Here is a 576716-nt window from a genome sequence, read left to right on the forward strand (position 1 = left end):
GTCCAGTCTCTCCCCTAGAGGCAGCAGCACCCCCTGATCATCTTACCAACCTCCAGCTCTGCATCTGAGGGTCCTAGAAAGCCCCCACCCACTTCCCTCTCTTCTGTTGCACTGGTCCCCCATCTCCTGAACCACAATCTCTCCCCACATCCTCCTAGCTTTCAATCCCTGCAAGGGGAGCGCTGAGCCAAAGTTACAACTATGCAGGACCCTAGGTTCGGGTCTTGCTTCTGATAGGGGCGCAATTATGCTTGTTGCTCTTTCGGGCAAAGGTGGAGGAAGATGAGCAGCAAATGATTAAATCTGGAACTTGCCAAGGATCCAGTGGTATAAAGCCAAGATTGGGTTCAAACCAAGAGGTGGAAGAGGTACCAGCTCAGCTGGTGTAGACAAGTTCGGCAACCAACATTCAGAAGAAGGCGCGCTCGGGCTGGAGAAAGCCGGCCAGCCCCACAAGGGGAGATGACACTTGGGCTGAACTTCAAAAGATAAGTAGAACCTGGGCTGGGGAGAGGAAATGAGAGGAAGACAGATAGGCGGGAGCAACTGTATAAAGAAGTGGGTCTCAACCCCGGCTCACCTTAGAATCATCCTGGGATAAACCTGGGCTCAACCCAAAGATGATGCAAAGATGCTCAGGCCCTCCTCCCAAGAAACTCAGATTCCATTGGTCTAGGGTGGAGGTTTGGCATTTGTATTTATTACCATTATTATTATTATTAGCCTCACCTCCTGGCTTGTGGGATCTTAGTTCACCGACCAGGGATTGAACCTGCACCCTCAGCAGTGAAAGCTTGGAGTCCTAACCACTGGACCGCCAGAGAATTCCCCGGCATTCACATTTGTAAAATTTTCATTTGTACTTTGTGATTTATCGACCATTAATCATGTGCCATGCTATCAGTTATTCTTCATTTGTTGTAATTCTAGGGACTACAACAGCAGTGGTTTAGAGGGCAGTCCTGTCTGTTAGAGTCCTGCCTCCACACTCAACGGCCATCTGACCAGCAATGATGTCCTGAACTTCCTAAGTTTCTTGTTTCCTCATCTGTAGAATGGTGACAATGACAGGCCCTACGGTACACGGGGCTGCTCTGTGGCTCACACGAGATAATGCTTTCACACGCTAAACACTAACACACCAGGCACTGGTTATGTTCAATGGCTCCAGATGATTTAATGTGGAGCCAGGACTGAAGATCTCCAGCACAAAGCAAAAGACACACTGGGTTGTTTGGGGAGCTCTCCTGGATGTTGGGGCAGATCCGCATCAGAGGGAGGAGAAATTAAAATGGTCGGGACTCTACGGAGGAACGGTTTCATGACAGGGTGACACGTTGGGGCTTCATCCTAATAAGCACAACAGGAGCCCAGGTTTGGGGGTTTGAGGATGAGGGGTGACATGATGAACATGACATCTCAGGAATCTAGGGCTGTGCAGCCTTGAGTGGAGGGAGGGAGATGGAGCCTAGAGAATAGTCTGGGACCTGAACAGGCAGTAGACATCGCAAAGAAGGGATGCGTGTGAGGTGAAGCACAAAGGAAGAATCAACAGGATTTAGGACCTTCATGGACGTAAGAGTTTAAAGGGATTGAAGGAAGAAAAATAAATTTAAGTTTTCAAGTCTAGCGGGACTAGGGAAATAACCCTTGTGTTGGTTAGGATTATATTTAACTCTGAGTATCAGACAACTCAAATCAACAACGGCTTAAACAAAATAGAAGTTTATTTCCTTCCCAGATGAACGTCCAGTGGTGTTCAGTTCAAAGCTGGGAAGGCAGCTCTGTTCTACAAAGTCCTGGGAGAGCCAGGCTCCTGGCAGCTCACTCATCTGCCATCCTGGAGCGTGGTGTCCGTCCTCATGGTACCAGCTTGGGGCCCTTGGGTTCTAGCATCCTTATGGGGAAAGGAACGAAGAACTGGCAAAAGGCAAGAGCCAGGGGCTCTGTGAGGGAGGATTCTTGTAGCTGTCACTCATCACTTCCACTTACATTCTATTGTCTGGAAAGTTGACTATGGCCACACCTAGTTGCAAGGGAAGCTGAGAAAAGTGGTCTTTATTTTCTAAGTGGCCTTGTACCTGGCTACAAAATTCTGATACCCCCTGTGGTAGAAGTGAATTTTGTTTCTATGAAAGAAGAAGAATTCGGACCCTGGGAGAGAGCTAACAGTTTCTGCCATTGCCTCATTTTCTTAAATGGTGAAGTTGAAAATGGAGTCAGTTGGGGAAAATAACTGTTTTCGAATATGTTGAGTTTGAAACAGGGGACAGTAGAGTACAGAGTTATGGGCTGACCCATAAGATTTCTGACCCCTCTGGCATACACACCCTGGATAAACCCCTCCCCGTGGATTGGACTTGTGAATATGATGGGAGCTTTCAAGAGGGCATCTAGGGTGGCATGATGGGGATGCAAGTCAAACTGCAGGAGGTGAATGAGGAGATGACTAAGGAGAAAGGGGAAGCAGCTATCACCATTGAAAAGCCTTAGCACGGCACACAAAATCCTCCATGAGGCAGCTACTATCTCCCTCTGCAGGCTCTTCTACCAATCTCTTCCTTTCACATCGCTTCAGAGGATGACTGTCAGACTTCTGATTCAAGAAACTAGGCGGACGCAATAGAAAACACTGGCAAAAGCATGGATTTGTGGAAGAAGACAGGAGTTTCGTTTGACTGAGTTTGAGGTGTCCGTGAGAATACCAAGTGGAGAGATCTCCAAAACAGTTGGAATATTCAAAGGGAGGGGAAGAGACAAATGTCAATGGCCTTGAAAGATCATTTCCTCTTTTTCTGTAAATCAGCTGTTTGTTGGCTCAGCAGATCTTAATCAGCTCATGGGAAGAACGGACCCAGTGCTGAGTTTGGAGGTGCCCCTTCCTGGACCAGGGAGCTGTCACTGTCCCAGGGTTGCACAGATGTGTCTGCCCACAGTCTCTATAAATAGGGAGCGTTAAGCGTTAAGTTCCTCTCAACCAAATGCTTTCAGTCTCATCTTTAGATGTCGCCATCAATATCTGTGAAACAGACTCTAGGAAAAAGACTAAAAAAGCTATCTTTATTTAGCCTGGAGAAGAGAGGGAGGGAGAGCCGCGAGTTGCTAGGAATAAACTGCTGTTTTTATCTTTCTGTCCTCAAGGAGGCCAGAAGAGGTGGACTTGGGATGCATTTGGAGAGTTGATTCTCAAGGGGGTGGAGAATGGAGATTTTTGCCCTGTCCCCTGTCCCCCCACCCACCAGGAGACATTTGGCAATGTCTGAAGACATTTTTGGTTATCATGACTGGTGGGGGTGGGCGGGCAGTGCTGCTGGCATCTAGTGAGTAGAGGCCAGGGACGCTGTTAAACATCCTACAATGCACAAGACAGCTCCCCAGAACAAAGAATTCTCTGGCCCCAAACGTCAAGAGTACCCAGGTTGAGAAACCCTGAGTTAGAGGAATTTTAGTTAATTTCTCTTGAAGTAAAGAAGAAATAGTCACTCAGTCCACCTTAAAGGAAAGGGTACTTTATTTGCTTGTTTATTTAAGGATGTATATGGCTGGCAACTGGGGTTAGAACAGGACAGCTGCCAGGAGGGAACCCAGCTCTCTCAACTTTAAGGTCTTTGCCTCTCCTGGTTTGCCGGCTCCCACCTCCTCTCTCAGCTGATTGGCCAAACCTTTTAAAAGGCCAAGGAAGGCAGCCTGATTGGCTTAGTCCATCACCAGGGCTCCTTCAGAGGCTCCAGACAGGCCACCTTCCTGGGCTCTGGCCAGCGTATGGATGGATGACATACCCTTTGGTCAATGGTCCACCACAAACCCCCCTTCCGATTAGAGGTCACTCTTATACAAGGAACAGTCGAGACATATTCCGTGGATAGGTGACCATGTGCAGGGCAGTATGAGTCAGAAGGAGATAACAGAATCGAATGCACCGTGACCAGCATTTGTATTGGTCTTTCTGGCCCACTGTTATCTTCTTCTTGGTGTAGCAAAGATAGGAGCTGAATACAAAGCTACAGTTTTCCTTGTTACTCCAAAGCAGTGCTGTTCAATACAGTAGCCACTAACCACATGTGGCTATTCTAATTTAATTTTTTTTAAATTAAATACAATTAAAAATTCAATGCCTTAGTCACATTAACCTCATTTCAAGTGCTCAAGAGCTACATGTGGCCAGTGGCTACCTTATCGGACAGCACAGATGTAGAACATCTCCATTATTGCAGAAAGTTCTGTTGGACAACACCGCTCCAAAGGAAGATATCGACCGAACAGGAAGGGTTGGCTATAAATGGAAAGCACATTTTAGGGTCAGCCCTAAAGAGAAAGATGAGTTGTCTTGTATTGATTCTGTCCTTACTGCGAGGTGTGAGCAACTGAGCCTGGCCAGAGTTCATGCCTTGGTTTGTGTGTCCCCTGGGGTTTACATGCCTCTTCTCAAGGAAGCAGGAGCTTGGAGAATAATTTTACTTGAGGAGGATTGCTGTAACTCACCCGTTTGGAAAGGTGCTATAAATGTCGAAGAGTAAAGAGTCGTTGAAGAGCTCTGCAAGAGTGCAGAATCAGCTTTTCAAACACCATGACAATAGATGACACAGAAATTTACAGCTCAGGTGAACATAGGAGTGTGACCAGAGCTGTTAGTCTCACTGACATGCCTTTAGGAGCCTCTGAGGCCCTTCTTGCTTGGCTCCCATCTTTCTCGCCCTCCTTTTCCCTGGTCTTATTTCGCCTCTAAAGAGAACGCGTTCTCTTCACCCCCCTATGTTGTCATTACTGCTGTTCATCTAGCAACCCCACCCCTTTCAGGCACAGGATAGACTGCCCTTCCTGTCCCCTGTGGTTGGGGACTGAGCCCCTGAGACCAGCCCTGGCTGGTGGGTGAAGTGCTCCACCAACCTGGATTCCCGATGACTACCACGTCGAATTGCCAAAACCATGATGGAGGTGTGAAGTGAGCAGGAAATAAACCTGTGTTGTTTTCAGACACTAGGATTTAGGAAATTTTTTTTTTTTTGGGTGTATGTCATATCCTAGGCAATCCAGCCTAGTCACTGTACTTTTCACAGTCACGCCCCCAGCAATTTACTGTGTTCATTAGCCTAGGTTGTTTTCTGTTACTTAGAAAACGAAGTGAGTTGGTTGGGGCTTCCCTGGTGGCGCAGTGGTTAAGAATCCGCCTGCCAAAGCAGGGGACACGGGTTCGAGCACTGGTCCGCGAAGATCCCACATGCGGTGGAGCAACTAAGCCTGTGCACCACAACTACTGAGCCTGCGCTCTAGAGCCCGCAAGACACAACAAGTGAGCCCGTGTGCCTAGAGCCCATGCTCCACAAGAGAAACCACCCCAATGAAAAGCCCATGCACCTCAATGAAGAGTAGGCCCCGCTCACCGCAACTAAAGAAAGCCCGTGCACAGCAACCTCGAAAACCCAAGGCAGCCAAAAAAAAAAAAAAAAAAGTGAGTTGGAATTTTTTATATTTGTACCACTCACCAAAGTTGGATGTTTACAAGATGAATATATTTTATGGATTGGGTCTCTTGATAGTAGAACAAGGAGCCTCTTCACCTGCTGAGAAGGGGACACATTTCTTCCCTAAACTGGTTAAGTACCAGCTGTCTCCTTGGTTTCTTGCAGAATCACCTAAGGATAACATTTTTGGAAGAGAAACTCAGTGGTTAATAACAATAATGGATCCAAGAGGAGAATAAAATACTGGGGAGGACTTGATGGGAATTATCTCAATCCCTGAGACGGAAATCACTCTGCTTGGGAAATGGACACACAGCTCCTGGGCCAAGAAAGGCCACTCGTTCATTCATTTGCAAACAATCATTGAGCCTCTAATATGTGCTCTGTCCAGATGGAGCTTGTGTCCTGGTGGGGGTGACCGACAAAAGTGCAATGAAGGAGAAAAACGCGCAATGAAGGAAGAAGCACACAATGAAATGGGGTAATGGGGCGACGGAGCGGACAAGAAAGGCCTCTTGGAAGAGATGACACTTAAGGAGAGACCTGGAGAAAAGGAGTCAGTCATGCAAAGAGCAGAAGAGGATTCCAGACAGAGAAACAGCGGTTCAGAGGCTTGAGAGGGAAAGAGCTTAGCATATACAGTAAATGGGCGGTGGTGGTTTTGGTTGGGGGGGCCCCAAAGCCAGCGTGACCGGAGTGTGACGATGGTGGACACAAGGGAAAGAAGAGGTGTGAGGTGTCAAAGAGGTGGGCAGGGGCCTCTGGGCCTTCAAGTTTCACTCTGAGAGGCCGAGGAAGCCCATGGAGGAGGTTGGGAAGGGGGTGATGGCAGCACACTTTTTCAGTGAAGGTTTTAGGCTGTGTGGCTGTATGACCTCTGGTGCAACGATTCACTCTGTGAGAGCGGCCACAGACAAAACATAAAGGAGTGAGCATGGCTGTGTTCCAATAAAACTTTACTCATGGGCAATAAAACCTGAATTGCATATTTTCACGTGTCACAGAATAATATTCTTTGGGGTTTTTTTCTGACCATTTAATAATGTAAAAATCATTTTTAGCTCACGAACCGGATTTGGCCTGCGGGCTGTCATTGGCCAGCTCTTGATTTATATCACTCAGGCGGGACCGCTATTGAAGCAGAAAAACTGTTGTGGAGACTTTTGCAAAATCATCCATCAGGAGGTGAAGAAGGATTGACTTGGGTGGTTGCGGTGGAGGTGATGAGGATTCTGGGGTGAGATGTGTGCTGGGGCTTGGGGCGCAGGATGTGCTGATTAGCAGGATGCAGGAGTGAGAGAGGAAAGCAGTCATGGTTGACTGGGTAGTGGCACCATTCACTGAGGGGACCACGGGGAAGGAGCAGATCTAGATCTAGGGGAAGCAGCGGTTCCAGCTGGGCCACTTTGAGTCTGAGTCTTTTTTTTTTTTTTTTTTTTGGCCACGTGCCTTGTGGGATCTTTGTTCCCTTACCAGGGATCGAACCCGTGCCTTTGGCAGTGACAGCGCCAAGCCCTAACCACTGGACCGCCAGGGAATTCATGATTTTGAGCCTTAATGGACTCAACCAGATGTGATTTGGAGCCCAGGGAGCAGGTGCCTCCACACCTGGATTTTTCCAGAGCCTGTTGCTTACAAGCTCTGTGACCTGGGGCAGTTCACTTCTATCCAATCTTTTCTCTTCTTTCAAACATGGAGATAATATTTCCTGCTCATCCCTGTCTGGATGGTAGTGAGGATCAGCTGTGATTTCCCTTGACCCTGATTAGGAATCCCTACCTGATTCAGCACCTCAGCACTCCCTCCCCAAGCAAATCCAACTCTGAAGGAATCGATGGAAGATTCTTTGGTTTTTTGTGGGGAAATGGAGGTGTTGAATCACTCACGGCACATCAGAACTTTCTGAAAATCCCCTTTAAACTTCTCTGTTCTTTCCATGAGGTCCCTCTCCCACTGCAGCCGCCTCAGTCTTCTAAGATGAAGGAAAACACTTTCTTCTTGACACTCAACATTTCTAACACCAGATGTATGGGTTTTCCCCCACTATGACCAGTTCTCCAGCTCTCTGGACACCAGCTGGGTGCTCTACGATTCAATTCCGACACTAATTACCTGGAGCTAATGCAGCTCCCACAGGTGACCAAGACTGTCCCCACTTCAGGCACCAATCACACGTAGTGGGGCCCCAGGTTACTCACCCTTCTGTCCACCTTGGCTACAAATACGGAGTCGTCAGACCACTTCCTCAGGTTCGATACTTTGTTATGGTGGCTCATAGAACTCAGGAAAACACTTACGTTTACTGGTTTGTTACAAACAATACAGATGAACAGCCAGGTGAAGCGGTCCATAGGGTGAGATGTGGAAGGTTCCCAAGCAAAGGAGCTTCTGTCCCCGTGGATTTGGGGTGCACCACCCTCCTAGCACGTGGATGTGTTCACCAAACTGGAAGCTCTCTGAACCCCATACTTTAGGGATTTTTATGAAGGTTTCATGCCAGCGGCATGATCGATTATTAACTCAGTCTCCAGCCCCCTCCCCTCCCCGGAGGATGGGAGGTGGGGCTGAAAGATCTAAGCTTCTAATTCTCCCTTGTTTTTTCTTACGACCAGCCCCCATCCAAGAACCCACCAAGAGTTGCCTCGTTACAACAAAAAACCCTCCTATCACCCAGGAAATTCTCAGGGGTTTAGGAAATCTGCCCCAGGAAGTGGGGCAGAGATCAAATATACATTTCTTATTTTGCCACACAGGGTCTTACCTCTTTTTTCCTGAGCCCACCCTCTCCTTAGTCTCTGGCATTTCACACCCCCAGACCGAAGCACCCTGACTGGCCTTGAGGGAGGAGGGGATCCTCGGGGTGTTAGAACTGCTCTGTATCTTGACTGTGGGGCTGGATACACAAACCTGCACATGTGGTGAGGTTGTGTAGAAATAACCACACACACACACACACACACACACACACACACACACGTGAAATGGGGGAAATCACAATAAGATCGGTAGATTGTACCAATGTCACGTTCCTGTGCTATGAGGTAAAGGCTACTTGGGTTCTCTCTGTATCATTTCTTATAAGTGCCTGTGAATCTGCAGTTATCTCAAAATTAAAATTTTAATTAAAAAAATCTTAGGTTGTAGTCCCGATCAACAAGTTAGAAGCTAACCTTTTGTGCAAAAGCCCCTCATGGGGTTCATGAAACAATTTTCTCTACTTTTATCTACATCTGAAGTTTTTCATTAACTAGAAGTTAACACACACATCCCCTCACTAGCCAAGCACAATCACCCTGCTTCACACCTGAGGAAGTTTAATCTACCTCACCCTAGAAATAAGAAAATGCTTTTAAAAATATGCCCAGGTGAGAAGGTGTATTATTGTTAAAATAGCCCACGAGTATTGAGCACCAAACCCTGTGTTTAAAAGCTAGAGATGCAGGGGAGGGTGTAAGGAGAACTCAGACCGCAGACAGGTGGGGAGAGAGAGGTGGTGTGGGCTGAAGTTCCCCAGCTGATTAAAATATGGGACCCCGGCCCCGTACCATCCCCCATGACTAACAATCTATCCTAAGAGCATGAAATCGGGTGCTTTGGGTTTGGGGGACCCTCCCACCGCAGCCACTGTCTAAGCCCAAGTCTTCATAAGGCAAAGAGTGATCATCACTCTTTTGATGATGAATGATCATCAGTATTCAAAATTACTGTAATCCAATTACATAATGTATTTCCGAAACAGTGTTCTCAGACTCTGGTTCCACAGGACACTTACACATATTCCTTGAACAAGGGCCTCGCAGTGCAGGAAGTTTAGGGACCTGTGAACAGTCCTCCTGTGTAAATTTCTCCCTGGAAAGTCACAAGAGCAGTAGAATTTAAAGGCTCAGACAAGGGACTTCCCTGGTGGTACAGTGGTTAAGAATCCACCTGCCAATGCAGGGGACACGGGTTCGAGCCCTGGTCCAGGAAGGTCCCACATGCCACGGAGCAACTAAGCCCGTGCACCGCAACTACTGCGCCTGTGCTCTAGAGCCCGCAAGCCACAACTACTGAGCCCGTGTGCCACAACTAATGAAGCCTGCATGCCTAGAGCCCATGCTCCGCAGCAAGAGAAGCCACTGCAATGAGAAGGCTGCACACCGCAACGAAGAGTAGCCCCCGCTCTCTGCAACTATAGAAAACCCGCCCGCAGCAACGAAGACCCAACACAGCTAAAAATAAATAAGTAAACTTATTTTAAAAATAATAAAGGCTCAGACAAATCCCACAATAAACCCGCTTAACTTTAAGTCAGCAATTCCCCAATTTGTTAGCTACCTACTAATATCAACTGCTTATCCAATGTTTGGAGGGGAAAGCATGTTTGCTGTCATCTACAAGCACCTGCTTTGTGCCAGGCATGGCAAGGTTTCAGTTCCTTTTGGCGCGGGTATGAGAGTTCAGACCATTTCCCCTTTGCCTTCTGGTTCTTTGCTGCTCTGGAAGGCTAGGAGGCTTAAGCTTTCCCAGAGAGGGAATGGCTCATGCTCTAGGTTAATGAGCCATCAAGTGTTTTTATGAAATAATTGAGGAGGGAGAAGGGGTTTCCTGAGAGGGTAGTTTCCTAAGAAGAGGAGGGCCCTTGCCTGAAAAGAGCTCAGTGGGCAGACTTGGCCAACAACCACTGCAAGGAGGATTATTTGAAACCCCAGCACCCGATGGAAGCCAAGTCATTGCCTGGGAGCGCCTCCCCTCCATTCTAACAGTATTGTCATCACCTACACACAGGCAACCAGTCACTGCCATTTCTGCCAGCGTTCAGCCTGGCCTAGTGACCGCCAGCAGAGGCAATCCTTTGCCCAATCCACCTTTTGGCTTTCCGAAACACAGTCCCTGCCAACCCTCTAACCTTTCCATACTCCTCAAGCCCCAGAAAAGAGGCGTGGACTCCTGAGTTCTAAATGGGGTAGAGGTAGGGAGGGGTAGGTATTTGGAGGATCAAACCAGTTCAAGATCTGCAGAGCTAGGTCAGTGATCACTAGCACATCTGCAAGGTAAGTACTCTTGACCCCATTTTACAGATGAGAAAACTGAGGCCCAGGCAGCTTCATTGACACGTCTGAAATGTGTATAACTACTTGAAGGCAGAGTAAGAAGTTGAACTCAAGTGGGTCTTACTCAAAAGTTTGGGCTCTTGACAGCAGTCGACCCCATCCCCACCCTGCTGAGCTGCCAGCACCCATACTCACCCAAATACCCATGCCCACTGTCCCTGCATGGTCAAAGACCCGTCAGTATCTGCTCCATGTAACGGTAAGCCTTCTCTAAAGCAGTTGTCACTGCTTCTCTACCTCCAAATCAGCAAATATGTCTTGGGACTCTGTTATTATAATGCACTTTTCAGTCCACAGGACAGTTTATATGTAAGACTTTACTTGCTCTTCATAACCTCCCTGAATGGCAAACTGTTAAAGTTTTAAATTCAAATAATACCCAAAAAAATACAGGGATAAAGATGCCATTATCTATAGTCTCACCTCCAAGAAATAACCTCAGTATAACATTTTGGTATTTTTGCTTTTCTGCCTTATATTTTATGTTTATATATTTTTAAAGTATATAAGTAATATATAAATACAGTGTTCCGGGACTTCCCTGGTGGCACAGTGGTTAAGAATCCACCTGCCAGGGCTTCCCTGGTGGCACAGTGGTTGAGAGTCCGCCTGCCGATGCAGGGGACACGGGTTTGTGCCCCGGTCTGGGAGGATCCCACATGCTGCAGAGCGGCTGGGCCTGTGAGCCATGGCCGCTGAGCCTGCGCGTCCAGAGCCTGTGGTCCGCAATGGGAGAGGCCACAACAGTGAGAGGCCCGCGTAAAAAAAAAAAAAAAGAATCCACCTGCCAGTGCAGGGGACACAGGTTTGAGCCCTGGTCCGGGAAGATCCCACATGCCGTGTAAGCCCGTGTGCCACAACTACTGAGCATGCACTCTAGAGCCTGCGAGCCACAACTACTGAGCCTGTGTGCCACAACTACTGAAGCCCACGTGCCTATAGCCCATGCTCCACAACAAGAGAAGCCACCGCAATGAGAAGCCTGTGCACCACAGGGAAGAGTAACCCCTGCTCTCCGCAACTAGAGAAAGTCCGCGCGCAGCAAGGAGGACCCAATGCAGCAACAAATAAATAAATAAATAAATTTAATTTTAAAATAATAAATAAATAAATACATACAGTGTCCCTTACCAAAAAAATTTTGGCATAATGAATAAAACGAATGTCTCCCCTTACCTCTACCAACACCCCATCCTAATCCTCTCCCACCACTGGGAGAAATACTATTATGAATTTGGTGAGTTCCTTCTAATTGTTAAAAGTGCATTTTAGGTACATAACTGTGTCCACAGAAAATATATAACTTTGTTTTGCAGTTTTTATTTACATAAACCATCGTTATGCTGCACAGTTCATTCATCTTGCTTTTTTCACTCAATATTATCATTTGAGATCTACCATGTCGATACATGTTGATCTAACTTTTCTTTTTTTTTAAACCATGGAAGGAGTTTTTATAATCTCAAAGTGAAGAATGTCTTTTGAAGTACAAAACAAAACCTAGATGCCATAAAAGATTGGTAAATTCAACTATGTAGAGATAAAAAAATGTCTGTAAAGCAAAAGCCAACATAAGAAGAATCAGATGATAAATGACTATATGCATGTATTTGCATTTCAAATCATAGGAAAATGGATTATTTTTCTCTTTGTTTCCAGCTTTATTGAGGTATAATTGACAAATAAAATTGTAAGATATTTAAAGTATACATCATGATGGTTTGCTATATGTATATATTGTGAAAGGGTTCCCCCCATCAAGTTAATGAACACATTCACCATCTGACATATTTATCCTTTGTCTTTGGTGAGAACATTTAAGTTCTACTCTCTCAGCAAATTTCAATTATACAATACAGTGTTATCAGCTATATTCCCATGTTACACATTACATCCTCAGACATTATTCATCTTGTAGCTGAAAGTTTGTACCCTTTTACCAATCTCTCCCTATTTCCCCCACACACCAGCCCCTGGCAACCACTTTTTCTACTCTTTGTTTCTATGAGTTTGACTTATTTTTGGTTTTTTTAGATTCCACGTATAAGTGATACCATGCGGTACTTGTCTTTCTCTGTCTGACTTATTTCACTTAGCATAATGCCCTCAAGGTCCATCCATGTTGTCCCAAATGGCTGGATAATACTCCAGTATATATTTAGACATTTAGGTTGTTTCCGTGTCTTGGCTGTTGTGAACATAGGAGTGCAGATATCTCTTTGACATACTGTTTTTATTTCCTTTGGACATATACCCAGAAGTGGGTTTGCTGCATCATATGGTTGTCCTATTTTTAATTTTTGAGGAAGCTCTGTACTGTTTTCCATAGTAGCTGCATCAATTTACATTCTCATCAACAGGGCACAAGGCATCCCTTTTCTCCACATCCTGCCAACACTTATCTCTTTTCTTTTGATGTCAGCCATTCGAACAGGTGTGAGATGATATCTCATCGTGGTTTTGATTTGCATTTCCCTGATAACTGGTGATGTTGAGTACATTTTCATGTACCTGTTGGCCATTTGTATGTCTTCTTTGGAAAAAATGTATATTCAGTTCCTCTGCCCCCCCCCTTTTTTTTTCTTTTTTAGCTGCGTTGGGTCTTCGTTGCTGTGCACAGGCTTTCTCTAGTTGTGGCGAGTGGGGGCTACTCTTCATTGCGGTGTGCAGGCTTCTCCTTTCGGTGGTTTCTCTTGTTGTGGAGCACGGATTCTAGGTGCATGGGCTTCAGTAGTTGCAGCACGTGGGCTCAGTAGCTGTGGCTCGCGGGCTCTAGAGTGCAGGCTCAGTAGTTGTGGCACACAGGCTTAGTTGCTCCGCGGCATGTGGGATCTTCCCGGACCAGGGATCGAACCTGTGTCCCCTGCATTGGCAGGTGGATTCTTATCCACTGCGCCACCAGGAAAGTCCCTCCTCTGCCCATTTTTTAACTGAATTTTTTTTTTTTTTTTTTTTTTTTTTGCTATTGAGTTGTATGAGTTCCTTATATATTTTGGATATAAACCCCTTATCAGTTATGATTTGCAGATATTTTCCTCCTGTTTCGTAGGTTACCCTTTCATTGTGTTGATGGTTTCCTTTGCTGTGCAGAAGCTTTCTAACTAAAAAGCTTCTCAAGATTTTAAGCATCAGTCTGGCAAAGACCTCAGCATTCCCAGCCATTGTCTTTACCACATCCTTCTTTGGTGGGACACCAGGATCGTTGCCACACTGAATATCATTGCACAAGCCTCTCTGCATATAGGTTTGAGTGCAGTGGAGCTGCCACCAGATTGCCAATAAAGCCACTGAACCAATTTACATCCAGGCCAGCACTGTGCCAGGGTGCTATTTCCTCACTTCACTGACAACTCTTGAAATTGTTAAGACTTTTCAATTTTTACTTAGCCATAGAGTTGTTCAGGGCAAGACAAAACAAAGCAAGCACAAACACATATCCACAAGGACAAATCTAAAACCATCCTCTCTCCACACCCCCTCACGCAGCCACCCACTACCTCTCACTCCTGCCACCGCAAAAGCCACCAACGGGTCTTGCTCCCTTCTAATCCATCCCACACACAGCTGCAGAGTGCTTTTTTCAAATATTTCAAAAAATGAGACACCCCTGTGCCCACTTCATCAAATGCTCACTTTTTCAATTTTTAACATTTTATTGTATTTGCTTCCCATCCGAGTTTTTATATTTTTCCTACAAATTTATGGAGTAGCCATAACCATAAACAATATAGAGAATCGTTTTGCATATTTTGACATTTTCACAAAAGGCATCAGACAGCATGCACCCTTCTGCAACTTGAATGATGTAGACACTGGTTTTAGAGACATCCTCATTGCTATATGTAGCTCTTGTTCATTTACTCTAACTGCTGCACTGTACTCTGTTATAGGGATACATCACGTTTTTTAAAATAATTAAAAAAAAATAAATTTCTTTCTTTATTTTTTGGATGCATTGGGTCTTCGTTGCTGCGCACAGGCTTTCTCCAGTTGTGGTGAGCGATGCCTACTCTTCGTTGCGGTGCATGGGCTTCTCATTGCGGTGGCTTCCCTTGTTGTGGAGCATGGGCTCTACGCAGGCGGGCTTCAGTAGTTGTGGCTTGCATGCTCTAGAGTGCAGGCTCAGTAGTTGTGGCGCACAGGCTTAGTTGCTCCGCGGCATGTGGGATCTTCCCGGACCAGGGCTCAAACCCGTGTTCCCTGAATTGGCAGGCGGATTCTTAACCACTGCGCCACCAGGGAAGTCCCAGGACACATCACGATTTATCCATTCTCCTACGATTCTGGTTTTTCATTATTACAAACAATGCTGGGGTGACAGTTCCTGTTTACAATCTCCTTATGCATATGCATAATGGTTTCCCTAGGGGATGTGCCTGTGAGTAGAATTGTTGGCTGTAAGGATACACCCCTAAGCTCTGCTAGATTTTGCCAATTGCTCTTGAAAGAGATTATACCAGTTTACACACTTAAAACTGTAAACATGTATTAATACTAAATGTTTAATAACTGACAATGTCATGATGTGCAGTTAATGTGCAAATTCCTGATTAATTTTGACATTGAGCAGTTTTTCAGATTGGCATAGTGACCACTTGGGCTTCCACTTCTGAGAAATGCCTGTCTGCATCATTTGCCATTTTTAAATTATACCTTTTTAAAAAATGATTTGTAGGACTTTTTAATATATTCTAGATGCTAACTCATTGTTGGTTATTTGCATTGCAAAAACCTCTGTGTCTTGTCTTTAATTGTGTTCATAGTATCTTCTGTTGTACACAAGTTCTAAATTTTAATGAGGTCAAATTTATCAATCATTTTTTGTAAATGGGAGGTTTTGTGCCTTGTTTAAGAAATCCTCCTGGGGACTTCCCTGGTGGCGCAGTGGTTGAGAGTCTGCCTGCCGATGCAGGGGACACGGGTTCGTGCCCTGGTCCGGGAAGATCCCACATGCCGCGGAGCGGCTGGGCCCGTGAGCCATGGCCGCTGAGCCTGCGCGTCTGGAGCCCGTGCTCTGCAACGGGAGAGGCCACAACAGTGAGAGGCCTGTGTACCGCAAAAATACCAACAGAACAAAACAAAACAAAAAAAGAAATCTTCCTAAAAAACAACAACAAAAAAATGAAAGCCTTCCCCTCCTAACTGGAGATCACGAAGATACTCTACTATATTTTCTTCTAAGTATTATAAAGTTTTGCTTTTCACATTAAAGTCCACATAGAATTTTTGTATGGTATCTGTGAAGACTGATTATCCCATAAAGATAATAACTTGTCCCAGCATCATTTATTAAATAGTCCTTCTTTCCCCACTAATGTAACAACCTCTCTCATTTATCAAGTTTCCAAATATGAGTGGGTTTATTTTCTGGACTCTAGCCTATTCTAAGCCATGGAGTTACTTTTCTGTCTCTGTGCTAATACCTCACTGTCTTACTATATAACTTTATAGTAAATCTTCATGTCTACTATGGAAAGTCTGCTCCACCCCTTGTCCCTTGTTATGCCTCTTCACAATTGTCTTAGCTCTTCTTCTTCTTCTGTTTGTTTTTTTGTGGGGTTTTTTTTTTGGTCTTCCATAATAGTATTTGAATAAGCTTGTCAAGTTCCACACACACAAAAAAAAATTCACAGGAATTTTCATTTGTACTGCATTGGATTTATAGATTAAGTTCAGAAGAGATGACACCTTTATGATATTATCTTCCAACCCATGAATATTTTCCATGAACATATAAAAATCTCCATTTTTCAGATCTTCTTTTACGTCCTTCAATAATATTTTGTCATTCTTCTCTGTAAAGGTCTTACGTATCTTTTGTTAGATTTATTCCTAAGTATCTCAAAGTTTATTGCATTGTGAATTACTTCTTTATTGTATTTTCTAATTAGTTATTACCTATGTATGGAAATAGTATGGATTTTTCTATGTTGACCTCTTTCAGCAATTTTCTGAGTTCCCTTATCAGTTCCATTTGTTTTTCTGGATATTTTCATGGTAAAGAATTCCTGGGACTTCTATTTCTAGAAGAGGCAGCCTAGATACTGTGACAAGACTTGTGGCCACAATCATGATTATCTTTCTCAAAACAGTTCTTATTGCACAGCTGGGATTGCAGCAAGTATGGGAAACTTCTAGGGGACCAAGTGAGCTGAAACCAAAGTGTGAAATTATAAGCATACAGGAATGATGGGATTGCCTTGAGTGCCAATGTCCATGCATAAGTGCAACAAGATAAACTTTGCAAGACTAAACTTTCATCCAGCAGCAAGGAGGAGCTGAACCCAAGACACTTGCAAAGAGCTCGAACACTGATAGATGGCTAAAGTGGCTACAGCCCTGTGTTGGTACATCCCTTGGCATCCAGAAAAAACAAATGCAAATCTTCTCTAGAGAAAGTCATCTTCAATTAAGGCCCAAAGATTTCCACAGATTAGTATCCCTCAATGTGAACTCACAGTAAAAGATCTCCAAAGACACAAGGAAGAGCTCCCATTAGTGAGAGTCAAGAGAAAAACCAACAATAGAGTTAGGTCCTTAAGGATATTGGATATTGGAATCTTTAGATAAAGTAACTGTAGCAAGTGTATAAAGATATGAGAGACTGAGTCATGAATATAGGCTAGCAATGAAAGACTATCAAAACTGACTGTGAAGAGTTGCAATTACTGATAAACATATAATACTTTTAGAAATGAAAAATAAGATTTTAAAATTAAAAAGTCAGAGTGGGATAAATAGCAGATTAGACCCAATTGAAGACTTAGTTGAAGAGAGAATTAGTGAACTGGAAGAGAAATACAAAGATATGACCAATAATTCAGCACCAACTAGGACATAGAAGCTATGAAAAAGATTAAGAGATATGAAATAATCTGGTATATGTCTGACAGGAGTCCAAGAGGAGATAATAGAAAGAATAGAGAAGAATTGAAGAGATAATGGCTGAGAATTTTCTAAACTTGGTGAAAGACATCAATCTTCATTTTTCCTAAGCAAGATGCATTAAAAAGAAAAATCCACCCCTAATGTGTTGGATGGAGCACCCATGCATTCTTCAACACTTCACCCTTCAAAAGGTGAAGACTAATTCCCCTTCCCTTGAATGTGGGCTTACTTTTTGACTTTCGTACCTCTTAGTTTTGTTTTCTATTTTATCTCTCTGCCTTAACACAGAGGAAAGGCCATGTGAGGACACAGCAAGAAAACGGTTGTCTGAAAGCTGAGGAGAGAGGTCTCAGCAGAACCCAACCATGCTGGCACCTTGATCTTGGACTACCAGCTTCCAGACCTGTCAGAAAATAAATTTCTGTTGTTTCACACACTTAGTCTATGGTATTTTGTTACAGCAGCCTGAGCAGACTAACACAATAAGGATTGTATTTCTTTTCTTTTAATAATTACCTTTATATTTTTAATATGCATTTTAGTAATAAATTATTCTAGCAATGTCAAAATTTAGTATTTCTACTCTCCTAAACATAAGCCCATTAGCTTATTTTAACCACCACTGAACACCATACCTCCCTATGACTTTATTGTCTTTTTAAAATTTGTTTCACCGTTTTTAAGTCACAAAAACTATCTTTTTAAAGTTTAATAACTTTACTAACACGTTTTATCAATGTCTGGGCTACCATTGTTTATTGCATCCCACATCTTCCTTCTGGGTTCATTTCTTTTCTCACTGAATTACTTTTTCTTGTGGTGAACATCTGTGGGAGGAAAATTCTTTTTGTCTTTGTGCGTCTGGAAGTGTCTTTATTTTATCTTTGCTCCTGCATGGTAATGTAGCTGCATGTAAACTCAAGGGGTTGAAGATATTACTCCATTGTCTTCTAACAGATATTACTGTTGATGGTAAGTCAGCTGACAGTCTAATGGACTTGCCTTCAGTTGTATTTTATCTTTTCTTTATAATACTGCAGTGGTCTGAATGTTGAAAATCCTATGTTGAAATTCTAACCCCCAAAGGTGATGGTATTTGGAGGTTGGGCCTTGAAGAGGTACTTAAGTCATGAGGATGGAGCCCTCATGAATGGGATTAGGGTCTTATAAAAGACACTTCAGAGAGAGCTCTTGCCCCTTCCACCATGTGAGTATACGATGAGGTCTGTGACCCAGAAAAGGGCCCTCCCCTAACCATTCTGGCACCCTGATCTCAGACTTCCAAATGGGCTCAGAACTGTGAGAAATAAATCTCTATTCAGTCTGTGGTATTGTGTTCTAGCAGCCCCAAAGGACTAAGACAATAGCTTTTACGATTGTCTTGTTATTGTTCCTGTTCTAAGTTTCAGTACAGTGTGTCTAGGTGTAGACCCATTTTTTTAAACCTTGTTTGGCACCTTGAGTGCACTTATGATCAAAGGATTCATGTCCTCTTCAATCTAGGAAATTCTCAGCTTTATCTCTCCAGATATTACTTCTCCCCCCTTCCTATTTTCATACGTTGGAGACTCTTCCTATCATGCATGTGTCCTAATTAGCCCTTATTTAAATCTCTTCATTCTCTGCTGCATTCTAGGCTAATTCTTTTGTACTATCTTCAAATTCACTAATATACCCTTTGTTTCAGTTGTGGAATTTATCTTACGACTTTTTTTTTTTTTTTTTTTTTGCGGTACGCGGGCCTCTCACTGCTGTGGCCTCTCCCGTTGCGGAGCACAGGCTCCGGACGCGCAGGCTCAGCAGCCGTGGCTCACGGGTCTAGCCGCTCCGCGGCATGTGGGATCTTCCCGGACCGGGGCACGAACCTGCGTCCCCTGCATCGGCAGGCGGACTCTCAACCAGTGTGCCACCAGGGAAGCCCTCTTATGACATTTTTTAATGGCTAATTTTTCTCACTTCCAAGATGTCTATTTCTTGGCTCACTTTTCCTTATTAGAATGTCTTGTTCTTTTAAAAAATTTTTATTTAATAGAAGTTATTCTTTCAGTCATCTCCTTGAGCCCCTTCAACATATTTATTTTAAAAATTTGTCAAACTATTCTATAAATGAATGCAATCTTCAGTGACTTTGTCTTGTTTCATTGATTTTGTTGTCTTTCTTAGCATTAGAATTCCTCATATGTTTCATAATTTTCAGTAGAAGGTTTCAGTGGTTTGGGTTTTTTTTCCTCTCCCTCTTTGGCATTTTTTGTTGTTAGAGTCTCTACTTGGCATTCCTGGAAACCCCAGCTCAGAACTAAATCTTTGAATAAATCATTGCCCTTGCCTTTGTGGGGAATGTTAATGGGAAATAATGGACAATAAATAAATCTATAATATGCCAGGTGGTAATAAGCGCTATGGAAAAAATAAAGCAGGATAGGGGACAAGAATCACAGAGATGGAGGTTCATTTGAGCAGAGACCATCACGCTTCCAGGAAACAGGCTGAAGCCAGACTGCAAGAGCGCTGGAGAGCACCATTCCTTCCGGCGGGTTCAGCTCTCCGCCCCACGCCATCATGCAGCCCTCTCCCACTGTTGCTAAACCTCTGTCAACACCTGTGTTCAGTCTGCAGTCGAGAGCCACGCACTTCAGAGTGTGCAAGGAGCAGAGAACTGGGTCACGCACTTCAGAGTGTGCAGGGAGCAGAGGACCGGGGGCCTCCACAGGATTCTTCACTCTAAAGGAGAACAAGGGGTCAGTGGCGGAGCCTGGGTGAGGTGAGGCGGGTGACAAGGGAGCAGCCCTCTGGGGTGTGGGTCCCCTGCTGGGACCATCTCATGCAGAGACCAGGAGCTGCTAGCAAGGATGGGTCATCCATCACAAGAGCATGTGGAGTTGAGGAGCTGCTGGGCTGTAGGCTGTGCAGCTGGCTTGGGGAAGAGAGAGGGCAGAAGCAGGGGGTCATTCTAGGACCTCAGCAGGGACCCAGAGAACCTCTGGGGGAGGGGGTGGGCAGGAGCTGTGAGAGGTCTTTCCCTGGGTCAGCCTGGTCCCAGGTAGGACATACTGTCTGCAGTAAGCATTTATTGAGCCTGGCCCTGGGTGCAGGGCACTGCTCCAGATGAGTAAAACAGCCACTGCCCTTGAAGGGCTTACATCCACTGACAATGAGACAGTGGATGGAGACCTGTCTCCACCACCAAGAAAAGGTACCATAGCATTCCCAGCTGAGATTAGTCAAGATATGCCAGTTCCTGTTCTAAAGTCTTAGAGCATCTCATGGCTACTCTTGTGGTAGGTAGGTCCCATTTCTTGGTGTAACTGGGAAGAAAAAGAGGATTAAGTAACTTGCTCTAAATCACGCAGCTGTTAACAGGGATTTGAATTTGGGTCTGTAGAACTGCCCATCCCCCGTTGTCAACACAACAGAAGAGGGGTCCTAACCCAGCCTAGGCGTCTGGGGGAGCTGGCTACGGACTCTCCTGGAGAAGTGATGCCCACGCCCCGTAGAGGGATGAGCAGCCAGAAAAGGCCCACGTCTGAGCACGGCGGTGTTGGGGGTGTCCCGGGGGAAGGGAGTCCCTGGGAAGGCTGGAAAGATGCCCTACCCTGGCGCTAGCTCACCTTGCCTCTGGCCCTCGGGTGCTGTCCTTAACCTGAAACCAGGAAGCCGACCAGGGCAAGGAAATTCCCCGGGGCCTTGGGGCCAACCTAGCTGAGGCTTTGAGCAGAAAGAGGTAACACAGGGCCGGTGGGACAGCTGCTCTCCGCGCTCCCCGCCCCCGGCCAGCACATCCCACACCACCTCTTCAGTCATTTCTTCCCCAGATAGAACGCATAAGGCCGTCTGGGCTTGCATCGCCCTCTTCCAGCAGGCTTCTTTTAATATGTAAAAAGAATTATCCCCGTCTGGCGATAGAATAAGATAAAACAAGTTAAAGCTCGAAATTCTCAGTGTAATTCGGTTTATGACTCAATCAACAAAAACTTGTTAAGGATCTGCTGTGCTTCCGAGGTAAAGCCCATCCTCCCGAGGTGCGTGGTTTGCAGGGCACCCACCAGGCCGGGGTCGCCTCTGCGGTCCTCCCGCCGCCTTGCGTGCCTGCCGCGCCGCAGACTCTGAGCTCGCGCGCCCCCTTGTGGAATCTTGAGACACTGCGCGGCGCCGCCCCGGCCCCGACGACCTGGGACCGGCGGCGGCTCACCCAGGGCAGAAGTGAGGCTCCCTCCAAGCCAGGAGAGGGCTGGGGGCGACGGCCTGGCCAAATCCTCCGGCCCCCTTGGGTCCCCAAGGTTCCTTCCCACGCTGCAGATGCCTCGTCCCCGCAGCCCACCCGGGAAGGGGGTGGCAAACCCCATAGCTGCTGTGAATGGACTTCTTCCTCCTTCAAACCCAGCCTCCAGCTCACCCTCCCGAGCTCCAGGCGGGAGGTGGAACGAGGGGACCCACGGTCCATGACCCACCAAGACCCCCCACCCCCATTCCAGAGTAAACATCTCACTGTCCGCTTTTGACTTGAGGAGGTTCAGAACAGGGGCTTTTCCAAACACGACCCCAAAATGGGGCTCCTGCTTGGAGGGTATCACTCGCTCATCCGTATTCGCTCTCATCTGGCCTTTTAAGACTCACACTAAGGATAATCAGGGACGCTGGTAAAGCTCTAGTCAGGAGATGGTTGTTCAGGTAGTAAGGATCCCCTGGGTAGGCGTTCCCCTCCCCACCCTGCCCCCAGTACCTGTCTGTGTCCACATTTACAGGAGGGCTGCGACACCTTCCAAAGCAAATCAACCTGACCTCGTCCGAGCTGAGGTGGTGAGGCTGGGACACACTGCTACGCTCTGTGGGCTTTGGCAGAAGGGGCTGCTGGATGGGACCGCACTATAGGCAGAGACCACGGGGGTCTTGTACGCAGGTCTCTCTAAGAGAGAAGGGAGTTTGGACCAGCCAGCCAGATCAGCCGTGGGTGTCGGCACCAGCACGGGCCGGGTGGCTGCTTGCCCTGGAACTTATCTTGCTTCATCCACCCCAGGAGTGTGAGTGTGCCCTGGAGAGACCTAGGGCTTTGGGATGAGTTGTCCGCTGACTCTAACTCCTCAGAACCCAAGCCACCTTGACCTAACTCAATGTACCCCTGAAGGAGCACTCTCCTCCCACCCAAGGAGCCTCCCTGGGTCTGTGACGGAGGGTCCCTAGCACTAGTTGCTGCAGCTCAGCCCAGGGGCAGCTTTGCACAGTGGTCAGGCCAGCAGCCATAGAACCCTGGCACCACCAGCTGTGACAGTGAAGACAGGGGCAGTTGTCTGGCTGAAACAGAAATGGCAAAGGCAGCGGCTGGGGAGGGCTGCGGCAGGATTCAGAGCAAGGACAGGTGATGGCGAAGACTGGTGCCTAATCAGTCCAGGACACCCCTTGGTGAGTCCAGAAATGCCTGCGGAAGGAATCTTTGCAAATAATAAAAATTCCTGTGTGAACAGGTGGAAACATCCAATCTTCCACTGATGAGATTTATGAATAAATGATTATGTGAACACATTTTACGCTCACCTTAATGATGTCTGCATCCTTTAAAGACCATATTTTTCAGAAGCAGAAAAAAGTTTTAATTTTTAAGACTCCCTGACTAGTTAAATCTGGTCCAGGATTTAGTGGGACACTGAAAACCAGCAATGTTCAATAAGATGTTGAGAGAGTCCAATAAATAGCATCTCTCTTCTCTGACTAGGTTCTAGAGAAATTGAAAAATAAGACAGGAACAAGGAGGTGGAGAAATAAAATGTCACCTTTCCTGATGACCAGGCCTAAACTGCAGGACTCAGCCTGAGAAGAAAAAGACTCACTAACTGAACCCCAAAGGGAGGCAGAGTCGCTTACTCATTCCCGGGCTGGGATGAGCTCATGCCCAGGAGGAAAAGAGAGTAAAGGGTGTTGAAAAGCTAGCAGTTACACCAATGGAGCCTTCCTTACACACCCAGGAGTGTGGATGAGTGTTCCCTGTAGTAATACGGATAGACTTCACACTGTTTTATATGTTGGTTGGTCCTTTTTTGGAATCCAGAATGTATTTTCTCCATATGGACTGTTTTACATATGACCTTGAAAAGTCTGTTGAACCTATAAAGGAATAGACTTTTAGTACCAACTAAAGCTCTGGCCCAGGGGAGAGAAGCGTGCAGAGGGAAGAGACAGTGGTAGCCATCCCAGTGTCCTTATTCACCCCAAATGCCCACCTGGGACACTCTGTTTTCCAACATGTTTCCCTTCCACTCCATCAGTTCGACTCTTATTCCTCAGGGTGGGAAACTTTGACTAGGAGGTTAAACAATTTCACATTAAACCGTAATAACTGACAAACCCTTCTCCTTTTACAGTTAAAAAAATTTTAAGCAGAACAAATCTTATTAACTCAAACAAATTTCTAATACAATCAGTAGAATTTCAGAAAGAGTGTAAAAGTGAAGTGAAAATTCAAGCAGTTAAAAGGAAAGATCTTTGATAGCATATGGGGAAGGAAAGCAGAGGCCGCCCGGAAGACCGAGTGCAAAAAGGACGAGAACAGGGACGCTCTGAGTTGAATAATTAGAGACCTAAATAAATGGAGAAACATCTGTATTCATGGGTCAGAGACTTCATATTGAATATTGTGAAGATGACAATACTCCTCAAGTGGTCTTTGGGTTGAATAAAATCCATATCAAAATCCCAATGGCCTTTTTTGCAGAAATGGAGAAGCTGATCCTAAACTTCATGTAGGATTGCAAGAGACCCCCAGGAGCCAAAACAATCTTGAAAAAGAACAAAAAATGTTGGAAGATTCAGACTTCTGGTTTCAAGACAAAGTTACAGTAATCGAAATAGGGTGTTGCTGGCATAAGGGTAGACATATAGACCAATGAAATAGAATTGAGAGTCCAGAAATAAACCCATACCTCTATGGTCAATTGGTTTTGACAAGGGTACCAAGGCCATTCAATGGGGGAAATAATAGTCATCTCTTCAGCAGATGGTACTGGGAGAACTGAAAATCCACAAGCAAAGAAAGAAAGAAAGAAATGGATCCTTACCTCACACTGTATACAAAAATTAACTGAAAATGGAGCAAAGAACTAAAGGTAAAAGCTAAAACTATAAAACTCTTAGAAGAACATATGAAGGTAAATCTTCATGACTGGGCTTGGCAATAATTTCTTAGATATGACACCAAAAATACAAGGAATTAACAACAAAGATAGACAAATTGGACTTCATCAAAATTAAAACTTTTGTGCATCAAAGGACACAATCAAAGAAGCAAAAAGACTCTTAGAATGGAAGAAAATGTTTGCAAATCATTAATCTGAAAAAGGTCTAATATACAAAATATATTAAAAACTCTTACAACTCAACAACAAAAAGACAAAGAACCCAATTTTAAAATGGGCAGGGAGTTCCCTGGTGGCATAGTGGTTAAGAATCTGCCTGTCAATGCAGGGACACGGGTTCGAGCCCTGGTCCAGGAAGATCCCACATGCCACGGAGCAACTAAGCCCGTGCGCCACAACTACTGAAGCCCACAGGCCTAGAGCCTGTGCTTCACAACAAGAGAGGCCACCACAAGGAGAAGCCCGCACACTGGAAAGAAGAGTAGCCTCCGCTCACTGTGACTAGAGAAAGCCCACGCACAGCAATGAAGATCCGACGCAGCCAAAAATAAATAAAATTTTAAAAATAAATAAGTAAAATGGGCAAAGGAGTTGAATAGACATTTCTGAAAAGAAGATATACAAATGGCCAACAAGCACATAAAATGAAGCTCATCATCATTAGTCATTAGGGAAATACAATAAAAACCACAATGAGGGGACTTCCCTGGTGGCGCAGTGATTGGGAGTCCACCTGCTGATGCAGGGGACACGGGTTCCTGCCCCGGTCCAGGAAGATCCCACATGCCGCGGAGCGGCTGGGCTCGTGAGCCATGGCCGCTGAGCCTGCGCGTCCGGAGCCTGTGCTCCGCAACGGGAGAGGCCTCAACAGTGAGAGGCCCGCGTACCGCAAACAAAACAAAACAAAACAAACCACAATGAGAAACCACTTCACATCCACTAGGATGCCAATAATAAAAAAAAAAAGAAAGAAAGAAAGAAAGAAAAAGGAAAATAACAAGTGTTGATGAGGATTTGGAGAACCGTTATACATTGCTGGTGGGAATGTAAAATGGTTACAGTCACTATGGAAAACAACTTGGTAGTTGCTCAAATAGTTAAACATAGAATTACTGTATGACTCAGTGATTCTACTCCTAGGTATATACTTAAGAAAATTAAAAACATGTGTCCACACGAAAACTTGTATGTGAATATTCATAGCAGCATTATTTATAATATCCCAGAGTAGAAACAACCAAAATGTCCCTCAATTGATGAATGGGTAAACAAAATGTGGTATGTCCATACAATGGAACATTTCTCATCCATTTAAAGGAATGAAGTACTGATACCTGCTACAACATGCACGAGCCTAAAAACATGCTAAGTGAAAGAAGCCAGACACAAAAGGCCACATGTTGTATGATTCCACTTATATGAAATAATTGCAAAAGGTAAATCCATAGAGACAGTTAGCACGTTAGTGGCTACCAGGAGCTGAGGGGAAGGGGAAATGGGGAGTGAATCCTTCATGGTTTGGGGTAATAAAAATATTCTGGAACTAGATGGTGATGATGGTTGCACAATATTGTGAATGTACTGTCACTGAAATGTGCACTAGCATGAGAGAGCATTAGAAAGCTGTAGGGCCAACAGCTGGGAAGTAGTGATTAACCCAAGAATTAATAAGCCATGGCAGAGGTGGCAGAGCACACGGGAAGGAAGGGAGGTCTCCATAGCAAAGTCTCCAGTTCAAGGCATCAGACACACACTGATTTCTACCCCACCTAGATCCCATTAATATGATGAAATGCTGATGAAAGAAATCAAAGAAGACCTAAATATTTGGAGAGGGATATTGTGTTCAAAGATTGGAAGACTCAACATAGTGAAGATGTCAGTTCTCCCCAAACTGCTCTTTTGCAGAAATAGACAAGCTTATTCTAAAGTTTATCTGGAAGCACGCAAGCCCTAGAATAGCTAAAACAATCTTGAAAAAGAATAATAAAGTGGGAAGAATCACCCTACCTGACATTAAGGTACTAAAGTAATCAATACTGTGTGTTATTGCCAAAGGGATAGACACGTAGATCAATGGGACAGAATAGGGAATCCAAAAATAGACCCAACACCAAGATATTGGACTGATTTTTTTACAAAAGTGCAAAAGCAATCCAATGAAGGAAAGATTGCCTTTTCAACAACTGGTGCTGGTGCAGAGACCAAAAAATGAACTTTGAGCTGTCTCACACCTCATACAAAAATTAACTCAAAACGGATCACAGACTGAATTGTAAAATGTAAAAATTATCAAAGTTTTAGAAAAAAAGTAGGAGACAATCTTCGGGATTTAGGGCTCGGCAAAATATTCTTAGGCTTGATGCCAAAAGCAAGCTCAATAAATGGAACAATTGAACAATTGGACTTCACTGAAATTAAAAACTGTTGCTGTGAGAAAGACCTTATTAAAAGGATGAACAGACAAGCTACAGATTGGGGGAAACAATTGGACTTCACTGAAATTAAAAACTGTTGTTGTGAGAAAGACCTTATTAAAAGGATGAACAGACAAGCTACAGATTGGGGGAAAATATTTGCAAACCATATTCCTGACCTGCAAAAGGGGGCTCCCTAATCCCTGGCATTCCTTCTCCATTTCCGTGTTCAATTCATTCTCCACTCTACAGCTGAACAGTTCATATCTTCTCTCCTCTCCTCAAATTTCCAACACTTCCTCACCCTTTTTTAAAAAAATAATTTTCTGATAGCTTTTATTTACTTTTATTTATTTATTTTTTGCTCATTAAAGTTTTTTAATTTTATTGAAGTGTAGTTGATTTACAATGTTGTATTAATTTCTGCTATACAGCAAAGTTACTCAGCTATACATATATATTCTTTTTCATATTCTTTTCCATTATGGTTTATCACAGGATACTGAATACAGTTCCCTGTGTTATACAGTAGGACCTTGTTGTTTATCCATCCTATATAAAATAGTTTGCATCTGCTAACCCCAGACTCCAAACCCTTCCCTCCCCTACTTCCCTCCCCCTTGGCAACCACAAGTCTCACTCTTAACTGATGGATGCCCTTGCTTCTTATTTCACTGAGGAAGCGTAATCAACTGGAAGAGGATTTCCAGGTTCCCCAGCAGCAACTGCCCCCCTGCAGCCTGCCCTTCCGGTGGGCAGGACCTCCATTCCTATCAGAATATTCCAACCCCTTTGCCAACTCAGAGACTTTTGTCTGCAATCGTCACCTGCCTTCTCCATGGTACATCAGATTTCTCTATTGGATCCTTCCTATTAACATACAAATATGCCATAATAAAAGAGTCATCTTAGGGCTTCCCTGGTGGTGCAGTGGTTGAGAGTCCGCCTGCCGATGCAGGGGACACGGGTTCGTGCCCCGGTCCGGGAAGATCCCACATGCCGCGGAGCGGCTGGGCCCGTGAGTCATGGCCGCTGAGCCTGCGCGTCCGGAGCCTGTGCTCCGCAACGGGAGAGGCCACAACAGTGAGAGGCCCGTGTACCGCAAAAAAAAAAAAAAAAAAAAGAGTCATTTTAAAAGAAAAATATTATGCCCTTGACCTCGTGTCCCACCTCCAGGCATGATCTCGTTTCTCTGATGTCTTCTGCAGCAAAATTCCTCAAAAGATACATCTTGGACTTCCCTGGTGGCACAGCGGTTAAGAATCCACCTGCCAATACAGGGGGACACGGGTTCGAGCCCTGGTCCAGGAAGATCCCACATTCCATGGAGCAACTAAGCCCGTGCGCCACAACTACTGAGCCTGCACTCTAGAGCCCATGAGCCACAACTACTGAGCCTGTGTGCCACAACTATTGAAGCTCACGTGCTTAGAGCCCGTGCTCCACAACAAGAGAAGCCACCACAAGGAGAAGCCCGCGTTGCAACTAGAGAAAGCCCGTGTGTAGCAACGAAGACCCAACGCAGCCAAAAAAAAAAAAGAGATACATCTGTAGTGGCTCTCTTCACTTAATTTTTCCTCATTTGTTTTTATGATGAAAAAATTTTATCATGAAAAAATTAAATACTCAAAAGAGTGAGAGAATGGTATAATAAACTCCCATATACCTGTTAAGAGATTGAATTGTATTCCTCCCAAATTTGTGTGTTGAAGTCCTAACTCTCAGGACCTCAGAATGTGACATATTTTGAGATAGGGGCTTTAAAGAGGTAATTAAGGTAAAATGAGGTCATATGGGTGGCCCCAGTTCAACATGACTGGTGCCCTTATAAGAAGAGAAGATTAGGACACAAACACAGACCAAGGGACGACCAGGTGTGGACACAGTGAGAAGGCAGCCTCAGAAGAAACCAAACTGGCTGACACTTTGATCTTGGATGTCTACCCTCTACAACTGTGAGAAAATTAATTTATGTTGTTTAAACCTGTGGTATTCTGTTATGGCAGCCTGAGCTACCTAATACAACACCCATCACCCAGATTCAGTAATTATCAAAGGTTTTTCTCTACTTGATTGGTTTATCCCCTCTTTCTGAAGTATTTTAAAGCCAACACCAGACTTCAAGTTATTTTATTTCCATGTGTATCTGGGGAGAAAAAGCACATTTCCTTATATAATCACAATGGCTTCTTCACACTTAGAATATTAGCAAGAATCACTTGGTAATATCTGACACTCAGTCTTTACTCAGATTTCCCTGATTGTCTTTAAAATGTCTTTTCAGAGCTGTTTTGTTGAAATCAGGATCCACGCTGGTTTACTGTGTCTCTTAAATCTCTTTTGACTAGATTAACCCCTCCCCCTGAATCCTGCCCTTTTATTTCTCATCTCACTGACATTGAAAAAACCTAGTCAGTTGTCCTTTACAATGGCCCATATTCTGCATTTGACTGTTGGCTTTCTCATCTGTGTATTCTTTCTTGTGTTTTTGTTTGTTGTTTTCTTTTTGTTTTCAAAAATATTTCAAACTTAAAGAAAACGTGCAAAAATAGTATAAAAAACTTTTTATTGAACTGTTTGAATGAAAGTTGCTGGTATCACACCCCATCACCCAGGATTCCTTTAGTGTACATTTCCTACAAATAAGAACATTCTCCTGCAACACACCAGCAAAATGAGAACGTTAACATGGATGCATCACTGCCACCTAATTTGCACACTCCATTCAAGCTTCACTGATGTCTTTATATATGTCTCAATAATGTCTTTTCCATCGAAAGGATCTAATCCAAGATCATGTGTTTCACTTAGTTGTCATGTCTCCTCCAGTCTAGAATAGTTCCCCGGTCTTTCCTTAACCTACAGGACATCGTCAGTTTTGAAGATCACAGCCAGTTATCTTGTAGAGGTACCTCAGCTCGGATTTGTCTGATGTTTTCTCATGATTAGATTCAGGTTGTGCGTCTTTGGCAGGAGTATCACAGAAGCGATGCTACATTCTTCTCACTGAGTCCTGGCAGGTGGTACACGATTTCAATTAGTCTCATTACTGATGATGTTAACCTTGTTAGTTGACTGAGGTAGTGACTGCCAGGTGTCTCCACTGAAAGCCACTCTTTCCCTCTTGGTAATCCATAAGTACGTTGAAGCTCTGTAATATCCTGTTACTTTTCAAACTTTCATTCACTAGTTTTAGCACCCATTGATATTTCTTGGCTGAGGTCGTTATTACTATGAGGGTTGCCAAATTTTCTAATTCCGTCATTCCTTCTGTATTTATTAGGTGGCATCCTATTATTAAAGAAAAGCTTTGTCATCTCTATTCTTCCCTGCCCCCACCTGCCTTGTCTCTCCCCCTTTCTCTGTCTCCATCTTTCTGTGTCTCTCTGTCTCTCCCTCTCTCTGTGTGTCTCTCTCTCTTTCTCGCTTTCTATCAGTATAAGCTCATGGATTCCTACTTTATTCACTGAGTTATAATCTGTTGTTATTATTATTTTATTTAATAACCAAATAGTCCCAGATTTGACCAGTGAGCACTCATTCAGGCTGGCCTCTGTGTCCCTCTGACATGTTTTGAGCACGTCCTTACTTGCTGGTACAAGATGTTCCAGGCTTATCTTGTACTTTTCTTGCTTCTGCCTTGGAATCAGCCATTATCTCCAAGGAACTCTGGTTCCTTTTAGGGGACAGTGGTATTAAGAAACCAAGATCTGGGCAGTCAGTGTGCTTTTTGATTTTGGATTGCGTTACTTCCAGGCCCTCTCAGTAGACAGAGTTAGAAAATCTCTCTCTCTCTCCAATATGTCGGCATCAATAGAAGACTGGTTACATATGAGAATTGATCAAATAAGCAAATATATTGAGGATGATGGGATTCAGAGTTCTCACAGGTGGAAAAAGTTCAAATACGAAAAAGAGAAAATTAGAAAGAACCCTATGATGTTGGACTGTAATTAGACACATTGGTATGAACTAATGGCCTTCAACATAGATATGGAAATAAGTATAGATGAAAATTTGTGTAGAGAGAGAGATATATACAAATAGGAATCAATCAGTGACAAAGTAGGGTTGTTGCAGAAGAATTTGCAAGAAAAGAGTTGAATAAATAAAAGCTATACCATGTTCATGGGCGGGAAGGGTCCACATGGGACTTGGACATTTTTCATTAGGTTTATGCTAGATACTTTAGAGTTCACATTGCTATTAAGATGCCATCCCTGGGAGTACAGCACAACCTGAGTCCAAGAATATAAAAGCCACATGCTAAAAAAAGTAGAGAAGAACGAAGTTCAGTTTCTTGTTGACATCATGGGGTCTTTGCACCAGCTTTGGTCTGCATTCTTGTGAATTTACTTATGCAAAACTAAAATTTATATTATGTTAAGTGCCTGTTGCCTCTGTTACTCAAAGTTGGTAGAAATCCCAGTTAAACTTCCAACAAGATTTTTTTGTGCAACTTGACAAACTAATTCTGAAATTCTTGTGAAAGGGTAACACACTTGAATTCTGGGCAGTGAAAGAAGTGAGAAAGAGGAAAGGGCAGTGCCTATAGCAGGAAAGTAAAACTTTCCCCTAAATTCCCCCGTAGACTTCTGCTTGCTTCCCCTAGACCAAAACTAAGTCCCATGGAGCCCTTACCTGAAGAGGAGGCAGGGAAATATAGTTTTATCTGGATATATTATTGTCATAAAAATATGCTCCAAATGAGTTAAAGACCTAAATGTAAAAAGAAGTGCTTTAAAATTATTAGAATAAATTATAGAAGACTATCTTTTTTACTTTATAGCAGGGAAAGCTTATTTAAACATGACAGAAAGTCTACATGTCAAATCATAAAGGAGATTTCTACATAAAGGAAACTTTACAACACAAAATTTAAGATTCATACAGGGTACAAGATACCACAGACACATTTAAAAGGCAATCAACACACTGATGGCAAACATTTTAAATATATAGAAAAGGAATTAAAATCTAGCATTTATAGAATATCTTTATATCAATAGGAAAAAGGAAAAAACATCCAATAGAAAAAAATGAACAACGGGTATAAGTACCCAATTCACAAAAGAGAAAATATAAATGCTGATAAACAAACGATGTTCATCCTAGGAGTAATCAAGGAAATGCGACTCAAAATTCCACTATTTTAAATCACCAACTTGGAAAAAAATTTCTTTGTAATATCAAGTGTTAGTGAGGGTGTGTGGAAATGGGCATGCCCATATAGCGGCTGGGGGAGGGGTGTTAATTGGTACAGCCACTTTGGAGAGTGATTTGATAGTATCTATTTAAAATGGAAAACGTTCATATCCTAGAACCTAGTGATTATGCTTCTGTGTCAACACTAGAGAGACAGACACATGTGGAAATACTCACAGATGTGCACACAGGCATGCACAAGAATGATCATTGAGGAATTTTTGAAATAACAAGAGTGGTATAGGAACTTCCCTGGTGGCGCAGTGGTTAAGGATCTGCCTGCCAATTCAGGGGACGTGGGTTCGATCCCTGGTCAGGGAACTGAGATCCCACATGTCACAGGGCAACCAAGCCCACGCGCAGCAACTAGAGAGCCTGCGTGTGGCAGACTACAGAGCCCATGCACTCTGGAGCCTGGGCACCACAACTAGAGAAATCCACACGCCGTAAGGAAGAGCCCGCACACTGCAACGAAAGATCCCGCATGCTGCAACGAAGATCCTGTGTGCTGCAACTAAGATCCGATGTAGCCAAATAAATAAATTAATTTAAAATAAAGAGTGGTAGTATTTTTTTAAAAAGAGTGGTAGTAATTTAAAAAAAAAAGCAGTAAAATGTGATACCTTCTTAGGATAGAAGACTACACTTCAGCCCAAAGGAATGAACCAGGTTTAAATGTATCAGTGTGAAAAATACCACTGAGGGAAAAAGTCAGTTGCAGATGTAGGGTTTCAGAAAGTCACCCCCCAAATATGCCATTTTGGCATATTGATTATTTTGAATTAAAGGAACTTGAGAAACAGCTGGTGTAAGAAGGACACTCTGACCCTCCTTTATCTCCCTGAAAAGCAGGCGATAAATCTCCCATGTGAAAGGTACCTTCTCTGTACTGGGAGGGAGGAGGTACCCTTATCACCAGAGACAGGGAAGTTAGGGCTGAGAAGGTTGTAAAAACAAACCTTGTTACTTCTTCAGCACTTTATTACCCCAAGTGCAAGCCTCTTTGTCTTGTCAATTCTTCACAAATATATTGTTTCTTTGTCTAAAAGGTATAAACGCTTCCTGCTCTGGTCATTTCTTTGAGTCTCATATCTTTGTGGGGCTCCTATATGTATGTATATAATTAAATTGTTTTCTCCTGTTAATCTGTGTTCTATTACCGGGGGAAGGGGGAAGGGGGAAGGGGTCTCAGGCAAGAACCTAGAAGGGTAGAGGGAAAATTATTTTTTCTTCCCTACGTAGAATACCTATGATACCATTTGTATATTTTTATTTTTATTATTATTATTATTATTATTATTTTTGCGGTACGCGGGCCTCTCACTGCTGTGGCCTCTCCCGTTACGGAGCACAGGCTCCGGACGCGCAGGCTCAGCGGCCATGGCTCACGGGCCCAGCCGCTCCGCGGCATGTGGGATCTTCCCGGACGGGGGCACGAACCCGTGTCCCCTGCATCGGCAGGCGGACTCTCAACCACTGCGCCACCAGGGAAGCCCCATTTACATATTTTTAAAAGCACTCCCCCAAAATAATACTATACATTTTTTGTGGGTCTCTCTAATGGAGTAAAAAAAATTCTTTTGACTCTGAAGGACCCACACCCAAATCATGATGGTGGCTTCCTCTGCAGACGGGAGGAGCAGAAGAGTTGGGCCAATAGAGACTTGAGATTTATTTTGATAATTTTTAAGGTGAATAGATTCATGTATTGATTTGTAACTGAGATGAATTCAAACTCCAAATCATAAAAAATATAAATGTGTATCAGAATGGTTTGCATATTGGCCATAGGTTTTGGGGCATAACTGTGTTCAATTGATAGCATACAGGGTTCTGTATGGCTCTCAGGCCAGTAGTTTTCAATGAATCCTTCTGCTGTCTTCCCAAAAGGCTCCTTCCAGCTCTCCCTGCACACAAGGGCTGGGCCTAATCAGATCCCAGAATAGACAGAGCAGGGAAGCAGGATCCTTGGACATCTTGATGTGACAAGGCCTGTTTTAAGAGGCTACACAGCCTCTGGGTGCCCTGAGGGGTCTTGCTTTCCTAAACTGTCCTGATTTCCACAGCTCACTTCCCTGGATTCTCTCTGCCGGTGATCTCCAGGGTTACCTGCTGTGTGTGGCAGCTGAGATGATGGGGCTCCGTTTGTAAGTGTGAGGGCTGGAGGCCCTGCCTGGATGGTCAGATTGATACCCACAGTGCCCTGGGTTCCCATTCCCTGGCTGTCTGTTCTGTACCAAACACCCTAAGTCTGTAGCAGTTCTTTCCTGCTGCTGCTTCCATAGAGGGTGGCTCCAGGCTGGGCTTGGGGGTGGGTTGCCCCATCTCTGCCACACGTGCTGGGTCTGCTCTGGTGCCAGCTTGGAGGGTTGGGCACCGAAGCTGCGGGCCTCAGGGGCTCGTGGGCTGCCTGGGGGCCCTGGAGGCCCACTTGATGGTTGCACTGTCCCCACTCCCAGAGTCTCCATTATCCCCAGAACTTTTACTGCTGTCTTCCCAGCCAGGAGCACAGGCCACCCAAGGACCACTGTCCTCTCGGCGCCGGGCAGACCACACTTGGATCACCCGTTTGTCTCCAGCTCCAGGGATAGGCATGACACACCCAAGAGGTATTTATTGCCTGATGAAATGAGGAAAAGGGGCATAAAAGGAGAGTGCTGCATACACTGGTGCCGCTGGCAGAATGAAAGTCACGGAGAACAAGAGAAGCTCTGTTATCAGTCTCTAGCTCCTAATTCTCCCCACTGCTCAGCGAGGTAAACTGAGAGCAGGGGGCCTGTCCCTGTGTGAGGGTCAGAGACTGGAGCCTGGGGCCCTCTGGCTACCTTCAATCCCATCCATTCCCTGCTTCCCCTCAGGCTCAGTCATGTGACCACGGAGCACAGCAGAGGTGGGTCCTCACCCACCCTTTTGTGTCTCCCCCTAAAGTGGGGGAGCCCTGCGCCCTGGGCCCGAACCCTGAGGGGAATCAGGATCCCCCAGCTCTCCCCCAGACCCTGCCCTCGCCTCCCCCTCCCTCTGAGTCCATCCCTGGCAGGCTTAATTAACTTCCAGAGACACTGATAGCCCTGGGTGATGGGAGCTATAAAATTGCAAAGTCTGATAAAAATAATAATGAGAATGCCTATTGCCCATTAGCCTGTGCCTGAGCCCTTAAGGAAGGTTAATTAATTAATCATCCTCCTGCAGCCTGTGGAATCTGGTCTGTTTGGGTCTGAAGCGCCCGTGGTGGCCTGGGAGGGGAGGATCAGCTGAAGGGCCTGTGCCCTGCAGAGCAGCTGGGCTCCACCACACCCCAGTCCAAGTTAGGCCTTAGAATCCCAAGGGGTCAAGATGATTGCAGCCCTGGTGGTGCTCTAGCCCCACGGCTGCTAATCAGAGATGTACCTCTTCCAGCCAAGGGACCTGGAAGTGGAGATCACCCATACTGGAGTCAGTGTGGTAGCTACCTGGTAGCTAATGGTGGAAGCAGACAGGATGAAGGAGGCAGGGGTGGGTGCGGCCAGCTTGGAGCCTCTGGCTTCCTGTGCTAGCACCTTCCTCAACCAGGAGGAGTCGCCAGAGGGCAGGTGGGCAGCTGAGGGCCCCCCTGCACCACCACTAGGAAGTGCTAGAATCCCGCCCAAGGATGTCTCCTCTGCAGCCCGAGCGCTCCACAATAATTTGGCCTGAGAGATGAGCACCGGAAAGTTGCCCATTTAATTTAATTTACTTCAATTTAATTTTAATTTAAGCTAGTCCACCTTTGCTTCTCCAGCTATCTTTTTTCACTTCCAGGGTTGTTAAATTATTGCAGCTTGTGAAGAAAAGGAAGATGGAAAATGGTCAGAGAGCCCAGAGGAGCCCAGCCCCTATCCTGAGAGCCCCTCCCCTTCCTGCGCCCCACAAAGTGCCCCTCGTGTCCCCGCGGGACCCTCTAGGCCGGACTGAGGTGGAGGTGGGGAACCGGTACCTCTGACAGATCCAGAGCCCCATTTTCTACCCTAGAGTGAAAGCAGTAATACTACTAACAATTCATCGAGCCTCTGCTATGTGCCACCCTACCTTACCTCATTTAGTTCTCACTACACCCTGCTGGGAAGCAGGCATCATTCCCATCTTTCAGATGAACCACCTGAGGCTTTGAGGCCAAGTTGTTTGGCCAAAGACACAGCCTCTAAAAGAGGACAGGGAGGAGGGACTGGCTGTGTGTCCTTGGACACGGGAATTGCCCTCTCTGAACCTCAGTTCCCAAACTGCAAAATTGGAGTGACAATAATCATTCCTAAAAGGGTTTCACAGCTATACTGGCCTCAAAAATTCAGTAAGTGCAGAGAAGTTGTCAGAAAGACTGGACTTAAAATGTGGAATGTTAGGACGATTTTTCTTCTAGGACTAAAAGCAACTTCTGGGGACTTCCCTGGCGGTCCAGTGGTTAAGACTTCGCCTTCCAATGTAAGGGGGTGCGGGTTCGATCCCTGGTCAGGGAGCTAAGATCCCACATGCCACACGGCCAAAACACCAAAGCATAAAACAGAAACAATATTGTAACAAATTCAATAAAGACTTCAACAATGGTCCGCATCCAAAAAAACAATCTTTAGAAAACAAAAGCAAGCGACTTCTGCCTTGGAGGGTGGAAACCTGGCTTTGTCTTTGGGACCAGACTTCCCTGTGCTCTGAAATGAGCCCTTCAGGAAGCCATGTAGTCGTGTGGGTGAGACAAGGACCTGCTCCCTGTTGGAGGATCGGGTGTGCAGACACTTGCTGACCTAAAGGCCTAACCCAAAGTGGAGGCTTGGTCTGTGGTTTGGTCCTCCCTCATCTCATCTTTGGAAGAACCTGCCCTTGCAGATGGGCTTCGCCAGCACACCTGGGACGGATGGTCGGTGACCACATGCAGGGATGTGACCGCATAGACCCGGCTCTGGAAGGACGTGGCTGGACTCTCAGGATGGTCTTGTCAGGACAAGGTCAACCACAGCCTTTTTGGGTTGCCTGTAAAAGGTATGGCTGGTCCCATAGGAAACAGGGCAGGTCTGAGAGTGGGGAGGTTTCTGTTGAGTCAAACCTAGCTCTCATGGAACATCCTTAGGGTGGCAGAGAGCTGGTCTCTGCCATTCAGTGCAAACTGTGCTCGTCAGAGGGCCAGCCCACCCAGAGCAGGTTAGGGTCTGTGGGCTCCAAGGACAGCCACTTCTAATGGCAGTTGGCAAGTCTGTCCAGGTTTCAGAGGAAGAGCCACAGCAGAGAAGAGTGACCCCTTCCTAAGGCTGGAGTGAGGGCCTCAGCCATAGTCACCAGCAGAGACCTAGGGATGCAGAAGAGTGGTGACTGGAAGGAGAGGCAGCAGTGCATCAGAAGATGAAAACAGAGCCAAGACACCCAGGAGGGCCTTTTCCAGAGTGAATGTGTATAATGTGTGTTGGCTGGATTGTTTAAGAATATCCAACTCTGATAAAAAAGAAACAACAACTAAGAGAGACTGTCAAAGCAAATAGCTGGTGAAACATTTTGAAGTATAGAGAATCTATGTATGTGAACAGAGAGACAAAGAATGGAACAAATAAGAGTATTACTGATAGATAAGAAAGATTAAAAACACAGGCATCAAATACCCATGATACACTAAATATACATGATGCTCAGTGTTCACAAGGTCCTAATCTGGCTGCCCACCGGTGACACTCGTTCTGGCTCCATGTGTGCTGTGCCCAAGAAAATTACTAAGTTCAAGCATCCCAGATGCTAACTTCTATTAACACCTACTGTGGAAAATACCTTTAATAATCTACATAAAGCACCAAGTGGGTTTGAATCTTTAAAAACATGAATAGCTGCTCTACAGGCTCATTGGTGAGCCAGCCTTGCCTCTGCATGTCTCTGATAGAGCAAGTGTTGGCTCCAGGCACCGCCATCCACGGAGCCCCTTTGCTCCCCTGACCATCAGTGACCAGACTGATGCAGCAGGGAGAAGCAGGACATGTGAACACCGGCACCCAGGATTCGGTGCTGTGCTCCTTCTACCCGCGGGCACCCCAGCCTAAGTGTGCTGACTTACCCGTCTCTTTCCCCATGCTTCTCACGGTGCAAGTTTAATTGATTTAATAAGCCATGTAATTCGAGAATCTTTATCTGGTCTGTGAGCCTTTCTGTCCCATGAGCTCTGGGACAGCTAGTCTGACCGTGCACGGAGGTAATTTCCTGTGTGACAATGTGACATGGAGTACCTTTGGGACGCTCCCTGATAAACCTGGGGGAGGGAGGGCTTGGCGGAACTCAGGGCATGATAATTTGGATTTGAAAGGAAGGGTTACCTCCTTTTGTGGGCATAGTCTACAAGTGTGGCAGACTGCCCTTTCCAGGATGGTATCTCCCATCCCAGATCAGGTGGGGAATCCATGTCCCCTGACCTTGACCCCCAGTGCACCTTTGTGGCTGGTGAGGCTGCAAGGTAGTGTTGGGCGAGGACGGTGGAAGCGACGTTACATGGCTTCCAAAGCCAGGTCAGAAAGAGCGATAAAGCTCCTGCTTCACTGGCTGGAGTGAGTTCTCACTCTGGAAGTCTTCAGTTGCCACATAAGCAGTCTGACTGCCCTGAGGCTGCCGTGCTGTAAAAAAGCCCAAACTGACTCACAAGCAGAAAGGCCACAGAGAAAGGCCATGTGTGGGTGTTGGAGATTCCAGCCTCTGTCAGCCTCAGCTGCCAGACAAGGGAGCCAGTGAGCCTCGGAGCCCCCAGCCCCCGGCGTCCTGCTCGGGGGAGGCCAGGACCCACCGACTGCAAAGAGGTTTGTCCCTGGAGCTGCCCTGCGTGCCCCTGCCCAGGCCTCCTCCCTGCCAGCCCAACGCTGCAGGTGGGAGAGGAGTGCTCACACCCTTGGCCATGTCCCTTCCTGAGGGGCGGCCGACGCCTCCACCACAGGCCCTGCCCAGCCAGCACCCCTGTGGCCCTCAGTGGCCCTCACCGGGAGCGTAGCCAGTTCTGATCAGGAAGTGGCTTTTTGGGACGCATCTCTGACCCCACGAGTCTCCCAGCCTGCACGCCTCCCCTCAAGGCTGGTGGCGCTCGGTGACAGCGGAGACCTGATGAGTGAACCAAGGAGAGCCGAGGCCTCTGCGGGGCGCTGGGCCCTGCTTGGAGCACACGTGCTGTTTCCTATCCATCCATCTCTCCAGGCCCTTCTCTTTCTTTCCCTTCAGAATAATCTTAAAAACAGCAGCTTCCAGCCCCACCTTCGGCCTCTCATTTGCTCTCAGCTCCGTGAGCATCTCTTGGTTTCAGTCATTTAATTTACCTCGAGGTGTCTCTCTTGTCCCCGTTCCCCATCCCCGCCCCTGCCCCAAGTCACTCCGGGGGATTCTACTGAGCACCACACAGAGAAAACTGCTTCATGGCACACCTTGGGGACTTGCCCCGTCTCGATCTTCCCAGTTCTCGATTCAAGAGCTGCCCAGAGGATTCACCGGGGACCTCTGAGGAGTAGAGGCAGCATAAGAGAGGGGTTACAAACACGGCCAGGTCCAGATCCAACCTCACGGCTCACCAGCTGTGTGACCTTGGGCAAGTTACTCAACCTCTCTGTGCTTCAGCCCCCTCATCTGAAAAAAGGGGTGTAGTGAAACTATTTCACAGGGAAAATGAGTGAATGCGTGTGAAGCATTTGGAGCAGGGCTCAGCACACAGTGAATGCTGTGTAAGTGCTGTTACTGTTATGCTGGTCCCTGTGCTGCCAGTGGTGGAGGGTACAGATGGGGCTGGAGGTTTTTGCTTCTGCTGGAGGTGTCCATGTGCCTGGAATTCTTCTCGAAGAGGAGAGAAGTACCCTACCTTAATATTCACCATTAACAGCCCTCCCCCCACACCTTCACCTCCACTGAGCCCAAGTCTGTCTCTTTCATTGCTCTGGCCCGGCCGGTGGTCTCCCCACTTTCCAGGTGAGGAAGAGGCCATGCAGCGATGGGGCGGTGGCCTGCTCCAGGTCAACCAGTTGCGTCAGCTCCCGCCTCCGCACTCCACCCTCCCCACCCACCATTCTTTCTGCCATGTCTCCTGCTGCGGCCACAGTGGGGGCAGGATTCCTGGGAGCTCTGAGTTCTCTGTTCACGCCAGCCCCAGAGCCTGGAGACACCAGCTGTCTGCAGGACTTGATTCCTCCCCCGTCCCCTATTTCTGGCTTTGGGGTGCTGGGAGCCTTGGGAAATGGCAGCCCAGGAGGGAGTCTCTCCGTGTGGGGACCATTTCCAGCCGAGCCTGGAAGGAGACTGCTGATGAGGCCTGGCCCCTCCTGGGATGAGTTGGTGAGGGAACAGCTGCTGTGGTGGCAATGAGACAGTCACAGTTTTCCACACAGGGCGTGTCTCCCATTTGGAGAGGGGCGCCCGGGATGCCTCAGTCTGCCCTCGCCTCCATTTATCCAAGCCCTTGCCATCCTTCCAGCCCCTTTTGGGTGTTCCTTGGAAGATGCTGACCTCCCTTCGTCATGGGATCTTCGGCTGGGCAGCTTTGAGGGTTGATACGTGATGCGGTGATTTGCTCGGCTATTTCCAGTGTCCCTCTGACCTCAGCCAGGCTGGAATGCAGGCCCTGAGCCACCCCCAACTCTGAATCCCCACAGTCTCTGCTTTCTGGGGATGTGGTACAATGACTGTCTGCTGACGTGACCAAAAAGGAGGTGACCTGGAGACTTCAAGACTCTTGTCCATGTCTAGAAGCTGGGGGTCTTGGTAGCGGGTCTACATGACTCATAAGAGCTGGGAAGACGGAGTCATCATCATCAGTGCCACCTCCATCCCTTGCTTTTGTCAAGCCCTGCCTTTCTGAGCTGTGACTTACTCTCTCTCCATGATGAGAGGTCCGTGACAGGAGCCAGAGAGCTGCTCGGTTCTTCTGAGGGAAGGCAGGGCACAGGCTGCTACCAGGCCCTCGCGACACATCAAAGATCAAGAGGAAACTTGATGGAAAATGGCAGAGGAAAGCTGCTTCCCTCCCGTGGAGCTCCTCTCGACAGGTGCAGCTCATGCTGTGTAGAACCAGGCAGAGGGCCGGCGAGCTGGACCAGGGATGAGGGGCAGACGATGACTGTTTATAATTAGTCGTAGTCGTCTACCACAAACACTTGTGGAACCCTCACCACCCGGCAGGCACTGGGCTTGGTATCTATTCACTTGCTCCTCAGAACGGCCCCATGAGACAGAGATGATTTATCTTCCCTATTTTATAGATGAGGAAAATGAGTCACTCGCCCAGAGACACACACATGGCAGCAAGTGGCAGAACAAGGACTTGAACCTGGGAGGTCTGACTCTTTATCGGCACATTAAGAGCAACCTTACCCCACCCCCAACATCAGTACTCACTCACTCACCCCGCCTATGGAATAGCTCTCTGCCAAGGCTGCATGCTCAGTCCCGTACTGCTCCTGTCTCCCTGGACCCATTTGTCTCCATCAGCTCTTGACATAATAATGCTGTGTAACAAAGCACTTAAAAAAAAATCTCAGTGGCTTGCAACAAAAATCATTTATATCATGAATCTACAGGTTACTGCAGCTTGGCAGATGCCTATTACATGCCAGACACTCTTCTCAGTCAGGACCTTAGGATCTAGCCATTCAGCAGGAAAGATACACAAGACAGTCATTATAATGAGAAATGTAGGCACTGATAGAAGTTGTCCAAAGTGACACAAAGAGAAGTGATCAATTTTCCTTGGGGATGAATTGAGGATAAAGGTCACATGTGAGCTGGTCTTTGGAAAGTCAAAAGGATCTCAAGACAGCGAAAGTGGAAAAGAGCGTTCTAGAAAGCGGGAATTGCCTTTAGCAAAGGCACAGGAGGACAAAGAGACCGGGGTGTTTAGTTTTCTGAGGAGCAGGGTGGGTGGGCAGGCATGGGTGAAGGACTAGGTCAGCCACAGATAAGGAAGGGTCAGGCCGAGCAGTCTGAGAAGCCCTTGGGATTTTTTTAACCTGTAGAGTGGTCTTAAAGAGGAGAGAAGGCAGGAATATGCTAGAAGAGTTGGGCAGTTCTCCAGGTAAGATATATTGGGAACCTGGGGCCAGCTAGGCCCAGCGCTGGGCAGATGGGAGCTGGGTGTGCATGATCTCAAGGTGGGAGGGGACAGAGGGGCTCCACGTAGCGAGGGATGAAAAAGCGACACAAGGAATATTTCTGTGGGGCTCACATTCTCCCTGTTTCAAAAGATGCATTATTGAAATGTGTTTCATCAATGGAAACATAATTGAGATAAATTCATGTTCCAACCCCTGATCCCAGGGGGCGATGCTTTGCAGAACCCTCGCTCACCCAGTTCCTTACTAGAATGTTCATTCTTTGCTTGAAAGTGAAACAGCGACTCATTCTTTAGAGGCACAGGTGTACAGGCTGCACCCTTCTAGAGCCTGGGGCCCAGTGCCCACCGTGGGGTCTCTTCTCCGTGGGTCATAGCCCGCGTTCAAAGAGAGCCAGTGAGGCCAGGGGTCTGCGCGTGTCTCCCCACCAAGTGCAGACAGATGGATCCCAGGACCTCTATCTTTGGGCTCCTTAGGTGCCCAGTTCCAACACGGGTGCTCAGAAAGCACCCTTTGCAAGTGACGGCTGGATGCTCAGAGCTGCCGGGAAGCCATCTGGGGCCGGCTGAGCCAGCCAAGGGTCCCAAGGGAGCCCCCGCGACCACGACCCCCCCCCCCGCCCCCGCCCCGAGCCGGGAACCTCCCACCTTCCCCTTCTCATCCCTCTGCCTCTGCTCCTCCACTTGGCCGCCGCCGCTGAGCCTGAGACTGGCTGTGCTGGGGACAGACACCTGCTTGGAGATGCGAATCCCAAACCCACAGACGCAGCTGCGGGGAAGGAGGGTGTGGCCGCCGCGGGGAGAGGCTGCTGATTTTCAGCCCGTTTATTGGCTGGGGCTCTGCAGGCCGAGCCGTCGGGCTCCCGCCTCTCCCCGCCAGGGTTGGGAAGGGGTTGATTTTCCAGGCAGCCACTCCAGCACCGCCCGCTGCAGCGGCAGGCCCGGGGGAGGCTGCCGTGTGTCTATTATTTATGATTGCCTGTCTCATGGGGCATGAAATCACCGCGGGGGGATGCGAGCTCCGGGCTGCCCTCGTCTCCCCTGGCTGAGGCCGAGGGGCGGCAGCAGGGTGGTGCCACTCAGGGGTCCCGGGCTCACGGGGCGTCCCGCTGCTTCACGCCCTCTGACCCGGAGGGGGCACCTGAAAGGCAGGCACCGCGCAGCAAGAGGCCGGCGTCGGCTGGGAGGCAGGGCGCCCGGCTGGTGCTGTGTGCGCCCAGCCCTTCATGCCCACCCCCCTCCCAGGTGGCTCGGAGCCTCAGTTGCACGTTTCTACCAAGTCCCCAGGGCCGTGCTCCCTCTTAGGGAAAGCTCTAGGGGAAATTCCTTGCCTATTCTAGTCTCTGGTGGCTTCTGGAGTTCCCTGGCTTGTGCTAGAATAACTCCAGTCTCTGCTTGCTGAAGGGTAGCCCCAAAAGATGACTGGAAGGGTTCAGGATGTGCCGCTCTAAATACGCCACTCCGCTGTATTGATTATTTTAAACTGTAGGCAACTGAAAAGCAGCAGGTGCAGGAAGAGGCTTTCCCTGAACTCCCCCTTACCTGCCTGAGACAGGGCCTCCAAAAGGACCTCTGTTGTCATCAGTCCCCTCCCCAGGGTTTCATCAATCAAGGGGAATTGACTCTTATCACAGGAGAGGAAACTAGAAGTGACACGACACCCTGGCAGACTGTGTCATGAGCTACTCCCATCTGTTCTTCTCAGGGCCCATTCATCTTTCCTAAATATTATTTGCTCTCCCCTAAAAGGCTGACCTCCCCCCTGCCCTTCCCTATTAAATGGTATTTAATCCTGAATTCTAAAGCCACCTTGGGGAGTTACTCATTTCCCCCTGGGCATCTCCCACTTATACATGAGTTGTACATGTTCATAAACTTCCGTTTGCTTTTCTCTTGTTAACCCGTCTTTGACTGCGGGGCCTCAGCTAAGAACTCAGAAGGGTAGAGGGAAGGTGATTTTCCCCTCCCACACTGTCTCCTTCATGTGGCCTTTCCCCTGTGTCTCTGTCTCAAATCTCCCTCTCCTTCCATAAGGACACCAGTCAGTGGATTTAGGGCCCACCCTGAATCCAGGTGATCTCATCCTGCGATCCCTCCTTAACTCAAGTACAAACTTTATTACATCTGCAAGGACTATTTCCAAATAAGGTCACATTCACAGGTTGGGTGTGGGGAGGGGGTTGGACTTGGACATATCCTCTGGGGGACACTATTCAATCCACTACAGCCAGGTTCTCATGGAGATGTTTCTTAGTTCTCTCCCCTAGCTGCAGTGGGACAAGGTCAGAGGGCACAAGGCTGCTAGATGAAGCTGTTTGCCCGAGAGCTGCTTCTATGCTGGGCTGCTCACTTACCTCCTAGTACTGGTGCAAATGAGAAGTAGGGCCAGTGTCTTGAGCCACGAGCTCAGAGGAAGGGCTTACAGCAAGCCCTCTCCTCCTCCCTGCTGGCAGAAAAGCCAGAAAAAATGAAGAGATAGGAAGAAAGGGAATTGAATTAAAGAAATACGAGGTCATCCCCTGGCGGTCCAGTATTTAGGACTCTGCACTCTCACTGCCAAAGGCCCGGGTTCAATCCCTGGTCAGGGAACTAAGATCCCAGAAGCTGCAGGGTGTGGAAAAGAAGAAGAAGGAGAAGAAGGAGAAGAAGGAGAAGGAGAAGGGGAAGGGGAAGGGGAAGGGGAAGGAGGAGGAGGGGGAGGGGGAGGGGGAGGGGGAGGGGAGGGGGAGGGGGAGGGGAGGGGGAGGAGGAGGAGGAGGAGGAGGAGGAGGAGAAGAAGGAGAAGAAGAAGAAGAAGAAGAAGAAATCCAAGCCTTACAGAATGTGTGGCCTCCTGGAGGAGAAGGGGGAGAGTAGAGAAAGGGGCAAGTGGGGAGACCTCCAGGCATAAACCCACCGAGATGCTGAAGCCCCTGGACCCACCCCTACTGGGCAAGGAGGGGTCAAGTATGAACTGACACCTTGGGACCCCTGGGCAGCTCCTTGCAAAACTCAGATGCCTCCACCTTTCAAACTGAGATACCTTTCCTGGAGAGCCTAGGACCTCCCCCTCTAACATCCTACCTGCTTTGAGTGGTTCCCTTCGGCAATCGCACACCCCAGGAGCTCATCCTGCTTTCTCCCATCAGAATGTATCCAGCACATGGCTCATTCCCTTAGGCCTTCTTTTTTCAGCTTTTCAGATGATAGGGAGCTAATCCTATAAACAAATTCAAACCAACTTGGGAGTTAAAGACAGAAACTGTTAATGACTGTTAACAACAAAATGGGGCGGGGTGGGGGGTGGCATATTTTGCATTTTAGTGGAGAAGAGGCAGAGAAAGGGATCAAGGAATCCCTAATGGTGGCTTTCTGTCCTGCCATAGGTGGTGAGGCATATCTTTTCATTGAGGGACTTTATCAGCGCTCTGGACACTGTCCCCTGTGAGCTGGCCATACACGCACAGCTGCTGTGGGGCAGCCTCCAGCTCCCCTGCCCTGCACATTCCGGCCACTTTGTGGACCCTCCTGCCCCAGAACAGGTCTTGTTGGATCAGTATCTGGTCCCGTAAACACGACTCAGGATCTAGTGATTACTGTTTCCTCCGATTTAAAAAGATGAAGCAGCTAAGTAACATGCCAGGTCACACAGCAAAACTGCCTTGATTCCAGCCCAGGTGTTCTGACAGCGGAGTCTCTGCCATTTTCTCTGATTTAGGGTGTTGTTTATTTATCCCCTGTCAATGCCACTGTCTCTCCTCCCCAAAGCCAACCATTCTAAAATGTAGAAGTGCTGGCAAAATTTTTTTTTTTTGGTGTGCATGTGGTTTTTTTGTTTTGTTTTCTGTTTTGTTTTTGAATTTTATGTTTTTTATACAGCAGGTTCATATCAGTTAACTATTTTATACATATTAGTGTATACATGTCAATCCCAATCTCCCAATTCATCCCACCTTCACAGCCCCCCGCCCCGCTTTCCCCCCTTGGTGGGTGTGCCTGTGTTTTAATCTTATTTGAGTGTTTCAGAATTATGGATCTCATTCCCTTTCTCGCTTTTTCTACTCAGCACTGCTTTTAAGACTCTTGAAAGTTTTTGTGAACAGCGATTTCCTTGCTACTGCAGAGGGCCTGTGGTTTGCTTCCAATGCATTTTGCCCATCCAGCCTCCCAGGGATGGGCTCTCCATCTCCCACCACAAGGAATGCTGCCATGGGCATCGTCACATCCATCCCCTTGTGAGGCTGTGTGTGAGGACTTCGTGGGGGGACATGCCAGGAGCAGAAATGCTGGAGCCTGCATTTGCCTCAGGACTGCCGCTGTCCTCTCCAGAATGGCCATTTTGGTCTACACCCCACCTATACTACTGCATGGGTTCTCTCCCACCATATCGTATAGGCTCTCTGGCCATGAAATAGTGTGTGGTGTCAGGTCAGAGTGTCAAGGCTGATGCTGAAGAGAGGTTCTGGTGAACCAAAAACGTGAGAAGAGAAAAACTACAAAGATTTGCTGCACAGAAATAGTAATCATAGTCACTGATATCCTGCTACATTTGGGCCAGATTACCAGCCTGTCCAATAATTCCCAATATGTGCCAGTGCTGGACGTCTTCTGTTTCGTGTCCAGATCTACTCTCCACCCTTCTCCACTCGGCTGTCTTCCCTGAGGCTGACCCATCTGGGCAGTACCAACAGGCTCCCTTGGTCTCTGGCTCCTGGTTTGGGGTGGCCATTGGGAGGCACTGGCTGGAGACTGGAGGGTGGGAGGAAAGTGAAGTAGGCTTCTATGTCCCATTAAAACTTTTCTCATTCCCTTCGACCTTCCTTCTTTCCTCAGCTTTTCAGGTGATAGTGAGTCTCGTCCCCTATCTGATGGCCTTCGTCATCCAGTGACTCTCTCGGGGTTCCGTTAACTGCCCCTGCCCTTGCCCTCCAGGTTTTGGGTAACAGCTCCTCTCTCTTGCCAGCCCTGGGGTCCTGTACCATCTCTTGTTGATTTCCCTAAACTCTGCCCATACACTTTGTGTATATGCCTTTATTGAACAGAATGTGTCACCTATTTCCAGGGACCATAGAGTGTTGGGTTAGACTAGTTGATATTGAAGGACAGTTTCAGCACTCTGCATTTATGGACAGCTACCAGGTCCTCTCACATGCCTGTCTCAATGCCCCAGTTAGAAACATGGCCTGGGCTGTGACCTGCCCTCTAGGACACACTTACCTTCATACCTTCAGCTTTCTCATTGCCCCTTTCCCCAGTGGAGGCCTCTGGTCAGTGCCACGCCCCACACCACTCCATCCCACCCCCAACTCTTCCCTTGTGTCCCTTCGGCTCCCTGGGTTTACTGCCATAGCTTTCACCCCCTGCCTGCATCAGGACTGTCACAAGATTGTGAGCTCTCCAAGTCAGTTACGGGGTCCCAGGTTCTTAGCACAGGGTCTGGGCCATAGCAGACCCTCAGTGTCTGTGGAGGGCTTGCTGGTCCTGTGGTGTTTTCTCTAAGCACTGGGCTCCTTTCTGGTCCAATGAAGACGGTAGTCAGCATCTGTCTGGCCCCTCCACTACCCTGTCCTGGACCCATGGCTTGTCCCATCTTTGGGAAGGAGTCAATGACAGAAGCTGGAAGATGCTGTTGGAAGATCATGGCGGCAGGGGGATGGGGGTGGACGGCTGACACTTTAATTGCATAATTATTTCCTCAATACTGATGGTGCTGCGGAAGATGAGGCCTGCCTGCAGGATGGATGGTGTGGGGATGGGTGAGTTATATTTTCCCAGATAAAAGCACCGATTGCCTATAAACTCTGATTCGGCCTGGTGTAAAGGCCACTTTATTGCCCATCCAGAAATTACTACCCATAAAAAAGCACATTATTGCGATGTAAAAATAGATTTTTATATAATTTTTTCATGCCACCACCTTGGAATTCCTCATTTCCGAGCACCCTGCGATTGCGCTGAGGTTTACTTTTCTCTTTTAGTTGTTTGCCATGGCATGCCAACTTATGATGAGATATCCTCCTTGAGATCAGAGCAAGGCCTGGGCATAGATAACAACCATCGCCTCGTGGCAGGCAAGGTGCTGGGGCACCCAAACTGCCATGAAGCAACATCAGGCTCCACATGATGCCACAGTGTGGAGCGTGGCGGGGTGCAGATTCATATTCATTTGAAGCCCTCCAGGAAGGCAGGAAATGAGGAGGGACTGCATCCCTCCCACCTGAGCAGAGGGAGGGTGCAGCGTATCCCCACCTCTCTGGCCCCCTGCTTGTGGGAATGCAGCCAAGGAGAACTGGCTCTGGCTGTGTTTCAGCCCTGGTCACCTGATCCATGTGTCTTATGGGTCTGTGCCCTCCATGTTCTCTCATTGCATGGGGAACCCATCTCCCCATAAAGCTTCCCCTCAGAACTCTGAGCTTTTCCGCATTGAATCCTTTGGCCTGGGTTCCCTCCCAGGTGGACAGCCCATGGGGGTGCTTACTTTGGGAGATGAATGACTGCCCTCCTCTGCAGAAGACCCTGGGTGCCCACCCAGTCGGGCTACCTCCTCTCTGCAAAGGGCAAAAGACTACTGACCCTCCAGAGACTTCTTTGCTTGCCAAGGGCAGAGGAGGTCACTTCCCTGTCCTTACAGCTTTGATGGTGGGTGCTCTGAGTACAGCACCAAGGCAAACCCGGGCAGCTTCTCCCACACTGCACCCCAGGGGACCCTTGGCAGCCATTCACTTCCCTCCTGGCCTGAACCTGGGGCCTCCTTTCCACCTCCTGATTTCCTGGTCTGCACTAGACCAAGGAGGAATGCCTCCATCTGCCATCCAAACGCTACTGGACAGTATCTTCCACATGGTCAGCTAGTGGAGCACCTTGGTGCTTCTGGGTGCCTCTCCTCCATCGGTAGAACTGCTGCGTTTGTCGGGGATGAATGAGTAAATCAAAGAATGTTTAGATCAAAGGCTCTCAAACTTTGGCATGCATCACAGTCACCTGCGGGGCTCCACCGTTTCTGTTTCAGTTGGTCTGAGGTGGGACCTGAGTGTTGGCATTTTTAACAAGTTCCCAAATGCTGCTGTCGCTGCTAATCCGGGAACCACTCAAATCATTTGTGTCTCTGTCACCCTGATGGGTAGGAGGGGTTACTGAGAGTTGGGAGTGGGAGATGGAGAGTAACTGGTAGCCTGCATCACAGTTCCTGGGATAGATGTGGAGAATATGCGAAGAGAGGGGAGAGGAAGAACAATTACCGGAAGTGCACAGAGACTGGGGGTGGGGGGGAGAAGCGGAGGGGGAGGGGGAGGGGAACGGGAAGAGGATCTGAACCAGGAGACGGTGGGCCTCTCTGGGGCTGGGGTCGAGGGCTTCCGGCGCCTGGTGGAGACTGCATTCTGAGAGCGGCCCGAGAGGGCCCAGCCTCCAGCGCCTTGCCAGGGTCGGGCGGCTCAGGCCCCCTGTGCGGGGACGGCATCCTGGACACGCCTGGTTGAGGGGATCGAGGGCGCGGCAACCCCCGCTGCCCGCACCTGCTACCCTCTTCTGCTGCCGCCCAACTTGAGGTGGGGCCCGAGGAGTCGGCGAGGGGAGAGGCGTCCTGGCCAGTCTCGCGCGCCACTGCGCCCGTGGGCCGCGTCTCCGTCTGGCGCGCGCGAACACTTGCGAGCGATCAGCCAGGTGTCCATCGTTAGGTGCATGGGCCCGGGTGCAGCACCCATCTGCGGATGGGGATGAGGGGCGGCCGAGGCCCCCCGGACTCAGGGTGGAAGGCGGGAAGTGGGAGAGATGGCGGCCAGCGGGGAGAAGGCGGCGGGCCATGGGCGCACATGCGGGATGCCAGACGCCAGGTCCCAACTCCGGCCCTGCAGCGAACTAGTTCTGCTACCCTGGCCAAGTCACTTCCTCTCCTCGGTCTCAGTTTCTTCATCTGTAAAATGGGGCGATAATGATTTCCGGTTCTAAGGCTCCACGAAATTTTGATGTGGGAGGCCCAGAGAAGCTCCCACACGAACCAGACCTGTGATGCCCTAACCTTTGCTCGCAAGCCAGCAGAGGGTGTCCTCAGAAGAACCGTCACTCATGGCCTCCCTCTGGCTGCTTCTCACTGACAAGGCATGGGCTAGCAGCACCCAGCTGCATCTACCTGCCTTCCTCCAGGTCTTGTCTCCCGGCTGCCTCGCCTTGGCCCCGAGGGGACGCTGTTTACCGAGTCTGGGCGTGGTCACCAGGGTTGAGTCTTACGTGTCTGCGGCCTTGGACCAGGGTACGATCTCGGATCACGGCAAGGCGGCCGTGGGATGCAAGCATGTGATGTGCTTGGCACAGAGCCTGGCACAAGGGAAGAGGTCCACGTATAAGACCATTTGGATAATGGGATCCTGACCAGCCCTAAGCTTTGTCAGGCCCTGCTCTGCCCCCTCAGCACAGTGGACCTGGATCCAGAATTTTCCAAAAAGAACTAGGGAATCATCAACCTGGAGCAATATAGAGCTTAAGGATTTCCCTTTTTTCCAACAAGTAAAGGCTGGCCACTGACTCCCAGGTTACCCTGTTCAGCATGAGTCTTGCTGAGGCCTGGTGAGAAGGTAAAGGGGGCAGGGGTAAATTGATATGGCATCCTGGGGGATCTGACCGTCTTTCCTCTCTTCCCTCTGGGCCTGGTCCCATACAATACCTCCTGCCTGGGTTGAGCTGCACGTTAGCTCTTCATTCATTCATAAATCATTTATCAAATACCTGCTACTGGTAGAGACTGTGCTGGGGATAGGGAGACAGATGAGTAACACACGGCCTGCCTTCTAGAGGGTTTCTGTGACATGGAGGCCAGAAGTCCTTCCTTCATAGGGCTACCCATTAGTGCTTAGGCCAGTGCCAGGCACGTGGATGGTTGGCTGTCGCTCACATCATGATCATAATGGGGCCGTATAGTCTAGAGAGAGCCTGCCAGCACTCTCAGCATTGTCCCTGGCACTCCTAGGGCAGAGAGATTCTCCCCTAGGTCGGGTTGTCCTGCAGAGCCATACTGGAGCATGGATCCTTCCCTCAGATTTCTGGCTCTAGGTAGCATGAATCATGTTCTTGCCCTGTCTCCAAACTCAGGCCTTGGTCACCTCACTGGTGCCCTCTGTGGGGGCCAGGTGGGTTCTCTACCTCCCTCCTCCTGGTAGGCTCTGGGTATGGGGCAGGGCTTGCTCCCCACAGATCCTACTGCCTAAGAATCTCCTGCGAGCTTGTTAGAAATGCAGACTTGGGGCTTCCCTGGTGGCGCAGTGGTTGAGAATCCGCCTGCCAATGCAGGGGACACGGGTTTGAGCTCTGGTCTGGGAAGATCCCACATGCCGCGGAGCAACTAAGCCCGTGTGCCACAACTACTGAGCCTGCACTCTAGAGCCCGTGAGCCACAACTGCTGAAGCCTGCGTGCCACAACTACTGAGCCTGTGCTCTAGAGCCTGTGAGCCGCAACTACTGAAGCCCACGCGCCTAGAGCCCGTGCTCCGCAACGAGAAGCCACTGCAAGTAGAAGCCCGCGCACCGCAACGAAGAATAGCCCCCGCTCGCCATAACTAGAGAAAGCCCGCTGCAGCAACGAAGACCCAACACAGCCAAAAATAAATAAATAAAATAAATTAAAAAAATGCAGACTCTTGGCCTTGCCCCAGACCTACTGGATCAGAACCTGCATTTTAATAAGATTACAACCATGATAAAGTTTGAGAAGCACCGCTTTGGGCCTGCTGACCTGAAAGGCCAGCCCCCGCAGGAGGAAAATGGAAGATTGGTCTTCAGGAGATGCCCACAGCTCAAGGACCAGATCCTTCCAGGTTTGGGGCCTAGCTCCCCATCTCTGCCTTTAGGGTCCTCTCCTGCCCCAAGAAAACTGGTCTTACTGTAGTTGACCAGATTCAAAGATCTGCAGATGACACCCACCTGGCAGGGCAGGGGACTTGATGGGCTCAGCTACGGGTCTTTAGTGCTCAGCACAGAGTAGGTGCTTTTTTTTTTTTTTGGTTGCACTGGGTCTTAGTTGTGGCATGTGGGATCTTTGTTGGGGCGCACAGCCTCTTCGTTGTGGCACTCGGGCTTCTCTCTAGTTGTGGCATGCAGGTTTTCTCTCGCTAGTTGTGGCTCGCGGGTTCCAGAGCATGTGGGTTCTGTAGTCTGCGGCACATGGGCTCTCTAGTTGAGTCGTGTGGGCTCAGTAGTTGTGGCACGTGGGCTTAGTTGCCCCACAGCATGTGGGATCTTAGTTCCCCAACCAGGGATTGAGCCTGCGTCCCCTGCATTGGAAGGCAGATTCTTTACCACTGGACCACTAGGGAAGTCCCTAGGCGCTTAACTCTTGTTTATTAAATTGCAACACATTCTTTGTGACTGGAACGCAGTACAGTAATAGGGTAAGAACTGGCTAGGTTGGGCACCACTGCCTCGAGAGGGAGTTTCCAGGCTTGTGTTCTAGGAGAAGCCGACGCCTGCTGCCAAGGATGCTATGGAAGTGACTCCTGCTTTGATGGAGTCAGAGGATTCCTGAACCCCCTCCCCACAAAGCACCAAGACAAAGACAGCAAATATGTGGGACACATATGCCCACCCCGCCTCTTACACTCTTGGTAGACATCAATCATTGATTGCAGTTGACTTTCTGGCATGACCTCAGAATCCTTTTCTACACAGCATCCCAGGGAGCCAATATCAATTGATCAGATGCGGCACCATTTGAGATCTCTGCCTCAGGCCTCCCCTCGGGAGCTGCCCTCTACAGATCAGGCCAGACGGGACAAGGAGGCCAGGCCAGTTCCCAGTGATGCCCACTGCTCCCACCCTCCCACTGCACTGCCCAGAGTGGGTGCACTGCTGCGCCTGCGGAGACCCCTCTGTAACTCTCCCCACCAGATGTTCATAGCTGGGGGGTGAAACCCAGCCCCAGACCTGTCTTGCTCACACAGGCAACTGTCCCGAGTGTACGTGACTCCCACCTCCCACCACTCTGCAAACTGGAGAGTCAGGGACTCAGCCGAGTGACCTCAGCTCCCTACCCCTCCTCTGACACCTCTGGCTCCCATCTGGCCTGAACCCCACAAGGCTCTCACGAGCAGGAGGCCTTTACGTGCCTGGATTTTGTAGCGTCATCACGAATTCCTTTCACCCAAACCGTTCTGCCCAGACTCCCACCTTCGTCGGGCACTGGCTACCCAGGCACAGGCAGGCTGCCGACGCTGTGCCTCCCTGTATCAGCGGGCATCACGAAACACTGGTCTGTTTCGGGGTCTGCACAAAGGGCTGTACAAATCTCTCATTGAAATCGGATAGCAACTATAAATGCAGAAAACTTTTACGTTTTTACCTTCAGTTTACAGATGAGGAAACAGCATCAGAGGTTAATTAGCTTCCTGAGCCTAAGGCTCCGCAAGAAGTTTGAAACCCAAAGTCTGAAACACCCGCTGCAGGACAGGCTGGAGAGAGGGCAGCCTGAGGGCTGACACAGGCGGGGCGGATGCCTGCGGCGGGCGCGAGGGAGGACCGCTGTGCAGCCTGCCCTTTCCTCTACTGTGAAGCCTCCGAGGCTCAGAGACACTCCTGACCACAGGGGAGCCGTGCCTGTGACTACATCCCACCCAGCAGGGTACCGCTTAGACTCTCCACAGCTCTGGCCTCTCCTTCCACGCAGACAACTGAGAACACGGGCTCTGTCCCCAGGCACTCACTTGGCCTGGACCAACACGCAGGTGGAGACAGGAGACCTGCCCCATGGTAGAGGGGGTGGTGGCTTCCTAGGCCCCGGGCACCCAGATGACTCTGTGGATTGAGGCTGCCCACTCACCGAACTGCCTCAATGTCACTCGCTCCCATGGCACAGCGGCTGGGCCCAGGGCCTAGAATAATGAATCCGTCAAGCTGGGATGATGCATCTGTGCTGCCAGCCTGGCAGCAAAGCCCTCATGCAGCGGGAACAGGGACCTCCCGCTGGGCCCTGTCCAAGGTCCTGAAGCAGCCGTGGCTGGGCTCTGAAGCTCGGATTCTGCCCAGTGTCGATTCAAGCCCCGAGCTTCGGTGCTCTGGCCAAAAGACTGTGTGCCAAAAAAGGTCTTTTAAAAGACCCTGGCCCCAAGAATAGCCAAAGCTATGGGGACAGAGGTAAAAGCTGTCATTATCGTGGGTGGCGGGGGCCTAGGGAACGTTCCGGTATGCTGACCTTCTAGTTTGAGTGATGGTTTCAGGGATGTGTAGACGTGTACACATCCAGGAGCCGTACACTTACGATCTGTGCACCTTACTCTAAGTTTACCTCACCTTGAAGTTATCCAAGGACTCTGAAGTCAGATGTCTTACGCCTTTTCCTAGGGGGTGGTGGGGCCTTACTGGTCAGTGTCCAGGGCTGGCGAGGGCGGGCCTGAGCTTTGGTCTTTTGTTCTGTGGCTGCACACACAACCCTGGAACCCAGCACGCAGCTTCCCCAGCCAGGGGAGGGTTTCACTCAGTGTGTCCCCTTACCTAGACCCACTCTCTACCTGGTAAACTGCAGAAGCTGTCACTTTGTCCTTGAAACCTTCCCTGGCAGAGTGAAGTGCTCCTTTTTTAGGTTTCTCTGACCATAACTCCACTTAACTCCCAGGAAAAATTCACTTTCTCTCCTTTGAGCTCCCATGCCACCTTACTAATAAACAACTATAAACCCACCTCCCAGACTGAGTCCCGGGACATTCCCAGTAACTGACATCCTTCCTTATCCCACCCCCAAAGGGTTTCCTGCTCCCTCTGGAGGTGACCACCACCCAGACTTCTGTGTTTATCATCCCTCTGCTTTGGTTTTGTATTTTATTACATACATCAAAGATGTCAACGTGTACCAGTTTGCTCAAAGAAATGCCAGTTTACATCTGTGGTCCAAACGTAAGGAGTTAAGTGTCCCTTTACATTCTCAAAAACATTCCATAAATCTTATGATCGCTCGACATACACATACGTGTAAGCAATGTATTACTTGATTTTGAACTTTAGAATAATGGCATCATATGGTACGAAGTCCTCTGAGATGCGCTTGCTTTACTGTTTCCAAAATTTACCCGTGTTGTTCTGTTACCACAATTCATTCATTTTCATTGTGTGGATATGCTTGTGGTGTCTGTTGTGCCAGTGATTTGAAGTAGGAACAAAACTGCATCGACCACTCTTGCACATGACTCCTGGTGCAGGTTCTTACGGTGAGGCGGCCCTTGGCCACAGAGGCGGCAGGAACTGCTAGCGCACGTGGCGTGCACTCCGTCAACTTGACAAGCGACCACCGCAGCATCTGTATAGACCTCTGCTTCCATGAAGTTAATGAGGTTTCTCTATCACCGGCACCTACCGTCCTCATAGACTGTAAGCCCCACGAGGCTAGGGCTTAGTCCTCTTTGTATCCCAGCCCTCAGAACAGTGCCTGCAACCGGTAGGCGCTCAGCAGATGCTGGAGGCCTGAATGTTCAGGGGGCTCTGGGTGGCTCCCCTTCTGAGAAAACAACTCAGACACTGCTGCTGGCAGGGCAGCACGAGCAGCAGCTTTGCACAAACCGTGGGCGTTGTAAGCCCGCTGCAGTTACAAGCACTCTGCGCCCGTGACAGGAGGGGTCCCCTGGCCTCCCTCAACTGAGCCAGGTCCCCAGCTCGCCTCTGGGTCTCTGACGGCCAGGCCCACTGAGACAGGTACCCACCAAGGTGAATGCTAATGATGTAGAGAAAAATCACGGGCCTGGGGACCTGTTTTCTATTTCTGGGCCTGCCATTAATAAACTGGGTGACCTTGGGCGAGTTACTGTCTCCTTCCTCGTGTTGCAAAATGACTTTGGACAGTGATAGCCAATTCCTGAACTTGAGAAGTCATCAGAATCACCTAGGGAGCTTGTCAAAAGTGCAGACTCCCAGGCCCCGGCCCACAGGAACTGAGGTCTTGGAGTGGGAAGTGATACATGTATATTCACCTGAGAGTGAATTAAAAAAAGATAATGAGAAATGCTTGTCTGTGGTGAAAAAACAGTACACAGGGATTTATAAGATACACTCCCCACCCTCAGTTGTGCTACCTACAGGCAACCGCCTTTAATCATCTATTTTAGATCTTTTGGTGGTTACCATCTTATTGCTAAACAATAGGCCAGTTCTTGTTTTATCAACTTCAAACATTACCCATTGTCTTCCTGTGATGAGAGATGAGGATTGAGCTCACTCACCCCACCCCCATTCCCAATATAGTCCCGGCACTATTCTTGGAAGCTGCATTTTAACAAGCACCCCAGGTGATTCTGAGGTAGCTGGTCTGCCAGCCACACTTAGAGAAGGAGTGACTTAGCGAGACGTCTGGGTGGAGACACTGAAGTCCCCTGTGACCATCTCTTAAACCCCTGGTTTTTCTGCTTGGCTTCTAGAACTTGCTAATAGACCCTTTCCCCACCGCTGAGAGCTCTGAAAGGCCGGGCACGGGAGGCACGCTGGCAACCACACTGTTCTGGGTTTGTGGTGGGTGGAACTGCCCTGCCCTGTCATCTTGCTACCCCTTCTCAAAATGTGTCACCTCCTGTCCCCCAGCTGTATAATTAGGACGAGCAGGTCTCCCCTTCAGGGACTGGCATAGCTCAGGCTCTGGCAAGACTGCTGAGCATCTCAGTTCTTTACAGCCACCAAAGAGAAGTACCTTCACACAGCAGAGCACACAGAGATGAGAGTGCACACACTAAGGCTAACGTAGACAGGACGAACCTCCCAGACAAGCTGAGCGAGAGAAGGCAGGCACGTGCACATACTGCACGACTCCACTTACGTAAAACTCAAACCCAGGCAAAACCAAAAAACAAAACCAAAAATGCAACAAAACAGGTGACATTCATCCACTGGGATAAAACAGGACTTGCCTTTGGGGGCGACAGTGACTGAGGGGCAAGCTTATGAGGGGCTGGTGACGTTCTAGGTTCTGTGTGTTCACGTGGCTATGTTCACTTTGTGAAAACCCGAGCTGCACAGTTACAATTCGTGCACCTTTCTGAATGCAGATTTCCTTACAAGTGTTACCAATAAAAAGAGAAGAAAAACCAAGCAGCTCTCCTTCCTTCCCCCTGAACAATCCCTTCCCTAGAATGGGCCCGGGCAGGCAGAGGTGGCACAGTGAGGGGCAGGCCGCGATGTATCTCAGACTTCCGGCCTGGTGCCCCGTAGAGCGGAGCGGCCTGATGGGTCAAGGAAGTGGCTGGAAATGAGGCCCACGCATGTTCCCTGGGAAGGCTGACGAGATACTAGCCAACCAAGACTCACGTGCCACCTTCCCCACCTGCTAGCAGCTAAGCTGTCCGGGTGGAGGGTGGCGTACGGGCCCCTGGCCCGCCTCCCCAGGCTGCTGGCCAACCCAGTGTAAATATTATTACACTCCTACGCAACTGAAGGGCGTTAATTATTAAAACACATGCCACCCAGGGTAGTGCACTGTAATTAGGTTCAAATTAAATTAGCATCCTCTTGTAATTAGGACATCAATAACCACTCTTGAGGCACCAGTTCTCCAGCCCCTCCCTGCTTCCCATCATGGGCTAAAGCAAGAAAAGGGGTCCACTGACTCTCTCCCTGGGATGGAGAAATAATCAAACCAATAAATAAAGTGGAGGCAGTCTTGCGAGCCCTTCCCTCCACCGCCTGCCTTCCCTACTGGTCCTGCCCACTGGCCGGGAGGAGGGAGATGAGTCACTGGGGAGGGGTCTCCGGCAGCAGTACTTCTCCCTAGTGGCCAGTCTAAACCCTAGAGTCTGCAGCGTCAGCCCTCAGAGACTGGGACACTTCCAGAGCCTGCCCAGATTAGCAGTGCTGCTCTCCTGCCATCCATTAGTCCGACGCGGCCCTCCTCCTCTGTGATGCCTCCCCAGCCACCAGGCGAGGGCGGCCCTCGTCCTCGGGCGCTGCCACTACTGTGGATTGTTATGGGCGTTTCAGCCCTGGCTCCTCCTCCGCACCTAGACTGCCACGCCCCCGAGCTTGTGGAGGTTGTCTTGGCACTCACTAGACCCATCGCTGTGCCGGTGCTGCTGGGTCTTAATCCGTGTTTGGTGGGTGGATGGATGGATGGGTGGATGAATGATAGGTGCTCAAAAGATTCTGTTGTTCGGCTGGAAAGGTGGATGGGAAGGCAGAGCTTATGATCCTGACACCAACAGCCATGTTTTGCAACTCTAGCGGGAGAAGGACCTTTGGAGGTTTTTTTTTTTTTTTTTTTTGGTGCTACTTGTGCAAGTGCTGATGCTGACTGGCCTCAACTGGGGATGAAAATAAAATACGCCAATGCACCTGCACACTCTTGAGCGCCTCCTTAAATTCTGTACCCTAGGCGCCTGGCTCGCCTCACCCTGGTCCCAGCCCTGCCCAGGACAGACCTCAGGAACTCAATCGATGTGGCAAAGAGCATAACACTGAGCTGGGGCCAAAACCAGCAGCAGCAGGGCCTTCTGGCCTGGTGAATATTCTGACCTTTGTCTAAATCAGCCTTGGAGAAAGGTTCAGGCATCATTTCAACTGGAGAACCATGAAGGGTTTATCCTTGGGCACAGATGTAACCAAGGCAACTGTTAAGACAGTGAGATGACTTCAGACCCTTTTACAAAAGAGTGAGCTGGCATCTCGCCCCTCTGCCAATTGCGTTCAAGTGAATACACACCGACCTACCTCTGGGCCCTACCAGGAGGTAGAGAAATGGGTGAAATGGGCATTTTCTTTTCCATGACCAGCCTCCACGATGGAGAAAAATAAAATGAGAGACCATGGTGGGAGTGGGCCCTGACTGCGGGGGCAGAACAGCTTCTCCGGGAGTGGAGACAGAAGGAGAGGCTCACACCCAATCCTGCGGACTTCTCGGGCCGCAAGGGGCTGTACGGAGTCATGGAAAACAGTTTACTGGCCCATAAAGGGGTTCTGATTCGAGGAGCATAAACACTCGTTCTGACCAACCCAGCGGTTCCTGCGGGGAGCCATGTGCAGATGAGTCAAAAGAGAAGATCCCCAGCCTTCTGCATGATGGCCATGGTGCCAGGTACACCCACCAGGCCCAGGAGCTGCTTGGAGCTCTGAAGGCCTGCCCTGCTCCAGGAGTACAGGAGCATAGGAAGACAGGAAGGAAGGAGCATAGGAAGACAGGAGTCCTGGATAGAACCCCACGTGACCCCTGGGCCTGAATGAGTGGGTGTGGGGCAAAACTGCCAGGAGCCAGAATTTTCTGGGACCCGGGACCTCGTTTAGGAATGAGAGCTGGTCAGCCAGGCCCCATCACCTCCACTGACTTTCCCCAAAGACTTGACCAAAGGACCAATCTTACATGGCAGCTTGGAGCACCGCCCCAGATCAGAACGTGGGGGCGGGAAGCGGGGCTGCCAAGAAGACGGGCCACGGTTTGACACCAGAGTATGTGCCTGGGAAGGTCAGAGCCACAAGGGTGGGGCCCTGGGGTTTGGGAGAAAGGGCAGGTCCCCTGGACACTGCAGCTGCTGGAGTGGTGAGCCCCCAACACGCGTACACCTGCTTTCGTGCCCTGAGAAGCACGCAGGCCCCTCACTGCACACACCACGGTGGCCGCTCTCAGGGCTCCCCCCTCAGGGGCTAGGAGTAGCCTGGGGTTTCTGAGCTCCGTGGCCAGCTCCACCTGGAGGACTTGGGGGACACCTTGTCAAGTCGAACAGACCCAGAGCTAACCTGGGGAGACGAGCTCTCCTCGGCCTGCTGCCCAGACCCCTCTCGGAGCCCCCATCCTCCAGCTCCATTCTCCAGTGGACACACGCTGGAGGGAGCTGGGCAGGGACTGGGGGCCACTGACCTTAACACATGCTGTGCCAGCCTATCTGGCATTAGCCTTTCCTTCTGCTACAGCAGGAAGAGGGGAATCCCCTCATCTCCCTCGGCAAGTCCCTTCTGGCCCCCTGTGGGGGCTCTGGTGGGTCCTGCCAGAGGACAGGCCCAGCAACTTCCCGCCTGGGCCTGGCGGGGCCGAGCCTGGCCTTTCCTGCATGGAGTGTCCTGGGCACTGCTTGCCGAGCTGCTAAGGTTCTTGAGGGCAGCCACGTGCAGATGAGTCAAAAGAGAAGATCCCCAGCCTTCTGCATGATGGCCATGGTGTCAGGTACGCCCACCAGGCCCCAGGAGTTGCTTGGAGCTCTGAAGGCCTGCCCTGCTTCCCACGACTGGCTATGTTTCTAGGGGGTGTGGCCAGGCATATGGACTAGACCTCAGGGGTCATTCAAGTGCCCAGATCTCCTGCTGCCTGGGGCTGACGAAACCCTGGGCTCTGGCCTCCACCATGACCAATAAAGGCTGCAGACAGCATGTACTATTTTATTGGGCCTCAAAAGCTTTAAATACAGAAATGGGGAGGGCTGGCAAAGGGGCAGACGTGGACACGCTGGCATTTGAGAATGGACGTATCAGAGAAATCACATAATCAACAGCTGGACAGAGAGCTGGGGAAAAGGGGAGTCTGGGATAGAAGTGGGGTGCCAGCTGGCCTTGGCTGCCAGGATCATGCCCTCCATAGGACAAAGTCTTTCATGTTTCTTCCTGATCTGAGGACAAGTTTTAGAAAACAAACCCCTAAAGAGAAACAAAACCAGCTGGGAGAGACAGCGGCTGGCAGTGCCTGTCCTCACAGAAGACAGTGGCCTGTCCCCTGAAAGCCTTGGGCTCCCCCACCCCCCGTCCCCAGCCCAGATGCCACCCTACAAGACATTCCCATACACTGAAGCAAAGCTGGACCCAATCTATGCCCCCCATTTGAGGTCTGGAGCTGAAAACCCCCTCCCGGCAGAGGAAGAGGTACTGGCGTGAGCGGTGATGGGGGCCAGACCCGATTCCCTCCTTAGCGGCTGTAGCCAAACTCATCTGCGTCATCGGCTCGGAAGTCTCCGTAGCGCCACAGGTTCAGCTGCGAGGAAACAGAAAATGGCTCTTCAGGGAGGTGGGACCTGCTGGGACCCAAACGGCCAAGCCCCTCTCTCAGCACCCTCGGGGGCTCCTGAGGCAAAAACTCACCCTGGCGCTCTTGGCCGACTCCTGGGCGTTCAGGTATTCTGTGATCTGGCGGGACAAGAGGACAAAGGGGTGGTCAGGGTGAGGCCCAGGTCACATCACTCCCCTGCTCATCGGGTCCCTCCACGTAAAATCCAAGTGCAGAGTCACAGTCTCCTAGCTGTTTCTCGACTCTCCATGCTGGCTGTTTCACCCGTCTGAAACACGCTTCCCCTTCCTGTCCACCTGGCTACCTATCCTGCCCCTTCACGTCTGTGGTCAAGTATCGCCTTCTTAAGGAGGCCTCCAATGACCCCATTTAAAATCACCACCACTCCCTCCGACATACTCCCGAGACCCTTTCTTTACTTCTACTTTCCCTTTTTCCATTGCACTTATCGTCTAACATTTAATTTTGTTGACTTATTGTATTTATTTTCCTTTTTGTCTCCTCATGCTTGAATGTAAGCTCCATGGAATGTTGTCTCTTGTTCACTGAGATCTGTCGGTCCTCAGTAAACATTTACTGAAAGAATGAGTAAGTGAACGAACGAACACATTAGGTGTTTCTAGACACCAGCGACGTTATGGGTAGCTTCATAGGGCGGACACTGGGAGCTCCAATTTTATAGGGAAACTTAAGCTAACTCCTAGGAGTGACCTAGGAAACTGGGGGGAAGACTAGGGTCAGGCCCCTCCTGTCCAGATGAGGCACAGAAGTGACTCACACTGAGGTCTTGTTCCAAATGAGTTAATCAACTTGCAGAACCAGAGCCATGGATCCACAAACCACCAATCATTATGTGGGGAGAGAGGAAAGGCAAAAGACGGGGGAGAAGGGGAAGCAAGGCCACAGTGGAGAGAACACTGGTTTCAACCCTGCCGCTCGTGTCCCTCCACTCAGGAGTGCGGGGGAGCTGGGCGCTGCAGAAGGGCACGAGCTTCCCACTGGCCTGGCCCGTCCCTCGAGGCTGGCGTGTCGTGGGGAGAGGCTGGGGGAAACTGGGATGGGAACGGGGCCGAGCGGGAGAGGCCTGGTCCTCGTGATCAACAAATGAGCAGTGCAAGGAGGTTTCCCAGGTGTCAGCCCCCGATCCTCGTGGCCCACCCTATCGAGCAGCCGGGCTGTCTGTGCTCTCCTCACGTCATGAATGGGAGACTCAGGCTTCCAAAGGCTGATCTCTAGGGCCAGATGTCTCAGGAGCGAGGGAGGTGGGGCTCAGGCCCAGCTCTAAGCCCTGCGCCTCTCCAAACAGGCTGGAGGGGTGTCGTGGCAGAGTGGCGCTGAGTGCTGGGAGCTGGTTATGGACTGGGAGAGGAGCAGGTGAGGACGGGAGACAGCACAACAGGCTGTGACCTTCTCCATGCCACCCCTGGCAGAGCTTCCTAGCCTGTCACCGGGGGTACGGGCAAAGGCAAACTTTCCGCTCCAGTTTGCAGCTGTGTTTTCAGCCAAACCAGCAGCCAATTAATTTGGGATGTAATTAGCTTTTAAAATTTTAAACCCCAACGAACCCAAATCCATTATCTTTCCCCAACAGGAGCAGCAAGACGGTGGGTGCCCCACTCCCCCTCTGGCTCCCGGTGCAGTCCCCTCCCAGTCCCCCCATGACAGCGGTGGGAGGCGCGAGGGACACCCCGCATCCGCAGCACGTACCACCTTCTGGAACTGTTTCTCCTTGCGCACCTCCACCATGACCAATCCCTCCTTCACCAAGCCCAGCCCCACGTCCCCCTTGGAGTCGGCAAACTGCAAGGTGACGTGGGGACAGCCGGCGCTCAGGTGCTCCACGTTGAGCAGGCACTGCGTGTTCTGGATGTCCCGCACCACGCTGTCCACGGCGTCTGTTCGAGCATCCTCCTGCGGCAGGGACACACCCCGGTCAGCGTGGGAGGCGAGCGCCAGCCACGAGCCGTGAGGGCCCAGGTCCTGTTCACGGACTTCAAGGAGGTCTGCCCAGCACGTGCCAGCATTACCTCACTCCCCGCTTAGACCCCAGCGAGGGAGGAAACAGGCTCTGGACGTGGAGGGCCCCCTTTCCCACAGCCCCTCCCGCCTACAACACGAAGAATAACCTCCCTGCCCAGGCAGACAGGGCCCGACATCTCCTGCTGCTGCCCACAGGGCCCCCAACACCCGGCTGCGGTTGCTGGACCAGTCTTCGCCCAACGTGCCCTGGCCCACCAGGCCCCCCGTTTCTCAAGAGCCAGCTCAGAGGCTCTGACGCCACCTTCCCTCAACCTCCTTGGCCACACCCCTCTCCCCCGTGACTAACAGACCATCACCATTGTTTCTACTCCTCCCATCAGCCAGTGGGACCTCAGTGGAGGATTTCCGGCAGAGGTGTGGCACGCTCAGAGCTGTTTGGGGGCAGTTACTTCTGGCGGCATCGTCTGAGCCTGGAAGGAGTGCTGGGAGACCACCGCAGCCGAGAGCCCAAGACGCTAGAGACAGTGGCCACTAACCAGGGACGCGCCGGGGGCTCAGCCCCGTGAGAGGGGGCCAGGGTGAGGGAGGGGTGGGATCCGGGACGGGGCTGGGTTTCTTCGTGCAGATATGTGCTGGGACTGCAGCAGTGTCTGAGCGTCATGGCACAGTCCCCGCTGGGGAAGGAACGCGTGGAGACTCACGTCTTGGGGCACCTGGATGAAGGCGAAGGCATACTCCGTGGCTTGAGCTGGCAGCACGCGAGTGCTGAAGGCAGGTGGCAGGGTGCCCAAGCGGGAGGACGGCAGGATCTCTCTCTGCAGAGGACACACCAGGCCACAGCATCACACACTCGGAGCTCCCTTGCTCTCGGGGGACAACTCGCACGGCCAGGCCCCTAGGGATTCTAACTCAGTGCCCCCATCCCCCAGGGCTCATTTCCGAGTAGCCACATACACGGACCGCCCAGTCCGCGAAGCCTGGGAGGTGGGAAGCTGGGCCTGCTGGTGGCACACCCGGTGGCTCCTACTGCATACCCAACCTGGTAGCTCAACTCTCATCACTGTCTCCACTTTTCCCCAATACCTTTCCTCTGTGACATGGGCTCCCTGACCCCTTTCCCACAGGCTGGGGGGGGGGCCCTGGCTGGAAGAGCGCTCCAAGACGAGGGTCCAGGCAACACCCCACCTGCTAGTGGTTCTGGCTCAGGTGTGTGGGGCAACCCCAGTCTGGCAAGACCCCTTCCTCTGTGTATTGCTGGGTGGTAAGGTGGGAGCGTGGCCCAGCCCTGGGCTTTCTATTAACGGCCCTTCCACACTAGTCCTCAGGAGCGGCGCGGCTCTGGACGACAGCGTTCTCTCCTGCTTACTGCTGGGAGACTCCCAGGCCCAGCCCAAAGGACATTTCTCCCAGGGTTACCAGCCCCTTCCCAGCAAGCCTGGGTTTGGGATGTGCTGGGGATCAGCACACAAGGACCCAGCTGAGCATGTGGACCAAGGGCGTCCAGGGACCCACTCTTCAGAGACGTTGGGCAGAAGAGGAACCGGGGCTGGGGCTGGGGTCTGGACAGAGGACCACTCAGTGCTCACTAGCCTCGGACCAGAGATGCCAGTTTTGCCCAGTCACTCAGGGGTCACGGGCCTGTTAGAGGAACAGCAGAGAGGCCCACACACTCACCATCCTGTCAGGGAGGGAGGGAGGGAGGGAGTCTAAGGCTCAGCGGGACCTTGGGGAGAGCAGATGGACTTGACCTAGGGGCCTACTGTGTGGAAGGGTCCCTGGCGGCACTGGGGGCCCCTCGCGTACTCGTCCACCTCCGGGCCCCCACACTCACGTTGCCGTAGTCGATGTAGAAGACGTGTACTTTGGCAGGAGACTCGACTTTCTCCACTCGGGCGCGGTACCTGCAATGGCATCGCGGGCAGAACTCAAGGGACAGCCCTGAGGAGGCTGGTCTCCCTGGAGCGCCAGCGATGGCAGGGCAGGGGCCACAGCATTTCCCTGCCCAGGGCTCAGAGTGAACACCCATGGGTGCCACAAAGGGCAGTTCTCGGACTCCAGAGCTCGGGTGCTGTGGCCACCCTTTAATGGAATCAGAGCATAGCTGGGAGCAGAGGAGGGAGAGGGCAGCGTGTGGAGCAGATTCATGTGTCCTTGGGGCACAAAGCGACAAGACTAATGACTAGATTGATGCCTGCTGTTTAAACCCAGCGCACTACCAGCAGCTGTAATCAGCCGGCGGATCTGCCTGGGAGGCCACAGCGGGGAACGCATCCACATCACCTCGTCACCCTGGGAAGGCCATGGGCCCCACGCTTGGTAGATCAGACATAAGTGACCTTCCTGCAGCCTGTGAGCGCTGCCGCTCATGTCCCAGGCAGCTGGGGTGGAGGGTGGCGGCCGGTCTGGGCTCACTGAGCACCAGCCTCCACCCTCACCCCACCCCCTAGCCCCGCCCTGACGTCATTCTTCCTGCGTGGGGTGAGGGGGGTGCTGGAGAGCTCCAGCCAGCCAGGGCTCCCCCAAAGGAGTAGGCCAGGAGAGAGAAGGAGGGACCCTTCTTTATGCCAGAGGCCGACTGCAGAAAAACCACGGGTTAAAGCGCAGGCCGCAAACGGGCTGTGGGCCACAAAGAGGGCCGCTCCGGGGAGCAGCCCAGGTGAAGAACAAGCACCCGGTGGAAGCGGCCACTACGGCAAATGCCTGAGGTCTGGCTAGTGGCTCTGCAGGCCTGGGCCCTGGGGACAGAACTGCTGCTGCTCCTACTTCAGACTCTTTGCCCTGCTCGGGTCCAGGTGGCCTACCATTCTCCGTCTACAAATTTGGCAATGCAGAATTCGCCCCGGCGGGGGGCATAGGAGCCCTCGACGGGAGGGTGGCTGGAGATGTCATTGCGCATGTTCTCCATCAGCTTCTCCAACTGGGTGCCTGTGGGGAGGTACAGGGAGTGAGACCTGGGTGCCATGTGCCTTGGAGTATCATCTCTAGATGGGGCTGGGGAGTGGGCAGGGTGTGGAATGCTGTAGGGTGCCCGTGGCACTGGCTTGCCCCCGTCCCACAGGGAAGTCCTCTTTGGTCCCTGGTCGAGGAGGTTTCACAGTATCTTGCTGACGCTTCAGGCCTCAGAGGCAGCCAGTCTCCCAGTCTCGGCTCTCCAATCTACTGGCCATGGCCAGAGACGCCCTAGGGAACGTTCCTGGGCTCTGGTTTAGGAGGTAGAGGAAATGAGTGGACACTAAGCAAGACCAAGGCCAACCAGCCTTCTCCATTCCTACCAGGGCGGGCCCTGGCCTGGGCGACAGAGGCGGTGACGGACAGCAGCCACTCTCTGCAACGTCTCCTGGGGGCAAAAGTGGAGCTGAAGGATGGGCCCCATACGACCCTGGACGAGGAAAGGGCCTCAGAATCTGCGCCGGGCAAGGTGGGGAACAATTCTGGCAGCACGGCCCGGTCTCAGTCTATTCAAATGTGGACACTCTGACCTGACGCGCCCCGTGAGACACATGCTGAACTGAACCTCCAAGTGCTGCCAGGCTGGGTTCCCACCCTCCCACGCCAACTCACTGCCCTCCTCATTTGGGGGGAGGGAGACCCCTTCCCTGCCTTGTCTTTCCCGAACCACTGCCCCTGGGTCATCGGTCCCTGCTGCTGGTCTGTTTTTCACTGGGTGTGGCAACCCCCAAGGTCTTCTCAGTGCCCTCCCCTGGCTCCTTCCTGCCACAGCCCCTCACCCCTACTCTGCTGAGCATCAGCCCCCAGTGGCGTCTCCTTTGTGTCCCTCTGGGCCCGACTCAAGCTCTCAGCAGGCCCTTTGCTCCCCCTTCCCTCTCTGAGGCGAGGGCGGCTGGTAGTGGGGAAGGACTCGCCCCCCATCCTCAGGGCCCCCGGCCACTCTGTTACAGGGGCCTGACACATGACGGCCGTTGGTACGCTTGTCACAGGGGGCCTTATCCATCCCCTGTCTGGTTTATGTTTCTGCCACTACACTGGGAGCTCCTTCGTGGCACAGACCATAGCTCACTCGGTTCTGCTTACTCTCAAGAGACCCAGTAAAGCCCCGGCTGTGCAGGGTGCCTGATGACTGCAGTGCTGAAGAGGGGCCCGCAGGCGTTTACCCTGTCCACACTCTCGGGTCCCGATGCCGGTGTTCACAGGACGGTTTCAGGGACTTTTCAGAAGGCGCTGCCCTCCCCCCAGCCCGGCAATAAACCCTCCGTTCTCCTGCGCCTGCGTTCCTCGCCCAGACAGTAAAATTTCAGGGACTAAGAAGCTACCTCTACACAGACAAGGTCCTGCCATACTTGGTCTATTTTTATTATTATTATTATACTTTGCTCCAAGGCAACAGTTCTGCGAACAGGCAAAGCCCTCTGGGAAGTCCTTACACAGAGCCCGGTTGGTCATTTACAGCCAATGGCAATGTGTTCATCATTTCACCAGATCCTTCCCGAAGGCAGGCTTTAATTAAGAGAAGGGAAACAGGGCCAGAGGACGTCCCTGCCTCCAAGAAGGGTAAAAGGTTTCAGGAGAGGGAGGCTGTGTACGCTGAGGTTCATTTCCACGGATCTGATGGAAGGCAGGGTTTTCTCTGGAGCCTACACCTAGCCAGATGGCGTGCCACACAGCACCTCACTCGCTCCTCCAATCTTCCAACAATACACGGTTTCCCCCAAGTTCTCCTTCTCTCCCTATTATCTGCCTTGGCTACCACTCAGTGCAGTCCTGGCTTCCGAGAGCAATCAGAGACAGGCAGGCAGGGTACAGAGCTGGCACGGGAAGCCTCTGAGATCACAGCCAGTAGGCGGGCAAAGGCCTTGAGCCCTCAAGCTCTGTCTCCTGGAGACTCCGGGGCCTGTTCTTACTCAAGGCAGGTCTACCCAGCAGGACCCAGAGGCCAGGTGGAGCCTGCCTGGGAGCCGGGGTACCCTGGGCAGGGTCTTCTTTGAGTTCCCTTTCCCCAAGCTCTCCAAGGGCCATTCTCGCTGGCTCCTGTGCTTAGGAATAGCTCTCCTTCCTACCTGGGCCACCACCCAGCCTGGAGGCCCCCTCCCGGCTTCAGTCCCAAGGCAATGGCTGGGCCCCCTCTCACCAGGACTACAGCTGGCCACAAGAGAACTGAATCCTTCAGGCTCATCATTTCCATCTCCGCCCCTGCCTGGCTTTGCTCCCCTCCCAAGTACAGCCAGCCCAGGGCTCGAGATGGTCAGTCTTTCCCGGTGAAATGACATTGCCACAAAAGCAGGTACCTGCCTGGGAAATATCATTAGAGGGGAGGCGGCTGAGGCGAGGCTGTTGACAATCTGGAGTGGGCCTGGAGGTGAGGCCGGGGAGGGTGGGCAGAGCCGCACCCTGCCACCTACGGGGCTGCGTCCAGTGTCACCGACACCTTCAGCCCCCTCCGCCCTGTAAGGATCTGGCTCTGTGGACTGAGAGCTGGCTCTGGGAGCTTTTTCCTCTGACCTCAACTAACACGTTTCCCTGCAGAGGGTGGCAATGAGAGGAGGGAGGTCAGGATGGCTGGAGTGAAGGGAGTAAAGGTGGGAAGCTGGGCTGGAGGGGCCCCAGCGCAGCTGCTGTGAGAGCCGGCTCTACTGCCCTCTCTCCTCCAGAAGCCCGAGGTCTCTGCCGAGGGGACCCTGGCCACGGTGCGCTGCGCTTGAGGGTAGGAGTAAGGAAGAGGGTGGAGAGGGAGGGTCCTTCAGAAAGACTTTCTGGGGATGACTTCCCCTAGAGCACCGCCAGTTACCGTGGCAACTGGCTACCACTCAGGGCTGTGGCAACATCTGGAGAAGGAGAAACCCCAGCAGAGAGGAGCCCAGGCTCCTCCTCCTCCCCTCCCAAGGAAGCTGAGGGGGAGAGGCACTGAGCTGAGCCGGCTTGTGCTTCCTGACCACACAGAGACAATCTGTCCGTTGCTTCCTGATACACGTTGAGGGCTACAAATCCTCCTGCACAGCCCTGCCAGGGGTGTCTGGGACTAAAACAATTACCTGAGAGTCTCCGAGCACCACCCAGACAAAACTGGTTACCTCACCAGTCCTCAGAGGACCTATTCAGCCTCGCCCGCTCCCGGGCTCACTTGCAGCTGATAAAACGACCTCGGGCCCCGGGAGGTGGGCAGCAGCCGCAGGCTATTTTGGGGAGGCCCCCGGAAGCCCTGGGCTGTGTCCCTCCCTCCCACTCAACAGAAGGGCCTTGAGGCGGGCCAGATCATGGCAGCAGCCATGAGGGGCCGCGCCTGTGCGCTCACCCGTCTCCACATCCTGCACGTAGAAGTGCAGGTCGTCGGTGATCTCGGTCACAAACACTGGCTTGTAGCTGGCCGAGCGCTCCTTCTCCTCCAGCACGGGCGCCACCTCCTCCACGGGCTGCTCCTCATAGCGGGCCCAGACCTGCGTGTGCCGTCAGCACAGGGGAGGAGGGCACGAGGAAGTGAAGTCAGAAAGGGTGCCAGGAAAGGGGCTCTGGGCAGGGGGAATCACTGCCCCGGGAAGTGAGTGTGGAGGTGATGTCACCACAGGACGAACCCCTGGAACCCTCCTACCCCTGGGTGGGGATGGGGAGAGCACTTCCCATCCAGCGGCTCTGACAGGCATCAGAAGCAACTGGGGAGCTTATTGAAAACGTAGGTGCCTGGGTCTCACCCCAGCCTGCCAAATCAGGATGTGCTCTCAGGGTCCCAGGGAAAAGGAATCAAAAGCAAAGGCTCCCCAGCAATTCCCATTCCCACGCATACCAGCGTGTGAGAACCTGGGTCCCCATCTCCCTCCCTCACACCACCCTGTGGGGGTCACTCTGAACTCTCCAGGCCCTCCCACTGTCACAGGGCCACAGGCGCTCCCGAGACTCTCCAAGTGACAGCCCTGGGCCGCGGAGGCGAGGGCTGCCACTGGGCGAGCATGTCTCGGTTCTCACCTCCAGCAGGCTGCTCTGATCCCGGCTCAGAAGCTGGGCCACACCCCTCCACCCTCCCCTCTCCCTCCCTCCCCTAGCCCTGCACTGTCAGGGCTGTAGCGGCTCAGAAGCTGATTCGGGGTGACAGCACGTCAAATCCAATCCTGCGGCCAGGAGATTATCCCAGTAGTGAGGCCTGTCATAGCAGGGGAGGGAGGTGGCTCTCCATCTGAGCGCTGGAAAGGGGGTGGGGGAGTACGGGGGACTGGACCACACACAGGGTCCCACAGACACACACACAGGAATGAGTGGGGTGGTGATAAAATATTAGCCCAAACCTTACATGCTTACTAGGTACCACACTAAACGTTATCCAGGTACTGGCTCATTTAATCCTCACAACAACCGTTTGAAAAGGTATAAACGTTACCCCTGTTTTTACAAATGAAGAAACTGAGGCACACAGGCTTGCAAGATGTAGCAGAACCAATATTTGAACACAGGCGGCCTGGCCCTAGAGCTCTTCAAGGGGAATTTTGGCAGTGACTGGGCCTCTGGACACAAAAGATAGTACTGAGCAATGGGGAAAGTTGTAGGTGGGGAGATGTGGACTCTGGTCTTTTCATTTTGCCCTTTACTTTGCTGTGTGACTTTTGTCAAGTCACATGCCTTCTCTGAGTCGCCTTTTCTTCCCTTGCAAGAGGTGGCAGAGTATGACCACATGATCACGCAGCTAACACACGGACTCCTGGGGGGCATCAGGAAGCAGCTGAAGGGCAGGAAGGCTGGAATTACTGAACCACTTTGGGCCACACCCGCAGAGGCCATGCTCCTGCCTTTAATGTGGCACGAGTGTGTGTCCTTCCATAGGAGAGGCAAGGGCCCCGAGAAATGGAACGAGCAATAGGGACTTTCTGAGCCCGGGCGAGGCTGCCAGAGGGTGGCGGAGAGGGATGGGAGAGACATCAGCTGGGCCCAAACTTCTGCCCCCTCCCCAGCAGTGGCCCTCCTGACCCGGCAGTCTGTCCTCTGCCCCCTTTTCCCACCACACCACCCTCCAATCTGTCTGCACTCAGTGCCCCTACCCGCTCCAGACCAAGTCAGCGGCCGTCCCCTCTCCCATCGTGCTCCCTCCTTTCCCAGCACACAGTGGGTTGGAGAGGCAGGGCCCCTGTACTGCCTCCTGCGTGGGCCCCCATCCTAACCCCACCCGGCTTCTTCTTCCGTGTGGATGAATTGGGAACAGACTGACAGGCTGAGAGCAGAAACTGCTAAGGCTCCTCAACTAAAGGTGCCTCAGGCGACAGCATCAGGTTTCCTCCTGGGAGAGAGGAGGCGGAGCATCTTCCCCGGCAGGTGCAGGGTGGGCAGCGGGCTAGAGGTCACAGATGATGCAAACAAAGCCTCGGGTTGGCCCTCAGGCCCCCCCCCTACAAGGAGGCAGCAACGGGCCAGTCCTGTCGGTGTCCCACAGCTCCGGGGGCAGCAGGAGGGGAGCACAGGGGTGTATACTGCTGCCTCCTCCTCAGATGGAGGAGCTCCACTTGTAAGACAGGACGGGCTTGGCCCTTCAGTCGTGGAGCCGTGCGGGGTCCCTGCCCAAGCTGGTCAGTGTGGCTTCCTGGTGGGAAGCAGTCAGTCAACTGGATGGGCTTGGCCGCCCAGGTCCCCACCCTTAGAACCAGGGCCTGCTTTGCCCACACTGGCTTCTGTTGCCCCCTGCAGAACCTGGGCAGGGAGGGGACAGGCACATCGGCAAGACACCCTCTGTGACCCCTCCATGGCCCTGGCTACAGACACAAGTGGGCAGTGGGCAAGGGAAGCCCCTCCCTCCTCTGCTACACGCCGCTCCGTCGCGCCATTTCCTGTCCTGCTCAGATCGCTTTTGCATTCCGGGGCCAGGTCAGGAGTAGAGGCTGTCTCCCCTCCTGTCCTCACCCTGCCCCTGGCCCTCCCTCCTCCCCGGGGAGCCCTGGGTGCACCTCCTGGCAAACGATGGGCAGTGTGGACCGAGGCTCCACTGGCTGGAGCCTTTCCTTTCTAAATCCTATTTAATATCGCTGCTCAGGAGGCTCCGGAGGTGGGGCTGGCATGGGGCCAGTGGGGTGGAGGCCTTCAAGCCCGCGGCGGGGAAGCCAAGCTCAGTAAAGGCCAACCAAGGGCCAATAGAGCCCTGTCAAGGGCCCTGCTGGGGCACAAAGGGGGAGGGGCGATGGGGGAACAGTCCAGACGGCTGCCATCTGCGGCTCCCTCTTTGGTCCTCAGACCTGCCCAGGATCCCTAAAGGAGGCGGAGAGGGGAGCCCTGCATCAGCCTCCTACAGAGGAAGGCGAGGGCCTGACTAGCCTCTTCATGGGGAGAGGCGTCTGCAAGGCACAGGGAGGAATTAGGCCTGGCAGGGAGGCAGCTAAATTCTCAGAGCTGGGAATACAGCACTGCGGGGTTTCCCCAGACAGACCTGCTCAGAAATGTACGCGCACATAATCACACCCACCTAAGACTTCTGCTTGCTCCTCGTCTCACAAAATCTCTCCGTATTACTTTCCTCAGTCAGCTCATAGGTACCACGATGATCTTTTAACCCCAGATGTGCCTGTCTCTCGACAGCTAAGGCAGCTCTCATGGGGTCACCAGTGGGGCAAGGCTGGGGATCCTGGGGACACCTCAGATATATAGTTTACTGTCCCCCAGAGGACCACCAACTTCTCTGAGTGCAGCTAACTGTGAGGGCCGCTGCAAGGCTCTGCCCACACTATTCCTGGGTCCCGGCCCCACCAGGATAAGGCAAGTCATGTGAGGTCACCCCGGGATCCTCGAAGAGGCTGAGATGTGCAGGAGAGGGACCGACGAGGCAGGCAGGCCCCCACCCTGAGGGTGGTGCGCCGCATTTTAATTGGACCGGAATAAAACCATGCAGCTGAGTAAGTAATTAATCCCTAGCAATTACTCCTCAGCACCATCACGTGGTACCCGCGAAATGATGACTTGGGTTCTTTCAGACAAATCCACTGCGTAGTAAACAGCGATGCCCAGTTCAGCACCTAAGCAAGGGACCACCCTCCATCTTTGGCCAGATTCCCTTCTCTGTCCTCTCCTTGGTCCCTCTGGGGTCTCTACTCTCAGAGGGGAGAAGATCACTCAGATCTGAAGAGACAGCTTCTCAGCTCAGGTGCTGAGTAGCCAAGGAGCAGGGCCGGGGGGCAAAGATGCTTTCAGAATCTGGGCCTTAGAGGCCGGTGCTTGCCGCACTGACACCCAGCTGCTAACTCGTTCAGCCTTTGCACGTGAGGCCCAGCACCACGTCTCCTCCATTTCCATGCGGCGGGCAGAGGACATGGAGGTGGCAGTCTTAAGTTCAGCTGTCACAAACAGGAACTCCAAGAGGAAGCTCCTCTGCTGGAGCCAAGGCTGTCTGCCTCCCCATCAGTCTACGCAGAGGGTTTAATGTGAGCAGAACTGGGACAAGGAAGGGTGGAAATCTCCTTGGGGGCCCCATGGTGGCCTGCTCACTCCTCCAAGGCATGGACAGTCCCTGTCACCTGTCTTGGCTTTTGGGGCCACCTCTCCCCGGGGTCCTTCAGCCTCCAGTAGGATCGGTCACCTGCCCTAATCTCTAGGGGATGGGAATAAGACATACACAGAGATCCAAGAAGGGGTCCCGGACCGGGCCCCTGGGGGAAGTGATGTGTCCTCTCTCAGAGGACAGGTGGGAAGAGCCGGAGTGGGGGTGAGGCCGAGGGGCCTTCTGGGCCCCAAAGCCCCGACTCCCTGTGGCAGGTGTCTGGGTCTCGGCTCTGAGAGGCGAGTTGTAAGCCAGATGGCTGCCCCATGGGGAAAGAAACGTTTATTCCTGGAACAAATTTACGGCTCAGCATGGCCGTCCCATGAAATCCTCCTCAAACTCAGAGAAGCCCTGACACATTGGTGGCCAGTTGATTTATCCCCATTATCGGTGCTGGGCTGTAAGTCAGTGGCGACAGGCTGGGGGCGGGGGGTGCCGAGCCCGGCTCCCATCACCCAAACCACTGGGTTCTCTAATCGTCCATTTGTTTCCAAAAGCTGCTCTGCGACCCGCCCCCCTTGTCTCCTCAATGCAGTGTCTGCAGAGACTGATGGGCTGTAAATCTGGGTCCTAACAGCTTTATGCATCTCCTGGGGCAGCTTCCAAAATGGGCTTCCCTGCAGGGCAATGTGAAGGAAACTCAGAAGTGGGCTGCAGGCCAACGGCCTCTCTGAGAGCACCGGAGGGCAGGGTGCAGGAGGGAAGGCTTCTCGGTCTCCTGCGGCCCAGGGGCTCCAAGGTCACCTTCCAGGCAGCTTCCTGCTCCAGGGCCACCAGAGCTGGCCCAACAGGGAGTGCTCAGAGTGGGTCCGGGGCCATCTCAGCGTGCGGTTCCTGACATGGGGTCTGAGACCAACGCCAACCGGGGTCACTCAGTTGAGGGGTGACAGAACCGCTTCTGTCTGTCGTATGGAGACAGCGGTGCTGGTGCATGGGGGTGGAGGGGAGGGTGAGAGAGGCAGCCGCCTCCTCCCCAGCCAGGCCCAATTCCACAGCCTACCTTCTCTTTCTTCTGCTTGGCGGCCTCCTCGGCAGACAGCAGGGACTTGTAGTAGGAGCTGCGCTCAGCGGTGAAGTGGACCTTGGAGAGCGCGTGCTCCACCAGCAGGACGGACAGGTTGGCGCTGTCAACGTGCAGCCAGCCGATGAAGTTGCCAGCCTTGTCCATGCCCTCCACCTCCACCTCCACCTGGGGAGCAGAGACAGGGAGCGTCAGCCTGCAGCAGGGGCCCAGGGTGGGCAGCGGAGGAGAGCGGCCCTGGGCCACTGCCACCACCATCACTCCATGGGACAGGAGTAGCTGCAAGGATGAGTCAAGCAGAGTAGGAGCTTGTGGGAGGCTCTTAGAACACTTCACTTGAGTGCTGTGAGCTGGTCTATACTTTTCAGCCTCTTGCAGCCCAGAACCATTGTTGACAGATACATCACTGACAAAGCAACTTCAAAACTCCCCTCTCTTCTCAAATCCCCTCCCCTTGCTCTTGGCAGAGAGCTACTAGGGTAAACTTCACTCTCCTTAGCTTAAGCAAGCTCTGTGTGTGTGTGTGCACGCGCGTGCGCACAAGCATGTAGATAAAGGTCGGGGTGAGACAGGCAGCGGCCATAGCTGTGGGGACATCCCACTCTTCTTCAGCACCCACTGAACCCCAGCTCTGCCCTGAAGACAGGCCCTGGGGGAGTAAGGCAATCCCCGAGGAAGGGGAACTTGAGTTCTTCCCAGAAGAGCTGAATGAAGTAATGCTTAATGAAGGTAATGAAAGAGGTGGGATGAAAGCCAGGTGAGGAGAGGAGGGAAGGGGAGAGGTGAGCAAAGAGATGTGGGCAGGAAGTACACTACCACACGGGGGCGGGGCGGCTCGGGGGTGATTCCAGCAGGAAGTTATCCCTAAAAATGCGTAACTGGAAGGGTGTGCTCACCACCATCAGCCCAGACCTCGGGGCGGAGTGCTAAGGCTGATCCCCAGACCCTGCAGGATCCCTGCAGAGCCCAAGGGCTCCCGGGCCTCCACCCCTGAGGACTTCCCCAAGACCCAGGACCCCAGACCCGGCATGGACTCTGCTCCCGCCTCACGAAGGCAATGGCCCACGAGGAATTCCTTCTTTGATCCTCTCCCAACCTCTTTCTTCTCCTGCTAAAGGGGCCTGTAAAAGCCTTTGCTGACAAACGTAAAAACTTGTATTAATTTAAACGGCTTCAAGCTCGATTAAGCAATAAAATGAATGTCTAAATACCTGGGAATTCTCTGAAGCCTGGGCTGGAACCAGTGGCAGAAGCCAAGGGCAGAGGGCTAGGTTCGAGGGGCGAGGGGGGAGGAGAGCAGCCCGCCCACCTAGCGGAGTCCTGACTCAGCAGGGAGAGACGCTGGACACGACTCCCTATAAGCAGACAGAGGCGGCTTGGGCGGCGGAGGGAAGGCAGTGGGGGTGGGACCCTGACTTCTTCCTACTCTTGAACACCCTTCTTCCTACTTGAGGCCCCCCCGTTACCCCTTCAGGTGGAACGCAAGATCAACGACACCTGAAGCGGGGGTGTGGCACAGAAGGGAATACGCAGAGTTTATGAGAGCTAGAAGAAAAGAGATGTCATACCCATCCAGTCCAACTCGATTTTGTCGGCAGGGAAACTGATGCACAGACAAGGGAAGTGGAGCTCGCCAGGGTCAGGGCTGAGAGCAGAAGCCAGGCTGCCCTGCTGCCTTCTTTCCCTACTGCCCGCTTGACTTGGGAGCAGAAAAGACCCTCCCCTCCTCTTCCCCCGCAGCCTCTGTCTCAGGAGCAGTCCTTCCTTCCTCCAGGCACACCTCTGATGCCCCTTCTTCGCTTTCCACTAGGTTGAGGCCGGCTCCCTCCACCACCCTGCACTTCCCTGCTACAGCCGGGGCGGGCAGAAGTGTTGGGCTCTGCTGCGCTGGGTCTACCCCACGCGGGCCTCACACCGCTGAGGGCTGGAGCAGGGAGAACCAGCGTCCAGCACCTGGAGGTGGCAAAACGTGTCTCTCCTTTCTCGAATTCTGGCCATCAATTTACTGGAGGACCTGCATTTGCGGGAGAGGTCAGGTGGGCAAAATGGTACTTGATAAAAAGCAGGGGCCCCAAGAGCTCATCAGCCAGTAAGCCACCTGAATTCACTTGAGGTGAGTGACGGACGCCCTGAGGAGCCCTTTGCCACCTTCTAAATGCCCGGGGCGCTGAAGCACTGGGCACCCCTACAGTGGGAGGGCTAAGGATGGAGGAAGAGGCTGCCAGGCTTGCCGTGGTCAGACAAGAACAGGGATGGGCAGATGATACATGAGAAGACCATCTCCTGCATTTGCCGAGCTTTACCACATGCGCTAAGGCCAAGCAGCAGCAGGTCCCAGGAGAATTCTGGGAAGAGCAGAGGGCTGCCTGCCTCGTGCCTGGGGGCTCACGAGACAACGGGTAGAGTACGGGGTGCTGACGCAGGCTCCCACCACCATTTGGGGGCTCAGGACACACCTGCTCACGACCAGCTGAAAGCAAATCAAACTGGAACAGTTCCTGGCCCATGCCAGCACCCCCATTCCCGACCTCTTGTCTTCCATGTGCTCACTGCCAGGTGTCCTTTTCCTAGAACTGAGGATGGCTGCCCTGCTCGAGCACAAGGCCTCCCTCCAGCCCGAGGGCTTGCGGTGGGCCGGTGTGACAAGAAGCCTGATGGCTTCTCTTGGCACCAGATTCCTGGGATGGAGGCAAGAACCTCAGAGAGATGATTTGCAGAGGCAACTGGCCAGGTACAACCCTTCTCTCCTATAAGGTGCCCACGCTCAGATCCCACTCTACAAGGCCAATGTCGAATTCACATCTGACCCTGAGGCCACAAACCAGATGCCAGCCTCTTGAGGCTCCCACTAGAGGGCAACCCCGGCGACGAGCAGCCACACCTGGGGCCAAAACTGCTGGGGAGCAGCCAGGCTCTCTTGGCAGGTGAGCTCCGGCTTTACACTTACCCGGCCGCTCCCTTCCTGCAATCGATCTGTTAACTTGGGCTTGACAAGCCCCTGGGCCCAGCCAGCTGCAGAGGAAAGAAATCTCTGGCCTTGGGCACTGTGCTGCCGCCCAATCCGTCCTGGGGTGTAGAGGGAGATAAAGCTGTCGCCCCTGGGTCTCTGCTTCCCCTTTTATTACAGCTGCTGCCACCACAGTAATTTCTCAATCAAACAACTGGGCTCAGGGGAAGGTGGGGTGGGCTTAGTGGAGGGATAGGGCTGGGCCAGTGTTCCCGCTGCTCCTGAGACGCTTGGCTTCCGCGGCCTCTCTGCCCTCACCCTGTGCTGTGTCTATCCTTCTGGCCACGCCCCAGCCTGGATGGGCACAGGGGTTCAGTGTGAATATCAAATTCTTGACTCTTTAGCTCTGGGAAAGTTGCATGGGAACCAAGCAGAGGGTTCAGCAGGGCGCTCCCAGGGGGGTATATGTGTTCATCCTTCATCATGTCTCTCTTTCATACTGACTGCTAGGAATTTGTGACTTGACTATAACATTATGTGGGTCCATATCTGTAAAGGCTCTGTTTCTGTGTTCAACGTTAAGACTCAGCCTAAAGACTCAAATTTCTGATATTTTCTCCTAATTAAAAAATATATATATACATATACACACGCATAGGCTTATATACAGTTATCTGGGGTACTTATCTCTATAAAGTCACCATGAACAAGGAATTAGGGAATCCTGAACCACTGTCCCCAGGGGAAACACAGGGTTAGGTTCCTACAAGACTCTAGTCACATTTTTATCAACTTATCAAAACATAGCCTTCTTCTATGAGTGTTTCTGTTTAAAGACACTGCATTTAATACATATTGATGATTCATTAACACTGAACTCACAGCCAACAGCACCGTAACTCATGCCTGAATAAAGCTTATCTAACACATGGATTTTCTCCTCAAGGCGCATCACAGCCTCTTGTACTCAGGAACACTAGACAGCACTTCAGCGCCATGCTTGGAGGCCATTCTTAACTACAACAAACAGTGCAAAAACCGGAAAACCATGGCACTAAATAGACCACGAGGAGGGCACTTGTTTGCAGAATGAGAGCTGAAACAAGAAGGCAGAGCCACTGCCTGTGCAGCCTTAGCTGGGAATGTGCTCACCAGGAGACTCTGTGCACATCTACAAATGATCCAAAAAGCACCAGGAGTACTGACTGAGGTTACAAATAAATTTTAGTAATTAAGTGAATTCGCAAATATGGACTCACATGTAATGAGGATTGACTATATACAGATACACAGACAGCAATTTCCTACAAGCTGCCTCGAACTGTAGACAGGAGTTAGGGGAGGCTCATTCTTGTCAAACACACAAGAAACCTCTTCTGGTTTCTTTCTGCTACCGCAGCATTAATGAGATAACTATTCATGGGGTGTGGTGTAGAGTGCGAAGCGGTATACAGCATGGCTACCTGTCTCTCTGGCATCTTGGAATGTTCCAGGAAGAGATCTGGACTCACCGTCTTCCTTGGGAGGCCTCCTACAGCGGCATGTGACCTCAGGTAGTCAGGCCTTGGGTGACTACTACAGGCTGCCAGAACACTTCATAAGCATGTGGGCATTTGGTGTGTACACAGGTGGGCTGATAATGGCCTTGAGGGGACCACAGGGTATGTGTACATGTGGACACAAGCAATGTCAGCAAGGGACAGATGATGGCTCTTCTCCTCACTCCCCCTCCTCAACTCTCATACAGAAGCCGAATGCCGAGACCTAGCAACACACGGAGCGGGGGGGAGGAGATTGCCTCCGGAGAGACTGTGAGAAGGGGTGGTGCCACGTGGAGGAGGCGGCTTGGTGATAACTCTGGTTAAGACAGAGCAAGAGGGCTTCCCTGGTGGCGCAGTAGTTGAGAGTCCGCCTGCCGATGCAGGGGACACGGGTTCATGCCCCGGTCCGGGAAGATCCCACGTGCCGCGGAGCAGCTGCGCCCGTGAGCCATGGCCGCTAGGCCTGCATGTCCGGAGCCTGTGCTCCGCAGCAGGAGAGGCCGCAGCGGTGAGAGGCCCGTGTACCGCAAAAAAAAAAGACAGAGCAAGAGCCTAGATGGCCAAAGGTCACACCTGATCCTCAGGCACTGAAGGACACCGAGGTGCTGCCTCACTGTGCACCCCTGCTGGTCTGGTCACCTGCCAACATCTCTTGTCCTGTGCTCTTGATACTGGCAGAGTGGGTGGGGATTTTGTGGTTCTGAACTAGGCCCCGTGAGGTGAGCTCTTCCAGCTTCCACACCAGCCTCCTGTGAAGGCTTCCCTAAACCTCAGCCTGCAGTGAACTGAACACCTGGCCTGAACATCTATGGGCTTACTCTCCCTTTGACACGTAGGGGCCAATGTACAGCACAGAGGTTAAGAGCACCAACTCTGGAGCCAAACAAATCCCCCCACCACCTGCATGAGCTCTGGTGAATCAGTTGCCTTGGAACTGCAATGGTACCTGCCTCAAAGGATCTGTTTTGACGATAAATGAACTAATGTAAGTATGCTAAACACTTAGAAGAGTGCTTGACATACAAATGCTGCTTCTTCTTCTTCATCAATTATTTACTTCTGGGGAAGGGCAGTTATTTCATTTCAAAATGTCTTTATTCTCCACCTAGACTGTCAGCTCCAAGGCAAGTGAAGCCTGTTCTCTGAATCTGCTCCAGAGCTGGGTGTACTGACTGGGCCATGAGGTGGCAGAAAGAGCATGAATCTTGCAGTCAGACAGACCTGGGTTCAAATCCTAAATCTAGCCGTGAAGTTTTGGTGACGTAAAACTGCTTCCTCTTCCTTCAACTAAGGGCCAGCTGACAGCAGCCAGGCTGGTTACAACCAGCAGCAGCCCTGTGTGGCTAAGCTCAATTCCCTTGGTTCTTAACTTAACCCAGAGTGGGAGCTGAGGGAAGTTCAGGCTGACGGGAAAACCTAATGAGTGACTGTCCCCAAACCCAGCTGAACAAACAGATGCCTTTCTAATCAGTGGAGGGGGGAGGGATCCTTCTCCACCACAGGGCCGATGGGGATGTGGCCCAGCCAGCCATGCCCAGAGGGGGAGCAGCTAGCCCCGCTGGGCCCGGGCTGCCTGCGGGCCGGGGCAGCCAGCAGGCCTTGCTGCCTCACAGCGGGACACGTCCTCCTGTTCCCAAGCACATTAAGGTGCCACTAATGAAACTGTTCTGGCTTATTTACCAAATTAATACAAATGGCACAGGCTGTTAATTTGCACGTCTCCTAATTACTGAGGAAGCACTCCCGTCCCAGGCAGCACACACACCTCAGTGCCCACCCCAACAGGCTGTGGTCTCACCCTTCGCAGCTGCGGGTACGCAGGGAAGGGCAGGACGGGAGGAGGAAAGAGGAGACCCTGAGCAGTTCCCGCCCTCCACGGCTGGAAGCAACCCGGGGAGGGAAGGTGGCAGTGGCCCTGAACGTTTTGTTTCCCACAGTCCTCTTCTCAGCGGCTGGAGCGTCCTGGTCTCCCCCCGCCCAACCCCACCCCCGCGCCCCGCCACTGGTCCCCTTCTGGATTCTGTCCAGCTTCTTAACACAGTAACTACTTCGATCAAACAGGCGATGGGGGCGGAGTCATTCTTCCACTCCAGGCAGTGAGGCACAGGCTGCCGGGGTGCAATGCCGGGCCAGCCAGGCGAGGGGGTGTGCAGGAAGCAGGAGAAACAAAAGGCAGACAGGGGCTGATGTTCTTACAGAGCCGACGACGCTAACCTCTCCTGGCCCCCCAGCCAATCAGCCTTCTGAAAGAGTACTGTGTGCTGGAGAAGAAGACCAGATAGCTCAGCTGTAAGACCACAGAGGAAATTTCAACCACCTTGCGGGGTTCATTCAGCTGTCCCTCTCCTGCTCCAGGAGCCAAGCTGGATGCCCAGGGCTCTAAGTCTCGGGCAAAGCTGGAAACACGCAGGTCCCCTCCTGTAGCCTTCTTCATGGTGGGGTCGGGGGGAAGTGAGCTGGAGGCCGCCTCCACGGAAAGGCCAACCTAAATGAGGCAGCCAGGGGCACTTAGGGCAAAGGAATTTAAAAATATTGGACCAGGTAGGACATACAGCAGGGGGCGTTACGCTCCACGTGGTGACTCAGGGCAGCCAAAGGAGGCACAGCACAGAGGGGATTTTTGGCAATGCGGGAGGGTGGGGAGTCTCCCCTCCCATATAACCCACCTTCCCCTTTTTACGCGTTGGGAGGATGGAAAAGAGGTACAATCTGCCCCGGGAGAGCGTCTTGGGCTCTCTCTTGTGCAGTGCCTGAGGCAACACAGGAAATTACTGAGCCTCGGCCCCAGAGGCTGGGAGGCTGTATGTAGACTGCCTGGAAAACAGCCAAGGGCGATGCTCCCTTCCCCCAGGGAGGTGGCTGCCTCGGGTAGGACAGGTGATGCCAGCTGGGCAAGAGCAGCAGCTCAGGACACGCCTGCCCTGGGGCATCTGGAAAGGAAGACTTCCTGCACAAGGGGTGGCAGAGCGGGGAGGGGAGAGGTGCTGGCTGCAGGTTCCTCCAGAAGGTGCAGCAGGAGCGCGGATACCTCGGGGGAGGTGACATCATCGGCCCCCACGACAGGCAGAAGCCTCCGTCCTTTCCATATGCTGTCTGGTCCTAGCCCTGCTTTAAATAACCCCAAAGCCATCAGTAACAAGCCTGGAACTGGGAACAAGATAGGAATGAGGCTTGGATGGCGAGAAGGCATTGAGAAGCATAGCAAAAACCCTGGACTGAAACAGCGATCCAGGGACCAGCTCTTCTGGGCTGGGGTGTCACACCCTCCTCCGGGCTGTTTCCCCACATGTTAGTGAGAGTCGAACCCGGTTTTTAAGGTTCTCTCTGCTCAGAACGTCCTAAAGTATGAGCTGGGCTTAGGGGTGGTGGCCCTCGTGGCGCACCAGTATGACTGGGAGTCGATGAGGGAGAAGACAGACAAGGGGTTACGTGGGAGAGAAGGGCAGGGGAGAGGCCCACAGGCGCATCGGCAAGCCCTGAGGGAGAGCCTGCAGAGAGGAAGAAAGGCACTCTAGCTCTTCCCAACCCGCACGTCCCATCCAGAGCTTCCTGCAAGAATGTGAGCAGAGATGCAGGGTGACCAGAGTGCAATTGAGCCTCCTTTTCCTGCCCCGCAGAGGTAGCCACGCCGCCGGAGAGCTGGGCTTTCCACCATCACTGATGCTGCATGAAGGCTGTAAGGTGCTGCCACAGCCGGAGCCGTGAACTTGAAGAGACACCTCACCTTCATATGGTAGCAGCCTAACACAGCGAACTCGTCCCCTCCACTCTCGGCCACACGCAGACACACGGTTGTCCTTCAGAGACGAAGAGCATTAACACAATGCAATTAATAATGTAAGGCTCCGGAAGCCGCAGAGGCAGTGCCTATGAAATGCCTCCTGGGTCTCACTACCGCCACCCGCCGGCGGGGAGCGGGCAGGTGAGGGGCAGAAGCGGTACCGAGCTCCCCTGTGCTCCTGGAGTAGCAGGGCCCCAGTCCCCACCGGCGCCGCTGCTACTAACCCCTCATCACCTCCAGACCAAATGATGCTTTCAAGCCTGACCCGCAGCGCCAGCTGTTCCCAGAAAACCTCTTTTCTGACATTTGTGCGCTCGTCTAAGCCAAAGCCCTAGGAATGCCTGGAAATCAGGCTCGGGGCAAGAGGGGCCAAGAGGCTCCTGGAAATTGAGGGAAGGCCGGAGCACTGGGCAAGGTGGCTCAGCTAGAAGTTCGGGGCTTCCTTCTCTCTCTCCTTGAACACCTCAGGGATGAGGGGTGGGACGGCAGAGGTGGGGGGTCGGGGGGCAGCTCCTGGTCCCGCCTGAGGTGGAGAGGCAGGAGCCGAGGCGATCAGCAGCGTCTGAGTCTGCTGGGAAATGCAAACCTGCTGACTCCAGGCCTTTTCAAGCGGCAACGCAGTTTACAAACTGACGCAATCTGCTCCTCTGGTGCAGACAATAAGGAAAGCAGACTGTTCATCTTCCCAGGAAAACCCGGGGCTGGAAGCTGGAGGGAAATTTAACTCTCTCTTCCCTGAGGTTCAGGCAGGGAATGTGGCGGAACTGGGGGCCCTCGCTCTGCCCCCACCCCTGTCCAGGGCACCACCACTGACATCCTTTCCCACAGGTTTCCCGAGCCTGAGGCAGGCTTTGGAATCCCTTCTGGAAGTGGGGCGCACCTGAGCGGCCCCACTCCTCCTCATGTTCCCGGCTGATGTGGAGAAGAGCGGTCCCAGCCAAAAGGAGCGGCGAGGACTGCTCTTCATCTGGGGCCCCACACAGCATCCTGGGCCCCGGCCCTTAGCTTGGGCCAGGGAGCCAGCCGCAGTGGGTGTCCTCCCAAGCCCGGCCGGGGTCTCTGAGGCTGCCCCCGAGCCCTGTAGGAACTGAGCTGGGGTGAGAAGTCAGTTGGCCTTTTCTGTCAGAAGAAATTAGTGTGTGTAGGACCTGTGGAGGAACCGTATGAGGTTGTCAAATCTCTGACCTGAAAGTAACCAAATGTTGTCCAATCGGGTCAAATCCGAATGCCAGCTCCCTCTCTGTAGGCACTTACATCTTCCTGATGCCAAGGCCTGCTCTGGGGCACGTGCACTCTGCTTTGCCGAGCCCAGCTCCCAGGCTTTATGTGAACTGCTGTGGGTTTCTATGTGGACCCACACTTTGCCTTCATAAAGCACTTACGGTGGCATCAGTAATCGTTTCTTTCCCTTCCACCCTGGAGAAAAAGAACCTGGCTCTAGGGAATTCCCTGGTGGTCCAGTGGTTAGGATTCCACGCTCTCATTACCAAGGGCCTGGGTTCAGTTCCTGGCTGGGGAACTAAGATCCCGAAAGCTGCGCAGAGTGGCCAAAAAAACCCACCTGGCTCTAGATCACACCCTCACCTGCTTCCTGGGGCACCTGTTTCTATTAGTCACCTTCTCCTACAATCAACCACCCTGAGTCCCTTTCCATCAGCATCTACCTCTTTGCCTACAAATATCCTGCCCATCCTAGAAAACCTTGCTTTGACCTCGCGTCCCATCCACTCGACCTCCTTCTCTTTACCCGAAGAGTATTCACCTCACCTCCTTTCACTTCTCCATCCAACCTGGCTGGTCATCACTGTCGACATTCCAATGTGACTACCACTTCAGAGGTCACTCAAGCCCTCTTAACTGCCATTTTACTAATTTCTTTTAGGTATCTGACAAAGCTAAGCACTCCCCCTTCTATTTTGAAGCTCTTTCTAAGGTCTCTGTGATTCCCAGTCTTGGCGTCGTCTCCGTGATTTCTTGGTTTCAGTTGTGAATCTTTCGCACCAACACGCCCCTTGAATGTGGATGTTCCCCAGGGGGCCACCTGAGGCTGTAGACAATTTCCGTCCTGCATGGATCAGAGTCATGACACCACCACTCCTGTTTCCAGCCTAGCCCTCTCTTCAGGATTCACCTCCACCAGATAAATTTCAATGAGTCCAACCCTGAATCTACTATCTTCACGATAAAAGCTGCACTGTCACCTGCATTTCTTATCTCACTCAGTAGCACGAGCAGCTTAGAAATCATCCTCGACTCCTTTTATATTCACAGTCAATCTCCAGGTCACAGTGGTCCTGCTTCATAGACATCTCTTGAATTCTCGCCCTCTTCTTTAATCTTATCGCCACTCCCCGAGTTCAGGTCCTGGCTGTGGGTGACAGCCCCTCACTGGCATCCCTGCCACCAGCCTCGCCAGTCCCTAATGGCCCCTGGATGATGCTGCAGTGTGTGGCTTATCACAGGCTGTGCGGTACAGTGGTTAGATGCGGGCTCTGTGGCCAGACCATCTGGGCTCACATTTGCTCTGCTGCTACCAGCTGTGTGGTCCTGAGTGGCTTTTTAACCTCTCTGGGTCTCAGTTTTTTCCTATTTGTCACATGGGCATAATAATGGCACCTACCTCAAAGGGTTTTTTGTTTTGTTTTTTTTTGGCTGCGTTGGGTCTTCGTTGCTGCACGTGGGCTTTCTCTAGTTGCTGAGAGTGGAGGCTACTCCTTGTTGCGGTGTGTGGGCTTCTCATTGCGGTGGCTTCTCTTGTTGTGGACCACGGGCTCTAGGCACGAGGGCTCAGTAGTTGTGGCTCGCGGGCTCAAGAGCGCAGGCTTAGTAGTTGTGGTGCACAGGCTTAGATGCTCCGCGGCATGTGGGATCTTCCCGGACCAGGGATAAAACCTGTGTCCCCTGCACTGGCAGTCTGATTCCCAACCACTGCGCCACCAGGGAAGTCCTCAAAGGGTTTTATTAAAGAATAAATGAACAGACCCAAATTAAACACTTAAGAAGAGTCTGGCACATAGTAACTTTTCAATAAACGTTGTTACTTTGCAAAGAAACCCCAAATGGGATCAATTTTTCCTTTGCCGAAATCCTTTTCTTGTTCTCTACCAAAGTTCAAATTCCTTCGTACAGTAGAGGATAAGCTCCTTATAAAACTGGGTTCTTACTGGTCTCATCTTCTACCATTGTGGCCCTCATTCTTTTGCTTTAGCCACGCCAATCCACCTCCAGCTCCACACAGATGCATCGTCCCAGGCCTCTGTACAGGCTGCTCCCTCTGGCGAGAATGCCTCTTCCTATTACGACACCTGTGAACTCCTGCTCTACCCAGCATCAAGCTTCTGCACACTTGAACCACTCCTTTATATACTTAATGCTTTTCCTCACAGCACTTTGTTCATACCAATATTAACTATAGTATCATCTGATGGGCATTTATTAATGGTCCACCTTATTAATGGCACATGGTAGGCACACAACAGATAGACGATGAAAGGGAAAAGTTCCTAGCTTCTCCAGACCCCTGGCAGAAGGAAAGTTCCTGGGACAGAAAACTGTCTTTGGGGAAGTCCAGTGGCACCCACCTGACTGGAAAAGGCCTGTTTCAAGAACCCCTCTAAGGTGACAAGGCTGTCCCACAGCTGCCGCATCACAGCAGGTCTGCTCATAGGAGCCAGAGGGGCAGAAACTGGCTTCGGTCAGTACGGCCAGCAGTGATGACTCAGAGGCACCCAGACGTCACGAGCAGAAGGGGCTGCTTTGCACTTGGCTTTGCCTGTACTGAACATAACTGCAGCGAGCCTGGGCTCTTCTCTTTATCCAGGCAGGAGTGCAGGCAGCAGCTGCATGGGCCTCCCCTGGTCTCCTACACACCCCCCACTCCTGGCCACCACCCCTCAGCAAGGCAGGGGTAGGAGCGAAAGCTAGAGGAGGAGTTACGAGGACAGGACAGGGCCCTGACCACCGTCAGGTGCTGAATCCTCCAAGCCAGGGGCTGGGCGTGCCCGTCAGGCCACGGTCAGCTGAGGGAACATCTGAGCACAGGGCTGAGAAAGCCTCAAGGTCTCAGGCCCTTCTAGGAGAACATGGACCCCAACGAGGAGAGGCAACTGCGGCTGGAATGGAGGAATCTGGGGTGTGGACTGGGAAGCCAACTCCTGGCTCGGACTCTTCAGAGTCGTCAGAACTGGGCTGTGGCTGGGGAGGCCACCCAAAGGCGGTCGGGCTGGGGCAAGAGGGTCCAACGCTGAGGGAAGGGGACACGGGGCTCCTTCTCCTTCACCATCACCTGGTCTCTTGGCAACAGGGCCACAGACACCAAGCCCTCTAGCAGGCCAGAAAAAAGGCACCAGAGAGAAGGACTGAACAGAGAGAAGTTCCACACTGGCAGCCAGGGACCAGGCAGTTTACTCGTTCCATTGAACTGAATATAGGAAATGGCAAACAACGTCGACACAAAAACACAGAATGCTCATCCCTGACTAACGTCAGATCAACTACATGAAAGCACAGCTGAAGGCACTGAGAAGATCAAGGAGCACTGTACCCAGAGGGGGACCCCCTGCCACCCCGCCTTTCCTTTCCTCCTCATGTCTGCCTCCTCATCCGGCCAGCTAGGAAGGTACCATCTCCTCTGGGCTCCTCTTATGCAGCCCCCCACTCCTGTAGTCACCTGTATCCTTCCTTAAATCTGTCCCCACCAGGCTGTACATCGTGTGTGCTGTGTGCGACTACCCAGGTAGGGCACCGTTTCCCGATGCACACGAAGGCCATGCGCTAGGGGGCCAGAAGCCCTGCTGACTTACATCCCTGGACGGGCCACAGAGAAAGAGTCCTGTCCTCTCACCCCACTAAGGAGCTGCTCTCTCAGCCCCAATAGAGAGGAGATCTGGGCATTTGGGGGGACTCTGCCCATGCCTGATGCACGTTCCCAAACTCTGTTTCAAACCTACTGTAACACAGTAAGGAAAATAAAACACCTTTTGAGACGCTACAGAGCCCCTGCAACTGTAGTCTTTGGGTCCTGGCAGAGCCAGTGGGCTAGGGCTGCCGTGTGTTCACCCTCCTGTCACTGGGAAAACTGGAGTCTTGCTTTGTATGACCTGGAGGGCCCGTGATCTCTCTGGCCTGTCAGTAATGCAAAGAAAAGCCCGTGGGTAAAAGCCACCCGTTATAAGGTCTGAGTGCATACAGCTGAGACTGGGATAAATGCAGCCTGCCAGAGGCTAGATCGGCCTGGTTAATGATCCTGACCCCTGCACTCTTCTATGGGTTGAGGCTGGGTTTCCTCACTGCTAACGACGATTTTAAAGTGGCACTGCTTACACCGGCAGACTGAGCTCTCATATGCCATGAAGCCTCCCCAGACTTCCCGGGCAGGGCTAGAGTTTGCTCCCTGGCCCCAGCTGCCTCTGCCCAAAGAAAGGCTGCGAGTGATGGGCAGGGGCTGGCCTGAGTATTCTGAGCCCTCTGCTTCTCCACGCCGGGACCACATTCCCACTTCCTCCTCCACTGGCAAAGGCTCCTGATGCTGCTGTGGGCCTTGTAGTCACCTCCTGAAAGTTCCCAAAGCCACAGGAAGGAGATCAGAGCAAGAGAGGGTGGAACATTAGTGGTAGGAAAGGACAGTATGTAGGATGGGTCAGCAGCTTGGTCTTGACGCGACTGTCCGTCCATCCTCTTGACGGGAGCCAGGGTTCCATTAATCACAATTATTTCTCTTGCTCCCATTTCAACCAAACGTCCCCAGTACAATTCAGCTTAATGAGGTCCCAGGAGCTAGTGGGTAGCCCCTCAGTGCTACCATTTGCTCAGGCTGACTGTGCCCTGTTCCCAGGCAGGGAGTAGCTGTCCTGGGTGCCCCCCGATGGGGCCAAGGCAGCCTCATTTGCCCTGCTCCACCTCCCAATTTGGCCGCACTAAGCAGACTTCCACTGACGACTGCTCTCTGCTCCACGTGGGGAGCCCTCCTCCAAGATAGGTATGTTCTAAAGTGGAGACAGGAAATGAAAACGTTCACTATCTCCAGCTAAGATTTCCCAGAAGTCACAATTAAGAGGTTTTAAAGCGAATCTCTTTGACTCGGAGAAGCCCAGTGAGCCTGACCTTTGCCTAAGCCTAACTGCCTGTTGAAGGCTGTTCCGATACAGCTACTGCTGCCAGTGTGGCTTCTCCCACCATGGATGGACTTCCTGCCACAGTGCCCTCGGAAAAAAGCTTCGAGACTCCGCCACTCAGTGGAAATACCATTTAAGAATTTGATTTCTTTTAATGCTATTCGGAGGTGCTCTCAATTGCTCGCTGCTCCTGAGGGGCTGCCTAGAGCCAGTGGGCAGGAAAACACAGAGAGGGAAGGTCAGGAGGAATAAAAAGGAAGTGAAAGGCCAGCCCTGTCCTCTAACTTAAGCAGGTCCTCACAGGGATGCCTCAGGGAGGACAGAGAGAAAAAGGAAGGCTAAGAGGAGATTCTTAGCATCTTGTACCTTCTCAAAGAGAGAATATACAAACCAGGGCTCACCCCCCCCATCTCCCCAACCTCATTTCCTCTTACTCCCCATCAAGGACCCTCCACCCTGGCCCTGCTGATCTGCTTGCTGTGTAAGCTGCCCAACCCCACCTGGCCTCCCGTAACCCTGCCTGTCCCTGAGGCCACGACCCTGCATCACAGCTGGAAAAGCCAGATGAGCAGCAACCCCTGCACTGCCAGGGGAGGTGCAGAGGTGGCAGAGCCCACCCAGAGACGTCTGCTCGTTTACCAGTAAAGAAATGCTAAGACAGGAATTCCCTGGTGGTCCAGTGGTTAGGACTCCATGCTTTCACTGCCGAGGGCCCAGGTTCGATCCCTAGTTGGGGAACTAAAATCCCACAAGACCTGTGGTGTGGCCAAAACCAAAAACAACAACAAAAAAAGAAATGCTAAGGCAACCCCTTTCAGGAAGTTTCTGCCCAGGAGTGGAGAATGAAAACGTGTGAAGCTGTTTGTAAGGGGCGACCTCACACCACTTCTGTCCTCCAGGAAGCCTTCCCTGATTCACTCTCCCTAACAAAGAACTCCATCTTACTGCCCATGTCCCGAATCAACTGCTCTACCTTGTCAACCCATAAGCTTTTATGTTACGGCCTCTGAATGAGGCTGTAGGCCTGTCTCCTGTCAACCTACCCCCAGTCCCTACAGCCTGTCCTGAGCAGCAGGATTCTAGGCAGTGCTGGAAAGTGCATGATGGAGGAGGATCCTGGCCTCCTGGGAGAGGATGTGCCTGGCAGGGCTCTGTCGTTTCTGGGCAGCATCTTCTACATGGCTATATTCCTGGTTGTTGTGCAGAGCTTCCCTAGCAAAGACAGCTTCCAAGGCCAGGAAGGCAGCAGAAAACACAGGTTAAAGCTATAATGGGGTACAATGTACCCTGCAAGGGGAGATGGCTGTGGTTCAGCCTTGCATCTCTGAAAAGACCCAGCAGGGCTGGAGAAGGACCAGGAATGCCGAGGTGAGCTGATTAAAAGAGAGGAGAATGTCCAAAAGTGATTAGGATTCTTCAAAATGGGAAGACAAATGCTGAAGGAACTGAAATGGATAACAAACATGAAGGATATTGGACTTCCTTGGTGGCGCAGTGGTTAAGAATCCACCTGCCAAAGCAGGAGGACACGGGTTCAAGCCCTGGTCCGGGAAGATCCCACATGCCGTGGAGCAACTAAGCCTGTGTGCCACAACTACTGAGCCTGCGCTCTAGAGCCCACGAACCACAACAACTGAAGCCCATGTGCCACAACTACTGAAGCCCGCGCGCCTAGAGCATGTGCTCCGCAACAAGAGAAGCCACTGCAATGAGAAGCTTGCGCACCGCAACGAAGAGTAGCCCCTGTTTGGCGCAACTAGAGAAGGCCTGCCCACAGCAGCGAAGATCCAACGCAGCCATAAATAAATAAATTTATTTAAAAAAAAAAACATTAAGCATATGTAAAGAGCCCTAGGAATTACTGTCATCAACCAATCAAGAAAGAGTTATTTGGCATCTACTAAATAGAAAAGCAATGCATCAGGCCCTGCAGTAGACCCAAATGGATGAAAAAAATAACTTCTGTCTTCAAAGAACTTAAGATATGGTGAAGCCACATCATGGTAACCAGTGACAGAACGCCACATGACCACCGAGTGGTAGCACAGACAGCAAATACTGGAGGGGCTCAAAGAAGAGAGCCAGCTCTGAGGGCTGGAGAGTCGGGACGCTCTCCAGGGAGGGGAGGGGCCGGGCATTACAGGCTGGGCGGGACATCACAGGCAGGGGCAGGGCAAACATGCTAGTGTGCAGAATGACTCAGGCCACACTTTGGAAATAATGCATGACTGGTAGGAAGGAGCAGGAAGGAGGGTAGAATTTCTGGATAGAAAGGGAGGCTGAAGTCAGTGGAGGTGCAAGCAGATGTTAGAGGGACGAGAGAGAAGGGATGACAGAGAGAGCAGAGGCCACGAGGCGGTGTGTGCAGCCCAGAAGAAGAGCTCAAGAGGACGGCCTAGAGGGACGGGGTGGGGGGTGGGACAAGTCATCCCTCCTGACAGGTCTGGGACGGATGAATCGGGGGTGGATCCTGTACATTCTCAGGGAGGCAGAAAGGAAAGAAGGAAGGGTAGGAACCTAAACGAGATGCACAAAACCCCTGTTACAGTCATGACAGTCGGGAGGCAGGGATGAGAGAAATGAAAAGGCGCAGCGGCGGCTCTTCAGTGGACTGTGCTGGCTAGAGCCAGACCGCACTGCGGGGAGACAGGAGGCAGAAGGAGGGGACAAAGGCAGACGTCCCAGCCTGGACCAGGTTTGGTCTGTTAGCATGAGTTTTTACTCCTTTCTTGCAAGACAGACAGCAACACGCTTTGTGCTCAGTCCTACCTCCACCCATCTGCCTCAATCCCAATGTTTTCTCCTGATTTGGGGGACCTCATCCACTGGCAGAACTGTACCGTGGTTACCAGTGAGAGCTCTGGAGCCAGACTATCCGGGCTTGAATTCGGCTTCTGCCATTTAGTAACCCTAGGTGAGTTATTTTAAGCCTCTGCTTCAGTTTCTCCAAACTGTGACACGGCAGTAATAAAACTGAATGCCTCCCTCCTAAGGAAAGTGTGAGGTTTAAACGAGGCAGCCCTCAGAACAATGTCTTGCACACAGAAGGCACTCAATAAACGTTGGCTCTTCCTATTGGGTCAAGCACATAGCGTGACAACAGAAACACATTTTGAGTGTACCCAGGTCACGGAGTGACTAACCTCTGGTTCTCAAAGGGAGAAATTAGGGGCCTTTGGCCAATACACATTCTAGCTTACTTGGTCCAAGCCTTGGCAGGGCCTGTGTGACTCTCAGAGCCACATGGGAGCTTTCCTTTGAGAGAGGAGGGAGTCTGAACTAGAGGTGCTGAGTTCAGCCTGGTGCCCCGGCGGATGCCACCTGACCAGCCCGGTCTGAACCCTGGCGATTGCCCCGTTCAGCTGAACCAGCAGAGCTTTCCAAAGCTAGTGGAAAATGTGGATTTGCTTCTCTAGTCTCATTTCCTACCACCTCTTATCCCTCTTCTACTTACTACTTGGACTCTTTGATCTGGGCACACAATGCTATGTGTTCCCTAAACAGACACGGAAATGTCACCTCGCTGTGCCTTGGCACATGCTGTCTGTGGCACAATTTCCATTTCCCAATTTCCACTCTTTCTTTCTTCCTTAGTAACAGGCATCCTTTTAGTCCAGCCATCAGTGTGGCCAGATTAAGGACTGTCCCCTCTCTCATACCACTGAGATTCAGTTGAGACATTTAAAAAAATTTATTTATTTTATTTTTTTGGCTGCGTTGGGTCTTTGTTGCTGTGCGCGGGCTTTCTCTAGCTGCGGAGAGCTGGGGCTACTCTTTGTTGCGGTGCGCAGGCTTCTCATCGCAGTGGCTTCTCTTGTTGTGAAGCACGGGCTCTAGGCGCGCGGGCTTCAGCGGTTGCAGCACGTGGGCTCAGTAGTTGCCACATGCGGGTCCTAGAGTGCACGGGCTTCAGCAGTGTGGAGTGTGGGCTCAGTAGCTGTGGTGCGCGGGCTCTAGAGTGCAGGCTCAGTAGCTGTGGCACACGGGCTTAGTTGCTCCGCTGCATGTGAGATCTTCCTGGACCAGGGATTGAACCCGTGTCCCCTGCATTGGCAGGCAGATTCTTAACACTGCGCCACCAGGGAAGCCCTCAGCTGAGACTTTTAAGTGGGAATTCTAAGAAAGTATTTGCTCTTGCTGGGCTTTCTCTCTTTCCCTTGGCATCCTGTCAAGAAGGAAGATGTGAATGGCTGGAGCTCCACAGCCACCTTGGATCTCGAGAATGGAATTCACATGCTAAGGGGAGCTAAGCAGGAGTTTGAAAGGGGCTCAGATCCCTGTTGACACTGGGAGTCACTGTACCTGTTCAAGACTGCCTGTGTCTGGACTTTTTTTTTTTTTAAATGAGAAAAGAAGTAAACTTCAATCTTGTTTGAAGCAAATGTGGTTTCTGGTCCATATCAGCAATTGAACGCAATTCCTAACCGATGCACTGGTACCTCTCTCTGGAATCCATGTCCTCCTTCTACCCTTGGCTTGGCTGATGTCTACTCATCCTTAAAAAATTGGCCTCAGCAGTACTTCCTTCAGGAAGTCTTTTCTGAATCCCCTGTTGTACTCTGAGAGAATCCTGTGAGTTGCAGAGCAGGTATCACCCTGCACTCTGATGAGCTCTTGAGCCTGCCAACTCCTTGATGGCAAAAAAAAATAGCTTACTTGACTTTGTGGTCCCAATTCCTAGCATGGCACCTGACACAGTAGAAAGTTAGTACATGCTTAGTAAATGAAAAGCAAATCCAGATGCCAATCACTGGCACTCAACTATTGATTTATCTTGGCCTTTAAGAATGTTTGATTCAGAGAACATAAGAGGAAGATTATCACAGAGAAACAAGACCTTTCCTTCTTCTTATTACTGATCCAAACATAGTCCCTGCATATAGTTCTGGGGAAAAGGCCTGCTCTGAGGACCCACCACATTATGGCCGTACCCTTCTAGTTACTGCCTTGAACACAGGTTCTGTCTGACAGCAGGGCTAGGCAGGGGGTAGATCACAAATGCCCCAGGCGAGAAGGTACCACAATTTCCACTTCCACATCTGAAGACCAATAGCTCCGTATCAGAGGGAAGAGGGAGGGGAATTAACATTTATTGGGTACCTGCTGTGTGCCACACACTGAATTAGGTTCACAGTCATGCATGTTGCCTTGTTAATCCTCACAACCTTTTTATGCAGTGATTATTTTTAGTCTCACTTTTCTGATAAGGAAATGAAGGCTCAGAGAGGTTAAAGAAATTATCCAAGGTCATTTGGTAAGTACAGAAGCCAGAATTTGAACACAGTCCTGTGTAACTGCAGAGCCTGGCTCCTGTCACTAACCAGAAGGCAGAATGGTTGCTGACATGCAGGAGAATGGCACTCCCAGATGTCTAAGAGTTTCCTGGAACCCTGCCCCAGGGAGTGGTTGGCCCATTAGAGGCCGGGAGGGGGGATGAAGGCATGCTGAGAAAGGCCAGGAAGTGGACCTGGGGAGAGGCATCTGTCTTCCTGCTGGCTCTGTCTGCTCTGCTCTTGGGTTGAGGGGTGATGTGTCAGCAGAGAGGAAGAAAGTCATTAAGAAAGCCGAGGTTCCCCTCCGCACAGATCTGCCCGAGCTTGTTTCCCCGATGATCCCACGCTGAGCACTCTGGTTAGTGGTGTTCTGGGCTCATTACCCTCTGGGACTCGCTGCACCTCTTCTCTGTTGGTTGCTCAGCATGAGCCCAGCCTTGGGGAACTCATCACTACCTCTCCCGCTGCCTGGGAGAGCCACAGGCTGTAACCCATTCTCTTGGGCCTGCATCAGGAGGCGGTCAGGCTAGAGCACCCCCTTGCCGCTTGTCCTGTAGGTTCCACTGCTCCCATTTCATTCCACCCCTGCTGCCCTGGACTCCACAGAGGAACGCTAGAGCAGACATCCAGAGACAGGCTCTCACCTCGGAAGCTACAGGGGCTCCTTTAAATCCCTGTGGTGGGAACATCAGCCACACTGAGAAGCCAAGGACACGGGAAATTGGTCTGGGAGAGCTGCGGGGGGAGGGCCACAGGCAGTGGAGAAGGTAAAGATGAAGGACGAGGTGAGCCTGGCACACCTTTCCGCCTGCCTCCCAACCCCCGATTGGATCTGCCCTTTCAGTCCTTTGATCAAAACAAAATCCTTCTGGCTTCCCCAACTGAAAGCTAAGTTTATAATTGAAAAGCCCAGAGAATTTATTGCTGTGGAGATGAGGAAATGTAAACCTCATAACCTTCCCGCAGGCCAACAGATCAGGCAGATATCCATCCTATTAGAATAACTCTCCTCTGCAGATATCCACCTTATTCAGCTAAATGGTGAAGAAAGCCTGTCCCCACACCACAGAGATGCTGTGTGTATTGTTCTCTGCTCACCTCTCTGAGTACATTCATCAGCCCATTTTGATTCCTCTGTTGAAATCTGCCTCAGAATTACAAACTGCCGAGTGGCAACAGAGGTTTTAAGTTAAGCATTCCCGGGCGTAGGTGAGCTCGGGAAACGGCGGGTTGAAAGGCAGGTGGGCAAGATTTAGCGCTTCGTGTGTGGGGTGGGGGAGCTGAGGCTCATCCACAGGTCTGGATCCAGCTGGGGATGGGGGAGCCGGGAGAGGGGGCAAGGAAAGAGGGCAGGGAGGAGGAGTTTACAAGCTCTCTGGTCAAAGGGCCAGACACGCGGCATGACAGAACGGAAACTACTGGAGACCGAACCACTGCTAATGCTCACCTCCACGCAAGGCATAAGTATCTGCCGTGCAGAACGATGTATGTGCGAGGTGGGGACCCCGGGAGGACAGTCGGCCAGGTACTGGTGCCTCCCTCTGCTTCCCTTTGGGCATTTGTGGGTCCCACGACTCCAGCTAGTTCTGGGTATGGGACAGCAGAGGCAGTACTATCGAGGCTTGTCTTGAGGTCGGTTTGCATTAGGAGGTGAAATCGCCTCTCTCTATCCCGTCTTACTGCCCCTGGAGTGGACTACGGAGCCTGAACCAGGATGCCTGTGTATATGTGCTGCTGCTGTTGCTGCTACAACTGACCACCGCGTGGGTGGGTCACTCAGCCTCAGAAAGGAGGCCCAGGGGACCGCAGATGACTTACTGACAGTGGCCTTAATGGTGCTCAGTGGTACGGGGAAGACGGGCAGCAGCTGGTCCAGCTCTCTGGGAGCCCGCCCCCTGCACCAGCCTTTCCCACTACCTTGGTTTATTTTCTTTTACTGCAGAGCGGCTCCTGTGTGTGGGCAATGAAGGTCTGACTGCTGTCCTCCACAGGCCTGGGGTGGGGGAGCACTCAGCTTGCTGAAGTAGGGCAGCGTGGGGTGAGGAGGCCCAAGAAGGGGCTGATTCCCTCTGGCGCATCCCTAGGGGAGCAATACCAGAGCATCCTCCCTGGGCATGAAAGGCCCTTTGAGGACCAGCAGTCGAAGGAGCCACTCAAACTCTGGCTTATCCCTAGGCTCCTCCTCCAGGATCCCCATCCTCTGCTTGCCGGGTTTGCAACCCTCCCCCTCCCCAAGCACCTCATCTTTCTCAGCTGCTATGTTCCATCCTCTTGCTCCTGGACAAACCTCCTTCCACTGCCATCCAGACATCCCACTTCTATCTTTTGAATGATTTTCTGTTCCACAGTCTTCTAGCTACTGGGGGAAAAAAAATATTGCCTTCCAAAGTGACTGGCCTCCTGCAACAATTTTCTTTGACACCTGTGAGTCATTCAGACCCCTGATGGGAGGGCAGGCAAGGGGGGAGAATTACTAGGCATGGCCTCGGACAGAGGTGGGGAGCAGGGTAGAGTTCTTCATTTAAGAGCCAGCAGCCTTGGGAAATGGAAGTGCTGGAGTGGCAGAGGGTTAGAGAGGGTCTTCTTGAAGTTTCAGGTACAGGCTTGTATGGGATAAAGGAGGCTTTAGGGAGAGGAAAGAGAAGCTGCTAGCTGACTTACTGCCAAGGCACAGGGTGACAGTTCTCATAGCCCAAAATGGTTTACAAACACAGAACCTTTGCCAAAACTTGTCCTTAACAATTTGAAAGCCTTAAAACCCTATAATTGCCTCTCTAATGAGAGCTTTTAAAAAGACCCTTCTCCACCAATTGTCTACAACATACTAATCTGGTCACACCCTGCTCAAAACACATCTGCAAAATTTTTAATTCAATCCATTTGATTTATGCTCTATTTTATGCCAATCAATTCAAGATAACTATGGGTCAATTCTGTATGCATTAGACCCGCACTGCTCATTACAGCAGCCACCAGCTCTAAACTGGAAGTTCCTAAAGGGCAGGGGCTGGGACTGGTCTCTTCACATCACTTTTCTGACTATAATTCTCCTGCCCCAGGGGACCCATCACTGTAACACTGAAGTCCCAGAGGGAATGATTTTCAAGGCACAAAGTAGGGTGGGATATAAGATTGGCATTCCAGGCACAGCCCATCGGGCCAGGCTTTGGACAAGGAGATGGATTTCGTCTGATTTCCCTTGACGGACGAGATGTGTTCAGCAAACAGCCTGGCCTGTGGCCAAGCTCCGACAGGCATCGATCAGGCTGCAGTGTGAGCGTGCAGACATATACCCAGACCTTGCCAACGTCTTGGCCTGGAAGACGGTTCTGTCCGGACCTGGGATGGCCACACCCGCCACGGGGGAGGCTGCTGCAGAGCGGACTGTACTGATGGGGGGAAAGGAGGCAGGATGGGGCCTCCTCAAAATGCCCATTCTTGGTTGGGAAGACAAGCAAAAAGGGGCACTGGGCGAAGGCTGGTGTAAATGGCCCAGTAAAGCAAAAGCAGAAGAAAGGGCGAGCTGGCGTTCCTAGCCTCCTCCACTTCCCCTGCCCAGCAGCTCGTCTGTACCTGGTGCTGCCCTCGGGCAGCCCGCGGGAATTACAGAACAGCCCATCTGAACCAAAGGTCATCTTGATCTCCTTCCCAATCCAGATGTCTTCCTCATACTTCTGGGAGATGGTCAGCTTCTAGCAAAATATTCCCTAACAGGGAGTTCTCAAAGAAGAGTCCATTCCACTATTTAGAAAAGTCGTCTTTCAAGTTCAACCTGTACTTCCTCTTACTGGTCTAAGTTTTGTAGTCTGGAGCAATTCAGAACAAATCTGATCACTTTTTCTTATTTACCTGCAGGTAATTTTGGGAAGGTTCTCTGAGCCCAAATACCTCTCTACGGGGTTTAGCAAGTCCACAGAAAGCATCCGTCCCCTGCCTCCTTCCACATGGCAGCCATTCATACTATTAATATTTATTCTGCTTTTTCTTTCCATCCCTAGTGATTTCTATGACTCCCTGGTCCTGGATCCCAGCCACCCTCTATACCACCTGGTCCCTTCCTAGGAATGCGCCTCCATTTATCAAGAACTCTCTAAAAACAGTCAGAACTGAACACAGTACCCAGATGTTGCTTCAGCACAGCAGAATAATTACATCCTTTGAACTATACTATTTTCTATTAAAGCAACTTTTATCCATCGTCATTTCACACCGTTGTTAGTACACAGTTTGTAGTAAACAAAATGCCCTGGGGTCATTTTCAAATGAACCGCCATCAAGATAGGTCACCTTCATCTTGTAATTGTGTAACTGACTTTTTGAACTTGAACACAGGACTCTGCATTTGTTAAAACTGGTAAATTACATTTCACCTTGTAAGTTACAACCCATCTCTCTCCATACTTGCAAGAAATTTTGAACCTTGATTTTCTGTCCTAGCAGAACACAATCTTGTATATCTCAAATGTGATAAGTATGCCTTCTGGGCTTCCACCCAAATCTTAGGAAGGGCAGACAAACCCAGGGTCAGTAACTTAAACTTGTATTGTGGCTCCAAGATGCTCCGTAAGTAAGGACCTGGTGAATACTGTTGAGAAGGAAAACCCTATGGTGGGAGCCTGTGGGAAGTCCTGGAGGCACAGCACAACAGGCAGAACCAGGGAAGGACCAGGTCTGAATTCTTCCCTCCAGAAGCTCGTCTTCGTAATTTAGCTTTCAGATACATGAAGCTACTGCCTTTTACAAGGATCCAGAGATGGATTTGGGGTATGAGTCTACATTAAAAATGGAGACGAAGCAGAGAAGAGCTTAAAAACATCTCGGCAATGATGCTCTTCCTCAGCTCGGGAGGGCTGACCTGGCTCTGTCCCCTCTCAGGGCCCCTCACATCAGCGGCTCTGCCTATCTTCTCGGAACAATGGTTCTCGCAAATACTTACAGGAACTCTCGGGGAGAGGCTGGCTGGGTCATAGGTAGATGGCTACAGGAATGCAGAAAAGGAACTTGGCGGCAGCACAGAAAATGGATTTGCAGGCGACATGATAAATGGAAGTGGGACTTGGGCCCAAAGACCAGGGGAAAACAGTGTGATGGAAGACCAAAAAAATAAAAAATAAAAAATTAGCCAGGAACTGGAAGATGAAACAAGTTTTTGTTCAAAGATTGTTCCAATGGCGTCTGAGGGGCATGTGGGACTCTCCTGGGGTCCAATTCCCTGGATTTTATATGGCTATGAGGTCCTCTTTCTGGATGGTTCAGCAGCAATGATCTCCTCACTATGGTGCAATAACTGAATTGCTCAAGTCAGGGAAGGAGAAACTTGTGGAGGTCTTTTCTCCGTGTGAGAGTGGGGACTATGAGTGTGAGCTACCTGGGGGAAGGCGGGGGGGAACGGTGAGGTGTGGGGAATCTCATCCAACTTTTCTTTTCAGGATCTGCTGGGTCGTGCTGACTCAATCTATGATATAAAGATGGCCAGAAAAACAGTGTTTTTGTTTGTTTGTTTTGTTTTTATGTGGTACGCAGGCCTCTCACTGTTGTGGCCTCTCCCGTTGTGGAGCACAGGCTCCGGACGCGCAGGCTCAGCGGCCATGGCTCACGGGCCCAGCTGCTCTGCGGCATGTGGGAGCTTCCCGGACCGGGGCATGAACCCGTGTCCCCTGCATCGGCAGGCGGACTCTCAACCACTGCGCCACCAGGGAAGCCAAAAACAGTGGTTTTTGTAAAACTTCTTTGTCTACTTATGGACATTCATACAGAAGAACCCTCCACATACAAAAAAGAGGAAGGAGAGAAAGAAAAGGGTGAAAACTGAATAAACAACTCTTTCTGTTCACGTCTCTCTTACACACGCATACACACAAGCACACACACGAACGTGCAACTAGCTCCTGATTCAGCCTTCTCATGAAGACTGGATGGGACCAATTATGTGGTACCCGAGGCTATGTGCCTGGGATAGAGGGTGTCCCTGGGGTTAATTCTTCTTGATACAGAATGCAGTGCTCTCTGGTAAGCCCTTCCTATGTGTGTGTTTACCCCGGCCTCCCTGGTTTTAGCCAAGCTTTCATTTGATGACCCTAAGACATCAGCGCAGAACCTCTTTCACCTTCACATCACCAGCAGAGATGCACTGTTCCCCTGACTTATTCTCTCCCTTACTGCACTCCAGGGCTCTCAGGTGACTTTCTTCCCACAACTCTGCTTACTTAATGTTTTATGGATGAGGATAGTAAAGGTTAATGAGTTAAGTGTCTCATGTGTAAGGCCATGCAGCCAGCATGTGAAAGGGCCAGAATTCAGAAGTGGGCCTCTGATTCCCAAGTCCACATGCCAACAACCACAGCATCCTGCTGCACGAACGTGGCAGCAGGCGGGAAGCTCTTCCAGTCTTCTGGTCTTAGCAATGAACTGAGAGGCAGAGGGTGGTTCGAACCATGGTGGACCCAAGAGGAAAGGGAAGGAAGAGGTGGACCCTGTGTCGGGATGGCAACGGAAGAGAAACCTGTCCTCCTTGGGAGGCCTTGGAGGAACAGGGGAAGCTTGGGGAAGTGAGCAGCTGTGAGAGGAGGGACCAGGAAGAACGAGGGCTGGGAGATGAAAGCCCAGAGCAGCCGGGCCTTGTTTCTTTTATCCAGAGTGGAAAGAGAAAAGCTTCTGGGGGACGAGGCACAGCGACAGATCAATCACTGAGCCCTCCACAGTGCTGGGAAACTCAGACCTGGAGAGGAAGGGTGGAATGAAAAGCTCTGGGGCTTGCAATGATCCTGGAGCTGCTCATGTTAGGGTAGCAGAGAAAAAGGGGTAAAGAGAAGAGACTGGGGAGGGCAGAGACTCACAAGTAAAGGTGCTGACCCCACCTCCATCCCCGGGAAGGACTGCAGGGTGAAAATACCCGAGGCTGCTCAGAAGATATGAAAGGCTTTGCAATGCTGCTAACCTTCCCCTAAAGGTCTCTGGTGGACAGAAAGATGGACATAAAAAACACCTGCGTGAACAGCTGGAAGGACTGCAAACCGGAGCGCATCCTGACACTGGGCTAAACCAGTGGGCAGAGGGGACACGTCGCGGAGTGATTAATATTTTATGTGGAGAATGGAAGATCTCTTACAGCAGCAGGGAAATTACACAGACACACCTACGTCACCTCTCTAACAGCTTCCTGCTCTTGCCCCCAAAACAAAAATCGGTCCCGGCAGCTCTCTCCCCCATCCACACAGAGGGACAGGCCACCCCTGGGAGCTGTTTTAGTCGGTGACACCTTCTCTCCCTCCCTCCCTCCCTCCGTTCCTGAGGCTGTTACCAAACAGCCTGAGCTTTCCCCAGTTCATCCCACTCTTTCCAATCAGTGCTAATTGAACCACTTAACTCAAAGACAATAACATTTGTCGTTTCAAACCATTAAGAAAAGCGTCTCAGTTCTGCAGAAGGCCTGCTCTGGGGATGGCAGCGCCCGCTCACATACAAACATGCCCCCAAGGCACACTCAGCGTGTAATAAACATGCACACAACTAACAGCTCCAGGAGAAATTTTGCACAAGCATGGTCAGCAAGTGTCAGCCTGTCCTTCACAAGGGGGTTGCCTGAATTATTAAACAAAAAAAATCACTACCAGTTCTAATTCAGCACCTGGAAATTGCAGCTGTGGTCTCATCCCCTTCCATCCAGAGCTTCTAACCTCTTGTGTTCTCGGAGGTCCAGAGATGAACAGGAAAGAAGAGAAATGTAGACCCCAGGCCTCCCCACACTTGGCAACTAGAATCTTTGTGGGGGAGATGGGAGAGGGGAGATGGAAGAAGTTCTCTCTGAGCTCTCCTCATCTCCCATCATAAAGATGCCCACCAGCAACAGCATTACATCACGAAGAGGCGCATGCGGCACAAAGGTTCGACATGACCAGAAAGAACATTCTCTGCTACAGTTTCAACACCAGTCCTAAAAGGCCCCAGGAATGAGAGGGCTCGGGAGAAGCAGAGCTGCAGACGTGGACGAGGGCCTGGAGGTGCAACGGGAAGAAGGAGTGAAACAATGACCGTGAGGAAAGGGAAAGGAGAGCGGAGAAGGGGAGGGTGGGAGAGTGACCCCCAGCCCTGTTTTAACACTGTGAACGGAAGGAGGAGAATGTACTTTTAGTACCTTAAGAGTGAAAATAGCGCAGGGGAGGGGTTCTCATCTCAGCTCTGCCACTACCGTGTGCCAGTGTGACTTTATGGCTTAACTTCTCTGGGTTTGTGATTTCTTATCTCTAGATGGGGGATGGGATTAGACTTCTGAGCTTCCTTCCAGCTCTCAAATACTCCGATTCCAACTCTTGGCTCTGCACCCCGAAGTTGCATGCCCAGTTCAATCCCCTCTGCGTGTTCCTCTCCTGCTGGGAGCAGGGCCAAAACTACTCTGGTGCAGGCCCCTGTCTTCTGACTTCTAGGGCCTCTGCTCACCTAGTTTGTGCTCTTCGAGCTTTGGGACTATGCCAAGAGGGGTTGCCTCTTCTGCCACTGGGTTCCAGAACTGACGCCTCCCCCTAAAGTCCCACTGAGTGACATCAAGCCTCATCAGTTCTCTGACAGCTGCTGGATCTGCGAGAACAGAAGAGATGCTGTCAGAATGGAGACAGGCAATCGCTAGCCTGACCTTTAAAAAGGGAAAAAAGAATGGAGCAAAAGAAAAGGAAAGATGGTGAAGTCCATGAACCACAGGTAAGAAAGCGAGAAGTCTGTCCTGGACCAAATCCCAGAAGCAGTTGTTGAAATGTAGTTTGTGAGTTCTTAGAAAGCAGTGATCATTAAGAGATGACATGTTCACGAAAACTAAGTCCGACTAACCTCATTCCCTTTGTGGGCAGGGTCACTTGGCATCACCCTGCTTTTTCCAAGGGAGTGAATCATTTTAGATGGGGCAATGACAGGGCACTGAATGACAACCACAAACCGTGCTGTTCCATTTTCAATTATTTCTCAGTGACTCTGAATAAATTAAGGAGAAAGTCTTGATTTACTGCTAATCTGTCTTTAGCATCTCTTTAACAAAACCGGGCAGACCTCAGGCTCAGAGCCTTGCTGGCAAACAGGATTTAGCCAGAATTCAGTAACACTGTTCTGCATTCTCCGTATTTATTTTTAAAATTTCCTTTCATTTATGATAAGTGATATGTTTCCATTTTTAAAAGTTCCAAAATAGTTTCAGAAAGAACAGAGTGATTTAAAGAAAAATATTAAGGAGATAACAGTATAGAGGGTACCTGGACTTGGCAATAGCACATGGACAGGATAACGAACGCCTCAAGTTCAGGAGACCCAGCTGTAAATTAAACGCAGCTGGGCAACAGCAGGGCTGGAACCACTTGGTGGCACTTTGGCTGCCTGAGTCTATGGGCACTTGCTGGGGAAAGGCCCGATGGTTGCCACTCAATAGCCATTTCCCCTTCTCCCTGCTGGCAAGTCTCTGTCCTTTTTCCTTGTGATATCTATGTGACTCAGGAAAATGCGACGATCTAAGTTATTTTTTTGTGCCATGGGACTTGCTGGCAGTCGAGGGAAACCTATGGACCCCTTCATAGAATAATAATATTTTTGGATACACTAATTAAAGTACATGGGATTGCAGAGGAAACCATTTACACTGAAACAGTTATTAAAATATTTTTTAAAACCCACCCAAATCAGGATATAGTAAATATATGTACTTCTTTATTAACACACCAAATAACAACATCTAGCAGTAGGTCTGACATCTATAATCTCAAGGCAGTGATAAGAGTAAACATAATGTTGAAATTCCTGCAACTATTATAATGTGATATAAAAATACTTGTGATTTCCATTGGTGACAAAATCACAGATACACTAGTTTTACTATGATTTTTGGCTTACATTCACATTCAAAGGACATGCTAAATTTGAGTTAGAGGCTAATAAAGACAGAATTTTCTCCCCATCCGAATTCATGGACCCTATGAAACCCTGGTCTCACTCAGTCCATCACTGGGGAGCAGAGTTCTCTTTCCTGGTGGCACATCACAGTTTAGTAGTGTCATCCAAATCTGGACAGTGAGATATAGAGGAAGTCAGGTGAGAGGCATGTGGGGAAGGATTTCTTTGCTTTTAAGAAGAGATGCAGAAACACACTGCTTCTCCTGCCTGTGGAGATCGGTGTGTGGGCATGCAACGCCTGGTGCTATGGCAACCATCCTGCAGCCAAGAAAGAACTGTGGTCACGCTGAGGGAACGGTTCAAACACAGAAGAGGAAAAAAACTAAGGTACCTGATTCTGACCTGGGGCCTCATCTCAGTTAAACTAACCCACCCTGGAGCTGCCTTACTTTGGGACTGACTTTCTATGAGAGGTCAGTCTCTTGCATAGATGGTCTATTGCAGCACGAAGCACCTATAGCCTACAGTGACCCATGAGCCTTTTCCATAGTTACCTGTGTCTTTTTTAACCTACACAACAAAACTAGGTGGCCGCATACCCTAATGTTTCTGAGTCACAGGAGTTGCTCTGTGTCCTAAGCCCATCTGTCATTTTTTCCCAGCTTCTCAGGGTCATCAATGTACAACTGAAGAGTTGCTGTCTAATGAGAACTGACAAGATGGAGGGCAGAGGGATGGCTTATGCCAGGAGAGCTCTTAGCAAAGGCTGCCACCCACAGCATCGGCTCAGGGTTCTATTCTGGTGCAACAACTGGGGTGGGTAGGGGGAGGAGTCAGGGTTCATGAAAAGTTGGTCTAGGAAAGAGGGCACAGGTGGAGCAGAGTCATGAAATCAAGAGGTAGAAAGTCTAGGTTCCCAGATTCTTAACTGGTTTTGATTCAAATATCAGGACTGATACCATGCCAGTTCTTTAAACGAGATCCTTTTTCTTTTTTCCCTCATCGGTCCATCTCTGCCTGTAGCTTCTATTCTGTCGATGTACAAATCTCTCAATTCATAGCCACAAATCTGATAGAAAGCTTGGAGAAGACATCAGACAGACTGCATAATCTCTGCTAATCCTGTAATCAGAAGCTAAACCCAGGACACAAGTGCATTTGCAAAGTAAGGACTTTAGAAACTCAAATGGCATTAGCAGGCCAGAGAGACCAATGTAGACAATGACTGAATGAGACTCATCAATCCAGAAACAGATTCATTCCTTCCATTGCATGTGAGTTATGTGGAAAAAAAGAAAAAACGAATGGGAAAAGGCTATTACACCTGAGGATGAGAGCAAGGCCATCCCTAGTCCCTTCTCGAAGGATCTCTTAAATTATAAGTTTGGGAGTAGCAGTGAGAGGAGGAATAACAGAAGGGAGAGGTTAGGAGCAAGGGAAGACCAGCACATTCCTTATTCTAAACCCCGTTTTATTATCTTCTCTGGGAGAAAAACAACGAATGATTCCAGCAAGGCGAGAACAAGGAAGGCTTTTAAAAATAAGCATGTTGTACATGCACAGGGCCCATGCAGAACATTCCTTGGTAACCAGCTTTCAAGTCACTGGTTTCAGAATTTCTGTTCACACCTGACCTGCTCCAGGGGACAAAGGTCTCTGTGAAACAGGTAGGGCTATATTTGCCTCCAAAGCCTGTTTTGTCAGGAGCCTGCCTGCCTGTCCCTTTGTGGATGGGGTCTGAAAAAATCTTCCTGCACTTCGCCTCAGGGCTGCAAAGCTCCTTGACGGTGCTGCATGGAGAAGTGATTAACACACCAACCAAAAGTGCCACAGGCCCAAGAGAGGCAGAGGGGCACTGGAGATGGGAGTGGGCCTGGGAGACACTTTCCTTCAGCCGAATGGAAATAGTTCCTTGGTTTTCTTCTCCACGAACCCCGATGTGACGGCACTGAGTCTGTGGGTGGGTCGCTGTGTGGGACCACATCCCTATTCCTTTTGGGGGACCAAACGTTCCTCAGGAGAAGCTGAGTTTGGGCCAGTGCAGGAGACCCTACTCTGCTAGCTTTGGCCCCTGACACAGCCTCTCTCAGGCCCACCGTCCTTCCTAGAGGAAGGTTACACTGTGGTCGGGTTACGCTGTCCTATTTAATGGGCACCCTATAAAAGTGCTGCAATGTTTAGTACATCATTTTGGTGGACTAAATATGGGGAACCGTATTTTTTTGATATTTTTGTCCAGAGAGTTGGATATCAGGCCCTTGATCAATATCTTAAAAATGAGACAAAAGTGGGGGGGTTATCCCTGGCAAAGGTGAAACCAGAATGAGAAACCCAGTAGCACTGAAATACGAGGGGACAGGCTCACCTCTGAGACGGACCACGTGATGGGACAAAATTCAGTCAACCTCTCGGTTCCTCTCACAACAAATGCAGCCTAACACAGAGATGCCAGACCCCTACCCCATGCTTCCCAGTGCTATTGCCCTCCAGGCTCACACATGAGTCTTTAGGAAAATCCTTCAACACCTGCTTAATTCTTCTCCTTCCTAGAAAACAGTATTTAACAAGAATGGTCTTATTCACCTAAGCAAGCAAGTCGAGGTTATGTGTTCAGAAAGCTCGTTAATAACAAATAACACTCTTAAAGAGATAGACGCAGACTGAGACCGGAGCTGGCAGGAAGCCCACCCCTAAGCTGCGCTGAGAATGGGCAGGGCTGTCGACGGTGGTGCTGGAGGCCAGAGGCAGGCCTGGTCTCCGATCAGGGCGGGAGCCCCTCTTAGTCTCAGTTTGATAAAGACATTTACCCTGCAGCTCTCAGGTGTGCAGGAGCAGAAGGTCTGTCGCTGTTCAGACAACGGGAGCAAAAGACTGCTTTAATTGGTTAGGAAGTCAAAAGGCTCAGGCCAACACAGGGTCCTGCTGACCGAAAGAGAGATGCAGCAGCCCCCCCTGGAGTGTTGGACACAGGCTCCATCTTTCTCTGGAGGTTTCCACTCGAAGGAAGAATGAGAATGCCCTCAGTCTGTTGGTCAGTTGGTCTTTTCATACTCATCTCTCTCTCTTTCACTTACTGTCTCGTGGGCACACATGGCCTTGAACAGACCCCACGGACTGGCATTTGGAGGCAGACTGTCAGATGCCAGGGCAGGAAGGACAGAGCTGAAGTCGCTCTGTGTGCCTGGGATCCCAAGATGGTCTCCCCTTCGGGAGTGAACCCCAAGGGCTCGGGGCCAGCTCCAAAGCACCACCGAGTTGCTGGGCCAGCGAGGCCAGCTTGGGGGGAGGGAGGGCGTCCAGCCCAGAGACTGCTCACTTACACAAAGAATCCTTTCAGAGTTATTGGCTGGCAAGGCCCCTCTCAGACTTTTTTTTTTCTTTAGGGCTTGTGCACTGAATACAAATCAAGCAGCCTCGCTGGGCTGTCACACAAACTGGCCCCCGTCACCAAGAAAGTGACACAGAACAAGGGCTCCTCTAGCCAGGCTGTCAGTGTCCAGGCGTCACGGTAGCAGACTCCCAGACCCCTAACTGGGGGCCCCACGAAAGTGGGGCTCCAGCACCCCTTATCAGCAGCAGAGCCATTTCAGTCTGGCGTCCATCAGAGGAACAGTTCCAGGTAGACCAACACGACAGGTTCCCGAGCATGCCGCCTAGCATTCCTGGCTGGTAGTGAGGAAAAACTGAAAAGGCAGGGATTCATGGCCAGGGGCAGTGTTCTGGGGTAAAGGAGAATGAGATCGTTGTGTTACCCTTGTGTAAAAACAACCAAATCTACCTATCCGCTCTGGCCAAATTCCAAACTGCATGTGAGAGAGACAGTAAGTGAAAGAGACAGAGAGAACAGGAATATGACAGCCTGACGAACCAACCAGCTGGGGAATTCTAATTCTTCTCTCTACAACTGCTAGAGGAGCTGAAGGTCCTAGCTCCCTTATTTCACATTTACCCACCCCAAATTCCTCTAGGTATAAAGGTGATTCCCACTGGAAGCATGTGCAGATAGAACTGCATCTAAAACCATGGATCAAGGGCAGGCTGGAGGCTGGGGAGATCTCACACCTGAAGAGGCGCACGTAATGCAAAAGGAACGCAGCACCCAGGAAGCTGGGTGTCAGCCAACCCACCCATCGGTCGTTTGATGACTCATGGAGAAGCCAGTGGTGTGAGCTCCAGGCTAGGCTCCTGTTGTCCCCAGTGCTGCACACCCCTCCACTTCTAAGGGTAAGAGCCTGGCCTTTGGCTCAAGGATGGGGTGGGCTGAGGATGGTCACAACAGCAACTAAGAGACAAAATTCAAGCCCACATTTTCATTAGGGGTCCTCCAAGTCTCCCTCAGAAACTCCTTAGATCAGACAAATGAACCCACCTTATCAGGCCAGTACTGGATGATGAACTGAGGCCATACCAACTGGAAGTAAGAAAACCCGAGCTATAGCTGAAACTGGCACATAAAATTGAAAACAATGAACAAGTTGTGTGAGGCAGCTTGACGGCCACAGATGCTGATCCACAGAGACTGAACAACAGATAAAGAAGCCTGGGAAAGGGAAGGCAGTGCCTACATGGCACTGCTGTACAGGCCATGGAACAGCTACAAGAAGAAACGGCAGCAAAGGGCACAACAGGTTTCAAGCCAAATTGAACAGATTAAAAACACAGAAAAAGTTCCAAGCTGAGTATGTTTCTTAAATTCAGTCAGAAATGCCCTAGGGTAAGTATAGAAAGTGTGTTCCCATCTTGTTCACTCTCTCTAAACTATAAGGTCTTCTCTGAAGCAGTGACCTGCTCCATAAGGGGGTCCTAGAATATTCCCAGGAGAATAGCCCTAAACCATGTGACTATTTTTTTAAAAAAATTATTTAATTTATTTATTTTTGGCTGCATTGGGTCTTCGTTGCTGCGCGCAGGCTTTCTCTAGTTGGAGCGAGCAGGGGCTACTCTTCGTTGTGGTGCACGGGTTTCTCATTGCGGTGGCTTCTCTCGTTGCGGAGCATGGACCCTAGGTGCATGGGCTCCAGTAGTTGCAGCACGCAGGCTCCATAGTTGCCGCATGGGGGCCCTAGAGTGCGCGGGCTTCAGTAGTTGTGGCGCATGGGCTCAGTAGTTGCGGATCGCGGGCTCTAGAGCACAGGCTCAGTAGTCGTGGCACACAGGCTTAGTTGCCCCGCGGCATGTGGGATCTTCCTGGACCAGGGTTCGAACCCGTGTCCCCTGCATTGGCGGGCGGATTCTTAACCACTGTGCCACCAGGGAAGCCCCATGCGACTATTTTTTTTTTTAAACAAAATCTGTGATATATCCATGGTCAAGGAAAGTGGAGTCACAACAGGAAGAATCACCTTCCCTCATGGGAAAAGGGAAAGAAAGCCAATAGCAAAGCTGGGGAAGGACCCAGGTGGCCAGGCTCCCAGTCAGACTCTCCAAACAGCTGTTTGCTTTAATCTCCCCCCCTGAGTGTTTTAAATTAAGAGTCTGTTGATGGAACTGTTTGTTCTTCAGTCATGCAAAATTTAGGAACTGCAGCTAATAGAGATAAGGACCCTGGACAGAAGCTCTGGGATCCTCTCACTGCCCAGCCAGGTGCCCACCGACTGCACTAGAGCTCCAGCACTCAGTGGGATAATTATTGCTGCCTTTAAATTTACCCAGCTCTCCATAAAGCGAGGTAATGAGGCGCCCTTTACTACTGCTAGTGGTGATTGTCCTAACGTTCTTTAATTAGCGTTGGCATAGCCACTTTCAAAGCATTTCATCTTACAGTCCTGGTGTTCCCTATTTCAGGCTCAACAGCCCTCACTCCCTTCGGAGAAAATGCACTTTAGCAAATTTGAAAATGACAGGCACATGTATCCATGAGCGCAGATAATCGTATTTGTGTACCTGTACTCGCTCTTCTGCTCACTCTTCACATATCCACAACTGCCAAGAACCCGCGAGCCTTGATGATACCTCCAAAAAACTCTTGCTCATAAATCTGTCAGCAAGGGGTTAGGAATTTTAAAAATGAGGACTGGCGAAACCTTATGATCACTAGGATCCTCCTTAAATTTCCCAGTATTTAAAAAAAAAAAAAAAAAGCTGATTTTTTTTTTTTTTTTTAATTACAAGGTTCGGGGTCTTTTTTTTTTTGGTTGCACCAGGTCTTAGTTGAGGCAGGCGGGCTCCTTAGTTGCGGCACATGGGCTCCTTAGTTGTGGCATGTGCATTCTTAGTAGCGGCATGCGTGTGGGATCTAGTTCCCTGACCAGTGATCGAACCTGGGCCCTCTACACTGGGAGCACAGAGTCTTATCCACTGCGCCACCAGGGAAGTCCCAAAAGCTGGTCATTTTTCACCTATCTTTTCAAAGGTTTATGGAGTAGGGCTAGGGCTACTGATACACCATTAGGGAGGCCTGAACTCCTATTCATTTGGGTCAAAGAATAGTCCTCTTTCCTCTGAAACAATCAATTCACCACTATGATCTAGGTGTTGGGCACAAGATGGGAAGGGCCTCTGCTTTCATGGGGTGTGCAAGTAAACGAGCATTTCAGATGATGGTAGATCAAATAAGAAAATAAAAGCCAGGGATGTGACTATGATTGGTGGGGCTACTAAAGTAGTCTAAAGGACAGGGTAGTCGTGGAAAGTCCCAGGAGAGCTGCTCAGGAAGGAGCCAACCACCTGAAGATGTGGGGGAAGAACACTCCAGACAGAGGAGAGAGCAGAGGCCCTAATGGGGAGAACCAGCTTAGAGTATTCCAAAAGAAGAAGAGCAGCATAGCTGAAGGGTAGGGGGTAAGCAGGAAGATGATAAAACACGAGGGCATAGGAGCAGGCATGGCATGACAGCTTAGGGCCTGTGGTCCATGGTACACCATTTGGTCGTTATTTGAATTATGAGGGGAAGAACACTGGAGTGTTCTAAGCAAATCAATAACATGATCTGTCATAGTGTCACAAAGATGGCTTTGGTGGCTGTGGAGAACAGATTTAGAGGGAATCCTTTAATTTCTAGTTTTGAGTAAATGTTCTGTGATATAAGATGTTAACATAATAGTAAGCTGGGTGAAGACCATATCCTATAGTCTGAGTATGTTCAACCTGTCTCTGAGTCTAAAATTATCTCAAAACTAACTGTTAAAAACAGTGAGAATCACCTTATATCTCAAATGAAGAACGAAAGGTCTAAATTAGGTGCAATACCAAGAGCAGAGAGGGAAAAATAAAAGAAAAAAAAGGATTCTATCAGTAATTGACTTTGGATACAAATATTTCCCTTCTATACTAGTTTCCTTATTTTAAAAACTGAGGACTGGAGAAACCTTATGACCACTAGTATTTTTTTTTAAAAAAAAAAGCTGATCTTTTTTTTTTAATTACAAGGTTCTGGGTATTCTTTTTTTTTTAAATTTTATTTATTTTTTATTTGGTTGCACCAGGTCTGTTACTTATTAGAAAGTAACAGCTGCTGCTACTACTATTACTATCAGCTAAGACTGACTGATTTTCCTTACTTGCTTCTAGTCCAATAATACCACAAAATAAATAGTTATTAATCCCACTTTACACATGAAGAATCTGAAGCTTAAAGAAGCAACTTATATACACAGCATATATTATACACAGTAGGCAAGAGAGAACCATGATTTGAACCCAGGTTTCTCTGATTCCAGAATATTTTCATAACCTCCACTATGGTATAATGCCCACTAACATGTATGTATGAATGCATGCATACATGCATTCACTCATTCTTTCTCTCTCTCCCTCCCTCTTTCATGTAGGACTCAGTTTGGGGGAAAAAAGTGTTTGGGCTTTCACCAACCAAAACATGAATAAATTTATAAAACCATTGTGTATGTGTGTGTACCTGCAGGCATGGACTCTGGGTTAAGGATCAAATTTGTGCTGGAGATACTCGAAAAGCCATTTACTCATAACTCTCACTCCCACATCTGCCTTTGTATCTGCTGGGCTCTGATCTTTAGGGCTTTCTTAATCTCCAATGAGTGGGAAGCTCAACATTTCTGTGACTTAGTTACAGGTGAGCCAAATTTTGTAGCAATGCCAAGACGTACCTCTAATATTACTGGTAAATGCTTAGATGTTCCAAGATCTTTGGGATAAAATCAAGAGGCCATGTAAAGAATGAGAAAATTATCAAGAAAAGGAATCAAGGCAGATTTCTTGAGCTTCTCTGGTCCACACGTCCCCTTCCCTCGGCTCACGTGATGTTTCCTAACTGTTGCACTGACTGAGGGAACCCTCTCTCCCTTTCCAACGGGAAGACCCAATGGCCATACCGCTGACACCTGGTTCCTCTCCTCTGCCCCTCACAAGCACAGGTACACAGAGGATGTACCTGCTAGAGGTAAGAGGGAGGGTATATCTTAAGTGGCACATCGCAGCATCACAGTGGTTTAACATTTGAATGCTGAATAGATTTGAGCTCTGTCACTGCAGTGAGCTGAATGAGCCCCAGACAGATAATGCCCACACCCCCACCCCCAAACCTGTAAATGTTACCCTATTTGGAAAAAGGGTCTTTGCAGATGCAACTAAGGATCTTGCAATGACATCACCCTTGATTGACCAGGTGGGCCCTAAATCCAATGGCAAGTGTCCTTTATAAGTCAAAGAGGAGACAGACAGAAAAGGAGGAGTCAACATGACGAAGGAGATTGACGTGATGCAGCCACAAATCAAGGAATGGGACAGTCACCAGGAGCTGGAATAGGCAAAAAAGGCCAGGCACAAATTCTCCCCTAGGGCCCCTGGAGGGAGGATGGTCCTACCAGATTTTGCACTTTTCGCCTCCAGAACTGCGAGAGAATAAATTTCTGATTTTTTTTTTTTTTTTTTGGTACACGGGCCTCTCACCGCTGTGGCCTTTCCCATTGCGGAGCACAGGCTCTGGACGCGCAGGCTCAGCGGCCATGGCTCACGGGCCCAGCCGCTCCGCGGCATGTGGGATCCCCCCGGACCGGGGCACGAACCTACATCCCCTGCATCGGCAGGCAGACTCCCAACCACTGCACCACCAGGGGAGCCCTAATTTCTGATGTTTTAAACCACCAAATATGTGGTAATTTGTTATGACAGCCTTAGGAAACTGATATAGTCACTTACTAGTTCTGTGATCCTGACAAAGCGTCTTAAATTCATCTGCAAAATGGGGAATCTAATGGCACCCACCTCACAGAGCTGTTGTGATGATTAATATGGGTACCGATCAATGCCCCAGGAAATGTTGCTGTTAACATCATTACTGTTACTGCTACACAAAGGCAGTTAAAGGGAAGGATAAACCACAGGGCCTGTACTGGGCTAGTGCACCTGAAGAGTACATTTCCAAGGCTTTTGGCTGGACCTCTCTGGGCTGTTTGACCATAAAGACAATTGTGGCTAGAATGGGCACCAACTGTCTATTCCAAAAGAGGCGGCAGTTGGGGCCTTGGGAGGTTTCTCCCTTCACTCAGGCCTGGCAGCCCGAAAAGAAACGGTTAAGCCCCAGGAAACCAGCCTCAGAGAAGAGGATGAGGCCCTTCCATTCTATAGCCCTTTGTCATTCTTATTAAGCATCTTTTCTTTTCTGAGGTTTTCTACAAATTGCTCTGGATGGGACCCAGAGGGAGAGTGCTTTTCTGTCCACTTCCTTCCGACTTCCTTAGAGAGCAGAGTTCTTAGGGGAAAAGGACAGTGGATTTGGAGGCACTAGGAAGAGTGAGTAAGTCTAGAACAGCTGTGTCGCCTTGAATCATCAGGCTCAAGGAATAAAATCCATTCCCTTATGACTGTGGGTAGTAATGGCAATAGTCACAGGCTCACTTCAGGACCACAGGCAAGAAAAATAACCTTATTTTTTTGCAATGGTGACTTTATCCACTAAACAGAAACCTCATGACCAGTTGACCCTGGAAGAGTATCTGTACATGTGGGTGGAAGTGAGTGAGAGATGCAAATACACACACACACACACACACACACACACACACACACACACACACACACAATGTGTTCATTGCCTTAGGTAGGAGAAGGTGACTTTTTCCATATAGACCATTTCTTATGTTTTGTCACTACTAATTCACCAACCAACTGATGTCTTTCCCTTTGTGGAGGTCAATTTCCATACTATTTTTCTTTTTCTTTCCTATTTTCCAAATCGCTTTTCCTCCCTTGCTCTTGTTCTTTTCTTAGTTAAAACGGCAGTGTAAACAGTATAAAAACAGATAAGGTACTTGAGTAGGGTTTGGCAGCCGAAAAATATTGCAAATAGGAACTAGAGTTTCAGGGGGTACATATGTGATCTTCCTGCCACGGATGGACCCACCTTGAGGGGGCCAAAAGCCTACTGGAGGCAAGGTAGCACCCTGCTCACTCCTGGCAAACCCTGCGAAGCATTATGGACATCTAGTGGCTGCTGAGGGTAATGCCTCAGCGATGCATGTCAGGCTGAGGAATGGTCTATCATGGGCTTTACCAGGCGCCCAGTTATGCTGGGTCCCCTTAGCCAGTCCCCTGGACGACCATTTCTTCTCAAAAAAAATTTTTTAACACTTTCTTTTATGGGGGGGGCCACGCTGCGCAGCTTGCAGGATCTTAGCTCCCCGACCAGGGATTGAACCCGGGACCTCGGCAGTGAGAGCACAGAGCCCTCACCACTGGACCAACAGGGAATTCCCTCCACTTCTTATTAGGGGTCCAAAGTCACTCTGAATGGCTCTATCAAAGACCCATCGTTAACCCAGCCCAGCAAGGTATAATGATAGCACCTGCATACAACAGCACAGAAGGCAGGCATCTGGAAATATCTTCAAGCCCCAGGTTTAAATGCCAATTAGCCACATACTGTCGTCTTGACTGAGGGGCTGAGCTCAGAAGGGACAGAGACTCTGATGTTAATTAGTAGTGTGGCTCTAGGTAAGTCACTATGCCTCTCTGAACTTCATTAACGACATCTGTAAAATGAGAGGTTAAGTCCAGATGATCTCCAAGGTCCCTTTTAGCTTTAGCACTCTGTGATCTGCAGGCCTTTTTCGTAGCTGAGAAAACAGTCTGCTCTGCTCTGGCACTGTGGATTTCTCGATTCAACTGAAGGAATCATTCGCTTCTCAACTTTGTGGTGCGTTACCAAGACTTGACTACAACCCCAAAGGATCAATCTTCTTCACAAAGCTTTACATCTGAGGAGGGGTGGGAATCGTGGACGATGAGAGCTGGAAGGAACTTTCTAGTCCATTCCCTTAATTTTAGAAATGAAGAAACCAAGGTTTAGAGCCGTCTTAATTTAAGCTTTGTCACATGTCTAATCAGTGGCAGAAAAGGGACTAGAACTCAGGCATCCCAGTCTTAGTGCAGGTAACAAGCGGCTGACACAGCCTTGCCGGATCACTGGCTGGCTTCTTCAACTCTGCTTTATCGCAGCAGTCTCTCTGTGGGAAACCACAAGTGAAAACACTCTCAACCCGGGGTTTTCTCCTTTTCTCCTCTCCAAGTTTAAGCCCTTCCTCTTCTTTTTATTCCCTGGTGGCACCACTCCAAATCAAGGACGCAGTCAGAAGCAGGGGCTGTGAGGAGCAACAGACAGATGGCTAGACGACACTCGAGCGACAGGATTAGAGGCTTCAGTGCCACTTCCAGTTCAAAAGGGCTGTGTGTGCTGCCATGGTCCCACAGCCTCCTTGGTCCAGTTGATGGTTTCTATGATGCTCCCTTAGCCTAGCTGGCCTACAGAGGGCAAAGTACCCCTATCTAGAACTCCATGAGCTGCACGAAGCTTGGGTGATATCACTCACAAATATTTACCACGAGACCACCCCATTACTAAGTACCGGTTTGATCCTACCCTTCCATCCACCTACACAACATTTGCTGGGCCTGGAGCTGAACAGATGGGTTCTGAGTTTGCCCACACCAGCCAGGCAGGCCCCGCTTCTTCCTGAGGGGGGAGGGGCAGCCATATACCAGGGCGCCATCCAGACCCTGGCCGGGGTCCCTCTGGAACCCTACCAGCTCAATGCCAGCTGTGGCAAGGAGAGAACTTCTCAACAGCGGGTGTTCAATTCTCCTCCACAGATACCTGTCAGGCTAGACTCACACCTGGGTATAAATGGGTGTGTCCTGCTTGAAGCTGATGGTGTGCAAATGGGGCTTAGTCAAGAAGGGAAAAAGAGCCCAGATGGAACTCAACCTCCATTTCTCTCTTTGATTAGTAATTGTGAGTCAAACGAGTTAAATAAAGGATCTATTTTCTCAGCCCCTCCTCTCCCACCCTTCATTCTAGTATATTCCATATACCCTTCCCTGAAATGTTTTATGCAGGCTGTCCTCCCACCTTGTCTCCGCCATTTACTCTATGCAGAGTGAACATACTGGACATCTTTGTGGCAGCGATGAAAACACTGGACTCAGGGTTTGAAGACTGGATTGAGATGCTGCCTCTGTTGCTTTCTGGGTGTATGACCTTGAGCATGTTATTCGCCTGCCAGAGCTCAGTACCTCTATCCATAAAATGGAGACAACTATGGCAACTGTGTCACTGGGTAAAGGCAGATTAAACAAGAACAGATCTATCCACCCATCCATCCATCCATCCATCCATCCTTGGTATAGTGGAGAGCATACAGTAGACAAACATCCCAGTAAATGACTGTTGAAGTAAATGAATGAAACCTGAGTTCTTATTGACTGGGAGAAAACTCTGGAGAATCACTTTTACTGTCCAAGTTCCTAGACATCTGAGCTCTGCCAGGGTTCAAGGCCTGGCTCTACCGCTTACTATGTGATCTTAGGTAACATATTAACTATTAATGTTGTCATTATTTGACTGCAAATACATAATAAAAAAGTTGGTAAACGACAGGGAATCCAAATTGCCTACAAATGGAGCTGTTTCCATTCCCTCCACGGACTTCAAAAATTCCCTGGCATATTTAAGGAGGTTTCAGATTACTGGGCAGCATACAATATTGAGATAAGGGTGTGGCAGAATCCAGAGAGCTAAGAGATCCAGGCCAGGACCTCCTCCTCTTAAGCAACAGCCCACGTGCAGGTAGGTGATGGGCAAGCAAGCTTGCCAAGGCAGAGGTGGGCGGGCACAAGGAAAGGAGCCTGGAGGTAGCCCTTGAAAAGAAGCAACACTAAACCAGTGCCATATTCTGCCAGCTGGCTTCCCAGGGCTTAGCCACAGTTGGCCTCCGCCGCACCAGGCAGAGAAAGAGGAGTCATTTTCCCCGGTGGGAAAACTCTGAACAAGTCCTGTTCTCGCTCCTACACTGGTCCATCAAACGCCCCGGGGTCGCCTCTCACCGGAAGTAGGGGCAGGACGCTACGCAGTTCTTCCCAGGGACTCCCAGAAACAAAGAAGAGCTGGTGGAGCTCATGGGGCAGAAGCTTTAAGACCCACTCCCTCCAATCTCTGGGCGCACGGAGGGGAAAGGGCGCGGGGCTGCGAAGAGTGAGAAGCCGCGGCTCCGGCTGCTTAATGAACGGGTTGTGCCCTGGCTGCTGGGAGTTCACCTCAATCCTTCCAGCTGGTTGGCGCGCTGTCCCAGGTTGTTACTCCCCTAGCTCCCCGCACTTGGTCTTTCCTTCCACGGTTTGCCTCACCCGCAACCCTCATTAAGAAAATTATCAGTGAAAGCCCTAGTTAAAGCCGACGACGGGTGAGGAAATTTGCGAGGGAAGGGGCAGGACGAACAGACACATGTGCAGCAGCGCCCCGGCCGCCCCCGCGTCCCCCAGTGCAGCTCAGAACTCCGAGCGTGCAGCCCGGGCCGAGCGGCCGGTCGCCCCGTCCGCAGTCGCCGGGGGTGAGGATGACGCGGTCCGGGCGGGAGGCCCGCCAACTGCAGCAGCCCCGCCGAGGGCCGCCGCGCCTCCAGCTCCCCAGGCCCTGAGCCCAGCGCGCCCAGAGCCCGAGGGTGCCCAGTGCCCGGTGCGGGGCGGGGGCGGGGGCCGGCGCGATCCCTCCGCAGCAGCAGCCCCGCGCCGCTCCAGCCTATCAGCGGCCACCCGGCGGCTCCCTGCGATCGGACCAAAATAGCTGCGCACGCCTGCGACTTGCGCGCGGCCCCCCACTTGACGCTCACTCCTGTTCCCTCGCCCGGCCCGCTCCCAGCGTCTAGAGGGGGCGGGGAGGAAGCGGCCGGGGAGGGGGGTGGGGCTGGGGGAGAGAGGAAGGAAGAAGGAAGGAAGGAAGGAAGGAAGGAAAGGAGGAAGGGAGGGAGGGAGGAAGGGAGGGAGGGAGGGAGGGAGGAAGTCGCACGGAGGCGCACAGCTCCGGGCTGCGCGGCGCGGGCCGGCGCGGCGCTGGAAGGCGCCGGCGTTAACCCCTCGAGGGCAGGCAGCGGAGGGGGAGCGGTGTTAATACATAAGAGCACTGCATCACGCTAATCTTCTCTCCTCAGAACAGTATGCGTCAGCAGTACATTCACGTTCTGACTGAAGGACAAAAGGATGAGAGAGCAGTCTGCGTGGCTGCTGCCTGCAACACCGCGAGCCTGGCGCGAGGAGGAGACGGTGGGCGCCGTGCACAGGGGCCCCGCTGCTGCTGCTGCTGCTGCCGCCGCCGCCGCCGCTGCTAGCGAGTGGGGACCATGTTCCCGGGCTCCGGAGCGTTCCCCGCAGCCGCGACCCCCGCTGCTCACGCCGCCGCCGCCAGCGCCGGGGCCGCTGCAGCAGTCCGCGGGCAGCGCAGCCGCTGAAGGCGCCGGGGGCCGGAGCCCTGAACTCGCTCCCTCTGCACAAAGCCAGATCCGGCGGCACGCCGGCGGCCCGGCTGCGGCGGGCGATTCCGCGCCTCCGGGGGCTGCAGCCGCCCCCGGACTCCCCGAAGGGGCCTGCGGCGCGGGGCGACCCGGCCGTCGCGCGCTCCTCTGGCCGGCAGACCAGGTCCCGGCGCTGCCTCCACGCCGCTGCCCCTCGGGGGGCTGGACGGATTACTGCTCCTCGCACCAGCAGCCGGCGGACTGGGAAACGGAGCCCAGTTTTTGTCTTTTTAACCCTTAAGAGAAGAGACGAGGAGAGAAGGGGGTGTGTGTCGGAGGGCGGGCGGGGGGGGGGGGCGAAAGACCGGCGAACACCTCCTCTTAACTCTCGCAGCACCGCGAGCGAACGACTGCATCAGCTGCCTCGGGCCGGGAGCGGCCGACACAAGGAGAGGGGCCAGCGCGGCGGCAGCTTCGGCAGCGAGCGCGGCCTGGGAGGCTGCGGGGCGCCCCCTCACTCCCCGCCGGGTGGCAGCCCCGGAGCGGGCGGGGGGCGCCGGAGGCACACTCCGGCGATGAAGCGGCTTCCTCCTCGGCTGGTGCGAGCCGGGGCCAGGGTCCAAGGACAAAGCCGGGAAGCGCTGGTGGCGCCCCGCCTCGGGCTGAGGGGGGGGCATGCACCTGCATAGCCCGCCGGGCTTCGGCTCTCCCGGCGCGCCTCAACTCCGCGGCTCCGCTAGCCGGCTCCGGATTTACTAGAAGCCATTTTGTCTCCCCCACCCCTCCCCTCCCCTCTGCCCTCCCCGCCCCCTCTACTTCCCCCTTTTGTTAATTAAAACTAAGAAGTGAGAATGGGAACGAGGTGGCCAGCTCCGGCGGCGAACGCTTAAGGACACCGCGCCAGTTCTTCCCTCCCTTCCTTCCTTCCGAGGTAGGTGAGAGAGAATGACTGGGTGGGGATGGTCGCAAAGGGGGAGAGAAAGTCCCAGCTTTCCGAGGGCTGGCCTCGAGGGGGGGCTGGTAGACGAGGGGCCACTCTAGTTTGGCATGATTTTTTTTTTCCGGCCGATCTGCTCCGTCTCTCTAATCGCCCCCTCCCCACCTCCTTCTCCAGATGGAAAGAGGAGCTCCTAGCTCACTTAAGCCGGGGTAGGGCTGGTTCTCCTTTCCGAGCCAAAATCCCAGGCGGTGGTGAATTATGAACGTGCCACACCATGAAGCTCTTGTGGCAGGTAACTGTGCACCACACCTGGAATGCCGTCCTGCTCCCCGTCGTCTACCTCACGGCGCAAGTGTGGATTCTGTGTGCAGCCATCGCTGCTGCCGCCTCCGCCGGGCCCCAGAACTGCCCGTCTGTCTGCTCGTGCAGTAACCAGTTCAGCAAGGTGGTGTGCACCCGCCGGGGCCTCTCCGAGGTCCCTCAGGGTATTCCTTCCAACACCCGGTACCTCAACCTCATGGAAAACAACATCCAGATGATCCAGGCTGACACCTTCCGCCACCTCCACCACCTGGAGGTCCTGCAGCTGGGCAGGAACTCCATCCGGCAGATCGAGGTGGGGGCCTTCAACGGCCTGGCCAGCCTCAACACCCTGGAGCTGTTTGACAACTGGCTGACAGTCATCCCGAGCGGGGCCTTCGAATACCTGTCCAAGCTGCGGGAGCTCTGGCTGCGCAACAACCCCATAGAAAGCATCCCCTCTTACGCCTTCAACCGGGTGCCCTCCCTCATGCGCCTGGACTTGGGGGAGCTCAAGAAGCTAGAGTACATCTCGGAGGGGGCTTTTGAGGGACTGTTCAACCTCAAGTACCTGAACTTGGGCATGTGCAACATTAAAGATATGCCCAACCTCACCCCCCTGGTGGGGCTGGAGGAGCTGGAGATGTCAGGAAACCACTTCCCTGAGATCAGGCCTGGCTCCTTCCATGGCCTGAGCTCCCTCAAGAAGCTGTGGGTCATGAACTCACAGGTCAGCTTGATCGAGCGGAATGCTTTTGATGGGCTGGCCTCCCTGGTGGAACTCAACTTGGCCCACAATAACCTCTCTTCTTTGCCCCATGACCTCTTCACCCCACTGAGGTACCTGGTGGAGTTGCACCTACACCACAATCCTTGGAACTGTGATTGTGACATTCTGTGGCTAGCCTGGTGGCTTCGAGAGTACATACCCACCAATTCCACCTGCTGTGGCCGCTGTCATGCTCCCTTGCACATGCGAGGCCGCTACCTGGTGGAGGTGGACCAGGCCTCCTTCCAGTGCTCTGCCCCCTTCATCATGGATGCACCTCGGGACCTCAATATCTCTGAGGGTCGAATGGCAGAACTTAAGTGTCGGACTCCCCCCATGTCCTCCGTGAAGTGGCTGCTGCCCAATGGGACAGTGCTCAGCCACGCCTCCCGCCACCCACGGATCTCTGTCCTCAACGACGGCACCTTGAACTTTTCCCATGTGCTGCTCTCAGACACTGGGGTATACACATGCATGGTGACCAACGTGGCGGGCAACTCCAATGCCTCGGCCTACCTCAACGTGAGCACGGCCGAGCTCAACACCTCCAACTACAGCTTCTTCACGACTGTCACAGTGGAGACCACTGAGATCTCGCCTGAGGATACAACACGGAAGTACAAGCCCGTTCCTACTACGTCCACTGGTTACCAGCCGGCATATACCACCTCTACCACGGTGCTCATTCAGACCACCCGTGTGCCCAAGCAGGTGGCGGTAACCGCGACGGACACCAATGATAAGATGCAGACCAGCCTGGATGAAGTCATGAAGACCACCAAGATCATCATTGGCTGCTTCGTGGCAGTGACTCTGCTAGCTGCTGCCATGTTGATTGTCTTCTATAAACTTCGCAAGCGGCACCAGCAGAGGAGTACAGTCACAGCTGCCCGGACTGTTGAGATTATCCAGGTGGATGAAGACATCCCAGCGGCGGCATCTGCAGCAGCAGCAGCAGCAGCTCCATCCGGTGTATCAGGTGAGGGGGCAGTCGTGCTGCCCACAATTCATGACCATATTAACTACAACACCTACAAACCAGCACATGGGGCCCACTGGACAGAAAACAGTCTGGGGAACTCTCTGCACCCCACAGTCACTACTATCTCTGAACCTTATATCATTCAGACCCATACCAAGGACAAGGTACAGGAAACTCAAATATGACTCCCCCCCCAAACTTATAAAATGCAATAGAATGCACACACACACAAAAGACAGCAACTTTTGTACAGAGTGGGGAGAGACTTTTTCTTGTATATGCTTATATATTAAATCTATGGGCTGGTAAAAGAAACAGATTATATTAAAATTTAAAAAGAAAAATCAAAACAAAACTATTTTCTAACTTGTAAGTTCTATTTAAAGGGGGTGGGGGACCTTGGGAATGTTGTGGGATAGAAGCCACAAGTCAGTCTGCTGTGCTGCCAGGAGAGATTTCTGGTATAGGGTTGAAACTGCTAAAATAAAACAAACTAAAACACCAACCAATATCCCTAAAGAGTTAGGGTGTGGGCTGCTGAGGGGTGGAGGGTAGACTGAACTGTCATTTTTTAGAAGATGCTTCATAGGACACAGGAATACCCATTTCTCTAGACATCTTTCTTAGGCTGAGAGCTGTCTTTGCAGATTTATCTTATTTAAACAAAGAATACAAACAAACGAAAAAGAGCACTAAGAATTTGTACTGTGCTTAAAATGTTGAGAGGCAATAATTTTTTCTTCAGAGGCCAAGGGAAAGACAGACCTGTAAAATGTAGTTTAAACAGGAAAACCACCAAAATTCAACTGAAACCTTAAGGGACCGAGTATGTGCATCCCTGTGCACAAGTCTTCTTGGTTTGTGCAGTGGGACACAGCGTGACCCGCCTGACAGAGGGCTTCGGGAAGGAGCAGAGAAGGAAGGGAGCTGGCGTAGCTGTCAGTCAAGCGCTTTCACATTGCACCAGATTCCTGCAGTTGGGCTTAACCCACTCTGTGCAAGGCATGTGTCTATTCAGGGCTTCCCAGGAGAAGGAGGTGGCCCCTGGGGGGGCAGGGGGGCGTGGTACCAAAGGGGGATGGGAAGGGAGAGCAGAGGCAGAGAGAAGGTATTCGCAGGAGGCCATAACTCAGCATTGTGCCATGTCCACCTGTTGTTCCTGGTATCTGACAAATGATTGTAGACAGTGATGCATTTGATGATTTTTTTTTTTTTTAAAGGATTGGTTTAAGGTGGACAAGGGGGGAGAGGCTGGGAGTGGGAAGCTTGGGGGAGTGGAAGCTTTTCTCATGCTTGTGATTTGGTGACTATTCTAAATGCTGATTCATTAGGGATTATTACTGCTGATGTCAACTGGTTGTGGTGATGGGGAGGGGGCAGGACATGAGTAGAGAAGAAAGAGGAGAGACAAAAAGGGCACAGGCTCATTGAAAGTGATGAAGCCTTTCCTCACCAGGATGGTTCACAAAAAAGATGTGAAATCCAGTTAAAACAAAGTGATACACACAGAATGAGTGTGGCATGGAGTCCTGTTGAATGTAGCACAATGGGGGGAAATGCTTCCCTCTCCCAGAGCTACCTCAGGAGGAGGGGGACGAGAAAGGGCGGGCGTGGGTGGGGAAGGCAGAGATCCCTGTTATTCTGGTCCATTTAATGATGTAACTTCTTTCATTTATTATTTTAGCTTTAAAAGGAAATAAAGGGTTCAGATTTGAAAGGGGGTGGGGTGTGGGGGGGAAATGCCACTGATTGTAACGTGAGAAAAGTGTATTTTTGTATTTTAATAAATATTGTTCAATTTTTAATTCAGTGTCCCCAAAGGGTTAAATTGAGTAAGACCCTGAACCTATAGCTTCTTATGAGCACTGACCAAATAATTTCTATTTAAAGAAAAAAAAGGGGAGGGGAGGACAATCTTCCATTTCTTTGAAGTATGGGAACACGCTAAAGCTGTCAGCCACTTTTCCTTAGCTTAAATAAAAGCACCCCGATACTAGTGCACCGCTCACAAGCTAAGTGTGTTAGTCCCTGGCTCTGTTGGGGGGTAGAACTGAGTTCCCTGTGCCCTGGAAAAGCGGGGGAAATGGGTCAGCCTCAGCTCCTGGGACCCGGCCAGGAGTTAAACGCCACCTCAGCAGAAGCTGCTGGTCAGGCAGCACCAGCTCTACACGGGGACCCCGGGGGACCTGGATTTAAGAGCACTGCAATAATGTTGTTGTGCTTAAAGATCCCACAGGCGGTGTTGCTTCTGTTCTCTGGGTGCTGAATAGTCAGTCAAACGTGTCTTGGTGGTGGTGGGTATTGATCTCCTGATGTGTAGCCGAGGGACGTGGTCCAGGCAGGCTGCCTGAACTGGGACCCTGCGTCTCTTCAGCACTAGTATTTATACGAGTGCAGGGAATCGGGACTGAGTGGGTGTCATCTCCCTGGCGCTGAAGACAGAGAGAGGCAGGCAGCACTTTGCAGCAGTTGGCTAAGAAAGGGCCAATTCTTAATCCTCCTCTGTGTGTTTGTGTATTTCACATACACAACATTTCTGGGTGTCGGTGTTTGTGGCAGTGTGTATGCATGGGCTCACACTTTTAGAAACTGCCATTCATGTCTCTAGGCTACAATGATATGTTCCTCCGCCCGTCCTTTAGTACCCTACCCCCAGTAAAAAGAGAAAGCTGCAGCCGAGAAAAGGGTGGGACTTGGCGAGGACCAGTTGAAAAATGCAAGAAGTCACCCCCTTTCCTAGTGCCATAAGACACAGCTCAGGCTGTTTAGAACAGCTTCTTGGGTACACATTCAGAGGCAACTGTGAAGGAAGGAGCTGCTTCAGAAATAGAGGATGTGGAGCCCGTTTCCCTACACCCCTCCTCTTTTGACAGCTATCTGGGCGGCCAGGGAACTATGCAGTAGCTGTGGAATGACAAAGCCTCTGGGGCTGAACAAAGATCTGAGGGGAGAGGGGAAGAAATGGGCCTAAAACATTCCTGGGGAAGAGTCCTATGAACAAATGCACTTGTCCTGGGGGTGGGGCATATTCAGGTCTTGGAATCTGAGGGAGAAGTGCTTTCCAGAAGGAACCTCAAAGGACGTTCCTGGGGGAGAGAGAATATGGTCCTGGGTATGAGTGTCCTTAGAGCTGCAAGGGGAGTTCCTTTCCCCACTGGGCCTACTCCCTGACCTGGGCACCGGTTCAGCATTTAGAGTGGCAACTCTCCTCTGCCGTGATGTCGGGTACACCCTCCTTTGTAGCAGACACTTGGGACAACTTTTCAGAGAGGAGTCCCACGAGCACCGAAAGTGCAGCCTTTAATGCTGGGCGGGTGACTCATCCTCGGCCTGGCCAAGCTGTAGGGTTTGTTACCTGAGAACGGAACACGGGTTGGCAGCTCTTCGGGAGGGGAGTCATAGCAACACGTTACAGGGAAAAGACTGCCGCTGATTATATGGAGTTAGAGACTTTTCATCACAGAATTTTTTAAAGGCCGTGAAAAACCATGTAGTCTAATCCCTTCACATTTTACAGTCAAGGAGACCGAGCCCCAGAGAAACTGAAAGATACAGTCCAAGGTCGCACTGCTAATTAGTGGAAGAGCTGGGACTGAAACCCAGGTCTCTTGACTACCCAAACCAATGTGCTTTCTCATAAAGGCTCTTACTGGCTCTCAAGAACATCTCTCTTTCCTGGCCAATATGCAGTGAAAATGGGGCCTTCCTATAGCTATTGCTGTGTTCTCTTCTCCCTCCTCTTGGAGCTGTCCAGTCTCCTTCAGAACCAGCTCTACTGCCCTCCGGGGCCTGAGCAGAATTCGGACCACAGGGGCCCCAGAGGTGGCCCAAGGGCCACGTGTGCTGACTAAGGAGTTGGATTCTCAGGACTATACCTAACAGCTTCCTGATTCTTAGGTTCAATGGCAGGCAGAAACCACGGGATCCCACAGAGGGCAGCGGCTGCTAGGGAAAAGGTGAAGTAGACAAGGCAGGGTGCTCACAGTGGGAACGATGGACTGGCCTTCTCCCAGCCTTAGCCTTGGAAGCTTGCAGAGTAAAGGACTGACAGAGGCCTTAGAGCACCTCTCAAGGGCAACTTCTCCCCAGCGGAGTGGTTTCTGCTTATTTGGCTGAACAATGAGACTATTTGGGGAGGCGGGGGCTCTTTAACTCCTCTCCTCCATTGCATCTACCCTGGCCCCAGCTCTAAAATCATGATCTGGTCGCCACTCCCACAATTTGTTCTAGGGCCTTTTATCACTCTTTGGTGTAAAGCTGCATTCTACTATCAGTGAAGATAGAGCAGACAGGCTAGTTTCTAAGGCCTAGGGACATCCGCTCTATCATGGCTGTTAACATGTACTGTAGCTAGCAACTTTTTGGGACCGGGGGGGGGGGGGGCTGGTGGGGGGAGGGCAGCAGCCTAGTAAAGAGTCCCTTGAAGACAATGCCTATTAATGGGGAAGAGATGCAGAGTCCATGCCGTTAATGGTGGAGATGGGTAGAGATTAAGAGAAGGCTAAGTGGGCCTTACTCAGCCCAGGCTACTACCTTAGGGGGCCAGAGCCCACAATTAAGGCTTCAACATTTTACTGCAACAAAGCAGCAAGGGCTTAAAATTAGAGAAGAAAAAGAGAGAGAACATTTATATCCAAACATATGTCTGATTTTATCTCCTCTGCTGGCACTCAGCACTCCGTGCCATCGGCTAATGCAGGCACCGTTCACGCCATTTCTAAATCCTGCCTCAGCTAAACTGCAAGGCAGCTTTTGGCTCAAAGCACCTCTCTTGGTTTCCGTCCATTCAGAAAGCACCCTTTTCCCCGGAGGGGGGAAGAATGGTTTGGGTAGTGGATTAAGGTTGTTTTCATCTTTGCTTTAAATTGAGATGAAGTAAATTGCTTCTTGGAGCAGGGATAAAGGCTTCAGGAACCTTCAGTGAAATATACATATCTGCAAAGCAATATAGCATAGTGCTTACAAGTGTGGACTCTGAAGCCAGTCTTCCTGGGTTGAATCCCAGCTCTATCGCTTACTAGTTATGTGACTTTGGACAAATACTCATTTTCCTCATCTGTAAAATGGGCATAATATTGGTATCTACCTCACTACTCCGTAGTTGTTGTAGGAATTGAAATTTGACGATCAGGGGACAGACCAACTGACTAGCCCCCATCACCACCTCTATTCTTGAACCTCATCCATGTCCAAAGAGAGAACATGCCTACTGAGCTACTCTAAAGAGGAAGGCTAATTAATTATCCAGAAGTCCTGGGCAGCACGACAGCACCATCTACAAGCCCAAACACTGTGGGAAAGATGGGGTGCACTTTTCTTCCCAGGAAAACACTGCCTTGTGCTCTGTTCTTTAATCTAGCTCTTTAGATGGCCCAAGGCACTGTCTTAGGCCAGGAACGGATTACCTTTTCTTATGGTGGGTCAGGAGAAAGGAAAGCTGCTGCTGCTGGAGGTGCACAAGATGAGGGCTGGGACAGGAAGCACCTACTAAAAGTCCTGGTCCTTTACCAGGAGGGTGAGCTTCCCAGTGTCTCGTCACCTCGCCCTGTTTCCTTATCAGGGTGCTTTGCCAAGGGAGGTGGGCCCACGGAGGCACCAGGAAGGAGAAGGGAGCACAGAGAGGGCTGCTGGGGCTTCAAAGCAGTATTGGAGGGCTTGAAGGAAAGAAAGGCAGGAAAAAGCACCATAATTTGAGCAGGTGAGAGCAGGATGGAGCTGTATGGCAGATGCACAGGCTAAGGGGCTGCAATGCAGTTAGGGAGGAGAGCCAGGGAGATTCCTCTGCCCTAGCAAGCAGGAGGCTGGCTGGACCCTGGCCGGGGGGAGGGCCGGTAGCGATATTCATGGCACGGAACAGAGCAGAAGAAAAGCAGGGAGATCAACTTTCCAAGAGAAGCCTAAGAAAAAATGCATTTGATTTCCTAATGAGAGGCTAGAATTAGATTTTAGGATGATCACAGGTTTCATCCTCTGGAACATGCCAGCTTTGCTGTCAGTACTTGGGCCAAACCACCTGCCCACGACAGTCCTGTTCCCGATGCTGGAGGCTGTCCACTGCTTGGCAAGGGTGGGGGGGGCAACCCCACCCTCAGGGCTGTAATCAAATTCTGATCCTGATGGGCTCCCTCAGGGCCTCCCTCATTTCTGTGAAGGCACAGTCATGGGGGGAGAGGAGAGGAGAGGGTGCAGCTCACTGTTTATCCACGAAAAGAGTGTTATATAAATCGTGTTTTCCCATAAAAATAATGACGACTGTTGAGTTCAGTGCACATGGACCCTGGCAGTGAGTCAGAAAGGTCAGGCCTGGGCCCGTGGGGGAGAGCCCACGGAGAGGCTCTCCTGGCAAAGGAAGTTAAGCATCTGAGAGGATGGCGCTGTCTTCTCTAGCTTATCCTGGTAAAGACTCTGAAACCTACAGCAGGGAGGCGCTGAGATGACAGGCTACTCTAATGCCAGGTGTGGGGACTGGATGGACCAAAGTAGTACTTGGCCTTCCGGGTTCATCCATCCTGTGTGCCTAGGAACAATACTAGAGCAATTACTGAAGTTTAGATTAATTACCAAATACCAAAGGAACAGCCCTTGATCTACTTGCTTCTTTAATATCCACCCACCTTCTTATATCTCCCATTAATAAAAAGCACCCCCCCGTTAATTCTCCTATCAGACTCCCCCCCCCCCCCATAATTCCCATTTGCGTACAGCCGTCTGCCATGATAGGACCTATGATATCCCGCAAGATCCTTCCATTCTAGAAGCCTGATGGCTCTTTCTTCCTTCTAACAGTTCTGCTTCCTCTCCCAAGGCAAGTCCTTAATCTGTAGTCCCTTACATTTCTTTAATAAGGTCTCAATCCTGGTTTCTCTGTCTGTGCAGGTGCTCATTTAGTTACCAGATAAGCCACTCTACCCGCTCAATGAGTCAGCAAAGATGAGGGAGAGGTGCTTTCACACACTAACTGTTTCCTGTGCAAAGTTTGGTTTCCTGGCCTCGGGCTACTTCTTCCCAGGCTTCAAGGCCCTACCCGCTCACCCAGGTTCATTAAGAACATTCATACAGGTCCTCCCACTCAGGCTCCACCCTGGAGGTGAACTGAATCAGCTGTAGGCAGTTCCCTGGATAGTGCCGCTGTGTTTGTAGGAACACACAGCGCACCCCTCACAACAGGCCCATCACAGTCCCAGGAATGGAGGCCAGGCCTCATGCTAACAGCCTATTCCTGCAGCCCACCAGCTGCAGTGGATACAGTTATAATCTATTACCACTGCAAGACGACTTAATTTCTGGACTTAAAGGAAGTCGGATAATACTTTATCCTATTAGCGTTTGCCTGTGTGAATTGACACTGGCTTCCTTCTGACATGACAGCATATTCTTCCAATTCATCTCTTAAGGAGATGAATTGGGGAAGTCTGGAGTAAGATAGGAGGGAGGGCCAAGGAAGAGACTGCTAAAGGAACCAGGGGAAGGGAAGACAATCTTCAAATTAGGAATGGGGAGAGGAGACTTAGAGGGATATGGCAAGACTGAGATAGCTCAAAACATGTTTGCATTTCATTTTGTTTCCCTTGTGAGGGAAGCGACAGGAACTACCGGATGTGTCGTATGCTTGTGTCTGAGGAAAAAAGGTTCTGAAGCCACAGAGAAGCACAAACACCACACGGAATTGGCCTATTCCATGTGCCTCTGGTTTCAGCTCGTTGGTCTGCAGGGTAGCTTTCCCTTTAATTCCTCTTCCACCTTCCTGTTTTAAGTCCACATCTGCTCTGACCAGTGAGTGGTATCATATCAGCTGAGGGCAGCTCCACAGTGTGTTCTCACTGCTGGTCGACCTTGGAATGGCAATGGTCACTGAGGACAGAATGATGGTTTACAGCTTCTAACTTCAGGAATGTGGAGACAGTGAAGGGAGCTTCCGAGTTAATTCAGAAAATCTAGTTGAACCCTCTCATTTTATTTGTGAGGAAAACGAAGCCCGGGGGGATGTGACTGCCAGTGCCCGCTAGCTGGTAATGCAGAGACCAGGTCTCTGGGTTCTCAGCCTAGCACCGGCAGGGCCACTGCGACTTACAACTCCAGGGGGCGCCACTGACAGAAGCTACAAAGTGATTAGTGCCCCCTGGAGTTTGCAATTTGGTGCAGTCCCTCACCCTTTGCTTCCAGGGAGGGAGGGAAAGAAGGGAAAGGCCTTTCAGGCCAGTACTTTATCTGTGCTTAATGCTGTCAGCCAGATGGTGCCCATTCCTGACTTCACTCAAACAGCTAGAGCTGAAAAATCAGGCAACTTTTCCTTTCTCTTCAGCCATGAGTGTTCCAGGGCATGGGAGTTCTGATGGCTGCCCAAACAGCTAACAAATTAGAAGGAGCACTTGTGGCTGAGGCCGCCCTCCCCATCCCTATAAAAGTGAAGAGCTGTAAAGAACAGGTATCCCTGTGAAAGGAAGTTTTGCAGAAGCTCAATCATGTCAGAGGTCCGTTCAAGGTCAAGTGGACCACTGGAGAAGCAGGGACGTCTAGAGTTCTGCTTCTACCTTCCCTGGTACTGTAAGCAAGGAGACCCTCACAGGGAAAGCTCAGGCAGCCCAGGCTGACTCGGGGCCTGCAGCTAGTAAACGTCTCCTCTTCCCCCATCTCAACAAATCCCCTCTTGGGAAACGGAGTGGCCCTGCCTAGGATTTTATCCCATATATTTAATTAGAATCTATCTCCTTCATGATGGTTTCAAGTGAAGTCCTAGTAGAAACATTCTAAAAGACAGCCGCTTACAGCCAAGGATCTCTTTTAACCAAGTTAATTTAGCAGAAATTTGCCATCTTGGATCGGGTGGAGTTACCTCTCTTCTCAACTTCAAAGCTGGGAAGAGAGGGGAGGTGGAGAATGCAGAGAAATAAAGAGGAGGGTGGGGGCTTTGAGCAAATGAGTTTCCGTCTATTAAGGAGCAGTAATTTCTGCTAGCTCCCCTAGAGACTGGTCCCCTCCAATAATGGCCTGACTCTAATGATTCCCACTCCTAAGCAACAGCCTGTGTTCTGCTGGTGTTGAGATGAACAATGCCAGAGAAATTCCCTTTCTCTCGGAGGTGCTGCTATTATCATCATGCAGGAGAGATTACCAGCCAGGAGGATGTGCTGCTGTTGGGGGGACAGAAAGATAACCAGAGAAATGTACCTCTCCAAGGCATGGTACTGCTGACCTAGGACAAAAAGGGCTGAGAGATAGGCTAGAGGTTAGTGATAAGATGAAAGGGCAGACACTCTGGACAGGAGGGAGAAGACAGGAGAAAGTAAAAGCTTAGGCACCTCCTGAGGAGTTGATAAACTTAATGCCAAGACTAGCAGGCACTGGCTGGGAGGCAGGGGGAGGTCACAGGGGTGTGGGGTGTGTGGGAACGAGTTAAGCTCAGGCATAATGAACAAAAACTGATCGCATTTGAGATATGCAACATGGTAATATGAAAGCTGAATCAATTTCAGGTCCCTAAATACTGATCACCTTCCGGGCAGAAGCACAGGTGTGTGGGCTAACACCGAAATTGCGGGGATAAGTGAAGCTGCAGTGTCAAGTTGAGGGGTGGGGTCCTCTCATCCTGCCCTCTCCCTTCTCATACACTGAAGATGGTGGGGAAAAAAGCTAATACGTGGCTCTAAGTACTGCTGAGGCTGCTACCAGCAGGTCTTGAGTAGGGGGTGGGGAGTCCCCTTATTTTGCCCCCAGTGGCTTCCCTGTGATGGAGATGCACTGCTTCCAGAGGCTGCCTTGCCAGATGTGCCAGCAGGCAGCCCGGCCACAGAGCCTGCAGTGCAGACAGATGCCCTGGGCCGTGTTCAGGATGGCAAGACCCTTTATGGTACTGCGGCTCAGCTCTGGGGCAGTGCCAGAGCGGCAGGGTAATGTTCCTCAGCCAGATTCATTCCCCCCCCAAACCTCTTCAAATATGTGGGCCATGGAGAGAAGCAAATTTAATTAAATTACTGTATCGTGGGCTGCCCTTCCTGGGCAAGGGCTAAAAACAGGCTCATGCTGACATGCAGACCCATCTGTGTATACAGAGCACGCGTTTCTTTGTGCTTGGCAGCTGGATAGGGTTGGCAGTGCCCACTGCTGGCCCCGGTGAGCCGGTCCCTTTGCTGCAGCAAGGCAGAGTCAACACTGATGTAGCCCAGGCCCCGTGTGGCTCCGCTGACCTTTTCCTTTCTGCTTAAAAGATGACTGAGTGGCACTCCCCCTTCCTCCATCAGTTCCTTTCTCCTCAAACGTCTCTCTTGCTGACACCCAGGACTTTCCCGTAAGGCGGTACCCTAGCTGAGCCAGGGAAGGAGGAATGAATCTGCAGGGAGGTGTGATTCAGAACCGTGCAGGGCAGGGTTTGTTTAGCTTGGCAGGAGATGGAGGGGTCTCCCTGGCGATTCTCTAGAGTGTCACCTCAGCAGTTCCCCACTGGCAGCTCCGTGCTGGAGACAGAACCGTTTTCAGGTGCCAGAGCACAGCAGCAAAGCTCTCCGTCCCTGCACGGACTTCATGGTTGATACAGAACCTGGCCATCACACACAGGGGCAAGGAAGTTCAGTGGCAGTGGCAACGAGAACCATTTAATATGTGGAAATCAACACCCAAAACAAATGCTGGCTGTGCTGTTCCTGTCAGCCCCACGAGATCATCTCATCTCGCTTCTGGAAGTTTGGGCCTCACTGCTCCAGCTTACAAAGTACCACGAGGGTAAAGAGTTTGCCCCCAGTAGAGCTGCGGCTGGGAAATGGCCTGAGGCAGAATCGGGTGTGCAGAGTGGGAGACGATGACGGGTTGGGGTGGGGGAGGGTTGTGCTTTTCCATTTGGAACTGAGACCCAGGAAGACTCAGCGGGGGAATCTTTTCCCTACCTGCCCCCAGAGATAACAGTGCCATCTCTCATGCCTAAAGTCACAGTGAATGCCACACACGGAGCCTGAGAGGTCGCCTTGGGCTGGGACAACAAGAACAATCTAGCTGGGCAGCTTGCAGCTGTACTTATGCAGCCGCCTCGGGCCCAGGGCATCCTGGCGTCAAGCAGGCACCCAGATGATGGGGGCAGTGCAGGCAGCTCTCTAGGTCCCTAGCTCGGCAGGTTTACAGGCAGTGCCACAGTGAGTTGAGAGGGCGGAACCTCCCTACCCCAACCTCCAAGCCTCTGAGCCGCTGTTACAGGACGAGAGGCTGGGCCGGAAGGAGATGGCAGCATCCCCACATCCCCCGCTGGAGCTCTGCTGCCCTCTAGTCACTGCGCTCAGCGGCTCCAAGGCTCCTTTGTCACTGGGGGTAAGGGGTGGGGTGGGGGGGAGTGTATCTGCTAAGGTTTCTGGCTACAAAAAGGTTACTTTAAGGGTTTAGACAAATCCTGTCAATTTCGGACCCTTGGGACCCAAGTCAAGAACCTGGACTGTGCCCACAGGTCACCTTAGTCCAGCGGTTCTAAATGACGAGGACGTGTGGATCAAAAATGAAAGCAGGCAGGTCGATAAAACGTGGTGATACTTGAAGAGAAGAAAATGGATCCAAGAGAATAAGTTTCCTGGGGCTAACAGGCTAAGCAGCAACTGTAGCAGGAAGAGAAAGCAACATACCTTGCTGGACAGAAGCCCCAGAGAACAGGGCCAGTCCTGAAGAACAGGAAATCGACCAGTTTGGTGATACGTATCATGTGGCTTTAGAGACACAAAAAGGTTCCTAGGTACTGGACTAGGGTAAAAGATCTTTCTTCCTTACTTAGCAAATCGGATAGAAGAGAGTAGACCCCCAACCCTAGGCTGTAGGTAACCATGATATTTGGAGTGGACTCAGCCCCCTTAATTCCATCCCATCCACCGTCTCACGTTCACTAGGACATGAGAATGCTCATCAAATGACTGGTTCTAACTGGGGGGATAGAGGCTCTGCAGGCAGCCTCTGTCTTTAGTCAGTTATGTTATTGGTCCTTGGGTGCCAATAAAGATACCGTATATCTCAGTCCTGATATTCCCGCATGAAAAGGGTTGGCTTTAGGGGCTGTGTTGAAGCAGCCTCAGACTGTTTCCTCTAACGGAGAAGAATTCTTGGAAATAATGTGGGTAGCAGCTAAGCCTCAGGGTAAATCACGTGAATATTGGTATTGCTGGAGCAATGGCATGCCAATAGCTGCTGGGGTCCCTTAGGTTTACAGACGACCTGAGTGAGCCAATGTGTCTGCGCTGATTGCCCCATCCAAAGCTGTACCGGTGGCTGACGAGCCTGCTGCCGCAGCATCCCTCCCTGCTGCAGGCTGCTGCCAGAGGGCATGGCTGCGGGTCTCACTCAGGCCGAGCCTGCTAAATGGGACCCTTATTCCTGTGCGTCTGCAGCTCGGCAGGGACCTAGCACCGGGAAAGGCAGAGTGAGGCCAGCCCTGGTGCGGCATGTCTTTCTCGTGTACAAGGTCACCCACGACCCCTCTCACATTTGTCACCTGCCACTTCATTTCTCTTGGAGAGGGACAAGGAGAAAGGAAATGAACTGATTACAGTGGTATGTTGCAGGGCACCACCTTTCGGCACCTGGAGCCGGTCTGAGAAACCGAGGTGCCGTAGAGAAGTTGCCCAGTCTACATTAAAGGGAGAGAAGGGGAGGAAAAGAAGGAACGCTTATTTCTGCTCTCGCCTCGTTCTCTCTCAGCTCCCAGGAATAGTCAGGAAGCAGAGTGGGTAAAACTAAGGCTATTTGCAAAAACAGATTCACTCTCATGCAGGCTGGGAAGTGTTTCCTGCATAATCTGAACTCAGACCTTGCTGTACCCTTGTCCTATGTGGTTCAGATTAATATATATATATATATATATATATATATATATATTTATTTTTAGCGTGTTGTCTGGGTGAATATGCCAGAGCATGAACTAAGAGTGGTCTCCGTGGCAGCCCCAGGTTGACCTGCAGGCCAGGCCTGGCCCAGCCCCTTCATCGCTGGGAAAGCAGGACAGGAGGAGGAGGGCAGTGGCGGGCGTCACTGGATAAGGCCGGGGCCGTCTGCACTACTGTGAGTCAAGGTTGGCTCAGACAGGAGACGCGAGGGGGGAGGTGCAGCTCCTGACGGCTCCGACAGCTTGGACCTGTCCAGGCCAACAAGCCGCTCAAGTGCAAGAACAGCCAGCCAAGTAGGCAGAGCACGAGTGAGGACTTAAAGCTTGAAATATCTGACAAGAGATGGAGGGAGGGGAGGACGCCGTCTGGGATTTCAACTGGTGTCTGGCCTTGCCTCTCACTGCTGAGGCAGACGCTTCTGCTACTGCAGGGCGGGATGTGACGCCTGGGAGCTGGTGGGCGTAACCCAGGTGAGAATCCCTTGAGCTAGATGTTTTTTTTAAAACCTTCATTTCAACAAATTGCAAAGACAGCTCTGGACTGTTCTCCCTCACTAATGCCCTCTGAAACAAAATCGAACCGCTGTCCACAGACACCTGTTCCCCTCCAGTCACCGGCCCGAGGTTAAGCAGCCCTGGGCTCTGTGTGTGCGTGTGGGTAGGCCTGCACCGTCAATCACACGGCCTGGGATGGCAGCTGCGTGTCAGAGCTAGCTAAGGGAGGCGACACGGGGCGCCCGGAGCGACAGACACTCTTCTGCTCTTCCACCTTCCTGTGGTTGGTGGCGGTGGGTGAGGGGGGAAGGCCAGCAGTGGGGTGCTCAGTGCCGTACAGCTCCTCCTGGTGAAGACGCTTTGAAAAGACAGTGGTTGTCAGTCCCAAGTACATGTTCCCCACACTGAGGGAGCTGTTAAAAAATACCAGTGTCCCAACTCTAGATCACACATGGAGGAGACAGCACTTGGATATTTTCAAAATGTACCCAGGTGATCCGAGGGCACGCCCAGGATGACAGCCTCTGCTCTAGACTTGAGAGAGCAGGGAGAAGACTCAGTGCTCAGACAGGACAGTCCTGTCACTAACTCCAGAAGCGCGCCTCCTGTACATGGTTTTGCTTAAGCTGAGCCAGGGGTCCTGAGGTTTCATTCAGGTTCAGGAGAGTAACTTCCAAGAAAACTAGCCAGGTACCACTCGACTGACGGCCCTGAAAAAATACAGGGAAACCCTCCTACAAACATGTCGGCCTGCTCAGAGCCCCCGGCAAGGAGGGAGAGAGGACAGATGTTCAGAGGCCCATGAATATCAAATGGGAGAAATCGAGGCACAGAGAGAATACCATTTATTCCTGAGGAAGGTGGGAAAAGAAGAGAAGCCTTCCCTCGTCATAGGCTGCTCTACAAGCTGATTCAGGCAGGGCTCCCGATCAGCACCCAGTTTAGGTTCAGAAGCCTAAACGAACGAGAAACTACTTTCTTAACTGGTAGGTTTCTGACCCTTAGCTGATGGCACTCCCGGCCGGAGCCCTTCTGTGGTTCACTTATTCATGTGTGCGCTTACTTAGAGCCCGTCTGGCGACCAGCACTGTGCCAGGCACTGGGGAACAGCGGACATGAAAGGCTTGGGCCTTGCCCTTGAGGAGCTCAGCACAGCGGGGGAAACAGTTACGATGGATGGTCTGAGCGTGGCGATGGGAGATATGTGCCAGGGAGCAGCACAGAGTCAGGGACAGCTTCTGCCCCCTCCCAGCCAAAGAGCGCCTCCCAGGCTGCTCGTTCTTATGGGGAAGCAAGTCCCCCCGTTGGAATTCTGGATGTAGGCCCCGGACAGCAGCAGGACCAATACTGACTCAGACCCTGGGGGGACGACCTGCTCCAGGCCCTCCTAGAGGCGCAGGAGGTGACTTCGCACTTCTCTCAAGCTGGCATTTGCTGAAAGGACTATGTCAAGGCTTCCCCTGGGAGTGGGAAGGAGGGCACCCAGGCTCTCAGTAAATACTACGGGTAGTGAAGCTCCGGGCTGGTTGACCTTGGCAGTCTGTAGCCCACTCTCTGCTTCAGCTTCCCTTAGCGACACACAGACGCACTGAACGTTGAGGTGTAAATAGCAAAGCCCCCTGAACAAAGAGCTGCTAAGCCAGGGTCCTAAGCAAGGCTGTGCTGTGTAAACGTAGCACGGAAGCTTCTAGCTTGAGCTCCATTTAGTGTGGCTGCAGCAGGCTGCTATTTGCCCCACCTGCTGAGCAGCCAGAGCAAAATCCTGCTTGGGAGTTGGAAGAGGCACTGAGGAGACTTGCACGCAGAGCTGAGAACACGGGGGCTCCTGGGAGCAGGGGGAGGGGCAGGTTTCAGCCCCGCCCCCCCCCCCGCCTGCCGCTTCAGCAGAATCCCACTAGGAATAGTGTTGAACACGGAGGAAATCAGGACCCCCCGTGGCATGTGTCACAATGCAGCTGTCTTCTATCTCCTGTGTGGCGAGCAAGGTCCTCAGGCTGGAGTGTGGGAGCGCTGGCAGGCAAACTACACGGCACAACAGCGCTCGGGGCTGGGTGGCACTGAGGTCACTGCGTGCAAGAGGCAAAGCGGTCCAGCCGTCCACTGTGAACTCTGACGACAGACACAGGTCTGCTTTGTTCTTTGTGCCCACCCTGCTCCTCACCTACCCAAGAGTTTGGGGTCCAGATACTCGTAGGAACTCATCCTGAAAGGTCTTAGGTTATCCAAAATCAGAGCTGATCTACGGTGTGGGGATCCAAATTTAATCTCTTAAACCACTGCTTCTCAACCTGAGATGAGCATCAGAATCACCTGGGGAGCTTTTTAATTAACTTTTTTTTCACTATTAGAAAAACCTTTCAATTTGAAAAATGTGAAACACTGAAAATAGAGAATTGTCATGAACTCCCATACACCAACCATCCAGGCTCAACAATTATTGAACTTGTCATATTTGGTTCATCTATCCCCCCTTCTCTCTGCTGAAGTATTTTAAAGCATAGCCCAGACATGATGTCATTTTGCCCTTCCATACTTCAGCAATGCATCTCTAAAAAACACAGCCATTTTCTTACATAACCACAATGCCACTATCGCACCTAACACGATTAATAAAATTATTCCTTGCTATCACCTAATATGCCTGGAGAACTTAAAGTAAAAATCTGGCGCTTGATGAAGCCAGGGAGGCCCGGGTATTAGGATCTTTCCTAAGAGCCTCCCGCAGCTCCCAATCCCAGTGTGCAGGTGGGGCTGAGAGCCACTGCCTCATCACCCCAGGACTCCTCTATGGGGTCTGACACAAGCTCCACGAATGTCCTACAGCCCCCCGTCACATGGTATACAATAAAAAAAAAAAAGGCAAGGAAAAGGTGAGTCCCAGACCAGGATGAAGGAAAGGAAAACGAAAGCATTAGGAAGTCAGCAAGCCACAGGACGGAATCCCTCGTTCAAGGCAAGGCTGTCCTAACTGTGAGGCCCACTCACTCGGTCCCCCAGACCCATCAAAGGTCTGAAAGGCTTGGAAGGAGAGTTGTTCCCAGCTGCCCAGAGGGCCCTCAGCACCTCACAGCAGGCCAGCCTGCATTAGGCCTGCTCTATTTCTGGTTCTCCTCCCTGTGCACACTGTCTCTCCCGCCTGGCATTCTGGGCCAACTCCGAGCCTCAGCGCCTGGCTGTAGGCAGGATTAATGAGGCCTCTGGTGAGTGGGGTGCACCAAAACTTCTTGGGTGTGGGCGCTGGGGTTTGGGACCCCAGTCTTCAATCTTACTTATTTCATTAAAAAAAAAAGCCCAACACATCCTGCAAAAAGATGAGGCTGTATCACTGCAGCTAAAAATACCTCTATTGAGGGCGTCTGCTCACCAGCTCCTCAGTTAGAGATGCTACAGGGCCCTTTGTGAGCTGTGTGGTGTTGGCTCACACAGGGGCTCTGGGCAGCTGGGGACAATCCCTGAAGCAGCGAATAGTGACTGCTGGGAGGAGGGGGCTGGCGAACAACTAGCCAGCCAGGACGGTTGGCACGCATCAGGCAGCTCCCAAACCCTTCTTTTCTTTATGGACCTACTGCCTAAGCCAGGAAACCCCCGCCGCCTTCTGCAGCAGGCTAAAACACCATCTCTGAGGATGCCCCACAGTCACTGGGGACTGTCATCGACTCCCCAAGATGCACAGGAGTATGACAATAATTGGCGGGGGGACGGGGCATGCCACCCATTCTGGCTCAGGGCGTGTCTGTGCTGCTGGACAACTTCCAAGTGTGAGTCAGTGGTAATTAGACACAGGTGAGGCCTCTCAGTGGCCTCAGGAAAGGGGTGCTTGAAATGCAGGCTTGACACCTGAAGGGGTAACGGAGTGGAGGCGTAGGGCTTCACGGCAATGAGGGGCTCTTTTCTCTGGATCTCTTTTCTAGGTCCTCTCAGCACCCAGAGGGTCATTCAGTCTAGCCGAGTCATTTTTATGGAGGAAGATGAAGCCCCAGGGAGGTACAGTGATTCTTGTCAAGGTCACAGATTCAGTAAATGGAGGAGCCAGGACTTAAACACGGGGTTTTTGATTACAAGTCCAGTGCTTTGTTCCACTATACTATGGCATTGCAATAAGTGGACTCAACAGGCATTGAAAGAGCTATGGGAAAAGGTATTTTCACAGTTCAGGTGCCACAGGGACCTCAGGTGAGTGTTCCCTGGATGACCTGGGAATTTGAAATCCCTGCAGGTTCTGGGGAACTCAAGGGTCAGATTCAGCAACTGAATCAGATGTTCAGTGGGGACAGTGACAGCGCCGTAGATCTGATCTTCAGCCAGAGATCCAAAGCCATTCACTTCTTTTCTGCCTGGGAGAGTGGGGAACATCTGGTAGTAGCTTGACTCTGGGCTGTCAGAAGAAAAGGGGGCAAGGACAAAGCCACGGCCTGTTTTCCTTTCTCATCTCTTGGCCTTGCGTGTGACCCTTATGAAAGAATTTGGAAGCTTAAGTCAAAAGCATGAGAAGACTGGGTCAAAAAAAAAAAGTATTGAAGAAAACAGTGTGAGGTGTGGGAGAAGGCACAATTGGTTCAGGAAGGAGAGTGCCAATCGGACATCTCCTGAGTGCTCAGTGTGGGCAAATGTCTGGCGTTGTCCAGTACGGCGGCCAGTAGCCACACGTTGCTATTTAAATTTCATTAAAGATTCTGTGCCTCGGTTGCACTAACCACATTTCAAGTACACAGTACTCAGAAGTGGCTAGATGCTACAATACTGGACAGCACACGTGAAGAACACTTCCGTCCTCACAGAAAGTTCTATTGGACAGTGCTGGTAGATTGCCTGGTTGTGTCTGCTCATTTCTTACTGGCCGCAATGAGTAGTTTCTGAAACCCTTTTGGGGAAGAACTGAACTGAGGGAAGCTGGAGGGTACCATTATTCACTCTCTGGCAACCCTTCTAAACCTGAAAACTCAAAAGCTTAGAGCAACTAGGAGCATGAATCCACCAGTGTACTAGGCTCACCAGGCCCTAACCCCTCTCTCCCCTCTCTCGTCTGCATGTTCACAGCCACTCTGACCTTTGCATATTTTATTCCATTTCTATTTTACGCTGTTTTAATTGACGTTTAATATAGCTTAACTCTGTGTGGTGTTCACAGCCCCTCACCAGGGGGCCATTCACAGGCAGAAGCACAATTAATAGCAATCCCCAGAAGATTATACCCTGTATCAAAGTTGTCATTGCACCGTATAAATGCTTATTATTACTACTGAATTCTCCAGCCCTGACACCTCCCTGTGTTTACTAGGTCCTAGCAGACAATCCTCTATGTTTGTGCCTTCCCTACTCTACAGCACCATCAGGACCAAATATAGCCCTTGTGTGTGTGTTTAGCTCCATTCAGTTGTGCTTTGGAAAAAGGGGGAAAAAGTCAGAGTTAATAAAGTTAAATTGCTGGAAAATGTAATCTGTTCCTCCCCCACTTGACAATCCCAAGAAAGACAGGCAGACACCACCGCTAACAAGATGGGTAACCTGCCTCAGCTATAGGGTGGAGGTGAAGCCCAGACCCTGATACCACAGCACGGCTTTCGGATCAGCCTCCTGTGACAGTAGAGGGAGCAGGTCTAAGAGCACGGGATGCTGGGAGGGCGGCTGGGGGGCTATCCTGTGCCTGGGCTGAACGTGACCAGAACACAGAGCTCAAGCCTGGGGGGCAATCCCAGCTCCCCAAGGAGCTCAAGGGCAATCCAGACAGGAAATCTGACCCCTACGCCCCTCTCTCAGTGAGAAAAGCGAAGCAAAGCAATTCTGTAAACCGCCCTCCTCATCCCCAACACACGCACACAGAGGAAAAGGAAAAAACCCTCGACTTGGCACTCCGTGGTTGCTTCTTCTGGGCTCTCGTGAAGCTTAGTTTTTGGCAAGCAAGACAGCTTTTCTACGATTCACATGTCAGGAAAAGCAGTGGACGATTCCAGGTGGGTCAGACACCTGTCCTCCTCCCGCTCTGGCAGGCCTTCCCGTCCTGTTTGCCGTTCTCGCGGCACCCTTGTCTAGCGAGTCTCCCTTACAGAACGCAGAGGCCCCAGAGGACTTCCTCCTGTCTTAGCTTCTTGTTCTTTTCTCACAATGGAGCGTAGAGAACACACGTTGCTTACCACTTCTGTCCACCTGTCACATTCACCTGACTCCCTTTTACACGCCACCGATGTCACACTCTCCAGTTATTGCCACCCGTACTGCGAGTGGATGGACAGGTGGCAGTGGCTTTTGCCTGGGAGGTGCCGAGGGGAGCAATACAATGGGAGCATGGAGACAGCAGGTCTATGAATTACCGTGTGAACGTGCCCTAGTGATTACCTTCCTCCGGCCTCGGCTCTCAACCACTGTGAACCGTTTGGATTGGACAGTATAACGCCTAGAGGCCTCATAGCTATAAAATGCTCTAAGGCAGTATTCAGAAGGCTGTATGCTCTAGTCCTTGGAAGCTGAATGGGTCATGCTCATTTCTATTTATAATCCCTTTTTTATTTTTGCACTCAATGCTCTATGGAGAAATGCAGATTTCTATTCTAAATTCTTCTGACAAAGGAAAAGCTCTATTTTAGGTTGTTTGACGGGGCAGTGTTTTTAACTAGACTGAGTTTCCCATATTTTCTTTGCTTTGCCTTCTCCCATCTTTGCCTAAAAGCTTCTAAAAAACCAGAAGTGCTTTCTGTACTCAGGCATAGCAGGAACTGAGGCTGCCTTGGCTGAAGGAAGAAGATGGTGCCCATCCAGGGCCCTAGTGGAGCCGGACTATTTGCCACCTGCTGCACTCGTTGCCTCGTCTCCAAACAGGGCCCGTTCTGTAGTTTGCTGCAAATGTATTAGGAGCTGAGCCACTAGCACTTCCCACCCATGGCAAGCCTCGAACCCTCCGTACTCTGGCTGCCAAGACGATCTGAAAGCAGGGGGCCACTTTCCAGCTTAGGAGAAAAACACGTGCATTAAGTGGAAACTTCTTTTCCCTCCTCTCCTCCTCCCCAGCCATTTTGAAAGCTTTAGACTGAAAGGGAGGAAAGGAAGACCTGTCTGATGAAGCCGAGGGAGGTGATGGAATTATCAGACTTCCCTCGCCCCATCTATGCCGGCCGGGATGGTTTCCTAATGATCCATAGGAAAGGAACAGTCATCCTGCTGGCAGCTCACATGTAATTAACCAGCTTCACGGAGCGCTGGCTGCCTTCTCCGGGCCTGGCACCTGCAGACCGCAGAGCTACCTGACATAGTGGCACTGGGTTTCTAGTGAAATCTCCCTACTGGGAGAGGGGCATCCAAAATAGTGACCTTGACCCACTGGGCACTCACTCAGGATACGTGACTGCAATGGCAGTACTCCTCTGCAGAAGCCGGGCCCTGTGCTCGGGCTGACACGAAAGACTGCAAGCTGCCTGACGGCAACCACAGCTCTGGGAACCGCGACTCCCATGAAGTGCCTGCTCAGGTAAGTGGCTCCCTCTGCCGGGTGGCGCAGGTTACGGAGCAGCGGCAGCTTCTGGGTGGCCCTCCAAACATTTGCTGCTCCGCAGTCAAAACTCTACTGACTGCAGTTTCTGGAACTGGCTCATGCTGTGAAGGGACTGAGAGGGCTTAACGACCCTGCGGGGCATGGTGGACAACAGGTGCTTCTGTGTAAAGGTACGTGTTAGAGAACCAACAAAATTCAGACCACCACACACAAGGGGAAAAGAGGCTGGGTGAGCCGAGGGCTGCCTCTGCAGTCAGGGCCAACCTCCCTCTTAAGTGCCCTGGGATTCAAAGAGCCTTGGCGTCACACCAGGTGAGTGACGTTATAATATTTGCCATTCGAGACGCAGGTTTTAAAAACCAACTCTTTAGTGCTCAGTGCCTGAAATGTCATGAAGGGGCTGGGCCTGGGGAGGGTGTCTCCATCACCTTCCCCAAGTGAGAGCCAGAGGGTGTTTCCACTGAGGGAGAACAGAACAACACACACGCACAGCACACGCACACAGGCACCCACCCTTCTGGGGCTTGTTTCTAAAGGTGAGAAAGAAAGCAGCTGATAAGCACTGTCTCCATTCTTCACCCCTGGTGGAAACAGAGTCCTCCTAACATAAGAACCCTTCCTCCCCCACTCCCCACCCCACTAATTCCCTCGGGCTGAGCCAGAGTTAAGGCTCATGGACAGCAAGAGCAGCCACTTCACAGGGGTCATGGGCTTGTCACTCGGTGTACTCAATTTACATTCTGTAGGAAAGTGTGTAATAAAGGCAGGCTGTGCACTTCAGGAGAACAGGGGGAGGAAAGTGTTGGGGGAGGCAGCCACGCCACGCCGCCTCTACCTGAGAGTACAGCCCACGTGGCCAGCCCCTCAAATAAAGCCACAAGTCAAAGAACAGGCTCCCCAGGCTTTTCCCGCTCACTGCCCACAGTCTCCTTCCCCACCCAGCTTTGGTTATACAAGCCAAACCCAGTGGTTCTCTCATTCCTGTTATAGCAGCCCAGCAACAAGAGTAGCCCAAGTTGCAGACCAGCAAAGTAACAGGCAGAGGGAGAGGTCACTGACGGCTTGGTAGGAAATGGATCGCTCATGATCAATGAATGGGGACTGCCTGCCATTTGTCCTTGCCGCCGCTTTAATCAATAAGGGAAAAGGTGAACTGCTATTGATCTCTTCAACACCTCTCAATGATACTGTACAAATGATGGAAACAGAAGAGGGAGGGTGAAGAAGTGAGAGAGGAAGGGCAGATAGAAGAATTCTTGGCAGTGGGAGAACACGGGGCCTCCCTGGAGGTGGTCTTCCTGTCACGGGGTGTTAAGGATGCTCGGGGGACGTGGGAACGTGCCAACTAGAGCCCTTCCTCACCCCGGGCAGGGCTGCCATGGAGAGCAGCCTCGGGGCTCCCTCTGCACCTCCTGTGCTCGATAGAAGCCACGTGGCTTCTCCTCCTGTACACTGAGAGGCGCTGCTGGTCCCAAGGCCTCATGAATTTCTGACTTTGCCATTCTTCAGTGGTGTTTGGCTAGGTTATCTCGACAACTGACTAAAATTCCGTATGGGGAAGCAAGAACCAAATGCTTCGAGAGTAATCTCTAGCTTCGCTGTACTCACCCCACCCCCTGGGTCAACTGGCAAAAACCCCCCAAAAAACTAGATAGGCAGCAGATAAAGGTGAAACTGTCTTGCATCATACTTGCTACTGACAAAGACAATGGCTTCCGGGGTTCAAGCCTGACCCTTGAAACACTCCGGGCTGAAAGACATGTCAAAAAGATCAAAAGGTGAGAGGTTGGATCTGAATCCTGGGATCATGTGCAGACAGGCTTGATGATGTAATATGTAAATACCGTGTTCCCCAGCGAAGCAGGAAACAGGGCACACTATTACCACAGACGGGCACATCAACCCATAACAGAAAGACACACGTGTAGTGTCTGATTCTCAGGACCGGGCCCAAGCAGTTGGCTTTAAGGAAGACCGAGAGAATTCTTCAGTGCTTGGGGACAGCTACCGTTTACGAAGTACTGCTTATTAGAACCAAAGTCATGTCAAGTGAGAGGCAATGTAACAGACAGATGGCATGGCAGAGGGAAAGGGGAAATATGACCCAAGGTTAGCTCGACGAGGTAAAGAATGGTGCGATCTCAGGGTCCAGGAAGGACACTTCTCTTGTTTCATCAACTGGGTCTAACTATTCAGATGCAGATGAGGAAAAAAACTGTCTCACCGGAGCTTCCTCTCCAGGTCACACAGTGCCCTCAGCCTGTGGGTGGTTATCCGTCATCTAGGGCCTGGCAACCCTTTACTGCATACGTGGGAATGACGAGGGGCTCCTCAGGGGTCTCGCCACCATGCCTTTCAGCATTCTCCAGGTGGAACAGGGCTGAGTGCTCCCATTTTGCAGATGGTGAAACCAAGGCAGGAGTCACATGTCAAATATAAAACAGAACCCAACCATAAAAAGCCATGTGTGAAAGCAGTGAGAGCCCTGGCATGATTCTCCAGGGACAGTGACTCAGGGTGTGATTGTGTAATTCTGAAATCAATGACAACACAGTTCGCCAGTCTCCCCACCCTCCTCCCACAAATACCTGAAGGGCCAAAACACAGAGCAAAATAAAATGCAAGTTATAAAGCTGCTGATGTGTTTAGAGTGGAAGTGCTGAGATTAGAAGGAGGAAGTGGTTAAGTGCACCCTGGGCGTTTGGAAATGGCCACGTCTGCAGCCCTGTAAACCGATGAAGGATGAGCTCTGGCCGTCTCTACCAGGCAAACAGAGAGACCGGCCCCACGCCCAGGAGCCGGAGTGCAGCTATAAGAGGGCATGAAGATAAGCAACAACTATTTAGCAAACAGCAGTGCCCTCCTACAAGGAATCTTCCAGTTCCGAAAGTGACCCTATTCTAAAATCACCAAGTGGCAAGTGGCCAGGCCCAAAATCCATGTCCAATCAGTGGTAATGGACTATCTGTTGCATCTCCTCATATAAGGTTGCAGTGTTGCTATAAAAATCCTGGGTCAGTAGTTTTAGATTTATTTAACTGGAGAGGTAACGGCATCCCAGCACTGCAAGCACTGGAGAGACTTCTGAAGTGCAGTGGCATATGCAGGGCTCTGGTTGGGGAAGGACGGACCTGTTGGTTTTCTTTGCATGATCTTCCATCTCTGGGAATATACAGTCAATGCCAAGATCCTTTTCTGGTGACCATTACACAGAATTCCAGTGAACCAAGAGAAGGGAAAGGGAGAAGAGGAAGGCATTATGCTAACCTGGAAAGAAAAATGGCACAGTGAAGCAGCTTCCCATTCGACCTTTCATTCCTGGTTCAGTGGATAGCTTTTGTTCTTGCTGCAATGAGTGTCCCAAAGGGTTTGTCGTGGGTCCTTTTCTTAGCCATTTTAATCCTGGCTAATATCTAGATCTTCCTTTAGAGCTCCTGCCTGGCACTCCACTCTCCTCCAGCCCTCCAACTGAACACAGATCAAAGATAAACTCAATGGCAATCAGACTGCTGTGGTCACGGTAAGGTGGTATGGAGACAAAAAAGACCACCACTGCACCATCAGAGGATAAGGAAGAGTGGACCAGCCAGGCTCTAAATAAGTCATCCCTGTATCCCCCATTTTCAAGTCCCAGTGACACTGGGAAATGAGTAAGGTCAGAGTCCAGTACAGAGAAAGCATGGGAGAGCCCTTGGTGTTGGCAGGTCATCCTCCAAATACCCCATGGCAGTCGGAGTGCATGGCACAGATACTCAAGCCACTCCTTCTTAGATGTCCACGTGGTATGTATGGAGTCCTGGCTTCCCCCTCTTTGGTGACGGGTGGCTTATCTATGGTCCAAGTCAAGTCTAGAAGAGGCTCTGTGTGGAGGTTCAGGACTTCTCAGCATTAGTGTTTCCACTGAATGTGACCCTGCCTAGAAAGAAGCTGTTCTAATGTGCAGGAAGATGCAGAAGCAGCGGCAAAGAGACCCTGACTTTTATCTTCTTTGTAGGAAAGAGACTGGCTGACCCCTGATTCTACTTAAATGCTCCCAACACACAGGCCTGTGCCCAGCCCACCCTGCCTGCTCTGGCTGTGGAGGTTTATCCTCGGGAAGTTCCAATCCTAGATTTTAGCTAACCTCCAAGAGAATTTTCATTCATAATAAAAATGATGCTGTGAGCTGTTGCTCACTGAGTGTTTACTACCTACGGGGGCACCAGTGCTGGGCACGTTACATATATACATTATTTCCAAAGTAACCCTACAGAGCAAGAGCCCTCATTATCAGTGAGGCACTTAGGGTTAGCAGGTCGGCTGCAGCGCATAACCCCAGGGGCACCATTCATACTGAATTCTATTACACACTGAGATTGCCCTGGTTTTAGAGAGGGTAAGGATCATGTCCAACATCACACAGTACACGGTGAACCTGGAATGAGAACCCAGGTCTGACTGTGCACACATTACTAACAGAGTCTTTATTAAGTGGCCAGGAAGGGAAAGATGTCCTTAAATGGGCAGACATGCTGTTCAGACCAGGTTAGGGGATCTCTGCTGTTAATTCTCAAGCTTGCTCATAATCTTATTTCATACACCACTGCTTTTCATAACAGACCACTGGTCACTTTCATTTTCAAAATCCATTTAAGTTCAGCTGGCCAGAAACTGTCATGGGTAGAGCGGCAAGTGGGAAGTTCATCTATAAAGCCAGGTTTGGAACCCAGAGGATCTCGTCCAGTCCGGCAACAGACACAGGCAGTGGGCATGCTAATGGCAAGAAGAGGGCAGGGTTAAGGTTGGCTCATCCACCAGAGCAGTCAGGCTTGTGTCCCTGGGGGAGTCACACGTGAAAAACCAGAACGTTAGTATTACCTGGAGAGCAAATGCAATCTACAGTCCGCTTTTCTTTGCGGGCAGCTCAGGCAGCCCTGCTATTGTTTATTAAGAGCCGTGTTCTAAAATGATATCAGTTGAATTATGTAATTCCAAGGGGAAATCATTAACGTTCAGGCAGTGGGCGTGTCTGGGAATAGTTAGGACAAACAGAACAGGGAGGCATGGGGCCTGAAGACCCCTGAACGTGCCAGCATGAAAGCTCACACTCAAGTCTACATGGGCGTGGGCCAATGTGTTGGGGTCTGAGGTGAAGCTCTTCTGGAAACAGAGTGGGCAGTCTATATGAGGCCGTCTTGCGTGTGAAAAGTAAATATGATCTGCTAGTCAGAAGGTATTAATGAAACAGAACTAATTTCCAGATTAGGCTTCCAGAAAGAAGTGGACAGACTTAATAAGGGATTTCATCTGAAAAACACAAATTCTGAGTCCCTTTTCTTCAGCCCTCTGTCATTATATTAAGAATGTTAGCTCCTCCCGCCTTTTTTTTTTAAAAAAAGAGAACCCTAACCAAAGCTTAAGAAGCAGTGAGCATCCAGGGTGACTGAAGAGGTAAGAGATATCTAAATTAAAACAAATGGTACCCAGCTCACCCGGCAGGCACCTTTACCTCTGAGGAGTCCACCAGTGTCTTACCTCCTGACGGCAATTCTCCATTTGTTCTGGGTCAGAGGCTCTCCATAGTTCTACAGAAGGTAGACCAGGAGGTCTGCTGAATGTGCCTGGCAATAGCCGTCTTCCACAGGGATGACTCATAAAGAACGTCGTTTTATGTCAGACAGGCAGATAGTATCGAATACCATAGGTGGCAGGGGTTCTGCTTAGCAAGGCTCTGTTTGAAGGATTTTTACGACCTTACGTTTGTAGTGATAATCTGTTAGCAAACCAGTAAATGCATTCTCCAGCGGCAATCACTGCCCACTATACTGGCTTCCAGGCCTCAATTTAGATGAAGTTCAAAGTAAGTACTATGGACTATTATAGCAGAAAGATGCAAGGGGAAGTCATGTTTGAGCCTTTTACAGCTTTACTCTGGGACTGATGTGGGTTAGAACTAAAGATGGAAAGGAAAAACCAGCGTCAGGGACTGCCTTAGCATTGCCAAGGCTTCTACTTGTGGAGGAAACAGAATGCGGCAGGTCTAAAGACTATACCTCTGATTTCCTTGTGCTGGAAGGAATATTAAGAAAAACCAAACTGAACTGGAAGAAAAAATACAGAAGTCAGTCAAGGAAGAGTTTACATACAATAGTAGGGACCCATTGTCCAGGGAAAGGAAGAATCCCTCTGCTGAAAAGGATTTTCTTCCCTGAGACAATTACTTTCTTGAGACCTTCCTATATATCCTAAGCAGGCTAAATCTCTTGTGGGCCTGAACCTTATTCTGCCCACAATCCCAACAGCCAGCCCGGGATGCGAACTCTAGCCTCTGGAGGGCAGTGAGGCCTATCAAACCTATACAGTCAGGCTGCATGACATAATTACAGGTAATAGGATCTTGGCCAAGCCAATGAAGGATTAGGCCCAGCAGCTATTTCAGAAGAATGGATGCAATTCTATGCTTGACTAGCTATGAAAGTTCCAAGCTGAAGAATAGGGAACAGACGACAGCCAGCTGAGCCAGCAGCTTTGCAGAGAGGAATCCCACTGGAGCCGGCACACTGCTGGCACCCATCAGCGTGCGCCGCTGAGCTTGCTTGGGAAGAGACCGGTGACAGCTCCCAAGGAGTTTAAAAGCCGATAAGGGAGACCAGCAGCCAGGGGAAGGGGGAAGAAAGGACGATGTGACAGTCTTCATTTTAGCCTCACCTATTCTCACTCTGATGCCACTTTTGCTGAATGGGACTAGAATGGGAATTGAAGGCCCTCCTTCTAGAGCTTTTAGAGATACCTGGCAAGGGCCAGGAGCCCAGAAATGAAGGGGCTGTAAGTGAGCAGATAACAGCCTGGTATTCATGTGGTGCTTACAACCTATCAGTGAACAGGAATTTGAACTTCACAATAAACACTTCACCTCATTTAATAGTTAGATCAACAAAAGCAGAGGATGGAAAACAACCAGGGAGGGAAAGAGACAAGTAGCCTATATTAGGAGAGTGGGGAAGGGACACTAACACTTTCTTTGTGAGCACTGGAATTAAAAAAAACAAAACAAAACATTCAAATACTATTATCTCATTACCCCATCTCTAAGATGAGGAGACCCAGGGAGGTCAGGGTCCCATAGGAAGCACACAGTCAGGTCTGAGTAATGGAATTTTTCAATGAGAAGTTCCTAAATTAGCAGCTGTGTGTCCAACCTCTATACTCCAGAGACTCCCTCTCCGCCCCACAAATGCTAAGCTTAGAGAGCTTTCCTGAAGAACTGTAACAGACAAGAACAGGCCTTCTTCCCCATCTCCAGAATTAGGTCACAGGGAATCAATTAGTCAATTTAATGAACATTTATTGAGTATCTCTTACATACGAGGTCAGATACGAAGAACAAAGACCAAAGCATGCTTCTTGACCTTGAGGAGCTAACAATCTAGTGGGGAGACCAATACAGACAGATCCCTTCAGCATCGCTGGCCAGTCCATGGCAGATGTCTGTACAGACAAGGAGCTTTGGGGACTGACAGAAGGCCATCTCACCCGGCCTGAGAGATCCAGGGAGGGCTTCTGAGAGGAGGACAGGTGGGAATAAGTGAGCAAAGAAGGGGGGTGGTTGGTATAGTGGGTGGAGAGCTTAAGCCGGCTCAAGGGGTGGGAGAGATGGAATGGAATGTTATGTACGGGGAATCTTGAGTATAATAAAGTCAGTTCTGATGAGGTGCAGACTGTGAAATGAGTAGTGGTGATACATGAAGTTGAGAGGTTATCAAGGATATATGTAAACTAAGGAGATTAAGCTTCATCCCAGACGCAATGGGGAGTTATGTATTTATAAACAATGCACTTAAGTCAAGATTTCTCTTTTAAGAAAGGTTAGAAATAGAAATATGGATACACGTGATGAAACCGATAGAAGACAGGTTAGCGAGGAATCATACAAAAATTAAGGCCCACAAACACCAAGCAACAGATGAAGCAGGAATCAGGCAGTCAAAAGATACAAGAACTGTGACAAGAGGAGAGTCGATATTTTGGGAGGCAGGGCCACAGCAAATTCCTCAGATCCCTCTGCGGTCTTGAGAGCCCCCAGAATCAGACTCAGTGGCACTGACCATTCAGTCAGTGCTGGACCTCCAGGGAGATCCTTTACTAATTTATTAGTTCCAGACATTTGAGGGTTGAGAAATACACAGTATGGCTAAAAAGAATGACCACCTTCTAACAGCAAAACTGGCAAGATTGGGGGAGAAAAAGCACTCGATTAGGAATACAGACATTTGGGTTTTAGTATTTGTCCTACAATCAGCTCTGTGAATAGAGGCAGTTCACTCTGCATCTTAGTTTCCAGAACTGTAAATCTTGGGGTAATATTTTTCTTATAAGTTTGCTGTGAGATTAAAACAATATATTATATACGAAAGAACTTTGGCACTAGAAAACGCTATACAGGATTGATCACTATTAAGACAGAGAGTCTTTACCTGAGCCCCCCCCTTCCCCCGTCAAAGAAAATAGTCTTAAATTAATTGAAAAAACAGACTGAAAGACCCCTGGTGGGTGATGAACTGTCAAGAATGTGCGGGGAGGTGAGAAAAGCCTTAGCCCCCAAATAGCCTTTAACGCCTCCTGGGATAAAAGAGCTGTTTAGAAAGCTGGCCTTACTGCCTTCCCTCTTTCCTGGGAAGTGGTAGAGATAATCTAGAATAGGGTGTCTTTGTACAAGTAAGTGCAACATTGCTGGACGGCTGGCTTGCTTTTCCAGTAGATTATTATTCCCGGCTCAGCAAGGGCTACCAAGGGGCACGGCACTGACAAGAGTCGGAGAGCAGTGGGTGTCCTCCACCCTGGTGGATTTCCCCATGGCTGGAACCATCCTCATCGCCTTGATCCGGAGAAGTAATGTGGCTACTGTTCCACCTCCCACGCGTCTCCTGGACAGGGAAGGGGCCCGCATAGACAGACAGGAGCAGGAAGGGTGAGAGGGCACATACCACAGTGCTTTGGGCAAAGACAGGGTGTGGGGAAAACACTATTTACATCAGTGGTGAACTGCTTAGACCGGTTTATCTTTTCCAGACAAGATGCAGCACACTTGGTGCTGAAACAAAGGAGAAGGAACCACTTTCCTTTTATTTAAGTATTCTTTCCCACACAAACCCCTCCATAAATGTATACCAATATTCACTGCTAAGTCCATATTTCTCTGAAACATAAATACTTGCTCTTGAAACGGCAACAGTTGCCTGTAATGCTTTCATGCATTTTTGTTTCTAAAAGAGCACGGGTAGTGGGAGGGAGGGCATCCAGGACTGAGCCCTGGCCACTGCAGCCTGCAGAATGAGCTCCCCAGGGGGACATCCTCCCTTTTGATGCCAGCAGGAAGAAGGGAAATAGGTCAGGGCAGCAGCCAGAGCTTTCGGCTCACTGTCCAGCACGAGGACGTCATTTTCCAGGCAGCAGCAAAGGGCAGTTTCGGAGATCTCAGGACAAAGGGGTCACGGAGAAAGGCCTTGGAAATGAGCCCCCAGCCCCTCCCCGGGAGCTGCACCCCCTACAGCCTGGAACTGTGAAGAGGGTTCAACTGCGGCGCTGATCTCCTTTAATAATACTTTACACCTCCCTCTCTAAAAGCGCAGGTTTTCCCGACGGAGCTGCAGAGGCAGCAGCGGGTCAATGAGCGAGGGCTGGCTAGGTGGCCTTCCGAAACGAAGGTGTGGAGAGATCCCAAATGACTGTTTTATTCACAGGAAGGGCCTCAAAAGGAAGGGGATGGCTTGGGATTGCTGGATCAATGTTTTAGATAGGAATGCCAAGGCAGAAAAGAATCACTTACCCAGGACCACATGATAACTGGAGTGTGAAAACCTCGGAGTCTGCACTTTTAAGCCAGTTATCTAATGCTCTCTCTCACCACTACTTCTGGGAAGACGCTAGCAACGGGCACAATTCCCCATCTGGGAAATTACACCAGATCTTCCTGTCCTTGGCAGTGTGGCAGGGAATTGCCTGAAAGAGGCAGCTGTATTGGGGGAGGGGGCGGTGCCTGGCAAAGGGGGTGTCACCAAGCACATGCCGTCCAATGGGACACAATGATCTCATGTTGTGTGGTCCAGAAGTAGCCCGGCCTCAAAGGCCAGGGACATGAGAACAAACTCATTTTCAGGGACGTACCAAGCCATTTAAACCCAACTTGGCAAAACCTGTACAGCACGGTCAGCAAACATTTTTGATAAAAAGATAGTAAATATTTTTAGCCATTGCAGACCATATATCCTGTTGTAACTGCTCAACTCTGCTGTTATAACATGAAAGGAGCCATAGACAGTACATAAAAAGGTTAGTGTGGCTGTGTTTCAATAAAGCTTTATTTACAAAACTGGCAGTGGGCCGGGTCTGCCCATCCCTGCTATACACCAGATGAGTGAGGCTGAGAAGAACTGTTGAAGGCCTTTCAGAGTTTCTTGGCTGCTTTGGCCTTCAAGGTCACAAAGAGAATCAGGTAATGACATGGTGTCTAGCTTACTGTTCATGATCTGAAGCTGGCAGCACCGCCGGAACACCCAGACCACTGACCTGGAACAGTCCTCCCAGACTCCCGACTCAGGGAAAGGAACAAAAGCCAAGAGAAACCAATGGCTGAGGAGAACGACCATGGAGAAAAATGGAGAAAAAGAAGAAAGGTGATGAAAGATGGCAGGGGAGACACTCAGGAAAATGAGCTGAGTGATGGCCAGAAATGTTAGGCGCTCCGTCCTGACTAGTGTCATCGTAAAAACACATTTCAGGAAAGCAGGGCTCTCAGGTCTCAAGATAATGGGGGCCAGCTGAAATGAGAGGAGTCTCGTGTTTGATGGTACAGGCTCCACATGAGGATATGGGATGGAAAGACTACAAGTCTGTCTCCACCCCAAACTGAGAAGCAGACAGGCAGCAATTCCTGCTCTGTCTGCCCAAAGCTAAGACAACCCACCTCATAAACAAGGAGTCGCTTTTCCGGGCCAGGCACCCCACACCCCAGCTTTCTGTCTGCTCCCCGGCAGGGGCTGACCTAGGGGCGCTGGTCATTACACAGTCTCTCCCCTACTTCACATCCTTCTCAATTCAGTCTATGGGTTCTGGAGTCCAACTTAATGGCCATATCTCTGTGGGATCACACATGGGGCCCAGGAGGTGCTGTGAAATCATGAGATCCATGTGCTACTAACTCCTTTCCTACACGAGAGAGCAGATTTACAGTGACTGGGAAAAGCAGGCAGGGGGTAGAGAAATCCTGGCCCCAAAATAAGATAATAAAAAAGCATTTAAAGGAGGGGTGGGGCAGGATCAAGGCCAATCACATCTTCACAACACCTGATTACCTGAGCTAAATGTGATTATCAAGGGAACAGGCACAAGGTAAGAAAACCCATTCAACTTCGGCCAACAGGACAGCAGCTTGGCCGCAGAGGAGTTCCTGGAGTGGAGGCTGCCCTGAAGGTGAGAGCCGTGTGCGGTGTGAGGCTGCGGACCCCTGCTCAGCCATCCAGGAAACCCCGCGGCCCTTCTCCTAAGGGTGGGAAGGACCTCTACATCTGAGGACCAATCCATCAGGCTTTTCTAGATCCTTGGGGGGTGGGGGGGGAAGATGGCAAAGAGAAACGCTCCGCAGGACAACCCCTGGAATAAAAATGAAGGTAGTATACAGGTAGAAGTAAGTGAATAAACCTATAACAAATAAAACCCTCTCTTCATTCCTACACTGTTCAGAAAAGAGTTTTCATATATTATATAAAGGAAAATGCCCAGGAGAGTAGGCTGTAACTGGTTCCTTTAGTCAGAATCTCAAGTTATCCTTTCTTTAGGCCATACCCATCTTTCCTCTGGATAAAGACGTTTCAAAACAGTCAGCCCAAGTAATCAAACAAGCAGCTAAGAAAATGTAGTAAAGGTTCTCGATCAAGAAGCCCCAACCCATGGCTATGAAAGATCGGGACATTACAAACAGGAAAGATCAATACCAACTGCGGATTAGACTAAGGATCTGCAAACTTACGTGTCAGAGGCACCAACGAAAATGGGGAAAACTTTTAATCTTTTTCAACAATCAAATATCAGCAAATACACAGACAAAGGTAAGGTCATAATAACCATGAGAGAGTAAAAGAGTTTTGGGCCACTCACTCCTTTCAGTGGTCAGTATTCTCTTTGACCCCCTTGTGCTTTTGGATATCACCAGCGGGCCAGAAACATGATCAGGAAGAAAAGTGGCTGGAGAAACAAGAGTTGAAAAAGAAAGGGAAAGAAGCTTTAGGAGACAGGAAACAACAGGAAGAGGACTATGGTGAGCAACGAACAGAAATGTGACTTAGAGAGTAAGTGACGAGGATGTTACTAACAAATGTCCTAGGCAGCCCAGTGAGGGGATTTCCTCCCCCCATCCGAAGCACAACCAACCAACAAAGGGACTCACCTGCTTATTCCAACATGAAACAGCTCTGTAGTGCATTATCCAAAGGGGATATTACAGAAGGGAATTCTAAAATATCTGCTCCTTCGACCTAATTCCTGTGCAATGTCAAAAACTTTCAACAGCTACTGACAGACAACAGGAGTGTTTGGATTCTTGAAATACTTCTCTAGTGGGAAGCTATCTTTAACTGATAACAATTCAACCTATGTTGTGGAGTCACAAAATAGGGGGGAGGGGAAAGACACCTTGCATGCATAAGGATGGCTTCTTCACAAACAAATGCATCTGACCACAAACAAAATAGAGCGGATGAGACAATTAAGGGCATTAAGCACTCCCCCCCAATATATTCACTGGCGTTTCAAATCAAAATGAGAGATGCGGAAGCTTATAAACAGGTATCTGTATCACTTGGCAACCCAAAGAAGATCACACATCTGCTCCCCAAAACCTACAAAGACTCATGAGCAAGATAACCTCTAGAACCCCCATAATCTTTTTCACTGTGTGTATTATGATATTTTGCATGAAAGCAGGAGGTACCCTATGGGTTTGTTAAAAAAAAAAAAAAAGGAAAAAGGCAGACCTAAAATCCTAAGCCTGAGCCCAGCACACTCCCCACTGTTCCTTTTCTGTGCCCACCTAGCAGGATGAGTGACTGGCATACTCCTGGAAAGCAGATGGATCTGTTGACTATGACTTGATAAAAATTAGCAGGTAGATGGGCACCATGGCAGCTGAGCAGCCTAACTCCTGCCTGCAAGAGCCAGCCCGACAGGCAGAACCAAAAATACAATTAAATTAAGTCAGAAAACCCGCTACAGAAAATACAATTACTCAAAGATACAAATAAACGTTCAAAGAAAATTGGCCCCTGACAGGGTTAGTCAAGCTTCTAGATCCAGCTGGAGGCAGGCAGCTCAGCTAATTCGCCAAGGAGGAGACTGCAAGGCCGTAAGCTCTCAGCCTTAGGATCCTGGCTGGGCCGGCCTGGTGTTCATCCCACATCTCAGGACGCCCACTGGCCAGTGAAGCAGGGCTCAAGGAACGGGACGTGGGCAGACACAGAATGGATCATGGCCGGGGAAGGCCGAGCACCGGAAAAAGGGACAGACTGATCTCTGCCATCAGACCGAGTGAGCCCCACTTTCTCCCCCTCCTCATCCAAGCAGCCCCTGGAAGATGCCCTACCTCTCGCTGCAGCACCAGCTCCTTGGTGAAAAGCGTTGCTTCCTCACTGAACGGCTCTCCCTCCTGCACCAAGCCTGGGAGGTTTCGGGCTCCTCGGGGGCATTCGATGCCTGTGTCAGGAGAAAAGAAGAATTTGTGATGAAAAGGGGTCCACTAGGCCTGGTGTCCAGCAAGGATGGTCCCCTGACCCTTGTAACAAGACAGGCATTTGATCAGAATGCCATGACATGAGGTAGGGCAGAGGCAGTGGTAGAAGGGGAGGCGTTTAGTTTGCCGGAGGTGGGAAAAACTAACATTATCACAGCAGTAACAGCGAAGAGGGGATCCCAGTCACAGAATCTGGGAATTACTAAGATCATCTGGGGAGTTCTAAATAAGATATGCAGGAAACACACATACCCCAACATGTGGCATGAATCCTCATCTTGGACTGTTCACTCCTTACGGGCCTACAGTCTCACTGCTTGGACCATCACTTAAATAATGGCTCTCTCACCTAAATTACACTGATATCCCCAGCCATTCTGCCTCCTGACAGCCATTCCAGCCATTTTCTCTTTACTCTCTGACTTTCACATCCAATGCAAAAGTGTTAACTTGGTGTCATTTTCCTCTTCAAATAAGCTTCCCCCTCTGTCCTCTGGCTATACTTGGGACAACAGTACCATCAGTATTTCATTCAGAAGGAGAGACAGAAAAAACAGAATCCTGATGAAGTATCAGGTGTCTGGAGGCAGACACACCTGGATTCACACCCTACGTAACTATTAGGATCTGTGACCTGGGCCAAGCTACTGAACCCTTTCAAAGCCTCAGTTGTCCTATTTGTAAAAAACCTACCTCACACAGCTGTTGGGTGAGCTAGGGGAGATTATTAGGTAAAATATTTAGTACCATGCCCGACATACGGAAAGGTTCAATACATTTTAGCTCTTATTATTTTACCATTATTATCACTGACACAATTACCCACTCTCAGAATCTCAGTCACATCTTTCAATCTGCAAACTAGACTGTAAGATTCCTGAGGACAAAATCTTACCCTTCACACTCCTACTTATTCAAGGACAGTATTTTACACAATATAGGTGCTCCTAACCAATGCAGACTGCCTTTTCTTGCTCTTTGATTCAATCATTCATTTTGCAAATATTTATCACCAACAGTGGTCACCTGTGAGAGGCCATGAACTATGTCACATTTTAATGTCTGGATTAGACTTATAAATATTTCCAAAATATTCAAACTGCAGCTGTACTTACAAAGCCAAAACTTGAACTAGGCTAGAGACATAGGAAAAGAAAATAATCAAAATATGGGGGGGTGGGTGAGGAGGGATGTGCACTTAGTGCTCGTGTCTCTAAGTAACTGCCGGCAATAAGGCAGGACTGCAAGGTGTTACCTCTTATTTACAAACAGCCTCAGGTGAAGTTACAAAAGATTTGGCACAGGGAGGCGCGGCAGCAGGGCAGCTAGGCTACTGCAGACACCTGCTGGGAGCCTTTGGGAGAAGAGGGGCCACCACTGCCGGGACAGAAGGTACATCCCTTACGGATGAAGCCAGGTGGCTGCTCATGTTTCTGGCCACAGCACAGATTCAAGGTCATGGAGCTCAGAGGAGAGGTGATAGTTTATACCCTGGTCTTTCAGAAGCTCAAGAACAGAGCTTTCTCTCCAAGCCTCAAAAAAGGAACACACGACATCAAACAGAACACTGGATGGGGAGCACGGCACAAGGAGAGAAACTGCAGCAGGAGAGCAGCTGGAGCTGGTGCCAGGACCACTCTCCCGCTCGCATGAAGACGGGGATGGTGAAAGTCCTACCCGAGTGTCACCTGGGCAAGAGCACCAGGGCCGCCTCACTCTCTCCCGGCACTTCAGTGCCAGGCTCTGAGGGAGAAGTGGAACTGATTTTTGAAAAAGACATCAACAAACTCTCAGAACCAAAAAGCCTGAGATTAACCTTGAAAGGAGAGATGGGGGAACAAGTAAAATGAAAGACAGCCATGATTCTTACAACATTAATAGCCAAAAACATTTTTCATTCTGTATCTGTGAACTAAGCAAAAATTGTAATTGTCAGAAAGAAAAATAAACAATTCTACTGAAACTTCTGGTCACATAACCATAGGTAAAGCACTGTTGAGGAAACAAGAGTAACGCGACAACAAGTGTTCAGTTTGTGTCTGACTCTTGGATGGGGCAGAACTGGGGTGCTGTTGGTGGGACTGCTGTGTCACTTAAAGGACCCAAAGAGTCTCCCTAGCTGAGGAGATGTCCCCACTCTATTCCTGTAGCTGTCTTGGTATTCGGAAGTCTCAAGAGAGCAAGAGACCCCAGCAGCCCTCTCTGAATCCTGGGAGACCACCAACTGATTAAACTGAGAAGCAAGATGGCCCCGTGAGCCCAGGGAGTTGCAACGTCACGCTGAAATGGATTCAGATCACGTTCCTGGAGAGAAACACATGGGCCCGTGGTGACCAAACACCAACCACTGCATGTGGACCCAGAGGCGAAGGAGGGCCTACGTTCCACTGTCCCTCTATTTGCCAGGAGCTGGGCTGCAGCTCTTCGAGAGGAGAAAGCTGAACCAGGATGTTCCCCTGCCCTTTACGTGGAAAAAGTAAACACATCCAAGCACATCAATTCCTCTCAGGCAGGTAGGTAAGAGAAAGGAAAGCGAACAGAAAATTTGCTTGAGAACAAGAATACCATCTCTGCTTTTATCGTTTACTTCCCTTTCTGCTGGGCTGATTCTTCCCTCTCTTGGACCTGTCTCCTCTGAAGTAACCCCTTCCCAGTCAAAACCTGTCTCAATGTCACATCTCAGCTCAGGGTCAGGGATGGCTTAGTCGACACTACTTACTAGGATAGAGAGAGGTGGATCTTAAAAATAGATCCAGTGGGAGCAGGTATCAAACAGTGAAACCCAGCTAAACCCAGGTATAAGTGCTAGGAGAACAAAGAGCGGGAAAAATGAGTATTTACTGAGCATCCTTGACTATCTATGAACTGACGTAAGGACCCAAATCACCAAGCTACTAAGTGGCCAATCTGAACCCTAGACTGCCAGGTGCTAAAGCTATTGAGCAAAAACCCAGTTTTGGAGTTGAGTACTGCTGTCCCCAGAGGGTGTTAGACAAGGTAGGAGTGCAGGGCCTGGGGACTCGATTTCTTGTCGGGCAGGTGAGTGGAGACACAGCTGGGGTTTACATGTAACGGCAGGGCTCTCGGTACCGGGTCATCACCGTAGCAGAGGTGCAGGCACTGTAGGACCGGAGCACAGAGGTCAGGGAACTCCTAGGTTCCGGCCCTAGACGGGATCCCAAAACAGGGAGTGTGTGGGTGAGATGGAATCTATTAGCAGACCAGGGCTCGCAGCTGGGGCCAGGATAGGGGGAAGGGTTTTTATAATATTGGATATCTGAGTGTTAGAAACCTATGAGCCAAGCTATTTCTGTAGACGGACTGTGTAGACGAGCGTTTTTCACACTTTTAACGTTGATTATGACCCCACCCCACACTTAAATATGGGTATGTACACATATACAGCGAAGTTTCCACAGAGCAGTGGTCAATCGTGACTACATGTGACACGCTGTCTTCTCTGTTTCATTAATGAAAAAAATACGGTTATAACACTGAATTAACTGAAGACCTCTGGTGGGGCGAGGCCCACGGCTTGGTGAACGCCGGGAGAAGGCTGGGCTGTGAAGACAGAACGCCGGGTGGCCCTGACGGCCCTCCTGAAGAGGTCAAAGTCTACACCGAGTGCTTACTCACCAGCTTCAGGACTTGGCTTTTGTGTCCCAAGGGATCAAGGGACAGGGCGAGAAATATGCTGTCCACTAACAGGGAGCAAGTCAAACAAGGTAACATCGTAAAGCTGGAAAGACAGACACGGCTGCTGAAAGCAGGGGAAGGCCACGCACCATCAGCAAGAAGAGGCCCGCCGAGCCCTCCCTTTCCAAGAGCCTGGCCAGTAAGGAAACACCGTTCACGCTGCACCTTGACTCAAAGGCCACTGCAGTGCTGGGCTGGCTGTGCCGCTTTGTTACCAATACAACAGACTTAGAAAAGGTTAAAGAAAGCACGTCACGGGAAAGAAAGCTGGGGTCTCTGAAAGCAACTGCAGAGGCAGAGCTGGGCAGGCTCACCGGTGGCAAAGGCGAGCGCCCGAGACGGTGAGGAGGAAGCGAGGTGTCACCGGGTTCCAGGAGCCCTCCACAGCCAGGCCAGGAAGAGCCCACGGTTCTGAATCACGCATGTCACCACCAACCGCTGTCTTTCCCGATGAGGCCCTGACGAGGGCACATTGAGTCTGCTACGCTCCCAACACCACAGGTGCAGGTCAACCGCCAAGCTCACCCCTGACACGGGCAAGCCATTCATATACCACAAACATTTCGTTTAAAAAACAAAAAAAGTTCCCCAACATTCTTGAATATTTCCTTCCCTACCATGGGGTCGGGGTGGGGGGCAGAATGGAGAGAGAGACCCCCCCCCCGGGGCAGGTGCAGCTGACTTCCGCCAAGGGCAGATGCCGGAGAGGTAGGCCAGACACACCTGCCCCTGCTCCGGAGGCTCCCTGACCTCTTTAAAGCCTGACAGACAGACCTGCCTGTAGGGAAAAACCCATCATTCCTCACACCTTTTCTATGCTTTCTGGGATATGACGGCTGACCAAGACTACTTAAAAACAAAACAGAAAGAGGATCTGCCTCATCTTGTACAGTTTAGAAAGAGAAAATTCATCACTAGCTATCAGCACATCATTTCTGGTTTCTACTCTGCCACTGACAAAGTATAAAACCTCTCCAAGCCCCAAGGTCTCTGTCTGTAAAATGAAGAAACTCCAAATTCTCCCCTGGCCAGAAAATCCTACAATCTGGGTTATGCCCTTTTGAGATTTCCCATCCAAGACTTGACTCCCTGAGTATAGGGTGCCTCCTTTCAAATGTAAAATGCTGGGCTATAAGAGCATTCTATTAAAAAGAAATTATACATTTAGAGACATTGACTAACTAGGTCAATTAACACAAACACTTCGGTCAGTCAGCTGTGGAACGAGAAGTACAAATTCTTGTTAATGATCCGATAATGGCTGTATAAGATTCTATTGATGGCTACGTGAGAGTCGTGCATCGTTCTGAATATTTTACACTGTATGCTGAGCTTTATGATAATCAAGCTGGGCTCAAAGCATGGTGGCTTTTTTTTTTTTTTTTTACTGGGAGTGAAAGGGAAGTATGGCAAGTATGGCAAATCTGCCTCCGCTAGAAGGGACAGCTTCCCAGTGGCACTTAGTCCAGCAAACAAGAGACCAGGCATTCACAGCAGGAAACAGAACTCTAGTGGAAACAGTAACCAACTGGAAGGATAGGTTGAGGGTGATTATTGCTTGTCCACTGTGTGCTCGTTACTACATCGGACATTATGGAGGCAAGGGCAGAGGACGCACGCAGACCTCACCTTCGCCCTCTGCCTACTTCAGATACTTGGCGAGTTCCCTCGGCAGACCTTCCCTCCCCCCGTTTCACAAATACGCATCAGTGCCTACTCTGGGCTAGGCACTGGGTTGGGAGGTGAAAACTCAATGATGAAAAAGACTGGCTTTGTCCTAGTGAAGCTTAATTAGCAGCATGACAATATTATTTTCCCCTGCCATCGTATGAAGTATGCTATTGGTGATGGAATTTACCATTCAGTCTGTAGGGTGAAGAATGTTAAGAAATAACACATAACTGGATTATGGCAGGTGGATGCATTGGGAGGATGCACCAGACAAGTCAATCGTGGGCTCGCCACTGCCATGTCCCTTGCTAAGTGTCAGCCTCAGGCAGCTGTCTTCCAGCACATGACCCTGGCTTCTGTCCTCTCCCCCAACCAGCAGTTGGGGATGGAGGTCAGAGCAGAAGGTGAGAAATGAGGGAGGGAGGGAGGGAGGGGAGAGTTGCTACTGCACTTGATTCAAGGATAGTCAATTTATAGCAGGCTGGCAGAGGGGGAAAAAAAAGCTCTGTCTAAAGAGAAATGAAAGGTGACAGGTGAGAGAGATTCTTTCTGGAATTTGAACTGGGCAGCATGCAGAACATCAGGCCGTGAGGAAGAGGAGGAAGGAGGGGAGCGCACTGCATCAGCACTGGAGCACTAACACCAGAGACCTGCAGCGAGGTCCTGGAGCCACCAGACCCACGACCGCCCTCTATGTTGCGGGATCTGGGAGATCTGACCTCACCTTGGATGCTGTTTAACAATTTCATGGATGTTCCCATAAATCTGCTCTCTCCTCTCATTGCTACCATGAGCAAGCCTATGTAAGAATCTGGCATTTCCAACCCAAATTAAACTAAAACTAAATTGCTTCTTAGGGTGGGTACTGTATCTTATTCAGATCTTTCTAGCATCTGACATACTGCCTAGCACACAGTGGCACTATAGATCCTCAATCAATGCTGAATGAACATCCGTGAAAAATACTTCTGGGACAGAAGTCCATACACAGAGAAGGAGATGGCTCATGAACAGTCAGGGTCATAGACCTTATGCAAATACCAGGAGAGGGGGCTGACAGAATTCCTATACACACATCCCACTTCCCCACGGTGACACAACACTTCAAGGACGAAAACGAAAGCACAGCTACACCCTTTGCCCCACGGGTCTTTGAATCAGCACATTTGGGAAACGCAACTCAAATACACAGGGGACATGGGCAGCACCGACCAGCAGTGTGAGCGAGACCTGAGGCTGCTGCACCGCAGCTATGTTCAGTTTCCAACTCGACAAAGGAGGAAAACAATTCCCACCCGTGACCCCATGTTGGGCTCCAGGCGGCCATGCTCGGAGCGCACTCAGAGAGATGACTCAGGGGTGGGCAGGCCTGCCTGGAAAGGCCAGTTAAAGGTGCTTAAATCTGTACAGCTCGGCTGAGCGGTGACCAAGAGGGTGACACGATAACAATCTGCAAGTATTTGAAAGGTGTAAACACAAAAAGGAGGGAAAATGCTTAGCCTAAAAACAGGGGGTGCAATTATTAGGGGAAAGAAAATCTGGACGAAATATCGGAAAACCTTGGTGTAGGGATGACTACGGGGTCATCGGTAAGTTTCCCAACGGAAATGAAAAGGCAATTATTCGATCCTAAAGCTGAAAGGTGGCCACAAAGCCCATCCCTCTGCTTCTGTGAAAGCAGCCCAGACCAGGGGGCTATGGTTTTACTTCCTATATTTAGGGAGAGACTTCTTAAGTAATATTCAAGTCAAAATACCTCTGCTTTAAATACTGCTCCCTGAAATTTTAACAAATTTTGTTGATCAAACCATAGCGGAGACAAAACGGCCGTTCTGGTGGGGCTTTCAGAACAAACACAGGCTTTATCGGCTAGCACACGGCACATACCTGGCTAGCAGATAAAATGGAGCTAAGTAGAGCTGGGGGACAGACAGCTGGGAAAGGGACAGAGGACTAGACTCTCATGTCACGGAGCATCTTCATCCCCGGTCTCTAGACCCTGGGTAAGCATGCTGTGAAACGCTGTACATTTCCCAGACAGGAAACCACGGACACCTCTCCCTTCTTTCTACATAAACACAGTCCCCTGGAGTAAACGTCAAGGACGAGGCGAGGCACAGAAAGAACACCAAAATAAGATTCCTGTCACACTGACTGCACTCCAATACCTCTGCCTGAGTTCCTGCTGCTGCGGCCGGCCAACTTATACCTCACAGACTCTCAGCAGAGATTTCTACCCTCGCATTCAATGAGTTCCACTTCTATACTTTCCCCTGCCATCCTTCCCCCCAGTGAAAAACAAAATTAAAAAAACCCACATCGGGGCTTCCCCGGTGGCGCAGTGGTTGAGAGTCTGCCTGCTGATGCAGGGGACACGGGTTCGTGCCCCGGTCCGGGAAGATCCCACATGCCGTGGAGCGGCTGGGCCCGTGAGCCATGGCCGCTGAGCCTGCGCGTCCGGAGCCTGTGCTCCGCAATGGGAGAGGCCACAACAGTGGGAGGCCCGTGTACCGCAAAAAAAATCTCACTTCGCACAGGGAGTTAGACATTGAACTCCATATGTAGTCCAAGAAAAGTGCCATGTTCTTCCTTTTCTACTCTTGCCCTAAGCACCAAGAACAGAATCCAGAACTCTTAAGCCAGCGGCACAGAAGGCAGAGGCAGACAGGCCACCCGCCTAATCTTAAGCGATGTGGTTATCACCTGAATCTACATGCAAAGCCAAACCACTGTACCTTGTTGGAGCTGAGAAATGTAATACATCTCGTGTACCAAAAAAGCTTGCTCTCAGTCCTCTCATAAGCTTTAAAGCAGAAATCATTGGAGGTCTCAAGTTGCAAATGTCGTCAGTGAGTCAGTTAACAATTGAAAATGGCAAACCGTCCCACCTTGGACCAGCTGGTCCTATATTTTCACGTTCCCAAGATGGCCCAAACAGCAAGGCAAACGGTAGACCAGTGGGTTCCCAAGAGTTAGTTCTACACGATACAAGGCCTCAGTTTGTACTGAAAGGGTCAGAAATGAAACTAGGATTTTGCATTGTCTCAGATTCTTTCTTCTCTCCCTTGTTCTCTAAACCGCTATTTTGTTACCTCGGGGGAGGCAGCATCTTCTGGGCCAATTTTGGAACATGTCACTGCTGAGGCTCTTTCAGTGACGAGAATAAAGGGAGAAAAGAAGAATGAAGGAATCCTAATTAAAGGGATCAAACTCCTCAGGTAATGGTAGTCAGGGGAGTCGGAACTGGGCAAAAGCCGAGACTGAAGCTGTTTTTACTTCACAGTTCCAGTTGTTTGGGGGAGACTTTTATTAGGTTGCCCTGATTTGCTAATGTTTGATGCATCTGTTGAAAGACCAGAAACCGAAGTTAATTGGGGACAGGAGCAATGAGATCCATTCTCCACAATGTGACGGGAATTTCGGCTCCCTTTCAGGAAAGGGAGGGATGGAGGGAGGCATCTACAGAAGGGAGGGACAAGTTTCTCCGGCACAAGTCACAATAGTGTGACCACTAGGAGAGGGGTGACGTCTCGAGTCTCATCTCTAGTTATCAGCCTGTCAGTGGTGGATCCCGTTCTGCAGTTATTTGAGGTGAGGGGTATGCTAGTTCTCTCTGGAGCCACAGTAAGGAGATACTCAGTAATTGTGTGCTAAACAAACACCAGAGAGGAGAAAACCCTAGCAAAAACAGATGCAGCAAACCTGTGATAACAATGTCCCCTTTTGAGTTCCCGTATGCATACTAGTTAATGCTTGGTGAGTTCATGAGGAAATCTACTAACTCTTACTTCTGGGACTTTAAGGAGAGTGAGTGTTAGATGCTAAATCACTGACTACTGTCTGAGGAGGAGACGAGGAAGGGATGGCTTAGAGGCCTCACACTGATTGCTGGCTCTCAGTCTGGCAAGACAGGCAGTGTGCAGAACTGGCTTCATCCAACTTGATTTATCATGGGCTTTAGACACCGAAGAATCATTCCCCAAAGGGAGAAGAGCTCTTTCAGGGGGAGCTGGTGTGGCAGATAACAATCGGGCCAGCATCAGAATAACCTTTTATGATTCTCCCCACTGCAGAGCAAGATCTGAAAACAATGATTTTTAAAGGGAGAAAAAACTCTTGACTGATGAACAAGGCCGTTTCCTTCCCATGACATCCCAAGCGCATGGCCATAAATAAGCCAGCCAGGCTTTCTCTGGGGGTGTGTTTGTGAAGGGGAGGTTGGAGATGGCAGGCTGTCGGCTTCCCGATACACACGTTCATTTGGGGGTTTGCTGTAAGCAGCAGATGCAATAATATCACCACCAACTAGGAGCAGAATGAAACAACTGTGCCCTCTAAAAATGTTTTCCATTGAGTTTCTCCTAATTATCCATATCAAAACAGCCACCTCATAGCCTCATTACATAGAAAACAAAGCGTCTGAGGTCAAGAGCTAGGCCCACAGTGGTCTTCCCGGCGATAAGAGAGCTACACGGCTCAAGCTCTTACGTAACACTGTGGCACCATGGAGACAGCACCTAACAAGCGCAAAGCCATGTCTGAGCAGCGAGGGGGAGTTGGTTTCTATGAGAACCTCAACTTTTGCTTTTTCTGACTTATTTTAAACATGTAACTTTATCTCTGAATCAAATGAAACTTAGATTTATAAAAATAAATGTCGTTTTCGGTACCCCCAAATCCCAGTCTTGGTCTTTTAAATTCCATGTTCATGGATAAAGACAGCAATTTGAATCTCCTGTCCAGGCTGGTAGAGAACAGCTCTGGGGGTAGGGAGAAAGCCACAGGAAACCTGCATGTGGGTCCTGCGGCTACCAGCTTCCAGAAGGTATCCTGCCACACACCTGGCAGGCAAATGTAAAAGGTGCTTACTCGCATAAATTTAGTGACTTTTTCTAAACCAAGCTGTGTTGTCATTTGAACAAAATGGTTCTGAGATGTGTGGAGTACACTTCCAAACCCCTGCCTTTGCTGAGCTTTCCACTCACAGAAAATTTCTCTGAGCTTCTTCTCCTGAGGCAAGTGAAATCCCAGTGTCTAGAGATTAGTATACTCAGCCAGTGGAACTGCAGAAGAGAAAACCCAGCTACCATCAGGAATACTAACACCCCCCAAAGCAAGGATGATGAATAAAAATCTGAGAGCTCAGCAGCTCTTAGGAAGAGCCTTCTACCTCACTACCTCTATGCTTAAAGAAATAAATGAAAACAAGCCAAAAAGGAGAGGAATTCTGAAGAGCCAAGGTTCTTTAAGACCACAGGCTGACCTTGGATATAGAAATACATCCTATCCTGATAAGTAGCTTGAATTCTGGGCTGTGGATGAAGACTGGCCTTCACCTTTTTTGGTTAGCACCATAAAAAAGGGGTCAGCAGACAACTTCCTGAGGACTAAATCTAACCCACTGCCTGTTTTTGTACAACCTATGAGTTAAGAACAGCTTTTACATTTCTGAATGGTTGAAAAGAAATGTTTTGTGGCCTGTGAAAAACTGTATGGAATTCAAACTTCAGTGTCTATTTACTCTCTGGCCCTTTAGAGAAGAAGTTTGCCGACTCTTGCTCTAAAGCATGTGGTAAACTGGGTAAAAAAAAGTTCAGGCCTTCCCTGGTGGGGCAGTGGTTAAGAAACCGCCTGCCAATGCGGGGGACACGGGTTCGAGCCCTGGTCTGGGATGTTCCCACATGCCGCGGAGCAGCTAAGCCTGTGCACCACAACTACTGAGCCTGCGCTCTAGAGCCCGTAAGCCACAACTACTAAGCCTGTGTGCCACAACTACTGATGCCCGCGTGCCTAGAGCCCGTACTCCACAACAAGAGAAGCCACCGCAATGAGAAGCCTGCGCACCGCAATGAAAAGCAGCTGCCACTCGCCACAACTAGAGGAAGCCCGCGCGCAGCAACGAAGACCCAATGCAGCCAAAATAAACTGAAAAGAAACCAAAACAAACCCCCTTAAAAAAGTTATATATAAAAAAAAAAGTTCAGGCAAGACAGAGTTTAACTTCCCAGAACCAGAAGATCAGTACAGGTAATAGCATAATAATAATAAAGATACTAAAAAAGCCCACGGTCATGTAGCTGAGAAGGTGAAAAGCAAGCAAATGTGGCTCAAGGGAAGCTGAGGCAGCCAACGTCAAGCACGGGTGTGTGCCCGCACGCTGGCTCTCCTGCACCCCGTTCTAGGAACGTCATCTCTCCTGTACTTGCCATCTGCCCCCTTTATTCCCACTCTACTCCCACAGACCCCATTCAAAACTTTGAAATTTCCGGAGTTGCCCTTCTCTGTTTCTCACCACAACTGCTTCCTTCCGCTCCGTGACAACAGACTTTCGCTATCATACTTCTTGCTGCTACTCAGACTTTATCTTTCTACTCTACTTGAAAAGTAACCTCCTCACTGACAAATCTCATCACCTCTTCTCAGCAGGGGTCCTACTCCATCTCTATATGGCACGCGGCACTGTGCCCCAACCCTGTAGTGAAATTCTTTCCTCCCCTCTACTGGGGTCCTCTCTCTGGGCTGTTTGTCTTGTCTCCTGCTGTTGCCCTCAGTTATGTCTTGGGCCTCTTTCTTTTCACTCGCTGCACCCTTCCTTGGAAAGTCCATCCATTTCCATGTTCTCCATCACTGTGATCACCCAGAACCTACAGACATGTAAGCCTGAACTGTCCTCTAAGCTCTAGACCCAATCCCCAAGTGTCTGACAGATATCTCCCCCTTGACCATCCTGCCAATACCTCAAACTCAACAAACTTATCGTCTTGCTAAATCGCCTCTGCTCCTTTCCTTGTCCCCTATTCTGATTGCAGTACTAGCAACCCCTCAGTCTAACAATCTCCCTTATCTTTGATTTGTCCCTACTTTATCCACATAACCTAATGATTGCTACATCTTATCGATTCCATTAATTCCACCTCCATCGTTGTTTACATGATCCATGGAATCCTCTCAATCCTCAACCTAACTCTGCTTGTTCAAGCACCTGTCACTTCTGGCCAAGAATCCTCTGATCCACCTACCTGCCCTCCATTTTCCCCTATCCTGATTCTTCCTGCCTGATTAATTTTCCTAAAGCTCAGTATTCTGCTCAAAACCCTTCAGTGGCTTCCAAGAGTTTACCATATAAAATCAGAAATCACAACCTGACCCTCTAGGCCTTCTAAAATCTGGTCCAGTTCCTTGGGATCACATAAAACATCCATCACCCACTTGACAGCCCTTCAAATATCTGAAGACAGTACAACATCTCTTTCCTCTCATCCTCATGACTTATTTTCTCCAGACTGAACACCCACACAAGACGTGGGTTTTGATTTCCTACCATTATCCTGCTTTTCTTCCTTAAGCCTAGATAATGTGAAGGGCATCTTCCGATAGGAAACACCTTTCTAGTCGACTTAATTAAACGTCTGCTGTGGTGGCGGGGCTCGTTCACCAGGGAGCAACCCTTCCTACACGCTGAGGAGAGAGGCACCTTTGGAGGGGAAATTTGCTGCCTGAGTTGGACTGATCAGGGAGGAGTGCGCAGAGACTGTGTACCAGCCCCGTCTCCCTGGGACCAGGCAGTGTTAGACTTTTCCTCCAGGCAGGAGGCTGCAGCAAGAGACAGCTCCCCCCGCGCAGGAAGAACCCCCGGTACATGGGAGCCCTCGAGGGACTGTGGGGAGAGGTGGAGCCCATCCTGAGGAAGGCGGAGGCCGTCATGGCCTCCATTCCAGCCAGCTTCCACTCTGTCTTGGAGACCCCGGTGGTGTGGTGATAAGCAGTCTATTCATTTCCTTCTCTCATGCACAGGGCTACTGGGGATTAAAAAGGAAGCAAATCCAAACCACTGCCTAGAGTCCACTTTGCAGAATTCAGGGAAAGAGTGTTCTATTGAAGTGGTTATCTTCCCTGTTTGGGAGACCTGAGGGAAAGAAAAGGATTTCTGTGTCCTTTGCCTTCCACTGATGCAGCCCTGAAGAAAGGATGATTTCAGTCGTCACTGTGGTCAGTGGGACAGTGAAAGCACGGCTCGCACTTAATTGAGGCTTTTTAGCTCCTGTCACAGTGTGGCAACAGGGCACCAGAGCACCAGGATTTGAACTGTGACGCCGGGTTCATTTGAAAAGCTTCATTTGAAAAGCAGGAGAGAAGGGAGGACAGGGAGGGAGAAAATCAGGGACCTGACAGACAAGCTGCCTGATTCTTTGCAGTGAATGGGAGATATTAACCTGTCCTTCAGGCTGGGCCCGTCTTCAAGGGACAGGAAAGCTGCCCCAGTGGGCTCATTACTCACAGGTGAAGGACGGCATGAGGCATAAGCCCCCGGACGAGACGCTCGCCTCAAATCGTGATTTCTGATAAGGGTGCGACTGGTGAGGAAGTGGCAGTGGTGTGTTGAGGGATGGTGGGGACCGTCAACTCCCCAAACACAGCTCGCAATAAAGCACGTTGCCTGATGGCGATTTCGGGTGCTGTGACAACCACGGCGGGGTGTGTGCACGTGCTCACACTTGCATGTGTTCACACATTCAAGGAAAGAGGGCGGGAAGAGGGGAGTGGGGGGAGGCGGACTGAAGAGCAGAGGAAGGAGGCGCTCAGGAGACCGCAGTGGCCGTAATGACGCAAATCAGAAACTGCTATTTGTGGGGAAGTGACACCAGGGCTGCACCCACCTACTGACGGGCATGGACACGCAGCGAGAGTGCCTGAAGGGGCAGAGGCCAGAGACAGGAACGGGTGGATTCCCTGGCAGAGCGTACATGAGAATCAAGCTTCATTCCAGGGACAAAGGAACAATGAGCCGCACTTCCGCCGCCTCACGCCCTGGACGTGTCTTCCCGAGCCCTAGGCTGCCTGTAGGTTCCCTTTTATCATCCTGAAAACTTTCGATGCTGGCTCGTTTGTGTCTTCTCACTTCCTTCTGCTCCAAGTTCACGCTTTACCGTATCCCAGCCCCACGCCCCTTCAGGCCAGCCTTGTCCAGTATCACCACCAGAGAGAAATGTCATCAGCTGAAGCCTTTTAGACCATGGACAGCGGCTCCTCTGGGGTGCAAGTGGCAGGGAAGCCATCTCTCTCTCTCTCTCTCACATGCACAAGCGTGAGCAGTGCTTCTCCTCAAGTGTGCCCCCTTCCACGTCTGCCTAGTAGGACCAGTGCTGGGGTATAAGAAGCTTGTTACAAGGCCCCTACATTTCAAATAAATGCCAGAGGACACATTCCTGTAAGGAATCTGGGGGGCTCTGAAAAGCTGTATACCCACGTGGTTGCCTGTTTTTATGTAACGATTTTTCAGTTTCCATAGTTTGTGTCATTAAATAATTGTTCTCTGAAATATATATAACAAGATGGACAGTCGTGGATAGGGTTCTTCCTTTCTCTCTGGACCCTCCCTCCACAGCCTAGCAAGTGTCTAAAACACATCTAGCCCAGATGGATCCCTCGGGGTCAGAAGGCAACCAGATGTCCCAGCACATGGAACTCTCCGGCTACACAATTGTGGACCCAGGGAGAAAAAGGGAGAAGGTCTTTTCCATCTCAGTCAGCCATCGTAGGGAGGTGCTGGCTCCTGAATGGCAAAGAGGACAGCTGTCAGCAAGAGGAGCAAGGAGGCAATTTCACAGCATAACAGCCAAGAGGAAACAAAGACAAGAGAAGTGCTTCAGATGGAGGCTGTCTCTGCTAATGTCGCTAAACGGGAAAATTCTATATTCTGTAATTGACCCACCCTTCGACAGCTGTTCACACTTAAGTCAGGAGAAAGGTGAATGCTTTGGAAGGGGAAGGAGGGATTTCTCCTGGCCAGCCTGGAACCAAAAGGAGCCCAGTCGCTAAATGATGTGTTTGGGGGCCACAGAAAGGGGGCTCCCTCCTCTACTAAAAAGCCCATTCGCATCCTATACAGCAAATGAGAGCATAATCAAACTGCTGCTGCCCCGTGACCCAGGCCAACGCCACAGAAGGAAACCTGCACAGCCACTTCCAGCCCTCAGGGCAGACAGGACGGAGGAGTACGTGCGGGAGAATCTGGAGGCACTGAGTCCGGTCTAAAGCACTGCATTCACCTGTGCGGACCGGGAGAACTGGCACTTATCATCTGCCAGGACCCTGAAGATTCTTATCTCCCTGTTACCAGTGTTCTGGCTGAGACTCTGTAATGGATTCATCTTTGTAGATGAGTGATGCGGTTTAAAATACTGCAGGGTTTGGCTGCCATTCCCTCCTGTGGGGTCTCAAAATAACTCCACACAAATCATTTTTGCTAACCACTCACTCAGGCAGCTCTTCCCTGCCAGAACACACACATCTTATGTAACTGAAGGAGCCGCCCAGCTTGCTGAAGAGGAGGGCGTTCCCAGAGCGCCGCTGCTCGCTGCCCCTCGGGCTCTGCAGAGCCCGGGCTTTGAAACCAGCTCTGTTCCTGGGCCCAAGCTCCCTCAAAAAGAGACCCCCCCAGGAGACTCAGGTGTTCATCAGGGAAGGGCATCCAATTCAGGACTGCCTTAGAAATAAGTGCAACCTGGACATTCCATGAGCACTTCCAGGTAAAAGATTGACTCTGCTAGATTTTGGAAAGTAATGAGTAGGGGAAGGAACAAAGCACCTTTCCTCTGAGAACTCGCAGTTCAGTGTGGACGACAGGCACATATACGGACAGAACATAAACATACAGGAGGAGTGGGAGAGGAGAGGTGCTACAGAACACCTCACAAAGCCTCCTCCCAAATTTCACGCCTTCGTGACGCACACGCTGCCCTTGGCTCGGCTTCCTTGCTGACCCTTCTGCCCAGTGCCCCTCCTATTTCTCTAAGTCTCCACCGTCAGAACCTTTTTTTTTTTTTTTTTGCGGTACACGGTCCTCTCTCACTGGGTGGCCTCTCCTGTTGCGGAGCACAGGCTCCGGACACGCAGGCTCAGTGGCCATGGCTCATGGGCCCAGCCGCTCCGCGGCAAGTGGGATCCTCCCGGACCGGGGCACTAACCTGTGTCCCCTGCATCGGCAGGCGGACTCTTAACCACTGCGCCACCAGGGAAGCCCAGAACCTCTTCTCTTGACTGCTCCTTAAACCTGCATCTTCACAGCTGCGTCCTCCTCTAACCTCCAATCCTAGGCAATCACATTCACCCCCTGTGCTTCAGATTCCATTATAAGCTGCTGATGCTCAAAGTTTTCATCTTTAGTTCTGACCTTTCTACCAAATTCATCTGGACCTGCAAAAATTCACAGGCATCGAATGTTCAAGGTCTCCAAGGTGACCTAATAACCTTCTCCGTGCAAACATTCTATTATTTACAAGCTAGAAAAGCGACCTCTCTTTTCCCACCCTCTATTATCAAACAACCAGCAGAATTCTAGATCAGAACCCTCCTAACCAGATCTGCTCTTTCCTCGTCATCCTATCCAGACATCCTGACTGCAGTTTGGGTTCTCCCAACCTAGTCTTCGTATTGCGGTAAAAGTAATCTCTTAAAAATAGATAACGCAGTGGAAAAGGAGGGACTTCCACTATATCTAATAACACGGATGAATCTCAGACAAAAGCTGGGTAAAATAAAGTTCGGTAAAATAAGACTATGATTCCAGGTATGATGTCCAAGACAGGCAAAACGCATCTATGGCAACAGAAGTCAAAATACTGGTGATCTTTGAGGGGAAGGCCAAGAAAGAGCCTGCTGGGATGCTAGAAATATTCTATATCTCGAGATGGGTAGTGGTTTACTTGGTTACTTGCAGTTATCTGTGTACTTTTATATACATAAAATGAATCAAGCTGTATACTTAAGATCTGTGTGCTTTACTACGTAATAATCATTTCTAAAACTAAAAAGAACAAAAAGACATAACGCATTACCCACCATTCACTGCTTCCTATTACTCACCTTAGGGATTCCTAACCTGGTCAAGGACGGGGTGGGCTTGGGCTAGTGTTTGCCAATCCAATGAAACTGTATGAAAATCTTTGTGTGGTCATGTATTTTCTGAAGAGAAGACTGATAGCCTTCTTCAGACTCAACATTCACTAAGAATGTTCACGACTCGAAGTCATCGACGACTTCTCTATGAGGTACAATCTAAGCAGCATGGACACAGGGCCCTTCAAAGATGGGGAATCTGGCTTCCCAAACTCATCTTCAACCATTGTCCCTCTTACAGGAGACATGCCAGCCGTATTAAACTATTGGCCATTCTGAATAACAATGCTTTTTCAAGCGCCCTCTCTTTCCTTGGCTGGTTACACCCTTTCTCTCCCGTATCTGGCATTTTCTGGAGAGAAAACCTACAAGCTTTCCAAGATGGATAAAAAGGTTGGTGATCACCCTAAATAGCAAAGAAACTGAGCTACAGGGTAGGGGGACATCTAAACAACTCAGCGCTGAAGTCCAGCAAAATAATCTGGCTACAAAGGGTGGCCTGAAGCTGGGTGAAAGTGCAGTAAAAAGATCATTAAAGGAATGAATGAATCACAGCACTTGAATTCAGTGCTTTTGTGGTAAAGACATTGAGGACCTGCTTATTTAATATATATCAGATGAGAACAAAGATTCAATGAGGCAAGAATCAGGGGTCAAAGTTAACAAGATAACATGGAAAAGGGGTTAACACCCGGCGTTCAACAGAAGAAGAGGGTTGGGGGACATGGCTTAATACAAGTTCATGTACAAAGGACCTAGAAAGCACACACTGACAACAGTTCTATAACACACAGAACCTAAAGGAAAACTTGGAGAGACGAAAACCACACTGCCTATCTCTCCTAGGTTTCCAGCCTAAAACACGAAAGGAAATGACTGTAAGGACATCTACATGTACCACCTAAACATTTACAGAATTACATTTTACAGCTGGAAAGAACCTTAGAAATCGTTCAGCCCAAGCTCTGTATTTTCACAGAGGAGGAAACAGGAAATCAGAGAAATTAAATGACCTACACAAAGTCACAGGCCAACTTGGTTATGAGGCACAGATTATAAGCCGTATCTTTTGACAGGCAGTTGTTCTTGCCACTGGATCCTATCAGTTGGGCTGAATGCACTTCATCTTACTCAGGCTGCCCACGGTCCTGGTTTAGCCTATGGAATTCTGTTTTTGGATGTCTTTTCCTGAGCAGACAGATAATCTGATAGGCTATGCTGGCTTTCAAAAAACACATTAGGAAGTAGTTGGTATTATCACAGCGAGGTTTACATATAATTGAAAGGGTTTTTTTTTTACATATATCAAGAGAATATAGACTGATCCCAAAGAAATTAGTCTAACAAATAACAGCTACTGTAATCTGAGTGGTATCTTCCATTGTGGTTAAGCACCGAATTAAGTACTTTTAAAAAAAACATGCGTCATGCTATTTAATACTTAGAGCACCCCTAATTTACAGATGAGATAACTGAGGCAAAGACAGGTTAAATAAGTTGCCCTACATAACAGGGTTTATAAATGGCAGATCCAGGATTTGAGTCTGCTTCTGTGAGTCAGAAATTCATATTTGTAATGAATTCACTAAAGTGTCTCCCTAAAGAAGGGGTATTTCACAGAACTCCCGAAGTCAGAGTTATTAAGAGATCCTTGGGAGTATCTTTGTCCACCTCTGTCATTTTATACACGAGGGAGTGGCGCTAGCATCACACCCCAGGCGTTCTGTCTCTTAAGTCATTTACTTTTCCCTACACTCCGCCTTGCTGCGCGAGACTGCAGGTTCTGCCTCGATGCGTGGCGGAAGACCCAGTCAGCACACCCCTTCCCTCTCCTGGCTTAAGGCACTCACAACGACAGGCTAGAGAAAGGGACATGCCACAGTGATGCTCTTCCTCAGGATGCAGTGGTTGGGTAGGCTGAACAGTAGATCACCACCCACCCACCCACCCTTTACAGAGTTTCTACCATGTCCCCAGAGTCAAAACTCCAGACAAAGAAACAGTCACAAGCCAATGCAACGACAAAGTGGTTACAAGGATGATGCAACTGTAGAGGCAGCACGGGATGCCCTGTGAACACAGAGGAGGTAAAGGATCTGGACAGGAGTCAACCCTGAAGTTCACTCTTAAAGAGTGAACAATAACTGGCCAGAGGAACACACACCTAGCAAAAGCGGGGGACTGCTTACTGATGCTCCCAATGTTTACAATGGCAGAAGGGTGCTACGCAAGGCAATCAGGAGGGGCGCAGGAGCAAAGGACTCTATGCATGTGCCTGGCAGGACACTCGAGTTCCTTCTGAGAACCACAGCCCAGGTCAGGATATTTGAGAGCTGATGTGTTGTGCTTGGGAAAGCACAATGCCAAATCATCCTACTACACTCACTTCTAAGGCAGAAAAGGAACTGGCTTATTAAAACAAACTGCTTCCTATGCATTCTTTCTCCCAACAAATTTTACTATAATTTCACAGAATCAAAAAAGGTAATAATTATTCTAACACTGTGTGCATACCTACTATCTAAACATGTTTTATCAGTCAGATTTCATGTTATCAGACTTCTTTTTAATTAAAATTACGATCTATTTGAAAACCATTATCATAGCTTTCTTCTTCCCTCCGTCATTGTCTAATCATCAAACCTCTGCAGAGGAATTCAAAGGGGGCTGAAAGTAAAAAGTGGACTCATAACTCATCAGCACGTCACAAAAATCTTTAACTTCCTACTACCATGGAAATGGCTTTTCCCCACATTACACATATACGCCAGGCAACAGGGACTGCAGGTCTGTGTTACTGAGACAACTTTCAAAACCAAGAGTTAAAGGGGGACACAGATATCTGATTGACAGGAGGTCACATTTCATTGGCAGAAGAATAAAGAACTTGTCTCAATGGAAGATCGGAATTGAAAAGCTTAAAATATTCTTTTAAAAAAAGAAACATTGTTCTGACATCCAAAGAGGACAAATCAAATTGGTCTCCTCCCTCAGTCCCTGAAAAGGAGGAGGAGGAAATGGCGGGGTACTGAGTGCCAGTTCCGTCCTTAATTAAGCTATGTGACCTTGGCCAAGTAACAGCTTTTCTCAGTCTCACTGGTGATAACGGCAGCCCTTCCTACCTCACAGCACTGTAATAGGCACCCAGGGGGGAAAAGTATGTGAAAACACTGAAAAGTATGTATTACTATACAAGCTAATACTTTTAGAGGATAATTGTCCTGATAAGTTTTAGTATCTTTAACCAAGGTCTAAACCACTGCTTGATGGGAGCTCCAATGACCCTCAAAATGCTGTTGGATCTTTTGAAAATAATTTTAGGAACTTTAGTTTCCAGGCGAATGCAGAGTTACCATACCCTTATGTAAAAAGACACCAGAAAAATACAACACAATGCTAACACTTTTGATTATAAAGAACATGGCAGGAGTAAGAAGCAGCTGGGGGGATAGGGTGCTGATTAGGAAGAAATGGTCTGCATCTCTTAGATGCCAGGGCTTATTTCTCACTGACGTTTGTGAAGCATGAAGAACAGACAACAGCTGGGAATTTAGGAAGGGAGTAAATCAAGCTGCTGTTATCCATGCTCCCAGAAAGAAACAGCATGGATGGCAACAAGTGACAGTTCCATGAAAGCAGAAATTACATCCTTTACTGCTTTTTTCCACTGTGATTTTAGCGAATTTTTCTCCACCACCCCATCCCTGCCACTAACTTGTGCATAAGGCATCAGGGTGGCATGGGAGTTCTCTTTCTGGATGCCGTTGTTAAATACTGATCCTACTGAAAAAGAGAGTGCCAACTCCTAAAGCAGGAGAACCATTTTTCCATGTTTCTGTCGTCCTTCTCCAACACTGCTACCAACCAATAGACCTCTCACTCGGGGGCTGTGCGAACGCCACCCGCGAGTGTTTGGAGAACTGCAGCAGTGGTTACTGATGCGCCCAATGTCTCCCCTGGGAGAGGGTGCTATGGCACCCTGGAGGGGAGCTAAGATGCTAAACATCCTGCAATTCATGGGAAGTCCGGAAAAGTTCCACCCCAAATGCCACACCTGCCCCCCAGCTGGGAAAGATGCAATTCAGCCCCACCTCCTCGGACTCCCTCACCCGTCATCCTCAATCACCCAAAGCGAACAACTTGCTGCACCCTGCACATGCTTTGCATTTCAGTTTCAAATCTAGCTGCCACCATCTCCTGGTTCATTCAGAACATAATGATTTTGGCCCATGGCTGTTGAACAACTTAGAGGAAAATAGATCAAATGGAATGCAGTCATCAGAATAAGCTAAAAAGTAACTGGAGATTTGACGTGAGGTTCTAAGAAGGAAAATACGCTCTACTCCAAACTTTTCTATAGACTCCAAGAGATGACAGTGTCATTTGAACTCATGCTTCAAGTAGCTTTGGCTCTGAGTTGGGAGCAACCTGTTCAAAAAAGGTGAGTTAAGAACACGCTATGCCAGAGCACAAGGTACAGAGATGAAAGTCCATGGGAAGAAGCCCCTGCCTTGTGACTAATACAGCTTGTGACCATGACGAGGCCGCTCCATTTCTTTGTGACTCTGTTTCGTCATCTGTAAAATGAGGAGCTGGATGGTTTCCAGCACTTGCTCCAGAAAGGCTATCAGAAGCTGCCTGGAGGATGGGGCTGAAAAGAATGAACACACTGCACTTGATCCACACGATGACCTAGCCTTCCACGATTGGTATATGCTAGCCAGAACAATGTCAAGAAATGAAAATCACATATTAAAAAACAAACATAGGAAATCTGGGGATCCTTAAAGCTAGAAAACCCACCCAAGTCCCACCTGCTAGTTGTCAACATTTGAGAAAGATTATTCTTTGCCATTTGGGGAAATCTGCTCTGCAGTTTTCTTCTTCATGAGTGGATGATACTTTTTTGCCAGAGAGATCTGAGGCCACAGGAATGGAAATGCAACAAGTCTTTGCACATGTCAAGAGAAATATACACATATGTACAAAGAGGCTGGTTCTGTTCAGCCTCAACTGAGAGCACGTATTCTTTAGCAAACACTTGTGTTTGATTTGTAGTCAGCTTGCTTACACAGCGCTGTTTGGGTTTCAAGGCTTAATTTATTGGACTATATTCATTCCCATTCCCCATTTTCCTCCAAGCACAGCAATTCCAAGTAGTGAGAAAATCCATCATACTCTTTATGCAAAGTGTACTTCAGCTTTACATTAGAACCCTGAAATTACTTTTTCTTTTTAATAACGAGAAAAGGCATAAATAATATACACCAATGTGGTTATCCTACCTTGATGCTCTCTTAACAAATTTTAAGAGTTATGCACAATGATCTTAATGTGCTGATAGGATCAAATCACTGGAACTCACAGGTTACGTGCTGAGAATGGTCTGGCCAATCAGCTCTCAAAGGTAATGCTAAGAAAGATGCCCTTCTGACTCCAAAGGGCAACACTATTATTGTTGAAGGGTGTCCTGCTTGTTGATTTCAGCTAGCCTGATAAGATATACCCTCCTTTTTCTTCCAAGCAGGTCTCAAAGGCCTGGTGAGGAGCAGACACTGGTATTTGCGCTGATTTATTTTGGTTGAGAACGGACACATAGGAAATGGTAGAGAAGCTTGTTCCAACCCAGGCAATCTTTCTGCTTTCATAAGCCCATAGAGATACTAAAAATGAAGCATCAGAACAAACAGAAGATGATGATGTCAACAGAGGAAAATGAGGCTGATTAGACAATTTCACATGGCAAAAGTAGTATTTAAATTTTGGTTGTGTTGGTTTTAGGTCTTTCTTTCTTGAAAAGGAGTGCTCTTTGCACGTGCTTGGTACAGTGGCAAACAATCAAAGAATTTAATTTTTATTTGTTTTGCTATCATCGTAAGGTTTCTTCTAGTTTCATTTTCAGCTTGCTGCTCAAGCAGCTCAAAACGAGCGTGTCTGAACCCAGAACTCACCATCGTGTAGCTCCATTTGTTTAACGGAAAGAAGGAAGGAAAGGACGTTAAATAAGTACCATCTGTAGATACTGTATGAAAAAACATGGCCACTGACTGACTACAGCAAGATTTTAGAAATATACCTAGATACTTGGGTGATACGTTAAAATTTCATGCTCCCTAATTACCCAAGTAGGCAATTTAATTCTGCAAAGCAGGTATGCATCTACATGAACGACAAATTCACTAACTGTCTGGATAGAATGCTATGGCCACAGAAAAACCTAGAGAGGTCCACATGTGAGGGGGTTACGTGGTCCGAAAGATAGGGACGCATTTAATGAATGCCCTCTCTTGCCAGGAAGAAGTAGAAGTGATTTTTTTATGGTTTAAGGCACCTCTGCCTACACCTCCCAAGTCCATCTGGGAAGGAAAGGACACATTTGGCTCTAGAAAACTCTTCTCCAAGACCTAATTTCCCTTGGATTCCCCTAAAGCTTCATACCAGGATGTTCCTGGGAAGCTGGCAGGCTGGTACTGAACCTCTCAGAAGTTGACCTTTCATTCCAATTTCACTGTAACACTGCAGCATCTGATATGATCCCTTAAAGGCTCTCAGAGTCTGGCCCTAATCTCCCTCCTAAAATATAACTCAGAGAAGGTGTGAATATAGACGGCAACGTGGTCCATTTTTCTGCACCAATCAACACAGAAGGATCATGGTGAATACAGATTTAATGTCTGTTTTCTCAGCAACTGATGCCCCTGGGGCTGTAGGACATAGCTAAATGGAGTAAGTCATATAACCAGGCTGCTTTCACTTCATTATTAATTCATCTGTACTTAACCTCAGCTGGGGCCTCAAAAAAGAAAAGTTATGCTGCTCAACAAAACTTCTGCACTCCACCCCATTTTCTAGATAACTATAATAGGATGTTTTCTTTATTCTTCTATGAGAGATTAGTGGTTTTAATCAGAAGCAGGATCACCACCAAAGGGAGTCTGAAGTATGTGGGGAACGCTTCCGGTTGCTGCAGTGGCTGGAAGGAGGGGAGCTGCTAAGGGCACTTAATCCTGCTCATCTGGGCAGCCCCGCACCATGAACTTACTGTGAATCAATAATGAGGATCCATTCTAGGAAATGGAGGAAAACAGGGCGTCTGTGCCAACAACTGTGATACTGGCCCAGATCCTGTCACGTGGAACTGGGAAAGGGGAAAGCCACAGGAGCAAAGGCACTGTTGGCCCTTCTCTTCCGACCCAGCTGGCTCCAGAAGACGAATGGGCAGCAGCTAGAAGAGCAGATCTATTTCTACTTTTATCTCCACCTGAGTGGGAACAGACAGTAGATTGGAGGGGGCACAAAGCTCGAGGGAGAACACGAACAAATTCTTATGTTGATTGATGTTGGCCAGTACTGAGATAAAATGAAAATCTATACTCACAACATGACTGCCAACACACCTGTCTAGATCTCTGTATCACAGGAGAATACTATGGCTATTAGTTGGAGTTCATTCATCAACAAATATTTACCAAGCACCTACTATATGGCAAGCACTGCTGCACATGTTAGAAATACACATATTGTGGAGGGGTAGACAGGACATACTTGCAGGCCACAATAAGAACTCCAGTTTTGAGTGAAATGGAAGGCCATTGTTAGAATGGCATCCAGGGATGAATAAATATATAGACAGCTACATGTGAAGAAATGGGTACATAAAAATGATTGCAGTATAGTCTGCCAGGGAGAGACTCCTAAGACATCCCCCTGACCACGAAGCAGAGTCCCAAGGGCCACTGAACGGCTGATGTCTAGATACTGTTTATCCCATCTCCTCACCAAACAAAGACACAGGGCACATGGCACTGCTCGGGGAAGCTGTGGAGGGAACCACCCCCACCTTCTCCTGAACTTGTGGGCTGTTGCTATCACAATCACCACCATACTAGGATGGTGTTAAATTAGCCCATTTAACACCACCAACAACAAGCCCCACACAAATGTAGCTTCCAATGATATATTCATTTTTATTAACTGGCTAATTTAACACTGCCTTAGAACTGTAATAAGAGCCGTATCAGCAAACATGCCAGCGTGTGGCACGCCCTCTCCCTCTCCACCCCCGTATCCTCAACTCGCACCTCTGGTCCTATTTCCTGTGTGTGCAGAGAACCCAGATGGCTGAGAAGTCACTGGTTCTAGTCTGGTACTTGTGCCCGATGCCTCCGAATCGCCGCGTCCATGCACTCAGCAAAGGCTAGGGGAAGGCGGGAGGGGCGACTGCTGCTCCTGTGAGGGAAGCCCCGCACACCTTTCTCAGTGGAGCAGACAGAGGTCGGAGAGCAGGCGCACGTGCTCTGGATACTTAGCGATGGACGAAAAAGACACAGTCAGCCTAAGACAATGTGTTACATTTATCCAGGGGCTTCACACAGAGGCCTGAATCTCCACAGGGAACTGGAACCCCAGTCTCATAGGACTCCTATTACCACGCCAGCCAACCCTGACCCTCACAGGGAGAGTCGGTCCTAGTTCTGCCTCTCAGGCTACCACGCATGGCTATGTCCTACCTGCCCTGATTCATTCGAGGATGCCATCTGCATAGACAACTGGGATCAGTATCCTCACCTGAGAAACACGGATAACAATTTAAACGCATTCTAGGATCATTATACATGTTAAATCAGGTAATTTACCGTTTAGATGCTTCTACCAGTGCTGGTAAACAGTAAGCGCCTACTGAAGTAATTCAGAAGCGTTAACCATTTCAACCCCAACCCCTGGGTGGCAAGGACCAGTGTGATGGACAGGGAGGAAGCTTCCCGTATGCGACCTGACCCTTCAGTCTAGACTGGCCTTGCACTACTGGCCTTCCAGCAGATTCTACCGGGCCTGTGGGTTCACCAAATGTCCTCATGTCCACTCCCAGCCTTCAACATATGACCTAAGAAACAGCCAAACACTTGCTGATCATGACTTAATTAGCTACAGCACTATCCTCATCACACAATTCTTAGTCTAAGAATCCTGAGCAACCCTTCTCTGGACAATCCTCTACTATACGGTCAAGACTGACTAGGACAAGCCCACAATCCTGTTGCTGTTTTTAAAAGGTACACACCAAGTGGAATGGAAACAACAGCCTTCTATGGAACACGATGGTCAGAAACAGAAACCTAGTGGGTTATATATCCTCAGTCTCGGTTTTGAATCAAGACAGCAGCTGTGGCATCAGAAGAACAAGGTAAGAGAATGAGTGTCGATTCATCAAAGGCATTTTCACATTGATACGGCCATCGAATCAACCGCCACCTACATAGGACCAGTGCTCAGAAGGATGGGGCGGGCTCCATGAAGTTTCAATCAGGATGCTGAGAACCTCGGCAGTAGAAGTTGCTAGTTAGTGTATTACCACTGGTTCCAAACACTATGCCAGTGTGGTCCTAACACTGTCATTTCTCTAACTCCATTAGCTCAGCAGCAGCAGGGACAACATGGTAAAATAGCTTTGATGAAAAACCACACTTGGACTGACTTTTTTGGAGAGCTGGGAATAGAACTATGGGATCATGATTTTTTTTTTTTTTTTTTTGCGGTACGCGGGACTCTCACTGTTGTGGCCTCTCCCGTTGCAGAGCACAGGCTCCGGACGCGCAGGCTCAGCGGCCATGGCTCACGGGCCCAGCCGCTCCGCGGCATGTGGGATCTTCCCGGACTGGGGCACGAACCCATGTCCCCTGCATCGGTAGGCGGACTCTCAACCACTGTGCCACCAGGGAAGCCCGGGATCATGCATTTTAATTATGTATTTCCAGTTCCCCGGGACACAGACAATGAAGAGCATATTGGTAAATGCTCAGTTTCTATATGGCCTCTCATACAGGATTTCCTTGTTCTGGGAAATGCTCCCTATTGATTAGAGGCCCACTATGAAGTAGGCAATATTCCAGGTGCTAGGTTTCACTCTATGGTAGCAAACGAAGCAGAGAGAAATCCCTGCCTTCATGGAACTTGTAAGTAGAGGGAAAAGATATTAAACAAGTAAATCGTATAGTGTGACAGAGCGGATGAGTGGTAAAAGTAACGGAGAAAGTACCAGGGTGAAGTTGCCCCCAATGCACGCACACACGCACAGACGCATGCATCGAAGTGCATGGAGTGGAGTGTCCAGGGCTAGGATGAGGAGACGACTTGCTTGCTGAGGCTTGCTCCCGGCCTTGGAACTCAGCAGCAGACCAGTAATAATCACTGGCAGACCAGGAAGCAGCCCTCAGGACTTGGCTGAAACTCCGAGCCCTCCAGGGAGCTCCCCCCGATCACTCTTTGTCCCGTGAACTTCCACATACGTTTTCTAACCGCATCCTCACTTCACTGCTTCGACAATTTTAGTCTGTTTTAACAAGCACACCATCCTCCCCAAATGGACTGGTCACTCCGATGCCATCTGATGTATCCTCCAGAGTTCTACTGCACACAGTGGGGCAATCAGAGCAAGTGGGGTACCTGGGCTCTGCACTTCAGAGAACCTGCGCAGTCACGGAGGAAGGAGATGGGAGCAGAGACCTGGCAGGTGATGACCGTATGAAAATCTTTGAGCATTGCTGTTCATTCGGCATACATGGACTGCACACCCGCTCCATGCCAGGCGCTGGGCTAAGGAGTGGGCATAGAGGTGGGCAAGGAACATACAGACACGTACACAGAAAATCAGGATGCTAAACCGAGGTTTCCTTGAGAGCACATACCTAGAGCTGGACTCCTGGGGGTGAAGGGCTGATGATGAAAGGAGAAAAGGGGCCAGACACTCTAAGCTGAGAGAACAAAATGTGGAAAATCCCTGAGGCCAGCATGGCTTCTTCTGGACACGTCAAGTGCCTCTGCTCAGGAAGAGGGCTTGGTGGAGGTGCAGGGAGGCGAAAGCTACAAAGATGAATGGGGCTCAGACCATGAAGAACCTTCAAAGCCTTATTGTGAAGGCAAAAGAACCACTGAGATATTATAAGCAGGGCGACAACGTGAGCAGATGTGCATTTTAGAAACATCTGTTATAGAGAATACAGACCAGAAGGATCACTAGAACACATGAAGGAAGATTCATTAGGAGACTGGGATCCTGCCTGGAAGGAAGATTAGAAGAAACTAATTCTATAAACTCTACAGATTCCTGATAAATACGCCCAAGAAATGGGGTGGGTGTTGGTCCCTAAAAGGCTGGGTCTCAGAAGCTCAAAAAGAGCCCTAGATTTCTGCTCAACTACAAATTCCCAAGGGCCAGTACCAAGGAGAATCTAACAACAGAACTCAGCCCGTCTTCCCTCCAGCTCGCTTTCCATTTACTTTTCTATTTTTAATCTCCTTTAAATTTACCAGTCCTATATTTTAAGGATGGAGAAACAGACAAGTTAATCCAAGTTAGTGAGGGCCCTTGCATAAGACATGGAGATCAAACCAGGTCTTTCCTGGCTCTCAGAGCCAGCAGGGAATAGGTTAGGAACACAAGAGGAAAGGAGTTGCGCACAAATGTTGGCAAATGTTTGGATGATGGAAGTGATTACTCATTTCTAATTTTTCTATTTTCACAAAATCGTCAATAACCATGTTATTTCTTTAACACACACACACAAAAAAAAACAGAAAAAGAAACCACTCGACCATCTCTTTTAAAAACAAATCTATAGGGACTTCCCTGGTGGCACAGTGGTTAAGAATCTGCCTGTCAATGCAGGGGACACAGGTTCGAGCCCTGGCCTGGGAAGATCCCACATGCCGCGGAGCAACTAAGCCTGTGTGCCACAACTACTGAGCCTGAGCTCTAGAGCCCGCGAGCCACAACTGCTGAGTCCATGTGCCACCACTACTGAAGCCCGCGCGCCTAGAGCCCGTGCTCTGCAACAAGAGAAGCCACCGCAATGAGAAGCCTGCACACAGCAACGACACTCACCGCAGCTAGAGGAAAGCCCGCACGCAGCCAAATAAATAAATTTACTGGAAAAAAAAAATCTATACAGTTTAAAAGAAAAAAAAAAGGAAGCAGGTTAAAACATGCCTCCCTGAGGAGAGCTATTAGGAACTGTATTGTCCTCTCCCCTATTTTAAATCCTTGATTTTCCACCCAAGTCTCCCTGGCATGTGCCACCACGCTCACCCCAGCCCCGCCAGTAGGGGGCGACGTGGCTTTCCGCAAGGAGTCCCCACCCGCCAGGCAGCATGAGTGATGGGTGTGCTCTCACTGCTCTCTCTCAAGATAAGGTGCAGCTCTCCATGGGAGATGCAGCAGATATACATCAGTGCCCTAACGAACAGAGATAAATGTCATAACTCCAGCCCCTGTCCATAAATATGCAGCGGCAGGAACATGCTTAAACAGCCCTCTGCGCCTAGGATTTAGTGGGCTTCCTTACTTGCTCATGTGCTAAAAAGCGCTTTTAGGAGGTATTAAATAGGCACATTAGGATCACCCAAATCAATAAATAAGGCATTCTAGCTGTGTGGAGAGGCTGTGTGTGCCCTGCTGGGCAGGGGAGTGGAGGGAGAAGCTTTACAGAGCGCCTGCTCGGGAGCCTGGGCGGCAGGGGAGGAGTCTTTATCCGCAGGACCCCACTGCAGACACGGGGAGGCTCGTTCTCAACAGCCTGAACAGGAGAACAAGATTCCTCTTCTCTCGCTCCGCTGCCCATCATCTCCCGGAGATTTACCATGTCTCGAGTGTAACCGGTGGGCACCTTCTTGGAGCAACACACTTCCTGATTACGGTGGTTATTCTTTAACCACCTCCCATCATCTGCTCCTGCCTTTAAGCCCAGGCCATCCATCTGGCTTTTCATACAAAGCTCTGCTCCTAAACAAGCAACCGGCTCATCTCTCCAAATCAATGAAGCTCTCCAGCTCCCCGGAGAGGGATATATTAAGTATCAATCATGCGTATTATTTTACAATATAATTACTTTGGCAATTAATCCATAAGAAGCATTGCTCTCCAGATTCGAACTTCTGCCAACACAAATACAAAGCTCTCGGAGAGTGGTCACACGGCTGGAGACTGACTTTCCAGGGGAGAGAGATAAAGCCGAAGACATAAGAGACTAAAGGATGAGAGGAATCTCCCCAGAGTCTCTCTCAAGCCTTGCTTCGTGAGACCAGCAGACCCACTGCTTCATCATGGAGAAGAAATCAAGCGGAAGTGAGGGAAGGCCCAACGATCCTACTTGAGTAGGTAACAAAGGCTCCTGCTCTTAAGAGGCTCACGGGCTGCATCCTGGGGGGAGTGGAGATACATATTTTCACAAGATCTTGAGCACCCCTAGACAGAAACCCACGGCTAGCTCCAGAAAGGTGGGCCTTTGTCTTGTTCACCACTCTGTCCCCAGAACACAGTGTACATTCAATAAACATTTGCTGAAGGGAGAGAAGAAAGGAAGACAGGTTGTGCCAGACTCACTCCATCGAGAGGCACTCATCTAGTTGCCCTCTGTACTCTCTCCATCAGTCAGCCCATCCATCTTTGCCCACAACACCAAGAAGTACTTGTAAGATAGTGAATTTTTACAAGTCAATCCAATTTTCCAAACATAACTGTTGTCAGTTTTTGCCTCACAGTGATCTCATTAAAAAAAAAAGTAGCAACATTTACTGTTTAAATTTTCTATCCATTCCCCTCTCCATCCCTCTGGTGGAGGAGGAACAGTAAAAAGGCTAAGATAAGAGCAGCAGCAGGAGAGAGCAGGGAAGGAAGTGGTAATTGCCAAATGGGATAAGCAGCCTCTGAATAAATGAAAATTAACAAGACTTGTTTTGCAACAGCTTGAAATCTAAGTGAAAAGAATTCACTGATGGGATGAGGAAAAAATTTCATTTGATTCAAAGCATTTAGAACTTTTCCTTGGTATTTCTTTTACTGTCCCCCAAACGAACATTATGATGATAAATTAAATAAAGGGCAGATTGAGAGGGCTAAGGGAGATTCAATGAGGAATCCACGTAAACGTACTGAGCACAGGCGCTGGTTCACAAGTCCTACCACAGAAAGCTTCCTGCCCACCCCCCTTTCCTATCAGAGGGAAGAGGGAGAGAAAAAAAAAATTAGGGGCAGGAAAAAATAAAAGTATCTTGCATAAATAAAGAGGAAATGGGATTGAAACTACAAAAGACTGGAGTAGGAATCATGAATGAGAACTGTGTGTGGGAGGTGAAGCCAGAGGGAGGAGGGAAGAGAACATTCTAGCACATGGCCCTCTGCTCCCATTAGCAGACCTCAAGAGGCTGGGGGGTGAGGAACTGCCAGAGTGAGTCAAACACCTGATCATAGATGCTTTCTTTCTTAACTGCATGCTTTTCTTACTTGTCTTAACAATCACCCACACTAGGGAAAAAGGTCAAGATATATTGATAAAGATGTTTTACAGGCATCTGCATAAATAAAAATGTTCTAGTTAATTAATGGCCTCAAAATATTTGGTATCTGACACTTTCAATTTTGATAAGCAACTTCAGAAAAAATGTGGATTGCTGTAGCCTGTCATGTCAAAAATGAGCTACCAGCACGCAAAGCTAAAGCAAACAGCCATGAAATCTAACAGAGCTGCTCCCCTTGGTGGCTGATGGGTCTGCTCAGCAATCTCCAGGGGCTGCTAAGGTCATGGGTCTGAAAAGATACAGGAAAGCTAAGAGTTCTTAATTTTCAGCCTAGAGCTAATAGTTTCTCAGTGAAGTTGGCTTTCTCCCGTTCCCCGAGTGTGTTCCATCAGCTTGCACCTTTTGTCGTTTGTTGCCTGACCTTTGGACATAGTGATGATCTCTATTTATGTGCACTCCTGCTTCCTGGAGGTAGAATATGGTCTCGAGAGAATCTTACAAACGCATGTGTCACAAATACAACTACAGAGCAAAAGCCCATGGGTATCTTAGAAATGTGTGCCAAAAGAAAGGAAGATCAGAAATTGCTCTGCGATGAACTTTTAAGAACGTAAGGAACTTTCCTGCTCCCTATTTTCCACTGAAGAACGCGTGACTCTCGAAGTAAGTGAAGTTTCCACTTAGTCAACAGATATTTAGTGAGTGCCTACCATGTGCCAGGGACTGTGCTAACCACAGTGGGTGCAAGAGAGACAAACAACACAAAGACTCGGGGAGTTGTGAGTCAACTAGAGAAGGTCTATATTCGATAAGGATGCTATGGAAGCATAAGGCAGGGAACTATGGGCAACTTTGGGAACACATTATAAGGGGGAAGGGCTTACTCAAGTCCAAGAGTCAGCAAAGTTCTCTGGGAAAAAGTCAGAAGCTGAGAAGAGACAGATGAATAAAAGCTGGCTGCCTCAATGTGGCAAATGTCGATTTTCCAACACATGGCCTAAAATAAGGCCAAATAAGAACTAAGGAATCCTGTGCTAGAGAAAGTAGCCTTTTTGTTTTTTCAGTAATAAAATACAAAACCTGAGGCATTTGCTGAGATTCCCACACTCACTACTAAGGAAGAGACCAGGATTTGTGAAAGGCCCCGTGAACTCAGGCATTCTTCAACCAAGCAGACCTCACGTTTCCACCTTCCAATTTTCACCATCACATTCTGTCCCAACAACGTAGCTTTACTCACTATAAGGAATTCCTTTTCAGACACAGTACCTCTCTGTGTTAAGAGTCTGATGAACCTAGTGGCAGGGCAGGAATAAAGAGGTAGACATAAGAGAAGGACTTGAGGACACGGGGAGGGGGAAGGGTAAGCTGGGATGAAGTGAGAGAGTGGCATGGACTAATATACACTACCAAATGTAAAATAGATAGCTAGTGGGAAGCAGCCGCATAGCACAGGGAGATCAGCTCGGTGCTTTGTGACCACCTAGAGGGGTGGGGTAGGGAGGGTGAGAGGGAGGGGATATGGGGATATATGTATGCATATGGCTGATTTACTTTGTTGTATAACAGAAACTAACAGTATTGTGAAGCAATTATACTCCAGTAAAGATGTATTAAAAAAAAAGTCTGCAACCTAACATACAGCTGAGATTTAACTGGCAACTTCCATTGCTACTGGGCACATTGCTTGCGGATCCTTCACTGAGGGCTAACTGCCCCACTCTGCTATACCACACAGAGGATCTGAATACAGGTATCATGGCAGAAAAGATCCGTTCCAGCTCCACAAGATGTGGCCATGAGGACAGACCAAACGAGGATGCTCCACACCCCTGAAAAAGCAAGGGCTGGGACTTCCCTGGTGGCGCAGTGGTTAAGAATCTGCCTGCCAATGCAGGGGACACAAGTTCAGGCCCTGCTCCGGGAAGATCCCACATGCCGCAGAGCAACTAAGCCTGTGTGCCACAACTACTGAGCCTGCACTCTAGAGTCCACGAGCCACAACTACTGAAGCCTGCATGCCTAAAGCCCATGCTCTGCAACAAGAGAAGCCACCGCAATGAGAAGCCCACGCACCAAAACGAAGAGTAGCTCCCGCTCGCCGCAACTAGAGAAAGCCCGCACACAGCAATAAAGACCCAATGCAGCCATAAATAAATTAAAAAAAATTTATTAAAAAAAAAAAAAGCAAGGGCTAATGTGAGCAGGAAGAAGGGAACATCACAGTAAGACCACAGTTCTAGTCTCAGGGATGGGAAAGAAGGCACTGCCCTAAAATGCCTCAAGGCTGAGGCCTCCCCAGATGATAGCATCTATGTGAACAGAATTCAAATCATGCAGTCAAGTCTGGGCTCAAAATGGCCATTTTGGGTTTTTGCTGGTCACTGGATAAGAAGCACTTCACAGGAGTGATTTGCTCATTACACAGTAACACCCTTTCAGCCCCACTTTTTAATGGGGAAACTACACGTATCTAGCAAGTGGGGGAGCCTAAGCGCAGATGAGAGGAGAACTGGTTCCAAAACCTGTTCTCACAGCCACTAAGGATTTGTGTGGGCAATGGAGATTTCATAACTCCCAAGTCTAGGAGGGAAAGAAAAAAAAAAAGGAAAACTGATTTAGATCATTTCCAATCAAGACTGGTCTGTCAACAGGCAGCACTGACCTCACCGGGAAACCTGTTAGAAATGCAAGATCTCTGACCCTCCTCCAGACCTGCCGAGTTTGAGAAGCATGATGCTAGAACTCATTGGGAGTGAGTTTCAGCCCTATGTCGAAGTGCCCAGGAACCATCCTGTGTCTCTAAGTAAATGTTACCACCCGCAGCAGCCAGTGGTCAGTGCCAGCCGGTTCCCATCTGGGTCCTGGTGACGACAGGCCCCCTCTAAAGTCTCAGTTCTAAATTGCAAATCAAGAATTTCTTCCCAGTGCAGTGAGAGCAGGAGGGATGAGCGGGAAGGGGAGGGATCAGTAAGCACGCTTATCTTCTATTCAGCATAAAACTAGGCTCACCAAACAACCAGGGAAAGGAAAACAAAGTGAGAGCATTAAACACAGCTGGCCATTAGCGCTGACAAAGGCTGAGGGAAGCACCTTTTCCTTCTGTAGAGAATCTAACCCACACTTCACCCCAGACTGGGGCCAAATCCTGAGCAGGGAGGGAGCTCAGGAAGAAGGGGAAAGAGCTTTTGCTTTGGAACAGGAATTTCTTTCTCAGATGAAGTTTGAAGTAAATAAAGGTGACTTCTGAGTGACTTGAGTAGTTTTGTCTTCTTTTTTTTTTAAAATTCAAGACCCTACACACAGGCACATGCTACAAATGAGATGCTTTTTTGCTCAAAAAAACAACAACAAAAATACACACGCAGGTTTTTTGGTTCCTAAATGCTTCTGGGGGACTGGTTCTGTTTCAAATGTAAGAGTTAAAGCTACAAACATACTTTTCTCACTGTGTATGCGCATCTCCTCTCCTTCTGAGCACTGAGATTAAAATCCACCTCCTCTAAACCTGGCTCATTAAAGGCAATCTTCCTGCTAAGTATTGAACTTGAACTACTTTGAAGCTTGCTGCAAATAAAGGTCAAACTATTTTCCTTCTTTCTTAAAGATTTAGGGGAAACAAGCTTCCACAAGGGCAGGAGCTGAATGAGTACTGAGAACCTGCCATTCAAAGGGATTCAAGAGAAGAGTTTCATTTACTTGCCAGCTCCCTGTCTTATCATCCCTCCCCTTCAAATCTCTGCACATCTGCATTGTTCAGTGTAAAATGAGTCAGGAAATGCAAAAGTGAGGGTTCTCATAGCAACGGCTAGCAATCCCACACCATCGTACATAAGCAGTATTGGCAATTACTAATTGGGCTGCTGCGAAAGGTAAACCCTCAATATACCTCATGTGTGAAGTGTATGAACCAGCATTCTAACCGAATTTGAAACTTATGTATTTCTCAGCTTATGTGTTTAAGTCTATAGCTTTAAAAAGTGGGCACGTGAAGAAAAATAAACCCAGGATAAACCAATGCTTAGCACAATCAATCTATAACCCCACCGAGAAGAGACCTAGGAACATAAGACAGCTGGGCCATGGAGGGGCACAGGTCCTACGTGAACACCTGGGAGAAATTTGAGCAAAGGTTGCGCTCTAAAGAAGCAGCTTGCTCCAAAGAAGCCCAAGGCAGCTTCTCGGCTCCTTTGGAGCCGTCCTAGAAGCACGTGATCCTCGTCTCGTTAGGGCCCTAATTACTCTTCTGAGAACTGGATCGATTAGCATTAGCCCTTGGCTAGCTTACTTTTAAGCTCAGGATACTTCAAAACTGAGCCCTGCCATCCAATTAGAGTGTTTATCTGATGAACTGAGGGAAGACACCAGCTGTCTTCTAAGCTGTCTTCACCTCCTCATACAGATCACATTTATGTCAGGGCAAAAATCCAATCAACTCAATTTCCTGAGCAATGGGGAAGAGTCCATAAGGTCATGGCATTTTAGGGCTAGAAAGAATGTCAGCTCGCATTTAACATAATCCAAGGCCACGTAAGCTGGGACCATATCCCGGAGTTAACAATCGCTGGGGTAGCGCCTGTAAGCGTACAGCCAAGGGGAGCCAGGAGTGAGGACAGGTACCCGTGTGAGCCTTGTTAAAGGCCAGAGTCAGCAGTAGGGTCTGGATGAGAACAAGGTCTTCCCATTTCTCGTCCAGTGAACTTTCTATCATCAACTGTCCTTAAAAATATCTCAAACTCACCTTTCACCAATTTTATTCCCCTCAAATTAGGCCTCCAAGTCCAACTCTACCAAGCTGAATATTTCCAGCCGTACTAAAAGGTAACAATCTCGTCAAGTCCTCTATAGGATCATGGAAAGCAATGGGGACAAAATGCCTAAGTACAAATGCTAATTATTGGTGGTAAACATTACTGTGACAATTCTTACTGTTACAAAATCAAGGCCATTCACCAACGAACGAAAAAACACTCTAGTGAAGGAGAAAGAGACAATCAATGAGAAGAAGCACAAATACCAACATGGTATTGTTTCTGTGAAAAGTCACAAAGACACAATACTGGGAGAGGGTGCAGAAGAGCAAACAGATGACAAGAATGTGCAAAGTTGAAAGAAAAAAGAAAAGAGTCTCTCTTTGGAAATTCTGTGCCATGAATTGTGAGACAAGCAGTCAGGTCCTTGAACAGGAGTGCCAGGCTTTTTACAGGGCATGCTGGGGAATCTCAGCCTTGAGTCTTCTTTCTGTGGTGCCCCCTCAGCTTGCCGCAGGTTAGAGTCCAGATAAATGTAGAGTTCCTCAAGAGATCACTGATATTCTCTGAGCACCTTTAAAAAAATAGAACTCAAACACGCTTGGATGTGTGTATGAATGAGTCACTTTGCTTTAATCAGATCCACTGTTCACTGAAATCTGAAAGGAAGTAAGATTAGAAAGCCCGGATCATTTCTAGGGGCTCAGAGAGCAAACGTGCTGATCTGCTGGGATGAACACCTTCTCAGGGGCGTCCAAGCAGGGCTAGAGACCACTGCCCTAAGTGCTACTTCCAGGGTCCCTCACCTCTGGAAACATCTGGGGCTGACAGAGCCCCCAAAGCTACTATAATGATATCTTTTGAACTAAAAAGACCCATCAGCTTGACACTTGGCCTGAACTTTGAATAGAGCGCTGGAAAGCAGGAGGTCGCCCAGAAAAGCCAGGATGTACGGCGGTAACAGCCCATCTTCCAAACTGGGGCAGTATCATGGTTGTTGCCAGGGAACAAGTTCAGTGACCACATAAGAAAAAATTTTTTAAAGTATATTCTCTATGAGATGGAAAAAATTATCTTTCACTGTTTACAGATGTGAGGGGCAATTTGGCAAAAGTCTTCTGATTCTAAAACTACACTGACAGCAAATGAGGCAATATGTTAACAATTCAACAGAAGTAACAGAAAGATTTTTGCACAGTTCTTGCAACATTTCTGTAAATTTGAAATTATAACAAAATAAAATGTTAGGAGTATTATTTTAAAAAACCCAACAACTTCTGATGCTTAAGTGCTAGATAACCTGGGACATTTAACCACCATAATCAAGACACTGTGAAATATGCATCAGATCTGACAGTCCAGGGAACCTTGGCAGGCATCTCCTCAGAGGAAAGCCCTTTGTCTATCTCCAATATTAACAGTTTTATGCATTATCTGTCAAAACTCTGCTACTTGAGGTAGTCAGTTTAACCCTTTCATCTCCTTATGAGAAAGGAGGATTCCTTGGAGGTAAGTACTGCTGCCCCTCTAACCTGTTCTCTCTGAGCTCTACTGAAGAATCACCAGGACTAAGGCAAGTAGCTCGGCCTTTTCTAAGTAAAGCAGCTGAATAATTTATAAGGGTTGCATAGGGCCCATTAGAAGTGCCAGAGCAGTAATAACTGGCTTAGGACTTCGCTTACTCAGGGCTAAAGTTTAATTTGTCCATAAATGCCCTGCTCATAAACCCATCCCACAGGTCTGACCTGCTCTCTCTCTCCTCCCCAGTCACATGTCCTAGCCATGCTCTCAGCTTAGGTGTGTTCCTATTGGGGCCAAGAAAGAAATCCAAACTCTAAAACAACAACTAAAATCTCATATCCACATTACTACATTTCCTAAAAAGGGCCACCACCATGCCCTTCTTAAGCTTTGCTTTTGGTCCTCCCAGAAGAAAGGTGGCGTCTGGTTGATTCCTAGCCAAGAAGAGAGCACAGGCAGATGAGGTGAATGCACGGAAGACTGGAAAACAGAAGAGGTAAGACCTTCAGCACATTCAGTGTCAAGTTGCCAACACATCCTGAATGGCAGCACGCAGGATAAGATCAAGAAAATATGCTCTGCTCTTTATTTAGGGAGTTAACTTTCCTAGGCCTCAGTTTTCTCATCTATGAAATGGGGATTGTAATGGTAGCCACCTAACAGCTGTGGTAAGGATTAAATGAGTTAATTCACAGCGTATAATGCTCACTAAGGTTATTACTATGATTAGAGATTCAAATCTCGAGAGAAACCTAATCCGATCCCCTCACTCTCTGAAAAAGTCCAAGGCCCAGAGAGGTTATGTGACTTTGAGGGGCAGTTTTAAGCCTTAGTCCAGTTCTCTGGACAGGTACCCGGTTTGGTACTCTGTTTTCCATTGTAGGGCTGCTGTGGCTCTAGCACTCATTCTCCATGGTAATAGTGCTGTTATTTTGTTTTCAGAATTTCCAAATAAGCTAATAAGTGTTAGTCCAGAACCAGTGTGCATCCATTCGTTCATCCAAGAACCGTCCAGTGAATGCTGACTCCGGATTAGGTGCTGTTCTAGGCACTAGTACAGGGATTCTGCAGTCACAAGACAAGGTCCCTGCCTTCAAGCACCTTACACTCTGGTGATACAAAGAGTCACGAAAACATACAAATAAGTAAACTAGAAAATTTCAGACAGTGGCAAAGTAGACAAAATTAAAAGGTGACATGTGAGAACCATGGCAGAAGTTAGAGTTGGGAGGGTGCAAGTCTCTTAAAAGAGGTCATTCATGACAGTTTCTTTGCAGTTTAATCTCTAAGGAGATGGCATTGTAACACCAGTTTCAGCATATGCATACATGAATATGCATGACTGTGTGTGATAAGAAGGAATCATACAAAGTGGCACAAAGCCCTAAAAATTTCACTCTTGGGCAATCACCTCAGAAATAAACATACCACCCATTAATGACTTTATCAAAATAGACCTTTTCTGGACACGCTGGTACAGATGCGTGGGTTAAGGCAAAAGGACACCAGAGTAATGGAAGTGGGGATCACGTGGCTCTCTTTCAGGTGAAGTTCATTTTTCTGGCCTCGGGAGGTTGGATTCTTAGTTCCTTGGCATCTGCGTGATGTGCCACGAAATTCCTGCCCCAAGAACCAGTTCAGGGGATCAAAGAGCTATTCTTACTGTCTCAGTTCAGGCCAATGGAGGGAGGGAATGGCGGTAGAGGCAGGCCACTCACCCCTCCATTCAGCACCCTCCTCCACAACGGGGCCATTGAGCGGGCGCCACAATCAGGGGCTGAGAAGAAAAGGCCGAAGGAAAGCATACAGAGTACCCGCGCACAGACACGTCATTCATCACCAGGCAAGTGCCAATATCTGGGAACAGCCATCTCAATTTCTGCAAATCCTCCAACCTGCAACAGCTGCTGGTGACTCTGGAGGGCAGCGCTGCTGCTGACGGTGCCAATCCCCAGCCCTGTCCAGGAGCCAAGTCCACATTACTTAGGTTAGAGACATGCTGGCTGCAGAGAACGGTGACAATGGACTTCACAGCTTATAAAGCAGCTTACAAAGGGCTCCCGTGTATTTCAAAAAGCACTTCAGAGAGCTGGTGAGAGAAGCTATCTGCACAAACGCATTCAAGCAGTTTATTCCTAACCCACTTAGTTCAAGGTCTCTGTCAGAACCCATGGACAGAGTGGAGGAAGGTGCAGGGAACTGCGAGGGGGCTGGATGGCTCGGCAGCTGGGGGAGCTCAGGGAGTCAACCCCATCCCTTCTCCTCTGGAGCCCCAGCAGGCTGGGAAGTGATGGGCAGCAAGCAGTCCTTCACCTGATAACAGATGTCATGAAAGAGTCTGTGGGATTCCTTGGGTCTTTAGTGAGCTGTTTGTCTCAACTGTTTCCACCAGCGTCCTCATGTAGCATTTACAAATGAGACTCTGAACACTCTGAGTACCATCTAGATGCCTGCCACCATACAACCCCAAGGAACCTTCATCTGCCCCGTACTTTCACTGTGACGCCAGCCACTGGATCTCATGCTTTGCTTATTACTCCAAACACTCCAGGGACCCGCTCATCTCCTCCATGCCATCTATACTTGCCTTGTTAGACTCACTTTCTGGTTTGTTTTTTTTTTTTTTTTTTGCAGTACGCGGGCCTCTCACTGTTGTGGCCTCTCCCGTTGCGGAGCACAGGCTCCGGATGCGCAGGCTCAGCGGCCATGGCTCACGCGCCCAGCCGCTCCGCGGCATGTGGGATCTTCCCGGCCCAGGGCACGAACCCGTGTCCCCTGCATCGGCAGGTGGACTCTCAAACACTGCGCCACCAGGGAAGCCCCCTAGACTCAGTTTCTGGAGAACAATTTTGCCAGGTAACAGGAACAGAGATCAAAAGAAACTAGAGAAGGAAAAACATAGGGAAAAACATACATAAACACATAAACACTGAGGCTCCTGTGTTTGGAGGCCAGAGCTCATGGAAGCCACTAAAGGACACGTCTAACAGAGTACACCAGACATGAAACACAAACCACCGTCATGGAAGAAAAGAAATACAGAGGTAGGTAACAATTCTTCATGAAGTTTGTCGTGCCCATTGACCTTTCAAACTTTTAAACTTCTTTTGAGAAGCTGATGGGCAAGACAGAATGGATAAAGAATTGCTACCTACCTCTGTATTTATTACCTAGAATGCACATCTATTTTCCAGTGTGACTTCCCTGGATTTTTCATGATGTGTTTTAAAAGCCAGAATTCACCAAGAGGAAGGGTCCCTGTGACAGACCTCAGAGAACCAACATTTGTTACCACAAAGAAAGAGCACAATGATGTGAATGCACAGCCATCTACCATAGCTTTACTTCCGGCCCTCAATCTGCTGCCAGAAACCAGCCAAACCCTTGAGGCAGAGCTGGGCATGCCTCAGCCTAGGAGGCTCCATTCCCAGGTCCACAATCCATGACTGGCTTGGTTCTTATGATCTAGGCGGTGGAGTTTCCATGTGGCAAGAGGAAGAGTTCCCTGAAGAGAACTTAACTACTGGCATTTATTTAAGTATGTGCTGTATTGTGGTGTAATCTAAATGTTTCTTGTCAAAAAGAAGCTCCTTGAAGGCATATACTATCTCCCTCTCTTTCCCCTTGTAGCGCCAAGCAATAACAGGTGTTAAAAAATAACCTCTGATTATTCAACTATAGAAGAGAGGGGTGTGAGCCTGAATAGAAGTGAAAACAAGTATCTGTTACCACGTCTCCCCACCCACCAAACTGTGGGGAAGAAATTCCCTCCTCTCTAGTCAAAGTAGACTGCTCACCAGGCGCATCACGTGAAAGGGAAAGAGGCCCCTCCGTGCACTAGGCCTCTTTTGATATGAAGGGTTGGTCTGTCATCAGCACATCCTAATCAGCAGTACTCACAAATAAGGCTAAACTTAGGGAATTTTTAAATTCTTTTCCATCAAACAGTGAGAATCAAGAGTAAAAAAGAAATAGTTTGTTGAAGAAGAGACTAAAATACCTCAGGGGCCTAGAGGAGTTATTTCTGCAGTCCCTGCACATACGACATCATTCATGAAGAAGGCAGTGGTACAAATATAGCATAAATGTCGTCTGCTCTAGCTTGTAATTTAAAATGCAAATGCTAATGAGCAAACTGGTATATCAGTAGAGTTAATAACCGCATGCCTAGCACAGGGGCTGCATCCAAAACACACACAGAGAAGAGACAGACACCATGTTCCAATTTAAAAATAAAAACACCCAAATTAACCCTAGAAAAATCACTAGCAGATGTACAAGCTCAGGAAGAGGAGGCACACCAGGGCAGGGAAATGGGAACTTCTCCACCCGCCATAGACTAACTAACTAGTCCATTTAAATATCTTCCTACATATAGTGAAGGTAAGCATGGGAGTTACTAGGGTTTATTCAGGACTGCTAATTGTAAAGCGTGAGTATAATAAGGAAAACTACAGGGAATCCAAAAAGCTTAGACAGAAAGTTTCTCCAAAGCCCATTTAGAAGCCTGCCAGTCAACTTTGCAGGGAGCTGTATGTCCAGAAATCAAAGGCCGCTGAATAGAGACGTAGATTCTCATTTATTTTATCATAAGCAAAGGATGGTTTAAAAAAAACCTGAAAACAGGCTTCCCTGGTGGCGCAGTGGTTAAGAATCCGCCTGCCAATGCAGGGGACACGGGTTTGAGCCCTGGTCCGGGAAGACCCCACATGCCGTGGAGCAACTAAGCCCGTGCACCACAACTACTGAGCCTGTGCTCTAGAGCCCACGAGCCACAACTACTGAAGCCCACGCACCTAGAGCCCGTGCTCCGCAACAAGAGAAGCCACCGCAATGAGAAGCCCATGCACCTCAACGAAGAGTAGCCCTGGCTCACCGCAACTAGAGAAAGCCCATGTACAGCCATGGAAGACCCAAAGCAGCCAATAAATAAATAAATTAATTAAATAAGTAAATCTATTTAAAAAAAAGAAAAAAACAACAACCCTGAAAACATACAAGGCCTGGATTAAGTGGGTAATTTAAGTAAATGGGAAAAAGCTCTAATGATGAAAAACCATGACTGAGAATGCGGTTGTCTCAGACGCCTTCCAAATATGAAAGGAACTTTTGTGAATTGTTCTTGCTCCTACAAGGTCTGTGCTTGGCAGCCCTACATCAGAATCTGGGACCGATCCCATGGCACTGAGACCGAGCACAGCTCCTTGGGCTTCCTCAGAGCCCATCATGATGTGACCAGTGGTCCTATCCAGTTGCTTAAGTGGAAACCTGTGGTGCCCCCTCAGGGGCAACAGGAGAGGATGCTTGGGCTAGCTGCCCATACTGGACACCACGTGTTCTAATGCCCATGTCAGTGCTGTTATATAAAGGGCCAGGAAGAGACTCTGGCAAATCCATCCCATTAATTTGGGGAAGCCTCAGGAAAACTCTCTGAAAGGAACCCAAGGTGTGAAAAGACCCGGGGCTTGGGGGCAAAGACACTTTTCAATGATGAAGAACCTTTTTGCTTTTTAAAATCCAGTCATGGGCTTCCTTGGTGGTGCAGTGGTTAAGAATCTGCCTGCCAATGCAGGGGACATGGGTTCAAGCCCCGGTCCAGGAAGATCCCACATGCCGTGGGGCAACTAAGCCCGTGGGCCACAACCACTGAGCCTGCGCTCTAGAGCTCCCAAGCCACAACTACTGAGCCTGCGAGCCACAACTATTGAAGCCTGTGTGCCTAGAGCCCATGCTCTGCAATAAGAGGAGCCACCACAACGAAGAGCAGCCCCCGCCCACAGCAATTAGAGAAAGCCCACGCGCAGCAACGAAGACCCATCGCAGCCAAAAATAAATAAATAAATCTATTAAAAATATATAAAAAATAAAATCCAGTCATATCTGTTTGAAAGGGGAATGTGAAAGGTGGTTCCCATAGCAACCAAGATTAAGTCTTATGGGCACAGTGCACACTGTTCACCCCAGGGCTGCCCATTACCAGATTTCTAAGCATTTCCCTTTAATTTCAAATTACCACACCATTTACATTCCCTCTCCTGCATCCAGGACACGCAATTTCCTACTCTTAGGCTGGCCAAATAGACACCCCCTCAGGGTGGGGAAGTGGTGAGTAGCCCAGTCGTGGATGCTACTGCTTGCCACCATTACTACTAAATGGCTGGTGGAAAATGCCAATAGGCTGACAAGATGGCATTGAAATATTCACACTGAAATTTATTTTTCTGGGGACGCCACAAGAATCGGATTAGAACCGCATCAGGGCACAACCAGAGACAGGTGCTGGTATTGGAAAGACTCCAGCAAAGAACAGCCATCAGAGCTCTGTAAGCTTTCCATTCCTTCCCCCCATGCCCACCAGGTGGAAGGCAGCCTAAATAATCTTTAACAGACTCAGAAAGAACCTTAGAGTAGGAGGGGAGGAGAAGGAATGGCAAAAGGAACCCTTGGGGAAAAACTCACAGGTCTGACCCTCCTGTACCACTCTACTGGCTCTCACAAGCGCTGCAGAGAACAGGCCTGATACCTCTGCAGGATATTTTCCCCCTATCTCATTGATATCAAAACTCCAGAGCAGCAAGAGTAAAAGGCAGAAGTCAGAGGACTTAGGAGGCAAGGGTTCTTTTCACTTACCTTTGACCTATCCACCCAGAGGCAATCAATGGGCCTATCCAGAACTGAGGATAAATCAGCATCTTTCTTTCCTTGGCACGGGAAACCCAACTGAGATGGTGAGGGCAGAACATCCCAATTGGGAGGCTGTGCCACCCCTCAGACTGACTCCGCAGAAGGTAGGGCCACCACTAGGACTCTCTCCCCCTCAGTTGCTGGAGCCTCTGGACTGACTGGCTGGGAACTGCCATATGGGCCTTGCTGCTTCCCTCACCTCTAGGTCCCAGCATCACACCAAGATAAGCAGGCCAGTCTAATGGAAATAATTAACTAGGAAGCGGGAGAGCAAGAATGCATCTTTAAGTGTTCTAGCTCCAAGGTCTGTGGCTGCCATTAAACCATGCTGAACAAATCTTATTTTTATTGATGTCTTTATTACTGTCTCAATCAAAAAAAATTAAAATGACTACTGAAAAAAATTGAATCCTTGCCTCTTTTACCCTGAGACACTCGACTGTGTCCTGTACATCTCCTTTGATGCCTCTACTGGTCCTTGGGTACCGGCCTTCCTAGGTCTCTTACCACCCAGGTCACTGCCTTCTGATCCTTCTGCAGTTTGCTGATGTCCTCCCTAAAAGCGTGGTCCTCAGATGGAACATCACACTCCAGGCCTGAACTGACGCGGCTGAGCCAGCACTTGGCTCTATCCCTCTCTGGATACTGTACTTCCGGGTTATGAATCAGGATTGCCTTAGCCTTTTTCACAGTATCACAGAAGAATAATTTTATAAAAGGCTAGGAATTGTTTCTCCTCCCCTTACACTTCTTACAAATATATTTTTTCTTCATGTCTATATATCCTGTACTTCAGTAGATACAAGTACTTTGCTTGAAGGCTAGCACCATATCTTACACATTTCAATATTCCTAGCAAAGTGCCCAGTGGATATAAAAAATTATTAAATAGCCATGTGATTGAGGGACCCACAAACATGACGAGGCTCATTCTGGGGATGATTCACAATCTAAAGATGGAAGATAATCAGGCTGTAATAGTAGGCTTGCACTTCCATCCACGTGACCATGGGTGATGGTCTGCCTGCAGAGACGGGGAGCTAAGGGCAGAGCGCTGAATGTTCCACGGCGGGAGACCCAAGAAGGAGATTTACACGACCAGACAAAAGCAGAGGGAAAAATGATTGATGAGTCCATCCATTTCTTTACGCGACTCTCCCTGAGAGCTAATGATACAGGCAAAGCTGTTTGGCCTAAATGAATCGCACCCAGCTTTTGCCAAAAGAAAATGTTCCAGATCTTCCCGGATGCTCAAATACCACCTCCCTTGGGCAGTCTTTTCCATTCCTCAATTGACTGTTCTTTCCTCTGCATTCTCATGGTATGTTGCCTATACTTTTCATAGCTCCATTTTATTTTTCCCTGTTAAAGTTTTTCGTGTGGCTGTCTCAACTATTAGACTAAAAGACATTCAAGAAAGCAGAAATTATCTGATTAATTTAAGCATCATCCACAAGCTATCAGAGACTGTGTTTCTTTTAGTGGGTTTATAAAAATCTTGGCCTCATTTAAAAAGTCTCCCCAAACCTGCTTATTGTGCTAATATTTCCTGACAAGTGACCCTAGAGGACTTTCTGACACAAATGTAATTCGTATAATTCACAATGATACCTTTAAAAGTGAACAACTAGAGCAGCCCTAGAAAAGTTTCATGTCAAGCTGCCCATTTCCAGTAATGGGACCCAACTGGAAGCAAGTAGGAGGCAGAGACAGAACCAAATGGGCAAGTCCCAAGAGAAAGAATACTCCACTTTACAAATATCCATTAAGTTGCAATTCAATTAAAGTAACTGAAAAGAATTCATAAGTATCAGCAGACCCTGTAACTGCTTAATTAAGGATAGAAGCCCAGCAAACACAACTACAACAACAGCCTGATTCATTACACCTCTGTGATAGCAGAATGGGATTTCTCACTTAAACATACATTGGTGTTGTGTTAATTTGGTTAGGCACCGGTAATCAATGGGGATCCACCATTCCTGGGGCCAGGAGATGAGGACGATATTCCTGTTCACCTTCCCTCTCCTCTCATTAAAGTTCTTGGTCTACTGAAACAGGCAGTTGATATTCCTATTAGGATTGGCTGGAGAAGAGACATTACAGAGACAGAAGGAAATGAGGTACTTTGTTCAAAGGCATTCAGGGTGGAAGGACACACAGCCAACCCTTTAGCTCATCATGCACATTCCCGCCACCATTTATCAAACCCCAGACATCTAGGACCTCTCCTTATTGCCTCCCTTGTCATAAGGCAGCTTCAAGAGGGGACTTGTAATCAAAGAGAAAAAAAAATGGAAAAATGCCAAAGGGCAGGCAAAGAAAAGTCTCATTTTCTGGTCTTGTTTCATATGACTAGGTAACTGGTTAATTATAAGTCACCTGCTGTGATCCACATGGAAACCCCCTGCCAGGTGGCTGCTGCATTCTTGGTGGTTTGTACAGTGAGTTCCACCCCAGGTGACAGACATCCACTCCCCACCATGCCAAACCTGCCTCGGTCCACAATTCCTCGCACTTATTGCTGTCCCACCGTTAAGAACAAACATAGAAATGTAAATGGGGTAGGCTCAGTGAGTTAGAAGACTCCAAATGTCTGACACAAGACTCCTTAGATTACTTTACACCGAAACCTCAAATTATTACCCTCTTCTCATTCAGGCATTTGGTTTACAGGCACTAATTTGATACCTGCTATGCTTAGCCAACAGGACAACTTCCTGAACTGTGCCCTCAGCATGACCCAAGTAGCCCAGAGCTAAGAAAGTAATGCAAAATAGGGCAACATAATATAAAGGTCACAGCAATAAGGCACACGCTCCAGGCCCACCGGTGCTGTGGAATAAAAACGTGAATCGTGGGCCAAGCAATCTGCAAATACGTGCCTCCGTATCCCTTTAGACGAGATACTAAGTAAAAGGTGACACGCAGGACAAGTGAAAATGAACTAAAAACAAAGACTGAAGGTAAACTGCTTTTGTGCTAAGAGGAGGAAATGTATGGAGCTCACTAAATGCTAGATGAGGAAAAAGGGTGCTTTTAAACAAGTGTTGGGGGCCTGAGGAATGTTGACCTTTCTGTTAACTCCAGACAAGAACTTCCTGTGACTGCCTCTGAGACTGAAATAAGTGCACATAGGAGGAGGCCACAGCAGCAGGCGGGGGGACCTTGAACCGTCTCAGTTCTGAGGCGGTAAGGTCACCTGCTCACCGGCTGAACCTAAGCCAGGTGCTCAGAGGACTGAAGGGCAAGAGCTCTCAGGAGGCGCTGGCCTGTTAGCTACAGCTGACTTTGCCCAGCCCCACCTGCTATCCCATCTGACCAAGCAATCATTCCACATGCAGGGGTGCAGGAACCATGACGGAGAGGCCAGCTGGCTTGGGCCAAATGCCACTCCCTATCAAGCTGTGGGGCCGTCTGCCCAAAAAAGGCCACGTAAAAACGGAAAGTGTCCACCCCACCTTGAAATCCAGAGGGCTCTCCAAAAGGCTGGGAGTGATGATCCCAGCACATATGGGATTGCTGAACAATTCTCTTGACTTTCCCCTTGAGAATCACAACCCTAACGTCATTTCCAGCAGACGTCAATTTTACAGGGTGCAGGGCACATTCCACAGAGAGCTGCCAAGCCGTGCCATGAGGACCACCTTCCAGGTGAGCAGCTGCACGGGGTAAGCATCGTGTCTGTCTACGCTGACGTTCAGCTTTGTGGTTGGTCCCGGATGACCGAGGGACCCTTCTCTCTAGGATCCTCCAGCCATGTTCTCCATCACATTCATTCTGTCTCCGCAGGGTCACTGCCCTAGCAAACATTTACTTGTATCCTTTCTGAGTTCCTGTTCAGACTAGTGCCTCTCAAGTTCCTGATATCTTCTCACTTCATCTCTTTTATATCCTCATTAGCCAAGGAGACTTTGTTGAGTTTTACAGTCTATAACTGGCACTATGAAGACAATAGGTATACTGAATAGCTTTTCCAAGTATCCATACCACGTTCTGCACCAATCCTAAGAATTCGTTATAAAAGTACTCAAGATGCTGACATCTTCAGAATGTTCCCTTGACCCTTTAGCATTCACTTTTCTGTACTCCTTTTTCCATTCTATTAGACTGCTGTGAAGAGCAGTCTATTTTAAATTGTTCCTTATTGCCCACATTTACTCCCCAATCGTACTGACAAAGATCATCTGTGACTTACCAATTAATCAATAGTATAAAATCACTCCCTAGTTCTTAACTACTTGATCTTTTAAGGTAAAACCCGACACTTCTGACTCCTTGGAATTCTCCCCTCCCTTGGCTTCCAGAAGACTGCTCTCTGAGGATTCACCATCTAATCCTCTGACCACCAAAGATCTGTTCCAAGAACCTACTCTTAGTGTCGCCCTTGCTGGTGGACATCAAAATCTGCCCAATAACTCAAGCCTTGGACCTGTTTACTTTCTTTCCCATACTCAATGTCATCCCCCATCCTTGACCAAAAAACCTCAGTCATTCCTTGAATTAGGAAGTCTTCCTCTTAAATACTCTTCCAATCTCTCCTCTCCTCCATCACCAGATTTCGGGCCTCTATCCCTCTTGCTTCTTAACCACTCTCCCAGCCTCCAGCCTCACGTATACCAATGTATCTACCAAAATAAACTTTCTTAACACAAGTGTGAGCATGACACACGCTCTGATACCTTGAGCGCCTCTGAGGGTCCACAGTATATTCCACAGAAGACTAGCTTCCATCTGTGTTTCCAGCCTTACCCTACTCTTGACTCTTCATACCCCACCAATACCAAAGGATTCATGGTTTCCTGGACACATCAGAATGCATCATACCTCTACATCTTTGTATACCTGCTGGTACCTCTATCTAGAATATTCCTCTCTTCCTCCCCTCCCGTCCTGTCCTTACAACATTGCAAACTCCTATTTGTCCTTTAAAACACAGCTCAGATACACAATCCCTGATCTCCACCTAACCAACCATTCTCTTCTCTGTGCTACTTCTGTGCATTGTAAATAATTCTATTTTCTCACCTAACACCCAACACTACAGTTTGTTCATGTATCTGTCTTCCCTCTAGCGCTTAAGACCTAGGACTGTGTCTTACCAGGATGCAGAGTTCCTTGCTCCAGACTCAAAGAGGAAAGCCAGTAGCTTTTCTTTTAGTGAGCATTTTGCTTAGTCAGGAGGAGGCTAGGACAGCTCCTAGCTCCTTCTCTTGATTTACTTGAATTAATGGGGAGGTCAAAGTCTCTGTGGTAGAGCCACAGGTACGTGCACACATACTGCACAACTGTGCCATTCTGTGCAGAGTTAAGGAAAGCTTTCGTTATGAATTCACTAAGTCTTTGTGAGAAGAACAGGAAGGAAACATTTATTGATGATCTACTTTATGGCAGGCTTGCTCTAAACCTTTATACATCCTGAGCGGCAAGAAACTTTCTCCAGTTAACTGATGTGTAAACTAACGTTTGAAGTGAGTCAAAAAAACAAAACAAAACCCAAAAAAAACAAACCTCCCTAAAGTCCCCTGCTTGTACAGAACAGAGCCATGATTCAAACCGACGCTGGCTTTCTTTTCCAACTTTTCAATGTCCTGTATCCCTGCCAGGTTTCTAAAGAAATCAGAAGATGCATAATACAACTGCATAGAGTACGGCAGGAGAAAAATGGAAAAGCTTATGTTTCTACCAGGAATTTGCTTCTGTAATCTATCTTTCACAGTGTAAGTTAACTCAAGCGATGCCTTTTGAATTGCTAATCTTAGAATAATGCCAAGTACACAGAGGAACCAGCTGATGCCGAGTTGAGTGATCAGGCTGCTTGTGTTTCAGCAAGGTACCACCAGAAGGGTTCTGCAGGAAAACTCCAGGCAAGACAGGTTTAAAGCTCTGAGCCGGCTCCATTCAGGTGGTTTTAAGTTTGGAAGCCAGAACTTCAATGTTTTCTTTCCCCTATAGATCTGCAGCCAGGTTTCCAGGAAAGAATAATACTGTTTCTCTTTCACACCTCTGGGATAAAGCTCTGCCAGAAGGATGCTTTTGTTTTGCAGGCAGAGAGCAAAGAATGAGTTGAATATATACCTCAAACCCTGTAACAAGAATTCACTGCTAAGAAACTCCTCTGCTACAGAAATCTTAAGAAAAAGGGCACAAATGGCTCCATGAAAGGACTCACACACACTGCCACTCTGCCCCTCAGTTTACTTACAACTCATATTTGCAGACACGAGAGCACAGCCCTTCGGCGAGGTATGGACTTCTTGCGGCCTTTCTTCTCTAGAGCTGCCCCTGAGCTGCAGAAAGCCTGCAGAGCTGGGCAGTGATCAGTAACCTCTTAAGAGAGCTCAGGAGCCTCACGGAGCAGTGAGGGCCAGGCACCAACAGTGAGCTTCACGGCTTTCTGCTAGATGAGTGACTAATCGCACTTAACAATCCATTTAGTTGGGGCCTGAGGGAGACCCTTATGGGGAAGAAACCGTCAGTGCCTTCGAGGAGAGCAAGGCTGAGGCGATCTGGCAGGGGATGGCAAACAGGGCCCCCAGTTCTCTTCCCCCATGGCAAATTCTACCCCAGGATTCAACAGAAGTAGTGCTAAGGCAACAGGCTGGCCTCAGAGGAGGTGGCGTGCAGTGGGTAAACACAATGCAATACAATCTTTGGGAATGTATATTGGGGTGGGGTGACCTTCTCCCTCAAAGACCACAACTGCGAAGTACTGATGGAAATAAATAACTTTCTTGTCTGCCGGCAGGGAAGAAATGAAATGCTCTGCTCCTTGAATGCACACACGTAAATTTCTCAAAGAGCACAGTTCACACACAGACTTGCTGGCTTGTGAAATGTTACTAGATAAGACAGGATAAGAAAGATGGACAGTCAGTCAGCAAAGTAAAGGAGGAAGGCTTGCCCTGGCATGGCACCCTTAGTGCAAGAGGGAAATACCAGGGACGCAGGGGCTTGTGAAGGTAATGTCACATCTGGGGTTTCATAAAGGATTTAGAAAGAATAAAAGAGCACAAGTGGCACTGCCTGTGGAGCTACAAGGGCAGAGTGTCTCGGCGCCTCTGTGGCCTTGCCCGTGACTAACACAGCAGGGCGGTCCATCCCAAATGGGCAACACCAACCGTGAGCACTCCATCATTAATGTTTTCCTATGTCTGGAATTTCCTTCACTCAGGCTGTGTGAGGATACGGGCTGTCTTGTTAGCTGTCCTGCACTCCTACGTCCTGTGGTTGGCGGGAATGAGAAGCAGGACAGGACCAGTGCTGGGTCTGCAGTAACAGCAGGATCAAACCTAGGAACTCTGTGTTCACATCTCAGTTAGAGGCTGAAGCACCTACATGGGCTCCAAGTCCTGTAGAAAGGAGGGCATGTGACCTCCAGGGATGACTTCCGAGCTCCAAGAAGAATTTTCAGAACAACACATAACACAGAAGACTTACCTGCAAGCAAGAAGGTGATAAGGCAAGTTTCCTTTGGCAAATACAGCTTGAGACGAGACCCACTGAACACATACTCCACCACGGCTTCAGAACGACCTGCCCGCTGAAGGAAGGGCAGAAACTGCTTTGCTTTTTGGGTGTCCTGGGGGAGAAAAGAAGAATCGTTAGAAAAGTAATGGAATCTAGGTAAATGTTTCTTTCTCTCTGGTCTAGGGCAAAAAGTCTGGCAGACCACAGGAAGCTGGGCGAAAAACCCTAGAATATCAGACATTTCTGAAACCAGGACAAAAACAAGATACCGATGTGACTTTCATAGGAGAAATATAGTTAATCAAAAGCTTCCAGAACATTCTCACTCTCTTCTCCCCTCTGTTCAATTACTAAAGTGGATATAAAAGTTAGGACGGGGCTTCCCTCGTGGCGCAGTGGTTGTGAGTCCGCCTGCCGATGCAGGGGACACGGGTTCACGCCCCGGTCCAGGAAGATCCCACATGCCGCGGAGCGGCTGGGTCTGTAAGCCATGGCCGCTGAGCCTGCGCGTCCGGAGCCTGTGCTCCGCAACGGGAGAGGCCACAACAACAGTGAGAGGCTCGCGTACCGCAAAAAAAAAAAAAAAAAAAGGTTAGGACTGTGGCCTGAAATGAGAATTTCACTCCTCTAGAATAGGAAAAAGAGCTCTTCTTCCTTCTACATAAAATCGAGGGGAGAAGACCAATACTCACCTTCTTTGGAGATTCATCTAACCTTTAATTTTCATTTAAAAACCCCCAAACGAACAAAAAAACCCTGTGACACCCGGATCCTGATACAGCCCCTAAAGCCCTTTCCCAGGAAACCCAAAACAGTTCGTCTTCAAACCTTAATAGGCTATGTTTTCCTAACAAGGAGGAGAGCGCAGCCTTCTTTGGGCACCGATACCGCAAACCCTGCTCCCCACGCTTTTGAGGGATGAGCCAGGACCTGGGTCACACTGCTCCTGTTCCCAGCCTGGGAAATCTGCAACTGCAGGATGTGAACCACAGGGACCAGTAAATACTGCATCATGTCAGCGCAAATTACAGAAACAATAAAAACACATGAAACTGCACAGGGCTTTTTAAACTTTTTTCACACATCAACACAAACTGCATGCATTCCACCCTCAAGAGTGCCAAATCGTGGACCTTCTGAACCTCAGAGCTCTTAGCTTTGGAGGAGCTAAGAGCCATCAAGTCCTTTCAGTCTCTCAAGCTAATTAAACAGATGACAGAGTAAGCAAGCATCGAAGTATCACACGGCACGTGCTGGGGGACTAGTCACTGGATGAATTCAGGAGGTTTTCAGCGCAGCCAGCCCACTGGCAAACTCCCTCTGAGGACAGCAAGCTCTGCACACTTTCCTGACTCGGATGACATAAGCCGTCTGCACTCGCCAAGCTCTTCCTTCCTAACTCTGAGCGGCAGAGCTATTGCACCTAAATTCATGCACATGAGACAATGAAAATTTAACAAGCCATCAAGTATTTGAACATCTTCACAGCAGCCAAAGGGGCTCCTCTAATTCAGAAGCAGTGAGGTAGGCTGGGATGAAAACAATATTTATAGTAATGAGATTCATCCTTCCCTTCAAACAGATTCCCAGAGAAAAGGAGAGGCAGTCATCAATTCTCAGTGTTTCTAAGGGCACATTGGTAAAAGGTAAGGTAACAATGAGCTTTAGTGGGTTGGAAACTCCCCCAATGAACACTTAAACAAATACGCATTCTACTATCCACACACAGTGGGAAAATGCCTTTCTAGCAGTTGGCTGAAGTCCAGAACAGCCAAGCAAGACAAATGCTCCATGGGAAAGAAGGCACTACTACCTGATTAAAATCCTCTTGCCATACTAGAATAAATCTGGGACATTATTCCTGAGCTGAGCCAATAAGTCAACAATTATCAAATTGATTATCACAAATCATTAGGCAACTTAAGGTCTCTAAAGAGAAGGCCTTCCCTCAAGACTGCAGTAATCTTTATTTTTCAGAAATAGACATTTGCGCATCACTGTCTCCTGGACGTATTTACCTGAGAAAAAGATGCTTACAGGAATAAAACAGCACATGCACAGGTACACCTTTAATGCAGCGGATTCTCCTATTTTGCTAAATGATTACTTAGTTTATCAAGAGACATACTTACTTAGAGAATCAAGGAGAAACGAAGGGGCCCTACTATTAGCTATGTAAGACACACAGACAGAGAGACAGACAGACAGATAAAAATAAACCAATGGATGTTCCTCACTCCTCCTAAGTCTCAACCTACAACTTAGTCCTATTCCAGAAATACAAAGGAGGACAGCAAAGAGAATGTGACATGCCATCGATTATGACAAAGATTAGAAGTGAAAGCTAACTGTGACAGTCGAAGGCATGAAAGCAAATTTTAAAAGCCCACCACAACTGGCCATGTCTCTTTCCAGAGGCAAAACTGTAAGATAAGACATGGAGCTCCCCATCCTCTTGAGGCAAATGCTCCAAAGGCCTGGAGCAGGTGATATGCCCGTGGACCACCTGTTAAAGGAAAAGATGGAAATCTTGTCCAAGGTGGTAGAGTTTTAGAAATAAAAAATTCTTATAAAGCCAATTAAATTGAATGTAATCACCAAAAGATATCAACTCTTTCAAATCTCAGTCACAGGCAGGCAATGGTGTCTGTCTTTCCTTGTCATCTCAAGCTGTTCCTTTGCTTGGCAAATTCCTTTTCAATCCAAAAATTCTTGAAACCTTTAATATTTGTTTCAGTGGCTCAAAAGAAAAGACTGGCAAGGCAGATTGACAAGTTCCCTCAGCTGATGTAGCTGTAAGTCATTCTCTGCTAATTTAGCTATGGAATTTTGTTTTTTAAGGAATTTTGATTATTAGAAAATGGACTAAATGCTATGGCTAAATGACTTGCCTTCCAAAGAGCCTGTGAAAGTATAGCAACATGCTAGATTCCAATATTCATTTCTAAGGTTACAGCTATAGGTAAATAAGAGAAAGCATGACTATGAGAACCAGTATAAGAGAGTCCAGTTTAGGCCCTCCTGAGGGGTTGAAGATGCCAGGTGGATCTCAAGGGTAGCCAAGTGATCAAGTTCAAAGCATGTCATTAACACGACATTTAAATTTTTCTTCCAATAATGCAAAGCAGAACCTTCTAAGACTTAGTGAAGTGACAGATTTCCTTGTAACTCCAAACATATTTTTAAAAATAAAGATTAAAGGCCTCAAATTTAAAGAGATAACAACATTGAGACTTAGGATGCTCACTTCAAGGTAAGACTATTAAATATCAAATGTTTCTGCTTAGAAGTCTAGTTGCAAAGTCCCTCATCCTCAGGTTTTCTATGCTGTGGCTGGTTTACATGAGGTCTGGGAATCTATTTGCCATAGTTGCCATAGTTGAGTTACACAGTCTCAAGGCTTTGAGAATCCATGTAGATAAATTAGCTATAGTTTTGTTTTCTGTACTAACATTCCCCTCCACTGGTGTAAATAATCAAGAAGTAACTGCAGTGCTGAGCAGATAAGCGTTCTTTGTTGCACTGGCACTTTTCACATTACCTGTGCTCCAAAACAAACCAAACGTGAGTATTTTCCTGTACTCCTAGAAAAGCTAATTTAAGGTTGTATTAGCTACATTTAACCTGCTACTGTGGGTGGCATCTCTTTAAGGAATGTTTCTGCCTCCTCAATGCACCTTGAAATTGAGAAAGTAATGATGTAACAAACATGCCTGGGGTGACTTCATTTCAAAGAATGTGAATATCTATACTTCAAACTTACAGGAGCAGGGTTTTGAAGGACGCTGAAGAAAAGCAGGATGATCCTTAGGGAGTGGAAAAGGTTATAAAGACACCTTAATCATACACTCCTACTCTGCCCTCACTTCTGGATGGTCAGGCTAAATTTCTTGTAAATGTGGGTGCATGTGTCAATGCCTATAAAAAAAAATCCCTACAGCAGTGAGACTGCAACTTACCTCTACAAAGTACCCTCCTGTGTAAGCAAACACACATGTTTGAAATAACTGAATACAATGAATTACCAAGTTTGGGAGAGTGGGAAAGTTGTGAATGGGAGTGGGGTGGGAAAGAGAACAAGGAAAGCAGAATCCTTATATGGCAGGCACAGGACAGAGGTCCACAAGAACACTACTTACACAGCTAGGTCCCCTGCATCCTTGAAGAGCAGAACTTACATAAATCAAAGTTCTCTGAATTCTGGAACTGGGATTTCGGCTGTCCGTTTACACTAGATGTTAGCAAAGTGAATTCTATGATTTTTCCATTGAAAATAGCCATACAGTAGGCATTAACGTGGTTAGGACTGGTGAGAGGCAAACCTCATGGCACACAGAACAGCACAGGGAAATGGGAATCAGTAAACTTATTAGTTAACAATTAACCACTCAGGATTATCATGTGCAAGTCTCAAATGGGAACTGTTAATAATGAAGCTCACTAATTAGTTCCCATCATCACAATCACTCTTTGATTAACATCATAGGAAAAAGAACTAAAACCAAATACATGCAGAGCTTATAATGGTACCATGGGGGTATTCAACTCCACAAGCACTTGAGAAACTGAACTCGAAAGAGGCCCATCAAACGTGATGAAGCTTCCTGCAGGTATAGTTGCGGCCTGAACTGCCCACTCCAGCAAACCAGGAGCGTTTCTCCCCTAAAAGAGCTGACAATCCTGTATCTATAGGACTGACCTGAGGCTCAAGGACTCCAGAGCACAATGCTGTTTGGGTCCAACCAATCTTAATATTGAAGCAGCAAAGTCTATGTGTACAAGAGGACAGATGCAGAGAGAAAAAGAGAACATGGAAATCAGAACTTATGGCTAAGGGTACTGAAGCAAACACACTCTGTTATTTTAAGCTGTATTGTGGTAATTCATCATCATAGGTATCTATCTTGTCAGGGCTCTCCAGACCAGGTGAATTACCTCTGCAACTATGTGGAAGACAAATCACAACTACATCCCTGACCAGAAAGGCAAGAAAGTCATCCATCACCGCACACTGTTCCTCCTTCCCAACCACAGGGCTCTACTGGCCCCATGTGATATTCCAATTCACACAATGAGTTTATGATTCTCTTTGAGGAACGAGCTGCATAGCAAGATAATCTCTTGACATAAATGGGGCCCTGAGAGGAGATACTTGGGAATAGGCCCAGCTCCAACATTACCACAAAGCACTTAAACATTTGAAGCTCCCCTTCCCTGGCTGGTTATCAATGTTTCGTGGTGAAGTGTCTGTAAACGGGACTGGTAGAGGGTGTAAACATCAGTGAGGTGCAAGTTTAACAGGAATGAAGTGAACACAAGAGAGAACCCTAGAGAAAACCACTCTGGGGAAAAAAAATTATAAAGAAACAAACCATAAGAAAAAACAGGTGCTGAAGCTGGGCCATCAATAATCTTTCCTCAAGTGTCATCTATGGTTTAGTTTCTCACAGTGTTTAGTTAGCTGGCACAGCACCTCACTCAGGCTCCAACACGTCAGAAAGTAGGAGAAATCGGGTTTCAGGCTCCAGGCTCCATTCCTGGGAGCATGAAGCAAGAGGACATTTGCAGGAGTCCTAGGCTGGAAGAAAGCCCTAAACTTGGGAGGCTGCATTCTAATCGGGAGAACACTCAGAGAACATGACCTTCAGTTTTCTTCCCTGCTTCTACTTCTTTACCAATTATTAAGGGAGGGCAGCCTAAAAAAGCAGAAAGCGCCAGTGTGGTGTGCCTCCCACACTGTAAGAAGAAAGCTGTTGACCATGTCCTTTGTGTCCCCAACATGGAGGGGAAAATGCCTCCGCCATCAGACTTGAAACGTTGAGGATGCGCCTGACCTCTAGAGCCCTGCAAAAGACACGTGTCTATGAGTATTTTTATTTGGTTGGTCTTGCCCACCATCTATCTCTGTTCCATGAGGTACAATACTGAGAAAAGAAAGCAGGACTTGGCAAATGTTAAGAAGAGAAGCACATTCATGTGTTTAGAATGAAAACATGCAAAGCAGCATCCCAACAATCGTGGCCGTCCAACTAAGAGCAAGTCAAATCCTGTTACAGAGATTAGAGGATCCCCAGAATATGGCCTGGACTTCATCTGTCATCACTCCAAGCTGGACATAACTGAAATCTCCCTCAACAGGGCTCTGGATAAACAAACTGTAGTCCACTCACATGACAGAATGCTACTCTACAATAAAGAGGAAGTAGGCAACAACGTGGATGGATCTCAAATACACGACTCCATTTCTACGACAGTCTTACAAAAGTTAAACTGTACGGACAGAAAGCAGATCAGTGGTTGCCATAGATCAGGGGAAGGGTTGGGGGTTGACTCCAGAGGGGACGGAAGCATTCTGGGGGATGATGAAAGCCTCTTTTCTTGACTTTGGTGATGGCTTTGTGTATACCTGTTTATCTAAATTCCATAAGTTACACCTAAATTTAAAAATAAACAAGAAGGGCTTCCCTGGTGGTGCAGTGGTTGAGAGTCCCCCTGCCAATGCAGGGGACATGGGTTCGTGCCCCGGTCTGGGAGGATCCTGCATGCCACGGAGCGGCTGGGCCCATGAGCCACGGCCACTGAGCCTGCGCGTCCGGAGCCTGTGCTCCGCAACGGGAGAGACCACAGCAGTGAGAGGCCCGCATACCACCAGAAAAAAAAATTTTAAGCAGAAAATAGTTTGGATGAGAAAGCAAGGGGTTAGAAGAGCGTAGAAAAAAAATCTTAGCCATTTCCCAAAAGCACCATAAGAAAGTATCAATTCTTAGGCAATGGCTAAGAGAAAGCATGATGTCATCCCTCAGTTGGCTATACAGAGGAAATATTCTCATCAAATAATGAAAAGGGTACTACTAAGTACATATGCCTATTGACATTTCTTTTCTACCTTGAAATAAAATCATTCTGTGATCCGGATTAATGTGAATAAAATAATACCAAATTCCCAATCAAATGAAAATTCTGTACAGGCTCAGAGATTATTCTTTTATCAAATGACTTTCAGTTTCCCAAATTTAACCAGCTGAAATTATGCTGTGAGAACTATTCAATTTAACCTTTAGAAATGCAGTTACAGCCTCTGAGCGGGAAAAATCTGCATTTTATCACCAACAGGAAATACAATGCCCTTCGTTTATTCTCTAAGACAAGAAAAAAAAAAGTCTACTTATAAGTTTAGTATAGAAAGTGCAGATGGTGGTATATCTGTGTCTCAGATAAAGAGAGCAGATGTAAATCTGTATCTACTTAGGATAAGGTATCAACTTTTACCAGTATGCTCTCTTCCTTTCTTCAATCCTCTTTCTTTAGCGTGGATGACCAAGGCAGGGCCAAGCCACATCCCTCCTCAGGTCTGCTATTCCACTCAACTGTCTCAAAGTTATGGCTCATGATTTGTGGTGTTCACAAATAAACTCCACCTTCTTCCCATCCACTATTTCATCCCAAACTGCCCCTATTCCCATTTCTACAGACTCTAGCTCTCCAACAGATTACTATTACAATTCTTGGTTAAACTGATATTCAGCGTTTCTAAAATCATGACTTTTTAAATTACAGCCCTCCCTGGAGCGCTCCCATCTGCCTATTGACCTCTGCATAAATGGTAACCCGTGGGGCCTGCTACACAGCAGATGCCCTGGGCCGACCCTGGAAATTCCCTTTACATCCTTTCCTAGGTTGTATTTCCTGAATCCATGCCTTCCGCCATAAAAACCTTCCTCCTTACAACCTTTTCCTTAAAAAAAAACAAAAAAAAAAAAAAACAAAAAAAAAAACCCACTATATTTTCATGGAGAAAATGTCTTATCTTGGGTCAGTTAAGTAAATACAGGATTGCTTTTGTAGATTTTGTAGATTTTATTCGGGCGAAAGACTTTCCTATTCATGAGAACATTGAATCAACACATAAATTCTTTTCATTATCTACGAGCATAGCAATACACTATATTTCTGATACCACTGGCTGCTTTAGTTATATGAAGAAAACATTTTACTATGAAACTTAATTATAACTGCTCAAGAATATGGACATAAGAGACAGTGGTCTAAAATTACCAATTTATAACCAAAAAAAAGTTTAAAAGGGAGCTTAACGCACTGGAAGGCATACCTTCCAATTATTTTCAGGTTAATTATTTCTCAAAAAACATGTAATTTATCCGAATTGTAGAAAAACCAATTTATATCACAGACAATTACATTGATAAGAAAATAGTTAAAGAGAGCATTACTATTTTAAATTGGTAAAGATAAACACAATCAATAGGGATGTGAAAAAAAGGCCATTTAACTTTTTAACAAGTCTGCTGTTACTTTTCTAAGAAAAAAGGATAATAAATTATTATAGGAATACCACAATAAACATCTCATACGTTACCAGAAGAAGGATGTGAGAATTGTCTAAAAACATAGCTTATACCTGTATGTGACAGTAAGAATATGGAACAAAGCACTCAACCAGCATCTGAAACTCTGGATTATCAATTACAAGGCTATGATTAAAAAGTAACATACAGGTGGCGCAGTGGTTGAGAGTCCGTCTGCCGATGCAGGGGACACGGGTTCGTGCCCCGGTCCGGGAAGATCCCACATGCCGCAGAGCGGCTGGGCCCGTGAGCCATGGCCGCTAAGCCTGCGCGTCCGGAGCCTGTGCTCCGCAACGGGAGAGGCCACAGTGTTGAGAGGCCCGCGTACCACAAAAGAAAAAAAAAAAAAAAAAAAGTAACATACAGGTCTGAAGTACAATTTTTTCTTTAAAAACTTTAGATTGATTTTTATCACTTCTAAGGTCTCTATATGCAAGAGGTGAGAATTTATTACAGAACCACAAAAAGGCTTGAAACATATAATTAAAATAATACGTGCAGAGTAAAGAATTTAAACGATGGTCTGACAAAGCACAAGTTTTCATTTCATGGGCAAATCAAGAACTCAGAGGCAAGGAAATTGATGCCATGCTAAACTCTGCCCCAAATGAGACAAGAACACACAACTTCAGAAAAGGATGGAGGAGGAAAAAAACACAAAAAACCAAGCAATCTATGACATAATATAAAAAATGAAAATAAATGTTAAATAAAGGTTACATGATTAAAATAATTTCAACATCCCCTAAAAGTACTGTGAACATTCAGCTTTGCTTGCTGACATGCCAATTTATGTCCAATAAATTAAGTAAAAAGCATTTTGAAGGAGTTAATATTTACATTTTTAAAGTGCTAACGAAAATAATTATAAAATTTGCAAGGTTAAGTTCAACTTTTCGAAACAGAGAAAAAGGATATCCAGTATGGTAGAAATTATTAATTAAGACAAAAGGTGGTCAGTGTTTAAGAATAACAAATGCATAAAACTAAAATCTAATCATTTTACTCAATAAAGATTTATAGGTAAATAATGATCATGCTAAAACATGTCATGCTATCCTTTGGTCTAAGTTTCTACTTTATGAAATTGTTCTAAGAAAATAACTACAGACTATGATTTAGCTAAGGAACCAATGTTCGTGTGTGTGTGTGTGTGTGTGTGTGTGTGTGTGTGTGAGAGAGAGAGAGAGAGAGAGAGAAAGGAAAAAATATTCCAAATAAACTAAATATCCAACAATACATAAGACACAATATAGGTAGACATTAAAAGTGAGGTAAAAGAGGAATATTCATGTGGAAGAAGGAATTAAGCACCTATTATGTGTCACTGTTCTAGGCACTGACTGTACCGTTAAGAATAAAAGAAAGTCTCTGTTCTGAAAAAACCTTTCATCACTTAAAAAAGAGAGGGGGGAGGAGAGAAAATGAAAAAAGAAAACAACCCCACATTTTGGTGAACAGATGTATTCTTATTGAAAAATTTCTGGTAGTACTAGTAGAGATGATTTTCTTCCTTTGGCTTATTGATATTCAATGCATTTAAAAACAAAAATTTTGACAGAAAACTTGTGCTAAGAACTGTGTACGTTTTTGTTTTTATTTTATTTATTTATTTGGTTGTGCCGGGCCTTGGCTGTGGCAGGTGGGCTCCTTAGTTGCGGCATGCATGTGGGATCTAGTTCCCTGACCAGGGACTGAACCTGGATCCCCTGCATTGGGAGCGCAGAGTCTTATCCACTGCGCCACCAGGGAAGTCCCCAAGTTTTTGTTTTTAAAAGAAGAAAATACATTAATATTCAGGGCTGATTCAGTTTTGCCCAGATAAACTTGCAAATTATTCAGGTCAGATAACTCTCTCCAGTTTTTTTTTTTTTTGAGCCAAGAGTCAACATTCTCTTGAGTGAATTAGTTCTTCATAATTGTTCCACATATTTTGAGACAAATAAATATTATGGACACTGTAATGAAGTCTGGACACTGATTTGGAAAACATCCCGACCTAAAATTGCATGTGAAGCGTGCTCCGTGATTCCTTCAAAAGCATCATCTAAAGCACAGAGCTTTATGGCACTGAAGACAGCAAACTAAGTAGCTCTTTTCCTAAGGAATAAAAGTTTAACTTAGATAATTATGGTTCAGAGCCAAAAAGGAGTGTCGACATTAGGTAGAAATACAAACAAAAATCACACATTAGCATGATGCAAGAATAAGAAAAACGTGTTCCTAGTAAAGCCAGCAGCACGATGTAAAGAGCGCCATGGTTGGGCTCAGAAACAGATTTAATAAAAAAGTACCCAGAATTCCACACATACATGAAAAATGTGCAATGATAGGCTAAACAATAAAGAAACTACCCTTAAAGAAAAATAACTTTAAAGTTGTTAGAATTGTCGTCTTTTGGCATATATTTGGGAGTTCTAATTCTTCCTAAGGAAAACTACAGATTTAACCCTGCCTCCAACCAGTGACTTTACAACTTTGATATGATGTATTTGCATATGGATATTGTACTGAGGTTCTAAATGTGAGATTCTAAGGATCTAGCCTATCAATTGAACAAGACCTCCAACTAACTCCTCCTTTAGGCCTCATTTTAAAATCACTTAAAAGATGGTCTCTGAGCACATGGGAGAAGGGGTAGGCTGTGAAGATACATTCTCACAGGTCTCTATACTTCTATCACAACTGTAATTAGAGACCGAATTGTGTATGACCTAGAAGGACTACACCTGTACTGTTTAATGTTATATCCTCAACACCCAGCACTGTGCCTGGAATATAATAAGCTTTTGATAAATACTAATTGTTTGATCATTCATTCATGACTCAACATGACAAATGCATCTAAAACACAAGCCAGATAGCATATGTTAAATGTCAAGGAGAGATAATGGGGCGGTAAAAGAACTCAGGAGAGAAGGAGTATGATTCGGGGACTTGGATAAAAAGTTTGCAATACAAATACTACTGATGAGGATGATGGATCATTTTAGAGGACTTTCTGTAGGCTAGGCAGGACACTCAGCCATTTAATAACCACCACCACCACCATATGAACCATGTCAACTGTTCTAAATACTTTGGATGTATTAACTCATTCAAGTACACCACAACCTAATGAGGTAATAAGGGCCATTATTACCTTCATGTTACAGATGAGAAAACCATGGCACAGAGATGTTAAATAACCTCAAGGTGACAAATTAATAAGCAATCGAGCCAGGACTTGAACTTGGCTGATCTGATACTGGGGCTCATGCTACTAATCATGTACTCCGTACTGCCGCCATATGCTAGAAAACAGGCATCCCTCCTGTTGTATCCTTCTACTAGTCTACCCACTTCTAGTTACTAACCAGCACAGTTAACGGTACATCTACGATCTAGGGTCACATTTGTTCAAACACAATTTCATACTGTTTAGCTCATCTCCTGGCAGATCAAATCTAAATCAGGCTCTGTGAAGAGATACAAAAAAGATCCCATTTTCTCAGGAGTTTATCAACTATTCAGGAAAACCACTGCACATATGTCAACTGAGACGGGTTACCAATCAATATATCAACAAGTACAAAATCATGGTAATAAGTGATTGTGTAAATGCTGAAGTAAGGCATGATGAGAAGGCAGTGAGGATCAAAAGGGAAAATTGCCAGGAAGAAGAGAAAGGGCCTGAAGGAGGAGGAGGGCATGGTCAGGAGAGCTGAGACAGCTACTCAGAAACAGCACATCCATAAGGGAGTCGGAGTCAGTGGACTGAGAACTGGAAACAGTGGACTAGACTGAATATGAAAATATTCTCTATGGTGGGTGAAGTAGCCAGGCGTGTTGCAATAATGTCCTACAAGAGAACACAGGTCTTCCTCCAAATTCAAACCCTCCCGAATCTAATCTTGTCTTACGAATTCTATCATTTCTTCCTGAGAACACCCTTTCATGAGGAACTGAGGCACAAAATTACTAGGTAATTCCAAAGCCACCCTGAGGTCTGATTCGAGAATATTTATCTGGACGTCAACACTGCAAGTAGCGTACAAAATTGTGTACAACATATTCCTTAGGGAATATGTTGGAAGCATGCTAAATAATGCCTTACAACTTGAGTAAGCAGAATGCCTGTGTTAGTAAAATGACTTACTTTGAGATGTTTACATAAGCAATAGCCACAGGACAAAATGAGTTCAATCTAGGGCTACGCAGTGTTATGATGGTGGAGAGTGAAGCCGTGGCTGGGCAGAAATATTTCAAGTTTCATCACATCACTCGGCAGTCACAGGACAGATCAGACAACCTGATCTCACACCTGAACCTGGGAATCGGGAATGTTATCAACTGCCTCCAAAATACCTGAAGCATTCATTTAGCCAAGTCTGCAATGGGCTCATTCACAGCCAATTTGGACCCATGAAATAGACTCATAGAACACTCCCCACATGCACCCAGAGAACAGAAAAGAGAATTGAAGAGCATGAACCAGCGAGAGCAGAATCTGTGCTAGAGGCAACTCTCTCTGGAAAGAGATGACATTTTTTTCTTTGGAAAAAATGCTCCTGGACTCCCTCAATTTCTTTTCTCCTTTCTTTGAACAAAGGAAGAAAGACACAAAAATTATAGCTCAGGACACTTAAATAAAAGCTAGGACCCTGTTTCTCAGAGCTCATTTGTAGGCGTCCCCCTGTATGAAGTCAGTTAAACAAGGAATCAGAAGGGAACTAGACAAATTTGTGGCAGAAAACTTCCTGAAAACAGAATTCACGGCAGTGACACACCAAGTCTACAGATTATTTTGGAAATAAGATGTTTTACTGAAAGAAGTAACAAATTTTAAGAAATGCTGTCTCTAATAGTGCTCTAACCTCTGGACAAGTCACCTGATCAAACATTTCTTCAGAGGTGCTGACATTCAGAGCTGGAACACACCCACCAAACGTCAAGACATAGGGCCCTGTGCTCAATGTCCAGTCCCTCTACCTCAACCTATTATGGCGCCTGAATTTTCCAACACAAATGCTTGTCGGACTGTGACCACCTAGAGGAGTGGGATAGGGAGGGTGGGAGGGAGGCTCAAGAGGGAGGGGATATATGTATACATATAGCTGATTAACTTTGTTATACAGCAGAAACTAACAAAATATTGTAAAGCAATTATACTCCAATAAAGATGTTAAAAAAAAAAAAAAAAAGCTTGTTGGTGAAAAAACGGCAGACCCAGTAAGGTACAGGATGGAATTGGGCATTCTGCAGATGAAAGAGACATATTCACTTTAGAACTGTATTTTTAAAAAGAACTTCTACAACCAAATGACTCTTCATATCTTCAGGTACAAAGGAGGCAATAAAAACAATGTTATAAGTAGTTTTGTATCTCTCTCTTGTTTTTGCAATTTCTTCCCCTATCCGCTTAAAGGATAATTTTCAAACAGGTAAAATCATGACTTCTATACAAATATAAAATAAAGATGTGTCAAAAATTTTATTTTAACTCACTAATTCATGAGGGAACCAGAAAGATATTACAAGTGATTCAAAGCAGAGCCTGGAGGATGGATATACATACAGGCAGCTAGAAATGCTGAAGTCAATTTGCTAAAGACGCAAAACTGTACAGCAAAACTATAGAGTGAAAATGTAAAGTTTGAAAATATTTCTTTTACAGAGTAGAAATTAATTGTATCTGTCTATACAGGGCCACATTTGTACAAACAGGAATCATTTGCATCTTTATTAGGTCTTCACAAGTTAAATTCCCTCTCCACAGGGGTGCAAAACATGCCAGTTAAAACGTAAAATAGATAGCTAGTGGGAAGCAGCCATATAGCACAGGGAGATCAGCTCGGTGCTTTGTGACCACCTAGAGGGGTGGGATAGGGAAGGTGGGAGGGAGGGAGACGCAAGAGGGAAGAGATATGGGAACATACGTATATGTATAACTACTGATTCACTTTGTTATAAAGCAGAAACTAACACACCATTGTAAAGCAATTATACTCCAATAAAGATGTAAAAAAAAAAAAAAAGCAAAGGGGCTACAGAATCAGATAACCCCAAAGGGTTTACTAGGCAGCACCCAGCGTTCCACTGAAAGGATACCCAATAATCATCTTGCCAGTTTCAAAGTCCACTAACAATTTCTCCTGATGTCCCAAACTAAATAAAAGAGATGAGAGATTATGTCCTAGATTTCATGCCCTACGGTGCAAAAAAAAAATCCACAACAGAAGAACTCAGTTAAAAACTGGATTAAATTTGTAAAAGGTGGTGCTTAAACACAACCACTAACTGCGGTAGAGGCTGAAATACAATCTTTTTAAAATTCCAGAATTTCTGTGCAATTTCATTCAGAAACATGTTCAGACTAAGAAAGATAGACTTCTCTCTTATTCCCATGGAAAGCATAAATGCTTTCGGATTTCTTTAGAAGGAGAGAGGGATACCCCTGCAGTTCTGGGGAGTGTGAACAGGAGAGCTTTACAAAACAAGAACTGGCCACACAGGACTCCTAGGGCTCAAAGAACTATGGACAAAAGGCCATAAAGCAATGCACTCAGCCCTTAGGGAGGGCGACCAGCTGAAGCAAACTCCCCCCAAATCAAGGTCTCCTTAACAAACTCCAACTCTTTTGCAGAGGGAGAAGGGAAAAGGGAGCTGTGGGGAGGGATGGGAGGACAGGAGAGGAGAGGGGGAGGGGATGGAGAAAGGAAAGAGCCTCAGCAGCATGGGAGAGAGACTCCCAGGGTAGCTGCCACTCTGCCCTCGCAGCTGCCTTCGCCACGGGGCCGCCGTGCATGTTTCTGTGCTGTGAGAGTCCTGGTCACCGAGCTGCACACTGCAGTCCGACTGGAGTGGCTGGAGTTCAAGAACCTTCGGGTGTGGGGAGAGGAACAAAGAGAGCAGCAGCTTCCCCTAAACTGGCAAAAACTAGAGTTGCCAAATGCAGGAGAGATGCAAGAAAGCACCTGAGAGCCCAGCACTAGCACTGAGCCTGGCTTCCCCGTGAGCAGACATCAACCTTATGGAGCACATAAGGCTTCCAGCAGCAAGGTCAGCAGCCGGTGCGCTGGCTCTTGCAGGACAAGGTTCTTCTGGGATTTCCCCAGGGGAACAAATGTATAGTGTGAAGGGAGCTCTAGTGCTCAGCAACCAAACTCCCAGGCAGAGCCCTAGGCCTTGACCTTGTGTAGTCAGCACAAAAGGGACATTAGAGGGTTAGGAGGTTACTCAGAGGCTAAGGGAGAGTAAAAGAGGGAAGAGCTATTAAAACAAACAGAAAAGGAGCGTCGGTACCATCAAATCACCGGTGATTAGAAGCTGAGGGGAACCTTAGGGTCACGTAAGCAAGAGGCATTCTAAACAAGAAGGCCAGAAGACACACAAGGGAACTGCAGTTTAACACAGGCCTAAGTTATAAAGCCCCTGGGTGACTGTATTGCTTTATACCTTCCTCAGACTTACTGGACAGACCACTTTTTATATCTCTTCAGCCGAAAACATTTTAAAACTCTTACATTGAGGCCCAACTCCATTGGGAGCTAAGAAAAGATAACTTCTATAATGGCCCCCAAGACTCATGGAAAGGGCTGCCTCCAACACCCCGAGGAAAAGAGGACACTGCTATTCAAGTTCAAAAAGATACTGAAAAACCAGAACCTGAAGGAAGAGGTCAGGAGGACATGCTTAAAATCCTGCTTATTTATTTTAAAGGAACACGTCCATCCTTTATATTCGCACGTGAGACTCTGACTGGGCAACTCCGCAGGTCTTCATGATTTAATGGAGAAAGCAGGGACCTGAAAATCTGACTCTCCCTAATCCCCACCCCCAGAGCTAGTCTTTGGACCATTCTAGGCCACGCTTAAGCACATTCGTATTAGTAATAGTATGTATCTCCAACAAAAACCACTGATGGATAGAGGAGGTTACCAAGCAGTCAGTATGGAACGTGAGCAAAGAAGACAATCTTCAAGTGAGCCCGACCAGAAGGCAAGGAAGGAGAGAAGAGCAGAATAAACAGCAGCAAAGTCCGCTTCCAAGTCATCAGGATTCCGCATCATGGAAAGGCAGAAGATGTTCAGGAGATGGACAGCCCCATCCTGGTAATCGGACCCGTTCTGGGGCTGTTAGAAATGTGGCTGAAGTGGATAGGATGCCGGGCTAGGCTCCAGCCTCTCATGGTGTCGTCAACACACGTCATAACCCCACACGCACCTGAGAGGAAAGAACACATGACAGGAAATAGAGGAAAAGTCAAATAGACACTATGACTCACCAAGCACCAGCGGAGGGAGGCAGAGGAAGAAATCGGTGTAACGCGGCTACAACCTGAGGAGTGGGAGCCCTCTCCTACCTCAGAACCGTAATTGATTTGTCTGATTTACCAGAACAACAGCAAGCCACGCACCAGCCACATTTTATTGCCTGTTTTACACGTTATATTTGCAGGAGACTGTATTTATTACAGAGGAGGCTACGGCAAAAACAATAATAAACAAAAGATAAGCAACAGCCTTATATTCCACTGACGCGCATTCCGACTTTTTGTATGCTGGCGAGGGAGGGAGTGGAGAAAGGAACAGGGAAAAACAAAACCCACTAATAATGAAAACATGGTTGTATGAAGGGAAGCAGTCACCACAGAATCACCCTCCAAATGGAATCAGATCTAGTACCAAGTTGATCAAATTCTTAGCGGTTTCACATTCACAGGAACATCCCGGCCTGAAGGGTAACCGGATAGGGGTAATAAGGACAGCAATGACAGGTGCTTGTAATAGGCTATTTCCTTCAACTTCAAAAGTCAGAAATAAAGGAAACCAGTAACTGCTTCAGGACCCAAATTACCAGATTTTTCTTTTTTTTTTCCTTTAGTGGATATCCTGAAAAACAGGAGTAGAGATGCAGAAGAGCCAAGTTTATCCAAGCCCCAGTCAAAAGGTAGGTTCATCCAGTTGGCATTACACACAGATACCATGAAGCTTACAGAAAACACAACACTCAGCTGACGTTAATGTCAAAAATCATCTATATTAACAAAATCAAAACACAACACAACCTAAACATTGGGGAGCCATCGTAACATTTTTGAAAAGTCAAAAAACTGTAATGTGTTCTTGATATGGGAAGGGATGCAAGAGGCTCAGCTGGGGACAGGAGAACACAAAGTTAGAAAGCATGTTTAGTAGCCAACACCTGAGCGGTCAGTCCTGGGAAAAGCTGATGAATGCACATGAAAAGGCCTGCTTGTTTCAGCACCACACGAGGAGGCCCGCATCTCACCTGCCGAAGCACAGTCAGTCTACACCTGGGTCACTTAACTTCCCACAGTAGGGAGTCAGCCAAGCAGGGCTTGCACTTGCTAACTCGCTACAGGAGGCATTTTCATGCACTGAGCCTTACCTGCTGAAATCATTTTTACAAAATACAACAGAAGAGATGGGAACAAGGGGTAGAAACCTGACTCTAAGAGTGGGAGGCCATTAAGACCAGAACAAATGTATGGGTTATTTGTCTCACAATCATGATATAACCTCTTCCACACTCTTTCTTGAGTGTTCAGAGAACAAAACGTGAAGAGCATATGTGTCTTCTCCTCCTCCAAGGATGTGACCTCGGTTGGGGTGAGAGGTCATGCACAAATATCAGTTCATAGTCAATTATGGTGGCAGCATATTGCATACAGTGGCAGCTCAACAAAAACTGCCATTTACCACGACCTGCAACTAACAGAGGGACCAACGGTGGGAGGGAGGGACACAAGGATTAAAAAAAAATTGAGAAACTTTAATGAAACCATTATATATGCTTGTATTACATGGCCTTTATTCCAATGTTTGTTTCTTCAACCAGATGTAAACTATTTGCCCATCTGACCCCACATGCCTACCTGTCCCTCAGTAAGATAACCAGAATACTTCAGGAAGCTGAAGACCCATACATCTCACTTAAATGGCACAAGGGCACCCAAAACACACATATACTGAACACGACATTGTGATGGAAAGAAAGGAAGGTTAGAAGGGGGAGACAAAACTTGTCTATTATACAGGGCACCAAAAAACGCTGCAATCTAAGCTGAATAATGTGTTATGAAGGTGGACAAGGTCACTCTGACATCTGTTAAATGGAATAGCTTTTTCACTTCCACTCTCCCACGTGATCTAGCTTTCCTCTTTTATTTATATGGTAAGTGGGGAAGTCTGAGCTGCATTTATCTATCTATCTATTTATTTATTTGCGGTACGCGGGCCTCTCACCGTTGTGGCCTCTCCCGTTGCGGAGCACAGGCTCCGGACGCGCAGGCTCAGCGGCCATGGCTCACGGGCCCAGCCGCTCCGCGGCATGTGGGATCCTCCCGGACCGGGGCACGAACCCGTGTCCCCTGCATCGGCAGGTGGACTCTCAACCACTGCGCCACCAGGGAAGCCCACTGCATTAATTTTTGAATAATGTAAGAGCAAACCAATTTGCCAATATCTAGGCAGAAAAGAGGATAAAGGTATGTATGAAACCGAACTACAGTTCAGTGGGGGATTATGAAGACAGGTTTCCTAAGATTCATTGCTACCAAAAACAAACACGCAAACATAAAGAAAACGCATCAAGGTAGAAGGCAGCATGTGATCCAAAGACAGCGCTCAAGGTCATTAGGACACTATGCTGGGGGTACCAAGAGGACAGCCCCAAAGCAACTGTAACTCTACCTCAAAAACCTGCTGAGGGCCTCACCTCGATGTCAATAGGAAATCTAAGCAAGAATAGGAACTCCACAGGCCAAAACACAGCACCATCCCCAAGGCTGAATTCAGCTTCTAGATGGCCCTGGAGTATGGGCCAGACATGAGCTTTTGGGTGGGCATATCTGCCATTAGTGCAGGAGTCACCACTATGTTTTCCAAAACAGGTATTTTACAGCGCTGTCCCCCTGCAGTTGAATAACCAAAAAAATTACCCTTTGACTTCACCAAAATGATATTAAAGGAAATATTGTTGAGAATGCCACAGCAGATACATATAGAAGTTAATATACACATGAACAATAACACAGCACGGTAAACCACAGAGAAAACTGGCCTGATACCAGCTTGCTGGGAAAGCCACCTGTGAACCATGAGCCTCAGGAGATACAACACAGTCACCTGTGGCTCAAAGGCCATTAGTAGCAGGTTTTCTGGGCTTCTCTGGACTCGAGCTACGAGGAACGCACAGTGATGTACCTTGCTCGTTAAACTGTGGCACGACGTCTTGACGGAAGTCTAATTAATTAATTGCCACACTGTGCCATCTGTAGTCTGCAGTGACTGCTACAGAGAGGGAAAGCTCAACAGAATCCCAGTGATTAAAGCCAACAGGGGACGACCACACCCAGGCAGAGGAGAGCTGCCGAGACAGGTCAGAAGCCACCACAAGGAACCACAGGCAAAGCCTGAGCCAGGCTTGGGAACACAATATAAGACACACTGGAATTCATCACTGCTGTGGGCCTGGCTGAGCTTCTGTTTACGGTAGTATTTTCTTCTTGTGCCCAAGGCAAGCTTCCCAAGTGTCCAAGCTAAGACTGACTACCCTTCCTCTGTCATGTCCCTTGGGCTGCGTGCTCCTCCCTACACATGCCCTGGAGCCCCTCCTTACCCATTAGTGACTATGGGAGTTGAACTGGATGGTGTGTGTCCCAGGAACAGAGGGTGAAACTGACAGCCAGAAGGCCTTCCTCTGGCCACCTGATCAAAATCAACCCCTGAACCCTCACTACTGCCTTGGTCTGTTCCACTCCTCAGAGCAGTCGCTGCTGCCTGGGCATTGCTATTGTCTCCCTTTCCTGCTTGCATGTAGGGACTTTATCAGTTCTGTTCATTGTTACATTTTCTGCCTAGAGCAGTTCCAGGCACAGTAGGCACTTGCTGAGTAAATGAATAAACCCCCTCAACTAACAAAGGAGTCTAATTCAGCCAATGAAAGTTCCTAAATATGCAAGGGTAGCATCCTGATCATGAAACAGTCGTTTGGACACAGCCTTTAGGGAGCTCAAAAGTATCTGCATCATCTCTTCTCCTACATCATCTAATATATCTGTTAGCTCAAAGGATGCTCACATACTTCTCCCTAGTTGATTAGGATTAATTAGGATTAATTCCTAAACCTGTCCTAGAACCTGTATTTGACCTTTCTCCACTAAGACTTTCCAGTCACAGAACAGGGATTTTTTTAAAAGGTAATTTTATTTTAATACAACTCAAAAGAAATATCTCCTAACTCATGATAATAAGAAAAGGGAAAAGCAACTCAGTAAAAATTCAGATGAAGAGATAGGCGGTTTTATGCCCTTGTTTAAATTCTGTTTTCCTGGAGTATAAAACAGGATCTCTATAGATGCATTAGGAGAAGCCATGGAAAAATTCACATTCAGTGCCTGAAAACGAATGAGCTACAGAAAACACATCAACTGAGGTCCTTCGGTGAATAAGCAGCCAAGCTCCTGGCGCCTCGGAGCCACACAGCTCCATTCACGGACACAACTCACCCCAGATATGTCTGCGACACGGTGGATAGGCACTTCCTTCTTGCTATGCAATCCTTTACCATTCTTAATAGCCCTGTAAAGAAAGAAGAAAAAAGAAAAGAAGCCCGATGACAATACAAATCACACTGGGAAGGGGTAAGGAGGGTGGGAAAAGGCGGCAGGAAGAGACGTTGGTCCGATGGTCACATGTCACTACACAGGGCACGCTGCTGAGCAGCCAGTCTCGGCCAGAGCATTGGGAGGTGGGGAGGGTACACTCCTGCTCTTCCCCTATAAGCCCAGTTACCACAAGCTGGCTGCTAGTTACTGCTAACAGTGTGCCTGGTTATCAAAGAGAGCTCCAGAACTTGTTTCCAAAGGAAAGGCATCGTTCTAGGCACAAAAGAAGAATCAGTTGGAAGAGCACATTCCTAAAAAACAGAAGTAATAACGTTTCTTTCTGTGTTTAATCACATGAAACATTTTAAATGCAAAAATATGTAGCTAGTGTTCCAATTCTAATGGAAATAAGTTCCTCCCAAGTAAAAAGATAAGTTGCCCTGAATGAAGCAATGCTGTACAGAAAAGTCTTTTTAATAATGGGGAAGAAGGGAAATTCCCTGGCAGTCCAGTGCTTAGAGCTTGGCGCTTTCACCACCAGCCCGGGTTCGATCCCCGGGCAGGGAACTAAGACATGGCAAGCTATACCGCACAGCTGAAGAAAAAAAAAGGGGGGGGGGGAAATTAGCAAAGGTACATAACTGACATTAAGCCTCATTTTCAATCAGTCTCAGGTTGTAATAACACTGGGATTAGCAGGGGACCCTGGGACACACATCTGACCACTGGCTGGTTTGCTCCAATCTCCCACCTTTTGCCTCCTAATCCCTTGAGTGGTAGCTTCAGGGACATGATGATCACTCATGTAACAATGAAGGACCGCAGAATCAAAGGTGATGAGTACATCACTCAGCGATGACACCATTAGTCAAGACCTTTGCGCATACTGCCAGCCTGCAGACCCACACAGGGAACACTGCTGTGTTTAGAGATTGAGGAAGAGGTTCAGGAGTGTGACTGCTCCATGAACTAGACTTTCTAGGGTTTCCATATTCCAGAGAAAGTGTTAAACTGCCCAGGCCAGGGTCAACACGTCGGACCCTCACACTAGGAACCACACTGCAACCTTCTTCCCACTCGGGCTCCACTAATGAGCAGGAGTAGAGGCATTACTCTCAGGTCCTAACTTTCTAAAACCAATTCACAAATCAAACTGGGTGGGTGTTGCTGAGTGCAAAGTGGAACAGTCACTTCTTACATACTTGGACCCTTACCACTCCCCACTTGCCCCTTTTTCCAACCCAGGGGACTTGTCTCTCACTCAACTGATTTGAAACACCTTCTGTTCAGATACGACAAAACACTTCCCTTACCACCCAGTTTCCACTCCATGATGAGGGGAAGAAGTCAAAGTACAGAATTAAGAAAAAAATCATACACTCATTCTAATCTGAACTGTTGGCTGAAAGAAAACATTTCCAAGTTCCTTGACTCCCATGATTCCTCCTGAATCTGAATCAAGGGCTTCAGCTTTAGAAATTGCAAATGGGTCACAATTGCTCCATTTAATTTCAGTCCAGTGATTTACTGTTCAGGGTGTCTGATAATGACCACGGACCAGGTTTAGCCCCTGGTCCCTTGGGATCTGCACACTAATGGTAGCTCTAACTCTTCCATCTCCCAAAGCCCTGTGTACATCCTGCTTGTGTCCTGTTTCTACAGCCTCCTCTGCCATCAGCAGGCTTTCCCCATTTTGCTACCATAAACTCCAAGGAGGGGGCTTGGGAACAAACCCGCAGCGAGGCAAGGCAAGAGCTCACTGCCACCCTGAGGTAAGTCGCCTTTCTTCTAGGCGAGGCCTGCTCAGCTTTCTGCAGGTCCCACGTGGGCACAGATTGCCCACAGCCTTCTCCTCTTCTAACAACCAAAATACATGGACCTGCCCAATAAACAGAAGGTTCACGGAGAACACTGCTGAACTCCTGGCCTTTCCTGGGGGTTGGAGAGCACTTCATATACTACAAGGAAAAAAGAACAGGGCCTGGGCAGTAAGTCAGAAAACAGGTTCTCAAAGCAAAAATGGTGAGCTGGTAACCTACAATTCTGCTTTCTCTCTGTGACCCCAAAGTAGCTTTGTGCCATAAGCAGAAATTCAGCACTTAACCAAGATTAAACATACAACCCCAAGGGGAAAAACATAATACCCCAAAGCAGAAAATATGGATAATAGTGTACATATGACATTTGAAACAATCCAGAATTCTTTAAAATTAAGTCTTTTTTTTTGTTGTTGTTGTTGTTTTTTAAGGTACGCGGGCCTCTCACTGTTGTGGCCTCTCCTGTTGCGGAGCTTAGGCTCTGGACGCGCAGGCTCAGTGGCCATGGCTCACAGGCCCAGCCGCTCCACGGCATGTGGGATCTTCCCGGACTGGGGCACAAACCCGTGTTTCCTGCATCGGCAAGTGGACTCTCAACCACTGCGCCACCAGGGAAGCCCTGTTTCATTGTTTTATTTATTTTTGAACATCTTTATTGGAGTATAATTGCTTTACAATGGTGTGTTAGTTTCTGCTTTATAGCAAAGTGAATCAGCTATACATATACATATATCCCCATATCTCCTCCCTCTTGCGTCTCCCTCCCACCCTCCCTATCCCATCCGCTAGGTGGTCACCAAGCTGATCTCTCTGTGCTATGTGGCCATTCTCTACGTCTGTGTCTTTATTCCTGTCCTGCCCCTAGGTTCTTCAGAATCAGTTTTTTTTGTTTAGATTCCATATATATGTGTTAGCATACGGTATTTATTTTTCTCTTTCTCACTTAATTTTACTGTCATACAGTGAAGTAAGTCTTAATATTAAAAGAAGAAATTCTCTTACCTTGTTCCTAAAAAAAATATTAGATACTTGTTTACATTCAGGCATTAATTTTGGAAAAACCTTCAAAGACTTCATCTTTTCACACTTTAGATACAATTGCTAAATTAGATAAATTTCAGGCAACATCATATTTAAACTGAGAAATAGTTCTTGGCAAAACAGAGACAAGGGCTTTCCTGGTGGCGCAGTGGTTGAGAGTCCGCCTGCCAACGCAGGGGACACGGGTTCGTGCCGCGTTCTGGGAAGATCCCACATGTCGCGGAGCGGCTGGGCCCATGAGCCATGGCCACTGAGCCTGCACGTCCAGAGTCTTTCCTCCGCAATGGAAGAGGCCACAGCAGGGAGAGGCCCACATACCCCCCAAAAAAAACACAACAAAAAAAAACAGAGACAAAATTGAAAGTTAATAATTTGTAGACACTAAGCACAAATGCTGCCCGCCCAGGAAGTCCCCTAAAGTACAAGTGGTATGCTGGACCCAGACGGCAAAGTGTGAGGCATCACTGAGTAGCTAAATGGTCTCATGTGCCAGCTTGAGTCTCCCTCCCTGTGCTGAGGTTGCTTTGGTTCTTGTTTGCCAGCTGCTGCAGAAACGACACCAGGTGAGCCATCCCCAGAAAACCTCCCTCAACCTGACACAAGGCTGATGCCACGGGAGGGGGAGGGGAGGGGGAGGGAAGGGGGGAGGGAGGGGATCTGGGGGAACCACCCAGCGCAGGAGGCTGGGAGGGAGGTGATATGGGGATATATGTATACATTTCGCTGATTCACTTTGTTGTACAGAAGAAACTAACAACATTGTAAAGCAATTATACTCCAATAAAGATATAGAAAAAAAAAGAAAGAGATTCATGCTTTTATCTCAAAGAGGTAAGGAGCAAACACCAAGAGTGGTAGGCTTACCACAGTGCGGTTAATGAAAGGAATATAATATGTACCTTTGTTCCGGGATGCAAGCATCCATATATGACATGCCGGCCTACTAACAGTTGTATATAAGGAAAATAAAAACAGGAAGATCCTGGTCCTGCTGCCTTGTCATTATTTCCTGGTGCGGCTACCCCTGTATCTTACATAACCCACCTTCTCTGGGATAGGTTTGGGGCCCTCTGTCTTTGAGACCTGGGAGGGTATAAAGGTAGAAGGTTTGCTTCCACTGATACCTGCTCCACAGAGCAAACACCAACTCCCCTCTCCATGCTGCCTGCAGGCTGCAACCACGGCTCAACATCCCTTTTCATTAGGCAAGGAATGAAACTCCTGACTTCTAAGCTTCACCTGCTGTGTCTGCTTAATAGCTGCTTTCTCACAAAGGCAGGCTGGAGCTCAGGCCAGCCAGGAGAAAAGAAGCAGGGGGGCAGACCACAGGCTGCTCCTCTCAGAGGCTTTCTTCTCCAAGCAGCCGCAGGACAAAGATGGCAACAACCAGCAGTGTCAATAATGGACAGAAATCATCACCAGCCAGGAAAAGTGAGTAACGTCCACATACCTACAAAGAGGTAACAGTAAAGGACAGGGATGAAAACTCAGGTGTCTAGGTTGCTTCTAGAAGCTTCTAGAAGCTATAGCGTGGAAGAGGAACCCCATTCAGATCACTGGAAAACTATTCCCTTTAACCAACGAAGTCTGAAATTCTTCTGTATGAGATACTACTGCCTTCCCACTAGAAGATAAAAACCATCAACTCTGCAAAGGCAGGCAGGGAGGTTGTCAAAGGGAGATTAGCCCGGCTACCTTAGCGCAACAGAATGAGAACCTAGCACTCTTTATATGAAGAAACAGTTTGCTCTTCGGTTTTGGGGCCCCTTGCACAGGCAGAAAACCTCCTTCTCCAAGGCACAAGCCTTAGCACCACTGACATCTTGTGTCATCAGTTCATCTTGTGCCAACAAAGAGGCCATGACCTTAATTTCAATGTATAGATTATTATTTTGAATATTTTTGTGAGTTTACAAAAAAAAGTTCAAAGACTGTATGGTTAGATTCAACCTTATCCCAATCATAAAATAGTTGCCACACGAGGAATTCTTAACCTGGCGACATAAGTGAGCTTCACGTAGGATGCTGGGAATACCTATTAGCTAACCTGAAGTGGTAGTAGAATTATATATATGAATTTTTCTGGGGCATGGGAACTCCAACCGTTTCCCAGTTCAAAAAGAACCACTTTCATACATAAAGGCATTTAAAGAAAATAAAGTGACAGAAAGCATACCACAGAGAGGTAGCAGGGAAATGCCGAGGAAGATCAGGAGGCCCTGAATTCATCATTCCCCTTTAACAACACTGTCTTGGTAACCAGGAACCACAATGTCCCTTAACTCTGCTTCTCCTTCCTTGCCTGCAGCCAGAACTTCCTTCCTAACTGTGCTCACTTGGCTTTTTTGTAACCCCCCTGGGCCAGGCCCACACCAATTTATTCCAAGATAACATCAGGAATATTTTAAATCCACTCAGGTCCCTTTGAGAGTGCACACCACTGCTGCATGACTTCTCCACAGAATTGATTTTTTCATTTCGCTCCCCTACTTATACCCATGACAAAGACCACCAGCCTGTGACATCCATCGAGTGGAAAGTGTAATGCTTGGCTTTCATGGGCCCCAGAGTTTATGTCTTCCCACCATTTCCACATTACTCCTTCTGATTCAATTAGGTCCATCTTCCCCAGGCCCCCTATGTGCAAGTTATTCATTACACTGTCTTTATAGATCCACACTAGTGAAAGAAAAGAATTACAGCTTATCAGTAGCCACCACCTCACCACAATCATAAAACAATTGTCATGTAGGAATTGTTAACCTGGGGTCCTAGGTGGGGGGCTGTTTGAACACTGGAAGTATCTATGAACTACTTTGAAATGGCAGAATTATACATGTGAATGGGTACATGCACGTGTATCTCTCAGTTCATCATGCAGTTTAAACTGCAATGCAGTATTTTCAAATTGTATCGTGTTCACTTTATTTCTATAGCTAGTCTACAGGCCCTTTGAGGGTTAGAATTCTATCCTTAATACTCGTTACGGTACTTAACACAGAGCTATGTCACATAGTTTTAAACTCAGGGTCACCTAGTTCAATGACTGTGTGTCTAGTAAAGCTGAACAACTGCCCGCTGACTAATGCAGAGTGTGAAGATATTTCAGATTGGAGACATGGATAATGCCAACTGAGTGTAGGGCGCAGAAGAGTGAGGCTTGCTGGCTCTCCTGGAGGTGCAGGTTCACGATATATGCTCCAGGTCGCAGACATCTTGGTTTTGCTACTTGGAGTGGGGCAAGGCAGAAGAGCTGAAAGCCTGGCCTCTAAGCAGAAGCAAAAGTGCATCAAGAACAAAAGCCTCTCGCTCCCTTCTTCAAGAGTCCTACAGCTAGAGGAGATGGTCAATAGTCTGAATGGCAGTGACGGGAGCAAAGCTCCGGCCACCATAAACAGTGAAATGGAGCCAAGTGGCAGGATTGTCAGAAACACCTACTAGATAATACAGGGTAAATGACTAAGGAGAAAGGAAAATAATTCCAACGGAAAAGGATAAAAAGCAGAACAAAGAATGAGCAACTTGCTAAACTTCTAAAGAAGCTTTCATTGTGTTTCAGATCATACTGATGAATACAGCAGTGAAACACAGCAAAAAGGAACACCTCCTTTGGTCTTTCTACTGGTTCCTTGGCAGCGGGAAGAAGCAACCAGGTCCTGACACTCGGAAAATGAGACGCAGAGCAGGCACAGGCGCACAATGGTGGGTGGGCATTATGCAGCTGCATTTTCAACGAAACCAGAATTACTGATAAGACAGAAAAGATGGAGAGTACAGAGACTGGAAAGGAGGAAATTGAGTCCTGTGGTCAACGGGAGGTCAGTGAACTAATGAGTCAGGAGGTATTATGAGGCAGCGGAGCAAATAACAAGGAACTCTGGGCCACCTCATCGAAAACTAATATAAGAAGAAACGAAGACGCATTGCTATTCCACCAGGTGTGACATCTGATCTGCTGTGCTCAGGTTAAGAGAGGGGGAAAAACTGAACTCTGTGGCAGAGAATCACCAGAGAAGAGGTAGCCCAATATTAGATTCATGGGAAACACAAGCAGACCACGCTGTCCCAGATTAGGACCAAAGGACTACTAGAGCAGGTAGAAATGGTCAGTGTCAGTCTAAAGTCTTCTTGAGGGGCTTCCCTGGTGGCGCAGTGATTAAGAATCCGCCTGCCAATGCAGGAGACACGGGTTCAAGCCCTGGTCTGGGAAGATCCCACATGCCGCGGAGCAACTAAGCCCATGTGCCACAACTACTGAGCCTGCGCTCTAGAGCCCGCGAGCCACAACTGCTGAGCCCATGTGCCACCACTACTGAAGCCCGTGCGCCTAGAGCCCATGCTCCCAAGAAGAGAAGCCACTGCAATGAGAAGCCCGTGTACCTCAATGAAGAGTAGCCCCCGCTCGCCGCAACCAGAGAAAAGCCCGCGTGCAGCAACGAAGACCCAACGCAGCCATAAATAAAATAAATAAATTTATAAAAAATAAATAAAGTCTTCTTGAGAGGACAAGGCTGCAGAAAGGTGAGATGAGATGAGAGGCAATGACAACTCAAAATTGCCTCAATAACACTGGTTTTATAATTTTTTCATATCTTTTTATTTATTTTTATTTTTTGGCTGTGCCACGCGGACTTCAGGAACTTAGCTCCCCGACCAGGATCAAACCCACAACCCCTGCAGTGGAAGCGCAGAGTCTTAACCACTGGACCATCAGGGAAGTCCCAAATTTTTTCATGTCTTGATCACAGAGACAATACAGAAATACAGGGCCAGAGAAAAAGTAGGAGAAAGAACGATGCGTAATTCAATTCCAAGATAAAAGCATCATTAACAAAATTTCTAAGTGTTTATATACACATACCCACCCACTTAAATTGTGGGAAAAGTCTGGCGATTGTTTTTTCTCCCAGAAACAATAACTAAATGAACACTTCCTTGTAGTATTAGTTTTATTACATCATTTTGAATAACTTCACGTAAGTCCATAACATGGATGCACATTCCATAATTTACTCAATTGCCTACTGCTAGATATTTATGTGAATGTTAATAGTCCAGTATAATACTTCCGGTACTATAAATAATGCCAAAGGAATAACTCTTAAACTGTCAGGCACCTCCCTAATTATTCCTTAGAATAAATTCACAGAAGTGGAATGGCTGTGTCATAGGTCAGCAAAGCACTATTCCCTTTCCTAAGGCAACCCAGACAGAACACGCCTTGCCTCGTGGACTCTATTTGTGGATAAACCCGTTGATTTAGGTGCTCCTTCCCAGGTACCCACTGGTATCTCCATGCTTATAATTATATTTGCAATTATTTACTTGCTCATCCAAAACCCCACTAGACCACACATTTTTGTTTTCTCCCCCAATGCACCTGATGTTTGTTACTGTAAAATGACTAAATTAGAGAACATTTTAATGCTTTTTCCTCAGTCAAAAGACGCAACAGGCTTACTGCTGGGAAAAATGGTTTTTCCGATGTGAGTACACTTACAGGGACCTGCTGGAAAAGATTCACTGCCATCCACTTGAGATCTGGCTCTCTGAACTTGATGCAGAAGCAAGAGGCATGGGAAGTAAGCCTTCTCAACTTCCAGGCCCAGAGCTGGAGGAGGGGAGTCAGGGGCAGCTGAGGAGATAACATATGCATGAGGGAGTTTACAAGAAATTTAGATGCAAAGAGTCTTACAAACGAAAGGAAGCTACAAAGGAGACTTCCCCTTCACAGGTAGCTATAAAATTCGGTGCATTGATGTATTGGTGATTAATTATTTGAACTACAGTCCTCTGGAGAGATTTCCAAGGATTAGAGCAAAAGTAGGATAGGAATATGTGTAATAGACACTCAGCGCTCCGACCCACTCAGCCCCCTGACACCGCAGATGAGGCAAATCAAGCAAGCACAGCAACCCTTAAGATGATTTCACATAAAATTAGCCGAGAGCTGGTAGAGGCTACTCAGAAGGAATTCAGTTCAAAAGCCACGAACGCAGGGTATGAGGAAGGGGAAAGAGGAGTCACAGGGAAGGAATACAGAACTATTCAATGGGCTTGGTGAGGAACAAGTATGGCTGGCAGGGAAGGCATAGCTAGGACAGAAATCCAAAGAGATCGAAAGCTTATCCATTCCATGCCTTAGTCTCTATTACCTTTTACACATGGTTACAATTCCAACTATTAAATTATTAATGTGCCGTAAAAAGGACACACATTTTGATTTTTTCTTAAAAACCAAAACCAAAACAAAACAGTGGTAAAGAATTGTTTAGGGCAGTGGTTCTCAAATTTTCATGCGCATTAGAACAACCTGAAGGACGCGTGAAAAGAGATTGCTGGGACTCAACCCCAGTTTCTGATTCGGTAGGTCTGGGGCAACGGAGATGTGGGGAGACCTGAGAACTCACATGTCTAACAAGTTCCCAGGTGAAAATGACGTTGCTGGTCTGAGGACCATCCTATGGGAACCAGTGGTTTAGGGAGTCAAGTTATGAGACATTCAAAAATGTCAAGGGTCAAATGTTATCACTTTATTATTATAACGTATTTGGGATTAAAATTATGTTTCCAGTATGATAATCTTCAAATGTATTTCAACATATGTTGGAAATATTTTGAAACCTCAAATACTTAGGGCCTTTTAGCCAAGAGAACAGTGAGATGGTAGAGAACAGACAAGGTGCTGTGGACAAACGGTCACAGCTGGGTGGAGAGGGGGGACCAAGTTAATTAGGAAGGTTAGTCTAGAACAACTTCCTCTGAAAGAACACAACCAGTGCAGATTAATAATTACAGGAAAGACTGGGCAAGGAGGACTTCTTACTGTGAGTTCATTATTTGACCATGACCTATAGAACTACCCACACCTTGTGTACAACACAGGAGCTGAAGCTAATGGGTTCCGACTTTACCCCAAACCCCTCACACTAGTCATCAAGACGAGTCTCGCAGTTTGAGTTGTATCAGATGGAACTGGGAGTGGGGAGGAAAGACAGGATGAAGAGTGAACAGATCCTCTTAATATCCTGAAAGAGAAAACTGTTTGGAAATGGAGATATTATACAGCTCTCCAGAAGTGGCCATTTGTGCCGCCTTAAATGCAGATTGATTACTGCTATTTGGATGTTGAGTGCATCATCTCTTCTGAAGAAAGGGAAAAGCTAAATTTCCCCACATTCAGCTGTATCGTTAAATCACTTCCCCACACCAGCTCTTTTAATGCATTTTCCTGTTATCACATCCACTTGCAGGAGCTGATGTACCCTACCCCCCAACAGTGAAACGCCCCCCAACACTGACACGTGCTGAATCTCATTAGCAACCTCTGGCCGTGCCACCAGGGCAAGGGCAAGCCCCAAATCTAGCGGGGAGTGCACTTCCAGGGTTCAGGAAGAAAAGAAGCCATTAGGATACTGAACAGAAAGACCAGCCTCCTTTCTCACGCTGGCCTCCTATTTGCACCAGCATGATGTAACACAGCCGGGTGAAGAGGGCAGCAGATAATTCACCCAACTCCAGCTTTCTATAATGCCTGGCCTACAAAAATCCAACCGCACTCTGGCGCTACAGGAATTCAACAGTGAAGGAAAGAGAAAAACTTCAAATCAGAGCTCTGTTTTTAACAGTATTCACTAGGATCTAGTTTTATGCAAAGAGAATTTTCACTTGGTTCAGGTCATTAGGTTGAAAGCGAGAAACCTTGGTTTATTAAAGCTGTACCATTAAACTATTGAGAAGAACAGAGGCTGGACGGAAGAGATGAGTTTCAGGGAGATGCCCTCATGGGAAAATTTAATAGAAGTGAGAGATGGAATAAAAAAGATATCAGGCAGGCAGTGCTCATGATGCAGAGGGAGAAAAAGAGGAGGGGCTGAGAAAACAGGTAGGAAAAGAGAATAGGAAAAACAGCAACACCCAGAGGTCCTATTCAAGGTATTCAGCGTGTGTCCCTCTGAGACTGCATGCTTTGTAAGGCTTGAGTCTGTTATCTTTTCTCTTCACCACCTGGGACCCAGGGTACACTAAAGAGAACTGGAATGAAAAGGCACGAATGCAAAGCCATCACGTGCAGGAGAAAAGCAGCCTTGAACAACTGTTCCCATTAGAGGAATGATTTGTTTTCTTGGAGAACTGGTTAACTCTAACTGGTCTATACATTGCGATAGGATATATTAGTTTCAAATTTTCAAAACACAGACCCAACCTCAACACCAGTTTTCTCACCGGATTGGTAGGAAGGTGAAACCTGCTTCATACCAAGGCATTTCGCAAGTCAGAACAGTGTCAAGCCAGTAATGCTGACCTCTTCCAATTAAAGCAACAGAGAGCAAAAAAAATGCTGGTAAGTCTTCACGTTTCATTCATAAACAGCATTGTAAATGCCAGTTAAGTTGAAGGCACAGATAGGAAAGACCCTATAAAAAAGTTTTGTATTTTTTTATGCACAAGTCATTTTTTTCCTCCACCTATTAAAATTTTGTGGGAAAATTCCGAAAAAAAAAAAAGTGGAGCTGCTCTGGCTCAATCAGGAGTGGGAAATCAAGCATACTTCTCTCCCAGTGGTATTATAAAAATGCAAAATACATTTACAGTTCACTGCTACAAGAGCATGGAAGTCAGTAAGCCCAATGCAGACCCAGTAACTGCAACACCAAGAGAGCTTTGTACTTGAAACAGTTTCCCTCTTAATAATGACTACAGGTATTGGCCTAGGGAAGAGTTACCAACAAGTTTATAGCCTTCTGATCAACGTCTGTGATGGAAAGGCCAACACAGATTTCCTAGAGGTACAAGCAGAGTGAATTCTACAACAGGGAGGGCGCTATCAACCAAGTTGGTTGGGTAAAAGCAAAAGAAATTTGATAGGATTTTAATGAAGGGCTGATGTTTACAGGGTTTGGAGGTTGGAGATGCAAAAGTCAGCAGATAGGAGCACTAGTTGCTTTTGTTTTTAAAGAAAAGGGAAGTTGCAAGGTTCACTCAATCAGAAACAGGAGGTCCCTGCAGGGTCAGGGAAGACTCGGAGCCCAGGCAGAGCTGAGCCAGGGCAGGCTCACGCTTGCCTCGCCGAGAGGGAGGACAACACCACAGTTTCCTTAATCTGCAGTGTGCCTGGCAAGAAAGAGAACACACCGGAAAAGATAAGAGAGAGCCTGCCCTTTTCTCTTCTCCCGAGATAACCCTAACCTCATTCTGTATGTCCAGAATGAATCGAAATTCATTTAAATCTGCTCAGACCCTAGGTTGTTCAATACAACTGCTTTCCCACTGTCAAGCTGGGGCATAAATTTCTTTTCTGAATATATACATTCTATCTTGAAATCACAAAATCTTAGAATTAAAGGGTACCTTCAAGGAATAAAGCCCAACTTCTGAACTAACAACTGTATTTTCCTGCAATGAACCACAGAGTCACGGTTTCTAGGAAACCTTCAAATATTACATTTTAATATAAAAGTAGCTTTAGGTGGATGCAGACAGATGATATCCTACAGGTCGGGATGTCCAAGGAAAACAGGGCACACAGCCAGGCTTTGATTCCACGCATTGCCAGCTTATCTTTCGTGTCCATAATGAGCTCAACAAAAGCCCACCAGGAAGACCTGTAGAATGCTAGGGGAATTCACATTCTGTACTGTTTAAAATCAAACAGGATGTGTTATATCAAATACACAGAGTTTGAGAGACTGTGTAATACCTTAGAAAATAAGAAGGGTCCCCATAATGGCTCAGTATCTTGGAAATACCTCAGAAGAATATGAGATTCTCTGTAGGAGTCAAAGCCCCGCCTCAAGCTTAGAACACTCATCAAGACAGACAAAGCAGCCGGCCTGCCGGCTGAGAAATACTGAAGTCAAACAAGAATGGGAAATGTTGGGAAGCCAATATGGGGTTGAAAAATTAGAACGGTGCAGAAAAGAAATGATGTGGCACACTGCCAAAGGAGTCCACATGATGCCCCTAAAAGGGGGGGACCAAGTTCAGGAGTGGCATCAGAAAGTGTGGGTCAGCTGTACCTAAATTCTTTTTGCTACGAATATGGAGGACACAATGGAGCTCTCAGAAGACTGGGACACAAGCAAGGGCTTTTCAATGGAGCCCACAGAGAAGCAAGGCTCAAAAATACACACGTAAGTGCCAAACCTTTATTTTGCCAGGACACAAGGTAAGGAGGGAAGAGGCAGCTGACGATAGACAAGTGAACTAGAAAGGAAGGTCGCCTGTCGGGAATTAGGGGTTCATTTATCCTTTAAACAAGAAAGATGTGGCTTCCTCTAGATGCGCCATGTGTTTGAGGCATGTAGAGGGTTCCCCAAAAGCAGACAGGCATCCGAATGAAGGCACTGAGAAGGGTCAGGCACACGAAACAGAGCTGCTGAGGGGGGTACGATGAGCTCCTTTCTGGCGGGCAGGTGGATACGCCTGAAAGCATAGGCAGCTGCAAACTGGCATTCTTCTTCCTCTTCTGTCTCACCTGGTCTCCCAACGCACGCCTAACGCGTCATTCCCTGAGCTCCCATCAGATGATCTGAGAAAGGCTGGCAGATCATACCCCCTTGCAGAGGAAGCAGCAGCTGCAGAGCCCTGAGAAAGCTCATCAACTCCCGAGCAGGCAGCTGGCTGACCCGCAAAGACAGAGTTAACAGGCTGCCCTTCCCCCAAAGCTTACAACGTTCTCTTAAAGGATTAATGGCCAAGCAGTGCTCTGGAAAGTAAAGTCAATGGCAGAGCACTGGGCACCAGTGCCGAGATCACTAGTGATAACCAGAGAGAACAACAGGGATCCAGGGGACAGGGACAAAGAAGTCTCTTGGAACCACCATCCCTGTGGGCAGGGACTCAAGAGAATGCTGGCCTTGCCATGTTACGTTCACCCACTTATTACTGACCAAAAGACTTCCAGGATGAGTGACCTGCCATGAACACAGCAGATGTTACTAATTTGGCCTTTGCTAAAGCATTAGATACAGTACCTAAAGAAATTTTACTTGGGAAATTAATTCAAATTGGCTTGGTTCAGTACACAATCACTGGAGTTTAAAAAGTGGCTGAAGGATGATAAACAAAAGACAGTTAAGTGACAGTCCAAGCGGTGAAAGACTTGGGGTCAACAGCAAAGCCATTCTTGTTTAGGGGTTCTATTCAGGGCCAAGGAAAGGAGTAAACAACTCACTAATGAGATCTGCAGAGGACACTCAGCTGGGAGATAGAGGGACCGCATGGACAGGGGCATAATAATTACAAGGCCGACTGGAAAAAAATATAACATCTATCTAGAGGAAAACAACCCTAAACTCAGATCACATTCACTGGACAGGTAGGATAAGGGGCAGAAGCAGCATGTAAAAGCACAGGGAGTGCTTCCCTGGTGGCGCAGTGGTTAAGAATCCCCCTGCCAATGCAGGGGACACACGGGTTCGATCCCTGATCCGGGAAGATCCCACATGCCGCGGAGCAACTAAGCCCGTGTGCCACAACTACTGAGCCTGTGCTCTAGAGCCCGCAAGCCACAACTACTGAGTCCATGTGCCACAACTACTGAAGCCCACGCACCTAGAGTCCGTGCTCCGCAGCAAGAGAAGCCACTGCTTGCCGCAACTAGAGAAAGCCTGTGCGCAGCAACGAAAACCCAACGCAGCCATACATATATACATACATACATAAATAATTAAAAAAAAAAAAACCACAGGGAATATCTCATAGGGGCCAGAGTGCTTCAAACCGAAGGCGACCTAAAATAAAGCAGTGTCAGAGAAGAGGTGCTCTTGCGGTGAGGTCGACTATCATTTTCCCAAAAATGGGGGTGCATTCTGCACTGAAAATAGTCTTCAATTGCTATAAGGCCACCATTCCTATCTGGCAAGTGTTCTGGTCTTTCTTGTTGCGGCTGGCATCGGGCTTGTGGACAGCACCGCTCCCAAGGAGGACTCATTCGCAGGTCATGTGGGCCACTTCTCCTAAAGCTTTCTAAGATGTGTACTGCCCCATGGCAATGCTGCAATGACTCACTGGCCAGGGGAAGTGCTTAATTTCTCTCCGTTTACTCTACCTGCAGCAGTGCAATGACTCCGGAGCCAGTTTTTCCACCAACCGTCTGAAAGCAGTGGCTTGACACAATTATCTCTAGGCAGCTCACTGCTTTAACAGGCAAGTGTCTTGTTACATTCTACCAGCTTGAAATGAGTACCAGACTAAAAAGGCTGTTTTCTTTTTAAAACCTAAAAAATGTCACCTATCTCTGCCTCCTCATTAAACATTGTAGCACAACAGCATAATAAGAGAGCCTGTTGTGGCCTCACTTTCCACAGCAGCTAGGTAAATTATTTTCATGCTTACCTGCCTGTCAGAGTCAAATATTCACCAGTGGCAGAGTGAACCCAGGGCAGAAAATGGGACTCTAGGTCCCACTGTATTGCTAAGTGCTTTTGCTACACTGGGAATACATAACCGCTTCTCCAAGTTGCCACCAGATCAGACTGAGCATGCCCAGAATGAACCTCCCCACCCCCACCCCCCAAATCCCACCTAAAGAACAGTCTAATCATTGCCCATTTCCTAGAATAGCAAGATCATCAAATAGTAGTCAGAGATGTGAAGACACATTTCCCACTATGGGTTCTTTCAGCCCAGTTGGCTTAGTTCGCTGGGAGAGAAGAATAAGGAAGTGAGAGAGGATTGAAGAGAAACACCAGTTATGGACTATACATCATATTATTTTATACTAGACATGAATGAGCCTCAGGCAACCAAAGATACTGAACTTTGTGCTGAAGACTTAGGTCCTAGGCAGGTCCTACTGGGAAAAGCCCACAGGAAAGAATCCAAAAAGCCACAGCAACCTGTCAGACTGCTTTCTGTGTGACATTCTACAGATGCCCTATCCATCAGGATGTGACATGATGTTAGAGGTAAACGTCATGTATTAGGGCAATGTTCTGGGCCAAAGAGCAAGAGAAGTGATCTCAATGACGAAGTCTAAAGTATAGACAGCATGTGCTCAAACTCATTCCTCCTCTAACTGTGGAGCATAAGCTGGCAATTACCAAACTTCTAGAACAAACTAAGTCCTAGGTCACAGAAAAACATCTGCGTGAGGCAAGCGCCTGCAATCACTTTGAAACAATGGATACATTTTGGTTGAGCCCAGCAGTCTGATAAGCTCTCCGAGTCAGAACAGCGATCATCACCGAGTTCCGGCTCTGTTTCCCGGGAAGGCTGGAGGAATCGCTTTGTTCCCAGCACCGCCCAGTGACACAAGGCCCCATGAGAAAGAGCCCTGAGGAACTCCTGGTAAGAAATACTGCTGAGCAGTACGCATGTCCTTGGGGCAACCAGCCATGGGGATGAAGGACAAAAGGAAAATGTCACAGGGCTTCTCACAAATGCTCTCCTGCCAGCTGTCAGAAGTGTGAAACGCAAACTCATTTCCTAATAAATGTTTTCATTTCCTTTGTACATGACAAAAGGTCTAGAGGTGACAAATGGGAGGGGCCGGGGAGCAGAGGCCTCTGCAGGGAAGAACCCGAGGCAAACGTCCTGCACAGTAAGCAGGGCTCCACTGTTTGTCCCAGGGAAGGAAAGGATGGTGGAGATAAAAATATTCCACGTATAAGTTTCTCATCTGTCGTTCATTTTACGGCATCTACTAGAAGATCATATCTAATATATGCCTAAATTTTGCAGATTTAAAAATATAGAGGCCCAAGAGTGTTTAACCAAGGTTAGATTGTGAGTTTGAAGTGAGGTCCCTTTTCTTTTGATGGGGAAAAGCTGGAATAATAAAAGAACACAAGCTTTCTCAGCATGTTGTTTTCTGTCGCATTCTGCTCAGGGATGGGCAGGACAGTGGGAAAGAAAAAAGTGGGGCCCTGGGACCCAAGGCGTTCACTTTAATTTAAATTATGCATCTCACCTGGCCTCGGCGGCGAGCAGTTCATCATAGTGAGAGGACCGCTGGTCGTCATCCTGCCGGTATCTGATCACCGTGGCCAGACCTTTGCTGACAAGGGCCTCAGCAATGTTTCTGCAACAGAAAAGATAGGTCAGTGAGCACTTGAGGTGCATGTGGGGCTCAGTCAACAGCAATAATAAGTTAGCACCTGGAGGTCTTAACGCATCCTGGCAGAGGAAGGGGGAAGCCAAGGATTTCAAGACCAATGAGTTGCTAAGCTAGAAATCCAAATAAAAAGGAGAAATAACCAAGTCCCCTGGCTCAGCATTTTTCTGGTTAGTACAGTCAGATGCTATATCAATCCATACATAAAACCTGGCAGAAAATATCTGTAAAAAGCCCACATTACGCAGGGCTATTTACAGAATGTTATAAACAAGGCACTACCCTCAAGAAAAGTCTGCTCTAAAATATCAGGCACGCAGATTAAAAAAAACAAAGCACATAAAAGCATGACCTAAATTTCTCAAAATCTCCTTTCTAGCCTATATGGGAACTAGAAAATACCGTGTTCCAGTTTGGCAATGTTGGGAACACTGGTTTCACGTAACACTCAAAGTGCGTCTCTCCTCATCAGAACTTCCAACGCAGGCTCTCCCCTCAACCCAAAGGGGGCTCGGAGGAGGTGAGGCTAGGAAGGAATTGGCGGGGGGAGGGAGAGGGGGAGGCACTGGGGTAGAATGAAAGATCTTTTAAAAAAATTGCATGAGTCAGGGAAACAAAGTAAAAAGTATAAACCCTGTGATGACCAGCTTTGGAGCAATACTCCCAACAGTCCTTTTAGGACCACAGGATATTCAGATTAGAATCCTGCTTCAAAAAAATTTCTCCAACGTGCTGAATCTTTTCTTCACTAGCATAAGAAAGCGGGGCCACTGTGCGTGGCTTCCATCTACTCAGAAGAGGACACTGGAAATGGCGCTCAGACAACTAACGAAGCATATCTGCATGGTTCCCCTCCCCCCCAACGTGGAAAGGGACCTTTGATGGACAGAAATGAAACTGCGAAAACAAATTTTCAAAAGTTACCTGTAGCCAAGTACTGCAAAGCAAGAGGCATAATATCACTGGGGGAGAGCGGCGGTTATGTCTTTCTTTGTGTCTGTCGTAATTACACCAAAGGCCCCACTCAGACCATCTGGTGAGCTGCCCTTTAGGGAGGAGGGACGGTAAGCAATAGGCTACTGTACCATATGCTACGATTTAGTGTCGCTGGGGAATGCAGTTAAATCTAGTGGTTCTTACTCTCAGACTTCGGGGATGCAGTGAGCCGGGCTAAGCAAACTATAGGCATGTTTAAGCCACTTAAGGGTTCTCTTCATCAAAACCCAGGGATTTACTTTAAAAAAGGGGAGGGGGGATATGTGCGGGTAGACAAAGGAGGAAAAGATGCTGTGGCTGATTCTCTTCTCATTATGTGCCCCTCTGCTGCCTGCTTATCTACTGCCAGCACGATATTAATATCTCCAAACTGCCACGGAATTAGCACTTCTCAAAATCCACTCCCACAAAGAGGCTGCTTTGCTGGCCACCCTGTCTCCTGAGTCACCGCATAAGCGTGCTGGCAAACGTTGTCATTATCACAGAGCTGGGTTTGGCAGTGTGGAGAATGCCAGCAGCCCCAAATCAGCAGCTGTAGATGATGCTGTATGCGGAGAATTTAACTAAGGGTGTCACCAAAGGCCTGAAAGGGCAGGAGAGAGGCTCCGCCCACCAAGAGGCCAGAGAGAAGATGGGCACGAGCCCACCTGTGACAGGTTGAGACGGCTTAGTGATTGGAAATGCCAGAAGAACGAAGACACGTTTGGTACTAGTGCATTTGGAATAACAGTGCATTGACATTTTACAGTCAACACGTGGGGTCTGGAGGAGAAAGCTGGAGTGACAGGGCAGAAGAGGGAGAATTCACACAAATAAGCTTCTATATGAAAAGCTAGAGGATACTAAGCAAACTAGCACAAATGTTTAATGATCCACCCTGGTTAATTCTGCTCCAATCAATTTACAGTATTGAACTGAGTGCCTATGTGGCCAGCAGAGAACCAAGGGCACAACCCTTCCCTCTCCTGCAGGGTTCTTGCCCTCCGGATCCTGCCAGCAAATGTCTACAAACCAGTTAGGGCCTCAGATTCTAAAATCCACAACCTGTCCACCACCTTCCCTCCCTTCTCTCCAAAGCTTCAATGTGAGCCATATTCCCTTAGCTTCTTTTCCCTAAATGCAGACTTCTCCTGGAAGAATGGTTTGATGCTAGTAGTCAGCAGCATGGAGAGTAAAAACACAGGAAACAATGACACACATCACTATGGGGCCCTTCCTACGAGCCAGGCATGTGAGAATCACACCACATGTATTTTCTTCTTGGTGCGTGCTCCCCTGTGACATCACAGCATATTACAATCAATTCATCATCTATCTTCCAATTTGAAATTACGAAGTCTGAGAGGGCAAGGGCTGTGTCTTTCTTGCTCTGTACCCAAGTATGAGAAAAACATCTGATCGTTTTGGAAATACAGCACTGGAACATTATTTCTTATCCTAAGCATTTATTAGCCAAGCTTGCCCAGTATAGAATTAAGGACAAAAGCTTTCTACATGCCTTCCCAGCTTTTGTTATTCTCCTCTCCATTATGTAACATTTGTATTTAAAGAGAATGGAAGGGGGCTTCCCTGGTGGCACAGTGGTTAAGAATCCTCCTGTCAATGCAGGGGACATGGATTCAAGCCCTGGTCCGGGAAGATCCCACATGCAGTGGAGCAACTAAGCCCATGTGCCACAACTACTGAGCCTACACTCTAGAGCCTGCAAGCCACAACTACTGAGGCCCACGTGCCACAACTACTTAAGGCCGCGCGCCTAGAGTCCGTGCTCCACAGCAAGAGAAGCCCCCGCTCGCCGCAACTGGAGAAAGTCCACGTGCAGCAACAAAGACCCAATGCAGCCAAAAATAAAATAGATAAATTTAAAAAAGAGAGGGAGAATGAAAGGGAGACAACTAAAATGGAATTAGCCTAGATACATGTACTTGACTCTCTCATTCATTTCTTTTGGCCACTAATGAAAGGTCAGGAGATCTCCCCCGGCCAAAGATGGCTCGGAACTCAACACCAGTGTATTGATTAGTTGCCCAGTAAGAAAAGAGAACATTAAATTATGTGCCATGACATTATGCTGCTTTAGACAAATTTATAAGTTCTGCTTTCTTGAGTGTATCGGTAATTCTACTCTAATTATACATGTCTGGTTTGAATGGATAATTCACAATCAGCAGACAAAAAGGGACCGACCTAACAGCCTTGGAGTGGAGGTCTAACAGGAAATCATCTCTCTCTGTATCAGCTAGAAACACAAAGAGAATTAGTGCTGGGATTCAAATGCTTCTTCAAACTCAAGGAAAATTTTAGGTTATATGAGAAGTGAGCCGTTTCCACTAGTCAAGGTCAGATGTTCCTGATAAAAACACAAGCGATGTGGGTCTTTGCAAGCTTTCTCAAAAGATCTCCATGTAGTTGACATCCTCCCCTCCCACTCATTTCCATAGCAAGCAGGTTGCAAAAAGCTCCTACTTTCGCATAAGATACCTTTGAAACCATGGGGTACTATACCCTGCCAACCTGGAGAAAAGGTGTTCTGTGCCCATATATGAGAATAGGATTAAAATAGATTTTAGTCACAGTAGGCTATAATGATCTGATCATACCTTTGCCTGCCTTCCCCATCCCTATGCCCCAAACCCAAGATTGGAAGTAATAATCAATACATGGATAGATCAGATAACTGACTAAAATTACCTAGATTACTTAAAAGTGTGGGAGAGGAGGGGAGGGAGTAGTTTTAAAACAATCTTGCAGAAAAATTGCACATACAGTAACAAAGAACATGCCAACCTTTGATTCGTTTGAGAGTAAATGACCTGTTATACCACCATCCCCAAAACCTTTAGTGTGTATTTCCTACAAACCAGGACATTTTCCGACATAATCAGAAAATAATGACTTGAGCCAGGATATCAGTATGGACACAGTACTGCCATCTAACCCACAACCCTACTCAAATGTTGCCAACTGTTCCAATAGAGAACTTAGGGGAAACCAGATCTAGCTCAGAATCAGGTGTTGTGTTTTGTTGTCCTGTCTCCTCTGCCTGGAACGGTCTACCATGATTAGTCTACCACGACCCTGAAACTTTTCAAGAGTATAGGCCAGTAATTTTGGCCTGATGTCTCTATGATCAGAGGCAAGTTATGAATCTTCGGCAGGAATGTCACAGAAGTGATGCTGTGTTGTTCCCATGGCCTCCTTTGAAATGATGTGTAATTTACAGATAATGTTCATTTTGATCACTTGATTCGGGTAGTGTCTACCAGGCTTCTCCACTATAAAGTTACTTTCTTCCTTTTTATAATAGATACTGAAAAGAGACACTTTGAGCTATGTAATTTTCATCAAACTCCCAAGTTATTCATTTATTGATTTGTATAGGTATACTGCCATGAAATATTTTATTTAAAGGGTCATATAATCCACTACCATCATTTTTTGTTCTGATGCTGAAATTTTTCCCAATTTGGCCAGTGAGAGCCAAGTCAAGCTGGCTCCTGTGTCCTGTCATTCTCTGAGCACTTCCTTGCTTTCGGGCACAATGCGTTCCAGGCTCATCTTCCACTGTTTTCTGCAGCTCTGAAATTAGCCATTTATCCAAGTAGTCCACATTTACATTTTTATCTCCATACATTTATTTCTATATCTATAACTATTGAAAACCATGTGTGGCAGTCATGAAAATGTGCCTCTCGGATCTCTGACTGCAGGAAGCATAATTGACTGACAGCCCAGCTGCTATGCTCTGAAACCTATTACTCTCTTTCTGCCAAGGCTATGCTTCCCACCAGCTGCTTCTAGCCAATGACTGGGTGCAGTGGAAATACTAAGGCAGGCTTATTGCTGAGAGACCTGGGACTCCTCTGACAGGCAGCTTTGGCTTTGAGGACTCCTATCACCTTTGCTGAAACTCTTACAACTGCCCACAGCCCCAGCTTAGGTTTTTCTAATTCAACCTTCCATCCCTCCCTTTTCCACAGAGGTTAGGCATTCACAGCCTCCTCCAGCTCCCTTCCCATTTTCCCTCAATTTTCCCCAATTAACCTCTTGTCCGTTTAATCCTGTCTTGGCATCAGCTTTTTGGAGAACCTGAGCTCACCATGAGCTCACAAAGGTACTAAAACCCCATTCCAACACTACAGGGCTCGTGTAGTTTTCTTCCTTTCCATATTTATACATCCCTTTTGACAGTGGGAAGCCGGCCTTCCATTATCCTTAATTATTTTCCTTACATGAATAATCTTCTCTACATACACACATACAGTGTCTAACACATTCTTTGACTTCCACAGTTCGGTCCTAACAGTAGAGCTAATTTAAAGGGTATACGCTACTTATCAAGAGAACCTGGGGTAAATGGATAAGAATATTTCAAGAGTGGACATAAGGCATAACACTGGAACACACACAGGCGTGTGCGTGCACACACACACACATACACTTCATCCTCCATCTGAGTAAGGATAACAGATAACTCTCAATGGCTTTGGCTCATAGATCTCTAGCTATTTGAACTAAACATTTTCCACTTAAACACCATCAACATTTTGCCAGTCACTGAAGTAGATGTCCATGGAGATTACAAAGCAGAGTATTTCCTTAAGGCAAACAAACACGTGGACACATATTCAGAATAAAGTAAGCCCATAAAGAAATGCCTTTACAATATATTTGAGTCAAGGCTAAAGGAAATGGTTGGAAGATAGTTGACAGCTCAATTATAACGGTCACATCACCTCTAGCAGAGGTACCTATCTCACGTGTGCGCATACATGCACACACATACACGCATTCCTCAAGACTTCTCTACAATAACTTCAAGGCCCCGTGGGTCAAATTTCATAAGCTGAGCACAGAATGTACCCCATGGCTATTCACTGTGCGAACATGATCCAACAAGACATCAGGCATGTAGCCAGGGCCTGTCACCCATGACCCTCAAAGATTCCAGTATCTTATGCTGGGAAACTGCCTCTGCTTTGTTTCCACATTGGCTGGACCTTCAAAACAAGGAAAGCCTTCCTCAAAAGTGCTGAGATGGAGAGCTCTGGCTGACAGGGTTCCCATATTAATTTCTAACATATCAGATGGCTCATCTCATGTCTCGGCTATATAGGAATGTGCTTCTGTGGGGCTGAACCACAGGGAACCTATGGGGGGCTGATGTCTTTCTTTGCAAATAAGTTAGAGACAAGGAAGGAGGGAGAGACCACCACAAGATTCGTTAATGAGGCAGAAAGCGAGGAGGACTGGACAGCTATCTTCTTCAGAATATCAGGGCCACCTTTACTCATATACACAGAAAACATGGGCTCTCAGTCTAAGAGGGCAAAGAAGTGGGGAAAATGATTAATGGCTACCAGGCCCCAAGGCCAGGTCCCGCTCCGATCTTCTCTACAAGTTCACACACAGACCTCTAATACCCACACCAGGCAAGAACCTGGCAATTTCAAGCTTGATATAGACTTGGCTTTTATAGGCTGACAAAGTAAGACTGTAAAGCGTGAGAGCAGAATTCTAGATGAGAGAGATCTACGACAATGGGCAGTGAACAAGTATCTTTACTGACTACTGTTTTTTTCCCCAGGCCTCAAACTAGGAAAAAGCCCAGCAGAGCAACAGGGAGCTGCCACAAGCTAGTATGACAGCGTCTCCAAGGGTCGCACTTTGCCTCTCCCACCCAGTGTCTTCTATCCTCCAATCTTAGATTGAATTCCCAAGAATCTGGAACAATGAGTTTCCCTATTTTTTTTCTTAAAATACATCCAGGAGGCACTTCCCACATAACCAAGCAGCATATGTAGACAGGAGATTCTGTTTTAGAAGCATCAATAATTAGAAACATCTGAGGTGGCACGACATGCTTTACAGACTTCCCAAATCTCTCTCCCACCATCTTCCCTATTTTTTCACTCACCCCTTGAACTAATGTTAATTCTAAAAATAACCAAAATAGATTTTTTTGGATCTTTTTACTCTTAATGGCTCCATATTCTGTTTAACAAGTCCTGTTACCAGGATAGTCACCAGAGGATCCGAACGGTGGCTAGAGACGTTCCTGGAACTCATAACACAGATCAAAAACAACAAAGAAGATTCAAAAGCCTCCATGTCCCTACCCAGGCTTTAGAAACTACAGTGAAATGAGGGAGAAAAAGCAGTGATTAAGAGTCTTAGGGCAGAGGACATACTCACTCCAGACACAGAGCCAAAGGTGGCTGCTTTTGTCAACCCACCAACCCAGCTGTGGTTACATGGAACATGAAACACGGCATGACCCACAAAGAAGCATGACCCCAGAAAGCCGGACTCAAGAACAGGCAAGTATGGAATGGACTGATCTGAACAGCCTTAGAAGCTAATCAAGCAAAAAGGCACCCTTTCAAACAAAACACTCTCCAATAAGCAGCTCATATTTAATGAGCATTCAGAATATATACAGGTTCTAAACACAACTGTTCTACCAATGGAGCATTCTCTAGAGACTGGATTTGAGATTATGAAAATCAAGAACTCTTCAGAACAAGGACTCTGTCTTTATACTTTCATAAATCCTACTCATTCTCCCTCATGGGGAGGGGATGGAAAGAAACCAATGCAGACTGATATGGACTAAGTCCAGCTGGAAGAATCCAAAAGGATGCAAGGTTAAAATGAAACCAAAGGAGACCCATAAACAAGACTTGCAGGGAAAGAAAGGAGGAACGAGGGAGGGGAGAGGGGAGAGAAAGGGGAAAGAAAAAAAAAATCATTCCACAAAAAAATCACTGCTTTGTAGTAAGAGAAATCCTTGAATCCCCAACACAAACATCCATCCAAGCCTCAGTATTAATAGTAGGCTTACCCCTGAGCGTAGACAAAAGCCTCACCAGCTTCAGAGGCCACAACCCACTAAACACCAAGAGCACTCTTCAGTTTGGGAAGAAAAGAAACAAAAGCAAAGCTATCTAGGGAGCAGGGTGTAAAAAACTGGGTGATGAAGAGATGTGACTTCTCACTCGACCTGTCAAGAACAGCTATTTCTCTGCTCCAAGAAGTGTCTGAGTCCCATCACCCCCATTACCCTATCCCCACTCAAGCCCTACACGAGAGCACACCTACCCTGATTCTCCCGAAAAAACTGACAGAAAATAAGACAGAAATATACTTGGAAGCAGTAGAATTGAACACCTAATTCATTCCCTAATTCTGTCTGGGGAAGAGAATAGTTGAAAATATGGGTCAAAACAATTTTAAAAAGGAAGGGGAAGAAGCATAACACCAAATAGTTATGCTTACTAAGTACTAAATTTTATTCTGCCCCCAGGATTTCTGCAGTACTGTCTTATTGCCACCTCTTATATGACAACTCCATTTATTTGGCAATATCCTGGTTATGGCTTTATAAGACAAGGAAAACGTGGTATTATACTCTATTATGCCAGCTCCTCTCTGAGTATCGCCGTACTTCCAAGTCAGCAAAATATCAGAGGAGGTTAGGCCAGTGATGAACCTTGGTTGAGGTATGAGGGGCATATTAAATGTAAGCAACAATAAAACAATGCCACTTCAAATATTCACCCTAATCTCCAACTCTCAAAATAAGGCAAGAAAAAAATGTCTGTTTCATAGACAGAAACTTCATGGACTAACTTGAATCTCTCTCTACTACAGGACAGAACATGGGATATACACCCAAAGTGACACTCCCTCTATTGGACAACCATCTTTGTTTCCCAGGAGACAACTAGATCCCTCAAAAACAATTAAGATAATTAAATACTGTATTTAGCTTGAAGTAGGCTGTCTAACAAATATGCACTTCCAATCCAAACTGGTCCACTCATTGCTAAATATGCCATGCATTTACATTTCAAACTATTTGCAGGACATGTGAATTTGCATGACTCATCACCAAGTAAAACTCAGCATTTCAAAAATAAAGCTCACTTCCCCAGATTAAGCTTTTCTGAAATCCACCAAATCAGCTCATTCTCCTAACATCTCTAATTGTGGGACCATCATATTCCCAGTCACCTAGGCCTGACATCTCTGCTCATTCCCAGATAAAACTGGCTGTCCAAACTTTGAATTCAAGTCACCAATGCTGCTCCCACGACTGTTTTGTAATGTTCTTTCTCTCTAACTCAGCTGCGGCCCCCACTACTTCTCACCTGGACTGCAGCCTCCCCCTACCTGGCCTCCTAGCAAAGCTGACCAATCCTGAGCACTGTGAGTTGAATCCTCTTAATTGTCATTCTCCACATTCTCGTCATTGTCTACCACAGTCACAGAAACCTTGTTTGAAATTTTCCGATAATGATTCCAGATTTAATGAACATCTACTGGGTGTCTACTATAGGACAGGTTTTTTAACACACATTAACCCAATCCTTCTGTAGTAATACAGAGTTAGTATGCATATATTTCTTAAAAAAAAAAAAAAGTAACCAGTTCTAGGCTTGCTACAAGTAATCCTGTTAGTAAGTGGTAGAGTCTCAATTAGAAGCCAGATTTTTAAAAATTTCAAACCCAAGGTTAAAAAACCTTAATTTAGAATCAATCTGTTATATCACATAATGCTGACACTGTTAGGGAACCGCTGACCAAAACTGCCTGCCTTGGCCAGGCCCAATGATAACCACTTGCCTGAATTGTCTCGTAACAAGAGATCCCGATGAAGGATGCAGTGCTGTCATGGAAAACTAACCAGGAGGGGTAGAAAGGAGGAGGCAGGAGAGGATATGTCCTGCTAACCTCCCAGAAACCCTCATGCTGGAATCCATCTTGGCTGAAAGATGTGTGCGCTACCAGGGAGTACCCTGAGTCAGACCAAATATGGGCAAAGCAAGATGATTGGCCAGAGACAACCCCGAAATTAACCCCAATACCATAAACCCTGAGACTGCAAGCCACGTGGCAGAGCAGTCCTCCTGGGTTCCCTTACCCTGCAGCTCTGTACCCAGGCACCCCTTCCCAACAACGTCTTTTGCTTTGTTGGCAAAAATAAATAAATAAATAAAATTTCAAATCCAGTTCTCTTTTGACTACAGTGCCATAAACTACAGGTAACAGACTATTAAAGAGGCATTCTACTAGGGAGCGCTCATATACTTCTCTAACCTTACTCTGTTAAATGCCTTTCAACCTCCTGCTTTAGTCTAACCAGTCAAGCATGGCAGTCACCCACCTCAATTCCTCTGGCTGGGCCATTTGTTTGGCACTTATCTTTTACTGCTGCAGATTATTATCTTCCCTTGTGTACGTATCTTGTCTTCCTAGCCAGATCGTACTCCCTATTGGTCCAAAAAGAGCCACACACTTAGTGGGCACTTAATAAGTATTTATTGGCTAGCTGATTGATTGCACTCTCAGAGATCCCAGGAGGTTCTGTGGGTGGTTGGATGCAAACAAAGTAATAACTGACTGAATCATAGAATTTGAGCAAAAAGAGTCCGGAGAGATACACTAATCCAAAACCCTCCATATATAGATGAAGACAGACCCAGAGAGAAACCCTGAAAATTGTTAAATGAGTTGTCTAAAGAAACACAGACTGACACCATCACAATGGGCATCTGATAGCCTTCTGATTCTCAGCGTATTTCCCTTTATTATGCTGCTGTCCTTTTAAAATTCTATAAAATAGCAATAAATATATTGTGCACATGAATTATTCAAGACACTCTTAATACATTAAAAATTTATCAACACATTAAAAATAAACCCTCCACATCATATAATAAATTTCATCACTCTAATACTCATAATCCCAGCCACAATATACATTAAACATTTAATTATAATAATCTGCTTGCCTTCTGGGGATTCAGAGGACGTTTTTTCCTTCTCTATGTTCCAACACAAGGTATAAATGCTGATTGTAGGCAGAAGCATGTTTTCTTCATCCCTTTTCTCTGCTCCTCTTTCTTTTGAGAAACTAACATTTTACAGAACAGCAGTGTGAGGTGAACACCTCCCTCAACTTCTCTCCCTCAGTAATGGCGGAGTAATGAACTGACAGTCTGTAGAGTCCCCTACCATCACCCTGACTCCTGAAGCAAGTCACTGACCTATGAGAGCTCCTGCTACGCAAGCTCACCATAGTCATTCCGTACTTCTGTGCATAATATGGTCTTTACATATGTGTCTGAAAGCCAAATTAGTCACATGTTAAAACACTGGCTGTAAGAGGCAATTACCTTCCCCCTTTCCAAGTGAAGAATAACAGCTGGTTTAGGAATATCTATGAACATATTAAAGTGTGGAACATGTGAAAGGTAAATTTCTAAAAGTCAAGAAAATATGTATCTGTTTTTACAAAGATACTACTATATTCACATACAGGGATTAGAGGTGATTATAACCAACCTTCTAAAAAAAGACATTCACAGTGTGGCAGAGTTAATTCTACAAAGGAGAGCCTAATTATCACATCTAATATCAACACTTTAATAGGGAAAAAATCCTCATCTAAGTTATAAAGAATGAGTGAAGAGACCGAATAACACAATAACAGATGAATATGGTAAAACAGAAATGTTAAGAATAAATGTTTATCCAGTTCTCCTTCATCCAACAAAAGACAGAAGTTACACACAGCATTTATATTTATTCTTCAATAGTGAAAGCCATTTAATGTTTCCCACACTTCCTCTCTCCATAGAGAGCAATTATGAGCTCGTTTCATAAAGAACTCACGGCACAGAGCCGTGATTCAGGGCAGAGGATCTGGGTTCTTACTCCAGTGCTCTGGCCATTTAAACTCTTGCTAAGGAGCTACGCCTGCACCAGTTTCCGTATCTATAAAATGAGCGCGTAGATCTAAACGTTCTACAAAATACGTTCCAGCTCTGATACATTCTAATGTAATTTTTAAAGGGAGCTAGGATTTACTGATCAATAGTCTTACATATCTTTATATAGCACTAGCTTATAATATTCAAGGCCAACTAGATTACATAACACTTCAGTAACTATTAAACAGATCTTAGGGTTTATACACATTTCTGGTTGTGGTTGGTGGAGCACTGTGGCCACGGGTACAATTTCTTCCAGTCCTTCCACTGGGGGCTGTGAGTGCCCTCTCCTCTCTGCACACACTATGGTGGTAAATGCTGGGATTCCAGGCTGCTGGGCAAACTTAAGAGGATTCTTCAACTCTTTAATGCCCACCATGTCTTTAAGATTTAATGTATTACCCAAATGCTATGGAATATAAAAAAGAGGAGGGAATGATGAACAAATAAGAAATATACAGTATATTTTCTACCAGTGAAACTAAAGTCCAGCGGGTTCTTTACTGTCTAGTACCTTCTACTTTGGCTAAGAACTTTTATCAACAGCAAGAAACCGACAGACCTCATTAGTAGAAATGTGTTCAAAGAACTGATTCTAGAATCGACACTTAACAGCAATTTATCATGTTTCTTGTATCTCTGAGGCTCACTAGGTTATGGAGAGCTGGAATCCTACTTCTGCATCTTATCACTGAAAACAGGGAAAAATCAGAGAATCATCTTGACATTTACATGGTTCGCCAAGTACTACTTTGGCCTATCAAGTTTATACCTGAGAAATGTAAGTAGCAGCAATATGTCAATAAAACAATTATGAGATGTCTGAGTAGTCTTTCTGAGCTTAACAACATACAAAAGACTATAGATTACTGAAGAGTAAGTATTAACAAGAAAAGTGGACCTCATTATGATAGGACAAAAAAATCACAAAGACTTCATTCGTTATGATCATGGAGTTCAGAGCTGAAAAGATCTTAGTGTTTTACTCCAATTCCCTCATCTTACAGGTGGCTAATCTGAGACCCAGAGACAAAATATCATTTAGTGACTGAACTGAACTAGAACTCAGGTCTCAAGTCATAAAACAGGCTCCCTTCCACCACGTCAGCCCACCTCCAGTTTCCATATACAGAATGGAAAAGCTACTGATACATGCAGCAACTCAGAGGGACCTCAAAATTACAGACGGAAAACAGCTTAGTGTTTGTCACTGATGGTGGGAGGGGAAAGGCTTAGGAGGGGGTAGCACAAAAGAGATCTTTGCGATGGCTGAAGAGCTGTCAGTCTTGATTGTGGTGGTGGTTATACGGATCTACACACATGATAAAATGGCACAGACCTATACACACACACTGTTCCAATGTCAAATTTCCTGGCTTTGATATTGTTCTATAATTGTGTAAGACATAACCACTGGCGCGCGGGGGAGGGTAAAAGGTACATGGGATGGACCCTTGTTTGAATCTATAATCACTTCAAAACCAAGTTTTAAAAAGTTTAAAAAAAATGTCAATAAGAGAGGAAGGCACCAAAGATTGGAAACTCCATTCTCAACTAGAATAATAATTCTCAGCCAGAATAATCCTTTTAAGATTAAAGTCCACAGATCTCACCATCACTCCTCTGCTCAAAAATCTTCAGTGTCTCCTGTCTCATTCAAAGTCAAAGCCAAATACTTGCAATGGCCCACAAGAACCTGCTCAAAATCTTCAGTGTCTCCTGTCTCATTCAAAGTCAAAGCCAAATACTTGCAATGGCCCACAAGAACCTATATGGTCTGCTTCCATGCCCCCACCCCGCCCTCCCACCTTCCTGGATTATCTACTGGGAATTAAAAGGCAAGATATTTGTGACCTAGTGTTTGAGGTGCTGTGAACCTTGTAATTAAGCAAGCACAGGGTCCTGAGGAAGGACGTACACAGATGCTGAACTGGGGTCTCGGTTTGGCTGGGTCCCAAAGGTAAAGTTTCACTAAGAAGTCAAGAGCTAAAGGGTGAGTGGGAGCTGGCTAGAAAAATCTATGTTCCAGGCACACAGAGCAAACTTACTTCAAGAATGGTGTGTTTTTGCTTTTATTTATTATTTATTATTATTATTTTTTAACAGAAATGGATGAGAGCCAGGGAATATTAAATATAAACATGGAGAGGTAAGCAAGGGTCAGCTCATGGGTTTGTGTTAATCCTAAAGGCTGTGGGATGATTAATGAAGACTTTAAGCAGGAGAACAATCAGACTCGTTTCAGAAAGCAAATTGCAACAGTAGTGTGCAAAATGGATCAGAAGAGATTCAGACTAGAAACAGTAAGGCCAGTAGGAAGATGGACAGCATAAACCAGGCAGTGAGGAGAAAAAGGCTGAAATGAACCTGAGATCTACCTGTAGGTAATCAGGAGTGGAGAGACAGGTGATAAAGACGACATTTTGATTTGTGGAATAAAAGGCTAAGTAAAAGGTGGCACCATCAATCAAGATGTGATCATTTGAGTAAAGAAACAGCTTTTCAAGGGGAGACCATGAGCTCCGTTTCAGCCATACTGAGCTTCAGTAACTAAGTGGAGATGTTCATCCAGTCAAAAGCTGGATATATTGGTGGAGAGTCTGGTAGGAAGAACTGGGCTAGAGACACAGATTTCAGGTAAATCAGCAGCATCTACCTGCAAACTGAAGCCAGGGGATGCATGAGACCACTTGGGAGGGTGAGCAGAGGGAAGAAGAGGGTCAAGGATAGAAGCTTAGGAAGCACAAATATTTAAGAAGCACTCAAAGTAGACGGAGGACAAGTATTCAGAGTCGTAGAAGGAAATTCAGTCAAGTATGGTGTACTAAAAAGGAGAAAAAGAAGTCCAAAAAAGATTGTGATGTTTTAAATACCGCAGAGAGATCAAATAAAAGGATTGAACAGTGTCCCTGAGGGAGGCACTGGTCTAGGTAGGCTCAGTTTCAATAATGTGGAGTAGCCAAAGCCAGATGGTAAAGAACGCAGAGCAAATGGACACAGAATTAAAACTGCTTTTAACTCTTAAGTAACTTGGCCAGGAAGAGAAGACAAGAATAGGAAAAGCAGATATGGTAAGGGAAGACTAAAGGGAAAATTTTAAAAATTGTTTTTAAAAGGGGGGTGGGGAGAGCTGATGGCACAAAATCCTCAGGAGGCCAAAAGCAACAGAATTCAGGGCGCGTAGGTAGAAAAATTAGCTCGGAAAGAAAGAGGGTGAAATCTTCCAGAGATGGGAAAGGAGGAGGTAAGAAAGCAAGCAGGAGGAAGACAAGTTTGGGGCTGAGAGACTATTAAAGGCATTTTCCTGATAAGCCCATATTTTATCCAGAAAATAGGAGATGAGATTGTCTGCTGACAGTGAGGGGCAAGAGAACAGGGTAGGGGGCTTAACTGAAGACGGTTGTGAAAATCTAAAATAGCTGTTCATAGTGAAATAACAGCATGAAGACAGAACTTATGCAAAATTAATCCAGCCGCATTATGCAGGAAGAAATGGAGAGCAGAAAGCCTGCAGTTAGAAAAGGCATCTTTTTTCTTTTTAACATCTTTATTGGAGTATAATTGCTTTACAGTGGTGTGTTAGTTTCTGCTTTATAACAAAGTGAATCAGCTATACGTACACATATATCCCCTCCCACCCTCCCCACCCCACCCCTCTAGGTGGTCACAAAGCACCGAGCTGATCTCCCTGTGCTATGCGGCTGCTTCCCACTAGCTATCTATTTTCCATTTGGTAGTATATATAAGTCCATGCCACTCTCTCACTTCGTCCCCTAGAAGGCTAATGAGTTAATATAGATCCGAGCTGTTGATTGCACGGAGCAGAGCAATAGCAACAAGAGACATAGGAAAGGACTGATGAGGGAATTCTTTAACAATAAACAACTAAATCATCACCTAATCACTGAACTGCTTTCTCTCAAGACCCCAAGGGTCACCAAGGCAGGATCAAACATCCTTAATTTCAGCTCCTGGTGGGAACTAAAGCTATGGATGGCTGGTCCCTGGCTGGTTCCTGACTATTAGACTTCCCAGTCCAAAATGGTTGTACTCCTCCTTGAACAAAAACCAACTTACTGACCCATTAAACCTGAATGACCATGCCTGTTTAAAGCACATCTGGAACTACATCCTGTATGAGCGATGATCAACTCTGATTTCAAGCTACACAGTTTGAAAGCCAGTTTTAAAAATCAGCATTATTAGGACATACAAATGGAAATGAGAAGCAGGTATGTGGTAAGTTGGGAGTAGGAATAAGCAATGAGAAATAAAAAGTTGATAATCATCAGCATAGAGAGGACAGGTGAAGCTATGAATTAACAAAATACTGAAGAGAAATCATTTACAGCCAAAAAATAGCAGGATCAAGATACTCTTAGGCAATATGAAGCCAAAGGGCTTAATTAAACCTTTTTTGTTTCAAGTATTATATCAAGGCAAGGTGTGGCACTTAGAGCGCTTGGCATCTCATCTCTGAAGTTCAGTTCTAAAGACTGATGAACAATGTTTCTGCTATCTGTACGGCATCTTTTCTCTGAAGAAGTATACGACATAGGTAAATGTGTCTGAAAGCATTACTAAACTGCTTCCAATACTGATCTTCCCAAATTAACCACATGGAAAGAAACCACCTCAAGTTCTTTATGTTATGGAAAGAAGCAAAGAGGTATGGCCAAGAATATGTAAACTGTAGAGAATTCAGGAAAACGGCACAGGTGCAGATGTGCTCAGAGGGACACACCAATGCAATCACCAGTAGTGTTTCTCTCTCAAAGAAATTCCTGCCTGACTGCTGATCTGGGTGCGAGCTAATTTCCCCCAGGGTGAAAACTGCTGTTGAGAGGCAGAACTCTCTACCATCTGTTACTGAGAATTAGCATAATGACAGATTATCTAATCCCTTACATTTAACAGTTACAAGGGGTGCTCTTACAACGCCAGTTTGGTCACATCCTCATTCACGTGGCCTATCCCCACCCCATAAAAATTGGTCCTCCCAGCCTGCTGGCGATGAATCTGGTCTGGATTTTACCCCCAATCTTGCCTAAGAGTCCAGGTGCTTTGCCATGAGAAGCTGTGCTAACCCATTTTATTCAGGAATGGGAATGCAGCTGTTATTCCAGATGCATCTGAAAAGAAAGAGAAACTGTCTCCAGGAGACCAGCAAAACTCCTCACGCCAGGCAGTGCCTTCCTTCATGACGAGACCAGGTTGAAAATTTCAACTGAGACAAGGCAAAGGTTAAGTCAGTGCTGATCTGGTGAATGTGACAGAAAGGAGAAAGACATAAGAAATCAAGAAATTAAGTGGAAATCAAGAAAGTAAAAGACGGCTGTTTTCCCGGTTCAAGTGTGCCAGATAGCGAGACTTAGGTAGCATTTAAAGAATGAGAAGCGGACATCCGGAAAAACAACGACACGCTTATAGGATCAAATAACCAGGAGTAGATGGATGGCTGCTTGGGGTACCCAACGCAGGAAGAGAACTGTCCTCACCAGTGACCGGCAAAGCAACAGTTCAATTAGAAAGAAGTGAAAACACAAGAGATTGTATTGAAAACAGTTTTCAAATACAGCCATTTCCACATAATCTGAGTCTTGGTAAGGGTCAAGAGAAAACATTACAAGAAAATGTACTTGCATTTAATGTGATACCAGGTGTGCTTTTATTTTTTTTGGCGGGGGTGGACGGGTGTTTCTTCATCATAACTTTTTGGATATAAGTGAAATCAAATATTTATTTATAACATTAATCTAGAAGTATTGTTTTGATTAAAACCCTACCCACTCTTTTTCTCCAACTATGCTCTGCATGAGGGTATTTAACACTAGAATGTACGTTATCGTTAGAGACAGTTTTGAGGTAGTTCTCTCTCATCCGTCTTAAACTTTTTAGACATGCTCTATGCCCTCAGAAATTCTTTCCTTAAGTCACAAGGATGCATCTTCATAATACTCAGGTGGCTGGGTTTAGTACTTGATCTAGAGGTATCTATTCATATCTCCACAGCTTCTAGAACAGGGGATGCAAACTCATTGCCTCTCTTTATAATTAAAGTTGCATTGGAACACAGCCACACCCAATTGTTTGCATGTTGTCTGGAGGCCTTACCATTACAAAGGTAGAGTTGAATAGTTCCAACACAGACCACATGGCTCTCAAAGCTGAAATACTAGTATCTAGTACTTTATAGAAAAAGTTTGCTTCTCCTGCCTTAGATCACTGCTTTTTGTTGTTTTTTTTTTTTTTAGATCACTGCTTTTTAAAGTGACCTTTAAGAGGTCAATTCCTGTGACACTCAGCTCTCACAATTAGGGGGTCATATTCACTGTAATAATTGCTTCACCCATGTTAAAAAAAAAAAACCAAAAAATCCAACTGGCTCCTTTTTAATAATGCTGCCATGTGACCTTCATGCAGTTATAGCAGGCTAACTGATGTGCTCCAAATAAACTGAGGAAGCACTTTGTAATAATACAAGAGTCTCTGTGAAGATGCCAAGTATTAGGTGACATCCTTTCCCCTGAGCAGTAATTTTGCAGGGGGAGGAGAAAAGAACCTGGCATCTATTCATGGTACTAACAGTCTGGCCACAAGATTCCATCGTAAATAAACTAGCCCGTCTCTTCCAAAGAGCACTCACAATGCTTCCATTAAGAGTGAGGAAAGCAACCAACACTGGGCACCTCTGCTTTCAACAGCAGCAGGAGGTAAGGAGAGAAGCGGCAGGGATCTGGACTTGCTGTGCAAGGTTACCTCACGAAGCTGTTGTAAGGAAAAGAAGTAAATAAATGATGATACTGAGATTGTGCCGGTACACAGTGAGCACTACACCTTTTGGTGTTCACCCTTGTTGCTGCTCCCATTAACACCGGCCTAGTTTGGTCACTCTTCCTGGACTCAGACATGTTGTTTATAAAATGAGGGAGGTGGACTAGCTCGTCTTGAACCCTAGACAGTCCTACAAAATTCTAGGACTTTACTAGAAGAAAAAAGGTTCAAAGGAAAGATGTTAAAGGTACGTGTACAAGGGAAGCATCTTTGAGGAAACAGCTGAAAAGGTGAGCCTCACTTCACAAGGCCAGAGACCTGTCCAGTAGATGAAGCCATCCGTGCAGGCTCCTGCTTCGAACCTGGCTGTCCTGGGAGGAGGGCACCCTGGGCTGATGAAGTTGATGAGCTCCCCTCTTTGGAGGCAGCACATGGCCTGGGAGAGCGCCCACCCAGCTGCAGCCTCTGCATCACATGCGCCGCTGCAGCGGCAAGATTCATGGCTTCCGCAACAGGCCAGTGTTATCCAATATGCATGAAATCAAAGTTTTCATCATTTCCAATGGTCAACGGCCAGTAGGTGTTAAATCCCAGAATACCAGGGTTAACAAAGGAGTCATTAAAAACCTAGCATTAAATCACTGCTGTAGCCAATGGCGAGAGTGATGTCTGTAATACATTACAAGGCTGATTAGAAAGAAACAAGTTCCAATTTAGAAATGAATTATCGGATTTTTTAAAAAACTGGTTGGATAGGTATCACAACAATTTTGTTATCACAGGGGAATGAGAGGGGGTGACATACAAGTTATGTCATGGGTGGTAAATTATCATCTAAAATCACAGGGAACAGAAATCAGAGGTGAATAACTTCCTAAAGACATAATGAGGGGGCTTCCCTGGTGGCGCAGCGGTTGAGAGTCCGCCTGCCTTTGCAGGGGACATGGGTTCGTGCCCCGGTCCGGGAAGATCCCACATGCCGCGGAGCGGCTGGGCCCGTGAGCCATGGCCGCTGAGCCTGCGCGTCCGGAGCCTGTGCTCCGCAACGGGAAAGGCCACAACAGTGAGAGGCCCGCGTACCGCAAAAAAAAAAAAAAAAAAAAAAAAACATAATGAGGGAGAAGAGAATCCTGACACTGTGGTCAGATTTTACCTCCTGTCTTTTTAGTTTTTATGTGTGGGCGGGGCTGGGGGGAGTTCTGAGCTGCAAAGCCGTTATTATTATACTTTGTGCCCTAGAAACAAGTTTACTCTAGAGCAGTTTTAGAACAATCAGTCTGCTTACAGTCCCACTACCCCTGCCAGACTCTAAATAAACTCATTCTTCAGCTCATCCTTCTTGGAGCTGCCATAAAAAAATATACCTTCCAGAAAAAGATGACTCAGCTATTAAAATGGAAGGTAAACTGTGGAGAGGGCTGCATAGGGAGAGGAGGGGAAATGAGTGCTGACCCTAATGAACTGTCTTCTAATCTACAATGAACACTGTGTTATTGCTGAACATAATCTAGCAATGTGAAAACAGTCTAATGGTCTAAAGATGAAAAACACAGAACGGGCACAAGTGGGCAAGGTATGACCTACCTATATGCTCCAATTTTCCTGAGTTTCCAGATGGGAAAAACAGCCTCCAGCGACTCCTATTTACTTTTTTATGGATCTATCCTGGGACAGTTCATTTACAATAAAAACACATGTCACCAAGGTCTACTCAAGCTCAGGCTGAAAGAATCCCTTTACAGGCAATGATTCTCAACCACACCCTCTCAAACACAAAGCTCAACAATGCAGAACAAGGTATGGAAAATAGTTCCAATTCAAACTATCCAATCCAAAATAGGAATACTTCTAGTTATTGACTATTCCTCCTCTGCCAACCAAACCCACTCTAAAAACAAGACTGACATCTCCCCCTGAAAACAAGTCTTGCAAGGTTCTCAAAGACCAGACTCAAACTTTTGTGTGTTATAATCAAGGGCAATATTCAAAATATTCAAATATTTAACATTATAGTACTGGCTAGTTTGTTATACATGTGAACACCAGCTGAACACAAGCCCTGCTTATAAATAGAAAGGTGTGAAGGAAAACAGCCAGGGTCATAAATGGGGTTAGACCTAGAAGAGCATCAACACAAAACAGCAAATCACTTGAGGATATTAGTCTGGATTAAAGGCTGCCAAATAATTATGCCTCGGTCACCTAAGTACACATTATTAATTTCAGATACATCAGTCTTATCTGATACATCTACAACTTATCTGAGAGTAGAGGAGTATGTTGGCTTTGGAAACTCCTGTTTCCTCTAGCCTTCCTTTCCTAGTGCTTGTTAATACTGGCAGCACATTAGAATCACCATTCAAAATACCCGTTCCAGGCCAATAATACCAGAATCTCTAGGGGGTAAAGATCAGTATTTTTAAAACAACAAATATCAGTACCTAGATTTAAAATATGGGGCACCATTATATTTTTAAGAGCCCCAAGTGGTTCTATAATGTAGTTTTGTGGAAAACTGCCTAGACAACTAATATAGGCTTCTTTTCAAGAATTCAAGGGGCCAAGAATGAAGAAATGCAACTTCAGGGCCCCAGAATCATACATGTGTCAAACAATCTAGCATTCCGCAAAGAACAAGAACCTAAGAATTGTGGGTAGGGAGCACACCAAACTTTGGAACCGGTTCAGGAACAGCAAATGCATTTCTATTGGCTCTATTTAGGTTGCAGCAAGATAAGCAATCGGCTGTGGGAGCCACCAGGGAGAAGATTCCTCATGTCTGTCTCCTCAGAACAGAGCCGCCAGTTGCAATGCTGCATTTTCTAGGCAGCTGTGATGACAAGAGGCCCCTCCAAAATGTTGGCACCACGTGGGGAGGGGGAGTTCTCTGCCTCTCAGGGGAATAAGGGACAAATAAGCAAACACGTGGCCATTATGACAAAACCAGGCCTACGTACCCAGTTTATTATTAGCCTGACATTAAACACCACTTAAAAACAAAACAAAACCACCCGCCCACACAAACACGCACCCAAGACAGAAAATTACATAATGGCATCTGGAATGATTGGCTCTGACAGTGCAAGGAGAACCAGCCAAATCATAGAGGTCCGGTAAAGACCAAAATGGAGACGGGGTAGCCCCAGAAAGCCTTTTTCAAATCCTCTATGGTTGGACTTCCCTGGTGGTGCAGTGGTTAAGAATCTGCCTGCCAACGCAGGGGACACGGGTCGAGCCCTGGTCCTGGAAGATCCCACGTGCCGTGGAGCAACTAAGCCTCTGCACCACAACTACTGAGCCTGCGCTCTAGAGCCCGCGAGTCACAACTACTGAACCGTGTGCCACAACTACTGAAGCCCACGCGCCTAGAGCCCATGCTCCGCAGCAAGCGAAGCCACCGCAATGAGAAGCCCACGCACAGCCCCCGCTCGCTGCAACTAGAGAAAGCCCGCACGCAGCAATGAACACCCAATGCAGCCAAAAATAAAATTAAAAATTAAAAAAAAAAAGATGCATTAGAAAATGGTATTAAAAAAATCCTCTATGGTTTTTGCAGGTGCTGATATACATGAAAAATGCTTTGTCCTTGTTTAGAGGAAGGCATTCAAAATAATACTCTAGATTCTGGAAGGCCATCATTCTGCTCTGCAAAATACCAAGCCACTGTTACCTGAAAAAATAACTATCTTCTTCTACATAAGTTAGAAGAAAATTGTTTTGGCACAGGTTGCTTCTTAGGGTGGATGCTCAAAAGAAGTTCTCTCAGATGGGTCAGCAAGGAAAAACAGGCCCAGTAAGAATTCTACTAACTGCTCCGTTATGGTTTATGGTCCATAACCCAGCCAGCTGGCACCACGGAAACAGGCGAGTCGTGTTTTGTTTCCCAGAATTCATGAGCAACTGGACCAAGCCCAACGTCAGTATGGATAAGGTCTAGAATGTGGGAGCAGCTTTAGACTTCCACCGCATAAACAAAGTATACAACTGCAGCGGGTAAAAGCTCTAGAAGTGAGTCTCCACTTATAAAACAAAGTCAAAACAAAAATGTTTCCTGGTAGTCAACGTTTGCCTAAGAATTAGAAGACACAATGTTTTTTAACTGAACAATTTGCAGCTCTAGTAGAAGCAACAAATGAACCCAGCAATACAATAAGCGTTTTGCGATTTCCTATTCTCCCCTTCCCTTGGGGGGAACGGGGGGTTATTTTGGTTTCCAACTTTGAAATACAGTAAGCAACTACAGAGCCTCGGTGGTGAACCCTCACTCAAATGGTCTGATCTCCCCATAGCCACAGCCTGTGCTAAGTGACAAACGAAGGAAAACAGTTTCAAAGCCAGGTTTCTGAGAAAGTGGTGACAAGAAAAAATGATTTACACAGGTGCTTCTTACTTTAGAGGAAAAGGTGATTTTGCAGTCAATGTCAAGATGATTTTTGTTTTGGGAGGAGGCGGGATAGAACTGCAATATAATTAATTCCCCTTGTTGCTGACCTGATACGTGATGGTCTATAAATCAGTTTTAACACAACAGAAGCTTACATTAAGGCAATAGTTTGTTGAATCACAGCTGTCATGTAAACAGATGTATCAGAAAGCCAAAAGGCTCCATGTAAAACCCACACTGGAAACTTGATAAAAGGCAGTCCCAAGTTTCCTTTGGCCCCTATGAAGCTCATGCCATTAAACATCTCTAAATTCTATGCTGCATGCTGACTTCCAAGGTCCAAATATCTGTTAAATCCCTCCATGTTCCACTTGCTGTGAACACAACAATGGCACAAAACTTCACAAAGGCATCACAGCAGAGAGGGTCAGTCTAAAAGATCCACAGAAAGGGAATTCCCTGGTGGTCTAGTGGTTAGGACTCTGCATTTTCACTGCCATGGGCCCAGGTTCAATCCCTGGTTGGGGAACTAAGGTCCCACGATGCGGCAAAAAAGAAAACAAAAAAAATTCAGAGAATCTGACTTTCAGTAAGACTTTTAAGGTAGGGGCAGAGAATAGCAGCATTTCCTAAAACACTTAAGTCAGTAGCCCTCTGCCTTTTAAACACCTAATATATACAGGTAGGAAGTAAATAGGTAGCTATATATGTATACACAACAAGTATACCCAGGGAGACTGCTTGCTAGCACACCTCTTGGTTTGAAAGATACTATTCAATAAATTGCTTTTACTAAGTAATAAATATTGTCCCTACTCAATGGTCAATGTGTGTTAAACTCCTTGAAACATTAAAAATTACTCATGAATATCTAACTTCTTTTACAGGAGTACTTATCAGTCATTACTGTCTTAGGTGAACTGAGTATACCTTCGATGCTTAGAGGAAAAATGATGTGATTCGGTGGCAAGTGAAAAAATGAGAAAAGAGAAATCCAAAACTAAAGTGTCTGCCATGGAACAATAAGAACTGACTAGTACAACAACATCTAACCATAATCCCATGGGGTGATTTGCTGTTTAACTAACCTTTGAGCAGGTACTACATACTAGGCATTTTCTACATCTTATTCAAGCTCATCTGTGAGGTAGCAACGTTATCAGTAGATGGGCTTGGGCGGGGGGACTGTGAAGAATAAGAGGGTGGAATATAAAAACATTCAAGAAGAATCCTTAAAAAAGGAAAAAGTTGAGTGAAAAGAAATGGCCACAGATGTAGGAGAGGTGACAAAGGACAAAAGAGACCCCTAGGTCTGAAATTAGGCCAATGACCAATTTAGAGGCCAGGCTTAGGACTCATTTAACTACTTGACTATTATGGCTTAGTCACTGTGCTAGACATTTTAAATGCACTGGCACATTTAATCCTCACAACAGCCCTCGGAGTGTAGTATTATCGTATCGAACTCACATAAGAAAAAAACTAAGGCCCAAGATTGCACAGCTATCAAGGCATAGAGCCGAGGTTTAATCTCAAGTGTGCTTACCTCCAAAGCCTATTTGAAGAAAATATCCACAGAATCTTCAGATCCAACAATAACTAGTCTTCATCTCAACATTATGACAAACGGTCAAAGTTTTCCTGTTTGTAAATTAAATTCTTAAAAAATAACCAGCACTCAAAAGGCATACCCTTCAAACAACGGTTATGTTAGCATGATTACATAATGGCTGATTCCCCCTATTTTCTAAACTTTTGAAAATGATACTACAATTTTTATCACTTTAAAATATCACTCAATATGAACTGGAGCAAATCCCTGTGAAGCAGCATCACCACTGGGAGACAGAAAAATCTATAAAACTCCATTCCTGCTTCCCTTACCACTGTGTACTGTGCTGGCCACAGGAACTGTAAAGAGAAAGGGGCTGAGATATGGCATTAAAAGACACAATTTGTGCTTACTGGTAATCATGTCAAATGTCCCCTCTCCTTATCACATCAATTGCACTCTCCAAAGGAAAAAATAAAGAATGCTTGACGGAGGTCAGAATGGCAGACTGAGAACTTATGTCCACATGACATTCTTTACAAGGTCCCACTGAAATGACAGAAAAGACAGATATGCACAAGAATAAAGCCCTAAAAGCGCTGGAAAATAAGAAAGTGTGTTAACAGCATATCAGAAAGTTTGCACAAATCCTGAAAGACAGAAAACAGATCGGATCAGATGGGTGGCAAATCAGGGGCGCTTCAAGGGCCTTTATTGACACAAACAAAGCACACGGTGAGTAGGCTTTGGGAACATCATCTGAGCAATTAATCAGGAACAGCATTCAGAAGAGCAGGGCCGGCCAGCCAGCCTCTTCCCCATCCATCCCTGCTAGGAGCAGAGAGTTTTGACCCCTGGTAAAAGAAAAAGGCCCTAACCAGCAAGCACAGGCATTTCTTCCAGCACGTACTTGTTTGTGTGATCCCAAGCAGTTCACATCCCACAAAACCACCAAAACCCCGAAACAAACAGGGTTATACTCAGTCGTCTTAAACCCTATGGAACTTTCTAGCCTAAGCACCAGCAAAAACGACCCTAATAAAAATGGTGCACAATGAAAAATCTCTAGGGTTCGAGTAGCCTTGAACTCTGGGGCTCTGATTCTTTCTCTTCCATCTAGAGAAGGGACTACAGGGCTTTGTTTTCAATAGAGACCATTTAAAAAAAATTTTTTTTTAATTGAAGTATAGTTTATTTACAATGTTGTGCCATCAATAGAGACCATTTTAATCAAAACAGTCTGATGCATAGTGTAGTCTTCTTCATTAATCCACTGTTTTAATTCTGGAAAAAGTGTCTTCATAGCTTTTGTGACCTCACTGACAGGCTGCTACCGGGCTTAACATAGCAAAAAGCATAAAGGTTCTTGAAGTCACTAATGTAGTCATGACTTACGTGAAAGGAAGTTCCTACTATAGACTCCTCCACTTTACACTTAGATTTTTCTTATTTAAGTCTTTATACCTTGCTAAAGTTCTCCCTTTAAATGTAAGAAAGTTTATCCCTTACTGTTTTCAATACTTCAATGTATTTGGGGACATCACTTATAAACCAATACGACTTCTACTTTATATCAATGTGTTTCCCCAAATTACCGATGTCACACGAGATAATTCACTTCAAAAAACACACATGTTATAATAGAACAGAGGGCAGGTGATTTTGGTAGATGGATTTTGTGGCCTGAAAGTTAAGCAGAGGCACCGTGTTTAGAGAGAGTAGGCCGAACACATCACAGACCCACCCCACCCCTGGTCGCCCCTCACAGGCCATCCCAGGGAAATGCACTAAGGCTCTCTACCAGGTGATGAAAGCCCCCCACGCCTCGACAGTTTTAGTGGGGCCTGAAATTTGCCTGCTTCCTCTATGTTCCAGGTCCACTTTCAGGCACCATATAAGGAAGGCTGCGTCTGATCATTCCTGCTCCCTTATGACTTTTTTATGACAGATGTCTTGGAGAAGCAGACACAGAAAACTGCAGAGGAACAACCATGCCAACTCCAGCCTGGTCCTTTCTTTATAAATATAGGTCAAGCTTCACAAAATGCTTGAGGACTTATGAAAGAAAAAGAACAAAGTAAAGAGCATTTAGTCATGGAGGAAAGCTGGAAGAAGTGCTTAATTTTTAAATAAGATTCTCAGAGATAGAGAAAATATTATATTCATAAACTAAGAAGAGGATGCTATTAAAATAGAGCACTTAAAGAACAGAAAATTTAAATATGAGTGCTGACATTAAAAAGTAAAATGGGTTTGATTAATAGACTAGCATGTAAATTTCATGGGGGCACAAATCATTTCTATTTTAGAACTGCCATATATTCCTGGTGCCTAACCCAGTGCTTAGTACACACCAGGCACTCTCTAAAGACTGGGTATATGAAATAACAAGTAAGTACATGAATAAGTGAGATGAATGAATCAGAGACGGTATGAATGTAAATGAGTCAATATACATGGCTGGCTGGCTAAGCAAGTGGGAAAACAATGAAGACATCTCCTTGAATATAGGACAAAAATGCAGAGGTGGTCTTAAAAATTTGGAAGAAAAGTTAGATATATGAAGATACAATATTACAAAAGAAAAAGAAAATGATTCAAGAAGTGACAACAAAAAAATCTCTTTAGTGTTCAGTGTTGAAAAGACAATCGAGTATGAAGCAAAAAGGACATCGAAATATTTTGATAAAGTTTCAGAAAACCAACAATGGTAAATTGTAAAAACTCTTCCAGAGCCATAAAAAAATGTTACATTTAAAGAAACAGAAATTGGATTTCTCATAAACGTTGTTGAAGCAATAGAACAGTGTCTTCAAAGTTTTCAAGAAAATAATTTTGAAGCCATAATTTTATAATGACACTAATAATCAAGAACATAAGCAAAAAAATTTAGACATTTTCAGAAATTTAGAAACTTTACCACCCAACACATGAGAAAAATCAAGGTTCTTCAACAAATGAGAGGAAAATCCACAAAAAGAATGACTTGAGATATAGTGGCAACTGTATATGAAGAAGTGTAAAAAGGAAGAAGGGATATAGACACACACAATTAATTCAACAGTTCTCTGGACATTTAATGACATGAATTTCTTTTATGGTAGGTCTAATCACACTATCATGTTTTTTGGTCCAACAGGAACACTTACACAATTATAACTGCTAGGGGATGCGGGATAGGTTTAAATATTTAGGAACATCTTGCAAGCAAAGGTTAGAAGACAATGACATTGACAGAGGAGAAACTGAATAAATGCTATAAATCTTGATAAAAGCAAAAAAAACTTTTTTAAAAGAATAAGAAAAAAGTGTAAGCATTCTAATTTCCTAATCTTTCAGAGTGGGCAGTACATAGACACTATATAAAGTTAATCAGAAACAGTAACTGAACATTATAAAGTTTCCCACTGGTGAAACAAAAATAATGTAAGAAAACTAGGGGCTAAAGGGTAGAAATAATAGTGCAAACACTAAAAAATGAAGAGATACTGTTTAAAGCTAAAAATTTAAAAAATTAGTAGTGTTAATTTATAGGGTTATAAGGATAACCAACCCGAAAAGTGAGAAGCAGTCTCCGTTAGAAGTTAGCATCGGGTCCTCTGCCCGGTGAGACAGGAGTAAGGTAAGCAAGTCTTTAGGTCCCTAAGAGAACATGGAGCAGGATGGGAACCACCTGAATTGTCAGGACTCACAAAGCTTCACCAACACTGAACGACCCAAGAATGGTAATGTGAAGAGGAAAAGGACAAATGGCTTCAGTGGTTAGTCGCTTGAGCATTTCATTTTGTCTACTGACAGGTTAAGTTATTGACTCATCTAAAAATAAAGATGTACGAGGGATTATCTCTTATTTTTATTTTAACTTGTTTGAGTGGTAGATTCTCTAAAAGTCCCAGGCAAAATCTGAATAGAAAAGAGCCTTTTAAGGTACTGTTTATATAAAGTCACTTGTGTTTCTTAAAGCCAAAATTTCCATAAGCAAGGTTCTGGGGGCAGCAAAGCCAGTGAATACCCTTAAGGACTCTTGACATCTCAGCGACCAGTCGAGAAAGTTTCTGAGAATGAAGTGCAGCCGGGAGAGCCTCCGCACAGCGAAATGCTTAAGACTTTGTTCACGGCTATATTCCCAGTGCCTGGCGCACAGCAGGTGCTCAACAAATATGTGTTGAAGAAACAAACAGATAAATCTATTGTTCTTAGCAGACAAATATAGAAGGAGCAGCTGGTCTCCTGTCTGGGCCCAGTCCCTCACTAAGTTACTTTGAGGGCCCACAGAAATCGGAATAGATAGCATTTCTACTTTTTCCAAACAGGGCCTTTAACTTAAGATGATTCTGAACACACTTATCCATATCTCTAAACATTCCAGAATGTTCCTCCCTTAGGATGAGTTCCCCTTATTTGGAGAAAAGCCTCATTTTCTTCCAGGCTCTCCCTGGTATACTTTGTGAAATTGATAAGGGGGCCTTCCTGAAGATCAGCTCAGTATACACTGTCACCCAGTACTTGACATTCTACTCAATTGATACTGAGAGAAAAAAAAAAAAAATAGAGAAAAGTGAAAGAAAGAACACACATTGCTCAGTAAAGGATTCTGCTGATTTGTAAGAGCCAAGTGCTCCATTATGAAAAGCTTAATTGAACTTCCATATATAGTGATGAGGGTAATACAATAATTTGAAAGCATCAGGGCTGTACAAAGAAAAAAAGACTCAGCTGCATGAGATTCCCACATATAGACAGCCACAAGATGTTCAAGACCTAACTGAAACTAAGCAGTGTTCCCACCTGAACACTTTGCCACAACCAAGTTCCTTCTTATGGTGCTGTATGGGGCCATTCTCTTAAAATGGTCACTGTGCTAAAGCTAGCAGGAGATAGGTGCAGTTATTTAACCATTCTTTCCAAAGTATTCTACGCTAAATGCCACAGATGCTTCCGATGTCTTCAGGATGGTGGACAGGCATAAATAATTCTACTACTCAACACAGCAGCCTGTGAGGTTGAGAAAACAACCTACGGTGCTCTTTTTAGAGGCGAAGGTTGGTTAGGAGTTTATGATTTAGGTGTTTGGGGGTGAGGGGAGAGGAGGAATGTTTCTTCTGATGGCTTCTTTTCCCTTAAAAGCAGGAAAAGGTTGGAGGGGGAACCCCACTAAGGTAGATGAAGTGTAAACAACAAATCTGTGCAGGAAAGTGGTGGCTACAACCCAGAGTTTACCTCCCGGCTGAGCCACTGACATTAATACTATGTCAGGTACTGAAAGAGTACCTCTTCAGAATGCTGTGGGCCACTTGGTGAGTAAGAACACTAGGACAGAAAATGGGGTTTCAGGAGGTCGCGTTCTTCCTATGTTTAGCTTGGAAGTCAGACATTAGTGTGTTTTAAGATTTGACCTGACAGCAAAAGCCTTACAGCTACAGAACTCAGGCCAGAAAAGCTAGGGATGGTATGACACTGCTTCCTACTATGGCTGAGAAAAACTGAACTAGGATTAGAAAAGAATTCTTCTCGAAGAAGGAGAATACCTTAACCTCATGCTCAGTCACTAACAGAAGAGCTGAGGAAGTACGCCTGCAAACTAGAACCAATGAAAGTGAAAAAAGGAAAAGAAGTCTGATTCTAGGACTTCCTTGGCAGTCCAGTGGTTAAGACTTTGCCTTCCAATGCAGGGGGTGCGGGTTCGATCCCTGGTCCGCGAGCTAAGATCCCACATGTCTCGCAGCCAAAAAAATCAAAAAAAGGTAAAACAGAAGCAATATTGTAACAAATTCAATAAAGACTTTAAAAATGTCCCACATCAAAAAAAAAAAAAAAGAAGTCTGATTCCTTGTAAGTGTAATAGTCTGATTTATATAAAAATAATAAAGACAAACTATCTATGAAGAAGCCAGAGAGCCGCAAAGGAAGCTCATAAAGATGGCATTGCTCCTGCTAGATGATAACCATTACAACAAAGAGGAACTAAGATGCTCCAAGCCCAAGAGATCTGCCACAACATCTCTGGTAGTAAGGACCCCACACAGGCATCAAGGTGGACAGCAGTGGCTTTACATGAATGTGGCCAGGAGCAGAGATTAAAACAATGTTTCAAAAATCACAGTTACAAAACTCCAATCACCTCTCAAAAAACTGACCTTGTGCAGAAATGAGGCATTTCCCAACTGTTCCTATTGCACAGTTTCATCTCTGTGCCATCTTTCACTTTTCCAAAATGGGCCATGTCTATTGTCTCCTATTATTGTGAAATACTTCACATAATGAGAAGGGGCAAAACCTTAAATGACACTATCTACTGGATATGTGACAATTTTCCAGGGATGGGGGACGGGGTGGTGGTAATTATGAGCGTACACGTGTGAGGCTTGACCCCAAGTCATATTTTTAGGTGGCCCTTTATAAATGTGAACAAAATTTTTTTTTAACACTTTTCTTTGAAAATGTGATATGCAGAAAAGACATGGGCAATCAGTTAATAGGTAATATGGGTTTGCCAAACTGCAGCTCAAAAGTAATTGGGGGGCTTCCCTGGTGACGCAGTGGTTGAGAGTCTGCCTGCCGATGCAGGGGACACGGGTTCGTGCCCCGGTCCAGGAAGATCCCAAATGCCGCGGAGCGGCTGGGCCCGTGAGCCATGGCCGCTGAGCCTGCGCATCAGGAGCCTGTGCTCCGCAACAGGAGAGGCCACAACAGTGAGAGGCCTGCGTATCGCAAAAAAACAAAAAAGTAATTGGGAAGTCCAGCACAAGTAAAGGTCACCCCACAAAACTTGCTCCCCAGGAAGGCTCTGGCAATAACAGAAGAATGAGATTTTAATCACTGAAGCTAATTACATAGAAGACTAAATCACAAGAAGAGTTATATAAGTGTCTTAAATACAATACAAAGTAATTAACACGAAGCGCCATCTTGACAGCTTCCTGTAACAATCCAGGCCTAAAAGGATCAGCTAATTCCCAACCTGGGAGCCAGAGAATGAGAAACAACTCAAAGTTTGATCTTTTTATTTAAACTGTTTTGATTAACAGGTAACAACTCTTGCCAACTCCATAGTGAAGTTAATCAAGAAAAAAATTTTAATCTATTAGAGGAATAATGAACCTTGTTTTCATTGATTCCCCAGAGGGCAAGAGAGGGGGAGTTGAAGACGGTTCCACCAGAGAGGCCTCCCAAAGACCATGTGACTTGACGCAGACCCATACAGCAAGAGAAAACAACAGGAGGATGAGATGGAACCCTATGGAGGATAGGGATAATTCACACACTTTGGCATGTGAAATACACTGAAAAATCTGCTTTGAAATAATCCTGAAAGAGGCCATCTCATCTGTCTCTTCCTTCTCTTTCCCCTGGAATGAGTAGTTTGAGAAAAGCTATTCGAGAATCGATTTTTTTTTTTTTTTTTTTTTTTTTTTTGCGGTACGCGGGCCTCTCACTGTTGTGGCCTCTCCCGTGTGGAGCACAGGCTCCGGACGCGCGGGCTCAGCGGCCATGGCTCACGGGCCCAGCCGCTCCGTGGCATGTGGGATCCTCCCGGACCGGGGCACGAACCCGTGTCCCCTGCGTGGGCAGGCGGACTCTCAACCACTGCGCCACCAGTGAAGCCCCAGACATAGTTTAGATTGGGTCGTTTAGACACAGTTTAGATAAGATCATTAATTCTGCAGCATCTCTACAAGCTGAACAAAGCCTAAGACCTCTCACGAGAGAGGCAATGAATTACTAGAGGAGCTCTCCTAGCAACCTTTCCTTAACTGGCCCACATGTTCTACGATCTCCCCAAAACCCAGAGGCTGATACCAGTTAGTGACTGAGGACCACTCTAACACACCTGTGCACTTCTATCCCAATCTGTTTCTGTCCCCAGATTTATACTGGTCATTTTTATTATGTACTTCACTAAGTTTTATATCAATAATTGAAATATGAGTACCAAAAGAAAGTGTCTTTATGAAACATTGTTTTAAAAGGTTTAATAAGAGGAATGGCTTTTAAATGGCTGCAACATGTGCAAAAATCAGAGCAGGAAAACTATAACAGATGAGGGGGATGTAAATCACAAAGATCTAGGATTCCATAATTAGTGTTTTTAAGTCATCATTCCATAGAGAAAGTTCTGCAACTCACAGTGGGTCCTTGCTGCCCATATATCAAAGATTTGGAGATATAAATACCTTTTTGTGTTTAAAATGGAATTAAGGGGTTTCCCTGGTGGCACAGTGGTTGAGAGTCCGCCTGCCGATGCAGGGGATGCGGGTTTGTGCCCCAGTCCGAGAGGAACCCACATGCCGTGGAGCGGCTGGGCCCGTGAGCCATGGCCACTGAGCCTGCACATCCGGAGCCTGTGCTCCGCAACGGGAGAAGCCACAACAGTGAGAGGCCCGCGTACCGCAAAAATAAATAAATAAAAAAATGGAACTAAAACATTTGGGATAAAAAAATTAAATCCCCTGCTCTAGCCAATGTTTCTGAATAACCATTAAAAGCAGATAGAAGAATTTCGGTATAATTCTAAATATAAGCTGAGTATTTTGGACATTATTATTAATACCTCAACTCTCCTACAGTATTATTTGGAATGATTTAAGTAGAGAAAATTCAAGAAAAAATGAAAACAAAATCAAGGCCATGGGAAATCAAAGAGAAGCCATGAGGAAGACTTGAACATCAGAAGCATGCTACCAGGAAGACTTTCTAGAGATGCCCTATCTTTGGCACTGACCTTCCAATAACCAAATAAACAAGGAAAACTATCAGATACAAGGTTTTTTTTGTGTGATATTTATCAGATTAAAATAAACCTGTAGCTCAGAAGAAACAGCTGTCCCAGGTAATGAAACATCTAAGTACTCCCAGTTTTATTTCATAAAGGGACACTGTGCAATACAGTAAACAATCACTCACAGGTTTATTGAACTCCTACCAACTGCTGAATACTGAGACTACAGCAGAGAATAAGCAAGACAAAACCCCCTATCTTCAGGGAGCTTACTATCTGGTGAGGTTTGGTCTCAAAAATATTAGTACATCCCCACATTTCTCCCAGTTACCGCCCAGCAGTTTACACATAAAGTCTAGTTTAGTAGAAACAAATCTATGAGGAAACTCAACGCAACCAGGGTACCCTGCCAAGCCGGTCTAATCCGAGGTAAATACCTTGGTAAATAATGCAAAAGTAATACTTACGATCTAATTACAAGAACTGGGAGATAGAAAGGTCAATGTTAACGCCCCATAGAACATTTCCAGAATATCTAATTTTAAGCAGTGTAAATTTATTTTGAAAATATACTTCAATGGTAACCAAATGAAAAAAAAAAAGAATCCGCTCTAATGGGTCATTAGAAAAACACAAATAGAAGCCATCTGCCAAAAATAAAAAGATGTGCATTTTGACAGCAGTGGTGTTGTTTTAACCAGTAAGTAGATAGAAGGAGCAGTTATCGGAGAGGACTCCTTGTATGTGGCAGCGTAAATCTTAATCTAGGGGAATACTAACTTTCCAGCTTTCCACAGGAGGAAGGCATGCATCAAGCTCCTAAGAATTGGTGACAAATTGGTAATAATTGTTGTTGCAAGTCATACAGATGGAAGAATGAGCAAAATATTTCCTAGTTTCCCCCATTCCAAAAATATTATCTAATTCTCAAGAACCTGCTTCTAAAAATAACCTGATGCCTGTGATGATATTAAGGTAATGACATCAAAAGCCTATATTCAGTTCCTCTCGGCAAAAGTGAAGTCTCCGATTGCTGCGTGAACATCAACAACATTAATACCTATAGGAGCCGCAACAGTAGCTAAAAATACCTGTTTCCAAAAGTGACAACACGAATGGGGGCAGGGGGAGCGGGGCGACGGATGGGAGAAGCTCCTGTTTGGCAGGAGAGCTTCTGGAAAGTAAGTTAGCCACCAGATCCTCTTTCTTTCAGGGGCATGCTATAGCTTACAGAGAGGTGTTTCTCCCAATGGGCTTCACTGTACTTTCAACAAAACAATCCTTGTTTTGATGAGAAGCCTATCCTTTTCTTCCCCTCCACCATGCCCTCTTTTAAGAGAAAAGAAAAATACCAGTTTGGTAACAACCACCATTTAAGATTGTGAAATAGAAAAGGAGACAATTAGCATGCTGGTGTCTTTTACGCAGGGTAAGAATTGCTCCTGGGGACTAACTGATTGTTTTAATATTTATTGTGGAAGCACGGCCCAGCAGGCTTCCTACTGGCCCCATCAGATAGCTCCTTGGAAGGCTGTTCCTCAACCGAGCTCCCAAAAGACTTTGGAATGTAACCAGGGTAAGGCCAGCGGAGTAGAAGAGGGAGACCCTGTCATCTACTGATTACATACATCTATACAAAGAAAAGGTCCAATTAACCTCTCTTCTCTTTCTGGCCTACAATTAAACTAATATGCAGAGAATCTTTCTAATTTTGCACAGTACCTAAGGGCCCGACTGACACTCAATAAACGGCATTATTAATAGTAATAATGAGTGCTACATAGTGCCAAGCACACAGAGCCCAGTAAGTCTTAAATAATGACAATAATGAAAGTATATGATTAACTAATGAGCGATTATGCAGTACTTTGCAAACAAAGTGCTACGCAGGCACATAACAATTATAAGCCACTGAGTTAAGAGTAACAGAAAGCAAATCAGGACAAAGGGAGGAGAGACTTGAATGAGGAGAGAACTCTCAGCTATGGCTGAGTTGCTACCAGCCAGAACACTCACATTCCTCCAATGGTGACAGTGGCACAGGTACGCTCTGAAAAGGCAGGCACCGTCTCTGTGGCTGGGCTGGCCGGTCTAATGTAGTCCACAGTCACGTTGACCTGAAAATAAAGAATCAAGGTAGACCACTGTAAAGTAATTACACTCCAATAAAGATGTTAAAAAAAAAAAAAAGCATCAAGGTAGTTAAGGCTGAGAATTTGCAACACAGCTCACTAGCAGCCCCCTGTGCCAGCACAACTGTGAAAGCTGACCTCACTCACAGTATGACTTTGTGGGTCTAAGATTTTAAAAAACAACTGAAAGAGAGCTGAACCACACATGGGGAGAAAATATCTGCAAAAAGCCATCTCTAATAGAGGACTGTAATCCAAAATATAGGAAGAACTCTTAAATCCCAACCATAAGAAAATGAAAAACCCAATTTTAAAGTGGGCAAAAGACCTGGATATCTTACCAAGGAAGACATACAGATGACAAGCATATGGAAAAGATGTTCCACACGTGTCACTGGGGAAATGCAAACTGAAACAACTATGAGCTACCATGACGCATCTATTAGAATAGCCAAAATCCAAAACACTGACCACAGATGCAGGTGAGGATAGGGAACAAAAGGAATTCTCGTTCAGTTACTGGGAATACAACACAGTACAGCCACTCTGAGAGATGGTTTTGGATAGAACAAACTTTTACCATACATCCCGACAGTAAAAAACTTGAGTCCACACAAAAATCTGTATGTGGATGTTTTTGGCAGCTTTATATATAGATGCCAAAACTTGGAAGCAACCAAAGTGCTCTTCAGTAAGTGAGTGAATAAACTGTGGTTCACGAACACAACTGCATATTATTCAGCCCTTAAAAAGAAATGAGCTGTCGAGCCACGAAAAGACATGGGGGAATCTGAAATACATATTACTAAGAGAAAGAAGCCAATCGAAAAGCTATATATTGTATGATTCCAACTGTGACGTTCTGGAAAAGGCAAAAATACGAAGACAGTAAAAGGATCACTGCCAGGGGTTAGCAGGACGAGACAGGATGAACAGCTGTGAGGGCAGGATTTTGACAGCAGTGAAACTATTCTGTATAGAAGTATAATGATGGATACATGTCATTACACATTTGTCAAAATCCATACAATGTAGAACACCCAGAGTGAACCCTAGTGAACTATGGACTCCAGATGATGCTGTGTCCATGTAGGCTCACCAATTATAATAAATGTACCACGCTGGAGTGGGATTGTTGATGGCAGAGGAGGAAGTACGTGGGGGGCAGGGGGGAGAGATACAGGAATTCTCTGTACTTTCTGTTCAATTTTGCTTTGAGCCTAAAAGATGCTGTGAACCTAAAGGATGACTGATATCAAGAGAGAAGGAAAAATGGCTGAACCTTTAAGGCCTTACATAAATTATACTCCACAGAGAAGAGATTTGGAACATTCCTGGAGGACTCCTAGACATTATGGTAAAGCAGTTCTCTAACCTTTTCAGACTCCTTTGAAAATCTGCTCAAAAATATGAATGAATGCCTCTACAGAAAAACTGCATGTCGTTTCAGCCCGCCATAAGTTCTCAAGGCCTGTGTTAAGAACTGTCAAGAAGAACAAACAAGATGGCAGTCACAGAGATTCTTGGGGCGGGTTTCACAATATGTGAATCAAAATGATGCAGCTAACTACACCCGATACCAACAGAGTTGGAGTTAGGAAATTGGGGGTGGGGGGGTGGGGGATGGACTGGACCGGAAGAACCTTTAATACTAGGTTAATCCTAGTATATACTAAACATATGGATATGGACACACTGAGTGATGCTTTTTCTTTACAAAACCTTTCAAGAGGACGTGTGTGTGTCAAAAGAAAGTTGTAAAAATAAATAAATAAATAAAAGAAAGTGGTATGTGGTATCCCTTAGCAAACACACAGGGTCTGTATTATAGCATTAAGGCAAATGCTTGGCTTTGGTCATGGCCGAGGTTACATACCTGTTACATACCTGTACTGAGGAGTCAATCACCCTGAAGCCAACCCCATGATCTGAAAGTCCAGAATTCCCTTTCCTAACTACGACTTTAGTTCCCACCGGTCAGCTTAGAGACGGCACGTTGTACAAGCATCAAGTTCAGCCACACTGCTGGTGAGCAGCATCAAAATCCTTTCAAACTGCCTGTTGCTCCAAAAACCATTTTATAAATGAATATGGAAATTTCCAGAAGGACAGCTGCCTCCAAATTCTGACTGTCAGATCACTCACTTGAACGCTCCATCTAATCATGTTTTAAAAGCAACAAGGAGCCACATCAGCGAGAAAAGCCAATTAAGGGCTGAAAGTAAGGTAAATCTTTCTCATAAGAAGTACTATCATCATACAACAACACAGAAAGAAGAAAATATAAAGAGGACTCCTTAGGTCAGATGTCTACACTGACACTACTGCTCAGCCTTATCATCTTTCTAAAGCTAAGGAGATGGATAAATGTGAGGAATGTGAACAGCCCAGGAGCGGGGGTAGGGCTGAAAAACTAGGACCTCCAACAAAGAGGTTTTCATAGTTTCCCTGTAGGCATCTGGCCAGAGTTATTACAGGCCAAAGACAGGGCAAGGAATGGGAGGTCTACACACACAGAAGCAACGCTGACTCAAATCCCTGGGAAGGAAGGAGTCCTCTGCATGTTGTCTGTATTGACCCACCCTGGAACTCTCCTCTGGCAAGCCCTGATAACTAACCTACGGAAGCAGAAGAGGGCCGGGAAAGCATGTAGACACCTGTTGAAGTTCTGGCAAAAATCACACAGGAAATCAGTGTTGTACAGGAGCTAAACCTCAAGGGCGCCCGTACCATAGGATGTGAAGTAACTCAGGGCCAAGTTTAAAAAGGGCACAGACACAGGGTATGGTCCAATTTGGGGCATTTGGGGGGCAGGTCAAAAATTTGTGGAGATGTTCACCTGTTTTTGTGTTTTCACCCAATCCATCTAGCAACAAACTCAAGCCCTCAATTCCACTACCAGGGAGAAAAATTCATCCCTGCTTAAAAATAAACTCAGTGAATCTCAAGACTACCTTGCACCTGCCAATGACAAGCCTCCTCCTCAGCAGACAGGAGTGGGACAGCAGCTCATCAGCGCAAGTACACGGCGCAGAGTAACATTAGCTCTCTACCCAGAGAGCAGCTATTCATCTAGGAAGGCCACTTGAGTAGCGCTGGTGGTGGTGGTGATGGGGGTAATGGTAATAAACAAAAATGAACCCTTAGCATCTCATCTTCCAGGCCAAAAGGTATGCTATCCCCAAGCTGTCTTTAAAGAAGATCAATGGGAAGACCCCCCTCCCAAAAATCTTTCATCTTCAATAACCAAAAGAACCAGTAACTACATTCTACATTCACCTGCCAATTAGTTTTTTCCTCTATCTAGAGAAAGAACTGAAAGTCAAGAGATTAAAGAGCTCATTGGAGAGGTAACATTATTAAAGAAATTCTCAAATATAAATGAGGCCCTGAGAATAGTCCACAGCCAAGACACACACCTGCAGACAGCTATGACAAACCAGGAATTAGAGTCAATGTGTAATTGGCATTTATGTCCCCCTCCTGGGGATTCTGAGATCTGTTCTCCTGCCTTGGAGTTTTTCATCTCTAGATACGTATCCCTGACTTGTCAATCACTTTTGGAAAAGAGCAGTTTCAATTAAAACTGCAAATCTTAGCAAAATCTTCATCTGAATAGTGGATAACCTGAATTTTGTGCTTGGGGGTAATTACATAAGGAATGGCATGAGTTGAAAAGAAGTAATGGGTTAATGCAAATGTGTCCTTCATTTTTCCAGCAAAGATACTCCTGGAACACTGGGTATGCAGGAATTTACATGTACAGGACACAGGGCAGGGCCTGATCCCTCTTTACAGCAAGGACCACAAGGAGTCCAGGGCTCCCTGCTGGTTCCACCTGTCATTCTCTTATTGAATGAGTCACACACCACATCTTTGGGCCTCACTTTTCTCACGTAATTCACCTGGTAAATGAGAGCACCAGACTACAACTTTAGAGCATCACTGAACTCTAGAATTCTACAAAATAACTTAGCCAGACATGGTGTGCTATGTAGTGTTTTCTTAGACCGGTGTAATTCCTACCTTACATTTACTACTATGAACTAGTACAGATAAGAGTGTAAGCGCCAGGAGAGGGAAAAAAACATGCCTTTTATTCATGGAAACTGCCATGATAGGGCCTGTACGGTAGGAGCATACACAGTGAATATTTGTTTCATGAATGGATACGTGTAATCAGGAACCCTTTCAGACATAAAATTCTGGAGGATACTTTTGAAATGAGGTGGTTAGGCATTTTGAGGACCACTTAGTCAAGCTGTTAACCATTCTGTTTCATATATTAATTTAAAGCATGAAGGAGGGAAGACGTATATTGAAATTGGGATAATGCTTTAGATTAAGAAAAATATAATTTCCTGTATTATTTCTCAAAGAGGTTCTCAAAGACAAGATAGGGTAGCAGGTAATCTGATTCCTCCTTGGTGCATTAGATTGTGGAATATTCCTTGAAAACAATTTCAAGGACCCTTCGGAGGAACTAAGATGAGAACTTAAAACCAAATTTGTATCCCAATCTCTTATAAAGTCTGGAAACAGTTTAGTACAACAGAATACACTTGGGCCACACCTAAGGAATTCGGACAATCTACGGATACTCTTCACGTAACTAATCGTTCACTAGAAAGGGTGACAAACCACCAGAGAACTTCATAGACATTATGATGCTGATGATAATGAAATGACAAAATCTGAATGCCTAAGCATAAAAGATACATAAGATTTCCAGGCCACAGTCTGAGTTTAGGCTGTTATGTGAGGTTATTTTGCATAATTACTATATAATCCCACCCACTATTCCATGTGGCCAATCATAAATTCACAAAGGGCTGTTCAAAACAATACCCTGGCTTAAGAAAAAAGCTCTCGTATGGCCCGTCATTCTCATGACAGAAACAGAAAACACATCATCTGGGCAAGTCTGGCTAAGGCAGTCGGGAGACAAAAGTAAGTGGAACAAAATATTTTACGCAGCTTAGATAAGAGCATGGACTCTGGGAGCTGCCAGACTGCAGGCTTTGGTTACCAGCAATTCTACATATGAGCTGTGAGAACCTGGAAAAGTTACCTCACTTCCGTGCTTCAGTTTAACATGGATAACTCTACCTATCTCACTGTTAGAAGAAGAAGTGCATTAATATACATGAGGCATTTAGAGCAGGGCCTGACTCATACGAAGCTGTGTCAGTTATTTTTAGACAAACATATACTGATTTTCTTGGGGAGAGCCTGGCACAGAGTAGGTGATAAGTATCTGCGAGATAAATACATAAATACACGCATACATACATACATGCATAAATAAGATGCATGTTGACTTTAAATCATTAGGCAGAAACACTCAATTAAATATACTTTTCCCCTTAAGGAGTCACAGCAAACAGGAGTACGTACCTCATACATATTTCATCCCAACTTACAGATAAATATGGGTTATTTTAAAGAATGATACACTATTTAGTACTTATTTAGACACTTTCCAGATTAATTTTGCAGGTACTAGTTGGGGAGATTTTATTTACCAAAGATAACTGAAGTAGAGTGTGGGGAATCATCTCAACTAATAGGTTAACTAGAGGAATTTGGGGAGGACACTCCTTGCCTTACAAAATCAGGAAGACAAGGAACAGAGAGCAACCAAGTTTCCATTTGCTGTGGGCATAATAGGACAATACTTAATTTATGCATTCTTGACCTTTTACTGCTAACAAGCAACGTAGGTAATCATTCTAAAAATGTGAGATACCTTTTTTTTTTTTAAATTTGAAACACAGTTCAGTCACCCGTTCATCTAGATATAGGATGAGCTTCAAAACAAAATTGCCAAGGAGCCTCTTGGTCCTGCTTCTGGGCACACTGACCTCCCAGGTGAGCCACCTATTCAGACATAAGCTAAACTCTCATAAAACGATGTCAAACGTACCCTGTGCTGTCTAGGAGGCAACAACAATAAGAGCCACAAATGAGAGCAACATATGCACATTGATATTTTCTAGCAGCGACATTAAAAAAAGAAACAGATAAAATTACTTTTTTTTTTTTTCTTTTCACGGTACGCGGGCCTGTCACTGTTGTGGCCTCTCCCGTTGCGGCCATGGCTCACGGGCCCAGCCGCTCCGTGGCATGTGAGATCTTCCCGGACCGGGGCACGAAACCATGTCCCCTGCATCGGCAGGCGGACTCTCAACCACTGCGCCACCAGGGAAGCCCTAAAATTACTTTTAATAGTATTTTTGATTTAACTCAAAATATCCAAAACATTATCATATCAACATATAACCAATATTATTTTTAAAGTATTGGGGTTTTTTTTTCTTTCTTTCACTGACAAAGTCTTTGAAATCTGATGTGTGTTGTGCAGGAACAACACATCTCAGTCTGGACCAGCAATACTTCAAATGCACAATAGCCACACACAGCTGTGGTGGCGATACTGGACTGTACATGCCCAGACTGTCCATTAAGGGACCAGAGTCTTAGCCTCAATCCTCTATTACACGATCCTACCTTTTGTGGTTATACCTTTCTCTAGTTTCTATGGGGAACTTTTGTTATCTTCTATTTTAAGATTCCTTGTAAATACTCTTAAACCAAGTATGAAAAAACATGGTATAAAAAATGTTTATCATTCATTTTCTTACTTAAAAAATCTATTCTTTAACTAGACTAGAAAGGCAAGCTATTTATGTAACTTTCAGTTCCAGAAAACAATTTCAGGGGTGAGAATAAATGTGCAAAGGGAAAAAAATTCCTCTAATTTGTAACTATCGTTGTAAAATATATTCTGTTCAATATCTGATGAAGATACTTTTTCAGCGACTTCTCTACCAACTCAATGGTTGGACTTAATCATTGAGTTGCTGACGTTAAGTCTAGAATTCTTCACCTTGGTGTTTGAAATGTACTCTAATGGTAACTATAAACTCACATTAAAGAAATATCTGCTTTTGTAATTATAATCAATGCTTCTGTTGAGTATTGGTATTATTAGAAAGAAAATGAGCAATTGGTAGATGTGAACTGTTTATGTTTATGTTCAGCACAATCAAAAGCTGAAATCTGGGCTTCCCTGGTGGCACAGTGGTTGAGAATCTGCCTGCCAATGCAGGGGACGCGGGTTCGAGCCCTGGTCTGGGAGGATCCCACATGCCTCGGAGGAACTGGGCCCATGAGCCACAACTACTGAGCCTGCGGGGTCTGGAGCCTGTGCTCCACAACAAGAGAGGCCGCGACAGTGAGAGGTCCGCGCACCGCGATGAAGAGTGGCCCCCGCTTGCCACAACTAGAGAAAGCCCTCGCACAGAAACGAAGACCCAATACAGCCATAAATAAATAAAAAGCTGAAATCTCTGTGTCCCATTAGGACATCGTTTAGCTCTGGCATGTCTTAAATTAGAAGAACTTTTACAGATACACTGACAAAAAATTATATATCTACACTGCAAAGAGAAGGAGACAAACCAATGATCCTTTCCTACCTCTCCAAGCCACAGCCTAGATGTATTCAGTAACACCCTCTTCAAAATCATTGTAATTAGGTGTTAAGGCTGTTTATTCACATGTATTTATGTTGCTCTCTCTGATCTACAATCACCCTTTCCCCCTCCCCCCTCACCCCCCGCAAAGTCAGGACTATTTTGAGCACATTTCATTTTCATCAATGGAATGTTAACCTCTACTGCTTCCCAACCTCCATGAGCAGAGTCAAGGAGCTTTCTTATTTGATGCATTTCTGACAAAATGAACCCATTACTCCCCACCCCCTTGTCGGATGGGCAAATGCATTTATCTGTTTTGAAAGGAAAGGTAAAATCCAGCTTCATACGGGGCCTATGGAGATGCTAAGAGTCTCTACCTGACATTAGGCATTCATTTAAGTGGACATCACTACTCCCCGAGAAACACTCAGTTTGGTAAATATTTAATTAGAAGCATACACAGGCATGAGATCCACAAGTAAATGTGAAAACATTTTATATAAAGAGCCATTAGAGCTGGGCAAAGATTTCTAGAAGTAGTGATAACACCCTGACCAAAACATAACATTAAAATGGTTGGAAACATGATGCATAGTTTATGTATGAGGTAGATAACGAGCACATATAAAATAATCAGGGAAATGAAGTTCTGACCATTGAAAATATTTCAAGTAAACCTGATGAGGATCAAAGACAAATAGAAACCACTATGTGAGAGTAACCTTGCAGCTGCAAGCATTTTCATTAATCCTCTTAAGTCCTTATAAACCTACAGATATATCTAAAAAGTGTAACCTGTTTGCATTAGTGCTCCACCCTCTATATTACTCATTACTGCATTATGGTTTAACTCATCTCAATACCTAATTTTAATACCACAGTGTCTGTACCAAAGAATGCCAAAGGCCCCCCAAAACACTACTGGAAACTGTCCCACAGGTTCCCTGCATGTCTCTTCTTACTTCTCCTCAGAGCCACCACCTCCACTGCTTTCCTCTGGAGGATGAAGGTTGAGTGTGGGTCATTTTTCTCCTCTATACAAGTGTCAGTCATGGTCATCTGGGTTCAAAGTTTCCCAGGTCAGCAGCAGTCAAGGGAAATTAAATCACTCCACCCAGAGCTCTCCCTGGAGGAGTTCCAGCCACACAAGCAGCACAAATACATGGATACTCATGCCTTTGTGTAGAATACACACAATGTCAGCCAGTCTCGAAAATAACAGCTGTAATAAAGCTAAGATGAGAGGCTCAGGGATATGAAGAACGGGGATTTGCTTAATGGCATCTAAGAAGTATTACTGGAGGAAAAAGGATGCTTTTAAGACATGGATAAGAACAAAAAGGTTAAATTACATTTTCTCTACAAACATAATATGTGCCAGTCTACAAAGGAAAAGGCAACTCAACAAAAGGCCAAACTGGGAAACCAAAGCAATAAAAGTGGGAGCTAAAGTAGTCACGCAGCCAAGAGTTCCAATCAATTCCTATTGCTCCGGGGGTTAGGTATTGCAAAGTCAGTACAGAAAAGCCACCCTGCATTCACTACGTTCAGAGCACACCTATTTCTCCAGCACGCCCGCGAGCTGCCATTTAGAAGTCACTCAGACAAAGGAAATATACGCACACTCAGGTAAGTTAACTTAAAGGTGAAAGTTAGAATGGTGAATTGGACTAGTAGAAGTGTATCTTGACCTCAAAGGAGAATGATGAAGAAAAAATATAATTCTTAAGGAATACCTGCCAATGGCACAAAGAAAAATAGCCCAAAAATACAGCCCTTCTGTTGTATAAATTATCCTTGGTTTCGTTGCTAAGAAAAGATTCCAAGAGAGTCAGATGTTAACATCATAGGCCTTTCTTCCTTTAGATTTACCTTCCTCTCCCTGTATTTCACACAGAAGATAGAGGCCTACTAAATGAAACGAAGTCCCTTGATCAAAGGCACAGCGTGCCCAGAGCAATAACACCTAAGGTCAATGTCTGAAACTACACACGGACACTGATCAAAGACCATCCTGACTGCATCTGTGTCCACCTCCAAATCCAGGTCTCTTAACAAAAACAGTGTACGTCTATGCACACGGCCAAGTCCCCAGCCCGCAAATACGTATTAGGAAATTAGGTGGTTAGCACTGGATTATAAACCTAGGTCAAAGGCACCAATTACAGCCTAAATTCATGAAGCAAATTGCCTCTCAGCAGCTGCATAGCCAAAGAAGCCCTCTCCCAGACTCAAAGTTCTTCCATTTCCATTACTAACATAGAGATACAAAGTAAAGAAATTTCTCTAGCTCTTCAAAAAATTAAAAATAGAATTACCATAAGATCTAGCAGTTCTACTTCTGGGTATATTCAATCCAGGGTCTCAAAAATATTTGTACTCCATGTTCACAGCAGCACTACTCATAATAATCAAAAGGTAGAAGAAACCCAAATGTCCACTGATGAAGAAACAAAATGTGGTAGATACGCACAATGGAATACTTTTCAGCCTTAAAAAGGAAGGAAATTCTAACATCTGCTATGACTTGAATGAGTCTTGAGGATGTCATGCTAAGTTATATAAGCCAGTCACAAAAAAGAAATACTGTATGATTCCACTTAAATGAGATATCTAGAGTAGTCACACTCAAAGAAACAAAGTACCTGGTGGTTGTTAGGGGCTGCTGGGAGGAGGGAACAGGGAGTTGTTGTTTAATGGTTATACTTTCAGTTTTGCAAGGTAGAGACTGATTGCAGGACAATGTGAATATATTTAACACTACTAAACTGTACACTTTAAAATGATTAAGATGGTAAATTTTATGTAATGTGCATCTTGCCACAATTATGTGTGTGTGTGTATGTGTGTATTTTTAAACTTGGGGTAGTCTACCCATGTAAGCGAGGCAGAGGCCAGACAACTGCAGAATCTCCTTGAAGAATTCAAGAGGATACTTCCATCACTTTCCCAAGAAAATAGATGGTTACCCACAGGCAGTTGTGATTAGAAGTCCTGTACCAAAACCCATTAATAAAGGAGTAGAAGTCTCAGTCATGGAGGACAAATCATTCCATCTTTCTCAGGGTATGAAATATCTATTTTCTTGCTTTCTAAAAAGAGCCAACTGAAGCTGCATGTCTAGGTGCCACAAGTCTAATTAGATGTACCTGCTTTACCATTTCTCAGAGGCAGCTGTAGAATGGGATAGAGTAGCCTACAACTCACTGACTTCCTATAAAATTGTCACATATTTTTGGAAGTCTTGCGCTCTGACACGTTCCCTCTCTGAGGAATAGTCCTCCGTGGAGATCTGTCATGTGTAGATCTACCCTTTTGGGGAACTTTTTATTGCCTCCCACCATAATTTCCCACCTCTGTCTAGTTCTCCAGAGGAATTTAATCACTGTTGTCCATGCTCTTCTCTAATGAACATTCAGTTTTCATATGCTTCTCTAAGTGGCATTTTTACTGTTGGCAGAAACCTAAATTGGTACATCTTTTGCAGTCAAACTGGCAATTGTACTAACATTTAATATGTGGATGTCTTTTGACCCAACAATTCCACTTCTAGGAATTTAGTCTATAGAAACAAAGATGTATGTACAAGCATTCTGTCCTTTGCATTCATGGTAGTTTAACACAAATGCATAATTACAAGTTGTGATCTAACTCTGACACTAGCCCAAGTTCCAAGTTGGCAGTCACCACGGCAATTTTTTCCCTCTATATTACAAGCATGTCTCAATAAATACGCTGTAGCTGTTGAAAACAAGGGAGATCTATATATTCTGCTATGATAACATGTTCAAATTTTAAAAAGCAAAGGCACAATGGTAGCTATAATCTTATTTGGGGGAATTCAAGGACACACCTAGAAACAATCTGGTGGAACTTACCCAACACTGGTAGAAGGGCTTACACCTTCAAAGGTACTATCATGGGGCACGTTGAACTTTTCTCACCATAAATTTATAAGATTTTAAAATTACATTTGGAGGAGAAAAAAATACGATTGAGTTAAAAATATAAACAAGTGGTAGCTGGAATAAAATGTACAACGGAAACACGTACTTTTATTAAAAAACAAACAAAAAACTGGCCTACTCACAACCAGACTTCAATGTTGAATATCTATTTCATCAGACTAGTTCCCAGGATGAGGCCAGGGTCACCACTTAGTAGCGTCTGCCAACCAATAAGGATTATGCAGGGCAGGCTATACACTGTTAGAAGGACACTTCCAGGTGCCCAGTGGTGCACTGTTTCCATAGCAGGTGGGCATCACTATCTGCAAATGAACTGTCAATCTCACTGTGCACTGATAATGATGCTGCCGCCACCACCTGCCTGCCATATGTCTTCCCTACTTGTCACGTAACAAGGAACTGCATTTTGGCATGCTGATCACTGACAAGTCTGATACTACTGCTCAATGTTTGTTATAACTAGCTGCAGCACTTCATATAGCCGAGGCAGCTACATGATGCCTCACAGGATGCAGGACATAAAATATTACTTTGCCAACTGACCACTGACTAAGCCCCCCAATTTTTTTTAATATTAATTAATTTATTTATTTTTGGCTGCATTGGGTCTTCGTTGCTGTGCGCAGGCTTCTCATTGTGGTGGCTTCCCTTGTTGCGGAGCACAGGCTCTAGGTAGTTGTGGCTTGCTGGCTTCAGTAGTTGTGGCTCACGGGCTCTAAAGCGCAGGCTCAGTAGTTGTGGTGCATGGGCTTAACTTGCTCCGAGGCATGTGGGATCTTCCTGCACCAGGGCTCGAACCCGTGTCCTGTGCGCTAGCAGGCGGATTCTTAACCACTGCGCCACCAGGGAAGCCCCCAACATTTTACAGCAGACTACCCTGTTGTTCTTCCTTTACTTCTAAGTCCAAGAGCTGCTAATCGAAGGGCTGTGCCCCATCCCCAATTCACGCCCTGTGATCCTGTTTCCCATTAGTGGAATAAACAAGGAACATAGACTTCCCACTCTGATACTGAATTCGTTTTGTCTCCCTTAATCATCATGGTATAGTCAATAAAGACTGATGACAACCCCTGGGGTTTCCATTTTTAGCTCTAACATAATGCACAGATTAGCCAAAGGTATGACATCATAGGTCAAGAACTGGTCGTGATGGAACACTGTCTCAAAGCAGCGGGTAATCTGAAGATAATGAAATATGGTAAACCATGTTTGGTGTACCAGTAATCTGCCTCCAGTCACTGCTCCTATTAGTAGAACTCTAACTCATGCACTCCTCTCTGTATATATCAGAGAATCTCAAAATATAACGCTTCTTATCCACACCTAATCAACAGACTGGAAACTCGTTTCCAAAATGAAGAAAAGCAGATTTTCAGAGCCTGACATTATCTTTTTAGGTAAAAGAAAGTGAACACACAACTGTGAAATCAATCAAGCATGTGAACCAAACGTTTTTTCCCATTAATGATGAGAACATAAAGGTAATTATCCAACAGCACTTTCTGTGAATTAGCAAATCATTGGACAAGTATATGCTTCCCTTAATGAGGGGACTCATCGCACATTTCAGCTGCCACTCCCATCCCCACTCTCACCCACCACTCAACTCACTGGATAAAATGCCACCCAGCAGTAACATCAACAAAGAAACACCAAGTACTGCTTGTCATTCATTCAGCAGCCATTCCACCAACAGTCAACAACAGTCAAAAGTATACTAATTTAGTAAATTTTAGTATAACCACAATGCTGTGCAACCACCACCATTATAATTCCAGAATACTTTCATCACCCCAAAAGATACCCTTTACTCACTGAGCACTCATTCCCCATCCCCTGGCCACCACCAATCTACTTATTGTCTCTTTCAATTTGCCTGTTTTGGACATTTCCTTTAAATGGAAACATACAATAAGTGGTCTTTCGTGTCTCACATCTTTCACGTGGTATAATGCTTTCAGGTTCATCCAGGTTGTTCCATATGTCAGTACTTAATTTCCTTTTCTGGCAGAGTGTACACAGTGTGTGCATATACCACATTGTGTTTATCCATGAAAATATACGTTTGAGACTACAGTCATAACAAAGTGCATTAAGAACCACTTGATTAAAATCTCATTATAATGATAAAAATAATTTTTTTTTAATAACAAGAAAGTACCTTGAGAATCAGTTGAGAGCAGCTGATACCATATGCAGAAGAGCTTACTATCATTGACACAACTAACTAAGCCATCGGAGTCAAATCACATAAGGGAAATATCTGAACCTCCCAACCTGTCTGGTTCAGAGAACCTCAAGCAAATCCATATATTTTTTCTTTTTTTTAAAGCCACTCTTTCATAAAGAGGAAGAAGAAATCTCTCAGGGCCTAAGTATTGTGGGATGGTTCAAATAACCAACCAACCAGCCACTTCAGAGGAAAGCAAACTTCTTCCCAACAGGTCATGTGCTCAGGACAAACAGCAGAGGCACTGTGTAGAATGCCAAAAATTATACAGATACCATCTATGGAAATATTCTTCCAAAAGACACAATTCTGTAAGGCTTTAACCCTCCTACTGGCTACAGCTGCTTCCCAGTTTCCTTGCACACACTCACTCATGATGAACCAGACTGTAACTCTGGTTTCAAGAATCCTCATATCTTCATTACTTCGCCTGTTTGAATACATCCTTGGTATCCACAGCAGTGCATCTCTCTCTGACCTGTCACATGTGCTCATTTCTATGTGATGGTCTGCATACCAGCTGACCCAATTCCTCTCCTGCCGGCACCAACTCCACAGTGGAAAATGAATGATAAATTATTCTACAGCACAGAAGGCAAGGAATAAACAGAAAGACTCAATGAGCCCTCCTCCATAATTTAGCACGGAAAGATTTTTTTTATTCTTCTGCTACTAAAGAAAAGTCTCCGTGTCTTTTAGCACATAAGATAATCTCAAAATAGGAAAACTGGTTTACTCATTACATAACTGAGCTATAAATTTATTAACCTGAATATCAAAAGACGAGATTAAGAATACAGTGAGGGTATTTAACAACATTCTGCCACTGTAGAATTACCACAGAAGTTTAGACAACTCTGTGGGAAAGAATTTAAAGCCAAAACTTCTAGCAGCTCTAGAGGGTAACAGAAAAATGTCCAGTGAGTATAAGCAGAATATACTGATACAACCACCTGGATCACACAACAGTACCAACCTCCAAACACTAGAAAATCACCAACTGAGGCTTCCATCTATAGCCGAGTTTATTGCGATCATTGGCCAAGGTCTTTATGCAAACTACCCTAAGGAGAGACTTTTTTGTTTGTTTGTTTGTTTTGCAGTATGCGGACCTCTCACTGTTGTGGCCTCTCCCGCTGCGGAGCAACAGGCTCCGGATGCGCGGGCTCAGCGGCCATGGCTCACGGGCCCAGCAGCTCCGCGGCACGCGGGACCCTCCCGGACCGGGGCACGAACCCGCGTCCCCTGCATCGGCAGGCGGACTCTCAACCACTGTGCCACCAGGGAAGCCCAGGAGAGACTTCTTGAAAAATCTCAGAAGAATTGTCTGAAGCCCAATCATTTCACTTCATTCAGTACATTTCAGAACTAGTAGGTATAGGAAACGGAAATCAAACTTACTGTATTAGAGAAAGCACAGGCAAAACTGCTATAAATACACGCTAAATTTCATATATATGAATGAAATCAAACAGAACAGTAACACATATCAAAAAAAACAAGAAAATTTCAGATTAGGTGAAAAAGAAACGATGGGCCCAAAATATATTGTCTATTTTCTCTGTAAAAGATAAACCAAGATGCATAGGTATGTTTAAATCAAATGAAATGATGCACTTATAAACAGAACCTGCATAACAAATGGTTGTAATTGATAGGTTATAAATAGAAATATTTAATAAAATGAGCATTCTGTTAGTGACATCTGATAAAATTCCTGTGAGTAAATGTCATGATAAACATAATACAGTAATTAAATCACTAAAATATTCAATGATAAGTGTGGGGTTCAAAAGCCTAGAAAAACATCCCATAGCTAATAGGAAATTATAGGCATGTTAGAGATACCCTGATCTGGAGCAAATGGGGAAAACAGAGAAGAATTAACTGGCATTGATCTAATAAGCAACTCCCAAACCTGGAAAGAATGAACATAACCAATTTTTAATAATTCCACAACATATCAGCAACCAATCTATCTGTGAGAGCTTTTTTTTTAAATACACATTTTTGCTTCTCTTGAATATTGTGAGACTATATTTTAGCTGCTTAGAGATGTCTGGGCTGTGGAGCTGGGGAAGTCACATTAATAACATCTACAACATAACAGTTATTCAGAAAGATTAAATAATCTGTCCGAAAATTATGCAAGATGGGGCTCTTCTGCAATATGGAATGGCAAACTCATACAATTTGGAATAGGGTAGCTTACAAAGACTGAAAATGGAAAATATCTCAGTAGTAAGTTACTTTTTAATGTTTAAGTTAAAATTATTACTATAAAAAGATTTTTTTTATTCCAACTCTTAGTTAGCTGAGCTTTTAAGGGATAAAGTAAAATGAATGACTATTTAAAATCAAATGAAAGGAATCACAGTTATTACCTAAGGCAAGCATATACCACTATGTAAGAAAAAGCAGATTCAGAGGAGTTATGTGAATTACCCAAATTTAAAGAGCAATTCAATGAAAGAGTTGTAACTACTAGAACCTAAATATCAGAGCAAATAAAATTTGAAATTATGAGAACAGTAATCCACAATAAAAAGTCATTTCAGTAAATGAAGCCTGTTATATGCCTGGAGAGATTTACAGTCTAAGAGCCCAAGGTCTTCCAAGTCTGAGAAGCTACCCTTTCAGAAGCTACACTTAAATACAGGGTACAATGCAGGGGACTGAAGGGGTAATCCATGAGAAGCCTGAGACAGACTTCCAACTTTGGTTACTGCCTCCGGTTCTCTCCAAAACTATCCAGCTTATTGCTGTATCTCCTGCTGCTCTATAAGAAAACCAAAAATAAAAATACAAAGAAATGATTTTGTTGCGATGTTGCTTTAAAATAACTAAGGAAATAACGGAAGGTTAAAATTAAGCATTAAGAACTAGACTAAATGAAATATATGGAGAAGAATAAAATTAAAGTTTAAATTAGAATTAAAATCTCAAAAACCATTAGTATGATTTTTTAAATGGGAGAAAATATATGGGACTTAAAAGGGGGGAAGCTATTATACTTCTTAAATGACCAAATCCTGTGTAAAAAAGCACTCAACATCAATGAAGACTTATTATATACGAATTATAATTATATCTAAATTATACATAAAAGAAGCTTTTCTGCCCTTAACGCTTCTAAACTTAAGATCCTCCCAAATCTAGAAGCCTGATTCTGTATGCTCAGTGAATCTAGTTGATTATACAGTATGGCATGTTTAGCGAAACATAAAATAAAGCCACAGTACCATAGTTCAAAAAATTAAGATGAACACAAATTGGTGAAATAAATTATCACACAATCATGGAATAAAATGACACAGCCATTGTAATTATTACTTTACAAAATTTCATTTAAGGATGTGAGGAAATGTTCAGGTTATGCTGTCAATTGAAAAAATAAGGACATATAGATTTATTTGTATGTTTATATTTGAATCAGAGAAAATACCTCAAAATGTTAACAGTGCTTTGAATTACTTTTAATTTTCCTTTATCGTTTCCAACTTTAATATAACAAACATACATTGCTTTTATAATCAGGAAACAAAAACCCACAGAAGGAAAACAAAAGATCACCACAGTTAAGGTGTGGTCTAAGGTAACAGGAGTCACACTCGTAAAAAGCATAACCTGTGTGTCACTGATAATAGGGGAGACTTGATCCTCTGGCTCCAATTCTCCAGAAGGCTTGGAATCAAGTAAAAAAATTTTATTTGGTGCTCGCATGTCCCTACTTCCCTATTTTCAAAAATAACTTACAAATTATAGTAACCAAGTCTAACATTCTAAAAACCAGAGAAAGTATGTGGCGAATACTTAACCTGAGAAGGAAGTCCATGGGGTCACTCCCAAAGAAGAAAGGTCAAGAAAGAGGTCTGTAAAGCTTTCCAAAGTGAAGAACTAAAGAAATAAGATGGTCAACAGTAGGAAGATGACTAGAGGGACTTCCCAGGGGGTCTAGGGTTAAGACTCCACCTTCCAATGCAGGGGGTGTGGATTCCATCCCTGGTAGGGGAAACTAAGATCCCACATGCTGCACAGTGCAGCCAAAAAAAAAAAAAAAAAAAAAGACTAGAATTACTCAAAATAAAGACACTCCCTGGCTCAAGAAGACAAAATACAAATCGCTTTATGCATTCCCATTTGTATCTGTGGAAACTGCATAGGAACCCTTCATCTTTTCCTAGCAGTGCGAATGCTACCTCTACTAGAGTGATGACAAGACCAGCACCATGAAAACGAATGAAGATCAGAATTTACATTCTAGGCTGTATAGCCAAAGTGAATCCTAAACCTATATTGGTTTAGTCCTCAGAACTGGCAGGTAATTTTGGAGGCCAACAAATGACAATAGTGCTGAGGATGTACCTGGCCTAACTCATTTCAATCAATTTTGGTTAATATGCACTTTATTGTAAAAAGGACACTATTTAGAATCAGTGGAAACTTGAGAATAACACTACGGAGAAATGACAATATAATATGACACTAACTGAACAATCAGTTTATCTACATCTTTTAATAAAGCCGCATTTCTACTTCATTTTGTTCTCAATATACCTCATTTAGTACTAGCATAAGTCATTAATTGCTATAAGCAACCAAGAATTAGCACTCTGTAATACAAAAAATAACAACTCTCTCACCTGAAGTATCAGTGAAGTACTTTAAACAAAACATGTTACCTATGGGATGAGAAATAAACCCATTTCACAATATTACCTCAAATGTAATCAATCTTCGAATTCGACCTCTTAATAGTAAACCAAGTGGAAATAATATTTTGAAATGCTGGATTAATTAATCGAGTGTTCATCTGGGAGCTGAAAAGCAGGACATCCAACATCTATTTCTAACTGATGACCAAACAGCTGTGCTTGTTGGATAGGTAAGTTCAGGAGACAGAGACTTCAATTTGGGGCTTCAAGCTTGAGACTTTCAGAGAGACTGGGGGTTAAGAAAGAATGCTGGATGGGGCATACTTTGTACTTTATTTAGCTTACTTTGGGTCACAGTAAATTAAGTTCTCATCATATCTCCTGCTATTTCCCATGGAAACTCTATCAAGATATGAAAAATGTACCTGAAATCTCAGAAAAGAAGCAAACTGGATGTTAAGAGTACTCTCTAAGCTCTCCCTTCCCCAGGTCCACTCCCACTTCCTCTGAGTCAGGCAAATCCAAGTCAGTGTCACTGAGCACTTGGGGATTAAAAAGGTTTTCCTAAAAAAATAGGCAAGCAATAGACTCTCATCTTGTTAGATTGGCTATTTTTTTTTAGAAGACGTTGGGGGTAGGAGTTTGTTTATTTTTGCTGTGTTGGGTCTTCGTTTCTGTGCAAGGGCTTTCTCTAGCTGTGGCAAGTGGGGGCCACTCTTCATTGTGGTGTGTGGGCCTCTGACTATCGCGGCCTCTCTTGTTGCGGAGCACAGGCTCCAGACGCGCAGGCTCAGTAGTTGTGGCTCACGGGCCCAGTTGCTCCGTGGCATGTGGGATCCTCCCAGACCAGGGCTCGAACCCATGGTTCCCTGCTTTAGCAGGCAGATTCTCAACCACTGCGCCACCAGGGAAGCCCTAGATTGGTTTTAAAGGCAAGAGAGGGGGGCTTCCCTGGTGGCGCAGTGGTTAAGAATAGCCTCCCAATGCAGGGGACATGGGTTCGAGCACTGCTCCAGGAAGATCCCACATGCCACAGAGCAACTAAGCCCATGCACCACAACTACGGAACCTGTGCTCTAGAGTCCGCGAGCCACAACTACTGAGCCCGCGTGTCACAACTACTGAAGCCCACACGCCTAGAGCTGGTGCTCCACAACAAGATAAGCCACTACAATGAGAAGCCCATGCACTCACTGCAAGAGTAATCCCCGCTCGCTGCAACTAGAGAAAGCCCGCATGCAGCAATGAAGACCCAACGCAGCCAAAAATAAATAAATTAAAAAAAAAAATAAAGGCAACAGACGCTAAAGAAAATAAAATGACAGCCGTCTTTCTCTCATTCAAACTTATCAGGACACAAAAGAGAGCAAGTCCACATTCTGTCATATTATATACTGCTCCCTGTTCTTAATTTGCCTAAGCCCTGACTCAGTAGTTTGCTGTTATCGATTGAGCTCTTACAATATGCTGAGCACTGCACTAAGTGCTTTCCATATATTATCTCATTTAATGCTCATGACAGGACTGAATTACGTAATGCTACCCCAGAGATTCAAACACATGTCTATGCGGATCCAAAAGTCCGTGTGCTAAACAACGACAAATAGCCAAAAATAGGATATTGATTATATACTCACTAGATATTAAATGATAAAAGTACCTCATGTAGAAGTCAATTTAATGACACAGGGAAACCGTCATACTGAAGGTTACAAAACACTAAGTACCATGTAATTATTAGCTAAGTTGAAAATTATGCAAATACCCAAATGCATAAAAAGATTGGAATAATATACACTCAAGTATTAACAGATGTTACCCCTGGGTGGTAGTTTCTTTTTGCTTTAACTTTTCTTTCAAAAACATTTCTTTTAGAATGAACAAGTGTTGCTTTTGTCACTGATAAAACAGGCAGTACATGTTATTTATAGCAAAACAGCAAAAACAAAATACACTATCATAAACAAGGACAGAATGGACACTATCCCCAATATTAGCAGATTTCATAATTACATTTTCAAATAGGAAAATTATAGTCACAGAGAAAACTAGGCTGAAAACAGCAACAACAGCAACAACTCGTTAGTACTTTTAAGCATGTAAATGAAATATAAATGCAGAGATACCATTTTTCTTAATACATATGAAATTTTAACTATTTATGATACCAGTATTTGAAGAATATCCCCCCACAAACATATCTGTCTATATAAGCCTAAAATATCTCCAGAAAGATTTACAAGGAAATAACACTAGTTGTTTCTGAGAAGGTAAACTCAATTGGTAAAGGAGCAAGATAGAAGGGAGCTCTTTGATTTTATAGCATTTATTAGCATTTAAGTTTTGAACCAAACAAATGTATAACCTACTCAAATAATTAACATAAAAAATAAGCAAGGACCTTCAAGATGCTGGAGGAGTAAAACATGGAGATCACCTTCCACCCCACAAATATATCAAAAATACATCTACAAGTGGAACAACTCCTACAGAACACCTACTGAATGGTGGCAGAAAACCTCAGACTTCCCAAAAGCCATGTGGCTGACAGGGTCTTGGTGCTCCGGCCAGGTGTCAGGCCTGTGCCTCTGAGGTGGGAGAGCGGAGTTTAGGACACTGGTCCAACAGAGACCTCCCAGCTCCACGTAGTATCAAACGGCAAAAGTTCTCCCAGAGATCTCCATCTCAACACTAAGACCAGCTCCACTCAATGACCAACAAGGTACAGTGCTGGACATCCTATGCCAAACAACTAGCAAGACAGGAACACAACCCCACCCATTAGCACAGAGGCTGCCTAAAATCATAAGAAGGTCCAAAACATACCACCAGACGAGGTCCTGCCCACAAGACAAGATCCAGCCTCATCCACGAGAATACAGGCACCAGTCCCCTCCACCTGGAAGCCTACAAAACCCAGTGAACCAACCTTATCCACTGGGGGCAGACACCGAACACAACGGGAACTACTAACCTGCAGCCTACAAAAAGGAGACCCCAAACACAGTAAGTTAAGCGAAATGAGAAGACAAACACACAGCAGATGAAGGAGCAAGGTAAAGCCTCACCAGACCAAATAAATTAAGAGGAAACAGGCAGTCTACCTGAAAAAGAGTTCAGAGTAATGATTGTAAAGATGACCCAAAATCATGGAAATAGAATGGAAAAAATACAAGAAATGTTTAAAAAGGACCCAGAAGAACTAAAGAGCAAACAATGATCAAAAACACAATAAATGAAATTAAAAATTCTCTAGAGGAATCAATAGCAGAATAACTGAGGCAGAAGAAAGGATAAGTGACCTGGAAGATAAAATAGTGGAAATAACTACCACAGAGCAGAACAAAGAATAAAGAATGAAAAGAAATGAAGACAGTCTCAGAGGCCTCTGGGACAAGATTAAACACACCAACATCCGAATTACACGGGTCCCAGAAGAAGAAGAGAAAAAGAAAGGGACTGAGAAAATATTTGAAGAGATTATACTTGAAAACTTCCCTAATGTGGGAAAGGAAATAGTCAATCAAGCCCAGGAAGCACAGAGACTCCCATACAGGATAAAACCAAGGAGAAACATGCCAAGGCACACATTAATCAAACTATCAAAATTAAATACAAAGAAAAAATACGAAAAGCAGCAAGGGAAAAGGAACAAATAACACACAAGGGAATCCCCATAAGCTTAACAGCTGATCTTTCAGGAGAAACTCTGGAAGCCAGAAGGGAGTGGCAGGACATATTTAAAGTGATGAAAGGGAAAAACCTAAAACCAAGATTACTCCACCCAGCAAGGATCTCATTCAGATTCCAAAGAAGAATTAAAACCTTTACAGACAAGCAAAAGCTAAGAGAATTCAGCACCACCAAACCAGCTTTACAACAAATGCTAAGGGAACTTCACTAGGCAGGAAACACAAGAGAAGGAAAACCCCTACAATAACAAACCCACACAATTAAGAAAATGGTAATAGGAACATACATATCAATAACTACCTTAAAGGTAAATGGATTAAATGCTCCAACCAAAAGGCACAGACTGGATGCATGGATTCAAAAATGAGACCCATATAAATGCTGTCTACAAGAGACCCACTTCAGACCTAGGGACACATACAGACTGAAAGTGAGGGCATGGAAAAAGATATTCCATGCAAATGGAAATCAAAAGAAAGCTAGAGTAGCAATACTCATATCAGACAAAACAGACTTTAAAATAAAGACTATTATAAGAGACAAAGAAGGACACCACATAATGATCAAGGGATCAATCCAAGAAGAAGATATAACAATTGTAAATATTTATGCACCCAACATAGAAGCACCTCAATACATAAGGCAAATACTAACAGCCATAAAAGGGGAAATCGACAGTAACACAATCATAGTAGGGGACTTTAACACCCCACTTTCACCAATAGACAGATCATCGAAAACAAAAATAAGGAAACACAAGCTTGAAATGACACATTAGACAAGATGGACTTAATTGATATATATGGGACATTGCATCCAAAAACAACAGAATACACTTTCTTCTCCAGTGCTCCTGTAACATTCTCGAAGAAAGATCACACCTTGGGTCACAAATCAAGCCTTGCTAAAATTAAGAAAATTGAAATCGTATCAAGTATCTTTTCCAACCACAACACTATGAGACTAGAGATCAATTACAGGAAAAAAAACTGTAAAAAAAATACAAACACATGAAGGCTAAACAATACACTACTAAATAACCAAGAGATCACTGAAGAAATCAAAGAGGAAATCAAAAAACACCTAGAAACAAATGACAATGAAAACACGACGACCCAAAACCTATGGGACGCAGCAAAAGCACTTCTAAGAGGGAAGTTTATAGCAATACAATCCTACCTCAAGAAACAAGAAAAATGTCAAATACACAACCTAACCTCACACCTACAGCAATTAGAGAATAAAGAACAAAAAAACCCCAGGGGCTTCCCTGGTGGCGCAGTGGTTGAGAGTCCGCCTGCCGATGAAGGGGACACGGGTTCATGACCCGGTCCGGGAAGATCCCACACGCCACAGAGCAGCTGGGCCCGTGAGCTGTGGCCACTGAGCCTGCGCGTCCGGAGCCTGTGCTCCGCAACGAGAGAGGCCACAACAGTGAGAGGCCTGCATACTGCAAAACAAAACAAAACAAAACAACCCCAAAGTTAGCAGAAGGAATGAAATCATAAAAATCAGATGAGAAATCAAAAGAAATGAAGGACACAATAGCAAAGATCGATAAAACTATAAGCTGGTTCTTTGAGAAGATAAACAAAATCGATAAACAATTAGCCAGACTCATCAAAAGGAAAAGACTCAAATCAACAGAATTAGAAATGAAAAAGAAGTAACAACAGACACTGCAGAAATACAAAGGATCATGAGAGATTACTACAAGCAACTCTATGCCAATAAAATGGACAACCTGGAAGAAATGGAAAATACAAATAGACCAACCACAAGCACTGAAATTGAGACTGTGATTAAAAATCTTCCAACAAACAGAAGCCCAAGACCACGTGGCTTCATAGGCGAATTCTATCAAACATTTAGAAAGAGCTAACACCTATCCTTCTCAAACTCTTCCAAAATATAGCAGAGGGAGAAACTCTCTCAAACTCATTCTACGAGGCCACCATCACCCTGATACCAAAAGCAGACAAAGATGTCACAAAGAAAGCTACAGGCCAATATCACTGATGAACATAGATGCAAAAATCCACAACAAAATACTAGCAAATAGAATCCAACAGCACATTAAAAGGATCATACACCATGATCAAGTGGGGTTTATCCCAGGAATGCAAGGATTCTTCAATACATGCAAATCAATCAATGTGATACACCATATTTAGAAACTGAAGGAGAAAAACCATATGATCACCTCAATAGATGCAGAGAGAGCCTGAGAAAATTCAACACCATTTATGATAAAAACCCTCCAGAAAGTAGGCATAGAGGGAACTTACCTCAACATAATAAAGGCCATATACGACAAACCCACAGCCAACAGTGCTCTCAAGGGAGAAAAACTGAAACCATTTCCTCTAAAATCAGGAACAAGACAAGGTTGCCCACTCTCACCACTACTATTCTACATAGTTTTGGAAGCCCTAGCCACAGCAATCAGAGAAGAAAAAGAAACAAAAGGAATCCAAATTGGAAAAGAAGAAGTAAAGCTGTCACTGTTTGCAGATGACATGACAGTATACATAGAAAATCCTACAGACTCTACCTGGAAACTACTAGAGCTAATCAATGGATTTGGTAAAGTAGCAGGATACAAAATTAACGCACAGAAATCTCTTGCATTCCTATACACTAATGATGAAAAATCTGAAAGAGAAATACAGGAAACACTCCCACTTACCACTGCAACAAAAAGAATAAAATACCTAGGAATAAACCTACCTAAGGAGACAAAAGACCTGTATGTAGAAAACTATAAGACAATGATGAAAGAAACTGAAGAAGATACAAACAGGTGGAGAGATATACCATGTTCTTGCACGGGAAGAATCAACATTGTGAAAATGACTATACTATGCAATCTATAGTATACAATGCAAACCCTATCAAACTGCCAATGGCATTTTTCACAGAACTAGAACAAAAAATTTCACAATTTCTATGGAAACACAAAAGATCCTGAATAGCCAAAGCAATCTTGAGAAAGAAAAACGGAGCTGGAGGAATCAGGCTCCCTGACTTCAGACTATAGTACAAAGCTACAATAATCAAGACAGTATAGTACTGGCACAAAAACAGAAATACAGATCAATGGAACACAATAGAAAGCCCAGAGATAAACACACGCACATATGGTCACCTTATCTTTGATAAAGGAGGCAAGAATATACAATAGAGAAAAGACAGCCTCTTCAATAAGTGGTGCTGGGAAAAGTGGACAGCTAAATGCCAAAGAATGAAATTAGAACACTCCCTAACACCACACACAAAAATAAACTCAAAATGGATTAAAGACCTAAATGTAAGGCCAGGTACTATCAAACTCTTAGAGGAAAACATAGGCAGAACACTCTATGACATAAATCACAGCAAGATCCTTTTTGACCCACCTCCTAGAAAAATGGAAATAAAAACAAAAATGAACAAATGGGACCTAATGAAACTCAAAAGCTTTTGCACAGCAAAGGGAACCATAAACAGGACGAAAAGACAACCCTCAGTATGGGAGAAAATACTTGCAAACGAAGCAACTGACAAAGGATTAATCTCCAAAGTTTACAAGCAGCTCATGCAGCTCAGTATCAAAAAAACAAAGAACCCAATTGAAAAATGGGCAGAAAACCTAAACAGACATTTCTCCAAAGAAGATATACAGATTGTCAACAGACATATGAAAGGATGCTCAACAGCACTAATCATTAGAGAAATACAAATCAAAACTACAATGAGGTATCACCTCACACCAGTCAGAATGGCCATCATCAAAATATCTACAAACAATAAATGCTGGGGAGGGTGTGAAGAAAAGCGAACACTCTTGCACTGTTGGTGGGAATGTAATTTGATACAGCCACTATGGAGAACAGTATGGAGGTTCCTTAAAAAACTAAAAACAGACTACCATAAGACCCAGCAACCTCACTACTGGGCATATACCCTAAGAAAACCATAAGTCAAAAAGAGTCATGTATCACAATGTTCACTGCAGCTCTATTTACAATAGTCAGGAAATGGAAGCAACCTAAGTGTCCATCGACAGATGAATGGATAAAGAAGATGTGGCACATATATACAATGGAATATTACTCAGCAATTAAAAGAAATGAAATTGAGTTATCTGTAGTGAGGGGAATGAACCTAGAGTCTGTCATACAAAGTGAAGTAAGTCAGAAAGAGAAAAACAAATACTGTATGCTAACACATATATATGGAATCTAAAAAACAAAAAATGGTTCTGAAGAACCTAGGGGCAGGACTGGAATAAAGACGCAGACGTAGAGAATGGACTTGAGGACACGGGGAGGGGGAGAGGTAAGCTGGGACAAAGTGAGAGAGTGGCATGGACATATGCACACTACCAAATGTAAGATAGATAGCTAGTGGGAAGCAGCTGCATAGCACAGGGAGAGCAGCTCGGTGCTTTGTGACCACGTAGAGGGCTGGGATAGGGAGGGTGGGTGGCAGATGCAAGAGGGAGGGGATATGGGGATATATGTATACGTATAGCTGATTCACTTTGTTATACAGCAGGAACTAACACAACATTGTAAAGCAATTATACTCCAATAAAGATGTTAAAAAAAATAAGCCCCCCAACACACACACACACACACACACACACGAGAAAAACTTAAGACAATGTTATTGGTTTCCTAGCAAAGAAAAACATCTAGAAAAAATACCTAAAAGATAAAAGATATGTTATCTAATTTAAATGTCTGCCTATTTTATACAATAGTTTGTCAAAAATATCCTACGTTTCCATACTGGCTTTCCTCAAATGTCTTCACAATGTCTGTTTCAGCGAATGAAACAACAAAAAGGATTTAGTTTCTTGATTTGACTTTGAAAATCTTTAGGAGAAAATAAAAAAAGATGCACTGCTTTATCCATATATGTCCTTTCTAAAAATGACACCTCCATGTATTTCTTTTTTTAAAGTTAAGAACATGTTATATAAAACAACCAAAAAATGTTTCAAATTATGTCTTCCTGGCTGTTTAAAAATTAAATTTAAAAATTCTGTAAGGAAAAGTATCTTTGCCTCGACACAGGTACACATCAATGCAAAGAGGAATCTCTGCAAGAAAAGGAAGAAACAAGAACCGAAAAAACATCAACCTGGACACACAGGGGTGGAGGACAGGGATAATGACTTGGGAGTCAAGGAAGAAACGATCAAATCCAAATGCCAATTCCAGGAAGGTAGACCATCCAAGGAAAACACACTTCCCACAGATTTGGAAGCAGGTCCCAGTGTCATCCAAACAGTTATTCTTTTCTTAGTGAGTACAATGTGCAAGCACTCCACAAGGTCTTGTGCTTGGGGCAGCATCAAGCTGACATATTACCAGAGCACCTAGCAAGGACACACACACCCTGGCCCACTGACTACAATCCCCCAGGAAAGGGCAATCCAGACTAAAAGCACTGACCAACAGTTTCTTCCTCATCCATGTTTTCCCTTTTCCAGAAACAAGGGAAGTAACAGTTAAAGCAGGCAGACAATTTAAAATGTATCACAACATCATCTAGCCTGTCAAATTTTGTGTTCATCCGTGATGGCCCAAGGAGAAACTAGAACTGCCAAGCAAACCAAGTGGACCTTGTTCAGAGAGAAGCTGATGCTTCGTCAGCTTTGGTCATGGACCAAGTTCCATGCTGGTGGAAGAACAGAAACAAGAAAAGATGACATTCAGCACATCCCTTTTTTTCCTCTTAAGGCCAGAAAGGTCCCAGGGATCCAGGGCAATGGCCAAGTCAGACAGTACGGCAGATGGGTTGTGTGTATTGGAAAATGAGAGCTACTACAGGCTTGGAATTTTGAAGCTGTTCGTGTTGCAGGTCTGAGCACCTCTGAGGAGGGGGATGGTAAATGCAAGGTGGAAGGAGGGGAGGGAAAAGGAAGGAAAACCACCAGAAGGTTACAGAGACGGAAGGAAAGGAATGGGGAGTATGTGTTGGTACAGGAGGAGATATTAAAGACTATCAATACCACGTTCACTCTCTGAACAGCAAGAGAGACGTCATAAATCTACCTAGACTTAGTGATCTTATAACCATTTTCCCTTCGGGAAGCTATGATGAGCAACCACCAAAGCAGAAGCATGGAAGAGTGGCAACACGACTCATCTTTGTCTCTCATCTTCAAAGACTCTCCCATGCTGGGGAGCTCAAACCACACACAGCTTTTCTTCCACACAGCTGGCAGCACCACTGGCAATGGGAGAAACTAGTAGAAAATGTGAAAAGCCTCCAGGCTGCCTCAGAGTCAGTCACTGTGACGCACTGGGTTTCCCAAGCCATTATTTCAAAATGTAGCCAACTGATGAGTGATGGAGGGAAACAAAACACCAGCCCCCCAGTGGGAGAAAATCATTTGACGACAGAGGTCCCAGAAAACGGAGAAAAAAGGTCCTTGCCCCAATGGGAAACTTGACTGTGACCACAACCATAACAGTTTAAACTTTAAATTTCAGTTGAAAAGATATAAAAGATACTGTGACCATAACTCAGTGACATAAGCATAGCAGGAAAAGAATGAATTCAATCTCCTAGCTTTCTCTCGGGGAGGTAGGAGTCTGGCTGGTAAAAGATAATTAAAGCCACACCATAAAGGTGGTGCAGATTTATCTTCAACACATGCGAACATAACCCTCAAGTCTTGTGTTTTGGCTACCACAGGTGTCCCCATTCATTGTTATTTAAACTAAATCTTTGGTGTCAAAAGATTACACTTTCAGAACTATAAAAGGATCAGGTAGATCAATTCAGCAAAAACAGGGCAAAAAAATGTTCACTCCCCTTTAACCGACAAGGAAATTAAGGAAATATAATAAAAGAAAAGGAATCATCATCCAAGGTCATGGAGTTAGGTGAACAAGGACTAGATGTACTTCATACTTCAGGTCCCTTGGTTCCAGGAACCCAAGTTTTCCCACCTCCATCCCAGGCAAGGGGAATCGACCTGCCCTCCCCAGGGTGACTACCAGGAAAACTACACAGTGATCGGTAGATGACCGTTACGTCAGAGAGTCTGGTCAGAGATACCAGGATGACCAGTTGACCCTTTCTGGATTCTTTAAGATCTTACAAAAATAGATTCCTTTGTAATTTACGAGTGAAGAAAATAAGGCAGACTGGAAGAAATAAACTCATCCCAAGTGTAAGAATTTGAACATACACAATATTCAGCTGCATATCTTCTAGCCTCTGAGGTCACAGAAATGTCCTACCTCTTCATTGTAATGTGGGCTGACAATTGTGGACAATGCTACAGGTCTGCATTTGAGGTGCTAGTTTCTATTTCCATCCTAGGAACTTACAAGGTTCCATCCTTTGTGCCCGGCCCAAAAGTTATTCCTAATGCAGCTGTCTGCTTCCATGCCCTCCCTATCCTGGCACACCTGAGGAGTCACAGCTGTCAAAATAACACACCCCTTTTACAAATGAAGAAACAGAGGCGACATGAATGCACAGACCATACAGTTAGGGATGCATCTCTCAGCTCTTAAGATTCACTAGGAAAGTTACGAAGCTTCCCCAGCTCACACCAACGGCCTGAGGCAATATTTCACCAAAATGTTCAACCAATTTCTAATTAGGGCCCAGGTCACTCCGCCTTACATTCCCTCCCCCTCCCTCTTTTTTGGATAAAGGGGTGTCAGAGATTTACAGGCTGCAGAAACTGGGCCTCGTGAGGGGAAAATCTGATGCTTAACGGGCCTCTCCTGTCCAGTCCCCCCGGCCCAGCCCTCCATCGAAGTCTAGCCTGACAGGCTCTGAGGAGCTGGGCTCAGCAGCAACCCGCCAGGCTAAAAGGTACCCGACACACCACAGAAATGGCCAAGCGGAGCCAGTTAGGGACTTATTTACTTCCAGTACATTTGGACTATTGTTGGAGAAGACAGACATTATGAAGCCCAGGTCCCAGAGAATGGGAACGTCAGGGAGCAGTCAGGGGCCATCAAGCGTCTGTCACTTAGAGGTTTAAAATCATAATGAATGATCCAAGTGAAAAATATTAACTTATTGCCTACTAGTTGGGTAAATCCCTCTGTCAAAAATCATTTTTCAAGAGAACAAATTATAAATGCTGCACATTTTCAAAAATACGCAGAAACAGCCCCAAAGTTGACCTCCCGCACTAAGGAGTGGCGCTTGGGCTGCCTCCCGAAGAGCCCACAGGGAGGGCGGCCTCGCAGGCATCCAGCACACTGCCAGCGGGGGAGCGATTAGTTCATAACCATAACTCATATCCAGAAAAACAAAAACATCCTTATTCTACCTGGTTTTTTTTTTTTGCGGTACGCGGGCCTCTCACTGTTGTGGCCTCTCCCGTTGCGGAGCACAGGCTCCGGACGCGCAGGCTCAGCGGCCATGGCTCACGGGCCCAGCCGCTCTGCGGCATGTGGGATCCTCCCGGACCGGGGCACGAACCCGTGTCCCCTGCATCGGCAGGCGGACTCTCAACCACTGCGCCACCAGGGAAGCCCTCTACCTGTTTTTAAGGTCTTGCTTTTTATTTGTCAGACAGAGCTATGCCTGAAGTCTCGTTGAAGTGGGGCTCAAGGTCTATATTGTACGAGGAAATTAAAGAAGACAGGTGACAGGAAAACCATCTGTCCAGCTTCGAGCTACGCCATGAGCTTTCTACATCCCTTCTCTGTATTCAAAGACTTCCAATCTTTCTTAAGAACGGCCAGATAGAGGACAAATCCCACTACCTCTGTAAAGACTTATTGGGGGATCCTAATCTGATTCCTGACATCAGGAGCTGAGAGCTGAAGAAAGGGTCAGACAGGCTCTTTGCCCCATAGAGGGTGAGGGAGGTCAGACCTGGGAACAGATACTCCAGAAATGGGCACAGAGGAGTAATAGGACAGACAGCCCCCGACTTTACATGGGGAGCCAGCCAGGAATAAGGAACCGTGCTAAGATTCTTACAGAAAAAGAAGTGTGAAAGCAAGAAGCTGTGAAAGGGCTTGGCATGTCGACACAAGGGTGAGAAGTTATTTGTGACGTATCATATGGAGGGTAGAGTAGGAAGTAAGACTGGAAATGGAAACATCCCTAAATGACATTATGCTATTTTATATACAACCGGCTTTCCTTTACCTTCATTTAAGGAGTCAGATGCTTTTCTGCAGCCATCTGGGTGTCCCCAGAGTCTGTGAGATGACCATGACTGTGCATATAGAAAGCGATTCTGACAGCAACATGAAAGATGGCAGAGACTAGAAGGAGAACTACTTAAGATGCAGTTGCAGTGATTGAGAGATAAGGAGCACACAGACCAGTAGCCATGGGTAATACTGTGAAAAGGAAGATTTGGAAGTGATAACTATAGCAGAATCAGATGAAATTGGGATGGGGAGACTGCTGATACTAAAGTTTGGGATAACAGGTGGGTGGTGACATTATTTAAGACCAACAACAAAGGTAGCCTAGCCAAGGCAGTTTGTGAGCAGGGAAGAAAATCGTATGGAAGCCAAGAACTACATTTTAGACATAATAGATGACAGCTATCTACTGGCATCTGTATTTGGGTATCTAGTATTCAGCAGCTGGAAACTGATCTTAAGGCAGAGAAAGAAATCAGGGGTGGAAATATTCCTATATGAGAGACAGCTGAAGCCATTAAGTGCAGAAGGTCACACAGCAGGTGTGACCTCTCGTCTCTGAAAGACAACTATGATCTGTACGATTCACATTAATATTAATCCAATTCTGCCAAGAGACATGTTTCTTATCTCAGTTATTCAAATCTGTTCTTATTCAACTTCACACATTTTGATGTAATCTTATCGCAGTTAGACTGTAGGCAACTTGTGACAGAGATGATATTTTATTCATATTTTTCCTCCAAAAAGGTACCCGACCACCATGTGCCTTTTCTAAACTATTAGTTCCATGAGAACAGGTGTTCGTAAGGCTCAATCCCCAATGTCTTGAACAAGGTGTGGTATGGAGTAGTTGCTCAAGAAATAGTTCCTGAATAATAAAAATGAGTTGACTTCCCCAGGCTGCCACTTCCGGCCTTCTCCTAGGGACTGCCTCCAAAAGGATAAACCTACTCAACCTTTGTCTTCAGAAGAGGACCACCTGCTCATCAGCCCAGCCCAATCACTTTTTGCAGTCAGAAGAGGTGGGAAGGCAAAGTTGCAGCAAAGTTTTCTCGTCCAAAATGACCAGATTAAAGACAAAACCTGAGATTCCTGTAGTTACAGAAGAACACTCATGCACAGCTCCCCATAGCACACACCCTGAGCAGGCGACATGTTACACACGGTGCTTATTATTCCTAATGTCCTATTCATCAGCCTTAAATGGGATGAGCATGGTTCATCAAAAGCTCCTGCCAGGAATGATTTCTCCCAGGCTGAGCCATATTTCAAAACACTAATGATCGAAGTCCAAGTGATGGAGGCCCCGTGACTGTGGCAGCCCTCTTAAGTGGACATCAGCACTCATCCTTCAAGGAAGGGAAACAGGACAGAAGCCCGAGGGTGAGCCTACCGACAACACTAGAAATGTGCTCTCAAGTATTAATTACTCTATACCAATTATCAGCTGGTCTGAAGATGGGACGGCATTAAAGCCCAGGAGGAGTAACGACGGAAAGAATAAACACAAATACCGAAAGACAAGACAGTCTTGTACAAAACTGAAAAACGAGAACTCCAGCCAAGAGTCAACTGGCAAGATAGACAAAGAAGCTAACCTGGGCTTCCCTGGTGGTGCAGTGGTTAAGAATCCGCCTGCCAATGCAGGGGACACGGGTTTGAGCCCTGGTTCGGGAAGATCCCACGTGCCGTGGAGCAGCTAAGCCCGTGCGCCACAACTACTGAGCCTGAGCTCTAGAGCCTGCGAGCCACAACTGCGAGCCACAACTACGAGCCCATGTGCCGCAACTACTGAAGCCTATACGCCCAGAAACCATGCTCCACAACAAAAGAAGCCACCTCAAGAAGAGGCCCGCGCACCGCAACGAAGAGTAGCCCCCGCTCGCTGCAACTAGAGAAAGACTGCATGCAGCAACAAAGACCCAATGCAGCCATAAATAAATTAATTAATTAATTAAAAAAATTTTTTTAAAAAAAGGAAGCTAACCTACATTTCCGCTGCTTTACTTTCCTAGGGTTGCTGTAACCCAAGCACCACAAACTGGTTGGCTTACAACAGAAATTTACTCTAATGACTTCGGAAGCCTCAAGTCTGACTTCAAGATGTACACAGGGCCGATGCACCCTCTGAAGGCTCTAGGGAAGAATCCTTCCTCGCCTCTTCCTAGCTACTGGTGGCTCTTGGCCATCTCCTTGGCGTTCCATGCCGCAGCTGCGTCACTTCAATCTCCATCTCCACTGTCACGTGTCCTTCCTTCTCTGTCTGTGTCCTACCCTCTTCTAAGGAAGGCACAGGTCTTTGGGTTCAGACCCCACCCTAATCCAGTAGGATTTCATTTTAACCCATTACATCTGTGAAGACCCTATTTCCAGATAAGGTCACCTTCTGAGGGTCTAAAAGGACATGAATTCTGAGGGGACACTATTCATCCCGCTACACCCATCATTATGAAAACACCAGGAAAGACCATCCAAGCCAGCAATCCTCATGGGGTAGAATTGCAGCTTTTTAGGAATACCTGAAAATTTGCCAGAGAAAAGATAACTGGTAAGTGAAAGTAAAATGGCAGTTCCACATATCAACAAAAGAACTCGATTCAGTAAGAACCAAAAGTTTCGCTCAGATTTTAAACGCCTGAAAACAAGGAGCACATAGCCTTTGCGCTCACAACCGCATGGCCTTAATTATGAAGCTGCAGCCCTAAGACACCACTTCAGTCACCCAGCTGTAAAGAATTGGAGGGGACTTCCCTGGCAGTCCAGTGGTTAAGACCTTGCCTTCCAATGCAGGGGGTGCAGGTTCGATCCCTGGTCGGGGAGCTAAGATCCCACATGCCTCCTGGCCAAAAAACCAAAACATACAAAAAAGAAGCAATATTGTAACAAATTCAATAAAGACTTTATAAATGGTCCACATCAAGAAAGTCTTAAAAAAATAAAGAATTGGAGGAATTTCCACCTTAGAACCAAGAGACAATTGTGCATACTACCTTCTTGTACACCCACACGTTGTTCATGCCCTTGGGAAAGAAACACTCAAGCAACCGGAAATATGAGCCTCACTTTCTGGACACAGCAAAAACAGAGGCCACAGAAAGAAAACCTTAAGAGCCTGTGCCTAAAAATTGGACTCACTACTTCTGAATGATGTCTTATTTTGCAAAAACACCAAACCCTTTTTCTTACTAGCAAAGTTATATGTGCTAACCCTATATAGACCCTTGTAAGATGAAACTACCGAATAAAAAAATATTGTGAGAAAAGATAGCAGGAGCTGGGTTTCCTTCCCAACTGAGCACATCTGGACAGTCTCACTTTACTTTCGTCCACACTGTAAGATATTCTATACACTATCATTGAGCCTAAGCTCAGAAGAATCTATTTGCTGTAAACCAGGAGGTATAGGAAGTTGGAAGATTTGCAATTCAGCACATTTTATAGGGTTTTTGGCACATAAGGGTTATTTTTAAAGCAGGAAAAAAAGCCTGCTCTCTCCCTACCCCCAAACACAGCTGAGCTGATTCAGCACAAATCTCCCCCTAAAATAAAATCCCAATTTGCAGAGAACAGGCATGGAAAGTTCCAGCCCCAAGGACGGCATTTCAGAATCCTCGTTGAAAAGATCAGGAGTGGGTGGCTTCACCACCCACTGACCAAAGACAAGCTGACCAAAAATCAGTTATAAATGTAAGGGCTTCACCAGAGCCTACGAGCGACTTGGGAGTCCAGGGAAGAGAAGTCTTTAAACAACGTGATGCCCAGTAGTAACCAAAGACAGGAGATCCTGAGGGTTCTGGTAGCTAATAAATCATTTCCCATGGGTGAGCATACAGAAGACATTTCCAGGAATGCAGTTTAAAGTTCCAGTTTCTTCATTTAACTAAGAGGTCCTTTCTGAAGAAGGCATTACAATATACACCATACAAATACCACATTTCGCCAAAGAGCTATATGCTCAGCTCAGCACCCTGATGGTCCCTAAAGCACAGAGGTACTCTGCATAATCTGCAGATAAAAAAACCAAAAACCCATCAAGAAGAGCTCTTAAGTGGCAGCAGGGCGAGCGCTACCTTGCTGAGAACAAGCCTCCAGAAACAGGCCATGCTACTGTCATTTCTGCTAATTACCTTCACCAGACAAGGGAGTTGATGAGTCAAGCCAAAGGGTCGAGGGCATCTACAATGACCCTTGTCTCCAGTGCACACTGACACACTCCTGGCCCGTCTAAGTGGGAGAAGTCTTACTTGGAAAAGGCATGGTCAGAAAATACAAGCCATTCAAAATATCACTCGATTTGGTGAATACCTTCAAGCCATTTATTCAAAAAATTTACAGCCACATTGATGGTAACAGCTGGCACTGAGAAAGCAAGGACAAGCAACCTCCCATAAACCTGTCGATTTAAATCACAATGCATTCACAACCTTAGGGCCTGTTTTGATCATTAATGTAAAGGACTTTTCCATAGCGTGAGTGTATCACGTTAATATGAAGTGGAAAATGTGGAGATGACAAAGGAAATGTTTACAAAAACCAAACTAAAATACATTAGAGGTAATTAAGAACAAGAATCCCCAGACTGCCAGCTTTGTACTTAACACAGCGTATTAAGTAACACATGGCAAAAGTATTTTTAAGCAACAGGATAGCCGTGTGATATAGCCCGTGAGAAGAGTGAAAGAATCCTCCTCAGAAAAGCTCCATGACCTTGAAGAGCTCTCACCGGCTGAGTGGAGCACAGCTTCGGCTTCGGAAGGCTACACCGGGTATCTTCAGGGACCAGTCCTCAACCTGTGCTCCTCAACCTGGGCGCGGCCCTGGCCCAAGATAAAAAAGTGACCTGTCCTTCCCCTTCTCCCAGAAGCCTCACCTCTGCCGAGAGATTGAAGAGAAAGGACCATCAAGCTCCACGCTTGCTTAGCACAGGTACCTATGACCTCACATTGTCTGCGTAACTGAAGAACATGTAATCTGACACTGGTTTCTCTGAAGAACAATCTGATGAAACATCACTTCACCGGGACATCTCAAAGACTAATGAGATAATGTCTAGAGGGCTGAAGGCAATCAGAGGGCTGATCCACGGTGCTCTTACTACCTGCAGCTATCTGTAGACGAGGACGATGTGGCTGAAGAGGATCAACTTCTCACAGCAGGTAGAGTACATGTTATACACAAGAACTGGCATATCCCAAAAAGCACCGTGACCCTGGCTATCTACCCATGATTCAGTACATACAACAGGAAAGTGGGCCTTTCCAGATGCCTTTAAATTCAAAATCATGATTAAAAGCATAGACATCTGGGGTAAGATACCTAATTCCTATGAGTTTCAGTTTCTATGCCTATGAAAATAGAAACGATACATACATCTTTCAGGGTGGAGGTGAAAATTAAGTAAAGTGAAAACAAAATTCAGTATTTTTCCATCAAGAAACAACTCAATAAATGACAGCTCTACTCTTTAGAATGAGCATTATATGAAGTGCCTTAAAAAACAGAAGTCTTTAGGTCATGCTACATATTGGAATAGCATGAAAATCACACATAGGCAGCCACCACCAAAGAACAAATGAGCCCTATCTTCCACAGCTGATTTAGACAATCAGAATATTTTATCCCATAGAAACAAGGCTGTTAACAGTGGTTGGGTTGCCGGCCCGGTTCATAAAGGCACATTAACCTAGAATAGAGACAGTATCATTTACATACAATACCAACCATTCTAGACAGACCAGGTTTACCATGAGTTCAGTTTTGAACCTGCTGGAACTGTAAATCCGGTACACATGGAAATCATTTCCACCCACCCCAAAGAGCCCCACGTCCCCAAAGGTACAACCCTCAAGTAAAACAGGTTTCCAAAAAAGAACAATCTAAAACAATATGAGTTAGAAATAATTCCCTAATTCATAGCCCAATAACTTCCCAAATGTCTGCATTTATCAAGAAAATTACCCAATTTTTAGTGCCTAAAGAGTCAACCTAGTTTACGGAACAAATTTTAATGGCATAAAAATCAAACAAAGTCAGCCGTTGATTTACAAATGAGCCTCATCCCCCAAATTTACTTTTATCAACAGAAACAGTGACAAAACCTTTAGGGAACAGACAAATTGGGGGATAGAGTTTCTGGAGATAGATGCTCGTCCAGGCTCTCCTATCTATTGCCAGGGCTGAAGCTTCATCGCTTCTTGCAATTTCATCTCATCGACCATTTTTGACCCTTCAATTGACCAAACAAGTTACAACAACTTTGAACACAATGGTTCCCATGGTGATAGAAATTTTGCAATCAAGGGACAGGAGTTACAGTGATTCATATGTCATTTATAAATGCTGTATTAAACAGATTAAAAAATATTTAGAGATTTTATGAAATAGCTGGAGAAAATTCCCAGTGAAGATCCCAGCTATTATTACCTTATTCCACTGAGAGCAAAATGACTTAGGCACACAAACTCTTGCTTTCCTTGGGCTGACCGTCTCTAAACATTAAGAAAAAAAATGTACACAGAGAAAGAAACTGCTCCTGCTATCAGAAGAGGACCTTAGCTCTGGTTCTCTTAGGAGGGCATCTCACCATTTTATACTCACTAAGGATGCCATTCTGGAAAATGAAGGGACATGTCGAAGTTACCAAGGATTCCATGCGTCCACTACACTGGGACCATGAAGAAACCCAGAAGAAATTAGCAAGACAGTTCTCTCCTCCATGCATATTCCTTAGTCATATTTTAGTGAAAGCACAGATGGAAGATGGTAAACAAGGGATGGGGAGGGCATTCTACCAGGCAGTATAGCAATTCAGACAGCTTCTGAAACACTTCCAGGATACGCACATAACCCACCTCTCCCTTAAACCAGATAACACACACACACACACACACACACACAAATATACACTCCAATACAAGCAGATACACATTTTGTGGAAGCTGGAACCAGGTGACACCCAAATCTGCACAAGGGGTTGATGGCAGTCAAATTAGTTGCGCACTGATTCACATATCTTGACCTCAGACCTGAGAAAGTCAGGCAATGCTAGATTCTAAACGAAAGCAGTATTATTAAACAAAACCAAACCACATAATGCAACAGGCACCTGGAAAAACATGAATGACTAGTATTATCCTGGATTCTCATCCATGAGAGAGGAAAGGCAAATAATATTCCCAGTTCACAAATGCTAAAACCAAGGCTCAGAGAGGTGCCTGGTTACTTTAAGGCATTTAGCCAGAATTAAATCTCGGGAGTGAACCGAAGTGAATTTCCATAACTGAAATGGAGGCCACTGGATCTAACAAAGCACCTCACCACTTCACCTTCAATCCCAATGCTCTACAGTCTAGAAGCCCCTCCAAACTTCTTATTATAGACTCTCTGGGATGGTCAAATAATAGTCTGGGCAGAGAAGATGATTTTTACCTCCATTATCTTGTTTAAGCTGTGACAGGCTGTACTAATCAGCTTTCGTGCACAGGCACACACAGGCACACATGCTCTCTCTCGGTGCCTCTTAATCACCATGTGCTGCACTGAACAGCTGCAGAGGTCTGAAGGGAATTGGCAGAAATGTGTGATGATGTGCTAGCCACCCCCCTGAGGCAGCCACTGCCCTGTCTGCTCCCAGACTCCAAAGCACATGGGTGTTCTCTGTCACAACTGATGGGCCCAGAAGACAGGCAAGTGGTTTCAGGTGGTGAGTCAGGAAAAGCAGTTTGCATCAGGAATGTTCCAGCCCAGCAGAGCTTAGCTGCATCCTTCTCCCTAGGCAGGGATACAGTATTCATCGTTTACACAGTGTCACCGTGGGGGACAAAACTTGGGCTCAGCACAAATAGAATCCAATCAACTCTGATGCAGAGGAAACAGTAAATGAGTTTTCTCGCACCAAGAAGGAGCCTAATTGCTTAAGAATTGCCGCCATATCTGACACTGGAGGTCAGTTCTTTTATCCTGAGACAGAGGACTTACAAAGGCCCAGCAGGCACATAGTGTTTGAAAGCAGAGGCCTGGGCTAACTTTCTAGAACCACTCAGCAGCTGCTACCCTGAGCTGTGATCTCTGCTCCTAGGGACGAAGCACAATCAGGGAAGGGCAATATTCAAACAAACCAGGTGGAAGCCAGAATACACACCACACAACTGGCTGTGCACGAAGCAAACATGCGCTGCCACTCCTTTCAGTGTGGTTTTGGATGGATCTCAATAGAAATGAACACGTGCAGGGGGAATTCCTTGCTTGTCTCTATGCCATTGTTTATGAGTCAGTAAATTAGTGATATGGTATCAACTTGGTGAAACAGACGTCAGACATTCAATCAGATAACAAGAGATCTAGAAATTGAAAGAGGCTGAAAGCCATCATTTGCACTACACTTCATGAATGAATACAGCATTCTGTCAATGTTTTATACAATGACAAACGAGCCTATTTTCTCAAGGAATCTGAGGAGATAAATACTTGTTTTAGGGAATCCAGTTTGGTTTCTCTACCTCAAAATCAGCAATTTCATCTTTTGCCCAGCTTCAAAATCTCTTGCAATAATTTATCATTCTAGTAACTACAGTACTTTGACAAACCTCTCACAACTCCAATCGTTTAGAAACCTGCATGTAGGTAAAGAATGCTAATATGGCTTCACATGTCAAGGTCAGACTTAGAACCAAATGGCCTTACCTTTCTGAACCTATAATAAAAGTTGGCCCAAAACATAACATTTCCTGGAAGAATCCCCACCAACGGAAAGTAAGGAGAACACAAATCAGTCTCTCTCTGAACAGATTTCCCTCAATTACCACAGGAATTATTCTATTCATTTCCTCTGTTTACCCAGGACACAAAGAAATGTCCGGGATATGCAGGTTGGGGAGGTCAGGGAAAATCAGTGGAAGATCAGAGGCTCATTATCAGCTTCCCAGAACAAGTTCTGCAGCAGGTCATAGAACATTCTGCTCTAAGAACACAAGGAAATGCCCTCTGAGGGCCTCTGAGCCGCTGCACTACACCAGAAAGTCTCCCAACGAACCACCAGGAAACCACACCCTCTTTCATAAAAGGCAGGCTCCTATTCCAAAAGCCCTCTTCTCCTCAGAAACAGGGGAGTCAGAAAAAAAGCAGCCACTTTCTTTCATTAGCAAATCCCACAGCCCCGACTTTTAATTCAAGTGGCTGGAGAGAAGCAGAGAGCTACTCTGCTTTAATGGAAGTGGATGGAGCTCAGGGCAATATGCCATTACTGAGACTGGAATTGAGCCTGGACCCTGGAAAGAACATGCCGTGAGAGCCCTGGAAATCACACTGTGGTCAGGGCCCCAATTTTAAACTTCTCCCAAGGGATGCCACTTCCTGAGACAGAGGCACGCCTCTCTTCATATCAAAGTAATACTACTTAACTTGGTGGAGGAGAGTCATTTGCTGCTCTCTGGGATTTCATCACAAGAGCCCAGATTAAAACAACCCCTAACCACTTGCAAATTATGTTTCTGCCATCACTTACCTTTTTCCCAATAAGCTTCTTTCGCAGAAATTCCCGGGCTTCAAACATATAGGGAATGTCATAGAGGGGACGCAGTTTCTTGTTCTTATCCTTAAAGCAAAATAAAATACCACATCAGGAATGGGAAAACAAAGCAAAAACTGACACATGAACACAGCCAAGAGTGCGAGATAATGACAACACACCTGAAATATGCTCTAGCTCCCAGTATCACAAATATTGAATAATTGCTAGATATACAGTAAACGATTAACAAAGTATTTGGTTAAATGCTTTACAGGGAACAAGACCATCTTTTTCCAAATGACAGGCTCAAAAATAAGCAATGGAATGTTTACACAACTGGAAACAACCTAAATGTTCATCAACAGGGAAAGAGCTATATAAACTGCAGTACAGAAGCAGCTTACTGAGTATTAGCGTCCTTCTAATATTTACAGATATACTATAAATCTCATTCTATTACTCTGTAAGCCTTTATTAAGCACCTACCAACTATTAGCCTCAGACAAAGCACTATGTAAATGTATGTTATACTCTTGGATGTAAAATCCTTGTAACCTAACAATAACAGAAGAAATCCTGCAGATATGAAGTAACACAAAGCAGTTCTGAATAAGTGCTAAATTATGTGATATAGACTAGGGACTAAGTGCTATTAGAATTCATGGAACTAGAAAGAAGTAATCAGGAGATGTTTCATTGACAAGGTGGGACTTAACATGAGTTTGCAGGATAGGAAAAAACTAGAAAGAAAATTAGAGTTGGGGGGAAAAAAAGACAAGCAAAAGGAGGGAGGCAGGAATAAACAGTATTTCAGCACACAAATACACAGCCAATTCCTTCATTATTTCTTGGGGCCCAGACTTCCCCCAAAAGAGGGGCTCTGAGCAGTATAACTGAGATGATGAGAGAGGGTCTGGATGAAGGCAACAGAACTGGGAATTGACAGGAACTTAAGAGCTAGGAGAATCTCTTTAAAAAATAAATTAATAGGTGACTGACAAGGGAGTGGATAGAGGGGATAAAAGCAAAGGAACCCGAGAAGTTTGCAGTCAGGGGGAGGACAGCGTATGGAGGACTAGAGCTTGTGTACAAGAAATTGGGAGATGTTGGCTAAATTGTTTGGTATGATTAATGTCTCTCCCGCTAGCTCCTAAGTTGCATGAGAACAGAGACCCTGTCCTTTTCTGTTGTCCTTTGTGATCCCAGACCCAAGTATACAGTACTCCCTCATAGTATAAACTCAAATACTTGGATGTACTACCACAAAAGAAAAATGCAGAATAATATACAAGAGCAAGTATGCTAGAAGGACAGGACTGCATGAACAGATATTTGAGGGGGGGGGATCAGGAAAAAAGGAGAAAATTAAGCCATAACCCCTAACCTAGATGCACACCATTGCTTCCCCATCCTGTATGATTAGCCCACCTGGCCTCAACTTTGCTTTGCCATCTTTTACACACCTGACACAAGATCTCTATATAATTCATTCTATACTTAAAGTATTCAAATTATGTTTTCTTAAATAGCCAACTACTCTCAAATAAAGAACATTTATCATTTTAATACCCCCATATTTAAAGTAATACTAATGACAATTCTGAGGTCAAGGGCATCGAAATAGAGGTTTCCTCCTAGACCCAAAGCAAGCCTTGGTGTCCAAAACACATCATTTAAACATTTCAATTCACTGATATCACCAAGAATGTGTGTAATTATTTGAGTTCAAGCTTCACATTCACCATCCACCTGTCTTCTAATTTCTCTGGCTTAAAAAAAAAAATAAAGGCAGCAGCACCATTCTCATGCTCTTCAAAGAACTTAAGGCACCTTTAGAACTGAAGGTGAATCTTTATCCTTTCTCAGAGTTGATGCGTGGGAATCTCCACACCCTGAACAGGAGCAACTGGGATTTCCAAACTCTGATCAAAGTCATGGGGAACCATGATCACTGCCTAATAAGTGAAGTACGGCCCGAAACATGAAAATCTTTAAAGAAATAACAAAGTTTTCCTTAACAAGGAAAATGGGACAAATAAGAGCTGCCTGGCTAGAGGGAGTGCTGGCCAACATAAGGGCAGATGTATAGGATTATGGATATTTTATAAGCATCCAGGCAGCCAGATGAAAATAGTGGGTCACTACTGAGGAGCCCTACAATAGTTATAATGACACTAATGATAGTGTAAGAATGCCTGCTAGACAGAAGATGCTAGGTGCCAGTAATGAACAGGATTTTTAATAAAGACAAATATCAATGGTTACCAGAATCAGCCATCAGGAATAAGGAAGTCCCAATGTATTCATATTCCCCTAGCAATACAGGGCAATCTATTCACAGAGAGGAGCTGTGTGATTCACTAAGTGAACAATGTTTTTTTAAATGAATTGAACAAAATACTTGACATTTCCCTTACACAGCCTTATGATGTGCCACAGAACCTGATATCAGAACCTTACCCTATTTATTCTGAAACACCACAGAGGTTTAAGGCAATGTCACTTGTTTGGAACTCCAAAACAAGGAATGGTAAGAAGTAGTTTCAATAGGCATTCAGATGAAGATCATGGGATGAGATACAGCTAAATGTGTGAACACGGCAGTGTGAACAAGAAAGATGCTCGACAGGACTGGGCCAAGCCAAGATACTCTCAAAAGAAGGAAAGAAAATAAATAGTATACCAAACATTCCGACAGAAAAACAGGGTGACTTGAGTCTGATTATATGTCTCTCATGAAGCTCGGAAAGAACTAATAGCACGAGCAGAAAACAAGATACCACAAGTGAAAACAGAGTCATTTTGTTACTCTAACCCTGAAGATCTAGTAGCTATTGACATGTGCAAACACCTTACAAGAGAGATATTAGAAGTCCCTAAGAAACTACAAAATAAAAGCAATTCCTGCAAATTACCAGGTACATAAAAGCCTTTGAAATCTCTAAGAGGCAATTGAGGTATGGAATGTATTCTGAGAAAACAAGACTTTAGCTGAATCTTGCCTGCTAAAAAGGACTACCTAGTTTAGATTCTAATCTACATGGAAATACTTTAAAACTAAAAATAGAAAAGAATGCTTGATTTATCTGGTGGGCGGATAATACACAAACCAATATGTGCTGCAATCACTGTTCATCCTGAGAAGTGACATTGTATGTAGGCCCTGCAATGACTCACTTTAGAGATAACTTCAATCATCTTTACCTCTCCTTGGTTTGGGAAGGAGGCCCAATCTCAGCATCTAAAAGGCATGCCTGGCTTTTTATTTATTTTTTTTTTTGAACAGGAGCTTATCATGCCAAAATGAGGTCTCTGTTTAATGCTCATCTGGAGGGAATGGAAGGGACTCCTAATCAAGGTCTTATTCTCAACTCCGTTTCAGGCTAAATTTAATCTAGCCCATCTAGCAGCCAAAAAACTGTAGCCAAAAAATTTACTGGACCCTAGGATCCTGCAGGATTTATTAAAACAAGGCTGAATAAACACAAACTATGAAAACATTGATGAATGTGGCTTCACTAAAATTTTAAACAGTTCTTTACTGAAAAAGCATCATGAACAAACTGACAGGCCAAAGCACAGACTCAGTAGCTGATAAGTGAAACAAGATAAAGACAAGGCAGAACAGGATAAGAGAGAACTGGAGTACTGAGCCACAGCTGTAAACTTCTCAGTGAGGCCTACCCTGATCACATTATATTTCAGCAAAGACTCAAAGGAGGTATGGGATGTAGTCATCTAGAGACAAGCAGAGAGGACAGCCAATGCAAAAGCCTTGAGTTAGGAGATGACTGACTGGTGGGTTCAAGGAACAGCAGAGACATCACTGTGGCTACAGCTGAGTTCCAGAGGGGAGAACAACAGACAAAGTCACACATCTGACTTAACATCTGAAGGAATTACTTTGGTCAATGTGCTGAGAACAGACACCACAGCAAGGAAGAGAGAGAACAAAGGGAGACTAATTAGGAGATTATGGCATTAATCTGGGTGGGAAATGATGTTAGATTACATCAAGGAAGAGCAGTGAAGGGGTAAGAAGTGGTCAGAATCTGGGAATATTCTGAAAGTAGATAGATGAAATGTGAGATGAGAAAACAGGGAGAAATCAAGCATGACTCCAAGGTTTTTTTTATCTGAGCAAATGGAATAATAGGTGGGGTCATCACCTGAGATGAGGAAGACCACAGGTAGAGGCAGGTGGGTGAGATCAGGAGTTTGGTTACGGGCCTGCTGAACTCTCAAGTGGAGGTTTTGAGTAGGCAGTGTGGAGTTTGGAAGAAAGCTCTGAGCTGGTAATTTACATTTGGGAGTGGTGGGCATATAGGTGGTATTTAAACCTACGAGATTGAAAAGGACAGAGGACTGAGGCATTATGACATTGAAAGGTAAGGAATAAGAGACGGAATGTATAAAAGGAGACTGAGAAGGAGCAATCAGTGATCTCAGCAGGAGGAAACAACCAATGTTATGTCCTGGAAGCCAAGGAAAGAAAGTGAATTGAGGAGGGAAAGACCAACTGTGTCCAATACACAAGGCAAGGTGAATGAGCTGAGGACTAAGATCCGCTTGTTGGATCAAGCTAAGTGAGGGTCGGCCGTAACTTGGCAACATTAATTTTGGTGGAGCAGTAGGGGCAAGAGCCTGACTGGAACTAGGAACAGGAAGAGGAGAAGTGGAGAAAGTGAGTACATACGATACTTCAGAAAGTTCTGCTACAAAATACCAAGAGATTATGTGGCAGCTGGCAGAGGAAGCAAGGTGAAGAGAAGGGGCTTTGGTTTTTGGTTTCAGAGGGGTGAAATAACAGGCAAAGGTCCTGTGGAAAGCAAATAAGTGATAATGCAGACGGAAGAGGACAGAACTGTTAATGCATAGGTAAGGAGGGGGTGGCTTTCCATAGGAGCTCCAATAATTCACCTTTAGGTGTGTGGATGCAGGTACTGTTAGGTGGGTACACGTGGTAGTGAGTTGCTGGAAGTTCTCTCGTTACTTTGATTTACTCAGTAAAGGAAGGAAGAACAAATCAGTAAGAGAAACTATCTAAGAGAAAAATTGGCCAAGAGGTACGAACAGGCATTTCACAAAAGAACTGCAGCTGGACATTAAGTGTATAAAAAAAGGTATCACTTCATTAATAATCAGGGCAATGTAAGCTGAGATACTATAGGACATCCAATATATTGTCAAATTTTAAAAATGAGGATGAGGGGAAATAGGTGTGCTGTAACCACCGATGGGAATATAAAATGGTTCAAACACTGTGGCACATTCACATGGTGCTACTCGGCATCATCTGGTTAAGGCTGAAGATATGCATCACTATACCTAGGCAATTCTACTTACAGGAGGGTATATACCCCAGAGAGGTCTCACTCATGCAAGACAAGGACCACAATGCTCATGGTAACGATGTAAAATTTACGGTCGGCTCTGTACAGTCATAGAGCAGAACAGAGAGCAGTGAGTCTGAGAGCAATGCAATAAATGAACAAATCTGAAAAACAACACTGAGCAGGAAAACAAGCTGTAGAATGATAATGATTTAAACACAGACTAAAAAAAGACACAAGCAACACTATTCCTAGAGCTATGTAAATAGCCAAAGTATAAAAATACCTAGAAACGAAAGTCAATGGTTAGTTAACTGATGCAGGATGGGCAAAGAAAGAAACAGAATGGGAAAGAAATGGGGTCAAGGATGAGTCCACAGGGACTTTCAACTTCATCTGCAAGCTTGCCTCTTTAAAAGAGGATCTGAAGCAAATGTGGTACAATAAGAAATGTTTGTTCTGTACCATTCTATAACGTTGGGGTTTTTTAAATCAAAAAAATGTTTAGGGATAGGAAACCCCCAAACCTTGTTTGGCCAACCTTTCCCTTGGCTCACAATGTCTCATACTTTTATTTCTCTCAGAGGCAAAATAACCTGCCATTCTTTTCCTCACAAGAAATGCATGAAATTCCTTTTTCCTTCCCTCAAAATGATTTTCTTTCATAGATGTATCTTTCCATGAAGCAGAAGGGAATAATTTAACTACCAACACGCTCTCAAATAACCAGGGTCAAAAACAAGTTTGATTTTTTTTTTTTAAAGGAGGCTTGAAATATATTAAAAGTAGCCAAGCAGACTTATACTCTACAGAGATCTTAAAACAGACTGCTGAATTAAAATAAGAACAGACACAATCAGATTTAAATGGATAAAATTTCAAACAGTAAATGGACCAGTCCCAGTTGCCCTGCCACACAAGCTATGTTAATAAACAAAGGCTTCAATTTCCATCTGAATTATAGACTTAAAATAGGAACATTACCACATGCCCTGGGCATATTTACAATCAAGGACCGTTCAAGTCCCTTGGCAGCCAGGAGACACAATCCACGGGGATATCCACTATTTATTATCCTTAACATACACAATAGCACATTTTTATAAAAGGCAGATCTAACTAGATAGAAATCTATAGTCAGCAGCTGGGGAAAGGTTCAAAATCGTAACCACCTTGGCCAAATGGAAGATATCTTGCACCACTATACCTATAGGACCACACACAGAAGATTCATATACCCAAACACTCCCCAGGAGTTGTTTCAAAGAAAATGACACTTTCCCTTTATTTCCCAATTAGCTCTTATTTCTTCCTCCTAAAAACCTCTCTCTTAAAGGTAAATAGGGTCTATTAAAGAGACAAGGTCTGGGAAAGTCCCAAATTCACAACAATGAAATATACTTCAGACATATCTCCAAGGAGGCAAAGGAGAACGGTATATAAAAACAAATCAAATTGAAAAAATATTTTTTTAAACCTGAGATGTGATTATAAAAATTCACAAGTGTGGGCTTCCCTGGTGGCGCAGTGGTTGAGGGTCCGCCTGCCGATGCAGGGGACACGGGTTCAGGCCCCGGTCCGGGAGGATCCCACATGCCACGGAGCGGCTGGGCCCGTGAGCCATGGCTGCTGAGCCTGCGCTCCACAACGGGAGAGGCCGCAACAGTGAGAGGCCCGCGTACCGTAAAAAAGAAAAGAAAAGAAAAGAATTCACAAGTGTGAGAATGGAAGAGGGCTGGACTTTGAACCCCGTGCTTATGCAAGATACTTGGCCCCTGAAGTGCCTTGCTGCTTTTATAGAACCCTTAGTTTACTACACTTCTCTCATACTCTGCGGACCCACTGTTTCTACAACCGCCCACTCTTCATCAGACCTAGGGAAACACTCGGGTCTGCTTCTTAGAGTGTTCAATCCATTATGAAATGGATTATGATCCCCAATTACAGCAAGGAAAGTGAGGCTTACAGTTAAGTAACGTGCCTCACTTCTTGTTAACAAGCAGAGCAGGGATTCTGATCCCAGCTATCCCAGGGGCTGAAGCGGGGCGGGGGGGGGGGGGGGTGCCGGGCGGTTGGGTGCCCGCGGCGGGTGGCAGACACTACCCCCTCCTGGCTTCCTAGTGCCAAAAGGCAGTCATCTCCTGTCAGTAGTCGTCAGGTTTAGTGTGGGAGCTTGTAAACATGCAGACTTTCGGGCCACATCAGGTATTCTGATTCTGCAGGTCTGGGGTCATGTCCCCAATTCTGTATTTTTAATAAGTAGCGAGAAGGACTGTGGGCCACACTTTGAGAAACGCTGTGGAGCGCCTTTTGAGCACTTTGGACCCACTTAAACCAACGGAAATAGAAGAAAAGGGACTCCAAAGGTTTAAAGAGTCACAAAGCAACACAGAGGAGCTTGATAAACATCAAAGTGGCTAAATAAGTAGGCAAGTAAGTAAATACCTGGGGAACTCTCTTTCTGCACATGTAGCTGGAGGTAACTTGAAATACTCCTTAAAAGTCTTTACAGCTAAACAATTGGGAACATTCTAGTAACGGTGGGAAAACAAGATTACCAAATATTTCTCTACCTGCCCATGCCAGGGAACAGCAGGACAGGCACACCCTCCCCTCACCCCCCCACCCCCAGACACCAGTGGTCTAGACCTACACTAGCCACAGTGACAGCAGAGGAAGTGGCAAGCCCTAGAAATTACCAATCTTCTGGCAACTTGCCAGGAGGAGCCGGGTTCTGCAGTATCCAAAGAGGGAAAGAAGGAAAGCAGATTTCGGCAGCCTCACGTCCTTGAAGGGACTCGTCTGTCATCTACAGTGTATAGTGCAGGATTACGTTCCAAAGGAACTCGCTCTTCCCCAAATCAAAGTACCTTTTCAAGACCATCATGCAAGTGGGAAAGTATCTGTCTCTGGAGATTGTTCTCCTACTCAATTACATCAGCCAACTAAGAGCACTTGCAGAAGTTCTTGCTATTTACTGCTCAGATGCAGTGAGGACGGGCGAGGAAGGGGACAGCAGGAGGAGGCCAAACATTAGGTCTTTTCACCCCCCCAAGACCCTGGGTCAAGACTTTAAAGAATACTTTTAAGGCTCTAAGGGCTCCAAAACCATTATCCAAGGCACCACATGGGGTGCCTGCACTTAGCTACAAATTCTTCTGCAGGCATAGGGTCTGCCCCTCACAGATCTCAAGGCAAAAGAAGGTGAAGGCTCCCAAGTAAGAAGCGATGCAACCAGCAGCAAATGGGCTCCAAGCCCAAGAAGAAAAGGGAAAGTGAGAAAGCCCTCAGGGCCCCACCTCATCTTCTTTTCCCAGCGCGGGGACAAAAACTCTCCCCGACCCAGTGCTCTGAAAATAAAGATCCGCTCCAAGGGTGAGTGAAGCCTGTGCCACCTTTCCTGGAGGAATGGTGAGGATGCGGCCGGTAAAGAGTGGGATAATGAGACAAAAAGGGCATCGAATCCTTGAAGAGAACAAAGCTCAAGTTCAGCACTCCTGAAGTTAGACAAAAAGAGCCGTCCTGGACATGAAATCAAACATTCCTCAAGCATTTGATGGCAACAAATGATCAAGAGTAAGTGGGCAGCTTGCTGTCATCCAGAGAACAGAGGCCTAGGTTCTCGACAATGATTCTGGCACCAGCAGCTCCTGCCTGCCAGCTTGCCTCAGTTTCCTTCCAAGAATCAGCAAGTTAAGAATTACCTGCCATTATATTAATACATAACTTCGCAGTGAAAACCCATGCAAAAAAATGACTTGAAAATCCTGTAAAAATCAGGAAGGGACTAAATATATTAGTGCAAAATCAGGCAACTCTTAAGTTTACATTCCAGGACTATTTCAGGTAATATGAACCCCATGGGGAAAAAACAGATCTACATGTGTTACTAAGAAACAAAGCTACTTAGCTAAGTTTTACAACATCTAATATGGATGTTAACGAGAGCTAAAATATCAAGAGACAGAAGAGATAAACCGAAGTTACAGCACTAATCACTTTCTGCCTCAAGTTACTATCATTTAATTACTTCTTGTAGGTCTTACCTTTCCTACCAGACCACAGGAGGGAGTATTTGTGAGAGGAAAAAAGAGCTTAATAATAACTGTGAAGTGCCTAGTACAGTGCCATGTTCACAGAAAATGCCAACACGCAGAGAGAATAAAACGGGGAATGCAAAAAGCCCTAGCTAAAAGATTTTTTTTTTTTAACTCAAACTGCACTTCTGATTAGGGGAATAAGTGGAACTGGTCAGTATATAAAAAGAACTTTCAAAGAGATGGAGGAGGCAACATCACTGTGGATCCATATCACATTAGTAATGAATGTCTCATACAGCACCAGGTGAATGTGAACTATTTCTAATATCTCTACCTTATGGCAACTTTCACCAGACATGATTCTATACTACACAAAGGTAAGTATATTCCTGAATAATGATTAAAAAGATTCTAGACTAGATATCTCACTGTACAACCATAAAATCTAGGCTCTTTGTAAGCAGTGATGCAAAAGCAGTACTCCTGGCAGTTTCAATGTGTTATGTTAGAGAAAAAACCCAATTTTACAATATCTAAATAATTAGTGTTTTCTTTTGACCTGGCCAAAACTTTAAGGCAATCCTCTTCTCGCTACAAATTTGACGTAATGAATTCAATTACTTGTGACCTTTGAAGTAACACACTCGCAAATCTATTAGCTAATAGTTATCCTTACCGAACATATATAATAATTCAAGTAAAGCTGAACTGATACTGTTAAAAAAAAAATCAAGTTTGAGAGTTCAACACTAAATAAAATGATAGTAAGCTACAATATAAAAAGGGATCCATTAATTCCATTAATGTGGACTCCAAAGTACCAGCATCCCACCTCCCTAAAAAATTCACGAATTTGAGATGATACTAAGCCTAAATTGCCGGGGTAGTATTTTTTGTGGTCAAGATGGAAGAAAAGGATAGTGAAAGATTGTGCAGCCCTTCCTTTGTCCTCAAAAGGCTGGTCTGTGACAATACTAAGAGGTGTGAAGTTTTGCTGAATGACGCACCCTTCACATGCTGCTCAAATGAGCAAACGAAGCTGAGAAGAAATAAAAATAGTGTCTCTCTATTAAGGCCTCTTTCTACAGAGCTAATAGTTCTGAAGATTCGTGCAAACGCGAATTAATGTTAACATGGGAAACACCTTCATTGGGAAGAACACAAAAAAATCTACAAATAAGAAACCAGAATTTAAAAGCAGAAGGGAAAATGGGGGTCTTCAAGGACGAGAGCAGGCCTGGGGGTCTGCAGGGTCATGGGAAGTCACAGGGACCGGCATATCTCAACTGGCTCTGCCCCTCTGCAACTTCTTTCCTTTTCACTGGAAGCTCATAATTAACCAGTTGGCCCCAAATCTTGTTTTCTAGTAATGGAGAAATCGTCTCCCACATTTCTCACCCTTCATCCCCAGGCTAAAAATGGAGATCCAGTGCCCTCAGAAGAGACAACTCCGTTACTTAAAGTACAGGCTGCAAGCCAGATGAAATCCATCCAGCACGGTGACGTGCCACCGGCCCTCCCACAGTTCTAGAAGAGGAGGAAGGCTCCGGAGGAAAAGAAAACAAACCTCTTGCAATAGGAAGGTAATTTTCTCTGTAACAGACAGCAGGCTCGGGTGAGCCCATTCAGAAAAGAATACCATTTTGTTAGAGAAATGCTTCTTTGTGAATGCCTTCCCTTCTCCACCGTATTAAAAAATAATAATTATTATTAAAAGTTTCTTCCTGGAACAACACAGAAGGGAAAATGATGCTGGGTGTGACACCATTATTTAGCTGGTGCCAGTGGAACCTCCAATTGAGCCAGATTTCCAGTCAAATTTGAGCAATAAATCGTGGTGCATTTCAGAAGCACAGGACTGAATTATGTAAGCGCACAGCTTAGGCCTCCCTTTAGACACTGAGATCCTGCCTTGCCAGCTACAACACTCCAAGGTCTAAATCAGGCTGCCAGGTCTACTGCCACATATTTTATCTACAAAATTTAAAGTGCTCTCAGCCTGTGTTTAAATACTCAGCAAAACGGGGCCTGTACTTTCTTAGGACAGATATCATTCTAACCCTACAAAGATGACTCTTGTACTGTACAGTCTGTCATCAATCAGAAAAATATAGCATCTATCGCCAACTACCACCATGAAGAAGTATGGGCAAATGAAATTACCAGAATTGTGAACAGCACAGACATTCAGAGGCAGCACCCAGGTGGCAAGGCAACGTCATTATACATAGATGGCGTGGCTTGGCTGACGGCAGAAACGGACCTTGACAAGGCTGAATCCAGGCCCGGTGGAGGCTGCTCCCGGGAAAGAGACTAGCCCTCCACCCACATGAAAGAAACATACTCAGGAATGTGTTTTGTGACAGTTGTTGGCACCTAGTGAACAAGCAGACAAGTGACCAGATCTCCAGAACAGTCAGGTAAAGTTCAGAGGCAGGAGGCGTGAGCAGGGGGCATCTCGCCCTGCACCAGTGGGTGGTACCCACAGCTCTTCATCTCTGTGAGGAAGGACAGGGTACCTGAGACCAGGGCCTCGGTCTGTGGCAAGGCAGTTTTAGCTCCTGCTTTACGTAATGTCACTTTAATTGTGCCTGTTTAACAATGTTTTCAGGTCAATCACGTCACCATCCCGTTTTGATAACCACACACTTTCCTCGCCTATAGCTGGCCTTCCGACCTAACCCCCTTAAAACAAAAGGCTGTCCCTCTACCTTAAATTTCTATGCTTCATATTATTTCTAATCCCCACAGCAACCAATAAAGCTGGAACTATTAGCTCTTCTCAACTGAGAAGTTCGGTGTCCAGAGAAAAAACATGCCCAACATAACATCATGCCAGAGCAAAAGACCCCAAAAGAGCCCAGGCTAGTATTTCTCTACCACCTGCCTCCCAACCACTGAGGTAGCAGGAACTGCCATCACGCACAGGCTTTTCACTCCCATCCGGTTCCACAGGCACCTCCCACACAGACCTGAAAGGGTCAGTTCACTTCAGCACGGAATGCAGGCCTACCCAAGGCCACCAGCTCCTGAGAAGCTCAAGGAGATTAACTAAGTTGGACACACTATTTGTGCCAGTTATGAAGCTACTGTCACTCAGTTTTAAACCTAGCCTTTTTAAAATTCCACTTTGTGGTGCCGGGGTGGGAAAACTGCCAACCACATTTCTGCTTTGCCAGCTGGTTCCCTGCTAGGCTCTGCCAATAGGGGATGTTAAAGGGAGAATGGACAGGAAGAAAAAGGGACAAACTCTTTCCTATTCCAGTCAGCTTCTCCACAGCAATTCTTCTTCTTCTCAGCAATGGCAGCTTGTTCCAGTAGCGCCAATGGATTCCAGCTTGCAGTTTTCCCAACACGCCCAGAAACAGTCTCAACACACCTCCCTCAGAGTCACCAGAACCAATCAACTGGCAGCCCCTCCTGGGAGGCCTGGGGCCCAGCTCCAGGGAGTTACTCTTCCCCCCTTCATCGGCTCAACAGAGATCTGAGGCCCACTCGGCCCATCCCCCAAATGCTGAAGTTTTCATATCTCAATCTCTTATTGAAAGAGATTACCCAGAGGTTGTAGCTGTGTCGTGTGGTTAAAACCTCCATTTGACCCTGACCTCAGGGTTCTCTTTTTACCTTTTTAGTATTTCCATACCTGATTAATAATTCCTTATGTAAAGTCGTCTCTGTTAAAACAAGTGCTGTGGTTTCTTGACCTGCCACTGTGGCCAAAAGCACTTCTCTATGTAACTAGACAAAATTTGTAACCATTAGAGAGGAACACTCCAACTTTCTTGATAATCAACTGTCTCCTGAGAGAATACTGCCTCTTACCTATTCCAGATACCTCTATACCTGGCCAATCCCAATATAGCAGGATTACCTACAATGTAAAACGTGCACCAAAAAAAAAAAAAAAAAACAAGAAAAATGGTTGGAGTGCACATGAAGAGCTTCCACAGTTAAAATAGTTGATGAAGAGTAATGCGTGAGTATTTAATGGCTGGTAGCACAAGCATCACACTAGAGTAAAGGGAAGACTTCCAAGCCAGGAGCTGTCGAATCCACAGAGTCTACAAGATTAAGAATTTAAGCAGTAAGAGAACAATGTACCCTAATTTTTTTTCCAATATTTTGCTAGACTCTCATGAGTAGTGAATCATTTTGTGATTTTAAAGACCAACCATAACAGGTGTATATTCGTGGTTTAAGTTGGGATCACAGTAAAGACAGAAAATTAAAACCTTACCTGTGTCCATACTGTGGACACAGTTACCATACTGTGTGAAGAAGCACATACACACAAGGTGAGGGTTAGTGGGGATGGCCAAACTCACAAGAACACCAATGAAATGTCATTTTTCTACTATAGCCAGATGGAAAAATGAGATAAATAACACCAGATTTGCTATTACATAGTTTATCATGCAATGTTGCTAGATGAATTCTAGAAACTTCTCTTAAGCCAACTGTGAAAAAAAGTGGAGCTAAATGGTTACCAGAGACTGAGGGGAAGGGGAAAAGGAATTGATTAATGGGTACAGGGCTTCAGTTCTGCAAGATGAAGTAGTTTTGGAGATTTGTCTCACAATAATGGGAATATCTTAAACACTTCTGAATCATACAATTAAATGGTTAAGAATGTAAATTTTATGTTATGTGTTTTTTAACCACAAGGAAGAAAAAAGTGGAACTCATTCAAGGTAATATTCTGATTTAATTTGGGAGAAGCCATGGCATGTTAACAAATTCAAAACCAAAATGAACATGAGAATTTTCTGATATGAATCCTAACCTTTTGTTGGCTACAAAAAGATATTAATTATGGAGATAATCAAACATGCTAGCCCACTTCTGATCCCAACCACTATATTCTAAATTGTTTCCTTCCCAAACAAGCCCCATAACCAAATCTTCTACTCCCCTTTTTACGTTATTCCAGTGCCTGGATGTGACTGCAATCTCAATGCTAAACACTTTGCTTACTAAAATGCCAAACGTGGGCTTCCCTGGTGGCGCAGTGGTGAAGAATCCGCCTGCCAATGCAGGGGACACGGGTTCGAGCCCTGGTCCGGGAAGATCCCACATGCCATGGAGCAACTAAACCCATGTGCCATAACTACTCACCCTGCGCTCTGGAGCCCGTAAGCCACAACTACTGAGCCCAAGTGCCACAACTACTGATGCCTGCGTGTCTAGAGCCCATGCTCCACAAGAGAAGCCACCGCAGTGAGAAGCCTGCACACCACAACGAAGAGTAGCCCCTGCTCACCGCAACTAGAGAAAGCCCTGCACGCAGCAACGAAGACCCAACTCAGCCAAAAGTAAATAAATAAATTTATTTTTAAAAAATAAATCTATTTAAAATAATAAATAAATAAAATGCCAAGCGTTCTGCAAGGCCATACTCAAATGCCACCCACCATCCTCAGGAAACCTTCTGAGCTCTCTAATCAAATATCCCGTCTTCTCTCTTGGTTCATCTGGCCCAAGTCAGTATACATGTGTCTTATAACTCATAGGTGATTTGAAACTATTTAAGCTTAAAAACAGCATCTGACTCATATTTTTAATCCCACTGTACTCATTTGATCCTCAACAGAATTCAACAGTCAGCAAATGTAATATTTTTGTTACGGATGAAGGAAAAGAGGCTCAGTGTAATTTAGACTAAAGTTCACAACAGCAGAAAATGGCAGGGGCAAAAATTGAACTCTAATTTAACCAACTCCGAAATCCATGGCCACTGGATTCTATTACAAGGCATCTAAGGACCCTATGATGCCTTTCCAGCTTAAAGCAAGAGAGAAGTCATTTTCTTCTTCCCAGTAATAAGCTCTTTGTACTACAGGCGTAGAGTTCACATGCAAAAAGAAAAGGGAAACCAGTTTCATCCTGAGCACTCCCTACAAAGCCCCCTGCCCCCAATGGAGATGTGCACAAGGTGACCTCCTCACCCGGCACCCCAGCTCTGCCTCACCCCTAGGTGACAGGGATGCTGGTGGCTCCTAACAAATGTTGCTGAATGTGAGAAAATTATCCAGGGTCACTGCTAATGAGAAGACAGAACACCTTGCCACTTAGCTACAGAATGTTCACCTAATAAATCTTACAGATTTGAACACAACCCAAGACCAGGAGGTTACTGGAAAAGACAAACAAAGTATTTGGAACCAGCAGCTTAAAAATCCACATCCCCACTGCCATACTTCCAAAAAATAAGGTATAATGCATACAGTTTGTTATCCGTACTAATCAGAAATAAAAGGCTGTAAGTAAAAACAAAACAAAAATCACCTAATATTTCCTTCTGAACAGTTTAACGGTAATATATGGTCACTTATTCTACCGAGGACATTCCTCTTTTTTCCTTGATTTAGCTTTATTGATCTAATTTTAATCAAGGACAAGTGTACAGCAAAGGATAAAGGGTCAACAACCCAAATGCAGTGGGGAAACAAGAGAAAAACATTCTAGTTCAACAAATGGATCAGCTTATTAATGGGCCTAGAAGTCCTATCACGGCCATGTGACACAGAGAATTAGGCACTGTGGAAGACCAATCTGCATGCTCTTTTTTAACTGCGGTACACTATATTTCCTTAAAGACAAATACACTTTTTGCAGGATGGGATGCTGCCCAACACACCCGAACCGTAGATGTTTAGGTTATAATTAAATATGGAAACAATACCATTATGTAGGATATTCACTACTGTGTTGAGAACTGGAAAATCCCCTTATTTTATCTGCGAAAAATTTCAGTTAGTTGTCTTACACTAATTATGAACTAAGATTTAATCAGACAGGAATAGGCTCAAGTTAATGCACGTATAATTTATGAATTTTTTAAAAAGATTTACCAATCGATTTGAGTGTAACTAAGGGTTATGTTTAAGCGTCTTAAGTGAATTAATATACTGACAGTTGATGGCACTATAAATCTACCATTAGCAGCAGGTCACCGCAGGTCATTTCTTGTCAGCAGTGTACTGGCCTAGCACACAGAACCCAGTAGAGCACCGGAGAGAGAAACAGAGGGATGGACTGCTGGGGAGGGGAGAGGTGGCTTGAGCTAGAAAGAAGTCTTTCTGCATTAAAGTACGAAAACAGCATCACATGCCAGTCGCTGGAAAAATCGTCCCTGCTCTCCAGAGAGAAAAAAACCTCAAAAGGAGAAGCTTGATATACAAACCACAAAATTACAGGACTGGTAAAGAAATACAAGGTGCTGTTAAGAATGGAGAAATTGAAGCGCCTCAACTCTTCAAAAGGTCAGCTATGCTTCATGAGGAGATGAGATGTGAGCTGAGTCTTGAAGGATGACCAACTGCTACAGAGATGTGCGAAAGTGTGGCCCATTTGGGCAAGTAAGAAGTGGCAGTGGAAACACAAAGGGAAAACGAAAAAGGAAAAGAGGTAGGAGAATCAGGCAACCAAGGAACCAAGGGAGAATGGAGTTTAAGAAGAGAAGACAGAGTCAGCACATTCAAAGCGGTCACAATAAGGACAGAAACGTGCCCACTCAAGATGGCAATAACTTCAGCAAGAGCAATTTCAGTCAGTTTTAGCAGGCTGAATAGTTGATAAAATGGGGGTGGTTAGGGTACACTAATCTTTCAGGAAAGAGTGGTCACCAAAAGAAGGAAGCCAAGGGAGAACACCAGATTTAGTCCCAGTAAATAAGTGAAAATCATCTTTATTGGATGATTTAATAAATTAAAGGTGAGGGGAAGGACAGAGGGTTGACATAATTTTCATCATATAAAGATCTGATTATGAATGATTCATAAATATTCTACTTCCTATCCTTCTAATTACAAACTGTATGATCTGAGAACTACGTATTTATCTCCAACAGGAAATTAAACTTATTCATCTCTGTAGCCCCCAGCTCCTAGGACTGGGTCTGACATATGGTACACATTCAATTAATGTTTGTTGAATGAAATTACTTTATCTCTCTGGGCTTCATTTTCCTCCTGTTAGAAAAGGGGGGGAAAAGTGGCTGGGGATAAATGCTAAATGTTCCTTCTATCTCTAAATGCCCATCAGTCTGTAAATGTTACATAAAATGGATCCGTTCCCTATGATTCCTTGAAATTTTGCCATGTTTTAACATTCACATTCAAGTAAGGCATGAGAACATCAAAGCTGCATCCATCCACCTAAAAATGAAAATCTATGGTATTCTTAAGATCCTCCTTTGAGGTGGAAATATCTTCACCAAATCAGGTCACAGAAAGGAAATAGAAGATGATCTCTTTAGAAAATGTTTTGATGAGTCTCTTTCGTCCTCCCCTCCCTCAAGGTCACTGTCAGTCTCCAAAGATATGGGCAGTACTTGGAAACCTTAAAAATGTAAAAGAAACCTTTTAAAGTTCATTTTTAAAAATTCAAAAGTAATAAATCTGCAATTGTGTAAATGTCTTATTTCTTCTAGGCCTAAGCTGTTTAAGTTTTAATCCAAATTGGGAGCTAGGAAGCAAGAAAGAACAGAGAGAAGGAAAATAAATGAAGCCCCAAATTTCAGAGTAGAGATGCCCCTGGGATCTGCAGACAGATAATAGAAATACTTGTGAGACATGAAAACATCAACACTAATCAACAGCACTCAAATGAATAACCAATTTCCCATTATTATCAAGAAAGCCATACAGCCTTAAAAATCAGAAGGCAATTATGTCTGCTATTACTGTGAAATGCCAGATAGAACCAGACTCTGAGGAGAGGATGACTCAAACCTGTGGCCCACCTCGCCACCACCGCGCGCGCGCGCACGTGTGTGTGTGTGTGTGTGTGTGTGTGTGTGTGTGTGTGTGTGTGTGTGTGTGTGTGTGTGTGTGTGTGTGTGTGTGTAGGGGGGGCGGGGGAGGGGGGTTAGCAGCTGTAGTTAAGACAAAGGTATTGATTCATCATCATCGCCACACCCTACAACCCTAAGTCCACTGGCCCCTCAGATCTCTCCAGTCTTTTCTAGAACTTCCATTCAACCTGCAAAATCAGAATTTAAATATAAAATAATAGGACCTCATCCACATGAATTCTGAACACATGGGACAGATAATTTAATCTAGCCTAATCCACAGGAAATATTTAGATTACAGGCTTTAGCGATAAAGTTTTGGCCTGAGACTATTTCCAAAGAAATCAGAATTAATCCCCAAGTGGTGATGTGTTCATACTTGATAAACTAACACTTTGTCCTGTCCGCATTTAGTTGACTATTCTGTTGATGGATCCAAACTAAAATCAAGTAGAACTGTTTAAAAGTTACTGCAGGGGGAAAAAAAAATCCCAATGTAACAGAATACTAGTGATTATTCATGGTTTTAAAAGACTCTCCTCTCTATATTAAGAACTTAAAAAATCGTTTTACAGTTATTCTCCCAGTGCTTCTGCAACATAAATTGATTTACCAATCATCAATTTTATTTGCAGCATTCCAGAAAAATTATAATGAGGAGCTATACCTTTTCCCTTTGTGTTTCCAATGCCTTTAAACTATGTCTTTGTAAAGTTAAGATTATCGTTATTTAATTTAGCACCAGTAAAGCTAAACTGTTCAAAAAGAGATATAAGGGATGAAGAAAACATTAATGGCTTTAATTTTTTATCCCATTTTTCAACAGCTTTATACAGCGTTCAATGGTAACATATCATCCCTCACCATTCTACACCAAGATTATAACCTAAGAATTATGAGTGGCAGGGTAGAGGATTCAGTAGAAAGGGTTCCAGCGAGCAAATGGACGCATGACAAGGAAGGGAAGCTTACTGTGTATACCAGAGGCACCCTCGCAAAGATATGGTGGAGAAACTATAAGCAAATATGCAAATTTTGGCCTATCATAAAGGGGAATCTTATTCAGACAACCCATATGGGTTATGTATGATATTTATCCATTTAATCATTCCAACATTCCTTGTAGTTTGCATATGCTCATACTTTTCTAAGAAAAAATAAACAAGCAGTTAAGAAACCTACAGCAAAGGATGAAAGTAAAGCCAAAAATAGATCAAAGAAAACGCAGAAAGGAAAGAGATCCATCCACAGTCCTTGAATTGAAGAGGGGCTGTTACCATAAATCCAGATCTCCATGGTTTATTTTAACTCTTGTGCAAGTCCCCGTACTACAAAACCAGCAGGATATATGGTTAACAAAGGGTGGGCAGAGAAATTGTTCCAAATGAGATTTTAAGTGAGTCATGCTCCGTAACCCAGACAATTTCATTTACTTATCTAACTGAACAATGTATTTTTTCCAAGAAGCCATTAAGAAGACATTGCATATGCCTAAAATACAGTGATCATTTTAAAATGAAATTCAAGACAAAATGATATGGGTATGAAACAGAATATCCTTTACAGCTGCAGCTTGACCAAATTTAGCCTCAAAATTTTAAATTGAAATGTGATGAAACCTTGAGTCTTGAAGTATAATCAAAGGAGGCAAACATTAGAGAAGGAGGAAAAAACAACTGATGTCAACAAATCACAAAACACTGGTGTGCCCCAGGCTTCAAGAAGCGTCCTGAAAATGTCCCTACCGTTTTTTAAAGACATCTTTCCTAATGCAAGTAGATGTGAAAGTACAAACAAAACTGTTTTATTTTCTTCTGTACATGCTTAGAAAGAAGAAAGACAAGAGGAAGGTCCTGGGACTAAATAAACATGCTGCATAGCTTGGATTATTAAGGCAGCCAGATCTGCAATTTCAGTACCACCTAAATTCAATGATCTGTGCCACGAGTCAGATAATAGACAAATTTAAGTATCTAATACATATTGTTCTTAAACACTATCCAGTCAGCCACCATTAAATATCACTTTGCTAGCCTGTAAAATTGATATTTCATATCTAGGGAGTGTACAATGGATAACTTGGGAATGCATTCAAGGCTTTGGACACACATTTAAGGTTTTACAAATAAACATTAAAAATCAATTCAACAGCAAGAATGCTAACTAAATTTCATGACTATCGAACGTCTAGCAATTACAGTTACCCAGAAAGATACTGACTTGTTAAATTACTTTCAGGCCAAAAGGCTTTGATGGCTCAAGTTCCCCAGTGGCCACCATGGATGATATTTCTTAAAGAATGTCACCTCACCACTAATAAACTTATATAAAGGATTGTCTTTTTTTCCTCTTTGAAGAGCATGCATCAGAACACACAAGATGAATCAATATCATTTCTGTCTCTGTATAATCAGGAACCAACTCACAAAATTCAAGTAGTCATTGAAAAATCTTGGGGAGGGCTTCACGTCTCACCGGTTTCCTCAGTGCTGTTCATCTTCCAATTAGTTTCCCCTCTGACTAACCCTTTCCTCCCTTCCACTGGTCAATTACAATGCCCTCCTTTAAGTCAGCCCCCTTGCATGACTACCAGATTTCTTCAGTTCTTTCCATTCTCACACTGCACTTCCAATAGTCTACATTTCAATAAACAGAACCTTTAAAAATTTTTCCTGCTTCGTTCCCATCCTCACATTTCCAGCCTTTCTGTCAATTTCACTACATACACGAGAGACTCAAAAACACAAGTCTGTAAAACTAGGGCTTGTGGTGAAGTTTTCCCCAGTTTTCAAAAAATGAAAAAAAGGGGACAGCAATAAGTCTGAATTTGACCAAATTTATTGTAAATTATTCCAGATTGAAGGACTGTTTATTATTCTTAAAAATACATGTTACACACACACACACACACACACACATATTACGTTTTGGGAATTAGTTTTTCATTCTTTTAAGGAATAATAATGTCAGAAGAGGTGAGGCACTTTTCTCAAGTTTTAAAACTGGAAGGATGAGTTAGTGTTCCAGAGAGAGAGACACACAAGATAAGCAGTAGGAAAGAATGGAGAGTTCAAAAAGGAGGTAAATGCTGCATAAGGAGGCAGGGGAAAGTTCAGCCCGGGTGCTTGCCAGGCAGAAGTGTTAACCTCTAGAATAGAGGAACGAAGAGAACTTTCTGGGAAGGGGACAGACGTGTTTGGAATTTTACAAAGACCACCTGAGCAGCAGTGTGGAAAGACAGACTGAAGAGAGTGATATTTGAAACTGGGGCCCAAAAGCTTGTGCAATGGTTAAGACAAAGATTGAAAACTTCAACAGCAGGGGGAGGAGGAGTTTTGAGACAGTATTCTAAAGCTTAAATCAGTTAATATGTATAAAGTGCCTAGGTCACTACAGTATGACCCATACATAGAAACTCAAGTCAGTACCTTTCTGTTCACTTTGTTTTCCTTATACCTAGGAATACCATCTGGATATGGTATAAAATAGCCATATCTTTCATTAGCCATAAATACCTGAGAACCCAAGGTTTCAGTTTAACATGTTTCCTCTCCATACAACCAAAAAGGCAAAATAAAATAACTGGTGTTTGTGCCCACCTTCATGAAAACTAATTATCCAAATCCAAACTACAGTCATGTTATGACATGACTAAAGTCATAACCAAACCAGGGAAAATTTAAGAAGTCTTCAAGGCAGAGCATAAAAAGATCTGGGCACAGTAGGTGCTCAATAAATACTTCATGACTGAGGATAAATTACTCTCATGAAATATCACATAAAGCAAAACAGCAAGGAGAGGCTCGGGCGAAGTCCAAGTTCACCTACTACAAGAGTCCCCAGGAACATACAAGTATGCTCGGCCTACTACCACTCTCTTTAGAGGTGGTAACCTTGATGATGAACATGTTAAGAGCACTCAACCTCTCTAATAAGTACAAGCATATGAAAGCTAAAAATGGAAGGAAACTCATCTCCTTACGACACCAAACAACTGTGCTTATAGCTGCTGTTAGCCTGTTAACACAAACATTCACCAGGGGAAAAGGAGAATCACAACATTCTGCTGATCACTGTCTGATGACCAGTATCTTGTCAGTCAATGAGGAGAAGAAACCAGTTCCTTTGGGCAAAAATTGTTCATATCTAATAAGGCTTCAAAAAATCTAAGAAGGTTGAAGTAGATAGAATAAGGATATTGGAAAGGTTAGGTAACAGCTGTCAGACTTCACTTCTATAACAGCAGGCACATCTGCTTCAACGTCTGCTGGGAACAGTAACTCTACATATGTACTGGAAAGTGCTTCATGTGGGCCTCAGAAGGTGAGGTGATAACTGCCCTTTAAAGGAAAGAGAGCCAGAATTGATATCCCTCCCTAGTTTTCGATGAGCAGGGGCTTACCACCAGTCCCCATACCTCAGCAATATCTTTGTTGAATTAAACAAGGAAATTACTGTATAGTAATTACATGTACATTACTATACTGCCCCAATGGGTCTCTTTCCTATTTAGCGAAAGCAGAAACTCTGAAGTCAAAAAGAGGAAGATAATGCCTCATCTGCTAGACAGTTCTAGTCCTCCGCATTTCCACAGCAAGTAAATATTATATAGCAGTTGAAAAAGTCAGCGAACATGTTCACTGGCACTCCTCGGAGGTAGGGCAGACACTGCCCCTCCAGCTACACAAATGGTCAGAAGCCCCACTGTGCACAACCCACGATCATACCTGGTTTGCATAGGAGCAGTGGTCCAGGGGGCGTTTTAGTTACATTTTCTAACTTCCATACAACCTTAAGGACCTAATAGGCTGACTGAATTACGACTCTTGTCAAATTAAAAATCAGTACTTGGTACGGTAGCCAATTAAGTTCTATTTTCAGCAAACTAACAACCCATATCTGCCCCAAAGGATTGTAACCTATGACAGAATGAGGTTTAAATAGAAAAATAAGCATCTTTAAACAGCTCGGAGAGCTTAACCTCAAAGGAGCTGCATATCTCACCTGAAGACCAATACCATATCAGAATGCAGGCACAAGAGTGCAGGCCCATGTCAGGATGCAGGGTCCTAGTATTGGTTTTCAAACTCATACACATGTGTCACAAAAACTACTACTCTGATTAAGATCCTTCTAAATTAACTTCTCTTTTCCCCCTGGAAAACAATCAGACCCCAATGGTAATCATTCTCAACAACCATAAAGGAGGTGAGTGTGTTTAAATTAATCTCCCTGGCCTGGGAAAGGCAATCAAGAAACAACAGGAGGGCTTCCCTGGTGGCGCAGTGGTTGAGAGTCCGCCTGCCGATGCAGGGGACACGGGTTCGTGCCCCGGTCCAGGAAGATCCCACATGCCGCGGAGCGGCTAGGCCCAGTGAGCCATGGCCGCTGAGCCTGTGTGTCCGGAGCCTGTGCTCCACAATGGGAGAAGCCACAACAGTGAGAGGCCCGCGTACCGCAAAAAAAAAAAAAAAAAAAAAAAAAAAGAAACAACAGGAAATCAGACAGGTAAATAAGGTATTGACTGTTACTTAGGATCCTGCCAGGCAGGGCATGAAACTATTCTCTGCCTCCTTGACAAAAGATGTGCGGCCTTGAGGAGACACAGATATCATAGCTTGATCACAAAGATACCTGAAAGAAATTGGTAAGAGTTTTGTGGGAACTTGTCTTAAGTGGAAATGGGAATATGGACTTGACTCTGCAAATAATTCTCTAATTTCAGTATCTTGGGTTTCCCCTCTATGAAATGGTTATTGTGAATAATCCAGGTAATTATCATCATGTATTTTATGAGATTACAAATCTAAACATACTTTGAATATTTTCATAATTATTAGAATGACATTTCATTATGATTTTTTTTTTTTTTTTTGCGATACGCGGGCCTCTCACCGTTACGGCCTCTCCCGTTGTGGAGCACAGGCTCCGGACGCGCAGGCCCAGCGGCCATGGCCCACGGGCCCAGCCGCTCCACGGCACGTGGGATCCTCCCGGACCGGGGCACGAACCCACGTCCCCCGCATCGGCAGGCGGACCCTCAACCACTGCGCCACCAGGGAAGCCCTCATTATGATTTCTTTTACTTTAATTATTAGTAAGAGAAAGGAAAGCGCTATCTAATATATAAGCATCTGGCTAATTTGCTCTATGGCTAGCCAAAAGTCATTCCTGGGATAAACAGAAGGACTTATAAGTCAAATCATGAAACAAGGTTCCGACTCCGATTTCTATTCCAAATGAAAACTTCAGAAGAACAAAAGTTTTCTTCCTTTCTTAATTCCTATGGAACCACAAATGCTGCTATTCCTTCTGCCCCAGCAACTTGGTATCACTGCAATGAGTTACAATTAAAAAGGAAATTAAATATCATAGGCAGTAATAAACCAGCTTCCATTTTTCTTGATGTATAGTTCAATTATATTAATTAGTATAATGAAGGAGGAAGAAGGCAGAATCATTGCCACATGGTATAAGCAAGTTTCATTAAGAACCACCTACCTCACTTATGAGGAATGTATAGAAATGTAAGTGCAGAAGCGTTGTTTCTATGGGGACCTAATCAGTCTAATCATTTTCACGAATTATAAGCCATAGAATCACAGGGCCTGTGGGTTGGAAGGGAACTTAAAAGTGTACCTCTAGCCTCCTATGCACTGTCAAATCCCCTCCACAATATTCCTACCATCTGGTTATTCAGCTCATGTGTCAAGGCCTTCAATGAAATGAAACTAACTTCCTGGGACAGCCCACTCTCTCTCTCACTGAACACCTTTCTTAGAAAGTTCTTTTTTCATATTAAGCTAAAATGTTTCCCTGTAATTGGTTCTAGTTTTACTCCTTAATGTCCAACTCACTGCTGTTCTGGCAAAATCTTCCGTGGGTGGGACTATCCCCTCTAGCACTTTTGGCCCCTACCCAGTAAAAGTGTCCCCCAGTGATGCACACCAAGGCAATGTGTGTACACATTTCCAACGTCCCACCATTAATAGCCACCGTAAAAGTATTACAGAAAGGAACTCTGGAAATTTAGGCCACATCATGGCACTTTAGAAGTTTGGCCCTTTTCGCCAGGAAATGGGGAGCTTTTTAAAAAGTTGAGGATAAGGAGAGTGACAGAATCAGAGGTATGTTTCAGGAAGATTAACATAGCAGCCATATATAGAACTGGATTAGAGGGGGGACAACTGGAGAGAAGGAGGCCAGGTAGGAGGCCATTACAGTGGTAGAGGAAAGATGTAATTAGGACCAGAACTACTCACAAGGTGTTCTGGTCAACAGCACACTGTCCAAACCAATTTTAAATGACTCCAATCACCATGTAGCCCTAGTCTTCATGATGTATGCTACCGTAATGCGTCACTACCATGCAAGTCAGAGAACAGTCTTCATGTGCTGCAACAATCCCCCCCATGGTGTGAAGCTAAGGGTTTTTTGCATAGACTATTTAATATGCAAGTATGCAGGTGGGTACCCTGCCTTATTACATATGGGCTAATTAGGAAGCACATTATTTGTAAGGCATTAGCATAACAAATCAACTTAAAATGACACTTGAGAATAGGCCATTCAAAGTGAAAGCCAAGATTATAAATCTAAGTCTTTCAACAGGAAAAAAAACCCACCTGACCTAAGGGAAGCAGGCAGCTCTCAGCTAGATGGATGTGCAAAATGAAGTCAGGCACCTTATTTGGGGATCCAAAGTGAGCCGGAGCTACTAAATAAGCTTGACTGACAAGAACGATTACTAACTACATAATATTTGAATATATAATACATAAGGCACGATATGAGTCCCATTTAATATTCACAAAGACTAAGATTTCAACAGTATCATCATTTTACAGATGAGGAAACCAGAGCTCCAAGGTCCTAAATAACTCACCCAAGGTTAGTCATTACCAAGTCACAGACTTGAAAAAGACTTGAAACCCAGGTCACTCTGACTGCAAACTGTCCTCTTGCTATAGCACTCGATTCAGAAATTACTTTAACAAGATAACAAGAACAAGGCAAACGATCTGAAGACACACGTAAAAGGGACTGTCAAGAGGGTGGACAAACATGACCAGTTTGGGTCAAGAAACCCTACACGGAAGGTAAGGGGCAGAGTATAACATCAAGGGCAAACTACTGAGAAAGGCCGACAGAGCTACAAGGCTGAGCAAGAAAGGCTACAAGCAAAGGAAGGTATCAATATCTTTGTTCAGCAAGGTCTTTGGGGTACAGACAGTGGACAACAAAAACAGTCTTTCTTCTCTCGTGAAACATAGGAAGGCTCATCACGTGTTCTGCAATAGCCAAAAATGTCTATCATATGGCAGAAAAATTTCAAAAGTCAACCAATTTTCTTCTGTAAGCTGACAAATATATTGGGCTTTCCCTTTCACCACCTTGAAATACATTCTACTCTGGAGTATACCGTGGTTATGCCTTTTTGAAGTCAAAAAACGTTAATACCCAATATCATCATCCAGTATGGCAGCTATACTTTTCTTACTGCCCATTCCTGTCACTGTCCCCAAGCATGGACACCCAAACTTGCTCTTCCAAGTATCCTAGTCAGCAGGTAGAGTACAGACACCCAAGTCTGTGTTACAGGCTAAAAGAATATCAATTCCAAAGCGGTTTCCTCTGCCAAACCCTCCCCTAGGTCAATCAAACTTCACCAGCTCTTCCTTAGAGCTCTTCAGCATTTATTTCTACTAACTACACGATGGTATTTTGCATACAATGTTAAAGTATCATTCTAACAATATGGTTTTTCCCTAAGTTCAATCCCCCTTCTGCCACATGAAGGCCGTACTTCCTCTTTATAGGGGAGTGTTTCCACTTGTTATTGGCAGGTGTTGAGAGGGTAACGAGGAGGTGTAGTGACGGCCTTGATTCTAAAAGGAAGCTGCAATGACTGGGACTTTCGTCTTAACAAGCTGGGTCACTGGATATAACATCTTAAGAGTCACAAAATTCACTATTTGTGAACAAGGATAAGAAGGGGCCTACCGGCTAAAAATCAGGAGGTGAGCATGCGGAAGACTACAGAAGAAATGTATCCAAATTCAAGGTTGACAAAAGAATAAGAATGTGCTTTGCCTGAAGCCACAAATCCCAAAGGATAAAGGGCAGGCACATTCTTAAAACTCATCTGCCCCTGAGCAGACATAGCTGTTCTGAGCTAAAGTAAAACAGAGCCGTGTTCGAATAAGCACCAGTGTGGAAGTGACTGCCACCCCAGCATCCTCCTTCTGTGGTCTGGCCATAAACGTCTTGAACCCTTGATTTTAAGAAATACCTACTGTTTCAGACTCCCACTGCACTTAGATGTCTAAATGGCACAGTGACACATTCTCTCCCCTTAATTTCCTCACTACACCCATATATACAAGTAATACTACTTTCACACATTTTACTTAACCCTTATAATTATAGGCCTTTGCTACATCATGCCCAAGAAAATGAAGACTAGGAGGATAATATGCCCTGGGTCATAGGAATATCTTATAAGAAGATTCTTATTTTGCCCAGGAAACCACATACTGCATAGTCTGACCTCCAGGACACAAAACTTCAAACACACTCCACATCTTCTGTTTAAACATCACTGCACCATATATTTCCCATCTTTTTAAAAACCACCACCACCGCCACTGAATCTTACATTAAACAAGAAATGTAAATTGTTTGTTTCCACAGATTATCAAAGTTGGCACATAAAAATCATGAGGAAAACTGGCAGATTCATTTATTTGGGCAATTTCAAAAGTTACCCCTTGCTTTTGAAGATCAACCCAAATAAATGAATTATTCAGATTCCATTAACTTTTGCCCTAAAACAACGGAACAGGGGCCAACGAGATGACGATTTTATGACAGTTTGACCAAAAGATAAAATGGTCAATATAAATTCATGGGCTGATTAGAAAGCAGAGTTAGAAATACCTGTTCGTTATATAGACCAGTAAATTTCTATTAAGATGATACAGAATGGGACTTTCCTGGTGGCGCAGTGGTTGAGAATCTGCCTGCCAATACATGGGACATGGGTCCAATCCCTGGGCCAGGAAGATCCCACATGCTGCAGAGCAACTAAGCCCGAGAGCCACAACTACTGAGCCCACGTGCTTCAACTACTGAAGTCCACGCACCTAGAGCCCGTGCTCCACAACAAGAGAAGCCACTGCAATGAGAAGCCCGCGCACCACAATGAAGAGTAGCCCCCGCTCGCCACAACTAGAGAAAGCCCACGCACAGCAACGAAGACCCAACGCAGCCAAAAATAAAAAAACAAAAGTTGAGTCCTTTAATAAAAAATATACAGATTATAATCCTAACAACGTTCAGTTTCCTACAAAAAATATTTGTATTCTACAAAAAAAAAATTTGTATTCTAGTTTCAAAGGAAAAGTGAACCAGTATGGGAACACTTGTATTGCATCACTCAAGGCTTACACAGGGTATCAGCGGCATCTTGTTCATACTCGAAGGTCAGTACACTAAGTAGAGATCTTCCTGCCTACTGTCCTGTGCTCTGTGATTTTTTTAAAACTGTTTTTCACCTTGAACAAATGTACAGTTTTCTAGCTGTTGATCCTTCTTTAATTTTTGTAATTCTACACTGCAGTCGAGACTCAAACTGGGGTATAACATGAGAATAAATTTATTTTTACTCTTCAAACTTTAGTAAGCCCCACTCCTTAGCAGCATTATCCTGGGAAAATTTAATCAAACTATCTGTGCCTCAGTTTCCTCATCTATAACCGGGGAGCATAAATCCCTTCAGTCACATACTGTTACGAGGATTAGATCTACAGCAACTATCAAGGACTTAGAAGCAGCATTTAGCACAGTGGGAGCCATCAACAAATATCTGTTACTGCCATTCAAACCTAAGCCACTCGAGAGTTCCAAGTAGCAGCAGCTAGCAACTCGAGGAAACGTGCACACACCTTCTAACAATGGAACCAACGCTCAGGGCCATTCCAGCCGGAACTTTCACACCTCATGGAGGGCCCACCAATGTCCATGTTAAAGCCAATTTGTACTTCAGGTATGATTAATCTTCTGCACTAAAAAACAACACGAGTGTTTTCTCACCAAGAAGTTCTTGAAGTTCGATAGGCTTCCAGAACATCTGTACGACTGTTTCAAAGCAGCAGCTTGCAAAATGGAAAACCAGGGTTTCAACAGCTTTAAAAGTATGGTTTGAGTCGAGGGACAGAAGCCTAGGAGACAATGCAGAGCCGGGCAGCGCGGGGAGTGCTGAGGGCAGGCAGAAGCACAGGACCGCCAGCATGTTCTCCGGAAACCACTGGAGCCGGGTCACCGCGGCCAGCGGCTCCGCCCTAGAGATGGAGTTCAAACGCAGCCGCTGCTGGCTCAGCCTCTTCTGCGACCCACCGGAGGACACAGTCGCAAAGAACGCTACACCATGAGACCCGGATGAGGGAAGGGGCCCGCCAGCTGCCGGTGGCCTGCTCCCAGCCAGAGCGTGCTGGTGTGCAATAGCCGCACCCCCGGCTACACGGGCGAGCTGCAGTGGCGCGAGGACACGCAGGTGCTGAGGAAGACAGGCCAGTGGCCTCCTGATAGCGGGCCACCTGCTGAGCACTCCCCCTGCCGCAGCCAGGTCTGCATTTCTGACCTCCAGATTCCACTCATGTGGAAGGACACAGAAGATTTCAAGAACGAAGGCGATCTGCACCATCGGGCTGTGTTCTTGCTGCTGCAGATCGGGGAATGCACTCAGGACACGGAGATGATCCTGGTGGACAGGACCCTCACAGCCATCCCCTTTCACAACAAGGTGCTCTTTGCCGAGGCAGGGCCAGACTCTGAACTGCGGCTGGAGCTATATGGGGCCTGCGTGGAAGAGGAGGGGGCCCTGGCTGAAGCCCCCAAGAGGCTTGCCACTGAGCTCAGCAGCTCCCTGGGCTGCTCCTCAGGGAGGCGTGTGCGGGTGTCGCTGGAGACAGCTAGGGGCTCGGGAAGCAGTCCCATCTTGCTCCCCACCCCAGCTGGTGGTGGTCGTTACCACCTCTTGGCTCATACCACTCTCACCCTGGCAGCAGTGCAAGACGGACTCCACACACATGACCTCACCCTCACCAGTCACGAGGAGAACCTCGCCTGGCTGCCCCTTGATGGCAGCGTGTGTTGCCGTCTGGTGGCTCAGCCCTTCCGCATGACTCAGCCTACTGCAAGTGGCACCCACAGAGCGCAGCAAGACTGGGTGCGAGCGCATGGAGTCCTGAGAGGCACAAACAGCTTCTGTCACCGTCAACCTGAAGACACAGACACTGGGGAGGAGCCGCTGTTTACTGTTGTGATCAACAAGGAGACTCAAGTCGGGGCAGGTGGACCAGGCAGTGGGCTGGCTCTTCACCCTGAGCATCAGTAACCAGTATGGGGAGGATGAGGTGACACACACCCTTCAGGCAGAGAGTCGGGGAGCCCTGCAGAGCTGGACAGAAGCTCTGTGGCAGCTTTTCTTTGACATGAGCCAGTGGAAGCAGTGCCGTGATGAGATAATGAAAATTGAAACCCCCGCTCCCCGGAAACCACTCCAAGTACTGGCCAATCAGGGTTCCTGGTACCATGAGATGGTGACAGGTGATGCTCAGGGCTGAATAGGTCTGGGGCCTAAGCTCTGACTAGCCTCCTCCCCTCAATCCCTTCCTGGTGCCACAGCTATTGAGCCGCTGGATGACATCACAGCGGTGATAGACAGCCTGGCCCAGCTGGAGGGCACGAGGCTGGAGACGCCCCCAGCCTGCCCTGCCTGGCCCCTGCTCGCCTGCTTCAGTGGCCCCAACCCCAGCCCTGACCCATTCCCTGCTCTGGAGGAGATGCCGAACGGTCTCCCTGGATGCTGTCCCCGAGACCACTCCCCTGGGGCTTCTCGCTCGGTTGCCCCTCTCCCCCCGAAGCGGTTCCCACAGTCCAGAGGCCTCTGCAGCAAAGGCCCACCCCACACTTGGCTCCAGTCACCAGTGTAAGATGGTGTGCTGGCAACAGGGTCTGGCCAGAAGAAGAGGTGGTCTGTGTGCAGCTGGGCTCTGGATTCGGTGCTGTTTGTAGCAGGTTGGCCAGCTTGGCCTCCCCTTCCTCTACTGGACTGGGGGATAGGCTGGGGAGGGGGAGCAGAAGCCCCTTTTAAGCTGTGGTTGCCATGGTGCTGAGGGACTCTTTCCCAGGGCTGGCTGGGACCCCCTAAACCCTTCCTGGGAGAAAACTGGAACCAACACTGCCCTACCTCCCTGCACTAACCAGCTTTGAGGATGGCACTGAAGAGCCCTGGGAGGGAACGCACCTCCCTTGTGACTCCCACATTGACCATTAAAGTTATTTAACATCAAAAAAAAAAAAAAAAGTATGGTTTGAGTTGGGCTGGAATGAGTTGGCACACCAATCACTCCTCTGTCAGAAGAGTTGGTTTCTAAAAAGCACCTTGGTTAGTTCACCAAGGCACTGGTGCCAATAAACTTCCCGTTGTATCTCATAATAAAGCATTAAACAAATAAATGGGGCATAGGATGGAGAAAGATTTACGATTTAAGCCCACCCGAGGAGACAATTTATGAAATAAAATGATCAACGTTCTAGAATTAAAAAGTAGTTTTACAAAATAAAATGTATTGAAAAATATCTAAATATAGAAAAATAAACAAATAGTAAAAAAAAAAAAATCTGAAAGTCATGCAAGAAGATACACTTATAGAGCCAATAAACTAATTCTACTTTTAAAGTAATCGAAGAAGATGAATGGTTTACATGAAGGGAAATCAAATGTAAATTACGTGAAAAACACATTCTTACTAGTAATCTTTTATGCAGATGAAAACAACTCTAAAGTCCAGTTAATCTAGGAAAACAAAAATACTGACGAAACAAAAACTCGATTAGATGTAGGAAAGTTTAAGTATTTATGTGGTACAGTCTAAAAATTCGCTTATATACCTTTAACCTATTAACTCACTTTGTGGATATAGTTCTAAAATAAATAATCCTAAATAGGAAAAAAAAAGTACATGTTTAATGCTATTAAGAAAAAAAGAAATCTAGAACATGGACATAACTAGAAAATAGTATATTTGCTTAATGGAATATATGTGTGTTTAAAATTAAAAGTGCCATAATTCAAGAAAAATGTGCAACTTCCATTTCCAACAAAGATGAAACAAGGACCAAATCCACTGTCCTGCATAAAATCAAAAAAACCAAACATTTTGAAACATGGTTTTCAGTAAGATAGGTAACAGGCAACAGAGAACAGTGATCCCTAAGAGACAGGACACAAATGAGCCCTAACTGCTTACTGCCTAGAGTTTCTAGTGGGAATGGACAAGGGTTTGGGGGAGACCAAGCCTGCTAGAGCTCTTGGCACAAAGGACCAGGGTGGAGAGAGCAGCACAGAGAGATGACTTCTGAGATCCGCACAGGGCCTCTCTTGAGCACAGTACTGATCAGCCCAGGAGTGTGCTTCCACCTGAGGCCAGGGGAAGAACCATGGGAAAGCATTAGAAGCAACAGTGCCTACCATCACCATAATGACCCAACCATTTTACTCCAGGGTATTTATCCAGGAGACAAGAAAATATATATCCACACAAAAACTTGTACACAAATGTTCATCAAAGCTTTATATATAGAGCCAAAAATTGGAGGGAACTGGAAACAGCCCAAATGACCACCAGAGGTAAATGGATGGCTAAACCACAGTATATCCATACAGTGGAATACTACTCAGCAACAGAAAGGATGAACTATTGACACAGACCACAACACAGATGAATCTCAGATAATTAGACTGAGTGAAGAAAGCCAGATTAACAAGAGTAGATACTGTAATGATTTCATTTATATAAGCTCTAGAAAATGAAACTAATCTATCATGAGAGAAAGTAGATCAATGGCTTGGGGGTACATGGGAAGGGATAGAATGGGGCACAAGGAAACTCTGGGTGGTAATGAGTATGTTCACTATCTTGACTGTAGTGATGGTTTCATGGATATATATATATACACATTTCTCAAAGCTTTCCAAATTGCACACTTTAAAAATGTGCAGTTTTCCTGCATATCCATTATGCCCCAATAAAGCTGTTTGTAAAAATAGACAAAACGTTGGGATTTCCCTGGTGGTGCAGTGGTTAAGAACCCGCCTGCCAACGCAGGGGACACGGGTTCGAGCCCTGGTCCGGGAAGATCCCACATGCTGTGGAGCAACTAAGCCCGTGCGCCACACTACTGAGCCTGTGCTCTAGAGCCTGCGAACCACAACTACTGAGCCCACATGCTACAACTACTGAAGCCCGCATGCCCTAGAGCCCATGCTCCTCAACGAGAGGCCACCACAATGAGAAGCCTGTGCACCACAAGGAAGGGTAGCCCCACTCACCTCAACTAGAGAAAGCCCACGCGCAGCAATGAAGACCCAATGCAGCAAAAAATAAATTAATTTTTAAAAATAGACAAAACGTGGTTTCATGAACAGTTATAAATATCAGAATATAAACTAACACGTATACACTGGCCACCATCATATGATTAGAGAGATCTACATAAATGAAGTTTGTTAAGGTCTTTGGAGTTTTTACTTTTGTAAAAATTTACACCCACTGAGTTTATCTAAACGGCCATTCTTATTTTCTAGAAACAAGAGCTGGGAGACAGTTTGCCCATGATCATACGAAAAGGTCACACAAAAGAAACAGACCACACAACTCATAAGATGCCAATCTCTGTTCTACATTACATTCGTACACACTTATAGAATAACAAGATTATTGGGAAAGAGACAGATAGCTCCTTCAGAAGAGTTGTAAACCAGGGAAACTAGAGCAATTTCAATAGGGTACCCAGGTGTTCCCAGCGGTGAAGCATGAAAGGAAACCCTGTACACAGGTGGGACGACAATGTGTGGAAATTAGCCCAGTCTCAGCATTCAAAGCAACCTTTCAAAAATCCAAGTTAACATGCCTTGACATACATGATGCTCACTTAAAAGCCAATCGTGTGGTTTTTGTTCAAAAAAAAGGGAAAGCCATTTTTCATCATAAGACATAAAATGTTGAAAGAAAAAGAGGGGGAGCCGCAGCTATGTATTTCCTAGGGCTACCATAAAAAATTACCAGACACTGATGGCTTGGAACAACACGAACTTACTCTCTCCCAGTTAAGAGCCCAAAGTACAAAACTCAAGAGTGTTGGCAGGGCCGTGCTCTCTCTGAAGGCTCCAGGGCAGCCTCTTTCCAGCTTCTGGTGGTGGCCAGCAATCCCTGGCAATGCTCAGCTTACAGCTGCATCACTCCAATCTCTGTCTCTGTCCCAGGGCCTTCTTGCATCTGTGTGCACCTGATCCTCTCATGAGGACACCAGGCATTGGATTTAGGGCCCAGCCTCATCAGGTATGACCTCCTCCTAACTGATTATCTGGAAGTAAGGTCTTCACAGATCTAATGTCGTAGTCATAGGTTCTTAGTGTTACAACTTTAACATATCTTTTGGGGGGGTTCACAACTCAACCCACAATAGGGGGACAAATACCTAACATAGTAAAATTCTCTTCAAGGAGACAATAACAAAGGAGAGTAAGATTTCAGTTAATGTATCAAGTAATGTTTTCACTTTTAAATAAACAACTGTGCCCATTTCACACTGAATCAAAACACCTCAAAATGGCTAACAAAATGCAAAAATTGGTTTCCTTTTCTTTTTCCAATTTGAAAATTATATTTGCAACAAACATCCCTGACCCATAACTCCCTCTGATTAATAATATTTTCATTAACAAATATACTGCTTGAATTTGGGGGGCTGAGACTTTTTTTTTTTTAAACAACCAGAAAGGAAATTAAAAAAAAAAGTTTCATTTAAGTCAGATGTTAATTTGCTTGTAAGGGGTCTTGTCCTTTCAAGCCATCATCATCATAAAGGCGTTTTATGATCTTTAATATAATGTGTATGTAGTGGTACACTTAATTTACACTTACGCACAACACTATTGTTACAGTGTACACATACATTCTTATAGAGCTAAGAGTAAATGATTTAACCGCAGTTCAAACATTCTTTTCTGCTAGGTGTCTAATGTGTACCAACCATATAAGCTTAGCATAATTCAGAACATAATAAAAATTTGATTCCTATCCTCTAATTTATAAATGAAAAAAGTTTCACTGTTAAATAGTAAAATGTATTAACTGAAACTGATTAAACCCATCATATCACTAAGGAAGAAACTGAAGACTAAGATACAAGTCACCTGATATTCAAATGACCTCTCAGAGATGGACAGATGACGGAGGGTTCATTCTGCTTTCAAAGCGTATGTCTCTGGTTCACATGCTTTGCTTGCCAGACAGTGCCTAGAGATGTCTCTTTAGTATATTACTTGGTAACTAAAAAGAGGAAAACTACATGTTTCATAATCTGCTTATTGTTAGGCAGCATGTAAACAGCAGTATCAAAACTGCCCCCATACATACCTTTTTAACATTTGCCAGCATTGTGGCAGCACAGAATAGGAACTGGGGGGATAATTTTTTGATGATTTCTAATGATAAGCAAAATGTTTTAGGAGTGGATCTAGATCTGGTATAAGCAGACACCAGATCTGATACAGTCCATTTTTTCCTATCGTAAGAATTACCATCAATAATGGAAAATACCTAAAAACATTACACCATGTTTTAAAGACATACACAGAGAGGCCTCTCTAGAACTGAGGTCAAAGGCCACTACCTAAAGATTTTGCAAGCACAGGAAAATATTCTTACAGAATGGGTGAGGAAATACCAAACCTTTGTACACATGGAAAAGTATCATGCATCTGAGATACTTAAATCTAATTCTGACAAGTGAGAAAAGTCCCCTCAAGGTCTAAGTCTCTAAGATTCAAGGACACAGCTACCTCTCTTACTTTCTCTTGGTGAAGGTAAACAGCATTAAATCTAAATGAGTTTTCACTGAAATATATGCTCCGCTCCACTCCCCTCCTCTCACGTCCCTCCTGCATTGATTATATTTGTGAGACTATGCTTCCAGTGCATTTAAATTAAGACACCATCTTTCCCATCACCTACAATTCTCAAATGTCACATAAACTCTGAAGTGTTACATAAATTATCCAGTGGGTAGCAAACCACCAATGATGAACAATGAATAACACATCTTTTGAAGCAAATGGCCAGGCCAGAACCAGAAGAACTCAGGTGTTCTAAATATACTAAGTAATTTACCAAGTCAACAGAAATAGAGAGGACAGTGGGGATTAGAACCAAATAAATATGATAGCTCTACTATGCATCATTAATTCAGTCTAAGATGCCACTTATTTTAAGACACATCATTTTATACTCCATTAAAAATAAAGCCGTCAGTTATGACTACAAGTTTTGTCCTGAAACCAGATGTTAAAATTTGCGGATGGGAGAGATACATCTTTTAAGAATTAAGGAAATGTGGTATGTTTCCAATAAGGGCAAGTATTGGCAAATACTACCCCATAGCTATTCCTACCTCGAATGTTCACTATGTATCATTCATATCAATTATAATCACTCAACCAGCAAGTGGACCTCAAATAGTTAAGACTATATTGTGCCAACCATATAGAAAAGAACATAGAAGGCACTCAACTAGCTTACAGCTTGGCCAAACATCACTCATCCAAATCACTTACACCAATCTAGGGAAAATAAACTTATATTTGGTCCTTTGGGAAACCAATAGCATGTGGAGGCCAAGTATTACCCTTGTGGCCCCCAAGCTGATCATTTTCTTTGCATTAACTCAGGGTGAATAATGATCAAAAGGCAACTCGCAGAGACACAGCCTCCAGCTTTGTTTGATGCACAATCCTGTGACAACATTATTAGCAAGAACCATTTCTCTTGCACCAAAATACTGAGTCCAGATGTCAACCTGGTGCCTGGAAAATATGCTGCACAGTGACAGCTGTTTGATGCTTCCATGCTGAATAGCTGCATTCTGACCAGACACATCCTTTAACCAAGGAGATATCAGTGCATTCAGAAAGAAAACATTACCAAAAAGAACTCTGGACACCAAAATTAAATTAGCACACACTTCTTTTTTAATCTGCTTAAGTCATAATAAATAAGGGGCAGTTTTGCAGAAAGATGATAAAGGGACTACTGCATTTTATGTAATTAAGCAATAAGCATATAGAAGCAATTAAATGTAGAGCATGAAATAGCAATAAGCATTCAGCACAAATTACTCAACACATTCATTTCACCACACTTTTTTTTTTAATGGAAAGAACTGGTGACCTAGATAAAGCACTGAATTGAAAAATCAAAAGAATTTAAACAGCAAGATGTAGTGGTTAACGTACAGCCCTTGAGCCAGGCCTGGAGCCTATTCCCAAGGGTTCCACTTGCCAGCTGTTTGACCTTGCACAAGCAACCTGACCTCTCTTTCCAAGTGCAGTTTCCTCACATGCAAAATAAAGGTAATAAAACCCTCACCTCATAGGACCTTGGCTTTGTGAGGAATGAATTAGATAACGCAGGAAAATGCTTACCCAGTGCCTGGCACAGGGAGAAGGGTACAAAATCGTGTGTGCTGTTTATCATTAGTACCAGTTATAACACTATCAAGCCACGTATTTCCCAACCCTCAAGCATCTTTCTTGCTCTGAATTTCACTAGTTCTTTGCTTCTGTACCTCTAACATTTTTACTCTACCTCGCATTGTCTTCATTTGTATCACCTTGACTCAACCCACCCCCCATCAACATCTTTGAACATCCCTCCCCCTCAGTAACTAATATGACATCAAAAAATATTTCAGTTCTATAGTGCTGATAAAGAAATATCTGGGCAATGAATGAATGAAGCGTAAGTGAAATAATTCTGTGGGCTTGAGACCTCGTATCCACTGCCTGGCATCCTGCACTCTGACGATGGTGAGTGGAACAAAGCTGGGAGGCGAGGAGGGCCAGCGGCAGCAAGAGGCCCGAAAGCATTTCCATTTCCCTCCATTCAGAAGGATGCCTCTACATAAATGCTTCAACTCAAAGGAGACACTAATGTGCTTTTGTGGAATTCTGCCAGTCTGACGCATAAATATCCTTATCAGGGAGAGTCAAAAACTATTTAATTCATTACAGGCTGAGAGTTTAAAAAGCAAGAGAGGATTAAGCAATGCACACACCAGTAGTGAGCTACAAAAGGGCACTGTTCCAGTTAATACAGCTGCCTCTGCAGTGGAAGAGGAATAGAGACGATGCAAGATACATTCATATGGAATTCATATTAAAATATATATACACATATATACAAAGAAAGATTAACAAAAAAAGTCTGCCAACATTGAGTAAAAAAGGAAAGACATTTCAAAGAACCCTCTCCGTAACAACATGCATGGAATGAATAGACCTGGACAAGGAATATAAGCTGGTTAGAATATACCTAACAAAATAGATACCAGGCAGGAACTGCCCCCCAAAATAAGTAACCAGAATTAACTGGGTATGTTGCTAGAGAGAAATCAAAACAGCCCTCAGAAGTGAGCCATCACTCAATACCCTAGGGTAGAAAGTCACCCTGTAATGGCACAAAGGATCCAACAGAGCTGGGCGAACATGTTTACAGCCCGCCTTGGACAAATGAGAGCAGACCTGCCTGACCAGTGCGGACAGTCCACCATCCTGAAAAAGCAGAGTTCAACACTGCCACTTCTGAAAAAACGCTCTAATGCTCCTGGGCCTCTGGAAACCAACCCAAGCCCTCCCTCTTGACCACTGTTAGTTGTGGGTCTGCAGCTGACACGTTTTCACCAGCAGTACCAAGACCTTGTCTATCCCCGTTTCAGTCTCCTTCTGGGATTTATTTCTCCAGGGGCAGTTCCTTATCAACTCCAGATGTGCAATGAAGACAAAGAATTTGCCTCCAATACATATTTAACATACTAGAATACAACCGTTAAGTCTCTCAGAAAGAAAGACAGGGGTTGGGTGGGGTGGAGGTATAGATATAACTCTAAATATTGCTAGCTTTCTATCCCTGTTCCCTCCCAATTCCACTCAGAGAAAGGACTGGATTTTAACCTGGTCCTGACCATCCTGAAGCACTACTTTCTGTTTGTGCAAAATGAAGAGATTTTTCTTCAATAAAGAGACAATAAGAGACAATAAAGAGATTTTTAAGGATAATTTTCACTATACACTATTTTTCTCTCATACTATGACCTTAGACTCTAGTTCCCAGCAAGAGACAACAATTTGCCTCTTGACAAATTGAAATTTTTTTAAACTCCCCTATATTTTATTATACTAGCTTAGAGAATATGAACATCATCTATACAAGTTTGAAACCAGAGAAAAACTATTCCTCCAACAAAACGAATGTTCACACAAAGACATGACACCACCTGCAAATCTTTAAGTTAGTTTTATCCTTTTGTTTAAAGTTATTCCTCAAATATCAAGATCATAAAAAAACCTTTGTTCTGTAATAATCCCCAATGATTCCACTCATATGGCCACTAACAAAGCCCCCATATAAAATGGAATTATGCATTGCAGATCAAGATGACCCCAGTTGAAATCTTGGTGCCTCCTTTTAAAAAAAAAAAAAAGAACCTAGGTAACAAAGAAAATTGGGGGACCATTCTGAGTCACTGAGCATACCCAGGGCATTTATTTGCCCCTCTAATGTCTTTGTAATCCTCTCGTACTAGAGGGGTTATGCTCTGTCTCAAGTTTGTTATGTAGGGAAACTGGTACAAAACCCACACTTAGGTCCTGAGGAAGTGAACAAGGTAGAAAAACAGATAGTGAAAGGACTAATAAAATCAGAGAACGCGAACACTGACCCAACTGAGGAAAGCCGGAGGGTGTCAGGCTGTTAATGAGGTGCTGAGAGAGAAACAAGGCAGCCCATCTCGGACAACTATTCTAGCTCAGTACATGTCCCAGATTACGCTATAGCATATTCACTTGTTCAATCCAGTTTTACCAACAAATCCTCTTCCGTGTTGTTCCTTGAGGCTCTGCAAGGAAGAACGGGTCTGAAGAGGCTGAACGCTCTAGAAAGGAGGCTTTAGATAAAGCCTAGTCTACAAACAACTGTGGTTGTGTTTATTGTCCTTTCCCTTCTCACACCAAAAACCAACACTTGCAGGCCTATAAATTCCAAGTTTTGAAGGCAATTCCAAACATAACACTGAAAGACCATAAACTCCTGTTGATTCCTTAGAATTAGAGAGAAGAGGAAATGGTTGGCATTAAGAACCCTATATGATGCCATCATCATCCAGAATTTGTGTCTTCTTGGTCTCCAGCATTATTCATGGAAGATAGCTAACAGATTTGTTAGAATCATTATTAGAACCTAAGAGTTATTAGAACCTCATTAGCAGAGTCCAATTACAGAGAGAGAACCATGCTCTTTTAGCTGAATATTCATACCAATGGAAAAAAATAGAGCCTTCTTAATCACTTTCATTATCAAAACAAACTCCCTGCTGGAGCCTTTTAACTGGAAGTGTACCATTTTAAAGACATTTGCATTTTATCAAACTATATTGACAGGGCCAATAGAAATAGCTTCTAGCTCCTAGCTTCACATCTCCCAAATATGTGATGACATCTGTAGCGATCCACTGAAAAATAAAATAGGAAGACCAGGATAGGAAGCTAGGCCCCTAGCACACAAGCATCTGGTTGGAGATCTCACTGAGCTGGCAACCAGTCTTTCTCCAATCATCTCTGTTATGTTAAAAAGAGGGAAAGGATAAAGAAGAGAAAGGAAGGGACCAGAATCACACCTAGTTTCACAATAAAATGTCCCAAAGATAAAGGGATGTCATTTACTAATAAACGAACAAAAATCAGAAGCAGTACTGATGGTGTATCAGGAGATGAATAGGTTTGCATGCTAGACATGTTCTACCCAAGATAAATGTGTCTCTCTCCCTTTCTCTCTTACACACACACGCTCTAAACGTGTAGGGTGCCTCAGTGTTATTGCCATGAGCTATATTTTGCTATTTATAGAGGCTATAAAAGTACTTAGCACTTTACAAACCACAGAACATAGGCACTAGAGCCTGGAGGAACTCAGCCTAAATTAGACATGGACAGAGTAGTGAGGAAAACAGGAAAATATTTACTTGTACCAAATTCTTGGCAAGAATAATTCTGGGAGGCAGTAAGAAAGGGACTATTAAGCAGTGATCTGTAGGAGAGTTCACACAAACCAGAATCAACTCATCAGTAATCCAAAACCTTAACTCTTGAAGGCAAAGAGTTGATATCATCATAGCAATTCTATGGCAATTTCCACCTCTGGAATTGTAGTTGTTTAAACATGAATTTTAGTTGTCTAATATATGATGCCAAATTCACCCAAGTAATATTAAAATGTGAACACTGAATAAACATCCAAATATTTAGGCAAGAAAAGAAAAACAAGTCAAAAAATGATCTTATGGCCTGGGTAAACTGCAAACCTAAATTACATTAAATTCAGCTCTTACAAGTGATGGTTACAAGATTTGCATCAACTAAAGAAGTCATCAAGTCCTTTATCCTCCTAGGTAAGTGAAAGATCTGGGCTTCTAAAATGTCTATGAAGTATTTTCCAAGAAATAAAGAACTAAAACACAAGAAATTCTCTCCACAGAGAACACAGACATTCACAGTGTACCCTCCCATCACCTCAATGAGCCACAGCTCAGGAAGGCCTCAGACTCACAGGATTTAAGGGTTTAAGGCTGGACCTTAATTTAGTGTTCTCTACACTTACCAGGGATTCAGCACAATGGACAGTTTACAGCACTGAGTTTTATGACAAAACACTTGATGGTGTCACACAATTTTGTGATGTTATTATTATTCCCACTTCGCAGGGAACTTGAAGGACTTTCTCAAATACACAGCAGGTGTCTGGGAAAGACATGAGCCAGGCCCTCAGAATACCAACCACATATACTTTGTTCATGACCTCTATTCCCAAATAACACCATAACCAGTCAAAACCAGCCAAGTTCATTTTTCTAAAGGCAAAGCAGAAGTTCTCAGTAGTTGAGTATCACGTAGAAATTAGCAATAACCTAAGGAATCCCTCCCATCTCTGAGGTCACTGAGGGCATACACAAGTTTCTTGGTGCTACCTATCTATAAAGTACTAGACAGTCTAATATGTTCATGGTGTGTTCTTAGGTATCATTTGTAGCCAATATTGAAAAGAAATCACCTAACTTATTCTGATGGTCTTTTCATAAATTTCTCTTTAGCCTACCAAAAATTACCAATTCATTGCAAAAAAAAAAAAAAAATCAGGCTTCAGTCTCCTCTCATTCATCAACAGTGACATCAGCTCCCTTTCTCTATTCAAGGGGGAAACCATCTGCAATAGTTCTGCCCGATTTCCCCTGGAATTTTAACTTCGACTGCCTGCTTTCTGAACCCTCAGCGATGGGAGCAATTTACCTCCATCAACTTCACCAGTCACTGTTGCAATTTAGCTAAGACATTTCCCAGGGGTCCAAAAGAAAAGGTTCCAATTTGAAAAAGTCACATCTGATCCTACAAACGAGTCCTGAAAACATCATTTGGTACCAACAGATTATTTTTTCTGATCCCAAATTCTTCACTTTGACACAGAAATGCAACAAGGAAATAAGGAGAGGATTTTCTGAAAATTCTCTCAAATATATAAACATTAAAAGACATTCTAGGGGGCTTCCCTTGTGGCGCAGTGGTTGAGAGTCCGCCTGCCGATGCAGGGGACGCGGGTTCGTGCCCCGGTCCGGGAGGATCCCGCGTGCCGCGGGGCGGCTGGGCCCGTGGGCCATGGCCGCTAAGCCTGCGCATCCGGAGCCTGTTGCTCCGTGGCGGGAGAGGCCACAACAGTGAGAAGCCCACGTACCGCCAAAAAAAAAAAAAAAAAAAAAAAAAAAAAGACATTCTGGGGATTTCCCTGGCAGTCCAGTGGTTAGGACTTCACCTTCCAATGCAGGGGGTGCAGGTTCGATCCCTGGTCAGGGAGTTAAGATCCCACATGCCTCAAGGCCAAAATACCAAAACATGAAAGAGAAGAAATATTGTAACAAATTCAATAAAGATTTAAAAAATGGTCCCCATCAAAAAAAAAATCTTTAAAAAAAAAAATAGACATTCTGATAAAAACCACAGCCTGCTCCATGCATGTTAGGGTTTTGCTTTGCTTTGGTTTTGTTATTTAACTCTACACCAAGCAAACTGAAGATGGTGGCCCAGGGCAGAGGAAGCCCTTGGCAGCATCTGCAATACAGCAACATCAGAAACCCAGTGAGGATGTGAAGTTCCTTCCAGAGTTAAGGACCATGAAAAGCCAAATCGCCCTATTAAAGTATTTCACACAAGGGCACACACATTGCACCTACTCAGTGGAGTTAACCAAAAGCAATGTGAAAGTACACATTACGTGGAAATTGGCAAAAGGGTGGGAGAGAGCTCTAGCAAAAGCAATGAAACACTTTATATCAATAGGTAAAAAGTTAGCTGCTACCTTCGTTACTGTTGCAAAAGCCATAGTGTTCAGATTGGAATTAAGTCTTATCCCATAAATAATTTTATCATTATTTGAAATTAGACTTAATAGGCCTTGACAACGTATTTTAGTAGGTCTCAATCTGCTTTTCTAGGATACTGGTACTTCTCAAACAATGTAGAAAAAGTGTCATCACCACTAAAAATGTTACCAAAAATTAACTTGGTAACTATAATAGTCTCAGTTTGAGATTTTTGTCCATAAATTTTTCTTTAATAAAAAGGTTTATTATCAAATGTCAAACAGCAATAGATCAATGAACCAATATTAACTTAATATTGCTATTACTATTAATTACTATGCATAGAATGCATACTTTGGTGCACACATATGCTTGATTTTACATAACTTACATAAAGTGTGTTCTCTACTTGGAGAATTATCCCAAATCAAAATGATGGTATTAAATATTCCTATGTACTATGAGTTCTAGAAGGTTTGTCACCTGAACATGTTTGGAAGCCAGTGTTATATCTATAAAACTTAATGGTAGCAGGGTCCCACGTGTTTAGGAAAAAAAGCTCACATTAGATATTAAACAAGGGACTCAACAAGGTAACATGATTTTAGAGTCATTATTTCTCTTTTGGGGTAGGCTAAAGATTCCAGGGATTTCTTATCTTCCCCAAGTATAACTGGAGAAGGCATTTGCTCTTTCGGGCTATTACTTTCAACTAAGTTTCAACAGTAAGTGAACAAAGTAAGTGGACTGTCAGAAGATACTGATTTACAGATGATACTTTTACTTTATCAGCAGTACCACCCACAATCTATAGCCACACACACTTCAAGCCAAAAGATTTTCTGCAAGGTTCAGGTAGTACAATCAATGTGATTTCCAATGTTACTCTGGAAATACTGTTGTTTTAGAGCAGCGGTTCTCAAAATGTAGACCAAAGACCCCTGGGGCTCCTCTCTTTTCCTCCGTCTCCAACTACTTGTGTGTGAGGCTAGAATTGCTTTAAAAATTTCAACCAAAACCACATATCAAAACAAAGAAAATGCAGAAGCAGATAGGATTCCAGCTGTCTTCTATTAAGTCACACAGTAAACAGATTTGCATAAAAATGTAATGTGTCTCTCCTCATTTTATGGAAAACAGTTATTTCTCATAAAACTTATGTTAACATATAATGGGCTTTTTAATGAATTAAGTATTTTTAAATGTCAGTTTTCATTGCTAGTTATGTACGGAATGTATCAACAGATATAAAATAAACAACAGCTTTTTGGGCCCTCAATATATTAATATATAGGAGCCTTCAAACCAAAAAGGTTGAGAACCACTTTTTTAGGGGAACTCAAAGATTAAACTAGTTACTGACAGCATAAAAATGGCCCAATGCAGGAGAGCCTTAATGTGAAGCTCCCTCATCAAAAATCTTTTAAATAGAAGAGGCTTTCTACATAAACAAATCTAGTAAAAAGAAATCCTTCAGGGAAATCAAAACGAAAAACTTCACCTTACTCTTTATCCAAACAATTATGTAACGCTGCTCTAAAAACAGATCCCTTTTGGTCTCACCCTATGCTCAGGTTCTTGTACAATTATAATAGAATAGAACAATCTTTGCCTTTTTGATCACTTAACATTGTATCCTAATCTTCCCAGTAGAAATATAATCTTTATAATTTTGATAGATACAGAATTAGAATGCATAGTTATATACAAATATAAAAATTCAAACTGTACACTTAAGATTTTACTGAAAGTAATAATTCAATTTATAAAACTTTTTAGGGACTTCCCTGGTGGTCCAGTGGTTGGGACTTCACCTTCCAATTCAGGGGGTGTGTGTTCAATCCCTGGTCGGGGAGCTAGGATCCCACATGCCTCACAGTCAAGAAATCAAAACATGGAACAGAAGCAATATTGTAACAAATGCAATAAAGACTTTAAATATGGTCCACATGAAAAAAAACACTTTAAAAAAATTTTAATGGACCATTGATATTCAAGAATTTACTTAAGCTAGCCTCTATTTCTGGCTAGACTATTTCTACTTTTTCTGAGGGATTGTGCTACAGTGAACATCTTCAGATACAAAGCTCGACTCTTCCTTTAAGCCCTTTCCTTAAATAGAGCTTTAAGAGGTTGGCGACTCTGATACAGATTATGCACATTTTATGAAGCCACCGCATCCTGAGCCAGTTTGACTGCTTGGTCCCAAGAGCAAAGGATATTACGCCACTGCATATCCAATTTCTTTCACCATTATTCCTTGAAAATAAAGAGGATTTTATAAATGTGAAACCACCGTAAGTTCAATGTAGAAGTTGCTTAAGAGTGTCAACCTTTCTGCGGATGAGAGTCAGCATCATGGGTCAGCCTGATGTGGAGTTCCATCTGAGCAGTAGACAAAGTCTAAGGCAAAGTCTTCTCTCTGCCAGACTAAGCTGCTGGTACATCTACATTACTGGTATGAGCTAAGATGTCCCCCCAGATTCATATGTTGAACCTCAGAATGTGACTCTATTTGAAGATAATTACCTCTTAAAAGGGCCTAAGTTAATGACAGTACCTAGGGTGGGCACTCATCTGATCTGACTGATGTCAGCGTAAGAGGTGAGAAGCACACACATACAGAGGGATGACCATATGAAGAGGAATCAAGACGGCAGCCACCTGCAAGCTAGGGAGAGAGGCCTCGAAGAAACCACCACCAACACCAACCTTGGATCTGGAACGTCCAGCCTCCAGAACAGTGAGAAAATAAATGTATTGTTTAAGCCATCTAGTCTGTGGTATGTTATGGCAGCACTAGCAAACTAAGTTACCAGTCCGATCCCTAAGGACATTTCCATGCTCCTCCCGATCTACTCCAAACCCTTCCGTTTACAGATAATGGAACCAAGCTCGATGAAGTTAGGTTTCACCTGAGACTGCAAAGCAAGTGGAAGATCAGGAGAATCTAGATCTCTTCTCACACCAAAGCGCTTTCCACTATCCTAAAAGAACAATTAGGAGACTCCTAGATATTTCTGAGCACTAATATCAAAGGTCTGCAATTCAATCCTAAATCAATTTCTGGAACACAATTCTTGAGGACACTCAAAAACAGCCAATAGTTTTTAACAACAACAACAACATATCCACGTGCAAGCCTCTGCAGAATACTATAGCAACCATACCTGCTACACAAAAGCTGTGCTTTCAAAGAAAAACTGAAATAGGATAATTTAAAAGAGACATGAGGGCTTTGAACAATTAAGAGGAAGGACTTGCTTTTGGCAGGGAGGTGAAGCTAATTTTAACAGCAGGGGAAAATGGATGTTGAATAAGGTCAAACGGCTAGTAAGACCAGATAGATCCTAGTTTTGAACCATGGATGAAGAAATTCAATCAAAAAGCTAAAGACTTAGGGACTTCCCTGGTGGCGCAGTGGTTAAGAATCCACCTTCCAATGCAGGGGACACGGGTTCGAGCCCTGGTCTGGGAAGATCCCACGTGCCACGGAGCAACTAAGCCCGTGTGCCACAACTACTGAGCCTGAGCTCTAGAGTCCACGAGCCACAACTACTGAAGCCCATGCGCCTAGAGCCCGTGCTCCGCAACGAGAAGCCACCGCAAGGAGAAGCCCTCGCACCACAATGAAGAGTAGCTCCCGCTCCACAACTAGAGAAAGCCCTCGCGCAGCAACGAAGACGCAATGCAGCCAAAAAAATAAAAACAAAATAATGAAATTTTAAAAAAAAGCTAAAGACTTAAAGTTCCAGTTGACAACCTAATAGAATGGAAGAGACTGCTTGCTGAGTGTAACAGGAAGAGTTTAAACATGACTATGTATTCCAGATGTTTATGTCTCTGTACATCATCTGTCCTTAGCATGTTATTTCTTTGTTTAGCTTTCCTCCCTTAGTTGAGACTTTCTCAGCCAAATGAGAAAGTAAAGGGCCCCAGATGAGCTGGTGGCCAGAGCTTTCCCACCTTGAAATTCACCAAAAATAATCCACAAACTACAGCTGGTCAAATGATAGATAAGCATGGACGGCATTAGTTATTAACCCCTCTAGTCTAGGAATTTGCTTTATAAAGGAATTTACATACAAATGTTAAAAGCACTTTCCTCCCCCAAACCCTTCACCCCTCACAAAAAAAAATCTGTTTGGGTTTGGGGATGATTAACTTAGTTGAAGTAAGGGACAGTGAGTTGTAATTAGAGGCAGGCAAAATATTCAGGTTCTTCACCACGCTAATCTTACACTTGATGGCCAAAATGGTAGTGGCAGGCGGCCTAGAAAACCATATGGAGATAAGATGAAAACAGTGATTTCCAGAAGTCCTCGTTAAGGTATACACGGAGAGCAACCACATGAAATCTATCTTTGAAATCTTCCTGTACTTTTTAAATGTGATCTAAAAATTATATTGTGCTATGAACACACTGTGATGACATACAAATTTGTTCAGAAGACAGTTTGCAATTACGATGCAGTTTCTAGTTCATCAAGTCCATATTGTTACAATATCAGCAATTAGTAAATGCCTAGACACACAGTAGAGTTTGAATGCTTGAAAGGTATGAAGAAACAACCAAAGGGGAAAGCTGTTAGACAAAAAGCTAGCACTTTAAAGAACTATTGAATACAGAGATAATTAGGTTAAAATTTTGGAGAGGCTTGTCCCTTATAGCAAAAAGAAGACAGAATGACGAAACATAGCAGAGAGGTGCCTTTTGAGACTCTTACATAAAAGTTATACGTTAAGCTCTTTACTAATTTTTCTCAGTCATATATGCACATAGATGACTGTCCTAGGCAAAGGTAGAAAAGTTCAAAATTAATAGTGCGAAAGTCAAACAAATACTTTCCCCTTAATTAGCTATGAGCAGGGGATCAGATTTCTCTAGAAAGTGAAAAAGGGAATGTTTGTTAAATAAAGGTCTCCTATGCATTGTCTTATTCAACCTCATTTAATACACAACAACCAGGCATTGAAACGCCTATCTTCTTACAGATGCAGAAACAGATTTAGTGGTGGGCTGGTTTCAGACACCAACTAGCCTGCCTACTCCCTTCAAGTCCATTCCTCTTCCATTCAGCATCAGGTCTCTGAAGTAATAAATAAGTAGGGCAAATTAACGAAGCTGTAAAGTTAAAAAAAAAAAACAAAAAAACACCCTCAGATCCATCTACATTCATCTGCCCTGTGACCCAACAAAAGCATTCCTAGGTATACAGGAGAAACAGATGTGCATGTCCACCAACCACATATACAGGAATGTTTATCAGCATCTCTATCATAATAGCTCCAAGCTGCAAACAATCTAACTGTCCAGTAAGAGAATGGATAAACAAAGTATAGTTAATTCATACAACAGATTATACATAAAAATCTTATAGGCATAATGTTGCATGAAAAAAGCCAAACACAAAAGGGTACTTAATGTATGATTACATTTAGTGAAGTTCAAGAACAGGCACAACTAACCAGTATTGATTACAATAGTGGTTACCTCAAGATAAAAAACACTGTCTGGGAATAGGCACTTTCTGGGATGCTAAAATATTCTCTATGTTGATCTGGGTGGTAGGTACATGAGGGTATACATACCTAAAAATTCATCAAGCTGTACACTTAAGGTTATTGCATCTTATACACATGACTGGGTGTTTAACTTCAATAAAAAGTTTTCTTTAAAAAAGCTTTCAGGGGCTTCCCTGGTGGCGCAGTGGTTGAGAGTCCACCTGCCGATGCAGGGGACACGGGCTCGTGCCCTGGTCCGGGAAGATCCCACATGCCACGGAGCCGCTGGGCCCGTGAGCCATGGCCGCTGAGCCTGCGCGTCCAGAGCCTGTGCTCTGCAACGGGAGAGGCCACAACAGTGAGAGGCCCGCATACCCCCAAAAAAAACACCAAACAAAAAAGCTTTCAGGGGCTTCCCTGGCGGCACAGTGGTTAAGAATCTTCCTGCCAATGCAGGGGACACGGGTTCGAGCCGCGGTCCGGGAAGATCCCACATGCCACGGAGCAGCTAAAGCCGTGTGCCACAACTACTGAAGCCCGCGCACCTAGAGCCTGTGCTCCGCAACAAGAGAAGCCACCGCAATGAGAAGCCCACGCACCACAACGAAGAATAGCCCCTGCTCGCCACAGCTAGAGAAAGCCCACGCACAGCAAAGACCCAACGCAGCCAAAAATTAAAAATAGTTTGTTAAAAAAGCTTTCAGAAAGTGGCAAAGATAGGCAAAGTAATACCATTTACATTTAAATGAAGAATAACTTATTGTACTCGAAGTATAATAGGGAAGAACCTTCGTATTCTATTACAGGTTAATCACTCAACGCGTACTGCCTATTCTCAAATTATACATAGGCCCATCTCTGGGAAGCCTGCCTCCCAGGTAATGAGTGTTCAGCTAACATACCTTTGGTATGGCTCACAAGAAACATTCTGACCATGCCCACCTGTGAATGGCTGCAGGAAAGAAGAAATTAACACATCCCCTCCAGAGTCTGGCAGGAAGCAGGACGTTTCCCCCCTCCCCTTTTAGTATAAAAGAAGCCTAAATACTAACTCAGGGAAGATGGTTCTTTGGAACACTAGTCCACCCATCTTTTCAGTCTGCTGGCTTTCTGAATAAAGTCGTTATTTTTTCCCCCAACAACCCATCTCTCAGTTTACTGACCTACCATGCAGCGAGCAGTATGAGCTTGGACTTGGTAACAGGAGTAGAATCTGAAAATTACTTGATATTTGTACCATTATGTAAATATACTGTTATTTCTGGTAGCAGCTGGCAATTCTACCTCTTAGAAAATTAAGCTGTATATCTAATTTGTTTGGGGGCAAGCAAAAAAGTTGGAGAAGCCCAGATTTTATGTTGCCACTGTACCTGGGAGGAGATAAGCCTTGGAGGGCAAGACTCTCAAGAGGAATGGCTAAAGCAGAGACTGGTGGTAAGTAAAACTGAAGACATGCAGGTCTAAGATACAAGGGGCAGGGGCAGGACACTGGAAGAACTAGGGGCTCTACACTCTGGGAACATAGCTTCTGCTTCAGAAGAATAAAGACAAAATGGGAAATACCAACTAGAATTCTCTAGTTTGTGATTTTTTTTTTTTTTTTTACATTATACAAAATGTACTTACAGAACTTACCTGCTATCGCCCCCTGCCCTGTGCCAATCTGCTTTAAAACAATACACAGGTCTGAAGTGTATAATAAGCTGCTCTGAAAGCAGATGTTGTGAGGGAGGCACCAGGGAGAGAGGAAAGGAGGGTGAACAGGCAGCAACGTCACAATTGTTGGGGTGCAAACAGTGAATAATCCCCGAAGTGTGATACATAAGGTTGACATTATTAGGGCAGAAAGCCTCAATCACTGGCTGCTTTAGATTTACAATGATTTATTAAGTGATTTTTTTTTGATGCCAGTGCTCTAAATTCTTGAGTGCCTGCTGCATTAACTTAGCACAGTTCATAGCCTACGCTCTAAATGTCTGGATGTTGGTAGGCTACACAAGTGATAGGGACCTGCTATGTTGCTACATTCCTTACCCAAGGTCCTGAAAGGAGAGGCCACTGTCACTGTCTCTGAAGCTCTGAAACAGAACCACGCTTGCTGAAGTTACCCCACTATCCGTGTACTCTGACAGATTCTGAAACCCCCTGGTTCTTTTTTTTTTTTTTTAACATCTTTATTGGGGTATAATTGCTTTACAATGGTGTGTTAGTTTCTGCTTTATAACAAAGTGAATCAGTTATACATATACATATGTTCCCATATCTCTTCCCCCCCTGGTTCTTATGCTGCATCATTTTCCATGCTGGGAACACATCTCTCAGAAGTCAAAAATCAGATTACACAGAGTTCATAGGAAACCTCTTCCTTATCTGTCTAAACTAACCCTTTCTCTTGGATGATGCATTCCTTTCATAAACACGGTTAATCAATTCTAGTCAGCAATCCAAGGTTCAACTGCCTCAAACTGTCAAGTTTATATATAAGAATATGAGAATTTGACATTAAAATACTGCAGATCAGAGGCCATAAAAATACAATCCATCTCCCCATAGGCTCCAGCACTCTCCCAACTGAAGACCAAAACTCCAGACAGATTTAAGACAAAAGCTCCTCTGGTTGTAATTGGTTTGTAAAAAACAAAAGTTTATCTACTGCCCACCGGCATCTATTAGCTCTAATACTTCAAAGTCTGATACAATGGCTCATTTGATTTGAAGCTCTATAAATCCCTGAACATTTCTATGTATTTTTCCATTCAAATTCAAATGAATATTATTTTATGAAGCACAAATGGAAATACCAAACTTTTTTTCAAAATGAATAGGCTGTTCCCATTACCAAACCCAGAGGATGAGTATTTGTGGGGTTGGATACTCCTGTATGTGTATATAATCCTCCTATATTCATATAGCACTGCAATCCCATTAGCAGCAGGCTTAAATTAATAAAATTGTTTGTCTTGTCAGCTTGTGTTACACGTTGTACAAACTTGTTAGATAATCAGCAGAGGCCTGACAATTCATTATCCTACAGGGAGCCAGTCTGAAACCTGCAGCTTCCGCGCTCAGACGGAGCCACCACATCAAATGAGAGCAGCGTCTGCAGACAGCTGCTGCACACTCTGAAGGGCACAGACACAGAAACTCTGCACACAGCCTACCGTTCACCAGCAGCCAAAGAGATTTTCTATTTCACTCCCAGATACAGAGCACCTACGGCTGCCAGGCATCCGCAGAATAGTCTTCTGAGAAATCTCTGAAACAAGACAGATTCGACTTTTTTCTGGTCCTCAGACTGACTGGCAAGGGTTAACACTGTGGTCAGATTTTACAGGGGGTTTTAACATCAGTGCTTGGCTCATATTAAACCACCAAATGTTATTCTTCTCCAGCAAAGATGAGGGAGGGGAAGGCGGTGAACCCCGCCTGAACAGCAGAAGGTCCTTTCGGTTTCGCTTCCATCAGATGCCTCCACAGGGCAAATGCACACAGGTAGGCATTTAGTTGTCAGTCCATCGGCTGTGGCAACACGAGGTGTCACTCTTCTCGGGCTCTGTGTTACCCAACGCAAGCAATGCTGCACTGAATTAAGTCAGCAGGAACTTACTTGGGTATCTCTGGTGAAAGGAAGTAGATGTCAGGTGCAGAGTATACTTCTTGGCATCACTTATCCAAAATACAAGTTGGTGGCAGATGGAAGACTGTATTCCAGTTGCTTTTTGTAGCCTACAGAGATCATCCCTACAACTCAGCCCCAGAGCTAAGAACAGCTATGCAAATCGGAACAAGCCCGTGGACCCCAAGGAATTTATTCAGGTCTAAAAGAAATGAAGCTTTGAGGAAAGTGAAAATGCTAATGAAAATAAGACCCACAACTTGAATACTATTTTCCCTTAGGCTTTTAATGCTTACCATTACTGACCCATCAGACCAGTGAAAGTTTTGCAGGCCAAAAAGTTTTCCCAAAGTGAAGAATTATGGGTTTCCCATTTGGGGCTGCAGAAATCTGGCCATCCAACAAGTCTGTGGTTCTGTTTCAAAATAGTGTCCCTTTCTCTCTGGGAGAGGATGATAATCTCCCACCTCGCCATCAGGCTTGGCCATGTGGTTCATAAAGCCCTTCCCCACAGAAGGCTTACTTCCACACATGGCTGTTCTGGTGAACTTGGGAGGGGCTCGTTAAATCGCAATGAGTCAGTGCTTGATTGCCACGAGGTCTCTTTTCCCTCCGATACGATATTGGTAAAATCCCAGATAATGAATGATCCTTCAGCCTGATTCACAGCCATAGCCTACCTATGATGGATGGATGTATGAATGAGAAATAAACCTCTATTATTGTAAGCTACTGAGATTTTGTTACTGAAACAGAATTTAGCTTAAGTGGACCAAATAAAAGCTATAGGAAATTTGGTCCCAGCAAGGATACTGATGCTACAGTGAAAAGCAACAGAACATCCAGAGAGGCAGAATAGAATCTTCCACAGAATGATGGCTCACTTTAGGAAAGCAAAATTCTTTTACTCCATCTGACCTCCTCAACCAGAGTCCCATTTTCACTCAAGAAGATAATCTATACAATTCCAACAGTGAAATCATTTTCTGTCCTCAAAACAGAAAATACCGTGGCACAAAATGACATCACATTCGGAGTGTCTAGTATCTATTTCATCTTTCTCTGCTTCCTATCTTGCTGCAAGGCTGCTGGATACAATTCACTTCTAACTGATAATCTACTTCGGGCTAAGTGTGAATAAAATATAAACAAATAGGCTCTGAGCTGCCAAGGGGGCTCTACTGAAAGTTAGTTTTTAGGAAGACAACTATTTGGGCTCTTCAGCAGTCAGAATTTTACCTTCTCACCATGATCTGGATGGCGAGGCACGACAAAGAGGTGACCATTTTAGCAGGATCCAATTGGCACAGAACTGTATTCGCTGGGCAGAGTTCAAAGATAAGATATAATAATAGGAGTTAAAGTCCATTTCAGTACCAAAAAAATTCTTCAGGGTCCTAAGAAGGCAGGATACAACAAACAGTACCTTAATGAACATAGCAATGAGGGAAGGAAAATCCACAGACCAAACTGTTCCACTTAACTTTGCTTATACATTTTGTGTTTTCTGCCAAAGAATCAGAAGAATACGTCCAGGCACCCTAGGGGAGCCTGTGTTGTCCTGCCCTCATTCCAGCCCTGTTTTACAACCAATAATCAGAATAAGCAAGGCTTTAGTTGGAGGCAGGGGTGTGGGAGTTTGGGGTGGGGGGGGGGGCGACTTCTTCAATTTAAAAAGAGAAACATCAATTTTCATGCCCAGCACACCTACATACAACATCTGGCTACCAGCATCCAAGGCTCCAATGGGCCTGTTGTACACGGCCTCTGCTCTTGGAGAGATTCAAGAATACTGTTTCCTGGGCTTCCCTGGTGGCGCAGTGGTTGAGAGTCCGCCTGCCGATGCAGGGGACATGCGTTCGTGCCCCGGTCCGGGAAGATCCCACATGCCGCGGAGCGGCTGGGCCCGTGAGCCATGGTCGCTGAGCCTGTGCGTCCAGAGCCTGTGCTCCGCAACGGGAGAGGCCACAACAGTGAGAGGCCTGCGTACCGCAAAAAAAAAAAAAAAATACTGTTTCCTATTATCATTATGGCTGTTAGTAAAAAATTCCACTCAGATTACCCTCCCCAAAGCACAAAGTACTCCAGTAAGAATTTGAAACAGGTCGTTCTGAACCCAGCCCTTTCTACACGAGGCTCTGAGCAAGACACTTGACAGGATTCATTATCCAGGAGGAGGCACTGAACCTCTGGCCCGCTGCAGCCCTGAAGAGGGCTGCTATCTGTCCCTTAAAACAGCTGGGAGTGAGTTAAGACCACTGGGTCAATACCATGTTTGTCTGCAAGCTGCCAAGGCACATAAACAGGAGTTCAGAGGGGAAAAGCACCCAGCACCTGATCGATGGCAAGCCAGCTGTCTTCGAAGAGCCACTCCCGAGACAGGAGCGGAAGCAAAGGAGGCCAAGTCAGAGGCCAAAGCCCAACAGCGGGCCTGCAAACTTCTGCCCACTGGCTAGATCTCTCACCTGCTACCTGTTTTTGTGTGGCCTGTCAGCTGAAAATGGTTTTTATATTTGTGAGGGAAAAGTCAAAGAGACTGAGGACAAGTGAAAATTCTATGAAATTCAGATTTCAGTGTTCATAAATAAAGTTTTGCTGGAACCTAGCCACGGCCATCATTTAGGTGGTGTCTCTGGCTCGTTTCAGCTACAACAGCAGAGCTGATAGCTGTGACAGAGATTGCATGGCCTGCAAAGCTTAATATTTACTAAAAATATTACTATCTGGCCCCTAACAGAAAATTTTAAAGTGTGCCAATCCCTGCCTTTGCTCTCTAAATTTCCCTTCTGCTCCCCCCCGGGGAAATAGAGCGTACAAGCCCAGCGCTCACCACTGGAACCACCAAGGAACACCGCAGAGCAGCCTGTCTGGCAGCGAGGGGCTGGCTGGGACTCCTGAGGACAGCGGGCAGCTTCATCTTTAGATTCCCCATGCCTGGCACACGAAAGGTGTTTAATAACTGCGTGCCACTGACTGGCTTGTGAACCTAAGCATTATGATGGTTCCACAACAAACTCACCACACACGGTTTACCGACACAGCCACCCCCTCCAAATTTCTACCCGCTCGTTTTTAGAAACCACAAGACACCAAGAAAGCTGAATGAAAACCACTCTCAATTTATATGGAGACCAGCATGCCCAGTACCATTCCTGCTGGAATCAACTCTTCGGCTCTATTAGGGAGACAATCTCCTAGGACGCTGACAGAAAGGAGGAGATAAGAAGGCAAGGCTGAATGCTACCTCTAACAATATGGCTGGCTCGGCTCCATCGATCAGATAGTCACACAGCAGTGAGCAGAAAGGAAAGCGAGCGGGGCAAGCGCCAGCCGTACACTCGGATGCTACTTGTGATTCAGGCGACAGCTGCACACTGAGTAATGCTCCCACAAGCAGTCGACTGGGGAAGTGCCGGGCCTCACTAAGAGCTCCGGCTGCAAACCCACGCACGCTCTTTGGACAGCCAATTGCCCGTGACCAGGTCAGTGTCCAGAGGCTGCTGAGGAACCAGGAATGCAAAAGGGTCATTTGTTCGTAACAATCCTGGAAAACTGCAAGGACACTCCCTATTTTTCCAATCCTGTCCTAGCCAAGGATTTGCCAGAGCAGAAATATTGCTGTAAGTCCCACAGAACCCCACAGCATTATCTTTCAAACAAATGAGGACACTGAGGCCAGTCTCTCTAGAAATAGAGCCCCTAGGCCAAACGAGGCTATAACCCAAGCTTCCCTCTGCCAAGTTTCTTTTTCCTTTTTTTTTTTTTTTAAATCAATAAATCTGTCTGCGTTGGAAAACCTTCCCCATTTTAACCCATCCCTCAAGTCATATTTATAAAACCAGGGAAAACACTGTGGGTGGTACAGAGTTTGACGTGGGCAGTGCACAGGCAGGAACGCAAGCTTCCACTCCTCACCTGATATTCTCAACAGTGCAGACCTCTACACTGTCCTAGCCCAGGCGCTATGGTACCAAACGTCTCATGTGCTCAGAGCCAAGCCAGGCTCTAAAGCCACCTCGAGGAGCTAAAAACGCTTCTTTTGAACCAAGTCTGACCATCCATAACCAGAGGCCTAGGTAGGCTTCAGCTCCCTTCAACAAGAGGAGAGACTGAACAGGCTTTGACAAGTAATTCTGCCAAAAAACCAATAGCAACTTAAAATGGATTTGTTCGCTTACATTGCCGATAATTCTTTAGATTGGCCTCCATAACATCAGTAAAGCACCTAGAATGGTCTGCCTTATCTGAGTCACCAGTAAACCAAAAGAATTCTACCACCAACATAACTATATATTACCATTACATACAGCCCAGAAGGAAGACTAACTTGAAGGGAAGCCAAGTGTGGAGTCCAAAGATACTAGTACAAATTCATCCCTTTAAAAGATATTTCCTACCTTATACTTTTGACTTTCTGGTTTGGGAAAGGTAAGAAGGTAGATGGTGGTGCTGACGTCCTTTCCTTGTCAAAATTCTCTAAAAGAGTAACCTCAAACTACAGGTCTAAAATCCCTTATCCACGACTCTGAACTCCAAGAGGCTCTGAGCGCCAAAATACTGCTTTTTATAACATATTTGATAGTAAAACTCAACCTAATCTGAACTTACTTGCTGCAAAACCTCACCTGATCAGGTGTAAGGTTACTTTAAAGTCTTTATCCCATTTAGTGTGAACAACACAGGTTTCACTGCAGATCTATTAATGTGTTTAATTATGGGGTTGCTACCCACAACCCCCCTGAGGGGGATATATAATATATATACCATACTTGGACCGTATCACCCTTCTATAACCCAAAAACTCCTGAGTTCACACACATCTGACCCTAAGGGTTTTTAAACAAAGGGTTATGGGTCCACGTTTCCTTAAAACTTCCTCATCCCTCCCACCAGTGGCCAGCTCTCAGTCTTTCCATTCCTGGGAGCCAGCACACTGAGTGCCTCTAAGTCCTCTATAACCCGACCTTCAAGCCTTCTCAAGATTTCTTCTTTGACCCAGCTGCAGCGTATGTAACCCGTTACTGGATTAAAAATAAACATCTATGCAGATGAGTCAAAAATTTTTGTCGTCGCACAAGTTGTCGGGTTCCACCTCTCTTATTTCCAACTCCCTACTTTAACATTCCCGCTTGCGGGTTGTGCTCACTTGCCTGAAGCAGAACTTCTTGTGGTTACCCAGTCTCCCAAACCAGCTCCACTTCTGTTACCCTACCTAATTTCATTAACTAAATTCTTAGTACTCTGGATCAAAATCTTAAGTCTCAACTGACAAATTCACATCCACTGATCTACAACTTAACCACTCCCTCCCCAGATTTAATCGATCAATCAAACCTTGCTGACTCTTCCTGGCATGAACATTCTTGCATCCTTTCCTTTCCCATGCCCACCGCCTAATTCAGACTCTCCATACCTCATCGTTCACACCACCAAGGCCACCGCACCAGCCCTCCACTTTAGTGTCTCCTCCTTGCATCTAAAGGGCACTCTGAGTACACCCACCCTTCTCTCTTCTCACAACGCCTGCTCAAAAACCTTCAAAGGCTTCTCAGTCCACAGAATGAAGCCAAAACTATCCTTGGTGTAGCTAACAAGATCGTTCAATTTTGGTTCTAAGCAACATTTTGCAGGCTTATCTTAAGGCTAAACGGACATCTGAATCAACAAGGGGAATTTTCAGATCTAACATACACCCATGTCTCTGTATCCCCCTCCCACCTCAGATATTTAGGGTTACTTAGGAGGGGTACTGCATCACACTGTTTCTGTCATTGCTGCTCTCTGTATTTGTTCCCTTTATTTTTTAGAGCTCCTCCATGATTCCCACGTGCATTCACAATTTGGGGGCCACTTATAAGAAAAACTTTAGTCCCAGCACCTGTGTACGCCTTGCACCTTTCACTCACCCACCCTCCCGGTCTTGCTAAAATGCCGTTTCATCTACTAAGCCCATGTCTTGCAGCCCATCTTGAAACACTTTCTCTTGCCTCTCAACAACTATTGCAATTTCTAAATAACTAATTAATAGCTTAATTCTCACACATATAATTAGGGTATCTTTTGAAAATCGGTAAATTGACTTTAGAATTACTTCTGCCATATATCAGATTAATAGACTTCATGGCTACTAATTCAGATAGTAACTGCCAGGATACATACACCTGGCCAGTGTGGTTATAGCCCAGTACCCAAAGGGGGTTGGCAGTACCCTGGAACTGTACTGCTATGCGTACCAGCTTTGCGCACAGGGCACATCCTATGAAGAGGTGCAAAAACAGAGTCAGAGAAAATGTATTACCATGTATTATGGTCTGTCTGCATGAAGTCAGAAGACAAGATGTCACGAAATGGAGATTACCAGGCCAGGAGAGCAGAGAATCATAGGCATAGTCAGCCAAGATGGAACGGCTCCCCTGAGCGCCAGCTACTAGCTTTGATATCCTGTTTTCACACAGGCTTGTGTTTTCACTGAGCTAGAAACAAGGTCAAAGGAATAGGCTACACAGATAATAAGGACCTACTGTATAGCACAGGGAACTCTACTCAATACTCTGTAATGACCTATATGGGAGAAGAATCTAAAAAGAGTGGATATATGTATAACTGAATCACTTTGATGTACAGCAGAAACACAACACTGTAAGTCAACTATACTCCAATAAAAATTTTAAAAAATAAAATTTTTTTTAAAGGAACAGGCTAGCACAACACTGACTTTAGCAACTGATAACTAGACATTTAAGAAACATAAAAGATCAAGATGTTTCCTAATCCAAAGCAATAAAACACACACACAGAAAGAAGTGGGGGGTGGGGGGGGGGACAATGGCTACCTTTGGGTCATCATCATGCTAAAATATATTAATTCTACAATCATCAAGACACACTGTTCTCCCCTGTTGTCTACCAACAGTTTCTTCCTACATTAGTCAAATAAAAGGCAAAGAAACAGGAGAAAGCCCAAGTCACGATACAAGGCAGTGACTCTGATAACAGAAAAACATGAGTTGCCTTTAGCTAAAGCGCTGCTAAAAATTACTGCAGTGGCATGTCCTGAGAAATTAGTCCTTGTAAGAAAGCACCATGCTGCGGGCCTGCACAAGCCAGAGCCCCTTCCTCAAACCACTGACGGTCAGCATCATCAAATGGGTCAACCGGGCTCTGATAGCTGTTGTCAGCTGGAAAAAAAAACTTTTTCTAAAGGATCTTCCAGGCTGAGCATGAAGTTTTGGGGATTATCTGACTCCAATTTCCCTCTAGACTGTAGCTAGAGAAATTCATATGCAGAGTACGCATGATCACAGAAACATCCCTCAATTCCCAATGCCAATTCCTTGTAATACCCTGCAAGCCTGGGACAATGAGTTATAGTAACTGGCCATGTCAGTACAAGAGTTGTGATCTGTGTGAGTGAAAAACAGAAGCAAAAATTATTTCAAGTCCATGATTCCTCAGAGAGACAAGGGCAGGAATTGCCATGGACAATCCTACACGTTAAGAGTCCTTTTACAGCCACATGTGCTACTATATCCAAAGCATGAGATACAGGCCCCTGACCATTTAATGAGGGCACACCAACATGTCTATAATTTTCAAAGGAACGGAGATGTTTGTCACTTTGAAGAACTTGGCCAACCTGGAAAATAGCCCTGGAAACCACATTTTCCCTTCATTCTATATGAACTCTGCCACCCAAGCCATACCCTCCACATACACAATCAAAAGACACCTTATATGTACTGAGTGCAAAGGTTTTCATAAAATGTCTATTATTCCAACATCAGCTTTTTCAAAAGTTATTTTTAAGACCAAAGAAAATACAGAACAAAATGTACTGGCAAAGAAGTACAGCACACCTTGCCTCCAAGTCATATTGATTACCTACCGTCACACGTGACTAGCATAGGCTGACTACTCAGATGCTAAGATCGAACGTTAGTAGCCTGTTAGCCATTTCTGCAACTCACTGAATAGAGGCTCAAAGTGGCCAGTCGTTGCTGGGGACGGAGGGGGAGAGGGACTGGACGTCAGTAAAGCCACATAAGGTGTGGCTTAATAGGTGTTTTTGTACTACCAGAAGCCAGCCACCAGTTACCTAGCCTACACCGCCAACGCACACACAGGATCCAGGTTCACAGGATGCAAGGAAGAGCAAGAAAAGGGCAGCCACACAGAGCAATCAGAAGCGTCTCCCAATGAAACAAGGCACAGAAAATCAGGAAGGAGGGAGACTTTCACTCTACCAGCAGGATGTCTGTGTTTCCATTCTTTCTTTCCATCTCTCATGCCCTCCTCTGATGAGTCTGTGACATTACAAACCAATTTCTCATTTAAGCATTCATTGGTTCCTGCTATTTCCTCCCACCTCAAATCACAATCCCTAGAGTTTGAGGCACCAACAACCCCTTGTTATGGAAATGAATGTAAGACCACTAGGGCTCAAAAGCTAGGTTAGCTGGCCAGAAAGAGCTGAATGCAATGTGTAAGAAAACGAAGACCTCTGCCTGATTCTTTAAGACAGTGCTATGACCAATACTAGACATTTTAAAAATTATTTCTAAAATTCCGACGCATTACAATTGCAGGCAGAGACTGTGCTCTGAAACAAAAAGGGATTTCTAAAAATGCCTAATTCTCTACCATGACCATTTCCCTTGAGTACTCCTGACTATTTGCCTACAGATGCTTAGGAGTAAAAACAACATCAACACTCAGGTGTGCCCACAATCACAGCCTCCTCGGCGGTAAGGGTGGAGAACCCCCAAATGGCCTCACAGCCGCCTCAACGTTGGAGCATGCGCTCGGAGACCAGACAGACAAGAGAGGAGGCTGGGGGCTGTGCTGCGGGCCCCCTGGCCTGATGTCGCCCTCAAACATTCAGACACTTAGTGGCTCAGGCCATCCAGGACTATTACTGATCATCAGCATTTTATCAGACTATATGACATTTCAGGACTTGGAAGGGTTATCACAGACTTAACTACGGTGGAGCTACTCAGTGTGCACAAGAAGATAAAAATCACTTAGGTAAATTTGTGGCAGCCCCTCGAAGGAGAACAGAAAGTGTACAGTCATAACTTCAGATAGTCAAAGAGATGGAATCCAAACCCATTTACGCTTGTGCTAAAAAACATGTCTCCCCCTGCATCATTACAAATCATCGATGGCATACTACAAAAGGCATAAGACATCGAAGATTCTGGTAACCAAAGCAGTAAAATTCTGAAACTAAGACATAGCGACATCCTTAAAGCTTCTACCGAAAGAAAGAAAAAAAAAAAAAAGCCTGAATCTACAGGACAAATTAAGTCCCTTGTTTCCATCTTTTTCCCAAATCTTCACACAGTTGAGTGAGTACCTCTTCCCATGAGTATCCTTCCACTTACCGAGGATATTTAAAGGATTAACAGTAGTACTGTTCTATAATTTAAGGTTCTTGGAATTCATCTTCCTAAATATCAGTTTATGAATGTAATCGAAATTTTAAAAAGGAAACCCTGCTCAAGGACTACATAACCTGCAAGATACAGAGACAAGGCTTAGAGAAAAAAACAGTTGCACTTGTGGTCATCTTAGAATTTACTTGAAGCGGCCATCTTAGCATTCAGAGGGAGGTGTTGTTTTGTTTTAAATAAACAGGAGTCTTTATTTAATCTCTCCAAACTCTGCCTTTCTACTATCCATTTGGGGAATGAGCACGTCATCATTTACATATTCACGTGGGAAACTGAGTGACCGTCAAAACGTTTCTTGGGCAGGATAGGCCAAGAGACAGACAAAAGTGCCCTATCAGGCAATAACATTTACTTCACGTTCACTGTGTGTGCAACACCTCTACCTTGGTCGTGCAGGGGTGGCCAAGAGTAAAAACCAACTTACTTAGCAAATAAGCACTTCATCAAGTACCCTGATTTTAATATAACTTCAATACACAAAGGGAAGCAAACAGAATGTATAAGGTCACCAAAAAGAACAAAATGAATTAAAAGAACAGGGAGGAAATGGGAAAGAACAGGAGACTAAGTATATTTAGCACACCTTCAATATCTATTAATTATAAATATAGATCTTCCCTAAATCAGTGTTAACTGCAAAGGGAATATTCATGATCACTTTGCTAAATAAACAGATGTTTGACTAAACTTACAACTTAATCACCATCATGAAAGATTATAATCTACTATCATTAAAAAACACCACATACAAACTTAATTCAAAAGGGCTTCTAGGGCAACTCTGAGTTCATTAGAACCAACATCATTACACATTTGAAAAATATTTGTATCTATGTGTAATTTACATGCCTGTTGATAAAAGACAGGTGTAAGGGCTGGGAAATGAAATGGAACCTCAACAGCAGGTGAGACTGCTCCCACTCAAACCACCATGATTACCTTGGCCAATTTCAATAAGAGAACTACTCAAAATTACAATATGCTCAAGCTGTAATAGTCCAAGAATGACAGGCATACATGGTTAAAGTTTAAAAAGCAAAACGAAACACACACCTTAAAAAAAAAAAGTCAGTACTACTTTCTTCCAAGAGCCGGAAACCATAAATAATCAACTTCTTCCTGAGGACCAAGGTGACCATCTCAAGTTCACAATCAACACAACCTTCAGACTTACTGAATCCATTCTCTTTAAACTGTGGCTCCAGTGCTTTTCACAAAAACAGCTTCCAGAAGGGACAGGTTATAAAGATGACAGTGAGGACAGAGGAGACAAGAGAAGGAGAGAGAGGGTGCTGACCTTTCAATGTAGAGCTACCAAAAGGCTGGGGGCTATTTTGCTAGAAAGTAAAAACATCACCTTTCTCCCTGGCATTGGCATCGGAGTAATGACAGCAAATGCTTGCTGACATTCAGCAAAATGACAAGGGCTGCCTGAGGAGTGGCCTTCACAAAATGTCTAGGTAAAAAGCAGAGCTTCAAGGGAAAACACTCTACAGACTAAGGTTCCTGGACACTGCAAAAAGCACCTCTTCAAATGGAAAACATACAACAAATGACCAACACCTTGCAAGTTCGTGGGGCTTCCGACAGGCGTACAATTCAGTTCCTGCCCTAGCATTAAGCTCTGCACCAGTCATACATGTCTTCCTTTTCCCCAAGAGGAAAGTTTAATAGTTGTTTGATGAGACATTGGGTCCTGTAACACTGGATGTGACTGAAGGGTTTAAACAGAAAGCCCTGAAGCAAAAATAAAATGGGGGTGGGGTGACGTGTTACCTCCACAGCCCTGCCCAGTGACAGGTCTGTGTCTGGGTTTCTACCTCATGAGAGGTACAAGCAGGACCAGCACCAGAACCCAAGTGGAAAGAACAAGTCAAGCGTGATTTCTCTCTCCTTGGAGTCCCCACAGCACTTGGTTATACCCCTTCCGGCGCATAGCAGATGTTGCCTTGTTTAACGCGTGCTGGAGTTATTTCCACTACCAGACTGAATTTCTGACAGTGGAGGTTTTATCGTGTACCTTCGGAGCCCTCCTCATCCCCAACGCAATACATTGTTCAAAGTAAGAACTAAGTAACCACCTGAAAAACTGTACGGCTAGAAAATGACTAGTCACTGCGAACATCCCTATGGTGCAGGCTTTGCAGAGCACTTTCATACAAGCAGTAGTACATGGTACTTGCCACACTCCCCTGCCCCCCGCATACCTTCTGCTCTTTTAAGTATGACAAACAGGAGTTAACATGAACTTCTTACCACAGGGTTTAAAAATATATATATACTGCAACACAGATGAGTAGGGTTCAGTGGACCTGGAATAATAACTCTCTGAAGAAGTTCCTCCAGATACATGTCTAGCCTCTTCGGAGTGAAATGCTGAGTTACTACCCTTAGTGACCCTCTGGGAGAGTGACAGTTCCAGAAGTTCAAAGCTGCAGAAAATGACACTAATTCCGCCCTTTGGTGACACCACAGTGGAGAACGAGAAATACCCTTTAATTTGATGCAATTTAAACATCAGCCAGATACACATCTTGGAAGCACATGATGTCCTCTGGTCTCACGGGTTCCGCAGGGGAACAGTCCAGCTTTCACGCCCTTTTTCACACACTAACCCTAACATCACAACACCCTTTGTCTAAGGCTACGCACACTCAGCCATCAGCTGCCTATCAAGTAGATCTCTTCACCTAAGGTTAGAAAGAATACCTTTCTGAGGTTCCTACAAGACTTACCTTTAGGCTAAAGACAAGCTGGGTGATGAGTCTTCCTGCTCAGATGATCAGAAGGGCAATCTGGGAACCTGTCCAACCCCAAAGTGGTAGCATTCAAATTGAGAACTGAGAACAGGACAGCAGAGCCCAGCAATTTCAGGGTATTAGATTTAACAATAAGGAATCCCTCACCTGTCTCTAGGGAAACACTGGGGAATTAATTACAAGGTTTTTAAAGATATCCAAGCTCCCCCAAAAGAACACTAAATAAGTACACAGTGTTATCATTTATAAGGAACAAAGTTCAAAAGTAGAGAAATCTACTGTGTTCCATTCTAACAAGGCGGCCTTTTAAAGTCACCTGCAGAAGAGAAATATTAGGTGTCTCATAAGGGCCGTAACAGACACACAGCTGAAGGCAATGTTAAAAAGTGAGGGAGGGGGGATAAGTGCTGGCCAAGAAGCACACAGGCAAGCAATAGGAAAAACCCGGGGGTTTGCAATCCAGTTTGAGAATTAGAATCACCTGTGGTACAAAGCCTGCTCCATTCCCGGAGATCGATTGTTCTGGTCGACTCCCGGGCGTTGCCCTTAAGTCCCACAGGTAATTTTAAGGTAATGCTCTAACAAAAAATGTTTAAAAAAAAGAACAAGCAAACAGAGGACAAAAGGAAAGGGGCATTTCAAGAAGCCATCTTGTAGAAGAGGAAACCAAAAAAAAGAAAAAAGAAAAAGAAATTGAGATAGTCTGGGACCTGGGACCCTCTGAGTGCTTGCACCTGTACAAACGTCTCCTGAGCAACAGAATACAAACTATAAGGGACTAAAAATAACTGTCCAGCATGGGCAGTTGGGGCAATTATGAATAAGATACAAAAAGGCCACCAACCAACCACCAAAGGTGCAAAAGCTCTTGATCCCCACACATAGCGCCACAAAGGGGATGGACAACAGACCACCCAAGGGACTTGGGCCTCCTGCCCAAGCCACTGATCCCCCCTACCCTCACCCCATTTAAGGGATGAGCTCACCCCCAGCCCACCTCGGGAAGCAAGCAAGGGTACCTGTTTCTTGTTCTGGCTCCCTCAGGCTGCAGCATGAGCCCCTAAATCTGTCTGACCTCTTAACAGCTTCTATTGACTAAACAGTCCAAGGACCCAGGTCAGTAACAAAATCATATTCAGCAGTTTTAAAAGAGTCGTTTTAATTTCTTGAGGAAGTTTGTTATACATAGGACAAGTCAATTCCGGGATGAAACACCCACTGAAGTATCTGAAACATTACGGGCATTCCTAAAAGAAAATTAGTTTCCCAGACAAATTTCATAAATCAGGTCATACTATAGCTTTTAAGGCAACTACTGGCCCAAATCACAAGACAGAAAAGTCAGACACTACTACTATTAGTGACTCTTGTGCCGACCCTAACGTACAGGGAGAGGGTGGGGGCATGGTGAGAGGGGGGTGGAGGGGTCCCTATGGCACCAAGCAACTTCCTGACGCCCGCTGTGCCCTACAACTTAACTCTGACACAACCTGGAGGCAGTGCCAGATCCCACAGGCTAAGGGCGAAGTCCTCCAAGACTGCACCCTCACCTTTCAGATGCCAATCACAAGTCTAGGTTGTCACCTGTGCTTCTTACCGAACAGCTATGAACTGCAGGTTCCAACAACCTCCTCCTTGGGTTTGATTAATTTGCTGGAGCAGCTCACAGAACTCAAATATTTTACTCACTAGATTACCTGTTTATTTTAAAAGGATATAACCCAAGAACAGCCAGATGGAAGAGACGCACAGGGCAAGGTCTGGGGAAAGGGCACAGGGCGTCCATGTCCTCTCCAAGCGCGCACCTCTCTCCCAATCTTCAGCGTTCACTGACCCAGAAGCTCTCCAAACCCAATCCTTAGGGTTTTTATGGAGGCCTCCTTAAATATGCACAGCTGATTAAATCATTGGATACCGGCGATTGGTTCAACCTCCAGCACAACCCTTCCCCTGAGGTCAGGGGGTGGGACTGAAATTCCAATCTTCCAGTCACAAGGTTGGTTTTCCCAGCAACCTGCCCCCATCCTCAGGTGAGCCCAGTCACCTTATTAACATAACAAAAGACACCTTTGTAGCGAAACAGGGCTGAAGACCAAAAGATATGTTTACTATAAATCACAATATCACAACTATAATTTTCTCTCCCTAACTATGAATTTCTCTCCCTACCTCCAGAGAAGACTGAATATGCAACAATGCTTTATAGGGAAAGAGCTTTCCAGAAGGGAAATATTTAAACTTTTAAGAAATGAGTGGCTATGACATCTTTATTATGGAATAACTGAAAATTCCTCAAAGCGTTAAAAGAATATAACTATTTCAAACATTTCTTAAGGGAAGCTTAACAAGATTTACACCTACAAGATTTTATTTGGGTTAGATGCCATCGCTTTTAATCTTAAGACCATACCCAGAACAATCCCACCAGATCCCCACACATACCACAGCCACCCAGGAAACACCGACACAAAAAGGTTGTTCTCAACCATACCTGCACATCAGAAGCATTTGAAGAGCTCTGAGGGAGGAAAGGGGGGAAAAAAGCTATCTGGGACCCATACTTGGAAATTCTGATTCAGTAGACCTGGGGCACATAAGGTTTTTAAGAGATCCCTAGGTGATTCTGATGTGCAGTCAAGGGCTGAAAATCGCTGCATTAAGAACCTCGACACTTAACATTTCCACTCCGCATTGCTCTGCTGATTGAGCCACGTTGCTCCAGAGTCAGACCATAATCAGTTCTGTTCCATGACACACAGATGAGTTACTGTGATTCTTTAGGGCGGTGATTTAGTGGAGTTGAGACACTGATGAGTTCGTGGCTTTGTTTCTCATTAATCTTTTACTGTGTTCCAAGTTGTGTGTGCTTTTCTTTCCACAATTCCAAGTCAACACGTAAAAAATAAGTGTTTAAAAAAGTACCCAAGCTACCTTTTTTTTTGTTAGCCTTCTGCATTCGAAAGATGCTTGATGAATAAAAGATACCCACCCCCAAACACACAGGCATACCGAGCATGTGTCCATTACAAACAAATGTAGCCAGTTCCCTTAGAGCAGGAGAGACTGCAGAAACCTGTTTTGCCCTGCATCTTAACACCTGAGATCTGTGCTTGTAGGCAACAATAAGAATTTAATTATGGACAGCAACCTGAACCAGAAGAGATGTGCCAGAAAGCTGTACATGTGCTTTGGGCTGGCAAATATTGGGGGTTGCGGCGTTGGGGGCCGGCAGGGGGACCACATGCGGGAAGGTTGTCAAGCCCCACTCAGAGGCTCTCTTCTGACTAATCTTTTACCACCATGATTTTAGGACTTGGAACCCAAGATTTGTTATCCACTTCCAGAGCAACATCTCAGAGACCATGCTCATCAGTCATTACTCAAGCAGACGCAGGTGCTTGAGAATTTCCAGAGCACCTTGGCCAAGAAATCAACTGTAAAAGAAACCCTCAGACCTCAGACAAGACAGGCTCACAGAGCAAGAAGTCCGGGTCCAATCTGCTATGTGGCATTTTCATTTCTACATCTCTTGCATAGTCGTTCTGGGATCTGGGGGTCAGGATGCCGAGTCTTATCCACTAATCAGCTATATACCCTCAATGAGTTACTGGCCCTGGGAGGGGGCATTTTGGGTGGATTTATTATCACCCACCCAGGGGGAGGGACAGCTAGAGGCGTCATTAAATCCAGAAGAGCTCAAAGCAGTCCCTTGGGGATGCAGGTCAGGGGCTGGCAGACGATTATTACCAAAGAAATCACGGTGGTTGTCTGGGCCTCGGAAAGCACCCAGCACTAGGGAGAAGCAAGTTATTAAAAAAGACAATAAAATAAATAAATCAGCCTTCTGGGTTCACATAAATATTTTGCTAATCAGTTGAAGGACAGTAAAGGGAATATAGAAAGAGTGCCTAACATTTAATGGGATTTGGGGAAAATATTACACTTTCCGAAAGTTACTCAAGTGTGACAGGGAGCCTGTGAGCTAAAATTACTTTTTCAAATGACCAATATACTAATTTCTTCTTCAGAACCACAGGGAGGTACCCACACAAATGACACAGTATCACAAAATAATCACCAGCCCTGCCTATTCTTTCCCTTCCTGAAATTGCAGCCACATTTCAGCACAAACCAACCACTCTCAGTTTCATCAGAATAAAACCAGAGGGAGCCGATGTCCCTGCAAGCTACACACCTATGCACAAATTAAAATCTCTCCACTTACACTTCCTGTACACAGACACAACTAACCCTGGAAGTGTCCTTCCAAAGCCCTCTACTGGCTCTTACAGCTAGCTCTCCAGAGCCAGAGGGGAACAGGGAGAAAGTTTATCAAGTGGGGGCAGGAAGCGAGGTGGGGGGAGAGTCATACAGGACATCTGCTATAGGCAGACTGGTAACTCAGCTCTTATTCCTCCATCCGCCCCTGGTCTTCTGTGTTCCCTGGACCAGGATTTATCTGAAGAGATGGTCATCTTTAAAGGATGGAGAGGCACGAAGAAAAAAAAAATAGTAAACAGATGCCAACACTTTAATCTGGGATCCTCTCACCTCTGCTGATGGAGTTCTCCCAGATAAGCAGCCGATCCTTAAAGAAACAGCTTTCAGTGTGACCACAACTGTACTGCCTGTGCCTGAGAGGACCCCCTAGGAGTAAACAGTGGGCTGGTCTTGAGCAGGGAACTGGGGGTGGGGGCAGTGCAGGTGGGGAGATACTTGCCAACTGACTCTCAGAGAAAACACACACAAAAAACAAGCAAGAAGAGTGCAAAATTGTGCGTTTGAACAATTTAGAGGAACTCTTAGTGCCTTCTAATTATTCCACATAGATGTTAACCATATAAGGAGTTAAAGTAACTGCTGGGTCGGTGCATAATGTGCTTTATGCTCCCAAGGCACCAAACCAGAGTTTCTGGCCAAGTAAAGAATGCAGTTCACCTGCTGAGGGGCAGGGCACACAGAGTACACTGCACACCTGCGCCTGCATGTCAGTGGCTGCCTTTTTGCCTGAGCGTATATTTGGGATGCTGACTGTAGCTTATCACCTCAATGATTTGAGCCATAACTCTCTGCAAACACCACACCACTTCTTGAGATCAGACAAGACTGTTGCCAGTGCTTAGGTTTCAAAGAGAGACAGCAGAGCTGCAGAGAACCTGCATTTGTCTCCTTTCCTGGAACCCTGAATGGGCAGCATCCTCCTCAGGGGGGCAGTGTTGGTAATATTGCTTCAAATTATGATAGTGATTTTAATATCTACTGGCCACCAATGCTGTTGTATTTTAGTTAAATATAGCTGCTTCCTATACACTCACCTGGGGATAACAGTTTTTATCAAAACAGGCTGCAGTGTAATAATCTGCAATGTAATTGTGCAGATACAGAAGCACGCACTGTGGAAGGAAGTCACTGACAGAGCGGCACGTGGGACGAAACAAATAATCACTGCCGGCCACACTCACAAAGCTGCCACGGGGGCCTTTGTGTTCCCATTAAAATGTCTCACCATGTCCTAGCCAGGGCAACAGAAGACAGCAGTGGTCCCCGGAGAAGATCTACCATCTATTCCACACTTTATTTCAGAAGCAGCAAGTTCAGCTGTTGGGGGGGAAGGGCAGGGAGCCATCCTGGCAACAAGACACAAAGGGCTTGGACTGCCGCCTGCTTCTAAATAACACAAACAGGTAAGGAATTAGGTGATTAGAGAGCCTTCTGCCAGCAGGGCGAAATATCAGCCCCTCTGGGAACGCATGTCTGTGGTGGAAATTCCTTGCACTGTGTTACAGCACAACCCGCCCAAGAGCTACCTCAGCTCTGAATGGACTTTTTCCTACTTTCTACTTCAGGCAAACCTTCTCTTTTAAGAATGAGGATATAATAATTGTAAAGACAGAAACAATTTATCCACACAAAAATTGGTGGAAACTTGGTAAATTACAGGATGTCCACATTCTGTAAAACTGCACAGCCATTAAAAATCATGTTTTAGAAAATTATCTAAAGGCCAGGGGAAGTGCTCTGTTACAAAACATGAACACAGAAGCAGCTAAGAAGGCCGTGAGATATTAACAGTGTTGATGCTGCCTCCGGATTGGTGAGATATAATATTTTCTTTAAAAATTTTCCAAAATTTATGAAGTGAACATGTTTCATATATAAGAAGGGAAAAAATGTCTACGGTAGAAAATGTATGTAAAGATGAAATCAGAAGCTTAAGCCATCTAATAGGGTTACCGTATGAAAATAATGAATGAAAACTAAACAAATAATCAAGTATCCAGGAGCAGATGCTCAAGGGGCTCGGAAACCTGTACAAAGAGGACGAGTACTGAGCCTCTACTAAAGAGAGAATCCAATCTCTTCATAGAGTTGGCCTGACTGTTCTAGACAGTGAAAGTACTGCCAGGAAAACTTCATATAGGAGACAAGACCATTAAGGAGACACAGTTGACCCACTTTTCTGATGTTAAACACCCATTGGAAATATAAATTTGGATCTCTCTTGATATCAACTATGTGCCTCCAAAATAGCTGCGGGAAATATTTTAATTTGTAAAATACACTGAAACAAGAAAGCAGAACCAGCTGCTGCTCTGGTGGCTGGCAGCAATTCTGAAAAACAGGAGCTCGGAGAGCAGTCCACCCAGTGTAAGGGAGAGGGTCACCAACCTGCCCAGTCAACATCGAAGTCCAGAGGACACGTGTGGAGACAAGTAAAACAGATCTCAGTTAGAATCCTGGTTCCTGCACTTACCAGAGAAGGAGCCTTGAGCAAGTTACCGAATCTTCCCAAGCCTCTGTCTCCTCATCTCTCTAACAGAGACGGGGAGGGGGGAGCTAACACACGCGCTGGGCCACACTCTGCCTGGGCCACGTGGGCATCCAGGGCACCTGAGCCTTCCTCAGTATCCAGCACCCCCTTTACTCCAATTCTGTAAACAATAAACAGGCTTCCTCTACAAGAAAGAGAACACGTTGGCCCATTAGAACCTTCCAGTCTACTTGGCAGCTGGACTTCGTATCGTGAATGAATACATCTACAAACTGACTTTCAGATCACATCTTTGTGAGTTCACTTAGCGTAAATCAATTAACTCAGCCAAACAGACTGCACTTCTCAGCCTGTGAAGCTCAGAGCTGAGCCCTGAAAAGAAGCCGGGCTGAGCAGAAGACCTTCTCTAAGACCTTCAAAAAAGAAGTGTCCCTCCTCCTCAGTCTTAATAGAGTCCTCACCATAACGTTAAACATGCGTGAGTACTTTTGTGCGCCTGTCACGATTCACAAGGCGCTTTAGGATCTTGCTATGCTGTGTCCTGAACCGTGACCAAGCTGTGTACGAGCATTTTCTTGCATCCACCTGAGCGCTGCCTGCACGTGCTGAAGGCAGGCACACTCCTCTTCCTGCACCCTTCTCTCTGCCTTGCAAATCCAGTGAGTATAAGCAAGCGCACGTGAGGTGTGAATCCAGCTCTAACGGCACACCACTTCAGGAATGTTCGCACTTTTCATCATGAAGTTCACCCAGAAACTGCTAACAGGCCCCACCTCAACTAAACAGCAGCTCAAATAGTATGTCATATACCCCAAGAAATTCCACTGCTCCCTAGAGAGCTCTGTCCTCCGAAGCAGACAAATTTCTTCAGGCGGAACTCTCATATCTCCTTTCACTAGAATCCTCAGGAGATGTTCTAAGCTGAGAAGGGATACGCCTGGTTTCACAGTTGGCTCTGAAACCTGGGGGGAGAAAAGCTCATCCAGGAAACAGCAAAGATGTTACTGCGTTTAAGTCCGGCTCCAGGAAGAAAAACGGTACCGTCAGAGACCAAAACCGTGGAAAAGTAAACCGCCACTTTGCCACTGCGAGGAGCAACAACCCAGAACACTAGTCTCAAGAGAAACACCTGCAACTGTGAAAGACGAACACTGCAGGCTCCAACCACAGAGACTCGAACACAAGTAGCTTACAAACCACACCGTGGCCTAGCCTCTACTCCGGGGTTAATGCCTGGATTTCACGTGAGAATCAACAGGGTGCGTGCCTCTGCCTCTGCGCTGGGGCTTGGAGGGAGGGTGGGAGGAAGGGAAGCCAGGAAGAGAAGGGCCATGGCAGACCCCTATCCACACTGCAAGTTGACTGTTCGATTAAAAGATATGGCATCAACGGAGATCCACTTAATCTTTGTCCTCAGAGCAGTCCTGTGCAAACCCAGAAGGCCAGAGCTCATCTGTAGCAGATGAGAGGCAATAATGTTGGCAGCCATATTTGCGGTGAATCTAACAGTTAACAATCAAATGATTTGCCCTTGTAGAACTTCCCGTCGGGGGATACCTTAGAACGACACATATGAACATCATTTTCCTAGCAGGGAAGGGGGCAGAGGTGGAAGAAATGTACCAAGGTTAAGCAGAAGCCAGAAAGAGCAATGAGTCCCTACTCCCCAGCTTCTGAATTCCAAGTCACTTCAGCAACACCACCACGCTTTAAGGTATACAAGCATGGAGCAGTGGGGAGGAGTCAAAAACTGCTTCCTTAGGTTTTATACCCTCAAGTCTCCTGCCGCATTAAGCTCAGTTACCTCTACTACCACAGCGGGCTCTGCATCCCTGAATTAGCCATGGCAGGAGTTATAACTGAGCAGAAAAGACACAGTCAGTGTAGACTGAAGGTAACAGGAGAAAAAGGGAAATGAAACTATCTCCTTAGGTCCTGGCTTCCTCTTATTAATCCTGACCACCACCAAAGACAAGGACCGCGCCAGAGAGAGAGAGAGAGGTCTAGATGGCAACGGAAGAGGGAATGAGAAAGCTGTTGGGAAAAGTATCTTGAAGCTACAATTGTCTAAGGCTTGCTTCCTCCCACGGGCACCATGGAGGTGAACCATACATTCTCTAAAGAACTGGGAGTTTTGAAGCCTTCTACCACTAGTTTCAGACACCAAGGTTGAAACCTGACATCACAAATGCCATTCTCTCCTTGACCAAACACTATTCAGGTTCCTTTGAACTCTCTTCTCAACTAGACCCTGCCTTTTGGGCACTGTGTTCATTGCTGCATTGTCCATTTTAGTAAGAATCCAATTTTAGCCAGATTTCCCCACCTTTGATATCTGATCACACTGGATATCTGATTGGGTTTCTTATCCTCCACCATCCCCAAACCCCACCCTGCTCCTTAATTAGAAACTCCCACCCTCCTTGTGGTACCCAGAGCCCAATCACTCTCTTCCACGCAAAACCCCATTGCAGTGGTCCCTACACCTATCATAAATGTGCTGAATCGGGTGTACCTTACTGTTCTTTAACAAGCGTCATGAAGAAGGAAACACTCTGCCCCACCGCAAGCACCCTGCACAGCCTCATTTTAAAAAGCAAAGACTCGACTGCGATCGGTCAGCCACCTGCTTCCAATCAGTATCTATCAGCTACAGATTTAGAGACTTGACCAATGAAGACATAAATTATGTAAATTCTTGGAGCAGAGGGATATTGGCCTGGCTTCAACCACGCCAATGTAGTTTTCTAGAATCTAAAATTACATTTAATAGCGCTCCCCTGGTGGCGCAGTGGTTGAGAGTCCACCTGCCCATGCAGGGGACATGGGTTCGTGCCTGGTCCGGGAAGATCCCACATGCCGCGGAGCGGCTGGGCCCGTGAGCCATGGCCGCTGAGCCTGTGCGTACGGAGCCTGTGCTCCGCAACGGGAGAGGCAACAACAGTGAGAGTCTTGCATACCGCAAAAAAAAAAAGATGACGCTCCTTCTGGCTGAACCCAAAGCAAGGCAGCTAAAGGGAGACAGTGAACTTCAACTCTGCAGAGGTGAAATGAGGATTCATTTGCAGGCTCATGCAGCATCCAAAACACAGAGAATTTCAGAGCAACATTCAAGACGAGGGCGACACCGGGGGCAGTCAAGAGCTCCTTTGTAACGCATGAGAACAGTAACAGGATGACCAAATTTCCTGTGCCTGGAGTGACGTCATCATTCAAATCAAAGCTTACAAATTTCCTCTCTGCGCTCTGGGAGGGAGGGTGGCCGGGGGAATGGGAGGCACCACAGCAGGGATAGGAGAGGTAACTGAAAGAACTCCAGGGACTTCCCTGGCAGTCCACCTCCCGATGCAAGGGGTGCAGGTTCGATACCTGGTTGGGGAGCTAAGACCCCACATGCCTCGGGGCCAAAAAACCAAAACCATAAAACAGAAGCAATATTCTAACAAATTCAATAAAGACTTTAAAAATGGTCCACATCCAAAAAAAAGAGAAAAAATTTGTTTTTTTTTTTTAAAAAAAAGAAATCCAAAGGAAAACTAGAGTGGCAGGAGCACAAATCCATACTCTCACCATTCAGATAATTAAAGAAATACTTCCAAGTCAAAGCACAAAGGCCAACAAAAGAAAGGGCACCAGCCTGTATTAAAACTTTTGAGGACCCTGAGGTGGGGGAGATGACGGCGGGAGAGGGCAAGAGGGTAGAGACACAAAGACACAGGCCACAAGTCTCCAGAGTAGCCACTCGGGGATGGGCACAGGAGCAAGGAGAGAGCACGTTCACTTATAGTTCAAGATAGAGATATCAAACACTATCAGCTTCTGCCCTGGGAATTCGTTTCTTGAGGGATGATGAGGGTGAGAGATGAAAGGCTGTAGGATTTTATTGCCCTGAATTTTCAGTCTGTCAAGTCCCATTTACTACCGCAGGCACCTTAGGGCTAATCTGTATCTCTGGGGATGGAGACATCTCTCTCAAACAGAGCCCCAATGACTCTTCTCCCACTGTGGGATTTTATGGATATCTAATAATAACCAGGGGCCCAAATGGTGTTACAAGCAGAAGCCACCTTACGGCTTCTCAACTGAGAAGCTTACATTTTCCGTAACACTGATATTACGGAGTCCATGCATCTCCAGAATAACTGTAACTTCTTGGTATGCAAACAGGACCGTCTAGACTGAGAGAACCATCACTCCTCCCAGAGAAGAGGGTTGGAAGGGGGTGAGGGAAGAAGAGGTGAAGCCAAAGGGCTTTAAGAGCGAGGAGGCAAGCGCCACAAAGGATCTTCGAAGGTGAGGCAGAAGCTGGCCAAGGGCAGGGAGGAACCCGGATGTTTTCCTGAAGAAAACACTGAGCTGGTGGTAGCTTAATACACACTGAAAGGAAGAGCAAAGGGCTGGGATAACTTTGCGCTTTATAAGAAATAAATAAAATAAGCTGCTTTGAGTGATGTCAAGTATCCCTCATCTTAAAGTACAAACTGGCCTAATAATCCTGGCTGTCCCAATGGCCAAAACCAGCAAGGGGAGCCAGCTGCCAGCCCTCCCATGCAGAACACAGTGTGTGCACTCCCTCACAGCAGCTGCACTAACAGAGAAAGGGGAAAGGGGGGCCAATGAGACTAGTGTGGGTGGTACAGTCTGCACCCCCATCCGTAGGGACCTGCTCCAGCCAGAGCCTGAGGGAGCCGGCCTGGGCATGGGGCACACCAGCCACCCCTCCGCAGACACCCACCTACAGCTTCTGCAGGGCAGGCTTTCTAAAACAAGCCCCTCCAGCCGGATGAGCAGATGCTAAAGGCAGTTCTGTATGAAAGAATGCAGCTTTCTCTGAATTCCAGACCACCTTACAAAAGACAACAGCACATTAAAAAAAAAAAAGAAAAAAAACCCTCAAACCTTTCTACCAGCCTCCCTAGTTCTGATGGGGAAAACATTCCAGGAAAGATAGAGCAGTAAACTCAGAAAGTCAAGTGTCAGGTGTAGTCTGTCCATTACGCACATTCCCAGATTATGCACAACGAGATGAGAGCCGATGAGAACGAAAGGAGACATTATACAACAAACACGTGAGTATCAACTATGGGCCGGGGAGTGAGCTGGCAACAGATCTGAAGAAATGCGAAATCTACTCGCCCCAGAAAAATCATACAGAGTATGAAAGGGGGACGAGAGAAAAGGGCATTTTAAAGCAGAAACTAGAAACTACAGGAACTACAGGCGACCCTTACGTGGGTTATCCAGAATTGGCAGGACAGCAGAAGGAACCAGATTCTGGTACCGATGTCTGAACACAGAGACGCAGCAGATGCCCACATAAAGGGGAAGCTTCTGCTCAGCCTTACGAAGGGCCCAATACGGTGAGACAAGGATGAAGGAGATTATATCCACTGGCTTCTAGCAGAGAAGTAAGGAGCACAAAGTCTCCATGATGTCTTCACGGCTAAACCAAACAGAGCTCCTCCTGTGAAATAGCAATATGCCAAGGTGGCCACCAACACAACCCTGAACCACGCAGAGGCATCTGCAGCCGAAAACAGGCTCGGATCACATGAGATGGTGAGATGAAGGCCTAGAAAAATGTGAACAACTCACAAACTGGCCGAGGATTTCAAAGGCGGGCTGAAATGAAAAGTGACGTTAGAAATATGCCTAAGCCTGTAATTTGCAGGAGGAAAAAAAGCAGCCGTCTGTGTCCTTCAGCTTCCCCTTCTAGTCTCAGTTCTGAAAAGCCTTTTCCACAGCAGTGACATGACCTGATACTGCTTCATCCACAATCTACCACCCAGTCTAAAGTCTACCTTGTGACCACACCGTGCACAAACTGGTCAGAATTTGAGACTCAATTTCTAAGATTATAAGCATCTTACTAATAAAAATAATTTCCCAGGTCCACAGCACCTGTAACACATGAGGAACTGAAACGTTTGGGTTTTGAACTGAACAAAATTTTCCCAGTACAAAGCTAATCAGTCCACCAAGGAGAGAAACCTACAACCCTGGCCTGCAGAAGTGCAAGGCACTGGATGACTGCACTAAACTTGCCTTGCATATAAATGTTATGCAAAAAAAAAAAAAAAAAAAAGTAATTTATCTAAACACAGTGTAGGTAGCTCTGCAATCAGTATCTCATAAATAAAGAAAGAAAGATGAAAGGAAAGCTTCTCTAATTGATTTAAAATTTTTTTCCAAGCAAAGAAATAATCTGACAACCAACAAGGTCATCAAGAGTTTAAAAAAAAAAAAAAAAAAAGATAGCCCTCAGGGGAAAAAGCGCACCTAAAAACTCCAATGAATCAAGACATCTGAACTGCTATCTATGAAAGAGGGATAATTTGGGAATGCCTGAATAAGAGTAGAGGTGTTAAAAGAAAGTCAGTTGGGGAACAACCTGCAGAAGCACTTAAAATCCTGAAATTAATCCCTCTGGTGGACTGAACCCAATCTGCCCCGGGCTACTGGAATACCACTATGAGGAAAACCAGTGCCCAGGGAGAGGCAGGGCTCGTCACCCCAATGGCGGCAACTAGATTGAAACTAGGAGTGGGGAAGAGGAAGTGCCTACAGAAAACCAAGCCGTGTGTGACCTGACCATCAAAACAAGCAATCCAATTAGGAAGTAGGAAAAAACCCGACTGCAAAAACTCCCTCCTGGGGCCTTCGACACCCATACACTGGCTCAAGGTGCAATGGCTAGCAGAAGCAGTCACAGATATTAGCTATGGATTAGGAGCGCTAAAAATGATGTCGCTCAAAAATAATGTATGGGTTAGGTCTTCAGCCTCAGCAGATAATGTCGATTTAAACATTTATTAAATGCCTACAGTAGTCACAGCACTCTGCAAGCTTCGGAAAAAGAGGGGAGAGAGGAAGCGGAGAAAAACATACCATTCCTGCCATCAGGGGAGTTTAGGCTTCACGGTGGAAAGCAGGCCTGGACATCAACAGACAGAACAGGATGATACAGAGAAGGAAAGGACTGGGTATGGAAATCCCTGGCCTAAAGAGGCTTTCGAGAACCAAGGCAAGAAAGAGGGTTACCTCAACATAGCAGCTATGTTAAATGGTCAGAGGACAGTAAATATGATGGGGCTGTCAACTCTGGAAACAAAAGAAACTTACTGCAGCTCACAGGACTGAACAGAGACAAGAAATATGAACATAGCAGCACTGGGAAGATTTAGATAAATTGAAAATACAGAACTGGTAACAGTGATGATTAAATGAACGGAGAAGAAAGACAGAGAGAGATGGATTGAAAGACAAATGCACAAGGTTTGGGAAAGGCTTAACCAGCAAGACCCACTAAGGAGACTGTTAAACTCCCACAAAAATTATTTGTAGGGGAGAGGCAAGATCATGGAAAAGGGGATGCATCAGCTAAAGGACACAAAAGAAAACATAGTTTGTAATAGAGAGAAAAAAGTAAACCAAAGGGAAATAGATAGGCAATTGCTGTCTTCTCCAGGTTATAATTCACTTATAAAGAGCGGTGGAACATACATTTTAGGAAACTGGATCCACCCAGATATGAAATGTCTTGACTCTGGTGACCACTCCAGCTGAACAACAGGTATTAATCTTTAAAAAATGACTGGATATATACATCCTGGAATCTTAAATAGATGAGCTAAGACCAAGCCATCGTCTCCTAATGGTAATTTTTTCAGTCCTCTAACAAAGAAGTTTCAAGTGTTCTTCTCAAAAATGCCCAGATCAAACAAATCTGAAGCCGGTACAGAATGTCTCTGCTGGCGCTCTGACATATTCTATGTCCTTTGATCACATGCTGCAAGTCCCCAAATCTCTCCATTGGAAACCGGTGAAATGCTATATCCACTTCAGAGAGCTTCTGCTTTTCTCCAAGGTCCTCAATGCCAGGCTGGAGTCCCTCTGTAATCTGCTATTTGCCTTATGCTTCCCAGTCACACATGCAAGATCACAGTCAGTGGGTTTACAGGTTTGCCCCTGCTACACTTAGGGACTGCAGCCCCAGAGCTTCCTGTTGGTATGCATCTCAGCTGGCAGCATCGTCTGCTCTAGGGTCCAGAGGGACCACTCATCGTGCTTTCAGAAATCTAACCTGGAGGAAACAGGTTGAGAACCACCTTCAATCGTGTCAAAACGGCAAAGCACCCCTGGGGTCCTGCACAACAAATGGTGATATTAGCACCCGAAACCACCCTGCCTCTGAGAAAAAACCCTTAAGCATTGCGAGGTATCACTAATAATGTGCCTACCTGCGGCTCCATCTCCCATCACCTGCCTAAAGAGGAGACCCAGTGGGCTCAGGCCTGGGAAACAAACCCCTCAAACAGGCAGCGAGGACTCTGGGAGATTAGGCAGACTGCAGCTTTAACAAAACTGATCCTACAGTGCCCAGGTCTGAATATTTAGAGGCCGTGCTGTGAAAGAACATTTATATGTGGGTGAGTAAGTTCACAGGGAGGAGGCTGAAAGACAGGGTGATGGAAACAATACAAGTTGAAAGCATGAAACCACAGATGAGAGATGAGGGGAAGGGTTTCCACACTTCCCGGGGGTGGTGTGTGTGTGTGTGTGTGTGTGTGTGTGCATGCGCGCGTGCTGTCTTTGCCTACTACAATAGCACCGCAAGATCGGACTTCATGGGGAAATAAGTCAGCCCCTTCATCAAATGCCCAGGGGTTGTATTTCCTTTGTCATTAACACTCCAAGTGTAACACAAAGCCCGCAGCAGCCCTGGGCAATAGAGCACGAGGTTTTCCAGTTTCAGATCAAAGCCAAAAGCTCTCTAGGAAGTCCTGAGATGCACAATGTGTTATGTCCTTTAAGGCAGCAGCTCAGAAAACTCATAGCCTTTCTCCAAGATTTAGCACTTGGATCTTTGTGGCAAACAACTGGATAACACACACTACACCGTTAGAGAAACGCTGATACATGTTCGGGCCACAGGAGCGCCACCTACCAGTGTCCAAAATGGACCTCAGCCTGAAGGAGCTACATCTCCAAAGAGATGACGCTGGATTCGCCCTAATAATCCAAAAGCTTGGTGCCACAGAAACAGAACCAACAGCAACAGACATCCAACTGTACTCCTTCTGAGGGAAATACTACACACTCTAGCTTTTAACTCTGTCACATGTCCCAGCAACAAATCAAGCTCTAACCAAAATCTGGGAGCCGTGGCTAACCCATGAATTTCCGGGTGCTACTGGAAAAGAGTTGCCTAGAATGCAAACAGTTCCTTTGATCGTGCAGTTTTGTCCAGAGCCCTTCCTCTGGCTACAATTAGAAAGTAACCAAAAGGGGGGAATGGAAGTACACCGTTAGCCTTGGGCAAAACCTCCTTACCTTCAAGTATAATTTAATAGAATGAATTTGTCTCTGTATTTAAAAAAAGGAAAATCCAATTTGCCCTACTATCCCCACAATATACAAAGGTGTCTCAGAAGATCTGTATTAGCTGATGTCACGTTAATTTTTAGGGTAGGGGGAAGATAAACATTAAAAGAACCTCCCCGTTCTTAACTGCAGGGCAAGCCCCACTGGGTCATCATCTGGGAGCTTGTAGGGAGGCCCACCCACAGCAGGAATCTCTGCACACCACCTGCCTGCCCCTGAGGAAGCTCATGCAAAGACTCTCCCTCTTCATCTCCTCCTCCAGTTCCTTAATCTGCACCTTATCTCACTCTGTTCTTTTGTGTAGAATGAGCTCCAATACTATAAGCTGCCAAGTTGCTTTCTCTCCATTTCAAAGCCACTGACACCCCGTTCCCCAAAATGTCCCCAAATTCGAGAGAAGGCAATCTCCTGAGGGTTTCATTCAGCACCCTCCACGGTCCCTCTGTCATCTCCAAACAACTGTCAAGCATCCTTTGTTTCTGTGAGTACGAGACCATTACCCAATTCCCAAAGCATACCCTCGACATCTTCTTTGGAGAGTCCATCAGCCCTGTTCCAACTAGGACAGCCGCATCGTCTTGTACACATTGTGCCGTGCACGAGGGCACCTGGCCAAGTGGACCGAGGGAGAGTGGGAGCTAAAATTCAGCCTCCACTCTACTTGCCAAGCCCTGTGCCCTGACGTGAGACTGCCTGAAGGAAGGGGCACCCTTCTCTAACCTGCACAAGGGTGCAATGCGGCCTAACAGAGGTCCCGACATCCAAGCCTTGAGTACTTGACTGGACTCCCCTTGTAGTACAGGAACTGTTGGTATACAGTAAAGAACACTAGGGAAACCAAAGACTCCAAGGGGACTCCTGCTTGCCTAGTCATTACACACATATAGTTACAGCCTCACTGGGATCTCTGGGTGATTTCTGTTCCTACACCCATACTGTAAATCTCTTTAAGATAAGCAGAGAGCAGAATCTCCACTCATTGTGAGGGTTCCAGGGAGAATTCTTCAAGTAGAAAGACTCCTCCAGGGTGAGAGGCTACTGGAGCCACATCCACAGCCTCTCCTTCCTCATACCTTTGACCCCCAGGTGAGCTTTACCAAAAACAAAACCAGAACCCCTCGCTACAGATCAGTTTTCATCTAGCATGATCCTCTTTTATAGACGCAAAGTACTTTCATGTTTTATAAATGAAAGCCACCAACACAAGCACACTCAAACCCAAAAGGTGCCATCCCTTAAAATCGTTCAAGACAAAAGCCTACAAGGCATGGCAGACATGTTTTCAACACGTGGCCTCTGCCTAACTCCCAAACTCATTTCTTACTAACCCCTGGCATTAAGCATCCTCTACTCCAGTCATACAAAATTACTCACAGTTCATCACATGCCCCACATTCTCTCTCTTTTCATGAGTACCCGGGAATATTCATAGGACATGCATGATCTGGCCCTGCCCATATTTTGGACCACACAGGCATCACACCACTCATGCACCATCCACAGAGGCCATCCACTCCCTATTCCCAAACTCACCCGGTTCTTGTCATTGCTGCTGTCTCGGTCAGAAATTGTCTTCTCCTCACTTTTTACCTAGCTAACTCCTAATCAGCCTTCAGGCCTTAAGTCACTTCCTCAAAGAAGCCTTCCCAGATTATGCATTCTTATAAACGCTAACCTTTCCTTTCATAACACAAGACATAAACGTGATTACTTGCGAATTTCCCCTACTAGATTTTAAAGTTCCATGAGAGTAGTTCCACGAGGGTTTATTCCCCACTGCAATCCCAGCATAGCATCTGGTACAAAGTGGGTACCCAGTAAGTATTTACCAATGACAATGAACCTATTCATTTGAATTCCTAAACCTGTGCTGTCCATTACAGTAGCCACTACACACCTGTGGCTACTGAGCCCTAGAAATATGCTAGGATGAACTGAGATCCGAGTATAAAATATACATCAGATTTCCAAGACACAGTAAAAATAAAAGTAAAATATCTCATGAATTTTTTACATTCATTAAATGTTGAAATGATACTGTTTTGGATATAGTAAGTCAAATAAACTGCATTAAAATTAATGTTCTTTAAAACATAGCTACTAGACAATTTTAAATAACACACAGAGCTCACATTTGGGGCTTGCATCATGGACAGTGCACATTTGGGGCTTGCATTATTGGACAGTGCTGGTCTAGAGTGCCCTTTCTCTCATCTGCTCACTTCTCGTCTGTGAGCACTCAAGAGGTATACGAGCTGCTCCTGGGAAGACTTCCCAAGCACCCACCACAACAGGGCTCTTCACAGCACCCACCACCACTGTACTCAAAGTGTATTATATTAATTTCTTATGTGACCCTCATTAAAATCTTCCAAAGGAATTTAATGAACAAATAAGGGAAATCATTCTTCATTTCACTCAAAAGCCATATGTTGACTCTTAGAGCTGAGACTCACTTAGAACTTTCTTAAAATGGAGTAAGATCTCAGGAGTGAACAGAAGTCTAACAAATAAAATAAGAGATAACCTACCTTGGTAAAGAAGAAGAAATTCTATAAACATGATCCTGCCTAAACTGGGAGATGTATTCCAACAACTTTTGTCATCCGCTAGGCTAAGGGAAATCCATCCATTACCCCCTGAGGAGTTCCAAAGGATCCAAGAAAAACGAAAACTTCTCAGTGGTAGTTTAGTTCTTACTCCAGAAAACTTGCTATCGTCAGACCTAAGCTATAAACTCCCCCACGCCCCTAAAAACTGCTTAAAATTCAGCTACTGAGTCTCCTTAATTCCAACTGCATGGCACAGATGCAGAACTGTGGACTACTCCCAGCGCTGACAAAACTGGACATGTGTATTTACTCTGTGCAATGAGGCAGAGCTACAGTTACCGAGAGAACCTTATTTTGGCATTTCTAGGCTTTCGTGCATTTACATTCTCAACCTTACCACAATCCTGCTTGCTGCATTAAATTGCCTCCTCTGTGGGAAAGAAAAGGCTGGGGGGTTGGGGGTCGAGATGAACTGATTGGCCAGACATTCAAAGAACCCATCTTGTATGGGTTTCTTACGCATGATCTGACTCAAAAGACAATCACAATATTTTCATTTGACTCTTATGGGCTGTCTCTAAACTCTCACACAAATGAAAACAGGGCCTGAATTTCAACTCATGAATGCACCAAGACGTGCAAAACATCAGAAAAGCAAATTTCAAGTCTCTAGAACTACAAAAGGGATACATTAAAAAGCCACACAGCACTAACTTCAACCACACTGTTCAATTTGCCTGTGGCACTGGCTCTCACTGAGGACCCAGTTCTATAACCAATCGACACAGTTACACACTTTAGTTATCAGAAGGCAAAAACAGGAGCTAAAAAGATGTCTGTAGAAACAAGACAGCCAGACAAACAAAGAAGTTCAACCACAATCCCTTTCCCCAACCTCTTATAACGTAACAATGGAAAGAAAATGACCACAAAATTTAAAACAAAACTGCCTGCAGTTTTCAGCCTAAACATAATTTCTCAAAGTTGACAACCAAAATCATACACATTGGCTAGGCAAGCACCCTTGCTGCCAAAAGATCCAACAAACAGCAAGAAACAGTACAGCTAATAATTCCAGTTACCACTTGGAAAAGATGAGTAGGTGGCCCCAGATAATATATATACCAAGATTCATTTCTTCCCAGAGCAAAAACGTACAGATCAAATCAAAATGACCAGCAGAACAAGCCTTACTATCATGCATGTGAGACATAGATCTTTTCCTCCCCTTATCCTCAGATAATAAGATCTCGTTAATAAACAAGACTCATTTACCACCTAACATATACCAACCTTAACCCCTCTCAAGCCCCTTAGGGAGGAATGCCAACAGGGCCCATCGAAAATGAAGGAGAGTAGTGGGTGTGGTTCAGGAGAAATTGAGACCTGCCCAATAGCAGCTAGGCTGCAAATGCTAGGAAATAATACTTTGGCGATTTACACTACTTGTCCGTTAGCATTCTCCCACACATGGACCACATCTAACTAATTCTCCACCTCCTCCCCTTTGGTTTTGGAAAAGAGGCTTTGCTGCTTTTCTCATCTCACCTGTGTATTCTCCCCCTCCAGCCTTGGTGGTCGGATGCTGGACAAGTGGATGGTCTTGTAGTCCCCAGAGTTCAGCTTCACGACAATGGCATCGGCATTCAGCACCTGCATCACCTGTGGGCGAGAAGGCAAAAATGCTTAAATGTTGCCTTGATAGCCCAAATCTCATAGCACACATGCTAAGGAGCAAGGCACACCCAGTTACAGGAAGAAGGATGAGATCAAGAGCCATTTGGGGTAGATCCAATATCTTTCTTTATGGTACAACAATGTTGAAGAAAACTATCCTATAATTATCAGCCCCCAAAGAGATGGTGATTTCTCATCGAGGCAGGATCTGTGTCATTCATAAAGACAGTCAAGCTTTTTTTAAATCTTTTGCCCTGACCAAGATTTGTGGTTAACTACAAAGCTTACGAACTGGAAATCCAGTCTCTACGTGCTATTGAACATTTTCCTTGAAACAGGTTCTAAGCTACAATCAAAATGCCTATCACAACATGATTCTAGGAAAAGAGGCAAGGGCTGGATTAGAAGAAGGTAGCAGCACTAGATGAGAAAGAACCAAAATAGGACGCCCCAATGCAGAGCAGAAAAATCAAAGGCAAGTGAAGGGCAAAAAGAATTGTCATCTCAGCGTGCGAAAGGAGATGCTCAGCTGTTAACCTCACCGGCAGAAACATTAAATTGCTAAGATATTAGTTCAGCTACTCTGAAAGCCTCCTTTTCAGATCACTACTATGGGCATCTCTGTTTTGGAACCCAAAGTCAGTAACACTGGACCCCACTCTCAGCCAATGATTAACTCCCAATCTGGGGTAGTTTATGAGGATATCTATTCAAGGGCAAAAGCACAAATATTCCTCTGTGGAGGTTATTAGAACACTCCACCAACATGTAGAGAATAAAATTCCATTGAAACCAGACTGGGACCACATCAGGGTTGTAACTAGACCTCATAATTCAGCCAGCAGTCTACAATTCACCCAATTATATTCAGAACCTGTTGTTACAAGGCTGTTTGGATTTTTTTGCAAGTAACACTTTACCGTGAGGTAGCTATTGACTACAAAACACAGTCACCGTATACAGAACCAAAACTAACTCTCCTAGGCTTCAATCAGACCCCAACAGGAGCAAACAGGTAGCTGAACAAACTACTGGGGTCAGCTGCACCGTGAGTGTAGACTTGCAAAATTCCCTTCCTCTTTTATATGTGAAACAAAAGGAGCCAGCCTCTCCTTTGCTGTGGTGGGTATCACACTGGTAAGTATCCAGAAGAGCCTTCACTAACTATTCCCTGGAAGGCTCACAACCTTTTACAACAGAATATACCCATTTATTTGTAGACTCCTGCAAGAGTGGCTAGTCTCTACCTTTTCCAGAGAACCAGCCAACCACACACAAAAAAAGAGTAAAGAGTAATTTGAGGGACAATCTGAAGAAGGAGCAAAAAGCAAAACCAAGTGAGAAATTTTACATGACAGGAAATAGCAGGAGGAACGCGCCATCAAACAGAATGAATGAAAAAAGAAAGACGACAGCTGGAATCAAGCTATAAGTCCATGGATGGCTGACTACCACTCGTGGATGGAAAGACATCCTGGGGTTTTAACACGGTAAGTAATGGAAGCAGTGTAGAGAAAAACAGGCCAGGGCCAAAAGAGTAGTCAAGAGTCTGAGAAAGAGCCGTGTAGATTAGGAGAGGGGGTAATTATTTTTAATTTTCAACTATGTCTAAGATTAACTTGCAAACCTGAATGCAGGAAATAAAAAAACAGGCTCAAATAACCACAGCCATTCTGCTATAACCTTTTTCATAGATCTGAGAGTCACATAAAGGCTAATGCTAAAACTCAGACAGCCAGAATCCAAAACTCATCCGACCAGAAAACCTTAGTGAAGTCCAAGGGTAATCAAAAGCATGATGTGTGGTCACAAGAGGACCAAGTCAAGGTCAGGAATGATTATCTAGGTATGACTGGTGCCAAAGTGTATAGGACCCTCCAAATCAAAGAGCCCCTTATACCAGGCCCAATCACTTTAAGTGTAGATCTTAAAAACAGCCAAGAAGGTATAACCGAGAACACAGACTCAGTAACTGCAAAAAACAGAGTACATCTTGTTCCCATTATCACCTAGACACATTAATGCCAAGTAAAAATGCCCATCATAATGGAATCTCCCTCTCACTCCCTAAAGACAGCAGCAGTGGCTTGGCCAACTGACCAAAAGAAAAAGACCCCAGCTAATGATTTCCCTATGCTTCAAAATCCCACATTTGTATGACATGGATTACAGCACATGGGGGTAGGGGAGGGGGCCACGAGGTATCCATGCTATGTGCTATACTGCTATCCCACCTTCAAACCAAAAATTCCACAAAGCCATACCAAGCAAAACAGCTCGTACAGCAAATCAATACTGCTCCTCCCTCAAAAGTACAGGACCACTGCCCAACAGATACAGTAATCAGCAGGCATCTCAAGTGCACGCTCATCACAGTATTTCCTACATCTCAGTGATGGACCAAGCTACACATTCCTCTCACTGCAAAACTAACTCCTATTAAATTGTCAATTGCCAAAAACATAGGGAAGCTTCCTGTAATCAAGACATGAGAAATATCTAGACATTCTCTACTCCCTAGTCATGCTCAGAGAGAAATACAACCAGGGAAAGTATCATAGTGCTCGCACCTTCACCCCCTGATTACAGAATGTGAAGATCTAAGCACACCCCGGTGACAAGTTACTGGTATTCGTCACCCCTTATGATGCGTTAGCAGCCGCGGCAGCAGCAAACGGCTTCTTGGGGCTGTAAATTTCAGGCCTCAGCAGCAGACTCTGCTCGGCATCTCCCTGATTAGTAACCTCCTCTTCAGGAACTGTACACTCTGACGCTGCCAGCTAAACGAGGTCTGCCCTTCTGAAGGGGTGTGAGTGTGCGTGTCTGTGTGTGTGTGTGTGTTGGGGGGGGGTTATGGTGTTTTATTCCTCTGTAAATTGTGTCATTACTGTCCGGAGAACAAGCAGCTCCTGGGCAGAGACATGGAAGAAACAATAAAATAGTAGTTACATTCACACACTGTGCAATAAGTAAAATGCAGAGCGGATTACTATCCAAAGCCTGCTCGTCAGCACCATCACAGACCACATTTATAACAGTAATATTTCTGATGCTGCTTTTCATCAGGACATTCTGAAGTATGCCCACATCATCGCTTACTTTCTCCACAAGCTACTGATCCCTAGTCAAAACACACACACACACACACACACTCACACACACACCCTACCCTACCACACGCTCCAAGAGCAGAATCAACACAGAAAAAAAGGTCACTGGCTGGACTTGAGATATATGCCCTAAATCCAATTCCCTCCCCATTTCTTAGACCTAAACTGTAAAAGGAAAAATGAGTGGCTTGATGACACGCGCAGACTAAGGGCTGCCAAAAGTCAGGAGAATGGCAGCGTGCTGTCAGGGGCAAGGGACGTCCATCCCTCCCCCTGGACTCCTGCCACACTCCCCATCTGCGGAGCCCGTCCACAGTGCTGCGCTCTGGATGCAAAGGGCTGCTGCTGCTCAGCTTGTAAAAACCCTGCGGCATCCATGCAATGAACATAAAGAGCCGACAACAGCCTCCTGAGCTAGAGACCCTCAGAAGAGTCCCCAGACACAACCACCAGTGCTCCCAAAGCTGCCTAAGTTATCAGTACCAGATAGGAAGAAAAGGAACATCAGCCCAAACAGGGCTCCTTCAGGCACCACCAGCGAGCGCCCTCGATGGGGCCACTGGAAATGGGACACCAAACACCCTTTCTACTGACATCCGGCTGCCTCTCCTGCTCCCCGAGGCTGTCTGCCAGGTCTGTTCTCCCCAAGCTACTCCTGGAAACACTAGTGAAACAACACCAAAGTGGGGGAAATACGGAGCACCCCACCCAGTTACAGCAATGGCCGGGGCTCACTGCACAGATCCCTTCCCCAGCCCCCAGAACAGCACAGCTGCCACCCTTTGTCCTCACACAATACAAAGTGCCACTTTCTGATGCAAATACCCCTAGGCACCTAAGCGCAAGCCAACAAACTGGACACCTTAAGGGGTACTTAAAAGGAAGCCAAGCACCAGACAAATTCCCACAGAGGGGCAGCCCACAAAATACCCAACCCATACTCCTCGTAACTGTCAAGGTCATCAAAAGCAAAGAAAATCTGAGAAACCATCAAATCCAAGAGGAGCTTAACGAGATATGACAACTAAATTTAGCGTGCTATTGAGGATGAGATTCTGCAACAGAAAACAGACATTAGAGGGAAAGTAATTTTAGTTGATAATAACGTATCAATGATGATATACTACTTACAATCGACGTGCCATAACCATGTCAGATAATAACAAGGGAAGCTGAGGGGAGTGGTGAAAGGGGTTAATGTGGGAACTCCGTAGTATCTGTTAATTTTTCTGTAAATCTAAAACTCTTCTAAAAATAAAGTCTCAATTTAAAAAGCTAGGTAAATGTTTACAAGTCTTTCCTAATTCAATCATTTTCTTATCAGCAAATTAGTTTGCTAACTTAGGCTACAAACCAAGTCTTGACCTCCTTTTGGTATAGGAGGGGCCACCTTCCTAGCCAGACCATCCCCAGAACTTCCTTTTCATCTGAAAGCCATATGACAAAAGGTCAAGGAAGTAGCTAGTATTTTTTGTTCTCTCCACGTTACCAAATAGGAATATAAAAGTCTAGCCAAAATTACTAAATATCCTTGCTTAAAAACCATCTCAGAGGGCTTCCCCGGTGGCACAGTGGTTGAGAGTCCACCTGCCGATGCAGGGGACACGGGTTCGTGCCCCGGTCCGGGAAGATCCCACATGCCGTGGAGCGGCTGGGCCCGTGAGCCATGGGCGCTGAGCCTGTGCGTCCGGAGCCTGTGCTCCGCAACGGGAGCGGCCGCAAGAGTGAGAGGCCTGCGTACCGCAAAAACAAAAAAAACCATCTCAGAGAGACATGATAATGAGCTCCATTCAAAGCTATGACATTTTTGCACAGCAAAAAATCATCAGGGCCAAACCCAATAAGTACTAGAATCCACTGCATCCATGGATAGCTTATAACCTGACCTCCAAAACTGGACATGGCCAACAATATCACACAGCTAACCACTTAGGGTTATCTCCCGGATGAAGCCCTGAAGGGTAATAAGCTCCTTGAGAACGGGAACCACTTCTCATTCTTTTGCATCTTCTCGAAGCACCTAGTGTGGGGCTCTGTTGGTTAAGCAATCAATTGGTACAGAGAACCAAGCTAGAGGCCTCTATCTTACCAGGCCGGGCCGTGAGAAGACTCCACCCCCTCTCCCCACCCCCAAGTGTTATTCAGGTCTGTGAAATCTGCAAGGCCCAAGCATCCAGCAGCAGGGACAGGGATGCCAAGCCATGTGCTCAAGGGACCATATGGCTACCAACAGCACTGATCAGCTAAAACGCCACAGGGAAGGCAGGCAGGAAACTGGCAAGCCACGACAGGCACAAAAGTCTCAAGTAGGCTCAGCTAATCGCTGTGAAGTGAACATTCCTCTCTGCTAACCTGGAGAGACAAGGATAGCCCTCCCTAGCATCTCCTTCCTTAAGAAGAGAAGCTGCTTAAGCAGAGAATGGAAACCAGTCTTTCAGTGCCACATGTATCCAGAGAATACTTTGTTGAGTTTCAAATTTCTCAGAAGTGAGACTCTCGGCCAACATTCCAACCTACAGCTTTGCATCAGTTCCAGAAGTCACCCAGAGGGTCCCAGAGGCACCTGGTTAAAGAGTTCACAGGTCACCTTTAGCAGGCTTTGCAGGCTATTTAGCTGTTCCCTGTACAATTAACTCCTGGGAGAGAGTGGTCCTCTCTTCAGCAGTCACTCTATTTGTTCAGGCCTTAGGGTCACATCAGGCTCAGAGCAGAATCCTTCAGCGAGAACTTGCATGACTGTCAGACTATGGTAGGGAGGGCCCAAGGCACGTGCTTAGGACCTTTTTAGGTTTCCTTGAAAGAGTAGTTTGTCATTAACAAATGTTTTAAATTCGGCAAAATGACTACAAAACTGCAGCTGGGTTCTAGCTTGTGAAAAGAAATACAGATCATTTTCCCTTTTACATTTAATGCTGATATCCCATGTTCTACAACAGGGTTTGGTAAATTGTGGCCAAGGGCCCACCACTTACTCTTGTAAATAAAGTTTTAGTGGAACACAGCCACGCCCATCATTTACATATTACCCACAGCTGTTTTCTTGCTACAGTGGCAGAATTGAGTAGTTGCAAAGAGACTGTATGACCCAGAAAGCCTAAAATATTTACTATATAGTCCTTTAAGAAAAAGTTGGTCAAGCTCCGCTCTACAACATATTAGAAAATGAACACACATGGGATGTACACTAGTTACCATTCCTGGGGAGCAAATATCCTCCAAAATACTCCTAAGGAAACAACTGCCATTTACAGAGAGATTTATTCCATTGTCTAAAAACTGGAAACGTGATAAACTACGTAATAACTTACTGGGGACTAGTTAAATAAATTACGATGCAGCCTTATAATGGAACACTGTGAACTAAAGCAAGTTCAAATATTTATTCTGTTACTCTCCCTAAATAACTCTACACAAAAATAAAGGGTTTGGGGGGCTGTTTTTTATTTTGTTTTGTTTTGTTGTTTGCCAAAAGCCCAAAAGGACAAAGATAATGGGAGAGAAGAATATAGCAACAAAACCTGGAAGCTGGAAAGCAGAGGGATGAGTGGTAACTGACTCCACAGACTCACAAAAGCTACATCCTGAGCTAGTGGTGAGAAAAGAAAATAGCCTTTCTGATTGATACTGCGGACTTCCCCTACCCAAGAGTAAGAAACTATCAAATCAGGAATCTCAAGGGGGGATGAAAATAAGGCCCAAAACTAGGACTGGTTTAAAATCTATGTAAGAAGCACCCGGATTTCAAGATGTATACCCTAAATCCCATACATGAGTTCATTGCTCCTAAGCCAGGGTTGAATACCTAATTCTTTGAGAGAGACAACCAAGCATCACCACATAACTGAGGAAAGCCTCTAATACGGAAAATAAGGTGTCAAAATAACCAAAGAGAATTAAAAACAACTTAGACAACAAAGACTATGCAGGGAGAAAAAAATCTTCAAAAAATTATTATTAATTCCTCAAAAGCCTAACAGATGATATTCATCTCTGGAATAAGTATTACATGTTATTTTTTAAACAGTATAAGAGAAACATTCAGAGAACAAAGAAAGCTCTTAGAAATTAAAATACAGCATCATAAATGAAATGTCTAATAGAAGAGATGAGAGACAAATATGAAGATATCTAGAAAGAAAAGACAAAAAGATGGAAAATATTAAGAAAAAATTAGATGACTAGTGCACGAATTCAAACATCCAAACAGGAATTCTAGAAAAACAGAGAGCAGATAAACAAGATGGAAATCAACAACAAAATAGTTGAAATTCCCAGACATAAAGGACTAAAAATTAAACCACAACGTGCTCACACATGGGTAAACAAAGAGCATCATTGTGAAATTTCAGAATAAAGAAGAATTTGCTAACAGCTTACAGAAATAAAAAATATATCATAAGGATGAGAGGTCAGACCACTAAAATACATGGAAAAAAAAAACTCCAATAGTTAAATGACAGTGGAGCAATGACTTCGTAATTCTAAAAGAAAATAACTTCTAACATAAAATTCTATACCCACCTAAACTATCATGTGTAATAACAGAGTAGATATGAAAGGTCTCAAAAAATTTACCTACCAAGCACTCTTTTCCCAAGAAGCTACAGAATGTGTGCCACCGAAATAAAGTAGTAAATCATAAAGAAGCCAAAAGATCCAGCAAACACAGTACCAATCCAGGAGTGAGGCAAAGAAAAACTCAGGATAATGGTAAAGAAATCGAAAGATGACAGCTTTATAAAAGAAAAAACAAGAACTAATCCAGGCTGGTACAGGTTACAAGGCTCCTGGAAAGTAGTATTGAAAAAGATAAAGGATAACAGACTGAATCAATGTCTTGAGAAGAGATTTAGACAGCCAGAATGTGGGGGCTGAATTAATATGTATGAGAAAGATATATACATAAATTTTAAAATAATTATTACCTCCAGAGAAAACAAAAAATCATGCAGGAAATGAAAAGTATTCATAATATGCTATATGGCTCGGAAGTGATTAGCATTTACAAAGTAAACATTGAATATTAACTGAGCCAGAATTATGGTATAGTCCTATTAGAAGGCATAGAGAAAAATACATGCACACCCATGTGTGAAAAAACTAAATCTTCTCCTTCTATGGTGTGAAGGAAAAGGGGTTATGCCTGAAAAATCAAGAGTGAGCAATGTAACATTTTATTCCAAGACATGGATTAGCAAAGAGTTGAAAATGGCTGCCTCGAGGGAGAGGGAAACAAACAGTACATTTCTTAAGCAGAGAATAGAGTGGCTGCCTCAAGGGAGAGGGAAACAGTACATTTCTGTTTTTCTTTTCCTTTTTTTTAAAGTGACTCAGCCTTTGCAGTGTTGTTTTGGGAGGTCACCACTCTTTTTTTAAAATTTTATTTATTTATTTATTTATTTATTTATTTATTTATTTATTTATTTATTTATTTATTTATTTTTGGCTGCATTGGGTCTTCGTTGCTGCATGCAGGCTTTCTCCAGTTGCTGCGAGCAGGGGCTGCTCTTCGTTGCAGTGCGCGGGCTCTAGGAGCACAGACTTCAGTAGTTGTGGCACGTGGGTTCAGTAGTTGTGGCTCACATGCTCTAGAGCACAGGCTCAGTAGTTGTGGCGCATGGGCTTAGTTGCTCCGCGACATGTGGGATCTTCCCGGGCCAGGGATCAAACCCGTGTCCCCTGCATTGGCAGGTGGATTCTTAACCACTGCACAACCAGGGAAGCCCCCAGACAGTACATTTCTTAAGAAGACCCTAGAGTTCTTTAAAAATGTTTACGTGTTAAAAATAAAAACTTACAAACTTAAAGATTATATACAAAGGAATACAAGTCAGGACTATTCAAAAGTTGCTGCCAGTCTGCAATGAGATAAGGCACTTGTAGCAGAACATAAATCAACTACATCACCAAGAACATTTTTCTGTAGCAAGATTTTCTTGATGAAAGCAGCAATGCCTTGGTTTACATCCTGGCTCAAGCTCCTTATATCATATCAAGGTACTCTGAGTAGGACTGGTATAGATCAAGGGTCAGCAGACTTCTTCGGTAAAGGACCAGATAGCAAATATTTTAGGCTTTGCAGGCCATATGGTCTCTGTCACAACCATTCACCTCTGCCACCGTATCACAAAAACAGCTCTAGACAATATGTAAACGAACAGACATGGCTATGTGCCAACTTACTCATGACACTGAAATTTGAATTTCATATTATTTCAATGTGCCACAGAAATTTTTTTTCTACGTAAAATCCATTCTTAGCTCACAGGCCACACAAAAACAAGTGACGGGCCAAATCTGGCCCGTGGGCCATAGTTTGCCAACCTCCGAGATTGACAGTATGATCAACTTTGTTTTTTAAAAAAAAAAAAAAAACCTGTGTCATAGTAATTCCATCTAGTATGAGTGTTTTTCCTTCTTTTTTATGTTTTTTCCTGTTTTAAAAACAAAAATAAGGCTGAAGAATTTCCAAAATTCAGTAAGTTTCAAAAACCATTTATCTACCTATAAACACCTTTTTCTCTCTACTCTCTGAACAAGTCTATATCCAAATGACCTAAATTTATGTTTAGGATACTACAAGATCCTTAATCAGTTGGCTTTTGGAGGCAATCTCCTCTACTCTGGCATTGTAACAAATAAAACTTCATTGTAATTAAAAACAAAAGCAAAAAAAATGCCTCACCCTGTTTTAAAACAAAAAAGACAAAACTTAGATTCTGGGATCCTGGATTTTTTAAAATGGAAGAAATGTCCTATAAATGTCCTAAAGCTCTCCTTTCTCTAGTTATCAATAAAATCATATTCAAGATAAATGCAAAGCCACTGACTCAACTGTCTAATCCTTTAGCTGAAGAATTTTTCTTCAGCAATGCCTTAGGTTCCCCAACCTGCCAAGGCCAAAAAACCCTTCAAAATCTTCTAGGTTTCTCTACAAACTCAATTTCAACTGAGGAGGGGCTGCTAGGGACAGTACAGGATAATGAGACCCTCCCAAGGGTCATCTACATCACTAATATCACAGATGCCCAAAGTGATGATGGTGAAAAATGGAAGGCCTGCCTCCTTGGTGAGTGAATTATCATCCTTTCATTGTGCAGTGTAGTCTTTAGAACAGATTATAGGAAACATAAACACACCAAGTAAGTTTCAGTTAGGCAGAGTAGCCATGCCCAAGTTCCCAAACTAGTATGGTCCTCACAAAAAGAAGCAGGGGTCCATTCTGATCTTCATCAAGATGTGCAAGATGCATAGGGAGTATCCAACCAGGGGCTCCTCCCACTAATGTCCACTAAAAGTCACGATTATACTTAATCTTACAGGTGCTTAGAGACCATCTACCAGAAGAGGGAAGGGGCCGCTTGAACATTCTGTGACCTACTACTTTGGGCATCATAAAAAAGAAAGTGAAGAAATTCAGCCAATTCCTCGGAGACTTGTTAAAATTTTACCATTCTAAGAAAAAGCATTCCAGGATTTTTCAGACTGACAGTGCCATCTAGTGGCTTTGCATCTTAAACTCACTATTAGACATTTTTAGCACAGCCACTTCTCAAGCTCAAGGATATGGATATTTAACCACTTTAAGTCCATAAAGACAAAGCTTCCATTATGTCTTGCCAAAATTAACAAACAGTTAAAAACACTAGCAATTTTGGGAAAGTGAGGTCTACCACAGGTTCTAACACTCAAGGTACCAAACCCCACAATGAAGGAAAAAACACTTCTACAGCACTCCTGCTGGACCCAAACAATCTATCCAGTAGCTCTAGTTCACATCAGAGAAATCCATCCCAGGACACATCAGTGGAGAGCCCTCAATAAAACACATCACTAATTATTAGAGAAATGCAAATCAAAACTACTATGAGGTATCACCTCACACCAGTTAGAATGGGCATCATCAAAAAATCTACAAACAACAAATGCTGGAGAGGGTGTGGAGAAAAGGGAACTCTCCTGCACTGTTGGTGGGAATGTAAATTGATACAGCCACTATGGAGAACAGTATGGAGGTCCCTTAAAAAACTAAAAATAGAATTACCATATGACCCATCAATCCCACTACTGGGCATATGCCCAGAGAAAACCATAATTCAAAAAGACACATGCGCCCCAATGTTCACTGCAGCACTATTTACAATAGCCAGGTCATGGAAGCAACCTAAATGTCCATCAACAGACGAATGGATAAAGAAGATCTGGTACATATATACAATGGAATATTACTCAGCCATGAAAAGGAACGAAATTGGGTCATTTGTAGAGACGGGGATGTTTCTAGAGACTGTCATACAGAGTGAAGTAAGTCAGAAAGAGAAAAACAAATATCGTATATTAACGCATATATGTGGAACCTAGAAAAATGGTACAGATGACCTGGTTTTCAGGGCAGAAATAGAGACACAGATGTAGAGAACAAACGTATGGACACCAAGGCGGGGAAGCCACGGGGGGGGTGTGATAAATTGGGCAATTGGGATTGACATGTATACACTGATGTGTATAAAATGGATGACTAATAAGAACCTGCTGTATAAAAAATAAATAAAATTAAATTTAAAAAAAAACACAAAACACATCACATTAGAAAAAATTCAAATCCACAAGAGTCCCAAAACAGAAAGGAGAGAAATTTGAAGTCATATATACTTGGGCATAAGAAATCTAAGAGAGGGCGTTCCCTGGCAGTCCAGTGGTTAGGACTCAGTGCTTTCACTGCCATTGGCCCAGGTTCAATCCCTGGTGGGAACTAAGATCCTACAGGCCATGCAGCATGGCCAAAAAAAGAAAAGAGAAATCTAAGAGAATGTCATTTGCTAAATGGACAGAACCTCCAGAATATGAGATTGATTTCAAGGGGTCAATGTCTACAACTTTAACCCATGAACTTCTAGTGAAGTTATGCAAATTCAAGGCAAGAAATTTAAGTTCTTATGGTTTCTAAGTCCGCTACAATAAATACACACGTGCATGCAATCATGCACACACATCCATGCAAGCCATGCAGTGGTTTGCCTAAAATAGAAATGCTTCAGCTCTTGACTGATTATTCAGAGCTCTGTATTATCACTAGACATCGTCCACAATGCATCTCCAGATGCTGAGAATGACTCACCTTGGCAACAAACTGCTTGTCCTTTTGGTCCAAATTAGCAGTGGGAGCCACATAGTCTCTCCATATTCTCAGCCTGCGCTCCTTGGCAAACCTGGCAACAAAGCAAGGATGCAAATCACTCAGATGGACTAGGTCAGCAATGGAATCCACCATCACCACAGGAGCAAACAGCACAGAATCCTACCCTATCTCATAGACAAGGCACCCAGCAGAAACGGCCAATCAAACCTGAACAAAGCATGACAGCCACAAGAAAAACTGTACAGCAACTGGAACTATCCAAGATGCATATATACCATAAACCCACGGCTGATAGGCTGAGGTCTGGGTATACACTTTTCTGAGTCTGGACAGTACAAGTCCACCTCAATAATTAGCTCTTTTGGCTTATCAAGTACCTCCTGAGCTATTACTAAATGCCAGGCGCTGGAATGACGAACACAGAGCAACTACTCTCTTAAATGGGAGGGAGAACACACACATCTAACAAATATATTTTTTAAAAAGCATAGGCCCGCTCAATTTCCATTTGAATTATGAAAAGGTTGTCAGCAACCCAAAGCCCATGTGGAAAACAAGAACAAAATTGTCACTCTAGTGCAACTAATGATTATGAAAAATGGACAAAAATCCAATAGAATTTCACTGCCAAAAGGTAAAAAATCATGCTGGCAGAAATTTGTTTTAGAGTAGTAAGCCCAGGAGACATTTTTTTGAGTCAGATTAAGAGAGGGAAAGGGAATATGTGCAAAGATGTTTTTTTAATCATATATATATGCACACACATATATTATATATCAGTAAAAAACTGTCAAAGTATTTATTGAGAAATAAATGGATGGAGGGGAAAGGGACTATTAAACTATTATTTCTGAAAACAGTATTGCAACCTTTAAAAGCAGCATGTAGTAGTTGTAAAGCACATGAAATACTTCAATACAGATTTACCAACAATGCAAGCAAGTCTACAACACAGCATGCAAAACAACAGGCAAGTAATCATATCACTGAAACATGATTTGCATTCCTTGGTCTAAACCTGTTTTTTAATGATGCGCACTCTTAAAAATCTCTTATAGATGTTATCAAACATGTAGAAACTACTGTCACTGTAACCCACTTTCTTCAGAGAGAGGCAGGAACTTAAAGAATGCAAAAAGAACTACCAACCAAAATAATAATTTAGAATAATAGACTTACAGGATTTTCTGAACAACAATAAAAAAATTGAGCATCATGAAATAATCAGAGGTATCTGGAACGCTGTGCTTGATAAGGGTATTGTATCTTTTGAACTTAATTGTGGAACATAAAAATACTAGACAATTTGTACAACCATTGTGTTTTTTCAATCAGTCTACCTTTGTCAGGCAGGCCATATCAAATGGCCCAGATAAAAAATCCCAAGTATTTCTGCTTACAGTTACAGAAAGCTGTAAAAGAGCTAGCAAAGGGGAAACACAGTCATTTAATTCACGTTCTTGCACATCTCCTAGCTGTGCACCTCAAAGGCAAAAATGTGAAGTTATCAAGACCGCTATAGTCTTACGACTCTGAAATAAGCCACACAGGCTTGAGTGGAATGTTGTCACTAATGGTCCTGGCCTTCTACCTAAATGTATCCTGAGAGACAGTTGCTGGGACTTTGAGAACATCATCTCTATTCCTCTACCTGCTTCATTTTCTTCCATCTGCCCCATCAGGAACATCAAGTTCACCTACATACCTGGAAACATTTTGAAACAGCCACTGATCTTGGCAAGATCCAACTATCATTTGCCTGGAAATCAGTTATTGCTACATCTGCTTTAACCATGAGGCACCTAGCCAAAAACACCTCACAGTTGCATTAGCATTTATAACTACAACATACTGTTAGATAAATTAGGGCATCAGGCCTCACAGCAACATTGGATAGTTCTGTTTGGGGACCCACCGGCTCTATCTTTCCATCATATGCCTGGCTCCAGCCTGTATGTCGGGAAGTAGCTGATAAGCTATTTCACTGTCCTCAAATAAGCCTCAAGTTTATTTCATTTCAAATGCCTAAAACCTGGAATTTAAGTGAGGGGCTTGGAGAAACAGTGTACTGAAAACGCTAAAAAAGCAAGTCAGGTGAAGAATAATGTCTGAGTGAAAAATCTAGGCCCTTAGTATACAGCACTGAATTAGACTGAACCTGGAGACTTATAAGTAAGCCACTCCTCTCTGAGATCCTGGCCTCTTTTGGAATTTCCCTAATCCTTTACACTGACATGGATGGGTGAGAGAAGATCCCTAGATTTCTTCCCCTGAAGATCCCTACCAAGATCCTTGGCTGGAAGGCTTCCCCGACAGACCTTACCTCTCAGCCGCCCTCAGCTTTTCTGCACCCCGTGTGTAAACTGCAATCGACCAATCCACACAGCGGGCAAAACCTTCCTTCAGGAGGAGCTCTGTGATGTTGCCATTCTGAAAAACGAGGCACGTGAGAAAGCAGGCATAGATTAGATTCTATTGCAAGAGAATCTGTTTCTCTAGACTTCTGACATGATTAACATTGCCACAGTCTACTTTGCAGTTTAAAAAAAAAAAAAAGAAGAGCCATTTCTCTCATTAAGAAATCAGCCATAAGAGGGGAGATGCTGCTCTGCGACTCCTTTCAACAGCCTTGGCTTCACATCCCACAACACCCAGCGCAGTAACTCTCACTTAACAGGGGTAGGATAAATGTTAGTGGCATTGAATGGAATTGACATTTCAATAGCTCTTCTTGTGGGCTGAGGATGTTAATCTTCAGTAGAGATTATACCTATTATTTCCTTCCCTGAGATCAGCACTTACTCCCCTTTTCATAAGGGGAAAGCTAAAGAACAGGCTGAGTAAGGGATAACTTAAGTTACATTTTGCCCAGTGAATTGCAATTCACATTCTGCTGTGACACAGAGCCATCTGGCAGGGCTCTGGCAGACAGCTAGCACTCCAGAAGAAACAGACATGACCTTGGCACATTCCAAACCAAGCCTCCCAGCCTTCCACAACTGCCATCATGGAAGAATTCTTTAGCCAAAGAGTAACAATAGTTTATTCTGTATTGGATAGAGGTTACAATAATGAAAATCTACTTAAACTTGGGTGCTGAAAAACAAAGTCATTTCCCATCCAAGAATACCCCACCTACCAAAGTATACAACAGAGTAAAACTCCCAATAGTCAGAACTACAAAAACTTAAAGAACCTGGTTCCTACTCAAAAGCAGAGTTAGGCAGTAACTGGATAAGGCCTGGAACAGTTTTTCCATAGAATGGTTTCCTCTTCAGAGTTCTACCAAAACCCCACATAGCTAACTTCTAGACCGGCATACAAAACTCACCAATCCCATCCAGAAGCTTCATCACCACTTCTCACTGATGTGGCAACCTCCCACCTTTCTTATTGGCAAACTTTAGGACCAGCCCTTGGGAAAATAAGTGCTAGAGTCCTTCCTCCCCTTATAAACCCAGTAACAACTGAGATGAGTTTTCTAAAAGTACAAAGTTGCAGATTTGTCCAATTCTATCAGGTAACTGATAACTCCCTAGAAAAAGCCTCAAAATCAGTAGATTATAATCCTGCCAAGATATTTCAGTGGCTCAAGAATATACAGGGGAAGAAGAAAAGCAAACTACAGCTCTTCAAACCCCAAGTGGAACCTCACACACACACCCCCCACATGGCCCAGTCTGCATAGGCACACTCACTGGATGAAGGATGGTACCCAGAATGTTCTGGTTGTGGCAGCTCTCCAGAATGATCTGGACATCTCTCTGAAGCAGTCGAGACTCGGTGAAAAATTTGGCTTCTGCGGCAAAAGGTTCTGGTGTTTCACTGCCATCTGCTTCCCGTCGAAAAGTTGGGCACTAAAGCAAAAGTAAGGCGAGTGGGTGACGCAGCCTAATGTGAGTGCTGGGCTCGCTCAGGCCACAGGGAACCGTCCAAAAAGCACAAACCCCACAAAACTGAGCTTGGAAAGGTCTCAAATCAGGTCTTCCAACCCTTTTTAAAGCATACTGATAAAATGCAACTAGAGATATCGTCATCCCACACTTTTTGGTAAAGCAAACAAAACTCATGTTACCATGGGGAAAATCATCTTAATTATATCAATACTTGAAAATGACCCCTTGCCAAGTAGAGATTCACCAATGCCTCGCTTTAAATCCCAGATTATCTCTTTAATCAAAATGGGTATTTTATACTGACAAGCCACACTCAACAAACTTCAGAGCCTCCCATCCCCTCCTCCCTAGGTTTCAACAATCTCAGCACAGCCCACTCCAAACAGACCCTGAGTACTTAAAAAATAACGTCTTATTTGATCTAATTAGAACTGTCCAACTGCAAAGTTTAAAGTACTCTAGTCAATGTTAACAGCCCATACAAGAAAGAAACAGTACATACGAAGTCCCCAAGTAGAAGAGTCTGTCACTGAACGCTTCCACAAACCCTATCACCACCCTGTAGCCCAATGTATGATCTGACCTTGATCCCTGACAGCATGACCGTGACCAGGTAGTAGTCAGGCAGGAGCAGGGCCCTGACCACACTGCCGTCCCTCACGTGCTCGATGATAGCTGCATGACAGAACAAACGCCTTGAGTCATAGCAAAAGTCGTGCCGAGGATAAACAATGCCCAAACAAACTGCCCAGAATGCAGTTCCTCTCCCCCAAACCCCAAGAAAGCCTCCCTCCAAGAGGTGACAAAGCACCGGCACATCACGAGTGTTCACACAACAGACTCCTGCCCAAACTATTCCTGGGGGATTTGGTTCAGACCAACGTCTACGTCTTTTGAACCTTCTGGGACCTCATGGCTTACACCTAAGCTACCTAGCTTACAGATAACAAAGCTTATCTGTGTACTGAGTGCCTGGCAAAAAAATAACAACAATTCAGGATTGGTAATAATTTTATTTTACTGAGTCTGTAAGTTAATATGATCTCAAAGTAGGACCAAGAACTATACAGAATGTGTGTGTGTGTGTGTGTGTGTGTGTGTGTGTATGCATGCACGCACATGGGCACACGCATATGTGTTTCGCTATATACAGAATACACATGTCTACCTTGACGTTTTGGGGACAGTATTTAGGTAGCCATCTTTTAGAGAAAATAGGAAGATCCCCCATGTGCAAAATTACCAGCAATTTACTAGCTTGTAGCCGCAAAAGAATAACCTCAGCAAAATACATCTGATGCAACCTATATGAACTGGATTCAAGCTCCCTTCCAAAATACCGGGTGTTGTTTTACCCTTAACAATTTCCCTTGGGCACTAAAGCAGAATTGCTTTTATTAACCTCAAGGAGCTCAAGAGCAGATAGAGAGAAATCACCCTGAGTCACATCCGTCTTTTCCCGACAGTCTCACCATTAACAGGCTTCTGGTGGTGCGAGTCCACAAAGTGCCTTGGGTTCTCAATGGTATACTTGAGGTCCCGGAGAGTATGTGAACCATTCCCCTCACTCCACATTCCTTTCTTAGCTGCTTTTGCTTGCTCCTCACACTCCGAAAGCCGGTTCTGCTCAGGACTGGGACGTGAGAAATAATAAACACATGTGGTTAGTGAATTCACAACAGAAATATCAGGCTCATCTTTGATTCTGGGTTTCTTCAGCAACTTCTCCCCTTGAAAAGACCAAAGAGTTTGTTTCACATCTGTGGCTTCAGACCCAGGCCTATAAACAGAAACCCATCATGAGTGCAACTTCTGGATTTCAGACTTATTCCCTCAAACAAAAGATTCAATCATAACAGCATTTAATGAGAGTATCCAAAGAACACGCGTCTCGGTACTGCCACCATCAGTGATTACAAGAGAACAAGCTGGTGGCTCGGAAGGGAGCCGCTCCAGGAGGGAGAGCTTCATTTAACCACCCCAGATTCAGGAACTAGAATCCGGGCAGAGCTCGGCAGGACACAGCGCAGGGAAAGTGACTAAGAACCACCCTTACTCCCTGTTGTCTGCAGAACAGAGCTGGGGAATGCAGAACAAATACCATTACAGACAATGTCACCCCAAAACTACTTACACATTCAATAAGGCCAGCTAAGCAAAGCAGTCTGAAGATGAAGACTCCTTCATTAGACAGGAAACCAAACTACATACAAGAGCAGCCAGAAAGTCAGTAGACAGACCGGAAAACAAAAACAAAAAAACACCCAGAACAACCAAACCCAGAAATGGCTCTGCTCTTCTCTCTCTCATACGTATCCGAGCTGAAGTGAACCTGGAAAGCCTTTCCACGATGTCAGCGCCTCGTTCCATCAACAGCCTTCTGCAGAAACTGAAGCTCCCACCTTGATCAGTAGGGATTTTCAACAGGGACTCCTAACCTACAATTTCTCAAGCCAGAAATCCTCAGTACTGCTCTTTCCCTCCTCCCCACAAAAAAATACAATCATCAGCTTCAGAGATCCAAAATTACTGCCAGAATTCCACAGGGGAAAAAAAAATGTAGCTTGAGATAGAAGCAAACATTGAAACTGAGAAACGAAGGCTTTAAATCAAGACAACTTTGGAGAAAAAAGGATTGGGACTCCAGGGGAGATATCTTTGTTGAGATGATACAATACTGCTTTGGGTTTTTTAAAAATTCTTCATTCTGGTTGCAAACTGGATTCCAAAAAACACTGCAACAGTAATCATGCCAGCAACTGTCCTTAAGACACAACTTTGGCGTGCTTCCAAAATCAGGACCTAAGACAAATGTCAGAATTCAACAAATTCCCACATGCTCACACCCCAATTATAAGCTCTAGCCAACGACTCTTTGGAATCATAAAGGACCAAAGAAGTATATGGTGAATGACTTGACCACAAAGCCTACGAAGGCAGGAAGGAGGCAAACTGTACGTTTTGGCCTTTCTTCCTCCCCATCATTGGTACAGTTCATGCAAAGATTTATCTAAAGCTTCTTCTACAGCTACAGTCATAATACAACAAGGATTTAATGATTTAAACAGCATCTTTGGGGAGTTCCCTGGCAGTCCAGTGGTTAGGACTCTTCACTGCCATGGTCCCAGGTTCAATCCCTGGTCAGGAACTAAGATCCCACAAGCCGCGTGGTACAGTAAAAAACTAAAAAAATTTTTAAAAAAGCCAGGATTGGTTCAAGATGGCAGAGTAGAAAGACATATTCTCACTCTGTCTTGGGAGAGCACCGAAAGCACAACTAACTGCTGAACAATCATCGACAGGAAGACGCTGGAACTCACCAAAAAAGATACCCCACATCCAAAAACAAAGGAGAAGCCACAATGAGATGGTAGGAGGGGCACAATCACAATAAAATCAAGTCCCATAACTGCTGGGTGGGTGACTCACAAACTGGAGAACACTTATACCACAGAAGTCCACCCACTGGAGTGAAGGTTCTGAGCCCCATGTCAGGCTTCCCAACCTGGGGTCTGGCAACGGGAGGAGGAATTCCTAGAGAATCAGACTTTGAAGGCTAGCAAGATTTGATTGCAGGATGTCAAGAGGACTGGGGGAAACAAACTCCATTCATGGAGGGTACACACTAAGTAGTGTGCACATCGGGACCCAGGGGAAGGAGCAGTGACCACGTAGGAGACTAAACCAGACCTACCTGCTAGTGTTGGAGGGTCTCCTGCAGAGGCGGAGGGGTGGCTATGTCTCACCGTGAGGACAAGGACACTGGCAGCAGAAGTTCTGGGAAGTACTCCTTGGCGTGAACCCTTCCAGAGTCCGCCATTAACCCCACCAAAGAGCCTGGGTAAGCTCCAGTGTTGGGTCACCTCAGGCCAAACAACCAACAGGGAGGGAACCCAGCCCCACCCAACAGCAGACAAGCAGATTAAAGTTTTACTGAGCTCTGCCCACCAGAGCAACAACCAGCTCTACCCACCACCAGTCCCTCCCATAAGTAAACTTGCACAAGCCTCTGAGATAGCCTCATCCACTAGAGGACAGACAACAGAAGCAAGAACTACAATCCTGCAGCCTGTGGGAAAAAAACCACATTTACAGAAAAACACACAAGATGAAAAGGCAGAGGGCTACATACCACATGAAGGAACAAGATAAAACCCCAGAAAAACAACTAAATGAAGTGGAGATAGGCAACCTTCCAGAAAAAGAATTCAGAATAATGACAGTGAAGATGATCCAGGACCTCAGAAAAAGAATGGAGGCAAAGATCAAGAAGATGCAAGAAATGCTTAACAAAGACCTAGAAGAATTAAAGAACAAACAAACAGAGATGAACAATACAATAACTGAAATGAAAAATACACTAGAAGGGAATCAATAGCAGAATAACTGAGGCAGAAGAACAGATAAGTGACCTGGAAGACATAATGGTGGAATTCACTGCTATGGAACAGAATAAAGAAAAAAGAATGAAAAGAAATGACAGCCTAAGAGACCTCTGGGACAATATTAAATGCAACAACATTTGCATTATAGGGGTCCCAGAAGGAGAAGAGAGAGAGAAAGGACCCAAGAAAACACCTGAAGTGATTACAGTCGAAAGCTTCCTAACATGGGAAAGGAAATAGGCACCCAAGTCTGGGAAGCGCAGAGAGTCCCATATAGGATAAACCCAAGGAGAAACATGCCAAGACACACAGTAATCAAATTGGCAAAAATTAAAGACAAAGAAAAATTATCGACAGCAGCAAGGGAAAAACAACAAATAACATACAAGGGAACTCCCATAAGGTTAACAGCTGATTTCTCAGCAGAAACTCTACAAGCGAGAAGGGAGTGGCAGGACATATTTAAAGGGATGAAAGGGAAGAATCTACAACCAAGATTACTCTACCTGGCAAGGATCTCATTCAGATTCAATGGAGAAATCAAAAGCTTTTCAGACAAGCAAAAGCTAAGAGAATTCAGCAGCACCAAAAGAGCTCTACAACAAATGCCAAAGGAACTTCTCTAAGTGGGAAACCAAAGAGAAGAAAAGGACCTACAAAAACAAACTCAGAACAATTAAGAAAATGGTAATAGGAATATACATATCAATAATTACCTTAAAGGTGAATGGATTAAATGCTCCAACCAAAAGACACAGGCTTGCTGAATGCATACAAAAACAAGACCCATACATCCGCTATCTACAAGAGAACGACTTCAGACCTAGGGACACATACAGACTGAAAGTGAGGGAATGGAAAAAGATATTCCATGCAAATGGAAATCAAAAGAAAGCTGGAGTAGCAATACTCATACCAGATAAAATAGACTTTAAAATAAAGAATGTTACAAGAGACAAGGAAGGAAACTACATAATGATCAAGGGATCAATCCAAGAAGATATAACAATTATAAATATATATGCACCCAACATAGGAGCACCTCAATACATAAGGCAACTGCTAACAGCCATAAAAGAGGAAATCGACATGATCCAAACAGAAAATTAATAAGGAAACACAGCTTTAAAAGACACAATAGACGAGATACATTTAATTGATATTTATAGGACATTCCATCCAAAAACAACAGATTACACTTTCTTCTCAAGTTCGCATGGAACATTCTCCAGGATACATCACATCTTGGGTCACAAATCAAGCATCAGTAAATTTCAGAAAATTGAAATCATATCAAGCATCTTTTCTGACCACAACGCTATGAGATTAGAAATCAATTACAGGGGGAAAAAACGTACAAAACACAAACACATGGAGGCTAAACAATAAGTTACAAAATAACCAAGAGATCATTGAAGAAATCAAAGAGGAAATAAAAAAATACCTAGCGACAAAAGACAATGAAAACACGATGATCCAAAACCTATGGGATGCAGCAAAAGCAGTTCTAAGAGGTAAGTTTATAGGAATATAAGCCTACCTCAAGAAACAAGAAAAATCTCAAATAAACAATCTAACCTTACACCTAAAGGAACTAGAGAAAGAAAAACAAACAAAAGCCAAAGTTAGCAGAAAGAAAGAAATCACAAAGATCAGAGCAGAAATAAATGAAATAGAAACAAAGAAAATAAGGGCAAAGATGAAAAAAATTAAAAGCTGGTTCTTTGAGAAGATAAACAAAATTGATAAACCATTAGCCAGACTCATCAAGAAAAAGAGGTCGGACTCAAATCAATAAAATTAGAAATGAAAAAGAAGTTAAAACAGACACCGCATAAATACAAAGCATCCTAAGAGACTACTACAAGCAACTCTATGCCAATAAAATGGAGAACCTGGAAGAAATGGACAAATTCTTAGAAAGTTATAACCTTCCAAGACTGAACCAGGAAGAAATAGAAAATGTGAACACACCAATCACAAGCAATGAAATTGAAACTGTGATTAAAAATCTTCCAACAGGGGCTTCCCTGGTGGCACAGTGGTTGAGAGTCCGCCTGCCCACGCAGGAGACACAGGTTCGTGCCCCGGTCCGGGAAGACCCCACATGTCGCGGAGCGGTTGGGCCCGTGAGCCATGGCCACTGAGCCTGCGCGTCCGGAGCCTGTGCTCCACAACGGGAGAGGCCACCACAGTGAGAGGCCCGCGTACCACAAAAAAAAAAAAAAAAAAATCTTCCAACAAACAAAAGTCCAGAACCAGATGGCTTCACAGGTGAATTCTTCACAGGTGATGGCTTCACAGGTCAAATATTTAGAGAAGAGCTAACACACAACCTTCTCAAACTCTTTCAAAATATTGCAGAGGAAGAAACACTCCCAAACTCATTCTATGAGGCCACCATCACCCTGATACCAAAGCCAGACAAAGATACTAAAAAACAAGAAAATTACAGACCAACATCACTGATGAATATAGATGCAAAAATCCTCAACAAATTACTAGCAAACAGAATCCAACAACACATTAAAAGAATCATACAGGGCTTCCCTGGTGGCGTAGTGGTTGAGAGTCCGCCTGCCGATGCAGGGGACACGGGTTCATGCCCCGGTCCGGGAGGATCCCACATGCCGCAGAGTGGCTGGGCCTGTGAGCCATGGCCGCTGAGCCTGCGCGTCTGGAGCCTGTGCTCCACAATGGGAGAGGCCACAACAGTGAGAGGCACGCATACCGCAAAAAAAAAAAAAAAAAAAAAAGAATCATACACTATGATCAAGTGGGATATATCCCAGGGATGCAAGGATTCTTCAATATACGCAAATGAATCAACGTGATACACCATATTAACAAACTGAAGAATAAAAACCATATGATCATTTCAACAGATGCAGAAAAAGCTTTTGACACAATTCAACACCCGTTTATGATAAAAAAAATCTCCAGAAGTGGGCATATAGGGAACCTAACTCAACATAATAAAGGCCATATACGACAAACCCACAGCAAACATCATTCGCAATGGTGAAAAACGGAAAGCATTTCCACTAAGATCAGGAACAAGACAAGGATGTCCACTCTCACCACTATTATTCAACATAGTTTTGGAAGTCCTAGCCACAGCAATCAGAGAAGAAAAAGAAATAAAAGGAATACAAATTGGAAAAGAAGAAGTAAAACTGTCACTGTCTGCAGATGACCTGATACTATACATAGAGAATCCTAAAGATGCCACCAGAAAACTACTGGAGCGAATCAATGAATTTGGTAAAATTGCAGGATACAAAATTAATGCACAGAAATCTCTTGCATTCCTATACACTAATGATGAAAAATCTGAAAGAGAAATTAAGGAAACACTCCCATTTACCACTGCAACAAAAAGAATAAAATACCCAGGAATAAACCTACCTAGGGAGACAAAAGACCTGTATGGAGAAAACTGTAAGACACTGATGAAAGAAATTAAAGATGATACAAACAGATGGAGAGATATACCATGTACTTGGACTGCAAGAACCAATACTGTGAAAATGACTACACTACCCAAAACAATCTACAGATTCAGTGCAATCCCTATCAAATTACCAATGGCATTTTTTACAGAACTAGAACAAAAAATCTTAAAATTTGTATGGAGACACAAAAGACCCCAAATAGCCAAAGCAGTCTTGAGGGAAAAAAACAGAGCTGGAGGAATCAGATTCCCTGACTTCAGAGTATACTACAAAGCTACAGTAATCAAGACAATATGGTACTGGCACAAAACCAGAAATATAGATCAATGGAACAGGATAGAAAGCCCACAGATAAACCCACACACCTATGGTCAACTGATCTATGACCGAGGAGGCAAGGACATACAATGGAGAAAACACAGTCTCTTAAATAAGTGGTGCTTGGGAAACTGGACAGCTACATGTAAAAGAATGAAATTAGAACACTTGCACAAAAATAAACTCAAAATGGATTAGAAACCTAAATGTAAGACCGGACACTATAAAACTCTTAGAGGAAAACATAGGAAGAACACTCTTTGACATAAATCACAGCAAGATCTTTTTTGATCCACTTCATACAGTAATGGAAATAAAAGCAAAAATAAACAAATGGGACCTACTGAAACTTAAAAGCTTTTGCAAAGCAAAGGAAACTACAAATAAGATGAAAAGACAACCTCAGAATGGGAGAACATTTTTGCAAATGAAGCAATGGACAAAGGATTAATCTCCAAAATATACAAGCAGCTCATGCAGCTCAATATCAAAAAAACAAACAACCCAATCCAAAAATGGGCAGAAGACCTAAATGGACATTTCTCCAAAGACATACAGATGGCCAAGAAGCACATGAAAAGCTGCTCAACATCACTAATTATTAGAGAAATGCAAATCAAAACTACTATGAGGTATCACCTCATACCAGTTAGAATGGGCATCATCAGAAAATCTACAAACAACAAATGCTGGAGAGGGTGTGGAGAAAAGGGAACCCTCTTGCACTGCTGGGGGGAACATAAATTGATACACCCACTATGGAGAAGAATATGGAGGTTCCTTAAAAAACTAAAAATAGAATTACCATATGACCCAGCAATCCCACTACTGGGCATATACCCAGAGAAAACCATAATTCAAAAAGACACATGCACCCCACTGTTCGTTTCAGCACTATTTACAATAGCCAAGTCATGGAAGCAACCTAAATGTCCATCGACAGACGAATGGATAAAGAAGATCTGGTACATATGTACAATGGAATATTACTCAGCCATAAAAAGCAACGAAATTGGGTCGTTTGTAGAGATGTGGATGAATCTAGAGACTGTCATACAGAGTGAAGTAAGTCAGAAAGAGAAAAACAAATATAGTATATTAACGCATATATGTGGAATCTAGAAAAATGGTACAGATGAACCGGTTTGCAGGGCAGAAACTGAGACACAGATGTAGAGAACAAACGTATGGACACCAAGGGGGGAAAGTTTTGGGCGGCAGGGGGCGGGGGGGGGCGTGAACCGGGCAATTGGGATTGACATGTATTCACTGATGTGTTTAAGATGGATAACAAGTAAGAACCTGCTGTATAAAGAAATAAATAAAATAAAATTCAAAAATTCAAGAAATAAATAAATAAAACTAAAAAAACAAACAACAACAGCCAAAAAAACCCAGTATCTTTAGCCTCCAAATTACTGATGTAGCTTACACTTTTCTGAGACTAAAGTGTTAATTAAAGCCAGCTGCAACCCATCCTACTGAGTGAACTTAACATATGATATATGCACTATAAACCTTACATACCTAAAAATCATTTCTAACAAATTCACACTGACATTAACAACAAATACATTTTACCTATTACTTAAGTATATACAGATCCATAAACCGAAACAGCCCTAAAAGGCTTTGGAGAGAGATAAATTTTCCCTGACCTTAAAACATAACCACTGAGCCCCTGTCAGTTTTGCTAGATTCCAAGGAGCAGATTTTGCTTGGAATTTGATTTATTCACTCTGCTTTATTTTACATTTACTTATTCCTTGTACCTCATATAATATCGTACATCTACTTGTTGTTTGGTTTGTTGTCTGTCTCCCCGTTAAATTGTTAGCAGGAGCTAAGTGTCTTTGTTCACTGCTATATTCACAGTGTCGAGAACACAGCCTGGCATATAGTAAATGCTCAATAAATATTTGGGGATGGATGGATAAATACTCTGGAACTCAATATCTACGGTGTAAGGCATAAGTCTACTGATTCTTATGAGTATAAGAACAGCACTGCTTCGTCTCCAAGCCTGTTTTTGAATTACATACATCAAATGCCATTAATGAATGCTGAGTAACCTCCTCGCTCAGAAAAATACACACGTACACCTGGGCAGGAATATCCTAGAAGCCATGAGAACACCAGATATTACCTATTTTATGTCGGGGGCAGGAATGAAAATGCAGCAAAGCCAGTGTAGAGTCGACTCCCCCAGTTCTCACTGTGGTGTGAGAGGAAGTCAGATAGTGAGAAGAGTAATGGACACTTACTTGTTCGCTCTCATGCCTTCTCTCCGGGTGGCCAATCCCTCTGCAACCAGAGATTCTGCAATGTTTTCCCCATTGGTATCTGAGGAGGAAAAAAGAGGTGTGAATTTTGTGTTTAAATCCATCTCCAATAGCAAGAGAGCTCTCATGGGACCACTTTCACCCGTAGCTCTTCAAGGAATGATGTTGCCAGAGAACGGGACAAGGCAGCAAGGTAGGGTTGGGTTTTCCAAAAAACCTCTTCTCCCCCAAAACGTCTAGTCTCTAGGAGCCAGAGGTCTATAAATCTTCTCTGGACTAATTTTCTAGTGTATCTCCTCAGCCAAAGGCAATCTCAGGAACTCCAGGAGACTGACAGGGAAGCAAGACACATGCAGCAGCCCAGGAAAGGATAACTAACACTGACCTAAGGAGGAGAGGCCTGGCACCAAATGCAAATTCTGCCGCTTAATAGGTCTTTCAGCATCTTGATACACGTACTCATCTATAAAATGGGAAGAGTACCTGCCGAGATGGGCTCTTGTGAGAATTAAATGTGTGTAAATCGCCAAGCACAGTGCCAAGCACACGGCAGGAATTCACACAACAGATTCAAAAGGCAGCCCCCCCACCTGGACAGTCAGACAGATTCACCTAGGACTGCCTACGATGTTTCACACTGGCAAGTCCAGTTCCTCTCACAATGTCCTGTTCTCTGCTCCAAGAGGCCACCAAGACAAGTAAGCCACACCATTTGACAAACAGTTTCTCCTAGTCTCAGAGATGCAGGGGACAGCATCTCGATTTCCAATCTCACACGGCAGCCTTCAGAGCAGGCAAGAAAAATGAAGTGAAACATAAAACACAAGCTGATTAGGCGCCCCCTGAGCACTTGAAACATTAATTGCATTTCCACGCTACTGAAAAAGCTTTTAGGCGCTCTGTATTCTCTTAAACCCCTGCTTGTCAGCCAAAATGATAAAAGAAGACAGCTATGAGGGAATCACCACATAAAAATCTTTAATACAGCAGAGAACAAGCTCCTAGATAAACTGAAACACAGCAGTCTAGCTGATAGGTAGCGTCAGCATAGAATAAAATTCTCTAAGGTTTATGTATTCAGTACACTATACATAGACTTCCGCAAGCAACAACAAGTTTACATACCACCCCCAAACTCAACCTAAATGCCTTGCCATTAGCCCTGTCCAAATTTCTGAAGCACATAAGCCCCTGTTCCTACTGCCAAAAAAAAAAAAAAGTTGAGATGAATGCTGTTCACGCAAAGAACGTTCAGGTTCTGAAGCTGAGCGTGGATCACAAGAACCTTTCCACTGAGGTTACTGCTGAGGCCCGACACAGACACACACAGCTACCTGACATCAGTAAATATTACATTGGTTCTTTCGAAGCAACAGGAATAATCGCACAGAGTGGAAAGTCAAAAGGAAAGACTCCACAATGATGGGGAAAGTTGCGCAGTAAGGTGCCAAGAGGTCGGGGGTAGAAAGAACGACGGCCTGGTACAAACAAGGCGAACGGCCATAAACTCTCCAGTCAACAGCAAACGCAACAGCTCTTGGACAGCTCCTTGGCACAGAGCACTCTGAAAGGGCTGCTGGCTGGCCCACTTCTAAATGAGTTCATTGCTCCTTCAAAAGGGAGAAAAAATACAATTCTCTGGGCCAAACTCCCAAAGAAGGTAACAAAATGTGGTGGATAGAATACTGAAAACAGGGAATGTGTAGGGAAAAGATCTGATGCTTGCTTATTACTAACCAAGGTATGATTGTGATCAAGTCACAATTGGGGCTGGTACTCAGAGCAGGTGGGTGACTATATTTTCTCCAAAAGTTGAAGACTAATCAATCATCTCTCTCTCTTTTTTTTAATAAGTTCTGGGTTAACCACAAACTCTCAAATTCTGTCATTCTCCTCCATCATAAAAAGAGTAGCCACAGGGCTTCCCTGGTGACGCAGTGGTTGAGAGTCCGCCTGCTGATGCGGGGGACACGGGTTCGTGCCCCGGTCCGCGAAGATCCCACATGCCGCAGAGCGGCTGGGCCTGTGAGCCACGGCCGCTGAGCCTGTGCGTCTGGAGCCTGTGTTGTGGCCGGAGAGGCCGCAACAGTGAGAGGCCCGCGTACCGCAAAAAAAAGGAGTAGCCACATAAACAACAGGGATTTACTGTATAGCACATGGAACCATATTCAGTATCTTATAATAACCTATAGTGGAAAAGAATCTGAAGCTACACACCTGAAACACAATATTGTAAATCAACTATAGTTAAATAAATTCTTTATCTATCTACATATAGCAAAAGAAAATCTTTTTTCTAAACAAAAACAAAAGACAAAAAAGAGACTAGCCATAAAATAGGCTAAATATATAAACACTAATTAATTAGCTAAGGCACTGTTTCATTACAGTTGATAGTGAGAATTGGTTAAAGTATCTGAGTGAAAATATTAAACTTTAAGCCATTTAAGCCTTTAAAACTGAAAGATGTAGATGATTTCAATCATTCTTTCGGTAATTTTTTTTTTTTTTTTTTTGTGCGGTACACGGGCCTCTCACTTTTGTGGCTTCTCCCGCTGCGGAGCACAGACTCCAGACGCGCAGGCTCAGCAGCCATGGCTCACGGGCCCAGCCGCTCCGCGGCACGTGGGATCTTCCCAGACCGGGGCACGAACCCGTGTCCCCTGCATCAGCAGGCGGACTCTCAACCACTGCGCCACCAGGGAAGCCCCTTTCGGTAATTATTTATCAATCACCTCCTATGCGCCAGATTCTATTAAACACACTAGTACGTTAACATGCTAAATTACATCCACTCTGTAATTTGCGTCAGTTTGAAAAACAAACTTTCCAAAAACAACTTTAAATTTTAAATGTCAGCTCCTCTTACCTTAAATAGACTTTTTTATAGTTGGAGACTAAGGCTATTTAAATTAACACTTACAGGCGGTCTCTCCATAGAGATATCTGTACCAAAAAAATGTTCTATAGTCCAGTGAGGTCTCTTGTCCGGTAACAGAAGATTGACCAGCTCTTACAGAATTGTATTATTTTGGGTAATGAAATTCTCGAACAATTGCATTTTGAAGACAGTATACTTCTATTTGTTTTACATTCTTTCTAGCCAGTAGTCCTCCAATAATAATGCTCAAGTGTTTTATTACCTACTATATTATTTGAATTATGGGTAAAAGGCAAATTTATTTACTTCTCTTTTTGAAAAGATTCCATATTATTTCTATAATTTCCCAATCAGGATGCAGATAGCCTTTTGCTAAAAGGGCTGTTTCTCTACTGGGTAAATTGGACCAGAAGGCTCCAAGGTCATCCACAACTCACTTGTCTAAGACCTCTACACTTAAAATCAGAATCCTACAAGGATATTGTTAGCCTTATCATATACCCTGCTTGCTTACTTCCAGCTTACTAGTCACCCAAGGCAAATAGATTATCTAAAGCAGCTCAGTTAGAAGGCTAGTTTATCAAGAATCACAGGACACTTTAAAAGGTGTCTGCTCCCAAATAATCCAGATGAATATAAGTGTTCCTGTTCATCTGACTGCTTTATGGAAAACATTCTACCATTCTTTCAATGTCCTATTTCTGTTCAAACTCCATTGTGCAATCTCACTCTCCCTCTACCTAATGCAAAAAAGACCAGAACACCTAATATCCTATAAGCTATCTGGCCCAGCTAAACAACAGGCACACACACATATTTATTGAGTGCATTCTCTGTGCTGGAGCGAGATGCTTTACACATACCATCTCTTTAAACTCTCTGTATAACTTACAAATGAAACTAGGGCTTAGAAAGGTTCAGTTACGGGTTAAGTAAGAGTACATGGTAGAAGAGCCACACCTACACCACTCTAAAGCCTGTGTTCTTTCCATTCCATTCCAAGTCATGTGGCTTACAGAAAACCACAAGCCCTAAACAAATCGTCCTTTCCTAAAGAGAGCCCCCAGGAGGAGAAGAAAAGCCACAAGACAGATAAAGCAAATAGAAGATGCAATAGGAAATCTATAGGAATTCAATTAGCACTCTGACCTAGAAGCACAGAGCCAATGAGTTCCACAGGCTGACAGCCTAAATACAGGGGAAAATAATTCTACGCTTACACGCACACCTAAACCAAGCCAGGAAATCGGGCACAGGAGTAAACTAGGAGCAGGAGTACCAGGGCACCTACATGCCACGAGCTCTGTGCACTTCCAATGAGACCTACAGCCAACACTCCCAGAGCGACCTCCGCCAGATGAAAACCAGTCTTTGGAGGAACTTCAGACTTGGAGAAAAATGAGTACCTTTCCCCCTTGGTACTCACCTTTTCCAAGGTAGATCATGCCATACTCTCGCCCCTGGGGAGTCTTGTTTTCTATCGTGAAGCAGACTTCCTTCCCAATCAGCTTCTTCCGAAGGAACTCTCGAGCAGGAAATGCCCAGGGCTGAAAGATAAAATAAATGTGTTCAAGAACTAGGCAGTTCTCACACGGCACAATCAACATCCAAGCAACTTCACTCCTTCAATAGCCTGGCCATGCACTAGGCCTTGAGGAGAATATAAAAATGAAACATACACAACATGGATCATACGCTTAGCGGTCTCCTAAAAAAGGCAGGTCGAACAGTTGGTTTAACTAGCACGAGCCCTAAAAACAGGCAACATGGTTTCCCAGACACCAGCACTAGGAGTTCCCCCCATGCCCACCCCTCCATCACCCCCATCACTGTCTACTCTCTAGCTGTCTGCTGTCTACTGTCTACTGTTTAGCTGGTAAGGGATCAGCTTGGCAATGGTGGTTCTTCCCTGTCCCTCATTAAAGACCCAGATACAAGGAGTGAGCCACACATCCACAATGGGTACAGAGTCTGCATGTGATCTCAAGATACTGTGCAGGGACTTCCCTGGTGGTGCAGTGGTTAAGAATCCGCCTACCAATGCAGGGGACACGGGTTTGATCCCTGTTCCGGGAAGATCCCATGTGCCGCGGAGCAACTAAGCCTGTGCGCCACAACTGCTGAGCCTGCGCTCTAGAGCCTGCGAGCTGCAACTACTGAAGCCCACGCACCTATAGCCCGTGCTCCTCAATGAGAGAAGCCACGGCAATGAGAAGCCCGCGCACCACAATGAAGAGTAGCCCCCGCTCTCCACAACTAGAGAAAGCCTGCGCGCAGCAAGGAAGACCCAAAGCAGCCAAAAATAAAAATAAAAAATAAAAAAATATATATATATAAAAAGATACTGTGCAAAGGGATGGTTTTACCCCATCACTTTGGGATGGTACAGACAAAGGGAGATGTCTCCTCTGAAGCAGCACCGTCATAGTCAGTGGTCACTAGCACTTGAATTTACAGTCTGGACCTAGCTCAGTGCCCCAAGTTCCCTTAGAACGGAAATGAGGAAGGAGAGGGTAAGAGCTCAAGGAGTACATGATCTGCAGAAGTTCGTGTGCAGGAACAATGCAGCGTATAAAAGGGCAGAGTGGTATATGTCTATCACCAATTGGAGCCACAGAACATGGACTACACATAGTAAAGGCAAAACAGTGTATCAGTGACCTGAAAAGGAAGCGCCTGCCAACCTTTTCAGTCCATGAAGATTATTCCATGGGGTTAGCCAAGAAGCTTTTCTAGAAGAAAAACATCCATGACTTCCCAGAAACCAGAAGCCAGTTTAAATGTGGCAGTCTACCAACCCACTGGGCTGGTATTCACAAAACCAGTACTGTTAGACAACGACAACTGTGGATAGTTCTAGGAAGAACTAATCCTGAGTAAGTGCTCTTGAAGACACAAAAACAAGCTTATCCTCATTCATCTAATGCGCTCTCTTCAAAGTGCCAACAAGCAAAAGAACCAATCACTCAATGGCAATATGAAGTTCACCACATTTTAATCTCCCATTTCTACCCCTCTCCTCATTCATAATAATGAGAACAGATACTGTGACCAAAGAGTATGATGACTGATAATGAGCCCAACTACCAGCCACATCACAGAAACAGCACTAAACCAATTAACACAGCCTCACACATTTTTATCACCTTACTGAGCCGCTTACTCTAAAAACATCCTCAGCTATAGATCTAATGTCTAGGCTTCAGTTTTGAGTAATACACTAATACCTAAAATTCAGCAAAACATTGCTTTCCTAAATGTAAAGCTCTGACAAAACAAAGTACTCCTAAAGGAAGCCAAGACTTCGGTAAAAATTCATTTATCAAGGGTCAGTTCACAAGGAAATAGCTAACCCCTGTGGGGAAACCTCCAACTTCTACCGACTAGGCAGAATTACTAAAAGCTTTTAAGGCTTGAGGAAGGAGCACCCTTGTCTCAGGACCTCATGTTTTACAGCTGGTCAGTCACTGGGCAATAAGAGAAAGCTACACTGGAGGTCCTGAAAAGGACATACACCTTATCCTAGAGAAAGGTAACCTAGCTTCTTTAATATTCCAGTCTTCTCAAGTTGTGTTCCATCCAGAGTCAGGCAAATTCAATAAACGGACAAGATACGAGCTATGAAGAGAGGCGATTAGAAGATTCAGGAAAGCGAGTAACCGCATCACTCCTGCCGAGGGCAACAGGGCACTCCAGGAGAGAATCCTGTGCAGGTGTCCACACAGAGCACAGCCAGCAGAAGGCTACCTAATGGGGAAGGCCATCCCAGCAGAGCCTCCCAGAACAACTCTACGTATACAGAAACTGACTCAAAGCGTTCATCACATTAGGGGCACAATGACCCAACAGGAAGAATCACTGGTCTGGTCAAATGATGTGCCAGAGCTCCACCTAGGAAGCAATGGCTGTTAAGTAGCTGAGACTCAAAACTGCCTCTTCCCTTTAGAATGCCCAATGGCAGGTGATCTAGCAGCTTGCTCTCCACTCCCAGACCCATGCAAGGTTCTGGTGTCTACCACGACAAATGGAATTTTAATTCCCATCTTTTCTTTGCACCAGGTAGACTCCCAAACTACTGAAACAAGATTAAATCCCACAACAATGTAAACCCTCAAAGCTAGCTACTTTTGTACTTGGCCCAGTGCTCGATCATCCCACTGTCCCACCTGCGCATGTAATTAATCCCTCTCTGCTGCAACCATGCCACCACCCCAACTTTCAAAAGCTCCACTGAATGTAGAACGACTGTGACATTCATTTCTGTATTTCACATGAAACCAACATATAGCTTCACGTACAATGAGAGCTCAAGAAATCTGTGGGAATGGGCTTCCCTGGTGGCGCAGTGGTTGAGGGTCCGCCTGCCGATGCAGGGGACACGGGTTCGTGCCCCGGTCCGGGAGGATCCCACATGCCGCGGAGCGGCTGGGCCCGTGAGCCATGGCCGCTGAGCCTGCGCGTCCGGAGCCTGTGCTCCGCAACGGGAGAGGCCACAGCGGTGAGAGGCCCGCGTACCGCAAAAAAAAAAAAAAAAAGAAATCTGTGGGAAATAAATATATAATTCCCACAGTGCCCATCAATGCAGTTATCTAGGCTGCGTAGAGTAGCTAGGCAATGCTGGGGATTAGGCTGGAACAGGGCAGTATGGTTGGGGACACACAGCAGAGCTACTTTTATTGTCACGGGACTTAGGAGAGAGCTAAGTTTCTCTGAAAGCAGATATGAAAGAAGGCGGAGAATAATCAAGTGCATGATATTTGGAACAGTGATACAAAGGGAAGCAAATAAGCAATCATGTCCTTGACTCTGTTTGAATCTGACAAAACTAGACATGCTCCAAAACAACAGAAAGCCAGAGAGAAAGTAATGCTACATTCCACAATCCACTGATCCACAAAAGGAGACGCTCGGGTTCTTTTCCTCATTATTCACTGTACACCTGCTTTGTGTCAGGCACTGACGAGGAAGAAAAACACAGATGTCCCTCCCCTCGAGGAGCCGACACCAAGTACAGAGACATATAAACATGGAATAGGGTGACAGCACAAAAAAGGGATGATGAAAGGTGATGTCAGGTGTAACTTCTCCAGAGGATGAATCACCAGGGCACAAGGAGGAGACGGAGCTTCCGCTGGAGGAGGCAGTTGAGCCAAGGCATGAGCAGGCAGGACTCAGGTGGCCTGTTAGGAGACCCGAACACTTCCTCAGGGTTGGGACTTAGCATCCCAGAAGGGGTTCAGTAAGAGAAGACTAAAAGTCAAATCACAAATGGGACTGTAACCCAGGCTAAGGCATTTAAATTTGTCCAGCCCTAATGAGGAATCACTGAAGTATCTGGCAGTAATACTGAGCCAGGGGGAAAAAATGACATTATATCTCAAAAACATCTGAGAGCATACAGAGAAAGAATCAGAGGGAAGGAAAATGAAGGCAGAAAGACTGTTATCTTAATATTCCAGAGTTGAACAAAGCACTCTCTCAGAGTTGAACAAAGAACAATAGCAATTGTAATGAAGTTTCGAGAAGAGAGATTTTGAAAGAGCAGAATCTCTAGGTCTCGATAAAAAACTGGAGGTTGGCGGGGGTGTCTGGAATTGGGTTACCACTTGGCGTCACTGCTAACTTGAGCCAGAGCACCTTCAAGGGCATGGTGGGGGGAAAACCAAATCACAGCAGGGCAAGGAGAGACTAGATTACTGCACACAGAAATAGTGGCTGTGGCTGACAAAGGGCGAAATCTGTAGCTCTCAAATACTTCAGGCCACAGGGACCTTTGAAGAGTTACCAGGAGAGACTGAGCTGCTCTGGAAGAGACAAAAACCACTAGGCTGTACAAATATATGAAACTCCAATGAGAGCAGGGATCAGATTACATGGTATTCTTTCAGGTGGGATAGTTCTGGTAAGATCTTATTGTACTGTTACATAGGCTACAGCTAAGATACTTCAGAATAAGCTCCAACTGGCCTTGATTCTCATCCACAAAACAGAAAATTAAAACCCAACCCTTCTTCCCTACAGGCAACACTGCTTCTTCCTTCTGGGGAAATGAACTTGACTGGCTCTAGCCAACCAGGGTCAACACTCTTCTCCTCTTAGAAGCAGGCAAGCTGTTACACAACACAAAACTGAAAGGGAAAGAACTATTCAAAACGTTGATCAAGAAAAGCACTTAGCACCCAAAATTTGAAAAGTGCTGAGAGAGACGTAATCTTCAGCACTTGGACTAACAGTACGAGAAATGTCTGTAGTAGCAGAAATTAAATAGCACTCGAGATTACCACAGCTAACATTCGTTAAGTAGCTTACAGGCCCATGCTAAACATTCCGCATTATCTTGTTTAATCCTCATTGAACAACCCTGAGGTATAGAGTAACCCAATACTTGTGCTTACTGATAGAGGACCAATGGAAAATAACTGATTTTGTCTATTTAGTCATTATCCCAAGAATCTAACTGCTGCTGATAGAATTTGGGGTGATTTGTCTCTATTTCCTATAACACTGCTTTACTATCTTCTTAATTCAAACAAAATGCTTTTTATTATAGATGAAAAAAACTGCATGTTTTTCCTTAAATGAAAGAACCCTGTGAGCTGCTTTTTTTCCCGCACTTCCATGGGAGAAAACAGCAGACGGAAGCTGAGGTACCAACTTGCCCATCATCATCAAGCTGAGGCAAAAGACAAATAATTAGAATCCAGAAACTTCATTTTTGATAGCCAAAGCACCACTGAAGAAGAGACAAGAACTGATGTTTCAAAGTACAGGAGCCAAGAAGACTGATGGCAGCTGCCTGGAGAGGTAACTTAAGGAGTCCCAGGCAGACCACAAAGAAGGCAAGGTGGCCAGGCATTAGAGATGGAGGAGAAGGGGGCTGGAGGGGACGGTGGAACAAAAGCTCAGAAGCTTGTCAAATCGCCATAACACATGGTTCTTGACAACTACTGAACCACAAGTTGCCCTAAGAAACTGATAACTTCCTCCCTTCCAAATGCATGTTTACACAAAATTTTGCAAACAATTTCATGGGGTTCACAGACGTCCTTAGGACACAGATCCCAGATTAAGAATCTATAATAAGGCACATTCCTAACATTTATAGTATATGCTACCATTTATGAAAATGAGCGTCTACGGTATAGCACAGTGAACTATATATACTCAATATCTTATAATAACCTATCATGGAAAAGAATCTGAAATACATATAACTGAATCACTTTGCTGTACACTTGAAACTAACACAACATGGTAAATTAACTATACTTCAATTAAAAAAAAGAAAGAAAGAAAAGAAAATGAGTGTCTGCTTGTATAGGTGATAAATGCCTCTGGAGATTCAAGCCTGCCGTAACACCAGTAGTCTCCTGGGAGAAGAACTAGATTTTTCACTGTGCATCCTTCTGAATTTTGAAGGTAAATGAAGAATTCAAACATAAATAAAAGAGCTCTGCCATAACTAATGCCAACCTCAAACAGCGGAGACTACCTAGGAAATGTACTAACCCGTTTCCAGAGAAAGAGGCATGAAACACTGATAAACCTGAAAAGGCTCTAAACCTATGGGAAAGTGTATGACGGAAAGAGACTGGGATTACTGGGATTAAAGGTAGCGAATGTATAAACTGAAGCAAGCCACTGTTGATTTGTCATCAATCCTGTGATATAAAAATACTTGAAATAGGGAGCCTACTTCAAGATGGCAGAGGAGTGAGACGTGGACATCACCTTCCTCCTGACAAATACATCAGAAATACATCTACATGTGGAACAACTCCTACAGAACACCTACTAAATGCTGGCAGAAGACCTCAGACTTCCCAAAAGACAATAAACTCCCCACGTACCTGGGTAGGGCCAAAGATAAAAGAAAAAACAGACAAAAGAATAGGGACGGGACCTGCACCTCTGGGAGGGAGCTGTGAAGGAGGAAAAGTTTCCACACACTAGGAAGCCCCTCACTGGTGGACACGGGGGGTGACAGGGGGGAAGCTGCAGAGCCACGGAGGAGAGCACAGCAACAGGGGTGCGGAGGGCAAAGTGGAGAGATTCCCGCACAGAGGATCAGGGCCGACCGGCACTCACCAGCCCGAGGCTTGTCTGCTCACCCATCAGGGCGGGTGTAGGCTGGGAGCTGAGGCTCGGGCTTCAGAGGTCAGACCCCAGGGAGAGGACTGGGGTTGGCTGCGCGAACACAGACTGAAGGGGGCTAGTGTGCCACAGCTAGCTGGGAGGGAGTCTGGGAAAAATTCTGGACCTGCCTAAGAGGCAAGAGACCACTGTTTTGGGTGCACGAGGAGAGGGGATTCAGAGCACCACCTAAATGAGCTCGAGAAGGGTGCGAGCCGCAGCTATCAGCGCGGACCCCAGAGACAGGCATGAGACGCTAAGGCTGCTGCTGCCGCCACCAAGAAGCCTGTGTGCAAGCACAGGTCACTATCCACACCCACCTTCCAGGGAGCCTGTGCAGCCTGCCACTGCCAGGGTCCCGTGATCCAGGGACAACTTACCCGGGAGAACGCACGGCGCACCTCGGCTGGTGCAACGTTACGCTGGCCTCTGCCCCCGCAGGCTCGCCCCGCATTCCATACCCCTCCCTCCCCCCGGCCTGAGTGAGCCAGAGCCCCCGAATCAGCTGCTCCTTTAACCCCGTCCTGTCTGAGTGAAGAACAGATGCCCTCGGGTGACCCACATGCAGAGGCGGGGCCAAATCCAAAGCTGAACCCCAGGAGCTGTGCGAACAAAGAAGAGAAAGGGAAATCTCTCCCAGCAGCCTCAGGAGTGGCGGGGTAAATCTCCACAATCAACTTGATGTACCCTGCATCTGTGGAATACCTGAATAGACAATGAATCATCCCAAAATTCAGGCGGTGGACTTCAGAAGCAACTGTAGACTTGGGGGTTTGCTTTCTGCATCTAATTTATTTCTGGTTTTATGTTTATCTTAGTTTAGTATTTAGAGTTTACCATCATTGGTAGATTTGTTTATTGCTTCGGTTGCTCTCTTCCTTGTTTTATTTTTAATATATATATATTTTTTCCATTTTCTCTTTCTGTGAGTCTGTGTGTGTATGCTTCTTTGCGTGATTTTGCCTGTATAGCTTTGCTATAAAGAAACACAAGCTTTAAATGATACATTAAACAAGATGGACTTAATTGATATTTATAGGACATTCCATCCAAAAACAACAGAATACACTTTCTTCTCAAGTGCTCCTGGAACATTCTCCAGGATAGATCATCTACTGGGTCACAAATAAAGCACTGGTAAATTTTAAAAAATTGAAATCGTACCAAGTATGTTTTCCGACCACAATGCTATGAGACTAGATATCAATTACAGGAAAAAAACCGTAAAAAATACAAACACATGGAAGCTAAACAATACACTACTAAATAACCAAGAGATCACTGAAGAAATCAAAGAGGGACTCAAAAAATGCCTAGAAACAAATGACAATGAAAACACGATGACCCAAAACCTACTGGATGCAGCAAAAGCAGTTCTAAGGGGGAAGTTTAGAGCAATACAATTCTACCTCAAGAAACAAGAAACATCTCAAATAAACAACCTAACCTTACACCTAAAGCAATCAGAGAAAGAAGAACAAAAAAACCCCAAAGTTAGTGGAAGGAAAGAAATCATAAAGATCAGATCAGAAATAAATGAAAAAGAAATGAATGAAACAACAGCAATGATCAATAAAACTGAAAGCTGGTTCTTTAAGAAGATAAACAAAATTGATAAACCATTAGCCAGACATCAAGAAAAAAAAGGAGAACACTCAAATCAATAGAACTAGAAGTGAAAAAGGAGAAGTAACAACTGACACGGCAGAAATACAGGGATCATGAGAGATTACTACAAGCAACTATATGCCAATAAAATGGACAACCTGGAAGAAATGGACAAATTCTTAGAAAAGCACAACCTTCCGAGACGGAACCAGGAAGAAATAGAAAATATAAACAAACCAATCACAAGCACTGAAATTGAGACTGTGATTTAAAATCTTCCAACAAACAAAAGTCCAGGACCAGATGGCTTCACAGGAGCAATCTGTCAAACATTCAGAGAAGAGCTAACACCTATCCTTCTCAAACTCTTCCAAAATATAGCAGAGGGAGGAACACTCCCTAACTCATTATACAAGGCCACCATCACCCTGATACCAAAACCAAACAAAGATGTCACAAGAAAGAAAACTACAGGTGAGTATCACTGATGTACACAGATGCAAAAATCCTCAACAAAATACTAGCAAACAGAATCCAACAGCACATTAAAAGGATCATACACCATGATCAAGAGGGGTTTATTCCAGGAATGCAAGGATTCTTCAATATACACAAATCAATCAATGTGATACACCATATTAACAAACTGAAGGAGAAAAACCACATGATCATATCAATAGATGCAGAAAGTTGTGACATAGTAGATGTGACAAAATACAACATCCATTTATGATAAACACCCTCCAGAAAGTAGGCATAAACGGAACTTACCTCAACATAATAAAGGCCATATATGACAAACCCACGGCCAACATTATCCTCAATGGTGAAAAACTGAAACCATTTTCACTAAGATCAGGAAAAAGATAAGGTTGTCCACTCTCACCACTATTTTTTTTTTTCTTTTTTGCGATACGCGGGCCTCTCACTGTTGTGGCCTCTCCCGTTGCAGAGCACAGGCTCCGGACGCGCAGGCTCAGCAGCCATGGCTCACGGGCCCAGCCGCTCCGCGGCATGTGGGATCTTCCTGGACTGGGGTACAAACCCGTGTCCCCTGCATCGGCAGGCGGACTCTCAACCACTGCGCCACCAGGGAAGCCCTCACCACTATTATTCAACATTGTTTTGGAAGTTTCAGCCACAGCAATCAGAGAAGAAAAAGAAATAAAATGAATCCACATCAGGAAAGAAGAAGTAAAGCTGTCACTGTCTGCAGATGACATGATACTATACATAGAGAATCCTAAAGATGCTACCAGAAAACTACTAGAGCTAATCAATGAATTTGGTAAAGTAGCAGTACAAAATTAATGCACAGAAATCTCTTGCATTCCTATACACTAATGATGAAAAATCTGAAAGATAAATTAAGGAAACACTCCCATTTACCATTACAACAAAAAGAATAAAATACCTAGGAATAAACCTACCTAAGGAGACAGAAGACCTGTATGCAGAAAACTATAAGAGACTGATGAAAGAAATTAAGGTGACACAGATGGAGAGATGTACCCTGTTCTTAGATTGGGAGAATCAACATTGTGAAAATGACTATACTACCCAAAGCAATCTACAGATTCAATGCAATCCCTATCAAACTACCAATGGCATCTTTCACAGAACTATAACAAAAAATTTCACAATTTGTATGGAAATACAAAAGACCCTGAAGAGCCAAAGCAATATTGAGAAAGAAAAACGGAGCTGGAGGAATCAGGCTCCCAGACTTCAGGCTATACTACAAAGCTACAGTAATCAAGATAGTATGGTACTGGCACAAAAACAGAAATATAGATCAATGGAACAGAATAGAAAGCCCAGAGATAAACCCACGCATATATGGTCACCTTATTTTTTATAAAGGAGGCAAGAATATACAATGGAGAAAAGACAGCCTCTTCAATAAGTGGTGCTGGGAAAACTGAACAGCTACATGTAAAAGAATGAAATTAGAACACTCCCTAACACCTTACACAAAAATAAACTCAAAATGGATTAAAGACCTAAATGTAAGGCCAGACACTATAAAACTCTTAGAGGAAAACATAGGCAGAACACTCTATGACATAAATCACAGCAAGATCTTTTTTGACCCACCTTCTAGAGAAATGGAAATAAAAACAAAAATAAACAAATGGAACCTAATGAAACTTAAAAGCTTCTGCACAGCAAAGGAAACCATAAACAAGACCAAAAGACAACCCTCAGAATGGGAGAAAATATTTGCAAATGAAGCAACTGACAAAGGATTAATCTCCAAAATTTACAAGCAACTCATGCAGCTCAATATCAAAAAAACAAACAACCCAATCCAAAAATGGGCAGACGACCTAAACAGACATTTCTCCAAAGAAGATATACAGATTGCCAACAAACACATGAAAGGATGCTCAACATCATTAATCATTAGAGAAATGCAAATCAAAACTACAACGAGGTATCACCTCACATCAGTCAGAATGGCTATCATCAATGAATTTACAAACAATAAATGGTGGAGAGGGTGTGGAGAAAAGGGAACCCTCTTGCACTGTTGGTGGGAATGTAAATTGATACAGCCACTATGGAGAACAGTATGGAGGTTCCTTAAAAAACTACGAATAGAACTACCATGCGACCCAGCAATCTCACTACTGGGCATATACCCTGAGAAAACCATAATTCCAAAAGAGTCATGTATCACAATGTTCATTGCAGCTCTATTTATAACAGCCAGGACATGGAATCAACATAAGTGTCCATCAACAGATGAATGGATAAAGAAGATGTGGCACACATATACAATGGAATATTACTCAGCCATAAAAAGAAACAAAATTGAGTTATTTGTAGTGAGGTCGATGGACCTAGAGTCTGTCATACAGAGTGAAGTAAGTCAGAAAGTGAAAAATAAATACCATATGCTAACACGTATATATGGAATCTAAAAGAAAAAAGAATGGCTCTGAAGAACGTAGGGGCAGGCAAGGAATAAAGACGCAGACGTGGAGAATGGACTTGAGGACATGGGGAGGGGGAAGGGTAAGCTGGGACGAAGTGAGAGAGTGGCATGGACATATATACACTACCAAACGTTAAAATAGATAGCTGGTGGGAAGCAGCCGCATGGCACAGGAGATCAGCTCGTGCTTTGTGACCACCTAGAGGGTGGAATAGGGAGGGTGGGAGGGAGACGCAAGAGGGAGGAGATACGTGGATATATGTATGTGTGTAATTGATTCACTTTGTTATAAAGCAGAAACTAACACACCATTGTAAAACAGTTATACTCCAATAAAGATGTTAAAAAAAAAAAAACAACTTGAAATATACAGAAAAGAAAGAGTACATCAAATGTGCAGTCAAGGAGGAGACTGGGCTATAACCTGGGTCCACAGCCTCTGCGAGGGGAAGCACCTACCTCATCCGGGGTGTCTTTTGCATCAGGTTGTGTGGCAGCTGCCCTGCGGGCAAGGTTTCCAGCGCGAATGTTGCTAAGGTTGATCTGCCTCTCTGGAGGAGGCCCACCACGAGGCTGCCCGCGCACAATGATGGCACACCCTGAGAGGACCTAGGTAAGGGGAAAAACAGAGAAAATTAGCCGTCTAAAGGTAACATCACCACAATACGATGGTCCACTCCTGTATCCCCAACATCTAGAACACTACTCGGCCTCTTGAAGGCACTCAAATATTTGCTGGATGACTGAATGAACAAGACTATTTTTAAGTTTATAAGAGCAATACCTACATAAAACCTTGGGCTAGATTCTGAAGTGACTGACCCAGCAATACAAATAAGAATTACACAAAATGACAGAAGACTCAAAATAGACTAGGGTGAAGAGGCATGCGAGACATGGAGATACCTTTGTAATTTCATCCCAGCAAGCTGACCACCACCTGTGTTCTTTTCAGTATTTAAGAAGTTAATGTCTCCATCCACACGTGCTGTTCTACGGTGGAAAAGGCAAGCAATGGAAGAAGGCCAGAGAAAAGTGGAAGCTGAAGGAAGAAGCCCCAACACGCCAGCCACACCAGCCAGAAGGAGCCGAGGATTCCCAGGGCTAACGTGGAGGCAGTGCAGCCAGAGCCCAGTGCTCACACTTCCTCTGTAGACAGTGCTCAGACTCCAGGCTAAGAGGGAAATACAGAAGAGAGAATCTAGAAACCCCACGCCCTCGGTGATTACAACAGGGGCATCGAAGAAGCACCTTAAAGCTCCCAAGTCCAGCAGCTCCTTTCCTCTCTCTCTGAAGGATGCCAGGCATAAAACCCACTTGGCAACTATGGAATGAGCTCTAAAGCTCACTTAAAATATTTGCGGGGGGAAGGAGAAAGGATTTCACGTGGGAGAAGAGAAGAGACGGCACACAGAAAAACGAGAATCATCGCCCAAGCTATTCAAATTCTTCGCTCAGCGAGGCACGATTCAATCAACAGGGAGCCTTGAGCACTGGCTTCACAAGAGCTGAAAGGCTCAATCCCACCTTCAAAACAAGAAAAAGCTGCTGAATGAAAAGTTAGTAGATGGAAGGTTGGAGAGTCCTGCCAATGCAGAACTCCGAGACAGACAAGACCACGGAGTTTCCTGTAAAGGGAACAGTCCTTGGAAAGGAAGCTGACTCAAAGGAAGAAAGGAAGGAATATGAAGGAAGCCACTTTGATATGCATTTGCTTAGCTGACTTGTCTCCCTCACCTCTCCACCTTAACTCATGCTCTAAATCGTGGATTATTAATATAAATACAGAAGTGCATTAAACATATATGTACATCTTAAAGAATAAGAAGCAAACAACTATGTAACCACCACCCAAGTTAATTACCAAAACACTAGCAGAACCTTGGCTCCCCTGTGTCCCTCTCTACTCCCAGCCCCGTCTCCTGACCGCCACCACTATCCTGACCATTGTGATAACCCCTCCTTCCGTGCTTTTCTGTACAGTGTTACCATTTACGTATACATCTCTATGCAATATGGTGGTTTTGTTTTTCCTATTTCTGAACTCTTAAACTGAGTCTACTGTGTGTACCCAACAGTGACTTGCTTCTTCTGCCCTTTTTTTGGGTGAAACTCATTCATGCCAGAACACTAGTTTATTCACTTTTGTGGCTGTACAGTATTCCATTGTATGAATCTACATAGTCCAACAAATATACATAGTCCAATTTTTTTTTAATTAGTGCTAAGATTAACATCTCATTATCCCCAATACCTCAAGCATATAGACCTTGGTCTAAATGGTTCCTCCGTGGCTACACCATGACACACATAACGAAAGACTGTCTTCCTTACCTAGCTACAAGTCATGCTTTTCATTTTTATCCTTTGTGATCGAGTGTTACCAGCAATTAAACCCTACAGCTTCCAACCAAACAGTCTTGCTAACAGCCTTTCTTGAGAACCCATGTCCTGGACATCATCCCAGGGATCTGACATTCTAAAAAGACAAGCCCTCAAACAAAGCAAAGCCAAAGAAGAGATATACTAGGGCACAGGATGGTTGATGTCCCTGAAATGAGAAGGGCCAAAGGAAGAACAGGAAAAGAACCTGGAAATGATTCATTTACAGTCAATTCTTCCCAAGTGGCGGAAGAAGAGCACATTTTTGAATAACTGCCCTGAAATCATTCATGTACAGACCGCAACAGGACTGAGAAGCATAGAGCATACAAAGCAGAGCACCCGTCTCAAAGGGCTATTCCTTGATTTTTGTCAAGTTTTCACAAAAAGTAATAAAGCACTCCCAGGAGACCCAGTACCTCTTGGGAAGCCCAGCTGGAAACTCACGTTGGCTAACCAGTGAGCACGGACCCAGGCTAAGAAACAATCCTTATTTCTCAAGTCTGACGAAACCCGCTGAAAAGCTCAAGAATAGAATGACTGATGAGTACCCTCTTATTCCCCCTAAATATCAGCAAGGTGTTACCTCTAATGCCTTGACCTAGTAAAGTAGATCCCTGGGGGACAGTGGGTCTATAACTATTATCCCGGGCCCATTAAGGGCTTTAGTGAACAACTTGTACAAAGGAATTTTAAAAAACCTCGTTTGTACACTCTCCCCTTGCCCTGAAAGCTATTCTGAAGACTGCTGTCAGAGCTTCTTTGCATTACTGCACCAAATATGCCATTCAGACAACAGTCAGTACTTGAATTAATATTAGAGAGAGGTGATTTTATAGGCAGCACAACACCTTTTATACTATTGAGGATACAAATGCAAACAGCAGCCACCAAGTCAACCTCCCAAGCAACAAGGACAGATATTCGCTGTGGCAGGTACTGCTATTCCTGTTCCCTCAGGAGGAGAGGACTGGCATGGCTACATCTTTCCTCTGAAACTCTCTCCCCCTCATTCATTTGGCCACAGCCTTGGCGATGAGATAGGAAAAGACTGTCTGCAGACCATTATGGAAGGAAGAGACCTGTCTATATGGGAAGAATTTGTTTCCTTCCTATTATTTATAGGAACTGAAATAGTTCAAAACACACTCCACCTCCTTTTTTGCTCTCCCCATTTCATCTTCCAAGTACTGTTCAACTCCCTCCACCTGCCTCACTTATCAAAAGTCTTTATTCAAGTTCTTCCTCAATAAAAATATTTAATGGGCTTCTCTTGTCTAAGGTTCCCCACCAAATAAAGCCAAGGGAAAGACCTTCTGGGGGAAAAATACTTAAAATGTCTTTATTTGGGGCGGGGGCTGTGTTTGGTCTTCATTGCTGCACGCAGGCTTTCTCTAGTTGCAGTGAGTAGGGCTACTCTTCTTTGTGGTGCGCAGGCTTCTCATTGCGGTGGCTTCTCTTGTTGCGCAGCAGGGGCTCCAGGTGCGCGGGCTTCAGTAGTTGTGGCACGTGGGCTCAGTAGCTGCAGCACGTGGGCCCCTAGAGCGCACGGGCTTCAGTAGTTGTAGCACGCAGGCTCAGTAGTTGTGGCACGTGGGCTTAGTTGCTCCACGGCATGTGGGATCTTCCAGGACCAGGGATTGAACCCATGTCCCCTGCACTGGCAGGCAGATTCTTAACCACTGCGCCACCAGGGAAGTCCTTTAAAATGTCTTTAGGTAAAATATGAAAAAGACCAAGGGTCTATATATCAAACTTAACTTGTATCTCATATGGCATGAAAACAAGTCATTTTTCCTCTGTAAATCACAAGACCTAACATCTGAAGTTGATTACTTATAATTTTATCCATTGATTGAGCCATTTATTTATTCATTCATTTATTAATTCAACACAAATTTATTGAGTGCCTTCTATATGTCAGGCATTGTTCCAGGCAAGTAACATACTTCAGTGAAATAAAACAGACAAAAATGTCTGCTCTTGGAGACAGGGGTAATTGTTCTGCCAAAGCTGTACTGATTCATGTTGCAAACTTTCATGGATGCGGTAATTATCATTAATTGCTAATTTATAGGGCATAGAAAGCAAGTCATATGGTAACTGCTTTATCCAATTATATTAATAAAATGATATATTCTAGAAAAATGATCTTAGCCCTACCTGATACAGCAGGAGGCTTGTGAAAACAGCTGTCAAAACGAGTCAGTGTGATTGAGGTTATGAATTAGACAGTTTTCATCTCTGACAATAAAGGCTGCAGAGAGACGTGGTGTGATTCAGAGGACCTGGCTTCAGGGCACAAGTTGGATGGTGACAAAGGCTGAAACAAGCCAGCTGAGAAGGAAAATGGGGACTCAAACTGCTCAAACCCACTAATAGGTTTACTGGGAGATTTACCTACAGTGAAACACTTTATGGGCAGCTATTAAAATACTGCACAGCAACAGGAACACCACCTTAAATCTTCACTAGATACTGATAAATGACTTGGTTTAACTCTTAAGCCCCTAGACCATGAACACCAAAAGATAGAAAACTTCTTATACAAAAACCTACCCAGGGCTTCCCTGGTGGTGCAGTGGTTAAGAATCCTCCTGCCAATGCAGGGGCCACGGGTTCTAGCCCTGGTCCAGGAAGATCCCACATGCTGCGGAGCAACTAAGCCCGTGTACCACAACTACTGAGCCTGCGCTCTAGAGCCCGCAAGCCACAGCTACTGAAGCCCGCGTGCATAGAGTCCGTGCTCTGCAACAAGAGAAGCCACCACAATGAGAAGCCCCGCGCACTGCAACGAAGAGTAGCCCCCGCTCGCTGCAACTAGAGAAAGCCCACACGCAGCAACAAAGACCCAACGCAGCCAAAAATAAATAAATTAAATTAATTAATTAAAAAAAAAACCTACCCACACTATACTTAGGGCAAAAAAAGTGATGGTATAGAAATCCGTGTCAATAAAATCAGCATTCTTTTTCACGGCACCAAGAGCAAAAATCATCTTGGCTTAAAAGTCGTATCTTCTTAGCTGAGAGCATCTTGTTAGCTCTACAAGGAGGACTAGCTTAACAGGTATACCTGCCTGATAAGCTATGACAAGAATATCTTAGCCATATCTGTCAATATGAAGATCCAATATAAAGAATAAGGACAGTCACCTGATGAACACCAAAATGTTATGAAATGGAAGCCCAAAATAAACTCATAAATTTATGGTCAACTGATTTTCAAAAAGGGTGCCAAGATAATTGGGAAAGAACCTTTCAACAAAACTATGCTGGGAAAACTGGATATCCACGTGCAAAAGAATGAAGCCGGATCTCTACCTCACACCATATACAAAAGCTAACTCAAAGGATCAGAGACCTAAATATAAGAGTTAAACTATAAAACTCTTAGAAGAAAACATGGTGACCATGGATTAGGCAATGGTTTCTTAGATATGACACCATCTTAGAAAGCACAAGCAACCAAAAACATTGTGCTTCAATGGACGATATCAAGAAAGTGAAAAGAAAGTATTTACAAAACATATGTGATAAGGGTCTAGTACCTGGAATAAGGAAATACTGTAACTCAACAATTAAAAATGGGCAAGGAGGGGCTTCCCTGGTGGCACAGTGGTTGAGAGTCCGCCTGCCGATGCAGGGGACACAGGTTCGTGCCCCGGTCAGGGAAGATCCCACATGCCTCGGAGCAGCTAGGCCCGTGAGCCATGGCCACTGAGCCTGCGCGTCCGGAGCCTGTGCTCCGCAACGGGAGAGGCCACAACAGTGAGAGGCCCGAATACCGCAAAAAAAAAAAAAGGGCAAGGATTTGAACAGATATCTATCCAAAGAAGATAGACAAATGGCCAGTAAGCACATTTATTATTAGTCATAAGGGAAATGCAAATCAAAACCACGATGACATATCACTTCATAGCCACAAGGGTGGCTATGATCAATAAAACAGACAATAACAAGTGTTGACAAGAATGTGGAGAAATTAGAACCTTAATACATTGTTGGTGATGCAATCACTTTGGAAAACAGTCTGGCAGTCCCTCAAAAGTTAAACATAGAATTATCATATGACCCAGCAATTTCACTCCTAGGTACAAAGCCAAGAAAAATAAAATACATGTCCACATAAATTTTGTACACAAATGTTCATGGTAACATTACTCATAAGAGCCAAAAAGAGTAAAAACAATCCAAATGTCCATCAAGCGACAAACAGATAAGCAAAATCTAGTATAACCATAAAATGGAATATTATTCAGAAATAAAAAGAAATGGAGTACTGATTGATGCTACAACATGGATAAATCTTGAAAACATTATGCTAAGTGAAAGAAGCCAGACAAAAAGCCACATATTGAAATGATTCCATTTATATGAAATGTCCAGAATAGGCAAATCTATAGAGACAGAAAGTAGATCTGTGGTTCTCAAGGGCTGGAGGGAGAGAACAGGGAGTGACTGCTAATAAGTCCAGGGTTTCTTTTTCTTTTAAGTACCAATGAAAACTGTTCTAGAATTAGACAGTGGCAACAGTTGTGTGAGTAATTTTATGGTATGTGAATTTATTTAAATTTAAAAAATTAAGATCCAATATGGAAGTACAAAAATATGACATAAAATGTCTATTTCCACAGGGGTATTTCCATATCTTGTAGGAAGATTAGACCCTTAGCTAAATAACACTAACAAAAGTTTTTTAAAAGGCAGCTGACTCAGACCCAAAATTCAGGCATGGGGATTCACAACAGAATGAAGGGCTTCTGTAAACTTTCAAGTCCTCGAGAAATAACAAGATAGAAGTCACGGGAAAGAAGCAGAACTTTAGTGAAATCTACAAAGCCCTAAAAAGGAGAAAGATGGCCAAAAACAATACAAGCTTTTTCTGAGAAACAACACAGCAAGTAGAATGAACTCCTTTCCCTCTGTGGCACAGAAAGGAGAACCAAGAAAATCATTAACAGTCTAAGAACCAAGAACAGGCCATAATGCCATCCAGAAGTCTGCAAAGGCCACAACCCAAAGGCTGCATGTTTAGAGGACAAAGAAGCAGGCCAGCGACTCTTCTCTGGACAACGTGTTTTCTCCACCTAAAAATACCATCAGGGGACGGGAAAGAACTCTTGTGCACTTTAATGAAGCAAAAAACTCTAAAGAAACGGAATTAAAGCACAAGTAGAACTTAAAAAAAAAAAAAAAAAACTGAGATTGGAGAAAATCTTAGTATATCAGAAAAAATGCTTCCTGGCAGCCAGAGCTGTTGCCTCCACAGGAAGAATCATCTCTTGAAAATTAAAACGTCATTTAGACAAGGAGCAAGCAATCCCAGAAGAGCCTAAGCCGTGTGGTCTGGGAGGTCTTTCCCAGCATATGCGCCAACATGACCGGCTTTTTCTTTCTTTTTCTGGCGAGAGCAAGAGGCAAACCTAAATGAAAGGGCCCAGCATTCAAGCACAATGACCTGGAAGCCCATGGCCTCGTGGCAGGCCATTTCACTTGTGCTGGGCGCACCAGCTCTTTCAGGAGAGACAATCCAGGGCCAGCTGTACCATGAATTGGGCCTCAGTTTGGAAAGAAGCAAGTTCAAATCCCAAGGGGACTCTAACGATCACCTGCAGAGGGAGGGCAGCTAACCCAGAGCATCTAATCAAGGCCCTTTTATTTTACAGATGAAGAATCTGCAAATGAGACAGGCTAAAGTGACTTTTGCTTAAAATAAAATTGATGGCAGAGCAAGTACTAGACCTGAAGTCCCCAAACCTGATGTTCTACTATGACACAGGAAGAAACAAGCATTTGGGGAGTTGCTATCTGTTAAAAGGGTAGGTGAGGTTACCTACTGATTAAATCTTTTCCTCAGTTAAAAATCTCCATTTCCATGTGCCAGCAGAGCAGGTGTCAGAGACTAAATCACTAAGCCAGCAAAGCTTCCATGAGCTGGCTCCCCAAACCAAATCAACACTTATTAAACACTACCATATGCAGGGAAAGCAGACTTGCAGTCTCAGTTTTATCAAAGAATACCCAAAAAGGAGACACAAAGGAAGAAAACTTCAGAATGATAAAAAGCAGGATTGGCAAACTACAGCCCAGTGGCCAAATCCGCCCTACCACCTGTTTCTGTACAACCCATGAGCTAAAAATGGTTTTTACATTTTTAAGTGGTTAAAAAAAAAAAAAAGGATATTATGTAACACATGGAAAGAGTATGAAATTCAAGTTTCAGCTTCCATAAATAAAGTTTTGTTGGAACATGGCCAAGCTCATTCACTTATGTAATAGTCTATATGGCTGCTTTCACACTGAAACAGCAGAGTTGAGTAGCTGATCCAGAGCCCACATGGCTCTCAAAGGCTAAAGTATTTACTACCTGGCCCTTCAAAGAGTCAGTTTGCCAGCCTCTGATATAAAACATTATGACAAGGAATGAGATGAAAACTAGTTTTATGGCAGGTTAAATGGTACGTGCACAGCAAAAATAAATTCTGGACGACCACTTCAAGTTACACATACTGCTCATCTTTATAATCAGGGAAGGGGCAGTGGTAAGTGGCAATAAGAATTTAGTTTCAGAATCAAATCCATGTCAGTGGTGATTTTTGAAAGTTCATTGGCTCTATTAGCTTCAATTTCCTCATTTATAAAATAAGTATATCAGAATATCCATGAGAGGTGTGATGAAACCTAAACAAGGGAATAAGGCCCTTGGCACAGAGGGTGGCCAAAAGACTCAATAAATAATAGCCAATATCGTTTTTATAAGAAATGGCTTGGGAGTTCCCTGGTGGTCTAGTGGTTAGAATTCGGCACTTTCACTGCCATGACCCAGGTTCAATCCCTGGTCGGGGAACCGAGATCCCGCAAGCCGCTGGGTGTGGCCAAAATTTAAAAAAAAAAAAAAAGGCTCAAAGTGTGGTCTGAAGTAAAGACTGGAAGTATATGTACCACAGAAAAAGAACCATTTCCTCCTGGGGTTTACAAGTGAATATCAAATTCATGGAAATTCTCCCACCACTGAATTCAACCAGAAAGAATTAGAGAAATAATCCATGATCTCATTTCCCTGCTTTATCACCTAAGATACCCACTCTCTAGGAGAGTGGACTTAAGTGATTTCTGAACCTCTGTCCTCAGAGATCATGGCAAATAAGTATCGTATCTTAAGTTTATTCTTAACTTCAAACTTGACAAAGTGTCTTGACAATCACAGCCTCAGATGACCATGAATCTGAAATCAGATAGTCTTAAGTTTGAACACAAACTCAAGTGACAAGCATTCCGAACACTGTGATGACATTCCCTCATCTATAAGTGAGGACAATACTACTGCCATCTTCTCTGGATGTTATGATTATTAAGCGAGATGCCTCACGGTACCTGACACCTAGTAGGTACGCAAGAAATGTTAAGGGCACGCTGGTCTCTCTTCTCTTCCCTCCCTACTGTCCACTCCTCTCCATCCTCACAAAAAACTGTGGCACAGTTAGATGATGGCCATCAGGACTAGAACACAGGTTTTCCCCGTGCACTTTCTAATAAACCCCAAATATTAAACATCTGATATGAGAACTATGAATCAAAACAGTCGTGACTTAACATAAAGAACACAAGGCTGTAACCTGCACAAATACAGCCTAACCAGAAAGGAACTAGCTCAGTCTCCTAGAGGCCAGAAGCCCGGTGATAATCCTCTGCAGAGCCAAGTCCTCACCACCCCAAGGCTCAGCTCCACGGTGGTCAAGGAACCAGAGTTACTCAGAAATAAGAACTCAGCAGGAACTATATGGCAGGAAAACACAAAGTGTCATTCCAGAAAAATCCATTCCAGTTGTCAAAAGAGTTTATCAGAGTAAACGTCACGTGTGAAAATTACCAAAAAGGGAAAAGAACCAAAAACTGACTCCAGAAGAGCATAAGAGTGATCATATGATCACTCCAGGACTTGACCCCTCGACCAAACGTTTAGGGTCAAGTACTCAGACTATTAAAGCTGAAGGAAAATTACTGCAGTGATCAGGGCTTTTGGGTGGTGATTCTGCTGTTTAAAATGGCCCACAGGCGTAGTCATGAAGTTTTCTTAAGCACAAAGAAAGCTGTTATGTGCCCTACAGAGAAAATATTAGGTAATTTTCATTTAGGCACAAGTTATAGTGCTGTTGCTCAAATGTTCAAAGTTAATGAATCAAGACTACATATCAAGTAAGAGGATTTTTTTTTTTTTTTTTTTTTTGGCTGTGTTGGGTCTTCATTGCTGCGCACGGGCTTTCTCTAGTTGCGGCGAGCGGGGGCTACTCTTCGTTGCGGTACGCGGGCTTCTCATTGCGGTGGCTTCTCTTGTTGCAGAGCACGGGCTCTAGGTGTGCAGGCTTCAGTAGTTGTGGCTTGCGGGCTCTAGAGTGCAGGCTCAGTAGTTGTGGCTCATGGGCTTAGCTGCTCCACGTTATGTGGGATCTTCCCAGACCAGGGCTCGAACCCATGTCCCCTGCACTGGCAGGGGGATTCTTAACCACTGAGCCACCAGGGAAGCCCCAAGTAAGAGGTCTTTAAACAAAAGCACACAGAACAAGGTCATATATCTATTACTTGATGAAAATGTGGTGACCAGAGGCTCACAGGAACTAACTCAGTATTTCTCAGAGGAGCGATGGTTCAAAATTCACTAATTCAGCGCTTGTGACTTGACAGAACAGAACTACCACAAATAATGACTATATGTTATAAATACAAAGAAGATGATATGGCAACCTCTGCGGGGAGAGTCACAGGAGTTACTTGCACTATTCTTGCAACTTTTCTGTAAGTTTGAGATTATTTTTAAATAAAATTTAAAAACCTTTTGAAAAAGGTGCAAAACATACTACCAGCTGCTTTAGAGCCTCAAAGACAAAACAAATCCCTAGAACAAGAACTCCTTGGTGATTCTGAAAATCTGTCTTGCTCCCCTCCCAAACCCCCTCCGCACACACAACTAAAAGAATGAATGTCAAACTGAAACCAAGCAGGATCCTGTAGGGCCCTCCCGGGTACAAAAGCCCCTCCGTGTCCCCCATTTCTTGTTTATAGAAGGCTTTAGTCTCCTAGGCCTTCCAGAGTTCCAAACAGCAGGCTCCAGCAGTTACTCATTAGGGGAGTGAGGGGATACAGAAACAAAAGGCAGTTAAACAAGAGAAGTAACGAGAATAGTTCAGTGATAAAACAGAGTTCTAGTTCCTCCTCAAGGGACACACACAATTTAACACATATCTCTGAGTTGTTCCGCACAAACTAAGACCCCCCCCCCCAACCTGGGTAGAGGACAGTGACTACACACTGTATACCCCACACTGGCTGGCAGGCAGGCACCAGAACATTGATAATTAAGATTCACATCACCCTATTACCTCACCATCAACCAATCAGAAGAAGAAAGTCATACACCCTGCAGCCCTCTCCCCAAATGTTGCCTTTAAAAATCATTCCCGGGCTTCCCTAGTGGCGCAGTGGTTGAAAGTCCGCCTGCCGATGCAGGGGACATGGGTTCGTGCCCCGGTCCGGGAAGATCCCACATGCCGCGGTGCGGCTAAGCCCGTGAGCCATGGCCGCTGAGCCTGCGCGTCCGGAGCCTGTGCTCCGCAACGGGAGAGGCCACAACAGTGAGAGGCCCGCGTACCGCAAAAAAAAAAAAAATAAATTAAAAAAATAAATAAATAAATAAAAATCATTCCCTGAGGGAGGGATAAATTGGAAGATTAGGATTGACATATACACACTACTATATATAAAATAGATAACTAATAAGGACTTACTGTATAGCACAGGGAACTCTACTCAGTACTCTGCAATGGCCTACATGGGAAAAGAATTTAAAAAAGAGTAGATGTATGTGTATGTATAACTGATTCACTTCGCTCTACACCTGAAACTAACACAACATTGTAAATCAACTATACTCCAATAAAAATTTAAAAAAAGAAAATCATCCCCTGAAAGCCATCAAGGAGTTCAGGTCTTCTGAACACAAGCCACCTTGCTTGGCACCCAACAAATAAACATACTTCACCACAACCTGGTGTCAGTAAATTGGCTTTGCTGTGTAGCAAAGCAGACCCAAGTTCAGTTCAGTGACAAAACCATTATTGTGTTGCAAGGACCATATCATCCCATATGATCCGCTGATCGCTTCATGTTCTTCTTCCAAATGAGATAATATGCTAGACGCATTCAAATCACAGAATTCCAACCTCTGAGCACACAGTTCAAAAAAGCTATCGCTGGGGACTTCCTTGACGGTCCAGTGGTTAAGACTTCGCCTTCCAATGCAGGGGGTGCAGGTTAGATCCCTGGTCAGGGAGCTAGGATCCCACATGCCACACGGCCAAAAAACCAAAGCATAAAACAGAAACAATATTGTAACAAATTCAATAAAGACTTTAAAAATGGTCTGCATCAAAAAAAAAAAGAAAAGGCTATCACTCCCAAAAAGGATCTTGAATTTTAGGGAGATGTCCTCTTCCTTCCAGTGCTAGTTATCTGGTGGGGATTTTAAAAACCTACATGTGTGATCTAATTAGATTTTATATTCAGAAAAGCTAAAAACCCCTTAATGTCTCAAAAGTTTTGAGAAACAATGGATGAAAGTTCAGAGTCCTCTATTGAGAACATTCTCTAAGAGGCCAGAGCACCATCCATATTTTTGGTTTAAATCCTGTAATCTTGATGGTAATCCCTTTCCTCAGGAGCTGGCCTTCTTTATTAATGAAGAAGAATCTGATTATCAAAAACAATGCCTGGGTCCCCCACTCTAGTCTAGAAACAAAGGGAAAGATGTTTTGGTAAATGCCAAGAGAAATCTATTAATTTGCAAGACACTGGATCCCAAGTTTAGATTTTATTTTCTTTTATCCTTACCAAATCCTGATTTCCTCTTCCGCAAGAATAAGAGTCTCTACAGCTAATCAACTATACTTTGAATACACTGAAAAGTTAAATCACTGCAGCCACCATGACTACAGATGGAGGGAGGCACAGCGCAGGGCAGGGGGTGGTATTGACCCATCATCTTTCAACTGAAACAAAGAAAGGGGAGAAGGAGGATGCACGGAAAGCCTCTGAAGGCAATGACAGACCAGCAGTCACCTGAGAGCTTGTCGGAACTGCAGACTCAGACCCTACCTGGACCTCCTGATTCAGAATCTGCCTTTTAATAAGATCCTCAGGTGACAGGTATGCACAACGAGCTTAATCTCCCCACACACACACTTTATTCCCCACTGTGCCTGGGGAATCTGCCTGGCTCAAACATGTCCTCCGGCAAATTCAGCTTAAACTTTTTACTCAAAGAGGCCTTCCCAATCCCCAGGCTAGGTCAGCTATATGCCATATATGCTCTGAGCCTCTGTATTTCTCTCCCATAGAATTCATCACAACATTAAATAGCATAATGAATTGTATAGTATCAGTTTTCCACTCCATGGTGCAAGCTCTCTCCGGGCAAGGACTGCATCTATCTTATTCACCATGGTAGCCCCAGAGCCCAGAACAAGACCAGAGACAAAGTAAGCATTCAGTAAGTGTTTTTTCTGAATAAATGAATGGTCCTAGTATGTATCAAGCACAAGTATCAAGTGCTAGACTTTGGAAAGAAGGGACAAAAACAATTAAAACACAGTCCTTGTCCTTAAGCAGCTCATAGCTTAGTGGATTTTTGTTGAAGCTAACGAGAGAGCCAAGCTCTTAAGAGTATGCACTGCATTCACAGCTGTTTTTCCGACAAATGACAACAGGTAACCCAAAGGTTCTCCAAGGCCTTACAGGGAACCCCTCCCTAGCATGACCTACAGGCAAGCGCGTCCTCACCTAACCCTCCCCTCAAAGATTCTCCCCTCCCAGAGTTCAGTACTTTGTCCAGCCCTCTCTCTCTGTCCTCTCTAAGGCAACTCCTACAAACTTCAGTATCATTTTATTCTCCACTAAGAAGTTTGTGTTTCCTCTGGGAACATTTTCTTCAACCCGCTTTCTTCATCAGCCCTATTATGAAATGTCAAATTTCCTTGTTACATCCTTTAAGAATGTTTTACCTAACTCATTTCCAACCACTCAATTATTTCCTGCGAGCTATGAAGTCTATTGTCAACAGAAACCATTCAAATCTATGTCCCAGACCACACTGGAGAAATCTCCCGATTAACTATTCGATACTCAGTTGTCCTCCCACTTTCCTGTCATTTCCTATATCCCCCAAAGAGATACTCTGTCTGAACAAGAACTGTCATCTCTTCTAGGATTATATTTTCGATGATTCTTATATTTATTCTTGTTTAATAGACAAGAATCTCTTGAGAGATTTACATCCCAAAGCCAAATACCACGGTAACAAAAATGCCTAAACTGATAGCGATGAGAGTAACATTTTTTTCATTTTATCTCCAGGGAAGAAGCTCACAGTGAAATATTAGTGGAGGCAAAGAACACACTGACAAGGAGGGAAGTGCTCAGTGGAGAAGACAAGCTGAAGCTACTATCAAGGCACCTCACAGCCCTGTCCAAGGGGCTCAGAACCCACCCCGCCTTCCCAACCAGACCCCAGTTAGAGTATAATACAGCCACTAAAAACACCGAATTCTAGACACTAAGGCTTTGATGTAAAGATCCATTCTAAGCACTGTTTGTACACCAAGTATTACAGATATGTTCATATGCCTGTCATGAATGGGATTAAAAATTCCAAGGGCATGCCTTCTGAATATTTTCCACATCCCACCCTGTAATACTGTTTACCAAACAATGACAAACTGTAACCCTAGCCCAAAGATGTGGTTTGTGGACTGTGAGAAATTTTAAGGCACTTCAAAAAGTCACCAATTGTTTTCTTAAATGCTTCAAAATACACACTTCTAGGGTGTCTGGCCTTAGCCTGTTTTGTGGGTTTCAAATCACCAGTGCCTTTTTTGGTTCAGATACACTTTGCATATCTGTCCACTCCACGTTTCAGAACTGCTAAAAAATGTGAGAGGAAGGTTAAGGTCTTATTTCTCTTGAATTGATGCACTGGCACTGCAGGTATCAGAGGCAACTCCCCAAAGACAGGTCTTCTGTTAAGGAAGCTCAAGAAAAAATGTGTTCTGAGGCCAAAGATTTTTCCTCCCCGCTTCAGGGGCAAATGGAGATGAAGCAAGTTGCCAAGGCAGGGTGGAGAGGCCTAGGTTGCATTCCAGGGGCTACTCAGTTAACGGGGTCTGTACGTCCAGCCCTCCCCACCCTTTAACTCTCGTGCCTCCTCCCCAACTCCAGTGCTCAGAGGAAGGACAGAAGTGTAACCACAAAACCTGATCCAGAAAGGGGGAAAGCCCAGCTACTGCTTTCCCAGCCTCAATGGCCACAGCTGCTGTCATCTTATTTCTCCTCCTCAGAGCACTGCCATCACTGCATCCCTGAGCAAAAGGTACATTAGGCAAAATAGCAAATCATAACCCCAGGATTAAAAAGGGGGTAGGAGGCCTGAACCAGACAGATACAGCTAAGTGAAAGTATATCAGACTCTTGCAACATTCTAGAGGAATGAAGATTCTTGCATTTACTGTTCCTCAGGTTTGCTTCTGTAAAGCCATGCACATTTTTTCTTAGAACTAATTTATAGCAAACGGATGCTGGATTATGAGCATAATACTCAATACTGTTCAGAATGAATCGTCTCTCAAGAATACCTAATATATTTATTTTGGCTTATATGTAGGACTGACTGTAGAACTTGGGAAAGTCAAGAAACTTCTGTGCTACCCATGGAGAGCACTGATGTTCCCATTTTATTGTCCAAACTTCTTTGGAAACTTTTCCTATTTGAAATGTTGATAGTCAATTTTAGATGTCAAAATAAAGAAGTACAAACCACAAATCTACCATAAACCTTTCAGAGTCCTTTATTGCTAAATTAATGTACCATCCCAAGATTCCCCTTACTATTAAAATCCTTCAGAGAGTGTGATGAACGCCATTATCACCTAATACAGCTGAAGATTACAAGTGGTCATTCCTTCCCCACTATATGCTGGTGTGCCCAGTCCACCCCCATCCTTAACCATAATGCACAGATTTGCACACCTCTTCAAGAAGTTAAACTAAGGCTATTTGGCCATGATCTGGAATTTGCTTACAAGTACTGCCCAGAAGAGACTGCTCCTCCATTTTTATTAAAAAATGCCAATAATATTCTACTTACCCTATACTATCACTAAAGCCCAGCTCTTTGATTCCCCTCACCGTTTTTTTTCTTTTGGTTTTTTTTCTTTCAAAATAAATGAAAGTTTGTAACACATAAAGCATAGAAATCTCACAAGAAAGTTTATGGACAGCTCAGACTCCTGGGGCATCTTTACTATGTTTAGCCTTGTGCCATCAACCCCTTTCAAAAACCGATTTTCCCCGTTCCTCAGATAATCTTGAGTCCCAAGTTTATTATTCTCTCTACACTGGCTTTCACCTTCATCCTGTTGATAATCAGGGAAATACATTTTCTTCTGACACGAGAGTAGGAGAGATACTTTCATTCAGAGCACCAATCGGGGGACGCTGAAGAATTCAATGGAAGCCGCGCAGTCTGGCCGGCAGCCCCACACTGACTGGCTCTGTGACACGCTGGCATGAGATGACTAACACCCGGGCAGGGCAGGCTGAACCGGGAGCCAGGCCTGGGCTCCAGAGAGCCTGCGGGAGGTCTCAGGAGAGTCTAAAGCTCTCACAAGAGAGGAGTTTAACAAGATAACTCGGCTTTTAAGTAACAGAGGCAGCCCCCTGGCCTCTGGGCTGCAAAAGCGCTCACCTGCCAGGAGTAATAACACAAGCAATTACTGCACACAGAATAATAAAGCTCAGAGGGATTCCCAGGTACTCGGATGGAGTCTCCCTCCCCCTTACTTACACAAAGGGGGAAGGAATGGGAGGAAGAAATGCCCCACCTTCCATGAAGACTGGGGACAGTACTGTTAGGTAAGCAGCTAAATTACACTTGACAGAGTAAGTCACTGTTTTGGGTGGTTGCCAAAAATAAAAATGCCCCTGGTATTAAAGGTTATATATAAAATAATGCATCCTCCCTCTCCTGGAACAGAATTCATAAAGTTTAAAAGTTCACTAACATCACATTCCGGAGACTGGAAACACAGACTTAAATGTCTCGCTTCTCATTCCTTTCTCTACCACAAACTTCCAGGAGGCCTTCCTCACTTTAGGCAAGTTTCCTTCAACTTGCACATCGACAGCAGATTGCTCACAGCTGCTTTCACGAACATCTGAGTATTCCCACCTGGACCTACCCATTTCTGCTGCCTTTTATCTCATCCATTTTATTCCTCTGCCTCTGTCAAGACCTGTCACTTTCACCGTCTCCCCAGAAGAGATGTTTAAAACAGAGAAACTGATCTGAAAATATCGCATCTGATTTTTCCAACCCATCCATTCTCCAAGAAAACCTTCAGTATTTAACTTCACGAGGTCCCACTTCCACCATCAAACAAGGTTACCTGCCTCTATTTAACAGCATTTTAATGAGAGGGACACCTAAAATCTCATCAGCCCAAAGCTTTACCCAGAATCAGGTGCACAGCCTGGTCTCAAGCCTGGGCTGCCTGTGCTCCATGAAAGCCTGGAGAGCCTCCACCCTGCCCCAGGCCATCCTAGCAGCTACTTAAAAAACCATCTACCTTCTGTTTATTTTGGCCTCTGCTGAACTATGCCAACCCACTCTTTCTCCCAGACTTGACTCTTCTTACTAAACCCATAAAACATACATTTTATCACTCAAATCAGAACACTTTTGAGAGTGAAAATGGGGCGTTACTGATAATTGTGCCAAGACAACAGCCCTGGGCAAACTGTGATGTAAGTTGCCCTGTCCTTACAAAGGTGGGAGGCCAGGTAAGCGGCTGTTCCTCACAAATAACCAGTTTATGCTGGTCCTACACATTGTTCCTCTCTGCCAATCTCCCAAAGAGGACCAGAAAATGCCCAAACAAACTAGTCCACCTTGGGGCAAAGGAAACAGAAAATGTTTTATGTTGTAGTGGAAAATTTTTTCGAAATATATCAACTTCAAGTTTTGATCCTTTGGGGGTGGAGACGAAATGCAGCCCAGTCCTAAAGCACCGGAGGCTAGAGGGTTCCTGGGAGGATGGGGCAGAAGTCAAAGGAAACCAAAACTTTGCCCGTTGTATTTTTGCCTGATTAGCCTCACCTGCGCCGCTGAACCACAACTAGTATTCACATACAGCTGCCCTTTTCCACGTGTTACCTAAATTTGTTTAATCTTTCCTAACGGTTAAATTAATACCTCCAAAGCTCAGAAGGTTACACATTTGCCAGTGCACAGTTTCTGCTAAGCCAGGGCTTCCCAGACTTTTAAAGATTCCAGACCAGTAGAGTTTCCCCCACTTCCAAAAATTAAGGACTGACATGTTATACATTTTTTTATTTGTACCGAGGACATGAAAGAAAACAAAGGCCATCACATCATTTATAAAGTAAAGGACATTTTAGCCAAAAAAAATAATAATAGTAAGAATATAATCTCAAAATTAAAGCCAGTCCTTCAAATTGAACCGCCTTAACATCACGAAACTTGCCAGGCGCCCTTCTTCCTCTCATTTTACCTCAGCTGGTTCCAATTCCAGTCCCATCTAAGCTGGGGACAGATGCGGAAAGTGCTGGACTACTAACACCAGCCAATGGTCAGAACACCGTTTTCTCTCACTCATTCTATCAGCAACAACCCCATGAGGTGAGCACTGTTATTATGCTCATTTACAGGCAAAGCTGGAAGGTAAAGGGTAAAGTCACTTGCCCAAGGTATTGTGGCTAGTAGCCAGTGAAGCTAATGACGTGGGCCACAGCCATCACAGAAAATCAGTTCGGTTCGGCCTCAAGACACAACTTATGTGTCTGTTTCCCAAAGTGTGGGCTTGTTTAAAAAACAAACCAAGAAAAACTGGTTTAGGTGGTATATGATCCCTGTATGTATGTACCAGCATTTAATATTTATACATAAATAAGAACTGTCTCCTGTCCCCTTTTCAATTCTCTTTCAATCCTTTCTATTAAACGAAGTTTCAGTTTGGCGGCAGGAAGCCTTTAGCACATCTCTACCACTTGTTACACACTTCCTTGAGAGCCCGCTGCGAAACGCTGTACCTAGCTAGAATTTAATAACACTCGCTGTTTAGTTTTCATTGCAGGGTTTTTCTAAAGGTACTTTCTAGTAAGTAGTAACCAGGAAGTAATACTGGTTTCCCATTTTCAATGGTGAAATCATTTCCTTTTAAAATAATATTTCAATTTTTAAAATAGCTGATTGCCCCAAAGATTTTCAAACTAAATAAAAGTAGAGGCAGTGTTCCAATGTGCTAAAAATATGGGAGGGGCACACACACACCGGAAGCCCCGGAAACTGGAGGTAAACCATCAGCAGGGTTGAGATGAGCTGCACCAAAGGCTGAAAACAAGACTCCCCTGGTTCAGCCTCTCCGAACAACTCTAAAAATGGCTGACTTTCCCCGTGCAGGATGTGTCAGGCTCACCACCACTACCACCCCACCTGCTAATCCAAGAAGAAAAATGAGGAAGAGCTACGTACCAGACTGTAGGAAAGAAAAGTCAGGCCTCTCACAGGACCTTGCCTCTGACCTCCTCCTGTCATCCATAGGTAGGTAGTTGCACCCTTTCTTAGCCAGGGAGCTCTCTAGAACCCAGAGAGAGCCGGTAAGGCTAAAGCTCTAAGAGCCTACTATCCTTGAAGTTCAAGACCTCAAAACATCTGGGGGCCTTCAACCAATTAAAGAGTAGTGATGTAATGATCCCCAGGAGCAGAGCCCTGCCCTCCACTGAAAAGATAGTGGTTTTCAAGGATACTGACTGGGGAAATAGACTACCAACCGTGAAAGCATTAATGAGTGTAAGGAGAGGATAAGCTGTATTTTGCCCTAAATCTAATCTAAGATGATCCTGGTAGGATATAAAAAGGTGAAGTCTAAGTAAAGCGCCCGCTACAACTACCGAAAACATTAAGTGCACTTATAGGAATCTATCTTAGGGAAATGCCGACACAAGAACACGAAGATGTATCAAAGAATGTTGATATATCAACAGGAAAAGAGTGGATAAGCAAACACACCCAAACTATGGAATACTCCTCAAACATTAAAGAATGAGGTAGATGTATAATTATGACACAGATAGTTATGACAATTTAAAAAAGAAAGTTACAGGACTCATTACGACCTCATTTCTGTTTGTTTGTTTAAAAAGGGAGGGTGTACATATCTGCATGAAAAAACTGTGGGAAGAACATTTACTTAAGGGAATGAGAATGAATGGTAGAAAACTCATAAGGAGGGCAGAGAGAGATTTTTGCATTTAACTTTACATACTTCTATACTGTTTGAAGTCTTAGGAACAAGCATGAAGTTGAAAATTTAAATACCAATAATTATGAAATTACTAACACTGGATGGCATTCACCTGAGCATGTGGAAGTATTTCAGGGATGAACTAGAAAACTGCTGGTCAAAAGAAGGAAAGGCCACCAAGGAACTGCAAATGTGACCCTTAATCATAAGGACCTCAAAGACTTGAGAATTACAAGAAAGTTTTATTTACAAATTAGACAAGCTAGTGGAATAGAAAGTAAAGACTGGGCTTCCCTGGTGGCACAGTGGTTAAGAATCCGTCTGCCAATGCAGGGGACACGGGTTCAAGCCCTGGTCTGGGAAGATCCCACATGCTGTGGAGAAACTAACCTGTGTGCCACAACTACTGAGCCTGTGTTCTAGAGCCCGCAAGCCACAACTACTGAGGCCGTGTACCACAACTACTGAAGCCTTTGTGCCTAGAGCCCGTGCTCTGCAACAAAAGAAGCCACGGTAATGAGAAGCCGGCGCACTGCAGCGACGAGCAGCCCCTGCTCACCGTAGCTAGAGAAAGCCCGCGCACAGCAACAAAGACCCAACGCAGCCAAAAATAAATAAATAATTTTTTTTTTTTTAAAGTAAAGACTAGGGCTTCCCTGGTGGTGCAGTGGTTGAGAGTCCACCTGCCGATGCAGGGGACACGGGTTCATGCCCCGGTCCGGGAAGATCCCACATGCCACGGAGCGGCTGGGCCTGTGAGCCATGGCCGCTGAGCCTGTGCGTCCGGAGCCTGTGCTCCGCAGCGGGAGAGGCCACAACAGTGAGAGGCCTGCATACCGCAAAAAAAAAAAAAAAAAAGTAAAGACTAAGACCACCACAGAGGCCACTGTCATTTTGGGTTTTACGGGTGTTGTTCTTGTTAAGAACGGGGCTTATAAACAAGAAACAGGATGGATATAAATAGAGAAACCAAAAAGCCCATATGTGTGGTTCTGCAGGATTCTAAGAGCAGAAAGTGAGGAGCAGAGAATCTTCATGTTTGTAGATGACACTAAAGACTTCCATAGTAATAACGTGCCAAGTTATGGGTGCCAAATTATAGGAAGATCTGGGGAATCTATGCAAATAGAAGGAAAAGTGGCAAATGAGTGTTAAAATGAGCATATGGCCTAAATCAGGCATATAAAACAACTCCTCAGCTGTCAGTTATGACCTAGGAATAGGGTCTCGGAGTCACTGTAAATGGACCCCTGAGGACGTCAGCCTCATATTGAGCTACAGATTAAAAGCAATGCAAAGTGTCCTGGGAGCCATCAAGACAAGTACTAAAAAGAAAAAAAGAAGCTACTAACCCCTCTCGTATAAAATTCAGAGGCACTGGCCCCAAAAACATACACTTCTTTTGTCATTTATGTCCTGCCCCTTCAACTACATACAGCACAGGAGTTAAACAAGATCAGTGGGTCTCAAATGCCAGCCCCTGGATGAATCCCAAACGGACTCTTTCAGAATCACTTAGGAGTGGCTTTTTTAAAATACGTATTCCCGGGAATTCCCCGCTCGTCCGGTAGTTAGGACTCCACGCTTCCACCGCAGGGAACTAAGATCCGCGTGGTGCGCGGCGCAGCGGGGGAAAAAAAAGAATAAAATACGGATTCCCAAACCACACTTGCAGAGATTCTAATCCAGTGCCTCAGAACGGCCTTCTAGGTGGTCCTGATGCAACGACCTGTTTAGAAAATCACTGGCCTCCTTCTCTCTCTCTAAATCTACTCCGAGAAAGGATGTAAGAAAGCTTACAATAAAAAATAAACTGAAGAAACCATGGGAGGAACTACCAAGAATAGATTAAGATGATTCCTATACTAGCACATGAAATGGAAGTGGGAAAGATCTGCAAGACAATGAGAATGATCTAAAGGAAGACGCTTTGGCCTCAGAGTGTGAAAACCAGAGCTCAGAACACAACCAAGCCGCATGCTCCCGCCAGACTCCCACAAACAAGAGCAGGATCAGAATAAACTCTCCCCGTGAGTTACAGGTTCCCTGAGTGTCCTCTTCATCCCCACCCTTCGCAGGTCTAGACCTGCTGCCCCAGGAGAATGGCTGGGTGTTCGGAAGCAGAGGTGAGACTGCATAAATAAAACCCACTGGTACCATGTTCTTCTGGGTCCCAAGCAATCACTCCCACTAGCCTATCCCGACACCACCGCTGAAGCCAGGAATCTCCATGGCTCAATTCCATCTACCCTCCAGCCGCTCCAGTGTCTGATCACTTAGTCTGCTTCAAATTCTAACTCTGGTCTTCCACATTAGAAAACCATAATTCAACTAATCTAACTTCTCAAAACAAAACAAAACAAAAAACAAGCAATGGGAACAGAAAATATGTCTCCTGCAGGATAAGCAGCAATTCAAAGTGAAGACTACCAGAAGGCATAAGATTTCTCAGCTTTGATGCATGCCTAAAAGACACGTGACATAGGGCTTCCTTCTTATACATTTGCAGCCTTTGGGGGCTGTAAGGAGCTTAGAGACGATGAGTCCAACCACTCTTCTTTTCAAAAGAAAAGAGCCTGAGAGGCAGACTACCTTACCCCACAGCACACAGCTGCAGAACAGCAGCATCTGGCCTAGAACCTGTGTCCCCTTAATCCCAGGTCCATGATCTCTCTCCTCTTCCAGGTTGCTTCCCAGGGACAATGTTAATGCATTGGATTTATTAACTTGAAGCACAGTTTCCCAAATCTCCTCAATTCCCCCTATTACACATGAGGTTGGTGTTACAAGACCATCCCGAGCAGGCTACTTCCCACATAAAGAGAACGCAAAGCACCTCAAACTGTGTTAAGGCATAAAGAGAGAGGAGATGGTGCCTTAAAGTCTCCGTCATAAGCATGTAAATGGAGAAAATGTGCCAAGCCCAGTTTATATCAGAGACTGAACATCTCAAAAATGACATCTGAGAGTGTCATCTAAATTTTCATTAGGTTTATTTTCCCTGTAAGTTGCTTAACTTCCTAATTTTAAAAAAGGCCAACTGAAATCTCTGGGGGTTTTTTTCCTAAACATTAGAGCTAAGTGAGAAAAACGTGACGTTAATTTATCATATTGAGTCTCACGGAAAGTAAGTGAATCCCCACAACACTCCATCTGCATCAAATGTTCACAACCTGTGATTCTGCATCAATTTCCGCTGTACGAACAAAAAGCATACGTCAGTCTCCCAAGAGAGGAATTAGCAACAGAAACTGGGGCGGGGCAGTGGGAGGACCTGGGTGGGTATCCATCTCCAAACAAGAAATCAGAGGAAAAGCTACCTAAGCCCAGAAAGAGTTGAATCCCTTTACTTCATTCCTTGTCCCTGATAAGGAAAAAAATTTCCTGCAATATTTAGCTATGCTCTCCCTTGAAAAAATGAAACAAAATAAATCCAAAGACCAGATTCCAAAGGATATCTACTGAACACCCTGCTAGAACCATACGTATCAGCTGGACTGCTAGCCCGTGCTGATAAGTAAGTTTCGCAACAGGCCTTAGAACCTTCTTACTGGGATTCAAAAACCTGGTCAATTTTCTCTTCTGAACTTACTGATAAAAACTAAAATGTTCACTTATTTCCCAAATTTCACTCCCCAAGTAAACTGGGGCATAGACGCGCCAAATCATTTGCCTCGTTATTACCAGCACTGAACACTACCCCACCTCAGGAGCCCCCACTCCTGTTAATGAGCCACACTGCTCATGAGCTCTTCTCTCCTGACCATTAGTTTGAGCTCTGAAGCATGCTACTTCGCTTTTCACCATCACTGTTACCTAAAGCTTGCTACGTTAAAAGTGTTGTCAGAGGCCAGAGCTACTACATTCCAGGCAGTAAAAAAATGATGTCAGGAGCATAAACACTGACAGGTTCTAGCTGCTATGTAACTCTTGCTAAGCCTGCTCTTGGCATTTATCTTCTCATCCAGGTCCCGTCCACTGAAAGGTGGGTACCTTGGGAATACACAGGATTGGCTGACAGGAAGTCAGGAAACCTTAGTCTTGGGACTTCCCTGGTGGTCCAGCGGTTAAGACTCTGCACTCCCAATGCAGGGGGCATTGCAGGGTTCCATCCCTGGTCAGGGAACTAGATCCCGCATGCCACAGCTAAAGATCCCACGTGCCACAACTAAGACCCAAATAAATAAATAAATCTTAAAAAAAAAAAACAAACCTTAGTCGTGGCCCTGTAAGAAACATGAATATGACCAAGAGCAAGTATTTTTTTAATCAATCTCTCATCAGTTATATTTATTCAGTAGACTTAATGTCTGCTACTGATCTCACCAGGATACCAGAACAACCATCACCTCTGCTGCCTTTCCATCTTTTTTCACCGTAAAACACATATATTAATAGCTCAGGTTAAACCCATACCATTTATGTGAAACAATGAACTTGAAGAAACTGAAGAGCTACTATAAAAATTCTGAAAATAATCACCAATGGAGACCCCTAGGACCTTTGCACTTGCTGTTCCCTCTGCCAGGAACTCTTCCCCTATGGCTGGTTCTTTGATGTCCATCAGATCTCAGCTGAGGGAAGCCTTTCCTATCTAAAGGAGCCACCCCTCCCTTCCTCCCAACCACTCTGTCCCATTCCCCTACCGGAAATCACTATCTTATACTATCATCTTCTTGTTTACTTGTCGATTGTCTATCTCCTCTATGAACCCGTAAGGGCAGGAATCTGATTTACTTTTTTACCACTGTTTCTCTAATACCCAGACAGTGCTTGACACAGATGATCAATAAAATTCGTTCAGGAAAGGAAATATGATTGCTCATCATTCTATATCATTAGTTAGTACATGGCAGCAGCCACTGTTAGCATGACTAGAGCCAGATGGACGCTTCCTTTTCATACAGGAAAAACGACAGAAAGTCTTTAAGACATAGCAAAAACTTAGTGCTCCTTTACTTACAATTTTGATTGAAAGCTACCATGCTCACATGCTGGGAAGTGGGCAATTTTAAGACTAGAGGGAAAAGCCTTCCATCCTATTCCACCCACTTCTTTGCAAATGGCCCTACTAAAATATTCTTATTCGGCTACCTTGTCCCTTTGAACAGTAGAATAAGAGTGTTTTAAGCAGCTTAGCAAAGGTGTTTTTCTTTCACAGTCTGCAAGAGCTAAGTGCACATAGGAAGGAACAGATTAATAGACTACTACTCTATCCCCACTACACTCTGGAAAGACACATACTTCTTAGCTCAGAAATGTAGGAAACACTTAGCTATAATGATCTAAATTATAGGCAGCATTTCCTACAAGCTGTACACTGGAGAAATTTCCACTAAGCTACTCACCAGGAAGCCTACATCCCGCTTCACAACAACCTGGCAGCACAATTCCTGGCAAAGGAGGAAATTGTGGCCAACTCCTCCTTTAGGTGTCCCAAGGCTTAGGCATCGAGTGGTAATCTTGGTTCTTAGCATAAAACCAAAGACTGGCAGAGGGATCCTTTTCCCCTTTTAAATGGGGCAGGGTGAAATGGGAATTGAGATTTGGCCTTCCACACCATAAGCAGGATAAGATATGCTGCTTCCATGGCTGCTTCTGATAAGCACAGAAGATTCAAGAACTGCGGTGGCTTTATCCTGCTACGTGCTCCTGCTTGAAAAGACATGCAGACATAAGATAGGAGGGTTAGAGTGAAGACTTCGAAAAGGGCTCTATCCCCAAGACAGAAGTAAATGGGGACAGCAAAACCAGCGAAAATAGCCATCTCTAAGTAGCTGCTAAGTGGGGTGACTGAATTTTATACTCAGTACCCCAAGACTTCTCCCAACCTCTATTTAACATGTGCTGACACTATTCTGATGCAGCTAAAGAAAGTCTAGTAATTACTCAAGAAACCCAGAGATAGAATCCTCTAGGGTTTTGAGAAAACATCTGATTTGACAGAGACATTTACTTTCCCAGGTCCTATTCTGTCTGCCCACACAATTGCCAGTCTTATCCCAACTCAAAAAATATACAAATCCACCTTCGGTTTTTCCATCATTCTCACTGCCTTCTCAGTAACAGAAGGGCCCCACAATGCTTGTGTCAACTTACTGCCGAGTTCCCCCTTCAACACATTCCAGAACCAGCTCTGTCCCTTGGCTCCCACTCGCAATAGCAGACGCAGCCTCTTCCGTCATTTAAAAAAAACTGGGCAAATGCAAAAATTTTTTACAACTTCATTCTCAGCTCTTTCTTCTTCAACCTTAAAAGAAGGAATGCAGGACTTGCGAGGACGGCAAGGCAGAGACCAGAAGAAACTTGCACTTGCCACGGCCTTTCCATGGTTCTTTGGCCAAAAAAGAGGAAGGGTGAGTACTCTTCTTCACTGCAGCAAACCTCAACCCCAGACCTTCAGACCTTCAGCTCAGCCTGAGTCCAGACAAATCTCAGCCTGAAAGGCCCGCCTCTGGTTTGTCAGTTTCTGCCCCTCAACCCAAAGGCAAGCAAAGCAGTGGCCACTATTTTCCTATTCATCAAACTATTTCCTCCTCACTTTCCTCTGTCATAGAGCCCCATCTTCTCTTGCCGTTCTTACGAAGCAGTTCCTGGTACCACTGGAAACGATTACTCTCCAGGAAAATACAACTTTGCTTAGCAGAAGAACTTCACACAGAGCAATTGGCCAGGGGTCGATTCTTCATTCCAGACAGGCTTTGAAGCCTGGCACAATTCTGCCTGTCGCTCTGCAGTTCACCCAGCTTCCCTCACCTAATCCCTGCCTGGAACTCACCCACCCACCCCTTGCAGCTTGGTCACAGAAAAACAGCAGTATAGGTGACCCTACCACTCAATCTTCAAAACCTCCGTCCAACCCTAACGTGTCTTCCACACCACACTCCTTTGCACCTAAGGACCATAAGCACCAAATAAAGTCACTTAGCACAACAGCAGCTCCCGGACAAGACAGGAGGAACGTCTAATCTTTCCTTCGCTCAAATACAGTCAGCTTCACTTCCCTGCAATTTTGCGGCCATGCATCACCCGCCCTGCCCTCTGCTAACGACATGCCCTGGAGTCAGAGGCACTGTACTATGATGTTCAAGAACCTGTGCTTTAGCAGACAGGCCTGGGTTCAAGTCCCAGCTCTGCCTCTCATTACCAATTAAAAAGTACCTGTCCTGGGGTAAACTACTCTTTCTAAACCTCAGATTACATACCGGTAAAATGTAGCCAATGATCCTATCTACTTGTTAGGTATTATAAATGAGATAATACAAACAGAATACTCAGCTCAAGACATGAGCCTTAATAAACAAGTGATTGTTGATATTCAGTATCCTCGGGAGTAATCTGTGGGCAGACATCATCACCCCATAGAATCCAGATGCCCTGGAAACCTCCAGAATTTGTAGAAGCAAAAATATGTTCAGCTTCCTTCCACTCCCACCCCCCAAATAAGGGGGGCCTTTAAGAAAAATTCAAGCCTTAGCAAAGGAAAAAACTCAGAAAGATTCACTCAGTGCTGCCAATTCCACTACCAGACCGCCAAGCACTGCTCTGTTCCTATGGTGAATGGAAAGATCAGTGCAAATGAAAAAGCTAATTTAAGAGGAGCCACTTCAGGATAATTCTTTCATAGGTCAAGTCAGTATTTCAAAGAGGTGAAAATATGTGGACCTTGGAAATTCCCTTCTCTTTCAGTTCCTGATAAATTCTGACTCTCCGTTTATGTATAAATAAACGGGAAAGCAATATTGAAAATCCTAAGAATCTCAGCTGGAGGCAGAATATCGCCTAAGAAATGAATACATAAGCATCAGTGGGAAAAAAAAGTCTTGAAATCTAATTCATACACACAAGCTGAAAAATACTTTAATCCTGTGAAAGACAGTAAACCACTGCAGAGCTTTGGGACAAAATCTCATAAAGAATATTTCCTGACGGAAAAGTCAGAATTGCAGTCTGAAATGCAATCTGGAAGTCTGCGGTCATCACAACCAGAAATTCTAGTAACAACCAAGAAGTGTCAGGTTCCAATATTAGGGAGTGTTGGGGGGAGGCCAACAGAGGGGACAATTGATAAAGAGAATTTATACTACAAAATTATCATGGAGCCGGGGGTAAATATTTTTTAATGACACTTGCAGGGTTTAAATTCACCATTCAAAGATGTAGGAAGCGGATATATAATCAGGCAGAATCTACGGTGTTACCGCAGTGGACTGGGAATCAGAACACTTGGGCTCTGGTCCTGGAACCAATCCAAACCACCAGGTGACCTTAGGCAAGTCACTTGCCCTCTTCAAACTAGTCTCATCTGTAGTGAGGGAACAATAATGATCGCTAAGATTCCTACCGGCCTAACATCTTAAGAGTCAAAAAGAGGGGGAGCACAAATATGAGGAGCTCTCAGGACTACAGACTTGACACAAGAGGTGGAGGGGAAAGGACGGGAAATGAGGGCCAGAGCGCGAGAAAACTTGGCGTAAGTAACTGAGCGTCGGTGAAAATATAAAAGCTTCAAGAAGACCAAGTACTCCAAGAGTTCCATGGAAGAGCGGACGTCAGGATCTTGAAAAACTGCAAACTACTCAGCATATGCCAAAATGGACAGAGGACAGGGGGATCAGAGAACAGATACCAACAAATTATCCCCCTTAACCAATCACTAATCTATCTGTCCTGGTAAACAGCCAGGAGACTGAGTGCCGCGATCACGGAAATCACTGTGACCCCCTAATGCCACGGTGTCCAGGAGGCAAGGCACCCAGGGGAGTCCGTATCGGCTTGCGTCTAGGGAGGGGATTCCGAGAACGGGTGAAAAGTGAGGAAAGGGGCAGAGAAAAGAGGATCTGGGAGACCATGCAGGCTGGCGGGAGGGAAAGGAGCCAGCGCCAGACTCCCGCACGGTGGTGGCCTGTGGGATCGGTGTCCCGGTCCCCGCTCTCACCATCTTGACGATGCCCCGCTGCACGGTGGGGACCGCGGGTCCCCCGGAGGAGCCGCCGCTCTGCGCGGAGGAGGCCATGTGTAGCAATGGAAAACCAGCGAGTAAGACGGTAGGCCGGCTTGGAGGTGTCAGTGTGGGTGTCGGTGTTGGTGAGAGGCCGCCGCGGAGAGGAGCAGGCGGGCGACCGGCTGTGGGCGATGGATGGGACGGACACGCCGGGCGCTCACAGGAGCAGCAGCAGGACTGCCAGCGAAAGAGACGCGATCTCCGCCGCCGCTACACGTTCTACTCGCCGCGCAAGCGTGCCAGAGCGCCACTGCTCTCCGGCCAATTAGAGCCCAGAGCCCGCCGGACCCCAAGCCAATAGACACCCTGCTCGCGGAACCCCGCCCCTTGCTCCCCAAACCTGTGGAGAACTTCAGGAAGCGCTGAAAGAGCTGATTTGCGGTGATGGGCTAAGTCTGGGGCGGGACTTCCGGGGCAGCGGTAGTAGGTGGTGTCGGGAGGTGTAGTGGAAAGGAAAGGACACGTCAGCATCTGGCCGCGGGGCGCGGTGGGCCATGGGAGCCCCAAGGGCGGGGTCAGCCTCGTCCTCCGGCTTGGCCCCGCCCATTACGCCCAGCCCCGCGGGCCCCTGGGGAGCCCACGTGGAAGCCAGTTTTCCAGGAGGGCGCACCAGGGTTGGGGAGAGCTGACTGGGACCCCGAGCCAACGAGGCCGAATCCTAGAGGGATCTCAGTACTGGTGCACACCGACTTCCGACATTTTACCTCAGCTGAAAGTGTGGGAAGAACTTGGAAGCGTCTGAACGCCGTGAAACCTACCAATGTTGGCCTTGACACAGAACGTGGCCGCGCGCCCTCCCTGTAGTCGGGAGTGTATCTCGCTCGCATTTGTGTCTTCGGTGACTAGCACTTGTTAGGCACTCGATTAATGTTTTTTGGTGGAAAGACTATATCTCCCTTACGGGGTGATGTCTTGTGCGCCAGTGAAGTTGCTGAGAACCTTGCTAACACTCCGTTGACGCAGGGTGAAGAGCCACGCCTCCTCCAGCCGCCCGACCCCATCCCTTCACCTAGCCCTAGTCTCTCTTTCGAGTAAAGTGATGGCGGGGTAGGGAGGCGCAGAGCAAAGACATATAAATGTTTACGTGAATGTTGAGAGGCAACTAATATTCGTCGAGTGCCCACTATGAGGAGCCAAGGATCTTACTTTCATGCCATTTAATTTTAATCTTGAAACTTGGTCCTACGCTGAGGACACTGTTTCCCCTGTAGCTCTTTTGAGAAGAGGTTATTCTCCCACGCTTCACCTTTCCCAAAGGCAAGTTTTGGGGTGAGCATCTTCCAAGATGCCTAGTGCCCCTTCCATACCATTAATTTGCCATCCTCTTCAAAAAAAAAAAAGTCTCTGTGGTGGCTCATCCCACCTGATTATAGTACTCTCCTCCTCACTGGGGTTGTTGTCTTCTCTGCCCCAAATGCCACTTTGTCATTCATTGAAATTGACACCTGGTGCACACTCTTCTCCACCCAGTGATCCTGAGCGACTTTAACCTTTATGTGCCTGACTTATCCAATACCCTGGCGTTGACCTCATCTTTAGTGAACTTGACCTCTGCACCCGTTCAGCTACCCTCTTTAGGACAGATGAAGCATTACAACTGCTCCATAGCTGAAACTGTAAACTCAAACACCCCATTCTCTGATCATAATTGCTGTCCTTTCTCCCTTCTCACTAAGTTACTTCTTATACCTTGTATTAGTTATCTGTTGCTGTATAACAATTTACCCCAAAACTTAAGTATTAAAGCAATAAGCATTTATTATCTCACAGTTTTTGTCAGGAATCTAGGCAGGTCTTAGCTTCAAGTTCCTTCACAAGGCTGGAATCAAGCCTGGAATCAATGGGAGCTTTGGTCTCATCTGAAGGTCCCATCTGACTAAGGGAGGATCTGCATTTAAGATCGCTCAGGCAGTCATTGGCAGGATTCAGGACCTCAGTTCCCTGCTATGTGGGTCTCCCCGTAGGGCACACAGCATGGTAACTGGTTTGCATCAGAGCAAGTGACTGAGAGAGTGAGAGGGCAAGCACGAGTCTTTTTGAACCTAATCTCAGAAGTAACATCCCAGGACTTCCCTGGTGGTGCAGTCGTTAAGAATCCACCTGCCAATGCAGGGGACACAGGTTCTAGCCCTGGTTCGGGAAGATCCCACGTGTTGCAGAGGAACTAAGCCCATGCGCCACAACTACTGAGCCAGCTCTCTAGAGCCCACGAGCCACAACTACTGAAGCCCACGCGCCACAACTACTGAAGCCCGTACGCCTAGAGCCCGTGCTCCGCAACAAGAGAAGCCACCGCAGTGACAAGCCCCTGCACCGATACGAAGAGTAGCCCCCGCTTGAATCTCCACTGGCCGCAACAAAGACCCAACGCAGCAAAAAAAAAAAAAAAAAAGTAACATCCCATCACTTGCTATATTCTACTGGTGCAGCCCACACTCAAAGGGAGGAGATTACACAGGGGCATGAATACCAGTAGGTAGGATCACTGGGGATCATCTTAGAGGCTACCTATCACACACTGTTCTTTAAGTAGAATTCAAAGTCCCTGAACCTCTCTGTCCTCTTTATATCAGCTCTTTTCTACTTTCTCCTGGTCCTTTAGACTCCATTATTTTTGCCCTTCTCCTTCCAGTATCCTTATCTCTAATCCCCATTTGTCTTCCACTGGACTCAACTGTCAAAACTGCAACTCTAGATCTCTCTGCCTTCTCCAAACCTACCACTTAGCTAGAGCAAACACTCAAAGATGCAGGTGATTGCCACACTAACAATTCACAGGCCCTCACACATTGCCTGGAATTTCTTCTGTTTCCTCAATCACTTTGGTCTCCAACTCCATTGGGTCTGGTGTGTCGTTGTTTAATTAAGACTATATTTTTAGAGCAGTTTTAGTTTCACAGCAAAACTGAGAGGAGGGTACAGAGATTTCTCCATATATTCCCTGCCCCCGCACAGACATAGCCTCCCTCATTATCAACATCCCGTGGTCCGTTTGTTACAGTTGATGAACCTATATTGACACGTCATAATCACTCAAAGTCCATAGTTTACGTTAGGGGTCACTCTTGGTGTTGTACATTCTATGTGTTTAGACAAATGTATAATGGACATATATCCATCAATATAGTATCACACAGTATTTTCCCTGCCCTAAAAATCCCTGGGTCTGTTTTACAACTGATGGGAACATACTTTATAACAAAGGGAGCTCTACGTAATGCACTGTGTTAACCTAAATGGAAGGAAAGTCCAAAAGGGAGAGGATATCTGTATGTGTATGGCTGATTCATTTTGTTGTGCAGTGGAGGCTAACACAACATTGGAAAGCAACCATACTCCAATAAAAATTAATTTTAAAAAAATCCCTGGGTCTGTTTTAAACCTTCTCTGTTTTCCTCTTAACCCTGACTCCACTCTCTCCCACACTCTCCAATAGTACAAAGCCTCCTACTTCGGAGGGATAATAAAAACCATCAAGAACTCCCTCCATATAAAGACTCAGACGTAGAGAATGGACTTGAGGGCACGGGGAGGCTGGGATGAAGTGAGAGTGGCATGGACTTATATACACCACCAGATGTAAAATAGATAGCTAGAGGGAAGCAGCTGCATCGCATGGGGACATCAGCTCGGTGCTTTGTGACCACCTAGAGGGGTGGGATAGGGAGGGTGGGAAGGAGAGGCAAGAGGGAGGGAATATGTGGATATACGTATGCGTATAGCTGATTCACTTTGTTATACATCAGAAACTAACACACCATTGTAAAGCAATTATACTCCAATAAAGATGTTAAAAAAAAAAAAAAGAACTCCCTCCATTTCCCACCACAAAAGCTAAAAACTTATCTTCCTTCTCATTCTTCTCCTTTTCTCCCTTGTTACAAAGAAAAAACTTCCTACTGCTTAGGCTAAACTCTCCATCTATGTCGTGGATCCACCCCCTCCACCTTCTCAAGGGCGCTCAGGTAATTCCCTCTCCTGTTTCATAGCCTCTCAGTTTATCCTGGATTCTTCTCATTAATATTTAAATATTCTCAAATGTCTTGCATAGTAAAAATAAATTAATTAAATTCATCTTTACTCCACATCCCTCTCCAGATAGCTCTCCTCCCTTCATAGGCAAACCCTCTTGGCGAAATTCTTTGTGTTTGTTGCCTCTACATCCTCACCCTGCATTCAGTCCTCAGCTCCCTGCACTCTGACTATTGCTCTTATCAACTTACTGAAACTGTTCTCTCCCAGGTCACTCATGAGTGACCTTCTTGTGACTACATTCAATGGACACTTTTCACATTGGGCAGTCACTTAGCTGAGCTCTCCATAGCATTTGACATCGTACTCCTTGAAATGTCTCTTTCCTTCCCATGTTTCTTATATTCCTCCCATCTATCTCCATTGCAAATGACTCTCCCTTTGCCTACCCCTTAATATTGATGTTCCCCTGGGTTCTTCTCAAAGTATCTTCTTTTCTAGTGCAAAACATTCTTCCCGAGACGTCTAATCCATTCTCATGGCTGCATGCTAATGATTCCCAAATAGATAACTCCTGTTAAAATAACTCCCTTGCGCTCCAGACCCATATGTACAATGATACTCTGGATATCTGCCCATGGCTGTCACCTTGGGAATTCAAATTCAACATGTCTCACAAGGAGCTCATTATCTTTCCTCCCTAGCCTCCTCTTCCCTAGTATGTGTCTCAGCCCAAATAATGAGATGAAAAGCTACCCAGTTACAAGCCAGAAATCTGGAGATCGTCTGTGACTCCTCTCTCTACCTCATTCCTTAATTCTTAGTCAGTCTCGGAAATCTGTTAGATCTACAGCAGTGCGGTGTAGCACATAAGCCCGACCTGGAACAAGACCGCCTGGGTTCACATCCCAACAGGATATAACCTTGAGCAGGCTGTGTGGTATCTCTGTTCCATGGATTTCTCCTCTGTAAAATAAAGATGATAATAGGACTTACCTCCTAGGGTTGTTCTGGTCTTGAGGATTGTATGCGTTAGTATATGCTAAACGCGTAGAACACTGCCTGGATATATGTGTTAAATTTGCTGTGATTATTATTAAGTATCTCCTGTTGCTTAAGCCTGACATATTTTCACCCGGGTCGCTGCACTAGGCTTGTAATAGAGCTCCCTGACATCAGGGAGCTTCCTTTACCTACACCCCACCCATTCTTCCTACTGCAGCCTAAGTGATATTTCTAAAATGCAGATCTGATCAGGTCTTTCTACGCCCTAAGCCCCTCCCGTGATTTCTCTACACCAGCTCTTCTCTCACAGCTCTACCCTTCCACAGTGTGCCCAGGCCAAGTGAACTTGGTTTTGGCCATTCAAGACCACGCTCCTTGGCCTCCAGGGCTTTGTGCCTACTTTTCTGTCTGCCTGGAGCACGCTTTCCATCCCTCTTTCCTCCTCCCTGCCCTGACTCACTTCCCCTGTTTCCCCATCCTTCAATTCCCCACTTAGAAATCAGAATGTCTCCCCTGGAAGGCATTGGGAAGAATGCCTTTCCTCAGGGTAGGATTGTTTTGTTTTTTCTCCTACTCTTGGTCTGTTAGAGCACTTATGAGATTATAGTATCATTGTCTCTTTCCCTTTGAAAATGTCATCAGACTGTGTCTAATTTCCTTACAGTGGAATTCTGAGGCCATGCCTGGCACAGAGAGCTGCTCAGTATATATCTGTGAATAAGTGAATGACAGGGACTTCCCTGGTGGTCCAATGGTTAAGACTCCACGCTTCCACTGCAGACAGCACAGACTTTGATCCCTGGTCGGCGAACTAGGATCCTGCAGGCTGTTCGGCACAGCCAAATAAAATACAACAAAATAAATGAATGACAGAAAAGTATTATCATATTCATTTCACCTGTAAGGAACTATAGATTCAAGTAGGATGTTTGTTGAAGGTCACACGGCTAGAGGATTAGTAGAGAAGGGATTTGACACTAGTTCTTGTGACTCTAAAACTCATGTTCACTCTGCCATTAGTAGTGGAAGGAGACTTAGAAAACCTTAGAGGTGACTCCTGTGTGTGGAGAACATGAACACATACCGCCCCCCCACACACACACAATCTAGAGATGGACAAGATTCATTTAAACAAACAAACAAACACCCTATTTTCTGTACTCCTTTGAGAGTAAATCTAGGAAATATATCCCCAGTAGTAATAATGGCCAAAGTATATTGAGCACTAAATACTAAACAGACTCTATGCAGAATGCTTTTCCCTACATTACATAATTTAATCCTTAGAACAATGCTATGAAATAATCAGTCTCTTTCCACAATGGAGGACATTAATGCTTTGAAAAGGTGAGCAACCAACTGTAAGTCAATTGGTAATAAGGGATGGAGTCAAGATGTGAACGCAGAAATTTCTGACCATAGTCTGCTCTCAACCATTTAACTACCCTGCTTCTAGGGTGGCCAGACATGCCCCCTCAACCTCGATCTGCACCTGTAGAATCCAGAGGCTTCAATGAAAGAGTTTTCAACTCTCCAGTGAGCTTCCTTTGAGTAAACGGGAGGAAATTCAGCACTAGACTAACTACCTGCTTCCATTCTTTTTGTTTTGTTTTGTTTTTTGTGCGGTACGCGGGCCTCTCACTGCTGTGACCTCTCCCATTGCGGAGGACAGGCTCTGGACTCACAGGCTCAGCGGCCATGGCTCACAGGCCCAGCCGCTCCGCTGCATGTGGGATCTTCCCAGACCGGGGCACGAACCCGTGTCCCCTGCATGGGCAGACGGACTCTCAACCACTGCGCCACAAGGGAAGCCCCCTGCTTCCATTCTTCCAAGCCCCTCTCCAACTTCAACCCACCCTCCTTACTGTCAATTTGCTGTTCTTTCTGAGATGCACATTTCAATCACACAGACTCCCTCCTTACCATTATAGTGGCTCCCCTTCTGCTTCAGACAGTTTCAACTGCTTAGCATAGCACAGGAGGCCCTCGCCTTCCGGCTCTGACTTCCTCTTCCTCCTCCTTCAGCTCCTCTTCTTCCTTCTCCTTCTTTCTAAACTTTGTTACAGACTGAACTGTGTTCCCCAAAATTCATAAGTTGAAGCCCAAAGCCCCAATGTGACTGTATTTGGAGATAGGGCCTTTATGGAGGTAATTAAGGTTAAAAGAGTGGTTTCCTAATCCAATAGGATTGGTGCCCTTATAAGAATAGGAAGAGGAACCAGCTCTCTCTCCGTCTCTCCCTCCCCACGCCCTCCCCGCCTGCAGGTGTACAGAGGAAAGGCCATGTGAAGACACAGCAAGACGGTGGTTGTGAGGTCTCGCCAGAAATCAACCCTGGCACCTTGATCTTGGACTTCTAGCCTCTAGAACTGTGAGAAAATAGGTTTCTGTTTCTCGAGTCATCCTGTCTGGTATCTTGCTATGACAGTCTGAGTTAATACAACGTTTTACTGTACTATGCTTATCTAAAAGAAAAGTCTCATATGGGACTTCCCTGGTAGTCCAGTTGGTAAGACTCTGTCCTCCCAATGCAGGGGGCCTGGGTTCAATCCCTGGTCGGGGAACTAGATCTGGCATGCAAGCCACAACGAAGATCCCACGTGCCGCAACTAAGACCCGGCACAGCCAAAGTAAATAAACAAATAAATAATATTTTTAAAAATAATAAAAGAAAAGCATCATAAACCCAAGTTGTCTAGATCAACCCTGTCCAAAACAACTTTCTGCAGCAATGAAAACATTCTATATATGCTCTGTCCAACATAGTAGGCAATAGCCACATGTGGTCAATGAGTACTTGAAATGTGGCTAGTGCAACTGAGGAACTGAATTTTTAATGTTATTTAATTTAAATTAATTTAAATTAAGTTTAAGTAGACATCTGAGGCTAGTGACTGATGTATTTAATCGCCAGTCTAGGTGATCAAACTTAAATCTTGCTGTCATATCTGATACCAGAATCTTATATGTTGGTTTTTTTTAAATTAATTAATTAATTTATTTATTTTTGGCTGCGTTGGGTCTTCGTTGCTTCATGCGGGCTTTCTCTAGTTGCGGTGAGCAGGGGCTACTCTTCGTTCTGGTGCACAGGCTTCTCATTGTCGTGGCTTCTCTTGTTGTGGAGCACGGGCTCTAGGCATGCAGTTGTGGCACATGGGCTCAGTAGTTGTGGCTCGCGGGCTCTAGAGCTCAGGCTCAGTAGTTGTGGCGCATGGGCTTAGTTGCTCTGCAGTGTGTGGGATCTTCCCTGGCCAGGGCTCAAACCCATGTCCCTTGCATTGGCAGGCAGATTCTTAACCACTGTGCCACCAGGGAAGCCCTATGTTGGTTTTTATTTTTATTTTTTTAACATCTTTATTGGAGTATAATTGCTTTACAATGATGTGTTAGTTTCTGCTGTATAACAAAGTGAATCAGCTATACATATACATATATCCCCATATCTCCTCCCTCTTGCGTCTCCCTCTCACCCTCCCTATCTCACCCCTCTAGGTGGTCACAGAGTACAGAGCTGATCTCCCTCTGCTATGCAGCTGCTTCCCACTAGCTACCTATTTTGCATTTGGTAATGTATATATGTCCATGCCACTCTCTCACTTCGTCCCAGCTTACTCTTCCCCCTCCCCGTGTCCTCAAGTCCATTCTCTACGTCTGTGTCTTTATTCCTGTCCTGCCCCTAGATTCATTAGAACCACTTTTTTTTTTTTATATATTCCATATATACATAAAGTCTCTGGAGTTCCCTCATGCTCTAGTGGTTAGGATTCAGTGCTTTCACTGCCGTGGCCCAGGTTCAATCCCTGGTTGGGGAACTGAGATCCCACAAACAGGGTGGCATGGCCAAAAAACAAAAAAAAGAGTCTCCTTCCCAATATGTATAAAGCTTTTGAGCTATTTCCCTCTGCCTGGAGTTCTGTGCCTGCAACAGGAAAAAGATGGACAACATCTCTGCCTCCTGGAAGCTTACATTTTATTTTTTAAATTAACTAATTTATTTTGGGGGAAGCTTACGTTTTAATATCGGAAACTCAGGATGGGATCATTATGATGGCTGAACTTTAAATTTAGATTAGAGGTACTTGCAACCAAGGCAAAAATAAAAAAGACACATTAGGTTATATAATTATCACTGTGTGATCAAAGGAAGTATATTATTTTATGGGAAAAAACAAACTTTTCCCTTGACATTGAATTCTAGAAGGTTGTCATTACATGACTGTTTATCTAAAGAGCAATGAGTAATATGATGGCAATGTTTGCAGTAGAGTTTTGTGAGATGAAGAAATGTGGCTTTTTCTTATTAAAAGGTCACAGAAAACTTAAAGGAATACTATTGGATAGTAACCCAGTGAAAGGTTCTGTGGTAGAAAAGAGGAATCATTATAAAGAAAAAAATCTGCTCTAAAAAAGGGGGTCACAATACATATTTCTTGGGAATTTTCTGTGGTCCAGTGGTTAGGGCTCGGCACTGTCACTGCCGAGGGCCTGGGTTCAATCCCTGGTCGGGGAACTAAGATCCTTCAAGCCACGCAGGGCAGCCAAAAAAAAAAAAAAAAAAAAACCGCTAAGGGGAAATACCTAATTATTTCCTCCCAGGTACAGATAGTCAACCAAAACAGTTAAGAAAGGGAAAACAAGACTCTCTAAGATATTCTAAATAGGTCAAGTATAGAGAATAATATTTAGGTATTCCCTAGCCCATACCATAGTCATACAGAGAGACTCTAAAATTGGAATCCATAAACTTGACATGATCCTGACCCTTTATTAAACCCTCCTGATATCGGTGTACTTTGGTTCAGGGTGTATAGAGAACAATCTGGAATATTCTAAAATTGTTTCCGACTTTTGACCTGGCAATTCCACTTTCAGAAATTTCAAGGGAAAAAATGTCCACCTGGGGCAGAGTGGGAGGAGTCCAAAGCAAGTATTAAGTCAAAGGGGTTGAGAGGAAGTGCTCTATAATGTGTTTGCCAAGGTATGAATTGTTTGTGGAACCTATACTTTGTGAAACTTACAAGTTACATAACCTAATTCTCAGTTTCCTCGGCAGTAAAAATGGGAATAAAAGTCGTGCCTGTCTCATTAGGTTGCTGTGAGATGATGAATGAAAAGTTCTATTTACAGTGCCTAGGATCTAGGGAGTTCTTAATAAGGTGAGTGATAATGATGATCTAGAGAATTTGAAGTTACACATAGCCCCAAAGATATGAAAAAAGCTAAGAAAATTTATGATATGTAAACAATGAAATACTAAGTAGCTTTAAAAAATGACATATCTTTATAGTGCAATGTAAAAACCATGACACGAAATAGTTTTGCATGTTGATTTTAACAAGGTAAGAAGATATGTATAACTTAAAAAGAACCCAACAGAATTTTTAGAGATGGAGACAGAGTTTAATGTTCTGTTGGTTTGCTGGGTATCATTTCTAAAGTTCAGAGTGAATTCTTTTTCAAATAAACTTAGTTTTCAGTGCCAGAAGATTAATTTCTTACCCTTTTTCGTGTGAAATATAAGACACAAGAAAGTGCTCCAAACAAAAATGTACACCTTAATGATTTATCACAAAGTGAACACTAATGTAATTACCACCTAAGTCAAGAAGATGAATGGCCAGCATTCCCAGAAACTGCCCTTTTAATTGCTGCTCTTCCTAAGCCTGTATCTTAAAACACTATAATTTTGCTTGTGTTTTTTAAAATTTATAACTGAAATTAAACAATATGTATTCCTTCATGTGGTTTCTTTTGCTCAGCATTATGTTCGTGAAATTCATCCACATTATTACATATAGCTGTTGTTTGTCATCTTCATTGCTGTATAGTATTCCATAATAATGACTATACCACGCTAGGTTTATCCATTCTCCTGTTGATGGATAGTTGGCTTGTGGCAGATTGTGTTTTCCAAAGATGGCCACAGAAATATCTCTCAACACACATGCTGTTTTTATAAAGTGATCTCAACATTCCTCGCATTAAAAGGTGGCGTCTATGTCCCCTCCCCTTGAAGGCCTTTGCTCTGCCTTAACCAACAGAGTGCAGCAGAGGTGACTTCTAAGTCACTTCATAAAGTATGCCTTGCACTTCCACCTTGTTCTTTGGGGATGCTTGCACTTGCCACCAAGCTGGGTGAAAGTCCAAGCTACACCATGGAGAGGCTGCATTCAGGTGTGCTGGCCAACTGCTCCAGCTGAGTTCCTGGCCAACAGCTGGCATCAACAGCCAGTGGTTGCCTAGTGGTTAGGAATCTGGGCTCTCACTGCCGTGGCCTGGGTTCAATCCCTGGTCGGGGAACTGAGATCCCACAAGCCCGCAGCCAAAATATATGCACATATTCTGTTCCCTGGTGGCCTAGTGGTTAAGATTCTGGGCTTTCACTACCGTAGCCGGGGTTCAATCCCTGGTCGGGAAACTGAGATCCTGCAAGCCATGTGGCGCAGCTAAAAAAAAAAAATCCAGAAGCATGCATATATTTGCGTCTTCTGTGCTATTTTGGGGATTCTCTGGTGGTACAGCTGTATGAGGAAGAAGGCTTTAGATGATTTCAGCCCCTCACCACTGAGCCACAGCCTTTGAGTCTCCCCACAGAAGTCACAGACATTGCAGAGCTGAGGCAAGCAATCCCCTCCAGGCCTTTTCTGAACTTCTGACCCACAGAATCCACAAGCATAACAAAATAAGAAACGCATGTTCACGAATGTTTATTTATAGTAGCTAAAAACTGGATACAATCCTGTTCCTGGCACTATTGCTATAAAATATATATATATTATGCATTTCAAACTTAGCGCGTAAAACCACGAACATGCGTTTCTTTGGGGAATATATAGGGGTCATAGGTTATGAATATCTTTAACTTTGGTAGATAATGCCAAACTTTTTTCAAAGTGGGTGTGCCAATTCAGACTGTCTCCAGCAGTACACGAGAGTTCTAATTATTCCATATCCTCACCAGCATTTGATATTATCAGTCTTTTTTTTAAAATTTATCATTCATTTATTTGGCTGCGTTGGATCTAAGTTGCTGCGTGGGAGCTTTCTCTAGTTGCAGCAAGTGGGGGAGCGGGGGCTCCTCTTCATTGCTGTGTGTGGGTTTCTCATGGCAGTGGCTTCTCTTGTTGCGGACCACAGGCTCTAGGCACGCGGGCTTCAGTAGTTGTGGCGCATGGGCTCAGTAGTTGTGGCTCGTGGGCTCTAGAGCACAGGCTCAGTAGCTGTGGCACACTGGCTTAGTTGCTCTGCAGCATGTGGGATCTTCCCGAACCAGGGCTCGAACCCGTGTCCCCTGCATTGTCAGGCGGATTCTTAACCACTGCGCCACGAGGGAGGTCCTTATCAGTCTTTTTTAATTCCAAACATTTTGGTAGAGGGGCAGTAGTATTCTCATTATGGCCTTAATTTGCATTTCCCTGATTTCTAATGAGGCTAAGTATTTTTAAATATGTATAACTGGTATTTGGTTATAAAGGTATTCTCCTCTATTATCTTCTAGGAGCTTTATTATTTTGCCTTTCACATTAATAGCAACAATTCCTGGAGGTACTGTGACATCATTTCGTTTGTCTGCCCTCAAGTCATCTTTTGGGATTGTAGTCATTTCAATGTTATCCTGATCCAAAATGAGAGGATCTAACCCTGGAACATTCTCCTGCTCCCAGAACTTATAAAGTCTTCATTGCAAACCAAATGATAAAGTCAAAATCCTGAGGCCCTAGAAGAGTAAAACACTTTATTCTTCAAGCAGTCTAATCCCACCAACTCATTTGGGACCAAGCTCTACAGAGGAGTACCCCACTCGCTCTGTGCTCCCCATTACACACCTCACCTCCAAACCAAGTGCTTGAAGCCATGGTTCTCCCCCTTTCTCACTGTGCTGCCAAACAAGCATAAGTGTCCCCACTCCCATCTGGCCCCTGTGGCCAGGACCAGGTCATTAAGAGGAACGTCTCTCCTGAACTCTGGATTCCCAGATTTAGGGGCAAACATGAGGATGTCAGCGCATTTTAACTGTGACTTTAGACCTTTCGAGCTTGGTGTTTGAATTCCCCTGGAAGGATTAGGATGGCTTCTCTTCCTGGGAGTTACTACCCATGGAATTGCAAGGCAGTTAGATTTCCAACCTGCTCTTCTCTAAGATGTGAGACCAAGTTCTTCCTAGCCATGACAGACAAATGGGAAGGTCTGTCCAGTTTCCCTAATGTTTACTGCTATACAGATTCCACTAAGCATTCATTTCCCTTCTCCTTGTTTATTCTCTTTGTCCCACCCACCTTCCTTCTTGCTTCTGACTCATCCACATTCCTAAATGAATTTGTCTCTTCCCCAAAACTAAAAATAAACCCATTATAATTAAACACCCTTGACCTAGCCAAGAGGCCCTGAACACACCAAGGTGAGAGATAAAGCACAGAGCCATTTGGGATCGCAGCTCTGTGGACAGAGGGCGTTGGAGTTCAGTTAATTTCCTTATATCTTCCTCTGAAATTGCTTCCCTCTCATGGGGGCAAATGAAAATACAAGACTCTACTAAAATCTATAAGGGCTGCAAAGTGCAGCCATGGGGAAGTTGGGCTGGAAATCGGAGAGAGACAGAACTGAGTATTCTCCTGGTGTGCAGCCTGCCGCTGTGAAGGAAATTGTGGAGACGGGTGTGCAGACCCTTGCGATTGGCTGAGGGATGAGTGAGGCCTTGAAGGTACCCCATCAACTCTGGAGTACCTCGGGAAAGAAGGCACTGATGTGCGGGCCCTCCAGGCAGAGCAGGCAGTGAAGGAGGATAATGCCTTGGTTACCCAAGGTGCCAGGGTGGGAGGGGTCTTCCATCCCACCTGCTGATGGAAACTTAAGAGGATAAATCAGGAATTCCCTGGCAGTCCAGTGATAAGGACTCGACACTTTCACTGCAGTGGCCTGGGTTCAATCCCTGGTTGGGGAACTAAGATCCCACAAGCCATGGGGCACGGCCAAAAAAGAGAGAGAGAGAGAGAGAGAGAGAGAAAGAGAGAGAATAAATCACTAAGCAATGAAAAAACAAAACAAAACAAAACAAAAAAACCCAACCCACCCTTAATACAAAAATTCCACCCCATGCATTATTTTCCTTAAGACTTTCAACCTCCGTCTCATATCAGTATAAAAACACTTTAGGGCCAGGAAATGCAAAGGAGCAAAAAGGAGTCAGAACATGGTGGGAGCATAGTAAATGCTTACAGAAAAGGGTTGTAAACTGGTTAGGAAGGAGGTGGTACTCATGAAGTTTTCCCCAACAAGGCAGCCTCACAGAGGCCCTGGCACCCCTAGCCTCCTTAGGGAGGGCATTTCTGAGGGTTCGTACGTACCCCACAGTGGGTACTGGTTGTATAACGCTAGAGGAGAGCCAAGAAGTTCAGCTCTAATCACTTATTCAGGTGATAGTGATGCAGCTGCTCTGCAGGACTGGGTCCCACCAGCCCTGTCTATTGGCCAACATACACAGAGTGCACCCTGGAAAGACAGCACATTGCTTCTCTTAGGTGACAGCACGATTGACAGTTATACCTTTCTAGCCTCCAGGCCAGAATTCACCTGGGTGAGAAAGAATGAATAGGCGTGCGCCCCATGTGATCATAAACCAACAGCCCAGAAAAGCAGCCGAAGTCTCTTTCTCATTTGAGTTTTTGCTTAGTCTGTATTTATTTATTTATTAATATTATTATTTTTTTCCCCAGCCTGGTTTTATTGCACATCGCTTCAGTATGCCTGCATAGCCATGTGTTCATCATTTTGGTAACTAAGAAGCCCCATTTTGCCTTCTATTGGTGCTTAAGTAAATTATAAACACTACCTTTTGCTCAGTCTCTACAACGGGCCAGGCATGGTACTAGATATTTTGTATATACTGTCATATGATCTCATGAAATTGCTATAATAATCCCCCATGGGAGAAACGTTGTTTCCACTGTAAAGGAAATAAAACGGAGACTCAGGAGGATGGGATTCCAACCCAGGTCTGTGTGACTCCTAAGTTCAAGCTCTTGGTCCTTCTGTCCATCTATCCGTGAGGCATGGTTTTGGAAGCCTCTTTAGAGCCCATCCCACCTCATACAAAGGCTGAGGTCGTTGTCAAAGACAACCTTTCAGTAACATTTAATAACATTCACCTTATCTACCCATTTTTTCCTTATCTCACAAGGTCTTCTGCCCACCCAGCTTTTATTTTCCCCATCAAATGATTCTTGTTTTTTCAGTCCTAGAAACAAAATGCTGGGCTAGATGAGTCATTGTTTCAAGCCACTGTGACAATTTTCTGTGTTCCTCCTACAGAAACTGTTATCTAGCACCTTGGGTAATTTTTTTCTCTTTTATCCAACTTGACTGTCCTTTGTCTCCCAAGAAAAGTTCTGTTCCTACAAAGTAGCTATTAGAGGGAGTCTCCTCTAAGCTCCTAGGGTTAAGACAGAGCTGAATATATCTGAGAAGGTTTCGAAGTCCTGAAAATGATCATTAAAGAGGGGATTTGCTTTAATAGTCCCTGCTGGTCCCAGCCCCACCCCCATTTCCAGGGCCTTTGCCCCCTCATAGGGATTCCTCCCTCCCAGGTTCTAGGTAGCCAAACACTGCCCTCTGGCTGCCCAGTGGAGGCCTTATTGGCAGGCTAGGCCCAGTAGTTGGCCCTCACCTCCTTCTCCACCCAGCTCACATATTCTGGATGTCATAGGATGGTTAAGTTGTTTGCAGGAAGCAGCCAGATAACTTCAGGGCTTGTTTATCAATGGACCGTGGACAGATCCTGATCGTCTCCTTACCTTAGGGCCTAGAATTTCCAGGGAGAGACAGGATAAACCTAAAAGGAAATCTAAAAACATTGACAAGAACATGACAATCAGCACACAGTGATGGTGGTCCCGTGGAGTGGTCCACAAACAAGAACTTGAGGTGAGAGTATGAGGAGAAATGGCACCTTGGTGAGAGCCAGGAGGATTATTGTCTTGCTGGGCATTTGCTCTGCAGTCCCTACCAAGGGTAAGAACTCAGTTTTGGGACCAGACAGGACAGGATAGAGCAGAAGATGCTCCCTTCTTGGGATATGTCTTGGAGGGGCATGATTATCTCTCTCCAAATCTCAGTGCTGAGAGGTTACCATAGGAAAGGTGCTAATTAAAACAATGGGATTATTCCTGTTATGGGTTGAATTGTGTCCCTGAAAAATTCATATGATGAAGTCCTCACCCCCAGTACCTTATAATGTGACTATATTTGGAGATGGGGTCATTGTAGATGTAATCAATTAAAATCAGAGGTCATACTAGAGTAAGGTGGGCCCCTAATTCAATGACTAGTGTCCTCATGAAAAGAATGCCTTTTTTGAAAACACACACACACACACACACACACAGGAAGAACGTCATGTGAACATTGGAGCCATAAGCCAATGAACTACCAGAAGCTAGGAGAAAGACCTGGAACAGATCCTTCCCTAGAGCCTCCAGAGGGAGCATGGCCCTGCTGACTCTTTGATGTCAGACTTCTGCCTCCAGAGCTGTGAGACAATAAATGTCTATTGTTTAAGCCCACCCGGTTTGTAGTATTTTGTTACAGCAGCTGTAGTGAATTAATACATCTCCCTATGACAAAAAGAAGCAGGTAAACTAGGGTTAGTTTATTCATTAGAAAGATGAAGTCCCACAGCAAATAAGTGGCCATTTGGCCTAAATCTCATTTTTTCCAAGCAATGTGCTCCCCTCCACACACGTGCCAGGGGTGTCCTCCCACTCTCTCTCGATGGAGCAGGACAGAAGATGTCACGCAGTCAAGAGGCTCGATTTCCTGTGTCTTCTTTCTCATTTCCTTCCCACATACTACTTCCTTCTACTTCAAACTTTCCCCTTTCACCTCCTACTCCATACATTTTTAAAAGATGGGAGTGAGTTAGGAGAGGAAGAATGTAGAAGCTAGGAGGCAGGACTCACTTGGGCATTTTATGTTTTATTTTTTTAAATTAAATTAAATTAATTAATTAGTTTATTTTGGGCTGCGATGGGTCTTGGTTGTTGCACGCGGCTTTCTCTAGTTGTGGCGAGTGGGGGCTACTGCTTGTTGCGGTGCGCAGGCTTCTCACTGCGGTGGCTTCTCTTGCTGCGGAGCACGGGTTCTGGGCACACGGGATTCAGTAGTTGCGGCACGCGGGCTCAGTAGTTGTGGCTCCTGGGCTCTAGAGCGCAGGGTCAGTAGTTGTGGTGCACGGGCTTAGTTGCTCCGCAGCATGTGGGATCTTCCTGGACCAGGGATCAAACCCATGTCCCCTGCACTGGCAGGCGGATTCTTAACCACTGCGCCACCAAGGAAGTCCCACTTGGGCATTTTAACTACTCTATTTTGACCCTACCTTCTTGTCGCCTTTCCAAGCAGACCAGAGCTCAGGGGATTCACCCTCCAGTACAGAGAAACCCCAGCATCTGGAAGAGAGAGACAAGCTGTCGTTTTCCTATTTCAATTGCTTGGTATCTCTGTGGACTGGCTGATGAAATTCTCTTGCCTTGTCTTCACTCTCAACTGGGGCTCTCCCAGTACTCAAGATATGTGAACTTGGAACTCCAGGGGAGTCTGCTCTTTACAGACTTGCTTTGCTTCTACCCTTCATCTTCATAGACTGACATCTCCATTATTGCCCAGGGCTCATAGACTGACAGCTCCGTTCTTACTCAAGCCTCCACCAATAGTTTCAAAAAGAGCTTTAATTTTTTGAGATCAGGGTGATAAAGAGAAGGGAAGCATGCATAAGAACTTCCTTTTCAAAGACATCGTTCTAAGTGAAATAAGCCAGACACGAAAGAACAAATATTACATGATCCCACTCATGTGGTACCTAGACTAGGCAAATTAATAGAGACAGAAAGTAGCATAAAGGTCCAAGTGTTAGGGGGAGTGCGGAAAGGGGAGTTATTGTTTAATGGGTACAGAATTTGCGATGATGAAAAATTCTGGAAATGGATAGTAAGGATGGATATACAACACTGTGAATGTACTTGATGCCACTGAATTTTACACTTAAAAATGGCTAGAATGGTAAGCTTTATGTGGTGTATATTTTCCCACAATGTAAAAAGAAAAGAAAATACCAGAGGTAAAATCAGCATTCTTTATTACTGATCCAACAGAATCATTTTTTTCTGAGTTACTAAGATTGGTATCTTTGGGCAATTACGTTAGATAGTTTGACTGATATTTTTACTGGTTGGTTTAAAATAAATTCCTTCTTTTCTCCTGAAAAAAGAGAATTCTATTCTCAAACCCAGCTTCCTTAACAAGGCTAATAACACCCAAAGGATTTTACTCTGTTGGGTTCCAGAGCATGTGTTTTCAATTCCATCCCTGGAGGAAGTCAGACTCACGGTGTGGAGAGCGGCTATTGGACGATACGGGATTTAAAGGAGAACTGGTGTTTCAGAGCGCTGGCAGGTGCCAAGTCTTTCCCAAGTCTGCATCTCTTTTTCCCCTTCAGACCTGATGCTGACTCCCCTGCCAATCACAGTGCTCGGACTCTCAGGGGAGAGGTGATGAAGGAAGCCTGGGTTACGAACAATTACTATCAAACTCAGGGTCCCTACGAAATGCAGAGCACTGGGCAGGCTGCAGGGGGAGCCCACGTGCAGACCCTGCAGGGCCACCTGGCTCTCCCAGGCAGGCTCCCAAGTAGCTGATACCCCGTGGCTGAGGTCAAGCAGCTCTAGCCAGCGTCTCTCCAAATACAGCTTGACTGGGATAATTACTATTATATATTATGAGAAACAGAAAGAAAACTAAGAGAAAGAACTCAAAGTACCAAGAGACAAGAGAAACCGGCATAGTGGGTGGAGAAAGTGAGGGCTTTGGTGAACCATCTAAATATTGAATAGTGGGAGAAGAAAAGAGAATCAGAGAGTAAACAGAAGCTTCCATGAAACATCACAGCTGCTGCACTTTCTTCCACAAAAGACAGAGACAGAGAGAGAAAGAGAGAGAGAGAAATGTGGAGCCGTCTAGGGAAGGTAAAAAAAATTGATTTCACGTAGTGGAGATTTGAGAGCGTAAGAGCGAACAAGAAGTGGACCTGAGGACTACAGTAAAGAGAAATTAGGTAAGCTGAGGGTTGGTGGTGAAAGGGATGCCAGCTGGGCTGATGATGAAACCTGGGACGCGGACCATTCAAAGCCTGGTTACTGTGCTTGATGGTGCCAAGCCAGAGACGGTAATGAGACTTGATTTATAATTACCTGTCTTTACACAGCTTGTCCTCTGGGTAGTAGAGTGACTTCTGTTGGGCTGAGCAGATGTTGCTTTGGGGGCCTTTGTGGACACAGTAAAGATGACGAGCTCTGGATTCCTGGGACCGAGGTAAGATCCTTATCCTTGGGGAGGGAGCTCTCTTCCACATTGCCTTTGAGTCTTGCTAAGCAGCGGAAAGTTACCCAAGCTGGAGCACTGAGCTTTCCTAGGTAGGACCTATTACAGACATAGTTTCAGTGATGACTAGATCACATTAAAACAGTTCAGTCCCCTCTCACTCTATAGTGAGACCAAGACCAAGATCCCACAACCTTCAAAAAGCATAGAGGCAAAGACCTGGGATCATCAATGACTCATGTTCCTCCTCCCCTTCCCTTTCAAAAGTGCAGAAGTTTGTGGATATTTCAAAGGCAGCAGAAAGATAGCCACCCCACTATCTCCAGATAAGGTAACTCTAGGTCAGAGAAGGAATTTCATAGAGTAGGCTTAATGAGCCCAGGGATCAAGAGGGTAAACTGAAGAGCAGAGAGACTGAAATGACAGGAGTGCAGAATTAAGGCAGCAAGGGTGGGGCTGGGAAGGTCCTAGGCTGGAACGGGTGAACTCAGTCAATAGATAACAGCGTCACCTGTTGGCACATAATAGTATTAGTAATAGTAGTAACAACAATTATAGTGTGATACTTAGAGTGAGTGTTCTGTACATGTGCATGATAAACCCTGTCCTCAGTCTCAAAGCTGGATCTCTGAGAGAACACTTCTTAACTCATTTTATGAGACCAATATTAATTACCCTAATATCAAAAGTGTTAAAGACATCATAAGAAAGGAAAACCGAACACCAGTATGTTTCATGAACATAGATGAATAAAAAATCCTCAGCAAAATATTAGTAAATTGTACCCAACAATGTCTAAAAAGAATCATACATCATGATCAAGTGAATTTATTCCAGGTATGCAAAGCTGGTTCAACATTTAAAAATCAATGAATGCAATCCATCACATCAACAGGCTAAAGAAGAAAACAAAATCATATCAATTGATGGAGAAAAGGCATTGAACAAAATCCAATACCCACTCATGATACAACTCTCATCAGACCGGGAATAGAGGGGAACTTCCTCAGCTTCATAAAGAACATCCATAGAATTTACACCTTAGGTTCGTCGATTGTAACAAACTGGAGATATTGAATATGGGAGAGGCTGTGCGTGTGTGGGGACAGAGGGTAGATGGGAAATCTCTGTACCTTCCTCTTAATTTTGCTGTGAACCTAAAACTGCTCTAAAAAAATAAAGTCTATGGGTATGGTGACACCTTTTTAGATACAACACCTAAGAGATGGTCCATGAAAGAAATAATTGATAAGCTGGACTTTATTACAATTAAAAACTTCTGCTCGTGTCCAGAGACTGTGCTCCGCAACGGGAGAGGCCACAACAGTGAGAGGCCCACGTACCACACACACACAAAAAACAAACTTCTGCTCTTTGAAAGACAATGTGAATAGAATTAGAAGGTAAGCCACAGACTGGGAGAAAATATTTGCAAAAAACATATCTGATAAAGGAATATTATCCAAACTATACAAAGAACTCTTAAAACTTAACAATAAGAAAACAAACACCTGATGAAAAAATGGATCAAAGCCCTTAACTGGACATCTTACCAAAGAAGATATACAGATGGCAAATAAGCATACGGCAAGATTATCCACATTGTATCATTAAGGAAATGCAAGTTAAGATGACAATGATATACCCCCCATTAGACCTATCAGAATGGCCAAAATCCAAAACATTGACAACACCAAATGCTAATGGGTTTGTGAAGCAACAGGAACTCTCATTCATTGCTGATGGGTGTGCAAAATGGTACAGCCACTTCAGGAGACAGTTTAGTAGTTTTTTTACAAAACTAAACATACCCTTACCATGTGATTCAGCAAGTGTACTCCTTGCTATTTACCCAAAGGAGTTGAAAACTTATGTCCACAGTAGGTGAATGCCTAAATAAACTGTGGTTCATCCATACAGTGGAATATCACTCAGCGCTAAAAAGAAATGAACTATCAAGCCATGAAAAGACATGAAGGAATCTTAAGTGCAAATTACTAAGTGGAAAAAGCCAGTCTGAAAAGGCTACATATCGTATGATTCCGTTACATAACGTTCTGGAAAAGGCAAAACTATAGTGATGGTAAAAAGATCAGTGGTTGCCAGGGGCTTGCGGGCAGGGAGCGGGGTTGAATAGGTGAGGCACTACAGATCTCTTAAGGCGGTGAAATTACTCTGTGTAATACTGTACTTGTGGATACACAACCTTATGCATTTATCAAAACTTATAGAACTTTACAGCACAGAGAATGAAACTTAATGTATACAAATTTTAAAAAACTACCTAGAGGTCAGGGAATCCTAAAATGAATTGCAGAATATGACTAAATAATCTAAGTGTATTACAAATGTATGAAACAGCTTCAGGGACGGGAGTGGGGAAAATCAAGTTACTTGATTTAAGTAACTTTGGAAATGAGTGGAGTCTGTAAGACTAAAGGTAAAATAAATTGTACTTATGTATTGTACGGGCTTCACAGGTAAGCAAGGGAGGAAACCAGAATGATCCATGTGATAATGGACTGGAGTTGGAGACATCAGTATGAACTCATGTTTAGTTTAATATCGATACAAATGGTTACATATGGAACTATTTATAGATATGTCTATATACATGGATTAGTACACTCATGTATATTTCTTTGCTCTGTCAGCTGAAAGAACCCAGAAGAACTGACACCCCAGTCGCAGCAAGCATGCCTAGTGCCCAGGTCTTTGTTTCTCATACCATTCTCCAACAAAAGGTACCAGAGCTCCTTGGAGAAACGGCTGATTCTAGGCCTGGGGCAGGAAATATACAAGATAAATAAGGAGATACTCAACACACACAGACACACACAAAACAAAAACTGAGCCCCATGAAAATGGGGGTATGTCAAAGGGACAAAGGAGGCAACTGAAAGAGCTCCCAATGGCCAAAGCTAGAACGATTTGAGCAACAAAAAATGTAGCATATTGGATAATAATATTCCAAAGAATAAAATAAGTATCTGTAGTCCATATTGACAGACATACATTACTGAACAAGTAAGTGTGAGAGAAGGAAAATATCTCCTAAGCAGAAGAAATCCAAAATCAATGTAGACACTTCACTCTCAAGCAGGTGAAGCGTAACTCCCACGCCTTAAGTGTGAGTTGTACATAGGACTTCCTTCAGAAAAGTACCGTATAGAAAAGAGGGGAAAAGATTAACTTCGGTGGGGAAACCCAATAAACGCTACCTCAACCGGGTGATCAAGGTCAGCATCAACAGAGGTAAGTCACGTTGACGTGTGATGTGACATGACGAGGACTGCACTTTACCTTTTTCGGTCTTCTTCTTCAAAACCCATAAGCCCGGTCTGATCATGAGAAAAACATCAGACAAATCCAAACTAAGGGATGTTCTACAACTCCTCAAAATTTTATACGTTATCAAAAACAAGAAAAATCTGAGAAACTGTCACAGCCAAGAGGAGCCTCAGAATACCTGGTGACGAAATGTAGCGTCCTGGATGGAGTTCTGGAACAGAAGGAGGACGTTAGGGAAAAGCTGAGGAAATCTGAATAAGGTATGGACTTTCGTTATTAATAGCATATCCATCTTGGTTCATTAATTATAACAAATACTAGTGTAAGATGTTCATAATAGGGGAAACTGGGTATAGGGTGTATGGGAACTCTCTGTATTATCTTTGAAATTTCTCTGTAAATCTAAGACTGTCCTAAAAGATAAAGCCTATTAAAATAAAATGTATTTTAATAATGGAATGCTATCTTCCTCCCCAGATCTTCCACGTCATGCAAAGTTGGGCAGGATGGAGTGGAGAAGATTTGCAGAGCACAGAGCTAGCTGTCCCCAAGGAATAAATGGAACTTTGGGTCACCAGGCGGGTCTGAAAACCCCAGTCAGGATGCAGCCCCTTCCCCTTGGGCAGGTCTGATGTGCATTTGGACCCAAGGACGCACTCTCCACAAGTGATGGGCCACTGAGGTCTGAGGCACACAGTGCCAGACCTGGCAGCTTTGGGCTGGGCTCTTCCTCACCTGGCCTCCTGGCGCTCTTGGCTCTAACCCCTGAACTCCCCAGCTCTGCTGGGGGTTGTCTAGGGGAATAAAGACTCCCCACCCCACCCAGCAAAGCCTGGTCATAGGTGAAACAAGGGGAGGGTTGAGCTCAGAGGTTAGGGGTCCGTGTTGAAAAAGAGGGAAGAGGGGGGCATTTTCTGTGTCCCCAGTTAGGAGGAAGTGCTCTTCACTCTCTCTGTGGCACATTCAGAGGGAGGGAGCTGAGTAGCCAGCGTTTCAGACGCTGAGCGGAAAAGCACTGGGATTTGCAAGTGTTATAGCGGGGTGTGGGCTGGGAGAGTAGGGTTGGCGGTGCGGGCAGTTGCAGATTTAGCACCAAGCTCAGGAATATCCAAGGAACTTGAAGATACCCCACATTTTTGTAGCCAGGAAACTACTACGACTTTAAACTCGGAGGCACGTGCTGCCAGCGAGTGGTTTAGGCGAGGTGGCCAGTGCGCTCTGGAAAGCTGAGGGCTGGCAGAAGATGGGGCTCGCTGGAGAGAGGGAAGATGGGAGCCAGAACCCCACAGCCTACAGGGAGGTGCCACAGGGAGGGGCGGAAACAGCCTGGAACTGGCGTTTCCACCCCCAGTGAGTGCCCAAAGGCCGGAGTGAGGTGTCAGAGGGAAGCCGTCGGTCTCTGTTCTGGCTGCGCCCTGCCCTCTCCAGCTTTACGCACGGGCTTGTCTTGTCTGCTGGCCCCTTGAAAAGGGCAGGGGAACTCCAGCGGCCTCTCCCGAGGACAGATCTTTTCCCATAGCTACAGGGCTTTACACCAGGGGCTCCCAAGGGCAGAAGAAGCCAGCTGTCAGGGCTCTACAACAGGGTGAAGGACAAGCAGGAATGGCCGTGGGCGGACTGGAGAGGGGCGCACAGGCTGGCTGGCGGGTGGCAAGACCTCTGAGTTAATGTATAATTGACAGCAGATGGCAGGGGCTGGCGGCAGCCTGGGGCCTGGGCCCAGTGAATGAGGGACAATTAGCCCCAAGCCCGTGGTTGGGGGGTGTGTGTAGGTTGAGAGAGCCAGACAGTGAAGGCAGATATTTGCTTCTCAAACAGTCTGGTGCGTTGGGCAGAGGGCTGAGTGGCTGAGCCTCTGGGCTGGCGAGGCCCCCCTGCCACAGCCCTTCCTCTCTTTTCCCTCCCCCCATCACCTCTGGGTCGAAAGCCTCTGTTTGTTCAGACCCAAGAGTGTGTTGTAAAGGTGGGGGGAGAAGGTAGTTTATGGGGGAAATCGCTGCCGCCACCATCTGCCAGGTCTTGTCCCTTCTCCCCCTGACACCCCTATCTCCACCCTCACACAGCTGTCTATGGGAATAGTGGGTCTGGACGTGGAGCCTTCGGCCCCCAGATGCAGGGGCAAATCAAGAGGAAGGGATGAGGCAGGAAAGGAGGAGTAAGATTAGAGCTACCACATGCCTTCCTTGGGAACTCCTCTCACCCAGGCATGGCAGAGTCCAGGGACCAGCAGTCCCAGCTGCCCTGGGAGTGAATGGCCTCTACAGCCACCAGAGCGTGTGCTGTCCTGCCCCTGGTGCTGAAACCACCTGCTGCAGTCTCCCCTGTCCCCGAGGGCTCCAGGCTAGTCTGAGGATGCTGGAGGAGGTTGGAAGAGAAGGGCAGTACATGTCAACGTAAGGTAGAAAACCCACTTCTGTGATATATTTGGCCCTGCTTTGAGAATAAGAGTTCCCAATCCTAGGATCAAGCTGAACATACAACATCAACACCCCTGCCCCCCAAACCAAAGCATTTACCACTGAAACCTATTCTTCCCCGCTCTGGGTCTAGTGTTAGAGCACCACACCCTGCTTACTTTCAGCCTGACTTCTGAGAGGGTTTCACAGACTCCAAGGTATGCGATGGACCCAAAGACCTTTCCATGCCGGCTCCTTCACAAGGGGTCTGCCCGAGACCATGGTGGCAACAAAGCTTCCATGCGCTGGGGGCTTTGTTTCCCTTCCAGCTACTGGCCCCCCCACCTGAACAACAATCCAGATAACCTGTGGTATTCTCTGCGGGAACAGGAGTGTCATTCATAGCTCAGAGTCTAAAAGCACCAAATCCCTCGTAGAATGGAGCCTGATAAATCGAGAAATGGATAAACTCCCCACCTGCAACCTAACTCCCTTCAGAGGCTCATTCCCTCCATCGCTCCTGTTGCCAGTGTTCTAAAGTCCAGGGTCCCCCAGTTTCCAGGCAAGAACTCATCCTGGGCGTCACCTCAGTCAAGGAGCCAATTGAAGGATTGGTGAGGACACTCTTGGGAAGAACTGGTGCTATGTGATACTCTCTCTACGCACACCGCATTCTCTCAGAGATCCATGAGCCAACTTGGCCGGTATTTAGGTGTTGGTCTATACACCCATGGACCTTTTATAGCAATACACATAGGACCCAGGAGTTGACCCGGAACCCAGAAGTGCATTCTGGCTGGAAGCTGTGTCTGTAGTTCTGGAATTCATGTTTGGGCTTCTGTGCATTCAAAGCCTTGGGGACACAGTCTGAAATTTCCCATCCTCCTTATTCCCCATTCCCTTCAGGAGTACTGGCCCCCGAGTGGGTGTGCTCAGGAGTCAGGGGGCCTGCATGAGACTGGCTCTGTACCTGCTTCAGGGTGGCAGGTAGGCGCAAGGTAGGCTCTGAGGACTTCCGGTGGAAGGACACAGTGGGTCACTGGCTGTGGTTTGCCCTGACTCAGGGCCGGTGTCAGTCAGCCCCATGCACACCTCCCTCCTCCTCTCTCCTCTGCTCATGGCCTGTGACATCACTGGCTGCTCCCAGAAGGCTGCCCTCTGCTCCTGAGCACGGGCTTTCTGTGGCTCTGGACCCCCTGGCAGGACTGAAGCAGGAGCAGAGTGGAGGCTGTTAGCAGGACCAGACCACCACCATCCCTGGAGCCTGCAGGGGTCTCAGGAGCCCAGGCCAGGAGACTGAGACCCCCCCCCACCAAACAGGTAGCTCACTGCAGGCTCATTGTCTGCTCCGCCTCTCATGCTGGTTCCATGTCTTTGTGTGGCCAAGCCAACGTCTCTCGTCCTTTGTCTTTGCAGCCACCACCCTCCTGCCCCTTCAGCCCCCTCTCCTGCTCCCCCATCTTGTGAGGACCAGTTCTTTCATCAGACAAGTTAATATGAACGTTGGAAATGTGTGGTGTGGTGACCGGGGATGGCTTTCTGTTTTGAGTTGGGGTGATTTTAGGTTTGGAGATGATTTAGGTTTGGATGTTGAACCTGAGACCCCACAGCTCCTCTGAGCTCTGATCACTCAGGGGGGACACAGTCCTATCAAGGATTCAGGGTTCGGCTGATTTTCTGAGCTTCCACCTGCCCCCGCTATCCCGGCATAGCCTTTACATCCCCAGATTGACTTTCCTCTATTGCTTTGGAGGCAGCAGGGGTGGAGGCAGAGAAAGAGAGCCTCAGGATTAGAAGCTGGAAACTGCAGCTTCTGAGGAGGGACTGGCTTCTAAACCTCCTTGAGCTTTACTCCCTGGGTGGCCCCTGATTTGTGGGAGCCCCAATCTCTGCCTCAGTTTTCTTTTTGGAGAAACCTCTGCCTTCCTTCCTGACTTTCTGGAAAGATGAGAGCATGCAGGGGAATGTGTCTCTAACCGTCTAGAGAGGAGTGAGTAAAAGCTGATTTATCTCCTGAAATTTATCAAGTCGCTCTGGCTGCCATAGTCTTTGTGAGTTCATTGTTGTTTCCTTCGCGCTCGTCCCCCCTCCCTGGTTGCACTGTAATCTCTTGGAGGGCGAAAACCTTGTCCCTATTCTTTTTACTCCCTTCATCTTGAACAACCGGCTATGTGCTCATGATTAATACCTTATTCAGTAAATAATTGCAGATTAGTTAACTGAGCCAAGATGGCATGGTTATTACAGGAAAGTTCTATGCATAAGCTATTCTCTGGGGGAACCTCCAGCCCTGCCAGGGGTCCAGGCATGAAAGGAGGAGGCTTCAACTCCCATTACTAGCAGATAAAAGCAAGACGGACATGGTGGCCCACAACCTGTGTCCTGGGCTGCCAAGAGACTCTCTCGTGCTCGCACTGGCTTCTATACAGATCAGAGACAGCTCTCTCCTGCTTCTCCCTCTCTCCCTTTGACATGTCTTCGGTAAACAGTAGTTGCAAGAATGAGTGTCTGGTCCCAGAGACCTGGCCTCTGAAAGTATGAGATCTAGACCTCTCCAGAGTTAACAGGGAGCAGCAACCCCAGCGGGTTAGAAGCTGTCAAGAGAGGTGTCTTCTGGGAGAAACCAGGACTTCAGGCTTGTTCATCTCTACTTCCAGGGGGTGGGACCCAAGCCTCAATGCCAGGGGGTAGAGCTGAGCCCTGGTGTTTCCCCAGACCTTCTTGGAGAGTATCAAAAACCAGAGCAAGACCCTCCCATGAGGTGCTCTGAAGGAAGCTTTCTGGCTGGTGGTTTGGAGAACATAACATCAGGACCTGCATGAGAGTAAAAGCCTTGAACCTGGTCCCCACCTCAGACCAGGGATATGGAGATCTTTGGTTCCTGGTGCCCTCTCTGGCTGGGCATAGCATCCTGAGCTTAGGAGGCAGGACTTGGTCCCAAGTGTATCACCTGGTGGCTGACAAGGCTTTTGAGGGGTCAGAGGCGACAGTGGTCCGTTCGGAAAAGGGAAACCATCATCCATTTTTACCTGACCTCTTGTATGGAACATGTGAGAAAGAAAGCCCTCCCACCCTCCCAGACCCTTATCAGGACATCCAGAAAGATCCAGTCCTCTGCTGGCTCTGTGATGTTTTAATTCAAAGGTTTAGTAAAGAGAAATTGAATTTTCGTAGCCAATCTACTGGCAAACTTTAGAAACCTTATCCTCTATCACAAAACACCCCAAGGCCATTCTAAGCAAGAGATGCTGCCCAAGGAACCCTCGATTATGGCAGGTCCAGCCTCAAGAACAAAAAAGGAGCTCCCAGGAGGAACTCCGCTCCCCAGTCTTCCCAGTTCCTGCCCTTCTGTGAGGAGGCCCAGCCTGGAGCATGCTGCAGGACGGTAAGATGCCCAGGAGAAGTGGGAAGAACAGGGTAGCATAGGAGGGCGGGAATGGCTCCGGGCTCCGCTTCCATCCACGTGGGTTCATGTGCCCTCAGCCAGCGTTCTGGGGGAGCCCCTCCCAGTCACTCCCTCCCCGCTCCACCCTGCTTCCCTTAGACAATGAGGGCCAGTGCATGTGGCCAAGGAGCAAAGACTCACACGTGAGCCAGCTCCCAAAGAAAGTGGCATGTCTGGGGGACCCTGGCAGCAGAAGGGGAGCAGTCCCCTGGAGAGAGGATTTTCTCTGTGGTGGGAAGCCAGGCTAGCAGGGCCTGAGTAGCCCTCTCCCAGGAGGGTCCTCCACGCTGCAGGTGGGCTGGGGAGAGGGGAGACTTCAGGTACGATGCCTCCTTCTCCTGCCCAGGGATCAGCAGTGTGAATCAGCTGGGGGGGCTCTTTGTGAATGGCCGGCCTCTGCCCCTGGACACCCGGCAGCAGATCGTGCAGCTGGCCGTCAGCGGGATGCGGCCCTGTGACATCTCACGGAGGCTTAAGGTAGTGTGCTGGGACCTTCACCCAGTGATGCGCACAAGAAGCAGGGAGAAGCGGCCCCTTTAAGGCAAGTCTGGGGCTGTTGCAGACTCGGAGGGCCTTTGGGGCTTGGGCTGCCTCCTTGAGGGCTGGGATAGGGAGCTTCAGGGTTCCAAAGGTGAGGCTAGACTCGACTCTGGGGCCTGATTCAGTCAGTCTCACTTTGCCTTGTAGCTTCCTTCTGTCCCAGGGACACTCACCCTCTGCCCATCATGCCTCACCTGTCCCTGCTTCTCACCTGACCCAGGTATCTAATGGCTGTGTGAGCAAGATCCTAGGGCGGTACTACCGCACAGGTGTCTTGGAGCCCAAGGGGATTGGGGGAAGCAAGCCACGCCTGGCCACACCACCTGTGGTGGCTCGAATCGCCCAGCTGAAGGGTGAGTGCCCAGCCCTCTTCGCCTGGGAGATCCAACGCCAGCTCTGCGCTGAAGGGCTTTGCACCCAGGACAAGACCCCCAGTGTAAGTGCCCTCCCCTCCCCAGAACCGGAACTGCGGCTGCCAGACTGGTTGTCTGGGGAGGGAGAAGAAGATCCCTTCTTACTTGGCAGTGGGGCCTCCCAGGCTGGGGGGCGGGGCTTCGGGGCTCTCTTCTGACCCAAAAGTTTCTCTTCTGAAAAGCGGTGGCGGTGAGACAGGTGAGAAGAAGAAAGCGTGGGGCTGAAAGGAGGTTGCCCTTGGGAACGATGTGTGGGCCGGGACAGAGGAGAGAAAGGATACTGGGGAAACATCCTCAGGATGCAACCTGGGCTGGGCACCGTTTCCCCACTCATCACCCCACATCCTCAGGTCTCCTCCATCAACCGAGTCCTGCGGGCGATACAGGAGGACCAGAGATTCCCCAGGGCACAGCTCAGGTTGCCAGGTGGGTCTTGGAGCTGCCTCCAGGGATGTTCAGAGCCAAACCTAAGCATTTTACAGTCCTCCGATTCCTTTCTTGTTCTTTCTTGGATCACCCTCACAACAAGACAATAACGTGGGCCTCACAGGGGGTCTTATTCTCTCCTAGCAGGAGAAAATGGAGGCTCAGAGGAAGGGAAGTAACTTACCCAAGGTCACCAGCTAGTTGTTGGCAGGTCCTGGAACAGAGCGCAGCTCCCTAGGTCTCTAAGTTCACAGGATCTGCCGAGGAGACAGGACTCAGAGCACTTTTGAGGTGCTGCGGGATCAGGCAAGCCTGGCCCATCCTTGCGGCTGTCTCCCCCCACATGCTAAGCATGCTCCCACCATGGCTGCGAACCCTCCCACCCAGTGCCCCTGCGGCGACCCCCGAGTAACTGTGGATGCCCCAGCGGTGCGGCTCTGCTCTCACCCTGCATTGTGCCCTGCCTACAGCACCAGGGACGTGGGGACTCCATCCGACCAGAGGAATCACCGTCACAGACCAGCACCAGCCACTGTCTCCCTTTGCAGCTGTTTTGGCTCCAGTTCCTCCAACGCCACCTAGCGGCTCCGAGGCACCCCGGGGTCCCCACCCAGGGACAGGCCACCGGAATCGGACGATCTTCTCCCCAGGCCAAGCTGAGGCGCTGGAGAAAGGTGCCAGAGCTGGGGCGGACGGTGGGCCACGGAGGCAACGGCCCAGAGGCCTGCGGGCCGAGGCTGAGAGCTGGAGGCCGTGGATGCCCCTGCGTCGGGGAGTAGGGCAGTTCAGGGCTGGCACGGGCGGGGAGTGGGGCCTTGCTCCTCTCCCTGCGCCCTTGCTGTGTGAGCCTCCATCTCTGCAGAGTTCCAGCGTGGGCAGTACCCTGACTCAGCGGCCCGCGGGAAGCTGGCTGCGGCCACCTCTCTGCCTGAAGACACGGTGAGGGTGAGCGAGCTCTGCCACACAGCGTGCACACACCACAAGGACAGCGCGTCTGGGCCGGGCAGGCTTCCGCTTCCGCTTCCGGTGACGGTGACGTAGAGAAGGCGGCCAGAGGCGGAGACGGGGTTGTTCGGAGCAGGAAGGAGCCAGGCTCCTCCCTGTTGCGCTTCTGCTGAGCTTTCCCCTCCACGGCCCGCTCCACGCCTTAGCACTGAGGAAGGGGACAGAGAGCCCAGGCCAGAGCAGGAAGTGGGGACGGCAGGGCTGAGGAAGGGTCTGCACTCCGAGTCCAGGTCAGGAGCACGTGGTGAGAGCAGTAGGTGCTGGGCCTTGGAGCGCACAGCCAGCTGCATCGTTTCTGCCCTCCTCAGATCTGGTTTTCCAACCGAAGAGCCAAATGGCGCCGACAAGAGAAGCTCAAGGGGGAAATGCGGTTTCCAGGTGATTTCTCTGCCCATCCATCCACTCACCTACCCTTCTTTCCTCCCTTCCTTCCTTCCCATCCATCCCTCCATCCATCCATGCAACCACCAAACATTACTCGGCACCTCCCATGCACCAGACCCTGTGTTAGATGCTGGACATACACAATCCCTGCTCTTCAGGGCTGCACTGCCCCCACTTTACCATCCCTGGGATTTAATCCTTCTTCCCCAGTCTCCCAACACCCCGCCTTGGGAAGGAAGGCAGTTTGGGGCTGTAGCATCCATTTCCGCCCCCCCCCCCCAGAAGTCATTGCCTTTCCTAGAACCTCCCTGCCTCTCACCTCCACTCCCTGCTCCCCAGACCCCTGTTCCTGCCTCTGGTGCATCCACCCTTACCTTGTAGGTGCTTCCCAGGACCTGACTGTACCAAGTGCCTCCCCAGGGACCGTCTCTGCACAGGTATCCAGGAAGAGGAGGAAGACTAAAGGGATCACTGCTTGTCCCGTTCCCAGTGGGTGCCTGAGCTAGAATGCATGACTCTGCTGGGCCCTCACAGTACATGTTTCTAGAAAGTGCTGTCCTCAGAGTTTACCATGTGAATGGCTCCCTCTGAAGTTGTTCAGGATACAGGCCTGGGGGTGGGGTGGGGTCATGCAGCCCTGGGGTTCCAGTTGTGCTAAACAGGAGGCATCACTGGCAGCTGAGGGTTTCCTCTTGCTTTTTCTAGCAACCACCCGGCAGTGTGTCCACAGCGGTCCTACCTGCCCTGGCATCCTTGGCTGCCTCCAGCTATCCGCGGTTCTGGGGGACAGCATCAGACAGATGTCTGAGTGACACTCCACCACAAGCCTGTTTCAAGCCCTGCTGGGGTGAGAATCCAGGCCAGGCCTCACTCCTGCAGGGTGTAGGGAAGGCTAACTGACTCCTTGACCCGCCGGAGGTCATGGATCCCCAGTCGGGGTCATCAAAGGAACGTCAATACAGTTTTCCTCATTCTTTGCATGGCCCATAAAGTTGGGGAGACTAGTACCCCCGAGTCTATACTATCATTGACGGTCAGATCGGGCAAAGGGGCTGGGATGGAGATTCAAGTGTGTATATCCAGTGTAGAGAACTGATGTCCGCCCCTTTCCCCATCAGTGACTTTGAGGGGTGGGGTGGCAGCAGCGAGCCCAAGCTCACCCTCTCTTCATCCCTACAGGCTACTTGCCCCCCCCAGCCGAGCTCCCTGGATTCACTCCTGCTTTGCCATCCTTGCCGTTCCTTCCTCTGCCCCCATCGCCAGTCTTGGTACCCATCAGGTCTTGCTCTGGCCTGGCTCCCCACTTCGAGGCCTGGGATGAGGGAGGCGGTCCAGAGTGGAAAGGAGATGGGATGGGAAGGATCTGATACCGCCTGCCCAAGCAGAGCACCGCTCCTTCCTCCTTCCTGTGTCTCCTCCTCATCTGTGGACCTTGCCCTTCTTATGTGTCACCTGATTGCAGAAGCCGTGCCCACCCACTTCTCACACTGGCCTTAAGACGCTTCCAGTTGGCAGTGATAAAAACATCTTTTAAATTAGCAGTAGTTCTGTTGTCCATCATGTTTTTCTCATGAGCACTCATAATCCCACCCCTATATTTAACAATTATAAAGTTTGCCATCGGGCTTCCCTGGTGGCGCAGTGGTTAAGAATCCGCCTGCCAATGCAGGGGACACGGGTTCGAGCCCTGGTCCAGGAAGATCCCACGTGCCGCGGAGTAACTAAGCCCGTGCACCACAACTACTGAGCCTGTGCTCTAGAGCCCACGAGCCACAACTACTGAGCCTGAAGTAGTACGCCGCAACTACTGAAGCCCACGCACCTAGAGCCCATGCTCCGCAACAAGAGAAGCCACCGCAATGAGAAGCCTGCACACCGCAACGAAGAGTAGCCCCCGCTCGCTGCAACTAGAGAAAGCCTGCGCGCAGCAATGAAGACCCAGCACAGCCAAAAAAAAAAAAAATGTTTGCCATCTATCTATCTATCTAATTTAGTTATCTATGTAACTATCTAGTTATCATCTAATATATTTATGTGTCTATATAATTAGGTATCTAGCTATTATCTATCCAATCTACCTAATCTTTGTATTTATCTATGTATATATATATCTACATATGTATGTAGATATGTATCTATCTTGGTGTTTGGGTGCTCATATACCCACATGTATGCACATATAACACATACACACACTGATAGTACCTCGTGGCACGTCACCCCTGAGTCCTCCAGCATGCATCTCCAAAAAATAAGGGAAATTTTCTTACATAACCACAACACCATGACCACATCTAAGAAAATGTATAATAATTTCTTAATCTAAGAAGAGAGACATGGGGCTTCCCTGGTGGCACAGTGGTTGAGAGTCTGCCTGCCGATGCAGGGGACATGGGTTCGTGCCCTGGTCCGGGAAGATCCCATATGCCGCGGAGCGGCTGGGCCCGTGAGCCATGGCCGCTGAGCCTGCGTGTCCGGAGCCTGTGCTCCGCAACGAGAGAGGCCACAACAGTGAGAGGCCCGCGTACCGCAAAAAAAAAGAAGAGAGACATGAACTCCTTAATTGCATATGTATATATATTTTTTTGCACAACAGCACACAGAGTGGAAATGACCCTTTTTAAATTCTGCTCAGCCCTTTATATGTGCTCCTGGGGCATGTTTGCGTGCTTCCTCTTGGCTGTAAGTTCCAACTCATCTCAATTTTGTCTCCCTGCAGAGAAATCACTAGGCTCCTCCTGGGAAGCCCTGGGATGCAGGGAAAAAGAGGGCTATGGGGGGAAAGGGGGACAGAGGAGATATTTGGAATGGGGGATGGGCTCATCCCTCCAAATTCTTTCCTTTTTGAAGAGCAGGGGATGGAATGATGATGGTGCAAAGCAGGGTAGGGGGGGACTGGGGGCATGTTTATTTACTTCCATCTGTGACAGGTACAAGTGCAGAAGTTGTCCTTCAGGAAGTCTCTTTATCATCAAATACTCTAGAGCTGTGGGGCTCAGTAAATAGCCACCGACCACATATGGCTATTAAAGTGCAATTAAAATGAAATAAAATGAATAATTCAGCTCCTCAGTCACACTAGCCCCAAATCAAATGCCCAGCAGTCACATGTGCCCGAGGTTACTGTATTGGACAGTAAATTTTATAGAACATTTCCATCAGCACAGAAAGTTCTATGGGACAGCACAGCTCTAGAATGAAATTCCGAGGGTAATCCAGTGCAGCCTGCCCCGCCCTGCCTTCTCTCCCTTCAAGCTGGGGACCCTGCTGGACAGACTGCTCAAGGAAATGGACGAGGTTCTGTGGGGTGACAGCATTCACAGTACAGCTGAGAATATGCCCTTCACTTCAGCAACAAAACTGACCTCAGCAATGGAAGCAGCTGTCATCCGAGGCTCCATGGCTGAGCACCATTCAAGTGGAGGATGGATGACCACTTTCGGGGAGCAGGGCATACGTGTGTGTGTGTGTGTGTGTGTGTGTGTGTGTGTGTGTGTGTGTCCCTGGGCATATGCATGCCCGTGCATCTCAGTGTGTAGATGTATTTATGGAAAACTGAGGAAGGGGTTCTCTACTAAATGACCCCCAACGTCTTATCTCTGAAGACTATATTCCACTCCACATCTTTGGCCTGTTCTTAATGTTCTGCAGGAAAGGAGATGCCCTGGTCTCTAGAGTTTGCAACCTTTTTAAATTGGATTAAAATGTTTACAAAATTCTTTCATATTCTTGAGGAGAAACATACTTCCAGAAACTTGACATCATTTTCCTCTATCCAAACAGAATGTCTCTCATGTTCCGGTTTCAGGTTCTCTACTCAGTGGACTTATAAACCAGGGACTGATTATGGGATGATGCAATAGGGGTCAGGCATCACTGGTATTTGAGAAACTTTTAGGAACTGTCTGGATGCTGCTTTATATAATATTGGGTTAACAATGAGAAAAATTTTCCCTTTTCCACTCCCTTTCAATTCTGATTGTGTCAAAGAGAAAATTTTCGTTTTGGTCCTACGCTTTAGCCCCTCTGTAACAGTTGCTAATCTACTTTTTTAACAGAGGGAAAGGGAGTCTCTGAGCCTTGGTCAAGGAAGGGAAATCTAAGATTTGAAACATCACTTTGTTTTCATTGTATTTCTTTTCATGGTCACTTTCTATTCATGGCAAGTGATTCTGGTCTTCCATTTTATGATAGTGATCAAAATATCCCTTTTAAAATAAATGTACTTAAGAGTGTATGTCAAGAAAGACATTAATAGGGTAGACGGTAGGTAAATAAAAGCCAAAGTTATGAAGACAGTGCAAGAATGACAGTCACTTTGGAAACTGTTTTGATGGAAAGAGCCATAGACGTTAGGGTCTACTCTAATTGAAGAATTGTGTCAGAGGTCCCAGTCATGGGCAAATCACTTCAGCTCCCTGTAAACAGTGAGGTAGGCAGTGATGGGGAAAGTACCTGTTGTGTCCAACTGATTGGATCAAAGGTAATGGTAAGGTGGGATGGTTGGTAAGCTTTGGAGGAAGGGTGGGCTATAGAGGCATAAGCTGTTATGACCATTAATAATCCTTCCTTTGTTCTAAGCCAAAAGAACATCTAGTCATATCTGGTTTCTGAATCCTTCAGGGCAAGGCTGGATCCTCATGGGATCACTGGGAAAAGTCTAGTGGTTCTGGAGGGGATGCAGAGAATCAATAGAAGAATAGGTTACCATTTGGTCTCCCCTCTTCTGGATAGAACTTGGAGTGACCGAGGTCTCAGTCGCCACCCACATCCACACCCCTACTCACAAGTCAGAGGCACACCAGGGTCTTGGGGGTGGACTTTTGTGATGTATTGTTACTCGCAACAGGTGTTTTGCTAAACTGGGTAGGAAAAGTTGTGGAACAGATATTCTCATGGATCTTGACTCTGGGGTTCCTGTTCGGTTTAGTGTAGTAGTTTCTCCTGGAGGATTTGGATTTTGGTAGGTGGCATCCCATCGACCTGGGAGGCAAGTGGAAATAGAAACGTTCAGTCGGTCGTTTGCTGATCTTTGCCTTTTAGGAAAAACCTGGTGAGATCCTGTGGGAAGAGAGAATAAAGTGATTTATTCCATTCTTGATGAGGGATCACAAGGACAGAGTTGAGGTTAGTTTATAGGAAAAGGCAGTAGAAGTGATTTTTTAAAATCCAATGAACGGTGCAAAGTTGCATCAGAATTCACAGGGAGACTACAGTCAACAGGTTAGGTTTACTAAGAATTCAAACTGGATCCGGAGAGACGTCTAATGGAGTGAGAGTGTGCTAGGTGCCAGGCTGTTTACTAAGCATTTCACTATCATCAGCTCATGTAATACAATAATACCACGAGATAAACACTATATTGCCATTTTACCCACAAGAAGCAGACTTTGAGAGGTTCATTTGCCCAACATCAAACAACAAGTTTAACTGATAAACATCGAATTAGAACCCAGTTCTGAGTCCAGAAATGAGCTCTTAACCACTTTGATACACTGTCTACTAGAATGTTAGGCCTGGAAAGAGCCTGAGAAATTTAGTTCGATCCAAATACTTCATGGAATAGATAAGAAAACAGGCCCAGTGGGATTTCATTGTATTTTCCCTAGTTTGCCACAGTTAAAAGGTTTGTGCAGAAAACTGGTAGAAAATGAAGGAGAAGAGTGAATGTACACGGGGATCCCTGTCTAGAGGCATATGGTCATTGAACCTTCACACCACTCTATGAAGTAGATATTATTCCCGTTTTACAGCTAAGGAAACCAAGGCCTAGACATGTTAGAGCAATTTCCCTGGGGTTACAGAGCTAGTAAGGACCACACCTTGTCAGTTTTGGTTCCAGGTCTAATACAATATCAAAAGCGGGGTCGATTGTGAAGGGACAAGGCTAAGAGCACTGAGGTGCCCTGAAGAGCTGTGAACAGGGAATGATGGAATGGAGGCAGCATCTTAGGAAAGTGAACTTGGGGTGAGAAGATATCGGGTGGGAATGGGACTGGTGGCAGGGAGTCCTGCTGGGGAGCCCTTGTTGCAGTGTAGGCTCTTGGTGGAAAACCTGGAACCCCGCCGTGGCGATGGCAATGAAGAAGGAGCAAGCACTCAAGAGGCACTGTTAAGGAGGTACCTGAGTTTTCAGGGTTTGGTGAAGGGAATGTAAGGGAGGAAGGAGAGATGGTGCTGGCGTCTTGAGTCTGAGAGTTTGCGAGGACGGCAGTGCCCTAGATGGCCGTGGGGAGGGCAGGAAGAATCACCTTTGAAGGGGAGGGTAAGGAGGCTGATTTGGAGGGGATGGCAGGATGAAGTCAAGCCAACTGTCAATCAGGAAGTTGGGGGCTTCCCTGGTGGCACAGTGGTTGAGAGTCCGCTTGCCGATGCAGGGGACACGGGTTCGTGCCCCGGTCCAGGAAGATCCCACGTGCCGCGGAGCGGCTGGGCCCGTGAGCCATGGCCGCTGAGCCTGCGCGTCCGGAGCCTGTGCTCCGCAACGGGAGAGGCCACAACAGTGAGAGGCCCGTATACCACACACACACAAAAAAATCAGTAATTTGGAAAGAGATAAGGTTAGACTTCAGGAGAGGGGTCAGGGCTGCAGATAAATATCTGGGTGCCATCAGCACCCCAAGGATCCAGGGGCATAGGGGTAGAAAGTGCCTAGGGTGGAAAGAATACCCGCCAAAGTTACCCGCCTTCCCTACAAAGGGGGCAAAACTCCACATCTTAATGAAGAGAGCTACACAGGTACACCTCATCCTATGCCCTGCAGCCTGGCTGGCAAGCACAAGTGTCAGCGTGACATAATAGTGAGAAACCTAGATCTGACTCCTCTCTCCAGCAAGTCTCGGTCTAGAAGCCCTGAAAGAAAAGGCACAGATTCGCAGTAAATGTGTGGAGTTGACGGAGCTGTCAGACAGAAGTCAGCCCGGGCTGCCTTTTGGTCTAACTGCCTCCTGCCTCCCCACCCTCCTCTCTTCTTCTCTTGTTCCTCAGCTCCTGGTCCCAGACCCCCCGGTCCTTACACGCTTTACCTTACCTAGAATTCCCAAACACACTCTTTGGTAATGTCTGTGCTGTCTGCCAACAGGGTGCCACTTCGGTCAGATCGCATGTAGAAGCCATTGGGTGCGAGCACTGTGAGCAAGTTGCTGCCCTGAAGCTCTATACCGAAGTTGAAGGCAAACTTTCCCCAAGGGCGAAAAGTGCCAAAGGGTGTTATTGACCAGAAGGACCCACCCTGTGCTGCGGAGGGAAGAGATCAGGTTGGTGGGCCATTCTGGAGGAAAGCCTCCCTCAGTACAGCCTCTGAGAGGCTCCCAGGAGGCACGCCACCCCTCCTGGACCACCCTACACTGCCTGTGTTGGCAGGTCCCTCTCTAGAAACACAGGAGGGCTGGCTTCTGTTCTGCACCCCCCACCCACTCTGGGGGCCTTGAAGTGTAAAAGCAAACAGAAACTCTGCTTTTGCTTTTATATAAGTAGGCCCTGAGTGGCAGGCCCTGAAGTCTGAGCTGGGGCTAAGGCTGGGTTAGACCATGAACCCAGGGGTGAAGAAGAAGAGCTACTCACCCTGGAAGTGGTAGATGCCCTGGCGGCAGGGCAGCAGGTAAATGCAGTCGGGCTGATCCATATTGCACTGCAGGAGGTCGTGTCGTGACGAGGTACCCACATACCCATACCGTCCCCTCAAGGCGAGGAAGGGGCGGTTGGCCAATTGAATCCCAAATTCCTCATTTGGGCCTGGAAGAAACAGGAAGAAGTTATCTGGATGGGCCGCCTCCAGGTGCTTTCCCAGATGGAAGCAGGAAGACGGGCACTAATGGCAGAAGGGTGTCGTCAATTATCTTAATATTTAGTGAACACTTATTATGTGCCACGTCTCACGCTAGGTGCTTGTGAAATGTTTGTGAAAGCACTTAGTACAGCGTGGAGGCCAAGAAATTTTAATATTCTTCCTTCCTTTGAGATGTGTGAATCTATTTGATCCTCAAGATAATCGTGTGAGGCAGGCAGGTTGGCTGTCACCTCCACTGACGATGGAGACAATGAACCTGAGCCTCAGAGAAGTGGTTTGCCCAAGTGATGATGAAAAGTCAGTGATTCAGCAGATATACAGAGCCAAATCTTCTGACCCCAACTCCAGTGGTCTTTCTATCATAACCCCCGCTCCCTCTGAAAGCGTCTCTGGCTTGGAATAACCTGGCAAGGGCTGCTTCGCTCACCTGGAATGGTGGCACTGGCCACCAGCAGGCCATTGGCTGCGATGCCCAAGAAGCATCCACTGGGAGACTGCAGGATGATCCTGCCACGGTGCCAGTACATACGAAAGAAGGTTTCAGCCTCCAGCTGGTGCCCATCAGCCATCACTGTCCTATGGCGCCTCTGGAGAGAAGATCGGGAACAGAGAAGGGAAGCAAGGACCCCAAATCTCAGCTTTCTTCTCAGTATTTTTATTTTAGACCCTCTTTTCCACATCCCACCCTCTAGCTTTTTTTTTATTCTCCCAGGGTATGCTTATGCCTTCAGATGCTTTTTGGAAAACATGTTGTGACCTCAGCTCTCCCACTTCTCCAGTCTGTGCTGTATCCCATATGGACAGAAACGAACCTCGGCCCAGACTCCAAAATCATTTTGAAGTGGATCATAGTCATAAACGTGAAAGCTAAACTATAACCACAGTTTAACTATAAACATCTAGAAGAAAACGTAGGAGAAATTCTTTGCAACTTTGGGGTAGGCAAGGATTTCCTGGGGCAAGAAAAAAGCACTAACCATTTATAAAATGGAGAAATTGGACTTCATCAAAATGAAAAACTTGCTGCTCAAAAGACACTATTAAGCAAATGAAAGGCAAGCCACAGATTGGGAGAAAACGTTTACAATACATAACTCTGGCAGAGGACTGATGTTAGAACACACAAAAACCCTTACAACTCAATAACAAGACAACCCAATAACAAAGAAACAAAAGATCTGAATAGACACCTCACAAAGAAGATATACAAGCGGCCAATAAGCAGATGAAAAGATGCTTGGGGACTTCCCTGGTGGCGCAGTGGTTAAGAATCTGCCTGCAATGCAGGGGACGTGGGTTCGAGCCCTGCTCCAGGAAGATCCCACGTGCCGCGGAGCAACTAAGTCCATGTGCCACAACTACTGAGCCTGTGCTCTGGAGCCACAAGCCGCAACTACTGAGCCCGCACACCGCAACAAAGAGTAGCCCCCGCTCACTGCAACTAGAAAAAGCCTGTACGCAGCAACGAAGACCCAATGCAGCCAAAATTTAAAAAAAATAATAAAATAGAATAAATTTAAATAAATAAAGGGCAGCCACCAAAAACAGTGGAAAAAAAAAAGAAAAGATGCTCAACATTATTAATTATAAGGGAAATGCAAAGCAAAGCCACAATAAGATGGCATTACACATTTAATTTTAGAGTGGCTAAAATTAAAAACACAGACAATACCTAGTATTGGAAAGGATGTGGAGCAATTAGAACTCTCATACATTACTGGTGAGAATGTAAAATAGTACAATCACTTTAGAAAACTGCTTGACATTTTCTTCAGAAGTTAAACACACATTTATCGTATGACCCAATAATTCCACTCTTACGTATTTGCCCAAGATAACTGAAAGCATAGGCCCACAAAAAGGCTTGTACACGAATGTTCATAGCAACTTTGTTCATAATGGCCCAAACTGGAAACAACTCAAGTGTTCATCAACAAGTGAAAGGATAAGCAAATTATGTTTGTGTTTATGAGTAGAGTTATGGAATACTACCCAGCAATAAAAAGGAACGAACTACTGATACATATGACATCGTGGACAAATTTCAAAAACATCATGCTGAGTGAAAGAAGTATATATACTGTAATTACTGTATGATTCCATTTATATGAAATTCCAGAGTAAGCAAACCTAACTTATAGTGACAGACTATATACCAGTGGTAGTGGGGAGGGCAAGAGGGGAGGGGATCTGACTGAAAAGGGGCAAGAGGGAATTTCTGTGGTGATAGAAATAGTCTCTAACTTGTGATATGATTGTAGCATGGTTGCATACATTTGTCAAAACTTATTGAATTGTACACTTAAAATGGGTGCATTTTATTGTATGTAAATAATGCCTCAATAAAGTTTACGTTTTTTTTTTTTAAAGAGGCCCCATTGAATGAAAGTGGGCCCATTGGATGCAAATGAATGTTTATTGACAAGGACCTCCACACTTTACCTCACCATCTGATCATCTGCCTTGAAGAAGGAAAAAGTGTGTCTGGAGAGGGAGAGCTCAGGGCTTAAGGGTTCTCTTACTCAGAAAGTCAAGGTCTCACCTGGGCTAGGTAGCAGCCATTGGCTGAACGAAGCTGCAAGGTAGGGCTCTTGTTGTCACATTCAAACTGGAACAAGGACATTGGGGTTACCTGCTCAGAGGCGGCACACACATCCACGTCTGCAGGGGAAGAACACATCAGAAGAAGCCTGAGTCTGGCCTCAGCCTCAGCCCCTCCTCCACACTTCGTGGCTGGTATTCCTTCTGCTTTCCCTCCTCAGGCTTCATGACCTTCGGTTGCACCATAATGGCCTGGAGAAGACCCAGGCCGCTTTCTCTCCAAGCCCATGCCCCTGGTTTAAAGCCCTTCTCCATGGCAGCAGAGATCCTCTTGGGACCTCGGGATCTTCCTTAGCATTAGTTTCAAAAATCCTCACTGATCCCAAACATACTTTCCTCTTTTCAGCAGCCAGCCCTCCCTCCCGCTATGGCCGTGTTGGACCCAGCACTTGCCATAGACAACGGTGAGAAACTTCTGAGTCGTGGACCTGAGGCTGACCCAGGTAGGGCAGTGCTGTAGGATGAGCCACTCCTCGCCCCCATGGGGATCAGAGCCCAGGCTCAGGAGCAGGCGTGTGCCCTGTGGATACAACATGCCTCCTTCTCCATCACTCAGCGCCACAAACCCTCCAGGCCGCACTTGCATGTGGAAAGCTGTCTGTGTTGAGGGTTGGGAGACCAGACCGTCTAAGTGGGACAAGAAGGTGTGTGCAGAGGTCTCCAGGTGGTAGCATCCATCTTGGAAATGCAACAGGAAGCCACATTCCTTCAGGCAGGGAACTGGTGCGTCCACCCAGACTCGGCCCATGGTGGGGTCAGCCCGGGCATAGCAGTGGTTGAGGGGGCTGTAGAGGATCACGTGGACATGCAGGGCTGGCCGGGGGGTCCACATGTGGTAAGCTGAGAGGGTCCGGGAGGTGCAGAAAACATCCTCGCCATCAGATTCCAGATAACGACCACTGATGAGGCACTGGAGGGTCCATTTGCCACTGCGGTGGAAGTGGATTAGGAAGCATCCATGATGGCTCGTCCTTGGCCGGCCGTAGCACAGAGAACCATCCGCCTCGCACAGAAGGTAGAAGCCCTGCAAGCTTCTTAGTCGTACCACAGCCTGTGTGTCATGCTTACTGCTCACCAGGATCTCCCAGGTCTGGAGGCATTGGGAGGGAGAAGAAGGAAATCAGTACTGCCGAGAGACTAGACCGAGGAGCCCTGCAACTATCACCCCTGGCATTACTCCAGCGCCTTCACTGAGGGCAACCACCTTCCCTCCACATTGGCCTCCTTGCTGTCCACTCTTCTACCCTCTCATCCAGTGGTAATCTAAGGATCTCAGGGCTCCTCCACCACTGGAGCCACAGGGCTTCTCAAGATCCCAAGAGACATTCTAGATGCCCACTCCTCCAGATAATGGAGGGTAACACTCCCTCTCTCTTCCTTGGTTGCTTCCTTAAATACCTAACTTTCCAATAAATGCTTTTGTTTAAGTCTTACTTCTCTCTTTCTCACTGTCGCCCCTGGACAGCACACTCAGACAACACGTCCGCCCCCCAAAACCACCTCTCCACCATGGCAGGAGAAAAGAAAGACCTCTTACAGGCAGGCCCGGGCTCTGGGGACGGGGATGGGAGCACAGACAGTTGAGATGGAATTGTCTGTTTCAGCTGTGATCAACCTTGTTATAAGCGAGAGGAACTTGCCACTGCCTTGCTCTATAGCACCATCCCGAGAGGCGCCTACATCACTCTCTAAAATGAAGACCAAATCTCTGAGGGCTTCTAGAGTACCCCAGTCTCAAACTACAACCGGAACATAGACTTTGCAGTAACCCCGCTGGTCCAACTGCCCGGACGCCCTCAATTCTGCCTTCCAGCCTGGCCTCTCCACCTCTCCTTTCTGTGATAACACACCCACTGTGCTGGGATAGAGGGGAGGGAGCAGCCAGAGCAAGACAAGGTAGCAAAGCCAGGGCTGAGGCTTCACCTGCTAGAATAGGGTTAGAGAGGGGGAGATGGAGCAATGGAGACCTGTGAGGAAAAGCCTGGCTTGCCCTGACAATGGCAACACACACACACACACACACACACACACACACACACACACACACACACACACACACACACACACACACACACACACACACACACACACACAAGGCTTGGGAAAAATGGTTCCAGTGCAGGTTTGCTTTGTTACCTGTCTCCGGCCCAAACCCTTTGCAGTAGCAGTGACAGTATTCTTATATGTCTCAAAAGTGAGGTAGGATCCCGCCCAGCTGATGAGCCCAACCCTTAGGTCCTTGGCCTTGGGTTGTCTTGGCATCCACTCCACTTCATCCATGGGGCTGGCACCACAGGTGATGACTCAGTCTGGCCCAGCCTTCCCCGCCAGTGGTGAGGTTCTACAGGCCATAGGGCTCCGAATCAGGCCCTTAGTGCCTACCGGAAGATGTTCCCAGGCGGAACTTCCTAGGCAGAGGCTGGCCTGGGGCCCAGCACCTCTGTGACCCGGGAGCATTGTGACTGTGAGGGTTGCCTCTTATCCCACCATAGAGGAGAAAGGGCACTGGCTCAGCAACATCAATCCACAGCCCAGAGGAAGTGGGTCCAGGGCCACTGGCACTAGCCTCCCCACATCACTCCAGGCATCGAGGTAATTGACTGGGAATCAGAACTTCAGCCTGTGCCAACCACCACCTGTGACTTCAGGCAAGTCTCTCCCTTTCTTCACTTGTGTTCCTCATTTCAATCATAGGATAGAAATCAACCTCTTTCCTCCCTAGGAAGTGGGTTCTGCCTGGCTCCCTTGGGGCTCAAGTGTTTTTAGAGTTCAAGATACCTAAGAAAAATCTATTAACTTCTATGGCCCTTGGGAGGATGAAGCCAAGACATCTCAGAAGGTACTTTTCAGGGAGTGTGAGGAAACCCTAGATAACCAGCAAGGATCAGATTACTCATGCTAATCAGGAAGGGCTGGCTCAGGAGCAGGGTAAGGAGACTGGCCTTGGTGGCGGGACCACAGAGCACCCTCTTCGGTCCCCAGTTGCCCTGCTGCTGGGCAACCAGCAAGGGCTGCCCCTAAGGATATCAGTCCTTCCCTCACCAAAGAGTCTCTGTTGTCCAATAGCCTCCAGGACCCACTGCCTACTTCTCTAAGTAGCTGGGAGATGGATGGCAAATGGGCGTTAGGTGGTTTATAGACCCATGAAGGTAGAGCCTGTTACAGCAGCAAAGGTCCCTTGCAATTGGGGAAGGAAGATTTCCTCCATTGGAGCCCCTAAATACTTCCAATCTCAAGAGTAAAGGAGGAGAAGCTGAGCTAGATGAGGGCAGCGATGTGTGTGTGTGTGCTGGGGGGGACGGGGCAGGCCCTGCAGCCTTAGCTGCTTTGAGCCTCCCCCATATTGTCTCTTTGCAGCCAATAACCCAGCCCCCGACCTCTAGGCTACAGACAACACCATGTACAAACCACAGCAAATTTATTACTCAATATCCAGTGCCACATCATAGCACCACCCGGAGCCCTCACCTTCCCTCCCCACCTGGCCCCAAGGGTACACCCGAAACGGAAGAAACAGAAGTAAACCCAGATCCCTGCTCCTCCTCTGGCAGAAGGGGCCCTGGCCCCAGAAGCCCCTTTCCACAGGTCCCAGAAGGCAGGAGAGCGGAGCCCTCCGTGCCCAGAGAGCAGGGCCCCAGGCTCCAACAACAGAGACAACATGCAGGCAGGAGCAGAGGCCGCTGTCTGCGGGGGAGGAGGAGATGGGGGGGAAGGGCACTGCCTGAGGAGTCCAGGAGTCTGGTCATCCCGGGATGCACGCGGGAGCTTCTGGGCAGCAGGGGCCGGCCCCTGGTTGGTTAGCGCTTCGACAGCTCATGGGACAGCCAGTCCAGCCCATCATACAAACCTGTGCCTTGGGTGGCACAGGTGGCCTGGACGTACCACTGTGGGGAGAAGGAAAGAAAGAGGTCAGTAGCAGGGAAGAAAAGGGGATGCCTTTATTTCCTGCCTGGCCTGGGGCCCCTTTGGGAGAGGCAGGCCCTCACCGTGCGGCTCCGCAAGTGCTGTAGCCCCAGCTTGTCGGTCAGCTCGCTCACGGGCATGGCGTTGGGCATGTCCTGCTTGTTGGCAAACACCAGCAGCACCGCATCCCGCAGCTCATCCTCCTGCAGCTGGGAGAGGCAAAGGGGGTGGAATCCAGCTGTGTACGGGAGCCCCCCTTTTTCCCTTCTAGCATATTTGTGAGAAGAATAGAATATTGTGTCATCTACTGCTGAACCCAAGACAGAGTTATAAACTAGCTTGAGGCCATTTTGGCCTGAAGTCCAGAAAGGGTCTTCTTCTAATTTGACTCCTTGCCCTAGTCAAAATGACAAAATTTCCAAATGGAAAAATAAGAACGTAAGATGATGTTTCTCTCCACCACGTAGAACTTCCCCCCTCCCCACCAACTTCTCAGAGTCAGTTGTGAAGACAGGAGAGAATGCAAGGAAAAAGTAAGTCCTATACTTTTTACCTGACCCCAATTCAAAACAGGGTGAGCTACTTCTTGTGACTGTGTCCACAAAGAGAATCACACATTCAAGGCCTCTGAGGCGTTTCCTGACTCTCACACCGGCACAGAGGATCTCTCTGTCCCAGGGCTCTGGGTGCTCACCATCTTCTGGAGTTCATCAGCAGATTCCTGGACCCGCTCTCGGTCATTACTGTCCACCACGAAGATGAGGCCCTGGGTGGGAAGGAAGAAAGGAGGAGCAATCACTCGAGCCTGGGACACATACACCCTAGTCTGGCTCTTCCTCTCTTCTGCCCACGTCTAATTGTGTCTAAACCCTTCTCATCTAGTAAACTTCCACTACGGCTTTGCAGATGTTCTCGCACAAACTGGAGACACCCAGCAAAGGATACAGCCTCTGCCCTCAGGCAAGCAGTCTAGCTAAAAGATGTGCAAGGGAACAGGGAAAGACATGTGATGAGAGCTAAATCAGGCAGTGTAGATTCAGAATTCCGCTTCTCAGGAGACGCTTACGGTGGCTAAGTCTCAGAAGTCTGAGGCCAGTTCTGAAGGATGAGGAGAGGCTAGCCTACAAATGAGGGTAGAAGGAGGTAAGGGTTTTTTCCTGGCCTGGGCCAACATCTCAGTCTTTCTAACCTTAACCCTCTTCCCCTGGGGTTGGGGAGCCCCAACCTGAGTGTTCTGGAAGTAGTGCCGCCACAGAGGCCGAATCTTGTCCTGGCCTCCCACGTCCCACACTGTGAAACAGATGTTCTTGTATTCCACTGTTTCCACGTTGAAGCCTGCAGATAATTGGTAAAAATATGAGGAAAAAATCCTGAAAAGAAGGAACTCACTAAAACTAAGCGGATTCAGCAGGGATATAAAACTAGAAGGCAACGAAGGCCCAGGGGAAAAGAACCCCAGAGGACCAGCTAGCCCACAGATGGGGCCGGGCTAGGTCACATCCATCCCGCCTCATCTTGCACGTAAAGAAAGATACCCTGACCCACTTCTCAGGTAGCAGTATCTGATGTCAGGGTCAGCTCCCTGCACAGAAATAAGGGCCTGGGGCAGAATGCAGAGCAGATCCTCAGAAGGGCCGCCGCCGCGCTCCCGCTCCTCCCGGTCTCGCCTCCGGACTCACCTATGGTGGGGATGGTGGTGACAATCTCTCCCAACTTCAGTTTGTACAGGATTGTGGTCTTGCCAGCTGCATCCAAGCCAACTGCAACGGAGAGGGGCACAGGGCTGGAGATGGGAGCGAGGGAGCCCCCTAGAGCCCAGGAAAGGGGAGAGGCCAGGACAGCTGATGGTGACGGGGGCGGAGAGCCCGAGCGCCTCCAGGTGCGCGCTGTTATCTACCTTCGGGGCCTTGAGTGCAGTAGGGTGGGGAGCGCCAACTCCTGCCCCCAAAGCGGGGGAGGGGCGGCAGAGGATTGAGGGGAAAGAGGCGCAAAAGAAAGGCCGCGCTCCTTTTAAAAGTCGTCTCCAAGGGCGGAATCCTCCCTTCTTACGAGCCGGGCTGGGGCGAAGGGAGCTTCACCCCACCCAGGCCCGCAGCTCTCGGTCTCAGGCCCCGGGGACAGTGCTGCAGACCGCGACCCACCCGAGAGTAGCGGCCCCGGGGGGTTAGGAGGTGGGTGACTCGGGGTCAGAGACCGGGGTGAGCTGTGCTGGAGGGACGCAGGGGCGAGAAGGCTGCGCGGGGGCTGGTGCTCCAGTCCGGGCCGCGCGCTTGATCTGCCTCACCCATGAGGATCCGCATCTGCTTCTTCCCAAAGATCCGCGAAAAGAGCGCGGACACGGTGAGGCCCATGGCGGGGCCCGGGGGAGGGGGCGCGGGCACGGACGCGGAGTGCGGGCTGGAACCGGCCGCTGGGGGATGGGGCCCAGCAGCAGCAGAAGGAGGAGGCGCCGCCGCGGCCTCCGCGCGTCCCGGCCGGCCCTACGTCACCTCGGGCCGTCCCCCGCCCTGGCCCCGCCCCCGCCCCGCCTCCAGACCGTGGCTCCGGAAGACACTGAAGTTGAGCGAGCCTCCGCATCCTCCCCCGGTCCCGCGCCAGCTTTAAAGATGGAAAGGGCCTGGGTCTCCCCAAGTTGGTAGCGCGCCTGTCAGGTGTATGGCGCTGAACCGGCAACCCGGGCAGGGCCGAGGAAAGCCTACAACGCTCCATAACGGCCCTCCACCCCCATCTTCAGTGGCCGGTCTCTGGGCCTTGGTTTGTTGCGTCCAACGCACTCTGGGCTCCGGTTTAGCTCTTGGTGACCTCCAGCCTCCTCCCCGGGAGAGCGGAAGTTCTGTGCAAGTGTCTTAATCCTCCCTTTTGTCCTCCCAGCTCCCAGCGAGGGACTCTGAACGTAGCAGGTGGTTCAGTGACCATAGAATCTCGAGAGGAGTACGCCAGAGGTGGAAGAAGATGCACTTCATGGTTCCTTCAAACGCCACCTTCATAGATCCCCAATCAGCAGAAACAGTGGAAGATCCCCAGTTCTGGCGGCGGGGTCGTAGACCCTACTTCTGTATACTGGAGAACTCTGCCTTCCCCTTGATGGCCCTGGAAACAATGCCTTTCAGTCGAAGAGGGCAGCCTTTCTAAAGTTCCCTCCTCACTCTGCCACAGACCTGGGAACCTGGATTTTCAGTGCACAGCTATCTAGGATTTTGTGAGGCTCTTGCCAAAGAGCTTCATAAGTTATTTCCGCACTCATCTTAGCATCTGAGGCGAAATAGCAAGATAGGAATTAATTTAAATTTCTTCTATGGCAGAGATTGGGTCAATGCCAGGCACCTAATATATGCTTAACAAATGCTGGCTGGGTTGAATGGACTAATTGGTTGCTCAGTGGAGCAAGGGCAGGCGTTTTGCCTATTCTGGATTTGCAGTGGGCTTCTAGGATCAGTTGCTTATGGACTGGACATGGTGAAGTGAGCTGGGAATCAGAGAAAGCTCCTTCCTCCCTCCCTCCTTCCCTCGCTCCCTTCCACAAATATTTACTAAGTACCCACTTTGTGCCATTGTTCCAGGCCTCTGTTAAATTCTCAGTTCTGCCTTTTTTCGGGGGGGGATGGGGGCTTGACTTCAACAATATTCACAGCCTATCATTTTCTCATCTATAAAGGGAGACTAATATCTGTCCTGTCTCATGAGGTTACGGTGAAGATTAAAATGATAAGATAATGTATCTGAATGTTTTGTGTGATGCAGATGATGTTATCTGGGCCACCAAGAATCTGGGTCTGAACAGACTTCTAGTGTCTGCCCCATCCTGACCCTCAGTCTGTAAAAAGAACAGACTCTGGGCACCAGGTATGAGTGAATACATGACTTTTTTACTCTTCAGTCACAGACTTGCATTCTTAAGAAGGTTTTTACAATGTTGAAGAGCACATTTAAAAGAGTTCCAATATAATAACACAACTAGTGGTGACCAAGTCATCTTTAGCTCTTTCAATTAGCCTTTTTCTTTCCATCCCTGTTGTCACTGCTCTATTTCACTACCATCTGATCCCCATGAATGAAAATGGCCTTCTGCACCTTGGTATCTTCACCTTGTCATACAAGACTTGATGATGCCACTCTTGTGATGAAAATCCTTTAGTGTCTTATCACCCAAGATAAAATCCAAATGCCTTAATTTGGGTCCTCATCTATTGTGTCAGCCCCATCTGTTGCCACCTCCTTCGCATACCCTAAGCTAGTGCCTTGAAATGATTCTCATTGCTTCCAGGGTGAGCCAGGCTCTCTGATGCCCCAGGAGTCCTTGCATTTTTTTCCCTCTGCCTGGAATGTTTGTTTCCCTCATCTCTAGTTAGATAGGCAATCAGTACTCATCCTTCAAATCCCAAAGTATTTCCACTGAGAGCCTTCTCTGTCTCCCCTAGACAGGTCTCCCTCCTCTTAACTTCTGTACCACTTTGAATATACTGCTGTTTGCACATCTGCTTCCTCTCTAGATGTGGTCTCCTTGAGGGCAGGACCTTGTTTCTTCATGGTGATCATCTGGCACAGCATTTGGTTATGTTGAGACTCAGACTGATCCAGATAGGATTCTAAACTTACTGGCTGTGTGACCTTGGGCGTGTTACTTAGCTTCTCTGTGCCTCATGTTTCCCTATCTGTAAAATAGTGCTAATAATACCCACTCAGCAGAATTACTGTAAAGACTAAATAGCAAAACTCCTGTGAAGCTTCTGAAATATAGTTGGCACTTAGGATGGACATCATGGCTATATATAGTCATCTATATATATTTGTTTAATGAACTCAGCAGAACTCAGGAAGGATGCTAATAATTATACTGTACACCTACTAGGTGCCAAATACTGTCCTAGAAAGGGTTGTCATTTTCGTGGTCCGAAAGGGAGTCTTAATTGTTGCTCTTTAGGGACACAAATGCACTGAGCCCCCAAACAGTGGGGTCGTGTCGCTCACCTGGGTCTTTGGTAAGGACACAGTGCGACGTCACCCCCGTCCCTCGCTGATCGTAGCGCTAGGGCAAGATCAGGCGACCTCACCAAACCAGCATTACTTCCGTGTACTCGACTTTGCTTGCTCTGCTCTGGTGGAGAGTGACCGACTCGTGGCCCAGCGGGGCTCGCAACAGGCGGCTTCCCACCCTTCGACTGAAGTAGCTCCGCCCACCTCGCGCCCACGGGGGGCGGGGCCTGAGGCATCGTGCTGTCGTCACTTCCAGTGGCCCCGGAAGCGCGGTTGTCTAACCGCTAGAGTTAGGAAGTCGGAATGGGGCTACGCTCAGCTTGAAGCTTTGGCCGGGGGGCCGGCCGGTGCTGCTGTGGCCCGGGCGAGCTGGGAGCGCGGAGCGGCTTTTGGGACAGTGCGGGCGAGCCCTGGCAGTGTGCTCCTCTCGTGCCAGCGTCGCTCCGCCATAGGACCCGCCCCTGCCCTGCTGCCTGGGACCTGGCGGGCGCTTCTGTCAGGCTGCCCCGCTGCCCTGCATCCGGTCACGAATAGCTGTGAGGAGCGGGTGTGCGGCCTTAGGGACAACTCTCTCCCCGCCAGCGTCTTCGTGACCCTCTCCCAGGCTGTCCGAACACTGACGTGGAACAACCCGTTCTGAACCCTCATGGAGAAGTTTGGGATGAATTTCGGGGGCGGCCCAAGCAAGAAGGACCTGCTGGAGACCATTGAGACCCAGAAGAAGCAGCTCCTCCAGTACCAGGCACGTCTCAAGGATGTAGTCCGCGCCTATAAAAGTCTGCTGAAAGAGAAAGAGGCGCTGGAGGCCAGCATTAAGGTGCTGTCGGTATCCCACGAGGCGGATGTGGGCCTAGCAGGTGTCCATCCTCAAGGCCTCACCTTTCCTGACTCTGTGGATGACCTATGCTCCACTCACAGCGAGGATAGCACTGGGACCGCCACCAGCTTAGAGACTGCGGCCAGTCTCACCAGCACCAAGGGTGAGTTTGGGGTAGAAGATGACAGACTGGCCCGTGGACCACCACCTCTAAAGTCCGAAGAGGCCAGTGGATCGGAGAGCGGCGTTAGCAGTAGTAGTGGGGATGGACCGTCTGGAAGTGGGGAGGTGGACAAACGACTGCACCAGCTGAAGACTCAGTTGGCGACTTTGACCAGCTCTTTGGCTACAGTCACCCAGGAGAAGTCCCGCATGGAAGCTTCTTACCTGGCTGACAAAAAGAAGATGAAACAGGACTTAGATAATGCCAGTAAAAAAGCAGAGGAGGAGAGGGGCCGGCTGGAGGGAGAATTGAAGGGGCTGCAGGAGCAGATAGCAGAAACCAAAGCCCGACTTATCACGCAGCAGCACGATCGGGCCCAAGAGCAGAGTGACCATGCCTTGATGCTGCGTGAGCTCCAGAAGCTGCTGCAGGAGGAGAGGACCCAGCGCCAGGACTTGGAGCTTCGATTGGAAGAGACCCGAGAAGCTCTGGCTGGGCGGGCCTATGCAGCAGGTCAGATGGAAGGGTTTGAACTGCAAACCAAGCAGCTGACCCGTGAGGTAGAGGAGCTGAAAGGTGAGCTGCAGGCTCTTCGAGATGAGAAGAATCGGCCTGACCCTCGGCTGCAGGAGCTTCAGGAAGAGGCCGCCTGCCTTAAAAGCCATTTCCAGGCTCAGCTGCAGCAGGAAATGAGGAAGGTAATTATCTTCATCTCCTTCAAACATTAGTCATTTAACCTGAAATGGGGAAATATTAGGGCTTTTTTTCCTCTTTTGATAGTTAGAACTAAGTGGCTGCACTATCAATTTTATTTTTAAATTATTTATTTATTTATTTATTCTTTATTTTTGGTTGCATTGGGTCTTTGTTGCTGTGCACGGGCTTTCTCTGGTTGCGGCCAGTGGGGGCTACTCTTCGTTGCGGTGCGCAGGCTTCTCATTGCGGTGGCTTCTCTTGTTGTAGAGCATGGGCTCTAGGTGCGCGGGCTTCAGTAGTTGTGGCTCACAGGCTTAGTTGCTCCGCGGCATGTGGGATCTTCCCAGACCAGGGCTCGAACCCGTGTCCCCTGCATTGGCAGGCAGGTTCTTAACCACTGTGCCACCAGGGAAACCCTGCACTGTCGATTTTTGATGCTATTCAAAAAGTTTCATTTGTGAGTCCTGGGAAATCCTTTTCTGTGTGGTGTTGACAGTATCCACAGAGTGTGCTTCCAATAGGATGTGGAGTTTCTGAGTGTAGGCTGGGTTGGAGCCAGACAGCTCTGAGCATCTGGGCATTGGCATCTTCCCAGCTGTGCTCTGTGAAGCAGTGTAGTGGCGGCTGTGCAGTGAAAGGTGGAGTGTATGCTTGTAGGAATATGCCTATATATAGGTAACAGTGTATTCCTATAGGTAGTGTGGCTGAAGGGGGCAAAGGGAATTTTCTCAGAAGAAATAACCTGTTGTATTGCTTGCAGTCAACATTTGCCTTGTGTGGAAAGGTATGCTATTTTACAGCGCCACCTTTCAGTATGGGGAGAGATCCAAGTCAATTTTGAACTTCCAGGAATATTGGAAGTGGAAAAGAATGTCATATGGTTAAGAGCACACTTCACATGTGAGGTTGGCGTATGAGAACAGAGCGCAGAAACGCTAAAGCCGAACAACAGCAGATCTACAGAGGTTCTTAATGTTGTTTGGTGTAATGTGTGTCTGGGAGCAGGTTACAGGAGCTTGGGTTAGCTCCCAAACGAACAGAAAAATTCCCAGTTCCCATTTTTGCCAGGCCACCTCCGTCCCGTAACCCTGTTGCTCCCCTCTCTTGCTTTCTCAAAGTTTGCCATCGGGCCTTGTGGCTTTTCTGGATGCATCTCCACCTGTTCCCTTGTTTTCCAGACAGCCGTCGCCGAAGATCAGCTACGACAGCAATCGCAGTTGGAAGAGCAGAGGGTGGCGGCCCTGGAGAATCAAATATCTGAGGTGTCGGAACTGCTGGGCACCTATGAGAAAGCCAAGCAGAAGGACCAGCTGGCCATCCAGAAGCTGAAGGAGCGCATTCTTCAGCTGGACCTGGAGAACAAGACACTGGCACTAGCAGCCTCTAGCCGGTCCCCTCTGGACAGCCATGGAGAGGAGTCCAGTCTGGATGTCAGTGTCCTGAAGGACAAGATGGAGAAGCTGAAGAGGCTGCTTCAGGTTGCGGCCAGGAAGAGCCAGGTGACCTTGGATGTGGAGAAGCTCTGCAACCTGGAGATAATGCCCAGCTCAGAGGCTGCCGACGGGGAGAAGGCCAGTGCACTCTACTACCAGCAGGAGCTGAAACAGCTGAAGGAGGAGTTTGAGAGGTACAAGATGCGGGCCCAGGTCGTCCTCAAGAGCAAGAACGTCAAAGACGGGAACCTGGGCAAGGAGCTGGAGGAAGCCCGGGAGCAGCTGGCGGAGCTGAAGGAGAAGTACATCTCGCTGCGGCTGTCCTGCGAGGAGCTCGACTGCCAGCACCAGCAGGAGGCTGAGGGCTGGAAGCAGGAGCTGGCCCGGCTGCAGCACATCCACCGGCAGGAACTGGAGCGGAGCCAGCTGGACTTCAGGGACCGCACGCTGAAACTGGAGGAGGAGCTGCACAAGCAGCGGGACCGGGCCCTGGCCGTGCTGGCCGAGAAGGACCTGGAGCTGGAGCAGCTGCGTTCTGTGGCCTTGTCCTCTGGGCTGCCGGGACGCAGAAGCCCTGTGGGCAGTGTGGGCCCTGGGGATCCAGCGGACACATGTGCTCCGGACAGCCTGACCCAAGCCCTGCAGCTAGCTGCGGCCAGTGAGCCCACTTTCTTCCTTTACGCCGAGCAGTTGGCCCGCAAGGAGGTGGAGATCACGTCTCTGAGGAAGCAGAAGCACAGGCTGGAGGGGGAGGTGCATCAGCTGCAGGATCGGCTGCTGGAGGAGGGGGAGCGGCATCGGGAGGAGGTGGGAGCCCTGCAGAGCCACATTGCAAAGAACATCAGGGACCAGAGTCGGGAGGGAGCCAACCTGGAGTACCTCAAGAACATCATCTACCGCTTCCTGACCTTGCCGGACACCGTGGGCCGCCAGCAGACGCTCACCGCCATCCTCACCATCTTGCACTTCAGTCCGGAGGAGAAACAAGTGATCATGCGGCTCCCAGCCGGTGGTAGTTGGTGGCCTTCTGGCAAGAGATGATGCCATTTTCACTAACTCCTCAATTTTCTGTGCCTCTTCTGTGAGAAGGGGCAGGCTCTGGTTTCTCCTGCCTCTTCTCTTACATTATCATTTATTTCTTCACTGTGTTGACATGGGAGGAATCCTCAGTGTGGGTTGGGATTTTCTGCCAAATGCCATTAATGCCATTTTATCCTTGGGCCCTAGAGGTACTAAAAGTGTTGGGACAGCATCTTCTGGTGGTGTGTGTGAGGGGAAGCGGGGGGAGAGGTTAGGACTCAGAGGTGCAAAAGTTGGGGAAGTGAGAGTCTTTTAAAATAAGGTGTTTTTGGTTTTAATATCATACTCCTAGTGCAGAGCTAGGAGTACATATGACTCCAAAGGGAGTTCAGTTAATTTCTAAACATGCACAAGGACCAGCTATTTACTCCATCTCATCAAAATCTTGAATCTGGTCAACTGCTGCCCCAATTCTCTGGGGACAGAAATTCAGGCTGGAGAGGAACCAGGAAGATTGAAATAGTGACAGATTGTCCCCTACTCCAAACGGCCAAGGAATAGTGAACTTGGGAAGTTCATCTTGGAACTGGGAAGCTTGGAATACTTAGGGCTAGGTATGACCTAATCAATCTGGACAAAACACACCACTTGTGACCATCCTAGAGAGAACCCTGAGCACCAGTTGGATCTTAGGGATTTCCTGAGTGACCTGCTTTTGGCCTGGATAGGGTTCTAGGCCTCTCAAATTTGTCCCTGCCTTAACCTGTCTGCCCAGGGTTGGCCTGAGATTGTGAGTGAATGACTTTGCTAGCTTTCCCTCAATGTTGAACTTCCATTAAGAAAAAAATTCTACCTTCTTACAGAGAGGGGTCTGATCAGGAAGCTCTGATCCTGCCTGGATATAAGGAGTTAGCTCAGAGATTTACACCCTTCCCCCCCAAGCTGTTTCTGCCTTTGTAGGGGCAGGGAAGAGGAAGAAGATCTGCTGCAGAGGATTCCAGAAGGATGCTATGACCCTCACAGGAAAATGGTGGGAATTCAGCTGAGGCCGGGCTGGGGTACTTGCTGCTCCGTGGATAGCATTCTGGCTAAATCTCCACGTCCCTGCAGCCAGGGTGTTCATGCATTACTGTCACCAGAGTACTTTGCCCGCTCACTTAGGGAGGTCACAGAGTTTCAGTCCGAAAGCGTCGTCTTCCCACACATGTTACTACTAAATGAGGAGCTCAGAAAAGTTGGGTTCAAACAGTATCACTTCCCTATTCTTTGCTTTCCCCCATCTGCTCTCGCTGGTTGTAAAGATCTTTGGATCCTAAAGACCAGTGCTTTGCCACTGACTGGGCTGATGTGTATCTTTCTGTTATTTCATCATAGTAGTCTGTTTTGTGAGGGTTTGGGGGTGCAGAGACTGTGATTAAATGTTCTGATTGGGAGGCTGGGTGACCTGGACTGTTTACAGTAAGCAGACTTAGCGGAACAGAAGTGATGTGTTCAAATGATAATAACAATAACCACGGAATCATTAAACCTGACCAACTTGACCTGTGTGCTTCCTTAATGGTACACACACACACACACACACACACACACACACACAGAGAGACATAAATGGAGTGTGAATGTAAATGGGAAATGAAAAGGATGTAAGAAATATTTCATCATATTAATCCATGAGCTTGAATCTAGGGAGGAATACCTCAATGCTTTAACTGCCTCAATTACAGCCCAAATTTCTTAGCCTGGAATTGTGTATGAGTGTTTGTGTATAGGCAACTACACTGGAAAAAGCCTTCTCATGGGTTTAGTGGGTGAGATTTAAACTTCCATAATTACTGCTTTAAACTTGATTTTATTTTTTGAAATTAATTTATTTTTGGCTGCATTGGGTCTTTGTTGCTGTGCACGGGCTTTCTTTAGTTGCGGCGAGCAGGAGCTACTCTTTGTTGTGGTGCGCGGGCTTCTCATTGCGGTGGCTTCTTGTTGCGGAGTACGGGCTCTAGGCGCGTGGGCTTCAGTAGTTGTGACACACGGGTTTAGTTGCTCTGTGGCATGTGGGATCTTCCTGGACCAGGGCTCGAACCCATGTGCCCTGCATTGGCAGGCAGGTTCTTAACCACTGTGCCACCAGGGAAGCCCTGCTTTAAACTTTAGAAGTAATCTGCTTATGAATGCTTTATTATACTTCAAACCAGGATTCATGGTATTCTGGAAAAGTTTCTCAGGATATCAAGCTAAACTAAATGATGATGATGATGATCATGATGGTGGTGGTGGTGGTGGTGGTTATCATCTCTTAATTTTCTTACCTGGTCCCCTTAAATATAGGATATAATATGATTGTTGTTATTCCTAGGCGGTTTTGGACAGAATAGAAAGATCCATAGTCACAGCTGCTTTCTTAGGACTAATAATTCTGTGCTTTTGACTTCTGAGGAGATATTAAACGAGCAAAGAAGCAAGGCAGTTTCAGATTAATAATTTTAAGTATTGATATACATAAGGCTGTGCGAATGCGCCCAACTGAAAGGAAAAGACTTGGTCCCTTCCTACCCTTAAGGACACAAGTTCCCTCCCCTTTCCCCCAGATAAGTTTTCCAGTTATTTGACTAGTATTCCTGTTGTAGATACTCTAAGAAAGGAAAGGAGAGAGAGAGAGAAAGAATTTAGATGAGACACAAAGAAAAAAAATTATAGTTTATTACAAGATACTGAATATCTTGAATATAGTTCCCTGTGCTGTAGAGCAGGACCTTGTTGTTTATTTTATATATAGTAGTTTGTATCTGCTAATCCCAAACTGCTAATTTATCCCTCACCCCCTTCCCCTTTGGTAATCATAAGTTTGTTTTCTGTGTCTGTGAGTCTGTTTCTGTTTTATAAATAAGTTCATTTGTATCATTTTTTAGATTCTACATGTAAGTGATACCATATTTGTTTTTCTCTGACTTCACTTAGTATGATAATCTCTAGGTCCATGCATGATGCTACAAATGGCATTATTTCATTCTTTTTTTATGGCTGAGTAGTAGTCCATTCTATGTATGTATGTATGTATATATATATATATATATATATGTATATACCACATCTTCTTTATCCATTCATCTGTCAGTGGACATTTAGGTTGTTTCCATGTCTTGGCTATCATAAATAGTGCTGCAGTGAACATTGGGGTACATGTATCTTTTCAAATTACAGTTTTCTCTAGATATATGCCCAGGCGTGGGATTGCTGGATCATATGGCAACTCTATTTTTAGTTTTTTGAGGAACCTCCATACTGTTCTTCATAGTGGCTACACCAATTTACATTCCCACCAACAGTATATGAGGGTTCCCTTTTCTCCACACCCTCTCCAGCCTTTATTATTTGTAGACTTTTTGATGATGGCCATTCTGACTGGTGTGAGGTGATACCTCACTGTAGTTTTTGTTTGCATTTTTCTAAATAATTAGCAATGTTGAATATCTTTTCATGTACCTATTGGCCATCTGTATGTCTTTTTTGGAGAAATGTCTATTCAGGTCTTCTGACCATTTTTTGATTGGGTTGTTTGTTTTTTGTTATTGAGTTATATGAGCTGTCTGTATATTTTGGAAATTAAGCCGTTTGTTGCATCATTTACAAATATTTTCTCCCAGTCCATAGGTTGTCTTTTTGTTTCTTTTATGGTTTCCTTTGCTGTGAAAAAGCTTATAAGTTTGATTAGGACCCATTTGTTTATTTTTGTTTTTATTTCTGTTGTCTTGGGATACTGACCTAAGAAAACATTGCTGCGATTTATGCCAGAGAATGTTTTGCCTATGTTCTCTTCTAGGAGTTTTGTGGTGTCATGTCTTATATTTAAGTCTTTAAGCCACTTTTTACTTTTGTGTTTGGTGAGAGGGTATGTTCTAACTTCATTGATTTACATGTGGCTGTCCAGCTTTCCCAGCACCACTTGCTGAAGAGACTGTCCTTTCTCCATTGTATATTCTTGCCTCCTTTGTCAAAGATTAATTGACCGTAGGTGCGTGGGTTTCTGGGCTCTCTATCATGTTCCGCTGATCCATACGTCTGTTTTTGTGCCAGTACCTCTCTGTTTTGATTACCGCAGCTTTATAGTATTGTCTGAAGTCTGGGAGGGTTATGCTTCCAGCTTTGTTCTTTTTCCTCAGGATTGCTTTGGCAATTCTGGTCTTTTGTGGTTCCATATAAATTTTAGGATTATTTAGAACTGGGATCATTTTAACTAAATGAGAGGAGGATATCAGCTCTTACTATACTGTGTTCCAATAATAACCTCCAGTAAAGCTGGGGAAACAGCTTTGGGAATTGGAAATAGAACTGTAATGAATTGGTCACCTTACCCAACCTTCAACCACCTCTACTCTCTCCCCTCCACTCTCTTCCTCTGCCTCTCCCAGGCAGCCTGGCTTACTGGGATTGATGGTTTTTGGAGCAAGGAACTAGATTCAGACATTTTGGGCTAAAATCTCAGTCCAATCTCCTGACAACTGTATAACCTTGATTAATTACTTAATCTCTCTGAATTTAATTTTCTTATAATAGGAATAACGATAGCTATTTCAGGGTTATATTCTCAGGTTATAAAGAAATTAAGTACAGAAAGAACCAGCACAGTATCTGAAACAAAGTAGGTGCTAAACCACATTAGTTTTTTTCCCCAAGAATTGGCAGAATTGGAAGTTAGACTGAGCTTTTCTTGATTTCTTAGCCACAAATATTTCCATAAACAGAAGGAAAAATGACTGTCTTTTATCAAGTGCTTGCTCTGAAGCTGACTGCGTTATTTTACTTAATCCTCACAGCAGTCTTGTGAAGCATATCTATTTTGCAAATGAGGAAGTGGAGACTTGGCAGGATGAATTGCCCAAGGCCCAGAGCCAGGGATGGTAGAACCTGGATTCGAACCCATTTATCTGAACTGAGCGGCCCAGCTCTTTCTGCCGTCTATGCCACCAGAGGGCAAAGTGGAATCCTGAGGACGCGGTGCTTGCCCAGGAGTTCAGGCGGCTGTGTTTCTGGCCTGGGCTGGGGAGGAAGGAGTCCTTGTCCAGGTGGTCCTCTCTTCAGTGGCAACAAACTGCCTTATAATTTCTCTGAAGCCTCATTTCTTCGTAACAGCAGAAAAACAGCAGAGCTCTTTCACACTGAAAGTTCTGAAATGGACTCGTTGTTACCGCTCGGTTTTATGTGAGTTTGAGTAGTAACAGCCTGTTTTTTCCTGGGACCCGGATCTCTGAATAACCTAAATATCAAAGCTTCTGAGAAACCCACAGGTCAGGGAACCCAGAAAAGTGAAGGTCACCTGCAAGCTAGTGACCCTCATGGGTAAACCCTGTCCGTTGACTTCAGCAAGGAGACCATCTCTGGTTCAGTGTAAATTTGTCCATCCCTATGGGCTGCCGCTGAGGGACCACACTGTCTTTCTTATTTGAGAGAATGAATCTAAAGGCTGATACCACTTTACTTGAACATGAGTTTTTTAATGCAAATCACATGCAAATTTTTTATTAGCTGAGACTGTGCTGTCCATACAGTCAAAATATTTTGGGGGTTAATATTTAGAGTAGGGTCCATTGTCTTTCCTTTAGTTCAACAGCTATCAGGTTTTAAAAATGAAGCCTCAGCCTGGGGAATTTCCTGCCCCTTTGGGTGGATATCTTTGCTCTGGCATCCTGTATAGTCCACTGGGATATCTGCCCAACTTGGAGCCTTAGCCAGCTGAGAGGAGCTTTGAAGGAGTCTGGAAGCCAAGCTTGTTTGTGTTGGTTTTGAACACTTACATTGTATCACCTGGTTGGATTACATTTCCCAAACCTGGGATCCTTAGGCACACTGTTTCTTCCACCTTCAAAATCCACCCCCCAACCCTATCCTAGCCACGTGCAGTATGGTCCTATCCTTTCAGACTCAGCTGAAACATGACTCCATCCATGCTGATTTTTCCGATACCCAGGGACGCTCAGGTACTTCCCTGAGGTCCTTTAGCACTTTGTTCATACAACCTTGGGCACAGTCATTTCTTGTACTTTCATTTTAAATTTACTTCTTGTCTCTTTGACTACTCTATAAACCTCTCATGGTCATGTCCCAGGCCTCATTCATCTTTGCACTCTCAGGACTTTTCATAATTTGGCACATACTAAATGTTCAATAAACAGCTGAATGAATGAACAAGAGACTGAAAATACCAATCTTGTACATTCAGAGTGAGAGATTTAATTTTTTGCTAGTGTTGCTTTCTCCCACGGTGCTGTTTACCTGCTAGTTGTCTCTTCGGCCATTTTAGTGGCTGTGCTGTTTCTCTCGGTCTCTGGGAATATGACTAGAATTGAGTTTAGGTAAATTAGCTTCCTTTGGTTGTTAGAGGATTTGGGGAGTTCTCTTTAGAGCTATGAGGAAGAAGGCTGAGAAAAGGAGGATATAGGATGTGGCGAGTGCTCTGAGGCTCAGGTGCTGAGCCAAACTTTGGGCCTGAGGTCTTGCTCCTGATGAGGACCCCTGCAGGAAGCTTCTGGCAGCGTGTCCCTGTATTTAAGAGACCCCTGTACTTGAGGGGTATGTAGAACAGGCATCGCCATTCCCTTATCTCTCAAGGGGATTAGGGACTTCCTTTTCTTCTGTCGTCATATCCTTTTATGGTTGTGGCAAAGTTCTTGTAAATGAAACTTTCTCTGCTGCCTAGGTTTAGTCAGGAACAAAAAAAGTTGATTTCTTTCTGTGAGTTGACACTTGGTCCTTCAGACCGGCACCTAACTTCTGGAGAGGGAGTAACCAAGATAATGCTTGTCTGGAAGGAGGTAAGAGTCGAGAGTGGCACTATCTTTCTTTCTCTTTAGCATCTTCCCAGGGAGCTTTCCGGGAGCCTCTTCAGCACCTTGGTCAGCACTTGTGCATGGCTCATGGTCAGTGAGTCAGCCAGCCCCATGGGTACAGAAGGAAACAGAATTTTCGACAATTTGTGAACCATGATTTGGAGACACCTGGGGCCAAAATTGTTCACATTAGCAATCCCTGGTCATTCAGCCATCAGATGATTCAGGCCGTATCTGGATGCTGTACAAACCACAGAGGTGACTCTTGGGATCTTTCCCAAGTTATGGTGGCAGACTTGGCCAAGAAGCTGGATCAGAGGCTGATCCAGCACCTAGCATGGGTTCACTAACCACCTCTGTCTCCTCTCTCCATTTCAGACCTGTTGCTCCTCCAATAAAAATGATTCCTGCCTTGAAGTTGCTTAGAGTCTGTTGGGGTTCATATAGCATGTTTATCCAAACTGCAATAGCAGGAGGACTCTGTACACCAAGAGTGGGTTGGTCAATGGATGATGATGGTGAAGAGTCAGGGAGTGATCCAGAGTGATGAGGGAAGGCTTCAGGATATGAGCCTGGCCATGAGTGATGATCTGCCCTTCTTTGGTGGCTTAGGTGGGGAAGTGCATCCCACACAGGATGAAAGCATGGACCAAAGGCCTGGACTGTGCAAGTCCATCAGAGCATTTATGGAATCACAGAATGTTCAGTCCGTAAGGGATATTGGAGCTTACTTGGTATGCTGCTCCCTTAAGAGAAGAGGAAACCAAGACCCACACAGGACAAATTGGCTCTATCACAGGTTGTGGCTTAAGAGTGAAGTAGAGGCTCTCGTCCAGAGTAGTGGCTGATGGGTAGCGGCTGGGTGGCAGGCAGAGTGGGGCATCGGGTGCACGGTGGGTTCAGGCAGTGTGGGTCTGGGTGAGCACAGCAGCGGCCGACACTGAGGACAGGGGGCAGTGAGACCTGCAGGCAGCAGCTCTACTGGTGTCTGAGGCTGAGTCTTCCCTCTCTTCTCCGGCTCCTGCTCTGGGCCTCTTAAAGAGATGCAAGAAGGGAAAAGGGAGAGATCCAGGAGGATGATGCTATTGGTTCAGCTGACTAAGGGTAACTTACCCAGTAACTCCCACCCATGAGTGTTTATGGACCTAAATTTTAACCCACTTGTAGGTGAAGTCTGCAACGTGGAGGTTATATCACTGTTTATTCATCAGTTCAGCACACACATAGTGAACTTTTACTCTATCCCAGGCACTTTGCTGGGCATTCAAAATATACTCAATGTTTAGCACAGGATATAGGTTCAGAGTTGAATGATTATAATTCGGTGTGGCAAGTGCTGTAATGGAGGGGTAGAAGGGGAAGACAGGACATTGAACTCAGTCTGCAAAGAATCAAAGAACTAAAGTGAAGGTGACACTTCAATTGAGCTTTGCAAGACTAAGACAACTGGCATTATCCACATGGACAGACAGTGGTGGTGAGAGTGGGCTTGGGGGCAAGTGGTAGATATAGGAGATTAGCTCATTCAGTGTCCTTCTAATCCCCTTTTGATTCAATCTTCCTGAACTGCAGAGATGAAAAAGCTAAAAATGATGTTTGTCAGTTTCTTTTGCAACTAGGATTCCAGAGGTACTTGAGGCTCCATCTGAGATTGGAGCTAGGAACGGACTGAGTGGGTGGCATGCAAAGTTTCTGTTTTTCTGGCCTGGCTGTAACAGAAACATGGCTCCAGAGCCAGCAGCTGCTGTGTCTTCCTGTTGCCCAGATCCTGGCAAAGGGGGTTTGACTTCCAGCTTCCAACCTGAGCAGCTGGGAGGGACACGGTGCTCAGCTTAGAGAAGAAAGAAGATGACTTCAGGGAGAAGAGTAGAAGAAAATATCAATGTTAATGTAAATATAGCCATGCAAATAAAAACTTCTTTTTTAAGTCAGAGGTTATTCAGAAAAGTAAAACACTTCTGTATTCACGGGTTATCATAGTAGGTGCATAATTTAAGAATTAAAATGCAGAGCTCTCAAACTTTCCATTATCCAAGTCATCTCAAATTATGTTAACTGCTCCCACTCGTTAGTTAGAGGCCCCCTCGACTGTCATAGAGTTTGGGACCTCAGGAGCACAGTGTGGAGTAGAGATGAAGATTTGGGAGTCTGCGGCGTGACACAGGCACTAGTGTGCGTGCGATTACTCGGGGGATGTGTAGACTTTGGAGAGAAGTGGGCCAGGGGTGGCACCCACCCCCTTTAAAAAGATCTTTTTCGAAATAACCTCATATTTACTGAACAGTTTCTGGAACAGTACAGAGAACAATCATACCCTTTACCCAGACTCGTCTATTGTTCACCTTGTGTTCCACTAGCTTTATCCATTGCTCTCTCTATGTATGCATATATATTTTTTCTGGACCATCTGAGGGTAAATTGCATGCATCATGGCACTTTACCTTTTACCAGTGACTATTTCCTAAGATGTTCTCTTACATAACTACAATATAGTAACAATCTTCAGTAAATTTTAACGTCCATACAATTCTATAATCAAATCCATCATCAGCATTCCAATTTGTCAACTAACGCAATAATATCCTTTATAGGATTTCCCCCACTCTAGTATAGGATCCTCTCTAGGATCACATATTGCCTTTAGTTGTCATGTCTCTAATGTCCTTTAATTTGGAATAGTTCCTTACCTTTTACTGTCCTTTATGACAGTGACATTTTAAGAGAATACAGCCCTCCCCCACTTTTTAAAATAGAAGAGTCCTCATTTTGAGTTTGACGTTTCTTCCCAATTAGACTAAGGTTATGCATTCCCTGCCAGAATGTTGTATCCGTGATGTGATTGTTGAATGAAAGAAAATTGTACAACGTAAGAGCTATGAGTTTAAATTTTATTCAGGGTCTTACTGAGGACTGTAGCCTGGGAGAGAGTCTCACAGTAGCTCTCAGGAGACTTCTCTAAAGGGGTAGGGGAGGAGCCAGTATGTTTATGATTTTTGGCTAGGGAGTCCATGCAATCAAGCGTACACCTTGGTAAAATGTTACTGCTAGTCACAAGGAAAAGATACATCAGTTAATGATTTTAATGCTTTACCATGCATGGGAAGATCCAAGAATCTGGGTTCATTAAGGTTCTTCCTGAGATAAACATCTATCTAAGGGGCCTATTTTCCCGAAGCACAGAGCACCTCATCCTGTTTTTCATCCTGAATTCCTCCCAGGGTACACTGTTGGTCAGCGACTGCAGTGGCTAATGACTTAATCCTTGTACAACTGGATGGTGAGCAACATTCTTTGTTTTACATGCTCTTCTCAGGGTATCACTCCCAGAGGCAAATTATCATTTGCTCCTCATTGGTGATGTTAATTTTGATACTCAGACAAGGTGTCTGATTTCTTAACTGTATAGTTAATATTTTATTTTGCGACTAATAAACAATCTATGGGGAGATACTCTAAGTCCATGCAGATATCCTGGTTCTTTTCAAAATTTTCCCCCTAAATTTAAGATCAACTGACGATAATCCAATCTTTGCTATGATGGTTGAAAAATAATGATTTTTCAACTCCAGCACTGTTGCCGCATTTATCTTTTGGTCCTTGGCATTTTCTAAGCAAGAGCCCTGCCTTCTCCATCACTTATTTAACATTTATTTATCTATTTATTATTAGACTGATGGATTCCTATTTTTCAATGGTTTATTATTCACTATTTTACTTAATTGTTTTGGCTCAAATTTCCCCAGATTGGTAAGAGTCCCTTCAAACTCCCATGTTCTTGTGACATGCTCCCATCATTTTTTGGAGTACTTCCTTACTTTCTGGCTGGAAAACATGTTTTTGGCTCATCTTATGGTTTCTGTGCCCTAGTCCTGGAATCAACTATTTCTCTGGGGATGCCTGGTTCTTTTTTGTGGAGGCTGGTATTAGAAACCAATATCTGGGAGCTATGCAAGCTCATTGCTACTGGGGTGTCTTTGCTTCTAGGTCCTTACAGCAGACAGACTTAGAAAATATTATGTATTATATATACATGTATACATACATGTGTGCACATGTAGCTATTCATGCATAAATACACACTTTAAAAATTCCAAATTTGGGGACTGCCCTGGTGGCGCAGTGGATAACTCTGCGCTCCCAATGCAGGGGGCCCAGGTTCAATCCCTGGTCAGGGAACTAGATCCCACATGCATGCTGCAACTAAGAGTTTGCATGCCGCAACTCAGGAGCCTGCCTGCCGCAACTAAGACCCAATGCAACCAAATAAATAAATATTTAAAAAAGATAACTCAAAATGGATCATAGACCGAAAATGTAAAAACACAAAAACTGCAAAAAAAAAAATTGCAAGTTTGCACCAATATCTCTATTCCAATCCCTTTCCACTCAGTTTTTCCCTACCATCTCCTATCCCATATATGTTTCTTCTACAGCAAGAACACAAGGATGGAGCCCTTTAGTATTTCATTAATGTTAAATGTTTCTTTAACATTTAAAAGGTGGCAGAATAAAAGAGCACACAGAGACAGATGAGGAACAACCAGAAAAGAAGTGGAAAACTAGCAGAGAAGGTATCAAAGAATTCAAAGGAGAAATAAGTTTTATCATGGAGAGAGTGTTCGGCCCTGTCGAATTTAAATCACTTTTCAACAAGATTTTTAAAAGCTTTTAAACATCCATGCATATCCCGGCTATGTAACTCAGCAGCTGTTTTCATTTTGATGCTCCCTTCCAATATCTGTCCATAGGAATTCTATCCTTTATTGAAATTATAACATGATGCATTATAATTTTGTGTTTGCTTTTTGCTTGAGATAATCTTACAGCATCTGTTCATTCTCCATGTGTCCTCCCACCCTTCATTCTGACCTGTTTTAATGGCTGTACTGATTAAAGTGGGAAGAGGCCTCCTTTCTTCCATCTTCTGTGGCTTCCAGAACCACTCCTTTGCCCCTTCATCTGCTCACTCTCCCACCACTCTGCTGGAAAGACAGTGACAACACTTATGTAACGTTTGCTAAGATGAAAACATATGGAGTTGCTGATATCCAACCTATAACAACAGCAATTTCATATGGTCTAATATATGCCAGGTACTATATTTACATGTATCAAAAGACCTGATTTAAGAGTGTCTCTGTGCTATTAATTTAATTAATCATACCTTATGAGGTATTATTATCATCATCCTTGTTACATCTGAGGAAATTGAGGCAAAGAAAGGTTAAATAACTTGCCCATAGCTAGCAAGCAGCAGGTGCAGGATTTGGGCCCAGGAAGTCTGGCTTTGGAGCCTAGGTTCTTAATCATTACACTATGATGCCCCTCTAGAATGGCATCAGTAAACTGAAAATAACCAAATCCAAGCTTATGAAGGGAGCTGGAGCCAGTCTCCTTGTTAACTGAGTGCGGGTTTCCTAAAAAGGTTTCCCCCTTTTTAGGGTTTGTTATTTAATGTATGTGTGCATTTCCCAATAAGTGGCAGGGCCAGAGGCTAGGGAGTGGGCCTGCTCTTCACTACTTCATCCCAAGTGTCTTGTGCAGTATGCAGAGTAGATGTGCCCTTAATACTTACTGAAGGAAAAAAGGAAGGAAGGAAGGGAGGGAGGGTGGAAGGTGGAAGTGGGGGCATAGATTGGAGACTGGGAAGGCTGGTGAGATGAACTGTAGAATATGTCTGACTTGTGTAGAGATTTGGGCTTTCAGGGGCCACAAACAGGGTAGAATTTTCTACTTCTGGCATCCAGAGTAGGACAGGCCAGAGGGATGAGTTCAAGCCAGAGATTCATAGTGTCAGTCAATGGCGAACCCCTGGCCAGCACGGCTGCTGCCAGGCTTCAGAGGATGGTGGAGGCTGGGTGGGAGGGGAGAGCCAGTGAGGAGTGAACCGTTGAAGGAGGAGCCTACAGTCCGAGAGTCCCTTTATGCTCTGGGAACCATAAGTCGTACAACATAAGGTCTGAAATACCTAGACCTGCCTGCCTACCAGGCTTCACGTCATTGTAAGCCCAAGGTAGAAACTTTCAATTAATGTCTTTGAACTCTTTCCCTAAGTGCTAGATATGGTGGAAGAATGGCTGCAAACATACAGATGTCCTTAGGAAAGTGGGCTTTTGGTTTCTAGCACCCAGGACCCTAGTCCTTTGAAAGAGTAAGATATTAAAGGCCAAGGACCACCCTGGAAGAGATGAAAACAAAATGCTGATTCTGTCCTTACCTCTCTCTGGGACCTTCTTCGTGACTCATTGTTTTTAATCTGTCAAAAAGGGAAGCAATGCATTTGCATAGCTTCTCAAAGTTATTGTGAGGACTTTTTGTTTGTTTACTGATCAAATCAGACAATGTATTGAAAGTTCTTAGAAAAGTGTAAAGTACTGTAAAATGTAATTATTATTAATGTCTGACATCACATATACTAGACAAGATAATACAATGATAAATAACTCTGTGTGGGTCAACTATTACCTAACTCCTACTTTGGCTCCCACATCCCACTGTCTTCCTAAGAAGTAGATTCCTACTTTTTAAAAAAAATTTTAATTTTTGGCTGCGTTGGGTCTTCATTGCTGCGTGCAGGCTTTTCTCTAGTTGTGGCGAGCAGGGGCTTCTCTTTTTGCGGAGCGTGGGCCCTAGGTGCGCGGGCTTCAGTAACTGTGGTATGTAGGCTCCGTAGTTGTGGCTCGCGGGCTCAGTAGTTGTGGCTTGTGGGCTCAGTAGTTGTGGCGCACGGGCTTAGTTGCTCCACGGCATGTGGGATCTTCTTGGACCAGGGCTCGAACCCGTGTCCCCTGCATTGGCAGGTGGATTCTTAACCACTGCGCCACCAGGGAAGTCCCAAGATTCCTACTTTTAAAAAGATGAGGTGGGGAAAAATAGTATTAGGATATGTATTGACTTTCTATTGCTGCCATAACAAATTACCCCAAACCTGGTGACTTTAAAACAACACAAATTAATCATCCTACAGTTCTGGAGGTCAGAAGTCTGAAAGGGGGTCTCACTGGGCTAAAATCCAAGGTGTTCCATTCTGGAGGCTCAACAGGAGAACCTGTTTCCTTGCCTTTTTTCCTTTTCTAGAGGCTGCCTGCGTTGCTTTTCTCACGGTCCCCTTCCTCCATCCACAAAGCCAGCAATGTCAGATCTCTCTGCGCCTTCTCTATTGTCACATCTCCCTCTGACTCTCTTCTGCCTCTCTCTTCCACTCTTAAGGACCCTTGTGATTAGGGTTAGGCCCACCTGGATAATCCAGGATAATCTCCCTATCTTAAATTCAGTCAATTAGCACCTTTAATTCCCCTTTGCCATGTAACCTAACAGGTTCCGGAGATTAGGACATGAAAATCTGCGGGGGCGGGGGGGGGGGCGGGATATTATTCTTCCTACCACATTATATACTTTGTAAGTATTTCATCTGGAAAGAACTTTGGCAAAAGTGAAAATGGAAAATCAAAATTCTTCCTAACTTGTTGATAATAAGGGCTTCCAGTATTACTGGATAATTCCTAGCAAGATTCTTTTTCATGGGAAACTAGCAACACCTAGTGTCTCTCCAAATAAATTTCAGCAGAAAACTTACAGTGTCCTGTAATTAAAAAGGTAGACTAGAAGGTACAGCTCAGTGACTGATGGTGGAAAAAGGAAATTCTCACCATTCATAGAAGGAGAAGACTGATTCTGTCTTCTGTATGTTCTTTAGACAGTGTGAACCCCTACACCCATGTGTACATCCAGAAGTATTTAAATCAATTCTGTTTTGGGCCTGGCACCATGCTGGACTCTGTGATAGATGCAGAAAGATAAGAACATGACCCTCATCCTCAGATTGCACCCAGTCTTATTGGCAGTCAAGACACACCCTGGCAATTAAAGCATATGTACCCATTTACAAAACACTGAAGACTTAATGGCCAAGGGTACCAGTTATAATTAGGCTCAGTTGTACATACATCAAAACCCCAAAGAACACTGGCTTAAACAACAGAGAGGTTTATTTCTCGTTCTTGTGAAAGAATTGGTATAGCCCTGGTTTGGCAGTTCCTCAAAAAGTTAAACAGAGTTACTATATGACCCAGTACTTTTACTCCTAGGTATATATCCAAGAGAATTGAAAACATACTTCTATAGAAAAACTTGTACACTAATGTTCATAGTAGCATTATTCATAAGAGCCAGAAAGTGGAAACAACCCAAATGTTCATCAACTGATAAATGGATAAACAAAATGTGGCATAGCCATACAACGGAATATCACTCAACCATAAAAAGGAATGAAGTACTGATACATTCTACCACGTGGAAGAACCTGAAAAACATTATGTTAAGTAAAGAAGCCAGACACAAAAGGCCACATATTGTATGATTCTATTTATATGAAATATCCAGAACAGGCAATTCCATAGAGACAGAAAGCAGATTAGCGGTTGCCAGGGTCTGGGAAGTGGGGAGGGAAGGATGGGGAGTGACTGCTAATGGTACAGGATTTATTTGGGGAGTGATGAAAATGTTCTGGAATTAGTGGTGATAGTTGAACAACTTTGTGAATATACTAAAACCTCTAAAAACCATTGAATTGTACACTTTAAATGTGAATTATATCTCAGTAAAGTTACTAAAAAATACTAGGAAGGTCAAGGAGGCAAAAATGGGTGATGACTAATTAGAGGCCATGAAGAAGAGATGGGAAAAGTACTTTCCATTAGTTTTTTGCCCCCTTCCCCCCTGTTCCTTCTCCAGGCCTCAGAGAGGTTTACCCTTTTCTTTCCCATATATTAGGTCACCTCTTCCCCCACCGCCACTGCAGTCAGCAAGCTGTTTACCGTGTGAGACTGACCTGGCCCCAGACAAGGAGAGAGATGGCAGTTCTGTTCCCTACAGAGATAAAATGGTGAATAAGCTGATGGAAATAGAGCACGGAATAGAACTCACACCCCATCCCTCCTGAGGGTGTCCCCCCATGACAGGCACCTTTGATTCTGGGGAACAAATATCCTTTGGGGGGGTCCCTGGTCCTGATGGCACAGGGGAGGGGCTCTGTGAGCCTGTGGCCCACCACACAGTTTACCCATCTATCTGGAGAATGAAGAATCTTGGGGCAGAACACTCGAGGCTGCCTGTGTCCCTGCTCCCCACGGGAGGTGTGAACTAGCAGCGTCTGCATCTGCCCCCGTTGTGGCCTTGCTCTGGGTCGTCAAGCTACTCACCCTCCTGTCTGTTCCACTGATAGAGCAGTTCCTCATGTTCTGATGTTTCCTTCACAGCCATGTAACTTTATTCTTGATCTGTTCCCTGTTCCTCCTCTTGTGCCGTACAAGTACAAGATAGTACAAACGGAGGTACTATTTCTTCCAGGACAAGATACCACTCCTCACACCACTGTAAGAGTTATTTTACTTATTTTGTGGTCATCTGTAGACAGTGCAGGTTGGCTCAGGCTCCGTGCGTTAGCCTGAGTGACCCATGTTTGCCCCAAGAACTTCCTCCCCGTGCTCGTGGGTTCTGGGGATCTAGATAGTGGGATATGCATGGATGTCGAGTCTGAGACAGCAGAGCCATTGTAAAAGATAGTAGCCCAACTATCACACCCAGGAGAATTAATCAGGAGAAGTGGGGGGAGACATGATGACTAAATGTAATAAGGTATTCAGATGGGATCCTGGGACAGAAAAAGGAAATTAAGTAAAAATTAAGGAAAAATAAAAGTATGGACCTTAGTTAATAATAACAAATCAATATTGGTTCATTAATTGTGACAAATGTGACATACCAATGTAAGAAGTTCATCAGAGGGAAAACTAGGTTTGGAATATATAGGAACACTTTACATTGTCTTTAAAATTTTTCTGTAAATCTAAAATGATTCTAAAGTTAAAGCTTTATTAAATCCTCCAAAAGTATATTGTCTCCACCTCCACGAGAGCACTCAGCTCTGACCTGGCCAGACCATTTTAAAAGAATAGTGTCATCCAATATGCCCTCTTTGAAGGGTAGTTATCAGATATCACCTGTATCATCAGTGCAGCCTGGAAGAGTTCCATTTACCTGTGTATAAAAGATAGACTTTTAAAGTCCTGGCTGAGTGGACAGGAAGATGAGAGCATTGGAGCAGAAGTACACATTCTGGTCTTAGGCTGAGTGAGGCCTTCCAGGGCAATGAGTGACAATGAGTGAGCCTGTGGTAGCCCTGGGCCATGTCCCAGTGGCCTTTAGGGAAGGACCAGCCCACGAAGACATCATCTCAGGGGGTCGAGGTAAGTTTTGCATCCAGGGCAGAGCTAAAAGTCAGGAGCTGAAAGTGTAGCCACATCCATGATCTGCTTGATCATTATGACCTCTGACACCATGAGCCATCCCTTCCTGAAACTTCTCTCCTTGGGAGCTATACCTGTTTCTTCTTTCTCCTGTGACTTCCTCTCTTCTTAGCTATGTGACTTGTCTCTTCTTCCTCCACCCATTAGAAAATGTTGCTGTGCCCTCGGGTTCTGTATTTGATATTCTTGCATCACTCTGAAACCCTCTTGGGTATCCATCCAGTTTCCTCACTGTCACTGCCACCGCTCGTGACTCCTGAATCTGTGTTCTGGTCGGGAGCGCATCCTTGTGCTCCAGCTGCATGCGGTCAATGCAGGGTTTCCAGGGGAGGGACGGACACCTGAGACTCAGTGTGTTCTAAGCCCTGTATTGATTTGCCTCTTCCCTCAGCTAGAATCACAGACCCTGCTCTTTCAAAATGATGGTTTCATGCAGAGTTTTTATTTTTTCTTATTTTTAAACTTTTATTATTATTATTATTTTGGCCACACTGAGTGGCTTGCAGGATCTTAGTTCCCTGACCAGGGATTGAACCTGGGGTCCGGTAGTGAGAGCACTGAGTCCTAACCACTGGACCGCCAGGGAATTCCCACATGCAGAGTTTTTAATTAAGATAAAAAAGATAGATATTGAGCAGTTTGGGAGGAAGTAAAACACCCCCCCCCACACACACACATAGAATTATGGTTGGTGGCAGTGTAGGAATTACCCAATCAATACACTATCAAAGCTTGTTTACACGAACTTTTTATACAATACGAGGGGACACAAAATATACATTTAAGGAAATTACAGGTGAAAGTATAATACATTTTACAGCTCCTTCCAGCTCCTTTAGTCTCTCTCCGTTCTGGTTCTCAGCCTCGACTTAGGGGCCACTCTTCCTGGTCACCTTATTTTGTCTTCAGGCCGGGCTGAGTCCTTTGAAGTCTCCTAAGTAGATGGAAAAATCGGCTTTTCTTGTCTCCATCCTCCCCGTGCAGCTAGGTTCTGTCCTTGCTCTCTGTGATGACACCCTCCTGGCCTTGCCCTTCATCCGATCCAGCAGGCTGATGAGCCTAGAGCCTCCCATGTGACCCGAGTCCTGAGTCCTTAGCCTGGAGGCCATGGCACTCCTCTCTTCGCCCCCTGGCTGCTCGCAGAAACTGCCTTGCGTCAGAGTACAGGCCAGCAAACACCTCCATGAAATCATAAGAAAGACCAAAATTCTGCAGTGGCCCAAGGGCCATTTCTTTTCAAAATTTAAAATCTTTATGGCTCCAGAAATGGACTGAGGGGTTTAGAGGTGGAATGAGAATCCACATAATAAGATTTATGTTCAAAAGTGGTGTCAGGGCTTCCCTGGTGGCACAGTGGTTGAGAGTCCACCTGCCGATGCAGGGGATGCGGGTTCGTGCCCCGGTGTCACACCCTCTCATGACAGTGAGAGGCCCACGTACCGCAAAAAAAAAAAAGTGGTGTCAAATTGTCTAATTTCAGCACTCTATTGCTTACAGTGTTAAAGTCCTGACACCAGAGGCTCAGGGAGATGTACTGATGAAGATACTTGGATGGATAATACTGGCTATTTCCCTTGGTACATTAATGCACAGTTGGTTTTTGAGACATCCAACAATGATGAGAAGTGTGCCCGTAAGCAGTTCTGGGCTCAGCTCTGGCACTCACATCTTAATTAGGTGGGTTTTGACTCATCATTATTTAGTTGCCCATTTTTCCTTAACACAGTGCTTTAGTTGTTTTATGCAATTAGAAGGAGGAAGCTTGCAAAAGTCATCACATTACAGAAGAGATATGACAGAAAAAATCATTAACTCCATCTTACTGTACGAATCCCAGCAGTAGTTAGGGACTTACGTAAATAGCACAGCTTAAATTATTTAGCTGACAATCCCTAGTAACAATACCAGCACTTGATTCTTCATAAAAGCAAAAGTGATTAGTCTGCTATATAACCTCATCGTTGGAAAAATGTATTTCCCATTGTAACATTTGTCATGATTTCCTTGGGAATGGACAAATTAAAAACAGAATTTTGACACGTCAAATTGTCCTGCAGCATGAAAGCCAAAATGAGTGTCTCTTCCACTAGAGGCCTGGGGTCCATGCTGCCTTGGGGAATTTTTTGCCTGGGTAGCAGGCAGTGTGGAAGAAGTTGGGCAGAACCTAATTTTCAGCAAGTTCTTATTTTTTCACAATCTTGATGAGTTCTAGGAATAATGCTGCAGAAGCTAATTCTTTCAGGAGAAGAGTGGTTCTAGAAAGATGATTGAGGTTCACGCGGGAGATCTGGGCGAATTTTAAAACTTCCCCTTTGGCAAACAGTTTAACTTAAACAGTTAGCAGACTCCTTAGGTGTGTGAGGATGTGGGCCAGATGCCAGATGCCAAGGTAGTGAGACACTGCTTCTGGCCTCAAAAGCTTCTTTCTAACCCTGGACCATCAGCCATTGATGTTTCCAGTTCTCCCGAGCACTTAGTTACCTGCTAGAAGGTAGGCATGGTCATGTCCCTTTCTTTGACCTATAGGAACTCTTGTGTGATTCCTTCACTTCCCTATCCCTTTCCCAACAAGTGACAAGGAGTTTTCTCTTTAACTGCACCCAATCTAGCCCATCCTGACTATTACAGAAAGTAAGATTTCCTACCACACCTGATGGTGGACAATCAATGAGATGGCAGATGCAAAGGCACTGTGGTTGGCACATAGTAGGCCTTGGTAAAGGGTATTTTTCTTCCCCCCTTTCCCTTTAAAAGTCTGATGAAAAATGTGAATTCTTATTCCTCAAAAGAAAGCTGATTCCATGTACATTTTTACTACAGCAATGTCTAGAAATGTTTACGTAAGTGATTTCTTCATTTGGGGGTTGGGTAATGGCAGGTATGATTTTACAATTACAATGTGTGATAAAATTGGCTAATTGTCTCCCAATATTTATTCTCTTCTTCTCCCTTAGTAATATCTGAGTGGGCACATTGTGCCTCAAGCTAAAAGACATTTGCCAGCTCCCTTGCAGCTATGAAAAACTATGTGACTACTGGATAATGAGATGTTAAAAGGAAGTGTTGTGTGGGATTTCTGTGAAGGATCCTTTTAAGGGAGGGAGTACCCATGTCATTTCCTTTACTCGATGCTGCTGCCTGGGATGTAGATGCAGTGGCTGTCTAGCAGCCCACTTGGACCATGAGGACAGGGGTCCCACACTAGGGATGGTGGAGAGTGAGGCAAAAGGCACTTGCGTCCTTGGTCACTTACTGGAGGACCATACAGGTCATGAGCTCTCTGTTTCTGCATTTGTTCTAGATGAAAGAAAAATAAATTTCTAATTTGCTCAAGCCACTCTTTTTTTTTTTTTGCCTGCACCTCGTGGCTTGCGGGATCTTAGCTCTCTGACCAGGGATTGAACCCGGGCCCAGCAGTGAAAGCACTGAGTCTTAACCACTAGACCTCCAGGGAATTCTAAGCCTCTGTATTTTAAATTTAAAAATTTTTTAAATTTATTTTTAATTCTGGTAAAAAAAATAACACAAATTCACCATCTTAACAATTTTTAAGTGTACAGTTCAGTAATGTTAACTATATTTACACAAACTATTGTTGTTTTACATTTTTTGTTTATATAAAGTCAAACCTAATCCCAACAAACACAGTAGAGTGCTTCCCTGGTGGCACAGTGGTTGGGAGTCTGCCTGCCAATGCAGGGGTCACGGGTTTGAGCCCTGGTCTTGGAAGATCCCACATGCCGTGGAGCAACTAAGCCCGTGAGCCACAACTACTGTAGAGCACAGGCTCTAGGCGTGTGGGCTTCAGTAGTTGTGGCTCGCAGGCTCTAGAGCGCAGGCTCAGTAGTTGTGGTTTGTGGGCTCTAGAGCGCAGGCTCAGTAGCTGTGGCGCATGGGCTTAGTTGCTTCGCGGCATGTGGGATCTTCCTGGACCAGGGCTCGAACCCGTGACCCCTGCATTGGCAGGCGGATTCGTAACCACTGTGCCACCAGGGAATGTTTTGTCCTGTTTTGTTTTGTTTTGCTTTTTTGCTGTTGTTTTTGGCTGCACCAAGCGGCACGTGGGATCTTAGTTCCCCAACTAGGAATCAAACTTGTGCCCCCTGCCGTGGAAGCATGGAGTCTTAACTACTGGACCCCCAGGGAATTCCCAAGTGAACCCAATCTTTAAAAAACAAACAAAAAAAACCTTTGGAAAATTGGCAAACAAGTGCATGCTTAAACATTTTAAATTAAAATAGCATTATAAACTAAAATAAAACATTTAAATAAAAATAAACTCTTTAAAGTATCTTCCCTGTTTCCTTGCTTTTTTAGTTAACTGATGGTCTTACCCCAGTTTACCCAAAATTCAGAGCCTGTGGAAAAGGCTTATATGCTATTACTTTAATCGGGATACAACCCAAGCAGGATGAAGAAAAGGAGAGCAAGTCCAGGAAGGAGAGAGAGCTAGTATGAAAATGCCCAACTGAGCCAGCCTGCACTTGGAATCAAGTGGGACTGATTTCTTATCGGACAGTTTTCCGAGAAACTACTCTTCAGGACAGTATGTCTGGATTAAGGAGGGAGAAGAATTTACTTGTCTCCCATCTCCCATTGGTTAACAGTTTGCTCCACAGGTGTTAATTGTGTTAATTCTTTTACACTCCCATTTGGGCACGCATGGGCACCAGGGCCGGCTTCCTGGGCTCGTGACCAGTGAAGTCATAACCGAGCTCAGAAGGGGGCCCACTCTGGAGGTTTAATGCTCTGTAGTCACTGCCTGGAAAGTCTTAATAATTTTATTTCTGAATTTGTGTTTTGTAAGTGAAGTCTGAGGGACAATGCAGCCTGCGCTGAGGGACTTGGAGCTTCTGCTCATGGTGGGCTCTTCTTTTCCCTGCCTCTCTGAGATGGGTTCTCAGTGCCCAGCTTTGTGCCACTGGGTCATTGGCGGTGCCCTGGATACTTGAAAGGGTCTGCACTCACCTGGTGAGTACCTCTCTGCCCGAGGGAGTGCAACATGAAGTAGCAGGTAAAATATACCTTGACAGGTCAAGAGAGAGACTGTGGAAGAAAGAAAAAAGCTTCTTTCCTGTTTTTGAACAAGCAACTTCACGTTTTCATTTTGTACTGCGAATTCTGCAGCTGGCCCCGAGGGGCACTGAGTGGGTCTGTGTGTACCGTGCCTTGGTGTCAGTAGCGATGCCTCAGGGCAAAGGATGGGAGTGTGAACCATAGTGTGGAGCAAGGTGCTACTAGGTTTTCTCTGCCTGAAGTGGGTCAGAGGCCATATGGACGAGGTCACTACAATTGCAGCTATGTCTTGAACAACTGGCCAAAGGCCCTGTGGATGGTGAGACCATGAAGATCTGGACTGGCACATGAGAGGTGCTGATACAGTTCTCCTCCTGCATTTCTCAAATCAGCTCCACCCTCCCACTGTATCTGGCTCTCACACTGTGATCTGTGGACTTCATTTTTGTGACGTGAAGATGTTTCCATGTCTTCCCTGAGAAAGGAGGGACACGTTCAATAATTCACAACCTGATGGCCAGCCATAATTTCTGAAAAGATTTAAGGTAGCAGAGTTAGCAGAATGGTCTACAGTCCCTGATGCTGCAACCTGTCCCTTGGCTGTAATAGATATTCATCATCATTTCCCTCCACCACTCTACCTCCCTCTCTCCCTTGGCCAGCACTTGGCTGGTCTGAGTTCCTTTGCTGGTAGACTGACATAGACCTTCATCTTTGAGGGATCTGAATCCTTAGTTGCCTTAACTTGGTCAGGTACTGGTTGCTCAATTGTCCATCCATTGTTATCAAAGGGCAAGGAAGCACCGAGAGATACTACAGCAAGCCCCCTGGGTTTCTGACATATTCCTTCCTGACCCCATGTGTAGCATCAATGCTAGCTCATCATGGTAATTAGAAATAAAGTCATGTATTTGCCTGTTGGTCTACTGGAATGAGGAGATGAAAGTGACCAAGTAGGGGTTGGGGCCTCGAGGTTAGTAGAACTCTTACTGTGTTCCCTGGTGGAAGTATCCTCACCCAGGACCAGGACTGCTAATGCATCAGAGCCTAAGGCTAAAGAAACGAGAAGCACAAATTCTGTGAGTGAGTCACTGGGAGTGATAGTGAGAAGGATTAATCCTACCTCCACTCGTTGGTTCTTGGTCTTGGGTCTTCTAGCTGTTGGACACACAGAACCAGGTTCTGCCTGTTGATTCAATACGTACAGCAAATCCTGGAATAGAGCATGATAATTCTAGCACCTTAAATGAGTCCTAACAGGCCGTTACACTCACTACCAGCCTGAATGTTTCAGGGTGATGAGGCATAAGGCAGTGGAGTCTGGTTATGTGTCCCTTGTCACACTTCCTCTGCTGTAAAATTGATCCCTTGGACCGAGGCAGTATCATGTGTGATATAATGTTTTTAGAAGAGGCATTTGTAAACCTTAAATGGCGGTGCTGTTGGAGGCATTATGAAAAGGAAAGGCAAATCTCATCTAAAGCAGGTGTCAAATCTGGAAAGAACACCTGCTCTTCCATGTAGGGTGGAAGGTGATATAAGTGTAATTCCTGAGCCATAGCGCCATATCAATAGCTCAGTGTCAGACTCTGCTCTTGGCAGGTTGGGCATTCAGCACTGGTGTTGCTACATCAGTCTTAGTGAGGGCAATTCATGCTGTTTAGCCCATCCATAGCATGGTAGCATGAATGAAGGCTATGGATATAGCATGGGTCTATTGCACAAGCACTGAGGTAGCCAAGAAAGAAAGGCTGGCTCATGTCCATAAGACATGTCATCCTGTCCATCTGGTTGGTGAGAGCCTTAACTGGGAAGAACACCCCCTGTGGGCATTAACATGAGATTCAAAGATCTAAACACTTAGGGTCCACTTCCACAGATCCACCCACATACCTCTTCCCCAGACTGCCTTCTTTCTTCCTTCCCTCCTTCCTCCTTCCCCTCCTTCTCTTCTTTCCTTCCTTCCTGCATGCCTTTCTTTCTTTTTCATTGAAGTATAGTTGATTTACAATGTTGTGTTACTTTCTGGGGTACACCAAAGTGATTCATATATATATATATATATATATATATATATATATATATACACATACATACATATATACACACACACATATACATATAAGTATATTCTTTTTCAGATTCTTTTCCATTATAGGTTATTACAAGATATTGAATATAGTTCCCCGTGCTATGAGGTAGGACCTTGTTGTTTATCTGGACCTCCTTATTTCTGATATTCCAATCTTGTTCCTTTCAGGACTTGACCTTTAAGCCATTCTTTGAAACTGTTTAGGAATCTATGTATATCTGTAGTTCAGGCCACTTCGTATGGCGTGGATGACCAAGTATACTGCTCAGAGCTCTGCCTACAGGGAGAATTTGCCATCATCATCGCACCTTAGACCCACTCCTGAGTAATGCAGCTGCAGTATTTATTTATTTTTTATATTTTAAATTTTATTTGTTTTATTTTATTTTGTTTTTGTACCAATATATTGTTATTGACCCATCTATGAACCAGGCCTGAGTCCCTTCCTCTTCTGTTAATTGGTGTCAAGGAGTCCTCTATGAAGCTGTGGGAGTGAGTTGAGGAAGAGGTGTTAATGCAATAGAGAGAGGTGTAGGGGAATCTGGACCACCTGTTCAGGTGGCTTACTCATACCTTCTGGACTTGTTCAGGCCCAATCCTGAATATGCCATTTTCCATCATATGGTGGATTGCTGCACTTCCCTGACCTTATAGTCATTTGCATGGTCAATTCATGCAGCAAGATGAATCAATCTCTACTAGGTCTCAGTGGTACCAGGAGCTGTTTTTTCAAATGGAAAATAGTTGTTGGCCACAGAAGGTCTGGCCTTGCTCCATAACCATCGTGTTTTGTGCTAACTCTCCCACTGAGGCTTTCCAGAGACTCTGCACAGTGTTCTTATCCACTGCAGATACTTCCAGCACCGCCAGAGCTGCTGAGCAGTACGATGGCGGAGCAGCTGCACCTCTGCTTGGACTCCTGCCTTCTGAACCCAATCCCAGGGAGAAGAGTGAGGGCAAAGGGGGAGTGATGCAGGAGAGGAGAGTGAGGGAACATGAGTGCGCGTTAGTCAATGGGCCACCACTTGGATTTAAAAATGTCTGATTTCGGGCTTCCCTGGTGGCGCAGTGGTTGAGAGTCCGCCTGCCGATGCAGGGGACACGGGTTCATGCCCTGGTCTGGGAAGATCCCACATGCCGCGGAGCGGCTAGGCCCGTGAGCCATGGCCACTGAGCCTGCGCATCCGGAGATTGTGCTCCGCAATGGGAGAGGCCACAACAGTGAGAGGCCCGCGTACCGCTAAAAAATAAATAAATAAAATAACTAACTAACTAAATAAAAATGTCTGATTTCTCACAAGGAAAATATTTTTTCTATTTCTTTAATTTGTTGTTATATCTATGGATGATGGATGTTCACTAAACCTATTGTGATAATCATTTCATTATGTATGTAAGTCAAACCATTATGCTGTACTCCTTAAACTTATACATCACTGTTATGTCAATTACATCTCAATGAAACTGGAAGGACAAAAAAGAATGATTGATTTCTCAATCTTGTGAGGTCATTTCCTGGCTTTGATTTTTTTTTTTTTTCAGAGCAGTCCATATGGAGGTGGAAGGGAGATGAATTTATCTGTCAGCTGCCATCTTGCCTTAGTCAAAGACTCATCCATGGGGCATTAATTGCCTCACATATGTGGGAGCTGAGGAAGTCTGCCTCAAAACGGAGGTCCTCAGGCAAAACCTGGAGGTTGGACATGAGAGATGTGGGATGTGGGCACAAAGGAAGGCAGCTGGGTCACTACCCTGCATAAAACTCCCTGTGTGCTCCATCCTATAATTAACATAAAGTCCAGTGATGTACCTGGTCTGGTTCCTGCTCACCTCTCTGACTTTATCTTACACCACTCACTCCCTCCACCACTGCATTCTAGCCACACTGGCTTTCTTTGTGTTTTTTGTTTTGTTTTGTTTTTTTGCAGTGCGCGGACCTCTCACTGTTGTGGCCTCTCCCGTTGCGGAGCACAGGTTCTGGACGCGCAGGCTCAGCGGCCATGGCTCACGGGCCCAGCCGCTCCGCGGCATGTGGGATCTTCCTGGACCGGGGCACGAACCCGTGTCCCCTGCATCGGCAGGCAGACTCTCAACCACTGCGCCACCAGGGAAGCCCCTGGCTTTCTTTCTGTCCCAAGTTTTCAGGATTTTGCCCTTGCTGTTCCCTCTGCCCAGAGTGCTCTTCTCCCTGATCTATGCTGGCTAGTTCTTTTAAAGAGTTCACTCAGTCCAGTGTAGCCCACCAGTTTCTGTCCCACCACTCTACTTCTAATTCTGTTTTTGCTTGTGTATGATCTTTCCCTGGTCCTGTGCTAGGGTTTGAGCTCCATGAGAGCAGAAAACTTGTCATTCTTTTTCACTCTTGTATTTACTGCACCTGGACTAGTGCTTGGTGCAAAGTAGGCACTAAATAAATATTTCTTGAATGAATGCTTGGATAGTGATACTAGTAATGGAAGTATTTATGACTAAACCAAGACTTCCTCTTTATAGATACAAAATACCTAAGAGATATTTGTCAGATAATTTTTAAAAATGGTATCCTGTTTTCCCATTTGACTGAAGAAAAACATAGAGGCTGTTTCTAGAGGACTAAAAGTTGGGGCAGCTAACTGCCAGAAACTTCATGGCTAATTTCCTATTGACCACGTTGAAGTTCATTCATATGTGTATCATAGAGATGACCAGAGCCTCTAATAGGTAAAAAGAAAGCCTTCCAAGCCCTATCCTGTGCCAGTGAAGCTATTCTGTCATGTAGAAAGCACATAACATGAGACTTATTTTAGAACCTTTGTATTACTATTATTGTCTGCAGTCTCCAGAGGAATCTTCACATCACTCTTTGGTGTTACATCTGGAATGGTCCTTGGAAATCATCTAGTTTAGTCTTCTCATTTTATAGATGAGGAAAGGAAGGTCCAGAGAGGGAAAGGGACTAGCCCAAGGTCATTCTGTTAGTTAGAGGAAGAGCCAGGACCAGAATTCAGATCTCCTGACAAAGAGTTGAGGAATTTACAAGGTACTGTGACAAATTCTCCCTTATTCCTCTGCTTCCCTAAAACAAAAACAAAAACAAAAACCTCAAAGGATTTGCCTTAAACAATGTGCTTGTGAGTCCTGATGGGATCACCATGGGTCTCTGGATCCTGGCAGTGGTGGTAATGATGAAGTGCTGATCTTCCTTTCTTATTTTGCTTGGAATATTTTTTGAATTATCATCAAACATTACCCATCAAGGGAAGTAATTGTGTTTTCATTTAGGGTTCCAGTGAGACCTACATAAAAAGTCACAGGAACATTTCCATTGCAACTAGGTAACAAACGGTCTATTGAAATTCACTAGAAATAAATTACTGTGGATATGTTTTCTCCCAGTGACAGTTTTCTCCTAAGGAATCAGTAGACATGCCTGTCTTTTCCCTTTTGCTTTACAGGTGAAGGTTTGCAGAATTTCAGAAACTTTAGCCAGGTCTCAGAAAACCAGAACCATTTTTCTTTGTACTATGATGCTGTAGTTAAAATTTAGAACTATCAGGAAAAGACTCCAACTAATTTGGAAAATCTGGGGGAAAAAAAAAAACCTGAATGTTTACCTCGGCTGAAAGCAATTTGAGTCTATAGTCCCTTTCCTGTAAGACTTCTTTCCCTGTCTTCCTGCCGTCAGAGGTGGGAGGTAGGTAACATTTCCAATTTGCAGAGTTTTCTATCCACGTTTGTTTTCTCTAGATAATTCTCAGGATGATTATGAGGATTTAGTTGTTGCGGGGTGGTGCACACCTATGTGCAATTTGAATAACTTAGTCCTGTGCATTTCTAGCTGAGCATGTGACCGAGAAGTTCTGGACCAGTGCTTTATGGCTGGAGCCCCTTGGTAAGCGTGCCCTTTCTAAACATTACGTGGGATGTGACCAGAGCAGCATGATGCTCTTTTGTTTTAAGGGTGGGTTTGGGGAACAACAGGACTTTGAGTTCATCCTTCCGGGTGGGGGGGGGCGCAAAAGATTGAACTGAAACTACGGGCTGGAATTGCCCGTTTCTCCTCCCTCGTGCAAATCACTTTCACATTTGTTGCAGCTGGCCCTGCTCGGTCCCTGAAGAGGCAATTGCACAACTTGCTGCATACGTCTTGTAGCCCTACCTTTGTGCCTCCGATCCCTCTTCGGTAAAATGTTCTCAGCGCACAAAAGCGGCGGCTGAAGGGAACAGCTTTGGGCACAGAGGGAGGAGGGAGCTGGCCGGCTGAAGCGCCGCCGCACCATCTCCAGTGGAAACGGACGCTGCTAACCCTGCCTAGGAAACTAATGGAGCGTCCCTAAGAAACCCAAACTCCAGCTTGGCTCACACCAGCTATCTCCCCCACCTCCAGACCCCCAGGTGAGACTAAATCCAACCAACCAACCCCGCGGCCGGCAGTCCAATCAGCCTGCCTGTAGAAGGCGGGCTTGCAGCGTGCTTTCTCATCCTTGAATTCGACCTGAATCTTAGCATGTTTTGTTTTGTGCAAAGAAAGGCCGTCACCCCCGTTTTCCTTTGTTTTCCAGCAATTTCTTGTCTTGTAGTAACTTAAAACATTTCCTCTGGGGATGGGGTGAAAAAAACTGGATATAAGTGTTTATAGTGCAAAGTCCTCTGGCTTATTTAGTGTGTGAGACATCAGAGATGCCTGCTAACTAACCGGGTTACCCACACGAGGCTTCCAACTGCCTCCCGAGAACGATGGCCGAAAGGCAAGGGTACGAATGTGATGCTGCCATTTGCGGGCATCCGTGTCAGCATTTATATTTAAATATATTTCCCTGTAAGAATTTTAATTGGAGATTTCGGCTCGAGGTGCTCCAATAAAACAGAGAAGGAGCCAAACCGAGTTATTTCGCTTCATAACCAAGCTTTATTTCGAGGCTTTCTTTCCCCTGCGGTTCTTGCCCCGAAGCGATCTGTAAAGCGAACCCACTCTGATACAGTTTGAAAAGTGCATTTTGTACTTGGCTCTTTCTTTGATCGAATTAATCTGGGCTTTTTTGTAGTTCTAAATGAGGCCTATGGGCTGACAATGTAGCTGTTTAAAGGGGATTTTAGGGGATAATAATAGCCAATGCAAATAGTGCCATGAGAATGGCAACTTGCTTTTGCACTTTCAATCACATAATAACTGCAAAGAAAGCTTTTAAAATGAATTGAAATTTTGTGGCATGCCATCTGGGATTATTTGGGGAAACAGTTCTGAATACTTCAGTTGGGCGAAAGAATGGTGGTACGTCTGCTCTTAAGCTGACATGTTTCAGATGGCAACCTTATGCTAACTGGTGCAAAGTTGGCTAGCATTATTTTTTTTAATTTTATTATTTTCTTTCTTTCGGATTATCTGCAAAAATTCTCTTTGATTGCTGGTATTTGGGTCTGAAAAACTTTTCCATTGTTGAAGAGTTCAATTCAACCCCTTGCAGCTGCTGATCCCTTCATTGTTCCTCTCGTTATGTGTACGCGTCTCAGATGAATGTAGCCAAGCCTTTTAGTGCCTTAATGGGTGTCTACATAAAGGTCATTTTTTCTGCCGCACTTGTTTTAACAAAAGTTTATACACAAACAACAACCACAGCTAAAACATTCACATTAATCAATTTCCTCCTGATTGCAAAATGCAAAAACTGCCTTAGGCCAGAGCCCGGGCATGAAAAATGTTTTCTGTGTAAGATGTTTTCTGTGTATGATGTCATAAAGCAGAAAATAGTTTAAGCAGTTTCATCAAGGGCAAAAGCAGGACAAAACATCATTGTGGCAACACAGTTTCTGAGATCTCCCCTTCTGGTGTTTCTGTGTCTATGTAGCTATGTCAGGTTACTTCGAGGGCAGAGAGGCTCTTAGGATGGAGTGAGTTGAGGTTTTAGCTCTGCCTTTGATGTTCACCCTGGTTTGGGAGCTGTTCTCTGTGAACTTCTGGTGGGTGTCAGGTATTGCCTCTGTGGGAAAGTGTAGGTGTTAATCAGAATCTGGAGAAAACTGCATAAACTGTATCTACAGTTTGCAAAAAATAAATCATTTCCTTGCTGGTATAAAATTCCCCCCCCCGTTATACAAAAGAAAAGATGACCACAGCCATCCCTTTCCACCTGCAAACCCCACAGAAGGCTGCTTTTAGGATGAAGTAAATGATGAAAATAACAGCCACCAGTCGTAAACGCTGGTAAGGATGCTGCCATGCTAACTAAACTGCTAGATGCGCAGACAGACGAGCAAGGGTTTCTAAGGGATCTTGGTGCTTATCTTTGGTGCTGTGAAGGGACTGCCCAGCACGGTGGACGTCATGTGGGAATTACAGAACTCTGGCCACGTGGGGGAGGAAGCGAGGAGCCCCACCCACCCCGCCTCCCTGAGCAAACCCCGAAGTGTTTGCCTCAGCCGCTGCTGCCGTAATTCAGAGATGTGACCACATTCCTCAGTCCATCTCAGGATGATACCCAGTACCTGTTCATGGCTCTGCCTTCATCCAGATCCTTCAGGAAGTAAAAATAAACACACTATAGGGTGTCCGTAGGTTATTCTCCTTTGCTGTATCGGTTTGCCTGCTCATTGATCTTTTTAGCTCGACTTACACTTGCGAAGTTAAGGATTCAAGTCCTTAGATTCTTTGGAGGTTTTATGAAGGTCAAAAAGCTCTGTGACTTGGTCTCTGGTTGTGGCTCCACTGCTTCCCCCAGCCTCATCTGAGGGTCTCTTCCCTTTCCCGTATACATCTCCCGGACTGAGGACCTTCCCAGTGGAGCCAGCTGGTTCTCTCAGCCATTTGGGTTAGATGGGTACTTCTCAAACTTTAAAGAGCATGTGAATGACCTGAAATATTGTTAAAATGCACATTCTGATTCTGTTGTTTTGGGATGGGGCCTGAAAATCAGCATTCCTGCTGATGCTGATGCTGCCAGGGGCTCGAGATTCTAACTTACCCAGAGATGAGATGTAGCTCTCACTGTCCGAGAGCCAAAGTATCTATCTGTAAAATGATGGTAATAAAAATGGCCATTGGGGGCTTCCCTGGTGGCGCAGTGGTTGAGAGTCCGCCTGCCGATGTAGGGGACACGGGTTCGTGCCCCAGTCCGGGAAGATCCCACATGCCGCGGAGCAGCTGGGCCCATGAGCCATGGCCGCTGAGCCTGCGCGTCTGGAGCCTGTGCTCCACAGCGGGAGAGGCCACAACAGTGAGAGGCCTGTGTACCGCAAAAAAAAAAAAGAAAAAATGGCCATTGATGCAATCTTGGATTTCTCGACTTTTCAACAATAGCTTTTGGGAGATTGGGAAGGGTTTGGGGACAGACTAGTTATAGGGAGGCTTATCTTGCAGTTTATCTTGTACCTCATTTGATTCTTTGGTTCCAAGCAGGAAAGACAAAGTAAGTGATATTTGGTCCCAATCTATGATCACTTCTATTTTAGTCACTCATTTTAAAAATGACCAAATATATATCAGATGCCTACTATATGCAGGCATCATGCTAGATGCTGTGGGTACAGTGCTGGCAAACAGATTCCATCCCTGTCCTCAAGTGGTTTATACTCTTAGAGTCTCCAGCAGGCAGCCTCAACCTTGGCTGCACACTGGAATCACCTGGGGAGTTTTTATAACTAATGGATGCCTGAGCCCCACTCCCAGAGAGTCACATTTAATTGGTTTGGGATGGGGCCTAGTCATCACTATTTTTGAAGAGCTCCTGAGGGGAATCTAGTGTGCAGCCAGGACTGAGGACTCCTGGCCCAAAGGGTTGAACTAGATGAAGAAGGATGTGGGTGGGCATTGTGAGAATTGCTGCCTCAGTATAGACTCCAGAGTCAGGGGAGGACAGTGGGATGACCATGCAAGTGGAGCTCTCTTTCCCCGTTAGCCTGCCTTTCTAGAGCATCATGCTTCTCGTAGTGAGAGAGGAAATGGCAAACGTACCATGTGTGCACATCACGACTTTGTAGCATCACAGCTACTTATGTGTCAATGACTTCATGTCCTGACTGTAAGTCACTGGATGTGGTGTCTCCCTGGCACTAGCCCTGCTACCATTCAGCCGAGGCTACTTTGGTCCAAAAGAGGGACAGAATTCCATTGGTTTTAGTTATGGTGACCAACTGTCCTGGTTTGTCTGGGACTGAGGGGATTCCCAGGATGCAGGACTTTCAAAGCTAAAACCAGGAAAGTCCCAGGCAAACGTGGACGAGTTGGTTACCATAGTTCTAGTGCAATGGCTCCTGCTGTGGGGTTCTCTAGCTTGACACAAAAAAGCATGATTCATAAAAGAAAAAATTGAGAAATTGGACCTCACCACATTGAAAACTTTTGCTTCTTGAAAGACTATGTGAAGAGGATGAAAAGGTAAGTACAGACTGGGAGAAAATATTTGTAAACCATATATCTGATAAAGGACCAGTATCTAGAATATATAAAGAATTTTTAGAACGCAACAGTAAAGACTAAACAGTGCAACTAGGAAATGGGCAAAAGATATGAACAGGCATTTCACTAAAGAGGATAAATAGATGGCAAATAAGCCCATGGAAAATGTTCAGTAGCCATTAGAGATATGCAAATTAAAACCACGATAAGATATTACTACATGCCTGTCAGAATGGTTACAATGAAAAATAATGACATTTCCAAATGCTGGTGAGGATGTAGATAAAATGGATCAGCCTTACATGGACAACGGGAATGTGAAATGTTCCAGCCACCCTGGAAGACAGTTTAGCAGCTTCTTATAAACCTAAACATGCAACTACCATACACCCAAGCAGTTGTACTCTTGGACATTTATCTTGGAGGAATGAAACTTTATCTTCACAGAAAAACCTGAAAGTGAATATTCATAACAGCTTTACTTGCAATAGCTAAAAATTGGAAACAACCTAGGTATCCTTCAACAAGTAAATGGTTAACCGATGATTGTATTTCAGTAGATAAAATCTTTTAAGACATGTTTGTGGGGAAAGAAAATAAAAGGAGTTCTTAGAGGTGAAAATGTTGGGAACTACTTTTTCAGTGCTTACTAGGGCCAGATGTTTGATTTTGGGATGCTACATTCAGAGAGTAATTGGTCTGTGTGGTGTGATGCGGAGCTGGGTAAATAATGCATTCTCACAGAAAAAGAGGAAATGATGAAGTCCTCATTGCCCAGAGTCCAGGCAACTGGAAAATAAAAAAAGTAGAAAGACACACAAGTGGTGAGTAAATATACTCATATCAAGGATATTTAGTTAAAAAAAAAAAAAAGACTACTTCCAGGATATAGTTGAGGCAAGTTCAACTTTGTTATTCTTCTCTGTCTGCACCTCTACAGTATAGTAATAACTGATGTTCATAATAATGATTCTGAAATATTATTGGATCTTGAAGTGCTTTCTGAGTTACTAAAATTTGTTTTATAAATGTTATTATAGGTAGACTGTACAGTATCACAAATTTTCTGCAAGTTGGTAATACACGGATGGTCTCCTTACGGCCTCTCTTAGTTAACGTTGCAGATCCAGTGCGTGCTCTTCCCCATCCCCTAGATGTTCAGGAGTTGGAGGTACCTGGATAAAAGAGAACTCATGAGCTCTGCCTTAAATTAATAATAGAGGGGCTCATCTATTGGTTCAGATCATCAGTCAGGTTGGATTTTTGGGTTCACGCGTCCAGAATTGCCAAGCCAAGGGGCTCATTTTGGGTTGGTTGTGCTAACATGGCACTCTACTGCTACCCCACCTCTAGTCTCATAGAGACAATGACAGCTGACTCCTATGTAATGCTTCCCATGTACCACACACTATTCTAAGTATTTTACACATGTTAACTTATTAATTCTCCTTGCAACCCTACAGGATAAGTACTATTCCTGTCCCCATCTTACTGATGAGAAAACTGAGGCACAGAGAAGTTAAATTGCCCAAGGTCATACAGCTTAGCAGAACCAAAATTCCAACCCAGCTCATCTGGCTCTGGAGTCCATTGCCTTTCAGAAAAGCATGCAAATGCATAGCCTTTATCCTTCTATTTGAATGCTAAATATTTTTATTTTAATATGTCCCAAATTTTCTAGAATTTGTTTTGGTTCCCTTTACTGAATCAATTTACCAATGAAGTGTCTATATCACAAAGCCTGTGGCTCTACATGCCATATTCCAGTTTGATGAAATGGTCAGTCACGAAGGTAGGATGCATTAACTGTGGAGCCTCACAGATGGCAAAGCAAGATCAAGATGGAGTAATGTTATTCTAAATGTCATTGTGCATGTCAGCTCTTTTGATGAGGCCTGCGTAAGTTACTAGCTACTGGTACTATGGAATAATTTGTTGAATGGTATTCTTTTCATTTATTCAAGATTGTGATTCAACATAATGTGTCATTTGTTTGTGTTCACGAGTTGCTCTTTCCTGTGGGCACCTTCGAAGATGAAGGACAAGCTTCCTATAGAAACCCTAATAAGTTTTAAGGGATTATCTGAAGTATATCTGTTCTCTCCCTCCCCCAGGTTGTCAAATTACTACAGATGGGCTGACCTATGGACACCAGAATGTTTTTTATTTTATGGTGTATGTTCACAGGCTTGGAGGGATTCGGTTGGCTCTAGATTTAATCACAGGCTGCTGTTTCTTGGTGTAGTATGTATTCATTTAAAAATGAAATGAGACCTCATTATCTTACAACTAGGTCTAAGGGATTTTGCTTGCAGGAGTTTGTTGTTGTCGTTATTATTATTATTATTAGTAGTATTGCCAAGACTCTTTTTTTTTTTTTTTACATCTTTATTGGAGTATAATTGCTTTACAATGGTGTGTTAGTTTCCGCTTTATAACAAAGTGAATCAGTTATACATATACATATGTTCCCACGTCTCTTCCCTCTTGCATCTCCCTCCCTCCCACCCTCCCTATCCCACCCCTCCAGGCGGTCACAAAGTACCGAGCTGATCTCCCTGGGCTATGCGGCTGCTTCCCACTAGCTATCTATTTTACGTTTGGTAGTGTATATATGTCCATGCCTCTCCCTCGCTTTGTCACAGCTTACCCTTCCCCCTCCCCGTATCCTCAAGTCCGTTCTCTAGTAGGCTGAGACTCTTTTTTAAGTATTATTTCTGTTTCTCTATTTTTTGAGAAAAATCAGTGACTGTACTTACGTAAGTTATATGATTTCCCCCTTTTATTCACTCTGAACTTAGAATGCTGGGCTAGCTCAGTGGGGGAGCTAATGGCTGATAATTATCTCTTCGATAAATTACTGCTAGAAGAAAATGGAAGACACCTTGAGAGCTAGAAGTCAGTCTATTGAATAGTTAGTGGAGATATCCCTGTAATTTTGTCATTTTGCAAATGATGTCAATAATGTTTGCTTGGCAATCTAAGAAATAGCCTCTCAAGCATGTGGGCATCAAAATTAGTAGGAAAAAACCCCTGAGCCATCATCAAATTGTCTTCTCTTTGACTCAGAAATAAGGGGCAGTGAGAACAGCACCTGTCCCTGTGGCTTACCATAGACTTACCTTGTACATCATCAGTTATGTGATCCGCCAGAGCAGTCTTAAGTATGATAAGAAAGTCACGCCCCAGCATCTAGCCAGATTATGGAAAGAAAATCTTTGTGTATTCAGAAACAACTGAACTATCATTAGATACTCTATTTTATCTGAGAAATCAGGCAACTGACAGAAGATGGGAAAAAACATTTAAGGACACATTGTTGTAATGGAAGTGTTTGTGCAGAATGACAGGAGGACTTCAACTTTTTCTTATTATTTTAAGCTCTGTGTCAAGTCAACTTAAGCTATTATTCTGTGTTTGTTACTATTTTTATGATATATACTATTTAAAGCTATTTTTCTGTGTCTGTTACTATTTTTATGATATATACTATTTAAACTGTAATTCTATTAGGCATCTTAGAGATTTTAGAACTGGAAGGAGATTTGAGCTAATAATAGTTGCAATTACAGAGTGCTTCCTCCCTATCAAGGACCCCGATAAATGCTACGTATACTTTTTTCATTCTCTACAATCTAAGTTGGGTACAATTATGCCCACTTTACAGTGAGGATAAATGAGGCCTGGCAAGGTTAAATAACATGACCAAGGTTTAATTCCAGCTCTAAGAAGGTAGAGCTGGGATGAAAATAGTAACTGCACTGACTCTCCCAGACAGGGGGCACGAACCCGTGTCCCCTGCATCAGCAGGCGGACTCTCAACCACTGCGCCACCAGGGAAGCCCTCTAACATATACTCTTAACACTTGGGTTCTAACTCCCTTGGGTGAATACCTGAGAAAACTGAGGTCAGGAGAAGTTAATTTACATAAAGTAACATCAACACATGGTCTATTTTCTGAATTAATTCAGTAGAGGAAAAAGGGGAAGGCCAGGGAGAAGCCCCTGGATCTCTGGAACGGAACTCTATCCCCTCCAGGTCTTAGACACCAACCAGTCCCCATCACTAGGAACTCCTTTGCTGATCAGAGCACAAAGCACTTCCTAGCAATAAGCACTTATAAAGGAATAACAGTTTATTGAGATATAATTTGTACTTTATAATATTCGCTCTTTAAAAGTATACAATTCAGTGATTTTTAATATATTCACAAAGTTGTACAAGCATCACCACTATCTAATTCCAAAATATTTTAATCACTCATCTGCGGCCATACCACCCTGAATGTGCCCGATCTCATCAGAATATTTTAATCACTCCAAAAAGAAATCCCACACCTACTGGGAGTCACTCTCCATTTTTCACTGCCTCAGCCCCTGGCAACCATTAATCTGCTTTCTGCCTCTGTGGATTTGCCTATGCTAGATATTTCATATAAATGGAACCATACAATATGTGACCTTTTGATTCTGGCTTCTTTCATTTAGTATAATGTTTTCAAGTTTCATCCATGTTGTAGTATGAATCAGTTGCTTTTTATGGCTGATAATATTCCATTGTAATGAAAATACCACATTTTGCTTATCTATTCATTAATCATTAATGGACATTGGAGTTGTTTCTACTTTTTGGTTATTGTGAATAATGCTGCTATGAACATTCATGTACAAGTTTTTGTGTGGATGAATATTTTCAAATTTTTTGGATGTATGCTTTCAAACTTTTAGAAGTGGAATTGATGGGTCATGTGGTAACTCTAGGTTTAACTTTTTGAGCAACTGCCAAACTGTTCTCCAAAGTGACTATACCATTTTACATTCCATTTGCATGTTTGAGGGTTCCAATTTTTCCACATCCTTGTCAACACTTGTTATTGTCTATCTTTTTGATTGTAGCCGTCTTAGTAGGTATGAAGTAGTATCTCCTAGTGGCTTTGATTTGTATTTCCCTAATGACTAATGATGTTGAGCATCTTTTCATGGGCTTATTGGTCATCTGTATATCATCTTTTGAGAAATCTATTTGTATCCTTTGCTTATTTTTAATTAGGTTGAGTGGTAAGAGTTCTTTATATATTCTGAATACTAGACCCTTATCAGATATATAATTTGCATTTATTTCTTCCATTTTGTCAATTGTCTTTTCTTTCTTGATGATGTCCTCCAAAGCACAAAGTTTTTAATATTGATGAAGTCCAATTGACCTATTTTTCTCTTTTATCACATGTTCTTTTTGTGCCATATCTAAGAAACCATTGCCTAATCCAAGGTCACAAAGATTTACTCCTATGTTTCCTTGTAAGAGTTTTGTTGTTTTAGTTCTTATTAATCATAGTAAGAACTATAATCTTAGGTCTATAATCCATTGTGAGTTAATTTTTGTATTTGGTATGAGGTAATAAGCATATTTCTGTACAAATTTATGGGAGTTAATCAACTTGACACTTTGGTTACTGAACTAATGTGTACTAGAACAATAGTCAATTACTTGAAATTATGTTACTACATTAATCTGATTGGGAAGACATATTAAAATTTTGGCTCCACATTTAAGATCGATTCTACCCCATCTTTTCTAACTTTAATTTTCTTAAAGCTAATAATAGTTAAATATTCTATGATTCTTTAATTCATATCTGTTAAGCCATTATAGTGGGGATGGGAAATAATTTTTTTTGAAGGGACTTTTGCTAACTCACAGGAAAAAAAAGCAATTCATGAGCCACAGGAGTAAAATTAGCTTTAATTATTATTTTAAAGAAAGTCATAAGGTTAAGAAAAAGAGTCCATGAGTCTAGTTCTTGCATTAGCAGCTGGCAATTGAAAGAACTATTTAAGCCCTTCAGTATTAAGTATTTAAGTGCCAACTGCTGAGGAAGAGGAAAAAGATAGATGGGACTGGAGGGAAGGATAAGGGAAAATGAAGACGGGAGAGAGATGAATAGTTAGGAAAGCCACACCCAGATGGCTGGTAGGACCTGGCAGTTCATTTGGGGTGTGAACAATGGGGAGCGGGGGACTGTAGCAGAGGGGAGACCCGCTCAGATGAATGGCCTCGTTACAAACATGTAAAACTTCCTGTGCTCTTAAAGATACAAAGGTAGGCAGAATAAAAGAGGAAAGAGAGACTGGCATAAACATAGGAATTGTTCACAGGAGTGAAGAGAAAACCAGGTTTCATAAGTAAGAAGCGTTTGGGAGACAGTGGTTAAGTCATTTAAAAGTGGGGGTGGGAGGGCTTCCCTGGTGGCGCAGTGGTTAAGAACACGCCTGCCAATGCAGCGGACATGGGTTCGAGCCCTGGTCCGGGAAGATCCCACATGCCGTGGAACAAATAAGCCTGGGCACCACAACTACTGAGCCTGAGCTCTAGAGCCTGCGAGCCTCAACTACTGAGCCTGCGTGGCACACCTACCAAAGCCCGTGTGCCTAGAGCCCGTGCTCCGCAATGAGAAGCCACCACAATGAGAAGCCCACGCACTGCAGTGAAGAGTAGCCCCCGCTCACCGCAACTAGAGAAAGCCTGCGCACAGCAATGAAGACCCAACGAAGCCAAAGATAAATTAAATAAATAAATAAATTAAAAAAAAAAGTTAAGTGTTAAAAAATAAAAAAGTGGGGGTGGGAGGGTTCCGTTTATACAATCCAAAGCATTTAACAAAAGGTATCTTAATCTTGGTACCATTACCCTGGGTAGGATGACTTTAAGTTAAGGGCCAGAGTCAGCTTCACAGCTATGTCTTTTACCCTGGGAGGTCTCGCTCCTGCATCATAGCTAGACCACAGTGCAGAAGATGGAATTTCTTCTAGGGAGTTCATAGGCATCATTGTTGTATATTATTCTGCTTATTTAATATATTTCATGCAGCCTGAGCACACCAGGCACTTATTAGGATCACATATAAATGACTGCTTTTTTATTTTTTGCTTTCAAGGAACTCACAGCTCTAACACCGGTCAGTACGCAAAAGATTCTAGGTCTTCAACACAGCATTAAACATGTAATATTACTACTGCAAGCTTGAATTCAGATTATAGACTTACTAGAATTCAGTTGTACTGAATTGACAGGAGCTACAGGCTCTGCAACTTGATAAAGGGGTTTGAAATGATTAAAACGAAATGTTGATAAATAGCCAACAATGGGAGACTATCAGTGTGTGACAAGCTTTAAATTTAAGAACATTACATTCGTTTGTATCAATTCCTTCAATAATGTTAATTTTCAAGAACATTAAATTCTGTCTAGTGTACTGAAGCTGGTAATTATAATGTATAAAAATAGCTGAATAACCAGGGTAGTGCCAATTACTCTGTCACTCATGAGTAATCAATTATTTTTGTGCAGCACAATATATATATAGTGCCTTCACACAGAGTGATAATGTACAGCACATAAATGAAAAATAATTTTTCAAAAGCGTGGTGAGGCACGCCTGAAAGCCTTAGCAGATTTCCTTGAGAGCTAGGTTATGTCTCTCCGAGGAGTGCTCAGTCAAATGGTTTGAAGAGATGTTGGTCCTGGGCTGGCTAATGTGTCAGCATCCCAGGGATCCTGGATACACAGCTTCCCCGTGCTTTAGATGACCCACGATGATTGGCCGACCAAATGTCGGCTATTGAGTTTCTGTGTGATGAGTAGACTGTGTGATGGAATGGGTAAACTACAGTGGGGATGATGGTGTCTGTATTAGGAATAGTCATCGTACCTCCAGGATTTCCCTGTAACTTCCCAGCAGCCACGCTATGAAGATAGGAGATTCTTGTCTGAGGCTGGTCATCCCCGGTGCATCTTTTTCATCTATATTCTTTTTTTTTTTAATTTGTTTGTTTTTCTTTATTTTATTTTTGGCTGCGTCTTCATTGCTGCATGCGGGCTTTCCCCAATTGCAGAGAGCAGGGGCTACTCTTCCTTGTGGTGTGAAGGCTTCTCATTGTGGTGGCTTCTCTTGTTGTGGATCATGGGCTCTAGGCATGTGGGCTTCAGTAGTTGTGGCACGTGGGCTCAGTAGTTGTGGCTCACGGGCTCTAGAGCACAGGCTCAGTAGCTGTGGTGCATGGGCTTAGTTGCTCTGTGGCATGTGGGATCTTGCCAGACCAGAGCTCGAACCCGTGACCCTGCATTGGCAGGCAGATCCTTAACCAGGGAAGCCCTCACCTATATTCTGGTGTACTCACCAAACCCTTGACTTTTGGAAGCCCTCAGCAGGGAGCCTTTCAGATGTCTCAACACAGTCCCCTTCCTCAGTTACAGGCTCTTTAAGAAAGGAAGCTCAGGAAGAAACTGATAAAATTCAGAAACAACAGGAGGACCACTTTATAGTGTTGTTGTTAGAATTAAGTAAGATGTTTATAGAGCATTTACTATGTGCCAAGCACTGGTTTAATAGACATTAAATTATTATTATTACTATTACTTGTTATGAATGATAATTATATACTGGACCTAATTGCTTATTTCATGCTCTAACAATCGATTTCTCCTTTATGGAAAACTACGTAGTCACAAAGGAGGTAATAGAGAGATACTTCTTTTTGTAAGTGCTGTGTTTCATTTTCGTTTTACGCATAATTTCCATTAAAACCCCTCAAATTGAAGTACACACACAAAAAGTTGGACCCAGAGGTGCCCTAGAGGATGCTAGGTAGAGGATTATACAAAGCAAATTACTGGATTCAGTGAGTGGTATTTATTTGTTGTGTTTTTTTTTTTTTTTTTTTTTTTTGCGGTATGAGGGCCTCTCACTGTTGTGGCCTCTCCTGTTGTGGAGCACAGGCTCCGGATGCGCAGGCTCAGCGGCCATGGCTCACAGGCCCAGCCGCTCCACGGCATGTGGGATCTTCCTAGATCGGGGCACAAACCCGTGTCCCCTGCATCAGCAGGCGGACTCTCAACCACTGCACCACCAGGGAAGCCCCAGTGAGTGGTATTTATTGAACATTCACTAAGGAGCTCTAATAAAAGAGTGAACCTCTATTCTTCCCTGTGGGAGTGTGTACTATAGCACAGGGGAGGGGAAAGAGTGTATGTCAGATACAAAGGATTTATTGCAAATGCAAGCAGAGGTCTAGGACAAGGTACACAGAACAATGGGATAACTAATGTTGGGATAATCCGTCCTAGATGAAGCTAGACAAAAATTCACAGAAGCTGAGCTATAAGCAACTTGAAAGGGGGCGTGGGTAGGAGGGAACGGGAGGGGCTGGGATGAGGGAATTGTCAGCATGAGGACTGGGACGAGGGCTCAAGTCAACCCTCTGTGAGTGTAAGTATGAGTGTGTGTGTGTTGGTGTAAGAGAGAGAGAGGCATTGGGTATTAAAAACCAGGAGAGGAGATTATGAGCTAGGGAGTGATTGGGAGGAAAGGCTCCTGGTTGTTTTTATTGCCTGGTAAGCACTGAGCAACATGATGGGGATCCATGATGTGAACAAGCAGAGCCAGACTCTGCCTTCATGGAGCTTACAATCTAGAGGGCACCCAGACATGACTAAAGGCACAGAGATCAGCTGAGAGTCACCTGCAATAATCTGATGGTGGCTTGAACTAGGCAGTGTCAGAGGGTGCTTTAGGCACTGTAAAAGATAAGCCCAGAATTCCCAGTGGCTTGACACAATAATAGTTTGTTTCACACTGGGTCACAGCCCAAAAGGTCTCTTCCTGGAAGACAGCCTTCCAAGTGCTCATTCAGAGACCTAGGCTCCTCTGTCTCGTGGCCCCATTACCCTCTGAGACCTAAGAGCCTACTCCATTCAGCTGGTGGATGGGGAAAGAGCCTTGGGAATGTACATCTGCTTCGTAAGTACTAAGTGGCACAAGTAACATCAGCTTACATTCCACGGGCAAGAACTAATCATATGGCTTCTTCCGC

At 45.7% G+C, this 576716-nt stretch overlaps 6 protein-coding genes and 2 pseudogenes across 9 annotated transcripts; 5 read left to right on the plus strand and 3 right to left on the minus strand.

Annotated features, from left to right (window-relative positions):
- Positions 1–60521: 60521 nt before the first annotated feature.
- On the minus strand, positions 60522–479814 carry SND1 (staphylococcal nuclease and tudor domain containing 1). Its single transcript, XM_082661749.1, has 24 exons — positions 479534–479814; positions 450303–450452; positions 438588–438708; positions 434263–434341; positions 425313–425473; positions 424424–424515; positions 423643–423801; positions 422268–422374; positions 419924–420014; positions 407567–407680; positions 322276–322365; positions 281497–281597; positions 246134–246244; positions 229262–229334; positions 208352–208493; positions 156252–156361; positions 74588–74776; positions 69382–69523; positions 65936–66059; positions 64966–65035; positions 63836–63949; positions 62862–63065; positions 61229–61273; positions 60522–61121 (listed from the first exon to the last, which is right to left on the minus strand). Exons 1-24 carry the CDS (start codon positions 479609–479611, stop codon positions 61056–61058), a joined length of 2733 nt encoding a protein of 910 aa, XP_082517875.1. The 5' UTR covers positions 479612–479814; the 3' UTR covers positions 60522–61055.
- Positions 119619–123430, plus strand: LRRC4 (leucine rich repeat containing 4). Its single transcript, XM_082661564.1, has 2 exons — positions 119619–119757; positions 119941–123430. Exon 2 carries the CDS (start codon positions 120041–120043, stop codon positions 122000–122002), a length of 1962 nt encoding a protein of 653 aa, XP_082517690.1. The 5' UTR covers positions 119619–119757; positions 119941–120040; the 3' UTR covers positions 122003–123430.
- LOC309827406 (rhotekin-like) lies at positions 351740–353443 on the plus strand (annotated as a pseudogene). The gene is made up of 2 exons: positions 351740–353057; positions 353136–353443. The product of its transcript is annotated as a rhotekin-like (transcript).
- A 6083-nt stretch (positions 479815–485897) lies between the features above and the next one.
- Positions 485898–493417, plus strand: LOC309827135 (mth938 domain-containing protein-like; annotated as a pseudogene). The gene is made up of 2 exons: positions 485898–485923; positions 493011–493417. The product of its transcript is annotated as a mth938 domain-containing protein-like (transcript).
- A 5488-nt stretch (positions 493418–498905) lies between these two features.
- Positions 498906–512330, plus strand: PAX4 (paired box 4; the record flags this gene model as incomplete). The annotated part of the gene is given in 13 exon segments (XM_082661694.1): positions 498906–498934; positions 502089–502198; positions 508422–508552; positions 508836–509051; positions 509379–509454; positions 510003–510128; positions 510317–510399; positions 510768–510837; positions 511225–511280; positions 511549–511690; positions 512023–512030; positions 512032–512094; positions 512096–512330. Coding segments are annotated over 13 exon segments (1179 nt in total). The 3' UTR covers positions 512165–512330.
- A 5543-nt stretch (positions 512331–517873) lies between these two features.
- Positions 517874–523513, minus strand: FSCN3 (fascin actin-bundling protein 3; the record flags this gene model as incomplete). Its single annotated transcript, XM_082662219.1, has 6 exons — positions 517874–518079; positions 518407–518577; positions 519060–519219; positions 521175–521293; positions 521627–522323; positions 523370–523513. The coding sequence occupies 6 exons, from the start codon at positions 523511–523513 to the stop codon at positions 517874–517876; spliced, it is 1497 nt and encodes a 498-aa protein (XP_082518345.1).
- Positions 523514–524644: 1131 nt separating this feature from the next.
- Positions 524645–527570, minus strand: ARF5 (ARF GTPase 5). 2 transcript variants are annotated; one of them, XM_082662357.1, is made up of 6 exons: positions 527421–527570; positions 526816–526896; positions 526362–526471; positions 525831–525902; positions 525220–525339; positions 524645–525117 (listed from the first exon to the last, which is right to left on the minus strand). In XM_082662357.1, the coding sequence occupies exons 1-6, from the start codon at positions 527485–527487 to the stop codon at positions 525031–525033; spliced, it is 537 nt and encodes a 178-aa protein (XP_082518483.1). In that variant the 5' UTR covers positions 527488–527570; the 3' UTR covers positions 524645–525030. The 2 variants fall into 2 exon arrangements, with proteins under 2 accessions (XP_082518483.1, XP_082518482.1); XM_082662356.1 differs by having other exon boundaries at positions 525220–525345.
- Positions 527571–530756: 3186 nt separating this feature from the next.
- Positions 530757–534260, plus strand: GCC1 (GRIP and coiled-coil domain containing 1; the record flags this gene model as incomplete). The annotated part of the gene is made up of 2 exons (XM_082661982.1): positions 530757–531788; positions 532965–534260. The coding sequence occupies 2 exons, from the start codon at positions 530757–530759 to the stop codon at positions 534258–534260; spliced, it is 2328 nt and encodes a 775-aa protein (XP_082518108.1).
- Positions 534261–576716: the final 42456 nt, after the last annotated feature.

The sequence above is a fragment of the Grampus griseus genome, assembly GCF_964374135.1.
Source record: "Grampus griseus genome assembly, chromosome: 9".
In the NCBI taxonomy this organism is placed as follows: Eukaryota; Metazoa; Chordata; class Mammalia; order Artiodactyla; family Delphinidae; genus Grampus; species Grampus griseus.

Excerpts from the sequence above, each read along its gene's own strand:
- SND1 (XM_082661749.1), bottom strand. The coding sequence starts at position 479,611 with ATGGCCTCCTCCGCGCAGAGCGGCGGCTCCTCCGGGGGACCCGCGGTC. Across the intron at positions 424,516-425,312 it reads CCACCAGAAGCCTGTTAATG|CTATCATCGAGCACGTGAGG; the intron begins GTGAGACTGTCG and ends TCTGTCATGCAG. Across the intron at positions 208,494-229,261 it reads GTGTCGCAGACATATCTGGG|GACACCCAAAAAGCAAAGCA; the intron begins GTGAGTTGTGTC and ends TTTCTCCCCCAG.
- LRRC4 (XM_082661564.1), top strand. The coding sequence starts at position 120,041 with ATGAAGCTCTTGTGGCAGGTAACTGTGCACCACACCTGGAATGCCGTC.
- ARF5 (XM_082662356.1), bottom strand. The coding sequence starts at position 527,487 with ATGGGCCTCACCGTGTCCGCGCTCTTTTCGCGGATCTTTGGGAAGAAG. Across the intron at positions 525,903-526,361 it reads ACTACTTCCAGAACACTCAG|GGCCTCATCTTCGTGGTGGA; the intron begins GTTGGGGCTCCC and ends CTTCCCACCCAG. Across the intron at positions 525,346-525,830 it reads CTGATGAACTCCAGAAGATG|CTGCAGGAGGATGAGCTGCG; the intron begins GTGAGCACCCAG and ends TGCCTCTCCCAG.